Source organism: Lontra canadensis, unplaced genomic scaffold (genome assembly GCF_010015895.1).
Source record: "Lontra canadensis isolate GAN:19392208 unplaced genomic scaffold, GSC_riverotter_1.0 scaffold32, whole genome shotgun sequence".
Lineage (NCBI taxonomy): Eukaryota > Metazoa > Chordata > Mammalia > Carnivora > Mustelidae > Lontra > Lontra canadensis.
In genome coordinates this window covers 10,817,780-11,394,495 of record NW_022631026.1, presented here as the reverse complement: position 1 = coordinate 11,394,495, position 576,716 = coordinate 10,817,780, and the positions used below count along the sequence as shown (strand labels likewise).

The following is a 576,716-nucleotide window of genomic DNA, read 5'->3' as shown; positions in this document are numbered from 1 at the left end:
ATAATCAGGATGAAATTTCTTATTAGTAACTGATAATTTAGTAATAATTTATTTGAATGGCGCTTTTCAGTTTAACACGTGTCACCGTTTAAACTGTATCATCTGAGCCACACATCCATCTTGATATTACATGACTTATTTTCATTCCCATTTTGAAAGCAAAACCAAAGCTCAAAAAGATAAAGTGATGGGTCGAGATTTATGCATCTGGCAAGTGTTCAACTTCTAAAGCGATATGCCTTCCTCTACATCCCACCATCCATTTTGATGCCATGAAGGAAGACAGAATGATTCACATTAACAGCGGGTTAATTCAGATTTCAGGCGTTATACTAGGTGTTTGAGAACTGAGGCTACAAAGTCAAGTAAGAGCTCCCTCGAGGACTGCACATCCCTGAGAGACACTGATGGTGGAAAGCCCGGAACCGTGCCACGTGATGAGTGCCTACGGGAGTACTTGCCGGTGCTGCGTGCAGACAGGGTCCGGGATCTTCTCAAGGTAGGACCATGTCCTATTCCTCCTTTGATCTCCTTGGAGCCTTGGGCACATAGTGGGTACTCAGAAAACACGTGTTAGATGTAGAATGGCTGAATTGACATAAGGGAGAATAAGTTAGGTGACTCCTATATTCCAAGGTGGGTAAAAATTTTCTAGGACATTCTAGGTAGAGGAAGTGATGAGGTCCCTGTGCTTCTAGTGGTCCCTATTTTAGAGATATGTAAGATTTTATTTATTTATTTGACAGAGAGTGAGAGAGAGCATAAGCAGAGGGAACAGCGGGCAGAGGGAGAAGCAGGCTCCTCCAAGAGCAGGAAAGCCCAATGTGGGGCTCAATGCCAGGACACTGGGATCATGACCTGAGCTGAAGGCAGACACTTAAACAACTGAGTCACCCAGAAGCCCCTAGAGGTCCTCTGTTTATAGGGCAGTCACGTTGGTTAAAGAGATGTCTGTGTTTACAGAGATAATGGGAGATGATTTTATGTACATCATTCTGCCGTTAGCGGAGTCCAACACGTGATGTCTAGCCCCGTGCATTTCACCATGGAGGGTGTTGCTAAGTGGGGCAGTGGAGAGTCCACTTCCGTGAGAAAAGAAAAGGGAGAGAGAGAGAGAAAACACTGGAAGTTATTTTTTTCTCCCTTTTCCCCCCATTGCTTTAAAATTGCACTACCTTTCTGTTCATATTAAGTGCCGCTCTTGAGAGAACGATCCCTGTTTCCGAGTGATTCGTCGAGAACATTGAGTGCCAGACCAAAAGCTAATTAAGGCTTGTCACATACCATAATGGCACCTCAGTAATACACCAATTAACAGCTATTTTAATTACACCACTTACATGAAATTAATGAAGAGTCTAGCTTCATGAGAAATAAGAACCTGTACATTAGAGCAACACAGAACGTTCATCAAGTTTCTGATGAAACAGCCTCTGAGAAATCTGTTCCTCCCCACTGCCTAGTTAAAAAAAAAAATTCAGGGGGTGGGGGAATGGTGTTTTGTAAAATGAGCTGGCAACAAATGGAAAAAAAGTGCTCGTTCTTGCTGCTGTAAAAGCTGAGCACACAGGCTTTCACGTCTAAGAGACTGGGTTCAAATCCTACATCTGTCCTTTCTAACTGTGCTCTCAGTAAACTAGGAATAGGAGGCAGCTTCTCCAATCTGGCAAAGGACACCTACAAAACAGCTACAGCTCACATTATGCTTATTGGTGAAACACTGGATGCCTTACCCTCAAATCAGAAATAAGACCAGGATGTCCCCTCTCACCACTTCTATTCCACATCACACATTGTATAGCTGGTGTAATGAGGCAGGAAAAGAAAGAGGCATGCTCCTGGAAAGTAAGAAGCAAAACTGTATTTGCAGATGACATGATTACCTACATAGAAAAGCCAATGAAATACACACACACAAACACACACACAGCTACTAGGATTAGTGAGTGAGTTTTGCAAGGTTGCAAGATACAAGACCAATATACAAAAATCAATTACATTTCTATATACGTGGACATCTTTCTAGACTTTCTGGGTCAGTTTTCTCATCTGCAAAATAGCAACAAATTTATAAGCTTTATAGAATTGTTTTAATGGTTAAGAAAATGTAGGTTCCTAGGACAAGGTTGGAATAAATGTTGGTTTATTCTCATTTTTAAAGCATACCAGATAGAACCCTCAGTAGGCTTATCATGGTGTCTTGCCTTCCAGACAGGCATGAAAGAAAAAAATGATGCAAGAGGAGAAAGTCACTCTAGCCCGGAGTAACACCCAGGGGATCCTCTAGAGCTGGAAATCCTGCAGATGGAGCAATGTTTAAGAGAAATGCCAATCCTACAGCCCAAGCTACCGCAATCTGTTCCCTTTCCATCTGTACCCCTGCTCTGGACATACCCATTCCTGTTTCTTTATATGTATATGCCTGGACTTTTAAGACAAACTTCCAGTCTTCCTACTTTCGATTTTGTCCCTCTTAAGTTGGATCTATCCCAGGCAACCAGAGTGGTCTGTTTAGAATGTAAATCTAGTCACCTCCTGGTGCTTTTTAAATACTCTTGGGGTTCCCTACTGAACTCAGAGTTAAGACCAAGGTTCTTAGCCTGGCTTCTGCACACACACACACACACACACACACAGGGCACTTCTTGGACTGCACCACCTACACTTCTTCAAGACACCAAGTTTTCCAGCCTTCCTCAATTTGCTTCTCCTTCTTAAAATTCCTCCAACTTTTCTCTCCGCCCCTGTCAAGCCCACCCCAGGCTTTGCCCCACAATATTATATGCAACCTTCCAGCCCCCTGCAAGGTCATCTCTCTGAAGTCTCTCTCTCAACTGCTCTAGGCAGAATGGATTTCTACCTCTCCTTACATCCTTCTATCATGGCACTTATCACATTCTGTTGTAATCTCCTGTTTACCTGTCTTTGAGCTCTTTATGGACAGGGCTACACCCAATTTGTCTCCGTGTCCTCCTACCCAGCAAAGGGCTCTGTAAATGTTTGCTGAAGATATTTGGAAACCTCCTCTGTTTCCTGACATGTCCTTTTCGCTCCGCCCAGGCCTAACAAAATTCTACCTGCTCCTTTCTGCCATGATGGCTATCAATCAATCCTTCCATTTCATCTTATCTCTGAGATCTCTGGCCCAGCTGCGATCTAGCCCCTTTTAGGAGTCTTTCCTAGAGTTTGCTTTCCACTGGGTTCTTGGTGCCAATTTTGCCATCTTGATAGTCCAGGATGGTTTCCTGGTTTTAGTCTTTGATTTGCCTTCTTCTCCTAGCACTGTGGTTTTCAGCCTTTTCTGATAGGAAGGATCACCCAGGCACACAGATACCTGAACCCTTCCCTTGGAGATTCTAATTCCCCATGTCTGGGTTGGACCCAGGATTGGAGGCAAGTCCTGGGTGAGTCTTGTCAGGCTTGGGAAATGCTGCCACCTTTGGTCCAGGTAGGCACACGGGTCAGTCCTGAATGGTGGGGGGAGTTGTGCACACTCTCCTTCCCTTTCCTCCAAGACTTGTCCTTGCTGTGTTTCTCAAACCTCGAGGGACTCCGATTTCTCCATTTCTGAAATGAGCAGAGTTTCAGCACTCACAGTTTCGCTGTTCCTCTCTATCCCTAGGAGGGGAACTAACTCTGCTTTGGGAGATGAGGCTCAAAGGGTAACCCCTCCGTCCCAAATGCCACCTGGGATGTATGTAGCTGAGGGAAAAAACAAAACCAAAACAAACTAAAAAATAGAGACAGAGACAGAAATGGAAGAACTAGCCCTACTGCTTTCTAAAACATAATGCTCCAGGGTGAGGTACTAGCATCAATATGAACATATAAATCAAAGACACAGAAGAGTTGAGCCAAAACCAGCTCTGGAATACTTCAGAACTTACTGCCTGCTGCAGGGCCTCACAAAGGAGAAGGTCACCCAGTAGCTTACATGGGGACAGTGTGGAGCTGCTAAAAAACAAAAACCCCTCAGAACTCTAGATTCTCATTTCATCTCATCCTCCAAAGTCAACTTCAGGTGGGCTACAGAATTAAATATAAAAACACAAAACCATAAGAAATGTTGGACATATAAATAACTTTACATTATGAACAGGGATATCAACTAAACACAGTGGGAGAATCAAAAAAGTAAAATCTGCAGATTGGAATACATCAAACATGCATTCAGGATGACAAATACTGAAAAGCTAAAAAAAGGGAAAAAAGAGGAGAAGATCTGTAACCAGTGTAACAAAAGGTTAATATGTAATGTAAAAGGAGATTATACAAATATGTAAGAAGACCATCTTAAGACTTGTATTAAAAAAAAAAAAGGAAAAATGGACTTTACTAGACAGTGCACCCTAGGACAAACAATAGATGAAAAACAGGTTATAACATTCAGTCCCCTAAAAATCAAATTCTCCAGCAAAACTATGACATGATTTTCACCAAATTCGAAAAGATTTTTTTTTAAGTTTTATTTATTTATTTGACAGACAGAGATCACAAGTAGGCAGAGAGGCAGGCGGGTGTGTGGGGAGCAGGCTCCCTGCTCAGCAGGGAGCCCAATGCCAGGCTTGATCCCAGGACCCTGGGGTCATGACCTGAGCAGAAGATAGAGGCTTTAACCCACTGAGCCACCCAGGTGCCCCGAGATTTTTTCTCAAAGATTTTATTTTCACACAATCTCTATGCCCAACATGGGGTCAGACTTACAACCCTGAGCTCGAGAGTCACATGCTCCACCGATGGAGCCTGCCAGGTGCCCCCCAAAAAGATTTTAAAAGGTGATCGTAGTCATTACCAGCGAGGACGCATTAAGTTCTCATATACCGTGTGTTGGTGGAAATATAACTGAACAGAAAGCAATTTGGGAGTAAGTACTGAGATCCTGAAAAATAATTGCAAGAAAATGGGTTGAGACTGTCGGGAACATCTCTGGCTGGTGTGATTTGATTTGTCATATTCGTTTTTCCCTTTATTTTGCAAATTATCTATAAGTGTGTTAACTTCATCACTAGCAAAAAGTTTTGTTTGAAACCTTAGGGAAATATACAGCTTTTGACCCAATCATTTCACTTTAAGAAGTCTATCTGAAGGAAATAATAAGAAAACAATGTGATGAGGAGGAGGAGGAGGAGGGTAAACCCAGTGCTTCCAGCATTATGCTGTTTACAGCTACTGAAAGATGTCCCAAATCGGGTAAGGTAGGCTATATCCATCTAGTGGATATAGTATATATAATTAAAGTTTAATATATTTATTTATATATTTATATATTTAATATATTTAATATAAAATTAAATTACATATAGTATATGTAATTAAAATTATGTTTGGGAAGTGCTTCCAGTAACATGGGAACTTATACTTTTCCTTTTAGTTTGCGGGTAGAGAGAAGGGGATATAACAAAATAGCACACACTCAGTGGTTTAAGCAACGGAAGTTGATTGTGTCCCAGTTGTGGAGGCCAGGAGTCTGAGGTCGAGGTGTGGGCAGGTTTGGTTCCTCCTAAGGGCTCAGAGGGAGAATCTGGTCCAGGCCCTTCTCCCCAGCGCAGGGGGCTGCTGGCGATTCTTGGTTTGTTCATTGGTTTATAGGAGCGTTATTTGCAACCTCCACATGGCATTATCTCTTCGTGTGTATCTGTACTCCCAAATCTCTTTTTTTATAAGGACACCAGTCCTACTGGATTAGAGGCCCACCTGACTCCATGTGACCTCATCCCCACGAGACCATCTGCAAAGACCTTATTCCCAGAATAGGTTACGATCACAGGTACTGGGCGTTAGGACTTCAGCAACTTTTGTGTGTTGGGGGGTGGGAGGGAACACGGTTCAACCCATCACATACTGTGATGTGACAAATAAGAAGAAAATTAGGAGGTAAAATTATAGACGTAAGATCATAACCTTGTTTTAAGACTATGCATAAAAAATTACTGGAAGGCAATATGGCAAAATGTTAACAGAGGTCCTTCGGGGGAACAGAATTATGGATTATTTTCTTGCTTTTCTTCCCTTCTATGGTCCACATTTTCTATACTGAGACCCATTCATACTCCTCTTCCCAACACAAGCCTTGCCTGCCCTCCCACACGCAGAGGACCTGCTCCCCGGTGGCAAGCCCCAAGCGCGGCAGCCATATTGTCTCTCAGCTCCACATCCACTCCCAGGATCAGCTCCACGGTCCTGGGGATGGGACTCTGCGAACCACGTTTCTGTCTTACCCGCTGGCTCCTCAGAGGTCTCTGCTAACAGGGACACGTGGGGAGCCTAAGGGCTTAAGGGACTGGCTCTTCCTCCAGTGTCCTCCCCCCACCCCGTGCCCCTTCATGTGACCGTGGCCCTTCCTTCGGGTAGCACCAGCGGAATTCAGTATTCATTTTCTCACTCCTGCAGACCAGCCTTAATTTGCCCCCCACCCCCTGGACCCCAACACCAGCAGCAGAGCCCTTTCTTCAGAGAAGTCTGGCTCCCAGAACCCTGCCTCCAGCTCAGAGACACCCCCGCCCTTCACACACACACACACACACACACACACACACACACACACACCCCAGCCAAACAACGCTCCGCCTGCCCGGGGTTCGGCTCTGCAGGACCCTCTCCTGGACCCTCTCCTGGACTTCAGTGCGTTAGACATCCCGGACTCTCGGCTCCGTTCCCATAGCCCTAGGGGTGCTGGGCTGCCTCTTCCGTCACTACCTGTGATACCTCAGAGTTCTCTTTTCGTCCTCCCATCTCCTAGTTCACAGATTTATACCTAGTTAGTGATTCTTTTTACCTTCTCTGGATTCACAAATTGGTGCGGCTTCTGTCTCGTGAGTGGACCCTGCTTCCTGCAGCTTGTCTCAGCCCAACGACAAATGCGCCCCCCCCCTCCCCGGCAGTTAGGGATGTCCCAGCAGCTCAGACGACCCTCACCCTCAACTCCCATAGTTTCAGGAGCTAAACCTGATTGTCCTCTAAGTATTTAGAGAACTTCCTTGTTCCTTCTCCCTCTTCCTCCGTCTCTCCATCCCACCCTGTTTCCCCCCATATCTCCTTCTCTCCCTGTCTTCCCCCACCGCTCTATCCCTCTCTATCTTCCCCCATCCCTCCAACCTTCTCTCTCTCTCCCTCCTCACTCTCATTCATTCCTGTTCTACTCAGCCCATCAGAGAAAGGATGAAATACCTTTTACATGTTCCGGGACTTTCCTCTAACTTCACAAGTCAGGCTCCTGGAAACCGACTCTGAATCCACGATTAGCACACAGGAGACTCCCCGGGAGCAAGGGAAGCAGATCCGGGCAGAGGGGAGAAGTCAAGCAGACATGCCCTCACATCAGAGGCTCCGGCCTGCACTTGGGAAGCTGCTCCAGCCTGGGACAAGGGGCTGGACCCATCACTGGGTGAAGGCTGGGAAGAGGATGGGACCTTGCAGTCGCCAAGGCGGGGAGCTGTCAGCCTTCCACACCCCATGGAGCCGAGGGAGTATGGGGCCATCCCAGGACACGGTGCCCAAGTCAGGCCCTCAGCACATCATCCCAGTCACATTCCTGCATCCCCCACCCTCCCTCCCAGCTAGAAGTTTATGAGAGGCGAAATGGACTACCAAGGGGGACGTGGCTGTCAGCAAGTTGGTGGGAGGGTCTGGATGAATTCTTGGGCATCCTACGATACAGGTGAGAGTCCTGGGCTGAGGCCCAAAGAGCACAGGATGGGCGGGGGCAGGAGGTTGTGGCGTCGGCCAGCTTCACCCTGGCTGAGTGAAAGCAGCAGCTTCTTGGACAATCACGCGATAAACACAAGTCAGAGGGGACCTATCCCAGCCTGCCCCATGGCTCCTAGGGACCCCCACCAGGGAGGGAAGGGCTCTGGTCTGTGCAGACACGCACACCAAGGCGATGCCTGGGTAACTCTGAGGCCCACACTGCAACAGTTTTCTCATTATCAGGAATGAGGGGCGGCAGCAGGGGAGCCCCATTCCGCAGAGCAGATGGTCACGCTCTATCGCTCTGTGGCATGCACACAACCTGGAGTCACTACCCCAGATGTGCTCTGTGTATTACATCATTGAACCTTCCCGGCAATCCAGGGAGGGGAGCAGCATTGCTACCTGCCTTTTACAGAGGAGAAAAAGCGGGCTCACAGCAGTGCGGCCCTGCATGAAGACACGTGCTGGCTATTTTACAGGTATTTTTCCATAGATGTTACCATCCCCATTTTACAGAGGGGAAGACTGAGGCTCAGAAATAACGAGCAATGCCTGACGACGATTACAAATGAAGAGAGAGAGACAAAGACACAGGTAGCTTCACGTGAAATGCATTTTCGTACTGGGGGGCCTGACACTCCGCACATGCAGATAAAGGGGGCTGGACCGAGCGGGGTGAGTTCAGATAGCTGCGAGCAGTGCAGGGTGAGGGGCCAGAAAGCAGAGCAAGGAAGGCCTCCACCCTCCAGGGGAAGGCGTGAGTCCCCACAAGAGAGCTGGGGCTCGTCCTCCAGGGACGGAGCCCCTGAGAGGTGCTGGAGCAAGGGTACCTTCCTGAGCTGGGGAGGAGGGAGCGGCCGAAGCCTGGTGGGGCAGGGAGCGGACGGGCGGCAGCCTTCCCTCTGCACCCCCAGCCCTCGGCAGATCTGCACGTGACTCTGCCCGGGAAGACGGAGGCTGCTTCCTGCAGATTTAATTCAATGTCAGCTGCAAAGCTCTATTAACTAAATTGGCCATCAACCCGCGTGTCTGTTCCACATAATGGGGTTTTGTACAAAACGAGTTTTTCACTGCGTTAAAAAGTGTCATGTTTGAATCAAAACTTATTCCAACGTTCGGGCTGATGAAAGCCTCAAGTGAGAGTTGATCAATGGGTCCCGAGGTGTTTCCATGGAAACAGGAGGAGGGAAGCAGGTCTGATCTGAAGCCAAGCGCACCAAGGTGATGTTCTGGGTGCTCACTGGTGGGTCCTCAGTCTGCTCCAGCAAGGGACGGAGACCTGGAGCCTGCCCTGGTGTGGGTGGGCTGGGGTGGGGCGGGCGTCCGAGCTTCACCGCCTGTCGGGGAGCTGAGTCTCTAGGTCCGAGTTTAGCACACTTGCTGTGGCAACCTAACCTGTATTTAAGGATTTATTTTTGCATTTTTTCCTGGGCGTTCAATGCTTCAGCTCCGAGGCTCCCCCAGAGCAATGACTTGCTGTGCCCGGTCTTTCTGCCACAGCCCTGGCCAGCCCGGGCGTGCTGGAGGCCAGGAAGCCGGAGCGGGGGTCAGCCTTACAGCGGATGATCACGGCCCACCCCGGGGAGTCATTTCCCCTCTCCGGCCACCAGTTCCTTGTCTCTCAACTAATGACCAGGGCAGAGCTGCTGTTTCTGGGGCTGAGATCCGCATTCCAGGCCCTCCTTCCACTCTCAGGTGGGCAGACCCCTTAACCTCTCTGAAAGGCAGTTCCTCCACCCAGAAGGCTGTTCATGGTGTCTCAGGTCCCTCTTGGAAGATGTCGCAGGAGCAGACACCTGACCAGCTATGGGCCAGCCGCACAGACAGCTCGATGTCAGGGTGAGGGCCCGCTGGGCTGGCAAGGAGGACAGACCACACAGCCAGGTTTGTGTCTGGGCCTCGGGTCCCTGTTGCTCACGGGGTCCTCAGACTAACGTGACACGCTGACATAGGCCCAGGCTTCCAGGCAGGTTCTTCATGTCCCATCATCCTCACCACGGCCCTGACCATGGTTCTCAGATCACACTAGGGGCCGAGCCACTTTCCATGGTGCCACCGCTCGCTGGGACATGACATGCCGGACCACAACCTCCTGGCTCTCTCTCTCTCAACCCCTGTCCTCTTGGCTTGCCCCTTCTCCCCATGGCTGTCAGCCCAGCATCTGTCCCCCAGCCCCACGTGGGCCCAGGAACCCCGGAGACAGCCCTTCTGAGCTGGTCTGTGCAGGCTGCCGCAAGGCCTGGCTGCTGGCCACCCGGCCGCCCGATTTCCCCGCACTGCCATATGGTGTAGGGCTCTGTTTTGCTAGTGGACGGCGGGGCCAGTGAATGGCCCATTCTGAGCCAAGGACCAGGGCCTGGTTCAATTTAAACCTGCCTGTCCGGGACCTGCCTGGGGGAATAAAGACTGCTCTCTCTGAGAGACGCAGGCAGGAGACGGCCAGAGAGCCCGTAATCAGGTTTGCTGGGGCCAGCCCCAGCCTCCTCCCGGCACCGCGCCCCATTATCCCCAGACTCTTGAGGGGTCAGTGTGGTGACACGCCTGCCCTGTGGCTTCAGAAGGCTCTTCTTTCCCCCCTTAATTGAATCAGCCTTCAGCCTGGCATTCCCTGGGCCTGAAGTCATCTCCGTCGGGAGGGGAACACGGCATAAGGCACAAACGGCTAGAGGAGGAAGGATCCCAAGAAATCATGGCTAGCTCAGAGCCGCAGACACACGCGGGGTTACGGGGGTGAGCCCAGAGAGGGCCCGACCTCCAGACAAAGGTCATGGAGGGTGGGCCTCTGCAGAGCAGGGAGCAGAAGGCTCAGGACCCCAGGAAGGACTCACCCAGAAAAGGAATTCTTTTGCCCATTGCGCTTTCAATCTGAAGGTTGAAATGAGAATGAATCCTCCACCCCACAGCATCGCTGAGCCTCACGACACAGATGAGTCTTGAAACTAGTCTCCACATCTTGATGTTCTTGTAGGAGTAAAGGAGGGGGAGAGGGGTGCCCAGCCCGGGGGCAGCACAGCCCAGTTCCACAGATGTGGGAGCCCAGAGGGTCGCCTAGGAAGCCAAGCCTGATAAGATTCTATGTTGGTGGAATAGTCTGGGAACCCAAGGGACCCCTTTGTTATCAACACATATCCCCATATCCAGCCCCTGGCAACCGCTGCTCCGTTTTCTGTTCTCTAGTTTTACTTCTTCTAGAATGTCCTGTGTTCCATCGTGTGGGTCTACCACAGTTTTTATCTTCCTCCCAGCCGAAGTTCATGTAAGTTGCTTCTGGTATTTGGAGATTACAAACAAAGCCTCATATAAATATTCACATACTAGTTTTTATGGCAGTAGGAACAGTCAGGTTTTATGACAATAGGAAGAACTCTAGGTTCTTGGGTAAGAACCTAGGAGGGAAATTATCGGGTCATATGCTAAGCATATGTTTAACTTGCTAAGAAGCCGTCCTGCTGTTTTCAGAAAGTAGCTGTACCGTTTTGCATCCCCCCAGCAAAGCGTCAGGAGGGCTGGTCCATGCCCTTGCCAGCACTCTATGTTCTAGTAGGTATTTATATATTCATGGTAGATTATTTAATTTTGACTTGAAACTCCCATAGGATGGCCAGGTGTGATCTTCCCCTGCATTTCACAGAGGTGGGGGACAAGAGTTTCTGATCCAGCAGCCCGCAGGTGGCTCGGCACGGCCACACTGAGTGACTGTCAGAATCAAGACCCCAGTGGAGTTCTTCTGACTGGGACCAGGGCGGGGGGTAAGCATTCTCCCAGACCACGGCGAATCCCAGAGGGATAGAAGAGCGTGGAAGCGATCGGGAAAGCAAAGCCCTGTTCCTTTGGGGCTCCTCTCCCATACAAGGGAGAGCCAAACTCGAGCATGGGAAGACAGGATGGGGAAAACATGTCAGGCGGTGGGAAAAGCAGAAGCAACGGTGTGCAGGTGAGAAAAGACAAGCCATGCCCAGGGGTGAGCTTGCCCAGCAGGGCCCCGGGAGGACAGCAGGTGCGAGATCTCTGTGACCGTGACATAGGAGGCACCATGCTGTGGGCCCGGTGCCTGCACGTGGGGAGCCTTCCACGGTCAGTTACATGAAGGAATTCCTTCGTCCACTGGGCTGTTGTAACACAGCACCACAGACTGGGTAACTTCCAAACAACAGGAGTTTCCTTCTCACAGTTCTGGAATGTTCGAGTCTGGGATGAGGTGGACCAAGTTCTGGGTCGCAGACTTTTCCTTGGGGCCTCACAGGGTGGAAGGGGCTAGAGAGCTTTCTCAAGCCGTTTTCCTAAGGGCACTAGTCCCATCACCTTGGGAACTCAACATATGAACTTGGAGAGACACAAACCGTCAGACTACAGCCACAATAAACACCGCTCCCACAGTGAGGAGCAAATCCTTCCTCCCTAATCCATGTGTGTATACGTGCTTTTCAGGGATGCAGCCGTGGCCGTGATTCTAAACCTGGAAAAGCCAAGATTCTGGATATCTCTGTAGATGGACCTTGAGCCGGTCTCAGCAGCAGAGGCCACGGGGATTGGAGGAAGAGGCACCACCAGCCTGTCCCAGGCGGTGGTGATGACCGATGGGGACGAGGATCAAGCTGTCACACAGTGTTGCTCCGTGCTGGCATTCTTGGTGTCCGTTTGCTTTGAAGAGGGGTCTCTGTGTCACACAAGCGGCCGGTACCCCTCCGGTTCGGCCTCAGGTGGAGGTGGGCACTTCTTGGCCTTCAGAGTCCTCCAGAGCCCCCTAGCCCGTCTCTTCCCAGTTTTGTCCCCTTTCAGTCGATCACGTGGACATCACTCCAGCCACAGGGGACTGGGTCTGGCCCTCATCTCCCATCAGTCCTCCCCGCCCATCCTCACACGGGCACCCAAATCCCTTGCTGTCTCCAGAGCTGCCTGACGAAATCCACAGACCCTTCAAGACCCAGCTGAATCTCGCTTCTTCCACGAAGCCTCCCAGGTGTGTCCTGTCGGAGTTCATCTCCCGCCATCCGGGCTCCCACAAGGCTCTGAGCAGAAATCTGCCCTATGCCAGGCCTTTTGTTTTTTAACTGCAGTAAAATACACACTACATGCATGTTAGCATTTGAACCATTTTTAAGTGTAAGTTCAGTAACATGACATCAAGTACATTCACGATGTGTATGACCATCTCCGCTGTCTCCAGAAAATGTTCATCATTCCAAACTGAAACTCTAGCCATTTAACAACTCCCCCAATACCCACGACTCAGTCCCTACTTTCTGTCTGTCTGTCTCTGCCTATTCCAGGCACCGTGGATAAGTGGAATCATACAATATTTGTCCTTTTGGGTCTGGCTCATTTCCCTTAGCATAATGTTTTCAAGGTTCATCTGTGTTGTAGCATGTGTGAGAATTTCGTCTCTTTTGATGGCTGAGTAGTACTCATCGTACGCATATGCTGCATGTGGTTCACTCATTCATCTGTTGACGGACACGTGGGTCGTCTCCACTTGTGGCCATAGTCAATAATGCCACTGTGAATATCGGTGTGCAAGATCCGTTTGAGTCCTTTAGGGAATCGCCCTGGGTGGGAAGTTGCTGGATCCTATGGTGATTTTACGTTGACCTTTTCAAGGAACTCTGCCGAGCCTTTTCTGGCCATGTGCACAGTGACCCAGGAGTATGAGCATAGCAGAGCCCGTGCAAACCCTAAAGGGGTCTTCGGGGATCAGACAACCCCGGGTTCAAATCCCAGCTCTACTTCTCACTAGCTGAGCCTCTGTTTTCTTGTTTTTGAAGCAGATCATAATACTTACCTCCCAGGGTTGCTGTAAACCATGAGTGTATTAGTGAGCATCGCAGGTGTTCGGTAAATGCTTTGCCTGTCCTCCCCTCACCCACTTCTGCTTCCTCATCTGTAAAAACGTGTCCTATTTACTAAACGCCTGGTAAGCCCCAAATGCTCTCAGGACGACTGGGTGGAAATGTTCTGTGGCAACTTTCTTTAGAAGACATGCCCCCCCTTTTTAAAGAAGCCCATAATTCCTCCACATGCTTCCCCATCTGTTCCCCCAAATGTGATAATTAGGAAATGATGCTGTCACTCTCCAACGTGAGAAATCTGCCCCTCCCGTCCCATCTCTGAGCGACATGGCAGAAGGATGAGCAGAGAGATCTTAATGTTCACAGCCGGCCCCATTCCCAGTCCCCAGGATTGTGATGTGGTTCAAAAACCAGGTCATCCTCCCCTAGGAGGCAACCTGAAGTGTGGGGGGAGAAAAGGCTGGTCCCAGGAGATCTGAGTGCAAGGGCCTTCAAGACCACCTCGGGGGCCCTCATCCTTCTCTTATGAATCTTCCCCGTGTCTAGAGAGGGGAGCTGCTCCAGCCGTATTTAAGATTAGGGAATAAGGCCCAGGGAAGACAAGAGAGCTTCTGAATAGAGCAAGTTGGTAGGAGAATCAAGATACAATCCCCGATCTCCTTCCACCCTGCTGCTGACAATGTGGGCAGCACAGCCAGCAGCCCGTTCAAAAGGCTAAGAGGATTTGTCTAGTCTTCCCAGGAGAGTGAATGAATCTGGAACTTCAGGCTGTCCAGTAATATCCCTCAAAACTTTCACGCCAACCAGTCCTGTTTCCCCTTCCCCTCATGGAGTTTTGCATATTCTAGCGGCTAAGACTTGGAACATAGGGTCCCATGTCTTAGTTTGTGTTCCCTGTTCAAAGCAGAGCCTGAGAAAAGTATTCAAGTACAGTTTGCCCATTCAGGTAACGATCCTGGCAAGCTGGAGGAAGGAGGAGACAGGGTTAGAGGGAAAGTCAGAAAGAGTATGTTGTTGTTTTCACCATGGCAACTGGGGCCCAGTCTCACTGGGAACCCTCTGAATCATGACACAGAATTATTCCTCCAAAGGATGGAAGGCTGAGCCATGTCATCTTGTCTCCCGTTAATTAAGAATTATATTTGTTATCTATTCCTGAGTGACAGTTTTGCAGCCCAGAATTTACTGACCTAAGACAACATACATTTATTGTCTCACAGTTTCTCTGGGTGAGGAATCTGGGAGGGGCTCCAGAGCTGGAACCATCTCTCTCACATGGTTGTCATCAGGCTGTCTGCTAGAGCTGTGGACCCTGAAGGCTTGGCTGGGGACCCTGAAGGCTTGGCTGGGGCCCCTGAAGGCTTGGCTGGGGCTGAAGGGTCCACTTCCAAGATGGTAACCTCACCCCACTGTGGCCAAACGACCTCAGTTCCTTACCTCACGGGCCTCTCCATTGGGCTGCTCACAGCATGGCTTCATCCAGAGTGATCTGAGAGGGAGGAAGCGAGGATGAGCACCTACGATGGAGTCTGCAGTTTTATCATCTAATCTTGGAAGTGACCTACTGTTACTTTGATGGCTCACGTTTGGTCACATGATCCACTCTGGTACAACGTGGGGCACAACACAAGGAGGCGGAGGCCACTGGGAGCCATCTTAGAGGCTGCCCACCACAAGGGTTTCACTTTAAACTTTAGTCCCCTTCATACACACACACACACACACACACACACACACACACCCCTCTAGGCTGTACCTACCTCTGAGATGAACAAGCTCACAGTTCCAGAGCTAGGAAACATAGTGGGTGCTAGAACTAGGAAGCAGGCAGCAGGCACAGGAACTGTCCAGCAGCAGAATGGACAGTAGGTCAAGGGGAGGTGGCACAGGACACTAATAGCACCTATCTCTGTCCCATGCTGCAAAGTCTTCTCCTCCTGGCCTTCCCTCTGCCATTCTTCCCTGCTTCAATCACGTGCATCCTTGAAAGCCACCCTCTAGCCACACCCTCACCCTGAAATCCTCCTTGACCACCTGGCTCCCAATCCTTCCCATGGGCTTGCTTTGTGTTTGCACAAATGCTATCAGGAACAGCCAGGATGTTTGATCCCAAGGGGGCAGGAAGCATTCTTCACGGTGTTCGCTGTAGTCTGAAGGACTTAGAAAAGTCCTAAGGGAGGGCTGTCTACATGGGCTGTAGTGGCAAAAGGTATCATGAGTGCTTAGATCTGTGCCGTCTCTCTACTCTGTTCTTTCAGGGCATCGGCCCTGGCTTTAGCTGGTCCCCTTGTGCTCCAGAAATGTCAGCTGCACTTCCAGCCAACACATCCAGACACAACAATGCCCATAAATAGGAAAGAAGTGCGTATTCCTTGCGTCTCCTTTTAAGAGCAAGGACAACTTTCTTGGAAAACCCCAGTGGACTTCTCTTCACATCCAATTGAGAAGATCTTGGCCGCCTGCCAACCCCTAAAGCACTCTCTGGCAAGGAGGATAGGGCTGTCATGACCAGCCTACAGGGATCAGGGGTCACCCAAGACTAGAAGATAGGATCACCCTCCCTGAGTATGTGGCCATGGGGAGGGGTGGATGCTCCGAGACTTGGAACTAGGCAGAGTGGGGTTCAAACCCCTACTTCCCTACTTTGTCTAAGCCACAGTTTCCTCCTTTATGAGTTGAGTGAGACCCACTTTGCATGATTTAAGTTAGGCTGTAGCACCTCAACATTTCTCCAGTTAACTAGGCCGTGACTCACCATCCCCATTGCCACTAATTTGATCCAGCCCCCTTTCCCCTTCACACACACACACCCCAATCCTTTAGGATTTTTAACTAATATATATCTTATATGCAGAAGATGTAAAAATCTCAAACGCACTGCTTCATCAGTTTTTACATACGTATACCCCCATGTAACCACCACACAAATCAAGATTTAGAACATTTCCAGTACCCCCAGAATCCTCCTTCGTGCCCTTTCCCAGTTAATACCTCCTCAAGGTAACCTGTGTCTGACCCGTAGCATGATATGTTAGTTTTGCCTGGTTTTGAACTTCACAGAAATGGAACAAAACAGCATGTATTTTTTTGTGCCGGCTTCTTTGCTCAACATAATGTCTGGGAAATTAATCCATGTTGTTGCATGTTGATTTTTTTTTTCACTGTTACATAGTGTACCATTGTATGAATAGGCCACAATTTATTTACCCCATCCACTGTTGATAGAAATTTGAGTTGATTCCAGTTTTTACATTATAAATAATGCTGCTGTGAATAGTTTTGTCCAAGTCCTTCAGTGAAACAAGCACTTGTATTTATTGAATACACAGCCAGGAGAGGAATCGCTGATCACAGGGGAGGTGTGTATGTGTCGCTTTGGTAGTTACTATGACATGCTTTCCAAAGGAGATCGACTGATTTACACTCTTAGCGGAAACCCTGATCACTCTTTTTTGCAGTTGGAATGCCTTCTCAAAATTATCTGAGCACTACCTTCTTTCATGCCTGGGATGCTGGAGGTGGGCAGAGCCATCTGGACAGGGCCCTCGGGCTCATTTCTTCCCTTTGGAGTGCTTTCTGACTTTCTAGTCCTTCCTTTCCACCTACCGCACACATGGGGTTGACCAGATGCCTTGAAGAACTCTAGGCCTTGTACCCATGAGGATGTTTGGGGCTCCTATGGTTATTGTCAGTCCCGGAAGGGCAGCCTGGTGACCAGATCACTCTTGTTGCCAACACGGTATTTCTTTTTCTGCAATCGCCTAAGAATGGGCTGCCAACTTGGAGGTGACCTGCTGATTTCAGGTGACTCTGACTCACAATTGATACAGGGTGACTTCAGGGTTCTGGGAGATTTTTGCTGATCCTTGGGCTTGAACTTCACATATGGGCCCATGCACCATGTACTCTTGCCCACTCATATTCCCATCACAGTGCCTCCCTATCCAATCTACCCTATCCAAGAGAAGTATGGTGGGGGTGGGGGAGGGCAGCAGGCAAACTTTACCCCATGCAGCCCAACTGTTGGGACCCCAAGAAACAATCTACTCCCTCCACTGGCTCCACAAGCCATCCTCTGTGGATGGCTGTTCACCAAGTCATCTTCTATAGGTGGTTGCCCTTGTCTTCTCCTGGGGCTTTTCTGTGACCGTTGTTCCTCAAATCACTTGGGACCTTCCCATCAATGTCCTCTCTTGCCTCCAGTTAATGTGGGTGGGGATGTATTGCTCTCCCCAGGCAATCTTAAGCTGTGAAAGATGAGGACAGACATTTCTTGTGCGAAGCTCTTTTCTGTGCCCACAGGTCCTTTGCCTATCCATCCCACTGATAGCTGTGTGTGAAAGGCATGGTCAACATTGGAAGAGATTACATTCCAACAATGCAGTGATAATGGCCTACAGAGCTCAAGACGTGTCATTGTACATTTGTGTTACAAAATTTAGAACAGTAAATTTAACATGACCGGAAAATGAGTTATCAGTCACCACTTCCTGCATGAGACTTACATTGGTGATGATGGAACCAGCCTTCAATAAATGCTATCAGGGAACCACAGAGACAAGAATTTCTAGATTGTTTCCATACAAGCAGATTCTGAAGAGCCATGGCATTATGAGCACCGATAGCATTTCTTCTTCTTCTTCTTTTTTTTTTTTTTTTCTCGAAGTAGAAGATAGGAAACTAACCAGGGGCCAGCTATCTGACAGTAAAGACCCCAGTGAAATGATCCCTGGCTCTGAGCCGTCATACATGCTGCTTAGACACTGCTTAGGAATCTTCAGAGACACTGATTAGATAAAGAGCAAACATAGAAGAACCTTTTTTCTAGCATCATTCTGAATCTTCACCAAGAAACCACCAGACGGTGGATTCTCATTGCTGACACATGCTTTATTTGCAAATCTCCCTCTTCACTAAATTTAGCGATAACCCCCAAAGGAGTACCCAAGGTGCTCTTGCATTCTTGGCTTGTATGTGCAGAGCAGTAAAAACTTGGGTCCCAAACTTGGGCCCAACGTGCACATTCCCAGATGAGGCTGGATAAGATGATGCTCTTCTTGGTCCTGGTTCTTTACTATACAAAAATGTCCTTCTCAATGTCACTTAGTGTCCCTTTTTTTTTTTTTTCTGAATTTTTATGCTTTTCCTTGGTGATGTCCCTGTTTAAGATGGACCCCCCCAACCACAGTGCCGAAATGTCTTCGGGTTCCTGAGCCTGAGAAGGCTGTAATGTGCCTAACAGAGAAGACGCATGTTCAGGTGTGAGTTGCAGTGCCATTGTCTACGAGCTCAATGTTGACGAATCAACGATACATATTAAATAACTTATCCTTAAATAGAAATACGTAAGGTTATGTGTTGATCAGATCAGATCACAAATGTGACCAGAGGCTCTTGAGAACTATCCGTGTATTTCCCTGGGGAGTAATGGTCCAACATCCACTAATTTGGTGTTTGCATTCACATTGTAAAACATAATGACCAAGAGCATAAGAGCCAACTGTGCCTCACGTGGTCTCATGAATTTCAGAATTCACTAGTCGTGAGAATTGTTCGTGTAGACAGGACTTCTGTAAACACCATTTGTCCAGGTCCCCAGCCAGGGGCAGCCCCGTGCCTGCAGTGGGACTGCTTTCCAGCAGCAGTAACATGCTCTAAGGATGACAAGTTTTCAGCACTTTGAGCCATGCGAACTGCCCCCCCCCACCCCATTACCCAGCGGCCGGGGTGGAGGGAGGGACACGAGTGACTCCAATGGGCCCTCTATTAGTCTGCTCGGGCTGCCATGACAAAGTCCCACAGATGGTAGTTTAAACAGCAGAAATGGATTCCTCACAGTTCTAGAGGCTGGGAATTCAAGGCCAAGGTGTGGGCAGGGTTGGTTGCTCCTGAGGCCTCTCTCCTCGGCTTGCAGACTGTTGTCTTCCTGTTGTGTCCTCACGTGGACTTTTCTTTGCGAGCTCTGTCCCTGTTGTCCCTTCCTCTCTTTACAAGGACACCAGCCATAGTGGATCAGGACCCCACCCTTACTGCCTCACTGAACTGAAATCGACTCTTTAAAGTCCTGTCTCCAAATACAGACACGCAGCGAGGAGGGCTCCCACATGGGAATTTGGGGTGGAAGCAACTTGGGCCATACCAGGCCCCACGTGGATGAATTCACAGCCATCGTTTTCCAAAGGGCAAGCAGAGACAGAGGGAGTGATGCCAGGGAGCCAATGGGGAGGGGGGAGATGACCTGGGTCCCTCCCTCCACTGCTGCCTCCCTTTTGCAGTTTTCTCGAACCTGACAGCCTCCTGTGTTGGCAGAACAGCTGATGACGATTTGGGCTCAAAAGAGCTGGAGGTGAGTCTGTATGAACAAAGGCTTGAGGAAGTCCATGTGGACCTCAGTGGACTCATCTGGAAAGTGGATTTTCAACCACTGACCTGCCTCAACCTCATAAAGCTATTGTAGGAGCATCTAGAATCATGGACATGAGAGTGTTTTATCAACAGAAAAGTCCTAAAGAATGAGAAGAAAAAGGTGAATGCAGGTTGCAAATTTACCCACAAGGATCAGATTTACTCAGTCGAGAGCATACACACCCGTACCCTTGAGCATTGACTTTACGTATTTTGGGAGCCTCGCTCCCAGGGCTCCTCCACAGGAGGAGTGCACTGGGCAGGGGAAGGGATGGGACACAGTCTCAGTCCCCCGTGGCTACAAAATTAGCAGGGGAGCTGGATGGTCACAATTTTTTAAGTTAAAATTCCCAACCACAGAGCCTGACAAACGAACTTCTAGATTGTTGGAGAAAACAGACGTAGTATGCATTTGTCATTCAGACTCCGCCATGGGCCTCAAAGCAATTTATTGAATTTCCTTTAAAGGAAGCAATTTTTTTTTAAGGAAGTGATTTAAGTGAAAAAAGTTAAGCATTATGATTAGAGAGCATTGTCAAAAAAAAAAACCCAAAACAGGAATTTCAGTTTAAAAAAATAATGGAAGAAATATTTAATATAAAATCAATTTATCGCTCTATCTATAAAACAGTGAGGAGATGAGGAGAAGGTAAAACCGACATGGAATCTTTTAATAAATTTCATAAAAGTGCCAATTTGATGGATTTAAAGCACTTTATGGAATGTGGGGTGGGGGGACCAACAACACACGAATACCTAAGGAAACTCATGAAAACAGCTGATGCAGGAACCACATGGAGTCCCAGAGGAAAAATACATTCTCCATTTCTTGCTTCTCGAGGCCAGCCCTCGTCTGGGTGCTGGTTCTTTCCTGCTGCTCCTGTCCTGTGTTTGTCCCCAGCAGCCTATCCTAGGAGAAGTCAAACCCTCCATTAATAACCCACAATTGACCAATTAGGTTCAGCTGCAAAGCTGGAATTAGTTGAAATTTTAAATGTTCCAGTTCAGCTTAGGAAACAAATCAGACCAGAAAAGCCCCGTTTTACGTAATCAAGCAAATTTACCATCATTAGTGGCAATTAAGATAAAGTGTTAATGACTCTGTTTACCCTGGTGAAAACATGTGGGGTGCGTGCGTTGGAGGCCAGGAGAGCAGCCGAACCCAGGGCTGGGCATGGGGTGTGGAATCTGGGGGACCAGCAGAGGTTCTCTCCTCTCTCCTCATTGAACATCGGAAGATGATCTCCCTTAGGGAGCAGCACTGGACACGGAGAAACAAAGGCTCAAAGCCTGCTGGCCCCACAGGCCCTCTTCTGCCACATTTCCCACATCACCTCCCTGCCTCGTTGCCATCAAGAGTCACTATCAATGAAAGGGGTCGAGAAGTAGCAGGGAGAGGGGCTATTTAAGACAGCTTGCCTAGGTTTCAGCACATAGTTCATTAAACACGCGCGCTGCATCATTAACTCTGCCCTAACCACCGCAACTTTTTCTTCGCCCCATTTTACAGATGAGCACACTGAGGCTGAGGAACGTGAAGTCGTTTGCCCATGTGACTACTCTCAATCTCTGCTTGGGTCCATTTCACCCGGCGGCCTGAGAGGCTGTCTGGCTCTGCCGCTTGCCCCCGCTTACACCGACGCAACCAGCTTTATCCGAGACCTCTGGAGGAGGTCTGGGGTGGGGAGACGGGGATCAAAGAGGACTTTGGGCCTGACGGGGCCTGTCTGCCTCTCCTCAGGCTGCCTGCAGTTGTGGGACAACGGACGTGGCTTCCTCCTGTGGCTTCCAGGCTGGGAAAAAGGCAGGGTTGTGGCATTCCTGAGCTCAGGAATGGGAGGCAGCAGGGAGATAATTAAGGGGTAGGGAGCAGTGGGGAATTGAAACAATTACCCAGCTAATTGAGGCCCAGTGGCCCACTTTCCCTGAACATCTGGGAGCCAGGCTGAGAAGGCTGACAGCCCAAACCTTCAGGTAATGGCGGTGAAGCAGCCTCCCAAAGCGGGGGGCTCAGGGAACCTGAAATTCTTCCCACAGGCCGTGTCTCCAGCCTCGGCTTCTCTGAGGTGAAGAAGGCAGTTTGTGCGTGAGGTTGCTGCCTACGGGATTTACTGATGGGGAGACTGCTTGCTTCCTAGGACATGGCATGAGATCATTTCTAGTCACTGTGTCATGACCGCGGTGACCCCATTTTACACATGGAGAAACTGAGACCTACCCTGGGGGGGCCATTTGCTCCAAGTCACATCCCGGAACCTGAATTATCTTTCAACTTCGGGATCCATGATTTCTCTCCCTGTGCCTCCCAGCTCCTGCCCCCCCGCCCCCCAGCTTCTATCCCCCCGCCACTCCACTGCGTCCACCCCCGACCCCGAACATGAGTTTGGACACGCACATGTCTTCCATCCCCCCGTCCCTCCTCCAGCCCCCACCCTCAGAGACAAACCTATTTGCCATCCCTGGAATGAACGCTGAGGTCATCACTTCAGGAGCCAGAATTCTCCTCGCTGCGAAAGCCCAGCTTTTGTGTTTGTTGTGTACACAAGGGCAGCCTAAGTTAGCACATGTGTTCCAGAGCCTTCCACCCTTATCCCCTCTCCAGGGACCCACGGGGAATTCTGCTAAGATAATTATCTCCAACTGGGGTTTTGTTCAGTCCTCTGGTAAGACAAGCTCCCCGTTTAGAATAATAAGGCTGTGCTATTGAAGGCTAGCTGGGAAATATTTTTCAAACAAGCAATTCACGTATGTGTTTCACATATGCCGCTCATTAAGGTTTATAAGACCTTTTGGTCTTCACAATAAAGTGTGTTTTTTTAAAGGTTAAAGTCAGCACGCCCCGGTTACTACCAGCACCCTGCTTTCCTCTTCAGACGGGACAGGATCCTGGGAAGTGTTGAAAGGGAATCAAAGAAGCTGATGCCTCCCGAGCCAGTAGAGGGAGGAATGGTGACCCCTAGGATGCTCTGTCGCACCAGGAGCGGGACCTGGAGGGGAGCCCTCCTGCCCGACCACCGCATGTTTGCAGGGCTCTCTGAGTTAGAGAACAGGGATGCATCTTTATCTCAGGGACTCACGACCTGGCCACCCATTAGACTCCCCTTTAGATATGTTTAAGAAACACACCTGCTTGCGTCCCAGCCACCCAGATCCCGATAGAGTTGATAGGATGCAGGGGGGTCCCCTGCACAGAGTAGTTTTTAAGCTCCTTGGGTGGTTGTAATGAGCCAAGGTTGACACCATCCATCGACCCCTGGGTCCCTGAAGCTTCCCGCAGGTAGGTGGCCCAGGAATCATTCATTCTCCCCATTCTAGAAACAAGGAAAACGTGGCCCGCGGGCAGACCCAGCACACATGTAAGTGGCAGAGTTGGGACTTGAGCCTGGCTATCTCCCACCTTCCTCCAAGCCCTCCTTGCCGTCCATCCACGGGTCCCCAGGGCTTTGCACATGTTCTCATTCGATCCTAACCACTGCTGTTGGTATTAGGATAACCATTCAGCAGAGAAAGAAACTGAGGCTCAGAGAGCTTTGATTGCAAAAGTCCCGCAAGAGACAGATAGTGGGGGCCATGGGAGTTTGGTCATTAGGCTTCTACCTCTGGGCAGCTCGACCCCTCGTTCCTGGACTCTATGCAGCGGGAGGAAACGAGAGTCTGTTTATCGTTCACCTACTCTGGGTCAGACGCTTTGCTGGCTGTCTGACCTACCGTTTCCACATTTGATGAATAAGACGGGTGCTTCCCTCCCCCCTTTAAAAGGAGGGGGACCCGAGAGCTGGAGGCGTTTGGTGACTTGCTCCAGGTCCCAGAGCTGGCAAGTGTCAGGGTGAAACTCCGGGTCTGGGGCTTCTACCCCCCACGCTGCCTTCCTGCTCTTGTCCCCGCGGCAGGTGTGACCTGCCCAGACATACGGAAGAGTTTCGGGCAAATTTGAAAACAACAAAGATAATTAAAAAGGGGGGAAACAGTTTTATTGTGGCCTTGGCTGGATTTCATTGTTTTTGAAGTCATTGTTAATTTGGTGCCGGGGCATTTTAATCAATTAGGTCTAAGCTTGCTGTTTATGAATCCCCTAAGAGTGTGCATTTGCTTTTATTATTAATTAAGAACATCATTTTTTTAAAACATTCTTTGATCAAACCTTTTTTTTTTTTTTTTTTTTTCTTTTTTTTTTTTTTTCACGGGGGCCCGGGGGGGCACGTGGAAATAGAAGATGGTGACTTGGGGAGAGTCCAGAGCCAGGAACCGGGAAAGCTGGGTCTGATCCTAATGTAGCCCCTGACCTTCAACGCCATCCTGGACCAGTTACTTGGCTTCCCAGGAACCTCGGATCCTTCCCCAAATGTCAGATGATGATCCCGATCCCAGCTCCCTGTCAGAGATACGATGAAAATGAGCAAATCGAGATAAAACATTAAAAACTGGGAAGGATTATGCCAAGAGGAGCGTTTTTTGCTAAGGTGAGTATAGCCATTCAAATATAAAACCCATTTCCTAACAGTGGCTTTTAATATCCACATCATGATTCCCATTTGCAAAAAATGTCATCCACCCCAGTGGGGGGCCACACGCGTTTACTTGGTGTCCTCCGGGGTCCAGGGACCCACCATCTGTGGATGGTGGGATGAGTCATTCATTCATCCTTGCATGACAGGGAGCCCAGCCTAGCCCTGACTGAGCCAGGGAAGGGGTTGAGATGAAGACGCCCGCCATCCACACACTTGCACATGAAGCAGAGTAAGAAGAGGACACAGCAGAGGGAAGGAAGAATTTCCGTGGGAGCCCAGAGAAGTGGGAGTTGGAGGGGGGCCAGGTGAGTATGCATTCTGAGGGCTGTGGGGTTTGGGCCGGTCAAGTTCGTGCTCTCCTCCCGTGTGCCCTTGCTTTCAACCTTCATGTTCCACCCGGGTCCCCAATGGGCACGTGTCCTGAGAGCTCTAGGGAGGACCTTGGGCCATGGCGGCCGAGGAGAGGCCTCTGGTCTGCAGCAGGTGAACACAGAGGGGGCCTAATTTTTGCACATGGCACATAAAATCTAGGTTCACTAACTTTTTAGGGTTGGCGGGATTACAGTGACCACCTCCCATTTTCCAGATAGAAGACTAAGGCCCAGAGATGGAGCGTGCACGGCTCAAGGTCACACAGGAGGTTAATGGTGGAGCTAAGGCTCTTCTCTCCTCATCCAAGGACAGTCTCCAACCCCCATCTTAAAATAGGTCTTAGAATATGCCAAATGAGCTTAGGCAAACTCTCTTTTGGCCTCAGTCTTCTTAACCATAAAAAGAAAGTTTGCTGCTGACTTCTAATCAACCTTGCAGCTGTATTTTCTAGATCTCTACCAAAAATATAGACTGGCAGGCAGTCATTCAAGTTTCAGGGACTATAAGTCTGCTTTTCACTTAGAATAGAATGAATGTGTCAATGGATTTTACTCAAACACAGAGCAGTCGTCCATTACTATTATTAGTCCGTTTGGAGCCTTCAGTGGCCTGGCCCGGGGGATCCCTGGGTCTGTCTTAGACAGTGGGCACTGGGGGAGCTCGAAGCCTTCCACGTTCGCTCATTCATCGAGCCCACCAGCCATCACTCAAGCAGCAGACATCAGCAACAGGACCCTGTCTCGTCTGGTGCAAGCCGCTTTAAGAGACCCACAGAAATTCAGTCAAACAAACCACCAGTGGGCGGGCCACACCGAGAGCAGGGACCGTGTCATTCATTTCGTACCTTAAGTGCCGGCACGTCGCACATGCTTCGTAAATGGTTGTGAGTTGAAGGCACTGTCAGTTGGGGAGCTCCGTACCAGACTGAAGACGATGGGCAAGATCACCTAACCTCCCCGAGCCTCTCTTTCCTCACGTCTAAAATGAGAACACTAATAACAGGAATGTGCAGTGGTTCTTAGGAGGCTCCAACCAAAAACACTATGTGCAGAAAGACCTTGCGAGCGACAAAACCCCAAGGAAAACGTTAGCTCTGCTGCAGGCCTGCGGAGTGATAGAAGTCCACGGGGTTCCCGGGATCAGAGGGACACATTCGGCTGAGCACGATCTCGGGGGTGGGGGGGTGGAGAGGGGAGGTGGAAATGCCGGAAGAAATACAGTATTTAGAACCTAAAAGATAAGATATACTCTCGAATGAGCTCTGGCAGTTCATTTGTTTGTTTGCTTTTCACCTAGAAAAATAATAATAATAATAATAATAATGGCCAAGTGAAAGATCCTGTGACCTGAACAAGAATTTTAGTGAAAAAAGAGCTTTTCTTTTTGTGGCTTCGGTGTGGCCAAGCTGCGAAGAGGGACCTCACCTCTCTTGAGCCCTTGCGATGCACAGGCATGCTTGGTGCCTTATCCCATTCAATTAGGAATTTGAGGGAGATTCAAAACTGCCTTCCCCATAGTCATTTGAGTTCTGGAATCCAGGGATCTGGGAGGGCTCAGGTCAAAGGTTTTCCCATTATTAAAGTGTCCAGAATGACAGAAAGATCCAACGCCTGCCGCCTGACCTCCACCTCCACCTCTGTCCCTCCCCTCCCGCAGCCCCAGCCGCGGTCTTATTCAAATAAACAGTCCTGGGTCCCAAGCGGGGGTCCTTCGAAGCCAGAGCAGAAATCCTAATTGTGGTTAATGAGGCCCGGGGTTTGCTCTGACTGGGCTGTTTACTGAAGCAATTTCAGTTGGCTCCTTTTGCTCCTTCTGGGCAGAGACGGCAGCCACCGGCCAGCCTGTTCAGGATAAATGTCACCACGGGCAGCCGAGGGTCGGGGGCCTTGGACTAGCTCCCACCCCCTCCCGTGTCACCTCACTCTGTGAAAGGAGCCTCGGAATGAAGAGCAGGAAGGCGCAAACCTTGTCTCTGAGGTCTGGGAAGGCAACAGTTGGAGAAGGGACAGCACTCAGAAGGCGGGGGGCAGGGGTGCTCTGGGGGCCCGAGCCCGGCTTCCCTTGCTCAAAGGAAGGGCTGGTCCCAGAAGGCTTCTCACCCGGAGTCTGCAAGGCGGGGTATGGAGCCCTTTCTTGCAGCTGCATTGGTGAGGTGGCCACCCCAGGGAGCTGTCCCTCCCCTCAGCCACGTGCAGGGATGACAGGCACCTCACCGCACCCACTTCTGCAATCTCTGTGCAGGGGTGGGGGGGGGGGCGACTGCAAAAATCACAAGCTGGTGGCCAAATCACAAAGAAACATACATTCTAGGCGACGATCCGGTGGGCCGGGCGCCCTCTGAAATGGGAAGTGCCCCACACCGGGGGCTCCGCGCAGACCAGCACCCATGCTGCTTTGTCTTGGCTCCCACACCTCAGAGAGCAGCAGCAGGGGAAAGAGAAGGGAGCTAACATCTCCTGAACGTGTATAAGCACGTATTTTGAAAGATCAGTCCTTATTCCTAATGTGCAGAGAAGGAAACTGAGGCTTGGAGAGGCAGTGACTTACCCAAGGTCACACAGCGAGGGGACCAGAATATATTCTGGAATTCCTTATTCACCCACCAATTACTGCCTGAGCGCTCACTGTAAGCCAGGCATGGTTCTAGGTGCTGAGGCTCTATCTGGGAGTGATCAGGGACCTGGTTGCTCAGAGACAGGATTCCGGGCAGGGAGACAGCCCTCGAACACGTTGATCTATAATATAACATCACATCTGTAAGACTCAAAGCTGTTCTCTCTCTCCCACAATGCACAGCTCCCCTGCAAGCCCCGAGCATCTGGCCTTGGACGATTCCCCTGATCCCTTTTATTTCCAGGGGCCCGACATCCAGGCTTAATAACGTGCCGCCTATCCACACGCCCTCCATAAACCCTAAATGCTCCTTTGGGGTTTTGTGCCATCCCCACAAAGGCAGTCACGGCATCAAAGAAGAAGTCTGTTCTCTTGATGCCTGCACAGCAGCTGTCCTCAGCAGGCCTGGAATCCTCCCCAAAACAAGTCGGCCCCTGGGGTTCTCCCGTCCTTCCTGGACGTACCCTCTGAAGTTCCTAGCGAGGAAGTTCTGGTTCAGATAAAGGTTACCCAAATAGCTCCAGCCGCCTGAAATGTGGTGGGAGATTTACAGGAAGCAGGGAGGGGTGGCACTTCCAGGAGCCGTAAATCTCTCCTGCCCGAGGCTGGGGAAGAGAATGCACCGCCGGCACTAAATCAATTTCATTGGCGTGCTCCGGGGTTTCTGCACTTGGAGGCTGGGCCCGGGGTGGGAAGGAAATAGTTGTCAAACATCGGGACTGATGAGGACAGACGCCGGAATCAGAGGTTGTGATTTCCTGTGGACCAGAGAGTTGGCGTGGTCTTGGCCTTTCCTCGGGGGTCTCGTTCCCCCAGTGCCTCTGTCCCCGGGAGTAAGGAGCAAAAGCTCAGTGGCGTTGGGTGCCAGATGGCATCAGTCATCTCTGAGGTCTTGTGGGTCTTTTCACAAAGCCCCCTCCACCTGGGCTTCCTCCTCCCAGCCGCTTGCACGGCTGGTTGCTTTTCACCAGGCACGTCCTAGCTCAGACGGCCCTTTCCAGCGAGAGAAACCTTCTCTGGGCGTTCTACCCGAAGGAAGCGCCTAGATCTGACTATGGTCTCCGTATCTTTCTGGTCTAGTGCCTTCACACGCAATCCTATCTTACAGAATCTTGTGTATTTAACCACTGTTAACAGTCTGGTTACCCGCTCTGTGCCAACTCCGTGAAGATCGACATGTCTGCTACTGTATGCCTTGTCCCTAGCGTAGGACTTAGAATATACTAGGTGCTCAATAAAGACCCACTGAATGACAGAACTAACAGGTAGGTAAATTACCATCCACTCTCAGTTTCCTCTCACAACCAAAGTAGCAGAGCTGGTGGGGGCGGGGGGGATAAATGTATTTATCTCAAACAGGAGGAGTGTTGAAAGCATTCACGGTGCGCACTCGGCCCTGGCAAAGATGTTTCTGTGTGCATCCCATACAACAGAAAGACCGTCACAGAAGCAGTGAATTCTCTGTTACATCTGATCCCTGAGGCCGCGTTCTTAGGCAGGCACAGCTGGGACTGCTGAGCCCTGGCTCATTCCTCCTCCCTTGCGTCTTGCTCTTTCCTCCAGGGGCTTTTTCCAACTCCCAAGGCCAAGCTGAGCTGCAGTCCAGTTCTATCTCTTCTCCTGCTCTTCCGCTCTGACTCTGCCCCCTGCCGTGGTCTTCCTGCTTCCCAGCCCTCCCTGCTATAGACTGGCCACAGTCTTTGAACTTCTCGGCCTCTCTCTACGTGTAAGAGCACAACCCTCCCTGGAGGCAGGGATCCTGTGTCCATGTAGTCAAAGGTTTTGGAGGTCTTCTGGACCAAAACTGTCATTTGCCAGAGGGACACGATGAGCCTCAGAGGGGGACTGTTCCAAGGTCATCAGTCAGTCAGAGGCAGCCCTGGCCTAGGGCCGGGTGTCCTGACTCCCAGGTTAGGGTTCCTGTAGTGAGAAGGAGAGGAACCTGGCTGTCGGGAAGGGACCAAATGGGAGGAGGAACCCTCTCTCAGCTGTAGAGCCTCCCAGTCTTGTGGGTATGATGAGGGAAAGAGCACAGCATCGGGTTGGAACAGATCTCGTCTCCCCGCTGCCTGGTCTCGGACGTCGGCCCCCCAGGTTCCTGTGCAAAGCTTCCCGGAGATGAGCCTCTGGAGGGGAAAGAACAAGGGATGGGCCAGCACCTGCGCTCACTGTGTGCTCAGTCAGAGTTACGGCTCTCCTCTATTGCTTCCTTTTCCTCCCATTCAGTTTTTCGGTGCTTCTTCTCTCCCTCCCAAAGATCCTATCCGCCGTTCCACTTGCCCCCGGTTTCAACTTCCCACATCTCCACCTTGGTCCCTGCTTCAGGGGTGTGCCTCCCCTGCTATTGATCTGATTGAAAAAATTGTTTTAAGGCCCAATGACCTCTTCCAGAAAGCCTTCGAGGATTGCCAGTCCCTTTTTGGTGGGAAAAATGTCAAATAACAAGTTCAGCTTCTCTTCCTGGTTACAATTCTAAGTAGCCGGCATTTTTCAGTATCCATTCATTCCACTGACACACGTTATAGGAACGATCACCCACTGCAAGAATATGGAGTCAGACCAGACTTGGCTCCTTCTCGCCGAGAGCTCCTAGTCTAGCGAGAGAGACACAGGAGCAATGACATAACGGAGCGGGGTCGCTGCGTTAGTGCTGGCTACGGCAACAATAGCCCTCAAATGTCAGCTGCTCGCACAGTAGAAGTTTATTTCACACTCATGAAACGTCCAGTACACGCGCACTGGTTGGCAGGAAGTTGGGCGCGGGCACAGGACCTGCCAGGGAGTCGGGGAGCTCCCCCAGGAGAGGAGGGAATGAGCAGTTCAAGGGCAGACCAGCTGAGCCGGCTCGGGGGGTGGCGGAAAGCTAGAGTTCAGGCACTGAGTATGTGCTCAGGGTCGCCTATCCAGGCAGACCCTACGAGCGGCTTTCCTCAGAGTGGACACACACAATACTCAAAAAGGATGAGAAGGGACACCAGTTGGGAAAATCTCCGTTTGCCTTTCTTGCCCAACTCTTTGCAGTCTCTCTGAAGATGAAGTCACTTTTTGGAAAAACCACAGTGTCCACTTTCTGTCCCTGCAACAGGGTTAGATGGAATCCCAAAGGAGGCTGGGCTCAGCTCGGATCTGTAACATCCGCCTGGGCAGGTGAGGGGCAGGGGCGGGGGAGGGGCGGGAGAACTGGAAGGGCCAGAGAAGCACCTGCTGGCAGGTGCGGGAGCACGTGATTGGCAAGGCAAGGGCCACCCATCAAAGTCCACCGCTGTTCTGCAACATGGCGTTTGCCCGCCTCAGCTCTCTGGGCCAAACCCTTCACGATTCGGCTGTCTGGTCAGCCTGTCCCATGAGGGTGGCCTGGCCTGGGCCCGGATGATCTCACTAGGCAGACCAGGCGGGTGGGGAGCTCCGAGAGGAAGATTTCCCCAGAATCAAGTAAAACCCAGCTCCAGGACCTTCCATTCTCAGGCTCTCATTCCTCCTCTTAGACCCACGGATTGTCTTCGTCCCTCATCCTACCCTCCAGGAAACAAGGGGAGGAGGGGCCCGCCCATCTCACAGCAAATTCAAGGCAGGTCTGAGATTAAAAGCCAGATCTCAGATGCGGGCTCGGGCTCTTCCCACTTGGTTTTGTCAAATATGTTTACAGAAGAGAAAAACCAAAAGAGCTGTATTTCTTCCAACTTGGTTTCAAATCTCGAATCTCTCCGAGGTTTTCCTGGTGAGACAGAAGGCACGTGGGAGGCTGGAGGAGGGGCCCTGCTTCTCCAGGACCGGAGGTGTCAGGGAAATGTGACACGAGGAAATGCATTTGCACAGAATGAAAATGGGGGAAAGGGAGCAATTTTCAAACCTTCAAGCAATTAGGAAAAAAGGCATCTCAGGAAATAAAAAATGACCCTTTCAGGAATGTTCTTTCAGAGAGTGAATGAGAAGCCCACACATCTATTACATAAAGTAAATAGTCTGGTTACCTGATTTTCTGCATAACTGATGAGGGTATCAACATAAGCACGCTGGCATTCATTAACAGAGCTGGAAAACTAGTTTTAACACTGGCCACACACAAAAGAAGGAGGAGGAAGAGGAAGAGAGAAAGAGGAAGGAAGGAGGGAGGGAGGAAGGGAGGGAGGGAGGGAGGAAGGAAGGAAGGAAGGAAGGGAGGGAGGGAAAAGGAAGGAAGGAATGGAGGAAAGAAAGGAATAAAGGATGGAAGGAAAGAGGGAAGGGAATCCAGGAAAGAAACCCTCCCTGGAAGGAACTGACTTCAATGCACCACAGCTGGGTGTGCCCGGATCAGAGAGGCCTCACTCAGCAAACTGCTCCTCTCACCCGTCCTGCTTCGGTCTGCCCCTCTCCACCCGTAGGACACTCAAGAACCGCTCCTCCAGGCCCCCCTGCCTGGTCCCCTGCCCCTGGGGAGGGAGCAAGGAAAGGCCGAGGAGAGGATAGCCAGGCAGCTTGAATTCCACTCTGCCACTTCCTTGCCATGACCTTGGGCCTTAGTTTCCTCCTCTCCAAAATGGAGTCAAGTTCAATCACAGTCTCAGGAAGTCATCCCCACGGAGAGCTTAGCCACGGGCCAGGCGCGTGCTCAGTGCTCTATAGAAGCGGCCGCTCCCCAGTTTGTGCAGACACCTGCCGGCCCCCGAAGAAGCCCCCAGGCCCTGCAGGGACAGACAACGCCAAGACAGCATCGTGGGCTTCGTAGGATAAGCTGGCGGTAGAAGCAGAGATGCAGGGGAGAGGGGGAGCAATTCTCTCTGGGAGGGAGGGAGGCCGGGTGTGCCTCGCTGAGATGCTTCTGCTGGGGGGGGGGGGCACTCTGTAGGGTAAGTGTGCGGGAAGGGGAAGATACCCCAGGCGGAAGGAATGGCCTCACAGAGGCTCAGAGGGAGGGCGGAGGAGAGTGTGGGCAGCAGACTGCTGTGACCCTGGGAGGTGCACGGGAACAAAGGAGGGGCTAGACTCATCTCCTGAGCCAGGACAGACTGAGGCCCACCCTACGCTAGGATCCAAGAGTCACAGTCACCTGAGAAAGGCGACAAGGAGCCCTAGGGCCTCAGAGGTTCCATTGCCTTCTGCCAGAAGCTCGCCACGCACAGCCCCACCCTCCTCTGGGTCGGAAGGGTCAGCCTGCTTTGTAGCTGCCCAGAGAAAAGTTCCATTTGCCCAAACTGGAGGCCTGGCCTTGTGGCAAAGCAGACAGAATCCCCCTAACATCCAAGAACTTGGAACAGGGCCCAAGGAGAGCCCGAAGGAGCCAGTGCTTTTGAACACAAAGGGGGGAGCTAACGCCCAGAGAGGGAGGGACATGAATATGGCCCTGCGGGGAGTTGGCGGCTGACCCTGACCCAGGCCAGCTAGAAGCCAAGTCTCCAGATTCCCAAGCCAGCGCTCCGATGGTGGCGCAGTGCTGCCTCCCAGCCAGCACCACTGGGCCACACAGCTCCCTGCGGACGATGGGAAGGGCTCCCCCTGGCTTTGTGCAGGACACAGCCTATGCAGCCGAATGGGGCAGACCTTCTCCAGTGGGTGATTCTGATGTTGTGTGGACACAGAGCCTGATGTCATTAACCATGGACAGGAGCTAAGAGCTCATCTGGTCCAGGGTCAGGACCACGGCCTGTGCTCCACCCCCACCCTGCCCGTAGCCGACACCACTCATTCATCACCGTACACTGTCCAGCTATAGCTGAAGGAGGAAGAAGCCTCCCTGGTCTTCTCAACATAGGGCCTGGGACAGCCACTGCCAAGTGGTTCACTCAAAATGGGTTTGTTTATTCGGTGCCAGGCCCCGCTCCAGGTACCACTCGAGGCTGTGATGACCCAAATGCACACGATGCCATAAGGCAGGTCCGTGTCATGCATGAGGATGCTGAGTGGGCTGACCCTTCCTTGGAGACCCCGCGGCCAGCCGAGGCTGAGCCAGGCCCCTGCCCACACTCACAGCATCTCTCGCCTCCCCCTTTCACCTCTCGGTGCAGACCGAGAAGCCCCAGTGCAGTGGGTCTCCCTGCGTCTGCCCTCGGACTTGTTACTGTGGACGTACACTGTAAACTCAATCCTTTGAAATATCCTGCTTGCACTTGGCATTGGCTTCTGCAACTGTGCAGTTTCAGAACAATATGAAAATCAGCATTTCATCAAGATGTAAAGCTGGTTAAGTGAGATCTTGAAATCCCTAAAATTATTCTTCCCAGATCAAGCAGAACAAAGGATGCTTGCGTTTTAAGCATTCCTTTTGGAAAACTGAAATCTGTGTCCGTGAATTTCTAACAAATGAGCCCAAGTGGAGACAGTCAAGAGATCTTCCATCCTGGAGGGGTTTTTCCACTCTTCCTGGTGAACAGAGTCCTGTCGCGGTGGGGGGCTGTGGGGGGCAGTGAGCGCTGCCCAGCGAGGAAACTCGGGAGTGGGAACTCGGAGACCTGTGCCCTTGCTGTGTGTTTCTGGACACACCCCTGGCCCCGTGTGTGTCCGTGTTTCTCCATCAGTCCCATGAAGAATTGAAGTGGGTGTCTCTCGGTTCCCTCCCACCCATGGCTGTCTAAGAACGTGGCCTCTACCTCTGCATAAACTTGGACTTGTTTGATGGCTTGGGACCCTTCAGGAAATTCAGTCCCCTGTGCAACAGCAGGGATGATGTCTGTACCCAGGGGGTAACTGGGTGGTCAGCGAGTTCAGCGCAGACCACACCCACCCTGTCCCAGGCCTTCAGAGAGCTCCGTGCCAAGGGAGAGCTTGGAGACGGCCCCAGCCCCCTTCTCTGTGAGGTCCCTCCAGCTCTTGGAGGGAGGCACAACCAAACAACTGGCCACAGTGACAGCAGTGACAGTCAGCTCGGAAGAAGGATTCGGACAGAAGGAAAAAGGAAGATGATTCCTGGAACCTTGCAGGACCTAGAGACCATCACAGAAATTCAATGAAAAGGCACGCTAGCAACAAATTCTACCTGTCTGGAAGCCAGCGTGGGTTAGAGGAAAAGACACATGCTCTGTGACCTGTCAGGTCTCCTGCTTGCTCCCTGCACAAATGGAGATAACATTACCTACCACAGGATTGTTCCGAAGATTTAAATTAGGTAATATATATAAGGCTTACGATACGGTTGCTAGCACACAGTGAGCACCCCATAAATGTCTGCTCAATTAAAATGGAGGCTGGCACGGTGTTAACGGTGCTTTGGGGAAACGGTGGATTAAAGGAAATTCTTGTCATCCTCCACTCCTTTTCTTTTCTCCTTTTTTCTTATGTTAGCACCTGCAACCAAAGAAAAGATTGGGATTTGGGAGAATTGTCTATCTTCTCAGCAGGCTCTGTGTCTGCGCAACATCAGAATTACCCACTGGAGAAGGGCTGCCCTGTATGGTTGCACAGGCTGTGCCCAGCACAAATCCAGGGGGCACCCTTCCCATCATCCCCAGGGCACCGTCACCTGTGCCTTTGCAACCTCCTCGACTCTGTGTGTAGGACCCTGGGTGGGTAGTAAAGAAGGGAACTCTTCCCTGGGGTTTTCTTAGTCATTATTATTATTGACGTATAATCAATATACAGTGTTATATCAATTTAAGGTGTACAATACAGTGATTCAACTATTTTCCACATTATTCAGTGCTCCGCACAATAAATGAACCCTTAGTCCCCTTGATCTTTCTCACCTATCCCCCCCAACCCCCTCCCCTCTGGCAACCACCAGTTTGTTCTCTGTATTTAAGATTCTGGTTTTTTAGTCTCTTTTTCCTTTGTTTGTTTTGTTTCTTACGTTCCACATACGAGTGAGATCCTGTGGTGTCTGTCCTCCTCTGACTGACTTACTTCACTTAGCAAAATACCCTCTAGCTCCATCCATGTCATTTCAAATGGCAAGATTTCATTCTTTTCATGACTGAGTGTGTGTGTGTGTGTGTGTGTGTGTGTGTGTGTGTGTGTGTGTCACATCTTCTTTATCCATTGATCTATAGGTGAACATTTTTCAGGATTTTAAAAAAGATGCAAACAAAAATCAAAACAAACCAAAAACCCCATTCCTTCCTTTACGTCTTTGGCTCTTAGCAAACAGAGTAGGTCCATAATATCTGTGCATTCCCACTTTACTTATCAGATCAGGGGCCTTTGAGATGTCACTGGAGTCTTGCACATGCTTTCCAAGAAGCATTTCTTCCCTGCCCTCCTCTCCACCGCACTGGGTCCGCTGTGCCTCCCCTGCTCCCCACACCCCTAGTCTTGCTTCTCTAAAAGTGCCTTCCAAGCTGGCTTGCACAGTCCATCTCCCCGAGGGCAAGGGCCGTGCCCTGTTTCTTTCTCAATGCCCAGCTCCTCCAGCCTAGCCCCTGGCCAAGAAGAGTGGTCCATGAATGTTGAACTAAATTCAGCTGACTCGGGTAGATTCCATTCATTTAAAATGTGCACAGTGGCCTGTCAAGATAATAACGTGGGGTTAACTGTTCGGTGCCCACCGGGAGCCTCTGTGAGTGGTAAGAGCTTGGCAGGGTGGTCTCCCTTTCCCGGTCCTGAGGTGGGCAAGCATGAGTCTGAGACGGAAAGACATTCTCATGGAGTCCTTTGTCCTTGTTCTCTTCTGAATGGCCAGAGGCAGCCTTCTAGCACAAGGGTCTGAAACAGTAATTGGACCAGCCCCCGTCTCCATTGTCGAGGAGCCTCGTGCAAGGAAGCTATGTGAAGACTTCAAGACTGATGGAAGAGCCATGACAGAAGAAAGTGTCCAAAAAGGCCTCCTGGCTCGTCTTCCTCCTTCTTCTTTAGGATGATGACAGAGGGGACTGCCCTTCATCTTGGAAAGGGAGCAAGGCTGGCAGAAAAAGCCTCGGTTTTGGAATCAGAAAGATCTGAGTTCAAAATCTGGATCTGTCGGGCAGCTGGGTGTCTCAGTCAACTGAGGGGTCTGCCTCCGGCTCAGGTCATGATCCCAGGATCCTGGGATCAGACCTTAAGATGGCCTCCCTGCTCCGTGGGGAGCCTGCTTCTCCACCCTCTCCTCCTGGCTCTTGCTCTCTCGCCATCTCTGTTTCTCTCTCTCTCTCAAATAAATAAAATCTTTTTTAAAAAATTCAAAATCTGGATCTGTAACAAGTTATGTGACCTTGGGCAATTCTACTTACTCTCTCTGAACCTCAGTTTCTTTATCTTTAAAATAACAATAACAGGGGACCCCTGAGTGGCTCAGATGGTTAAGTATCTGCCTTCAGCTCAGGTCATGATCTCCAGGTTCTGGGATCAAGCCCCAGTTTGGAATCCCTCCTCAGCAGGGATCTGCTTCTCTCTCTCCCTCCGCCCTTCCCCATGGCTTGTACTCTCTCTCTCTCAAAAGAATAAATAAAATCCTTTAAAAATAAAATAAAACAACATAACATAACATAACATAACATAACATAACATAAGGATAACAGTACCCACCATAGCATTGTTGAGGATGAGAAAAAGAATGCAGGGGCCTGGTGCATGGGAGGTACTCAGCAAGTGGTCCCTTTGACTTTGTTGTCTTAAGGTGACTTCAGACAAGTTACATAATTCCAGTTGGAGGGTGCAACCTGCCTCTCGAGTGGATCTTAACCAAGTAAGCTGAGGACATCCGGACAGTCTGGGACTCTCCCTGGCTACATAGGACCTGAAAAGAGGTAAGTCAGGAGAAATCATTTCCCTGTAAAGTGCATCTGAACCCCTTCACCCACCCATCCCCAGGCCTGTCCTCTCTGAGGATACATGGGTCTCCTGGGAAGGGAGTGAGGACAGGGGGCAGGGCCATTGCCCCGTGAGATACCCAAGGAGGAGGTATGTTGGGACTTTGGCATCCCATTGCCGGATCCCCTCTGGTATTATTTACCCAGAATCTGGTACAGACCCTTAAAGCTCTTTATATGCTAATACTTCTCCAACTTTTTGGTAAGTAATTCTCAGATCAGTCCCATTGGCAGACATTCTTCCCCCACCCCCCGCCCCCGCTTTGCTCCTGCTCTGTGCCAGGTCTGAAGCAGGAGGACAGCCATGTGGGTCCTCCCCACTGGCACCAGGCAGCTCTCAGGACTCTGTCCGTACCCATTGTCCTCATTCATACCCTACCCCAAGGCATAGTCAAGCCAGGCTTCAGTGCAAAGCCATGTTCTTGTGTTGGACACCTGCAACCTGGCTTTCAAGTTCGAGAACTTCGTGGGCCGGGGAATGGGGTGATGCGCCCACAGTAACTGTAGACGGGCAAAGAAATGACTCCAAGCCAAGACCTTCACCCTGAACAGGCAGCCTCCGTCAGGGCGTCACGTGGAGCAAGGAAGCCGAGGGTCACCAGGCTGAAAACTTGGAAGGACCAAGGCGTGGAGCTGGATTTATACTGGCCGAGACAGGGAGACGCGCCGAAGCTAAGAGAACGGAAAGCTGGTTTCAGGAAGAGATTGCAATCCCTTTATTAAAAAAGGATTTTCAGAAGCTTTGCCCTGTGTTAAAAGGGCAGTCTTCCCTGGATATCCCCCTAGACCCTGAAGTTATGATTTCTGTTGCTTTTCAAATTATTGTGGATGTTGGATTATTGTTCATGGGATGAAACATGGGGCAGAGACCAGGCCTCATGGCCCCTTAGCTTTGGCGACCTTCTGCCTTAGGCTCGGAGTGTAATGAAACGCCTTCTCCCACTCCCACCTCGACCCCTGGGCCAACCACGAGCTTCTCAAGAGCCTGGTGAGTGTCTTGTTCTGTCCCTGAATCCCCACAAACTTTGGGGGCTCAGTATATGGCGTTCAAGGAGCCAGTGCTGAGGACAAAGGTGGAAGAGGGCTAAGGGCATGTCCTCGGCCCCTGCTCATTTTTCCTTCCCACCGCCTGGTAGGCCTCCAGAGGGCGAGCACATGCTGGAGACCTCGGTCTAAAAAAGGACTGGGAAGGACAGAGAGGAATGCCAGTGCCAACGCTCTTTCCAGGTCTGTTGGTAGAGTGGAGTTTGAGTTTGAGGGGAAACGGGCCCTCCAGGAAGTGAAACCACACGGGGCTCGGGGTTCAAAGACAAGAGGAAAAAATAGGACAATGGGCTGGAGGTGGAGAAGGAAGGTGAGAGTGGGGGGACAGGGTAGTCCACACCAGGATTGGGAAATGTGAGAGATGCAGGGAGGAGGCAAGGCAGGGCCCCTGGCAGTCGCAGTGACAGGGAAGGCTCAGCCGGGCTCATCCCTGACGTGAAGAGCTCTAGTTCGTTGAACAAATATACGAGAGCTTTCCAAAGAGGGCCGGTACTTCAGTCAATGTTTCCCCTCCAACTTCCTCTCTTTTTTTGACACAGCCCTGAGGATTTATCTCCGTCCGTGTACACAGCATTCCAAATGGATCTGCCTGATAAGTCCTAGTTGGGACAAGACCCTTCTCGCCAGGTGACTCCCTCCTCCTCTCCCGGTGTCCCCTCCCACTTCCCCTCCCTCTGGGTGAGAGACAGCCGGAGCCATGTTCTGAGGATGGCTGGAGGCCCACTTTCGTGAACAAAGCAGTGATTTCCTCCAGCACCACCATGGCCCACCCCCTCCCCAAGTCCTCAGGGAAGGGCAATTTGTGGAAACGGAGCTGCTGGGTAATAGATTTCTCTGTCAACATGATGAGTGAAAGAAAGAACGAGGTAATTACCAGTAATGCACTTCAATTATGGCTCTGCCTCCCATCCCCCAACCCCAGCTCCATGTCCCCATTTAATTTTCATTTAAAACAAAACAGTTGCCACAGACCCAAAGCTAAAAACAGAAATCCCTTTCAGCTCCTGGCAAATTAGCAGGAATGTCTTATTATGGAAGCCGTGGGCGACGAACTTCTTCTAGAGCAATACAGGAAGCGGGCCTCCCGGTCACCCGGCATCCCCTCCACTCTCCACGCCATTCTCCAATGCTCCAAGCAATTAACCTTGTCCCTCAGGACCTCAGATCGCCCTCCCCTCGCAGGCCCGGCTTAGCCTCTTTCAAAGTCCTTGCCTGAGGAATTCTGTCAAAAATCAGTAGCACCTTGAGGAGGCCCGAGGTCAGGGGACTTCCTTGCTACACAGGAAGGCATGTTCTATCAGAAAAGGGAAATGTTCTCAGTCCTTCAGATCTTGGGCGACTAAAAATAAACTAATAGGCCTTAAATTAACGTTTTCTTTTCTCCCCCCCGCCGCCCCCCACTCTCCACCAAGACTTTTCAGCTTGAAGGAAAAGCATTTATTATCTGAGAGTGACACACAGGAAATTAGACTTATAAATTGTGCTTAAAATGTTATAGTTTCCAACTTTCTTTAATGCTAATCTTAATGCTAATAGGTTGTGAGATACGTGTTTTGACTTGAGAGAATTTTTTTCTTTTCTAATTAATTCTCGGCTACACCACATGAAACATTTGTGTGGAGGGGTTCCAGGAGTTCGCACACTGTTGGAGAAAGGGCCTCTTGGCAGGGTTCAAATGGCCACTGTCCTCGAGGGGCTTCAGGAAAAATTCTTCTCAGTAGTGGGAGTTCAGTCCATCCATAGAGTCAAGGGCACTCGCGCACGAATGGCAAAACACAAAATGAAGTCTTGGTGTTGACATTCCATTACGACCTCAAGTTATCCACACAACGCTGGTCTACCCCATCCTCTCTCAGGTACTTTCTGAAAGCCCTTCTGCTTCCCGTGAGGAAGCTCACCCAGCGCCCCACAGTTTTCTTCACACCACGTCCCCACCTGGAACCCCACTCGATGCCTCCATTTCCATGTCGATTCTCACCCCTGTGGCTCTTGTTGAATTATTTTTGATATTTGTTCATATCTACTCTTCAGTACCATTGTTATGTGAGCAAGGCTCAGGCTACAGCTGGGAAACACCTTCCTCCAGGGCAGGGACTGACATCCCTGTGATCAGCAGCCCTCCAAGATGCCACGGTCACACAGTAGGCACAAAATCCATGCAGTGACTGCAGGGCACCAAGAATCCTGGGTGTCACTAAGTTGACATCGGTCATCCAAGACAGGAGGATGGTGTGAGATGAGAGAGGAGACTGTTTTCATGGCTTCCCAGATAAGCCATGACCTTCTAGAAGGTTTGGTTGGATGGGTTGAGAAACTTACTAAGCCTCCATTGGTTTGGATTTGATTTTGATTTGGGAAAAAACATTTTCACATTTTCTTTCCCTCAGGAATGAAAATAAAATACGTGAACTCTAAGAGTGGAAGGGATTAGCTCATTTTTCCCCAAACTACTTCCCCTTTCCCCCCAGACACAGTTATGCTACCTTTCCCAGACTCCCTTGCAACTATTCGTACTCACGTGACTGATACTGTCCAACAGAATGTGAGGAGTCATGTTACACATCCCCTCCAGTCCTGGCCCTCAGTGGGCTTTCCCTTTCCTCCTCTGCTGGGTGGATGTGGGGGATCCAGAGGAACACTCTAGACTCTAGAGGATGGTCGAGCCCCTACACGAGCGATCCTCAGCTGGGGACGATTTTGCCACCCAGGGGATACTGTCATAACCCTGAGTGTGGGTGCCCTGCTGGATCTACTGGATAGCAGCCAGGAACACTGCCAAGTGTCCTGCAAAGCACAGGACAGCCTCCTACAGCAAAGAACTCCGGGGCTCCACAGGGTCAGTAAGCCACAGTTAAGAAACCCGGCTCGACATGGAAAGAGCCTGGGTCTCGGAATCATCATGTGGATGGCTGCCAGCCTGCGCTGTCCTTGGATGCAAGCAAGACATGAACCTTTATCAGCTGAGTCACTGAGAATTGCTAGCAGTTTGTTAGGGGGTCAGCCCCCTCGGATGAACACCTTGCTCATGGACACTAGATACATACCTTGAGACAGGAGGCATACTTGTCCCTTCCAGGCAGCCCTCCACGCTCCCCCAAATCCGAACCAAAGAGCACTCCGCCATGCTTGCCAGCAAACCCAACGCCTTAGATATCTACTGCCAACCCCTGCTCTGAAGAGTCATTCGTGTCCACAGCGCCTCTGAAACTCGCTGTGAGCCCTTTAAAGCCAGGAACTGAATCTCAGTCAAACTAGGATGGATGCGGTCAGCTTTTCCAGGGAGCCTGCAGACAGCTGGGGATAGAGACTTTGATATGCTCTAGTCCTTCCCTCAAGGACAGTTTAGTCCAGCAGGAAAGGAGCTTAGAGACATGATGGAAGAAGGCTAGATGATGAATATTGTCCTGGACGTGTGTGTAAGGAAGAATGATTTTATAATCTGTCACATGACCTTATGGTTTCCTCCCATCAGGTCACACTCCCGGAAGCCAGGCCTCCTGGGCCACACCTGATGGGAGTGGTTGGTAAAGCTGAAGGGTAGCTAGATCCCACCCACACACTGGTCAAGGTCTTCAACAAGGCCCGTGACCCCTGTTCTTCTCCCCATCCCCTTAACCCCATGCTGGTCCATGCACCCTCTGCTCTGTGTACCCGGGTGACCGTGAGGGGGTCTCCTGCCTGCGGTCATGCCCTCAGTAAAGACCCGCATAAATGTGTCTGTTGCAGATAGCACCCATCGCTAGAGCAGAACTGTCACCAAGAGAGGCCTGCTTTTCTGGGTGCATCTTCCCATTGCCATGATCTGGTGGGAGCACAGGCTGTCAGGAGGCAAGCACCGAAATAGTGCAGGCTGCATGGGAAACCCAGGGTAGAAGCAGCTCCCCTGGCCCCGGGGGACAGAAACACTTTCCAAATAGAAAGGACCCTAGGTTAAGATTTTCAGGAGGAGTGGCATTGAGAGGGCTGGGGTTAGGAAGTGAGGAGAAACAGGAAGCTCCATGTTTGTGGGCCCAGAAGAGAGCTAGAACGTGCTATTTGGAGGAACAACGGGTTTGTTGGTACGCGGAGGTTGAGAGAAGAGTGGCAAAGGCTGGGGTTGGCGGGTGACCAAACCACACACAGACTCTCTGGGGGCATGGCAAACTCCAGACAACCTTCAGCAGGAGCAGTCACCGGACCTCTCGGGGCAAAGCTGGAGGTGAGAGATGACGGCCACCAAACCACTGTGCCGAGAGGGGGGTCCACAAAGAATACTGGTTCTAGGCCAGTTTCAGCCTCATCCTCCCAGCAGCTGCTAGAGAGACACTGCTAGAGACATCCTCCCAGCAGCTGCTCTGGACAATTACGAACGATCACCTTCTTTACAAAATTAAGTCCTCTTTATTTCTGTCCACGCTGATCCAGCCAACCTCCATCTCAGCCCCACAGGAAATCCAGCGGGGGGCTGAGCGAGGGATAAAGCAGTGAGGAGAGTGGGGGTCTGGAGTTCCAGGCCTGCCTCAGTCATCCCTGCCTTGGGAAAGGGGTGTGTGCCTCTGAAGGCCAGTCTTCTCTCTTGTAAATGAAAATCTACCACCTGCGCCCTGGGGCTGTTGGGAAGCTCAAGGGAGGTCACACGTGGAAGGCATTTGGAAATAGTAAAGGGCTAGATTTCATTTTACCCTAAAAATGTGTATTTCCCAGAATACTTGATGTTTTGTGGTCTGATGTGTCTACATTACCACATTCCTTCCCCACCCCCACCACCCCCCCGGGAAGGGTGGGGAAGAAAAGAATGGAGGTGAAAGATATCTTTCAATGCTCCTTTCAGGCCAGAGCACCCGTATCTGGCCCACCTCTCCTTTCTGGGCACCTGGCAGGACACCTGGGCTGGGAAGTGAGGCCATGAGACCAGTCTAGCCAACAAAATGGGGGCAGAATGGTGACAAGAGTCACTTCTGGGCTGTGGAACTTAACGGCCCCGTTGTGCTGGGATGACCTTGGATGTCACATGTAGAGATGGCAGCCTCGAGGAAAGGAGGGAGTTGGGCTTGCTGAGTCTTGAGAGCTCACATAATTTATCACCCAAACTAAGACACTTTTGAGAATGAAGGAGAGGGGCCCATGATCACTTAGGTGGGATCGCAGTTGTAAACCAACCTGGCCCCAGGCAATCCTTACATACGTGGTCCTCCTACTTGGGTTGGAGGATAGCAGGGAGTCCCCGCTCTCCCGCACCAGCGTTGGAGCTGACAATTTGCTCTGTACCATGCCATCGAATGTTCAAGGTTCATCTGTCGGTGGCAGTTAGTGAATACTTACCCTGATTAATAGAGTCACAACATCGGATTCCGTTTCCACAAACATCCGTGAGGCAGGCGTTATTCCCCCCAGGTGACACAAAACCAACAGGAGGAACTTGCCTGAGGAACTCGCTAAGATCACACAACTAGGCTGAAACTAGGTCGAAACTCAGTTTTAGGTGATTCCGAGGTTCACGATCTTTCTTCCACTTTGTGTTCTTGTCTGCCTCCGAGCAAAACTAGACTTCCCAGCACCAACAGACCGATGGAGGCCATGGTTTGAAAGTGACATGTCTTTGCCCCCCGCCCCCCATAGCCCCCAGAAACACAGATCCCTTGGCTTCTCCCTCCATCTGTAGGGCTCTGAAGGGAAGTTCCCATATTTCATTCAAAAAAAAAAAAAAAAAAAGATCAAACGCCCTCCACCGGTGACTTTAACTTATTTATGGGTTAGATTTTTTTCCCCCCTGGATCATTTCCTTTCATTCTTGCCAGAACTCCTTGCCTGCAATCCTCCCCAGTTATTAATAAAAGAAGGCAAACAGTAGCGAGGGCAGTGGAACGTTCTTGGCTCCTGCTGATGTGTTTAGTTTGTGTTGGAAGCAGATGTTTTCGCCCTGATCACAGACACTTGCCAGGCCTTTCACATCTGTCCTGTTTTCGGATGAGGACAAAAGAATTCAGAAGACCACGTCTATTTCCAACCCAAATAAAAGGGAATGAAGAATAAGGATTGCATCCCACATTGTGTATGACCCCCATGAGATTGTCCAGCTCTGTGCGGGATGCGAAGGACCCCAGGGTGAGCCGGCCAGCCACAGACGGTCACCCAACGCCCCTCCTACTGCATCCATTGACTGGCGTGGGGATGGTAGGTGACTGCCTGGGCCCAGGGTGTATTGCTCGCCTTTGACAGCAGGGGTAAAATATTTTCTGTCTTTTGCGCTTTTTTTTTTTTTTTTTTTTTTAAGTTCTGAATTAAAACAAAACTCAATGGAGAAGCCTGGTATGTATATTTAGGCCAAGTACACTCCACAGATCTTTTGCATGAGGCCTTCCGCCCCCAGAAGCCAGAAGGATTGTTGCCCATTGCCCTGTCCCCACCTCTGCTGTGCCAGTTAACGCGGGTGATTTTGCCCTGGGTGTCCGAGTGGACAGCTCTCTCCCCCAGCAGAACCAAGGTGAAGCGTTCTCTCCTGGTCACTGTCATTTACCCATTACGATCTTCCGTTCACTGGCCCTGAGCAGGAGGAAACCCTGGGACTGGGCCCAGCTGAGGCAAGAGGACCCAAGAGCCAGGCCGCCGAGGCTGACCCCAGGTTGCCTCGAGCTCCCAGAACAACACAGGAACGGGGAGCATCGAGGGCCGGGCGGCGTCCAATGAGGAGGCCCCTGTGGGGAGAACCCAGGCCCGGGGCAGGCGGGCAGGTGCAGGGACCCCCAGCATGGGTTCGGGTAGGAGAGGAAGGAAGACATTTGCCGAAAAGCCGCCAAGTGCTCGTTTCTAATGCCAGCTTTGTCGCCCACGGGCATCTTACCTGGTGTAAGTCCCCTATACTGGCCAAACCAGCGCTGCTTTGTCTGGAAAAGATGTTTTCAGGGGAGAGGTCTTCTGCTTTGTTGAGCTCCAAAGGGGGCTGTGGAATCAAGTGAGACAACAGAAAGGGAATGGCCGGGGCACAGGTGGGTTCGTTCAAGCTCTGAGGTAATCTTAGGATTATTTGCATGTTGCCAGGAAGTTTTGGGGAACCATTTGCATCCAGGGACGCACCTAGGCCTTGACCCCGTGTGCTCCTGCCCGAGTGCGTGGGCAAGATTGCGTGAGTGCACACGCGGGTTTTGTTCGGTTCTGGAGGGAGCCTGGACCAGCAAGGCATTGAGGCCTCCAATCTGCGTTCCTATGGCATCGGAGACTTGCCTCCGTGGAGGGGCGCAGGCCCAGGCAGCCTTCCCCTGGGTCTCGGCCAGCAGCAGCCCTGAAGGGTGAGGCTGCGTGCCCAGGGTTCCTCTCTAGGGCCGAGTCTGGCCCTTGGCCGCCTGCCCCCCACGAGCTGGCTCATTAGCATGTGGCCCCATGGGTCCCCATGATGGGGGCCACACAATGAGGCAGTTACGCCGGTGGGGCTGCCCTCCGGGTTCCGGCCCAAGGCCTGCTCCATCACGTGGGCTCCATTCATCCCAAAGGACCCCCAACCCCCCCTCTCCCCCCACCTCCGGAGCCCACCCTGGCTTGGGAAGGCTCAGAGCCCAATCCTCCCCTGGGGGCAGCTGAGGGGCTGTGCCATGCGTCATTGTCAAGCATTGCTCAGATTCTTGGGGGAGGAGGACAGAGATGCCGGGCGGGACTTCCTGGTGGGGCCAGCCAGAAGCGCACCACCAAAGGCATTGCTGCCACCCCTGCGGGTCGGCTCGCTTCCTGACCCTTTATTCTGCTCATACCACCCCAGGCTGGCCTGTCGCTCTGGGCAGATAAGGAGTCGCTTGGGGACAACCGTGCCGTTTTTGTCAGGTTCCGTTTTCTGCAGACACAGCTTGTCTGGCTGGCTGACAGATGGTGGGAGTCCCGGACTTGCCGGCGACTCACTATGTGACTCTGGCCGAATTGCTTTGTCTCCTGTGCCTCAGTTTCCCCTTTGTAACATGAGGATATTCATTTCTGCCCCTCGAGATTGTCGTGAGAAATTAAATCAGAGGAAGCCTGCCAAGTGTCACCACCCCAGTGCTGAGTCAATGCCAATAAGGTATTGGGGAATTGAAGGGAGGAGCAGCCGCCAGGCAAGGCATCTTCTCTCTCTGGCCGGCTGTCCACCTGGGAAGGGGGGTGACCGGCCGGCCCCGCACACCCAGTACCCAGTGCTGCGGATACGGCTGAAGGGATAAAGTCGGAAATGCTTCATGCCCCGGAACCCTACTTTGACTTTGTTATACACTCTGGGGTTACCGAGAAGTTGCTGAAATGATTTCAAAGCCCTTGGCAATCACTGCCCTTGGGTGGGTGTGGGGGTGTGAGGCTAGGGGTGTGTCTAATGCCAAGGGCTACACCAAACACACACGGCACACAGCTCTGGAGTTCTAAGGGTCCCATCCGGTGGGTCTTCCCCTCAAAGTGCAATTTCCCAGGTTCACTGAACCCACACAGACCCTTTCATGCATGTGTTTCTGATTCTGATTTCACGCGCTGACATCACTGAATCGGTATGCCTGGGGTTAGGCTCATGACCACCGAGCTGGGAGCGTAGGAATTTTGGTGCCAGAAAAATTGGATAATGTGGGACATTCTGACTTTGTTCTCCAATTTCCAAATCCTCCTGGGACACTTCTGAGCTTTTCAGAGGCTGTGGTCCCTGTCACTCATGTACAGGGAGAATCAGGCTGGGATCCCCGTCACCAGGCACCTGGGTCCTCACCGGCATTGCCTCCACATCCAGGAAGCAGCCAGGATTTCATGGCGGGGGTCTCAGTGTGCAAAGCCCTTCTGAGACCTCTGGGTGTTGTGCACACAATCTTCCTGCTGGTCCTGGGACCACCCTAAAGCCGGGAGGGTATTAGGGACATTAGGGGGGAAAAGGCCAGTTGGGAGTCCAAGCAACATGCATTTGAGAACCGGCTTTGCCCTTTTGGGGATTTTCATGGGGGCATGGGTTTCTTCTCTCTGTTAGAGCATCCCAGTTGGGAAACAGGCTACATGCATTTATCAATGGGTTTTTTAAAGTCTTTGTTTGCATAGTACTTAGCACAATGTCTTGAAGCCATAGCTGTGCTTGTGTTTGGGTTCGTCAGGTCAGTACGGAGCACGTGGGAACACGCGGGGAAGAACGAGCCACTTGTTGAGAGAGCCCCAGACCAGTAGAAGCAAGAGAGTGACGTGTGTTCACACCGCTAACCCTAAAACAAAACAAGACTGGAGCCGGAGCCAGGGGCTGAGAGAGGGCAGCCCTGGGTGCTGGGTGCTAGGTGCTCGGTGCTGGGTGCTGAGTGCTGAGTGGGAAGGAGACAGGTGGACTGTACCCATCAGAGAGAGGATTTCAGGGAAAAGGGGAATTCTAGGATGGAAGGGAATTTTCAGACAGCGGTAAAGGAAGGACAGCAGATGACTCAAAGCACATGTCCTTTGCGTCCACCTGCCCAGCTCACACTCCTCCTGGGTCCAGGGTGCCCCAGGTCACTCTCTCAGCCTCCAAGTCTTAGTCTGGGCAAAGCTCTTTCTGACTCCTGCCCTGAGCAGCCTCGGAAGCTCCAGCTTATCCCAGAAGCCCCTTTGCTGTAACACTCACGATCCTGCGATGTTTCATCTACTTTGTCTTCCGAGAGCAGAGCGTTCCTCATGCTGGATGCCAAGGACGACCAAGGGCAGCCCCTCAAAGCAGGGTAGGGCACCTCCCAGGTGGGCCGGGGGCTGAATGGCACAGACATGAGAGGGGGAGTCAGGCAGCTTAGTGATAGAGCCAGGCCTCGGGCAGTTGTATGAGGGAGCATTTGTATGAGTGTGTGTGTGTTTCATTCATAATGAGAGACAAGGATGGAAGGATTAGGGCCAGAACTCCAAGGGGGTCTTGGAGTTCAAACTTAGGAGGTTGGGCTTTTCCCCAGAAGCAACCAAATCAGCTCAGCTTTCTTACAAATACAGACTCACACGTCACCCTCTCTGCTCCCCAGCCAAGACCAGTGCCACCTGGCTCAGTAACCCGAGGATTTCCTCCAGCTCCTCCTCCTTCCCTCCCTCCCTTCTTTCCTGCTTTTCTTCCGCCCTTTCTCTAGCTCTCCTTTCCTTACTTCCACCAATATTTACAGAAGTTGCCAGGTCCAGACTATTAACTCTCAGATTAACCAGATAAAAGCCTTATCCTCAAAAAGGTCACAGTCTGATGGAGAAAACGCATCAACACAAGCAAATAAGACAGTGTGTTGCATTGTGTGATAGAAGTAGATTTGGTGGGAACATGGAGGACAGTGTATAACCTAAGCCACGTAGTAATCCGGAAGACTTCTTGGAGGAGGCCGCCTCTAAGCTGAGACGAGCGCAGCTGAGAGTTTTCAGCAGGGGGAGAGGAGAAGCTGGGAGAAGGTCTTCCAGGCAGGGCGAAAGGAGTGTGCGAAGGTGCAGGAGTGGGGAAGGCAGGGAGTCGGGGTGAGAATGGGAGGTAGAGCTGGGGTGCGGGAGAAGCATCTGACAAGACATGGGGGGCTCACGGGCCACAGCCTGAGGGGTCTTGTGCGCCAGCCGCGGGAGCTGCCGGGACTCAGGGCCACCTCGGCGCCTCAAGCAGAGGAGGGGATATGGTTTCTCCTTGACAGAAGCTCGGTCTGCCTGCCATGTTGCAATCGGGAGATCAATTCTCTGGACCACCCAAGGGTATGCGGACGGCGGCAGGCCCACGGGGGGCTGGCCTGCCGATGACAGGAGGATGGCAGTGGCCAAGTGAAACAAACCTAATGAAATGCACGGGCTGGAGGCAAGGCAGGGAGCAGGCAGAGCTCTGGCACACACTGGGGGGTGGGGGGTGCCAGAGCCCAGGATCAGCCCTGAGAGGAGGAGAAGACCACCACCAGGTGACCCACATCCTCCCTTCCACCGGACAGAAGCTGGCCAGACTCCCACGCCAGCCCGATGTTGGTCTTCCAGGGGTCAGAATGAACTGGGTTTTTTGTTTTGTTTTGTTTTTCTGGCAAGGCCACATGTCTGATCCTGGCCCATCTTTGGGGACCTGGTTATTAGATCATTTGTATCTATTTGGGACCTTGTGCCCTCACAGGCCGCATCCCTCAGGGGGCAGGATCACAGGCAGGTGGTGATTGCCCACCTATGTGTGCTGGGCTGCCTTTGGTCATGGGGGTCTCCGGTCCGGCATCTCCAGCCAGACCTAGCAATGAGGGCAGAGGGCTGCCCAGGGACCTTGGAGTTGGATAGTCAGGGAACTTCAGACGCCCTCTGGCACTCGTCCTCCACCTGGCTGGTGCAATCACGGAAGCCTTCCTTCGGGAGGTGCTGTTGAAGCCAGGACTGAGGAGTGTGAGAGGCTTCTCAGTCGGGAAGGAAGGAAGAACAATGGTGGGTTCGGGTAAAGGAAATTAGTTTCATCCCACAAAAGCAGAAAACAGGTTTGTTGCTTTCCCCACCTGTGAACATTTGCTGGGGGGATGGGAGAAAGCTAGGAGAAAAGAGGTCCTCCTCTCTCTTCTTAGGGAGTCACCATAGAATTTGAGGATCCAGGAGCTCAGAGGTGGAGAGACAGTGGTGGCTGGGGCAGTCAAGGAAGGCTTCCTGGCGGGGGGAAGGGGTTGGGAAAAGGAAGGCAGGCCTGCCCTGCATTGTGGAGCAGCAGGGAGCCCGCCCAAGGCTTCCAGGAACCGTGAGCCCCAGAAGGTGGCCTTGGTGGCCAGGCTGAGGGGCTGCGTGCACCCAGAGAGCCAAGGTCGGCCTCTCTCCATCCCTCACTGTGTATTTCCAGCTCTGTGGTTTCCTAATTTATTTGGCTTGAAATTTGTGTCAAACTCTTTTTTCCAGGTGTAATTGAAACCAACCCTCCAAATGCCTGTTCATTCCTGGGGGAAATTAAAGGTGATTTCAAGCAGGAAGATCACAGATTTCAGAAGAGGGTCCCGGGGGGGGCGGGGGGTTGCATTTGGGACTGGATGGTGGGGCTGCCGGAGCCCCGTTTGGGTAGATTAGCTGCAGCTGATTGCACTTTCCGGAGGGAGGGCCCCCCCAGGATGAAGTGGGGAGACCCCCATCCTCCTCCCCTCCTCCACACAGCAGAGGTGGGGAGATCTACAGCCCCAGCCCCTGCCACATGTGGCCCCTCATCTCAGAGGAAGCGCAACGGGACTGGGGGTGGTCAGGGAGTTAGAGAAAGCACCCCGCTCTGATGGGGCTCCCTGAAAGCCCTCCCTGGGAGCCTGTGTTGGGAACGCAGAGAAGGAATGGAAACCTCGCCCAGGAGCCATGGGGAGGATCCCATGAAGTGAGATGGCACCCGTGAGCCCCTGGGGGCCGAGTCATTGGGGAACCAACAGACACCGATTGAATCTAAGTTGGCATCCCCGCCCTTGAGGGAAATGGCTTCTGGTTGAAAATAGGGACTCAGCCGGGACACCCTTTTTCCTTAGAAAGTGAGGGCTGGCTCCACACGTGCCTCAGAAACCAAGCTATCTTTTCCTCCCTTTGTTGCCTGGGAAAAAAAAATACTTTAAAAGGCTACAAACTCGTCTGGGCACTGGGCCCCATGAGGACCACGTTCTGCGCGGCTGAGACTTTACTAAGGACCATGGTCATTCGGACGTGGTTACTGTTATTCCCATTCCACAGATGAGAAAACTAAGATTGAGAAAAGCTGTGTTATCTGTTCCAGGACACAGGGCCAAGGGGTGGCAGCGTCCAGCCTGGGCCCTTTCACACCCAGCGAGGAGCCCCTTCTTCCCGGCTGGCCTGGGGACGCAGGGACACGCACTCCTGACCCATGGATGTGGTCCCTATGTGTGTCCGCAGCACTGAGCGCAGCACCACATGCCGGGAGGCTCTGGATCAAACGCCCAACAACGGAGCTGCTTCCGCTCCCCGTCCAACCTCAGCCTGCCTCTCTGGCCTCAACCCTCCTGCCCCCAAGTCTCGGGCTTCTCTCCCGGTTGCCCACCCTCCTTACTTTCCCAGCAGATGGTCTTGGATGACATCTGTTTCCTACCCCCCATCCCCCAGCCTGGGACCCTCCTCCACAAGGACCACACAAAAGGCAGGGGTATCCCTCTCAGTCCCCCAACCCTCAGAACTGGGCGAGGTGTTGGTTTCCCGTATCTGAAGAGCCGTCTGTGTCTTTAAGGTGGAAGTCTGGAAACTTCAGGAAAGAAGACTTCAGCTTCTTTCAGCTCTTCAGCTTCAAAGGAAGCTTTTCAGGGGTCAGGGGGCTGGGACATGAAATTGGCTTCCTCAAGCGGAAGTGAGCTCCCTGCTGCTGGAGGTATGCAAGCAGAAATTGGGCGGTCCCTTGGCGAGAATATCACAAAGGGGATTTGGGATTCAGCTGGGAGTTTCCAGTGGCTACCTTCCCTCGCCCCTGCCACCCTCTGGAGGAAATTCTGTCCCAATGGGACAGCATGGAGGATTCTCTTGCTTGCTCCTGGCCTGAACCCACATGGGACGACGCTCAGGCCTTTCTCCATTTGCCACGGGTTATTTTGGTGGAAACTCGCACCAGGCTACTCTCTCTCCAAGACCCACAGTCTGCGCCCGGCCCAGCTACAGCCAGCCGGGGATGAACACTCAGCCTGCTAATCTCATCCAGCTGTCCCCCACCGGCTCCTCAATCCTCGTGCCTGTCCTCTACAGGGAAAGCTTCATCTGTTGAGCACATGAATATGAACTTGGACCGAAACTCTCCTAAAGCTTCCTGCTCTCCCCAAAGGCTGTGCATGCCCATGAGAGTGCCTCCAGCTTGGCGCCTGGACCTGAGTCCTAGCATCTCACCTCCGCATTTCCTCCCCACGTGACCTTTGCCAAGTCACTTAATCTCACTGAGCTCCCACTTCCTCATCAGCCCTGGGAAGGCTCCATGATCTCAGGTAGGACTGCTCAAGCTGTAGGTGCATCAGAATTTTCCAGGGAGTCCTGTTAAAACACTGATTCAGCAAGCCCGGGGTGGGGGGCCTGAGAGTGTGCATTTCTATCAAGCTCCCTGTGGTGCCCATGCTGGTGGCCAGAGGGTATCTGGGTTAAAGGCCAGGGGCATGGCCAAGGGCAGCACAGAGGTTGAGAGATGAGGTTCTAGTCCATGGCACCTACTTCTTGGCCATGTGACCTTGGAAAAACTCACTAAACTTACTATGCCTCAGTTTCCCCACTTGTGAAGTAGAGATAGTTTTATTAACTAACCCCATAAGGTTTTTGTCAAGATTAAGTTAATTAACACTGTCCCCCAGATAGTCCTGCTGCCTTCCCCTCCTTCTTCCCTCTTCCTATTTCTTTCTCCCAGCCCCAGACAACCCAGCACACTCCTGAAATATCTTCGCAGCCCAGACTGGAGTTCTGGAAGTACGGCCTCTGAGTTTATAGCCGAGCATGGGGCTTGAGCAGAGCCGGGCAGTGGAGGAGGCCCAGGAGAGGAGGTAGCAGGGCCCCGGGCTGTCATTCTTCCCTGGGAAGATGGCCTGGGTCGTCTGGACCTCCCATGGAACCAGAAGTCCCGCCGAAGATCTACTATGAGAGCAAGCCCACGGCTGTCGCTCTGGCTGGAGGGATCCTTGCTGGCTCTTTCCCTGCCACAAACCTAAGCTTCCAGCCTCCCTGGGGCCCTGGGGCTTCAGCACAGCCCCGGGCTGGGAGTGGGAGCAGAGCATGAAGTGTCAGAGATGTTGGCCTCAGGGATGGTCCTGCACCCTGTTGCACAGGCTGAGCGGCTGAGGACGGCATCTGGAACCCAAATCCAGAAGTCCTCACGCCTAAATCCAGCATTTCCCGCTCCTTCCCATAGACGCATGTACAGTGGGGGACACCGACTTCCTCTGCTCCAGTGGGGACCCTCAGTCAGCCACTGACTCCCCAGTGGCAGCTACCACCCTTCTCTGGTGCTTCTGACGATACTCAGGACAGAGTCAAGCCTCTGATCAGCCCTGGGCCACACAGCGTCAGAATCACAGGTTAGCTTGTGTCTGCACCACAGCATGACAGAGAACCAAGACAACGGACCACGTGTGTGTGCACACCCTCCCTGGAACATGTCTGTGCACAGTACAGGCACCCCGGGTAGAGAGGAAAATACGGTGGGCTCCTGACCTCACCTTATTCCCAACTGGTTAGTTATGGTGGAAACAGAAAGAGATCATTTGACCCCTCTAGGACAGGGGTGAGCAACCTTTCTCTATAAAGGAACAGGTAAAATATATTTCAACTTTGTGGGCCATAAGGTCCCTGAAGGACCTACTTAACCTCTGCCACTGTAGTGTGAAAACAGCCATAGATAATACAGGTAAAGAAGTGAGCATGGCTATGTACCAATAAAACTTTATTTACAAAACAGGCCGCGGGCCACATTTGGCCCTGGGGCAGTAGTTTGCGGCCCTCTGACCCAGGGCATGGGTTATAGAAGAAGTAATCTGGAGACACCAGGAAGGAGGGATTGGTTACCCCTTGGGGGGTGATGAGGTGCTGGACAGCCTTCCAGGAAGGAACGACGGGCTGTTCAATAGGCAGAAGCTAAGGAAAGAAGGAGGGAGGGGAAGGGATCCCAAGCCCGGGAAATAACCTGAGGAAAGGATGGTCAGCATGAAATCACAGGTGTGTTCAGAGCACATGGAACAATCTAGTTCATGTGGTGCCTTGGTGCTGCTCACCGGAAAGGAGAACTCTTGGGCCGGCAACTCCAGGGCCTCTGATTGGAAATACCTCGGGGGCCAGGAGAAGGAGTTTGCGGTTTACTCAACAGCAATGGGGAGCCACGGTGGGTGCGCAGGAAGTTGTCCGCGGAGAGGTGTTGACATGATTACGGCTCCGCCTTTGATCGGCTGAACACATCTGGCGACAGTGCCATCCAGCAGTCCCCTCTCCACAGGCAGCATGGCAGAGTGCCTTCCAGATTAGTGGAGCCATCATCGTCCCTCTCTGGGTCTCTGTCATCCAGATGTCCCCGACCGTGTGGCCCAGGTGGGAGGGTAGTGGAGGGAAGAGTCAGGCGTGCCTTGTGAGTGCTCCATGGGGACACAAATCCCTGTGACCCACACATCCTTGCACCCCTCCTGATGAGTCTTTTCTGTGTAGGGATGGATTGAGCACCTACTGTTTGCTCACGGAGCACCACAAGGAGAAAGCCTTACACCGGGCTCTTGACACCAACAGTCCCATCAGACAATATTGTTCTATGCATTTTTAGACAAGGATGCTGATAGAGGAAACATTCTGATTTAGTAGGTGCCTGCTGGGCTTAAGCTTCTCTGTCCTAGACACGGAGGTCTGGTGTTGTGGGACAAGGCCCTGTTTCTCCGACCTACATGTTTATCCTGGTTCCTCACTCACTCTTCGGGTAGGAGAAGAGGAGAAGACCTGAACTCTGGAGCTGAGCTCCCCCAACTGTAAACTGGGACTACTGGGCCCGCCTCACAGGATCTCCCCGAGAACCGGAGTATGGGTGCCGATGCCTGGCATGGCGCCTGGCATGTAGTGGGTGCTCGGTAAACGGACCCTGGAGAAAGAAATGCAGGGCGACCTCAGATCGCAGACTCCGCGGTAGCAACTATGCAAACTTCTCGCACTTCCTTCCCGGAAGCCTCTGCTCGGGGGGAGATCTTTGGCTGACCCCAGGACCAGGGCAGAAGGCCTCACTTCCATGTGGTTACAATTGGCCCTTTGAGGGGCCAACACCCGGGGGGGACGGAGCCGGCCTCCCCCCCACCTCCACATCAAGTGGTCCGATTAGAGCCAGCCACCGGAGGGAGGCATCCGGGGGCAGAGGCCGGGCAGTGATGGATAACCCCATCCAGGGACGCGCACACAGGGCTATTTTGGGGCCTCCTGCCTGGGAGGCGGCCTCCTCGGGGCATGGGGGCCGCTGACCCGGAAACAAATTAAAGGCACATCTGTTGGGAGGCCATTTCCAGCAGTGGCTCCAAGGAGCCGCCTGCATTCCGGGAACAAGGGAGCTGTGTGTTTGGTGAGCCAGGCGCGTACCGTCCATGCCGAGAAGCGGGGGCCGGAGCCTCTGGCCAGGAAGGAGCAGCCGTGGGGGATGTGAGGCCTGAACAGAAAGGAAGGGCCATTTCTGGGCCAAGTAAGTCTTGCTCCTCTAAAGAGGGAGTTGTTCCATTCTTGAGTGACTAAGGACACAAGATATCAGGATATGGGTGTTGAGGGTATCCTAATACTCCGACAAGTGCCACATCAGCACTTTCTGCTTGAAGGAGCCTGAGGAAGAGCTCTCTCCTTCAGCCCTCAACTGACCGTCAAAGCCCTTCTTAGGATCGTGTGTGGACCACCTTGGCTCAGGGCCAGGAATTCATTGCCCTCCAAACTGGGCTACAGAGCACCCCAAGATGCTTGCTTGTTAATAATAAGATAATATTTTTTCTCAGGGACCCCCATCCATGGCCTCAGCGTGCCTCTGAGGTATGTGCTTAGTAAGTGTTCTACAGATGAAGGGATGAAGGAGACTGGATAGATGAAGGATGGATGGATGGATGCATGGATGAAGAAGGTTATATAGAGAAAGGATGGGTAGAGGGATGGATGGATAATAGAGACCAGATTGAATGAACAGCCTGTGCTAGACACAAAGAATAAAAAAGAGACGATAAAAAGAGGCCTCAGGCACAGCCCATCGTTTCAAGACTCCGCATTCTGTCCACATGAAAAGAAATCTAACATGAGCTTCCCTATGCCAAATCATCCCGGTGCATTCTTTAAGGCTCCGTACAAACACTTGCTCTGCGGAAGCTTCCGTAACGGACCTGTTTCCTCCCTCTTCCTGGGGGAAACGAAATGACAGACGTAATCAGACAGAGAAGAGTTATAAGTTCTGGGACCTTGGGTCCAATCACTGCATTTGGGAGAAACAGGGCAGCCAGCTAGAATTTCTCCAAAAAGGAATTCAGGGGAAATGTTTTCCTGTTTTGTTGTCTGCCTGTGGAATTTGAAAACCTAGCGGAGTGTGAAGGTCTCCATTGACTATGTTCATCGATCCATTCATTGAACAAATACATTCTACAAGCACTCTGGGCCAGGCTTTGTGTGAGGAGCTGGGAAATCAGCATCAATCACCAGACTCCTGCCTTCAAGGACCCACAGTCCGCTGGTGGGGGCAAGGCCGTGTGATGGTGGCCACACTCCACACTGCCCCGAAAGCACGGTATTTGAATGCGAATCCTGGCTCTCCCGCCACCTAGCTGTGTGGTCTTCCACAACGGTACAGCCGGAAATGCAGAGATTTCCTGGGGCTGCCCATTCTTGAGCAGACTTGCGTGGCGCAGACTCAGGGACAACGACCTTACGACGGAGGTGGCATCTCAGACGGACCGCGCTGGCTCAGCGGTTCCTCTCACGTATGGGCACCATGTCAGGCCTGTGTGTACCTGCACTCATCATCCCCTAGGAGACAGGTGTGGTGCTACGCTCACGTCACACACAAAACAGACTCAGCAAGGCCACGTAACTTGCCCGAAGTCACACAGCAGGGCCGGGCTGCACGTCCAGGGAGTCCGGCTTTCGGCTTTGCCATGCTGCTGTGGGGGATCTGAAACAGGTCACTCCCCACTTCTGTGCTCGGCCCTGCTCTGTGGGGGACCAGGATAGTCGCTGCTTCCGGGGAGGACATCGTGAGTGAGCGCACGCGGTGAGCTCAGAACAGCAGCAGCTCGCTGGAAGGGCGGGGAGAGCCGCCGGTGGCTTTCGGCTGAGGCTCCGAAGCCCTCCTCTGAGCACGCTGCTCCTGTGGCCTCAGAGCGCTGTGGCCTCCCGCAGCGTCCCCTCCGAGGAGCCGGTTCTGTGCTTGGGGACTGATGAGCCTTCCACTTCGGTGGTAGTGGCCGGGGAGGGGGGCGGTGTCTGTGCGTTGAGGGCGGCATGTGGTTTGAGTTTGAAACTTTACTTCCTCGAAGTCTAATGAGCCTCTGAAAGTGATTAAGCAGAAGACAGAAAGGTTAAGCCAACGCCTTTTTATCGGAAGAAGTAATATCGAGGCTAATGTCCCCAAATCCGTTTCCCACAGCTCCTGCCATCTCTCCCAAGAAGGGGCTATTTCCTGGTGGGCTGGAAATTCCAGCCCAAGTCCCCACACATCCAGGCCAGATGAGGGGCCGGCTGACAGCCCCCGGACCACCACGTACAGCGGGCTCCTTCTTTTCCATTCTCAGGGAGCCGGGCTGGGAGCCGAGAGCCCTGGGTCAGGCACTGAACAGGCCCTTTCTCCCCACGCTGTCCTCAGGGACCAAGGCTCCCCCCTGCCCTTGGTCTGCCTCTTGGCTGGGGGGACACTTGTCCACACGGACTTCGGACTTCAACATTTATCCCTTAGAGGGGCCCCTCTCCCGCTTTTGATACAGAGATCCCCCATTCCTGGAATCCCAAAATGAAAGTTTCCTGGCACCAGGCAGGGATTGCTGAGGGAAGCTTCTGCTCAGACACCAGAAAGTGGGTTCCCACCCAGCCCAGACAGGAGCCCCAGGGTGGGCGGACGAGGCAGAGAGACGCCTCAGCTGCCCCCGGGGGTGTGACGGATGGGTGATTTGTCGATCACAGGGCAGCGGAACTGTCCCTGCAGGCAGGTGAACAGGACTCCATGCCTGGCGGGGACAGAAAGGGTCAGCCACCTCCACTTTTTCCCTGGACCCCGCCACTTCCCCAATCTGGGGGTGCTATTTGAAGTCTCCCTCCAAAATGCTTCCTTCTTCCGAAGCTTCTCTGTAACTCCACAGTCTCTGCTCCCCTTGGCCTATGTTCCCACGGTGGTGCCCTCAGCCCTTCGTGAATCTGTCTTCCCAGGAGGCTGAGAAAGCATTCCCCAAATTTCCTGAGGGGCAGGACTCCGAGAGCGCTCCTTTCTTCACTTGTTCTTCGAATCTTAGCGTCTTAGACCTGACTGGAGCCTTCCAGATCATAGAACTGGAAGTTTTCCTGCAGGTTTTCCTGCAGCTGAAGCTCAAAAGGAACTTATTGTCATGGACTCTAGCACCCAGGCAGCCCTCAGATGTCCCGGAACACAGCTGTCCCAAGTCCTTCATCAACTCACATGCGCCCAACGCCAGGCACGGGGACCTCACTACTCTTTAGAACAAACGTTCCCAGCTTTTAAGCTCAAATGTATTTCTGAACAGTGCATTGGGAATCTTGGGACAACGCCTGTCCATTTTGGGGTGGGAAATAGGATCACCATCATCTTCAGGGCAGAGGGCTTCTTTTTGAGCATGCAACACGGAGTTAGCCCTTGTGATTGTCTAGAGGTGGTGAGAGCTAGTCACGGATAACAAGTGAGGAAACTGGGGGTCTGGTCCCACCCCTTCCTTACTGGCCTGGTGCCTGTGACTTCATCTCCCCAGGCTTCAATCTGCTTATCTGAAAAAAATGAGGTTAATCTATGCCCATTTTATACGACTGTGGGGAAGAGCAAATCGACTCTGTAGTCCACTGTGAAAAGTCGGTGGCACTCTTTCAGTGCAAGGAATTATCACTAGTAAATAATGTGATGATTATCACTAGTTTGGGTGGTAATGAGAGTAATAATAATTCATCTGTAGAAACTTTCTAAAGCCTAGGAGTAACTTAGAGCACAAAGCCTAGGTAAACAAGCGTTCAGCCTGCTGTAGGGGGGTGGGGGGAGACGATAGCCTAGCCTTGGGGAGATTTTTCTGCCAAGCTGCCTTCCTCAAGGGATAAACCTCTCTTCCTTGCGGGAAGTGAGCTCCCCATCCACTGGTGGCATCCAAGCTGCCCTGATTAGCCTTGTGTCTCCGAAAACGTAGAGGGCATTCCTGTTTGGCTGGGTGGAGTAGCAACCAGGGATCTCTCAGAATACTTCCCCCAGAGGGTGACTCAGACCGTCAGCTCCTTGCTCCCGTTCCTACTCGCCACTCTCCCCACCCCAAGCAGACCTTAGCAGCAGTGGACGATCTGTCATAAGATCCATAAAATCCCATTCCTGGTCTCTGTGGGGTTCCCTGCCCCCACAGCTCAGCCCCGCTCTCCCGCAGGGTGTGAAGACAGGGGGTCCCGAGCTCTGCTTGCATTCCTCTGCTGAGCTTGAGAAAGCCGCCCCCTGCCCACCCCCCTCCAGCCAGCTGGAGCGTCGGGGTGGTCAGCACCCACCCCCCCACCCGACCAGGAGATGGGAAAGAGGACTGGGCGACCTCCCGCGGCCGTTATCTGCCCCCATCTGTAAACAGCGCCCGGCCCTCCCCGGGCTGCCTCTGCCTCACACTCGGGGTGACAGGGTGTTTGGACATTCGGAGACCCTCACCCAGCCGCCTTTGTTCTCCAGGCTTAATGAAGGGACTGCTAAAACCTCACTGGCCAGATAAGATGACAGGGCAGTCTTTTAGGGTTATGGATGGTACACAGAGGTGACAGGACGAATTCCTGTGGGCAGAGGGGTCCCAGGGCACTGCCTTTTGTCCAGAGGGGAGCCCATCTGAGCTGGTACGAGTTTGGTCCTCAGCCTCCAAACAAACACTATCAGAAAGCTCAGAGGGGGATCCAGGAGACAGGCACTTGAGGGGAGCAAAGAGCCTTGTGCCCCTGGGCAGAGCCCAACCACCCGGGAGCGGCTGTGGCCACCTCCGGTCCCCCTCCAGACTGGGTCCCCACCGACCCCTCCCTATTCCTGAGAAGAACCCCATTGCCTTCTGTGCTCGGGAGCTTGCAAAGCGTTCCTACTTATTTTTACTTGCTTGTCACAAATCCTTGGGAGTTAGGAGGTGCAGGAGGGCCTCTGGGTGACGATATCTGGTTTGAACTTGGGCTCCATCCCTCGCCTTCCCAAAGATGGAGAGTCTCACGTAGCTGTGGCGGCACCACCGTGAATTAGCATATTGGGAAATGCTTGTAAGCTGCTGCCTCCTTCGTGAGCTCTCATTTATCTCTCTGTGGGAGGGCCGCTCAGGAGGGACCGTGTGCCCTGCTGCCTCCAGCCCCAGCGAGTGCGCGGAGTATGAGACGGGCCATCTTGCATGTTTGTTAGTGGAACACACATTTGGGGGGGGGCGGACTCCGGGGCTCTTGGGCTCTGCCAGGGAGGTAAGGGGGAGCTGGTTTGGTGCCCACACATAGGTTCAAGGGTCTCTTGCTCTGGCTTTGAGGGGTCTGCCCCCCACACTCCCTGAGGGGCATCTCCGGCCTGTTCCCACTCAGCCACCAGGCGCTGGGCCCACCCTCGGCTTCCATGTGCCAGGCAGGCCAGGCCCCACAGGGTGGGTCCAAACTGGCACCAGCTCAAAACACAGCCTCCTCCCTGCCCCACCCCCAATACACTCACACACTCACACACACACACACACACACACACACGTTCCCAGAGGGCTCTGCTGCGGCTGGTCTAGAGAACAGGGACGGCTTCCTGGGACCCGCACAGTCCTGACACCACACAGGCATCTCCTCGCTTAGGTTTCCAGAGCAGCCTCGAAAGACCAAAGGGGAAGGAGGACCCATCACAACATCAGTGCTGGAGGTGATGGTCCACTTAGGGACAGATGGTACCATCTCTATTTTATTTTCTTCAACACTGAGTGATCTCTTTCTGGCACTTTCCATCTCGACAGAATCCTGTTCTCTTGCAGTAAAGTGAATGGACAGTCGGTCATTGCAAGGCAAACAATTGCATGTGGAAACTGCTTTCCCCCCCTTTTGAGACCCCTCGAATGGCCTGCCTTTGGGCCGTGGCCAGCACCGGGGCTGGAAAGCCCACCGAGGAGCTCAGCTGCCTTGCCGAACCCGCCCACCCCCGGGGGACCCAGGAGGGGCCGGTTGGGGGACCGTCAGCCTGGCCGCCCAGCCCTAGGCCCACGGGCGGAGGCCGACAAAGGCCTCTGGGGCAGAGTCTGCGGGTAGGGTCAGCCTGATGCATTATGTAACGAAATCGACTGTGACAGAGAACAATAAACACTGCGCCTGGCAGAGCGGCGCGCTTTCTGGCCACAGCCCCGTTGGCGGAGAAATGCCTCTTCACCCACTTTCTTCCTCCCACTGACGCAGCTGTGGGAGGTGACACTCCTACTCAGGGAAGGTCCCCTCCTGACCTCCATCCCCTTGGCTTTATTTAGGAAGAGCCTCTGCCTTGCTGTCCTTCGCTCCACACGGCCGCCCCAAATCCACAGGCACACTGAGACCACAGCCACCCTTTCTCCACCACCTTCAATGGCTCCATGTTGCCCCAGGATGAACACCGATGGTCTCGGTTGGGAACCCAAGGCTTGGCCCAGTTCCCGCGTCTCTTTCTTCCCCTCAGCAGCCAATGTGATGCCCACCCTCCCGGATTCTTCCTCCTCCACAGATCTAGCTCATCTTTCAAGTTTCCAACAAAAACTCCCCACGGTACTCACCCCCTCTGTACACTTATTTCTTCCTCCAAACCATATTCCTCACGCGTTCACTTTGTAGTTGGCTTTGATATGTTTGTCTTCCCATGTCATTGTTGGCGGCTTGAGCAAGAGGAGTGTGACTTATTTATCGTCGTGCACCCGTCCCTGCTCTGGGGGAGCTCAGATCAAGACGGGGGAGGGGTGGAGGGCAGACATTTAAACAGATGCACACAGCCAAGTTTTCAAGGTGCCGTGGCAGAAGAGCGAGCACGTAGTGTATTTGTTCAAACGTCAAGGTCCTGGTGGCTGTTGGGCAAAAGCGAGGAGGGGGAAAGTGTATGTAAGGGACCACAGTGGTTAGTTGAGTATCGCTGGGATATTCCTGGGGGAGAGGACCAGCTTTGTGGGCCATGCTCACGATCGGTCATTGTCCTGTAGGCGATGAGAGTCCTGAAAGACTTTTTTCATTATAAATTATAATAAACTACCTTCATATCAGTAAATACCACAAACCCTCACTTATTGGAGTTTAACTTTCCATTCATCTAAGAGAGCCAAAAGAGCACCAGTCGAAAGAATAATGAGCAACAAAGGAAAAAGAAAAACCTGGGGAACTCGGGGTATACTCTAACTGGCCACTTTGCTGACCAGAAGATGCACCCCCAGCAGATGTCAAGCCCTTGGCTCTAAAGGAAACAAGTCAACAGGACAAGGGGCAGGAGAGAGGAGAGACAGGGAGGTGACAGAGGGCAGAAGGTGGGGGAAGGGCTGGGTGAGATTGATCAATAACTTCAAACAAAAGGAAATCAAGTTGACAGACTGATAACAGGCAAGGTGTATTTCTTATCCTTTGCTTCATTCCAAAAGACACTTGTCAAGGTAGGGAGAAAAAAAAATTTAAAGAGCAGATGTTAAGAGAAAGAGTTAATGAAGTTGAGGTATCCCAACCTGGTATGAAATAGGTACGGCGATACCAGAGCTGTTGACAAACACGGGGGAAGCCGACACGTCACAGGTAACTCATTCTGCTTTCTGCCCGCCCAAACGCAAATATAGAGAAGAACGACTTAGGTGGGAGAATCAATGGTGAAGTCAGTTAAGCGTCTGACTCTTGGTTAAGGCTCAGGTCATGATCTCAAGGTCGTGGGATCGAGCCCCACGTCGGGCTCCACACTCAACGGCGAGTCTGCTTGAGGTTCTTTCTCCCTCTCCCTCTGCCCTCCCCTCACTCTCTCTATCTCTGTCTCTGTCTCTGTCTCTTTCTCTCTGAAATAAACAAATAGAATCATTAAAAGAGAGAGAGAGAGAGGATGAATCAATAGGTAGGAAGAAAACTGTATATTTCAGGTCACCTCCCAAATCACAGACTAGACCAATCTTTGGAAGATGTCTCCTTCTCCAACCAAAAGCCACCATCATTTGGTAACACACTGATTGACTTGCCAATTATTTCAAAAATGTCTAGCCATTCTGCCTGAAGGAAGATGCTATGTCCATGTCCCAAGTCTTCCGACCCATACACGCAAGTGCCTGGAATAGAGCCAGACAGATCGTGGACGACGGCAAGGATAGGCTGGTAATAAAACGTGGTACATACATACGATTGGATACTCTTCAGCCCTAAAAAGGACCGAAATTCTGACACAGACTAACATGGGTAAACTATGATTTATATATTGATAATCCCTATAAGAGTCAAAGTCATAGAGACAGAAAGTTAGCGTTGCTGTTACTGTGGACAGGGAATGGGGAGTAACATCCTGTTGCTGGGGAGGGAATTTCAGTCCAGGGCAATGAACTAGGTCTGCAGTGGATGAGGGTGACAGTCAGACAACCGTGCGAATGTTGTACTTCACGCCGCTACATTGTACGCTTAGAAATTGTTGAAATGGATGCACCTGGGTGGCTTAGTCTGTTGGGTGTCTGCCCTCGGCACAGATCGTGGTCCCAGAGTCCCAGGATCGAGTCCCACATCGGGCTCCACACTTGGCAGGAAGTCTGCTTCTTCCTCTGACCCTCCCCAATCTTGTGCTTTCTGTCTCTCAAGTAAATAAATAGAATCTTTTTTAAAAAGATGAAACGGTATGTTTTATGTTATATAAATTTTACCACGGGGGAAAGAGGTGCTGGGAGATCAACAGGGTTCAGTGAGAGGAGCCAGCAAACACACAGCTTTCTCCTACCGTTTGGCTCGCCCCAACCCAGTTTTCTGGGTTGACCAAAGAGTAACTGGGCTGTCCCCTTCCCTGCGCCGTTTACATGGGTCAGAAATTAAATAGCCGGCCAGCAGGTAGGGCGGTACCATGGGCTGACGGGAGCACCCGGGCCCCCCCAGTGTCCCAAGGGGGAGGGCAGGGTGCCTCGGGCCGGCCAAAAGAACCGGACAAATGACACGGTCTGCAATGTCAGCACATGCCCAGGGAGTGTGGACATGCTCCCCTCTGAAGCTGCACGGGGAAGCCGCCCCATCTCCTCAGCGAGACAGACCGTCGCGTGAGCCCGGGAGGGTCCCAGTTTCTAGCGTTCGTGCCAGGCTTTCACTTCCTCGGGGTGTGGACGGTGCACGTGGAAGGGACACGGTGCACGCGTAGAAACGCCCCCAGCTCCCACCACCCGTGTGTCGCTGCCTGAGCAGAACTGGCGACACGCTGACCTCCTTCTCTCCCCGCACAGTAGAGACTCACACCCTCATCGCCCGACGTTCTGTCATCCCCCTCATTTCTTGCTGGTAGCGCCGCCCATCCCCTTCCACCGCGTCTGCGGTCGGGCCCTGCCCCACCATGGCTTGTCTGGCGGGGACAATCACTCTGTGACCCAGAGTCCCGGAGCCTTCTTCATCCCTTCCCTCCTGGAACCCCCACAGCGGTCCCCGAGGTTGGCGGTGTGGGGTCATTTTTCCTTCGATGACTGAGGACCCTCAGGCTGGCGAGGACTTGCCCCGACACGCAGCACGAAGCAGTCAGGCCTTCTCTCCAGTCCTCCCCAGCACCCCTCCCAGGTTTGTATGCAGCTGCCTCAGTTTCCCCTCTGGGCCCTTGCTGGATTAGCCAGTCCATTCAGACTCGTAGGCCCGTGAGAGGCAGAGCACATCCCCTCAGCCCCCAAAGGCTTCCTTCAGAGAAGTGTCGTCCCCTTGGAAGCTCTCAGGCCTCCCGCCCCTGGGCTGCTTCTCTTCACATTGCCGATCTGTGCGCCCCTCCTCACAGTGCGCCCGAGGCCCTGGACTCGGCCGCCAGAGGAGGGCCACCGAAGCCAGCTTACGATCCCGTGTGACCAGCACTTGCCTGTGGAAGCCCACAGGAGCCGCGGGGGTGCTGGAGCCCAGCCAGCCTGGCTCTTAACCTCTCCCTTCGTGGGGGGATCCAAGGCCACCAGAGGGACGGGGTCTTCCTGGCCTGCAGTTAGAAGCCAGCCCTCACTCACTCCTGTCAGTGGCTCACCTGACTGGGACAAACAGGCCAGGGAGAGGTTGGGGGGAGAGGTCATGAGACAAAAATGCCTTCGCAGGGACTGGTAAGGGGAAGGGTGTGCAGTCCTGGCCCTGAGGACAGTCTGCTGGGCCAGTGGGAGATCCGGGTCCCAGCCCTGATGCCGTCACTGTTGTGCGAGGTGACTCAGAGACACCGCTGTACTTCGTGACCTTCAAGCTCTGGGCCATCCTGTCCCTCCTCCTGAAGAAAGTAAGGCACAGGGAGCTCTTCAGGGACAGAGGAAGTGCTCGCCACTCAGACCTGAAGGATGGCTGTCACATTCTCCGTCCAGCCCAGGTGTCCTTCCTCACCTGAACTGCCACCATTTGAGGTACAGAAAGGACCCGGAAGGAGCTGACTCGTCTGGGGTGACTAGACGGGCCCATCGTGAGCAGGGCCGCCACAGGATGTTCCTGAATGGGGAGGACATGCTGGGGGCTGTGGGAGCCCAGAGACTGGGCACCTAGCTCTGCCCCAGGCTTCAGTGGGGACTGTCAGGGCCCAAAGGTGGATGAGGGGGAACAGAAAGCATTTTGGGACAAGAACCAGGACCAAGGACCAGGCAGGATTTGTCCCTGTGAGGGAAGTTGGGGAAAGCTTCCAGTTCCTCCTCAGGAACGTTTCGCTCAGTTGGCCCTGGAGGAATCACATCCTCCCTAGCTCTACCCTGATTTCTCTCCTTTACCTCTGGAAGGGCAAAGGCCAGCGCAGTGGCCTGGGGTGCTCCAGAAGGAGTGGGGCTTGGCCTTCTCGGCATTTCTGCAAAGCAAAGATCTTGCTGCTCTGAGTGTTTAGCTCTGAGGCTGTGTCTTCCCTTGCAAGGTCAGGCGCCCAGAAGGGACATGAGGGTTACAGGCATGGATGCACCCAAGCACATCGAGAAAAACCACATTCAGAATCAAGTTTCCAAAGCCCGAGGGAAACTGGACCAGAGGAATCAGTGTGGAGATCTGAGAGAGGAAAATAGAAGGGCTCGGAAGTGAGCAGGAGGCAGGGCAGCCGGCGGGGACGTCCTCGAAGAAAACTCTGTAGTGGAACCCAACCACCCCCTTGGTGGCTCCCGCCAGAGGGCAGCTACGGCCAGCAAGGAGGGACCTCAGGCAGGGGCCAGGCTGAGAACAGAGAGGCCGGAGTGGGGCTGGCGCTGGGCAGAGGCACGTGCACCTTATTTCCACCCTCCTGGCTACAGTTGTCTTGTGTGCAAAGCAAGGGGCTGAATTCCATGGTCTCACAAGACTTTCCCAGTCCTGGTTTCCTCGGTTCTGTGATTGCAGAATTCTGAAAGGCCTGGAGTGGACAGCTCATCCGGTCCCTGAGTCCGGCCCCAGCTCACCGCTTCCTGCCTGTCTCACGTCACATGCGCCCTTTAAACCCCTGAACCTCAGTCTTCTGGGCTGTAAAATGGGATCGTCACAGTAGCCTCCCTAGCAGGAGTGGCGTGAGGATTCGGTGGGAAAGTGCTTTTCAAGGCCCGGCACAGTCACTACCTGACCCACAGGAGGGCCTGGAGAGAGGGGAGCTCCCTCTCTGTCCCGCTTCTCTGTTTCTCCTAGCTCAGTCATTCCCCAAGGAGGGCGAGCTCTTGTTAAGGGGGAATCGGGGGCAGGGGGCGGACGGGGGCGAGGCAACTCAACTTCCCCAAGTCCTCCAGCTGCCCTTGGAAACGTTGGCCCAATTGAGGAGACAAGACAGGCCTGGAGGGAAGGTGGTGGGAGGGCCTGGCTCCAGGCCGATGGGGACGGACAGGGAGGCGGCCGGTCACCTCGCAGTGAACGCTTTGCTGAGTCCCACAGCCACGGTTCCAGGCCGTGGGTGCTGTGCCCGCCACTGAGTCCCGACAGCGGCCAGCTGAATAAGATTCTGCGGTCCCCAGTAAACTCGCAGACCGCGAGTCTCAAGGAGTGACCTGAACCTTTCCTGCTGCCTGGGGCCCCTTGAATGCCAAAGAGCGAAATGGACAAGAGAGACCGTTTCCGGACAATATCCTATTAACACTCATTACCCATAAAACGGGTAGGTTTCAAATAGCCAGATAATTGAGGCCATTGGGTGGAAAGGGGCTGAAATTACCTGATTAATTGCCTCACTTCTGGGCCTCACGTGTTTAGACACGGCCTAGGAAAAGCTGTTGGCGCTTTGAAGTCTTGCTACACTTTCCCTGTCCCTCTGTTTCCAGTCTCGGCATCCCAGCCTTGCTTCCTGCTTTGTCCGTGAGCTTGCACACCTCATCAGTCAGCCCGGGGCAGACATAAACTTTTATTTTTCATTCTCATTTTAAAAAGCAACCCCATCTGGCCCTTTCCCGGCTTTTATCTACACCCGCGGACCACAGGTTCATTCACATATTTGTTCATTCAGGAAAAAATGGATTGAATGTCTCCTACCCGCCAAGTTCTGATCTAGGCTCCAGGGGCTACAGCAGCAAAAAATAAAGTTAAAAAAAGAAAGAAAGAAAGAGAGAGAGAGAGAGAGAAAACAAAAGCAAAACCAGAAATAGAATGGGGCCACCCAGTTCAAACCCAGGCTCATCTCCGGAGGGTGTGGGCAAGTGATTGAACCCCTTCCAGCCTCCGTTTTCTTCCTTGTAAAACCAGGGCGATGACAGTACCTGCCCCTGGGGGTTATTTAGAGAATAAAAGGGCACATTATCTAAAATTAAAAACAAAATGAAATTCCCTGCTCATATGGAGCTTACACTCTAGAGGAGAGAGGGGGACAAATAAACAGGCGTGCGTACGCTGTTCCAGATGGTGATAAAAGCTCTAGACCCAGAGGAAGGCAAGGTGAGAGGGGCGCTGTGTCACATCTGGCGGTCAGAGGAGGCCCGAGCTCAGGGGCGGCTGCAGCCTGCGTGGGCTCCCGAGGTGGGGGGTACGGGGGGTGGGAGGGGAGCATAGGTTAGAGCTACAAGTCCCACTCCCAGGGAACCCCTCAGTGTGGGGGAAATCAAGCACTGGTCACTCCAGAACAGGAACCACAGAGCTCTGAGTGGGGAGCACAGGAGGCGGGCACAGATGCAGCCAGGAGAGCAGGGAGGAAGTGCGGCCTGGTGGGCAGAGCCTGGACAGTGTCAGCCCCATGGGCTTTGCCCCTCCCAGGCCTTACCCTTCCCTAAACCCCCAAGAGCCAACCCTGAAATGTATCAGCTGTCAGGGTGTGTTTTCAATGAGAAAAGAATGGAGAGGCTTTTTTTTTTTTTTTTTAAAGCAAACCCCTAGAATAATAGCTGGTGTCTTAGATGATGCATCAGCATAACCCCAGGAGGCAGGCACAGTCCCCATCCTTGTTTTACAGAGAAGGAAACTGAGGCTGGGGCGTGTTCAGTCCCTTGCCCGCTCTCCTGGCAAGCCTGGGTTGGACCTTCCCGAGACCCCGCCGTGCTTTGGGGTGTCAGGCAGGGAATGTTTCTGTCACTCTCTCCACATGCTGGAGAAGCAGGCAGGACAGGGAGTGACCTCCCAGGGTACAGGTGGGGTAACAGAGGCAGAGCTGGGAGCGACTGGTGTACAACGTGGTAGTCTGTTTGGATGCGGACATTCTAACTGAGGCCTTCTGAGGCCCATTCCTGGTTTGCTGGTTCCATGCAGTAACCAGTAATGCCCATAAGGAAAAACAGACCTTCTCTCCCCAAAACCCAGGCCGGCCTCCTTCCAGGGGTCAAATTCCAGAAAAAGAGGTAGAAGGCTAGGGCTGCAGCTGAGGGAAGAGGCATCGCCAGGAAGGGACAAGGTGTCCCCTCCCCACCGTCCCCTTCCAAGACTGCCACTCCCCATGGCCAGGGGGCAAGGGGTCTGCTGCATGGGGGCAGACCGCTGAGGGAACTTGCCTGGACAGCTTTCCCCTCACCCCACCCACCCACGTCCCTGCTGCTCCTTTCCCAAGGGGGAAGAGAATTATTTGTTTTTCCTGTTGCCCTGATTTATGGGCCACTTTGTTCTTTATCTATTTGCACAAACTCAGTAAAGTGACCCTCTCCTTCCCAGAGGCCAGAGATTCTGTCAACACCTCGGGGTCACAGGTCAGTCGACCTGCCCAGGGTGCAAGGGGTTGCGGGAGGTCACCTGGGGATGGAGGGTAGATACCAATTTTGCTCAGCCGGAGCGGCTCCATGGTGGGGCTCCTGAGGGGGAGAGGGAGGAATAATCTCATACAGAGCTCCTATGATGCACCGGGTCCTGAGTCCTTCTGGATCCTTCTGGGTCCTTCTACCCATAGTCTTGACAGGCAGACGATCCGTGTCTCCATGTCACAGACATGGGAACCGAGGTCTGGAGATGCAGGGATGGGTCATCGAACATGACACCAAGCGGGACTCACATCAAGGTCTCCTGCCAGCCTCATCATCTTCCCATCACACATGTCCAGTGAGACACAAGGACCAGGGGGCTCCACTGACCGGGACAGATTTACGCCTCTTCTAGCTGGGGGCTCGGGTCAGAAAAGGCAGCCCAGCTCACCGTCTCCCTCCTCCTCTCTGTCAGGGACCCCAGTCCTGTCCTCCCCCAATGCCTCTCCGTGAGTCCCGGGACTTCTCCATTCCAGGGTCACTGCACTGTGTCCATGCAAACGCCAAAGGAGGACAAAGTTAAGCCACGCCATGGGCAGACTTCACCGCAGACATTTGCAGGCATGTCGGAAGCCCTGTCGAGCCTCCAGCCTCGAGCCCCAGTGAGGTTCCTAAAGGCTCAGTGAGGAGCCCCATCTGGAGGGCTCTGACAATGGCAGGTGCCCCCCCAGCCGTGCGACCTGTCAGAGTCTTCATCCTCCGCAGTGACGTCTGCGGTCAACAGCGTGGACCTCACAGGGATGCGGACACAGGTCCCAGGGAGCGACACACAGGAGTGCTCTGTGAACTGTGAGCGATTTCCTTCCCCTCCTTTCGCAGAAGCCGGGACAGAGGCTCAGAGAAAACATTGGAGCTTAGACAAGGCAGCCAAATGGACCCAAAGTGGTATTGCCAGAGATGTGGATTCACCAAACTGCCCCGAGACCACAGCTCTAACTCTCCCTCTGGAAACGTAGCACCAAATGGATTCACCAAACACTCTCAGGAAGTTTCAGGAATCTTCCAAAGACCTGCCAGAGCCAACCAAAGCTAACCTAACGTAATCCAGGCTCTTCCAACTCATCCCAAGTCAGCCTCTCGGAATTCTACGCAGGCCAGCCATCTGAACTCCTTGAAGCCTAGAATAACCAAAGAAACTCAGGGCAATAAACACAGTTCAGTTAAATTTGACCCATACCAGTCCAATATTTCCATCTCAACAAATTCCATCGGATCCCAGTTAGTACCCGAACAATCCAATCCGACATAACCCAACCCATCCATTCAGCTTATCTCAGAACAATCACCCTCGCCCGTCTAATTCCGTCTAATTCAAACTGATATGACAGCAAATGCTTCCCAGCCCCAAACAGTAGAGTCCAACCTATCATGAGCAAATGTCTCTACACATATCTTGAAGATAAAAACGCTTTTTATTTTATTTTATTTTTTTTTTAAGATTTTATTTATTTGTCAGAGAAGGAGAGAGAGCAAGCACAGGCAGACAGAATGGCAGGCAGAGGCAGAGGGAGAAGCAGGCAGGCTCCCTGACGAGCAAGGAGCCCGATGTGGGACTCGATCCCAGGACGCTGGGATCCTGACCTGAGCTGAAGGCAGCTGCTTAACCAACTGAGCCACCCAGGCGTCCCTAAAAACGCTTTTTAAAAAAAGATTTTATTTGAGAGAGAGAGAATAAACAGAGTGGGGGAGGGGCAGAGGGAGAGGAGAAGCAGACTCCCCGCTGAGCAGGGAGCCCAACATGGGGCTTGATCCCAGGACCCTGAGATCATGACCTGAGCCAACGGCAAACACTTAATCAGCTGAGCCACCCAGGTGCCCCTAAAAACAATTTTTAAAACACGAGAAATCAAATCTGAGGAAAATCACTTTGTGACGTTTCCAACCATTTAGGTTCCAATAATTCCTTCAAGGTAGGTCTTTTTTTGGTCTCTACAGCACGCTATTCTCATTCCAGCCTCTCCCCGAGAACCTCTCCTTCCTCCTACTCGTATCTACCCATCAGTGTCAATGCCTTGGACAACGCTTGCCTCTGACAAGGATGACTTCCCCAGAGATGGGAGCACGCGGTTTCTCTCTCCATTCTCTTCCCTCACGTTTCCTGAGACCCTTCCTGGCTGAGGTGAAAGCTTCGACTATGGTGTCCTTCACTGTTAGTGCGAATGGGGTCTTGCCTAGTCACACCGTCTGGAACCAAGGATCAGAGCCACAGTAAATTCCACATCCAATATTTGGCGATACATGTACTTCCAATGATCATTTCGACCCCACACATTTTTTTTGTTCTACCTGTTGTCTTTGTCTGGAGAACCTCACCGTTTCAAAGGATGAAGTTCACTTGGGCTGCTCTTTCCTCATTCTTGCTGGCTTCTGATTCATTCTTACTCCACAGCTACATTCAGTTCTAAAAACCTGTCACTCACAACCTTAATATCCTTGGATGGCTCCCCATTTCTCTTGACATAGACCAGACTCCTCAATAGGGCTTCTAAGGTTTTTCCAGACACGTCCTTTACTCCCCCCCATAACCATCAGCTTCCACTGTCCTCTCTTCCCTCCACCTTTCTTGGGCCTTTGTATTTACTGTCTCTGTTAAGGGACTGTCATCTCTACCCCTCTCCATCCAGTTAGTTTCTTCCCATTCTTCAGTTTTTAGCTTAAGAACCATTTATTTCAGGAGGACTAGACTGGTTTCCCTTGCAGTCCATCCCCGTATCATCCTACCTTTATCAACTGCGCTGCCGTTTCCCGGGTAATGACTCTCTTTCCCCACAGATATAAATTCTATGATGGGGGCGCCTGGGTGGCTCAGTGGGTTAAGCCTCTGCCTTCGGCTCAGGTCATGATCTCAGGGTCCTGGGATCGAGCCCCGCATTGGGCTCTCTGCTTGGCAGGGAGCCTGCTTCCCTCCCTCTCTCTGCCTGCCTCTCTGCCTACTTGTGATCTTTCCCTCTCTGTCAAATAAATAAAATCTTAAAAAAAATAATAAAATAAAAAAATAAAAAATAAATTCTATGATGGCAAGAACCATGTCAGACTTTTTCCTTGACATCTGTATTCATGATCCATATTGAATGAATGAATGATTGAGCTACTTTGCATGGCCTCTGACCTAATTATGAAGTCTCCAGGTCATTCATTCACTCATTATTTCTCTTAGTGTTTTAGCAAGAATTCCTCAAATACATTCCACACACCAGACTCTGCTCTGAGCTCCAAGGAGTTTTCCCTCCTCACCCGCGCTCAGGTCTACGTGCTTCCACGCAAGGATTTTCCAGTTTACCAACGCGCTTCACCATGTGGAAGGACTGACCTCGCCCCCGGCCCTGTGAAGACACAGAGGGGGAACACGGGGCTGAGCAGATCAGACGGGGTGTGTAGATAGGTGGGGGTCAGGGAAGGCTTCACAGAAAGAAAAACACTTGAAGGCCTCAGGGAATGAGGGGCATTTTGTTAGGCTGCTGAGGGAACGAGAACATTCTAGGCAAAGGGAGAGACTCCACGGCCCAAGGTCTGGGCCGCGACCCAGGAGGGCACTAAGAGAGGGCAGGATGCAGGAGAAACGGCAGCATGTGGTGAGGGACAGAGCTGAAATTCAAGCCCAGGTTTTCCCAAACCCAAAGAACGATCTCTTTTTCCCTCCACACCGATTTTCAGGGACGCTTTAAGAAACCCCATATCTGGGTCTGGGGAGAACTCTCACTTTACTGAGGTTACTTCTAAATAGGCCAAGTAAATATCTGAAGCAATTATTCAGGTAATTAATGTTAGAAACACTCCCACAAAGTTTTTTTCTTCTCCATTATTAGCATATTTGAGGTGTAAAGTGGTGGGTTTTTTACTTAAATTATCTGGTTAATTGTCTTACAGGTGTAGACACATTCTCAGAGGGAAAAGACTGCCAGAACCGTGGGCCCAGACCCCAGCCCCAGGCACCTTGGCACAGAGAGACCTTTGTGAGTAAACCACCTTGTAGAAATCACAGTTATTACTATTTGAGAACATGAGAAGCTGGAAAGTTGGCCTGTGCATGAGTGCAGAAAGTGTGCCCCTCCCTATGCCCCACCACCCCAAGACCAGGAACTGCCTGTATGGGCAGAGGCACTAATGAGCTCCCTTATTTCCAAACCATTATTTCAAAACTGACCTGGTAGGAAATTTGGCCCCTGGAAAGACCGCCAGGGGCTCTGAAATTAATACATTTAGAGAATGTTTAAACATCAGAGATGAAGAGCTCTTAAAATCATCTAAGCAAACCACAACCCCCCTCCTTTTATAGATGGGAACACCAAGGCCAGAGAAGGGCAGTCACTCGCCCTGGGTCACACCAGCTGGCCTGTCCCCACCCCATCGCTGTGTGCAGTCTGACTTTGTCCTCCAGTGGAGGAGAACCTGTCACTTTCCCCTCCTCTGTGCCCTCTCAGTGACTTGTCCCGGCCAGACGTGGGGACTGGGAGCATCCAGCAGGGGACAGACACATGGACTCTCATTCTACGTGGTTGGCCACACCTGTCCTCACTTTCCTTCCACTGTCTTCAAGAAACCAGGCATTTCACCTTCACGGAGGTTGGTGCTACTATCCCCATTTTACAGATAAGACAGACTGAGGTTCATGAAGTCAGGTGACCTTGAAAATCCCCCAGGGGTCGTAATAGATTTACAAGTCTGATGGATTTATAAGGCAGTGTTACTCGTTTTCCCAATGACACCCCACGCCCCCACCCCCCATATATCTGATGACCACAAGCTGGTGGGCGACACGACAAAATAAAGGAAAAGAGACTACGGGGCCAGGGATAAGGGCATGTGACTTTGGGAAAGCTCCTTCCTGTCTCTAGACCTCAGTCTTGCTATTGGAGGAGACATTTACAGCCTAATACAAACCACGGCATGAGAGAGAAAACACATGAGCCACTCCCAGGGGCCCTGTAGCAGCCCTCATGGAGGGAAAAGTGCCCTCCACGTCCCCTCCATTGGCTCCTTCCCTGGATCACTCCTGACATGGGTTTTCATTAGGGACCTATTATGTACCCTGTGCTCTGAAGCTTTCACACCTGCCAGCGCTATCATTCCTCACGTTGTTATTATCCCATTTGTGGGGAGAGAAAATTGAGGCTTAGCACAGTTAAGTGACTTGCCCAGGGCTGGGCACATAGGCTGCGGCAGATCTGGGACTGGTGTTTGGGTCACGTGACTCCAAATTCAGTGCTCTTCCCCCAGGACCGGGTGTTTCTCCTCGCTCCCAGCCTGAAGCTGCCGCAGGGGTTTCTTGATGCGCAGGCAGGTGCACGGACTAAGGTGAACTGCGCTGGGGGCCGTGGGAACAGACACACATTTGCCAGGATCCTTTTCCACCCCAAGGTCCAAGGTCGAGGGCCAGAACCTTCCCGCTGCCTTCAGGTGACCTCAGTAAACGAACCACGGGCCAGGCTACCAGTGAAGTCCAGCCAGGGTGTCCTGCCCTTTGCTGTTTGAACTTAGAGTCAACTGAGGCCCGAACATGCCAAAAATGCCACCAGCTGTGGCCTGGGAGAAATGCCCTCCATGTCCCCACGGAGATCGACCGACGCACCAGGAGCCCCTGGCTGCCCGCCCTGCTGAAAGAATGGGCATTCTGGAATTCCGCCGCCCGCGCATCGTGCTCCCACACTGTGCTCCCACACGGCCCTCCCGCGAGAAGCCCGGACAAGAGGCGGATTCACTCCGGGCACAATAGACACACAGAACGCTCAGCCGCCCCGCGTCTCCGATCTGATACTCGGTCCCTGCACCCCACCTCCCCAGACCAGATCAAGTGTCAAACAGGCCAGTCTGGTTCAGAGTCGAGCCCTGTTGCCTGCTGCTCCCTGGTCTCCACATACTGCAAAGAGGTTGGAGTTGGAATCCACATTCCAGGGTACGAGGCCAGCCAGCTTGCGTTCATGAGCTCTGTGACCTTGGGCACTTCCCCGGCCCTCCCCGGCCCTTACTGGGCCTCTGTTTCTCCCCCTGTAAGCTCTGTCCTGTAAGCGCTGTTGTGACGCTGGAGGGCCCATGGGGGACGATCTGGGTTTAGAGCTCAGGTGCTGAGCTTCTCCGTACAACACGCTTCTCCTTTGGAAGCCCCAGAGGTCAGGCCTTGCACACAGCATGTGCCCTGTAACCATGTTGAATGGATGTCTGTCATTCTCTTTGGCCCCCAGAATCAGAACCCCCACTCCATGTATTAGCCACACACCAGTGCTGATGGAAGGCAGAGAGCCCAGCCCCACAGCACGGTCTGAAAACGACCAGCCCCGACTGCCAGCTCAGAGCACGTGCTCCTGGCCTGGTCACGGCCAGCAGCAGCTGCCTAGATGGGACTCAGGGTCGGGGAGGCAGAAGCGGGGTCAGGTGGGCACAGGCGGCTGTGTCCGTGACCGTGACCAGGCTAGTCCCTAAGGCTGGGCCCATCCGCGAGGAGCAATAGTGCCTGGCACGTAGGCGGAGGCATCTGTGTCCCCGCGTTCGTTTCTGCCATTGGATCCCCACCCCAGACCTCGGTCTCCAGCCCTCCTAGACTCTCTGACCTTTTCAGGGAACTCCCTCTGTGCTCACATCGGCTGGGATGTTTGGGGGCTGGCACGTAAGAACCCTGACGGCTAACCATGCCACCTGTGTTCCAAGTTGTCGAAAGCCCTGGGTTCTGGTCTTGTCCTTGTCCTGACACTCTGTGTGACCTTGAGATTAGCGCTAACCTCAGAGCCTTTGCTGCCTTCTCAGTAAAATGCAAACTGCAACGCGACCCCATGGGAGGGCTCGAGAGAGTAAAGGAGGCCACGTACGGGACAGCTGGTGACCTGAACACGCCACAGGAAGAATTCTTCTCCCATGGGGAGGTTTTGAAGCATGGATTGGCGCCGTCCTCGTGAGCGGAAGCCAGCAGCTCTGCAAGCTCTAGAGGGTGCATCTCAGCGCAAGGTCCGGGCCTAATCCCCAGCGAAAGATGAGAACCACCGCGGACCGGAAATGACTTGCCCGAAGCCCGCATTTGCACCCAGGTACGGACCCGACCCCCAGTGCCTCCCCTTGCACCCGACCGAGCCGCCCTCTCTAGGAAACTCGACCTCTCTGTATTCTCCTCGCGGGCCAAGGGACTTCAGTGCGAGTTGTTTGCTAATTGTTTTTGTGATATTCCGGAAATATTACAACCTTGTTGCTTATCTTGCACAATTTCTTCCCTCCATACAAATGCCTATTCTAAGAGAAAAAAAAAAAAAACCACTTTAGTGGGGAAGAAACAATTACTGCCTGTAGATAATTAGGGGCTGTTCTGGTGCCGGCGCAGGGAACGCGCTGAGGAAGTTGACAAAGACGATTCCACGAACAAAGAAATGATTGGTCTCGCTTTCTCCTGAAGCACAAATAATTTGCAATTTTTTCCCCATCCTCACTAGAAAGTGAAATCAGCCAGCCTAGGTGACCTCAGGCCTTGGAAAAGTCTGAATCACAGGGCGGGGAAGAGCCCTTGGACACCCTCCAGCCGCACCCTCGCTGTGCAGGAGAGGAAACTGAGGCCCCCACAGGGTAAGGGTCTTGCCTGAAGCCCACACAGCCAGGCAGGGGCAAGGTCTCGAGAAGCCCACAGTCCTGGGCATCGCAACCCAAGGAAGGCTCCCCTGTGGCCAGCCCACCATCAGAACCCATTTAGCTGCAAATACAGTGGGCCACCATGTGCTCCCTGCCCTTATTCATGACATTCCTGCCGCCTAGAGTGGCCTAACCAACTCCTTGACAGTCCAAGTCAAATGTCACCTCCTCTGGGAAGCCCTCCCTCCCTGGCCAGTTAAAAAGAACTGTGTTTTCCTTCCTGAGCCCCCGTTCCACAGACCCTGTTCTCTCTCTAACTGTTCCAAACACATCACAATGAAGTATACATTTCTGGGTACTCCTCTTCCTCTCCTGATAGGATCTTCCTCTCCTATGAGTCGTTAGAAGGCAAGACCATGTCCCACTGTAGCCCTAGGACCTGACAGCATTCTTGGCAAAGAGTGGGCTCTTAGTATTTGTTTCATGAACAAACGAGACTGGTTTAGCAACTTTGCAGAGTCTCCTTTGATTTTAAAATCCGTGAGTCCAAATGAAGCTTTGGCATATCTACTGTCCCATTTCCCTGCTGTCTTAGGGACATGAGTGAACAGGGGATCGATTCCTTTGCACCTCTCTGGGTTAAAACAGCAGGTTGGTCTTTAATTCTATGCAGCCTTTAATTCTACACCAGGCTGGCCCTCCTTGGGTCATGAGTCTTCCGGAGATTTGTGGGCAAGTGAATTTCCCTACATCGAGTTATATTCCAAACACACTTGAAGAACGACCTCTATAAGGGAATCCCATCAGAATTCCTCCGAAAGGCAAATGTCTCAGTCTTCGCAAAGCACAATAGGGCACCTGGGTCCCGGACCCAAACTGGAAGTCCCTATACCCGACGTGCTCTCCTCTCCTTCCGGGGTAGGGGAGATGTTTTCTTGGAGGCAGCACGGGGAAGGGAGGGAGCCTCAGGACAGATCAGGTGGGACATGGCCCATGTGCACTAGCTTGGTGGTCTTGAGGGATCACCTGATCTCTCCGAGCTCCACCTTCCTCCTCTCTGAGATCCGTAACTTCCGGGAGAAGAAAATGAGATATTTCACGGAACGATAATGGCACGGACTAGCCCTCCATACACAGTAGCTCTGCAAACATTGTCAAACGATAAATCACACTGCAATCATAAGCTGTTCAAGTCAGGGGTCTGTATCCGTGGTCGTTTGGTGACAGCAGAGAAATAATATATAATAATAAAAGGGAGACCATCAATCCCAAAAAGATGAATGTGAGTCAGAGCATACTCTAAGAAGGGAGGGCTGGTGCTTTAAGAGTCAGACTTGAAAACTAAACTGTTAGTGAAATTGTTTTCTGAAACCTACAAACGAGCTGCTTCATCCTCATATCATAGGCGAGGCCATCAGCAGCGGGGTCTCCTCCCCCCTCTCCCCACCCCTGCAAGTCAGGCGGCAGCCACTTTAGGGTATAGACAGCGGGGGATACACTTTCTTCTTTTTTTAAATCATGGAAGTTGAATGATCGTATCCAGTCCTCTCAGACATTTTTACTGATTCTCCAAAATGAGAAACCAGGCAAATTCAAAGTGCGCATAGAATCAAATAAAAGCATCGCTCGGATTGAAATCTCTGCTGGAGGTCTTGGATTTGCGGGCCCTTGAATGTGGCCAGTGTCTTAGTCCGTTCCAACCACGGTAACAAAAATGCCACAGCCTGGGGAGCAGATCCGCCACCGAAATGGATTTCTTACAGTCCTGGGGGCTGGACGTGGGAGATCAGGGTGGCAGCATGGCTGGGTCCTGGTGAAGGTCTTTTCCAGGCGACAGACGGCCCACTTCTTGCTCCGTCGTCCCGTGAAGGAACAAGAACGCTCTCTGGGTCTTCCTCATGAGGGCACTAATCCCATTCCTGAGGGCTCCACCCTTGTGACCTAAGCACCTCCCAAAGGCCTCGCCACCTGATGCCATCACCCCGGGGGTTAGGGTCCGAATATATGAATGGGGGGGAGGTGCCTACAAATATTCAGACCGTGACAATCAGTGAAAAAAGAAATTTTATGTCATTTGCACTTTATTGTTCTTTACTACGTACTTTGTGTAAAACGTTAGGCTAACACCTGACACCATTCAAGTCCTCAGTAAACATTAAGCTGTTGTGTTATTAATGTTCACACTGAGTTTCAATGTGTGCCGCTGCTGAACTCATGCTAAAAAAGCAGAATGTCACTACGGATCGCAGATAAGCTCTTAAGAGCTGTGGGGCTCTCACTCACCTCGTGCCGGTCACAGGCATTCTCTTGCCTCATCCTTAAAATCACTGTTACACAGATGAGGAAACAAAGACCCAGCAGGACTCGGTGGCCTGCGCGAGGTGAAGCTCTTGGGCCGGGCATCTGATATTATAAGCCTTCACTGCCCGCCCCCCCACAAAGCACTGGTCCCCACATGGTCGTCAGACGGGAAACGTAGGGGTCAGGGACATTCAGTAACAGCCCCGCAGTCCCACACCTGGCAAGTGGTATGGTTGGGGTGAACGTGAGAACCAGAGGACACGTCAGGATTCCACTGTGCCCTCGTGTGTGAGTTGGCATGGGCTGCCATGACCATGTACCACAGAGCAAGCGGCTGAGGCAACAGAGCTTTCTTCTCTCACAGTTCTGGAAGAAGTCCAAAGTGAAGGCGTTGTCAGGGTTGGGTTTTTCTGAGGCCTCTCTCCTAAACCTGTCGACGGCCGCCTTCTCTCTCTAGCCTCACACGGCCTTTTCTTCGTGGACGCAGCCTTGCTATGTCCTCCTCTGTTATGAGGACTCCAGAGAACCTGGATTCGGGCCCCCATGCTCACAACCTAATTTTATTTATTTATTTATTTTTAGTTTATTTTTTAAAGATTTAATATATTTATTTGTCAGAGAAAGAGCAAGGGCACAGGCAGGAGGAGCGGCAGGCAGAGGGAGAAGAAGACTCCCCACTCGCTGAGCCGGGAGCCCGATGTGGGACTCGATCCCAGGACCCTGGGATCATGACCTGGGCAGAAGGCAGACACTTAATGGACTGAGCCACCCAGGCACCTCCTTCACTACCTAATCTTAACTTCGTCACCTCCGTAAGGACCTTAGCTCCAGATACAGTCACATTCTGAGATACTGGGGGTTAGGGCTTTAACAGAGCCCAGATTAAAGGGCACAGTTCAGCCCATAACATCCCTGACTTCACAATGAAGGTGACTGAGCCCAGAATCGAAGTCGAGTATGTACGTTGGGAACAGAATCCAGCCTTCTGGCGCATCCTTTGGGCTCTTTCCACCATGGGAAAACCACTGGGTTCTGTTCCCCGACATCGCCACGCACTCCTGGCTGACCTAGGAACCAGCCACATTCCTAGATGCTTTGCATGAATTCCCTCCCTAATCCTCAGAACACCAATCATCGTGCCGCTGCCTCTGTGAATAGCTTCAGAAAAGACTGTCCAAAAAGCACACATCTTGTTCTTCATGCAGAACCAAAGAAGGTTCTCACCTTAACGGGAATTCGGTCTTGGGTCATCAGAATAATGCAATTTTTCAATTCAGCAAATACTTATGAATTCTTCCTACATGCAGGAGCTGGTCTGGGGGCTGAGGGCATATCAGTGAAAAAAGCAGACCAAATTCTCACTCTGGGAGACAATTTCTGGAGAGAGACACCAAACACATAGCTCTCTTCTACAATAGGTGTTAAGAAGACAACACAGGGAGAGGTGATAGGGAATGATGGGCAGATGCCATTTTATATAAGGTGTTCAAAGAGACTTTTCAGATAAAAGATATGCTTGAGCCGAGACTGACATGAGAGATCAGGCCAGGCAAATATATGAGAAAAACTACATTTCAGGCACATGCTAAGGTCCTGAGGCAGGAACACATATGGAGTCTAAGGACAGCAGATGGGTAGGGTGGCTGGAAGGGTTATGACAATGAAAACAGGGCTATGACAATGAAAACTTTGCAGGCCATTATAAGCCCTCAGCTTACATTTTGAGGAGACAGAGAGGAGGAGAGTTTGAGTCAGAAAGTGACATGATCATCTGACTTACTCTGTTTGTATTTCTTTTATTAGTGGTGAGGTCGAGACTCTGTCCATAGGTTTAAAGCCATTAATATCCTCTTTTCTGTAAATAGTCCAAACACTGCCCATTTTCTTTAAGGCGAACGATAATCAAATTCACACAGCATCCAATTAACTATTTTAAAGTGAACAATTCCGTGGCATTTAGAACATTCACAACGTTGTACAACCACCACCTCTAGCTAGTTCCCAAATATTTTTGTGATCCTAAAATAAAAGCCCACACCCATTCAAAAGTTGTTCTCCATTCCCCCAGCCTTCCCCCACCCCATCCACCAGCCCCTGGCAGCCACGGATCTGCTTCTACGGACTCAAGTCTATTCTGGATAGCTCGTATCAGAGGACTCACACGATACACGACCATTTGCGTCTGGCTTCTCTCACGAAGCATGTCTTTGAGTTTCGTCCAAGCGGTAGGATGTGTCATTCCTTTTTAAGGCTGAAGGGTGTGTACCTACCCCATTTTGTTCATCTGGTCACCCACTGATCAATGTTCAGGTCATTTCCACGTTTAGGCTATCTTGAGTGCTGCTGCTATGAACATTCACGTCTGAGTGTTTGTCTAAGTGCCTAGTTCCCGTTCTTTAGGGCAGACACCAGCGAGCGACACCACCAGGTCATCCGGGGACTCCATGTTGAATTTCTGGAAGTACCAGCACGCTGTTTCCCACAGCCGCTGCTCCGTGTGTCCTCGTCACCAGCAGGCCACCAGGACTCTGGTTCCTCCAAATCCTCACTGACACTTGTTTTCACTTTAAAAAAGTGATTATAGCCATCCTCGTGGAACCTGGAAGGGCCTCTTGCTGGGGCTTGGGTTTTCATCTCCCTAATGATTAATGACACTGAGCATCTTTGCATGAGCTTTTTGGCCATTTGTACAAGAGGTTATGTTCTTGGTATCACACTGGCTATTGTGGGGCTAACAGACTGGGGAGGTATGAATAGGGCAGGGTCCGGGGGCACCTGCAGTCATCCAGGGGGACCTGATGAGGGCCCAGGCAGGGGGTAGCCCTGAAGGGGTGAGAAGGGGCCAGGTCGCACTTTCTAATTTGAAAGTGGAGCCAACAGGGTTGGGAATGAGGGCCTCACCTCACTGGGTTATCACCTTTTCCATCAGTTAGTGGCCGAAGACGCCCCAGTGCGGGGACCCCCTCCCCCACCCAGAGGGATTTCCCTCCTGCCCTCTTCTGCTGAAAATCACATATCGGGCAGAGGTAGGTGCTGAGAGTAAGGAGGAAATCTGAAAAAAGAAAAGATTCTAAACTCTCAGCAACAATGAGGCCCTACAAGTGGCTTTGGCAAGAAGCAAAAAGGAAGGGATGTCTCGGTGGCTTTCTGGGTTGGTTTTGTTTTGTTTTTTTTTTTCAAACTGTTGCGATGCCTGGATTATCTAGATGAATAATCGGTCCCTTGTCTTCAGCATTTGGCAGCAACCAAAACACTTTCACACTGATTATCTCAGCAGACTGGTTCTTTCTAGTTTACTGATGGGCAAACTGAGGCCCCAGGATTTGAGCCAGAATTGAAGTTCTTTCCCCAAAATCTTGGAGAAAGGCCTTCACAGAGAAAGTGCAACTCACATAGAACAAATATTCAACCACAGCGATTTTCCTGACTAGGGCACCCCTATCTCCTTATATAAATGATACTGTGACTTAACCACAAAAATGATGGCTACCATCTTGTGAGCTGCTTTCCTCTTGACTGTCTTCATGTCACCATTTCATTGGACTTTCCCAATAACATTACAAAATGTGTGTGATTAGCATTCCCATTTTGCAAGTAAGTCAGCAGAGCCCCCAGAAAGATGACTCAAGGTGCCAGGGCAGCATGGGAACAGGATTCAAGCCTGTTGAATGAATCAGGTGACTGAATCGAGGTCCCACAGTGGCCACTCCAGATCTTGGGATCTAGCCCAACCTCGATGGGGTCTTGTGCCTACCAGGTACCAACCCAATGATCTCAGCCAAGCCACTTATCTTCCTTGATGTTTGGTTTTCTCATCTACAAGGTGGGGATAAATATAACTTCCTTCCTGAGCTGTCATAGAAATTTAATAACTCAGCCAAGGACCTACTGTAGTACCTGGCAGAGAGTAAGCATTCAACAGCAGCTCTTAAGCTGAGTTGAATTAGCCCTTAGAGCTGGAACAGGGGAAGGCAAGGAATGTAGAGAAAGCATCAAGGCGTGCAGTGGGAGGGGGACAGGTCGAGGAGAGCTGTGTTACCCTGCCCTTCAGAGGAGGGGATGTCACCTTACATGGGCATCAAGTGCTTGAAGACCACCCATCATGCGCGCTTCTAGGTGAAGGGAGGCAGCTTGGAGCCTTCATGACTGCGGGTACCCGCGCCCCCCCAGCCTCTACCACTTCCTACCGGACCACACATCACTCTCCCAAACCCCTGCTCTAGCTCCTCCTGCCCATCAGACTACACCTGTCACCTTAGGGTGAGGGAAGGCACAGCCACCGTGTCCTCCTGCCCTTGAGGCTTTAAGGAACCCTCCACCACTGCCCAGGGATGAAGGATGACAAGCTGGCCACATGTGCAACCCGAGATATCTGTGTACCTCGGGCAGTTGGGGTGGCCTCTCAGTGCCTCATTTGCTACCTCTCTTCGGCTTAATTACCTCCTGCTCAGGACCTCTTTCCTTACACATAAAGTGGAGGAACCCAATAAACAAGTAGCACAAAGGAGGGAATATCAGCCTGACTTTGGGTCACGCTTACCACCACTAGGAAAACACCAGCTCATTGTACATTTCAGCGAACATGTGTTGAATAATGAATGAGTCACGGGAGCCTTGTTCAAAGAAGAGAGAACACCATAGCTGACTCAGGATAAAGGGGTAGGAGATGCTCAGGCAGAGGGGTCACCTTGTGCCAGGTGACCTAACAAATCAGCGGAAATGAGATCACGGGGGTCTGCTAGGGACGACCTTTGACATCCTGCGATCCCTGACTGCCAACCACAACCAAAAAATGTCGCAGCCCCATTGTAACCAGGCAGTTGTTGATAGCTGGTTGTTTTTGATCTTCCTTAGAACCCAGACAGGATTTGCAAGGGGCCGGGATCACCGTGCCAGTGCGTGCACCTGCCTCTGGCTTGGCGTGTGATTGTTTCTGCAGCGGTTGTCCAATGGCCGGGAAGTGCTTATTTCACACTTGGTTGGAAGGGACAAAAGAACTTAGGGGCCAAAACAGAAGTCGGATTGTTATATTGTTCTAAATAAGAATGTGTTGAGTGGTTGCCAAAGATTCAAAAAGGACGAGAATGGATGCAGTGTGTTTTGCTGCTGGAGAGCGCAAATATTATTTTTGGAAGGTGTCCTGTAGACACACCCTCCACCTCATGTCAAGAGATAAAATGTCTCCGTTAATGTGCTCTTGGCGTTGAGAGATGGAGGGATGGAAAGACCTTTAGGTCATGAGCGCCAACTCAGAGTGGTGGAGGCAGGGCTGGGAGCCGGGGGACCAAGGGCCGAGCCCTACCCACACCTCCCTCTCCCAGGCCACGTGACTCGGAGCACCGCACGTCCCCGCTTTCGCTGGCAGGTTCTCAGCACTAACCAACAAGGAGACCCCGGAAGTGTGCCCAGCATGGCCCCCATGGCAGCAACCTGGTCAGGCTGACCTCCCGGGGGACAGGGCCATGGGTCATGTGGACCTGAGCTGGGACAAAAGGATACACACCTCAACGAGAGGCAAGAAGCAGACGGTGACACCCTACAACAGTGAGGCACACAGTGTCCGAAACAGTCCTTTCCCTCTGCAGACCCAACTTCTGCAGCCGGCAGTCCCGCCAAGGACAGCCAGTGGGGTATCCTGGCTGAGGTCCTCGAAAGCACCGGGAGGCGATCAAGGTGGGGACTCTGAACTCAGCTTTTCCCAGCAGAAAACTGAGGCTCCAAGAAGCCACATCGACCCCACTCCTTGTCCAGGCGTCCTCTACCCCTGTCCTGCCTACCTCCTGGGGAGGCAAAGCCCACCTCCCAAAGCTCACCTTGTCTGAGCTTTGGGAGGTGGGCTTTGTCTGCTGCCTCGGTGGGGGCTTCAGGTGGTGCGGATGAAGAGGCCTGAGAGGCCCATCACTCAATGCTTACAGGCCTTGTTGGAGGGACCCGTCAACTCCAGCCCAGCTTAAAGATGTTGGGGCTCAGGGCACGGTCTCCCTTCTCCCTCCCAGCTATCAGGTGTGTATAGGGCTTGGGGGAAGGAGATAGAAAAGGGACCTTCACTATCCTAGAGCTTTTAAACCATGCTCAGCTCAGTCTTGGCCACAGACCCGGGGGGTGGGGGGATGGGGGAGGAGATGCTTTTGTCCCCATTTTACAGACAGAGAGACAGAGGTTTATAAAGAGGTGCGTTTTGCACTCACTCACCCCAAGTGCAAAGTGATGTTCATGTATCCAGTGTTGGAGACAGGAACATCAAAAACCAAACTGCGCCCATCCCATATTAATCCATTTTTTTTTTTAATGGACTTTAGTTTTCAGAGCAGAGACTGCACAGAAATTTCCCATTTACTCCCTGTCTCTGCACACGCTCCTGCTCCTTTCAGAAGCCCAGGAAAACCCTCCCTGCAGCCACTCCCTGTCCTCCGGCGAGGGAGGCAAGTCATCTGTTCCACCAAAGTCCTCCAGATTACTGACATTTTCCGTTCTAGGCGATTAGCTTTTATATTTTTAGCCTCTTGTATTGGTAGTACAAGGTGGTTTATAAGCGTTCTTCACTTCTTTAACGAAGGACAGGTAATGAGGGCCAGCTGGTTGGCTCAGTCAGTTAAGCGCCTGCCTTCGGCTCAGGTCATGATCCCGGGATCCCGGGATCGAGCCCTGCATTGGGCTCCCTGCTCAGTGGGGAGTCTGCTTCTCCCTCTGCCACTTCCCCTGCTCTCTCTCTAATAAATAAATAAAATCTTTTTTTTTATAAAGTACATGCAGCATTGGTGACTTTCAACAGACTTGGATACACTGATGTCCTCTGAAAACACCCGAGATAGCGGGACCAGCTACCCCTCACGGACCGGCCCCACAGCTCTTCCCAGGACTGACCTGGCCGCCCTCCCCAAACCCAGCCCCGGACCATGCCTTCTCAGCTCCTTCTCTTACTGTGTCCTCAGTGGCTTCGAAACCACTACTACTCACACTCACAAGAAATTACATTTCCCAGAAGAAACCAGACACTCAACCTGATTCGGTAATTTCCATTCCACACAGAATCCTCAGCCATCAAACCCTGACAGGCCGCCCGAGGCTGGCACTGATCTGCTACACGGAAGACCTCGGGTATTTTGCGAATGTTATTTTTGTTGTCACTATGGTGCATTTTCTGCTTGTTTCCAGGACGACGGTCTGCCCCACAGTGGAGAGGTCCCGCCACCTGACCATCGGATGAGCACAGGGCAGACTGCCGTTCGGGCTAGACTGAAATGTCCGACAACGAGCGTGTTGGGCTCGTCCTGGACACAAGAGGGAAGGGACCCTCAGCCTCGGAGCAGAGAGGCAGGGCTGGGTGCGACCCCAGGAAAGCCAACATAAACACAGAAATGCTTCAAGACAGATGCATTGAGGAGGAAACCAAGGATCAGGAACCCAAGAGAGACACCTGTAAGTTTCTGGAATTCTCTCTGCTGGGCTCTTTCTCATAGGAAGTATTCCTACCAGCCCCGCATGTTGCCGCAGAAATGCATGCCAAGCCATGGGAGCGCCCTGGGCAGGCTGATGGCAGGTGGATTGGCAATTTGGGGCCCCTTCAAACTGACAGTCTTTAAACATATGCCCAATATTTGGGGCACCCGGGAGGCTTAGTTGGTTAAACATCTGACTTCGGCTCAGGTCATGATCCCAGGGTCCTGGGACAGAGACCTGCGTGGGGCTCCCTGCTTGGAGAGTCTGCTTCTCCCTCTGCCCCTCTCCCTGCTCGTGTGCACTCTCTCTCTTTGTCTCAAATAAATAAATAAAATCTTTAAAGTAAATAAATAAGTACTCCAACATTTCCTTAAAGAGGAAGGAGCTGAGCGTCACATGCAGGGAGGGCAGGGACACCAGGCTAATGGCCACTTCTCAGGCTCTCCTCCATTGAGCCAAACAGCTCAGCTCTGGCCTTGACTGGCACGCACCATTCAGCAAAACCAAAGCCCTGCCATTCACAGAGCTATGCTCCTGATGTGGCAATTTGCCCAGCATCCCTCTTAGAGACCTCACCTCCCCACCTTCGTCCCAGCTGGCTTACCCCTTTATCCTGCCCCCCTCCGAAAGAAGTCCTGGTAAATCTCTCCATTTGATTCTACTTCCTGCATTTCTGAGCCCCGCGCCGGTAGATCGGCACCCCAAGCGGCTGTTCGACTGTCTCTCCCTCCATCCAGCTGCGGATGCAGCAGCCAAGTACAAAGACTGGTGATCTCTGTTCACCAAGTACAAAGACTGGTGATCACAGAGTTCTTTCTAGAACATATTTCCAAATGTTTGAAAGGAAAGAGCTCCCTAAAAGTTTTTAAATCCAATTTCCGGTTAAACAGCAGAAGGCACAGAATCTCCAAAAGGTCAAGAAACTGATCAAGGTCCCACCCAGGAAATAGCAAGCTGGGAGGTGAGCCCCGGCCTGCCTCTGTTGTAAGCCAACCGCTGTCCCACAGTGTCGCTGGCGTGGCTTCTGACATGGGGGGCATGGCAGAGCTGCTGGCGCATCAGCCTTCCCTGTGCCTAGTCATGCCTGGGGGAGTGAATGAGTCGGGAAGTGATGCAGGAAGGTTTAGGTCTCAAAAAAAAAAAAAAAAAAAAAAAAAAAAAAGTCTGGCTAAGAAAAGCAGGACGGGGACACCAGGGCATGGCTAGGGTGGCTGAAGGCCCCCGTTCGGAACCTATTCAATCCCTCCTCCCTCCAGTCCCGCCTAGACCTTCCTGGTTGTGGGGTCCCGCTGGGGTTTGTGGGCCTGTCCATGAGGCCCCAGCTCTGAGATACAGACAACAGGAGGCCGGAGACAGGCAGGGCCTAGACTCCTGTGCACACCCAAGAGGAAAAGCTGTAAAGAAGTGTATTTTCATTTAACACAGGAAAGAGTGTAATAAGCATTAGTCAGTGGAATGAGGAAGAAACAATGAGGGCCCCATCCTCAGAGTCAGGGGAGCAGGAGAACATAGTGGAAGGGGTACAGAAAGGAAGTTGAGTCAGAGAACATCCAAGGTCGTCTCCTATTCCGAGATTGCACAGCTCTTGGAGGAGGGGGCAGGTGGTGCTGGTACCTGAGCTTCCCTGGTTGCCATGGTGACTTGGCCCCGGGAAATCAGCTTTGCAGGGGGGCAGAAAACAACCTATTCCGAGAATCATTGTCCCAGAGCTAAACGGGGCTCCTTTCCACGCACGGTCTTACTGAGTTGGTACCATAACACTATGAGATGGGTGCTTTGGGCCCCTCTCTTCCCATGGAAAATGTGAGGTTAAAAGACTTTAAGAAGGCCGCCCTTATACCTGAAGCCAGCGGGGCTCAGAGTCGGGATTCGAACCCAGACAGCCCAAGTCTACGCTTGGTGCCTCACAATCAGGCTTGACCGCTGCATGGTGGCTCAGTGTCAGGCTCCATCTGTCCGAGAGCCCCGCTGGAAGTCATAACTTGGGGCATTGGAAACCGAGTCGTCCATGTTGACGACAGGACCTGATTAATCCTGGACTAATTTTAGATTTCCTCACAATCGCTCATCTGAATACAGAACAGCTCCTAAGGGTGATGTTGGCAAACGCTTTGTTTTTGTTTGATTCGACCAGAGAAAAGGACAGCAAAGGAGATGAGGTCATGGGTATATTACCACCCACTCGCCATTCTGCTCCTTTGAAGGGTTTCAGGAAACCCTGATAGGGAACAGCGCCAAGAGTCTCCATGAGTTTTTCCAGCTAGCGCTCAAGGGTTGAAGGAAAATCCAGCCAGCCGGCCTGGGCTCCCTGATGTCTCCAAAGAGTGCTGAGTCCAGCTGTGCTCTCCAGGCGCAGTGGCGGGCACGGTGCCAGGGTAGGCGAGGGAGAGCAGGCAGCGGTCCCTCTGGGACTGTCACAAACATGCCCGCGCACGCGTGCCGCCCACACCGTGCCTAACGCCCATTTCCCATTTTGTACATATTGCGATGGATGTGTGAAAATAATCGTGGCAAACGTGATCTCGAATGTTGAGATTTTATTATTATTATTTTTTTTTTTTTTTTAAGTAGGCTCCATATGTGAAACCCAACTCGGGGCTTGAACTCACAACCCTAGACTCAAGACCTGAGCTGAGATCAAGAGTCGGATACTGAACTGACTGAGCCACCCCCGTGCCCCTCGAATATTGAGACTTGAAAAGCAACGTCCAGGTCGGTTGTCTTTATGTAAATCATTGTGTCACCACAAAATAATAGTTGTGCTCGTTGCGTGTCCGCAGAGCAGACATACTACACATCTTCCGTCTGTTCTGAGATTTGACAGGCGGTTCGCGGAGGGTGGGGGGCTCCTCTGCTTCTGATTGACGAAAGCAAAGCCTTGCCGCACCGGCTGCCTCTGAATCCTCATAGGATTTGTGTTACCTTGAGTGGGGCCTCCCCTCCCCCAGCCTCACTTTCTTCATTGATTAAAAGGCTAGAAGTGCTGCCTGGGGGCCGTCAGGGTTGGGGAGGGAGCAAGGCGTGCGGATCTCCCGGCACAGGGAGTGCTCAGCCAAAGGCAGGGGAGATGTCTAAGGTCTCCAACCCTGCAAGTCCTTCTCTCCTCTAATTTCCAGGTGCTTTTTAAATGAGAAGTATTAAGAGCCGCACAAAGGAAATCACATTTAGATACTGAGCAAAGTGCCTTGTAGAAAAGAACAACCACAGAAGAAACCCGTGCCATCTCGGAAACTCCAGGACCTGGGGCCACCCGGTCTGAGGGACGCTTCAGAGACCCTGCACCAGACAGGAGCAGGAGGAGAGGGAGGAGGCAAGCTCACCCTGAAAACCCGCTCCCGCCTTAATCCACCACAGGAGCTCACGGCTATTACCCACCCTGTTTTCCAGTCGAGCAGGTGAGGTCGGAGGGACACGTGGGGGAGCTGTGCATCTGCCTGAGCTTGACCTTCCCCCCTCGGCCAGGCAGCCTTAGGAGTGGGGTTTAGATGAAAGAGATTTCAAGGGCTCCCTCCTTCCAGAATTTTCCACAGGCTTTGCTGGAGGTAGGGAGCGAGCTAGCTAGAACTGTGCTCTCCCCCCTGCCTGTGAGTAGTCTGGGCGAGTTCCCTTAGAGGTCTGAGGTCATCAGAACCAGTACAGTCTACAGAGACCATCAGATCCAGCCTTCTCATTTCTAGAGTTGGGGAAACTGAGACCCAGGGCGGGAGGCATCTGAGAAAGAACATTTGATCCCAAAACCAAAAAATCCAGAGTCCCGGTATTGCCCTGGGGCTGGAGAGCCCTCAGCCACCCAACAGAGGGGGTGAAGGAGGGAGGGGATGCCGCGAGAAGCTCCAAGACTCAGCATCCTTCCGGGGCTCACCCAACGCATGTGGGGGGATTCGGGAAGCTCCAGTGCCCTTCCTTCCGGCCTTGTTAGGCCAAGATCTTCCTTACCACCAGCGCCACCCCCCCAAAACCAGAAAGAGCCAACGCCACCTCTCAGCAGCACAGGTGCCCCGTCCTCATTCTTCCCGGGCCTTTGATTGATTAGAGGAAAGATAACATTCCAGGGGGCTGGTGTGGGGAGGCCCAGGAGGTCCAGATCAAGGCACCCAGCCCGCCCCCCACCCTCACCGGGTCAGGGGCTGTTCTCTCAGCTGTCTGTCCGTCATGGCTCCAGGCACTCCTGCCCCCATCCCCTGGAATGCTAGGAATCCCCTCCCAAACTCAAGGCTCCCCTCTCTCCAGAACCTCCCCCTCCCCCCCAGGCATCCATCAGCTCCGGCCTTTCAGGAATGCGCTCCGTCCTGGCACCACCAGGGCCAGGAGCCATCGGCTAATCCTAGGCACATTCATCACTGTGTGTGGCTCAGGGGGGACCCCGCAGCAGGCCGGACGAGGCTCCTGCCCTGACCTGCCCGTTTGGCCAGGACGAACGGGTGGATGGAAGGACAGCCACGGTCCGCGGGGGCGGGAAGGGGGCCGAGCAGGACACCAGACACAGAAGACCGAGCAAGAGAGCTGTTCTGGGCATCTTGGCAAAGCCTCTATATATCCAGAAATCCCGATGTTCAGGAAGCTCGGCTTGTTTGATGGGGAGGAGGGTGAGGAGGGCCGATGGCTTTTACTGTTGTTGGTGAATACAGTGGGGCAAGGGGACAGTTCCATGGCGACACAGAGAGCTCGCGTCAGAGAACGGCGAAGGCAGCGTTAGCTCCTGCCACCACCTCCCCGCAGCTGCCCACGGAAGGGGTCTGAGTCCCGGGTCCCGTCCTGCGAAGCCCTGCATTTCAGGGTTCCTGGCCTCCCATAGGCCTTGCCCCGTGCCTCCCGCCCTGCTCCACGGGGCAGACACTCGAGCTGTCAGTGCCCTCCTCCCTCCAGCTTCCCACAGCCCCTTGCCCCTTGCCTCTACACTCTTCCTAATGACCTGCCATTATCCTAGTAGCTGTGTGTCTTCTGGGCTGCACGAAAACCCTGTGATGAGAACAACACAAAATTTATGAACAACGTGACGGCCCCAAACCTGCCATTTTCTAGCCCTTGTGTGACCCTAGCTGTGTACTGAACCTAAGATTCTATTCCCTTTTTTTTTTTTGTAAAATAGGGGTAAGTAGGACTGAAGACCTGCTGCCAGCAGCAACATCCAAAACCTGTATCCCAATCATCCCATTCGGAAAGAAGCTGAGACGTCAGCAGAAACTACCGAGTGTTTGCTACTCCTAAACCCGGAGCCTGCGCAAGGGTTGTGTCCTCATCCAGGACCTGAGTACTGGAACGTCTCACGACTTTATGTCTCTGGACATCCTGAAGCTAGAGCCTAGAGAAACCTGCACTGTTCGGTCTTCACCCAGGACATCTTTGCTTTAATTAATAAATTTAACAAGCATCACTGAGTATCTCTATATGTTGGACATTGTGCTGGGGGTTTAGGACACAGCAACAAATCAGCTTCTTTTCTCAAGGAGACAGATTCGTGGACAGGCAGAGTGTGAACAGTGGAAAAATCTAGGAAGGGTGAGCAGTGTGCCCTGGATGGGGAAAGGCGTGCAACCAGGATGGATGCAGGAGGGAGGTATGCAAAGAGGGCATCCTGGAAGAAGGTCCGTCTAGAGGAACACTCTGGCACAAATAAGGGTTAGCCAGGCAAATGGGAGCCAATGAGAGGGAACACAGAGCCCCAGCAAACCCTCCACCACTCAAGACACATGGGGCAGAGCACTAAGCCCCATGACAAGCCTGCCCCCAATGGGCTGCATTTCCAGGGAGCCCTTCCAGCCCTCTAGCCTAAGGAAGCCCTGTGGCTGGGAGACAGCTCCCAATGCAAACCATCCAAACCCACAGAGTGCTCTCTCTGGGCTGGCCCAGCCTCCAGAGGAATGCAGGAAGGGTGGAGGGCACACAGCCTTCAGCTGGGGTAATTTTAGACACATTGTCATGCCTGCCTTGGGCCACCTCTCAGCCAGGTCCTGCCTGAGCTGGGAAGGGCTCCTGGTCTCGAGATCTTGAGAGGATGTGGGTTTTGGAAGGAGGCCAGGCCAGCAGGATGGGAGGCCAGGCCCAGTCAGGGCCCTTCCTCAGTGGGAGCCAGACGCGGGCAGGGGCTTTGCCCCCTAAGGCCCTGCTCTGTACAGACCCTGATGCATCCCTGGTCAGTGCCACGAATGCTGTGGCAGCCCCACTGACTGATAAGGTGCCCCTAAAAGGAAAACAAAGCAGATAAAAGGCCATTTGTTCTGTTGTGGAAGGATCCTGATGCTGAGAAATAGGGGGACAGGCAACAAAACGGGAGAGGCGGGCATGACTTGGAGCAAAGGCATGGCACCCAGAGCACCTGCTGGCTTCCAGGCTTTTCCAGGCACTGGTTGCATGAACTTGAACAAGTCAGCAACCCCTCTTTGCCTTAGTTCCTTCATCTATAACATGAGCTCAATAGAAGGTGGGGAATCTCTCCGCTAGGGTGTGAAAAAAATGAGTTCGTCCATGCAAAGGGATTATCAGAATGTCACAGGATCGAGTAAGTGCTCCATAAATGTTAGCCATGATCAATTTCTTATTAAAGAGTCGCATATATGAATCCAGATCCCCAGCTCTGGTCTCGGTTCTAATCCCTTCCTCTCTCCCGGCCTGCATTCCACTCTCCTCTAAAATGAAAGGTTTTGAATAAAATCAGAGCTTCTTCTCCAGGCACAGGGAGAGAAGGCACGCCCTTTAAGGTAGAAGGTGATTTCTCAGACTACACAGTTCTAGGCTGTTCAGTCGTCCTCTAGTGACTCTGATACGCCCCCTCAGGGCACAGGCACCTGCAAGGAGTCATTGCACGTGGACACAGAGAAAAGCAAAAATGCTGGGGAATCTCCCAATGGGTGGGAGCATTTGGAGAAAAGAAGATCAGACGGGCATTGTGGAAAACAGCATGGAGGTTCCTCAAAAATTTAAAAATAGAACCACATATGATCCAGCTATGTTACTGCAGTACCCACCCAGAGGAACCAAAACCATGATCTCAGTGAGGTGTCTGCCCTCCCGCACTCATTGCAGCATTATTCACTAAAGCCAAAACATGGAAATCAGCTCAGTGTCCATCAACAGATGCACGGATGAAGAAAACCGGTACGTGCGTGTGCGCAAATGACGGCATATTATTCGGTCATAAAAAGAAGGAAATCCTGCCATTGCCAAGGGCAGGGATGAACCCAGAGGTCATTAACTGAGATAAGCCAGACAGAGATAGACAAATACCGTATGGTATCCCTTAGATGTGGAATCTTTAAAAATTGAGCTGATTTCATAAAAACCGAGAGTAGAATGGTGGTTGCCAGGGGCTGGGGGGTAGAGGTGGGGGAATAAAGAGAAATTCGTCAAAGGCTCAAACTTGCAGTTACAAGAGTAAGTTATGAGGGTCTAGCAGAGAGTACAAGGACTAGAGTTGACAATGCAGTATCGTACACTTGGAATTTTTGATCTAACCATTCTCACCACACACAGAACAGAGCCAACTGTACAAGGTGATAGACATGCCATTATATTCTTTTTTTTTTTTTAAGATTTATTTATTTAAGAGAGAAAGAAGGGGGCAGGCAGAGGAGGAGTGAAAGAGAGTCTCATACAGATTCCACAATGAGCTCAGAGCCCAATGTAAGGCTCAATCCCAGGACCCTGAGATCATGACCTGAGCCAAAATCAAGAGTCAGATGCTTAACCAACAGAGCCAACCAGGTGCCCCATGTTAGTTATCTTGATAATGGCAATAATTTCTTGATATATACGTATGCATCACAGCATCAAGCTGTACACTTTAAATATACACAAATAGATTTGTCAACTATTCTTCAATAAAGCTGGAAAAAAAAAAATCCGTGTCCCTACCGTAGGAGGAAAAAAAAAGGGCAGGAGAGAAGAGACCTGAGTTCTAGAATGTTCTGTGACTATTTTGTAGAGTGGATCTAGACAAGTTCCTTTGCAAAGCTTCCGTGTTCTCATCCTTGAGTGGAGGGAGGAACACTACTCTCACAGCGAGATGATCATAGGAGAATGCACCCTGCAGAGCATTGCTCGAGACAGAGCTCCCCCTGGCTCCAGGCCTTTGTAGAGACCGGCTGTCCCTCCGTCTTTTTCATCTTTATGACCCTGAAACAGTCTTGCATTTCGCTCAGGTGTCCTCTCCCCTGGGGTTCCTCGCCTGACCCTTGACCCTTGCAGTGGAAAGTCCCCCTTGAAGGTGGGGACTCTTTTGTGAACACGTAGACTCTTCTTACATGTGTGAGGAACCCCCTTTCTGGACGCAGGCTCCTAACTTGTTCTTTTCAAACTCTGACTTACGGTTAGGCATTCAGAAAGGAAAAGGAGATGTTTCGTTACCAGGATATGGCTCTCCTGAGAGACACGTGCTCAGTCAATCAGCAGTAGGCACAAATACGGTTGAGATAAAGAGGCAAATGGGCTCCAGTTCTGAACAATGACGAGTACACAAAGTCTGCTCTGTCTCTCCCACTGAACAACTAAGAAACCTGGACAGAATGTACAAAAACATTACACTAGGAGACGCCAAAACTCCTCTCAGTAATAATAGATAGAACTAATAAACAGAAAATCGGCAAGAATGTTGAAAAACTGAACCAGACATCAGCTAGGTGGGTCTAAATGACATTTATAGAGCACTTCACCCAACAGCAGAATACACATTCCTTTCAAGTGTACGGGGGACGTCTACCAAGATATAATTTACCCTGGGTCATTAAACAAGAACCTTAACAAATTTAAGAGAACTAAAATTTTGCTGATATATTCTCTGATCATAATGAAACTAATTAGAAGTCAGTAACTGAAAGATAACTGGAAAATCTCTAAGTACTTGGAAATTGGACAGTATGTTCCAAATAATCTATGGTCAATGAGGAAGCGTCAAGGGAGATTAGAAAATCTTTTGGGGGCACATGGGTGGCTCAGTGGGTTAAAGCCTCTGCCTTCGGCTCAGGTCATGATCCCAGGGTCCTGGTATCAAGCCCCACATTGGGCTCTCTGCTCAGCGGGGAGCCTGCTTCCCCCTCTCTCTCTCTGCATACCTCTCTGCCTACTTGTGATCCCTGTTTGTCAAATAAATAAATAAAATCTTAAAAAAAAAAAGAGAAAATCTTTTGAACTGAACATAAAAGGCAACATGTCAAAATCTGTACTAAGCAGCTAAAGCAGTACTTACAGGAAAACTTGAAGCATTAAAATGTTTGCATGACAGAGAAAGAAAAATCTCAAGTCACAGATCTAAAATCCCACCTTAGGAAACAAGAAAAAGGAAGAGCAAAATAAGCCCAACACAAGCAGAAAAAGGAATATAATGAAGAATAAAAATCAATAGACCCAATGGAATTAAAACATAAAGTAATAAAACCTGTTAAAATAAGCTGGGTGTTGAAAAGATCAACAAAATTCATAAGCCTCTACAAAGACTGATAAAGCAAATGAAAGAGAAGGCACAAATTATCAAAATCGGGAATAAAAGAGGGGAAAGCACTGGGAGAGCACAGACATGTGAAAGATAATAAAAAGAGTACAAATAACTCTAGACACATAAATCTACCATTACCTGGGTGGCTCAGTCCATTAAGCACCTGCCTTCAGCTCAGGTTATGATCCCGGGGTCCTGGGATTGAGCCCCATATGGAGCTCCCTGCTCAGTGGGGAGTCTGCTTCTCCCTCTCTATTTGCCTCTCCCCAAGCTCATGCTGTCTCTCTCTGTCTCTGTCAAATAAATAAATAAAATCTTTTAAAAAATATAATCTGTCATGTTAACATTTGAATGAAGAAACACCCCATGATCATATCAACTGATGAAGAAAAAGGATTTGACAAAATTTAAGACCCATTCATTTAAAAACACCTAGCACACTAGAAATAGAAGGAAATTTCCTCAGTCTATAAAAGGACATCCACCAAAAGGTAAACGCTATTTGAATCCTAAAGGACAGGGACCACAGCAGGCTGGAGCTGTGGAAGACACCCAGGGGTGGCAGGACAAGCTGAGGATTTAAGGAAATTAAAACAGGTTGGAGAGCTCAGGAAACAGGAGACCCCATGATGTCAGCTGGAGAGAATGCCCACGGAAGACGTGCTCTGGCTGGGTCCCAGAGACCCTCAGAGAGGACACGCCTCCTAGAGCCAGGGGCTTCATGGGCACTGTGTCATCCAATCCTTGTGACCATCCAGAGAGGACGGTGTGACTAGGAGGAGTTGTGACCTCCAATCTACAGCCACGGAAGCTGTGGCTCAGCATGGTCATCTTGGACGCTCGCTAAAGTGCCCCCACTGATACACGGCAGAGCTGGGATTTCAGGTTGGGTCCGACCACTAAGGGCATGCTTATTTCCTCTACAAACTGGCTACCAGACAGGCTACATACAGAATCCTCCAGAGGCATTTTTAGAAATGTAAAGTCCAGAGTCTCATTCTAGACCTTCTAAAAGAGAGTCTCCAGAAATGGGATCTAGAAAGCTACAGTTTCTAAATCTCCAGGCGATTCTGAGGTGCCTGGCAGTTTTATAAAGACCCGTAGGAATCACTGTCCTTGGGGCCACTTCTCTCTTGGCCAATTCGTACCTATACCTCAGGATCAAAGCCCGGAACTGCTTTGTTGCTAGTCGTGGATTAAAGATCACACCAGCTTTGCCATGCAGGCCATCGTCTGGGGTTGGGAGAACACATCCAGCATTTATTAGCTATGCAAGCCATTTCATTCTCTAAGTCTTGGTTACTAGATCTGTAAAAAGGCAAAGTAGTATTACTCTTGTGTAGGCATAGGCATCAAATATGATATAGATGCAAAAATCCTTCACATCACACATTTTTCAAGTGGTCCACTGCACTGGCCTACAGAGATGATCAGGACATAGTTTCTGACTTCAGGCCCTTGGTGAGTGGACATTAGACCTCTGCAGAATGATCCAGAAACCCAGGCTCCTTCCATTCTAGAACTCACTTTCAGCTTAGGGAAGGAGCGTATAGGACTTCTGTTGCATTTGTTTGATTTTGTTGTGATGACCGGAACTGGCAGGATCACTGACATTCCTTTGGCTGGAAGTCTGTCCTGTGGCACTGGCTCACTGCAAGAGAGGCAGAGAAATGTCTGGTCGTGTGCGTAGAGAGAAGAGGGAGCCGTGGCCGCCAGGCCCTGGGAGACAGGATGAGACTCAGGAGAGATGCCATTCGGATACTCTCTGCATCACCCTTGCACACTCTTCAAATGTCCTGGAGCTCATTTATTTTGTTCTTAAGGGGATTGGTATCATGAAATCAAGCCCAGTGACATTGCAAAAAGAGGACCTGGTTTGCATTTTCCTACAGCAGGAAGAGGAAATACATTTCCCCCAGGCAAAAAAAAAGTTTTCTCTGATCAGCTGGGTGCTTCTCTGAGGGGAGATTTTCCCAGCACTCCAGGTCGTGTGGTTCCTGGGGGAGCCAAAGACATACCAGGGAAGTACCAGGAGCAGATGGCCCCCTGCATCCCCCGTCCTCTCCCATCCATTCCTTCCCTCCATCTTTACTGACATCTTTGTCCCAGATGGGTCCAAGAGAACCAAGTCTGAGAAGGGGCACTACGGATCCCCTGAGAGAGAGAGGAAATCTCTGCCCTCTGTCTCCTCCCTGGAAGGGCTACTGTTGTCATCTCTGATGGGACCCAAGGCAGCCACAGACAGGGAATATGGGATTGAGCTGAGCCAAGCAGGTCAACAAAGATAAGGCGGTTATGAGGCTGAACTTCTGAGGCCCTTGAATCTGAATTTGCTCCCCAGCTCTCTCACTTCCTAGCTGGAAATTGTGAACAATTAATTAAACTCTGTAAGTCTCAGTTTTTTAATCCACAAAATGGGTCTAATGTAAGGTTCAAATAAGAAGCTATGTGAAGGCACCAGGGCCTTTAGTACCATTCCTACTGTGGCCTTTCCCTTACAAACGCCGTGCTTGTTCCTGTGATCCTTTCTTCCTGTAGTCATTCCCTCACTCACTCCTTTCTCTGCAGACTCCTAAACACTGACCTTGGGCGAGGCCGTATGAGGAATGCGGGGGACTCCCTCCCAGCGTAACAGGAGAGCACACGCCTGAATCAATCATTACAACACGGAGCACTAAGTCTCGTACGGGGCAGGCGAGTAAGATCTCTGCCCAGGGAGGCAGAAGAAGAAGGTCTTGGTCATCTTTAAGCGTGACTAGCTCATCGGGTAGGCAAGTTGTGAGCAGGGCATTCCTGGGCAAAAGAAGATCAAGGGCAAACATACGGAAGCATTAAAATTGCATATGGCATTTTCGAGAAACAGGAAATGTCCCCTTGTGGTGGAGACTGAGGCAGGAGATGCGGTGTTCTGAGACTACAGGGGCCAGATTACCAGGGACCACGTGCTCCATGGTAAGGACTTAGAACCCAAACTGAAGACACGAGCACCACTAAACTGCATGAGGCAGGGATGTTTCAGTAAGTTCCTTCTGCAGCCAGAGTGGACACCAGTGCCTACAAGACAAGCCTGGAGACAAAGGACTCTTCAGGGGTCCGTCATTTCAAGGATGGCAGCTGGGGAATGCTGTGGCCCTGGGGATGAAGAGGCATTGAGGGGAACCATATTTCAAGCCAGAGCTATTTTGCCTTCAGCGGCCCCCAAAGTTTCAACATCACCTTCTCTGGGAAAATAACCAGCAACCATGGGATGCTACTCAGAGGTCATCCGCCACCTGATTCAGGTCCCATGATCTCCCTCGACTAAGGCCACTGGTGAACATGCACTTGGAATCCCACAATGCCATCTGAATTTCACACCTTACATGTGATTTCATGAATTTCATGAATTTCACACCTTACACTCCGTTTTCTCCAGGAAAATCATGAAGCAATACTTATAACCAAGACGTAAGATCTCAGACTACAAATCATCCTTGATCATGGGCATTGACCATTCCGTTTCTCCCACCAAGATGCCCCAGCGAGCAGAGGCGTGGATGTCAAACCCAACCCCCATCAACTCTCTGCTCTCACAAGCTCCAGGACCATAGATCCCCTGACTCTGATTTTTAAAAAGCGGGGATTATAGTATCTATTCCATGGTTCCATTTAGTCCCGCCTAGCCCATGGCCTGATGCGTAACAAATGTTCAGAAATGCTTGTAGCACTGTAACAATGGGCTCTCCTGGCCAGAAAGGGCTTTTCTCTATGTGACTTGACTGGGGACCATCAGAGGGCAAGTAAATTGCTCCTCAGGGAAGATGGACACATGCAAGCAACCAACTTCTTCTGTGTCCATGTGCAAGGAGCCCCATGGGTCAGAGGGCTCTTCCAAGCTGTGAGACTGAGGCTAAGGGACAAGCCCCATTGAGGGATTAGCCCTTTACAGGACAACACCTGCTAAAGGACAAGTCCCCTAAGGCACCAGACCCCGATAGAGCTGCCTCCTGCCCTCCTGGAGAAGTTTCGATCCCACACCCGCCTTCTGGGGAGCAATTTCCCTCCTCCTTCTGGGAAACGAAAAAGCAGCCAGATGCATGCTTTAAAAATAAACCCTGCAAGAGAGAGAAGACTATCATGTGTTTGCTCCCAAGCTGGTCTGAAATATTTGAAATGCGGAGAGACTCAAACTGTCAGGAATCAGCAGAGCTCTTAGGTTTGTTTCAACATTTGGGGTGAGAAACAAAGGGATCCGAATCTCCTCTCTAAAGCTTCCACACAGCATCTGGGATTGCCCTAACAATAGGCATGTTTCTCCATCAAAAGAGAAAGTCAGATCAGGCTCCGCAGACAGTAACAGCTTCACTGATTGGACACACCCGCGACCAGCCGACATCACACAGACAAGGCTGCTGGGCCGTTTAAACGGTTAAGAAGACAGAATCTGCCCTGTGGTCAAATGAAAAGAGATTTTTTAAAAACACATCTAACTTAGAGGTTTACATCAAACACTCCAGAGCCCAACGGCCCAAGTCTGAGGCCCTCGCCCCACCGCTTCCGTGTGACCTTGGGCGAGTGGCTTACCCTCACTAGACCTCTGCAGGCTTCGACAAAATTCATTGAGCAAATATTTGTAAAGCATACTGTCTGGTTTAGAGCAAGGGCTTGTAGGTGCTTGGGAAATAATAAGCAGCACTAAAATTAAAGGTGGATAACGGCCAGCCTTTTCGAGGTTTTGTCTTGCATTCACTGGGTCCTTTACATTTCCGTCTTAGCAGATCATGAGTATAGATTAACCCTGGGGATCGCTCAAGGTCCTGGTGAAGGCCTCCAGCCCCACCCCTGTGAAGGGAGTCTCTAGCTCAACCTTCACTCCTCAGGGGCCTTACTCCTCAACACACAGAGCAGGAGGAGGACTCCTCTTTTCCAATGGAGATTTGTCAAGTTCCTCACTGAGAGGTTCTGATCAAGCAGGCTTTACAATCGGACAAGCCCAGGAACCACTAACAGCACACGGAATTCCTTCCCAATTAGTAGGAGTAACAGGGGTTATCTGGCGGCTTTCTTTTCCTTCTCTCACCCAAGTGTCCAATGCCAAAACAGAAGGGAATTTCCTGCACAAAACCTCCCTTAGGAGAGGCAGGACAGTGGGTCCTGGGGAAATCAAGACAAGGAATTTCATTCCTCGGTCCTGGGAATTTCATCCTGCCCGGAGCTCCATTCAGATAAAACCTCCGACCGCCACAGCAGCGCCTGGCAGAGGCTTCACATCGTCCCAAATGGGTTAGGCAGGAAAGAATCGCCCAAAGATATTGACAAGCTCGGGTAAGAAGCTTTTCGAGTTTGGGGTTTTTTGTTGTTTTTGTTTTTGAGAGAGAGCGAGTGCAAGCTGGAGGGGAGGGGCAGAAGGGCAGGGAGACAGAGAATCCCACGCAGACTCCACGTTGAGGGCAGAGCCGGCTTCCGGGTTCCTTCTCAGGACCCTGAGATCACCACCGGCCCCAAATCCTAGAGTCAGAGCCTCAACCGACTGAGCCACCCAGGCACCCAGCTTTTTGGGTTTTAAATGTATTTTAAAGACCTTCTCAAAAGGAAGATGCACATCAGTGTCAGAGCTGGTTGGAAAAGATCGAGATCTTTGGGGGTTTTGGCAGAGGCCGGACTTCAGAGACGTAACTGGGCTGTTTGGAGACATGTGACCTAGCCACGCCCCTGTCTTTAGTGCCCTGACCAGGACAGTTTCCCGTCTGTAAAATGGAGACCGTGATAACGCCCATCTCACAACGACACGCGTATAGTGGCTGGAGAGGCTGGAAGATGAAAATCACATGGGGAATGAGGTCCCAGTCACACAGATGACACTCGGAACCAGGCCACGTGGACAAGCCGGCCACTCAAAGGGACAGACAGAGCCCGTGTCCCTCCTGCTCAGTCCCTGCAGCTGTGTCCCACACCTGCACCATGTGGGGGTGGTGACCTAGTCCCCGGGGACAGCTGAGCTGGGCTTCCTCTCCAGAAACCAGAAACACTGGGCAGCTGGCAGGTGTCCCAAGCCATGTGGGACCTGGCAGAGTGGTTCATTTATGCCAATTACATGGACACCCTGCCTCATGAGATTAAGGCTCATGTGTTGTTTTCTTTCTGCCCTTTTGGGAAAGCGGAGATGAACTCAATCCAGTCTCTTCATTCATTCATTCATTCATTCATTCATTCATTCCCCAACTGAGCACCTGATACATAAGGTACCCCGAGGGTATAAAGGAATAAATACCAGCCTGGCTCGGAATTCCAGAGGATCCCAGTCTAGTGGAAAGAGCCAAGCAGGAACACGTGACCCGGGATAGTCAAGTAAAAGTGGACGGGTTTGCAAAGGACCCTGGACACGGGGGCGAAGGGATGCGTTCAGGAAGAGGCACTAAACTGGGCTGACAGCACAGAAAAGTGGAGGCAAGAGGTTCCCAGCAGAGGAAGTAAGCTGATCAAACACAGGACAATGAGAGGTGATGTGTGGGGTGGGACTCAGGGAGGGTGGGGGGGGGGGTGGGGGGGGGTGGCCAGGGGTGACAGGAATTGGAATACAAAGCTCGAGAGCTGGAGGAAAGTGCTCCAAAGTTAGGGACCTGCCTGAGATCAAGGACCTGCTAAGCAGTGCTGCGTGGGGGGAGGAGGGAAGCCCCCCCACCAGCTCTACCACAGAAGGGTAAGCTTCCCACACTGGCTTCTGCAAATGGTGAAGCACTGGGCCGATTGTCATTTCCACAGGCAGCTCTCTCCACGTCCTCTGCCCCCACCTGCACCTGGTTGAGAGCCGCCCGGCCTCGCACTCGCCGGCTCTGCAACTCTGGGCTCCGGCCCAACGCCGCATGACCCTGGTCAAGTCACGTTCCTCTGTGACTGTGACGCCAAGTTTTCACATTGTGAAATAGAAACAGTAGCACACAATCCTGGGAAAGTCAAGTGCAAGAGTGAAGCACATTACGAGCCGTAGGGGGCCGTCGGGCTGTGAGGAGCTAGAGTAGAGGTCGTGGTTCTCTCTAACCCATGCTGCAGGGTCCAGCACCCCAGAAACGAGAGACAGCTCTGTCCTCAGGGGACACAGGCCGACCACCCAGGGACCACAGGGCTGCATGGTGTCCGGACAGAGGCTCCCCAGAGCCCGTCTCAGGCCGTGGGATACTACAGGAGGCCTGGAAAAGGAGGCACCTTACTAAGCTGGGATCCGAGCGCCCCCAGGAGTCAGGCCCTGAGGAACCGGGGCAGGGTGACCTTCCCAGCAGGTGGAAGAAGGCTGGTGACACAACCCAAGGAAAACCTGAAGGAAGCAGTCTGCAGGGGGAGAGTCCTTGGGATGTCAGTTTGCCAGGCTGGGGAGCTGGGGTTCCTGCCTCCTAGGAAGCAGGGGGTGCCTGACAAGTGACTCGTGCTTTTAGGGCACAAGTTCCCAGGGGGCAGCCGCGGGCCCCTTCAGCCCGCAGGTGCCCCCATGCTTGCTGCACGGTACTACCCTCCCAGGACACCTTCGAGGAGCACTGGGCTGGGACGTCCTTCTGGCCCGCACCTCTTCCTCCCAGGCACGGCCGAGGTGTTTGATAGACATTGACTGATGAAGAGTGCCGGGAAGGCTTGTGAGCAGTTCTGCCCTTGGGGCGGGGGGGATCACCCATGTGGACGTGAATCAACCAGGCTCAGCTCGGACCCCGAGCAACGTCCGCACAGGGCTTTCAACTCTGTGCACCTGTCTCATTGCACTCTGATTGCATTTCTTTCCTCTCCCCAGGCCCGCCCCTCTCCGAAGCGGCCCAGAGCCCGGATTCCTGTGGACCCACTGCCATCCCCACAGGCCAGCCCCTGACCCCTCGTCCCAGCTGTGGACCTGCTGCCAAACCACAGTCACCAGCACTAGTCACCAGCACTTGTCACCAGGCTGGCTGAGTGACCTGGCTCTGTTCCCAGCCGGCACAGCTGGGGAAGAATGAGTCAACAGGGTCCCATGTCCGCGACTTGGGGTGGAGCGTGGCCCAAGGGCCACAAGAAATAAATGACTTGAGGATGATCCCAGCAGGGAACTCTCTAAAACCTCCAAGTCTCAGGGAGGGGAAAATCTTGAAGGTCTTCTTGCTCGCACCCTCGTCAAGGGCTGCAGGAGCTCAGACCCTGGGGCCACACTGTATTGTACAACCTTGAACAAGTTAGCGACTCTCTGTGCCTTGATGTTCCCATCTAGAAAATGGGAGTAACCACAGTACTGACCTGAAAGCATTGTAGGGAGAATCAAATGAGTTCATTAATGTCCACATCAATAAAGTGGACATGGCACGTGGTAACACCTGGGGAATGTTAGCTGTTGTCACTGTCGCTAGTACTGAGAGCATTTCTGGCTCTACCAGAACAACCATCCATACACGAGGCTCTAAGGTGTCTGTCCCCGGGGCTTGCACAAAACACGAGTACTCTTTCCACCCCGGCAGATAAGAGAGATCTCTCTTCTAGCTATCTCTTCTCAACTCCAAGATGAAGCTCCTTGCTTCCTTCTAAAGATCTCCAAAGGCAATGTCTCCGTGTCTCTTTACTGCCCTGGTCTCTGTCTTGTCATGACTTATTCATTTGTCCACACTCCACTGAAAACAGGGTTCCAAGGATGTCACTGTAGTGTCAGCTGCAACTGTCATTGGCTCCCAGTTCATCCACTGATCACAGTCCCTCTGACCCAGCCCCGCGTCCCTTTCCTGTCCTCCAGGGGGTAGCACGGGAAGGACACCATCCTTCTGCAGACAGAGTCGGCAGGCCCCTTGTGGACCCAAGAGCCAAACGCTGAGCTCACCCAGGGTGAACGGAGCTATGAGGTCCAAGAACTGATCAGAAAGCTTCAGAGACCAGAGGCAGATTTGGAAGAACAGAGAGAAGACAAATAGAAGACCTGGGTCCTCCTCCCACTTTGACACTGATCCTGGAGTGTGATCTTGGGTAAGAGACACCCCTCTGAGCTTCCCCCCTTATCTGCTGGGCTTGATAGCTGAGGCTCTGTCTCCCACAGATGCTGTCACCCCTCAAATGACTGTTGCCCAGAGCCCTCCATGCATTCCGCTCACCCCAAGGGTTAGGACACACAAGGTCCCTCTCCCCATCACTGGGAGTGAGAGCACTGCGGAGCTGCATTAGAAACTGCCCCCAGGTGATTCTCTGATGCAGTCAAGGCTAAGAAGCACACATCTGACAAAGGAAGGACAATTCGGACTGCTTTACGCCTTCTCCGGCTGCTGCTTCACCTTCTGTGACATAAATCTTGTCTCTCCAGCTAGTCTGCAAGTCCCAGGAAGGAAGAAGCCAGGTTTTATGACTCTTTGTCCCTCAGTGCTCTAAACCCAGAGCTTGACATTTAGGAAGAGGTTGACAAATATTACTTCACCCTTAATTGATGGATACCATTCAGATTTTCTCATTCAACCCCACGTCTCTATAGCACTGAATAAAGTCTAAGAATTCAGTGACTTCTATTCCAAGAAGGGGAAGGAAGCTTTTCCCCTATTCAAGAGCCCATGGTTAGGACCATGATAGATCCAGGAGGTCTCACGAGTGGGACTAGATTCCCTCCTCCCAGCCCTGCCCAGAGGGAAGTTAACTTACCCAACCTACATGGCCATCCATCCATCTCTCACCCAGGCCCACGGTCAGCTCCCTAGACGGCTGCCAGGATGACTGTTAACGACAGACATTTGATTATTCCCCATGTGATTCTGCTCATGACGCCAACTACAGAAGCCTCATTCCCCTTTGGCTTGGTCTTTTTTTTGCTCTCTATTCAGACTGGCCAGGGAGCCCTTCCTCAGGGTGTGACCTCCTCCCAGGTGGAGGACCACGGCCAAGTCTCAAGGAGGAAGAACACCAGAGGGCAATGCACATCTTGGGATGGTACGGTCCTAAAACAATAGTGGGTATATTAATATTTTCAAAATATATGGCTTTTGGAAAAGGTCATGACAATACACCTTGTTTACGTAGGACGTCTCAAGTGTACAAACTAAATGTGAGCCTGTTGGTTTCCCGTGAACACATCAAGCTTGCCCCTACCTCAGGGCCTTTGCACTTGCTGCCCTCATCACCCAACATGCTTTCTCCTCCTACAGCCACATGGCTTATACCCTTATAACCTTTTAGGTTTCTATTCCAATATCACCTTAGTAGAGAGAGTTCCCATGTCCACACTACACAATAGCAGTCCTCTTCTGCTCTAAGATGGTCCCTAACTCTCTCATCCTGCCTTATTTTCCCCATCTGACATGCCATCAGTGTGTTTATTATTGATTTTCTCCTCTTTTTGTCCGTTTGTTAACTTCCAAGGCCCCCAATGCCAAGCATAGAGCTCAGCTAATCACAGGCACTTGACACAGAGCTAGCAGATAAGTTCCTTAGTAAGGAACTATTTGGGGAACTAAGACACTGGGCTAAGTCATTCCAGTGTTTAATCTCAAGTACTTCGATCTGCTCAGTGCTAGGCCCTTGCTCAATCACTCAGGCATTCTTTCCAGGAAATGTGAGCATTTCTCCTGTCTTCCTGACACTACAAGCATGAGGGGATTAAATAAAGTAAAATGTATAAGAAAGGCTTTGTACAAGTAAAGCAGGCTGATGTGAGAAATGGCGCTGTCACAATGATTAGATATTTTTAATACCTGACTCAGGGAGAACTGAGAATCCAGGCCAAGGACCCCCAGATTAGGAAGGCCCGGAGAGGGACACCGGCTCATCCAGAGCCACCGAGCTTGCCCTGGCAGCTCCTCCTTGATGCTCCGTAGAGGTTCCATTCTGTCACCGTTGGTAGGGGTCCCAGGCTGCTTGCGGGGTGCGTGACAGCACACCAGCATTGCCAGAAGTGTCCTCCTTTGAGGGAGTAGTTTCCGCCATGGGGAGCTGCGATCGCATCCAGCCAACCCCCCACAGACCCCCTCAGCCTGCAGGTCAGCACCCAGGAAAGCTCAGCATAGATCGCTCTCAAATCCCCGTTATTCCAAGAGGCAGACCACGCACCAGACAGAGCCTCATCCAGTTTCCACCTCTCATAAAGAATTACAAAAGGTCTGCTTCCACCCCGGGACCTTCCTCATAGCATCTGTCCCTGTCATGGAGGTGCTCACCTACCGCCCGGAAAATCCCAGCTCCTGGGTCAGCCTGGTGTTGATTTTCGCTTTGTCTTCCACCACCCCGTGCTTACACGTCCCGCAGCCACCTTGCTCCCGTTGGACCCTGGACGGGATGGAATCGTGCCCCCCCACCCCCAAAGTCCCACCTTTCCCAGAACCTCAGAACAGGACCTGACCTAGAAATAGGGTCGTTGTGGGGTATAATTAGTCACATGACCATGAGCTCAGACCGGAACAGGGCAGGCTCTAAATCCTCTATGACTCGCGTCCTTGTAGGAAGAGGCAAAGACAGGACACAGTTAGAGGGAAGAAAGCCAGGTGACAATGAAGGAAGGGATTGGAGCAAATGGTCTACGAGCCAAGGAATGACACCAACGGGAAACATGGCCTTCCTATGGGCTTCCCATACCTCACGCTGCCTGTGTCCCACCCCTCCTCTCTCACAGCTCCCTCCTGCGTCTTCCCAGATTCCCTCCTCCCTGCCATTGGGGCTGGACTCTGTCCCTCACGATTCATAGGCTGAAACCCTCACGTAGCTCAGCATGTGACCACATAGGGAGACAGGGGCTTTACAGAGGTGGCTAAGCTCATACGAGGCTGCTGGGGTGTGTCCTGATCCAGTCCTATACGTGTCCTGGTGAGAAAAGATGTGGACACAAATGCGTGTGGCCATGGCAAGAAGATGGCCATCCACAAGCGAAGGAGAGAGGCCTCGGCAGATGCCGACCTTGACCTCACCGACACCTTAACCTCAGAGTTCCATCCCCCAGAGCCGTGAGAAATACGTTTCTGTTTTAAACCACCCAACCTGCCGTATTTGTTAACAGCAGCCCCAGCCCGCTAATATATTTCCCGCCTTGGCCGTGCCCTCCCAGCCCCCCACCACCACGCTCTCAGCGCCACCAGCTCTGAGACCCACCGCTGTCCCCCCTGCCCCGTCACAGCCACCCCCGATTCCCGCGGCCCCAGAGCTCGAGGGCTTCCTAGGAGCCTGCGGACTTGGTTCAGAGCCAAGCAAGCAGCAGACCCTCTGGGTAGCCTTGAGAAATTCACTTCTCCCTCTCAGGGCCTCTTTCATCCTCCAAATTGAACAAAGCATATTCTGGTGAGGGTTACGGGTCATTCAGACCGGTCACCGGTTTGTTAAGAGGTGAGAGTCCTGGCGGAGAGTTACCTGGGAAGCCACAGGGGGACGAAAGCCAGGAATTTCCCAGTGCACTCGAACCGGTGAACAACACACAGAGATGTGAGTTTTGGACCAACAGATGTGCTAGTTCAAGAACTGGAACCGGAAACCAAGATTCGAAACATTCTGGACCACGTTCTAGGTTACTTCCTTTCAGATTCAGACGTCGTGAAATTCCCACTCTCTGGTGACCCTGGAGGGACATGTGAGATGCGATCTGTGGTGAGCCCCATCGTACCGCACAGAGAAAAGCAAACGGAATGGACACACACTGAGCTTCCTCCCAGGGCCAGAACAGTCACATAAGTCATCTCATTGGACTACAAACCGGGTAGAGCCAATATGGTGCCCATTTACACAGGAGAAAACAAAGCTGGATGTGACTCAGGGTCTTGCCTGAGGCCACATGATAGTATGATAGTCACCAGTACAGCCTGGATCAGAGCCCACGACAGTCCGGCTCACAATCCGTATTCTTCCTACAACATCGTGACGTCAGGCACCATGCTAGGCATGTCTGGTAATAAAAGCAGAAGTGCCCACCTGGGGGTGGGGGTAGGGGCCTGGCTTCCCCAGGGGACATTTGGCGATATCTGGAGACATCTCGTATTGTCACAATTTTTGTGTGGGGGGGAGGAGCAGGGAAGGCCATGAAGCAGGTGACAGCGCACAGGACCCCCCCAACCATAAGAAACGTCCATCGGTGCCAGGGTTTAGAAATTCTGTATTAAGGGGACACCTGGGTGGCTCAGTGGGTTAAGCCTCTGCCTTCAGCTCAGGTCATGATCTCAGGGTCCTGGGATAGAGCCCCACATCGGACCCTCTGCTCATCAGGGAGTCTGCTTTCCCACCCCACCCCCCGCCTGCCTCTCTGCCTACCTGTGATCTCTGTCTGTCAAATAAATAAATAAAATCTTTAAAAAAAAAAAAAGAAATTCTGTATTAAGGTGATGGCCATAATCACCTTACTGAAAAGCCGGCAGCTGAGTCAGGCCTAGAGAGAAGACACTGACATACACCATGCCACCGATTCCCACAGCAAACCGAGAAGGAATTTAGGATGATTTTCAGGTTGAGGAGACTTGAGTCTCAGTCACAGCACGTAAGCTGAGACAGAAAGACCAGGTTTCAAACCCAGCCTAGCTAAGGCTAAACCATCCTTCTTTATACACCGTGGTGCTTCTTCAAGGCAGAGAGGAACGAGGTGTTTCTCAGAGGGTCCCAGCTAGGGATAGTTCCCGGAAGACCGTGCTCTCAGGAGAAAACAGCTGAGCCCTGCGGTCAAGTAAGACAGGGGCTCTTTACAGAAGGTCTCCCTAATCCTAGGGGCTGTGAGAACCTTCTCCAGCTTTGTTGGACAACCAATCGTCCACACCGTCTTGTCCCCACTCTGCTTCCATAATGAATGAATGGTCTTTCCCTTGGCCTTGCACTTGACAAGGGACTTGGGATTTCTAAAAGCTGCGTGTGGCTCTGCACATAGCCTCAGGACTCCTTGAGATCATGAGTGATGCGAGACTGCCTACAATAAATGGATCTTTATTTGCACTGTGGAGCTTTGTTTCCTACAGGACACCAAGCGGGGTGGTATTCTGGAAGACGGTGCAGGGACAAAATCGTGGCATAAGTAAATCCCTCCCTCCTCTTTGAACCCGGGTTTGCCCATCTGCAACGTGAGACAAGGAGATGAAATGGTCTGTCGGGGTCTCCCCTTAGGGACATTTCCCGAGTCTATCATTCTGGAAGCTCCACAGGTTATCACTGCAAAGAAGGATCTGAGCCTGTGGCTTTGGGGAATTCTAAGTTTCTAGTTTCCAGTCCAAAAATAAACAGGTGTCCAAGTTCAAAGAGCCGTGCCTCCCCCGGGGAGAGCTCGAATGGCAGCAAGCAGCCTGTCCCAGGAGGGTCTCAAGGAGCCTAGTGTGAAGAAGCTGGAGCCACGTGAAATGATTCCCCTGAGTTTATACAACCTTGTCTGTGTGCGGGAACCGCTCCAGGCGCAGTGCGGCCAAGGCGTTAGCAAACCCAAAACATTTGGCCACTTCGCCAAACCCTCAGCGCCTTGTTCTCTACCTTTGCAGAGTGAAACAAGATCCGCCCCCCCCACCCCCGCTCTCCACTCCTTGGTCAGAGACTGTGGGTGAGCAATGCCGGGCATGACTCCCAGATTACCCCTGGTGTCTTGGCACAATTATTTAACAGCATCCCAACCCCCCCTCAAGAGTCCCAGATAAGCCAGATAGATTGCAAGATAAATTATGTGGTCACCCGATCCAGAAGGGGTTAGTGCTACCAAGCGTGGAATCCGGAAACCAAGGCCATCAGCTGCACAGCCCCGCCAGCCTTGTTTGGCAAACCCGATATGAAAGAGAGAGAGAGAGAGAGAAATCCGAAATCAACAAAGCAGTAAACGAGTATCTGCTCTGAAATGGACAGAACTGCCTCCAGTCTCCGCGGCACCGACTCCAAGGCCATGACCGACTTGCCTCATTTCTTCTATTACTCTCCCTTCCCTAACCTCGTGCAACCGTAGAGGGGTGGAAAGAGGTACCTTGATTCTATGTTAAAACAGAGAAGGAAACGGACGGGCGGTGAACACCTGGAGAGAAACCAGGACAACACTGGGTCCTGGAAACCAACAGATGTGCTTTAAGAAGTTATTTGAGATTCATTCCCTTCTGAACAGACTCCCGGCCTGCGATGCCGGGAAGATCCAGTAGCTGAAAGAAACCCATATTCAAGCTAGACATTTCACTAATGAACCCAAGCAAGCCAACCAGAGAGGGCTTCTCCCCCTGGGCTCAGCATTCTACAACGATTTAATGAGTGCTTGGACACGGAAGTGGGGGGTAGGCTGGTCTATGGGGGAAGCACCCTGAGGACAAAGGTAATCTTAAGTGACAGTTAAGTTAGGGTCGACAGGACGGATGACCTCCAGAGGCTGGGTGATGGACCCCCCTCCCCCCATAACAGAATTCAGGAAAGCAGCTACAAGTGTGAGATCTAGTTCCTCGTTCTAGCCTAAGGACTCCACGAGGAGCTATAGGGAGAAGACTGAGGGGCTCCGTCTGCGCAAGGACAATGTCAGTGAATAGGAAGGAGGCCGTCTGAGTAAGCTAAGACAAGTAAGTGTTGCGTTGAGAGAGATAGCATGCCTGGAAGAAGGGATGAGAGGGCCCCAGCCCACAGCAGCCTGGACTGTTCTGACCTGATAAGGGGACCCAAAGGTCAAGTGCCAAGCAGACCAAACATAATCCACCCCCCACCAGAGAAGGTAGGAACATGATCCCAACTACTGTGGGGAAGCAGGAAACCCAGGGGGCAGCGTGGATGAGGGATACAGGAGATGGTTTCGGCCCAGTGTGCCGGAGGATTTGAACAATCTGAACCATCCAGAGCTGGCACCGTCTACCTTGATAGATGGTGAGCTCCTTGTCACTGGAGGCATGCAAGCAAGCACAAGCAGGGGAACTACAAGCTGTTGGAAGCAGGAGGGTTCAAATGGTCCATGGGAAACGTCAGTTCATCTTCAGGGTCACGTCCCGCTTAGAGCCTGCCACACAGCAGGTACTCGAAAATATTTGCACCATCGATGCATGGATGAGCTAGCTAGCTACTCGGCCGGGGACCCCGGGCCTCCCAGGCCAGGACCACCATGATCAGACCAACAAGCCATCGCCACCTGAATCAGGGCGAATGGATTTTGTCTTCCCTCCTCCCCTCTTGGGGCTGCCATAAACATCGTATCAAAGGAGAATTTTATGTTGTGAAGATCACTTGAATAGAAGGCTTTGGCTCTGAAAGAAGAGGAGAAGCCACGGTCTAAGGCCAGCTTCATTTTTTATTCTCAGCCCCGGAGTGAAAGTCTCTTGGTGAGTCTCTTGCTCTCATCATAGCAATCCAGACAAGAAAAGGACCCCCAAAGAATTTGGCTCTGGCCTTTTCAAGGAAAAGACATGGAAGTCTTCAAAGAGAGATAAAGTAATTTGTATTTATATGAAGTCAGCAAATTCTCTTTTTTTCTCCCCAGTTCCCACAATTTAGACTGTTAAAAGAACCGTATTACAAAACAAACCACTCTAAATAAAGAGAGGAAATCAATCCCAGTTTAGACCTTGTTTAAAGAAATCATTTCAAATCCCACACAAGAAAAACATACACAGGGCCTGATAAATGCCCTGGAAGCCGACGGGACCGGGGAGGAGCGTGAGGCCGTCTGGGGCAGAAACGTAAACACACGCGTGCCGAGCGGAAAAGCGTGACCAGCTCCCGTGGCCTCGGGTGGCCACAGGATGGGCCTGGAGGGTGGGGTGCCCAGGGGCCACGAGGGGAGGCAAGCGTGCGGGGGTGGGCAGGAGAGCCCGGAGTCCTACACCCCACTCCCATCAACACGCCACCATCCCACCCCCACCCCCCGGGGAGACGGAGGCCAGGGGACCCCGCCTGGAGACCTCCAGGGAGCTTCAGCCGTCTCAGAAGAAAGACCAGACCCACTGGCCAGGGGCGGGGGAGCCCGGGCTGCAGCACGCTCACGAAGTCTCTGAGATCCCGGCTCTGCTCTGAGCTGCTATGAGATTCATTGTCCTTACCAGCCAGACACAGACAGGCGAGGACCCCAGGCCCAGGCCCGTGGCAGCAGGTGCATGGCAAGTGCTCAGCGAGGTTCTTCCCCATCTGGCTCCATCACTGAGCCCAACCCACGGCCCCACCACCACCAAAAGCCTCACAGCCCCCCAGCCCCATGGAACCTCCTGCATTCCCGAAGTGTTACAAGGCTTTGCTTTGGCATGGGCTCTTCTCTCTGCCCAGAAACCTCTCCCCTTCTTATCCTAACACAGTCCTAGCCAGCTAGCCCCTGTGCTCAGAGCCCGGTCTGAAGCCCCAGACTAGAAGGAGTTGTTCTCTGGCTTTTTATTCCCATCGCATGGCTTTGCACGCTGGGTTGATGAGAACCCCTTTCTTGATGGTCTCCCCTGCTAGGCCGTGAGTTACTTGAGGGCAGGGAGGAGGCTCTGCTCCTCCACGAATCTTCCAAGCTTATCAGGGAGACTGGTAGAGGGAGAGGTGGGGGGCCAGGAGCTAGGGAGGGCGTGCAGCCTAAAGGTCTGGTCCTGAGAGGCAAGACCAAGGAGGACATACGGAATGTGGGCTAAAAAGGAAGCAAAGGACCAGAAACCAGGAGCCCCGGAGGCATTCCTGGCCCAACCTCAGCATCCACTCGGACCCCTCTCTAAACCAAACATCCCACACCCGAGTCTTCAGTGCATACGGCCTCCTCCCCAAAGACACTTCCCCTCTCAGTACCTGTCCTCTGCCCCTTGAGAATTCCCTTTTCCTCCAAGGAACCTCCCCTGACCCTGGGTTGACTTCATCATCCTTGGCTTTGAGTTTCCTCCAGCATCTCTCCTCTCACGGCACCTCCACTGTAACCCCTTGCGTGGCCCTTTGCCACCCTGGCCACTGATCTCATCGAAGATTCCCAAGGACCTTCCACAGAGAGCTCTGGTGCCCAGGACTTTGGGTCAGGAAACAGGTTCTCCAGGCAAGGCAAGGCTGCTCCTCCCGCCGCACGGCCAGCAGGTGGGTCCTCAGGCAGATGGCCCTGAGCTCGCTTCCTTGGATCCCTGTTGTCTCGATGTTGTGATGTTGCTCCCAAACACGCCAAATTTAGCAGCGACCGTCCTGTGTTCCCTCTACCACAGGAATACAAGAGAGGGATCATCTGGAGCCCAGGATGGAACGTTCAGCCGGCAACAGAAGGTGTGAAGACACACAGTTAGATCCCTGTTAAAAAGTCCTGATAAATTTCTCTGCTTCAGAATCGATTGCTCCTGTTGATGCAAATGCCCTGTGTTACTAGAAGTTTTCATTTCTCTAGCTTGCAGCCAGGATGTGGGCAAACTGGGAGTGATGTGCTAGGAAGGAGGGTACCAAATGCCTGCACAGCGCAGGCTCCCTAATAGCTGTGGAAGGGATGAAAGGAATGAGAATGAGAATGAGGAGAAAAGAATGAGAATGATTATAGAAGCCTCTCAGGCCAAGTTAGAGACCCCCCCCTTCCTCGATCCCCACGATCCCCTCCTAATAGCGTCGGTCACTCCCGCACAGCTGTCCGTCCACCGGGCTGAGACCACCACAGGGACACGGTCAGCACCCGCCTGCCCCTGGCTCCCATCTGAACCCAGCATCAGACTCACGGTTGGGCCTCAGTCAGTCTTTGAATTAACAGCGTCAACAACTCCTAGATAGCGCCAGGGAGAAGGGAGAATGGCGGGCAGACCACCGCCCTCATGAGCCTCCATTTTCTTGCCTGCAGAGTGAGGTGTGAGTCTGGGAAAATCTGTTCTCGGTACCTCCATGGCAGCTCTTACATCATTGAACTGGTTCGTTTGTTTTTGTGCCTCTCCTGCGAGACTCTGAGCCCCTCAAGGTCAAGGACTGTAGAATTTTTGATCCTGTACTCCCAGCACCCAACACAGTACTGGCGTCTAAGAACGTTCTGCAAATTTCCATCTGACTGCAAATTCTTGAGGCCCAGGTTCCCAATTCCCATGTCCTTTAGGAATAAAGCACGTCCAGGCCAATTCTTATCCTATCCTGTGTCACATGGGTAGGAAGCTCTCCTCACTCAGCTGAAACTCTCTGTGGCAGCATCCGGGCCTGGCACTGTGGAGAGAGAGAGAGAGAGATGCAAACAACTTGATTCCTGCCCTTAGGGAGCTCCCAACCAGGCTGAGAGAGGGAGACGGTCACGGGATCCAGCACCCTGTGGTGGTGAGCACAGATCTGGAGTAAGGGGCTTCCTCTGGGCTACTGGCCTGTGGGATGATGATATGTTCCAAGAGAAAACAGTTTCGCCTTGGAAATTCCAGGAAAAATCAATCTGTGCTTGGAAAAAAAACCTCTCTGAGTTTAGCGGGTTATTGGGACTATGCCCTGGGAGGGCAGTGCCTTTACGAGCTAGAAGTTCCTACCTTCAGTCAGGGCAGGGCCTACACCCCTGGCTGGGGCTTGTCTCCTTCCTAAAAGGGCAGATTTCCCTTCCAGGCCCCGGGGGAAACCAGTAATGCAGCTGCGTGGGCTCCATCCATGGAGCGTAGTCTCCTGGTGAATTGTGGGACCACCTCCAACAGCCCCATGCCCAGAAAAAGCTCGGAGCCGAAGAGCTGCTCAGTTCCCAGGGTGGCTCATGGATCCAGGAAGAAACCAGTCCCAGGGATGTAGGTTCATTCTGGTTCCTCATTCCTGTGGATCGCATGTGGCCCAGAACCCAGCCCAAACCTTCTATGTCAGGTGGGGTCTTGCTGTGGGCCTCAGAGACTTCGTCTGGAGCTTCGTCTAATAGACAGGTGACTGGGGGGATGAACCCAGGGGGCAACACGGCTCAGGAAGCAGGAGCGAAGGCATGAAACAGCCTCCTGAGTAGGTCAGGGCTGTCTGCAGCCTTGCCCATGGGGACACCCGAGAGATCTGCAACTACTCCCATCTCTCCCCACCCCCCAAGGGGTCATTGAGACTCCAGGTCCTAGCCGACGACGGAGCCTAACTCACTGTTCCCTGCTGTGCCGGGGCAGGACAGGGAAAATCCGGCTCATCAGCTTCCCTAGTGGAAGGATGTTATCTGGGTTTGTCCTTCCACCAAGACCATACATTCAGGGTAAACTGATCCCCACGGGAAGCTGGGTTGTTACCATAAGGGGTGGTGGATCTGGGCAGCCAGGAGGACTGAATGGCCCTCAGACGCTGCGCTTCCAGGAATCCTGAGGGTCTCCTCCATTTGTGGCTGGTCCACAATAGGCCTTCAGGATTTTGCTGAATGAATCAACAAAGAAAGACAAAAATCTATGGAATGGAGGTAATAGTTTTTCTCTTTTTTTAGGTTATTGTGCGTGTAAGGGGTCATCTGGGAAAAGAATAGAGGAGAGCATCCAGCATAAGCACACACTCCCTAAAGGCTAGGAGTAAATATCCAGTTCAGCCCATCAACACACTACAGCGCCGGTGTGGCCTGTGCCCAGTGTAGACCGAGGTGCACAGAAAAGGGACTCAAACGGATGATGTCTGTTAAGTGGAAGTGGGGGAGAGTCAGATTTCATAGCTGTCCGTCTGGCAAGAGCAGACAGTCTGACAGCATCAAGGATTGCGGATACTGGAGAACCAGAGGACCTCGTCTCCACTACGGACAGTACGTGCGAACTTTGTTGGAGAACAATTTGATGATATCCAGTCATGGTGAAGATGGATATACTCTATGATCCAGAAGTCAGAGCTACATACATGTAAAGAAAAAGTTTCCGGATGGATTCCACAAGACATATATAAGATATTTGGAGGGGCGCCTGGGTGGCTCAATGGGTTAAGCCTCTGCCCTCGGCTCCGGTCATGATCTCAGGGTCCTGGGATCGAGCCCCGCATCGGGCTCTCTGCTCAGCAGGGAGCCTGCTTCCCCCTCTCTCTCTGCCTGCGTCTCTGCCTCCTTGTGATCTCCCTCTCTGTCAAATAAATAAATAAAATGTTTTTTTAAAAAAAGATATTTGGAGCCATTTGGTTTTGAGAGGAAAAATCAAGGGGATGAGTGAATATAGATAGACAAACTGTAAGCTAGTCGTGTTATAGAGTCCTACAGAATGAAGGAAGTTAAGCCTGCTTTTAAGCCTGAATGAGTCTCCCAATAATTTAGACCCATATCCTGCGAGGACATTTCCTAACAAGGCAATCCGTCCCAGATATGACATATATAGGTAGTTATTGCCTTGTTTCTTAGGAAAACTGTGGAATATGTCTCTCTTTCAAACTTTCCATATGTTCCAAAGAGATTGTGGCCCACTCCAATGAATTGGGAAGATTCTATTCTGTTGACAAGTTAGAGACCAAAACAATCCGTAAATATCAATTCTTACAATGGTAGGTAAGTCCTAAGCCAAGGACATGGGTTGGGCAGGCATGGTGAGAAGATTCCACGCACACCGGAAACCCCAACATGGATCTTGGGAGCCTGCCTCAGGATTCCCCAGACCTGCGTGTCCTAGCTGTCTCGTGGGGGGCAAGGGAGAAGGCGGGCATTTCAGGAACTTTCTGGTAACATCCTCATACCTTTCAACCTAAATCCTTCCTTCCTACCTAAATCCAGCCCATTCTCCAGAGCTCACCCTTAAATTCCATCAGCCTTTAGAGGCCGGCCACATACTTAAGTGACACATGATACACTCTCTAGGTGTCCTCAAATCCACCTTAGGTGGCTAGGACAGTGTGTGCATGAGATTCTGGGACAGCGGCCACACTCGGATAGAGACACGCTCAGGATGATTTCAGTACACGAACGTCATTCTGTAAGGTGCCTGTAGGTCTGGTTTGGGTCGGGACATTTGGCATGTGCAGCTAACACCATACACATGTATGAGAAATTCCCCTGGGTTCGATCAGGATTCTGATTCCAGAAGCGATGGAGGGGGCGTAACAGGGAGCTGAACTCTGACCAAATTCAAGGAGGTTGTCCCTCCCCCACCAAAACCTGTTATGCCCCTATATTCCCTCTTTGGAAGATGGCTCCACCTTCCGACAGGTTTTCCTAAACACCTCCTTTTCCATCAGGGGCTAAGGCCCCTGCCGTCCCTGAATTCTTCCCAGCTCACGTCCGTCCCCTCCCACGGCCGTGCGTCCCCTCGCACCCACACCACTGCACACCCTGTAATGAGCGCTCCACCTTATCCCTCTTTCTTCCTGCGGCCCCCTCTCTGCACTTCAAGGACCGCGATCCTTATCCACCAACACATCCCACAGGAGAAATTCCAAGCTCATAAGTATCCTCCATGATCCATCCCTGCCTCCATTCCAACATCAGCTTCCACCGTCTCCTTTCTCGCCACGTTCTGTATGGAAGTGCTGGGAATTTCTAGCATTCTCCACACTGTTCTATACCCCTGAGTTTCAGCGTATGTTGGTACCTCTGACTGGAAGACTTTTCCTCTCCTGTAGTCCTCCTGTTGTGCCTCAAGACAGCTCGAGACCGATTTGCCTGTGGTGCCTCCCTGCCTCCCACCTCTACGGAGCACAGCACCTGTCCTTCCTTGCCCGTGAGCCTCCCTCAGGGTCAATGCCACTGGGTGGTTCATCTGTCTGCCTCTCCCACTGGACCGCTTGTCGCTGCAGAGTTTGCTCAGCGTCTGTTTATGTCTCTAGCCCCACCCCCTATGACAGAGTTCAGGAAATGCTTTTAGACACATTTTCTAGAAATTTAAGAGGAAAATTTGATAGTCCTTGGCGACTCATTAATAATTTCTTCTGAATTCAGCAGGACTGGTCTTTCAGGAAGAAGAAAAAAAAGTCAGTTCAAACTCAAGAACCTAGAACAGAACACACAGGAGACCATGAATATGGGTCAAAGTAAATGGTTTAGAAGAGTCCAGGGAAAAGATCCTTACGAAGAATCCTTTAAGAATTGGATGACAGTATGTCAGCTTCTTTCCTAAAAAATAGACTCGTGTTCATATGTACAGCATTCAAAGGCTCATGGCTATTCTTAGAATCACGGGCCCCAGGTGCAAATGCCGGGCCCGGGGTCAGAGGCAGAGTCCAGATTCTCATGGAACAGTAGGTCCCCAGCTTCTGGGTTCCTAGGAGCCTGGGGTATAACTTCCCAGAGCACAAGCTCCGAGCTGGTGAGCATCAGATCCTCAAGAGCAGTGGTCCTGGAGCAGGATGGGAAGTCGCATTATTCTATCCCTCGGCTCTGGTCTGATCCTCTGTTCTGCTGACACTCCCATAGGAGCTATATAAAAAAATTCACATGGTTAGGGTTTTTTTCCCTGATTTTATTTGATCAGTTTCTAAGGTTTGTGAGAAGGAGGGAGGGTGAGAGGGAGAGAGAAAGAATGAGCAGGAGGAGGGACAGAGGGAGAGGGAGAAGCAGACTCTCTACTGAACGTGGAGCCCAGCGTGGGGCTCCATCCCAGGACCCTGAGGTCACAACCTGGACTGAAGTCAGATGCTTAAGTGAGTGAACTGCCCAGGTGCCTCTGATCAATTTGAAAGGCAAGCAGAACTGGATGCGGGTGGGTAGAGAATGAGGGAGATCTCCTCCTCACTCCCCACCTTGAACCTAACAGGAGAGGTAAGACACAGATATAAAATCACAATAAAGTGAGGAAGGAATTGTCAAGTTTTAAGAGAAAGGGCTAGCCGAGAGGAGCAGGGGTCTGGCCTGTCTTTTTGAGGGCATGCTGAATTTCTCAGTATAGAAAAGGAGGGAGGGAAAGAAGGAAGACAGGTCTCCATGCCACGAGGCCCAGGAGAGCAAACGCCACGGAATAGCAAATGTCAGGTGCACCAAAGCCCGGGATGCTAAGGACGCCGCGCCCTGCTGGTACCTGTGCTCCTCCTGGGGGACGGGAGGTTGCTGCCTCTGGAGAAGCCTGCTAAACTTCTGAATACACATCCCCTGCCCAGCCTCCCGGCTCCCAGCTCACTGGCATCCCTTTCTCCCCACTCGGAGCAGCTGGTACAATGAGAAGATAGCAGTGAGGACGAGGGTAGGGCATGTCAGTCACCCAAGGGCAGGGAGCAAGTCCTGGAGGAGCCCTTGGCCTTGGAATCAGTTCTCCGGGCTGCCTGGGGCCCTCCCACCATGGTCTCTACTCTTGGTGCACCCCCCACCAGCTCCCAGAGGGGCCGCAGTCCTACGCTCCTGCTGGGCTGTCCCCTCACGAAGATGGGATTAGTGGTGTGAGGCAAGGGGACATCCAAGGTCCCCACAATGCCGCTCAAGTCACCCACCCTCCAGGAATCAGTACACACCTGAGAGGCACATCTTATCAGTCATTCTCACTTTAGAGTGATGGAAGAGAGGGCCGTAGAGACAAGATTTTGAGGCATGGCCAAAAGTCTCTGAGTCCTGAATCTGCATTTACTAGCCACGAAGCCTCAGGAAAGTTACTTAGCACTGTAGGTTTTGGCAGAACCCAGACACCAACCTTTCTGAATCCTCTGTCCCTTACTGTCCAGGCCCTGGGGTTCTCTCTTCTCTTCTCGTGTCTGAGCCCCTTGCTCAGCACTGGGCCACCTCACCTTGCTCTCCAGAGCCTGTCCCCATGCCATGCTCTCTGCACCCTTCAAGGCCATGCCTTGGAGGGCAAGACAGAGATCTTGACCCCTAGTTGAGCTCCAGCATGCCCCCTGTGCACCCCCAGTTAACCTGAGGGGTACGTCCAGCTATCGGTCTCTTGGTCAACCGAGCTTTGGCACTGAGTGAGTCCCCTGGCCCTGTTCCCGGCTCTCTAAGGATTCCCTCCAGGGCTCTGGGGAGCTGCTCATCTAGAACTATTTATTCAGGCAACAAAATGATTGCCACCAAACTGTCAACCCCACCTTCTCGTACTTGCAGGCTGCACACCTCCAGTGCCTCGGGCTGTCCTCTCACGTCACAGATGAGTAAACCGAAGTCCAGAGAGTCACACAAGGAAACGGTGACCCAGCAAGGACCAGAAACCAGGTCTCCTGACTGCCGGTCCCGGCTGTGTCCCCTGAACCTCCCTGCCGTTTCCCTGGTCATTCCCACAGAAGCTCTCGAATTCACATGCTTGGCAAAGAAGGCTCCAGGCCTTCCCAGCTTCCCTCCCAGCGGTGTTCTGAGAATGTGCCGAGGCAGTGAGTGTGACAGCTCTTAGAAGAGCAAGAGGTGTTATAGAAACACGAGTCTCAACGACAGCCAAACCTCTGCGGGCACGTGGCTGCAGGTCACCTTCCTCTCTCTCTCTCTCTCAACTGCAGAGGAGCATAAAGCAGGGCCCTTCCAGAGAGAGGCTGCTAACACCTTGAACACGAGGAAATCCTTCCACCGCAGACCAGCTCCAAGCTGAAAACAGAGAATTGTTCGGAAGGGGCTCTCGTTTCCTCCTTCCTCCCCCCTCCCTCAGGCAAAGTATTCAACAGGCACTAATTTCACTTTATAAATGGAAACTGAATCACCGCATTCCAGGCTGGAAAATGATTGGAAATGAGACTCTGTCCGAGGTCAAGACCTAGCCACTTCCTCTCTGGACAGGAAGTGGACCCTCCAAATCGTCCTGCAGGGCCTCTCACTGATAAGAGGCTGACTTTGGCCCTGGACTGGGGGAGCTCTCTGCTGTTTGCAAATCACACTTTAAAGGAGAGAGAGAAAAAAGAAAAACCCGGATGTCCCTCTCTAAACAGGGATGTCAGCTCAGGAAGGAGGGATTGTGCAGCTGCATTTTTGCGGGGGGTTGTCGACAGCATACAAATTGTTTAAAATCTGTTGTAAACACAGGCATAGAGTTATGGTGAGTCAGGCAACAGTGCTGGGTCCTCTCTCGAGCGCTGCATCAGGCCTCCCAGAGCCACCAGGGCCCGGCTTACACAATTGGCTATTCCATATTTGAAGATACTGGGAAAATCGGGCCTCTGAAAGACATGACTCACCAGGCCCTGAGCAGCGATCAGCAGAGATGAAAGGGGTCCCACGCCTGTGGATGGACCTGGAGAGCAATGCAGGGAAGGGGGCTGGGAATTGGAGCTATGTTTGCTGGTCTTCACTAGTCTGGGAACGCTTAAGAACAAGGACTGGTCGTCTATGTCCCAGCTCCCAGCTCTGGGTGAGACACAGGGCCCGCATTAGCAAATGCTGTGAAGCAGACCAGGAAGGTAAAGAGCATCATGTGTTGGCTCCTTTGGTCTACAAAGAGGCCTAGGTTCAAATGCAGACTCTTTGTGTCTTGGGTGTGGGGTCTCAGATCAAGTCACTTAACCCCGAGGGATTGCCACTTCCATGCCTATACATCGGGCCTAATGCTGCTGTTGAGATGAAAGGTCATGTCTGGAAATGCAAATTCATTTTAGTTTGGAAAGCCTAATTTGTTTCTTCAAATAGCTGTTGAGTCATTCTCAAAGATCATCAGCCCCTGTCCTCGACAAGCCTAGATCTTAGTAAGAAGAGGCTGAGACAAATATGTTTGCTCGTTATGGCCACAGAGCACACACACCATAAAGCACTTGGGGACTACAGTAAAGAATGCATAAACAGGAAAACAATCACCAAAGGCAACCCCCATTAATGTGACAGCAGGTTTTCTCACTCATTTTTTTTATAAGTGATTATGCCATTCTGTACTGGTTTCTATTGCTGTGTAACAATTTCCCACAAACCCAGGGTCTCCGGGCAACACCATTTATCATCTGACAGTTCTGTGGGGTCTGAAGTCCCAGTGGGCTCAACCGGGTTCTCTGCCTAGAGTCCCTTAGGCCCAAGTCAAAGGGTCAGCCAGTCTTTTGTTTTTTTGGTTTTGTTTTTAAGATTTCATTTATTTATTTGACGCACAGACAGAGAGATCACAAGTAGGCAGAGCAGGAGGCAGAGAGAGAGGGGGAAGCAGGATCCCTGCCAAGCAGAGAGCCCGATGTGGGGTCCAATCCCACAACACTGAGATCATGACCTGAGCCGATGACCTGAGCCGAAGGCAGAGGCCCAACCCACTGAGCTACATGGCTGTCCCCAGTCTCCTGTTTGGGAGCTAGGATGACTGTCCTGAAGGCTCATTCAGCTGGTTTGGCTGACTTCAGTCTCTGGCAGTGGCAGGCCTGAGGTCCCTGTTTCCCTCTGGCTGCTAGCAAGGGACCTCTCCCAGCTTCTACAGAGGCTTCTCTCCAGGACTTGCCTGAAGTCTTCTCCATCTTCAAGCACAAGAGCATGTCAAATCCTTCCCATGCTTTCAGTCTCTGACTTCTCTTACTGCCAGCCAGAGAAAACTCTTGGTTTTCCAGGTGCATAGAATTACATCAGACCCACCTGAGTAATCTCCCTTTCACCATGGAACATAACATAATGCCTGCCATGAACAAAGGTCACTGAAGCCACCATACACTGTGTACTCAATTTGTGTCCCTTTCTCTCCCCTTACGCCAGAGTGACAATGAGAGTGAATCATCACACTGGCTACTTATGGCTGGAAGCTGTTTGGGCCATGCCCTGCCTGATTGACCAGTCATTAACTATTTTAAATATAGCCCAAGCTTTTGCCCCACTAATGACTGTCTTTTCACACATGAAATGATTACATAAAGTTCCATTGCATGGATGCAATATTATCTATTTAATAATTATGCTAACAAATAGCCACAGTGTAGGAAGTATTGATTGTCTCAGTAGGGATGGCAAGCCACTGACACTGGGGAATAACATGATCAGTTTTGTATTTATAAAGATTACTCGGTCAGAAGTGGGGATGGTCGACAGAAGGGAAACCAGCAGCATCAACAGAAACAACTTGGAGGGCCCTGCAGGTAATTCAGGTGGCAGAAGTGTGAGTCAACTCATGTCGTCACTAAGAGCTACAAGCTTTCAGAGACCCATTTATCCAGCAAACACTGAGCACCTATTGGGCACTCGTCATTATTCTGGGCCCCGAGAACACACAGTGGTAATGCACTCTCCTTGAGCAACTCACAGTGTAATAAGTAAGAGAAACCTGTGCATAGCCCAAAAGCCAAGTTCTAGGTCCTCTGATGGTCTTTGTACAAAATCCAGTGAGGGCACAAAAGAAGGGGTGGCCCATTCTTCCAGGGAGCAGAAAGAGGACAAAGGGGAGATGAGAAAAGGAAAGTCTTAAAAACAAAGGTGTTATGGGTTAAATTGCACCCCTCCCCAATCATATGTTGAAGTCCTAGCCCCCAATATCCCAGAATGGGGCCTTACTCAGAGAGTGGGTGTTTATAGAGGGAATCAAGTTAAAATGAGATCATTAAGGTGAGCTCTAAAGAGAGCAAGTCTGGACACAGACGCACGGGAAGAATGCCACGTGAACATGAAGACAAAGAATAGATGGTGCGCCAATGACTGTCAGCAAGCCAGCCAGGAGGGAGTGGGGCACAGATCCTTCCCTAATGCCTTCCGAGGGAGCATGCTAACACCTAGACCTCGGACTAGAAGCATCCAGAATTGTGGGCCAATAAATTTTTGTGGTTTACGCTATTCCTCTTGTGGAGCTAGATCATAGGGGCCCTGGAAATGAATATAGTCAGCAGACCCAGGGAAACCTATTTGAGGGCAACACCATGGCATAAACCAGCTGGAGAGCTTGGGGCACGAGGCATGAATGGGGAAGCAGAAACTGAGATGCAGAGGCAGGCCGGGGCTGGACGACCTGCGAAGGGCTGCACCTCCTGAATCAAGGACATGGGAGTCTGCGTCTGGAAGGTGCTGGAGGCACGTGGAAGAATTTCAGCTGGTAAATGCATAGGGCTTGGTCACCAGTGGTGTGTGAGATAGGTGGTGTTTTAGATGACGCCCAGCTTTCTGCAAACAGGTTTTTCTAAGTGTCTCTCATTTCTAAAGGAGGGAAACACAGCCCATCCGTCAAAAGGAGCTTGTTTCCCCAGTTGCCAGGAGCAGCAGCTCCTCTGGGTTACTGTGATAGCATCTACCATCCGATCTCAGGCTGCCTCCTCTGATAACCACCGCTGTCCCTGTCCAGAAAAGGGAAGCTAAGACTATCACTGTCATGTGCCCTCCACAACCCCACAGGAGAAAAAAAAAAAAAATCAGTGTTTCCATAATCACGACTGCCTTGGGAGCTGCCAGGAAATTCCAACAGGAAACTCCCATTTGGAAGTGTTTTGTTTTGATTAGGATGTGTTTATTCCCCTCCAAGGATGCGTTTTGGCGCTGGGGCTGAGCCTAGTGCTTGTGCCTAACACAGGCTCGAGAAGGGCATCAGCTGCTTCCAAAGGTGGACCAAGGGGCCAGAGGGCGGCAGGCTGCATTCAGGGAGCACCCCCAGGCTGGCGTCTGGAGAGGCATCCGCAGGGAACCAGGATAAGCCATTTCAAGAGGCACCAGATGCCTTTTACTTTGGCCTGGGACTCGTGGGGCCCAGATGAGCTCAGTTCCTGCACCACTGTTCTAATCACCCTTTGGCTTGGTATTTACTTTAAACAAAGCTCTAGGAGGAGGTGAATCCGCCTCAGCCTTTGTTTAGAAAGCTCCTGCTTGAGCTCTTCCCAAATCAACTCCACCTCAGCTTCTAGGCACCAGGAAGGCCGTGCCCATGGTCAGGACAGGATTTGAACCACAAGACCAAATTCCACAGTGTCATCACCCCCACCCCCAGCTGCCCTGATGAGGCCCACCAGGCCTCCACTCCTGCCCGCCATGCACTGCTCATCAGGGCCCCCCGGGTAAGGGTCCCAGAGCCTCAGGTCCAGGGATATCCTGCAGTTGCCCCAGCAGAGCCCCCCCATTCTGTCTGGGGCATTGGGGGCTGTTGGCCTTCTATGATGGCTGTGATCAGACTCCCAAGTCCTCTCCTTCCCTAGACATTTTCATTGGTGCTTCACAAGCAAGCCTCCCAGGCAAGAGTAGGGATCTAGGGCACAGCCTTTGGCTCCAAGGATGAAGAGCAGGGTTGGAAATTCCATTGCCCACTTCCTTCAGGCTCCCAAGGAGCCTCCCTGGTCCAATGTTGAGGGGATTCTAATCAGCTCTCCATAGCACAGCTGGGGTTGGGTATTGTGCATTCGAAAGGACCAAAGTCACAACCAGCATGCCCTTCCTTCTCAATATTCTAAGATTTTCAAATAGTCCATGAGGCCCAGGCTGCAAGGGACACGGTGGCTCCTGTCTTTGCCCCTCATCTGGGCTGGGATGCCACAGGAGCCAAAAGAGTGAAACTCCCCCTGAGTTTCTTCAATACTGTCACAGAGAAGGCTCAGAGATGAAATTCCAAAAGAGAAAAGTAAGTGACTCCTTACTTCTCCCGTGCTCCCGCCTCCCTCGCCCAGCTTCCTGCTTGCCCAGGCTGTTCTCAAACATGGGTTTTATTATGAGTCAGGTGAGATGAGGCCACTGAAGACATAGTTTGTTGCTCACACATCCTAAGAGGAGGGGGCCACCACACCACAGAGAACCACATGAGGAAGCACCAGGGTCACTCAGGAGGCAGATGGGGTGATATGAAAATGTGGGCCAAAGCTCTTATCATGGTTTTCATGGGAAGGAAGGGGAGAGGCAGGTTAATTGGCCTAGAATTGGCTAGGTTGGATCGTTTCGGCAAGCTCTGGGGTATGGGGGCTGGCCCTGGTTGTCTGGTATGTGGCCCTGGGGTATCTGAGAGGCTGATGAAGGAGCCATTGGGTGTCAGCTCTGGATTGGTGGGTTTACGCAGGACAGACACTCAGTGAGTCATTTACTGTCTCTAGGAATTAGCTGACCCTCAGAAGGGTGTCCTTCCAGGATTAGCCAAGCCCAGGCATCAGAGAATCAGAATAAAAAGACGTGCTTAATACGAGGGCTCACAGGACCGAGAGCAGCCTTGGTGGTGGATGCCAGCAATCTCCACGCAAAGGGTGTGGAGCATCTGACAGCAATCAAAGAGGTTTGTGTAGCCTCGGCCTCCTGGGAGTATCAGGGCAGTTCCGGTAGGTAGTTGGGGCAGAATTAATAATCTGCATTTATAGGTGATTAAAAACGTAGTGAATGATGTGACTTTCCCAGGGTCGTGCCCAGCAAGAGTAGATCCGGGCTTAATTGCAGGCACCCTTGGCAATGTTCACAGAGTCCTGTTTCAAGTACATCTCCCGGCCTTTCTGGGAGAAGAGGAATAACCAGGCAGTGGGGAGGCTGGACGGTGATCTTGTCCTTAAGACTGTCTTTGGAAGGGCAGAGAGAGAGATTGTCAGAAAACATCTGTTTTCCATTGGTTACACAGATAGCTACATCAATAGCCAAATAAGTATCTGTTTAATTGAATGAAGGTCATTAAAAGACAATGAACACTTGAGTGACTTCATCTGTCAACTGGATCCTCTCTCTTGTTTCCTGCCTTGTAGTTAATTCAACTTCTCATGCTTCGTGCCCCTCGATTCAGTTCAATTGGACACTTACTTAGGGCGGTTTATTCTGTGCCACGCTCTGTCCTAAGAGCTGGAGAAACAGAGAAAGTAAAACCCTACATCTGCCCTCAGGATACAGTGGTGTCAAGGGAGGGGTGACACCACGTTACAATAAGTCTGCAATAAATACCAGTGTAGGGGCGCCTGGGTGGCTCAGTTGGTTAAGCATCTGCCTTTGGCTCAGCTCATGATCCCAGGGTCCTGGGATCGAGTCCTGCATCTGGCTCCCTGCTCATCAGGGAGTCATCTGCTTCTCCCTTTCCCTCCGCCCCTGCCCCCTGCTTATGCTCGCTCTTTCTCTCTATCTCAAATAAATAAATAAAATCTTAAAAAAAAAACCATGAGTGTGGACTGGGTATAGTGAACACACAAAGAAGGAATAATAAACTCTTTGGGCAATAATATTCCTGCAGAAGGTGACATCCAATTTGACCTTTAGGGACTTACTTAAGTATTCATCATATAGATAAGAAAATATTCTCAATTCTGTCCATGGGAATAACATGTGCAAAGACCCAGAGTAAATGGAATATTTTTCAATGAATCATTTTTTATTGTTCTCAACTGCAAGCAAAAAATTCCATTAAAGGTGACTTAAACAAAACAAATATGTATGCAAAAATAAAACATTAAGCTAAATTTATGTCACATAATAAGTAATCCAGAGGGAGGGCAGTTCCAAGGTTGGTTAATTCAGCAGTTTAGTGGCATTACCACAGACCCAGATTCCTTCATCTCCTGCCATCCTCAATGATAGACTTTTATTCTCAGGCTTGTCCCCTCATGGTCACAATATGGCTGCAGTAGATCCAAACATCACAGCATCATATAACAACATCAAAACACCAGAAGGAAGCACATCCTTTTCTTGTGCTCCCTTTTTACAGTGTGCAAACCTTCTCTAGAAGGCCCCCAGCAGACTCCTCGTTGGCTAGAATTGCATTGTATAGCCATTCCATGATTTAAAAAAAAAATTATTGGTCCAAGAAATGGAATTAGCGCTGTTGGTTCTTAGACTACTCACACGTCTTTCCTAGGGGCTGTGGAAGGACCCTACTTCTCCGTATGTACATGGCCTCTAATACCTGAACAAATTGGTATTCTGTACAGGGGACACTGGTAGGCCATGGCTACTGCTGTAAGGCCTTACTTAGAAGAGAGGTCACCTGGGCTCTGGCTCTCATGGTGTGATGCTAAGCAATCATGTCCCCTTTCCGAGCAGTTTTCTCTGCCTAAAATAAGGACTCCAATATATGGCTGAAAGCTTTGCTTAAATGAGCCAAGAGGTATGGAAGCACAGAGAATACAGCCAAGGCCAAGTCCTAGCAGGAAACCCACCCAACAGTCTCTGGTTTGCCTTCAAGTGAGTGCTCTTCCATTGGCCCCACATGGTGGAAGGCACCCAGACCTTTGGCCTTTCTAGAGAACCGCGCTCCACTCGTGTCTGATTGCTACAGAGATGTCTAGTGCTCAACAAAGAGCCAAGTGCACCTCTAGATCTTCAATACCTCCCACAGTTAGGTTGGGAAATGTGAGTGGGTCCAGTGACCTGTGGCTTCACCTTAACAGCATTCTTCATAGCTCACCCTCAACAGCTCCCTGAGGGGCCCCAGGTCCAAAATGGCAGGGGGACAAGATGACCCACATCACTGTGTCATCTGACGCTTTGTCAGCTTATGAGCAGGGTCAAATTAGTTAACTGGTATGAAGAGCTCCATAAACTAGGAAGTGTTATATAAATGTGAGCAAATAGTAGAATTGAAGGTAATAACAGCGTTAGTTACAATCGTACCAGCAAAGGTGGTGGGGGGGCAGTAAGTCTACAGGCTGCAGTTAGAGGGGTGAGAGCAGCTGAGGTAGAGGTGGAGGGAGAACCACAGGTGTGACTGCATGGCAGTGGTCTTATGGTCATAGCAGCAATGGTGGTGAATATTTAGAAATAAGCTAAAATCTGTACAATAATGATAATAGGAAGAACGGTGAGAAAAGTGGTGGCAGTATAAAGGCTGCTTGCTTCCTGAGCAATGAGGGGAAAGCCAACATGACAATGCCTGGGTCCTGCCCAGAGCTGTCCCTGTTTCTCTCATCCTACGCTCTGGGCAATTATTTTAATCATGCACTGGTCTGGCCAGTCTGACCTTTGGAAACTCTGCCCCCTTTCAAAAGAAAATGCTTGATTTCATTCACAATAAAGAGACATCTATAGATCATCAATGCCTTAGTTCACTTGAGTCCCTGTAACAAAAGACCCCAGACTAGATGGCTTAGAAACATTAGAAATTAATTTCTCTTAGTTCTGGAGGCTGGAAATCCACAATCAGGGCACCAGCAAGGCTGGGTTCTGGCGAGAGCCCTCTTCTGGGATGCAGATGGCCAACCCCCTGTTGTGTGATGCTCAGATGGCAGGAGGAGGAAGGGAGCTGCCAGGGGACTCTTTTATAGGGGACCTAAATCCATTCGTGAGGGTGTTGACTTTACAAATAAAGCTATCAGTTATTTTACCACCAAAAATGAGTTTATTTGGGAATAACGGACAATTATAGTCCAGTATCTACAAACTCGAGCAAAACCATAGGCAAGCCAGGAGAACAAAAGAGAAGAGCGTGGTTTTTTCAGAGGAAAGGGGGTAGTTGGGAAGGCTGTTGTAAACAAAAAATTCATTGGAGTAAACTGGGACCTCAGAGTACACTGGCTTCTCATTGGCTGAGCTGTAACTGTCTCTCATTGGTTGGGCTGTTGCTGGGGGAGGAGGAAACCTCTCTTCTTCATCCTGCTAGGATGATAAAATAGTAGCTAAAGGGGTGTCAACTTGCGCAGTACGTCTCGTCCTGTTGGGTCTCCAACTGGCCACCAGTGGTAGGGCCCGTACCCCTTCTGGCTTTCTGACTCCTTTTTAAAAGGGTTTCCTTTTATTGATTTTTCAGAAGAGCTCCACCCTCATGACCTCCTTACCTCCCAAAGGCCCCACTTCTTAGTGTCGCCTTGTGGGGGTGGGATTTCAACATACGAATTTGGGGGCAAAGAGAGAGACACATTCCCTCCGTGGCAATCAGACTTCTCAGATGAAGTATATATTTCTAAGAGTTGAGTTCCAGCAGACTGTTTTATAGACATCCAATTAAATACTTATTAAATTTAGTTTGGCTGTTTGCTTTACATATTTTGGAACAAATAAATTTTTCAGGCCTCAAACATTTTTGTAGGTCCTTAGAAAGCTAATAGAACCTGGACCCTGCACTTAGAGAGGTTAATGGTCAAGCAACTCTGGCCCAGAGGGCTATTCAACAAGGAAAGAATGCATTATTTCCACGCACAGCCCACCTCACCCCTCGCCCCCAGGCCTTGAACTTGACTGGCTCTGAACTGAGGAGGGTCCCAGAAATAAGTGGCAACAAAGGAAAAAGCCAAATACGGGCCCCTTTCTCGAATAACAAAAGCCCAGGAAGCTCTCTCTCACACACACACACACCAGTGCGCCCCCACCCCCACACATGCTCCTCTAGGCCCAGAAGTTGGGAAACCAGGTCTGTCATCACCTGTAACCAGCATGCCAGGGCCTCCTGGGACAAGGGGGGATCAAGGCCCAGCCCTAATGACTCATGCGTGCCCAAGGACCCCACAGCCCTGTGGGCCTCAGTGTCTTTCCTAAGAAACAGCAACAGTAATTACTATTTTTAAGAGAAACAAAGGGAGAAAGACAAGTGGCAACAAGAGGTCTTGCTCTCTGGCCTGAGCAGATGTTTCCATCAACGCCCTTCTGCAGAAGGGGCCCCTAAGCCTGGGGGCCAGTTCCCAGATGGAGTCCTAAAAGTTTGGAGCTGCTTGGGAGTGGCCATCTGAAGGTGCTGGCGAATCCAGGTGAGGGTCTGGGCACCATGGTCAGCTGCCAGCCAGAAGCCTCCAGAAGGAACCTCACCAAGGTCTTGGTGAAGGAACCTCAGACTCCAGAGTCTTGTTAGACACTGGGAGATTTCCTACGCAAGAGGCAGCTCACAAGGAGGGCCAAAACTCATTGAAATGGTCAGCACAGCTGCTCATGTCTGGCCTGGAAAGAGTAAAAGTGAAAAATTTCCATGGCTCCTGTTTCCTACGAGGCAAAATACAAACCTCTACACATGGCACCCAGGGGTGTCTATGATTCGCTCCTTAGCCTTATAAAAATTTTTTAATTTTGACTTTTGTATAGGCCAGGGACTTCCTACTTAGTCTTCTGCCTTTTCTCCTACATCTCCACTACACTGAGCAATTTGTTCCCCCCAGGTCCAGTCTTATATCCAGACTTACCCATTCCTCAAGGTCACGTCCTCCTTGAAGCCAACTGTGATCTTCTTTTCTACTGGGCCTTCTGCTGGACCCCACTCAGCTCCTAAGGAGCTGAAAACTTAATGTGCACACAAAACATTCGGAGGGATGTTTCTAGCAGCCAAAAGTTTGGGTGATCATGATGTGTCAGTGCCCCACAGGCCGGAGGGAGGGAGGACAGATGCTGAAAATACGGGAGGCTATGCCTATTGGGTTGAGGGGGAGAGAACTTGCCCCAGATTTGCCACAACTTGGAAGCAACCAGATGTCATGCTGTTGCTGAATGGATACACAGGTGTGGCCCATCCAGGGGGATGGGGGATTACCTGCCTCAAACGAAAAGCTGCAAGACATGAAAGCCACAAAGAGGAAATGTAAATGCCTATCACTACATGACAGAAGCCAATCCATAAGGGCTGATTCTAACTCTAAGACATTCTGGAAAGAGCAAGATGATGGAGATGCGGAAAGATCCGCGGCTGTCCGGGCTTGATGGGGGAAGAGAGAGGGATGAACGAGCAGGTGGGACAGAGGGTTCTTGAGCCGTGGCCGTGCCGTTACATATTTGTCCAAACCCACGGGACGTGCCACACTGACAGGGAAGCCCAGTGTAAACTCTGGACTTCGCGGGGTAATGATGCATGAGCACAGGCTCATCACCTAGAACACAGGTGCTGCCCTGGTGGGGATCGGGTGGCGGGAGAGAGGCGCATGTGGGACAGGGGGTATGTGGGAAATCTCCATACCTACCTCTCAACTTCACCATGAACCTAAAAGTCCTCTTAAAAAAACTTGTCTGTAACAGAGGAGCAGGGCTCTTCTCCCCCCAGGAAGACCCACCCCCGGTCGGGGCTGCAGAATGGCTTTGCACCTGCCGGTAATGCTGACCGTGTGTATCACTCTGGGTGGATGGGCCAGCCACTTCATCACTTTGTGCTTAAGGAAATGCCTCCCAGCTCTGCACTTGCCTTTTTAAATTTCACAACTGCTAAATCCACTCCCAGCATTTTTTTTTTTTATATCGATCGAAAGCAGTGTGGGGATCAGCAGCAGAGACCTCCCCATGCAGCTGGCTGGTGAGTCCCCTGGGGCCAGGGGACCCATGGAAGCCCAAGGCAGCCTCTCCAGGGAAACCTGGTCCCTTAGTCGGATCAGCTGAGCTGGAGTTAGGGGAAAATTCTCGCCATGATTAAAGACGAGTCCTTTAGTAGTTGACAGGTTCTAGAGGACACTCCACTAGGGACCAGATCTGTGTGGGTTTAAATTCTAACTGTGCCGATTTACCCCTCTGGGCCCCAGGACCACATGCTGGCTTCTCCTCTGAGTTCCTGGGGGGTTGGGGGGAGGCTTTTTGCTCTATTTGGTTTTATTTACCCTGCTACCAAGCACAGCACCCAGTCCACAGTGGACCTGATGTGAAAGAGCGTGGAACAGGATGAGGGACGGGCAGGACATCAGTAACTCAGAAGGCCTGAATTAACTGAAAGGGGCGAAACACCCACCCAGGTGGGAGGCTCGCTGCCTAAGAAGAGCCCTGGGGTCCGACACTGGGGTCCAGCTCCATCTCTGCTGCCTGGGTGGCCATGGATGGGCCAATGCCATGGGGAGGCCCTCCGCTTGCTCACAGGCAGGGTGTAGAGATGAAATGAGATCCTGGGAGTAGAGGTCCTGGGATCTGTGAACTCTAGGTTCAGGGATACAGAAGTTTGGAGGACAGAAGGACCATCTGCTGAAATTAAGCTGCTTGGCTGCTCCTGGCCTCTGTAACGCAGGTGAAATGCAGACGAGCAGGTGGGTCCCATGTGCCTCCCATACGGAGGCTCCATTTTTCTATGACTTCATGGCCTTCATGAAGCTGAGTATGATAGCTTCCAGGCTCTTTGCCAAAGGGTCAATGTTGGGTTATATTGTCTAATTTTCACAGTAACCACCGCGCCCCCCCTCCCCACCCCACCGCCTGAGTCAGGACGAAGACCGCTCTTTTACGTATGAGGAAACTGACCGGCAGGAGCCAAGGGCGGAGCCAGCATTTGAAATCAGCCTTTCTGGCGGACCCCATCACTCTTGCTCTCTTTTCCTCATTTCCATCCCACACGGAAATCCACCTTCATGCACATAGACTAAGTGTCCGGGAACCACCAGCTCAGGGCACTCCCGGCCATTTGCATGAATGACTTTCCTGGGAAACGTCAGCCGTCCGACCCTCCTGGCGCTGCAGTGGCCAGGGGTCCGGGGCTGACGAGAAACCAGCCACATAGCTCAGAGAGAGCAATGCTGGTCCAGGCCTGGAGTGGCCTGAGCCGGAAGGCCAGCTTGTGGCTGTCATCTTCAGGGCCGGCCGTCCTACAAACCTTAGGGCTTCTTTTGGTAGAGTGAAAAAGGAGAAGACGATTGCAGGTCTGTACCCCCCTCGCCTAGACAAGGATCAATGCTGCTAAGGGCTCAGCTTTCCAACCTTGGCTCCACTGTGCCCCCCGCCACAACCCCATGTCTACCCCAGCCACTGCTTCGACCTAGAGACCAAGGCTCGCGCCAGCCTCCAGCCAGGACCCTCCTCCCTTTTACTCCCACTCAACAAAACTCACTGAGCTTTCTCTATTTGCAGTACTAAGGATCCAGAGATGACTCAGACATGGTTCCTCCCTCAAAGGAGGCTGACAAGGGCCGGTGGCAGTCTCATGAATGAAACGATCTGTCTGTCCAGCTTCTCTCCACACCCCTGCTGCCTTCTCGACATGAAGGTTACAGAGATTGTGCGAGGTGAGAAGAATGAAGGGAGAGGGAAACCAGCCTTAGGGCAGATTCTGGCAATTTGGAAAACTGAGGCAGGGAGAGACTTTGTACCCATCTGAGGTCACCCCTCCTGGAGGAAATGGAACACTTGGGACCAGAATGAGAAGGGTGAGGGCCCCCCGGGACATAGCTGCCATCTCCAGGAGACTACTTGGCAGGCCATCAGCTGGACCCCTCCAGGCCCCCACCCTTGAAGGCCACTGGAGCTGTCCCCCTCTAGACGGCATGCTCGCGTACAGTGGCATAAAAGTGAGGCTCCCAGATTCCAAGCATCAGCCGATGCTACTGTTCAGCAACCGTGTGGAAGCCAGACCATAAATAGTGCCCCCCTGAGACCCAGGGAGCAGGTTGGTGCCCTGGGCCCAGGCTCTAGAGGGCCCCCTAACTCACCCCCCACCAGGCATGGAATTGTCTGGAGCCAGGCAACATGCTCACTCTGGATCTATGCCCCAAACCTGCTTCATAGACTGTGCTCCAAGTACCAAGCCGCTGGAACGCCATGCTGTCCGCATAGCTCCGAGCCTGCTTCCAGAGCCCATTCTTCTAAGGGCTGACCTAGCCACTGGGGTGCTTGCTTCTAGTCCGAGGGTGTCTGGGGTCAGGGCGGTCAGGGTGGACATGGCTTGGATTTGGGAACTAGAATGTTCAATGAGCTCCCCTCCCACATGAGAAAGAGCCAGATTTGTGGAAAGAGAAGGGAGGCAGGCTGCAGGCCTGGAAATCTCAGTCCTCCTCTGACCTCAAGCTTATCCAACACAAGAGGAGAAATTATTTGCAGAGCTCTCCCAAACTGCCCTCCTCCCCACCCTCCTCCCCTCCCTTTAGGCAGGTGCTGAGCAGACAGCATTTGCTAAGCAACCAGGAGCTCCTGGGCTGTTTCTCTCAGGTCTCTTCAGTTGCCATGGAAGCTGTTCTAGAAAACCTCTCTTGCCAACAATCAAGGCTTTTTTGTCGGAGCCTGGTTCTGAGCCCCTTGCCTTTTAGTCAGAGGGTGATGGGGGCGGGAGAGGCAGACGCTCCCAGAAGCGTGGGCTAACCGCGCTCTTGCCAGACCCAGACTGTCCCCAGTCTCTACCTGGCGCCCTGTTTGTCCCTCCTCCCCGCCCCCCACCAAAGAGATCCTGTCTCTTAAACCTTCTGTCCTTCCTCCCTAGACTGTCTTCTTTGCCCTGGGCTTCCGGCCAGCCTGTCTGTCCCTGGGCACCATGGCTTTACCTTGAGGGCGTCAAATCCTTCACGTGACCAGGTGGGAAGATGAGGAAAGCCAGTGCTCAGGGTGAAGTACCTACAAACACCCATTTTGCTTCTGCTGAGATGAGCCATCTCTTAGCAGCAGCCCAGTGCACTACTGCGCTGAAGGGGCCTCTGTCTTCTCTGTGTTGCCAGTGGCCCACCCTGCCATCCGAGCTGCGCAAGGGGACAAGGCCCCAGCGTGGGGAAGAGTAAGAGGGAGAATGTTCGCTCTGCCCCTGGGGCTTTAGCCCACCCCGCCCCGTTAGGCAGCGCTCTCCTTCCTCAAGAAGAAAGTAAAACCTTGATGCAAAAGGGACCAGGACCATGAAAAATCGGCCTTGGAGGAGGAGAGAGAGCCTGAGGCACTGGAGCTTGCCCACCTGTGCCTTCTTCCAGGATGCGGGGGAGCCTGGAGCGCAGCAGAGACGGCAGGGTTCTCAAGTGTGCCTGCCCCAGGGGGAGGAGCCGCGCCGCAGACTTGCTGGGTGATCTTGACCAAGGGCTTCCGCGGCTCTGAGCCTGGGCTTGCTCATCTTCCAGATGGCATTGACAGTTTCTCCCTGGTATTGCTGTGAGCTCTCGAGATCTGTGCCGCCCAGAGGATGCCCTCCGTCAGTGCCGGTGTGCGCCCCTGCAGGAGCTCTGTGCCTCGGGGTGGCTGCAGCCGTGTGCGGTGCGAATCGCGTGGGGGCTGATGGCACGGAACGGCGCGGAGCTGTGATCGAGCCTGATGGCTTTATTTGACCGATCTGAGCGTGTGCTCCTCCGAGGGCAGGGAGCTCATCGGGCCTGTTCCCGGGTGGAATGAATGAATGTCCTTTCAGTGCCCAACAAAGCGACCCTCTCACTCTGGGTCCTTGAGCCCAGGTCCCCAAAGGCAAAGATTCTTATTGTAAAAGGGGAAATTTTTTTGCAAAGATGAGAAATAATCTGACATGCCCATTTCTGAATGCTGAATTGCTCAAGCAAAGAGAACACAAATGGGAAATAAGAAATAAAAGCCAAAAGAGACAAAGCCCGGTCATCTTGGGCCCCTTGAATATCAGTGTGTGCTGCTCCCTGCTGGCTCCCCAGGGATGGCTTCCAGCACGAGGACAGATGTCCCCTGCCCACTTGCAGCAGGAGCTCCATTCATGACACTGTTCCCTTCTTGCTTCATTGTGACTTTGGCCAAAAATACATGTTGAGGATCTGCCTTTCTTCTCAAAGGAAGAATCGGAATTGTCAGGTGAAAGAAGTAAAATGTGCTCATTTAAAAAAAAAAAAAAACCTCCAATAATTGCAAAGGGCTCAATTAAAGTAACAAAAAGGCGATTGCAATTGATTTCTAAAAAGTCTGAGTTTATTGTTATAATTTTGCTTTGAATTTGAGATTGAAAAGCTTCAAGAGGAAAAACTATAATGAATACAGCCTTTAGCGGATTCCTTCATTTTTAAAGAAACAACTCTGTCCTCTTTTCTCAGATCCTAAGAAACCCAGTTGAATATTTGAAAATGTATTTTTTATTAAAGACCCGGTTGCAGACTCTTGAGCATCTCTTAGATTTTCAAAGCTGGAAAAGCCTCAGAGTCCAAAACTCCAGCCAGTTCATTAGTGAGAAGAACAGTGGCTTTGGATTCAGAGGGGCCTGGGTTCAAATCCCAGCTTTACCATCGGCTGGGGTCAGCCTCAAGCAAGCCATGCACTGCTCCAAAGCTCTGTAAACACTTCTCTACAAAATGCTGATGATAATTTCTACTGTGCAGAGTTAGGACGAGGATTGCCCAGTACAACGTATGCATACCTTTAGAAGAGGGTCTGGATGTTTTTCTTGGGAAGAATCATGGCCAGATCATCGGTGACAAGAGACAGAGGAGTTCCCAACTTGCTCAGCAACTGGCTTTGGGGGAATGAGCAGGAAATGACGCTTATCCAAGCCAGGCTTTGTCCTCTCTCCAATCCACCAGGATTATGGGTGTTAATGCCCCACCCACCCTTGGCGGCCTTATACCTGCCTAAGCACATCAGTACACCCCACACCACACTCCTGCTTCCCCCAGAGGTTAGCCAGGTTCCAAGGCAGTCATGCAAGACCCTCACGGCTCCTCCACAGCCTGGGCCTGTTCCTGCATTCTCTCCCAACCTTGAAGCCAGCACCCCTACTCCCCACCATTGCAGGGACCTTGCGTTAGGACCCGGGCTGCCCTCGAGTTCAGCTTGGCCCACCTTTTTTCTCCCACTTGCTTCAGGGAGGACCCCTTGTCCTATCCCAGCCTCTTGGAGTAGAACCCTCACCCGACTGGGCCATTATGAATTTCTCTGGCAATTTGCTGCAGGGGAGGGAGGTACGACTGAAACACTTCCTTGTGGAGTCATCTACGTATTTACGGTAGGTGTCCTTGGTGGGTTTGGAGAATGATGGAGAGATTACGAGGAGGCTGGATACCCCCTTCATCCCTGCTGCCATTGTTGACCCATCTGCCCTGATCTTTAGAATCCTTATTCACAGCTGCCCTTCCAAATCGGCAGACGCATCCATGGTTCCTCCATCAAGAACTGTAGGAAAAAAGACAACTAATACTCACCACATCCTAAGGAAAGAACCTACTGGTGCTCTTCTGGACATTTCCATATTTGAGTATCTAAAGGCTTGTGCCTTGTGTCAGCCTAGCTGAACTGGAACTACATTTCCCAGAATTCCCTGCCATACACTCTTCAGATTCAGGGTCGTGTACAGGACATTTTGGGGAGATGTGGATGGTTGGGGTTACGCTCCGCAGGCAGTGGGGCCTGGGGCCAGACGCTGTTGTTGCCCCCACGCGTTGTCACTGATGGGTGCATTCACCCTGCTGGCCTGGGGTGGCAGCAGCCACAATAGCTCCTGCTGTAGCAGGGTCTCCAAATCCTGGCCAGGTGTATGCACAGCTGTGCAGTGAAGGAGACCAACTCACCCCCCCAGGCAGCCTGCATCACTGAGGACAGACCACTGAGGATCAGATGCAGACTCTGCTTTCCCTGCTGGTCCCAGTCTGACCTTGCTCTTTCTCTTACTTCATGCCCAGGCCTCCTAGTTCCTCTGGGTCAAGCCCATGGTCGTACACAGTCTTCCATGAACTGCTTGACCTGCTCCCACAGTTGCAGAACATCTAATTGCTACTTTTTAAAAATCCTTATTTTATATCACTTACTATGGTTCTGCTCTTTTAGGGAACTCCTAACGGATATAGTTGGTACAGTACAATGGTTAAGAGGGTGGTTTCTGGAACCATACATCCTGATTTCAAATCCTGATTGTGCCACGTCACCTGCTAGTTGTTGACCTTTGATCTTACCACAGTGTGCCTCAGTTTCTTCATCTGTAAAATGGCAGTGAGTTGTCTACCTCATAAGGTGGTTGTGAGATTTACATATTGATTATGTGTAAGCTACCTAGTATTTACCACCTCTTAGAACACTTATTCCCATCAGGCTGTCCTTAAAAACCCATGCTGAGGGCGCCTGGGTGGCTCAGTGGTTTAAGCCTCTGCCTTCGGCTCAGGTCATGATCTCAGGGTCCTGGGATCGAGTCCCGCATCGGGCTCTCTGCTCAGCAGGGAGCCTGTTTCCCTTCCTCTCTCTCTGCCTGCCTGTCTGCCTACTTGTGATCTCTGCCTGTCAAATAAATAAAGAAAATCTAAAAAAAAAAAAAAAAAACCACCCCATGCTGAGATAGGTATATTGTTGTAGTCATTGTTCAGGGAAGGGAAATGTGGCAAGGTTCAGTGATTTACCCAGGGTCACTTGGATAGGAAGTGACAGAACTGGGGTTTGATCCTGGGGCTGTTTGCTTCCATACTGCTCTAGGCAAGGGCAGGTACCCCCTTCCATCTCTTAACTCTAATCCTTATGGGAAGGTGTCTCTTTGGAAAGCTGCCAAGCCTCTTGTTCCATTAAGGACTCTTCATCACTTTCATCAAGAGTGGAAATATTCATCTACCCAGGCTTCTTTAAACAGACTCAAAGATCTTGAGGAAGAGATCATTTTCCCTTCAATCCTGAATCCTTTTCGGAACACAGCACAACTTCACTCGTGACTAATCTGGAATTTCAATTCATCTACATGCACTCGTTCAGCTCTGTTGTCTGTCCAATGTGGTACTAAATGCTATGGGAGAAATAAGCACAGGCGGTATAGTGGGAGCTGGGCTTGAACTTGGAAGGTAGACACGTGTCTACTTCCTCTGAAGTCAGGTCTCCATAGCAGAGTCAGATGGAGACCTACTTCTGTATAGTTATTACAGTGGATTTCTGGTGGCTCCAAAAAGACATGTGCACATCCTAATACACACACCCTGTGAATGCAACCTTATTTGGAAATAAGGTCTGTGCAGAGGTCATTAAATTAAGGATCTTGATATGAGGAAATCACCCTGGATTATTTGGGTGGACCCTAACTTTGGTGACAAATGTCCTTAAGAGACAGAAGGGGAAAAGACACAGTTGACACAGAAGCAAGAGGACAGAAGTCCCAAGAACATGAGGCAGGGATCAGAATTCAAAGAATGCCTGGAGCCACCAGAGGCTGGAGAAGAAAAGGGAAGATTCTTTCTTAGAGCCTTCCAGAAGCACAACCCTGCTGACACCTTGCTTCGGGCTGCTGGCGTCTAGAACTGCAGGAGAATACGTTTCTGCTGCTTGAAGTCACCAAATTTGTGGTAATGTTTTCCATCAGCCTTAGGAAACCAACACAATTATCTACTGCACTGTAACAAATTCCCACAAACTGAGCAGCTTAAAATGACACCCATTTATTATGTTGAGGTCTTGTAGATCAGAAGCCCAGACACAGCACAACTGGCTTGTCTTCTCGTCAGAAGACGAGGCCGAAATCAAGGTCTCCGCTGGCTGCCCTCTCAGCTGGAGTCCGGAGTCCTCTTTTCACCTGATTGTGGGCAGAATTCCGTTTCTTGTGGTTGTCGGACTGTGGTCCCCATTTCCTTGCTGGCTGTCAGCCAGGGCTTACTCTCAGCCCCAGGGGGCGACTCGTGGTCCCTGGGAGCCCTTCTTCATGTCAAATCCTTCTCTTGCTTCAAATCTCTGTCATGACCTGTCACTCACCTCTAGACCCAAGTATGATGGTCTCCCATGATTAGAAGAGCCCCACCTGGAATCATCATCCTTTCTTAAAGCTGACTGTGCCGTGTAACACACAACATATGCGCCATAACATAACGTAGTCCTACCAATTCCCATCCTCTTCGTAGTCCTGGGGATTATGCTGGGTGCCCTGGGGACAGGCATTCAGGGAGCTTGGAATTCTGCCTATCGAGATAGGTATCAAGATTAAATGTGATAATGGTTGTGAAATCGTCTTCTAAATAACGACACTGAACACACACAGAAGATTGGTACTGCTTAAAAATCCATACTTATTTTGAAGAAGAAAAAGAACATTGATAGGACATAGGCTTTGTTGTCTGGAAGAGACATGAGAGAACGGTTGGAAGGAAGGACTCGCTCAGCGTCCCAAAGAGACAACGGTGATGGACTAAAACGAGGACAAAAGTCAATGCCAGATATTGGTCTAAATGTATCAACTCATTCCTCCTGACAATCCTCATGAGGGGCTATTAGTATAAAATCCATTTTATAAGTGAAAAGAAAAATGAGTGCAAGGAGATTAAATAACTTGCCCAAAGCAACACACACACCTAATAAGCAGCAAAATCACGAGTTAGCCCCAGAGGATTTAGCTCCAAAGGGTGTGTGTGGTCTTGGCTGGTCCACTGCACCTGTCTCTGGCTGAGGGGGCCACCGAGGCATGGGTGGAGGAGGAAGTGTTGCATGAGGCATACCTGCTGGGCAGGCTGGGAACCGAGTGTTGGGGGCATTAAGAGGACAAGGGGGTAAATGAAAGTAGCAGGAAGTGGGGACCATTCCAGTTGAAGGGTTCAACCTCACATAGGCAGAAATGCCTACTGGGGAGATAATGCATATAATAATGCGGGTTTGAAGGAAAGCTGGTACAGCCTGTCTGGAATGAGGTTATTAACTACCGCTAGTCAGTTCTGTGGCCATATGTAGCCTCTGAAACCAATCCTGGGTTAAGTCAGCTTCATCTCTAGGGCACAAAAACATTCAGGCACCATGAACATAAAGTTTATGCTGGGATTTGGTATCACTATAGCTCCCTAGTGGCTTTAAACAACTATTGGAACCTCTGAGAATAGGAATGTTGTGGCACACTGCGTTTTCTAAAGACGGTCACAACAACACAGCCCACCCCCCCATGTTGTTCCTACAGTGTGACTCGGGGACCCAGTTCCTCCTCTCAAGTCCCACTCTCAGACTGCTTGACCCACAGGAGCTGGTAGCCTCCGATTGTCGTTCCTTGGGATGCTTGTTCTGGAAACCCAGCCACCATGCCGTGTGGAAGCCCATGTGCCCGCACAGAGGCCCAGGTAGAAAGTCAGCCACCATCGGCACCAGCTTGTGATCGAGCGCTCTTGGGGTGGAATTCCCAGACCAGTCAAATCACTCCTCTTGATGCCACGTGGTGCAGAGAGGACCTGTCTTTGCTGAGACCTGTCTAGAATACAGACCTGAGGGTACACTCAGTGATTCTTGGTGGTTTTAAGCCACAGACCCTCAGGGCAATTAGGCAGTGACAGATGACTAGAACAGATATTTGTACCTGGAAGTAGGATGTTACCATAATAAGATCATGAATTGTATGACCCTGGGTTTCAGACCAGGCAGCAAAATACAAGGCTAGAGGACCTCAAGGAGAACATTACTGAAAGATGAAAGGGCTTTAAGAAGCCTGTCAGCGAAGGTTGTGGGGAAAGTCATGAAAATGTTACGGGAATCCTGAAAGGACGCAGATCAGTGTTAGAGAATGTTAGAGAAGGTTTGGCAACGTTGCAGCCTGCAGCAACACGGAAAGTGGGAAGGCGCCTAATGACCTCAGTGGGCTAGCTAAGGTTGCCAGGCAGAACATTCAGAATGCCACCCGGCTTCCTCCCTCTAGTTATGATACAATGTGAGAGGAGAGGCACGAGTGGAAGGAGCCAGGGCTGGCTGGGTCCAAAAATCAAACCGTTTTTCGTTCTCAAGTCTTTCCAGAGGGCAAAGAATTCTCAGTTAAGAAAGGGGCTCAGGCCACGCATAAATCCAGGTGGGACTATCAGATCTTCGGCTAAGACCTCAGGAAGATGTCCAGCAGTGCCTCGTAGAAACTCTCAGACAGACAAAAGTCCTCTGAAGATTTCAAGGGTTTGCCCAAGTCACATCAGCTGTTCTAGCTGATACCACATGGCACAGAGAGGCCACATCCCCACTGAACCCTCCCAAATGATCAACTCGTGAGCACAGTTAATGACTGTGTTATTTTAAGCCACTGAGTTTTGAAATGGGCCATTATGCCTCAAGAGATGAACAGGACAGACACAAAGCCCTGGGCCCCCCTCTCTGCCCAGTTCCATTGCCACAGTGACCTCTGCCCTCACAGCAAGAGCTCAGAGAGTCCTGTCTTGGGCCCCTAAGAATCTGCTACGGACAAGCTCTGCTTAGATCTGGAAAACAGCAAAGTCTCCTCTCATTCTGTGGCTTTTCTGAAGCCAGCAGCCCGAACTTTTGCTAGAGAGACATGTGTATTGAGTAGGGTCACGATTGGCCTCCAGGGATCCAGCCTAAGGAAGTGTGTGGCAGGAGGGGCACAGAGGAAGCTGGGATGGGACCAAGGCAGGAAATGCCTTGACCTGAAGAGGCAGCTGGGTGTTCCCTCCTGGGATCTTCTTCCTCCTTTCCTCTTTCTTCCTTTGAGCAGATTCCAATGGGGCATCTGTGAATTATCTCTGGAGAAAATGCTTAGCATCCTCCTCCTTCCTGCTAGGCAAGGGAACAAGACTGCTCCTGGGAGAGGTGTGAGGAGTGGAGCTGTGGTAGCCTTTACCGTCTCCCCCAACCCCCAATCTGTGATTGAACAGCTACTGACGTGGGCCTCTGTCACGCTAGGGACAGGGATGCATATAAATCAGATGCATTCCCACCCTCGGGGAATCATCTGTCCAGTGGAGGAAGCCGGCAGGGACATGGACAACCACAGGAAGATCTTTGGGGTCTCCGTGAGTCACATATGGAGCCAGGAGAGGCCCAAGAAGAGGGTGAGGAGGGCCTGGACCCTGGAGATCGATATGTGGGCAGGGCCTTGAGAAGCCACTGTAGATGAACGGGGGTCGGTGGGGGGGGGGGGGTTGGGATCTCAGTGATGAACTCCTCCCTCCCCTATACTCTGAGCTGAGACCTTGGCCCTCAAGACTACTGCCAGTTCCCTGCAGGCTGTGTTTCTGGGCTTTTGTTGAAGCTGTTCCTTCCACCTGGAAAGCTTTTCCCCACCTTCCCCGATTCATTTGGTCCTTATCCTCTGACATAGGTACCATTCAGGTGAGGAGACCAAGGATCAAACTGTTTAAGGGATTTACCAATCGTCAACACTGAGAGATGCAGCATAGAAATAGAGCCGTAACCTAAATGGAGAACACAAAACCTTTTTAACACTTGCAGCCTCTGTTCTTTTGAAAATTATTAATATGAAAAGACGATGCAGCAAAAATAACAAAAATACGAAACCAACAAAAGGCTCCTCTCCCAGGTTCTCAGCAGACTTCAGCTCTGTCTATAATGTGCTACTTCTTTTGAAGACATGAAGCGAGCCTGCCACAGTATTGGGATTTGAGAGTCGGGTAATGAATAAATATTTGTTATTCTGTGTCCTTTTCGGTGTGTATAAATGCTTTCATTGTATTTTTTGATAAGACAATTTAATAAACCCTCAGGAGTCAGGCCTAATATATTTCATGTTCAGATGATTTAATTCAGAGATCATCGTACAGATAACAAAGGTGGTTTCTTTGTTCTGGGTACACTGACAAGTAATCTCAGGAAATCAGAATATAAACAATAATATCTACATGAGGTTTAGATATACCATTGCAATCTCTCTCTGTCCCATCCTACATTCGGTGTTATTTTTCACATTTTTGCCTCTGGTCCTGGTTCTCATGGAGACAACATTTTTCATAAATTCCATCACGATGTATATTCTACTATTTGCACAACATACCTCTGTCATTAATGTTTTTGGTCTGAAGACTGTGGTCTGAATAATCCTCATAATTATTTTTCTTAATAGCTACAGTGTACTATAACTTATTAAGAGCTTCTCCTATTATAGCTCCCTTCAATCATGTCCAGCTTTGGGCTCTTCTGGACCCACTTTCATAAATGTCTTTATGAATACAATTTTTTATTTATTTTGGAAACTGTATCTTTATATACCATATGAAGTGTATGCAATCACACTCTCCCCAGTTGATATTATAACAATTTATAGTGTGTACAAGTGTATGTTTTACCTCATTCTACCTTTATTGGATACTTGCATACATTTATTGCTGGCCTAGGGATTTCTTCTGTCTTTAGTAGACCTATCTGGACCTTTCATGTTTAGAAGATTTATGCTTCCAAAACACATTTCGGGAGATCAGGTACCCATAAGTGAGCAAAAGAATTTCATAATCTGTACACTAACGCTGAAAAAAAGAGTCCGTACTTTGCTATTTCTACCACCTTGGATTCTTTAAGACACCAAAACGAAATGTTATTACACCCCATCCTAGTATGATGGTGCAGTGTTCTTCTTGATCGTGGCAGAGTGGGAAACAGCAGGGAAAGCTAAATGTAGGGAACAAAGGTGAAGGTATATAGAGTTACGGGGAGGACAGCAAGCTGGGAGGGAGGAAGCCACTCAGATCTTCCCTATCACCACCACACGACGCCCCCTGGCAGGAGCATAATTTTACTTGGAGGAAATCCACAGTACCTTTGTTTTGTTCTTTAGGTAGACTGAAACCCAAGGAAGACTAAGAATGACCCCTCTGATAGGCAGAACATTATAAAACATGTCTTCCTGCTACTGGAAGGCGTTTAGGCCTATCTCACCCCCTTGAAATACCTATCCCAAAATTCTCAAACTCATTTTAAATAATTCAAACACTTGGAGGTATCAGACTACTAATGAACTGAGCGTTGGTTTGCAAAACATAAGAAGGAAAATTCTTACCTGCTCTAAATTTCTCTAATAGTCTCCCGCAGGGATAGGCTCTGGAATTCCTTGACTTCAGAGTTAGGCAAGGATCTTAGAACTCTGACCCAGCTTTCCAGCACAGGGATAATGGCAGTGATAATGGATGGGACATGGTCACAGTGGCCCTCAGGCTAGAATATGTCTGAGGGCTGAGGGCACTGAACTACGACTTTGGAGTCCAAGTTCAAGTTCACACTCAGGCTCCAGCTCATTGAGATTGGCGGTGAATGACCTCCCTGCGCTCGGCTATAGTTTCTCCATGCATAATATGTGGCCAGTAAATACTGCCCTGTCTTCTTCCCCACGCTACTGGGAGGCTCAAGGGGACACGGGTGGAATGTGTTTTAGCTACAAAGAAATGCATAGGTTAGGGAAGGTGATGGTGAAAACCAAAACACGAATGTCTTTAATCATGTAGAATGAAAATAATTAAAAGAGTAAAGTAGGATTTTTGACAAACCTTCCGCTGAAAAGAAATTTTAAGACAAAGGTCCTGAATGACATACCTCCCCAGCATGGTCCAGCCTGGTGGGTCAGTAGCTCTGAGGTCCTACGGTCAGCCCTGGGAGCTGCATGCAGGTTTCCAGCTGGGTTTGTGGTCAAGATTTTTCTTTACTGAAGAGTCCACTTTTAGGAAAGAATCAAACAAGTATTTTTATACTACTACCTCGGGAGAATGACAGATGCCTCTTTTTCTCCCTTTCTCCTCATCTTCCACCAACACAGCTGCTGAATTGTGGAGAAGGAGAAGTACACCATGGCCGGGAAAGTGGGAAGAAGATGGACAGAAATGATCCAAAGTTGAGCCAAGAACTCAGTCTGGTGGAAAACACAAGAAAATAAACTACTGCATGACTGTGTTATATTTGCTTTAGACCAGCAAGGAGTCCCAGGGAAACTGCAGATTCTTAATTGTATGGAGGTAGAATCGAGCATTATCAGAAAATAATTACCTCACTGAGACAAGGTAATACTTGACCCAATTTTGAACAATGAGGCAGCACATGCCAGTGACATAAGGGATAGCAGAAGCATTCCAGACAAGGTAAGCAGTGTGAGCAAAGGCCCGCAAGCCTAGACTGGTATGGAATATTTAGGTGAGAGCCCATGAAATATGTGTGATGTATGTGGGGATAAAGTTAAGAAGGGTTACACTTTGCTGCAGTAACAAACATCCCCAAATCTCAGTTGCTTATAAGGTCAAGGATTAGACAGACTACATGTCCATCATGGTCAGTGATGGCCCTCCAGGTCAACTTCCCTCCAGGACCTTGGCTGATAAAACAGTCACTGTCTAGGACTACTTGTCCAATAGAATAAGCATTAGCCACAAGAGGCTGTTTAAGTTTTCAATAGACACATGTGGCTAGTGGCTACCATATCAGGCAGCATAGATATTATAAAATATTTCCATCATTGCAGAAAGTTCTACTGCACGGCTTGGTCTCAGAACAGGTGTCTGCAAACTATGGCTGATTGGCCAAATCAAATCTTCTCTTGTTTCTATAAATAAAGTTTTATTGGCACCCAACCATGCTCATTCGTTTGTGTATTATCTATGATTGCTTTCACATGACCGTGGTAGAACTGAGAAGCTATGAGAGAGACCATGTAGCCCTCAAGATTGAACATGTTTGCAGACAACGTGTTGACACCTGCTTTAGACCAGTGCCCCAGTTGTCACGGTAAAGAGGGGGAAGGGACCAGCTGGTTAGCACTGTTCACAATGCATAACTAAAACTAGTTATTTGGCCCCAGCCAACCATATGGGAGTCAGGAAGTATAATATTTACCATTTTCCCAGGAAAAGAGGAGCCTGGAAACCCTGGGCATCCGGTGACAACCATAGGGTACATGGCTGGACAAAGCATAAAGTAGAACCTAGTCTACAGGACTCAGAGGATTGAATGTCACACTGAGTGGGTGAGGAATTATCAGAGATTTTCACTGAGAAAAGGGAGGGGTCCATGATGCATATCAGCACCAGAGGCTGCTGGGAAGTTGATCAGAGTGACCAATACTGGCGGAAAGGAAGCCGGGGAAGAAATGGGGGGAAGCACTCGAGAGAAGCATGACATGGCCCCAGCTCCAGAAGCTCCCCCAGACCTGTACTGTTATCAAGGAACCCACAGTTCTGCCCTCACCAGGTGGTAGCCCATTTCCAAGGCAGAGACTAACAATAGGCACTCATTCTCAAAGCGACAGAGCCATACAAAGAACCCTCCCAACAAACCCAGAAGGTGGAGACTATTGTATCTTTCCAAAAGAGGAAACTGAGGCCCAGTGGGATAACTAACCTGCCCCAGGAGGGGAGCCAGAATCCAAGCCCACACCTCTGGCTGCTCTGGGGTCCCGTGCTCAGACCAAGTCCACCTGCCACCAGCACGGCGCAGGGATCCCGGGTCTGGCCGTCCTTCAGGTCCTCTGCTCGGGCTCCACCGACGCGGTAGAAAACTACCCAAATTTATGGATTATGTGGACTGTTGCCTTTTACTCTCCAAAACACATTAAGTGATTTTGTCTGGAAATGTTTTACAAGCCCCAATTATGCCTCCTACATTCCCTCCCCAGTACAGCCCAGGTCCCCAGCCAGGGCCGTAAATGAGCCTTTTCTTCTTTCTAAAGCCTCTTAACTCTCTGCCCCCAGAGAGGGCTGGTTCTCCCCGAGTCTGGGAAAAGCAAAGCTCCCGTTCTGGCCCACGGGGAGATTTGAGACGGACCGTCATGTCTCAGCTCTGCTCTCCCTCTTTTCACGAGACTCTTTAATTAGGTTCAGAAACATGTTTATGATCCTGAGAACCAGCCCGTGTTATATTAGGCAAGTTCAAAGCTCCATTTCCCTCAGCAACTCTCAGAACATTTCAGTCAACTCAGAGGCCTGGCTCAGAGCCAGCTCGGAACCAAATCAGACTGTGGGCAAACAGCGCCTCCAGCACCCCTGCTCGGGGCTGCTCGGAGGGACAGGGGGCTTCTAGGTTTGGACAGAGCTGGGCTTTCACACCCGCCCCTCTCTGCCAGCTGAGTGACCTTGAGCGTGTTACTAACCCTCTCTGACTGGGGCATTCTAATTCCGGGACCCTGCACATCTGGAATTTGGAATGGGACTTACGGTGGCCATGAAGATCATGAACGCCAATAGACATAGAAGGTTGGCTGTCTTCCTTCTTCCTTGCTGGGCCTGTTCCTAACCCCTCTAGGGGCCTGAAGGGGCCACACTCTCAGGACAGGCAGGCCACCATCGTGCACGGGAGCCCGGACGCTGGTCCATTCCAGGAGATGCTCTCCCTTCCCTATGAGGACGTGGGCTTCTCATGGGGGCCTCTGCTCCGGGTGGCACGAAGACCTTCACAGTGCCAGGAAGCATGTCTCTGCGGCTAGAGGGTGACCCGCACAGGCCAAATGATACAGTCAGCGTAGAGCACTGCGCAGATTTCACGGACACGGGCCCATCTCATTCTCACACGACGGTCGCTTCTCAATATGGCTTTATCGAGCTAAGATCCACGTCCCGTACGATTCGCCCCCACCCCGCCGACAGCACACAATCCCGTGGGTTTAGGGGGTCACAGACTTGCGTGGCCAGCGCTGCAATCGCACATTGACTGTTTTCATCACCCTAAAAAGAAGCCATAGCCACTAGCACTCACTCCTCCTTTCCCCCCAGGACCCTCCCCTCCCAGCCTAGGCAACCCCTCATCTACTTTCTGTCTCTGTAGATTTGCCTATTCTGGACATTTCCTATATGGTTTTTCGTGTCTGGTTTCTTTTCCTTCACATAATGAGTTCAAAGTCCATCGACAGGGCAGCTCGTCCAGCTCTCTCCCTCCCCCCTTCTGCCCCCTGCTCCCCGGGTTCCCCTGCCTGGTCTGGGTGGGGCTGCAGCCTTGGTCCCCTCTTTGAGAAGGCTTCCCAAAGCCCCGGTGCCCCTCCCTCCGGAATGCTATGCAGGCCATCTGGGGGGGAACGGGTACACAGCCCCTCGGCCTAGTGCCTACTGCCCCAGGAAAGATATTGCTCAGTTCTTTCCACAATTTGAAAGGTTTTAAGACAAACTGGCCTGCTGTTGACAGCACTAATTCCTTTCTTCCTCTCCAATGCTCCTGTCTCTTCTCTCTCTTTTTTTTTTTTTTTCCCGAAAGGAATTTTTTTTTTTTTTTAATGTTGTGTGTATGGGTTCTTTCCCTGCCTCCAGCTGTCACTCTGGTATGGGGATTGATGGTAAGTAGCACTTACTGGCCCTTGCTGTATTCCGGTTGCTTTATACACAGCACGTCAGGTACTCTCCACGCCCAGGCATCATCATCCGCATTTCATAACCGAGGGCACCGAGACTCAGAGAGACCCTGGGATTTCTCAAGACCACCCCCGAAGATGGCAGAGTCAGGGCTGGACCCTTATCTATCAGGATTATTCTGCCTCCCGGGGGACCAAAGTCTGTGACCAGCTGGTGGCAGTTCTGACCATCTCTCCCGAAGTCTTAGATGCAACCAGACTCATGGCGGACTGCTGCAACCGTCTTTCCTGTGCACATCCGTGGTTGCTCAGAGAAGGTCCACTCCAAGTTCTTCCTGACCTCTGTAAGGAAGAGGCCACAGAAATGGCTTCGCTAGTTAGTAGAAATTCAGAAAAAAGTATTTAAAGATCTGTGTTCCCACCACTTTGTTACAACCACCAATGAAATAAAACATTGATATCCTCATTATTCATCTCTGTGCTCCTCTTCTGCTTCCAAAACCTTTGATGGAGGCGACTACCTACAGGAGCATTTCCTAGCTTTTCTTTCTGCTTTTTTCCAGGGAGCCACAAGGAGTCCGTCCACTGGGCTGTGGGCTGGCCCCAGGGTAGTTCTCAGCAACCCAGGAAGCCAACAGAGACAAAGAAAGTGGGATGAGGACAGAGGGGCTTCTCAAAACACACTGGCAGGTAAACTAGTCAAAGAACCAAGGGGGAACCTTGGGGAAAGAGGAGAGAGTAACTTGCTTGAGTGTCCATTGCTATGTAATAAATCACCTCAAAGCTCTGCGGCCACAGTCTTTAATTATCTGTCCCTGTTTCTAGGAGTTTGGATTTTAGAGCAGTCGGACTGGGGGGCCCCCTCATGAGGTCATGGTCAGATGTCAACTGACCTACGAGGGCCGCTTACACACATGCCTGGTGAGTCGGTCATAAGTCTCAGCCAGTCTTCGTGCCTGAGTGTCCTCATGGCATGGCATGGCCTTCCTCAAGTGAGTGATTCCAGAGACCAGGGCAGGACCTGCAATGCTTGCATGACCTCAGCTCGAAGGTCACTCACCATCACTTCCGCCATATCCTATTGGTCAGTAGGGGCCAGTCCTGAGTCAGTGTAAGAGGGGACTGACTGCACAGGGACGTGAATAGCAAGAAGCAAGGATCACTGGGGCCACCCTGAAGGCTAGCTACCACAACATGCACTTATTAGGCCTCTACTGTATGCTGTGAAAGATGACCACTGTGGGTAAAAATCTGTTATTGTTTTCTCTTTACTCCTTTAAAATCTGCATGCAGCACTGGCATTTTGCCCGTGCAGAATAATAACTCAATAAAAAAGTTGTATGAGTGACCAGTCCTTTCAGATTTTATAACCCATACCCTCCAGCTTCCAGTCCCCTCTGTTTGTAATCAGTGAGACAACTGAGAGGCCCAGAGCTGTTAGGCAACCTGCCCGAGGTCACACAGCCAGTAAAGGAATGAGCTGTGATTCAAGCCCAGGAATCTCTGACTTCCAAGCCAGCGTACTTGCTGCTCCACTGGTCCCTGTAACAGACACCCTCCGTCGGTAAGGAGGATGCTTCCAGCCTGCCACGCTGCGTGGACCTCAGACCTGGATCTCCGGCAGGAGAGAGCCTCTCAGGGGCTCCACTCCAGAGCTGAGGCCCCTGAGGGCTGAGGCTTGCCCCCAGGCAGTCAGGCCAAGCCAGCCTCGAGGAGACCAGGGAAGGCATTGAGTCATGTGTTTATACCGCTTCCAGTCCTACTATTTTCCTCTTCCTGTGTACAAGTCCCAGCAGACTGTTCAGACTCTCATCCCACAGGAACTTCCAGTTTCTGAGCCGGAGTCTCCAACCGAGCTAAAGAGGAAGGATGAGGACCTCAGGGGACTCAGGGAGCCGGAGCCCACGCTTTGGTGAAACCTTCCTTTCCAGTGGGGACTGGAAATCCCCATTTCCTACCTCGTCCCCGGCAAGCTCCTGGGCAGACCTTCCAGCGGCACCGGACTGGCCCCCAGCCCAGTCCGAGAGGCCCTTTCCTCACGGAGCAGCGGAGCGACACGCAGGCCGTGGTCAGACCAGCGGGGTCAAGTCTCGGCTCGGCCACTTGCCAGCTACAGTTTAGCTAAAGTCAACTCTCTGAGCCTCAGGTTGTTCTGTTTAAAGAGAGAGGGCTTCTCCTGTCTCCTGTGGTGCTGCCTGGGGAGGGGGCAGCATTTCTCTCTCGGAATCGTGGCCGCCCTCTGCCCTCTGGTGAAGCCCAAGATGGCGGAAAAGGGGACCGAGAAGCTCCTCAGTGAGGCCGATGGGTCAAAACTAAGCACAACTGGAGGAAACCCAGAGGCATGGCTGTGCACAGAAGACTCAAGGGCCAGATCTTGATGCCCAACAGAGCTTATGGGAGCTACAGGAGGACCAAGCACATGCCGCCCAAGGGCTTCCAGAAGTTCCTCATCCACAAGGTCCAGGACCGCAGATGGCCCTGGACAGAGATGGCTCCCGGTTCTCCTCTGAGAACCACAGGACCGTCATGGAACCAACAGCCCAGCCGGCCCTCAGAGTCTCCAGTCCTGATGCCAGGATGCCCAGCGAAGACAATGAGTAGACAGATGGCCTATGTGCACATCGTTTTTGTGTTAATAAAATCATAAAACTACAAAAAAAAAGGGGGGGGACCATTTAGGGGTAAAAGTACCGTGCCATGTGCAATGGTGACCTCCACACACGGGAAGGGGTCTGATACCTGAGCCCACCTCCTCCCTCGGGGAAGAACTGCTTAGGTGGGTTTAAAGACTAGAAGCCACGCGTGTTACGGGCCTGCTCATGGGAAGCTCACCTTGTCTTCCTGTACGGTCCTCCTTCCTCCTTCCACATCCACCTGCCCTTTTAACCGGGCATCGCTTCCAGTTTCTAGAATACCAGCCCGCCAGGCCCTGGAGCTTTTCTAAGATGGGGACACACTGTAAGTCAGTAACATAGGTACCCCCCACCACACACACACACACACACACACACACACACACACACACGTTGTGTCTCTTCCTGCATATGTGTTCACAGCCATTGACGCCTCAGTAGACTTTACAGATTTCAGAATTAGCGTTTGCCCAAGAGGTTTTGTGTCACTTGATTCTTCTCACGGGCTCAGGACATGAAAAGTTCATTGAGTGAACGAAGGAGCCGGCACAGACACCTTCAACGCTTCGAGAAGAGCATCAGGTGGGCCGGCCCAGGGCTAGCGGTGGGGAGCAGAGCAGAAGCTCGGGCCTGTTGGTGGTCTCCGGTGTTGATGGAGGAAAGTCAGCAGAGCCTCACCTCTGCCCTTCCTCTGCCCCCCTCCCCTCACCCTTACCTCCCCCTGTCTCCCCACACTACATCCCACGTGAGCCCCTAGCTATTTCCTGGGGAGCAGGGGGCCCAGATAGGTGGATCCCAAGAACAGCACAGCCGCCAGCCCTCTCTTCATCGCCCCAGGCTGGTCTGCCATCCCGCTACCCCGCCACCCTCGGAAGATGGTGACGGTTACGCTTATATTTTTAAATGACACCCCGGTCCCACACGCTCCTTCTAAACTGCCATCTTGACCAGGCGAAGAATTCTTTTCTTTTTTTCCCTAGAATGGAATTTGCAACGTGTTTTCTCAACCCACCCCCACCAGACTTGAGTGAAATGAACTCTGGGCATGCCTGCCTCTTCCAGCAAGCCTCGCCTGATCTAAGGACAGTCATTAACTTGTTATTCTAAGTAATCCTCTGCTGAAAGCTATGAGCTGCCTGTGGTGGACCAGAGCTGGGTTTTCGGGCACAAAAACGTGGGACTTGGCGGCTCCTGGGACAGACAGCTTCCCGGGAGGAGTGACGTAGCCCAGAAAGGCAGCCTCCCTCCCAGACAGGACAGAAATTGCCTTTGCCAGTCAAGACTGTTTCGGACTGGCCATATTACATATTTTTGTCCTCGCCTGGGGAATATTTCATCGGCCCCCGACTCACTAACATTTAGGTCACCGTCAACAACAGAGGCAGAATTCCCCATCTGTCACCTCAGATCAATTGATTACATACCCTGCCTGAAATCCTGAAAACTGGCCCAACACTGGGTTCTTCCTCACTTGACCATCTCCTGCCAGTTCCTTCTCTGATCATCCCTAATCCTATGAAGCTCCTCGAAGCCAGGAAACCTATGGGCACCCTGCTGTGCCCCGTGCCCACGTGTCCTTCCGAACTCACAGGAACCTTCCTGATAATGGATTCACTCTGACTTTCAGGACAATTCACATCTTCCAGGCTGACCGCAGTCTTCCCGATCACCTTCCTCCGTCCCACCCCCTAGCAGGCTGGAATTATGTGTTCCTGTCTGGTTTTCCCTGCCACACACCCCCGTCCCAGGAGCCTGCCTCCATCATCACTAGTCGCCTGGAGTCTGCACCTGATGGGTCTTGAACACATGTTTTGTTGAAAAACTGACTGAATACACATCTGCAGGAAGGGGGTGCTGGGACAGGATGCTGTAACCCACAAAAGTAAAAAGAGAATGTCATTCCAGGGTTCCAGACCTCTAGGAGCATAGGGGCTTGTAAACTCAGGAAAATTCAATAATTCATAGTCAAAAGTGATAAGAAAAAATACAAAGGGACACAGGGCAGGGCTCCAGTCCTGGGAGCTGACAATCTCGTTTCCAGAAAAGGACTTCCATATGCACATAAAGGATTTACATTTCACAAATCTGTGTGCTCCTGGCCAAGCGGGTGCCCAGATGCAAGGGAGGAGGACATCCCTGTGGGCTAGGTGGTCAGGGAAGTCTTCCTGGAGAAGGTGGGACTTGGCAGGATCTTGAAAAATGGGCAGGACTCAGAGATAAAGAGGCTTTCCAGGACAGGGAACAGAATCAGAGTGAGCACAGTAGAGGCACAGGAAAGTGAGTTCAGGAAATTGCCCCCCCCAAAAAAAAAAAAAAAATTCAACTTAGTAAACAGTTCTGTGAGCTGAGAAGCTATGGGGGGGTTTTGGATAATGTATGGTTTTTGTCATGGTGGTGATTTTCATTTCTAATGAGCTTAAGGCCTTGATCAAGGGCGGCTCTACCAAATTTTCTCCTGATTGGCCAATGGTGCACCCCTCAAACACAAGGGGTAGAGCAAACTTTCTCTTCATACTTTGGTTTTAATTTAATATATTTGCCTAATATTCTTCAGTACCTTTTGCTAAAGTTTAAGGCAGCATCGGGTTCGTGGAAAGACCCCAGGTCTGGCCCACTTGGGTCCAGCCTGAGTCCACTTTTCTCCAGTGAGGATGCCATGAGTTCACCACCATCCTTGCCCACAGTTACCCACTGCTGGTTTGGGTGGCAGGCACTATTCTAAACATTTTACAACAAGCCTGTACTATTTTATCATCCCCAATTCCCAGATAGAGAAAAGTGATGTATAGAGAAGAGATAACTTCCCCAGAGTGATCTGTAGCTAATAAGTGGCGGAGCTGGGATTTGAACCCACGTCGTTTGACTCCGTGGTCCTCCCGCTGAACCATTCCAAGCCTCAACTCCTCATCTATGAGATGAGCATAACAATCACTAAATGCTCAATGTCATTTTGACATGGCATAAAGCTGTGTCACTCCCCTAGTGCCCTTGAGATTGAAAACGAAAGTCCCTTTAATGTTTCCAGAAGCATCACCTTCTCCCACTCCTACAGTGATTCATATCCAGCCCAAGCACTAGCAGACTTTGCTCTTGTCTTTACCATTCTCTTCCCTAGCGTGTCTGAGAAGCTGTTCCGTACACTTACCAGTTCCCTGCTACCCACAAATTCTTCTCCTCTCCCACCCTCCGCTGTCCCAACAAGCAGCCTTTGATGGGCAAACACACAAGGAGCTGCTGCCTCGCAGAATTCCAGCCCAGACGCTCGGCGTGCCTGTTCTGATTTCCCCCTTTCAAACATCAGGAAAGTTTCTGGAGGAGACGGGCTGTTGCAGACTGGCGAGGGCTGGAACATGCTGGGGCTGTGCTACACAGAGGGACCAGGAGGTTCATACTGAGACCACCAAACCTCTCTCTTCTCACCCGTACCTGATAGCCCCCCTCTGAAATAATGATGGAGCAGAGGCCGGCAGGCATTTTGATCTTTTGCAAGCAAAGACCTGTTCCTTCCTCGTATGGAATTTGCTGTCTCCGATAACAATAAACACAAACATAGGTAGCATTTTTTCTGATGGCCTGCTACACACTGAGCACCGTTTGAGGTCGTTCACATCAACCTTTTAATTGAACGATTGCAATCTCTCCTATGGACTGAGAACTGTTCCAAGCTGCCCCACCCCACCCCCATTTCATATACGAGGAAACTGGCATCTCCCTTCCTTTAGTGACCCCATAAATAAACAGCACACGGTGCCTGGTGCAGGAAATGCTCTGTGTATTGGGGAAAATCATTCACCAAGACAAGCACGGATGTTAATGTCACGAGCACTGGGTGGTGGGACACATTATCACTAGCTCAAGCGTGAAACGCTCAGCCACCCCAGGCCAGAAAGTGTAAGCACGGGGATGAACGGATGGTTTTCCCATGCCTCCCTTGCCTGCTCCCAAGGGCTGAGCCTGCCCAGAGAGAGAGCTTGACCTCCTCCTCTGATCCCTGGGGAGAGGTCACCGCATGGCTACAATGCTCTGGGAAAACGGGCAGGTGGAGGTCAAGCCTGGAGGGTGTGGCTAATGGTGATGGAGCCCTTGCTGCAGGGTTGTGTGTGTGTGTGTGTGTGTGTGTGTGTGCGTGCGCGCGCGCACGCACACACACACGCGCTACTTACTTGGGCATCGCTGGGGCCTAGATGCATGCCTGGTACACAGCAGGCCCACAGTAAATACTTGAATGAGTGAGTGAAGGAAGGAACAAATGAACAGACTTGTGGACAAGCGATCAGTGAGCAGAGTTGGGATCTGAAGCCAGAGCTGAGGTTCCTGCAAGCAGCTCCCTCCCAGGGATACACAGATGCAGATGAGGCAGAGGCCTGAAGATCTGTCCCCGGCAAAGGAGATAGGAGGAGGCGTCAGCCTGCAGGCTGCCCACTGTGCTGTGACCAGAGCACTGGTGAGATCTCTGCTGACCCAGGTCCTGGCTCTGTGACCACCCTGGGTGGTCCTCTCGTTACCCATATGTAAAATGAAATTGTTAATGCCCACCTGCTCCCACGGAGAGAATCAGATGAGATAAGGCAGGCAACATTGCTTTATTAATCACAAAGGGAAATTAAATTTCAGTTGAACCAAGGCTCCCCGGCCCTCTCCCCCTCATCCACGCAGAATGCGCAGTGGGCACTGCCGGCTATCCCATCAGGAGTTCCGTTGACTGGCAGGGCTTTCACACTACACGTGTCTACGGGGGTCCATCATATAGACAGCAGAACCTATTAAACCCCCTGCACTCCCCCAAGGAATGGTTAGTGCACAGTCTGCACAACTGGACCCAGTAGCTCTAGATCAGGGCCTATTTTTGGTGGGACCATGAAGTCAGTACTATGATGGGGGAGACGATAAGAAAGTAGTTCCCTACCACTAGGAGCTCCGGGAGAGGAGGCAATCTTTCCAGAGAGCAGGGCTGCTGAAGTCCCGGACCTGGCAGGCTCCAGCAGGATTCTAGAATCTAGATGGGCTCCTCTGCTTTCTCCAGACCCAAGGCTATGCCTGTTTTTCTTCTCATCCAGTGATAGGTGAGTCCTTAGACCAGTTCCAGGGCGTGGCAGAGGGGGAAGAGAGTCTTCACCCCCACCCCCGGGGCTGCTGACTCCTGCTGGTCCCCACACCCTCCTCAGCACATGGCCTTGCGGTGTGGATGAGGGAGCTCAAAGTCAACTCATGAGGCCCTAAGAGCCTGAGGGCAGAGACCCACTCAAGGTCATGAGACCAGCAAAATGGAGCTCTGAGGCCCAAACTGTTTGTCATTATTCCTGGTCCCTTTCTTCCCACAGCCCCCCCCCCCCCCAGCATCTAGACAAGCTCTGCACTTGGCCGGAATGCCCAAGGAGGCAATTTCACCCACTGCCAAGACACCCAAATGTATCAAAAGTTCAAGATCCTTCTGCTGGCTGGGAATCTACAGGTGGGACCTGGGGAGAGGAACCTGGGGGGCATCTTGGGCCACACCACAGTTCCCCCGGGGCCTCCCACACTGAGGCTGAGCTTTCTGGGGATGGAGAGCTTGGCCCAGGGGCTACCTCACCTCACACCTTGGGGCCGCTGCTCAGGATCTTCCACACCTGTTGGGAAGCCCGCCGTTCTGATGGCATCAGCCTTCTTCCCAGACACCTCCTGCATGGCCTTCCAAAGCCCTTGAGGGAAGGAGCCCTTTCAGGGAGGGGAGGGCCCAGCCTCTGGGTGGCACCCTGCCGGTGGGGGGCTGGGGGGAGATACGGCGAGTCAGGTGCAAACCTCAGCGCGACCCTCGAGCGGCCTCACGCCCATGGCCCCAGGCGTGGTATCAAGGTTCCGCTCCCGGGGGCCCTTGGAGCGCTCGCAGGGGGCCGGGGTCCCAGCCCCTCATTAGGCAGAGGCCGCTCTCACGTAAGGCCTTTAATGTGGTGCGGTGGTATTTTTCAGGCTGCTTTTCAGAAAGAAAAAGTTAATAACGTGAAGGCTTTATTACCCCTCTCTTACCCCCTCTGAGACATGCCCTTTGGTAGTGGAACGCTGGGACCAGTTAGGGCCGCGGCCCGGGGAGCTCCTTCTCTCCGGGAAGGGCGGTAATTACGCGCACGGAGGGGCCGGGCGGTAGAGAGGCAGCGCGCCGGGCCTCCACCTCGGAGGCTGGGGGAGACTAGGTGTTGGCCGACGGGCCCCGCTCTGCAAAGCAGAAACATATGGGGAATCCATTACCTGCTCTACAAAGGCGGCGGCTCGCTAATAAACATATTTACTGGGTTAAATAAATACGCCGAGGGTTGTTAAAAGCCTGGCCTGTGACTTAAAGTCACCAACATTTTTCATTTGTCAGAAAGGGGCTTTTGGAAGCTTTCAGGCGGCCTGCCTTCCTGCCCGTGTTTATGCCTCCACGGTGCCCCCTCGGCTCCTCCTGACCACGGGGAAAGAAAGGGTCTTTGTCTAGCAGCGTGGAGACCCTACGGGTGGGCAGGCCGAGACACACAGGCTGTGTGAGCCGCCGGCCCCAGGCAAACGGATCCCTGCCCAGAGTGGGTTCGAGCCCTGGCCGAGAGGAAGGACCTCCGCACACAGGAACGTGTCCTCCTAGAAGGTTCCCTTCGGATTTAAAAACCAGCGTCCACCAGCAGGACGGTGGAGTGCTGTGGAGTACATTCACGGCTCCATCCTCCTTTTTTAATACCGTGGTAAAATGCACCTAACATAAAACCCACCATTATAACCCTCTTAAAGCGGCGCTTAGTACATTTCGCCATGCCCTGCACCCACCAGGACCCTCTACGTCCAGAATATTTTCATCACCCCAAAAGGAAACCGTGTACTCCTCCGTCCCTTCCCCCCTCCCCGCCAGCCCCCGGCAAGGGCTAATCTGCTTTCTGTCTCTAGAGATTCGGCTGTGCTGGCGCATCTCGTGTGGATGGAACCACACCGTCTGTGAACTTTGCGTCCCTCCCTCTTCACCCGGCATGTCCTCGCGGTCCATCCGTGTCACAGCGCGTGCTAGACACTCCATCTGGTTTCACGGCTGAAGATCGCGCCGCTCTCTGGACATGCGGCCTGGTGGTGAGTCACCCGTCGGTCTCAGGACATTTGCGTTGCTGCTACCTTTTGGCTACAGTATATGGGGCGGCCGTGACCTTGTGCAAGCTTTTGTCTGAATGCCTGTTTTCGATTCTTTGGGCACAGACCTAGGAGTACAATTGGTGAGTGGTAGGCCCAGGCACCTAGTTGCCACTGCCCCCCGCCAGAAGTACTCCATCACTAAAGGGACAACCCACGTAGTATAGACTGAGAAGCCGAGGGATTTATGGTCACACCGAATCTGTATGTCATGGTTTTAAACCCTGGCCCTTCAGACTGTGGACTAACTTACTCTTTCCAGCACCCCCAATGACTTGAGAATGTAGAGGGAATGGCATGAGGTCTGATGGCCCCAAGAAGATCTCAACACATTGTTAAATGACATTCTAACTAATGCCACGCAACTGGGGACCTGATGGCCTGGGCAACACCTGCCCGGCTTGGCAGGCCACAGATCCCATGGGAGAGGGGCACCAGAAGCGACCGCCAGGCTCCAGCCAGTCAGGGAGGAACAGGGCTTTTCCCATCGCACGCCCACCGACACCACGCTAACTAGCCAAAAGGGCTTATTTTCCTCCAAAAGGGAATGTTAGCCCATTAAAAGAGCACTTGTTCATTCCAGAAATGGGGTAGGTACCACACAGGTGCGTTCTTCGGTGTGAGCTGTTATATGCGTAGCACCTCACCTTTCGACCCTTTCCATGCTAAAGGAGTCTACGGTATCATGCCCATTTCTCCCCTGGCTGTGTTCTTTATTTTACTTTCTCATATAGAGTATTACTCACACCCTGAGTAATAATTTCTCTCAGCATATTTTATCCTAATCTTCGTTTTTTTCTTTAATCCTTTAGCTTCTTGTACATCAGCCACTTCCCACGCACACACGTGTGTGCACACACGCATGTGCAAACACATGCATATACACACATGCACACAGAGGCACACACAAGCACATGTATGCACGTACACATGCAGACACACATGCACGTGCACACACATATACACACATGCACACACCGACATAGACACACATACACACAGGCACATATATGCATGTACACACCCAGACACACGCGCACACACACACAGACACACACATAGACAGCTAGGCCTGCGCGCGCCTCTGGTGACCGTCCTTGACCTCTCCGACCACTCATCAGTCCCCACATACTGGCAGATATGACAGAAGCAAGAGGAGGAGCCTGGGTTTCAGTTTCATGAGTCTCAGGCTTGAAGCCCAACAGTGACACAAGCCACACGAGTGAGGTTAAGCAACACACATCACCGGTCTTTGCCTCCACTGTCTCACCTGGGGTGATGACGTAACTCGTGCAGGCTTGTTCGGCTAATTTCATTAAGTCACATTTCTAGAAGCCCAGCAGCTAGCACAGCGGTTGGTTTAGCCCATGTAGTCCGTATCCCATCTTCTCTCTTGAAAACAAAACAAAACAAAACAAAACCACATCCATTGAAATTATTCCATGAACTGTGGAACGTGTTACTCCGTGTGTATGTCGTCGAGATCCCAACCATTATTCAGATACTATAACTTCATTATAACTTAATCTTACTGTAGTCTAAATTATAGATAATCCGAATTTCAGGGGTTTGGGGAAAACTGAATAAGCTGAAGTTTCCACAAAATTCTGTCAGCTGCCAGGAAAGAAAACTTTCATCAACCCCAGGCCATTTAGACTGGACACAACTTTCCGGCTTAAATCCACACTATCCCACTCTTTTCGCCGTGAAACTAGTGAGTTTGCTGCCGCGGTCAACGCCTTCCTGTGGGAACAGAAAAAGGGCGAAAGCAGAGAAGGCGTTTGCGATAATGAGCAGAGGTTTGCCAGCAATCTGATGCTCGTCAGATTCCCCAAAGATGAGCGATGAGCAGCGAACCCCCTTCTTTCAAGTCCTGTTTATGGTTGGTTAAGTAAGCAATGGAGTCATCTGTCACCTCCGCTCTCCAGCCGGTGAGTGGAGAGAGCAACAAGCCAATCTGATGTGAAATGATTTGGACAGTAAGTAAATAAATCCCACCTTGATAAGCTGGCCTCTGTTGCAGCTCTCCCACGGGCCCGACACATTTCGATTAAGGACTGAGGAGGGCTTCCCAGGGGGAGGCCAGATCGTCCTTTTTCCGGGAGGTCCTTGCAAACAGAGCCTCGCCTTGTCCGTCGACAGTCATTTCAGGAAGAGGGGAAAGGGGGCAACCAGGCGACCATTGTAGGTCTTTTCCCCCAAGACGCCTTGGGGACACTGTCTGATTCCTATCAGAGGTGACTAACTCCCCTCTGGAGTATGGATTTACCCACATTTCCGCTCTCTAGACACATGGAGGATAGACAGATGGGTGGACAGGGGAGAGAGCCGCACGCTTGTTTTGCCTGGCCGTCTCCATAAACCCGGCTGCGCAAGGTATCTGCTGTCTGAGTGGCTCGTGGCCGGGGCAGAACATAGAAATGCAAAATCACTACTTTATTGGGTAAGGAGTGTCTCTCCCTGTTTGGGGACTCTCCTGTGCTCTTGGTGGAAACTTTTTCTTTCCCAATGAGAGGTGGAAATGTTTTATTTATGTGCAGCTTTTCCTAGGTTTGTACCTATTTCCTAATCACCAACCATTCAAAAACATTGCCCCAAACCAAGAAGCCATTTCCTTGAAAATGCCCCCAAACTCACAGCTTGCATTTTGTTCGTGTTTTTGAGCTGTTCCAAGCACTTTTCTGTATCTCAGGCTGAAAGATGTCCCCTGGCATGGGCGGTGCTGGCAACCACACAGAATTCACTAGACAGCCAGACTGCTCTTGCTTCCTAGCTCTCCACTGACCCGTCATGCTAAGTCCTGACTCTCTAGGCTTGCGTCCTAGCTCTCTACTTACCAATGATGGGATCGTGGGCAGGCCCTTTAAGTACTCTATGCCTCCTTTTCCTCCTGGTACAAGGGGTGGGTGGTATTAATATCTAATCCATGGGCTGGCCCAGAATTTTACAGGAATGGACTCATGTCAAACACTTAAACAGCAGCAAGGATTCACTGATGTTCTTGCAACTCACAGCAGATTTCCAAACAGATACAGCTCCATTTTTGGCAGGTTTCCCATTTGGCAGAAGAAGAGGCCAGCGATTCTCCAAGCCACGTCGTGAGGGGGACAGCCAAGCTCAGGCTAGAGCCCGAGATGTCCCCTCAAGGTTTTTTGCAGACATCGAATTCATGATCAGCCTCTACCGTTATTGCTCCATATTGAGTGAGCTAATTGTGGTCCAAGGTTATTTATTACTGAAAACTCCCAGAGCGTTGCAGGAAAATGAGAATTTCAGCCGTTGCTCAGGCCCAGAGCACGGGTGCGCAGTCACAGGCCTCGTCAACAAAGCTCTAGGTACCCCGGTGACGTCAAGCTCCCTTCTCTTCCTTTCCTGTTTGGATTTGGATGGAGTGGTGCTTTTTGCTTTCTTTCTCCTTCTTTTTCTTATTTTACTAAGAGGAAAGGCACTTTTCAGAAACATAAGGTTTGGTTTTTTAGATGTTAATTATAATACATTTTTATAGTGTTGAAAATGTAAGAAATCGATGAAAAGCAAAAGAAGAAAAAAAAAGTGGACTATCCAAAATGCTATAGCTCAGAAATCAGTGCTGTTCTGGTATATAACTTTGCAGTGTTTTCTCAGTGCATGGGATGAGCACATGTACATTTCTTTCTTTTACGTAATTTGGATCTCGGTGGTTGCGGTGCATGGGGTGGTTTATGGACGTATTGCCAGCATTTTGTTAGCTCACCTTTTAACTGCTTTGGAGTTAATTCTCCAAAATATAGATAAAACAGCAGAATGCGAGGGTGTAGAGCAAGGACAACTTGGGTTTGAGTCCCGGCTCAGACACCTGTTAGCTGTGTGACCTTCAACAAGTTACTTAGCTTGACTGTGTCTCATTTTCCTCCGTGTAAGACCAGAATAATAATACACAGCCCAGAGGATTGACATGCTTATGGAATGGAAAGAGCTAGTGTTAGAAGCAGCAGTGTCTTGAACTTGGAAGGCAATGCTTTTACTTTGTGAGTCTGGACTAGAGCTTTATCCCACGTAGGATTTCTGGTTGCAAACAGACATAAACCAGTACAAACCAAAATGTAGACTTTCAAGGCTGTTGACTGGGATATCTAGTCTTCCACGGGGCAGGCCATCTAGATGATGTCTACAAGCATCACTTGGGTGCCTACCTTGTACCAGACACAGTAACTACTTTAGGGCCCTCTCACACTCGTGTCCTTTGTCCTCATAAGTTCCTACAGAGCAGGTTTCAGGATCTTCTGTGTATTAGGTATCTGAGTCTCAGAGGGAGTAAGTGATTGTTCATGATCACAGCTAAGGAAGTCGTGGAATCAAGACTCAAACTCAAGGCTGACTTAGTGGCGTGTCTCCTTCGTGCCGGCCTGCATTCATCCATCCCGCATCGCATAGCGCTCGCTCTGGGCCAGGCCGGGGGTTCTTTGGTGAGCACGCCGACAGGATCCCTGCCAGCACGGAGCTTACAAGCTAAATGTCCAGTTACTGCACAACTAAAAATGACACGGCAGCAGTAATGTGAGCTCTGGAGGAGAGGTCTGTGGTGCTCTGAGAACCTGTCCTAGGGACGCCCGGGTGGCTCAGTCAGTTGAGCGTGTGCCTTTGGCTCAGGTCATGATCCCAGAGTCCTGGGATTGAGCCCCGAACCAGCTGTCTGCTCATCAGGGAGCTTGCTTCTCCCTCTCCCTCTGCCTGCCGCTCCCCCTGCTTATGCTCTCTCTGTCAAATAAATAAATATATATATATTTTTTAAAAGAACTATACTAGGGATTTGACCTTGACAGGGAGGTGATGGAAGATGCTCTTAAGGAAGTAATGCCTGAATGGAAATAGGATGTGAATGGAGTTGATGGCCAAGCCCTGGGGGGTGGAGAGGAGTGTTTCAGGAAGACGGAACTGCTATGTTTCTATGGGAGAAAGAAGCACAAGGTTGTGAGACCTTGCACCTGCCAAAGGATGTATCTGAAATGGGGAAAAGCAGGGAAGGGTGGAGAGGTGCATCTGAGAGAGGAAGGGGCAGGTCATATAAGGTTTTGAAGTTAACCCAGGAGCTTTGGCTTCTCCTAAGGTCAATGGAAGTCTTTTAAAGGTTTGCAAATAGGGAGATGACATGGTTAGATTTCACTTCAAAGATAACACTCTGGCTTCAGTGCGGAACATTAGAACTGGTTTACCAGTGGGGCCTATAGCAATAGCCCAGCATGGCAATGACCAAGGATCTGGAGAGACGTGACAGTCCCATGAGATGTTTGGGAGGTCAAACGTGCAGAGTCTGGTGATGGATTGGCTTTGGGAAGAAGAAGTGAGGGAGGGCTTGAGGATGATTCCGGGACTCCAGCTGGTTTAACTCACATGATGGTGGTGTCCTTCATTAACCAGGTGCACAGGAAGATTCCAATTTGAGAAGGGTTTTCAACAATTTGGGGTATGTTAAACTTGAGGTGTCTTTAAAATACCTCCTCAAAAGATATTGGACAGAAAGCAAAATATAGCGGTCTGGAGGCATGGGACGGAATCATGTAAGCAGACATCATCACCTATGGATAAAGAATAGGGGACACTTGTCATTACTTTGGCTGTCTGTCCCCCACCGAACCCCCTTCTTATGTTTGGAGAGTCCCTCATCTTATAAGGCAAAACCCACCTGCCCCTGTAGAAGCTGAGAAAACCAGCTTTGGGCTGACCTACAACCGCTTAGACCCAGGCACACATCTCCCAGGACCTCTGCGGTCCCACCAGCTCCTGATTCGACTTGGCTTTAAATCAGCTCCTCCTACCTTGCAAGAGCAAGTCTTTCTCCATTTATAGCGACTTAGACCAAGGTGCAAGGGTCAAAAGAGAGGTTGTATGTTGTTTGATAAGGAGAATGGGCTGGGAACAGGAGTCAGGAGGACCCCATCTGCCACGAGCTAGCCATGTGGCCTTGGATAAGTGCCTTCCATTCTTGCCTTGGCCAGCCCTACAGGGGCTGGGGACCTCAGGGCTCTCCAAGGCCCTTACCATCCCTCGTAGGCTCTGTGTGTGCTTGCCTTCAGCAGCCCAAGGACAACCAGCCAGAGCAATTACCTAGTTAATTCAGACAGAAGAATTATCTTACTGGGATGAGAAAGCAGATTTTATTTTCCTGGCCCTGAATAATCAAGATTGTTCATCCCCAAAGCTGTAAATATGCCACCCAAAATAGTAAAGAATGGAAAGAAAATGAGCTCATCAGCAGATTGGAAACAAAGTTCCCTTCTTCCTCATTAACAATAGATTTTTTTTTTAATCTACATTTTTCTTCGGTATGAACTTCTTCTCATTTTGCTTACCTAGGCTAATGTAATGAAACACGGCCGGGGGTAAGAGTTACTGATAATTGAGACAAAACAGAAGCACTTTGGGCCCTGAGTGGTTTTCCTGGAGAACAGTCCAGCGTGGTCCAATAGAACTTTCTGTGGTGCCAGGATTCTTCTCTTCTGTGCTGTAATTCAGTAGCTACTGGCAACATGGGGTTGGTTCAACCACGTGGTTGGTGGAAAGAAAATGGTTCAACATCAAGCACTTGAAATGTGGCCGGTGTAACTGAAGAACACGATTTTTAATTTTAATTAATACACATGTAAATTGAAATAGCCCCATGTGGCTCGTGGCTACGGTTCTGGTCAGGGCAGAAGATGTTTGCTGCCAAGTGGACCTTACCACGGACGTGTTTTCCGCCCCCACGCGAAGCTCTAGGCAAATCTGCATTTCCGGAAGCTAGTCATTTGGAGTCTGGGGACAGGGGATCAGGGGATGGGGACAGAATTCACTCTTTCCCGGTGCTGTGTGTGTGGGTTTATTAATTGTCTCCATGATTGCTTTTGTAAAAAGACTACCTCTCTGAACCCAGAATGAGGAGCTCTGAATTTGAGGCCGTTTATTAGGCTGAAATTTATGTGGTGTGAAATCTGTTAGATCATTTGCTCATCGGTAGGTTGTCTAGAAAAAAAGGCCCATCTACAAAGGCTTTTCACGGTGAGGGTCACCGGTGTAATCAGAAACATACCAAGCCTGGCCTCCAGCAAAAGATTGTGCGCTTTCAAGTAAATTTTGAGTTTGCCAAGTGGCCTTTTGAAGACCTTGCCATTGGTAACATTTCCTCTCTTATTAAAAAAAAAAAAAAAAAAAAGCAATTATTTTTCACTATTGTTCAACTTAACTGAAAGGTAGAGCCTCTGGTGGTTCAGGTTGGAAGATACAGAGCACACGGGACTTGCTGTGCCCACAGGAAGCCCTGGAAGCCAACAGGCAGATGCTGGGATCCAATAAGAAAGTCTGATTAAAATTCAGACAAATCACGCCATAGGACCGGCCAGCCAACGCCAGGGGTCAAAGACATGGCTGATACTCACTGCAGTTTATGAGAGCAAATAATTCATCTTGGGCTGGAGATGGGTTCATTCCTCCCACAGACACTGACCGTGGGCCCCGCCAGGCGCTGAGCAAGGCTCTGTGGGCAGAACCATGGGCCGGGGGCCTTACCCCCCCAGGGAGGAGGCCCGGCCTAAGCCAGGCAGCGTGCTGGCCCCTGTGAGCGTGTTTCCCAAACCCAATGGATCCTAAGAATTACCTGAGGTGCATTTTGAAACATGGATTTTCGGGCCCTTCTCTCAATATCCCGAGGCCATAAGTCAGAGGCAGGCCCTGAGATTACGTGTTTTCATACTGCACCCTTTGAAGGCTCTTATTAAAGACAATTTGAGAATGTTCTCGAAGTGAACGCATCCTCTCTCCGTCCGTACCTCTTCCTCATCACTTCCTTCAGCCCAGCGGGAACGGAGGGGCTGCCCCGGGCCTTGTCCCCTCTCCCTCGCCACATCGCTAAGTTCTGCTGAGTGTCCCTCCTTTGTCACCTCACGCTGGACTAGGGCAAGTCCTTTGCCTTCCTCAAGTCTTGATTCTTCCCTCTCTAAAGTCATTCTCCACAGAACTGTCCTCAGGAGCTCTTCAGAATACAAAGCTGAAGGGGTCTCTCTCTCGGTCATACTACCTCGTGGCTCCCACTGCCGGAGAACCGAGGGACCTGCAGCTCCCCGTGGCCCCCAGAGCCACCCAGCCTGCCCCCCTCGCCCCCTCTCCTCTGCATCCCACCTTTGAGGCATAGATGTTACTACTTCACCTCCAAGGCTCACCCCACACACACCACCTCCATGAAAACTTTCCAGATCCTGCCAGCTCTTGTCACGCATCTGCTCGCCCCGGCCAGGGCATGGACTGAGAGAAAGGGAAGTGGGACTGGAGACCGACAGAAGCAACGGTCCATGTGGCCAGAGCGTCGGGCACGTCAAGGTCACAGTGGGACGTGAGCGGGGACGTAAAGGCAGCATGAGTCAAGAAGGACATTAACACCAGGCGCCGAGGTTGGCTTTTATTCTGTAGGAATGGGGAAGGAGTCTGGGTAAGAGCTGCTTCACCTCAAGGAAGGGGCACAGGCAGCCCCAGCTGGGGAAGCAGGGGATGAGGGGGTTGTTATTTTTCCATTTGTTTTTTACTTTGTATTTTAGGAAATATCAAAAATGTTTCAAAAATAGGCAAAATAGAATAATGAAACCTCATAAGTATCTGGGGACTGATTGAATCTGGAACGTTCTATCCAATCAAGGGGGAACAAGGGGAGTTTCAAACTGACATATTTCAGTAATAACCACCAGTGCCCAGGCCCCCCCCACCTGCCCAACAGGTCCCGGCACTCCTGATTCACATCTTCTCTGGGCTTCCCCCTAATTTGGGAAATCACTGCCCAGAGAGAGAGAGAGGGGAGTAGCACCCCTCACACTAGCATGGGCTCACTGATTGCCTGGCACAGTGGACAGCACACTGTCCTTCTGTCTGATCACGCGAGGTGTGCAGTGCTAGAGAAGATGGGTGCTGGGCGTGCGCACGCGGTGGGCACCGAGGTGGGCTGGAACATGGCAGGTGCTGGAGGGAGGGGGCGGGCTGGGCACTCAGAGCCCCTGGTGCCTTACCACAAGCCTGGAGGCCTCAGGCAGACACGCAGGGCCCCCAGGGAAGAGTAACAGGCTCAGACTGTGTCTCAGGAAGAGCAGGGTGGCAGCATGGAGGCCCCAAGCCTGGAGCCTGGAGCCCAGTTAGGGAGCCTTTAGGACCATGTCCACGAGAAGGAGGTCACTGAAGGGAGCACTGTGACAGAGGACAGGCAAGGACGTATGTGCCAGAGGTAAGGCGAGGAACTCTGCAGGCCTTTCTCAGTGACCATGGCCACGGGGGCAGTCGGGGACAGTGCCGGCTCCCTCCCCAGAAACCCTCCGGACTCCAGCCCCCACCCCCTCGGACTCCATTAATGCTAACCACCTGGCACCTGCCACCGGGTGGCCTGACGCTGGCCAGGCCTCCCCGGGCACCTTTCATGTGACATTCCTCCCTCTTCGGCTTTCACAAGACGAAGGGTTACTGCCCGTGGCGCTGGGAGATGAGAAGCAGGCCCCAGGGGTGAAAGGGGGTCTGCCGGGACCCCCGGCGTCCCTGGGGCAGGGGCCGCTGCTCCAGAGCTGCCTGAGCTGGACCGGAGGTGTGAAGGCCACGGAACAGGTCCATCTGTGCAGTCACCTCCACGGGGGGGCCCAGGGAAGCCTGCGACTCCCGGCCGCCCCATCTTAGCCCCAGTGTATCACCAAACGGCCGGGGAAGGTCTCCTAACGACACCCGAGCTCTTCCGAGACACACAGTGGGTTGCCCGTCGTGGGGGGATGCAGCCGGGTTCCCTTGGAGGACACCCCGTGGCACGGCTCACGCCCAAGGGGCAGCAGGGAGGACGGGATGGTGGTGTTGGGTGTCTGTGGGAATTGTTGAGTCCGCCGGTCATTTGGAACTGGGTCTCTTTGAGGGCTGATTTACGGGAGCTCTGTCTGGAGGCTGGCCTGTTTGATCTCCAGCCTGAGGCCTGAGCGCATTGGTGCGGCCATCCGCGCCCCGACCCCAAGTGACTCCCGTTACCAGCCTGGGCCTACCTTGGCCTCTCAGGGCTAGACAAAGGAATGGGGCTGGGCTTACAGGCCTGGTGGGCTAGCAGCCAGGGCAGGGCTGGGAGGGGGAAGGATGTTCTTCAGGATTATTTCCAGGGACGCAGAGCAGGGTAGCTGAAGGGACAGGAGCTCCAAGACAGAGATACGAAAGTTCCAACCCCAGGCTCAGACTCACCAGGTGACACTTTGCGGACATTTCTCAGAACTTCCTTAAGCCTCCCATTCCTCATCTGTAAAGTGAAGGCACAGTATGGCCTCCTCTGAAGAAATCTGGGGTCAGTAAAAATAGATAATGAGCCTAGAGCCCCTGCTTTAGGGAAAGCACTCGATAAAACGTATCTGTCCTTGTTCTCATTGAATCGGGAAACTGGACCTGGGACAACAGCCCGATTTCTGATCGTGGGCCCCGAGTTCGAGTTTGCACTGGTTAAATGAAAGGGAGATTCATGAGCACCCCAGCAGCCCAAGCTGGGTCTGGAGAGCTGGCTTGTGATTCCACCTCTGCCTTGGTTCTACCCGGGGTGCCCCTGGGCCCTCTGAGCCTAGCCACGGGGCAGGCAGGGGCCCGGACTTAGATGACGCTTCGACTTCAGACTGACGGAAGGCCCACCTCGTCGGCAGCACTGGCCTTGCCCCATGAGAGTTCTCAACCGTCTCATGGCTTGCTTATCACCTAAGTAATGTGCAGGGCAGCTTGAAGAGGCCGGAGAGCTGGAAGAGATAGTCTTTCTTAAAAGGGAGGGGAAAAAAAAGGCTTACCAGCAGCGGCAAAGCCGGTGCTATGAAGCCACCGTCAGATCACAGCCACAGTACTCGGTGAGGGACACGTGGGGCACTTGCAGGCCACAGAGCGAAGAAGGCCCCCCAAGTGCCGGAGGAACTTGCCCCCCATCACTGCCATCTCCAGGGTAGGCACACCTGCACGGGTCCCAACACACAAGTGCACATGGGTCCTCAATACACAGTTCCTGTGGGGTCACAAGTAGCCCAGCTTTGTGTCAAGATCCAACTCCCTGCTGACCAGAGATGGTAAGACCAGACGATCCCCCCTGGCCCTTCCAGGTTGACTATCTCAGGTTCCTGTGCTCTCCCCTGTCACTAATGTCTCTATGTCCCCTCCATGTGGTAAGTCGTTAGAAGTGATAAAGGAAGAGAAAGGCCCAGCCCTGCCTTTGAGCCCTGGCGGGGTGCTGTGCCCAAAGATGGTGCTTGATGAGTGAAATGGGGCACAGGATAAATGTGGGACTGAGTTAGGAGAGACAGTGCTAACATGTGATAAGAGAGAGAGAGAGAGAGAATATTAGAGAACCCTATTCACATCCTGTAAAGCAACAAGATGGTATCATTGGGTGCTGGAGAACAGGAAGGAAAGAAGGAGGCTGGGGGCCCCCAGTGCCTCAGGCAGCCCTGGTCTCCCCTCTCCCTGCTGGGGGCTGCCAGAGACAGCCCTGCACCAAAGTTGGCCCACTGCTCAGTCAGTCAGCTGCTGCATGGAAAGATGAATCCAAGATTAAATGGGACCAAAGACTCCATGGTCAGAAACCGGGAGAAAGAACCATTGTCCTGTATAAGGTAAAAAGCAAAACACCTGGGGGGGCAAGGACAGACTCAAAGCTGTGGAACCCTGATATGCTGGGACCAGCAAGGTAATCTCTGCCCGGACCAGGACAAGCCACAGATTTGGGCCCAAGACGCAATTTGAAGAGGAAGGTCTACTGGCTGGGAGGGGTAGGGGGTGAGGTGGCAAGACAGCTGAGCTGCTCCGAAGACCTGACAGCTGCCAACATTTAAGGCCACCCTAGGCCACATGAACAGAGGTCTAATGTCCAGTTCCGAGGAGGTGAGGAGCCTGCTTCTTTCCACACCAGCCAGACCCTACTTGGAGCATTGTGTCAGTGCTGGGGTCCATCCCTTGTCATTTTAAAATTCAGAGCAAAGTGACCGGGACAAAGAGGACCTTGAAGTCATATTAAAGAGACACAATTGAACCGTGCTGGCTCTTTGGTCTGAAAAGCAGCAGCCCAGTGGGAGGTATTTCTGAAGGACCTCCAGGGGAAGAGAGTTATGTGGCTTGGGGGTGGAAGAGTGAAGAGCAATGGAGGGAATTATGGGAATCCGTATTTCAACACAGAGCTATAATTTGTCCAGCAGTAAACTCATGGCCTCGCACTAAGTGAGCTCCCCATCCCTGGGAGCATGCAACTGGGATGTGCAAATACCACAGGCATGGTTGGAGGGGTGAATCCCTGTGTCTTTCCCTGCATCTTTGAGGTAAGATTCTGTGGTTAAATACAAATTCTTCCCCAGGTTGCAATGCAAAATGTGCCCGTCCGGATGCAGAAACATCGGCTACTCCTCTCCTTTCCAACAATGTGGGCTGTACATGCTCATGAGGTCCAAGGCGCCAAGCCTCAGGTCCACAGCAGAGGTGATGTCACTGTGGAAACACGAACATTCCGGCCCACACCTTTCCAGGTCACGGAGCTGTCCCTACAACAGGAAGAAGCACTTCCTGGCTCTGGTCCCTCTCAGGGCTCCCCGGCCTGGTATCCTGTTTCTCGTCTGGCAGGGCATCCTGTGATGGTCACTGGGGCCGCTGGAGCCTCTCAGGGGTGCAGGCCTAGCAGAGCCCTCAGTGCCGACCAGAGACATCCCAGTGCTTGGAGCGGCTGGAGACTGGGCAGGAGCTGGCCCCCGAGGACAAGCTGGGGAGCGGCCGCCCCACGGCGCGAGGAAGTGCCGCCCCAGAGAAGACCCTTCTGCCTTCGTGGCACTGCCCTCGGTCTCCCTGAGCTAACTCTCTAGTAAAACCCCTTTCCCAGTGTGTTGGATGCTGCCCCTGAACACAGCCCGGCTCCCGCCATGTGCCAGGCCACGTGGCCAGCGGGAAGGTCACCACAGAGCAGGCGAGGACAGAGGTGGGCTCAGAAACTCAGAGGCCTGGGGGTCTGTCCCTGAGGAGGGCTTTGTGTGGAGGCAGCTCCACATCCAGTGCGGAAAGGGGTGTCTGTCCTCCAGGAGGAACAGACACGGGCCTGAGCACAGCCTCAAGGAGCCTGTCCACCTTGGAGCCCCTTCCTAAGGGAGGACTCAGAGGTCTCTCGGCTCCAAGTTTAGGGAATTTAGAGCCTGACTATATGGGGTGTGGCTTCACTGGCCACAGGTCATGAAGTGATCAGGATCATAAAAGAAAGTGGGGCAGACCATTCAAAGGACTGTGTCCACTGTGCCGATGGGGAAACTGAGGCACTGGTCAGGCTAGCTGCTTCTTCCTCTCAGTTCTAAGGCCCATCTCAGTAATGTCCCAGAGCAAAGCCACCAGGCTATAGGTCTCTGCGGTCTCAGCCATTCCCGTCCGGCCAGGACAAGCAGTCACCCTTCTGTGAGGTGCCATCCAGCTCCTGAGGGCAGCGGGGCTGTCCTCCCTGACTGCCCACCAGCGCTAGCGCCTGGGACTGGCCCCCAAGCTGGGGTGTGATTGCCTCTGGGTCCTGCATTTGCCACGTAGTGTTTTCAGGGTAGAAGGACGGCCTTCGCCTATTCCTAACCAACGTGCTAATCCCCCAAGAATCCGGTGTCCTGGCCAACCACCCCCTCCCTGAGGCTGACTCTGCGCCTCAGGTCCCGCGGGCGGCCACACTCGACCAAGGGCAGCCGGGCACTGCTTTCCTCAGCAGCAGCTGAGGGAGATGCCTCTTCACCTCAAAGGTCCAGGGACGCCTGGGTGGCTCAGTTGGTTAAGCAGCTTCCTTCGGCTCGGGTCATGATCCTGGCGTCCTGGGATCGAGTCCCACATCAGGCTCCTTGCTCTGCAGGGAGACTGCTTCTCCCTCTGCCTCTGCCTGCCATTCTGTCTGCCTGTGCTCGCTCTCTCTCCCTCTCTCTCTGACAAATAAATAAAATCTTTAAAAAAAAAAAAAAGGTCCAGATAGAGATGGACATGCCTGGATGGACATCTCCCCATCGTGTTGTGTGGAAGGAAAACGGACCAACAGCTATGGGTGCTTCAGGACACAAACCCCATTTCACCTTCTGATGTCTTCCCTGATTTCCAGGGCTCAAATCCCAACTTGCTACTCACCAGTCATGGACCGTGGATACGTTATCTAACCTCTGTGAACCTAATCATTTTCATCAGTGAATGTCCACACCCCCAGGGCCCATCCAGAGTAGGTTTGGGTCTATGTCACCCAGGCCCCAGGCTCCTCCTTCCAGCTCTAGCAACTTCTCTTGGGGGACCTTCTTCTTTCCTCATCCCATTCATTTACAGGGGGGCTCTGACCCCAATATGCCCAGATATTAAGAAAGGAAGAAAGGGAAGGTGGGAGGAAAGAAAAAAAGTGGAAAATGGAGAAAACTTACATATTCTAGCCTCCGTTGCAGAGGTATGGCCTCAGGTTCTGGCTGATGAGATGTAAACAGAAGTCGTCGGGTCAGACTTGGAGAAGACTCTTCAAAAGGATGACAGGCAGGGAGTTCCCTTTTGCCCCCCCCCCCCATTATTTTCCCCCTTCCTGCTGTTTTTAGTGCACATACGATGGCTGGAGCCCCAGCAGCAAGCTTAGACCATGAGGCATCTTTGAGGATGAAAGCTGTGAGCTCAGTATGGCAGAGCAGAAGGAAGCTGCGTCTCTTGAAGATAAAGGACCAACTACGTCAGCTTCAGACTGCCTGCCTCCAAAACAAACAGCGATGCCTCCTCTGTGGTTAAGCCACCATTGTGAGCATACTGCTGTATGTAAAGGAACCTAATCCGGATGTCTCACCGAATTTTTACATTAATATTCGTTGATCATAGGGATTTATTTTATTCTAGTTATAAAATAAAATTTTAAATCTATGTCCAGCATTCTGGATAGTGCGTGTGTGCCAAATATTCTGGTGGCAAAACAGTGAGAGACACGGACATGGAAGGAGGAGAGGGAGACATTCTACAATTCTATCACTTTTTCTAAAAGAGAAAAGAGGGGGGAGAGGGAGGGTATTATTTTACTGATTTTATGGTATGGAAATGAGAGGTTGTTAATTTTCAAGTTAGAATTAAGGCTTATATTTCCTTATGCTTAATTCTGGCCGCTTCCGCCCCATCAACAGCAGGTGGGAGGGCTCTAGGCGATCAGAGCAATTCCTCCACGTCTTCCTGCCACGGAGCCTGAGTGGATCAAAAGGCCAAGAGAATGAGGAGACTTTTCTCCTTGAGAATAGCTCCTCGGCCCCTTGAAATGAATGAGCAGCTTCTTTATCACACTATCCCTCCAGCTCACATTCCCCACGGTTGGTGAGGCAGAAAATTCACAAGAACAAAGCTCTGGCCCTAAAAAGATCTTCTTTTCAATTTAGGGTCAATTCCACATTTGGGGCTTCCAGGAGAGTCACCTTTAAATTAAGAAAAGAAAAAAAGGGGCTGTTGCACGTAAGCTGGGGAAATCACACACATCAATGTGCACAGCACCCGCCCTCCCGCCCCGCACCACACACACGCCCTTCATGGGAAACTCACAAATGGCGCTCCTCGAGCAGGCTTCCAGGAGGCAGGGGCGTGCCAGGAATCACGGGACCCGGGAGTCCCCAGGATGGATTCGTTGCCCTCCCCGCTACGAGTCCTTGGGCGACTTCTAGGGGACTCGTCTAGTACTTCTCGAAAATGGGCCAACTGCCTGCCTCCTGCCTTCATCATGTAGCAGTTCTCCAGCCAAGAAGATGTGCCATCAGTGAAGGCATCCCGCTTTGTCCCCTGCCCCCAGGACAGGTGGCCCTGTCACTCCAGCCTGAACATGTGGTAGCATTCTGCCATATAATCTATCTGGGATCACAGTCCCCCCCTCCGCCGTTCAGGACGTATCAACATGCACTTGGGTTAATTAAAGTCAACATTCTTTACATTTCACCCCTTGTAAAATGTCAGAAAGCTAGACTCCACGTGGAGGCTGGTCTGGCTCAGCAGGGGTACGACTGCTGAACCCTTGTTCCTAACCTATCAGCATGGGGCGGGATTCAGCTCCCGGTGCTGTGGGACCGGCTGCCCGCTCTGAGCCAGCCAGCCCTCAGCAGGGCTGGTAACCGGGGTGGAGAAGAGGGCGGCCAGGCAGCCAGTCCGCACCCAGGGGCCAGGTCAAGGTGATCGAGTTTCTCGCCCCAGTCAGAAACCCCATCACCCCTGGCTCCAGGGTCATACACTCAATCTTGGGGCTTGAGCTGTAACACGGTTCATTTCTGGGCCAAATCCCTGAAGCTGAGGGTTTATTTTTAAGGACAAGCAGTTTGCTGTTTTCAGCGTTTCTCATCAGAAATAGTGCAATTCAGCCCGATCTGCATGGGAAGCATAATTTATCATCTCACACAGATGGTTGACTAAGGGTGGGGAGGAGGTTTACTTTCCATTTTAGTTCAGCAAACATTTCCTGAGCCCCTGAGTGTGCCAGGCACAGGCCAAGGCAGTGGGTCTCATAGACCAGGCAAGCTCCTGATCCTTGAGACACAGTCTAGGTAAGAGGAAACAGTGTCACCCCCAACCCTGCCCGGTCCAACCCCAGCTTTGTCATCAGACAACCCTGGCTGGGAATCCTGGCTCTACCATTTATTATCGGGGTCACACTGGGAAATTACCTCACCTCTTTCTAACCAAGGTTGGTCAACTCTGTTGATCTTTTCAAAAACCAACTTTGGTTTTATTGATCTTTTGTTCTCTATTTCACTAATTTCATTTCTAATATTTATTATTTCCTTTCTTTTGCTTGCTTTGGGTTATTTTTCCCCCAGTGCCTTACAGTAGGTTAGGTTGATTTGAAACTCTCTTCCCTTTTAATATAGTCACTCACAGCTATAAATTTCCCTCCAAGCACTGCTTTACCTACATCCCCATAAGATTTCCTATGTTGTGTTTGTTTTCATTCATCTCAAAGTACTTTCCCTCTTCCCCTTTGATTTCTTCTTTGATTCATTGGTTGTTTAGTAGTGTGTTAATTTCCACATATTCATGAATTTCCCAAAGTTCTTTCTGTGACTGATTTCTAGTTGCATTCCAATGTGATTGAAGAACATATTTTATGTAATTTCAATCTTTTCAAATGTGCTTGAGGCTTGCTTTATGGCTTAGCATAGCATATGGTCTGTCTTGGAGTGTTCCCTGTGCACTTTAGAAGAATGTGTGTTTTGCTGTTGTTTGGTGGAACGTTCTGGAGATGTCTGTTAGGTCCAGTCAGCTTATAGTGTTGTTCAAGTCTTCTATTTCCTTATTCATGATTTGTCTAGTTGTTCCATCCATTGTTAAAAGTGGGGTATTGAAGGGCCCGAGCACTACTGTCAACTTGTTAGATCACGTCTTTGAAGGAATAATGATTCCTGCCTTGCAGAGCTGTAGAGACCAAGAATGCAAAGCATGGTGGCACAGCCTGCCACACAGTGGCTATCGCTGCTGCGTCGCAGAACTACTGGACAGAGTACAGCACGGTGGTACTGAGGATGTCCTCCAAAGGTGGTTCCAGGTTAAGCCAGGACAGCTTCAGCCCGAAAAACATAAGCTCTCTCAAAGAGAAAGATGAGGCTCACAGCCTGTCTCTTTCTGTGGCCTTCTAGTCAAGATATGCAGATCTCCTGTCCAAAACACAAAAACTGAGTAGCAAACAATCTTAACTTCCCAACCTTATATCGTTAGCTAATGTCTAAAATTCCTTCATAGAAGGTTCTTGTGATAATTCATCCATCCGTCCATCTATTGTTCCTTCTCAACACATGTTTGTGAACCTTGTCTGGGCCAGACTCTGCCCTGAGGACCGAGGATACTGAAACCAGACCTGCTGTAAAGGGCCTACCCCGCCTGGGGAAAGACACGGATATGTAAGCAGGTGAATAAAACGTAGGCATATAAATTGCTGTCATGAAGGAGCAAAAGGTTTGCAGGGCCCAGAAGAGGGAAGCGACCTGCCTGGTGTGGGAAAGAGAGGTCGGGATCAAGACAGCAAACAACAAACATTAACAAAACTGACCAGATCACCAGCGGCGGGAGTCCCATAACCCTCCCTACCCTGCCGGTCCTCTCAGGTAGGAGGGCCCCTGGGAGGAAAAGGAGGAAAACAAGAGGATGTTACACAAAGTGAGTCATCAACCTCAAATAACCAAGAACTGCAAAGGCAGAAAGTTCTTGACTTGGAAGTTTGCCAACATCAATGCTGCAAAAATAACCATGATGAATTTACATATTTCTGTGTGAGTATCGGTCCGCCATAACACTGAAATCTTAGCCATAGGAAATTGGAGCTTTTGGCCCCATATGTTCAAAATCATGCTCATATTTTGGTCAAGATTTTCTTGAAGAAGCTAAAAGCTCTACTTTCCTGTTGAGAGTGGTGCTGGTGTTCCATCCTGGCCTGGCGGGGACCACAGAGGAACAGTTCCTGCTCAGGGTTGAAAGGTAGGAGGTTTCGGGTCCCTGTCTGTTCGGGGTCTCAACCCCTACGGAAGAACTGCTGCCACCAGCTAAGTCGCTGGACACTTGTCATAGCCTAAAACTTAGCTAGTCACTAACACTTGTTGTATGCCCACTCGGTACACGGCAGGGAGAGGAGGAAGCCCAGACGCCCACCCCTCCCTGGAAGAACGGCCAAGCCACCTGAACACACTGGAGAAAAAGAGTCATAAGACAGTTTTTAAAAATTAAGAGCCACCTAAAGTGTAAGGACGACCCGAAGGCTTCCTAGGGGCAGAGCTTAGGATGGAAAGCCACAGGCGCCGGGCCTGAAAGACAGCTTAATGGACTTGGACTCACCTCTCTGGGCTTTGGGTTTCTTATCTGCACACAAAAAAAAATTTTAAAATTCAAAAAATTAAAAAGAACTTTGGCTCTTACATGAGGCTGAATATAAACTATCGGGCTCATGGCAGGCATTCAAAAACGTGGTGTTCTCTTGCCCCCACGAAGGAGGTAGAAGTGACTCAGCCCCGTAAGGATGGGTGGCATCCTGACAGGCAGGGGGGAGGTGGGAAGGTCTGCCCGCAGGGAACAGAAGCCCTGCAGTCCCAGCTGCGAGAACACAGGGGACGCAGGGGGTAAGTGCTTGCATGCAAACTTGGGCCGTGCCGCTCACTTCCCAGGGCATCCTAGGCAACCACTAAACACTGCGTGCCTTGGTGTTTTCATCTGTAAAATGGAAGAGCTAATAGAACCATTCTCCTGGGGTGGTTAGGAGAATTCTTCAACATGAGTAAACACGGAACAATAGCTAGCACATAGTGAAGAGTCCACCGATGTCAGCTATTTTTCTTACGTAAAGAGGGGGGTGAGGAGGCCCGATTCGGGAGGAATGGCAGATATGGGAGACGACAGGAGGAGGGCTGGTACCAAATTTTAGAGAACCCTCAGTGCCCAAGGTAGTCTGGACTTAATTAAAGCAATAATGGCCCATTGCAGGTTCCGGAATGGAGGCTGTCATGGATTCACTGCAAGCTGAAAAGGATAGACTCAAACGAGTTCCTGTCACAGCTTTACATGACACCAGAAAAGGCTGTTCTTGAAGAGTGACTCAAGTCTCCTCCCGCCTCTACCCCTCAAAGACGGCATTCTTTGTGGAAAAAAGCAGAAGACAAACGACAGATCATGTGTCTGCTCACTTTCCTGGCCTCTCATTTGCAACCCCAAGACATCACTTGGTCAGCAGGGAGACTGGCACTCGGGGTGTCCGATCATCATGCTGACTTCTCAAATTCAACAGCCATGAGCTACTTTCTGAAGTGACTAGGCTCATTGTTTGGGCTGCCTGTCTAAGCCCACACATCCTGCCCGCATCCCCACCCATCCCCACCCACGGGCAGGCTAAGTCAACTGGGATCATTCCGCAAATCTCCACCATGCTCTCAAAGGGCAATGCTGTAATTCCTGGGATCAGCGGGTAAGTGGCAGGAAGATGAGTGGGCGCTGACACGCTACCCCACCTCACTTCATTCAGATCTGGGCCTTTAGAGACAGGCAGAATCAAAGGAAGGGACTGAGGAAGTGCATTCTGCATTCTAGAGATGGTAATGAGAATGGCAATTAGCATTAATGCAATTTTGACGTGTGTGGAAGTTCTTTGTACAGAGAACTCCAAATGCTGGGTTGGAAAGAAAGTGGGTGCTGTGATCTTATAAGTGCTTTGTAACAGAAGAAACCACTGGAGCACAAACTGTGTGCAGCCAACTCCTGGGGAAAATCCTAATGCACATTTCTTGGCCTTCAGGATCCAGAAGAAAAGACCACAGACTCTGACAGATGTAATGGGAAATAATTCCTTTGAATCTATGACTTGCCTAGCAGAAGGGGGGAAAAAAAAAGGAAAGTCAGGTAATCCTTAACTGACCCCAAGTGGTAAAAATATACCAGCCCAAGTGTTTAGGGCTTTGTGGGTATTCACGGTGTGACATTAGCGCCACCTGGTGCACGTACCGGGGAAATGACAAACCATAGAACCACAGGAGTGAGCACAGATGGGTCCTGCTGCCTTCAATCATTTTGTAGAAAAGTATTACTTTGGTGCAGGGTGGTGAGCTGACAGTGGTAAAGTAAATAACAATTTATGGACAGAAGGATATGATGGAGTTTGTTACTACAACCAATAGAACTAACGTTTTAAGTGAACAGAATTTAATGCTATGAGTATAATCCAGCGTCTCCAAATTGCTAGCCTTCAAGTGCCAAACAATACCTCAAAGCTTCCAGCATGTATGACTACAGGTTAGCCAGTCCTGCCCCAAATATGTCCAAGAATTCTTGGGAGTGCCTGCTAAACCTGACTGCCACCAAGCCGGACTGTCATTTGGTTTAGACAACTGCTCAGGGGTTTTCTGGTCCCTCACCCTAACCCGGGCATTTAGGGGTCCTAACCAAATCCCACACCCTCCAACACCATTTCGTCAAAACACAGCGCCCTCCCTTTAATACCCAATTCATACTGACATACCTACTTGCTAACAAGACAGCAAATTTTTGAGGATTTCAAGGGGATCCCCATGTAGAAAAGGAAACCCCAAACTCATTATCAGACCCCATTGCTCCCACACTTAACTGACCCATTCCTCCCGGCAATCTCTCTCTGACTCCAACCTCCAACCAGGCAATTCCTATTCTGATCAGGATATCCCGTGCTGGACCCTCTTCCCGGAGACCCTGACACACCACAAAAAGCTGGGAAGCCCTCAACACCCAATCTATCGCCTGCAGAAAGACAACCTCTGGCTGCCTCTTCAGAGTCCTACTTTGGCGGTAGCCAGTATTTATGCTCTGATTGGGATTTAAGGAAACATACAGCTAACAGCCAACCAGAGCCTTTTCTGGTGAGCAGGGGAACAAGATTAGAGGTACAATAATGGGTTGAACCAATGATTTCAATAAGTCTATAAGGTAGCTCCGTTTTTAGCAAAAGCAAAGTGGCAATGCCAAAAACAGAAGGAAAAGATTAAAGCATCCTTAAAAGACTTGTCTGAATCGTCAAAATCACTATTTTGAAGGAAACATCTGGCTACAAAATTTATTTTTAAGATAATCTCAGTTTCTCAAAAATGATAGGACACCATTTTTATATATATTTTTTTCTCTACAATAACCTCCACCGCATAACACAATACGCAGGGTTCCAGCCTGAACCTAAACTCTATTTAATCTTACAACATGTTTCAGCTTGGGTGTATGCAGAGGGCACACCGATCTGCAAAGGAATCAAGAACTATCCAGAGTCAGGCTCCATTTAAAGCAGAGACTCTCGAGCCTCGAGCCTCGCAGCGGCTCACCATCACCTGGGGCAACAGGCCCCACTCCAGAACAATAAAATCGGAGTTTCTGGAGGTGAAGGGCAGATATTGGCATTGTCTTCCAGAACTCCCCAGGTGCTCCCACTGTGCAGCCAGGGCTGAGAACCACCAGCCTACAGAAAGAAACAAGGTATCATTTTTTGTATAAAGGCAGCCGACCAGCACTGAACCCCAGATGATTCTAGTACAGCAAGCCTCTCTCTCAGCTGTCCTTCTGAATTATCTCGCCTGGATCTTAGGGTAAAAGACTGTAGTGAGAATTACAGCTCTAAGAGCCATTTCTCTGGAACGGTGTTTCTTGATCTGTGGTTCAAGGTGCATCTGTGCCGCAATCTTCGGAGGAATGTGTTAAAATGCCGATTCCCAGGTCCCACCTGAAACCTAATGATCTGTGCATGTGATTAGCTAATGACAAGTCGGGGACTGTTGCCAGGGTCAGATCCAGGCCTGTCCGACTCCAGGTTCTTTCAAATTCCCCTCAAACTATTGACCAGTAAGAGTGGGATCTCTGTCAGGAAAACCAGAGCTTTAGATGACTTTAAATGAAAGGTAATTATTTAAAGCAATAGAATGGAAAACAACAGCAAAAATTCCCCTTCCACTCCTCCCTCCAAAGGAATCCTCTATCAATTACTTTAGAGGAGCCAAATAATATCCCTCCCTTTCCTTCCTGTTCCACCACATTCTTTCCCTTCTAACGAATATTCCTTTTCCCCCAAATAAGGTCACTTGGAAAAATCCCTGGTAGGTGTCAGCATCTATAGGAAAATAATAAAATGTCTACGTAAGTGAACCTACCCCAGATCACATTTTATATTTACCTACACAGTTCTCCTATCGTACCTATCTCATTCAGACTATAGTGATGTGCATAGTTCCCTCCTAAGTCCGAAGAATAAGGTAAAAAATGTTACCAAATGGTTCTACCCATTTAGAACTGACTGGAAACACTTTTTTTTTTTAAATCCAGGCTATTATCAGTCACCGCTACACACAATTCTACCTTGGAAAAAAAAGCAGTTTTGCACCTGATTTACAAGCTGGATCATTGTACAACAATGACGGTAGTGGTGAACGAGTGTGGTGAGAGGAAGGAGTCATGTGAAGAGAAGCCACATGTAAGATTTGGGTGACCTCTGCCCGCTGGCACCAACTCACACCCACACCAAGAACAAGTATGAAAACAAACTTCCAATGCAGTAAGTGCCATGTGTAAAATACACTGTGCAGAATATTCTTCCTGTCTTGTGAGTGTCCATGTCAACCAGTACAACCCTTGCAGGAAGTGATCTGGTAATGAACCTGAAAAATGTTCATAAGCATCACGCATTTTAATGCAAGAATCCAGTTTCTCGAATCCAGTAGCAAGCAATCCAAAAGAGATCAAACATGTTCACAGCAGTGAACAGTATAAATACTATAAAATATGGGACGAGCACCTCTTATGTGCTGGACTTCACTGAATGCTTAACACAACCCTTGAATGATGAGAATTACTTTCACCATTTCTATAAAGAGAGAAACTAAATCTCAGAGAGGCTAAGGAACCGGCCTCTGTCATCTGGCTCGTATGGGTTAGGGCCAGAATCACCCCCTCGGGTTCACACCCGCCTCAATCCCCTTGGGGCTCATGAGCAGTAAGAACGCAGCAGTCATGTAAATAACAGCACATTCCACAGATTACGGAGCCATAAAGTATTTATAAGGGAAATACTATGTCAAATGAAAATACAAAACTGTGTGTACAGTAGGACCTAAACAGTATACCAAAAATTTCACGCACAAAAAATGAACTAACATGTTAGTAATTTCCTGAGAGTGGGAACAGAAGTCAAAAGGATGGAGGGGTAGGCAGTGTTCAAACTAGAAATTTTCACTTCTGTTTATAATAGGAAAATATGTGCTAATGAGGTAAGCGAGGTTTTGGCAATTCTATAGCTAATGCCACTGGCTAGAGTCCTTGAGACTCAGTTCTCTTTAACACAATGGATCCATAAAGAGACCAGCTCACTTAAGTTTATTAATATTTGAAATTGAAAAACAAAAAAGCCCCAAACACAAAACCAGTCACTATGAAAGTATAACTCTACCATCAATCAAAGCCTGAAGCTAGCTTCGAAGAGAACAGAATGAAAGACTAGATAATGAGGAGGAATGTGGCAAGACTGTTAGGCCCCAGGCCGTGCAGGGTATGTTGAAGGTGGGGCAAGTCTTTGTACTTCTGGGTAGCGGGGAGACTGACAGAATTCCAGGCGCAAGGTATGTGAGTGTACTTACAAGCTCTTACACGGTAAAGGCTGAAGCTATGAGTCAGAAAGACGAACAGGTGATGGTTAGTATTTAGTATGTCCCGTGCTTTCGTGCACCCCTCGTGCTCTGTATTAGCTGGGGTAGAGGCTTAACCATACGGTGGCTCGGAGACAATAAAGTTACATGAACAGGTGGGCCAGCCAGAGAGGGTAGCACCTCCCCTACAAGGTCCTCCAGGTTCCTTGTCCCTCTGCCATTCCCAAAGTAGGACACTTTCCTAACGTGGACACAGGCTCACTACCACCACCTCCGAGGTGCAGCTTGAGCAAGGAAAGGGAAGGCAGAAGACGTGAAGTTGTCGCATCACTTCGACTCATACCCCACGGACTAGAACCTGGGGAAGGCAGTCCCTAGCTAGGCAATCCTACCGATGAAAACTCGGGAGGTTCTGTTTCTAAAAGGAAGAAGGGGGGCAAATAGAACCCTCAGGGCTCAGTGACCACTTCTTTAAGGAGACGTTCAACAGTTCTTTACATCCTGAGGCCTGAAGGAATGGGTATCTGGAGGCAGGGACTAAGAGTAAAGGGAAGGGTTACCGGTGATGTGAGTAGAAAGGGCCAGCCAAGTCTCCCGACAACCCCTCTGCTGGTCTGGGCACACAGTCTGCCCTCAGAAACTATTGTGCAGGTCACTGCAGTTGGACAGTAATTTGCATTAGAAGAGCCAAATACCCACTTCCAGTCTCCATGCCTCCCTGGTCTACCCATTCGGACCTGAGGATCATCTTCTAATGGGAGACAAGAGCAAAAGCTGAGACAGGGGAACCCAAGTTCCAGCTCCACTTCTCCAAACCAGGCCACGTGGGCATGCATTCCTCCAAACCGTGCTTCTGCCTCTATAAAATTCCTCCAAACCGTGCTTCTGCCTCCCCCAGCTCCAGTATTTAAATGGTCCAGATCTCATTCTTTTCCTTGCTGTTATATTGGTTAAAATTTTCCTTGCTGTTATATTGGTTAAAATAACCCCTTTCTAAAGCAGTGATTAATATGCGTGGACGCTGTGGAGCGCTGTCATCGCACAGTTCCAAGATCAGCTGGGGCGGTTCTAGGACATCTCCAAAGAACGTGGTCTAAATGTGAGAGGATGCTATTCTCATCATTTCGCACAAACTGCAACTCAAAATCTACGCAATGGTTCTCCCACTGTCTACCCTGAGTTTCACTCAAGATTTTGTTTAAAGAAAATATTTCTGTGCTAAAAGGTTTAGAAACCATCATACAAGAATTTATAATAGCCTGTGTTCTTAAAGAATCCTAGCACAGGAATAAGACTTTATTAACTAAGAGTCAAAAGGCACAAAGTAACAATTCAATTTTATCTCTTCTCTTTTCCTTTTGGTATTGTGGCAAAAGGGACTGAAGAAACATATTCCAAGGACTATGTTTAATTTTACAACATAGAGGAACAGGGTGCCTGGGTGGCTCAGTAGGTTAAAGGCTCTGCCTTCGGCTCAGGTCATGACCCTGGGGTCCTGGGATCGAGCCCCGCATCGGGCTCTCTGCTCAGCAGGGAGCCTGCTTCCCCACTCTCTGCCGACTTGTAATGTCTGTCGAATTAATAAATAAAATCTTTAAAAAATTAAAAAATTAAAAAAACATAGAGGAACAGTAAAGTAGTTTTATCTTTATAGCAACTATCCTCTGGAAAGAAAGGTTCTTAGAAATAAGACAAACCTTCCAAAACACATCCTTGCTGTAACCATCACACACTACTCCTCCTCAATCCTTAGACACGGAACCTTTCCTACCTCTCTAAAAGAAACTCCAGGCCCCCTAAAACTAACCAAGTGGTCCTCCTGCCTTAGGATCATCCAATTTTCTTTCCTGTCACGAGTCTCCTCCAGCTTCAGCGTACACCTAGGCAACTATAACCATCTCAAGAACATCTGCATTTGGGATCGCTTCCTATAATAAATTCTACCCAAGATAACCACTGGTGGTTCCACACACATCCTCTGCCAAACTCACAAACCCAGAACTTTACTTCGTCAACCCACAGTTTTCTTGAAAAAGAAAACCATCAAATGTAAGACACAAACCTTCATAAAAATATAGTCATCAAATTTATTATTCTCATTAGGTTGCCATTGTATGAAGAATTCCTAAGATTAACGTTTGTTGACATGCAAGAGTCAGCATTAACAGCTCCTGTTACTATAAATACTACCACTTGGAAGCAGGACAGCTGTTCTAGAGTTTGAAGACTACAGACTTCTGCTATTCCAACCTTATCCAGTGTCCGTTAAAATCAGAAGGTTCGGAACAGCTGGTTAGGAAGGTAGCCAAGATGCAGGAAAGACGTCTGAGCCTCCTTCTCAAGGGCAGCCAACTCCTGAACCGTAGGTGCCAAAATATCCACATGGCCTTTATAGCTTCCACCTGCATCACACACACAAATTATAAAGTAATGTAAATGACATGCTTGAAGTAACTTGTCAGCAATACTTTGACTCAATTACATCCGCTCATACATTGCTTCTAGCAGTAAAAATGTAGCACTGGGCAAGTCATCTCCACAAGTGAGTCCTAAAGACGTTAAATCCATAGAAATGAATGATCAGGCCTCACTAACAGTGTCCCAAGGCCCCTAGCGACCCCTCCCCCTCTCCTTTTTGTTGGTTTGGAAACCACTCGCTCAGTAGCCTGAATCTTAAAAAAAAATTTCAGAAATGAGCTAAGGGCATTCCAGGCAAAGGAAACAGTATGCTGGGTTACCACTTGAAATTAATCAAATGTTTTCAATTCTTTGTTCAAAATCGCCATTATACTTGTTTCCTAATAACTCTAAAAACGTTCAACTATTCTTTGTGACATTAATACCTCAAGAGAAACAGCTATGCTTCTGTCCTTCATTCACATACAAATCACACAACCCCAAAATGCTACAATACACATATGGATAAAGTGCTATGAGAATAATGAGGAAATGATTAATAAACTAAAAATAGACACTAACCATGATGAGATGAAATTACTTTCAGTACACACAGGCGCCCAAGGACACATTCACATTTAGAATAGAAAAGAAGTAATTCAAAACTCACCACCAGCAGCCCTTTTCTGACCGTAGGTGACTTTCCCGTCAAATTCATCCACTGGTACCTTTATATCTGGTTCAACCTGAGAAATGGTGCAATTCAGATGCTCTTCTATTTCAGACAGCAACTAAGATGGGAAAGGAAATATAAAAAGCATTTTCAAATAAAAATCTCATTTTGACAGAGTTGCACTTTAACGATGTCCAATAAAACTAGGAAGACTATAATAGTATAAATGGAAGTTAGATTTCTGAAGAGATAAAACTCACAAGTTACCACTTACAAACTATAACTAACATTATATTCAATTACTACTTTTCCTCACATCTAACAAATAAAGCTAAGGTATTACTTTTATAATTAATTGTGCTCTATTGTTGCCAATTTCAGTACATTTCTTAGGAGTCTTACCTGCATCTCATTGTACCATATAGTACAGCCACCGTCTTCCTTGAGTCTTGTGTTGTAACACCCTTTTCCACGGCTGCTACATACATGGTACCAAACCTACATGAAATATGGAAAAAGTATTAACATATATGGAGATTGCAACCTGCTAGATATTTTTATGCTCAATTAGTTTTTTAAATATTTTCTATCCCCAAGGACAAGAAAAACAGACTGCAGTATTGTATGTCATCCAATGACTTCCACCATTCAGGAGCTCATTAACTAGGTCTTCTAAAAGACTTCTTTTTGAGAATGATCCTGAAGTTTTCCTAAAATGCATGCCAATTACAGAAAGGAATTCTCAGATAAAAACAAGGATGAAAAAGTAAATACTGGAGAATACCCTATCAAAATTATATCAAAAAGTAAAGTCCAAATGCTTTCTATAATAAATACCAAAAAGCAAAATGAACAACTATTTTGGACAATGAGCTTATGCGAGTTTCTTATTCTTGCAACTGTTCGGTAAAGGTGCATCAAATTATACTGCAAAATCCTGAGTCACCACCCTCTACCACAAAAGTTCTCGGTGGCATGATGTCAGGGAGGGTTTAAATAGTTTTTGGTGAAATCAAGTACACTAAGGCTATTAGTGAAAATTATATTTTGCATTTTTCCTTTCTAAACTACATCCAACTGCTGGTCCATACAAGACTATAGAGAAAAAAGATGCCATTAAAACGTTCACTTCTATCCATATGCAACTGAATTCAATGTAAATGGAAAAACCAAACTGCTCTTACTTCCAACATCTAAAACGAAAACACAAACAGTGAATATAATACGGCACTGAAAAGATTACCTTTTCTTTCTCTGTTGCTACCAAGGAAATGGCCAGACCCATCCTGAAAAGTTTCAGAAGTCTTCATTAGACTTTATTCCTGAAGCATAAAAGCATTAAAAGAAAGAAAACTCGGCAGTACCTTTCAGCTCTTCCTACTCTGCCGATTCGATGTACGTAGTTTTGCTTTTCATCAGGCAAGGTGACATTTATAACTGCAAATGAAAGTAATTATTACCAATTGCCGTTAGTTTCTAAAATCTTCAACCATATTAGATGCTTGATGTTCTAAATATTTCAAAAACACTAGAGGGTTTACTTTGAATTCCATAAAATTTAAACTGCAGTTATAAAAACTTCCTTTTTACCATAAGGAACACCATGAATATCAATTCCTCTGGCGGCTACATCTGTGCAAATCAAGAATCTTACATCTCCTTTCTAAAGAGAACAGAGAGGGGAGAAAGGAATTTATTACGACATATGCTGAAAAATAAATACAAATTCTACCATTCCACTGAGACCACTAACTAAAGATTAGAGGTCCAGATACTCCTAATTCACTGGACCTTGTCTTAAATTTTTAAGTTATGATCTACTAAAACAAGACATTTAAGGTAAATAGATCAGTAATTGGATTCATTTTTATTTGCTTTTTTCTCACACCAAAGATAAACTGCTTATAATTTGGATTTATCTTTAGAAATCCTGACTGGTAATGCCAAAGAAAGTTTATAAAATTTAAAAAAAAAGGGGGGGGGAGAGAAAATAGGAAAAAAATGTTAAAATATAAACATTATCTTTACCTTGTATTAAAATAAATTCAGAATACCAGGCATTTCACCTTGAGGTTACACTTTTTGTGACAACAGACAAAATTCTAAGACAAGGGAACAGAGAGTGGGCCCCAGTGCTCTCATCAAGGAAATACAAATTAGCCTTTGGACGTCATTTGTGCTTCAAGGCACAGCAAAGTTAGAGACAAAGTGGGGAAGGAATGCTGACCTGGGGTCCAGCGTACGAGCCTGGGTAGAGAAGGGCAGACATACACACACTGAAATGCGACCACACAACATGCTCCCACAACCACTCTGCTCACGTGGAAGCATAATCCCAAATTCCTAAGCTCAGTACTTTCCAGCTTCTATTCACACAATGGGTCTGAGAGAAAATGCTATTTGTGCTCTGCACTGGGGTGAACACACGGTAAACAACGAGAATGCTGTGGGTGGAGGCTCCTGCCCTTGTGTTCGAGACGGCTCAAACCCTCCCCACCTCCACCGAGAGCTAACCCACCTGTCTGTGGGCTGCCAGCATGAAAGTGGGACAGTGCACCCCAAACAGTTACAAGTATTTTTAATCCCACAAAACCGTACTCTTGCTACCTCTCTTAAATTAATCTACAAATTAACTTTGCTATGGGTATTACTACGAACTGTTAAAAAAAAAAAAATAAGACTCACAGACATGGTTTAACTACCCCATGACACTTCTCTTAAAAATACCTACCTGAAAGAATTCAACTAAGACTTAAGTTGAAAATTCTTACCATAGCAGTGTTGCACGGAGAACATATAACTGACTGTTGCGTGCTAAAGATGACTAAGCCCTGTCATCAAGGATATATCAACAGACCAAAAATCTTTTGAAATTTCTAGAACAAGAATGGCTTTAATAATACTAACTGTAACTGGTTAAAACTGGCTACGATTCCCCCCCTTAACTATTAAGGAAATGCAGTCAACTAAATAGCAGTACCTTAAACCTTTCCAAATTTTGCTTCCTTTCATGAGGCTTTCTGTCCCCGTGAAGACAAACACATGAGAACTGATGTCCTTTTTTATCAGGTCCTGGTGAAAAGCACATTAAACAGTTAACCTTGGAAAACAATACGCCAAAGACTGTATGAAAAAACCAACAGCATTCCGACTACAATGGTGCCATATAATTCCACAGAACTCTACACCCCAATTTGCCACACACCACAGTTAACACAATTTCTGTCATAAGTGAAATGCCATTAAAATAAACTCCAGGAGCATTAAAATTGATTTACTTTGAAGGACATTTTTAAGTCACTCTTCCTGATGTATAGCAGACAGAACACTATACCAGATGTGTTACTAAAAGGAAAACCTATGTGTATACCAGGAACCTCTCTTATCCCATATAAAGAAAGCTAAGAACCAAAAAAGTAGACAAGAGAGATCAATCTTAGAAGAACCAAAATAGGCATGATGAACTTCAGGCCCTTACTAAAGGCCATGCCCATGAGCCTACCCTCCTCAGAATGTCCTAACAGCTTCATTATCTGGTACCCTGGCCAAAGCAGATTAGGAACAGCAAACTGGTAGGATGGAGAGGCATATACACTGGAAGCCAATTCTAAAAAAGAAACTCAAGTAGATACAGTAAGAAAATCCATCCAGTCCTGATCTGAGTAAGGGGAAACAGCCATCTAGAGCTCAAAAGAACCCATAGGCTCCAGCAGGAAGGCAGAGTAACAATTACACCTTACCGATATGGCTGTCCAGCAACAGTGTGAGTATTCCAGCTGCTCCACAACCCCGCCAAAAAGCGGCCTTGGACTTTTAATCTAGCCATTATAATGAGCGTACAGTGCTACTACGCTGTGATTTTGCATGTCCCTAATGACTGAGATGTTTAGCATCTCTTTATGTTGGTTTATATATTATAAGGAGCATAACACTAGAATAATCCTATACTCATTGTAGATTAAATATTTGATTACATAGTGACTTTATTTCTAGTTAATATTTTTGTCTTAAATTCTACTGCATCTCTTGTTAATATAGCTAGACCAACTTTCTTTTCACTAGTAGTTTAGATGATACATATATTTCTTCAGCCACTTTCGATCTCTCCATGTCCTCAGGTTTTAAGTATATCTCTTATAAATAGCACACAGCTAGATTTTACGCAGTCTAACCATCTACACTTTTTAACCGAGGACTTATATAGTGTTTACTTACTCAGATTTTTCCACCAGCCATCTTACTCTGTAATTTCTAACCATTCTGCTATTTCTTATTATTTTTCCTCTTGCTTTATAGCCTTTTTAAGATATTTTTTCTCCATTTATTGGCTTAGAAGATATACATTCTATTATTTAATGATTATACTTGAAATTTTAACATTAAAGTTAATCAATAACATTACCCTTCTTCCAAATGGCAGCAGGGCCTCAGAACACTGTAATGCACCTGTGTACCTACGTGGAAAGCCCTCACTGTCTGCCTGGGGCTTATCCTATGAAAAAGTACTAGATAAGCACAGATACTTACAATGCACCATTGCTACTTTAAATTCTGTGCATGCATTCGAGACTGTATCAACATGAGACTAATAATCTATTAAATGAGGAAATAAACACAATTTATTTCAAGTGAGGAAACATTACCTCCTCCTTGTTGCATAAAATATTGCTCCAAGTTATCACAGTCAATTTTGGTTCTACAGAAAATAATTGCTTGATCCATCTTGTGTTCCTTGATCGCCCGGACAGCATACTCCCCCTTCAGGATTTTAATAGCTTCAGACCACATCTCTTGAATACCATAACAACAACAAAAACAGAAAAAGAATTTCAATCTAAAATTGTTATAAACACACATAATTAGAGTCACTGACTTACTGCTTAACTCACCTACAATACTTTGCTTTAATAAAAAATAAGTGAGATTAAGATAGGATGAAATGGTGAGAATATCCATTTACTCATTTATTCCTATTTCTGTTAATGTGCATTTGTGCCACCTTATGGGCACCAAAACATCTATAATCATACCTCTTATGAGGGAAACAGACATATAACCACAAGCAAACAGAGCTTCGTACCTACAACAAAACTCTGTTCCTATCTCTCATAGACAACTAATCATATTCTGCCTTGCATTAACATCCCTAACTGCTCAATAAATGTTTACTCAATTATTTTAACCCCTTTTAAAAATAATCAATGTACTTCTTAAATTTAACACCAGAAAGTTCATACTTCTAAGGAATAAAAAAAACTGTGTCAAACTAAGTCATTTCTTAGCCATCACCCCCCATCTGTTTCAGTGGGAAGCTAATGCTACAGTTACCAACTATCTAATGGGAAATTTTAATTCTGTAACCCACCATATTTCTAAAGTCTCTCTAGTCATATCTAATTGTTATATAAACTAAGCAAAACATTTACAAGAAAAAATACATGAAGTAACAATTTTTACTTTATAAAATGTATTCTCAAACAGTAGAAGGATACATTATTTTGAATCATCAGTGTCTCTGCCCTTCTCCAACAAAAAGGCTATTTGAGCATGCACTTTATAAATTTGGAACTGCACATAAAACTGAATTCAAAGGGACTCTATTTAATCAAGATTTCAGAAAATTCACCTTTCAGATACTTGTCATAAACCTACCCATGAATCCAACCGTGAAGCAAATGCAGTCTCACCCTTCCCAATGAGCCATGTGAGACATCAGACATCAAACATGCAGCCTAATGGGTCTGAGATCTACTCTACGTTCGACAAGCACTATCCTTGCAAAAGAATGTACACTCATAGATCTTTAAAATATTATGAACCTGAAACAAACGGTCTCTGCTCTGCAAATAAATATCTTCACTGAATTAAATGTTCACCTTTTTAAAAACCAATAAATATTTAATGATCTAATGATATTCAGTTTAGGAGGATGAAAATGGCCTAGAGATGGATGGTGGCCATGGATGCAAAGTAGGAACTTTGTACATGTACTTCATGCCACTGAACTTGATCCACTTGAGAATGGTTAAAATGGGCAGTTTTGTGTTAGATATACTTTACCATTTACAAAAAGAATAGATAAACTATTTCAAGATAATTTCTGTATCTTTCACAAAGTTGTAAGCTAAAGACATTTTCCTTTGTTACTTAATTCCCTCAATGAAGAATCTATGTGACATTTCTCCTGGAATTCAGGACCAATATAAAATCTGTTGCCAGAGAATTTTGCTAATATCCTATGATAAAAAAGAATTCCAAAATCCAAAGTATGTGCGACCTAGCTGTCAGGAGACTAACATCTGAAATTCAGCGATTAATGCTGCTCTTAGCTGACTGGTATCAACATTTCCTTCATTTCCTTATTATTTTTGGTGCTTTTATCTTCAGATTTCCTGTTCTAATTTTATAGGTCACCTCAAATCCTTCATGAGAATAGATGGGGCATAAATTCAATTAAAACAAACCAATTCATTTTCAAAATCTTTCAAAACTATTCATTAATTCATTCACCCATTCATTCATTCACTCACTCACTCATTCAACTTACCTGGACTATTAGCACCAGGCCTTGTGTTATCTTTTGCATGTACATCATCAGTCTATTAAAAGAAAAGGTTAACAAAGGGTAGCAAGTGGCTAAGTAAGGATTCCAAATAGGTATCATTTTTTTAAAGGGAAAAATGTATCTAACTTTAGACTGCATTTCAGATGTACGTCTTTAGAGTATGTAGGCAAAAACATTCTTCAGATTTAGAAAACCCTTTATTAACTGTAAGTCTAAGACTAAGCAATTTTAAATGTAATAAAAATGCAAAGGTGGCTTTTAGATTATATACTTATAATATACAACACACCCTTATTTTATAAAGGTAAATCTAAGAACAGCGGAGGAAAAAAACACTAGGTAGACACATGAAATTTATTTTTAGGAAAATAAGGAACCTCAAGAAGACACTAAAATATTATTGAAAACAGCATCATTGTATCTGAAATTAGATCTAGGTATATATATTATCCTACTCATTTATCAAAATTACATCAAGGAAGATGATCATTAAAAGTAACTCTTATAGAGGGGGCACCTGGGTGGCTCAGCGCCTTCGGCTCAGGTCATGATCTCGGGGTCCTGGGATCAGGTCCCGCATCAGGCTCTCTGTTCAGCAGGGAGGCTGCTTTCCCCCTCTCTCTGCCTGCCTCTCTGCCTACCTGTGACCTCTCTCTCTCTGTCAAATAAATAAATAAAATCTTAAAAAAAAAAAAAAAAAGTAACTCTTACAGAGAAAAAAATAAAAGCCCATCACTTATTCTGTGCTCTCATGGCCTAACCTTTTGCGGTCACTGGGTGGACTTCTCTTTTCTCAGGTACAGTATCTGGCTATAAGTATCACTAAGAACCCAAGGTTAAGCTAGTTTATGTAAGTTTTATTCCCCACAAATGTTAACAGTGTAAAGTACTCACTCTAATGTGGTTTTTCCCAAGCCTTTCCCAGAGTCTGTCAGTTTTGGGATTCACCGGGACAACCACATGGTGTACAGTGTCCGGAACAGAGTCTTCTCCTTTTAAATCAACCCAGGTGGGAAAATGCATTATCTTCTCAGACAGCTTCTTCACATCAAAAGAATGCAAAGTAGCAGAGCAAACAATCACCTAAGAGGGAAAAAAAAGTTTAGATCAACTTTTATTTTACAGTAATAATTCTACCATATGAATACTAATGTGGGCCCCAAAGTATGTTAACCTGGAATCTACAGATGAGTTTAATACCGAACCCTGCAGCAGCAACTGGTGACAGAACTCTGGGCCGGTTAATCTCTCTGAACTACAATCCCCTCGCTCACAGTCCGTCCCCTGGCTCACAGTGAGTCCCCTCGCTGCTACAGAAATCATGCCATCGATTCCACGAGGTCCAACGAAGACTAAGATGAAGAGGTTACTGTTTGTTCCCTTCTCTCCCCCTTAAAGCCTCTTCTACCTCTCAAATTCTTCCTAGGAACTAAGGGTGAGAAAAATAAGAGTAATATTTTAAGAAATAATGACAACAGCTGTTTTCAACAGCTCACGATATTGCCCCCTCAAACAGGAAGCAGCCCTCACAGTCCAGAATATAAACTCTAAATGCTCTGTAGAAAAAAAACAACTAAGAATTTTTTACTTATCATCTTCTGTGGCACCTTATTTCCTCAAGTTCCCTTCTCCTTCATTTCTATGAGCAGCTTTCAAGACGTTTCTTTGTGTGTACTATTTACTCAGGTAATAAAGAAAATGTTTTATATAGCAGTTAATGTAATCAGAAGACACCAAAACAAAATGTAGAACAAAACAAAATAAGCATTAACATATAACAACTGTCCACATGTATTTTAAGATGCATCGGTCATTTCATACCTGAAGTCTTTTCCCATCAGAGGTAATTTGAGGAATCTGATTATGAATCCTATTTATAAAATCAGAGTAACCTTGGGAAAGAAGCCCATCCTGAATGAGAAGCAAAGAAAAGCATAAATTTTTTAATCAATACCTGAATCTTTCTTTTGTAAATCAAATGTAGAAAGATAATGGGAATGTATTCATAAGCATACATATCCCCATATTCTCAAAATGATTATTTCCCATCAGATTAAAACAAGTTATAAATTCAACTTTAATTCCATGTGACTAGAATATGAAAAAGCCGACCATAAACAATCCAAAAACTATACTCCAGTATTCTAGAATGAATACTAGAGATGACAGTTTCTACCACATATCCTTAAACATATGATTTTAATATGAAAAAATGAAGACAAAAATCCTCAGTACTAAAAAACTACCTCATACTGAAAATACTTTGGAAGTATGTCTCAAGAGGTTCCAAGAAGATGGAGAGGAGAAGGGAGTTGAGGGAAATTGGAGGGGGAGGTGAACCATGAGAGACCATGGACTCTGAAAAACAACCTGAGGGTTTTGAAGGGGCAGGGGTGGGAAGTTGGGGGAGGCTGGTGGTGGATATTATGGAGGGCACGTATGGAATGGAGCACTGCGTGTGGTGCATAAACAATGAATTCTGGTACACTGGAAAGAAATTGAAAAAATAAAAAATTTTAAAAAAAAAGAGCTTCCAAGACATTATTGTTCTTAGACTTCACATTGTGCAACTATGACATGAAAAAATAACTGTAATGTGTAAAATAATCTATGTAGCAACAAAGATAGCTATTTGGAGTAAAAAACAAATCTACATATCTAGTGATAAGAGTGGTTAAATAAACCATGAAATATCCATATAATAGACCACTAGACAGCCTTTAAAAACTATTCACAAATAAGGACATGAAATACTTAAGAGACTTTATTAAGAAAAAAAAAGTTTTCCTAGATTCACATAACTTGATTTACCATGTAAAATAGTATTTATATAAATACGAGGAGTGGATGAAAATATACCAAACTACTAGTAATGATTATTTCTAGGTATTGGAATCATGACTGAATAGTGTTTTTTTCCATCATTTTACGTATTTTTATCTCCCAAAACACAAGCAAAAATTTTTTTTTAAAGTACGACTATATTTCAACATACAGCTTCATCCAGGACCAGGAATCTAACTTGGGATAAGTTCAGCTTTCCAGTTGACACCAAATCATCTAGTCTTCCTGGAGTGCCAACGACTATATCTACCTGAAAAATATCAAAAGCACCTAATGAAAACCAAACCACTATTCTGATCACTGTAAAAACAGCAACAAACGGTTGTTTACTTACGGTGAAAACACTCACACTGAAGCAGCCATCATCAGCTCGAAATTCTCAGAACAAGAACTGCAGATAATGCCCTATTACCAAACCTGTATTTGGTTTGGAATTAATGTAAAGATTTTGGATAACTAATTTTGACATCCTTAACCATTACGTACAGTCTAATACATAAAATTTGTATTATGTGAGTGAATGAATTTATGGGAACTCTGAAATCCAACCAGGATTCAAATGCCAGCTCCACAACCCAGCTGTATAACCTCATCTCTTCTACTTCCAACTTTCTTTTTTTTTGAAATGGGCAACACCTTTGGCGATGCAAGATGGCTCTGACAACTGATACAACACCATGCTAATGTTTTAAAACTACTGTTATCATCTCATGACCACGAAAGGAAACACTACTACTATTATTATTCCTTTTTTTTTTTTTTTTTTTTAAGTAGGCTACATGCCCAGTGGGAAGCCCAAAACAGCCCCAGTGGGGCTTCAGCTCATGACCCCAAGTTCAACACCTGAGCTAAGATCAAGAATCGGATGCTTCACTGACTAAGCCATCCAGATGCCCTAAATATTCATATTTTCACATGAGGAAACTGAAGTTTAAAATACTGAAATCACAAGAACTTAAATGATACAGCTTATAAGTATCCAAACTGGAATTTCAAACTTGGTACAAATAAGAGAAAAGGTCTAACTCAAGAATAAGGTTTATTTTAGCTTTTTATTATAAAAATTCTCAAATATACTCAAAGGGAAGAGAATAATAAACCCCACACCAGTACAAACAATGAACAGTATTTTACATTCACACATGCATCTTTTAATCAAGTTCACAGTGATCAGGAATATGGGTTTTAAAGTAAGGGCTACCTAGGGGCTGTAAGATGTTGGGCAAGTGACTTAATATTTAGTATAAGTCCTCTTCCTAATCTATAAAAATGGGGAGAGTACCATTTCATTAATACTGATAACTATAAGAAAGCTCAGTTCAATGTAGAGAATATTGCCTCAAAATATGAAGATAAGGCCTGTTTAATGTATTAAGAACCAGCTATGTGCCAAGCACGGTGACAGGTCCTATACACAGCAATGAACAAAATATCCTTCTGATTCTTTACTCTTTACTAGAACATCTCCTTACAATAGGATTCCAATCCACATGTGAGTCTCCACTCTCTCAATTTCAGCAGCTAAAGTCAGCATGAAAACTCACTTTATGTGAAATATATACACTAGGTCTCTCCGGTTTAAAAAATGGTAAGCTGGAAAAACCTGTATAATGGCACCAATTACTCCTCTGGGCCTCAACTGCACATGTTGCTTAACTGTGCAACCTTTTAAAATTGTAAAAATTACACAGTTCTACTCTCTCACTCCAAAGCTGACTTTAGCCCAGGACAAGACACAACACAGGACCATGGCTAGCCAGAGGATGATGGGAGATCACAGGAGGAAAGATGGAAAGAGCGGAAAGAGAATGTATTAGATTTCCTAAGCAGAATGAACCTGAAGGTGTCAAGAAAGCCACAGAATAAAACTACCATTGGATTTAGCCAGTACCAAATTTTAGATATGAATGACAGAAGCATACAGAATTCCCTAAAATCTCCACAGCTGGAAAACAGGAGTTAAGAAACTTAATAACTTCTGAGGAAAATGGATTTGGGTTTGAGGAGCCAAGAATGGAAATGAACATTAAATCTCTTACAACCACTAAAAAATATAGCACAGCAAATAAGAACATATCAAAGCAATATTACTATCTTAAAATAGTATTAACAAGTACAGTAATAGGATTCCTTGCTTTTAATATGTCATACCAGGTCAATCTAAACCACACAGCATAAAATTTCATTTGATGGGGGCACCAAAGGAACTGAAAGAAGTGGACATAATTCCTCGCCATGACTCAGTATCAGGTGGGTTAGATTAAATAATAAAATATTTAGGGAAGGAAATGGAAGAGAAATTTGAAAGGGACAAGTTACTTCATACATATAAAATATTTTATGAAGTCCTATTTATATCTAGCTCCACAGGATTGATGAGCCCAGTTAAGAATATTACCTAATAATAAGGATCCCAGCCCTAGCTTTGTCTTCTGTAACTGCATGCCTGCGCACCCTTTGTAAGACTCCCCTGACCCATATCTGAACTCATCTCCCTCATCCTGAAGCCAGAGCTTATCACTTTTCATCCTTCCCTTGGGTCACTGCCAAAATGTCCACATTCTCTGCAATCCACTTGATTTCCATTTCTATTCTTAACTCCAGTTTCTTTATCTCCAAAAGAAAGGATTCTTTTTTTTTTTAAGATTTTATTTATTTATTTGACAGACAGAGATCACAAGTAGGCAGAGAGGCAGGCAGAGAGGGGGGGGGGAAGCAGGCTCCCTGCTGAGCAGAGATCCCGATGTGGGGCTTGATCCCAGGACCCTGAGATCATGACCTGAGCCGAAGGCAGAGGCTTAACCCACTGAGCCACCCAGGTGCCCCAAAAGAAAGGATTCTTAATTCATGAGAAAGCAAGAAGAAAATCCTGAAGTACTCAAAAGGTAAACCAAAAAAAAAAAAAAGGTATGCTGAATTTTGCATGAGGGGTTTGGAAGAAACTACCGTGCTGTATACTCTTGGGAAAAGAAAAGACATACTTGCAACATGTTTTTGAACGAATTTTGTTTTGATCTTGTTCTAATTTCAGACTCACTTGATTTTTCTTGAAACACAACAGAACTACAACTGCCAAAATGACAGCTCATAATGTAACCTCTTAAAAATTAAAAGTACAACTTACCCCATTATCCAAAACAGAGAGCTGATCCCGTGCCGCAACACCTCCAATTATCAGAAGCTCCCTGAAATAAATACCATAATGATAACATAGAAAACGATTCAAGCTGGCTGTATTGTTTGACTTGTATCCATTTCTTTTCAGTGGAAATTAAGGGTGAGTTAAGTAACTGAGAAAGAATATACAACCAGAGGCTGGAGAAGGGTGGAATTTAAGGACGTCAGTTGCAGCAGCCGCATAAATGCTAGAATAGGCCGTGCAGAGGAGCACGTGAACACTCGAGACCCAGAAGACACCAGTTCTCATTCATTTCCGTGTCCTCCTGTACTAGGCTAATTCCCAGGGCTCCAAAATCTGCTTCCAATCTACCTTCTTGAACATTTGTGGTTGCATGTGTATAAATTATATCTCTGAAATATATAAGTATCAATTGTTAAAAGTGGCCTCCAGATGGGATAACTAAAAACTGGGGAACTAGGTGAAATACTTATTTTTCACAGGATATTCTTTCACATTGTTTGAATTTTTCTCATTCCAAATAAATTTTTTTTTTAATGTTTAGGTTAAAAAAGATCACGTTATGCCAAGGCAATTCTATGTGGGGGAAAGAACAGCCTTTTCAACAAATGGTGCTGGGACAAACGGATATGCACATGCGAAAGAATGAGGTTAGACCTCTTCTTTATACTACACACAAAAATTAATTCAAAATAAATTACAGGTGCAATTACAAGACACGGAACTGTAAAACTCTAAGAAGAAAACATGGGGGTAAATTTTCATGACTCTGGGTTAGGCAAAGTCTCATCATATGGGACACCGAAAACAAAAGCAACAAATGAAAAAAATAAATCAGACCTCATCAATATTAAAAACCTTTATATTTCAAAGACACTATCAAGAGTGAAAATATCCACAAATCCTACATCTAATAAATAATATCATATGCATATCAGAATATATAAAGAACTCTGATAACTCAACAAAACAACAACCCAAATGAAAAATGGTCAAAAAATGTGGACATTACAAATGGCCAATATGCATAAGAAAAGATGTTCAACATCATTAGCTATTAGGGAAATGCAAATCAAAACCATAATAAGATACGATTTCATACTAATTAGGATAGCTACAATCAAATGAGAGATAAGTGTTGAGGATTTGGACAAACTGGAACCTTCACACATTACTAGTAGGAACATAATAATACCATGTTGTCACTTTAGAACACAGCTGGGTGGTTCCTGAAAACATTGAACATGAAGCTACTATATGATCCAGCAATTCCATTCCTAGGTATATATCCAGAAGAGATTAAATGATGTCCACACAAAAACTTGCACACTAACGTTCATAACACAGTGGCCAAAAAGTGGCAACAAGCCAAACGCCCTCAGTTAATACGCATAAGTAAAAACATGGTCCACGCATATAAATGGGATGCTTTTTGGCAATAAAAAAGAAATAAGCACTGATCCACACTGTGTCATGAACGAACCCTGACATCACGCTAAGTGCAAGTGGCCAGTCACAAAAGAACATGTATCACACAATCCCATTTATGTAAAATGTCCAAAACAGGCAAATCTACAGACAGAAAATCAATCAGTGGCTGCCTCGGTATGGTGAGGCCAAGAGGAAACCGAATGGCTGTTAACAGGTACAGTGCTTCCTTTGAGAGTGAGGAGAAAGTCTAAAAACGGTTTTGGTGACAGCTGTACAACTCTGTGAATATAACAGAAAAACTAAAAGCAACCAGAACACTTTAAAGAGTGGGTTGTAGGGTATGTGAATTAGATGCCACTAAAGCTATTCACGAAAAGATTGTCTCCTCCTTATAAAGCAAGCAAAATCACTTCCTGATATAGCCAGTAACTTCCGATCAGAAATATCTACCATGTATCTTCCTTTATTAATTTTATTCTTAATGACCACAGTCTTTTAAAAAATCCTAGAACACACTAAGAAAGTAGATGACCTTAACACTGAGTCTTGTAACACTACAACTACAAAAGTTGGCTTTATGGCTTCCTATCCTCATCTTCAACAATTTAGACAGAAGAAATACAAAACACAGAGTGCTTTCTCACCTATGAATGTCCATTACCTTGGCATATTGCCTAACCACGTACCATTCTAGAGCGGTTATATTTCCTAAATATGATAATATTAGATGCCAGATTATCTATATAGGAATCACCTGGAAGAGCTGCCATTCTTCCTAAAGAAAACAAAAAAAATTCTAATTCCTAACCCCTGGAAATTCTGATTCAAAATATCTAAGAGAAGAATAAATATCTAATATTAAATATTAGATATAGAATAAACAATATGTATCTTTAAATAAAGTCCCTAAGTTGTATCTTTAAATAAAGTCCCTAAGTTCCCAGCTTTGGAAACTATGATCCTTAAATCTATCATTTCTTCTGCTACAATACCAATACTCTTTTCCACTTTCCTTATCAGTCATATTTATCCCTATAAATTTAGCAGAAGATACACACATAGCCCAATCTATCCTTGTGTACAAAGCACTGTAGGCTTGAGGAATATAAAAGAACAGCCCTTGACTTAAGGACTACAAAGCTAAGTTGGGATGAGCAAAACTATGCATATTTAAAACAAAAACACTAACACGTGACAGTGTATAAGGATTAAGGTGAAGCACACAGAGTCAGTGGTATCCAAGGAGGGAGAAAGGATTGCGCTGGTGCAGCTAGGCTAGCCTCGCAGACTAGGACTTGAGCTGGGTTTTCAAGGAAGGCTCATTCATACAGAATACCAAAATAAGTAAAACATAATTTTACCTTTTTTTTTTTTTAATTTTAAATTTTACCTTTTTTTATTTGACAGAGAGAGAGAAATCACCTACGCAGAGAGGCAGGCAGAGAGGGGGAAGCAGGCTCCCCGCTGAGCAGAGAGCCTGATGCGGGACTCAATCCCAGGACCCTGAGATCATGACCGGAGCCGAAGGCAGAGGCTTAACCCACTGAGCCACCCAAGCACCCCTACAATTTTACCTTCTTAATAAATAGATTTTATTATTCATCTTCCCTTCCAGTCCCTGACAATAGGTATGTTAACCTTTACACATAATTACAGCACAAAAATCCATTCATGTTAGCATTTTACATTCTTTCAAAACACACTCTCTTATGAAGAATTCCAAGTCCCTGACATAAAGCAGGGTTGTTTTCCTACAGTGACTTTCCCTATCATATCTCCAAGGCATTTTACCCCATTTATTCCATTGTTTCTCTCCCTTTCACACAATCCCCACACTCCCACACTTAATCCTGTGAAAGCAGACTGTCTCACTGTTATGCCCCTGATCCAGAGCCTAAGACCCCACACATAGTAGGGTATTCAAATAATTCCCCAATGAGTGACATATGCATCAATCCTCAAAACAAAACTAAGAATTATTTCACCTAAAAAACTGTATCAAGTATAATTTATCCCTAAGTTTAACTTATAAGAAAGATCAGTATTAAAAAGATGGTCCTGGGGTGCCTGCGTGGCTCAGTCGGTTAGCATCTGCCCTCAGCTCATGTCATGATCCCAGGGTCCTGGGATCTAGTCCTGCATCTGGCTCCTTTGGCAGGCAGGGAGCCCGCTTCTCCTCCTGCCCGCCACTTGCTCTCTCTCTCTCTCGTGCTCTTTCTCTGACAGACAAATAAATAAAATATTTAAAAAAAAAATGCCAACAATTCCAAATTTCTGAAATCAGACAGCGGTGATGCTGGCACAACCTGACTGTGCCAAAAACCAATGAATTGTACATTTTAAAATGGTGGGTTTTATGGTGTGAGAATTATGTCTCAATAAAAAAGGTAATTAACAAAAATCAAGTAACAAATCAACTCACACAGTAGTTTATAAAGCATGGCCTTCCTCAAGACAAAAGGGACTGCTACTGAGCAAGGAGCTCCACAGATCACTTCACTTACGGTCTCCTTCCAGGGGTTCCGGGAGCCCTCCGACTAGGCAGTGACCAGGGAAAGCCCAAATGGAAAGTTCTCATTCCTATGAGACAGGCTAGACTCAGCTTCCCCAAACTGTTTACCAACATGTAGGAAACAGTGATATTTTCTATACAAATGAAGTGATGGATCTAACAGTGAATGAAATGTTCCCTTAACAAAATTAATTTCTGGGCATGGCATAGTCAGTTAAGCCTCCAACTCTTGGTTTTGGCTCAGGTCATGATCTCAGGGTCATGATCGAGCTCCGCTTGAGGCTCTGTGTTCAGGGAGGAGTCTGCTTAAGATTCTCTTTCCCCTCTCCCTCTGCCCCTCCGCACCCCCCACCCCTGCGTGCATGCATGTACTCTAAAATCTTTTAAAAAATACAAAATAATGGAGTGCCTGGGTGGCTCAGTGGGTTAAGCCTCTGCCTTCAGCCCAGGTCATTATCTCAGGGTCCTGGGATCGAGCCCCACATCTGGCTCTCTGCTCAGCAGGGAGCCTCCTTCCCCCACCGCCCTCTGTGTGCTGCTCTGCCTACTTGTGATCTCTGTCAAATAAATAAATAAAAATTTTTTAAAAATACAAAATAAAAAATTAAAATTACTGATATTGTTTTGCAAACCATGGCATTTCACGTAAGAGAAAAATCTCAATTTACTCATCTTTGAACAAACTTATCAAACAAGAGTTTTAGGGGTGCCTGGAAGGCGTCTGACTCAGCTAAGGTCATGATCTCAGGGTTGTGATGTCCAGCCTTCTATCAGGCCCTGGGCTGGGAATAGAGCCCGCTTCAAGAGTCTCTCTGCCTTCCGCCACCCCACCTCTCCCCAACACCGACCCCAACGCGGGAGCACGCAAGCTCGCTCTTTCTCTTTCAAAACAAAACAAAACAAAAATATATAAAAAAAAAGTTTTATATAAAAACTACTTGCTACTATATATCAAAGTTAAAGTTCCACACTCACACCTGTGCGTATGTGTGCATACTGAATTTCTACCTCATTTTTTTTCTTACTCTTCTTCCAAAACACCTCAAACCTAAAAACAACAAGGCATTTGAGCACAAAAGGAAGCTTTACCTTAATTTAGGATTATCAATGTACTTCTTAAACTGCTTGACGTTGTTCAAAGTTTGCTCAGCTAACTCTCGGGAGGGCTCGACGATGAGAGCTTTTGGAGCGTTGGGGAGAAACTTCGTTTGTGCCACCTGTGCATTACCTTAAGAAAATGAAAACGATGGGAACATGTTCAAATCACATCTCAATACCTTTACTCGTAAAGCATGAGCACAAATATTCCAGTATCAAAAATTCCAGTAACTGTCAAAAAACTACAGGACATGGTCATAAAACAAAATAAAGCTAAGATTCCTAAAATCAACTATAGCTTCTTTAAATTTACTTGCAGTGATTGCAACTGATCATATGTTTTGTGATAAAGTAAACAAGCTATGAAATGTTATTTACTTTAAGTAACTGAAATAGATTAGCCAACACAATGGTAAGAGTATGAGCTTTCAAGTCCAACTGCTTGGGTTTAAATTCAGTTCTACCACTTACTTGCTGTGTGACCTTGGGCAAGTTACGTCAAGTCCCTATTCCTCGAGGTCTTTGTCTGTAAAATGGGAAGAGTACTACCTTATAGGGTTGTGAAGATTAAATAATCTATGTAAAGAACTTAACACAGTGCCACAGCACTTAATAAGCACAATTTTATAAATACTAGATACCATCACCATGATCAGGCTCCCCAAAATGCCTAAACAAAACCAAATACTCAAGAGTTTATGAATCAGGTTTTGAAACTGAATTTTACTGACGTGTTAAGTAAAGATGTGTGACTAAACCAGCACAGGGAGCACGTGTAACTCACTCACTAGGAGAAGCCTCCTTACTGGAGTTTTTGCCAGTACCCCATTCTTGCAATTCTTACCCACTCAGAAGCAATACCTGTGTGCTGTGATTTGACAACACAACTATCCGGTGCCTTGGAAAGAGCAACAAAACCGTCTTTTGGTGGAAACTTAAATTCTTCTTCACCGAAGTTAAATTTTAGTTCAGCATTCTACCACGGAAGAAAGGGAGAAGATGAAAATTCTTAACCTAACAGCGAACTAACCAGTGCAAAATAAAGCAGATCAAAGTAGCTTATAATCATAGCAACATTTTTCTGATTACCTTCAAAACACAAGCAGGAAAGAGGGCTTGGTTCTTCATATGTGGTGGTATTTCAAAGGCCAGACCAAGGTCTTTTCCTAAAGAAAAAAGAGGGAGAGAAAGAGACTGAGGAAAACAAAATGATCAGAAAAGAGCATCCGTATGCTCACATCATCAAATCTCTCAACCCACCCACACTCGTGTGTTTCCGTCCTGCCCCCACGGCTAACCTGGGCTGCGTAATGGCAAACTCTTCACTTTTTACTTCACTCCGACAAGTGCCCCTTCTCCCACTCTACATTTGTCCCCTGATAATGGATCACTTCCATTAGGCACTTCGACGAGACAGCCCATGGCACACAACCACACTGTAACATTAAAACACAGACAACCTCCTTGAATCCACATCTTCCTCTATCTTCTATTTTTCTTCTCCCATGTGTAGTAAAACTCCCTGATTTCCACTGTCACTGTGTCATTTCATTTCATCCCATTCTCATCACTGAAGTGACTCCCAGTCACACTCCCCCAACTTACCCATCAAGCTCACCAAAACAGAGATCATGAGTGATATGCACTTGCCAAACCCAGTGCTTAATGTTCCTCTTTCTTTCTAGGCTACACCCATCGGAAGCACTGGATATAATCTGATTCTTCCCTCCTTCAAATACTTTCATCACGTGGGCTACAGGACTTCAATCTCTCGATGCTCCTCCTCCGTCACCTCTGCTAAGATTCTCCTCAATTTGCTGAGTTCTAACCAAAAGAATCCCCAGACTCGGATCCTTCCTACTCCTTATCTACTCTCATTCCCTAGGTAGGGAATCCAGCCTTCTAGCTTGAAGTATCATCTATAAGCCTTTGTCTCCCAAAGCTGTACCGCCAACCCTGATCTCCTGCCTTACACATCTGGCCACTTATACTTGACTTCACCACTTAGATGTGTAGTAAGTATCTCAAATTTAATATGCCCCAAATACAATCCCCAGCAACCCACTGGCCCCCTATCTACCGCTACCACACATGCCATTCTGTTTTTAACACAGAAGCCATGAAACAGTGAAAGTGAAGAGAGAGGATATCAATTCTCTCTCTACTCAAAACCCCAGTGGCTTCCAATCTCACTTAGAAAGTTTGTATCATGGCCTAAGAAGGCCCTGTATGGCCTGGCCTCACTACCTCAACTGACCTAACATTCCACCGCCCTGATCCATGCTCAGTGTGTTCCAGACCCACTGGCCTCCTCAATGTCACTCAGACACCTCAAGCACACTTTTATCTCAAGGCCTTTGCATTTACTGTTCCCTCCGCTTGAAATACTCTTTGAAGATTTTTGTACAGCCCACCACCAAACTCATTCAGATTGCTACTCAAATGGCACCTTATCAGAGAAGGCTTACTGACCACCCAGTACAAAGTAGCATACCCCTAGACTATTAGCACCCTCCATCCCCTTACCCTGATTACACTCCTTTCAATGTACTTTTTCCAACCTAACATATCCTGCATCTCTCTTTCCCCACCAGTAGGTAAGCCACAAGATGAAACAATGTTTGTCTACTCCATCCTCTGTTCTAGATAGAGCACCTCCTGGTGTGCCTGGCATTGAGTAAATGCTCAAAACATACTGGTTCAAAAGAAGGGCAGGGAGGGAGGGAGGACTGAAGAAGAGGGTAAGAGAATTATAAATCACAAATATTGGGTATCTTACCTTCCCTAACAAGACAACCCATTGAAAGCTTACCATTTTTGGAGAATTTGACATGCCCCTTATCTATATCGAGGTAACATCCAATGGTATCATGCATAGTGAATTCCTAGAAAAGCAGAAAGTGCAGTGCTATTAATAGAAAGAAAAATCGTAAATTAAAGCTAAAAGTTCAGGGGTGCCCGGGTGGCTCAGTGGGGTTAAAGCCTCTGCCTTCAGCTCAGGTCATGATCTCAGTCAGGATCCTGGGATTAAGCCCTGCACCGGGTTCTTTGCTCAGCAGGGAGCCTGCTCTCTCTGCCTGCCTCTCTGCCTACTTGTGATCTCTGTCTGTCAAATAAATAAATAAAATCTTAAAAAAAAAAAAAAAGCTGGAAGTTCAGTACAGCTGCATCAAAAGCAGTCAGTGCTTCAAAATAGTTCCTTGAAGCCCTAATGGAGGTGTTAAAAAGAGCCTATTGGGGAACCTGGCTGGCTCAGTTGGTGCAGCACATAACTCTTGATCTCTGGGTTCTGAGTTCAAGCCCCATGCTGGGAGCAGAGATTATTTAAAATAAAGTCTTTAAAAATGAAACAAATTGCTTATTATAGCATATCATATATCATAGCAGAGGCATCTTGATAGGCTTTTTAGAATCAACATGATATCCAGGCTTATCCTCCTTACTACAGATTAAGACTTGACAAAAAAACATTTAGATTCACCACAATTAAAAACAAGAAAAGAGAAGAACATATACATTCAAGTCAAAGTCAATATCAAAATAGGTGAAAATAGAGACAAAGTAATATACTTTGGAAAGATTAATAAATGGCGTAAGAAAAAAATATGCAGCTCATTTTAAACATTTCTTCACAGAAATCCAAATCTGAACTTTGTGTGGAAAATGTTCAGAAAATTCACCTGAATTTCACAGTCCCTTTTATACTCCTAGACACGTCACAGTGATCAAATAAGTACACAAGAAAAGTTACTAATGCTACGATTAGGTCGATAATACAACTCACCTCTCCGTAATTATCAAACTGTTTATTATGGGATTTCTTTCCTGTTCCACCAAAGCCAAATCCGAACTTGTCGGTACCTAGATTTTAAAATGTATTTTATTTATGTGGTTAAGAGTAAAGATAAAACTAAAAGCTCCGTACAAATCTAAAAATCTACAAAAACTCTATGCATCTATGCAGTTTTGTGTGGTACATATTGCTGCATACTAACTGTACTGTGACTTCCCTCATATTCTTAACCTTCTTCCTCCTGTTTTACACTGTAATAGTATATATTTTTTAGTACTTCAAATCTTTTTGGAACACAGTGAGGTATACATAGATTTATTATTTCCAAGTCTTGAAAATAGCAACTTGTGTAGTTAAGATTATTTTGCTCCCTACTATCATAAAATGTCAATAATCCACAAATATAAACCAGGAAATTCAGTTTATTTCAGAAACACTCACCTAGGTCTAAGGAAGCCTGCATGGAAGACCACCCGACTCTGCATAATCCTTGGTCATGACAGGACACTTCGTAGTAGTGCTTCCCTAGAAGGGCAAAAATACTGTGAGATTTATACACACCTATGAACCATTTACCATGAAGCCCCTTCCCCACGATTTGAATTACAATTTGTTATGTTCCAAATGAAGAACTATAGATCTTTTTGTAACATTAGAAATCTTTTCAGATCCTTGATTTAAAGCTACCTGAAGAAAGTTCATGTATTAATACATTACTTCACAAGTTGATACAAGTGCAAATGCTATTTAAATACCTTTCGTTAACCCCTTAGTCGCTCTGCATCCATGCCACTCCTTCACTTCTCTGCTCTGACAACAAAGACCATCGGACCCAATTGCTGGATTTGAGAAAAACACAAAAAACCATGTCAGCACAGAGTATATAAGTTAAGCATCCTGAAACGAGTATCATTCAGTCTCACCAATAAAATAATTGCTTCACTTGACTTGTTGCCATGTTCCAGACACTGAGACTTACTGATTCCTGAGTAAAAAGAGCTTCCCCAAAAGTATTTGCGCTTATTAACCTCTTGGAGGGCCTTGGCCATGTAGCAGACTAGTTCCTGTACTGTTATCTGTTAACTAGGACAAGATTTTAGGGCATCAAGTCTGGAAAGGAATCAACACAGAACCCAGTCTCACTCCCACTGACAGTGTAGCTGTATCACCAACACAAATGTGTCTAGACAACCATTCTCTAGAGTTTTAAAGGAACGGATCCTCAGATGGGACACAGCACTCACTCATCAATACCTGTGGCTTTGATTTTAGGCTTAAATTAGAGCTTCAGCGAATACTACACTAAAAGGAAAACAGGAAGTATCTCTGGCTTGTTTCCCAATCCACCAATCCAGATCCATTAAGAGAAAGCAGGACAAAGACAAATAAATAAAACTTGTTGTTATTTGCTAATATTAGGACACTAAAAATTATGTCCTATTTGGCACCTCGTGGTCAGTCACCACACTTATTAGAGCTTACTGACTCTAAAAGAAAGCACACGGCTTTTGTCTGTACTGGAAAGAAACTCTAACTTCTGTCCTGATTCAGGCTTATAACCCATATTCAGCACCTGAATGTAAAACAAACTTTCAAGAAAAGCATCTCATCACACATCACCAGAAATTAATTTATTCAAAGTATAAATCCTTATTCATATGGGTACTACATTCCATAACTGTGAACTTTTTAAAAAGTTCTCCAAGCAATGGCAAATCCTTAAAATTCTTATACTTAAAATTCTTATGCACGTATACAGATATACACCTGATATAAATTGAGGTCATATGGTGGACAGCAGCAATTTGCATGTTTTTGTCTGTTTTGGGCATGATTCCTCTTGCCCACTCTCTATTTCTTTGCATTCTGCTTTTCTGACTCACCAACACCTGGTGGAAATTTCTCCAAGTCAACACTGCAGTTCTGGCTCACTCTCTGTAGCGGCTACACAGTAGTCCTCAGATACAACCTCATCTGTGTCAACCAATCTTTTAGCAAGAACATTCATTCTGTTGTCAGTTTTTTACCATTACAAATAATGCTGCACCAAACAACTTGATATGTGTAGCCTTATATACTGGCACGCTTATTCCAATGGGCTAGACCATCCAGAAATAAATACGTATTTTTAATTTTAATTGGTAATGCCAAACTGCTTTCCAGAAAGGCAGTAATTTGTTAGGTTGGTTATCACTCTATTCAGTTCTTACCAACCAAATGGGTATAAAACGAAATCTCACTGAAACGTTAACTCCCATTTCCCTACTATCTATAAACATTATTTTTGGATGTTTATTGCCATTTGGATTTGCTCTTCGGCGAGCTGCCTATTTGTATCCTTTGCCCACTTTCATTATTGGTGATCTTCTTACCAAAATAAGTACCTTAATCTGCTACCTATGCAAGAACCCCTCACCAGTTCACAAGTATTCTTTATAGTTCATCAGCACTGCAAGTGTTCTCTCTGTATTTTTTTTTTTGTGAGCTATCTTTTCCACATATGTATTTTTTTTAACTGTGTACAAATAAACCTTATCTTTTACAATTTCCAAGTTTCCTCTTTGGATTAGGAAAATTCCCCCACCTCAAAATTATACATGTACTTTTCTATATTTAAATTATATACATATGGGCACCTGAGTGGCTCAGTCCGTTAAGTGTCTGCCTTTGGTTCAGGTCATGATCCCAGGCGCGGGGGATCCAGCCCCATGTGGGCTCCCTGCGAAGCAGGGAGTCTGTTTCTCCTTCTCCCTCATCCCTCTCCCTGCTGTGCTCTCTCACTCTTGCACTCTCTCTCTCAAATAAATAAAATCGTGTTAAAAATAAATAAATAATACATGTATGTATATTTAAATCCTAAGTACACACAGAATTTGTCTCCAATTACAAATTAATTTTACATTGCTCCAGACGGAGCATCAATTATGCCAGCATCCTTACTGAATCAATCATTCTTTTTCCCACTGAAATATTGCTTCCTGCATGTCAACTTATCACATATACTAGGACATATTTCCATTATATTCCAATGACTTATTTGACTATTCCTATGTCACTACTCAACTACTCAAATACAGCAACTATATTCTAGTATCTGGTAAATTAAATCTTCATTTAATACTATTTTTTATTTTCATTTTCACCATAAATCTTCATTTAATACTATTCTTTTTCATAATTTTCCTGGTATTCTCAGGTAATATTAAAAACAAATTTCTCGGGGCACCTGGGTGGCTCAGTGAGTTAAGCCTCTGCCTTCGGCTCAGGTCATGATCTCAGGGTTCTGGGATCAAGCCCCGCATCGGGCTCTCTGCTAGGCAGGAAGCCTGCTTCCTCCTCTCTCTCTCTCTGCCTGCCTCTCCTGCCTCTCTGCCTACTTGTGATCTCTGTCAAATAAATAAATAAAGTCTTAAAAAAAAATTTATAAAAAAAAAAAAATTTTCTTACAAATAAGCTGCTAAAATCTATCTACTTACCAAAAGCAGATCCTCTGTCATATGGGTTCATTTGCCATTTGTTGAGCACTAAAATTAAAATAAGTCACACACAATCATACGAAATTAAAAACACTCTCTAAAAAATAAAATATATTTTATGTGATACCGAAATTCAGATTTATACCTAGATTTAATATGATTTTACAAATTATTTGGAACATACAAGTAAACATTTTGCTCTTTTTAGTAAAGGCAAAATTGAAAGTGAAAGCCAATAATTATTGCCCTTGGGCTAAAGCCTTTTCTCCTCACTTGCTTCACAGCATTTGGTAGTAGATGGCACTGATCTCTGTCGTAACTGTGAAGGAACGGATAAAATGAAGCTTTGGTAACTAAATACGTTGAAATAAACGACCAAGTTGGGCCCCTGGGTGGCTCACTGGGTTAACCCTCTGCCTTCAGCTCAGGTCATGATCTCAGGGTCCTGGGATCGAGCTCCGCATCGGGCTCTCTGCCTGCCTCTCTGCCTACTTGTGATCTCTCTCTCTGTCAAATAAATTTTAAAAATCTTAAAAAAAAAATTTAAAAAAATAAATGACCAATGTATCAGGATCTAGTTAAGTATCACTGTGTCATTTTTAAAAGAAAAGCAAGTCCTTTACGTCAGTATCACATTCGAAAGTCACAATTTTTTTCCCTCCTCACTTGCATGGAACCAGCATTTTCCTTCTCTAAAACATCTTAATAGTCTATGCATAACCGAAGAATTGTATTAGCTAGAGAACTCTATATATACTCTATATATACTTCAGGCCTAACTTCCTGCCCAAGGCAGAAATCTTTTCTTGATTACTTGTGGCCCAACAATATCTACCATCTGCTTAAACACTCTGATGGGGAAATAACTTACTCTTGAGGTTCTCTCTCTCATTGCTCCTTCTAATTACTAGTAAGTTCTTAAACAGAAATCTTCATTAAATTATTTCTAATTAGTCCTGGTTCTTTCTGAAACAGTTATTTTCTCTCCAGATCCCTTCAATGATTTTACAATCATCTCCTCTCTTCTGTACTTGTTTCTCTATGTTTAGACCTCTACCGTCTTTACTCCTCACAGGCCATGATTTTTGAAACTACTACCTCCTCTGGAAGCATTCTCTTTTACCGCCACCTTTCCTAAATGAACTATCCATTAGCTCCTAACTATCCATTAGCTCACAATTTATTTATGAGTTTATTCTATGAACTATGCAACATTGTTACTTTCAAATTGCTGAGAAATGTTGATCTGGCAAGTTCATTCCACTTAAGCTTGCTATTTTGTCACAATTGAGTTCTGTACCATGAAACAAATGTGACTTAAAATACAGAACAAATTTTGTCAAAATATAACAAAATAGAACCATTTAATGAAAGCAACACAATTTACAGATGAGGAAACTGATGTAACATTATCCAGGGCATAGACGGGACTGGAAATCCTAGTAGAAGGATGGATCTCCAGGTAAACTGGACTAAACACAATGCACTTTCAAATTTACACTTTACATTTTAACTTCCTGGACTCCTTTCTTAAAGGAAAAACAATGCATGCCTCCTTCCCCTGTGGAAGAAATAGGTCCCACCATCATGGACTCTAATTCCACCAATTTTTTTTTAAATCCTCAATACTTATGTAAAATACTGTACCAATTTATCTTCAATATTAGACATAAAAGGCATTAAGAAAAACATTAAAATAACTAAATATAATTTCCAAAATGCCAGAGTTTTCTCAAAGAAAGCACTGTTAGTATTTTAGGAGAGACAATCTTTCACCATTTATGCTGTAAATGGCATTTAGCATCCCTGATTTCCAGGGCACCAAATGCCAACAGCCTTATCCCCAAACACTGACAATAAAAATGCACACTCTCACCTCCCATCTGTCAATCCCAGGAATGAGCATTACTATTTTTACATCGAAGGGAAATATTAATACACAAAACTTACCTGAAGCACCAGTTTTAATTGTTGTTTTTCCTTTTTTGCCTTCCTGTTGGTCTTTCAGAGTTTCATATACTATCTGGATAACTGGAATACTGAAAGCCTAGCAAAGAAACAATAGTTCTCTACATTAGTATTCAATATTAATGACAATTTAACAATCAATGTTACAAAAGTTACACATGCGCATTAAATAATTACATATTCCAGATTGCTACTCTAATTTCATTTGCCCAAGTCCAAAATACCAGCAAGATTAACAAAAGAGTTGATTAAGTGAAGGAAACAGGAGGCAGCTGACAACGTAAAACCATAAACAATGGGGACTTTCAGAACAAACCTAAAGAGGAAAAATACTGTCCGGTCTGACGAAGCCTGGTCCAGGCCAATAAGAGAGCCACCTCTATTTGCAGCCTCTTTATTACTAAAGCCATTGCATTAAAATTCAGAAATAAATACAAATACTAAAGATACTGCAACTCTTTATCCAAGATCAGTTTATATCTGTACTAGTCTTAAGCCTATACTCCTGCAGATCTTATTTCAGAATTAGCTGCCAACTAAAATATCATTCTCAGTGGCAAGCAATCAATTCCTCACATTTTGGAAATGGTTGTTTTATTAAGTACTCAAAGTAAAAACTACTGTTCAAACTCGCTTTAAAAATCAACTCTTACAAAGTAAGTCAACTTAAGTTCATTACTTACACCAGTTTTTCCACTTCCTGTTTCCGCAGCCTAAGTGGGAAAAAAATAATTGAGCTTACAAATTAGATTGTCAATTTAAAAAGTCAAATTAACATGACAGTATGGAGAAATCTTTAAGACTTGACCGGCTACTATAATTTTCACAGTGCCTCTAGATTCCTCAGGTTTCTTCAGTCAACTGTGACTACTGCCAATCTTGTCACTTCTCCCCCATCCCTCAACAATCTGCTCTCCTCTCTTCTTTCCCATTGCTACCATTCAAATCCAAGCCCTCATCATTCTAATCTAGATTATTACAAAAGTATCCCAGCAGAATCTAATCTCTAAGCTGTACTACAAACTGCTACCAAATCAGCCTTCATAAATACATAGTTCTAACGATGTAACAGCCCCACTTAAAAATTTCCAGTGACCCCGGATACCTGGGGAGCTCAGTTGGTTAAGCGGGCTAAGCATCGGATTCCTTGTTTTAGCTCGGATCATGATCCCAGGGTTGTGGGATGGAGCCCTGCATGGGAATCCAGTCTTGGTGGAGACTGCTTGAGATCCTCTCTCTCCCTCTCCCTCTGCTCCTCCCCCACCCACAGCTCATGCAGGCATTCTCCCTCTCTAGAATAATTTTTTTAAAAAATTTCCTATGATTCCCCCCTGCTAACAAATACCAATTCTTTAACGTGACACTTGAGAAAGAGTCCAAATAATCGGACCCACTACATACTTCCCATCTTATCTCAAGTTATACACGCCCCGCCCCCCCCACATTTTATGCTACATCTGATTGAATTACTCTGGGATCATATCCTGCATTCTCCTACTCACAGTTTTTACTGATATAGTCTCTACTTTCGGAGCATTTCTCTTTCATCTTTCCTTTGTCCAAAATATACCTCCCCCAAATAGAGCCACTTGTATGACAGACACTTCTCTGTGTACCTGTCTTAATATGCTACTGGATTTAAGCTTCTCAAGGGTACAGACTGCATCTTATTCATCTCTGTGTTCCCCACAACTTCTGCCTCATTACTCTGAATACTGTGTATGTATCCTCAATGTGAATAAAAGTAATTTGGTGAAAATACCATTTCTAAGCCTATGGAGCTCTTCAAGTGGGTCACAAACTGCCACAGAATTGTGTGTCCTCAGCTCCCAAATACCTCCCCAAAAGCAAACATACCATAAGTACATCACCGCCGCCAAGGATCAAGGGGATAGACTCAGCCTGGATATCAGTTGGGAGACTAAAAGAATATTTTGAAGAATTTTAGTTAGTAAAAAGAGAACCACCTATGCTAAATAAGTTATGTTAAATGATAAACTTAAAAGAGAATTTTATTTGGTAAACAGCACCAATCTCTTCCAGCTAAAAATATATCAAAGTTGAAAAAGGAAGCTTTCTATAATTTAGAGAATCTTAAAAACTGAATTTTAGTTACTCAACTAGATTCAAAAATATTTGGTAAGATCACTAACAACTGTTTAAATTACTGAACACTGTTGTCACAGGTACATTTAAGCTTTATGTACTTACAGCCAATCCATCTCTTCTACGGCTTGAGCAATCTCGGGCATAACACCCATCTCTGAAAATAAAAACGCACTTTAAAAAACTGAACATACTAAATGTAAATAATATTGCTTTTAAAATTACTGTCCAAAGAAAAGGGAAGAGGTTTTGGAGCGTAGCTGTTATTTAGTACCTCCAGAGTATGGCACCATTGAAAAGAGTACATAGTTAACAGAGAAAGACTTGCGTTCAAATACAAACTCTTCCTGGCAACATGACCTTGAGCAAGCTCTAGAGCTTACGAAGCTATAAACCTGTTTTCTTCTGACAAAATCACTAATGTGATCTAGGTTGTAGAGCCACAGGAAGATTGTGGATAGTGATATGTGATGCATCTGACACATAGTTGTCCCTCGATACACAGTAGCCACCTGTGAGTGTTTCCTTCCTGTGACTGGTGAAAAAGCTGGAGAGGTTTCTCAACCAACACTTTGGTTGTTTTATAGAAAGGTAACATGGAAGTCATGTGCCTTGACTATTCCAGGACCACCTGATTAGCCTCAGCGATCCGAGAAAAGTGAGCAGACAAGTGGAGAGAGGGGCCCAGCCTTACTGGCAACCATAATCTAACTCTGGCTAACTAAAAATGGAGGCGCCGGGGTGAAAACTCGGGTAACTGGAAATCACACCTGAAGAACTATGGTTCTTCACTGTTCAGGTATTTGAATAATTAATTCACTTTGAAGCCAGTCTTAAGATTGTTTCTGATTGTATTTTGTCCTTTCTCAAATAGTTACACATGAAGTAGGTGGACTGTGTAAACCTCTTTTCCAAATAAGTGATTTTTTAAGTCTGCATTTACAAAAATGAAACTTTTATTATCACAAAAATACACATTTCTATTAAAAAATGAACAACACTCAAACATTCCTAAGCCCCAGAGATAGCCAATTTGGAGATGTTTTATTTCTTGTAATGTGAAACGGCACAAATCTACACATTGAACATATGCACTGGAAAAACAGCTTTTTTGTTGCACATGAAAGGAATCATACTAGCAATTAACACAAGAGGTACAACACTAAAACTTCGGTACCTAGTCAACTCATTAATACAAATATTAACGATAGGGGAGAGTATGAAAATCTTTTTCAAAAAAGGCTTTCCTACCTCTAAATCTCCTCTGGGAAAATCCACAGATCAAAAAACTAATGAAGATCTGAAGCTGTATATCCAAGCAGGCCTTTCTAAGAATTGGTCCCATTAGATCCAGCTACAGCCTCACTCTAAAATCCACAGTGCCTGAAAAAAGGTAAGTGATGCTCTTAAAAAAGCTGCGGAGTCTACGGCAAGCCGAAGTCGCTCGTCAAACTGTTGGACGGCAAGCAGCAACCACAGACGCTTTCAGCAAATTCTAGATGCTCTGTTCCACTCTGGTCATGTTCTCTGCATGCCTGCTTTGGAACCATGTTTTCTCTAAACAGAACACTTTGGGGTGCCTGGGTGGCTCGTCAGTTAACCGTCTGCCTCTAGCTCAGGTCATGATCCCAGAGTCCTGGGATGGAGTCCTGCCTTGGGCTCCCTGCTCAAGAGGGGTCAGCTTACCCCCCTCCTTCTGCCTCCTGTTCATAATCTCTCTCTCAAATAAATAAGTAAATAAAATCTTTTTTAAAAAATAGAACACTTTACTATTTAAGGGAAAAACAGGAAAGCTCATGTTCTGTGATTCCATGTCTTGACTTCCTATCACAGACTCTTCCAGTCCTTTACCCTAATAGTGGATAGTGATATGTGATGCATCTGACATCCTGAAATCTGGGCATGCCTCCGGCAGAAGCAAACCTATAAAGTGACCATCTGGAACAGCTCTGCACACCGGGGCTCTAGAATCTTGTTTTCGGGGGAGCTGGGGAAAGAGAGCCAGGCCAGCACTCCAGGTGGGCGCCGCTTTGCCTCCTCTTCGAAGATCCCACACACACAAACCAGAAACCCTCCCTGGTGACTTAAAGGTGTGGAATTCCTCGTGTTTTTATAGGAGTGAAGGGAAGAAAGTACAGCGCCCTGCTCCATCTCAAGTCCCCCCAACAGGCTGAGGCCACGGGAAGATCACAGGCCCAAAGGGATACAGGCCTGTTGCACACACTCCGCGCCCTTCCTAGGCAGGACGCCCGGGGCAGCTCCGTAAAGCTGCGGATGTAAATAGGACGACGACGAAGAGGGAAAGATCACGACTCCGGGGTGAAAGAAACCACCTCGAATGACCGCTGGGCATCGAGCAGAGGGTCGCGGAGCCAACAAAGAACACGTGAACTTGCAAACCGTCCGCTGCGCCAGGGGCTGCGGGCGACCATGCTTCGGCCCGTCACGTTACCGCGGCCGGCTCGGCGTTTAACAAACAGACGCCTGGCGTGTGCCTGGGGCTCTCGGTCCCGCAGAGGCCTGGATCCACCCGGGCAGAGGCAGGGCGGCCCGGTCCGCGGCGCCTGCCCACGCGCGGCCGCCGGTCGGCCGGGCCGGGCCGAGCCGAGCCGAGCCGAGCCCGAGCACCGCTGCCACGTCAGACCGGCAGGAGGCCTGGCGCGGCGCCGCCACCCCGTTCCGCGGCCGCGGGTCCCCGGGCCTGCCGGCCGGCCGACAGCGCAGGACAAAGACGACGGGGAGCCGGGGGGCGCGCGGCCGGGACCCGCGGAAAGAGGCACTCGCCAACCCCGAGGCGCACCGGCCAGGCCTCCCCGAGGCCGCCGCGGGTCCCCCCCGCATTGCGGACACCGCTGCGGACAGCTCCCTCCCGGACCGCGCCGCACCTGTCCGCCCCCACGGCTCCCGGCCGGCTGCCCCCGGCGCCCGAGCGCGGATGGAGCCGCTCGCCCCAGCCCCTCCCCGCTCCCAGGACGCACCAGAAAAGGCCGCCATCTTCGCCGGGTCGCGCGCCGCTCCGCTCTCCCTCCCTCCCTCCCTCCGCACAGACACGCTTCGCAGTGGCAGCGCGCGCTTCCGGCTTGCGGTCTGCGGCTTTCCGAGTCCGGGCAGGACCCCAGTCCCGGGAGAACGGTTCCGGCCGAAGAAAAGGGCCGCCCGGGAGCGCGCCGCGCGTGGCCCGAGGGCAGCAAGACCTCTTCGCCTTCCACCGGGAGCCAGGACCGGTCGTCGTCATTAGCCGTGCTGATGGTTACCGTTTACTTAGAGCGTGCCATGGGTCATCAGGACCACTTTAACACACATGAGGAAACAGATGTTATATGATGAGGGGCACCCGGTGGCCCAGGGTGATCTGAGGGTAAAACAGGGCCCTCTCTGCGGCCCGCTTCGTCACCCCCAGCCTCTGATGATCAGCGGGGCTTTGTGGCGTGTGAAGGATGGAGGAGACGCACTGAGCTCATTGCCCAGAAAACCTACACCACGGAGTGCCTGTACCCAAGACATCCACTCGGTGCCTTTAATGGAAGGTCCCCAACCTCCCTGCCCCGGTGTTCCACGTGGTCCCGAGCGTTCCCAGGTTATCTGACCGCCCTGAGGCTTTGACTCCTTCCTCTTTGCAGGGAGAGAAGAATGAGTGAGGGTTTAATGCTCCCCACACCTCCCTCAGGTAGTGTTAGTGCTTTTAGAGGAGGACAGAAGAGTCAGGAAACTTAAGGAACTCGTCTGAGGCCACACACAGCCGCTCAAGGGCCCGTGGGATCTGAGCGCCCTTTGCTTCAGGGCAGGTGCCAGCTGTACCACCGTTAGGCTGCCCTGGGATGACACGGAGGAAAGTGAACCCCTCGGGCAAGATGCGCGGATGGAGTTAGAGGTGCTGCTGCAGGACCCCCGCTTCCTGAGCAACCTGTGTAACCTGCACAAGTCTGGGCTTCGGGGCACTCACCTGTAAAACAGCCAGGAATAGTAGCACCTGCCTTACAGGGTTGTTAGGAGGATTCCATAAAACAGGTAAAGCACAGCGCATGGTAAGGATTGGCAAGTATTAGTGTTACTGTTACATGTGCAGTGTTTGTTACATGTTACATGTTCAGGGTTTGCCTGAAGCTCCAAAAACCAAGGACAATACATTCGGCCCCAAGCTTCACACCTCCACGGGGCACCATTTACATTATATTCTATATCCGCACACGTTTTATACATAATTCTGCAAAAGATACCCCCGAGGGTTATGCAATGTAGCAATTCGGAATAGATGTCACATTCTAAAGACAGACAGGAGATCACCCATCACCCAGGACTTGCCTTTAGCCAATCCTTGCCTTAGCCAAGAAAGGATTGAAGGTATAAGAAAAAGAGATTTCTCTGAAGAGAGTTGCTGACATCCTATGGCATTTTTCCTCTCTCAAGACAGAAAGCGTTTTCCGGGGGACTACTCAGAATGTTTGATCTCTGGGCTTTGGGAAGCATTAGACGTGCTGTGAGTAGCTGTGGCAGGCTGAGACAAAGGGAAAGACAAGGTTGCTGACAGAGCAGGTCACATTACCGACACCTGTGGGCGAACCCGTGTGACCTTTCTCCCAAGGGCTCACTGGACCTGTGGGAACGGATTTGAAGTGGTCTTCAAAGGAAATGTGCTGCAGAGAGCTGCCTGGAGAAGCTAAGTGACACTGCAGGCAGGCTTCCAAAGAGCCCAGTTGAATTCATACCTTCTAAGCAGTGGAGAGATATCACCTACCTGCCTCCTGTGAGTTGTACCTGGAAGATACCAGCAAAAGAATCTCCAAGATAACCACAGAAAGCACACCCTTAGAGAATCAACCTTGCACATGACTGAACCAGAGAGGACCGGAATCAGATCACACGGCAGCAGACAGGTGAAGGTAGGTATCTCCCCCACCCCCACATGACTTTATCTCTCCCCAGACCCCAGAGAAAACAGTTAATGGGAGAGGGGAGAGCAGAGCCTGACCCCACACCCCACCCTACTGCCAACCCAGGGAGGGAGGAAGCTACAATTTTGGTTCAAGTTGTGAATTTTGATCGTGACACTAGACTCAATAATTTAATTACAGAAATGAGGCTGTCATTGGGATGGAAGAAAGCAGACAAGTTTTCATTATCCAGAAAGCTTCAGAACCAGAAAAGCTTCAGAAGATGCCAGAAGTTCTATCTAGGTCAGGAAAAGAAATAGCCCGCAGAGAGGGTTTGAAGGGAATGAATGATGTTTTCAGCTTATGCCCTATCAAGTTTAGCTCTAACATACTACTTTGATAAAAATCAGTGTGTGGGTGTGGGTGTGTGAGTGCGCGGATGTGTGTGTGGTAATACCCTAAATACTGTGCACTGGGATAAAATGTGATTGACTGCCCACTTTGGCAAGTAAGGACAAGGCCAAGCAAAGAAGTGGCAGGCAACTCCTTCGCTAAACCAAGAGGCAGAGGATGGGTGCCTTCAGACCAGTATGCTCCTGGTCTACTCTTCCCAGAACAAGCTGATAACATGGAAGCCTCCTATCAGGGAAAGTCCTAGAAGCCCAGAAATCCACCCACTCCCTAGATGGGTGGGTGGGACGACAACCACCACCAGGTGGCGCCAAACTGCAGCTAAGCCTGGTGAAGTTTGCACTGGTTTTAAAACTACCAGCTGGGGCATCTCCTGGACATTTATTTCTGGAACCTCACATAGAACCCCACATCTTATACACTTGGGTCTTTTGAACCTCACTAATCATGTTGTGGTGGAATTTTACTACATGATCCATGTACCCAGAAAGACTGTGCTGTATATATTCAAGTAAGCTGTGCTACAGTCCTTGCAGAACATATGGTTGATTTTGCAACTACTGAGACAGGCCTAGGAAACATGCCATTCAGACACCAGGACAGTGGTAAGAGAAGGAGTCTAATGAAGGACTCTGTAGACTGGCCACCCAAAAGTCACACACAGTTCCCTTCCCTCTTGCTGTTCTCTATTACACAGACTGGAGAAAAGAAAAAAAGAAAAGGAAAAGAAAAGAGAAAAAAACCCATCACTTTTGCAGACTCCCTTGTAGAGAGAGAGAGAGCCATGAGCCCTGGCTCTGCTTGGAGAAGTGTAAATGGAAGTTCCATATAGGGGCTCCTTAAAAGAGAAAGACCTAACTGGCATGGCTCTTCTTCCTTCTGGGACATGGACGTGGTGCCTGGAAAGGTAGCAATGCGTCTTGGAGATGAAAGCTTCATGCTGTGGCTGTTGAAACAAAATAGGAGGCGACTGGGTCCTTGATGACAATGACAATCCAAGTTGCCATCCCGCCTCTGGCTACCTCTGGACCTCTTGCAGTTTGAAAATTCCTTATGTATTTAAGCTACTGATAATTCTCTCCTGCTTGAAATCCAACCCATTGCTAATAGGTACAGAAAAGAAGAACGGAGATGCAAAATTCACCGGTATAGATTTAGTGTAATGTGTCATTCAGAAGACTTTTTCAAGGGGCACCTGGGTGGCTCAGTGGGTTAAAGCCTCTGCCTTCAGCTCAGGTCATGATCTCAGGGTCCTGGGATCGAGCCCAGCATCGGGCTCTCTGCTCAATGGAGAGCCTGCTTCCTCCTCTCTCTCTGTCTCTGCCTGCCTCTCTGCCTACCTGTGATCTCTGTCTGTCAAATAAATAAATAAAATCTTAAAAAAAAAAAGAAAGAAAACTTTTTCAAGTGATCTGGAATAGAACAATAAGCAACCAGTTGTGGCTCTAAGGCAGCATCAAAAACACTCCTTGAATACATGGTCATCTCCTCACAACCAAAAATAAGAATGAAATGTGTCCTATACAGTGGAGGAAGTGACCCTGAATCCAGCCCGGGAAATAGAAGTCCAGTCAGCTTCTTTACTTTGTCCTTTCGATTGACACCCAACCCCCTCCCCAGACCTCAATCTGGTTCCTGATAAAGATAAAGCAAACTGCCTAGTTCCTAAGGATCCAGCCCCCAAGAAGATGGAAGCAGTGGGGAGAAAAAGTCGTCTTAATGTAAAAGAAGTAGATCAGAAAATGTGATGTCTTCATGAAACCCAAGTCCTTCCCCTTATGATACAAACCTACCCATCATTCCAGCCATGAAACCATAAGCTTCTGCCTCAAATGCAGCCCTCCCATCCACAGGTTAGGAGAAGAGAGAGCTCTAGAGGACTTGGCTTTGGATCCTGAATCCTGCTTTCAGCATACCTGATGTGGTCAACCTTCCATTAGGAAACCCCCTTCCCTTTGATATAGTTCAGGGTTGGTAAGGCTCCTGAATCCGCCCTCCTTAGGATGGCACACACCAGAACCTCTGTGTCTAGTGCCTGCTTAGCGCCAGCTCATTACCTGGAGTCATTTCACCCTCCAGCTTATTAAATGCTGTAGGATTCCTTACCTACACCAGATTGCCTCCTGCTGCTATGTGTTTGCTTATGCTCTCTCCTCTCCCTAGCTAGCAAAACCTTTCTTTTTTAGTGTCGGTTACTTATTGCTGTGTAATATCCTCTCCAAAACGAATCCAGCAGCCAATGTCTTTGCTCATGATTCTGTGAGCTGCCTTCAGCTGGCCTCTGGTTGGGCTGGGCAGTCTGAGAAGACTTCGCTGCTATGTGGTACCACAGCGCCCCCATACATGGTTTCCTCTCTCCGGAGGCCAGCTAGGACCTTCTCACAGCAAAACTTGTCCTGGGAAGACAGACTTCCTACATGGTTGCTGGGTTCCGAGAGGATGTGTTCTAAGGATAGAAAGCAGACCATGCATATTTCTTAAATCAGCCTGGGAAGTAGTAACTGTCACTTTGGTCACATTCTGTTGATCAACACAAATCACACGGCCAGCCACGATTCCTAAATAGGGGAAATAGGCTCTGTCTTTTGAGGCGTGCTTGGTGAAGAGTTTACAGACATACAGAGGATAATCATGCCTGTCTTCAGGGCAAACTCCTGGTTGTTACTGAAATTCAGCTAAGCTAGTGCCCAGCGGCAAATCCTTTTTGATGCCAGTCTCCAGCTAGTTTCCCCTGATATTTATTTCTCTTTTTCCTTATATTTCTAACTCTTAGCTGTATGTATGGCTTCCCAGAATAAGGACTCCCCAGCCTCCCTGGGACCTAGGTATGGCCATATGCCTGTGTTCTGGTCAATGGCATATACACAAAAGGGAACTTAAGGGAGTGATACATTCTTCTTACTCTTCTTCCTTTCCGTTGGCCGGACTGTGGTTGTGATGTCCGGAGTTGGAGCAGCCATACTGACCTGAGAAGAGAGCCATATATTTAAGATGGCAGAACACAGAGTAGTAGCTCGAGTCCTTAATAAGGACTTAATAAGGTATCTCTTGCTACAAAACAAGGTGCCCCACAATATAGTGACTTAAAACAGTAACCATTTATTCTCACTCACAGTTTCTGTGGAACAGAAATTCAGGAGCCGCATGGCTGGGCACTTCCGCTGGGAGTCATATTGTCAGTCTGCTGGCGGGGATTGCAATCATCTGAGGCTAGGGAGAGAGGCTCAGTTTGTAAAGGTAGCTTTGCTCTCATGACTGTGTGGCCATTAACAGGAGGCTTCTGTTCTCCACATAGACCTCTTCCTTGGCTGCTTGCAATGTTCTTGTGGTATGGCTGCTGGTGTCCCCTGCCGAAACCCACTCCCTTACCACCAGAGCAAGTGGTCTTAGAGAACAAGGTAGGGTGAGGATATCTTTCACGCGCTAGCCACCAAAATCACACAGTGACTTCTGCAGTATCTTATTGGTCACAAAGGCGTAGTCACTGTGGAAACACAAAGAGGTGTGAGTGTCAGTAAATAAGGATCATTTGGGGGCAGCCATCTTAGAGGCTGGCCACCACAACCCCTTGCTTTCCTAACAGACCCCTGTTCTATTCAAGTAGCAGGTGGTAATCCCTCAAAATCAGGAAACAATATATTCATAAGGCATCGTCTGGGACAAATCGAGTTCCTTCTAGACCCAGGCACTGTTGTCATTAAATTTGTTGATGTTAGCTTATCCTGTTTTTCTCCGTTTGCCTGACTCAGAAAGTGGTTTGGAGAGAGGGAGGCTCACATTTAAACATCCTCTTTTTTTCCCTCTGAATTTCCTCCAGCTTCTAAGCTGAGCAACAATCATTGAATTTTATGCTTTTGTCAAAATAAGCTGTCAGAAACTGGTCCAGATCTATTAGAATGCAACATCATTCTCGCTGCCCCAGCATTCACCTTATGGTGCAGGGACCAGAGGGGGCCTGGCAAACACACATAAATCCAGAGATCTATAATTCTCTATCCCCTGAAGAAGTAGCCATAAAGTCCATCACTCCAGATATATGGGGAGAAGGAGACAAAGGACAACCCGGATGAGTTTCAGAGGGACTGTAAAACAGAAAAAGAGATCTCACTAACTGTGTCAGTCTCATTATAAGCAAGCCAGGCAGGGACATGATTTATGGTTGGGGGCTGACTGGCCGGCAGGCATGAATGCCACTCTCTCTCCCATGCCCGCCATCTTGAGCGCTCATCAGCCCCCGTAAGCGATGCTGATGGCTCTGGGGGAGATGGTGCCGCACTTGGGAGCCCGAGCAAGAGAACATGGCCTGGAGGTTATGGGTGTTTAAGAACAGACTGTGCACCAGAAAAATGCTCTGAATCCAGCTGCCCATGATCCGCCAGGACCCCTGAGTTCCATTACCCACAGAAGAGAGCCATTTTACATCTGTACACAGGCTTCAGGCTTGCTTTCTCAGCCTCCCTCCCAGTGTCCTTGCTTCCCTGCCCCTCCTCTTTGTTTATGAAACCGATCACAGGTTTTCTTATTAACAAGGTCTGTGGTTTTCATTTAAAGCTGGCTGAAACAAGACAACGTGCTTTATTTATTTATTTATTTATTTATTTATTTATTTTTAAAGACCAATAAGAAAGATGGCCGAGAAGTCTTCAAAATGCCTGGGGAAAATAATCACGAATACGGAAATTTATACTACCTGGTCATAGGTTCCTATGATATTGCTATAATAAGGCTGGGAATTCATGGAGGCTGCCTTAAGTAGAGCTCTGAATCATGTTGTTCCAGGTACTTCGGCTGCATAACAAATTACCCCAAAATGTGGTGGCATAAAATACCCATTTATTATGCTCATAGATTTTGTGGGTGAGAAACCTGTGAAGAGCACAGCAGGAATGACTTACCTCTGTTCCTCAATACCTATCACTTCAACTGAAAGACTTGAGGACTAGGCACTGGAATCACTTGAAGGTTCCTTCACTCACATGACATAATTGATGCTTTCGTGTCATTAACGCCCTGGCAGGGGCAGTTGGCCAGTTGTGGCCTCTCCATATGACTTGGACTCTCTCACAACATAATGGTTATATTCCAAAGGCAGCATCACAAGGACCAGGTCATCTTTAATGACCAAGCTTCTGAAGTCAAGTCGTATCCCCTCCTTCGTGTCTATGAATTGAGGTATTTACAAAGATTTGTTCAGGTTCAAGGAGATTCTAGATACTATCCCTTGAAATGTGAGTGGCAACACTTCATTACAAGAAAAGCATGTGGGGCAGAGTGTAAATTTGTGTGGCCACATATTAGAGTTCTCCAGAGAACAGAACCAACGGGATGTAGACATATAGATAGAGATAGAGATAGCTATATAGAGAGAGACTTAAGAAATGAGCTCATGCAATTACAGAAGCTGGTAAGTTCAAAATCTACAGGATGGGTTATCAGATGGAGAACCAGGAACGGCTGATAATGCAGTTCAGGTCTGAGGGCTGTCTGCTGGCAAAACCTCCTCTTCCTTGCCGGAGGTCAGCCTTATGTTCTATCAAGGCCTTCCACTGATTGAATGAGGCCCAAATTTACCCAGACAATTTGATGATAAAATTAAGCACCACGAATCCACTCCTTGTCAACTCAGCCCCCATAGGTATCTTCTTAAACTACATGTAATCTCCAAACAAAGACCATGACAAGGTTACACTCCCAGCTAATATGATACAACTATCCTGTGCACAACTGAAAACTCACTAACCCTTTCCCCAGATGAGGATGCAAGGTCCTTGCACTCTTTTTAGTATCTTGTAATTTGAATACCATGATGTTAAGTTAACAAAACTTAAATACTGGGACATAAAATAAATCCATCTTATGTTATAGGATGAAGGGATAATAGAGGGGAGGAAATAAAGATATTTGCTTAGAATGTATATAACACACACACATTCATCACAAAATGGGGAAGAAATTCTCATGACAATTGCAGTCACATTTCTAAAGTGGTCACATAGTCATAGCTGTTATTTACAACTCCCTTCTTCCCCTACCCACTCCACATTTCCCTGCCTGTACCTCATGCCATCACTGAGGCAATATCCTACTGGTTACATGGACAAGCCCTCTTCTCTGTGGGGGGGCTACACAAGGGCATTGGATAAAAGGAGACTGGAATTGTTGGAGGGCATTTTTGGAGATGAGCTCCTACACCTGAACATAACAAATATTTCTCCATTCTTCAGATGTCAAGTTCAAATACTCAAATGGATACAAATAAGGCCACAGCAGTTGGATCTGGACTAGATTAGGTAGACTGTGTCTGTCAGATGAAGAAGATTGGTTTAATCTGGGAATTCAGTGGTTCCCAACCCTCAGTGTGCATCAGAATTACCTGGACGGGTCACTAAAATGCAGACATGGGGCTCTCCTCCCCAGAGTTTCAGGTTCTGTGGTTCTGGGGTTAGTAGACCTCTCATTGGCATCTCTCACAAATTCCCAGGTACTGCTGCTGCTGCTGCTGCTGGTGGTGGTCGTGGTGGTGGTGGTCTGGGGACCACAGTTTAACAACCACTGTTTTGGGTGAAGCAGATTTAAAGCAATGAAGGCGGGGACATGATCAGATTTTCCTTTTCTATAACTCTTTCCCGTGGTCTTGTAAAGAATGTATTTGTAGATGCACAGGGGATCCCAGTAGCACACAAAAGAAGTAACCGAAACTTGAACCAGGACCATGAAAGAATGTCGGTCCAGAAGGGAGAGATAAGGGCAACATCTTTAAACTGGCAGCGCTGGATTTGCCTGGGGGCAGGGTGGCAGGGAGAGGAAGTGGGATACACGAGAGAGGAAGAAAGGGATTGGTACTACTCCCAAGTTTCTGGAGGGGATAACTGGGTGAATGGTGTTAGTATCAATTGAGAAAAAAGATTAAAGGTGGGGCAGCAGGTTGGCAAACAAGTCTATTTCTTTGGGATGCTGCCAGTTGCCTCCCTTTAGAGCCTTTCCACTGGATCTCTCTCTCTATCCAGTAGCATAGCCCAGGCTTCTTGGCAGCTCAGAAATCTAAGAGGGAGAAAACAGAAGCTACCAAGCCTTAAAGTCTAGGCTCGGATGTAAGAGCAGTCACATACAGACCCAATTCAGATTGAAGAGCAGGGGACATATACGCTTCATGCATTCATTCAGGGAACTATATCCCCCCCGCCCCACGGAAGGACTGGAAGACTTGTGGGCCTTTGGCCTAGACCTCTCCTATTTATATAGGCTCTGATGGAAAATGGGCAGAATTCCATACTTGTTTCTCTCCCTCCCCACCCCACCCCCCAATTTTTATTTGAAAAATCTTACGTAATAAATGCTAAGGTCAAAAGAATATGTACTATGCCCTCACTGCTTATTTAGAAGAAATTTTCCACCTGCACATTTATACTTAATCGATGAGGCCACTGATCTTTAAACCCAAGTAGATCAGAATTACTCCGGGGAGCTTTTTCAACTGCAGATTCCTCAGTCTCGCCGTGAGGAATTTTGATTGCTCCCATCCAAAGTGGAGTTCAGAAATGTGCATTTAAACACGTTTTGATGTATGCGGGCATCCATGGACCACATAGGTAGAGAGATGATTTTAGAATTGATTTCTTTATTCGAGTTTATCTACTTAGTCATGTCGAGTTTATGGCTTTATTCTTAGATGTCTATTTTATTTATTTTATTTCATTTCTTATTCTATTTTTTAAAAAATTTCTTTTCTCACTTCTTGAATTGTCAAAGATAGAACAAGCCAGACACTGGTTAAAGTGGTGAGGACAGGTTTTAGTCAGTAATACATTGTTGCATTAGGGAAGGAGGTCCAGAATGAACTAGGCTCAACTTTGATTTATACAGACTTGGCTGAACATTTTAAAAGGAAAATCAGAGACTAGGGAAGGGAACCAGTGGAAGGTTGAACAAAGTCAGGGAAGTGAAAAATTACAAAGGGTTGGTCCATGTAAATGCGTATTAGGCCACTTATATCACTTAGTTGGCTATCATGGAAGTTAGGATTCTGTCCTCACACAGACACTTCTGAGACAGAGGCCCTGTCCTTTTTGAGGATTACATTTCAAAAGGAAGCTTTCAGGTCCTTGAAAAAGACACTCCTGAGTTACAGTAGGTAATATATACGTCTCAAAGGGATAGAAGAAAGAATTCACAATTGTAAACGTTTTAGGGAATGTGAATGGGTGGTCAGGGACCTATGCCAGGTGTTGGCTAGAACAAACAGTGGTAGCTCTTTCTAACTGGCACTTTGGGGAAGAGGGGATGCTGGGACCATCGTGGGAGGTATCTTGAGCTGTTAGAAACTTTTATTAGTGTTTAAGCCTTTAAATGGTGGGGGGAGGGGTGGACAAAATCATTTGTGCTGAGAATCTACATGTTTTAATGTAGACTCAGAGGAGGCACCTGGTTGGCTCAGTCTGAAGAGAGTAAGACTCAGGAGAACATCCAGAGTTTGGTCAAGGAGAGAATTTTTGTCAGAACAATGCCTTACTCTAGGTCTTCCTACTTTAGTGAGGAAACCAAGACACAGATAGATTAATTAATTTGTGCAAACCAATAGTAGAACTAGTCAGTAACAGCTGTGATTCAAAAGGAAGTTTTTCAGAATCTAGAGTCTAGGCGCCACCTGTGTGGCTCAGTTTGTTAACCAACTGCCTTCGGCTCAGGTCATGATTCCAGAGTCCCAGGATCGAGTCCCACATCGGGCTCCCAGCTCCATGGGGAGTCTGCTTCTCCCTCTGACCTTCTCCCCTCTCATTCTCTCTCTCACTCTCTCTCTCTCTCAAATAAATAAATAAAATCTTAAAAAAAAAAAAAAGAATCTAGAGTCTATGCCAGAGGCAGAGAAGACATTGGAAGGTTGTACAAGTCAAGATTCCCCTGGGGTAGAAGAGATGCCATTCTACACATGTGTATTCACTGCAAAGCTATTGAGTTTTATCTCCTAGGTTCAATGTCAATTCCAGATCAATTCCTAGCATATCAGTATATTTGACTTTAACATACTGTGTTCTTCCTCAGTGACCTAACTTTGGTAAAGATTTGTGTCTCGCCTCAAATGCCTTTAATTTTTCTTTTGGTTAATCCCTTTAGGACTTAATTAGGTTGGGAAGCTTCTTTCAAAATCATTAATCTCATGTCTGTATCAGGGTATAACAACTTTAACTTAAAAACCTTTGAGAGTTTAACATGGAGTATACATTTTTATCGAAAGAGAAACCTAAAATGATAAGGACTTCACCAGGAAATGGTTCGCTGCCTGAGATTCCACTGAAGAGGTAACATTATTTAAATTGGAAGACATTTAATAATTCTACCTCAAATGGTTCTTAATCCTTGGTGTTTAATTTAGCTTTGGAGAGTGTGTGTGATCCTATGTAATAGCTTCTAAAAAGTTAGTGCTTTGCTCTACCAAACACATTACTAATCCCTAATCGGCTTCATTGAATCCTTGTTCTATTGGTTAATATTCCCAGTGTAGGTTTCCATTAGCAGTAACTCAAGGATAAACTGGACTTGACCATAATTTCAATACAACCGTAGAAAAAATACCCCTCAGACATGTGCTATCCAGAGAAATTTTCCTTGAGAAAATTACTATTTTATTGGAGAAAATAGATGACTTTTAAAAGTTGCAGTTTCTCCTTTAACCAGAAAAGGGTTAATCTACAACAGTGGGAACATAACCATGAATAATTCATGCAGTCAAGAAAAATGTATTCAGGGCCAACCTTCAAGCTGGGTTTGTGGAGATTAAAAAGCCATTGTTCCTGTCCACCAAAAAATTATGGTATTTTGGTTCTGTAGTTGCCATTTGAATTCTTGAATTATTGGTGTTTTTTGAGACCCCCTAGGTGTCTCCAGTCTGTGGACAGGAATGGTAGTCATCATCTTAACATGAAGCACTGTCATGTCACTGGTCTTGCTTCTAGCTGGTAACAAAGGCCCCCTCAGCCATTTTTAAACTCCCCTCCCAAATATTTCTGGGGAGCCCCAGAGGAGTCCTCTCCATGTTGGCAAACAACACCGTTTCTTTTGGATACTGACAGTTGCCTCCCTTTGGAGCCACTGTTGCGTTGCTGTCTGTGCTTTGTGCATCCCAGCTGCACGGCTGTTGGTGGCAAAGCTGGGGAGAATGCCTTCCCCCACCGTGTTTCCCTCTGCGAAGTTCAGGAGGTTCATTTCAGATAATTGGTCAGACAAGACATCCTGAGAGACTCACAAACACTGAGAGTGCTGGCTAGAATATAAAAGCAGAAACACAGCTTTAAAATAAGTGGGTGAGTTTGTGAGAAGGAAAAGAACCTCCGAGTCCTGACAACAGCCAGGAGAATTCCCAGAAGAAGTAGTGATGTCACCAGCAGCCTCAGGGATGAGTTTCGGCTTCAGGGCTGGTGATGGAGGTGTGGTGGGATGGAGAGGCTGGGTCAAGGCCTCAGACTTGGGATAGGAAGGGGAGTTGGAGCACCGATCAATCTACAAAAAATTAGAATGCATGATGAGTGACCCTATTAACATAAAGTCTCCTAAAACAGAGCCAGACAGCAAATAAACTTGTCTGCTCAGCCTGGAATCTGAGTGGCTACAAAACTCTCCTTTGAGAATTTGTGGCCACGGCCTGCCTGAATTTACAGAATTTGTAACATCGGAAATAATTTAGAGTCTTAATTTAAAGGGGATCCAAGACTCATGGGTGCCTTGCAAAAGTGAAGGCAAGTCTTCCCAGGGGAAGGCACCATCCAAACCAGGCCTCTAAACTCCCAGAATGGATTCCAACTCACAGTTATGAACACACGCACACACAGTGCACAAAGAAACAAGTCACCATGAGCAAGAGTCAGCAGAAAATTTAAGAAAGGCCCTTGAAGACTTTAGGTATTGGAAATATCAGGTAAAGAATACAAATTATATTTGATGTATTTCTAAAAGTAGGAATGGAAACATAAGAAGCAACACACTAACAAAATGACTAGCATACTTGATTTTTAAAAAAAAGGACTTCCAGAAGTAAAATATCTATAATAATTGATATTAAAAACCTGATGGGAAAATTACACATAGATTAGCCTGAAAAGTGAGCCGGAGGGAACTGGAAGAGAGAACTGAAGAACTTATCCTGAATGTAGAGCAGAAACACAAAGAAATTCAGGGTGTGGGAGGGAGGCTCTGGCTAAAGGGGCTATGACGTCCCTCTTGGCTCTAAGGACAATGGTGCACAGGCAACTTTTGAAGATGTAATGACTGACAATTTCCAGTAAGTGGTTCAAACAATTGAAAGGAGCAGGGAAGAAATCCCAAACTTCTGAAACCACTCTTAATAAACCAAGGTGAGACAGGCAGGGAGTATGCTGGATGTGCTTGCCGTATGTGAGGACACACACGTGTGTATGTGTGTGTGTGTGCTCCCATGTGTGTGTGAGTGATGTTAGCTCCATGATTATTGTACCACCTTACTCCAGTGGCAGGATTTTCTCTTTACATTGGTCTATATTTGCGCATTTATTCTTTCCCTGCCTCAAATTGATAGTTTAAAAATTTCCATTATTCCATTCCATCCTCTGGTTTGAAAGACGTATGTCTTCTTTCTTTCTTTTGAAGGAAATATATAATAGCAGTAGGTTTTCCTATTGAAATCTGGAGTTATTTAATATCAAATCCTGCTCCCAAATATATAATAGCAGTATGTTTTCTTATCAAAATCTGGCGTTATTTAGTATCAAATCCTGCTCCCAAAGGACTTTATCACACTAGTTATTGGACTCCCTTTCCCCATATCCCTCGTTCGCCCTATGTAAAGTGGCGGATTTAGCCGCTTCTCAATCTTTTATGGTAAGAGTGTTCATAGGTAGCACAGCTGAAAGGATTTTACACTGAACACTCGTGCACCCAGCCCTCAGATTCTATCGTTAGTATTTTCTACTCTTGTTTTATCACATCTTTCCATGTATTCATCCTCAATCCATCCATTAATTCATCTTATTTTTGATGCTTTCAAGTATATTACAGATCATCTACCTTTGTTTTTAAACCAAATGAAACAGAATGGCCAGTTACTTGTAAGTCAATACTGACTAATTTACCAAGGTAAATGAATTTATCTAAATTAAATACATTCACTTTTTCTTTCTTTCTTTTTTTTTTTTAACCAATTTATTTGCTTGCTCTCACACTTCCTGCCTGTGCTACATGTGGGTCTGGTAAGGCCTATTGCCCAGCTGGTTGTTCCATATGATTTGTGAGTGAGGAAACTGGGGGGGGGGGGAGTAATGGCCTATATGAATTGTGCAGCAAATTAGAGGAAAGGAGCTTTAAGTAAGGGGCTAGAGGTTTTTTCTTAGGTAATACCATGCATGAGCTTTATGATGTCTATTTGGCTGCCAAGAGATTTATAGAATTGACTGGGGTTCTCCAGGCTTTCTGGAGGAAATAGAATGTTGAAAGTTGCTCTGAATATTATTTTATCATTACGACTAACATTCTCTTCCTAAAGAGCTAGTTTACCATTCAATCAAGTACAAATGTATGACACTTGTAATAGGTAGCATTTAAATGCCCAAATTCAGGGCTCCTGGTGGCTCAGTTATTTAAGTGTCTGCCTTTGACTCAGGTCATGATCTCGGGAGTCCTGGAATGGAGTCCCTCTTGGGATTGGGCTCCCTGCTCCGTGGGAAATCTACCTCTTCCTCTGCCCTACCATCACCTCCCATGTGTGTGCACGCTTTCCTTCCCTTTCAAATAAATTAATAAAATCATTTTTAAAAATGTCCAAATTCAATTTTATTATGCAATTTCAAACTAAAAATGGAAGCAACTTCACATGATGCATTAATCTCTTTAAGTCTTCAATATGCAGAAGCATAATGGGTTAAATGCTGAATCATTAATGGCTTTTGGATTAATAGGCTTTTTAGCTGATACAAGCTAAAACACAGAGCTCCTACAAAATGAACCTATCAGTTAATGATGGCTCTACATGGAAGAATTAATAGGGAAAAAGCGATTCCTTTATATAAGGTAGTGTTAAGTAAATTTTGTTTGGTTCTAAGGTAGAAATGTCTATTTCTATTTCAGCAAAGTGAAGGAGAATTACATTTTAGTTCCTTTGAGGTGTAATGATATGATGTGAAGAATAGGAAGAAATGAAACATTTTTTTTATCTTTTTCCTTCCCCTCATCCAAGGCTTATAAAAACATCAAATCACTTCTCTTTAAAATGCCTATTTTGGAATTGTCTCAATTTTTATTTCAGTCTTATTTCTTTAAGCCTCTCACAGAGTTACTATTTGTGTTGGTAATGTGGAAAACAAATTTTTCTTTTGAGAAATAACTTATTCATGACTTAAATTATATTTTATTATTTTTTAAAAAGATTTTATTGATTTATTTGGCAGAGCGAGAGAGAGCAGGAGAGCACAAGCAAGTGGGGAGTGGCAGGCGGAGAGTGAGGGAGAAGCAGTTTCCAGATTCGGGCGGGGCTGAATCCCAAGACCCTTGGGATCTTGACCTGAGCTGAAGGCAGATGCTTAACCGATGTGCCCAGGCTTAAACTACCTTTAAACCAGGCCTGGACTCTCAGCTAAATTAAGAATTTGTTGGATGACCACGGTAATAAGTGGCAACCAAACTCTCATATATAATATCCTTAATATCTACCCCCCTCCACCCCCCCGACAGAACACGTTGACAATTCTCCCACTCCACGTGTTGGTACTTGTCATCCAGAACAGTTCATTTCCACTTTCAACCATCTAAGCGCTCCATCTGTCTTCTCAGTGACATGCTATGATGTGAAGAAAAGATCAGAGGATCAAGACTTGAGGAAATGTGTTTGAATTTTGGCTCTGTTGTGATCTGGCATTGCCCCAAGCTTCAGCCACAGTTACTATCAATGTATTGATGTAATAATACCATTTATGTTTTATTAATACTAATTCAAATGTGTCAGAAGCAACAATGCAGAGATCCATACCCTAAATAAGGATTCTAAATGAGGGAAATTTGCAAAGTCTGTTGTAGGAATGTTGACAGAGGAGTGGTTTGAATGCATTGACATTCAACTCAAATTAGCCTCAGGTGAACTCCTTGGGTCACGAAGGAAGGATGCAGATGTCACTTATCTCACACCTGTTAATACCAAATGAGGTCTTTATCTCTTCTCTGGTTTTTTGTTTGTTTGGTTTTGTTTTTGTTCTCATTGGCTTCATTCTCTTTCCCTGCAGAGAAGGTTCTGTACACGGTGAGTAAGAGGGCTGCTAAAACTCCCAATTTGTCTTTTTTAAACCCTGTGATCTGAAAAGGAACAATGATTTTCCTCCACTTCCACTGTAAAGTCAATCAGTCCAGGCCAGGGAAGAATTCTCTGCCCAGTGCTAGAGGTCAGGGGAATGGGGCTTTCTGAGTGGGGAGGTTTGGATCAAGGAGGCAGAGTTTGAAGGGAGAGCGAGGGAAACAGTTTCTCCGAAAACTAATGGCCTGGGCAGGCAAGGATGGTCGCTGTCACTCCGTCAGTCACCCTTAGAGAATCAGGAAGAGTCTTGCTGTATTTATGAAATACCCATGCCTTCTTCACAGTGTTGCCACTCTCTTGTTCTAGTTTAGTGTGCCCATCATATCAGCTTGCCCAAGGTAGTCCTGTTTCATGCCCGTTTTCCTAGGTGAATTATTAAAATCATTCCTTTTCATTCTCAAAGTGTCTCAGTTTGGACAGTTAATCATATAGTTACTGAAAATAAGATCCATTAGTGACTTGACTTGAGTCCCCACCCCCCATCTGTCTTAAATCATCCTGACCCTTAAACTCAGCTGAATTTTGATTTGAAATATATCTCTTCTCTGTAGATCTCCTCTGCGGAAGGTCTGATGCTGTAGATTTGGAGCTCTTCTCAGCACCTCTTTATTTTTCCCACCTTCTTCCCTTTTAGTGGGCACCTCACCTTCTTCTTTTTCCAAGAACTATTCCAGAGTTTAAGTAGTGGTGAAGAGGGCTTCCTAACCTGCTTATCCATCTGCTCAGAGCATGTCTGGGGGTAGAATTTTCCTTCCAGAAATTGCTCCAATTTAAATGTGCAGTCATGTGGTGTGGTTTCAGCCCATGCTTGCTGTTTCTTTAGACCAGGAGCTCCCATGGATCAGTCAGGCGTGGCCTTAGGTCTCCTGTTCTGCTGTATAGACTCTGGCAAGTGGGGCTGCGTGAGGACAGATAAAGCAATTTACAGTGTGATGATGCTAAAAGAAAACCATTTTCTTGGTGGTATGTTTGCACCTGTCCCCTTCACATACCAAGCTGTGTCAGCTTGGCCAATTACCTCCTGGCTGTTTGGGCGCTGATCCGCTGAAGGCGGTGCAGGGCACGGAGGAAGCAGAGAGCAATCTCAGTCTCTGGATGAGCCGGGGAGGAGAGGAGAGCCGAGGAGACTTGGTGTGCAGGACGGGGTGAAGGCAGGACCAAGGAGGACTTGCAGCTCCAGGGGCCACCCTCCCCGTGTATTTCCACTGAATGGCATTCCTGCCTCTTCATGCTCTACCGCATGCCACATCTGCGTGCAAATGTCTGGGGTCCGCGGTTGAGAATCTGATCAAAAAACACCACTGCTCTGAAGAGAAGTACTTTGGGGGAAACAAAGTTTGAAAAAGGTTCTGGGGGAAGTTTTTCATTTATTCAACCAATACATATATATCTTGTCCTGTGCTCTGTGCCAAATACTGGTGTATATTCTGGGGATATAGCAGCGAGGTATATGGCATTTGTGAGATAGAAGGAAAATACAGCTATGGGTCTTTTCCCCTGGTTCCTGGCACAGAGCTCCTAACATCCTTGTATTCCTTAAGGGATAATACTAGGTGTATCTCTTGTTCCAATATTTGTCTTTGACCACATGCCTGACCCAGGGCTTCTAAAACCTTTGTAAACTCCTAAGTGATAACAGCGCTAGGAGTGTCTTGTTTTAGCAAAGCGACTCTGAGTGGGCTTCTAGATGACTCTTTAATGGCAGCAGGTCACCAGACAGGCCAAGCCATGATTAGAAGCTTGGACTTTTCAGCCCCTTTCTCTGGAGGGAGGAGAGGAGTTGGAAATGGAATTAATCATTGGTCATGCTTAAGTGAGGAAGCCTGTATAAAATTTTCAACAGTCGGGGTGGGGGGAGGGGTTGGAGAGCTTCCCGGCTGGTGAATACAACCACACGAGGGGGGTGACACTCCCCAGCTGCGCAGGACCGTAAGTTCTTGCACTTGGAACCCTCCCAGACCTTGCCCTACGTACCTCTTCATCTGGCTGTTCATCTGTATCCTTTATCATATTCCTTAATAACCTGGTAAACCTGTGTTTTCCTGAGTTCTGTGAGCTACTCTAGCAAATTAATCGAACCCAAGAAGAGGGGTCTTTGGAATCTGACCTGTAGCTGGTAGTCAGAGGCACAGGTGATAAGGTGCTCCCGTGGCCCATGTTGTTAGCACGCACTGCTTACACAGAAGCACCTGGGCTTTCCACTGGCATCTGAAGTGTATGGGAGTGTGCATGTGTGTGGGGGCAGTGTTGTGAGACTGGGCCCGAACCTGTGGTATCTGATCCCATCTCTGGAAGAGAGTGTCGAACTCTTGGGACATTCTGCTGGTGTCTGAGAATTACTTGATGGTGTGGGGGAAAACCTCCACACATTTGGTAACCAGAACTGTCAGAAGTGTTTGGTGTATCACTGCATTTGTATATTTAGGGCAAATACCCAGTAGTGTGATTGCTGGGTCATAGTGTAGCTTTATTTTCAAGTTTTTGAGGAACCTCCATGCTGTTTTCCAGAGTGGCTGCACGAGCTTGCATTTGGAAGGGGCATGTACACCTGAATGTTTATAGCAGCAATGCCCACAATAGCCAAACCATGGAAAGAACCTAGATGTCCATCAACAGACAAATGGATAAAGAAGATGTGGTATGTATATGTGTGTGTGTGTGTGTGTGTATACACACACACACACACCACGGAATAATATGCAGCCATCAAAAACCCCTGAAATCTTGCCATTTACAAGGATGTGGATAGAACTAGAGGGTGATATGCTAAGCAAAATCAGTCAGAGAAAGACAATTATCATATGATCTCTCTGATATGAGGAATTTGAGAGGCAGAGCAGGGGGTTGTTGGGGAAGGGAGGGGAAAAAAATGAAACAAGATGGGACCGGGGAGGGAGACAAACCATAAGAGACTCTTAATCTCAAGAAAAAACTGAGGGTTGCTGGAGTGGACGAAGGTGGGAGGGATGGGGTGGCTGGGTGATGGACATTAGGGAGGGTATGGGCTATGATGAGTGCTGTGAATTGTGTAAGACTGATGCCCCGAAGCAAATAATACACTATATGTTAATAATAATAATAATAATAATAATAAACTGTTTTGTGTAGGTAGGAGGTTCATAGGAAAAAAACATGTAGTAGGGAAGAACTGGATTTTCCCTACACAGGGAAAAAGCTGTTTTTTTTTTTTTTTCCATTTTAGCAGTGGTATGTATATGGTAGTGCACTCTGTCCTGGTGGAGCCTACATTTTAGTGAATGGGGACAGACAATACAAAAATAGAATGAAACATACATTATATAGTGTTTTGGTGATAAATGTTATAGGAAAAAAAAAAACAGAAGGTAAGGGGGGATCTGGAGATCTGGAGTTCAGGGAAGGTGGTTACAAATTTAGAAATAAGCAGTCAGGGTAGGCTTCCAGAGAGAAGGTGACATTTGAACAAAAACTTGGAAATGAGAGAGAGAGACACACACACAAATACCTGGTAGAAAACCTTCCAAACAGAGGGAACAACCCTTGCAAAGTCCCTGAAGGGGAGTGTGTTTGCTGTGTTCCCAAACAGCAAGGTCAGTGTGGCTGAAGGTGGTGGGTCGAGCGGTGAGAAGCAGGAGTGAGGTGGGAGAGTAAGGGGAGTGGGCAGGTATAGGGCAGGCTTTGAGGTCATTTAACTTTGCAAGAAATGGGATCCCTAGGCTTCCCAGCTGAGGTTTTTAATTGCATTACTGCCAAATGCTTCTTAAGGGATATTATGCAATATAATTCCTGCAAGAAATCTTCAGTATTTGTGTTTCTTTTGAATGTGACACAGTGCTAATTTCTTGTACACTGTATATTCATTAGGGTTACACAGAGGCACTTGTTAAATGAATAAATGAACAAATGAACAAATGAGGCTGACAGTTTAGTTCCAAGTAGGTCCTCAATGTGTTATTTCAAGTTTATTGCTTCCATACCCTTTTCCCACTTGGGTTATATTCAGCTGCCTGCTCTTTCAACTATGCATTTTCTGCCTGTCTTTGTTCACCCAATTTCCCCTTACTTGAGATGCTCTCCAGAACCTTCTCAGCTTGATTCAAATACGACTTACAGACCAAAGACAAGCTCCACTCCTCCAGAAAGCTGGCCCAGACTCTGTGACCTTTGTTGCTTTTTCTGTGCTCGTATAGCATCGTTCCTCTGACACCTTTCATTGGCTTAATCTGTTGAGTTGCATCATTTTTGCTACTTATTTAAAAACCACTGTTAGCACTCTTTGTATTTGGCCACAGATAGGGAAATGAATGCTAGCATCTTAGATACTTGTACCATTTCTGTTTTGGAGAAGCTGTCTGGATAGGAGTGGTTCAGACATGTTCATCTCACGCAGATTGATAAACAAGGGGTGCCCCGGGACCCGGACCTAAGTCATATCCCTGACAAGCAATAGTCACTATTTCCTGCTCTTAAAAGGGTTAATCCAGTAGTTCCTTTCCACGCCCAGTTAACCACACCTCCTTCCCGTGAATCAAAAGCGACAGCGGCCTGGGAAGTTTGTCCCTTGCGAGATGCCGTAGTGCCCCCGCTTCGGTTGCTCGGCTCCCGGGCGAACATGGCGGCCTCCGAGACGGCGCCGGCAGTGAATCCAGCCGCTGCGGAGGGAGAGGAGGAGACGATTCTCTATGACTTGTTGGTCAACACCGAGTGGCCCTCGGAGACAGAAGTGCAGGTGAACCAGGCCCCTCCAGAGCTGCGGCCAGCCTGGCGCGGGCGCTGTCCGGGGAGAGCCACGTAGCAGAGCCACGTAGGGTAGTGGAGCCGGGTGGGAGGGGGAGCAGGGCTCCGCCGCTTGTGCTGTCGCCGTGGCAACGGCGCCGCGAGCTAACGGGGGTCTGGGTGCCCTAAAGCGGAAGGTACCCGAGAGCCCCCCTGGGCTTCCGAATTTGGTCGTCGGGGCAAAACCGCAGGCTCTGGGGCACGAACCTTCCCATTCGGGATCTCAGTTTCGCTTCTCCTCAGTTTGGAGGGGAGGCACAAGGTTGGACTCCAGGGTCCTCCTGTTGCCTGGATTCTCGGGGGTCCTTTCCGGGAGGCGGCGAGGCAAGAGCTGAGCGGGGCTGAGCTCTCTGCAGCGGGAGAACTTTCCATGACCCTACAGCCCACTCAGCATCTGGAGGGCCGCCGCGGAGTGCGGCATCAGACCTTTACCCCTCCTTGGTGCTGAATTGCACCCATTCCTGTGCATTTCAGTAAACAGGCCTTTAAAGTGCCAGTGTGTCCGTCCGTGTCTCAGATAATTTACGTGTGTGTCCGTCCACGTCCCAGATACTGTGTCGGGCGGTGGGCATGGAAAGGTGAATAACTTTTGTATTGACCTTGTGTTTTTGTTGCACAGAGAGGGGACTTCCAGCATAAGGTGACCAGTAGGAACCAGGAATGCACATTTATTCAACATATTTACTGAGCGCCTGTCATTGTTTTAGACTCCGAGGATGCAACAAGATTCAGAAGGACTTTTATTAAAGATCAAGGAGTCCTGACCTATGGACTCTTTATTACAACACTTTTCCTGTTTCTTTACTGGAGAAACTGCTCATTCTCCGATCTATAAAATTTGTAGTTTTTCTTTAACCTCTTTTCCATTGCAGTTCTCTGCTTGTCTTGAACAGTGTATTTTTTTTTTTTAGGCTGTACATACTGTTTTTCAAGTATTTACTTAGTTTCTGTTGGTCTTGAACAATGTGAATATTGTAGGGTATGTAGTTAGGATGTTGTATGTAGTATGTTGCTGCTGCTGTTGGTGGAAAAAGATTGCATACGCACTCCTTAGCACCCATTGGTTCTTTACTGGAATGTTGGAGAATGCTTCACATGATAAATCGATTAAAAAAAGCACAGCATCAACTTACATTGAAATGTCATAGCACTTTTTTTTTTTTGGTTTGGTTTTGTTCTGCTTCGATTGATTTCACCTATCCCTCTTCAAGCTCTTGGAGAACAGTTACATCTGTTTCATCTTTATAACCCTCCCCAGGACCAAACTGTGTATTACTGATCAGTGGATAATCAATTCATGTTAGTGGAGTGAAATATCTTTTCTGTGCTTTTCAGTTGTATCTGTCTGCACTTCCTGTATGTCCATGTTCCTCTCTTAACAGCACATGAGTACATTGTATTCATTATTTGTAGTGCCTGCTATTGTTTAGTTGTTTAGTCTATACTAAACAGCTCTTTAGGGAACTATTTAGTATACCACTTGTGTATCAGTGTGCATGTTGGTAGCATTTTCTCTGTGGATATACAACGAATACTCAAATTTGCCTGCAGGTACGAGTTTATTAATCCACATGAGCACTTCTCCTGCAAGCAAAGATACTTTAGGCCTCTCTAACCCACCCAACTAGACTGCTGAACTGACAACCAACATGGTCTTTGCCCTTGACGACTTCTATCTCTGGACTGGTGTTTTGATATTTGGTGTTTGAGTTTCCACCTTCAATCCTTGTCCTCCCCTCAAAATTTGTTGGGACAAATGCCTATAACTCTACCATGCTTACTTTTGCTGTCGCGGTTTTCAGTCCTGCTTTTACTTCTTTTGTTTCTAAATAGTGGTTTTTAAATATTGGTAACTTGTACCCTGCACTGAATATTAGCAAAGAAAACGTAACCTTACGTATTGTGTAAGTATTCCTAGAAAATTCTCAAATATAAATTCTTTTTTCCCATTGCAGTCTAGAGGCAACCGAAAACATGGTGCATCCTTTATCATCACAAAAGCGATTAGAGGTAAATACAGCTTATTTTTCTCTATATAATGATAGATAATTTTTTCATTTCATTTATAACTTTACTGTTTTTGAAACTTTAGGAAATTTATTTATTTATTTACTTTTAAAAAGATTTTTATTTATTTGTCAGAACACAAGCTGGGAGTAGCAGCAGGTAGAGGCAGAAGCAGGCTCCCCGCTGAGCAAGGAGCCTGATGCGGGACTATATCCCAGGACCTTGGGATCATGACCTCAGCCAAAGGCAAACACTTAACTGAGCCACACAGGTGTCCCAAAAACTTTAGGAATTTTAAAGCGTTCTTTTAGACTTATAACGCCAGATAAAAGTGAATAGCATACATGTTACCTGAGTTTAATTTTATTATACATATATATGTATATATTTTGACTATATGTGATATGTGGATGTATACGTGCATATATGTGTTTGTATACGCACATATTTTTAATCCAGCTTAGAGCTGAAGTATGGCTTAAGGTTAACTATTATGGATGTGTTCTAGAAGCACTGAAGAAAATCAAACCCAGTGTCTCAGAGTCTGGACACTGAAAGTGACAAGCTGTTTTAAGTGGTTTACATGATGTTCCAGCAACATCTGGTTAGAGTTACTCAGATTAAAATTTTGATTAACCAGAGCATTCGTGTAACTCCTGACAGACTTTGCATATGAGCTCAGGGTGTCTGAGAAAGACTTGAGCACTGGTTGCATTAAGTTGGTGCCAGGAGAACTTTATTTATATTTATTGATCTAATCCTTTATTAGATCAACAAGGTAGGTGCTATTAGGACTTCATGTTTTAAGATGAGGAAACTTGCCTAAGGTCACTCATTTGGAATTTGACTGCATTGTCTTTCTGGCTCCAAAGCTCATCCTTGTAATAACTGATGAATTTGAACTACTTACACAGAGCTGATTCAGTTTCAAAGGAGCTAAGTACTTGAAATTAACTCTAATTTTATCTTCTATTATAAGCACTAGCATATTCAGTTTTCATTGTGATGAATGTTTTAAAATTTTGGTAATTAAGGAAATGTACATAAGTAATAAAATTCATATAGAGAAATTCAGAGGCTATGGATAACCACAAATTCAGATAAATAATTTCTCATTTTGCCACCTGGAGGGAATCTCTTACCCTTCATTCTTTTTTTTATTGATCTACACCTACATATTCACATTCCCATATACATTTTAAATGAGATCATGTAAAACATTATTTGTCAATAGTGTAGTTAATCTTAAAAGCAAACTGTCCGTTATCAGCAAAATTCCTGTTTATTCAGGAATAACAGAATTACAATTCAGGACAAGCAAGTTATAGTAAAACTATAGCTCAGTCCAACAAACAGAGGAGAAGAACATTATTTTCTGGAAGAGGAGGAAGTTGGGAGGGGTTGTTTTGAATGAAGGTCGAATGGAAAAAAGCTTTCAGGGTGATGATGGTTTCTTATCCCCTGAGTTGCAGGGGGAGTCTGTTTCTTGCAGGCGGTGTGATAGTACATTGGTACAGGTACATCTCTTCCTTCTTGGGGGCCTGTAACTGATGATACTTTCCTCTTGATTCTCCTGTTGAGGCCTGACACTCCTTCCTATAATCGATGTTGAGAGGTCCTGCTCCCCCTTCTAGCCTCCTGACTCAAGTGAGATGTCCCCTTATTTTCAGTGTGTTAGAGATTTTGTTTCCCCTGGACTTCTGCATTTTAAGTGTTATTATTATTTTTTTAAATCTTTGCTGTAAAGTACAAAATAATATCTTAATTTGTATACAAATATTGGTTTTAAAGGGTGATTACTATGACTTCTACTCCTTGATTTTATTAAAGCCTCTTTGGTGACATTTAACATCTCAAACCACATTTCCCACATTTCCTTTTTGTACTGTTGGGAAATACTTGAAAGTTTCCAGTAACACATACTTGGGACTTAATATACAGAAATGTCTGATGTTATAAAAGTTACACTGTATATTAGATTATATTCCTTTATTTTAAGCATTTTGTTCTCCATATTTTGTAATGACTCACTCTGCAGTATATTTTAGACTTATCACTGAAGCTAATTTGAAAGCGATTCCTAGACAATAGCTGATTCATATTTGGTTTTGTTATTTTTATTACAGATCATTTATTATTTTTACGCCAATACATCTGGTACAGGTAAGTGTCTCTTCCGAATGTCAAATATAAATATTATCCTACTTATGACTTAAGTTTTCAGAATTGAAACTTCAGGTTGTGATCCAGATGCTGACATTCAGGTGAATGAAGTAGACCTTTTCAAATAGTTGATACACTGACAAGATATCTCAGTCGACTTCGGGTAATTTTTGTTCTTTAGTCATTAGTCAGAATATCTCTGGAGGACTTCTGGTTTCTCTGGTGAGTGTTGTCAGCCTTATCTTGAATGCCCACATGATAGGTCTGGAGCTTGGGGATCTTTTTATTTTATTTTATCTTATTTTATTTTATTATTTTTTTTTAAAAGATTTTATTTATTTATTTGACAGAGAAAGATCCCAAGTAGGCAGAGAGGCAGGCAGAGAGAGAGAGAGAGAAGCAGGCTCCCCGCTGAGCAAAGAGCCCGATGCTGGGCTCGATTCCAGGACCTTGAGATCATGACCTGAACCAAAGGCAGAGGCTTAACCCACTGAGCCACCCAGGTGCCCTATTGGGGATCTTTTTAAACACAAGTTTTTTCTTATTGTAATAACAGTTCTTGTGGTCAATATTCAGTCTCTGAGCATCAGGGAAGGTCCTTTGTGTTTCAGTTCTTGGATACTTTTTCATTCTTTTGAGTGTTAAGTCTTTTTAGGCATGGTGTGAGTGTTCAACCTTCAAAGGAAGAAAGAAATGATCGTTTTGACAAATGATATAGTTGTGCTTTTAGACAGGTGTATACGAATTGTTTCATAGATGTTTTTAACACAGATTGTTTAAGAATATCTAATCTTGGGGTGCCTGGGTGGCTCAGTGGGTTAAAGCCTCTGCCTTCAGCTCGGGTCATGATCCCAGAGTTCTGGGATCAAGCCCCACATCCGGCTCTCTGCTCAGCAGGGAGCCTGCTTCCTCCTCTCTCTCTACCTGCCTCTCTGCCTACTTGTGATCTCTGTCAAATAAATAAATAAAATCTTAAAAAATAAAGAATATCTAATCTTAAAAGCTTCAGAGATAATAAAGTTTTATAAAAGCAACCTTTGGCTCTTCTCTAGATTAGCTCTGATTTTTTTTTTTTCATCTGCTGTGTGTGTGTGTGTGTGTGTGTGTGTGTGTGTTTGTAAATTAAATTTCTTATTGAATTTTATCTTCTTTTGGAGGTGTGTGTCCAGTATGATCGGGTAAAGAGTTAAGAGGTGCTGGAGGGGCAGGGATGGGGAGGAATATTTGAGAGGTGGGCTGTTTTTCCTGAGCTCACTGGGTGGTCTCGCTTGCTAGTCCTGAACATCTTATAAGGGGAAGTATGGGCAGAAAATAATGTCCGTATACCCCAATGCACCATGAAGTGATTATTTAATCTTCTACATGATATGTGACTTTCACAAGTAACCTAAAGTTAACTGAGAAAAGTTCAGCTTTTGCTCTTGAGTTTATAGTAAAGAAACCTAAAGGTTTTGGGGGCAATATTTGCGAAAGGTGGTTTTTTCTTTTAAAGTTTTTTTTTTCTTTTAATTGTGAATTATTATAAACAGACTGAGAATTATAGATGCTATAAATCTAAACAAGTTTATTATAGTGTTATCTGCACGGGAATTAGGCAGTTGTTGCTGTTTTGTTCAGATAGCCTTTCCCTCTTTTTATGCAAACTGTTACAACTCTTTGCCCCCCTCCCCTACTTCCCCTCTAGAGGAAATTGTCATCCTCAAGCTGATGGTATCATTCACATGCATGTTTCATATCTTTGTTATAACAGTCCTGTAACTACCGTGGTATAAAATATTTTGTGTTTCAGACATGAATGTAAATATGCTGAAAGTCTATTACTGATACTTTTATCCTACTTTTTTGTTTTCTAATTGCCATAGTGTTTTTCCCTTTTTTTTTCCCACCAGCTTGTTTTCTTTATTCTTCTTTTCCATCTATTTTCTTGATTTCCTCCTGTGTTACTCTTGATTTGTTGTATCTGCCCATGCGTTGACGGTGAATCCTTTCCTCCTGTCTTTTGTGAGTGATGTTATTGTGAGCTTATGCTTGGCAATTCTCACACCCCTTGAGTGAGTTGAAATTGCGGTCTGATCTTGCAGGTAGTAAAGGCTGGGGTTTTTCTTTCTTATGGGGATTTCATTCCCATCCTCCCACAGATCAAATTCCAGACAGAGATGGTATTCTTGAATGACAATGACTGTCCCCCCCCATGTTGAAGTTTGTCTAGTTTTCTTTTCTCTGAGAGTGCAGTCCTGTCAAGGGGTCAAGGGTGGTGCTGGCCATGCCAGCAACTCCCTTCCAGCTCTTGTTCTTTCTAGGCCCCTGCAGCCCCTTTCCTGTCCCAGGTGTTGCTTTCTCTTTTGAGTTCTTGTACCTCTACCTAATTCTAACCTTAAGTTCCTCTTTCATTTCTAACACTTGAGGACTCCTTTTGTTCTTATGAGTTTAGCTGTATACTAGAATTTGCTAGAGGTGAGTCAGGATTTCTAGGTGTGTATAGCAGGAAGGGTTTCTTACAGGCTCACTCTGCTATGTTACTGGTATCTTCCATGTCTTTTTCTTAGAAAGGACATAAAATTTATGTATTTGAACATACTACCATGTTTTTCTGGAAAAAGATATGTATGTGGTCAACTTTTAGATAACTAACTTTTTTGCGTTTACCAATATTCAAATCTTCTAATGGAAAAAATCTTATCTTCCTATAGCTCTATATACTGTTTATAATATTTATTTATTTATATGTGTCTTTCATGATTAGATTTTAAGTTGGCTAATGTGTTGTTTCAGCCCTGTGCCTTTTTTGCTCCCTGATGGACTGGTTCGTTTGGTTAATAAACAGATAAACTGGCATTTGGTACTTGCAAGGTAAGGTGTTAAAAATTTGTGTTTCTCTACCGGGATTAGCACTTAAATTTCATTATGGATATTAATTTTGGGTTCTTTTAGCTTGCAGTCTTGATTTTATTTATTTTTTTATTGCATGTGAATTCACTTTGTCACATATGACTGGGTATCTTTTAAATGTATTAACTCAAGTATATTGGATCGTTTTTGTGTATGCTTTGGTATTTTTATACTACTTTAAGATCAAAAGTTGGGTAATGGAAGATGTGAAAGCATTTAAAAATGATTTTTAACTTCTTGAAGTTATTCTGTTTTTGTTGAAGACTGCTACAAATAATCATATAGAATTTTTTTTTTTCTCTTTCTCTCCCATGAAAGCAATGGAAAACTTTTGGCTGCCGTTCAGGATCAGTGTGTAGAGATCAGGTAATTGTTAATGTTATTCGTATTTAAAATGTCCCTTGAGAGAATTTTACTTGATTTATGGGAACTAAGAGTTTTGGAGGGGTGAATTTAAAGGGATTTTACCATTGGCGCACATAATTTTGTGAGGCCTCAAACATCACTTATGTCAATTACAGGGTAAGAGATACTTTGTTAGAATAGCAGAGTCTACTCCCAAATCAGTCTGCTGTTACCTGAGAAATGTTACTTTTTCAATAGACCAGGCATATCTTCAGAATTTAGAAGTCTTTCTTATTTGACTAGTTACTGCTAAGTCAGCTAAAGCAGATGATCAACAAGGTATTAAAGTAGGGACCACTTTGTTCTGTTGGCATAAAGCTAGGGATGGAATATGAGTCTGCAAAAGACAAAGACTATGTATTATTTGAGGCCAATGATAGTCTGTCATCGTGAGACATTCAATGGTTATTATATTCACATCTAGAAGGCTTCTCTAAGCTGGGCTTTCCATGTACTTTTTTTTTTTAATTTTATTTTTTAAATTTTGATTTATTTATTTCATTAGAGAGCAAGAGCAGGACGAGGGGGAGCGGAGAGGAGAGGGGAGGGAGAAGCCGGCTCCCCGCTGAGCAGGGGGCCTTAAGCAAGGCCGGATCCCAGGATCCTGAGATGGCAGCCTGAACTGAAGTCAGATGATCAACCGACTGAGCCACCCAGGCATCCCCCCATGTACTTTATTTTAAAGTCATATATCAGTTGTAAAAGAAATAGCAACAATAGCAACGAATTCAGGAAAACTGGTTAATGTTTTTTTTTTTGAAATTACAAATAGCACAGACTAAACATGTTGCATTTCTAAAATTAGAGGCTACTCCTTCAGGCAAAGTGTAACTCCTGGTATTTAAAAATAAACAATGAGAGGGGCGCCTGGGTGGCTCAGTGGATTAAGGCCTCTGCCTTTGGCTCAGGTCATGATCCCAGGACCCTGGGATCGAGCCCCGCATTGGGCTCTCTGCTCAGCAGGCTTAGCAGGGAGTCTGCTTCTCCCTCTCTCTCTGCCTGCCTTTCTGCCTGCTTGTGATCTCTATCAAATAAATAAATAAAAAATCTTAAAAAAACACCAAAAAACAAAAAACAATGAGACTAAAATTTCGGGATGTCTAGATACCAGTCCAGACTTTTTCCCAATATTTCATTATTCTTTTTTTGACAGACAGAGATCACAAGTAGGCAGAGCAGCAGGCAGAGAGAGAGGAAGGGAAGCAGGCTCCCCGCTGAGCAGAGAGCCCGATGCGGGGCTCGATCCCAGGACCCTGGGATCATGACCTGAGCCGAAGGCAGAGGCCTAACCCACTGAGCCACCCAGGCGCCCCTACTTCATTATTCTTGATTAAACATAGTATAATGAACACTCAGTTGTTACCACACTGGTTTTAGCTTTCTGTTTGTGTACTTTCTTTTTCCAGTTATTCAAACAGAACTGGACCCCTCCACTTGTGGGGGAGTAGACAGAGGTTTGCCCCCATTGGAGCATCAGCTTCAGATGTGGAGGCTTTGTTTCCTGATCCCTCGTACAATCATCAGGATGGAGATGATTGGCAATAATGACAGCCTTTCAAAACTACATTTCTTAATTTGGCATGGCTTTGATAGGCAAGTCCCTCTTTTTTTCCTATAGCATCAGTAAGCATCAAGTTGGCACAATTTTTGGACTTCCGTCTGTAGGATTGGGCGAGTACTTGCTATTGCGTTTGTTGCAGGAATGTGAAATCTATCTTTTTGAGAAATACGCTTATGGTGTGACTTTATATATAGCAGTTAATCCTCAAAATTTCCATCTTCCTCCCATGAAATGAGAACATCAGTGGAATGATCTTAGGTGTTAGGGTCAGAATGTGCATGTGGGGATGGGATTGGTAGGCCAGTGAAGAAGAGTTTTACCAAGGATTTATGGAACTTGTTAATACAATTTTTGATGAGATGAAAAAAAATTTGCTTTTATAAAAGGATTCGCCCCTGGATTGTTAGAGTGTAAAATATTTATAAAACTTGTAAACATATTCAAGTCTAGGAATTCACTCATGTATTTGAGACTAAGTGGTGAGGGGGGATTTCTAGGCAATGGAAGTATGCTCATCAGGATCTTATTCATCTGATGCATAATTTACAAAAGGTTTTGATAACATTAGTATATCTAAGGAGTCTTACATGGTGAGGCATGGATTCCATCAGGAAGCTTTTCAGGAACACACTCCCTATGGACCCATCCCTCCCCCTCACTGCTTAAGTACTAATCTGCTATGCTCCTGAAAGCAACACTCTTATACCTAATGGTAGGCTATTGCTAATGGTGTTGGGCACTCTTATAAGTGCGTTGCGTGTGCTAATTCATTTAATCTTTGCAGAAGCCCTGTGAGGTATGTATTGCTATTTTCCTCCATTTTAGAAATGAGGAAGCTGGCACAATATGGCTAAATTACTTGCTTGAGGATTTGAAATCTACCATTCTAGCTTCAGTGTTCCTGCTTTGAACCACTGATCTCTACTACCTTTTGATCATGTTGTTGAGCCGTATATGCGTGTATGCTTACATTCTGGTTTCCCCTGGTACAGTTAGGGCCTCTGCTTTGCGCAACTCCAGGGTTGTCATTTTTTTAAAATTCCACGTGAGTGGGATCTGGTGTTTCCAAGTCCAGTGACACTGTGTGTTCCTTGGAAGCAACCCCTGCCCTTTTCCCATTGCAGTGCTAGAGAGAGAGAGAGAAGGAGAGAGAGAGAGAGCGCGTGCGCATGTGTGCAAGAACATGCACGAGCAGGGAGCGGGGCAGAGAGAGAGGGAGAGAGAGAATTCCAGCAGACTCCCTGCTGAGCGTGGAGCCCAGTGCAAGGCTTGATCCCAGGACCCTGAGGTCATGACCCAAGCCCAAATCAAGAGTCAGATGCTTCATTGACAGCCAGCCAGGCACCCCTCCCAAGTAGCTTTTATCTCCTTGGATGTAATAGGCGCCTAGTTGATGTTTGGTGAGTAAGTAAGGTGTTTGTGAGTGGGATAGAAGAAGCAGATGCTGGGAGGACATTATAGGGTATAGTCCACTGACTTGCTCAGAGCTGGCAGACAGCTCCCCTCGCTGAATTTTGTGGGGTTACTACATTTTGTAGTAACCCGAAAGGAAGAGTGTTTGAGCAAAGATGCAGAATGGTTAGGAAAGAAAAAGTGCCGGGTAGATCCTCAAAGTAAAACCTTATGAACAATGGCTATGCCTGAGTTTAAGACCTTTGTTCTCACTATTGCATGTTTGTTTTTTGTGCTATGGTGAAGGCACAGAGAAGGTCAGATTGGCTCCAGTAGTGCTAGTCGGCACGTGGGATTCGGTCACTATTTGTTGATTGTATTCGAATATGAAGGAGCACTCTAATGTCTGAGGTCATTATTTCATAGTTGGAAGCAGTCATAAATAGGCAATGTTTTTTGAGGAGAAAAAAATGAAAAGCTGAAACACATATTAGTTTTAGTTGAGAGAGAGCCCTGCCTTTTGCAACACTGTACCAGGGCTGCTGTTCCCCGGCATGTTTGTAGTGAGTGGCCAATGACTCCCGTCATTTGCGCCAATATGGCACACCTAACCTGCTTGTGTGTGGGGCTCATGCGGATAAAAAGCTGACTTCTTGTGAATTGCTACTTTAATTTGTAATTTGGCAGTAATGACATATTATAAGTATAATATGTGTCTCCTTTTTTCCTAAAGAGTGAAGTAACAATTTCTTACGATTATGGGCTGCTACGAATACAGGAACTAATTAGGAGCCATCTCAGAACACAACAAAAAGCATTTAAATAAGGACTCAAAAAAAAAAAAGGGATCCTCCCCCAAATTTGCTTAAGTGGATATATTTGTGAAGTTTTGACAGAACTGAATTTGTCTCCCTCTTTCCATTTCCCCAGCAGAAGAGCAGCTATTATTTGTGATGATATTAAGGATGAAAGTAATAAACACTGACTTAGGTCTAGTTTGTGCTAATTTATACGTAACGTCTTTTTAAATCCTTCCTTAAGCTATGAAGTTGCTCTTTCCCAATCTATGTTATTGAGAGGAAATAAAACTCCTGTTGAATATTTTGTCCAGGTTACCGGATGAGCTGAAATCAGGTCAACCTTACTTCAAAGACCATGTTCGTTCGTTTTCTTTCTTTCTTTCTTTCTTTCTTTCTTTCTTTCTTTCTTTTTTTTTTAAAGATTTTATTTATTTATTTGACAGACAGTGAGAGAAGGAACACAAGCAGGGGGAGTGGGAGAAGGAGAAGCAGGCTTCCTGCCGAGCAGAGAGCCTAATGTGGGGCTCCATCCCTAGATCCCAAAACCCCAGGACCATGACCTGAGCCAAAGGCAGACACTCAACCAACTGAGCCACCAGGCACCCACAAAGCTCGTGTTCTTTCTGCTGTATTCTACTTGGAGGCTGAATAGTCAATTTCTTGAAGAAATTTATTACTGTATTTATAATTAGCTTTTGTCTGTCATATTTTAATAAATATTACTTTCTACAATTTGTTTTAAAACTGATGCTTATCATTTTACCAATATTAGAAAAGAGTTAAGTATTTAAGAAAGAAGAACTACAAATTACCTACAGGTCAACCCAAATGCTGTATGTTTTTTGCACCTTTTCTGTGTGTGTGTGATCTTCAGTCCAACGATACATTCTGTACATTCTATTTGATACTTATTTTCTTGATAACTTATGGGAAGATGTTATATTTTCAAATCATGTACAGTAATTGCATAATATTTCATTGAGAGCATTAGGAAAATCTAATCTTCTACTGGCTGTATTTTTCTCTTTCATAAATTAGGCTGCATGAATTTCCATGAGATTTGTGTGTATCTGTAATTATTTCCCAGGGATAACTTTATTAAAGCAGTTGAACTGCTAGATCAAATTACTGTGGGCGTTAAGATTTTTTGAGAATTGTTAATTATATTCTAGAAGGTTTACCAATTTTTATTTTTAAACATATAATACTTATATTACTTTGATAAATATTTCAAGATCACAGATTTTAAATGGGTCACAGGTAACAACTATGGTCACCAAACTATTTGATTATTAAAGCAAGACTTTTTTTCCCTAAGTGATTTAAACTTCATAATATGATACAGACCATGGTTCTTGACCAAGATCAGTCTGTGGAGCTTTAAAAAATATCAGGGTGCCTGGGTGGCTCAGTGGGTTAAAGCCTCTGCCTTCAGCTCAGGTCATGATGTCAGGGCCCTGGGATGGAGCCCCGCATTGTGCTCTCTGCTCAGCAGGGCGCCTGCTTCCTCCTCTCTCTCTGCCTGCCTCTCTGCTTACTTGTGATCTCTGTCTGTCACATAAATAAATTAAAAAAAAAATCTATAAATGGTGTTTTCTTAAAAAAAAAAAAAAGTTGCATTGGCCCCATCCCATAATTGTTGAATCAGAACCTTTGTGGAGGGGCCATGCATCTGTATTGTATTAAAAGACCATGCTTCATCTAACTTATCCTTATGTATATACTTATATACACTATATACCTATATAAACTATTCCAGGTGTAGCTCTGTTTCTGGTGAAATAAGTTTGGAAGAAAACGTTGTGACCAATGGAAGGGTCTTATTTGAGCACAAATCCATGTCTGAGAGAAGGACTGGTTTAGTGTTGGGCAGACAAGTTGTCTAACATTTTTGTGGGGTTTCCTCGTATGACAAAATAGTGTTGGGGTGAAACTGTTGGCTTAATTTTGTACATATTTTTCAGGTCTGCAAAAGATGATTTTACATCTATTATTGGGAAATGTCAAGGTAAGAGTTTCCAAAATATTGGGAAAAAAAGAAAATTTTAAATTTACAACAGTTAACAGTATTCCTTAAAAGGCAGAGTAGATATTAAATATTGATAAGGATTGTTGCCACTCTATTAAAATAATCTTAAAACTTCTTAACTGATTTCTCTTACTGCCTTAAATGTTTTGCTTTGTCCATTTTGGACATTTTAAAATTTGAAATTGAAACTGTTTTAAGATAAAAGTCTATGTCAGTTTTGGGATAAATTGTTTGTGTCTGTAGTTTTTGTTTGTTTGTTTGTTTTTCAATGTAATCTCTCCACCAAGTATGGGGCTTAAACTCCTGAGCCTGAGATGGAGTCATGTGCTCTACTGACTGTGCCAGCCAGGTGCCTCTAGGCTTTTATTTTGAATTCAATGCAAAAAAAAAAAAAATTATGTATAAATCAAGATTTGATTAGATACAGACCAGTAAAAAAAATCTGGGATTTGCTTTTTCTTCTGATGTATTCAGCACAAATTACTATCATTTATGTATCTGAACCATTTTGCAGGGTACTAGGGATATGACTGTGAGCAAAAAAGGCACGGTCCCCTACCTCTTGAGGTATAGAGACACTCAGAATATAATTACTAACTTTGATAAATCTGATGAAGGAAAAATAGAGAGCAGAGTGAGTGCTTAACCAGGGCTGTGAGATGAGATTGTTGAGAAAAAGTGACTTTGGAAAGCAACCTAAGGGTTGAGTAGAAGTTAGGAGAAGCCAGGGGCTTATTTCTGTCTGCAGGAGTAGGTATGAAAAGGCAGAAGGACTCTTTTTTTTTTTTTTTTAAAGAATTTATTTATTTGACAGTGAGAGAAGGAGAGAGAGCACAAGTGGGGGCAGCAGCAGAGGGAGAGGGGGAAGCTGAGCAGGGAACCTGATGCAGGACTCGATCCCAGGATCCTGAGATCATGACCTGAGCCGAAGGCAGAGGCTTAACCCACTGAGCCACCCAGGTGCCCCGGCAGAGGGAATCTTACGGGAAGAAAATAATTAGGAAGGTGCTGGTAGGTAAATGCAGCTATTCTCTGTGGTCTACTTAGGGATCTGCAGTTTCATCTGTCTGACCTTGGGTCAGTTTAAGTGTCCTAGTTGTAGGAATCCTAATGATGGTAATCGTGGTTGTTGTGATGATGACAAACATTTGGAGTGTCCTTACTGTGTGCCAGACGCTGCTTTATATGCATTTTGTCATTTAACTGGAAGAATGTAGTATGCGTATTTTATCTCCAAGGTAGCATAAGGGTAAGATGATAAATCCTTGACAGTGAAAGAGCAAGGAGAAGGAAGACATCGATAGTTCTGAAATCCACAAAATGATCGTAATACAGAGGATTTCCCCAACTTCTCTGTGGCAGTGGTGGTCTTAAGCTCCTTGTCAGATGTGCCATTAGTGAGTGTGGCTCAGGGCAAGTTTCCCTCTCATCTTTCTCATTTTTGTTCATCCACATGTGTTCAGAAAATTAAAGATCAGATGAGTGAAAGATGTTTTTGGTTTTCTTATGAGTGGTGATATTCAATTAGAATGTCAGAATTGCTGTACTTCTATAATTCCACATCTGCTATTTGATAAGATAGTAATAGTTCTTATGAAGTTGTCTGTATGCACAGTATGTATTGTAACTTAAAAACAAATATAAAACTGCCTATTTGTTTATATAAATTGCCCTCTTGTAATCTATTCCTTGGCTCTGTCCCCTGGATTGTCAGTGATACCATTGTCTGTACCAGGCCAGAAGTCAACACATTTTCTTATTCTTTTTCCTTCTCTTTTTTCTTTCTTTGACAAATATTAAGCTCCTGCCATGTGCCAGGCACTCCTAGGTGCTGTGTATAAAATGAGGAGTAAGCTACAGGCGACCTTGACTTAAGGGTTTGCAGTCTGTCAGGGAAGACAGAAATACTTCACTGCAGCTGTGCTGACACAGTGGGGAAGCATTGCCTTTGCGGAACTTCAAGCCCTGGGAACCTGTGAAGATGTCTCCGGCCTCTGCTTCCGCCATCACAGCCCTAGCTCAGGCTTTTAACATTTTTACAAAGTTTCCCCCCCCCGCAATAGTCTCCTGACCAGGTTTTCTTCTGTTTGCCTCTCACTGATCCACACTTCACACCGCTTGCCAAACTGATTGCTGTTAAATGGGAATTCTGCTCAGTTATCCTTCAGATCTGGCTTCCTGCTTTCTAGAAATGTGACCCTGGACAAGCTGCCTTACTCTCTGAGCCTCAGTTACCTGTCATGAATGGCACAATGTTACAGACTGACTTGTGGACAAAAATAACATAAGCTAATATAGGTAAAGCTCTTAGGATAATGTCTGACACATACTAAGTACGTAGGAGACTTTAAACTTCCTTTACTGCCGCCGCTACTAGTCCTGTTCTGCCTAAAATCTTCAGTTGTTTCCCACTGACTGTAGAATACTGCTCATTTTTTTCTGACCTTTCAGTCAGTCTGTCCCTTAAGATCCTCCGGCCGTACAGCCCGTGTTCTAGTACAAAGCAGCTCGTGCTTTCCCAGCCCCATCGTGCTTTTCATGCCTTGGTACAGATGGTTCCTTTTGCCTAGAAGCTCTGCTTTTCTATTTAATTAATGAGTCTTGCGTATTTTAGTTCAGGCATCCACTCTCCTGGGAAACCTTCCCTTCCTGCCCGCTTCCTCATCATTTGGACATCCTTCTTAATGTTTTCCTAGGGCTGGTTTGTGCATGCATCACCACACTCAAGCTAATCTTTTTTTCCCCTTAATTGTTGATTTGCTTGTCTGATTGCCCATTAGATTGAAAGTTCTCTGAAGGCAGGGCTCCCATCTTACTCAACCTTTTTTGTTCCTGATGCGCAGTGTGCTGTCTTACAGAGTAGTCCACCCAATTCCTGATGCTGTCAAGTGGGTAATGGCACTTGGGAACTATTACAATGATTTTTATGAGTTTATGTATCAACAAAGTATATTTGCCTACTCCTGTGAGTTAATTCTAGAAATTTATAACTATATATTTATAAAAATTTGTGTATATGTATATAAAATGGATAATTGTCATGATATTCAGGGTTTTTATTCCTTATGCACACAAACGTATATACATACCACAAAGAATAGAGAAGGGCTTCTGTTTGCTTAGTATTCTGTTGAGAATACTAGGAGAGCAGTGTTTGTGCAAGCGCTAGCATCTTCTGAATTTGCTTTCAGTTACCTCCTCACCAATGCTTATGAAAGTAGACCAGACCCAGTTTACATAATGTGTAAGGATCAAGAAGTTCCCAGAAGAATAATTTAGGAATAGGTATTTAATTACCTTTTTCCCAGTGCCATGCTTTTGTTGGGTGAGGGCTTGGGGAGCCTGTGGTGAGCTGTTGAGAAGCATGTTCAGAATGTTAGAGTAATTCAGACCTGCAGGGCCCTTTTAAGTTGTGACTTTAGACACTCACTCTTAGCCAGTGTGTAAACTGAGAGATCTGCAAGTTAACACGAAAATGGGAAGCTTAGCCCTCTGTATTTCACACAAATTATAATATATTTGTTAGAGGTTTTAGTGTGTACAGTTAATGTGGCAGCATGGATGGGATAATAATGCTTTGAGAACTAATGTTTTATTTTGTTGGCTTCCAAATGTGTGAATTTATGACCTTAATGCTGCATTAATGGCTTCTTTCCATTTCATATAATTTGAGGTAATGATCATTTGCTTATTATCTGACTCATCTTTATGGGAATAACTCTCATATGCCAAATGATATTTCCTATGTATGCTTGGAGAGAAGGAGCCAGATTGTTGCTAATGCATTTTTTGAAACTACAGATTGCAGAGTCTGCAAACCAAAACAGGAACTATTTAGTTCCACTTTGATATTTTTCCATTATTGCTTTATAAAATTAATGCCATTTGAGAATGTTTTAAATGGGGTTGCAACTTGTTTTGGCTCTGTTTGCCAGGCCATAAATATTAGCCTTCTCTTTCTGCCTTGAATAGGGACCTAAGTAATAGCATATGGGATTAGAAGTTAGATTTTTTTTTTTTTTTTAGAGCTGTACTGTGTTAAGAGATTTTTTCCATATTTCTGATTTTGAGATCCCATAAACCAGAACTTCCAGTGCTAAGGAGCAGCTTGCCTGTTTTAAGTATGCTGAGATCCCGTCAGCCCATTGGTGGCCCGGTGGGCCCCATCACAGCCCACGCTCAGATACTGTTTTGTATATTTTTGTATTTCTAAAATTGGCTTGATATTTTGTAGTTTCCATCATATTTTTGTTGAGATTCTCTGTATGTTCCTTATGTTTATGTTTTCCTTTGAATTCCCAAATACTTTAATAGCTGTTTTGAAGCCCTTGTCTGCTTATTCCTTAATTTGTATCATTTCTGGGTGTGTTTCTATTGGTTTAGTTTTCTCATGTTCGTGGATATTTTCCTGCCTCATATAGCTAACACTTTATTTTTAAATTTATTTTTAATTATATATTTTTAGTTGTGATCAGTTTATTATATTTTAAAAAATATTTATTTAAATTCAATTTAGTTAACATATACCATATTATTAGTTCCTGGGGTAGAATTTAATGATTCATCAGTTGCATATAACACCCAGTGCTTTTAACTTCTTTATTTTTTATTTAAAAAATTTTTTTTTAGGTAGGCTACATGCCTACCTACATACATACATACCTGGAAACCAACACGGGGCTCGAACTCATGACCCTGAGTTCAACATCTGAGCTGAGATCAAGGCTTAGATGCCTAACTGGCTGAGCCACCCAGGCACCCCTTATTTATTTATTTATTTATTTATTTTACCTTTTTATTTTTTTTTTTCCCTAACACTTTAAATTATATGTTCAACATTATGGAGCTGAATTACTAAGTTTTGTTATCTTCCCTAATAGAGTATTGAGTTTTGTTCTGGGATGTGGTTAATTTTTTTTTTTTTTTTTTTTGGTGGATCAGATTAATCTTTTAAGGCTTCTTTTTAAGTGTTAGTGGATATGGTTAATAGCTTTTACTTTGGGGTTAGATTAGTCCTCCTTTAAGGTGTGGTCTTTCTGGGATCTCTTATGAGAACTCTGAGTGTTCATTGACATCTCTCCACTCTAATGGGGTGGAATTCTAACATTTCCAAATCATCTCCAAGCTCAGGCAGTTGTTTTTCCCCAATAGTCTTCCTATTCTTGGCCCTGCAGAATGTGTGTGTGTGTGTGTGTGTGTGTGTGTGTGTGTGTGTGTGTGTGTGTCTGAAGACCTAGTGTTCATCTCTGCAGATTTTATAGCTCCTTCTCTGCCTCGCTCCCCTCTGGAATGCTGCCTTGTAGATTGTATTGAGTTTAGTAGCTCTAAACTCCATCCTTTATCTGCTGTGTTCACTGAGACTTGCACGTGCTGTTGGAGGTCCCTTTTCATGCACCATGGTCCAGAAGGTGCCTACTGGCTGAGAGTAGCTTCTCACAGTGATCACAGTCTTGCACTGCCTGTTGTATAACAAGAAAATAGTTATTCTGACCTGTTTTCTTTTATGGTGGAAGACCTAATCTGAAACTCCTTACCCTGCTGTTGTTTCTTTAAACGACAAAAGCAGTACATTTGTGTAACAAATTCAAACAATATAGAAGTTGAAAAAGTAAAAATAAAGTTTCTTTTCAATTTGAATTTTTCATAGGAACTTAATAACTTAATATAAAATTTTCTATACTTATACAAACCTATGTGTACGTGGATTGACCTTTTTCTTTAACAAAACAAGACCATCTCATACAGGTTGTTCTCCAGCTTGCTCTCCCTCCGACCGTACTGATGTCTTTCCCAGTCCGTACGTGCAGATGCATTTCAGTCTTTCAAATGTAGCCACGGGATTCCATTGTAAGACTGTGAACCACATGTTTTTTATTCCCTTCTTGATAGAAATTTAGGTTGTTTATAGTGGCTCTCTTCCCACTCTTTCTCTTACCCATCTTTGCCCCTGTCCTCCTCCCCCAACACTGGAAAAAACATCCTGTTTGTCTCCAGGTATAGTCTTCAAAATAGCTACTGCTGCAGTTCTTTCCAGAAAGTTCCACCTGTTTACACAGCTATGAAAAAGGTCATGATGGAAGCCATTTCTTTTCTCCACTGTCAGCACCATATGTTACCTATTTAAAAAATACTATGTTCGGGGCGCCTGGGTGGCTCAGTGGGTTAAAGCCTCTGCCTTCAGCTCAGGTCATGATCCCAGAGTCCTGGGATCGAGCCCCGCATCGGGCTCCCTGCTCGGCGGGGAGCCTGCTTCCCCCTCTCTCTCTGCCTGCCTTTCTGCCTACTTGTGATCTCTGTCTGTCAAATAAATAAACAAAATCTTTAAAAAAAAAAATACTATGTTCACAGGCAAAGGAAGAAAAAAAATCTCATTTTCAATTTGCATATTTTTAGTTATTAGGTAGAGTATATGTTAAGTGGCTATTTTTATGTGTTTTTTTTTTTGTGAATTTTTAGAACATATCCTTTTGCCTATATTCTTCTTGGATTACTTGACTTTTTCTTATTGGTGTGATAGTATGAATGTTAACTCTTTATCATCTGTGTTGCAAATATTTTCAGCCAATTGATTTTCTTTTAAATTTGTTATGGATTTTTTGTTTGTTTTTATAACTGTATTTGTCGCTTTTTTTTTTTCCGTATAATTTCAGGGTTTCTCTTTGTGGTTAGACCTTTCTTATTCCAGGATTGTAACCATTTTTCTCATGTCTTTACTGACACTTTTATTTCAAACATTCAAATATTTAGCCTCTCAGCACACTTTTATAGCTCTGCTCTTTGGCTCTTGCTCACCAGACCAGATTGTACACTCAGCCCTTTATTTTGCAAATGAGGGAGCTGCACCTCCATGATCTCCCCAGGGTCGCACCCCTTCATTTTGTGGCAGCGCTAAGAATGGGACCCAGTGTTCCTTGCTTCTTAATCTTTCTCTATTTCCCTTTCCAGTCTGGGTGGGTGAGCACCGGAGTAGAATGTTTTCCGTTAGCACTTGAGTGCCTGATACTACCACTAGAGTGCTGGGCACTGGGGATGCAGGTATGAACAGAATGGGCCCAGCACCTGGCATTTTGGAATTTATAGTTCAATGAATAGACGATAAAAAGTAGACACACACGCATGCGTAATTGGGCTAAGAGATGTGAAGGACGTCAACTCGTTGGATAGTGGAGAATAATGGGGACTTGAGGCTGCTTAGGCAGCATGGTCAGAGAATGCCTCCCGTGGAAGTGGTATGTATCACTGAGAGATTTGAGAAATTGAAAAAATCTTGAAAAAGTTGAGACCTGGGAGATGGAAAGGAGCCAGGAAAGGGCTCAAGGGAGAGGGGCTCCAGGCTAAGAAAACAGCACAGATAAAAGCACAAGGTGAGAAAGATCTTGGCAACTGGTGGGTTGAAGGGGCCACAGCTGGTGCAAGACGTGAGTGAGAAGAAGCAGTTTCACTGTGAACGTGGCAGGTGTCAGATGGCAGGCTCAGTTTGCCAATAGCCTTTCTGAATACTTTTCAGTTGACCCCATTGACACTGGCTTTCTACAAATCTAGACCATTCATTCCTCTCCAAAACCACACAGCTGGAAAAGTCCGGTGATAAAAACCACGTTTTTACATTGTTATGTGAAATCTTACTTTGTAATGAAAAAACCTGTCTTTTATCTGGGTCAAAACACATGCTGATATTTCTGGAGCTACTGGTTATAACTAGAAGTAATAGTAAAAAGAAATCCCTTTCAGATGAAACTTATTTTAGATAAAGTATGTGGTACATAAATCTGTTTATCCTATCAAAATGAGATAAGAGGAAAAAACCTGTTATCTCAGATAAAACAGTAATAATGGAAAAATGTTTCTGTGTTTCTTTAGCACATGAATATATTTCAGGGCATTAAATTATCTGGTGTTTGTGTAGCATCTATGGGCAGGCAGGTCTTGTTTTCCTGTATTGTTTATCATTTTGTGCCTTTGTTTACTTCCAAGCTTGATTTTTTTTTTGAAGCTTTATAAAGATGGAGAACTGATCTTTTCCCTCATTTTATTCCCATTAAAAACATTGTTTTTCTAGAATGTGTATAGTGTTTTGTTAGTCTTTAATATATCCACTAGACCTTACTGTGTCCAAGGGGCCCTCTTGGAATTTTTTTGGTATTTACTTGGATTTGGTATTCACTTGGATTTGGTATTTACTTGGATTTATTTGGTATAAAGAAACTCCTTGATGTCTGGCATACTTTCCTCCCATACAAAAACGGTTATTTTGTGTATTACAGATATAAGAGAGAAGTCTGAATTCTAAAGTACTTCTTCTAGGTGGGGAGAAGACCAGTTATGTAATTCATGTTTAATTGGTAGTCCCTGGGAGATGGTAACCTCTTACCATTACCTTGCCCTGTTAGCATAGATTTTCCTGAAAGCGTTAGTCTTCACTCATTAGTGAAATACTAATCGCTTTCCATTCCAGGTTCTAGCATGGCAATGTGGAATAGGACAGTGTCGGTGGATTTTATGGAGCTCAGAGGCTCGTGGGGAAAATAGTCCTGTAAACAACAGAATGTGGTGTGATAAAGAATTTTGTACAGCCTATTTGGGCACAGAGAGGAGAGCAGTCAGTTTCAAAGAGTGCCAAGGAAGGAGGAGGGAACCATTTGTTACCACAGGTGGTTGTAACAGAAGTGAACGCTTTGCAGAGTACTGAGGAAGAATATTCTAGGCAGAGGCAGCATGTGGGTGAAAGACAGACCCCAGTATGCATGGTTTGCTTATTTGCCAGGTGGCTGTGTTGTTGGTGGCTTATTAGCTGGATCTCAGGAACCTTCTGGGGCAGGCCTGAGGCTCAGTCCAAACTCGGACTGAGAGGCAACGTGTGTAGTGAGATGCTCACTGTTTGGGAAGGCGGAGCACGTGGGTTCTGGGCTTTCTTTGCTCTCGACTCTCAACTCTGGATGTTCCCTTGTCAGTCCCCTGATCATCTGTAATCCCTGCTGGTAAAGGGAGGGCACTGGTTCTACTGGTCTCCTCAGTTCTGGGATTCTAATGCGGGGACACTGAAGCGAGCAAGACCTCAATAACCTCTAAAAAATTTAACAGAGTTTAGAGTTTCACAGCACCCCCCCCTTTTTTTTCTTCTTTATTGCTGACAGCCTTTCTTTTCATTATTGTACTGAAAAATTCAGAGCAGAAAAATGGTGTTGGATTATTAAGGTTGATTATTAAAATATTAGACTTGTGGGACTGATTAGGGTTAGTACTTGATTCACCTAATCCACATGTTGATGTATGATATTTGTGTATATCTACATACTTCTCCAATGCTGTGTTTGTATAACCCTGCGTCATATGTCTTAGTTACCTATATTTGATGTATTTGAAAGATAACAGTTGAAATGCTCATTTTTTGCTGTTAGAGGAGCTGAGCTCATTTAATTGGAATTATTTTCTGCCCACACTCTATGCTCTTGATCTGTCTTAACTTTATAAGTATCTTGAGGTGTGCTCTTCCGAGCTTTTGCCAACTAGGGCCTGTCCAACATTCATTTGACCGCTGGTGTCAGTCATCTTTGCTTCTTAAGTAAGTGGGGCAGAGTTTGCTGTGGTTTACGTTTACCAGTCTTACTTGAACTGGCTTTCTGGAAAGAGTTCTTTTCTATTGAACTGAAACATTAGAAATCCTTTGGAAAGGATGTAACATAGTTGAATAGTTGGTTAACATCTACAGTTACTGCAGCTAAACTATCTGTATAACACATTGTTAAAAGTACTTCTTTCCTTTTCATTGTAGTTCCAAAAGACCCGAAACCCCAGTGGAGACGTGTGGCATGGAGTTATGATTGTACCCTGCTGGCCTATGCTGAAAGCACAGGAACAGTGAGGGTGTTTGATCTCACGGGAAGTGAACTCTTTGTTATTGCCCCGGTATGTGCATAACCTTAGACCGATTACATAAAAGACATTCAAAAAAATATATGAAAGTACTTGAGTGACCAAATGTGAGGAGAGGGGAAATTGACCTGTAAATCTGAATAAGTTGTGAACTTAAAATACTAAGAATCTAGTAGATATCTGTACGTGAAACATTTTTTTTCTCTGCATTTTGTAATACAGTAATCAGCGGTAATCCATCAGTATGGAAACATAGTGGTAAGTAAATACTAAACAGAGGTACAGAAAAATATTAGGAAGTTCCAGTGAGGGAAAGTAGTCAGTGAGCTGTCACAATAGGAAAAGCTTTCCGAGGAGTTAGGATCTGTTACCCTCAAGGGGATAGGAATTGAAAGGGAGAGTGGAGAAAAAAATTAATGATGGTAATAATTTATATTTGTATAATGTTTTATACTTTATTAATGAGTTATATATATATGTATATATGTATATATATTCTTAGTTCATATTCACAGCAACCCTTTGAATAGATTGGCCAGATATTATCCAGGTTTTACAGTTTAGAAAACTGAAATTGAGAGGCAGTTGAATGACTTTTCCCATGGCAATCCAGTTAGTAAGTGTTTCTTTCAGGAATCCATCGCTTTTTACTTTGTATCCTTCTTCCTTGAATGAACAAGGTACAGAGGCAGGTAGGACCACAGGGCTAGCTCTGGTTGCATCTTAGGATCAACTGGGAAGCTTTGTAAAGAAAAGAGAAGCAACACTTACTTGATTGTCTAGGCTCAATCCACGGAAATTCTCATTTAATTGATTAGAGTGGGCTCTGGGCATTAGTATTGTTTACAAATTTTTCAGCTGATTTTTAATGAGAAGCTAGGGATAAGAAATTGTGATATAGAGAATGATTTTTGTTCAGAAATAATGACTGGAAAAACTTGAGAAAATGTGTTAGGCTCATATTATGGAAGTCCAGGGGAACCAAACTAACAAGTTTGCATCACTGTTTTCTAGACTAGCGTTGTCTGATAGAAAAGTAATGTGAATAATATATATGATCACATTGTAATGTTAAATTTTCTAGAAGTTCCGTTAAGAGTTGAACAGGTGAATTTATTATATAATCCAGTATATCATAAATATTATTTCAATATGCAATGTAAAGATTATTAATGAGATATTCTAGTTTCTTTGATACCAAGTCTTTGAAATGTCCTGTTTCTTTTTATGGTTATAGTCTGTCTCAATTAGGACTAGTCCTATATCAAGTGTTCCATAGCTGCATGTGGCCATAGTATTTATTTTGTGGTTCTAGACAGTGAGGTCTAGGCATTTGGTGTGGTAAACCGTAGTATGTGTGCTTCCCAAGGTGCACATGCCTTCATGTGCTTAGCAATATAGCCTGATCCTTAGTTCATGGAAAAAGGTTGTCATTGAGTGAATGTTTTAAGTGTCTTTTCCTTTTAGTTACTGATGGGCAAATGGGAAGTAATTGATGCCTTTTTTAAAAAAAATAAGATTTATTTGACAGAGAGCATGTGGCTGTACCCTTCCCAGGGGAAGAGAGTGTGGGGAGGTGGGCAGAGGGAGAGAGAAACACAAGCAGATTCCATGCTGAGTGCAGAGCCCAACTTGGGGCCAGATCTCATGGCCCTGAGATGAGACCTGAGCTGAAACCAAGAGTCAAATGCTCAACCAACTGTGCCACCCAGGTGCCCCAAGGCTTTTTTTTTTTAAAGCATTGGTTACTGCTGGCAGTGAAAGTCAACATTTGGGAGCTTATATCTAAACTCAGTATATTAGAATTCTTTGAGGCTGGAGTGCCTGGGTGGCTCAGTGGGTTAAAGCCTCTGCCTTCGGCTCGGGTCATGATCCCAGGGTCCTGGGATCGAGCCCCACATCGGGCTCCCTGCTCAGCGGGGAGCCTGCTTTCCTCCTCTCTCTCTCTGCTTGCCTTTCTGCCTACTTGTGATCTCTGTCTGTCAAATAAATAAAATCTTAAAAAAAAAAAAAAAGAATTCTTTGAGGCTGAATGGTGGCATTACGTCTCGCCACCCCCGTGAGAAGCACAGTCTCAACAGACATTCTCGTATCTAGGCAAATCTGTCATCTAGAGGGTTGTGTGGCGATGGCCTTTGTCGGGAGGGCAGTTCTAAAGTTGGATGTCTGGTTCTAGACGCTCTGATTTGCATGATTCTTCAGTATACACAGCAGTTCTGGGACTGTCTCAATGTGTACCTGGCAAGGCCAGTGTCTGGGATTGTCTTCCAACTATGCATGTGTTAACTTCTATCTGGTATCTTTTTAGTAACTTAATTCACCCTCTTTTATAGGCATCAAGTTTACCAGGTGATCTGAGCTATGCTATTGCTGGGTTGATATTTTTAGAATATAAAGCCAGTGCACAGTGGTCTGCAGAACTCCTGGTCATCAATTACCGAGGAGAACTTAAAAGTTACCTTGTAAGGTAAAAATACATTTTATTTGGGAACTCCTATGTGAAATAATGTTTTTCTCTGGCTTAGTCAGATTTTGTTTTGTTCTTTCAGCATTTTAGTGTGGAAAAAAATTGCAAATATAACAGGAAGGTTGAAACCATTTTATAGCAAATGCTCCTATACCTTCACTTAAATTCCATAATTAGCATTTTACTATACTTGCTGTTCACATTTCTGCCCACCCCTCTGTCTAGCCATTAGTCAGTGTTATTTTTTAATGCATTTCAGAGTTAGTCCTTATATACTTAAGCATGCATGTCATTAATTAAAGTTTAAGGTTTATTTACAGTTTTCTCTTTTGAAATCAAATTTGCATACAGTGAAATGTACAAATCTTAAGTGTGCCAGCCAGTGAGTTATGGCAAATGCAAATACTGTGCAGTTCAAACCCTTATCAAGATACAGCACATTATCATCATGCTAGAAAGTTCTCTCATGCTCCAACCTAGTAAATCTATGTATACCTCCCCACCGCCCCTCCGCCCAGCCTAACCATCCTTGATGAGTTGTGCCCATTCTGGTAATTCACATAAATGGACTCATAGAATGTACTCTCCTGTCTGAGTCTTCCTTCACTTAGCATATTTTGAGATTTATTTGATTTGTTTGTATTTTTTCATGTATCAGTAGTTTATTCCATTTTATTGTAATATAATGTATTTCACTGTATGAATATTTCATGTGTCTTAGTTTGAGGTGTTACAACGAAGTACTGAAAACAGGGTCGCTTATCGACAACGGAAGTTTACTGCTGACACTTCCCGAGGGTGGAAGTCTGTGTTCTGGGTGCCAGCGTGGCTGGTTTCTGGTGAGAACCCTCTTTGGGTTCTTTGTGGACTGCTGACTTGTCTTTGTACCCTCACGTGGTAGAAAGAGACTAGCTAGCTCTCTGGCCCCCTTTCTGAGGGCAGTATTTCCTTTCGTGAGGCCTTCATCCTCATGACCTAATTACTTCCCAAAGACCCCATTTCCAAATACCATCACACTGGCATTAGGGTTTTAACATAGGAATTTTGTGGGGACACAGACCTGACAGTCCATAGTGGGATCACAAACATTCAGACCATAACATTGATGATTTGTTGAGTCGTTCTTCTGTTGATGGACTTGTGATTTCCGGTTTGGGGCCACTATGAATAAAGCTATTATGACGATGCTTTACAATTATTTATGGATATGTATTTTCATTTTTCTTGCGTCACTCTTTGAGTGGAACTGCTGAATCATAAGGTAGATACAGTTTATTTGTAAAAGAAACTTCCAGACCTTTTCCCAGAGTTTTTATATCATTCATATTCCCACTAATTACGTGTCAGAGTTGTTTTGTATTCTCAGCAGTGTTTGGTGGCGTCTTCTACATTACAGACACTGTCGTGGGTATTTTTTTGCCTCTCACGGTGGCTTACTGGTGTTTTTTCTTCTTAAATTTAGTGTTGGGACAAATCAGAGCTATCAAGAGAGTCACTGTTTCAGCTTCAGTGGTCATTATCCTCGTGGAATCAACACAGCTGTTTACCATCCTGGTCACAGGTGAGCAACCGTGTCTTCTCCTTGGCGGAGTGTGAGGTGGATGGAGACGTCTTGGCACAGTTTCAGAGAGAAGACGGTGTCCACTCTGCTTAGTTTGGCTTCGTTTGTTCCTCTAGTGCATAGTTATCTTAAGTATCTGTGATACGGTGGTAGCTGTCTTCTGAGCATTTCTGATCGTTGGGCTGACTGAGCTCTGAGCCACACAGGCACTGGGAGTATTCGCCGAGGATGTTTTTCTCTTCAGTTTCTTAATCTTATTTTTCTCATCTGGGAAATGAGTATGTACCTAACTTCTAGCGCTCTAGCGTGTTGAGAGAACTCACAAAAGGCTGCCTCTGAAATGCCCTTGCATAGGAGGGCTCCGTCCGCATGCCTCCCCTCTTCCCCTCCTCCCTTCCTCCTCTCCTTCTCTGCAGGTTAGGGCTGCTTCCCTCGTGGCACAGCTGATCCCTACACCTTGGCCCATACTTCATAGATGCCGCTTCTCTGCGTATCTGCCACCTGCATTGAGGGTTGGTTGAAAATTGGGCATCTTCTACTTCTGGTGATATCTCTCCTTTCATTTTGTTATTTTGAGGGTGAAATTTACATCTGTTTTATAAGTTATCAAGCTAACTTCTTGGTTCTCTAAATGGGGAGACTATCAAGTTGTAAATCAGACAAATGTAGCTTAAATTCTGAATTTTGAGACTTACTCTGTGTCTGTTTGTGAGTCCTTAAGCTCTCTGACCCTCTGTGTACTTGCATACCTTTTTCATCAAAAAGACTTAATTTTTGTGTTCTATTCAGTCATAGGTCTGTCCTTTTTATTCAGAATTTTATGATTATGAAATTTTTATATTGCAGAAGAACTGACACCCACCAGAGTCCTCTTCATGATCCTTCCCTACTAGGGATAACCACTGTCCTGAATTTTGTTTTTATCATTCTTTTTCTTTCTTTTTAGTTTTACCACTTACTCATATGTGGTTGTGCTGTTTGACTTTATATAAATAGAATCATACGGAAGACACACAAGTCTTGCTTTGAGGCTTGCTTTTTGATGTGTGTTTTTCTACTTCATTCAATTTTCACTGCCATTAGGATATTTCATTTTATGAATATGCTGCAGCATATTTATTCATTCTCCTGTGGATGAAAATTTGGTTTGTTTCCAGGTTTTTTTTTTTTTTTTTTGGTTATAAAAATAGTTCTGCGGCCAAAATGATTATGCATTCCTCTGACACGTGTGTAAGAGTTTCTGCAGGATATAGAAGCAGAAGTGGAATTGGTGAATTATTGAGTAAGTACAGCTTCAACTTTACGAGGTAATGCACATGTTTTTCAGAGTGGTTCCATCAGCCATGAAAGTTTCTGTGGTTTCTTATTAGTGCTCTTGGTATCAGACTTTCAAATATTTGCTGATCTGGTTAGATGTAAAAGAAGATCTCATTGTGGTTTTAATTTTCATTTCCCTGATTACTGATGAGGTTGGATAGCTTTTTATGTTATTGGCCATTCATGTTTTGTCATCTATGAAATGTGTTTTTTTTTTAAATATAATTTCTTAATTTTTACTGGGTATATGGTCTTGACATTCTTTATGTGATCTGGATGTTAATTCTGGATTTCGTGTGTATTATTTTCTTCCAACATGTGACTTTTTAAAAGATTCACCTTTTTTGAGTTAGATCTGACTTTAGTATCGGCTGTTAAATAATCTTAAAAACTGACCTTTTCACCTAATTTCTTTCCAAAGATAACTACTTTGAGCTACTTTGGCTGTTTTATTTGATACCGTCTGTTGTTTTGATACACAAAAATAAAATGTTTGTTGTTACTTCTTGATTTCTCTGTTTTACACATTACCTCTTAATGTCTCTTCATGGAAGACGTTCTGTTTTCTTACTCTGTCCTCACATACACAAACCTAGCCTTCTCTTGTTCTCCTGTTCAGTTGTGATTTTGTAGTGTAAATATTTTGGTCATGTAGATGCTCTTCACAGATGAGACAAGAACCTTCTGTAGTATTGCGTGATTGCCTTTTCATTCTTAGTCATTCATTCATTCATTCAATAAACATTTATTCATTTCCTGCTCTGTGCCACGTGCTGTTCCAGATGCTTGGTTGACGCGTTATGGAACTAAACTTCTAGAGGGGGTGACAGAAAACAAACACTGAACGTAGAGTATTTGAGAAACTGATAAGTGCTGTGGGGAAAAAATGAACAGAGGGTGGAAGACAGTGGCAGGGTGGTGAGTAGATTATGGGTTGTAATTTTTTTTTAAGATTTTATTTATCTATTTGACAGACAGAGATCACAAGTAGGCAGAGAGGCAGGCAGAGAGAGAGGGGGCAGCAGGCTCCCTGCTGAGCAGAGAGCCCAATGTGGGGCTCGATCCCAGGACCCCGGCATCATGACCTGAGCTGAAGGCAGAGGTTTTAACCCACTGAGCCACCCAGGCACCCTATGGGTTGTAATTTTTACTAGGGTAGACAGGTTACCCTCACTGGGAAAGTAACATCTGTGCAAAGGCTTGCAGGAGGTGAGGGTATTCATTACTTGGATATCTGGAAAAAGAGTGTTCTGTGCAGAAAGAATAGTGAAAACAAAATGAGTTAGGAGCATACCTGCCATTTTCTAGAAACCGCAAGGAGGCCATTTTGGCTGAAGCTGACTGAGTAGAGTGATATATAGATGGCACAGAGATACAACCAGGCTAAATCTTGGAGGGGCTTTGTTGGCTAGAGTAAGGCCTATCTGGTAACTTCTTGCCTGTATATATTCTTGTGGTTAAATTCCTTCTCTCTCTCCTTCCTCTCTCCCTCCCTCCCTCCCTTCCTTTCTTAGTTTGCAAAGTTTTTAAATATGCTTATTATAGATTTAAAGGTGAACTCACTCCCGTTAGTGTAGATCCTACACCATATATGTTAGATATTCTGTAAGTTTCGTCTTCTTGGAGTCTTTCTCAGGACTTTCTGACCTGCTGTGATGTGGGTTTGCCTCTGCCACATAGCTATTTCCTTAAGAACTCCTGTAAGAATTCACTTTACCATCCTGAGGATTGCTTTCATATTTTTTGTTGCATCACCTGTTTCCTAGGACCTGTGTTTCTTTGGTTTATTTTGCTGTTTTGGTGAACTTCTGTAATTCCCTGAGGAAGAGTACACGGGAAGTATATAGTTTTTGAGGCCTTGCCTGCCTGAAAATGGCATTTATTCTATCTTCATGCTTAAATGATAATTTAGCATGGATAGAATTGTAGGCTGGAAATAATTTTCCTTTTAGAATTTTGAGGATATTGCTCCATTGTCATCTGGCTTCTAGTGCTGCCCTTGAGAATCCTCATGCACATATTTTTCCCTCTATTTTTTTGTCCTCCTTTTTTCTGGAAACTCAGATTCTTTTTTATTTCCCCACAGTATTCTGAAACTTGGTCGTGTTATGTCTTGCAGTTGTTTATTTCCATACTGTTGGCCCTTCGGTTTGAATACTCACTTTTGGGAAAATTTACTGAATTATTTCTTTGATTGTTTCTTCCCCTCTGTTTTCTTTTTTCTCTCTGAAATTTCTATTCTCTAGATGTTAGTCTTATTGAACTTACCTTTATTCTTATTCTCTTTTTTCCCCCTTTATTTTTTTGAAAAAGAAAAGTAAAAGATTATTTTTATTCTTTCTATATAAATGTATATACTTAACGAAGAAAGTAGTTTGAAGCACTTTTGAGATCCATTATAAATATAATGAATCAGTGATATGTGAGATACACAATTTAGAAAGAAAAATCTATATTCTGGTTAATTTTTTTCTGATATATCCTTTTTTTTAAAAATTTTCTGTCGCTCTTTTTTTTTGAACTAGGCATTGTGATTTTTTTTTTTTAAAGATTTTATTCATTTGACAGAGAGAGAGATCATAAGTAGGCAGAGAAGCAGGTAGAGTGAGAGGGGGAAGCAGGTTCCCTGCTAAGCATAGAGTCCAATGCGGGGCTTGATCCCAGGACCCTGAAATCATGACCTGAGCTGAAGGCAAAGGCTTAACCCACTGAGCCACTCAGGCGCCCCACATTGTGTTTTTTTGTTTCAGTTTTTCTAGTTCTCATTTCTAGATGTTCTCTGTAGCTATTTTATGAATCTCTCTTAAGGGAAGAAAAGAATTGAAATGAGTATTCAGTGAGCTACTAGTTTTTTTTTTAAAGATTTAATTTATTTATTTGTCAGAGGGAGAGCACAAGCCAGGAGTGGCAGGCAGAGCAGGCAGAGGGAGAAGCAGGCTTCCTACTAAGCAAGGAGCCCAATGTGGGACTTGATCCCAGGACACTGGGATCATAACCTCAGCCGAAAGCAGCTACTTAACTGACTGAGCCACCCAGGCATCCCTGTTTTGAGGTACACAGTACGTACTCAGGATATGATAGTAGTGGATAAATGTAATATTATTAATTTTTTCCTTTTGATTTGTTTGCACTCCTGCCTTAAGGAGTCAGTTTGCTGTATCATCCTTAAGGAATTTGGAAATCGGGTTGCTTGGGTGGCTTAGTTGGTTAAGCATCTGCCTTTGGCTCAGGTCATGATCTCCAGGTCCTGGGGGCAAGTCCTGCATCGGGTTTCCTGCTCATCCAGAAGTCTACTTTCTCTCTCTCTCTCCTTCTGCCCCTCCCCACTGCTTATTGTCTCTCTCTCAAATAAATAAATAAAATCTTAAAAAAAAAAAAGGAAATCTGAAAATAAGTTGCAAGTCTAGTTAATTAAAAAATTTAAAAAATTGTTTATTTTATTTTGCATATTGTTTTCCAATCTGAAATAATAGACCTTTGTTTTATTTTATTTTGGATACAGTTGAGTGATCACATGCACAGTTAGAGGTCTTTACATTTCATAAAATTGAATCTAATTGTATTTGCTGCAAATTACTGCCATTTTCTTCAAACATTTCTTTTCGTTATAAAATAAACACGTTATAAGTATAAGAAAATTGTGTTGTTTTTATTTTGTTCTTTCAACTTCTTAAATGAAGTGTGGTCTCTTATGTTTGTTTTTATAGCTCAAATACCATATTTCCTGGCATAGATTCACATTAAGTCTTGAACTTAAATTTTGCTGTTAGAAAGGGGGTAGTGTGTGTTTTGCTTTCCCCTGCTCCGTTTTCTGGGGCGAATTTTGTCAAGCCCAGACGGTGCATGTATTGTTCCCATGACATTCCGCTTACTGCTTTGATTTGTGAGGTGGGCCTGTTTCTTTGCATCTTCTTTGATACCGTTTTTTTTTTTTTTTTTTAAGTTTTTTTTTTTTTTAATTTATTTGACAGACAGATCACAAGTAGGCAGAGAGGCAGGCAGAGAGAGACAGGAGGAGGAGGCAGGCTCCCTGCTGAGCAGAGAGCCTGATGCGGGACTATACCCCAGGACCCTGAGATCATGACCCCAGGACCCTGAGATCATGACCCGAGCCGAAGGCAGAGGCTTTAACCACTGAGCCACCCAGGGGCCCCTGATACTGTGTTTTATTATGTTCAAGCCAGGTTTTGCTCTTTGTTCTAATTTAAGGCCTTTTGTTTGTTTTATTCAACTTGATTTTGTTGTTTTAAAGCCTAGGTATGTATTAATACCTTTCTTGGTACATAGATACTTTAAAAAAATTTATATTTTACTTTACTTTCTTAGCACATATATACATTTATAAAAATTTAACCTATTGTCCATTAAAAAGTGCATTCTGTTAGAGGGATTGGAAGTCCTGACCTCAAGGCCTTATCTTTTCCCCCCACCCCAAGATTTTATTTATTTATTTTTGAGAGCAAGAGGGAGAGAGAGCATGAGCTGGGGAAGGGGCAGAGGGAGAGGCAGGCTCCCCGTTGAGCAGGGAGCCCGGGGTGGAGCTTGGTCCCAGGACCCTGGGCCCATGACCTGAGCTGAAGGCAGATGCTTAGCCCACTGAGCCACCCAGGAACCTCAAGGCCTTATATTCTTGAATGAGAAATAATACACACACACACATATGTGTAATATATATATTTCTAATGTCTGACATACATTTTCTCTAATAAAAGTTTATACAAATATATATGTGTGTTTATATTGTGTGTGTGTGTGTGTGTATTGGAATGCAGGCTAAAAATATGTAAGGGTCTTAAGAGGGTGCAGGTACGGTGATGGGGATCCAGAAGAAGGAGATCTTCCTTCCTTGAAAGATCAGAGAAGTATGGCAGGCCATTGCTTCAGACAATGGCTATAGTCTGGGCATGATGGCTATTCCAGGCGAGGTGACAGTGTGAACAGTGACAAGAGGAAGAGAGCTACGTGGGGAAATTGCAGGTGGTGTAGTTTGGCTGACGCTGTAGGGGGTGTGTGGCAGGGGAGGAGAGGTTGTGTTGGGAGGTGGGGTCTTGGAAACGCAAGTTGAGGTCAGATAATTGAGACCTTGAGTGGCAGTTTATTCTTTAGGAAACCTAGATTTTTGAGAAGAGAAAATAGGATTGTCTATACTAAGAGGAATATTGATTCATCTGGGAGAGACTAGAGGCTGGGTGACTCTTAGCTGATAACGGCAGGCCACAGCCAACGAGAGACTATTTGTTTTCTTATATAGATTTGCTCTTCTCAGTTTGTGTAACATTTTGGGCACGACTTAGGTATAGATCACACTTTATTTTTTTCTATTTTGATGAACTGAATCCTGTATCTCCAGTTAGAATGTCGAATATCTGAAGGCAGAGAATGTGTAATGTACATTTTTCTAGAAGCCCTTGCCTCTAGTATAAGATTCTCTTTTGCTGATTGATAACTCTCCCTTTGTGGGTTTCTTGGATAACTAATTTTAATTTCCTGAGTGGAAAAGAAAGATTAAGTTTCTTGATTTTTTTTCTTTTCCCTTTTTCTGATATTTTGTATTCTTATTCATTCCTCCCATTTCTTTCTTTTTTTTTAAAAGATGTTATTTGACAGAGAGAGAGAGAGAGAGCACGAGCATAAACGGGGAGCAGCAGACAGAGGGAGAAGGAGAAGCAGGCTCCCCGCAGAGCAGGGGGAGCCCGATATGGCACTCTGTCCCAGGACCCTGGGATCATGACCTGAGTTGAAGGCAGTCACTAAACCAACTGAGCCACCCAGGCGCCCTCATTCCTCGCATTTCTGTTTTATTTTTCTTGTCCCTTTTAAAAGAAGTCTGTTTTATATCTTAATCTTTCCCCGTTTTGTTTGTTTTGCCTAGTTTATTTCATATGGACTACTCCCCTGTCTTGATTTATTACAAAGGTCAATATTTGATTTCTTTTTTCCTGGCAGGATTTCAGGAGGGTAAGTGGGGCTCACTTGGCGCCATAGATTTGAAATTATCATTCACTAAATGCTTATTACATGATATCAATTTGTCACAAGTCGAATTCTCTTTCTTACTCTTAAAGCTTTCACTTTATGGCCCAGCAGCTATGTAAATTGTAGGTGTTTTTAATGGGGGGGGGTCTCTGTAAAATTTTGGAATTGTAACTATGTATCAAACTACAGAAAAAAAGGCCTGTTCTGGGTTCTGCAATCACATACACTTCTTGATAGTAGTCAACTGGGAGATGGATGACTGGATTAAGGTTTCAGAATGAAAATTGTTATAAAGCACGGGGTATGTGTAAATGCCCTGTTGTGCCTGACAAAAATATTGCTAGGTTGTTTGTTTTTTCCATTATGCAGTCTTTTTTAAATGAAAGAAGCTGAAATATTCATCACATTTTTATTTATTTTTGGTTACTCTAGTAATGTGAGTCCGTGATATATATCATCTACAAGGATCTTATAAATGTGAAACAAATCAGCCAGAGTGGGGTTGGAATAAATTGGTATTGTATAAACTCAAGGTTTTATGAAATTCATTGTTTTGCCTGATGCTGCAAGCACTGTTGAAGAAGAAAAATCGAGGTGGTAAATTGGGGAATAGGAAACAAAAATTAATCGAGCAGCTTCAGGTTAACTCTGTGGATTTGCTGATTTCGACCATTTCCTTCTTTACATGCCCTCACTGCCTGATGAATGTATTTTATTCCCCTCCCTCAGACTCTGTCCTCTGCCTGCTCCCCTTTGAGACTCACCCCAGAACCTCCCTGCTTTATCTTTTCTGTTCTTCGGATTCGCCGTTAATAGTGGTTTAGATTACACCTTGATTACAACTAAGGAATTTCTTGTCTCCTCGGTGTTCTTAGAGGGGACTGCAGTCAGCCTGTAGAACTGTGTGCTCAGTGGGGATTCCCACGTAGTGCCTCTCTCTGGCCGTCTACAGTTGATTTTGGGAGTCCTAGTCACAGAGAAGGGCACGCAGTGTGAGCTGAGTTCTAGTAGAAGACTTTATCTGTGTATTTTTAAATGACATTGCTTCCAACAGAATATAGCTTTTTTGTTTTTAATTTCATTGTGAATTTCTACAAGCAAAATGGGACATACTCTGGACACCTGGGTGGCTTAGTTGGTTAAGCCACTGCCTTCAGCTCAGGTCGTGATCCCAGAGTCCTGGGATCGATGAATGAATGAATGAATGAATAAATAAATAAATAAAATCTTAAAAAAAAAAGGTTGAACATACCCAATTTTAAATGTCCAGAAGTTCCTTGATAACTACACAAAGAGTGTTTGAAGGTAACTTCTTTTAGACACTAATTTACATCTCAGCAGTGACAAACAATAGAGAATATGCCTTCTTTCTCTGATCCCTTTGAGAAGAGACCCATGCCCAGAATCCTTGATGACTTTTTGGTACTGATCCTAAGTGTGTGAATCAGTGATTTGTTTCTGTAAGTGTTCATAATTGTGCAATTGAGCACTGCCTACTTTCTCTCATGCCCATGAGTTTTATGGAATGTAAACTCTCTATCAGTAAAACTGTAGTAAATAAGGAATGAATAAGAAAAAAAAAAAAACAACCCTACACAAGCATTCATTTGAACATTTTTGATGTTAAGAAAAATACTCAGCTTTATGTTAAGAAAGATACTCCTGCTGTCTGTGGGGAAGAGCCGTGACTAATAATGTGTGTCACAGTTGTACAAAGGGAGAATCCAAACATTTGGGTGGTGGCAAAATTTTTTTTTTCTCTCAGTCAGCTGTTTCAGGGCAAATACAGTTTATACAGAAAGAACTCGAGACAACATTTTTAGGGAATAATAAGCTATGGTTGCCTTAAACTAGGTTACAATCAGATTACGAAGGTCTCCGTTTGGAGAGTAGTTAGGAATCGATGCACCAGTTGGAGGCGCTGCTGATCTCAGGGAGGCTCAGGGTGGACTGGGACGTGGTCTCCAGAAGGCTCTTCATTTTCAGGGGAGCCTGAGGAATACCAGCAGGCACTGCAGCTTCACTGTTCATGGGCTATGCCTTATGTAGGTTGACTTGGTCATCTCCTGTGGGTTTCTGATTTCCCCTACACAAAATCGTAGCCATTTTAAATACACAAGCCCTTTATACTCATGGGGTAAAGGCAGCTGCCCAAATAAAACTGCTTGGTGGGAAATAAAAAACGTTTGTTGTGTGAATGAGCTCTCAAATGACAGGATGATAACTTCCACTGCAACAGAACGGAAGGAAAACAGTCTTGGAGATAGAAAGGGTGCTGAAGGGCCACAGTCTCTTCTTAATACATCACTTTCGTCTAGGAAGTTGTACATGGGTGCCTCAAATGTTTAAATTTGATCTTGTGAAGAGGGTAGTGTTGCGTGTTCCCTACCTTAAAGGTTTATCCAAGAGCTTAGCGTATTTTATTCTCCTACTATGAGGTAGAACTTCTGTTAAGATCTGTGAGATGCACGTGGAAGCCAGTCAGTGGATTTTCACAGCCATTACATTGCTGTAACATTGCCCATCTTTCTGGTTCCTAAGGTTGTACGTATTCTCTGAGAATCATGGCATTGCTAAGTGAAAAGATGTGCTCTATTGACAGCTGGAGGACCAGTTAAGGATAAATGGCGTTAAGATATTTTTCATAAACCGTAACTAGATAAGATTAATAATTTTATGAAGGATCACTTCTAGAAAAGGAAAGAGAGTCCTGTAGTTGTGATCATTGCCGATTATCTCCCACCGCAGTGAGAGAGTGCATTTGGCCTTTGATAATGTGGGTGCTATTGGCATTTGAGAGATGAATGTGTAGCTTTGTACCTGAGAAGTGTGAATGTCAGTAATTGAGTTGACCTTCTATTAAGGAGTTTTTCATTTTGCCTCTCAATTTCTCATTTCTCCAGCATGAGAAAATTCTCCTTTTTCTGAGTGCAGGTCAGTTTTTTGAGGAGAATTGAAGGCTGTAGTCTGTGGGGAGAGCTGCATGATCTCGTAGAGGTGAAAGCTCTTGGGTATGAATAAGGGACTTCTGAGCTTCACAGACTAAATTTTTTGGTTTTATAGGCGTTTCTTTTGGGGAGACGGGGAAGTGGGGAGTCTTGGCCGTAGCCCGTGATCTGTTTTCATCCAGAAGGTGTTAGAGAAAGGTAGTCATGTGTGACTCTGAAGTGTCCTTGGCCTTAGCAGCTTCTACCTGGCTGGCTTTTAAGTCGAAGATTTCATGTTTGAAGATTCTTTGATAGGAGGGGCTCATTCCCTTTATGTTACAGTTACATAGAAATAGGTCTTTGAAGACCTTTATAAATTTTTTACTCTGGTCAGCTGGTAAATCTATCATCTGGTTCCCGCTCCCGCTTGCCTCATATTTTTCTTTTGGAGTGTTTTGGTTATAGTTTAATTTGATATAACTTTATTTTTTCTTTTAACAAATTTTTATTATGGAAATGCTCAAGCATACACAGAAATTCAGTGACAGGTATAACGAATCTACCTATTACCCAGCGGATGTAGCTTTTTAGGCAAGATATTTTGTACCTTGTTTATACCCCCCATCTTCCAGTTATAAGGATTACTTTATAATTCCTCTGCAAAGCTTTATGAGAATGCAATTTTAGGAAGTAACTTGGGCCAGATTGAATTTTTTCTTCTACCTGGAGCGATGCTAGCTGTTGCTCATTCCCTTTGGGAGTAGAAAGCTGAAAGAAGACTCCTGAGTTATGTTTAGCTTATTTTATAGGAATGAGGGAGTGTCATTTAATTATGTTTTATGGACAAATAGAAAACTAAAACAATGTTTCTGACCTAATAGCATGTGTACTGGGTTAGGGGATAGGCGATCTGAATCCTGTTCTTGATTCTACTTATTAGCTGTGAAATTTCAAGATAAGTCATTCTTTCTGAACCAGGTGCTGGCATTGCGCTGGGCACAGACAGTACATGATTTTAGTAAGCTGCTCAAATACTTACGAGGTCTGGTGCAGACTACAGGCAGCATTTAACAGAGGAAGATTGTGGTAGAGGGTTTAGTAGAACGCATTCAAGACAGACCCATTGTCAGGGATACTTGGCAGGCCCCAGTACGGGTTCAAAGACCAAACTTCTTTTCCTGGGAGAAAAGTTTGAGAAAGAGTTTAGTAATTGAACTACTTATACTGGAGTAGAAGGGGAATTTGGTTTCAGACCCTGGATAGTTCTGGAATCAGGATCCAAGGTAGACATGGAGTGGACCAAATGGGCGGATGCTGAACGTACTGGGCCTTTGCAGCCGTGTTGCTTAAATCAGTCCTGGGGATTGGGAGGGAATGAAGTCTTCAGATGATCACTGGCATCAGCTGTGGGTTGAGGGAAGGACACAGGGTCAAAGACCTCTGGGAAATCTAAATTAACTTGTTAATTAGTATTTCTGTGGACATTCTGCTTACCGGGGTAGCAGTTCTCAACAAGGTCTGGACAACAGAATCACCTACTGGAAAACAAGTTTTAAATATGCATATACCGAGGCTGTGCTGTTAGAGGCTTGATCAGGTAAGGTATAGGATGGGCTGGTAGCATCTGTTTGTTATAGGGATTCTGACCCCCCACCACTTTTATTAAGACTTTGAAAAATTAAATAAAATGAATAAAACTCTTTTTCCTATCCTTGCTATTGAAGTTGCCCCAATGAAGGATAGGAATAAATTTCATTTGAGGTGTTACCGCCTTTCCATGGCTTATGGCTGCCTAGGATACTGGATCAAGAAGCGCTGTGAGCCCAGTTCTGTAGTTTACCGACTTCCGTTCTGGATTACTCTAGACCTATATAAATTCTTATATTTCTCAAAATACCCCCCCTTTTTTTCCTTAAGATTTTATTTATTTATTTGACAGAGAGGGACACAGTGAGAGAGGGACCACAAGCAGGGGGACTAGGAGAGGGAAAGCAGGCTTCCTGCTGAGCAGGGAGCCTGATGTGGGGCTCGATCCCAGGACGCTGAGATCATGACCTGAGCTGAAGGCAGACGCTAAACAACTGAGCCACCCAGGTGCCCTTGTAATAATTATTATTTAAATATTTGGTAAAATTCCTCTGGGAAGCCATCTGGTCCTGGACTCTTGTTTGTTGGAAGATTATTGGTTACTGCTTCAGTTTCTTTGCTCTTATGGGTCTGTTCAGGCTTTTTCTTTCTTCATCTTTCAATTTTGGCAGTTTATATGTTTCTACGGATGTATCCATTTCTTCAAGATTGTCTAATTTGTTGGCATATAATTGCTCATAATATTCTCTTATAATTGGCTGAAGAGTTGTATGGATGGAAGGCCTGAACCAGGTTGTTTGTTTTTTTCTTCAAATCTGTCTTACACGAAATTACAGTCTCGTTAACCTCTGGGACTATAAAGTACCTTCAGGGCAGGGACAATTTGGTTCCTTACACAGCATTTCTTATACTGTCAACACAGTCCCTTGCAAAATTTGGGTACTTTTTAGATGGACATGGGATTGACTTAACCTGAAGTTCTTAAGATTATAACTGAGACATTTTAGAGTCCTTTGCTGATCACCATATACTTAATGAATCTCAGTCTTCACAATTCAGTAAGACGGTATCCTAACTGCTCTTGTGTAGATGAAACTGAGCTCTGAGAAGTTGAGACTCTGTAAGATGATGCGACTGTTATGTGGTAAGACACTGTTATGTGTCTTCTGATAATCACGCTCTGTAGGCTTTTCTCTGTACCCGGGATTGGAAAACTGTGGCCTGTGGCCAAATCTGACCTGTTTCTGTGTAGTCTGGGAGCCAAAGCTGGATTTTAACATTTTTTTAAGTGTTTGGGGGGAAAAAAAAAAGAATATCTTATAGCCCATGAAAACTATATGAAATATAAATTTCAGTGTCCACAAATATAATTTTATTACAACTTGTCACACTTTAAAAATATATATATATATATATTATCTATGCTTTTTTGTACTAGGACAGAGTAGTTCTGAAAGAGACCATTATGGCCCACAGATCTTAAAATATGTGTTGTCTCTCTCTTTTTTTTTAAAGACTTTATTTATTTGACACAGAGAGTGAACGAACACAAGCACAGGGAGTGGGGCGAGTGACAGGGCAAGGGAGAAGCAGGCCTCTGCTGGGCAGGGAGCCTGATGTGAGGCTCGATCTCAAGACCCTGGGATCATGACCTGAGCTGAAGGCAGACGTTAGTTAACTGACTGAGCCACCCAGGCACCCCTATTCTCTGTTTTTTTTTTTTTTTTACAGAAAATGTTTGGTGATGTCTACTCTGTGCCAGCCAACCTTCTATCTGGGTATGGGTTCAATTCTGCTTAGAAGATGTAAAATAAGGAGTATTGAACTTCATATATAGATTTCCTTACACCCCCTGGTTCTAAATTCTAAATTGTATTTTAAGGAGTTTCTAACCAGCTACGACTCAGTTTTAAATACATTAAATGTATAATTATTAAATTGCTAGAAAAATGTGATGACTTTTATTACTAAACTAAGCACTCTTTTCCCATCCAAGAAAAATCCTCATTGTTTTGCCTTCAACAACTAACCATTCATGAAAATCAGTTTTCTGTGATCATTCCTAAGTTGGATAGACTGAATAGTGTCATGCTTCATAATTTGTTTTCTAGTGAACTGTGCCCTCCAGAGCTCACATTACAGATTCAAGCATGATGTAAAGCTGCGCTCTCATGTGGTCTCTGTACCGGCAGCATCAGAATCACTGGGAGACATTGTCAGACATGTGGACTCTTGGACTCCATCCTAGGCCTACCAAATGTAGACCTCTGGGGAAGTGGCCCAGCTTTCTGCTTTTACAAGCACTGTGGTTGATTCTGATGCATACGTGTGTCTGAGAACCACTGATGTAAGGAGTCACGATTTTGAATGTTTTTTTTCCTATAAGCCCTTTATCTAATAAATAGACACAAGCAGAATTCTAAATTTTGAAGTGGTAAGATTTTTGAAATAAAAAATGTGTAAGCTATACCAAAAATGAGTTAAAATGGGGAAACAGTTTCCATTATTCCAAGAGAGGACTAACTTCTAGCTGTGAAATAGTAGGTAACAATTTTTGAGCCCTTGCTTTGACAGGCACAGATCTGAAGCCCTTCTTAAGCTTGAGACCTGCAGTTTCTTCTTTCTTCCCCTTCTGTGGGTTGTATGCTGCAAGCCCAGTGGTCATTGGAGGAGCGGGTACAGGTGTCTCCTTGTGTTCCAGACTTCCATCTTTCCTTGGCTGTAAGAAGTTTTTTTTTGTTTTTTGTTTGTTTTTTTTTTTTGGCTTTAAGAAGTTTTGAGCCACTAGATGGCAGAGTCTTCCAACAGTTATTAGATGAAAGACCCTTCTTAATAAACCATCTGTGATCCTTCTTGGAAATAATTTGTAGTGTCTCCTTCAGCATTCCCAGTTCATCAGGATCATGTGCGGTGTGCTGCGGAGGGACACACATTCTATCCCTACCTCCCTTTCCTTGGACGGCCTTGACCACCCCATGTCACTGCCCGTTGTTCTGCGCCAGCCTCTGCCTTTACGCCCGCTCATTGAATTCACCCCTTCTGGTGTTTTCGGCTTCATCAGTCACAGTTTATTTTTGTTGTCTGATCCCTGTGTTCCTGCTCTGAGTTTTAGACTCTTAGCCTGTCAGAGCTGGAAGAGAGCTTCATCCATCATTTGGCTCAGCCCTTTCATTTCTCAGGTGGGAGAGCTGAAGCCTGGGGAGGTTAAGCCAAGGACAGGGACTGTGTCTTATTTATCTTTGTGCCCTGTAGTGCTTTGCACGTAGCGTGCAGATAGAGGTTTCTTGAGTGGAGCAATTGTGGTAAACGCTGTGGAGAATACAGATACAATCTCTGTGCCCAAGTGGCTCCAGGTTTACAAATGGAGGCATGACTTCAATGACTGTTCCAATATACAGGGAGAAAGTGCTAAGTGCCCAGGGAGGGAGCAAGACAGACTATTTTGTAATGTCAAGGACCCCTTGGAACTTTGTCTCCTGATCCTCCTGCTTCCTTTTATAGGCTAGAAGCGTGCACCGCGTTCATTTTTCTCCAATCACGCCATTTTACAAACTAGACTCTGTTCTTTGACATCGAGTTCCCTTGACTTAGGATGCTCTTTACCTGATCCCTTTATCTGTCTGGGAAATTGTTTGAAGAGTAAACTTTTTGCTGATGTCAAGCCTGTGAAGCCTTTTTTTGGCCTTTTCCTCCATGCAGCTTACTTATCTGTCCTTTGGACTGTCTTTATACCTAACTCCAAGGCCATTGACGGGGTCCTATGCAGTAGTGGCTTGTGTTGACTTGTCCTATCCCCTGGAGTGACTGTGCTCGTTTTCATTCCTGTGTGTCAATAGATCTCCAAGGCCATCCGAGGAACGGAAGGTAGGGAGGGACAGGAAGCCTCAAAGGCCATCCATGAAACGGAAGTTAGGGACAGGAAGCGCGCCCCTAAGCACCACACCGTGTTGATCCTGACGAACCGGGAAAGCTAAATGTGACACCACAAATTGAAGCCAAGAAGAATTATAAACGGTTTATTAAAAAGCTTCTTCAGTTGCTTAGCATAGTCCTCATTGCTTAGCACACAATTTGCATGTAGCAAATATTGGTGGGATGTAGGGTATGTATTTTTTTTTTTAATATTTTATTTATTTATTTGACAGATCACAAGCAGGCAGAGAAGCAGGCAGAGAGAGAGAGGGAAGCAGGCTCCCCGCCGAGCAGAGAGCCCGATGCGGGGCTTGATCCCAGGACCCCGGGATCATGACCTGAGCCAAAGGCAGAGGCTTAACCCACTGAACCACCCAGGCGCCCTAATGTCTTAAGATTACATTTGTTGCAGAGGTATTAGAATCTAAGACCCAAGATTTTCCTATTTTCCACAAAATTTTGAGGCCAAAGATTATTGGGCAAGTTAATCTCTCTCTTTCTCTCTCTGTCTGCCTCCTTCCTTCCCTCTTTTTTGATAAGAAATACAGTTTTAATTCATACACATCATGTGCTTTAGTCTAGAGAACTTAATTTGTACTCTGGAGAATCTCTTTTGGTTTATTGTTTTATTTTTATTTTTATTTTTAAGATTTTATGTATTTATTTGACAGAGATCACAAGTAGGCAGAGAGACAGGTAGAGAGAGAGGAGGAAGCAGGCCCCCTGCTGAGCAGAGAGCCCGATGCGGGGCTCGATCCCAGGACCCTGAGATCATGACCTGAGCCGAAGGCAGAGGCTCTAACCCACTGAGCCACCAGGCGTCCCAGTTCATGTTTTTATAGAAAAATTTTAAAACAGTTACTTCAAGATGTGATTCTTAAAGTAAGCACCTAAGAGCCCAGTATATTTATTTTGTATATTTAAGGAGGTAATGGTTACCACTGCATGTAAGTATTCTGGATGGAGGAAATTACTGCAACAGAACAACATTAATGTTAAAGCCTGGTGGTGGGTACTAAGGAGGGCATATATTGCATGGAGCACTGGGTGTGGTGCATAAACAATGAATCTTGGAAACTGAAAAAATAAAGTAAAAAAAAAAAGTTATTTTCTACACTATTGTCTGTTTGTGGACTTACTTTCTGTGAAAATCTAACAGTCCCTTCAGGAGTAAATCAAAGAATGCTTAAGTGGTAGCCATTAATGTATAAACAACCTCAAAATGTCACAAAGTAAATGATATGCTAATTTTATTTTCAGTATTTAGCTAGACTTGTGGTGTGGTGTTCTGTGTTAGAGCCAATTTACTGAATTTTCTCTCCTGGACTTCATTAACTGGAAAAATTTATGTACATAATTGGGGATACTCTATCTTGACATTCTCCTTTTTAGGCTAAAGAGAGAGAGTGATGTAATGAACACCTAAGTACCTACTGAGAATTAACAAATACTAAGATTTTCTTTTTTACTTAAGGTGTGTGGGTGTGTGTACATACAGATAAGTGAATAAAAGGCAATATAAACAAAACTTCCTACTTCCATTGCTTTGTCTCACTATCCCTTTCTAGAGGTCACTACTCATGATTTTGTTGTGTAGTCTATCTATCTATCCATCCATCCGTCTATCTTTCTACTGTAGTTACATTGCATGTTTCCCTGAACAACTTACTGAATTTATCCATCCCTTGTAAACATTTAAAATACTTCTAATTTTCCTTTATTATAAATAGTGCTGCATGAAATATTCTTTGACCAAGAGATAAATATACCCGTACAAGAAATTTCTCTAGCGTTTCCTAGGAAAAGTTTGTAGGATTGTTAGGTGTATGTGTTTGTTTGGTATTGTCATATCACTCACCAAAATGATTGCTCCAGTTTACAATTTCATCAGTACCTTATAAGAGATACTGTGTCCTTAAACATACTCTGTATTGTTTTACTGATTTTTTTTTTTTTTTGTAAACATAAACTATATGCCCAGCATGGGGCTCGAACTCACAACACCAAGATCAAGAGTCTCATGCTTTACCCACTGGGCCAGCCAGATGCCCCTAAATCCTAAATCTCTGCTGTTTTCATCCACATTATTGACTTGGATTTCACCTTTCATGACTTGCTTTATTCTTTGTCTGTTTTTCTTTTGGGCTGATTGTGGTATGTAAATTGCTTGCTAATACTATTACTCTTTTTTTTTTTTAAAAGATTTTATTTATTTATTTGACAGACAGAGATCACAAGTAGGCAGAGAGGCAGGCAGAGAGAGAGGGGGAAGCAGGCTCCCTGCTGAGTAGAGAGCCTGATGTGGGGCTCGATCCCAGGACCCTGGGATCATGACCCGAGCCGAAGGCAGAGGCTTTAACCCACTGAGCCACCCAGGCGCCCCTGCTAATACTATTACTCTTATGTACTTTCCTGGTGTGTGATTTATCTTTGTATGGATAGAAGTTTTAGATTTCAATATAGCGAATTTGGAAGGAGAATGTCTTAATGACACTAGGTAGGAAAGCATTTGCAGGCCAAGATGCACATAGCACAGGTCATAAAGGGAAAGATTATCGGTGTGGAATGGAGTGGGCTTTTCTTAGACCTGTACATGCCCTTGTGAATTTTAGACTTGTTTAGTTCTGTCACATCAGTTTCAGTTCCACGAAAGATTCTGTTGGGATTTTATTTGAAATTGCATTCAATTTATAGGTTAAGGAGCATTGACATCTTTAAGGTTTTGAGAGTTTGTCGAAGAGCATGGCATTTTTCTCTCTTTATTCATGGCTTTGTCTTTCACTAATACCTTGAAATTTTTTCCCCAATACTTTCCTTTACCAGATTATCAGTTTAACATTATCTAGTGCTGTCTTTATCAGTGAATCACCCTCTTCCCCCATTTCTCCCCATCCCTGTGGCCATAAGCTTTCCCCTTCTTCCTACCTCATCTTCTGGTACTTACTGCGGAAACCTAGCAAGCATTGGGAAAGGTGGGGGGAGTGGAATCCCGATAGCACCTCTCCCTGTGCTACTTAAGGAGAAAGTTGGAGTTTTAAATTCACTCAGGAACCGTTTGTTCTATGTGCTGTGCTGGGTCTGGGACTTCTCTCCCCTCTTTTTCATTGACTGTTTTCATTCAAATTACATCATTTTACCATCTAGTGAGGACAGTACATGACTAGTGCCATCGTTCTGCTTCTTTTTCCACTCACTCCTCCATTGGGCATTAATGGAGGAGAGGTTGTTTGGAAGCAGATACTGAATCTCTTTTGTTCTTGATGGAGATTGTCATGTAGCCAATTTGATGTGTGCATGGCTATGGTATTTATCAAAAATCAGAGAGAGGAAGTATCTTCTAGTGTTAAGACCAAGAGATAAAAAAGCGAAATTTTAGTTAGCTTTGTATCTCCTTCAGTAGTCAGACAACTTAGTTCTATACATATGTATATATGTATGAACATATAAATATATATGATAGTTGTTACATATCATATATATATTTTTTTTGGTTCTCAAATAATCCTTTATTGACGTATTTTCTTTTGTAGTTCTTAACTAGTGGGACATTCCACTGCTTCACTGTGGATGTCATCTGTGATGTCATGAAGTGGTCACTGTTGATGTTCTCTGTGATGTCACAAGGATGGTGACCGTTAACATTGCAGCCCACAGATTGGGCAGTTTCTAGAATCTCTCTAATGGTTCCAGAGAGTTCTCTGGCTAAGGAATGGTACTGCATCAGTTGGGCAGGGTTGACAGTCTCATCAAAATGACACTTCCATGGGGCACCTGGGTGGCTGAGTGGGTTAAAGCCTCTGCCTTTGGCTCAGGTCATGATCCCAGGGTCCTGGGATCGAGCCCTGCATCAGGCTCTCTGCTCAGCGGGGAGCCTGCTTCCCCCTCTCTCTCTCTGCCTGCCTCTCTGCCTACTTGTGATCTCTGTCAAATAAATAAATAAAATCTTAAAAAAAAAAAAGTGACATTCCACCCTGCTAATGTTTTCCTACTTCTTTCTCTTGGTAGTTCCTCAAGGGCTTCGATAATCAGGGCAGAGGCAGAAGGTACCGTTTGAGTCTGTTCTGAAAGGTCCGTTTCACTGTCCTCCTCAGGCCCCTCTAACCACCAGTTGCCTTGGCGGTGTCGTCACCAAACTTTTTTGGAGATAAACCCAGGGGGCCAATTTTGGGGACCAGGGCGTGGCACGGACTTTGCTACCGGGTGCACCTCAGGTCTATCTTTGATCTCACTGGGCTCAAACTCAGGTGGCATGGCGGAGGCTGCGTCCGGATTCTGGATGACTGGAGAGACTGCAGCTTTGCTTCTGCCAACGCAAAGGCCGAAAACCACGTCTCCTTTTTTAAATCTGAAAATTAGATAGGTCCCCTCCATGACACAGTAGTGCAGATTAAATAATGTCCAGTTCCTTGAGAAAAGAATTATACTGTTCATGTAAATATATACATTGTACATTGAGCCGAGGAAAGTTAGTTATCAGGATCTGCTTTATCCTGGCCTTTTGGGGATCTGTTGAATTCTCAAATGGTGTTTTTATTTTTATTATAATTATAGGTTACTAATTTTTAAAGATATGTTTTATGAATCACATATTTCCTGTTTGAAAACATTGAGATTAAATTCAGAAATGTAGATAGGGGCACCTGGGTGGCTCAGTGGGTTAAGCCTCTGCCTTCGGCTCAGGTCGTGATCTCAGGGTCCTGGGATCGAGCCCCGCATCGGGTTCTCTGCTCGGCAGTGAGCCTGCTTCCCCCTCTCTCTGCCTGCCTCTCTGTCTACTTGTGCTCTCTCTCTCTCTCTGTCAAATAAATAAATAAATAAAATCTTTAAAAAAAAAAAAAAAAAGAAATGTAGATATTCAAAATTACCTGTTGCGTTTTTATTTATTCAGAGGACTGTTTTTTTTGTGTGTGTGTGTGTGTGTGTGTGTGTGTGTTAACTAATCTCTATGCCCGGTGGCTTGAACTCATGACCCTGAAATCAAGAGTCCCATGTCTGCTCCACCAACTGAGCCCCATCCAAGTGTTTCCAGGGTTGTTGTTGTTGTTGTTGTTGTTGTATAAACAAATTGACTTAAAAAAATTTCTTTGTGGAATATTTGAAGTCTGTTCTTACAGACAATAGATATTGACTCCTTTGTGCCAGTCATTCAGTTTCAACAGTCATTTCGTGGCCAATTTTGTTTCACAGATACCTATGAGATAGAGAGCCACCCCCACCCACCTGTTCTGGATGACTTCTAAGTAAAGCCTTTTGATACGCCAACACTGAAGAGCTGTACAAAGTGTTGTTTTCTTTTACCTTCCAACTTCTATACAGAACCCGACGTTTTTTAAGGTTCGGTTTTACTGTGAGCATGGTCTAGAAAAAGGGAAAGGCTGACTTGTGTGATGGAGTGCATCCTCTTATAAAACGGGAACGTGGTGATAACAGTACTATGTGTGTTTTGCTTTAAAAGGAGCTTGATAATTGTTTTCTGTCATTTGGAACAGTTGTAGTTCATGCTGGGGGAGCATCAGATGCGCAAGACCAGTGAAACCTGTGTCCTGTCTCTTCCCTTACTGTATTGCCTCATTGTCATTGGGAACAAAAATAATTCACTGGTAACTGTAGTGCTTCCTTTACTAGATCAGAACTTTACTTCCTAACTTTTCTCTTTCTTAGATGGATGATTATGATATCTATAACATAGTTCCCTGCCAGATTTAGTGAACATGACTTTAAAAATCATGACTGTGTTTGGTGACTGGTTAAAAATACTGTGTTGCATTCTAAGAGAGTAGATCTTTTTTTTTTTTTTTAAGATTTTATTTATTTATTTATTTGACAGACAGAGATCACAAGCAGGCAGAGAGGCAGGCAGAGAGAGAAGGAGGACGCAGGCTCCCCACTGAGCAGAGAGCCCGATGCGGGGCTCGATCCCAGGACTCTGGGATCATGACCTGAGCCGAAGGCAGAGGCTTTAACCCACTGAGCCACCCTGGTGCCCCTAAGAGAGTAGATCTTAAAAGCATTCATCACAAGGAAATAAAAAATTTTTAAACTGTGTATGGGGTGGATATTAACTAGACTTATGGTGGGGATCATTTCACAATATATACAAATTTTGAATCATTGTGTCATACACCTGAACTAATATAATGTTATATATCATCTGCACCTCAGTAAAAAAAAAAAATGGGTTTTATTATTATTGTTTTATTATTATTAATCAGTTTGTGTAGTGTCACAGAGCCTTTGAACTTTTAGTATGTTAGACTGTTTGCCCTGTTGGTACCTCCTCTCTAACTGCTAAGGAAGTAGAACAAACAGTAAACAAATCATAATGTACATCTGAACTGTTAAATAGTCTTGTTTCAGTATAGTTAGACCGCAGAGTTGCTGTCATGCAGGGCACTCCCAGCTGCCTTCGCTAACACCTGTAACTGTATACAACCCACTGCTGTAACGAATAGATACATACCTGGGTGTGGTGACAGGTCTGTGTGTTCAAGTTCACTGGTGTCGATACAGGTTTTTTAGTGTTCAGTGTTCAGCCTTAAAACATTTTTACTCTTTGTAAAATTCCCATCTGGATTTCAGGTACTTGAATGCTTAAGCTTTCCTCTGTATAAGTGAAGGTGAAAATTCTAATTGAAAAACCATTTGCTTTTTTTTTCTTCTAAAATATTGAACTTCTATATATATAGTATATAATAATTTTAGTATATAGTACTTTTGCTTTAGTTTTCTTTGGGAAGGTGACTGCTTCCGCTGTCCTTGTTTTGATGTCCCCTTATTCAGACCACAATATATCAGTTCTTATTTTTCTGGTTTTTTTTTTTTTTTAGACTTTTGCTGGTTGGTGGATGCGAAACTGCTGAAGTGGGCATATCAAAAGCTTCTAGCTATGGCCTGTCTGCCTGGAGAGTTCTTTCGGGATCGCCTTATTATAAGCAGGTTACCAATGGTGGAGACAGGGTCACTGCAGTAAGTATCTGGCATTTCACTTTGTGACTAGGCCTCAGGCAGGAACAGGATGAAGTACTTTGTCTCAAGCGAGAAAAGTGACTTCATGTGAAATTTTAGTACTTCTTTCTAATGTCAGAGTTATCTAAAGTGTTTTTGGTTTCACTTGGTCTCATTTTTATTAACAGCATTGGAAGATATTAGAAAAAGAACCTAACAGGAATCCTGTTACTTGCATTTGCTTATTGAGACGTTAATGTTTATTCAGCATTTTTTATGGGCTGACAACTGTCTTGACTCCTGTGGTGTGTATTAGCTCCCTTAACTCTCATGACTTCTTGGGGTAGGTATTGTTACTAGCCTGTCTATTGATGAGGGAGGTAGAGTGTAGTTTAGTAACTTCCCTGGGTCACTGAGCTAGTAAGTCGCAGAGTCAGAGTACAAACTCTGGCACAAGTTCCCCTGTTCAAGTTCTTTACCGCCACGGCACACTTGCTGATACTTTGGTCTGCATTCACCTGGATGACACCCAGCCTTTCATCCCTTTGTTCTGTAGCAGAGCCCTCCTGTATGCTGTAATAGTCAGTACACGCTAGGTTCTGCTGTGATAATCAAACCATCCCATGAACAGATGAAAACTCTGGCATTTCTGTGGGTTACCCTATAACCATTCATTCCTTATTTGTGGCCAAGTCTGTTCTTGGTGCCATGACTCCCCTGGACAGTTTGTTCCAAGTGATGACTAGAGAATCCACGCAGGCTGACAAACTCTTGAGGTTCAAGTATTTCAGTTTATAGGAGGGGAAAGAGAGGGTTAAAAGGTGGAACTTTTCAAACTAGAACTAACATTACCTGTGCTCACAGTTCATGTGTTCTAACTATTTGCGTGGTCCTTTTTACCTTCAAGGGCCCTGGGAAGTAGTAGTTCTGTGTGTCCAGAAAGGCAAGATAAAATACTATTTCCCTATGCAAACTGCTGGAAGTCAAGCACTCAATCACGGTTAGGTATCCTGTGCTTAGCACATTGCCTTACATATAGTGGACACTCAGATACTTCTCAAATGAGGGAAGAAACCAAGAACTTAAGGAAAACACGACATAAGTGAATGTGTCATGTTGTTTTTTCCTGCAGTGAATATATTTGTTCTATTATTTTTGTTTAAAATGCACTGATTTTAGGGGTGCCTGGGTGGCTCAGTGGGTTAAAATGCACTGATTTTAAATTAATCCTCTAAAACCACAAATGGTTAAAAGTTTGGTATAAAAAAGGAAATAATGAAGAAGTACTTTTTTTTTTTTTTTAAGATTTTATTTATTTATTTGAGAGAGAGAGCATGAGAAGAGAGGGGTCAGCGGGAGAAGCAGACTCCCCGCCGAGCAGGGAGCCCGATGTGGGACTCAATCCTGGGACTCCAGGATCATGACCTGAGCCAAAGGCAGTCACTTAACCAACTGAGCCACCCAGGCGCCCCTGAAGAAGTACTTTTAAAAAGAAATCTTAAGCAATGACTGAAAGCTTCATTCATTTTTTTTTCTTTAGCTTTCGATATATTTTGAAGTACGTGATTGTGAATTTAACCCAACAAAGTAGGTTTTTTTTTTTTTAATTAGCTCACCACCGTACTGGTTTCTATACCACTAGATATTATAACAGTTTGTATTTCTGCATGAATTTATAATCGAGGACTGTGCTTTGTGCTTTTCCTTCCATGCTTTACCCCTCTATCCATTCTAGATCCTGCCTCTTCTCCTGCAGGGTGCAGGGAGGAGTCCGGATTGAGTGTTAGTAGCCACACTTCACAGAAAAGGAGCCTAAGACCCCAGAACTAAAAATAGGGGAACGCAGGTGGAACAGATCTTCTAGTCACTGTTGAGTACCTTTCCCCACTCCCCATATGAAATTATATACAGATCAGTGGCCCTGTCAGATTTATCTCTGATGATTATCCCATAATTCATAAAGAGGTAGGAGTTGTTTATACATATTAAATATACTATTTCGCTTTTGCAGGGTTAGTCCTGTTTCTCTCTCTGATTTAATCCATACCCAGCTTGTAGTTTTTTCTGTGATATCCACCAGGGCAGATCTTGGAGTTTGAAACTGTTTTGGCTCTTGAATCAAAGTGTGATGTCTGCAACTGATTTTTAAATGGTTTCGTCAAAAACGTAATTTTTAAGTTTTATTTAAGTAATCTCTACACCCAACACAGGGATCGAATGCATAACCCCAAAATGAAGAGTTGCACGCTCTGTGACTGAGCCAGCCAGGCGCCCCAGTCAGACCCATAATTTAAAAGATGTGTGTACACACACAGAGATAAAGCAAGTGTGGCAAAGCGTTCATAACTGGTGAGCCCAAGCAGAAGGCATACTGGTGTTTTGTTGTGCATTCACTTTAGCCTCGCCATAGCTATGAAATTTGTCAAAATTAAAGGTTGAGGGGAAAAAAAGAAAGAAAGAAATAGGTAAGTGTGGAGAATTCAAGGAGAGATGCAGTAGGCAAATGGTGAAAGTCCATTTCAGTACAGGATAACTGGGCACGTGTGTGACAGAATGACCTGGGAAAGGAGGAATCCCCGAGTATGGTTGCATACCGTGAAACCTTCCTTCACCTTGGCTTGATTCTCTTGTGCTTTCACTTTGCTCCTCACTGAAGTATTAGAATCTGCTTTGCTATGGTCCTTACCTCTCTAGCTGAAGCTCCGGGATTGCAGTCTCTTAGAAGAAAATTGCCTGTGCACTGACAGAATAAGTGGGGAAAAACATTAAATTGCAAACTGAATGCTCGGCTGTATGATTAATTTCTTCAAATGCCGCAAGTGTATTTTAATTACGTTAGTGGCTATTAAATGTGTCCTGCTGCTAAACTTACAGTCATTCTGCATAGCCTGCCCCTGCCTTGAAGTTAATTTGAATTACAGGATTAGTTCTTTTGTCCAGTGGCAGATACTGCCCTCATCAAACTCGTTTGTTTAAGGTTGCTATTGTGTTGGGTGGATATTGATGAAAAAATGCTGCTGACATATACATTCTAGTCTCTCACAAGGCTGCTAGGTTGTAAAAAGGGACTTTGCAAGATTCAATATGTGCACTGACTAAAGTTTCCAAATTAATGTGAGATAGTTTTATTTATTCATTTGTTCAACATTGAATCACTGCTCTGGTAATAGGAAGGTAGCATCCCTCAAGGGGTTTTACTGTACTGGAGGATATAGCCATATCCACAAATAGGGGCAGTACACTGTAATAGTTACATTCTCTACTTCAGTAACTGGGAGAGAAGAGAGAACCCAGACTTGGGAGTCAGAAGTCTGGGATTGGAATTCTAGTTCATCACTTACACTTGTGTAGTAAGGCTTTTGACACAAATAAGCTAATATATGTGAAGGCCCTTGGTAAGCCATAAAATGATCTAGTGTTCATTATTATCTGTATTTTTAAGACCAGAATTTTAGAAAATATATAAAAATGAACAAAACGAATTTTTATGTTATTGACATTGCTGCTTTTTGGGTGAAGGATGTTTTTGTGGAAAGAACACAGGCTTTTTAGGGGCGCCTGGGTGGCTCAGTGGGTTAGGCCGCTGCCTTCGGCTCAGGTCATGATCCCAGGGTCCTGGGATCGAGCCCCGCATCGGGCTCTCTGCACAGCGGGGAGCCTGCTTCCCTTCCTCTCTCTGCCTGCCTCTCTGCCTACTTGTGATCTCTGCCTGTCAAATAAATAAATAAAATCTTTAAAAAAAAAAAAAAGAACACAGGCTTTTTGGAATCCTGTTTCCCTGAGAAATCCCATTTCCCTCAGAAAATAGAAATAATCAGAGAAATATTTTCACAGGATCCCACCCCTTTCCTGCATCTCTGTCTGTACATGGTACCTTTTCTCTCATATTTACAGACAAACTGTCTTTATACCAACTAAGACCAACCCATCTGTTTGTCCTCCAGATCTCACACTATTGCTTATTGATATTTTTCCTGCATCATGAATTTTGCTGTCGATTAGATTTATCAGCACACACAACATGCTTTTATTTTTCTGTCATAAAAACTGTTTGTTTCATTTGGTTTTGGGGGATTTAGACCCCGCTAAATCCTGTTACCACCCCCATTTATTTCCCTTTCTTCAACATGTTCAAGAGCTGCCCGTATTTGTTTACACTTCCTCTTTCTTTTTTCTCTTTTTTTTTTTTTTAAGATTTTATTTATTTATTTGTCAGAGAGAGAGAGATCACAAGTAGGCCGAGAGGCAGGCAGAGGCAGAGGGAGAAGCAGGTTCCCTGCCGAGCAAGGAGCCCTGATGTGGGACTTGATCCCAGGATGCTGGGATCATGACCTGAGCCGAAGGCAGCCGCTTAACCAACTGAGCCACCCAGGTGTCCCTCTTTTTTCTCTTGAATTTGAATTCACTTATGTGGGCATTTACCTCCATCATTTCACAGAAACTATCCTGGTGATGTTATCAGTGCCCTCCAGTATTTTACGTTTATCAGTTTTATCGTCTTCCTTCTTTTGTCTCTCTCTCTCCCTCCTTCTCTCCCTCCTTCTTTCCCTTTCTCTCCCTCTCCTTCCCTCCCTCCTCTCCTTCCTTTTAAAAAAGATTTTTATTTATATATTTGAGAGAGAGCTAGAAAAAACATGACTTGGGGAGAGGGAGAAGCAAGACTCTCTGCTGAGCAGGGAGCCCAATGCGGGACTCCATCCCAGGACCCTGGGATCATGACCTGAGTCAAAGGCAGACGCTTAACCAACTGAGCCACCTAGACGCTCCTGTTGGTATTCTTTAATCCCTGCTAATTGCTTTTACAAAAATCAGTTTATTTTCCTTTTTCCCTTTCTGTTCTCTTCCTTTTTTAAATTGTGTTATTGCTACATTGACAAAACTTGTAATTTTTGCACATTAGTTTCTACCTTCATCCTCACCTTTCTTTAGTCTTCGATGTCCGTGTCTTTTTCAGAATGCCATTACTTCTTTTGTTGAAATGTTCCCAGTCATCTCTTGGTTGGATGAAACTATTTTCTAGTAGATGTGGTTTGGTTTGTTTTTTAAGATTTTATTTTTAAATAATCTCTACACCCAGCCTGGGGGTTCAACTCACTACCATGAGATCAGGAGCTGCATGCTTTACTGGCTGAGCCAGTCAGGTGCCTCTCTTTTAGTAGACGTTCTAAGAAGGTCTCATAGGTAAAGTGTTCCTTAAGTTCTTGGATGTTCAAAATTGTTTTCTAATAGCCTGAATATTTGAAGGAAAAAGAGTCTGGATATGAAAACTTTAGCTTACCATTTCTTTCACTGAACTTAAAAAATAGCCACTACTCTATTATTGCTTTACTTTTTCTGTGGAATTTGAAACTTCTCACTTACATTAAATTATTTTCCCTACAAAGGGAAACATAGAAATAACATACAAATGTTATTTGGCCATTTTGCTTAGATTGCCTTAAGGATTTTCGTTTTCTCTGTGTGAAATTTAATAGTTTTCCTGGGATATTTCTTGGAGTTGATTCTTTTGGAAGGGGGGCTGATTTTCTCAGGTACCCCTGCTGGCTCTTTCAATGTATAAATTCATATCTTTTTCTATGTCTGGTGAGCTTTCTTAGATGATAACTTTGATAATGTTTTTAGAGAGATGTTATATCCCTTGGCTACCTTCCCTTGTCTGTCCTTCCCTGGCCCTGCAGTATTTTTACAGTCTGCTTTTGCTCACCACCAGGCCTTGTGGTAGGTGTCAGGGGGACGTGGGAGTTGGCAGGACCAGTAGAGATGACATCTGGGACTTGGTGATTTTTGTTTTTCTACTTAAAATTGTTTTGAAGTTTGGGTTATCTTCAGTCTTCAAGTTAAGTTGAGGGCACTTTTTTTTTTTCCCCCATTTATTTGAGAAAGAGAGCACATGAGTAATTGGAGAGACAGAGATAGAGAGGGAGAAGCGGGCTCCCTGATTTGGGGCTTGATCCTAGGACCCTGGAATCACAACCTGAGCCGAAGGCAGATACCCAACTGACTGAGCCACCCAGGCGCCCCTGAAGCCATGGTTTTCTTGTAGATCAACAAGTCTTTCTTCTCCTCCCTCCCTTCCTTTGATCCATCAATCCATTCATCCATCCAAGTAATCTCTGCACCCAGCATGGGGCTTGAACTCATGACCCTGGGACCAAGAGTTGTACACTCTACTGATAGTCAGCCAGGCACTTCATATTTTCTCTTCTTACTCTTTTTTATTGGAGGAAATATTGGAAGATATGGAGCTAGGCCATCACTAATGGCTTTAGCTACTTCGAAGTTCTGGTAGGAAAAATTTTAACCTCAACAAAACGGTACTCTTTTTTTGCCCTTTTCTCTTAAGGGAAAATTCATGTAATATAAAATCAACCCTTAATCATCTTTAAAGGATACAATTCACTTGCATCGAGTATATTGACAGTGTTGTGCAACCACCACCAGGATCTAGTTCCAGGATATTTTCATCACCCCAAAAGGAAACCTTATACCTATTAAGGTATAAAATCCCTGTTGTTCCTCCCTCCAGCTCTTGGCAGGCAATAGTTTATTTCTGTGGATTTACCTGTTCTTTTTCTTATAAATGGAATCATGAAATATGTGACCTTTTGTACCTGGTTTCTTTCACTTAGCGTAATATTTTGGAGGTTCATCAAACTTGTAGCATGTATCAGTGCTTCATTTCCTTTTGATGACCGCACAGTATTCCATTGTGGGGATATACTACATTTTGTTCATTCCTTCTTTAATGGTCATTTGAGTTGTTTCCACTTAATAGTATTGCTGTGATAATTTGTTTGGTATAGTATTTTTGTTTAAATACCTGTTTGTCATTCTTTTGGGTATATACTTAGGATGAAATGACTGGGTCAAGTGGTAGTTTCATGTTTAGCTTTTTGAGAAACAATCAAACTTTTCCCCAGCAGCTGTATGTTTTATGTTCCCTCAGTAGTGTACTAAATTCTCTGCAGCTCTAACAAAACTTGTTGTTTTCCATTTCTTAAATTACTGCCTTCTCCCCCTCTTGCTTTTATAAATGTATCTCTTAAATCTAAAGATGAATAGTCTTGTGTTATATTATTTCTAATGCTGGTTTCTAAATGTTGATTTTGGGGGGGTATTTTTCAAGCATAGGATCAATTCCTTAATGAATGAAATTTCTACTAGAAATTTTGACTTTTCCATAATGATGATGGGATAAAAATGATAACCTCGGCAATCTCATTTGAGAAGAGCTTGAGTGGCTTCTAATTCACATAGATTGTAGTAGACTTGTTATGTGTGCGTTTAAAAAAAAACAAAACATTTGAGTATGGGTGTATGTCGACAGATTTACCATTTGGATTTCTTTTTTCCCAAATAAAAATAGAGTCTCACCAAGATCTTGGATACCTACTGGTGATTTTCTCAACTATTTCTTTTTTTACTTTTAGATTTTATTTATTTATTTGTTGGGGAGGGAGGGGCAGAGGGAGAGGGGGAAGCAGACTGCCCAGGATCCCAGGACCCTGGGATCATGACCTGAGCTGAAGGCAGAGGCTTAACCGACTGAGCCATCCAGGCTCCCCTATTTTCTCAACTATTTCTTAAAATACTAGGTTTGCTATAGTTTGCATTTCATGATAAAGGAATTTTTACAGTGAGAAAGCATTCCATTAATTCTTCTTTGTCTGATGTGCATTTATTTTGCAGGTACCAAAGACATTGGGATTATTAAGGATGTTAAGTGTCAAGTTTTATAGTCGCCCAGGACAAGAACAGGTAATTCATAAGCTTAACCTGTGCTTCTCAGATATTTTCACCCTGAGTACCTTTAAAGGACAATTGAATGAACCTTGAATATACTTCATCTTTTTTTTTTTTTTTTTTTTAGATTTTATTTATTTATTTGACAGAGAGAGATCACAGTAGGCAGAGAGGCAGGCAGAGAGAGGAGGAAGCAGGCTCCCCGCTGAGCAGGGAGCCCGATGTGGGGCTCGATCCCAGGACCCTGGGATCATGACCTGAGCCGAAGGCAGAGGCTTAACCCACTGAGCCACCCAGGCGCTCCGAATATACTTCATCTTGATGTGCTCTTAATTTGCACAGTATGTGGGCATATACATAAGTAAAAATTCATGGGACTGTTTGCTGAAATTTCTGGGTTTTACTATATATCATTAGCTCAATAAGGAAACTTAAAAAAAAAAAAAAAGAATGAACCTAGTCCTTTTAAATCTGGGTCTGTAAGCCAAGGAAATCTCCTGGGATCATCATATTATCTGAAGTTTTTTGTTTTACAATACTTGTGAATTCTATATCCTTGTCCACAACATATCCTTTTCAGTTTGTTTTGTTAATTAAAAAAAAAAAAATGAGATTATTGAAGCTCCTAGAAGAAACAAGCCCTGTAGATTCTGGGCTTCAGGTACCATTGTTACATTGTTTTTTCCTCAGTAAGAGATGCTGGCTCTGTGGGAAGGATGCTTGTCGGTTTCATCCTGATGTGAGTGGGACACTCGGGCGTGGCCCCCGTGGGAGACCACGCCCCCGTGGGAGACGGTTCTATTCGCTCTGCGTCTGGCTCTTGCAAGAGTCTTGGCCCGTACGGAGGCATCGGATCATTCTCTTCCTGTTTTGGGGAGAACCAGACAACCTCATTTTTCTGTCTCTTCAATTTTTTTTTACTACGGCAAAGTAAATCCTAAAAATACAGAAATCATAACTAGGATGAGCATTTTGTTGCTGGGTTTGCCTTTAATATATTTAAAATTTTGAGTTCGTTATCTCTCTGCTCTTGACTTCACCTAGATCCTATATTCTGGGTCGGTTTGGCGTGCTCTCTGTAGAAGCAGGCAGTACCACTGCTGTTTATGTCTGCAAAGTCACTTTCTCGTTGAATCCCGTATGTTTGTACCATTTTGCAGTTAGCATTCTCTTCTGTCAGTTCGTGGGGTTTGTTTTCATTTTGCAGATGAAGAAACATATGGGAGATCAAGTGACTTGGCCTCTACCTTGTATTTGGTTCTTTCTAATTTACTATGTTGCCTCTGTTGGTCTGTTACCAATTTAGTGCACAAGAGTGTTACTTTGCTTTTTCTCCCTGCATCGTTTCCCCGTTCTCCTTAATACTATTTAAATTACCATCTTTTTTTTTTTTTTCATATTTTTAATTTAACTTCTAGTTAGTTAACATACAGTGCAATGTTGGTTTCAGGAGTAGAATCTACTCCTAAGTTACTATCTTTAACAAAATTTAAGGGGCTCACTATGTTTTTGTTTTTGTTTTTTGTTTTTAATTTTATTTTGTTGACTATAATAAAACAATAACATGTCATTTCAGTGTTTATTCTTTTTTTAATCAATCAGCAAACACTTCCTTTGAGCCTGGGCACAATGTTAGAGCAGAGAATAAATAGGTGAATAAATGTCATTGTATTTCCTCAAGGAGTCCTCAGTGTAGTGGGGGAGAAGGTTAGAGAAGCGGTGAAATAGCACAATATTACATGTTTTCTGACCCCTTCTGTCACATCGTATGAAGTACCACTGAGGTGTGGAAGAGGGAGCCTTTCATTCTGGAGGGGATAGTTGATTTGGAAGTAAGAGTTCCTCATGCAGAGGGAGGAACTCTGGGCCTTTCCAGGCTGGCAGTATCATGTGGGAGGTTCTGGAAGGGTCAGAGAGCAGCGCTGGGACTCTGGTTGGCTGGGCTGTGGGACCCACAGACGCTCGCTGTTTGTATCTGGTGCTTATTTCACTTGGACCAGCGTAGCTGTAGTACGTTTAGAACAGGAATTATTTGGGAATTGCTACTCATGTGTCTCCTTTGTATTATACCCTGTGTAATTGTTAGATACTATGTTTATTAGTTGATTTGGGATATTAATAAGCAAATGTAACTGTTCAACCAGTATAGAAAGACATTTTAAAAAAAAAACAAAACCTTCTTACCACCTGGGAACTTAAGTTGTACGTTGCCTTGACCCTAATATTGGCATTTCTCTTGTGTGGAACGCGGCTCTTTGTCCTCAATCAGAGTACCCTCTGTGATTGAGCACAAAAGAGACGCAAACTACTCATTTCCTTATATTTTGATCTATCTTAATGGCACATTGTACCAGGATCCTTAAAAAGATGTTATGAAATTGGTATTCTTCAACCAATGCCTTCAGTAAATATCTGAATGTTACGTGCTACCTTATTTGTACCTGATGGTTCCTAGCCCGGAAATAATTATGGGAGATAGATTTTTTTTTTTTTTGGCGCTGTAATTGTAGAGCTGAAAGGCCTCATATGGCTTATCTAATAATTTCCCATTATTGTGAAAGCTTTCTAGCTTATATGTACTTTCACATGATCTCACAGGAAGCTTGCATTATTGGCATTATGATGTCTATTTTATTTTAATTCAAATATAGTTAACAGTGTTGTGTTATTTCAGGTGTGCAGTATAATGATTCAGCAATGTAATCCATTACTCTGTGCTCATCATCAGCGGACACTTTAATCCCCTTCACCTATCTCACACGTTTCCTGCCTCTCCACCTCCCCTCCGGCAGCCACCAGTTTTGCTCTGTATTTAAGAGTCTTTTTGTCTCTTTTTTCTTTGTTTTATTTTTTAAATCTCATAAAGTAAAATCATATAGTATTTTGCCTTTCTCTGACTTATTTCACTTAGCATTATATCCTCTAGATTCATCCATGTTGTTGCAAATGGCAAGATTTCATTCTTTTTGTGGCTGAGCAATATTCCAACATTTACAGTATACCGCATCTTCTTTATCCATTTGTGTATGGATGGACACTTGGGTTGAGTCCCTAGCTTGGCTGTTTTAAATAGTGCTGCAGTAGACATAGAGGTGCATCTATTTCTTTGAATTAGTGTTTTCGTTTTCTTTGGGTAAATACCCAATGGTGGAATTACTGGATCACCTGGTAATTCTATTTTTAATTTTTTTTTTTTTTTAATTTATTTGAGAGAGAGACAGTGAGAGAGAGCATGAGCGAGGAGAAAGTCAGAGGGAGAAGCAGACTCCCCATGGAGCTGGGAGCCCGATGTGGGACTCGATCCCGGGACTCCGGGATCATGACCTGAGCCGAAGGCAGTCGTCCAACCAACTGAGCCACCCAGGCGTCCCTATTTTTAATTTTTTGAGGAACTTCTATACTTGGGTTTATTTCTGGGCTCTGTATTCTCCTCCATTGATCTATGTGGTTGTGTGTGTGTGCGCGCGCGTGTGCGCATGTGTGTTGGTACCATACTGTTTTGATTCCTGTAGCTTTGTGTTATATCTTGAATTCTGGGATTGTGATACTTCCAGTTTTTTTTTTTTTTTTTTTTTCTTTTTCAGGTTACTTTAATTATTTGGGGTCTTTTGTGGTTCCATATAAATTTTAGGATTATTTGTTCTAGTTCTGTGAAAAATGCTGTTGGTTTTTTGATAGGGATTACATTAAATCTGTAGGTTGCTTTGGGTTGGGTAGTGTGGACATTTTAATAATATTGGTTCTCCCAACCCATGAACATGGGATATCTTTTCATCTGTTTGTGTCATTGTCTATTTTTTTCACCAGTGTTTTATAGTTTTCAGGGTACAGGTCTTTTACCTTTTTGGTTAAGTTTATTCCTAGGTGTTTTTTTGTTGTTGTTGTTTTGGTAAATTGTTTTCTTTTTCTTTTTTAAGATTTTATTTATTCATTTGAGAGAGAGAGCATAAGCAGGAGGAGAGGCAGAGGCAGAGGCAGAGGGGGAGGGAGAGGGAGAAGCAGACTCCCCACTGAGCTGGGAACCCAACATGGAGATTGATCCTAGGACCCTAGGATCATGACCTGAGCCCGAAGGCAGAAGCTTAACCATCTGAGCCACCCAGACGCCCCAGGATTGCTTTCTTAACTTCTCTTTCTGCTACTTCATTATTAGTGTATAGGAATGCAACAGATTTCTGTATATTTTATATCCTGTGACTTTACTGAATTCATTTATCAGTTCTGGTAGTTTTTGTGGAGTCTTTTGAATTTTCTATATATAATATCATGTCATGTACAAATAGTAAAAATTTTCCACTTCTTTCTTACCAATTTAGATGCCTTTTATTTCTTATCTGATTGCTGTGGCTAGGACTTCTGGTACTATGTTGAATATAAATGGTGAAGTGGACATCCTGGTCTTGTTCCTGGTCTTAGAGTAAAAGGCTTTCATCATTGGCTATGATGTTCATTGTGGGCTTTTTGTAGATGGCCTTCATATGTTTCCAAATAACCAGCTGCTGGTTGTCTGGCATATAATATTATCTTTCAAAGAATATACTAATAAAAGCTATATATGTTCTTCTATAAAGAATTTTGGCTTGGAAAATTTTTTTCCCAAGGACTTTCTCTATCCTACAGACTTTTGAAGTGTTTCCCCCGCCTCTGCTGCTCCCAGGTTTGTTAGCCATGCTTTTGAGAATAATTGATTGATTGATTTGGGGGGGGAGGTCAGACTTATAAACCATAGTGGGCAAGAATATCTCCGGGACTTCTTGAGGGCAGAGGTTTATGTTTTGCTGGTTGTTGGCTCCCCAGAGTGTAAAATGGTGCCTGACACGGGATATTGTATTACTGAGTTTATTCAATAAATAATTGTTGAATGTTGGAAAGGCAGGGCTTATGAATTCACCTTTAAGGCTCCATAGTAATTCATAACACTTTCAGTATATGCACTACAGTTCAGTACTTTAATTTTAATATAACTTGTATATTTGAAAGGTATAATGAAATAGCAAATCACTCATTTTTAATTGTTCTAAGTAGATGATATGCAGTGGAAGAAAGTTAGACAATTTAAACTTATCTCAGTATAAAGATCTGATATTTAACATTTAAAAGAATTATGGTTTTAGAAAGGACAGTTAAAAGTTTTATTGCAGTGTTGAAAACAGGCACAGTTGCACTCTAAATATTGCTGCCAGTAGTAGAAGGCTTTAATTACTGTTTTAATTAACAAAAGATCAAATGGACGTTTGAGCTAGTGGTTTAATAAATGAGAAATAGAGGTGGAAGTTAAAATCCTGTTCATATTATTAGTTTCAGTAGTATTAGTATCACATTACCACGCAAGAGAATCAATGAGGTAAGAAGAAAGTACCTTTTGAAAAGTTTTGAGAAGAGATTTGAGACAGGGAGGTAAATAGAATTGGTAATTAAAAGGGCTATAGATTAATTTCTGGTGGAAGAAGACCATCTACTGTGTAAATGGTCTTTGTCAACCAGCTTACTTTGTCCCATGTTGCCTACCCAAGCTGATAACAACTTACCAAGTAATTATTTAGTGAGACTGCCTTTCAGTGGCTACTCACAGAATAGAGTAGACTAAAGCAGGTAGTAAGTGATAGTCATCATTTTCTTTCTCATTTTATTTGCCTCACCTTTATTGAGGTATAATTGTAAGATATTTAAACTGTACAGCATGATGTTTTGGATTATGTGTACAATATGAATGGATTGTCCCCCGTTGAAGTCACACGTTCATTACCTCACATATTTACTTTTCTCTTCTGTGTGTAAGGATGTTTAAGTCCTACTCTCTCAGCAAGTTTCAGTTACAGAATGTGGTGTTATCAAGTGTAACCATCATGTTATACAGTAGATCTTCAGAACTTCTTCTTATAACTGAAGTTTCTACCCTTTTATCCAACTTCTCTATACTTCCTCCCTCCCACAGTCTTTGGTAGGCATCTAGTTTCCTACTCTCTGTTTCTAGGAGGTTTCTTTGTTTGTTTTTGTTTTTTCTTAAGGTTATACATAAGTGATGCCATGCAATATTTGTCTTTCTGTATTTGATGTATTTCACTGAGCACAATGCCCTCCACGTTCATCCATGTTGTCACAAATGACAGGATTTCCTTCTTTGTTTAAGGCCAAATGATACTCTGTGTGTGTGCGGTCCACATTCTCCCCAGCCTTTCTTTCTTTCCTTTTTTTTTTTTTTTTTTTTTGAGATTTTATTTATTCATTTATTTGTCAGTGAGAGGGAGAGTACTCACAAGCAGGCAGAGTGGCAGGCAGAGGCAATGAGAGAAGCAGGCTCCTCGCCGAGCAAGGAGCCTGATGTGGGACTCGATCTCAGGACCCTGGGATCATGACCTGAGCCGAAGGCAGTGGCTTAACCAACTGAGCCACCCAGGCGTCTCTCTCCCCAGCATTTCTTTTTGACGATAGCCATCCTAACATGTGTGAAGTGATATCTCATTGTGGTTTTGATTTGCCTTTCTCTGATGATTAGTTGAACACCTTTTCATGTACTTTTTGGCCACTTATGTGTCTTTTTTCGAAAAAATGTCTATTCAGATGTTTTCTTCCATTTTTAAATTAGGTTATTTGGGGTTTTTGCTAGAGTTGTTGGAGTCCCTTGTGTATTTTGGTTTGTAATATCAGATATTTGGTTTATAAATATTTTCTCCTATTTCCCAAGTTGTCATTTCATTTTATTAATGGTTTCCTTTGCTGTGTAGATGTTTTTAACTTGATGTAGTCCTGTTTTTTTATCTTTGGTTTTTTTGACCTTGCTCTTGGTGTCGAATCCAAAGAAATCATTGCTAAGACCAGTCAAGGAACTTATCCCCTGTTTTCTTATAGGAGTTTTAGGGTTTCAGGTCTTATGCTCAAGACTCATCCAGTTAGAGGAGATTTTACTATATGATGTACATTAGGGGTCCAGTGGCTATCCAGTTTTTCCAATACCATTTATTGAAAGAGTATCCTTTCCCCACTGTGTATTATATTGTTGGCTCCTTCGTTATAAATTAGTTGACTGTCTATGCATGGGCTTATTTCTGGGCTCTCTGTTCTGTTCCATTGATCTTTGTGCCTGTTTTTATGCCAATACGGTATTATTTTGATTAACATAGATTTGTAACAGTAGTTTGAAATCAGAAGGTGTGATGCCTACAGCTTTGTTCTTTTTTTTCTTTTTTTTAAGATTTTATTTATTTATTTGTCAAAGACAGAGAGCACAAGCAGGGGGAGAGGCAGGCAGAGGAGGGAAGCGAGCCTGATGCAGGATTCCATCCCAGGGATCAGGACCTGAGCCGAAGGTAGCTACTTAACCAACTGAGCCACCCTGGCATCCCAGCTTTTCTTCTTTCTCAAGATTGCTTTGGCTGCTTGGGGACTTAGGATCTTTTATGATACCACACAAATTTTAGGATTATTTTTTATGTTTCTGTGGAAAATGACATTTGAATTTTGGTAAGGATAGCGTTGAACCTATAGATCACTTGGGACACTATGGACATTTTAACAGTATTTTTTCAATCCATGAACATGGAATATCTTTCCATTTATTTGTGTTCAGTTTCTTTGATCGGTGTTTTATGGCTTTTCTTATACAGTGCTCGCACCTCCTTGGTATTTTATTCTTTTTGGTGCTAGTATAACTGGGATTGTTTTCTTAATTTCGCTTTCTAATAGTTCGCTGTTAGTGTATAGGAATGCAAGTGGTTTTTGTATGTTGATTTTTGTGTCCTGCAGCTTTACTGAATTTGTTTATTCTGACAGCTTTCTGGTGGAGTCTTTAGGGTTTTCTATATATAATACCATGTCATTTGTAAAGAGACAGTTTTACTTCTTCTTTTCCAGTTTGTGTGATTTTTATTTATTTTCTTGCCTAATTGCTCTGGTTAGGATTTCCAGCCCTATGTTGAATAAAACTAGCAAGAGTGGACTTTTTTTTTTTTAATAATTTCATTTTATTTTTTCAGTGTTCTAAGATTGATTGTTTATGCATCACACCGAGTGCTCCATGCAATATGTGCCTTCCCTAATACCCACCACCAGTCTCACCCATCCCTCCACCTCCCTCCCCTCTAAAACCTTCAGCTTGTTTCTCAGAGTCCATAGTCTCTCACCGTTCATCGCCCCCTTCGATTTCCCCCAATTCACTTTTCCTTTCCTTCTCCTAGTGTCCTCTGTGTTATTCCTTATTCTCCACAAGGAAGTGAAACCATATGATAATTGACTCTCTCTGCTTGACTTATTTCACTCAGCAAAATCTCTTCCAGTCCCATCCATGTTGATACAAAAGTTGGGTATTCATCCTTCTTGATGGCTGAGTAATATTCCATTGTATCTATGGACCACATCTTCTTTATCCATTCATCTGTTGAAGGGCATCTTGGCTCTTTCCACAGTTTGGCGATTGTGGCCATTGCTGCTGTGAACATTGGGGTACATATGGTCCTTCTTTTCACTATATCTGTATCTTTGTGGTAAATACCCAGTAGTGCAATTGCAGGGTCATAAGGTAGCTCTATTTTTAATTTTTTGAGGCATCTCTACACTGTTTTCCAAAGTGGCTGCACCAACTTGCATTCCCACCAACCTTGTAAGAGGGTTCAAGAAAGGAAACAATAAATGTTGGAGAGGATGTGGAGAAAGAGTGAGCTTTCTTGTCTTGTTCCTGCTCTCAGAGAAAAAGCTTTCTGCTTTTCACGGCCAAGTTACATATTCTTGACCAACATTCCAGCTGTTGTAATGATTAAAATAAACATGACATTCATATTTGAGGAATATAAAAAAATTCAGACACATTTTAAGTGAAGTGAAAATTACAGCTCAATTTTATTGCTTTTGGAGCTACCTAATTCAGATAGAGAAGATGAGACCAAGATTATTATTCACTTATGCTGAGAAATCTTAATATAATATGAGGAATTACGGTTTGAAGGTTGAAGGTTTATTTTTACTGTGATGTGCAGTTGATTGAAAAGCCATTTCCTCTTACTGCCAGAGCATACACTCTGAAATTCTCTCCCTGGCCTCCCAGAAGCCTGAGCATTCAGACTTCTCAATCTGCAGACTCTGTTCACAGAATTTAGCCCGGATTTTCTAACTGTGGCTTTGGATCTTGTGTAACAGTTACTGTCAGGATAATAAATTATTCCCCGAGCCAGAAATACTCTGTGCTATAGACACTCAGAAGTGTTTCTACAAATAAAAGAGGAGTTTTTATTTCACAAGGAAAACACTGTGTGTCTCAAGTAACATAGGTGACTTGTCTATTGCTGACTGACTGTAGTTCAGCTGCCACTGAGAACCGTCTCTTCTCGCTGTGCATGTGTATGAAACTTAGATGATTAGGGGCTTTAAAGAGGTGTGTGCTTACTGTATACACATCTCATGTCTGGGTTCTGCCTGAAAACACTTTAGGGGGACGCCTGGGTGGCTCAGGGGGTTAAGCTTCTGCCTTCAGCTCAGGTCATGATCTCAGGGTCCTGGGATCGAGTCCTCTCTGCTCAGCGGGGAGCCTGATTCCCCACTCCCCGTCTCTCTCTCTGCCTGCCTCTCTGCCTGCTTGTGATCTCTCTGTGTCAAATAAATAAATAAAATCTTTAAAAAGAAAAAAAAAATAAAACACTTTAGGGGAAAAAAATTCCCAAGATTATTGTAGTGATTTGAGAAGGATTCGTGAAACAAGTATGGAATGTTGATACTTTTTATAAGCTGGTTGTTGGGCCCATGGGTAATCATCATACCATAATTTCTACTTCTGTGTCTGTGTAAGTGCACATTTCTACAACAAAATGCTTAGAAAAAGCAACACTAAGTTTGCAGTGTGACTATCATAGTTTCAAATAAAACTAAGGGGATTTAAGAACTCACCGGGTTAAAAGCTAGTGGTAATATTTTAGTTAATATATTTACTACTTAATATCTAAGAAAGAAAAGAAGGAAGGAAGGGGGCGGGGGAGAATGAGTAAAGCAAAGGATAATTTGCAGCTTCATTCGGTGTTTTCTAGCTCACAATGCTGTTGTTAAATTCTTCACATTATTCACTATTTGTTGTTGTTGTTAAAGAGATTCATAAACTTCCTTTTTACTTTCAGAGCCCTTTTAGGGGAGTTGGTTAATGAAGCATTTATAACACCTGGGAGTGATCATACAGATCACTCATGACTGATTATGTAGGTGAGGAAAACAGTAAAGTGTACTTGACCATGACTTCTCCCGAGGAGCATGCCTGTGGCTCCTGGAAGGTCTACGGCCCAGGGGAGGGCAGTGATCATGGTGCAGTGGAAATGACTCTGGTTGGGATTGAAGATGCTTCCAGCTCAGGGTCTGCGGTCTATACTTGAATGATCTTCAGCAAGTCTTAACCCTTGAGGTCTTCAGTTTCTTTCTCTATAAACTCTCCATGACGGAGGGAGAGTTCTTCTAGCTAATGAGAATCAATGCTTGTGAGGCCCACCTCACACCAAATCTCGGGGCTCGTGGACCAGAGTTGTGAATGGAAGATGCCTGGCCCCTCACCTTCTGCTCCTGACCTCCGTTCCATCACGGAGGCGGGGATGGGGTCTGTTTAACATGGTGCTATTAGTGCTTATGCTTTTATTCCTTCTCTTTCTCAGGCTTTTGTATTTTAGTCTCTCTTCTATTTAATTCAGGCATTCTGGACTAGACGCGTTATACCCAGTTAAAGTGATCTTAGTCCTCAGTGAGGAGATTAGAGGATGCTAATCTTTTCATCTATCTACTCATCCCGCAGTTTCTCACTTTCTGAAGTCATTCTTTTGTTTTTGATGGCTAATATATCTTAGCCATTGTGGACCTGAGCACTTAAACTCTCGTGTCTGTAGAGACCAGGTGGATAATGTAGTGAATTGAGCCAGGCATACTTTCTCTTTTTTTTAGTATAGTCAACATTTAGTTTTTGCTTCTATAGCTGATACTTGGCCTTAATCTTGGGGCCATAACCAAGAACGGTGGGGGCTTTGGCCACCTAGAAAGCTTATGACCCTTTTAAGTGTACATATGCTATCCAGTCCCACCTGATTCATTGCCATTTGATGGTGGTGGGCCTTATGTTGCCAGATTTTCTAAATGTTAAGGACAAATAGGGTTGTACGCTGTTGTTTGGGTCTGTTTTATTATTTGTGGGTCAACTACCTTAACCCTGGTTTTTATAAATGCTTGAAGGGCACTAGATGTCCAGATAGTTTTCGAAACTTCTCATTCTGCCTAGGCAATAGGCAGGAGACCTTTCTGCTTCTGTGGTTTCTCTTGTGACTGAGCAACCTAGTATTCTGATTGGGAAAGGACTAGAGATTGTTGGGACACGAGTAGGACTGTGCACACCGAGGTTAGCCTTGTGAAATGTGTGTGCTACAAAGTTTTTCTTTTCTGAAGCAACAGTTACATTCCTCAGATTTACCAGGAAATCTGGAAAATAAACACTCTCAGTGTTCCTCAAATTCAGGAACGCATTTCCCCCCTTCTGTTCCCATCACCATTGGACCCGCTTTTCTGCCAATTCTCTCTTCCTCCTTTCCCTTTCCTTTTGTCCACACAGCATGAATTTGTGCCTCTCTGCGATAGAATATTCCAGACATTGTGTACATACAGAATCTTGTGAAAATGTGGACCCCCAATTCAGGAAACTCACAATCTGGCCAATATCAACCCATAAAAAGTTAATGAGAACTCATGGTAATTTATGTGTGATATAAGAGAGTATTTGTATAATGCGCACATATTTGGGCTTTCAGCTATATGTAAATTATAACATTGTAAAAGAGATTACAGAAAAACTCCTGAAGGAGTTTCTTTATGCTGGAGCACTTTATAGTGTTATGAAGTTGTTCGAACCCTTAATTATGAGAGATCATTTATGACATGGCACCCCCTGGAGAGTGTTAATAAATTCTGGAGGTTACTTCTGTTCAGCTACAAGTTCCTTGATCTGACATTAATGTCCTATAATTACTGTATAGGATGGGATCTTTAAGATGAGCCTTTCTCCAGATGGGACCCTCCTTGCTGCCATTCACTTCTCAGGGAAACTAAGCATCTGGGCCATCCCGTCTCTGAAGCAGCAAGGGGAATGGAATCAAAATGAGCAGGTATGTCTCCTGATTATTATTATTCTAAGAATGATTCTCACTGAAGGGTGAGTACTGACAGTGGTAATTTCATTTGGTTGACATTTTACTGTAGCACATAGCTATTATTTATTCTCATCATGCCAAAGCTTTAGTTATATAGAATATTACCAATATAGTAGGATAAATTAAGAATAGAGTAGCGGCTGTGCGTAAAGCACTGACTTTAATTTGTAGTGAAATACACTTTATAAATGGAGTCTAATCTGTCCACCAACCTCTCCTTTTTTTTTTCTTTCTCTCATTATAAAAATACAGAATGGAAATACTAATTTTTTAGCAAGAGTCAACTAATATGAAGGCTTCAGAGGGTCAGTATTCTAAAAGGGTTCCAATTCTTCCCACATGTTGCAATGCTCCTGTAACATTGGGCTTACGTAAGGCTTAAGGCTTGGCTCTTCACTCAAAAGGTAGATAGTGAAGACATAGTCTGTTAATTTTTTAGTGTCTTGAAATGACAGATTTTAAGAATGAACATGTTCAGTTATTTCACAACAGATTCAATATCTGTTATAATCTAAAATCCTGGTGGGCGACTAAGGACTGCCCATAAATGCTATGTGTTGTGTTAGAGTGAAGCTTTAAAGAAAAATCTTTCCCAGTTAAATGCAACTTATGTTCTAGATCTTTTACCCATCTGATGACTGTTTAGCATTTCAGCACTTAAGGGTTATACTTCCCCATACCCCTTTTCTGTAAGAATATCTTGTCACCAGCTTCGGTGGCTGTTTTCATGATTCCAGGATTGGAGCCTATGCCCCAAATGGTCTGAATGGATTGATGTCTTTTTTCAGAGTTCTTTTTAATGTCATTTCATCCGTTAAACTGAGCTATTAAAAGAATTTTCAAAGGCAAAGAGTGTTTTGTTATTCCCAGAATAGCAGAGGGAAAGAGAAACTTGTCTCTACATTTTCTTATACTTTTCATAGGCTTCTATTTGTTTTCACTCTTCTTCAGTTTTTTTGTTTTTATACACAAGTTTGGGGAGATTTTTTTCCCTCTAGTTCCCACTCACCTTGAATTTAATTTGGTCTCCACATGTCTACAGCACTCTCTCACTGGATCTAGATTTGTCCTAAACAGAAGAGGCGCCCCTCAGTCTTCAACCTCAGCAGCTCAATAAAAGGAACATTCTTTCTCTCTCCGCAGAATAAATAGCTAGCTTGATTTATATCTTCCTCCTAGAAGTAGAGTGGATCAACTCTAAAACCATTTGTGTAACAAATACAGATACATACACTGGATTATTGATCCAAAAAGTACCGTGTGTTTGTCATGGTTATTGATGTATGGTGACAAATTTGTCAATTGGGAATACCCTGTTCTATTATATGTGTGAAATTTTACATTTGGGCGATTTTTTTTTTAAACATTTACTAATTTTCTTGAATTATTTCATTCACTTAATAGAAATACTGGTGAAGTTCAAGGCACAATTAGTATTTCATTTTGTTAGTATTCCAGAATGACCTATGTGTATAGTGCAAAGTCTGTTTAGGCAAAATTCATTAGTATGCTCTTTCGTTTACTGAAATTCTGGATATCCTTCTTTACCTGAAAGGACAAAGTGTATTTATTATAGTCCTTATTGGCTTATATTCAAATTTTTAACTCGTTAGACATCATTTTGACATTAGTTGCCAATCAATATCAGTATAATTAATTATTCTTTAGTTCATTAATGTTATTCATTAGATTTTTATAATGATTCTATCAAAAGAGTTAAAAATTGTTTAAAAATCTTGAATAACTAAATGTAAATATCTAAGTAGTTTGGAAAATGCCACCAGAGAATGTGGCGAGAGGGGCACCTGGATGGCACAGTCAGTTAAGCTTCCAAGTCTTGATTTTGACTCAGGTCATGATCTCAGGGTCATGAGATCGAACCCCAAATCTGGCTCTGCCAGTGTGGAGTCTGCCTGTGACTCTTTCTCCCTCTCCCTCGGCTCCCCTCCCACCATGCTAAAATAAACAATTAAATGAGAGAGAGGAGTGCGAGAGTGAAAAAGAAAGAGAGGAAAGAAGGGAGAAAGAGGTTTATGGTGGGAAGAGATGAGTTTGTGCCAGAAGTTGATCTTCCGTGTCCCAGGGAGACTCTTTTGAATTTTGCCTTGAGAGGTTAGAAGGGCGATGTGTCAGGAATTGCTGTGGAGGGGTCTTTCTGTTGTCCTGCAGTGAGCTTCCATTTTGCCCCTTCTAGCTCTGGTTTAGCACCCCCAAACATTCTGCAGAGACCATCTCTTGATGCAACTTGGTTCTCAAGCTAGTTATATCTGTAATTACAACCTGACCAATGTTTAGGGTGATAGATCTGTCTTTTCAGATTGGGTTGCTATAAATTCCCTTGAATGCCTAAGAAAACTAGAGAGAAAAACAGGTTTAAGGGCTCACAAAACTGAAAACCAGGGACCTGGTTGCCATTACCATGGACATTTGCAGGTGGTAGATTCCTTTGCTGAGGGAACAGTGGCTTAGTGAGAATTCCTGAACCTAATCCTACCTTTACTGCTATTTCTACTGGGGCTAAGCACACGACCTCATTCCACATTTCATCCCATCCTGGGCTGGTGGCTGCCAACCCCTCTGTTTTCTTGCTGTAGCTCAGCACATGGAAAGACTGTCGCTGAATAGAGTAGATTTTATGCTCCAAGATCCCTGCTCATTTTAGTCTGAAAAGAAATTTTGTCCAAAATTGAAAACAGAGAAAAACTTAATTTCATCTAATCTTTTCTTTAAAATTCTAAGATTGTGGTCAAAATGCAGACTGATTTTTTACCTCTCGTCTCTTCTCATCTGGTCATTATGCTCCTTCACACTTGCTCCCTGAACTTTCCTCTCCCTGCTCCCTGCTTGTCCGATCCTTTCTACTATTCTTTCTGAACCTTTATTCCGTGATAAACTCCTATGAGGCTTCATCATTTTCACAGAAAGAACACTCTGGTTTCTTTTGATACACTCATTTCAGGCTTATGTTGCTCAATAAGATTGCAGTTTATATAGACAGTATTCTTACAGCTGTTGTAAAATTTGCTGTAATAATAACCACAATTATTATTTATTGAGCACTTATTTTGTCCCAGGGTTACTTAGCAAGTAAGCAGTAGAATTGAGATTTGGTTTCATCTCTCTCAACTCTGATGTACGTGCTCTTTCCATGACCCTGTGGGGAAGTAAATACATTTTTAAAAAGGTGGAAAAAAAACATTTATTAGGTTTTTTATTAGGCTTTATTTATTTGATCTTTAAAAGAATAGAGATAAATCATTTTTCTCAGTGAATGTAACACAGATTTCTTCAGTCTTCTCCGATGTGTTGAACTCTTGAGCCCTAGTTGGGGTGTACCACCGAGAGCTAGAGTAAATAATTGACATAGTTTCTTACTGGTAAACCCTTAAGTTCACAAGAGATATATACAGTACTTAGGATGTGCTGGGAGATTATGTGAGGGTGGTGACTCTTTGTTCTACTTTGCTTGAGTCTTTCAACTGTATCCTGGGAGTTCATCCCCATGGATTGGCTGTTTTGGATTTGGATATTGCTATATGAAGGGAGTCATTGAAATCTAGGGTACTATGGTAAGTGCTATAAAGCTTGTGTGTAGCAGTTCTGTAAAGAGCGAGCTCTTAACTATATTCATATTAATCATCATAAAATAATAGAGTTCAATTAGTTACTCCTTACCAAGTTTCAGAGTAGAAAATGCATTAAGTCCCAGTGCTTGCCCTTAAGGTGTTCACAGTCTTGCAAGGGAAATTATAAACAAATCAATAAAGGAATATGTTAATATTATGAAAAGATAAGCTCAGAGGAAGGACACGCTATCCAGTTGGTAGAGTCGGGGGTCGGGGGGAAGGACCTTTGTGAGTAAGTAGTGTTTGTATAGTAAGGCTTGGCTGTCCACCCTGAGCGACTGTCACCTATTTCAGTTGCTTCACTACAGTCCTAGTTAAGTGACAAGCGTTTTCGTATTTTAATGGATGGAACTGGTGCTAAAGGAAGTAAACTTGTATCACTGCACGTTAGAATCAAGATTCCGGTTGGACTGGGGTTCTCTGACCTCATAGGTTAAGACTTTCCTTCAGAAGATCTTCTGCAGCCCTTAAATGTTGAGAGGGGCCGACTTTCATCTGGGCCAGTTAGAACACTAGCGATGATATTAATGGAAAACAAGAGAGAGAGACCTTGCAGTTTACGTGAATGACACCACCGGACTTGAGGCGTTCATTTGTGCTGAGACCCCGGAAACGTGAAACTATAAATAAGTCATTTACCAAATATATTGGGGTCATTTTGTGTACTCATCACTGGCTGAGAAACTTCCAACAGTGCTTCTTTCTCAGTCCAGCAATAGTCAAGGGACCTTGGGTCAGCCAGGTAGGACAGGGCTCTGCCTCTCCGTGTGGCTTTTCTAGGAAATGAATAGCTGAGCCGATGAGTTTGATATCGATTACATGGTAATATAGAGTGTGTAGTCAGCTTATCATTTTGGCTAAAACATCGCCAGAGAAGAAACTAGAGTTATATTGCCTCTACAACCTTAGCCTCTTCTACCAAATTGTGAATGCAGCTCATCTGGGGCTGGCTTCGTGTCATTTGTCACTTTATTAGTTTTTCATAATATGCCTTGTATGATTGAGTATTTTCTTTTTAAAATCTAATGATTAAAGATAGTTGTGGAAGTGCCTATTCTGATTTACTTCTCTCCAGTTTTGAGTTGATTAAATACTTCAGCTTTCATTGTCAATATGAAAATCCATCTGGCTAGAAATCTGTGAGTATTAAGTTTTGTTCATGTCTGGAATATAGTAAAATTGCCAAAGTGATTTTCATTTCAAACATTTCCCATATGTTATGTTTATATATTTCCATCTCATTTTTGGCCTTAATTTTTATCTGAAGTTTTATTATTTTTCTATTTGTATTTCTTAGATGAAGTAGAACAGATAAGTTTCATTTCTCCTACAATTTTATTTGCTCTTTTTCACACTAGTTGGTATTGAGCAACTTTGTTAAATGGATCAATCAATGAAGAATAAGTGGGAAGATGACAGTTAATGTGATTAATCTTGATTTAAGCCACAGCTGTTTTCACAGCTTCATTCAACTGTGAGCTTCTGGAGGATAGACGCAGAATATACATTTCTTCCATGGGGTCTAACATAGAGCTTGGCATATTAAGTACTAATAAGTGTTTGTGGAATGAAAAAACCCACAAAAACATTTGACAGGTTGCTTTCATGCTCCTTGGAGGCAGGGCCTTCGTTATGTTTAGCTTCCAGCCATTAAAAAGAATCAGCAAATAAAATTCCTAAATCTGAAGAAAATTTTGCTGTAGCCATGAGAGCCTTCCTGTATACAATCTGTAAGTGTATTCTTAGGACATTCTCCTCTAGGCTGCTGCTGTACCGGAAGTGGGGGCACCTCGGGTGTTTTCAGACACGAGGTGCCACGTCCTACTAAGCAGAGTGACACGAAGGTTACTTCTCCACATATGTCAACATGGTCCCAGGGGTGAGTACCCCTGGCGTGCTTTCATGGAAGTCCTGGGTTCTTGGTGACTCTGCTTTCAAAGCACCAGCCTACAGAGTGTTTATCAGATGTCCTAAAGCACAGCCAGATCACGGGTCCCCTTACTGACAGAGTTTTTAGGGACAAAGGTTGCTAAGTCTGTGCAGTTTAAATAGTATGGGGGAAGCAGTGGGAACATCAGCTTTTTTGGGGGGTGGTGAGGTACCTCTTAATCCTCTTTACCTATTTTTGCCCATCTCCCCCCACTCCCACAGCTACCGATTTGGTCTCTGTATTTATGAGGCAGTTTATATTTTCTTCCTTTGTTTTGTGTTTTAGATCCCATATATATAAATAAAACCGTATAGTATTTGTCTTTCTTTGTCTGACTGACTCCACGTAGCATAATATCCTCAAGGTCCATGCATGCAGCCACACAAATGGCAACATCTCACTCTTTCGAATGGCTGAGTAATACTCCGTTGTATGTATATACCGCCTCTTTTTTAGCTCCTCTATCAATGGACACTGGGTGGCTTCCCTATCTTGGCTCTTATAAATATTGTTTCAGTGAACCTAAGGTTTATATATCCCTTCAAATTAGTATTTTTCTTTTTTTTCTTTGCTTTCTTAAATTTTCTTTCATTCAGGCTTTTATAGCCTGAAGCAGAGTGAAGTTTGGAATTTTGTTTGAGCTTCTTTCTTAAATATACTGTGCAGATAATTTCATCAGACTCACACATACTGTGAGGTTAAACATTTAGTTCACATATCTAGAGTGAATTCTAGGTGTACTGCAAAGGTGCTAGCGTGTAGATAGTTAGGTGTATATCCAGAAGAATTTAAAACAGGTGCTCAAACAAATACATTGACATACGTATTTAAGCAGCACTGTTCACAATAGCCACAAGTGGAAAAAACCCAAATGCCCATTAATGGAAGGCTGGAGAAATCAATTGTGGTTAACACCTATGACAGAATATTAATAGTACTCAGCCATAAAAATGAATGAAGTACTGACACATGTTATAATGTGGATGTACCTTGAGAATGTTACGCTACTTTAAGCCAGACACGAGAGGTTACATGGTCTATGAATTCATTTATATGAAACTTCCAGAACAGGTAAATCCATCGGAGGCAGAAAGCAGATTGGGAGCGGCTGAGGGGAGATGGAGTGGGAAATAACTGTCTGCTGGGTTCGTGGTGTTATTGTGGGTAGGTGGAAGTGCTTGGAAACTGAAAGGAAGTGACAGCATGGTGAATATACCAATAGCCAAACGCTCAACCGACAGAGCCACCCAGGCGCCTTCTGACCTACTTTCTTTTTCCTGAATAAATTTAGTCGTTTTTGTACTTTTTTGTACTTTTGTTCATGTTATGTTCTCTGACTGGAATGTCTTCCTCCACCCATGTTCCGTGTCCAGATTTTACCCCGTCTCAGAGCACCAAGTGTAGCGCTTTCTTTGTACCTCTTTAACCCCCTCCCTCTTTCTCAAGCCTCTATTCAAAATGGCCTCTTCGTCCTTTGATACCGTTGGTGCTTTTATCTGTACCTCTTTTTGGGTAGTTATCAAATTTGAACTTGGGTTGTAGTAAATTTTATCTGTTTCTTAGCTCTCTGCCTGCTTGAGTTGTGGGGCCTACGATATCTGGTTTCTTTTCCCTCTCTCGCAGTGTCAGGGCACCGTCTGCTTTGACTAAGGAGCAGAAGAAACCACACTTCTGGGAGGGTGTGGGAATACTAGTACTGCGTCAACTCAATTTCCTATACCGTAGGCATTCTAATTGGAGTGTAGGGATTTCAGAGATTGATCCATTCCCTAATTCAGCATTGAGCTATTCTGACAGGTGAGCACCACGAGGGGTCTGGGAATATGAGGACGACTGACAAAGCTGTGCGTGCAGAAGAACAAATCTCACCTTCTGGTTAGAAATTGAAAGCACGAGACACACCCATTATTGAAGCCATCTGCATGGAGCCATATTGGTTTCAGGGGGACCGAAAATGGCTGAAGTACACTATGAATGATCAAATAAGTTCAGTTGGTTATTTTCAGTAACATATACCTTCCGGTATTCTAAGTCTTGGAAAGCTAGTTATCTTTTTTGTGATAAAGTAAACCAGGACGATCTATTTCTTGGCTTTTATGGTAACTTTTTGGGTAAAGGTTAAATAATTATGTCTTCTGTTCTCGGGCTGCTCTGAGTGATTTATCATAGTGGAGATCAGGAAGTTCTCTTAGGCCATGGAAGGAAGTATTAATTTTCATACTCTAAAGGGTTAGCCACTGAGAAATTGTTAATAAGACATATATGCTTGCTCTGTTACATTAGATGAAAAAGCATATATTGATGAATTATAGCATTTTTTTTTTAGGCTTACAATTTTAGATGAATAGACAAATGATTTTTTGCTGGCCTTTTCCCATACTGTTAAAATTCTGAAAATGAAATAATGAATGAGCCATGAGGATGTCCGGCAGTGTCTTAGTCTCAATTGTTTTATGATATTTGAGATTCTAGAAGGTGGGCGCGATATTATGTTCCATGAAATTAGAATATGAATAGATCAGGTTTGAGGATTGCATGGCTATATTTTTTTACTTAGTAAATTTCTAGTCGTGGGAAGTCAGAACAGCAGGTAACGGGGGGTTGCAGAGTCCTGTCTCAGAGCTGGGGAGCCCGAGGCCTGGAGAGGTTGCTCAGCTTACAAGTTGTGGGAGTAGGACTCGCATCCAGGCCGACATTATTTACAACAGCAGAGTTGTTCTCCTCCCAAAATGTAAGTGTGTGTGTTTGTGTGTGTGTGTGTGTGTGTGTGAGAGAGAGAGAGAGAGAGAGAGAGATTGCAAACTGTTCATGTATCTTGCTCTCATTTGTATTAATTGCATACTTGCTATCTTCCTGTTCTTGTGCATGCTATTTTCTTTATTAAATTGAGTCACAGCAGTTGCATATGCTCATTTGAAGTGTAAGAACCAGATTATCGAGAGGAATAGATTTCAGCTAGGTATAATTAAGAGATCGAAGGAAAGCATTTCCGTATTTTGTTACTTCAGAAAATCCACAGTTCTCGCTATCTCTTGATTTTCTTACATTGTTGACTCAAGAAGTCTTATGCATATTTTTCATGTTTAGCCAGGTTATGATGACCTTAATCCTGATTGGAGACTCTCTGTTGAGAAGAGGAAAAAAATCAAAGGTGAGTTGTATGAAGTATGATAATTAAAACCTTAAGAGACTACAATTGTATAGTAAAAGTACTCTTTGGACGATATATGTAGGGGACAAAAAAAATCTTTTTACTCTCCAAGGTTCTCTGGCTGAGGCCCTGTAAAATTAGATTGACACAAGACAGGTTAACAGGAGAAAAACAAACAGATGTTTCTAGTGTGTACCTTGAGCTTACACGTGGGAATACCCAGAAATGAGTTAACTCCAAGGGTTCTTTGGAAATTGGTCTTATTTATAGAGAATCTTGGCAAAGGAACAATAAAATTATTAGGAGAAGTGACAAGATAAAGAACTTTGGGTTTCTCAAATTTCTTAAAATATTTATGTCACAATGGCATATTTCTGAGGTAGTGATCTGAGCTCCTTCCCAAGTTTAAGAGGAAATCAGCTTTGAAAACTGTTATATGTCTTTCTTAAATTTTTATTAAGAGTATAGTTCTCTCATATTGCTTGTCTGAAAAAGGATATATGAACATTTTCTAAAGCCTTTTTTAAGCCTTATGTATACTTTGTATCAACCTTATGATATGTGTACTTTGATATACCTTATGATACGTATACTTTGTACCAAACTTTCAGCTTACTCTGTTGAAAATGCTGATATTATCCCTACATTCTTCATTTTTTAAGTGGAAAGACCTAAGAACACTTACTCTTGCATCCTTAGAATTTTGGACTTTGGTAAATTGTTGGCACTTAGATCTTTATTAAATAAATTACCATTTTGTAAAAATTTGAGTGATGACTTAACAATTTATTTTTTCTTACTTAACATGTTTAGGGCCCAAATACAGTTTTTAAATTGATCTTTGGACTAAATGTGTTGTATTTAAGCCACGTGGACGGACGGACTTGTATCGATTTTTTTTTCCCTCCATTAGATAAAGAGTCCTTTTACCCGCTGATAGATGTAAATTGGTGGGCAGCCAATGCAGTGACTCTGGCTCGTTGCTCTGGTGCTTTGACTGTTTCATCAGTGAAAACTTTGAAGAATTTACTGGGAAAATCCTGTGAGTGGTTCGAGCCATCACCTCAAGTCACTGCTACCCATGATGGAGGATTTTTAAGTTTGGAGGTAATGCTTTCCCTTTTAGAGAAGCTGGTGTATTGGAAAATAAGCATGTACTTCACCAAAAATCTAAACACCTGATTTTAATGCAAATTTAATTTTTTTAGTGATGGCTGTCCATTTATCTTTATCGAAGTACGGCTAACCATTTGATTTTTAAATTTTAGCAATCCCATTATCTAATCTTGTCCTTAAAAACAAAAATCTGCGATTGGAATCAGAGATTGAGTGCAGTATAATAAAGATGTATTGTTTAATGGATTGAAAACCTTGCATTGTAGAAGACTGAAGAAAATGGAGTCATTTTGTTCTTTGTAAAGCATTTTTTCTTCACTGGCATGATAGTTTTTTTTCTTCTTTTTCCTTTTTCCTAGATTAGATATCTTAAAATGTAAAAGGTATTTCTATTTAAATATGGTCTTTAACAAACTCTTTCCATGAAGTTTGGGAACTTAAAAATTCTGGTTCTTTTTAGTCAAGAAAGCTTGTTTGTCTCATGTCAAAAGACTGGAAAATAGAGGCTATTAATTTAAAGATGTTTTGGTCATTAAAGATTCTTATTCTAAGCCTTTCAAGGTTAAGGACCTTTAATAGTTTTCACATCAGTGCAGATTCACAACTATTTTTTACCTCAAAGTTTGTTACTGAGTCTACAGATGTTATTTAAAGAGAACCATGGCTTAAAATTGAAGGCAGCTCTATTAAGTCAGGGAATGAAAGTTATCTTTAACAGTCAGGCTTTCAGACTCAGAAGTTTGTGAAGCTTTTAGACATTTTTTTTTTTTTTAAAAAGGGAAGAAGGGCAGGTGAGCCATTCTCAGTAAAGCAAATAAATACCTTCATGTTCATTTTCTAAATAGATGAAAAAATCCCGTTTCTCTATAGCAGGTACAAAAATATCAAAAGTGAAGGAATTAGCATTCTTTTTATTTTCTTAAAATAATTGCCAGATCTATATTTGGGAGATTATATTAATGAGCCATTATGAAAACAGGGTTTAGTTTTGGAGATTTGGAGCCAATAAGGCAATGGATATTTCTGGAACTGTTGATGGGTATACTGTTTGTTGTTGGGTTCCTCTGAAGTCTGTTCTTTGTCTTTACCATGTGGCTCATGGAACTGGAATAGAATTAAAAATATTTTTCTCATGGACTCTAGAGCTTGTCTTGAGTTTCTCACTACTGATTTTACATCTCCTTTTTCAATTTAGTGTGAGATTAAACTTGCCCCCAAACGATCTCGTTTGGAGACCAGGGCTGGAGATGAAGATGAAGGGGAAGAGGACTCTGATTCTGATCAGGAAGTTTCTGCCAAGGCTCGCTACTTTGGCTACATCAAACAGGGCCTGTATCTGGTGACCGAAATGGAGCGATTCGCACCTCCGCGGAAACGCCCGCGAACCATCACCAAAAACTACCGCCTCGTGAGTTTACGCTCCACGACCCCAGAGGAGCTCTATCAGAGAAAGGTGAGGGGACATGCTGTCACTATCAAAGTTCTCACAGGCCTCCAGATTTTATTTCAGTGAGAAAAACCTAATTGTTTTTCTTTTTTTCTTTTTTTGAGAGAAACCCAATTTTTTAAAACAGAAATTCCGAGAAGGATTGTCCTAACAGTGATGTGTTAGAAATACAGTAGGGTAGAGCTTTGAAAATAGTGCTGGCTTTTGTGCCTGAGGAATTGAAATGAAAACAGTGATTGAAGGATGAATCCACTTAGACTGTCCACTTGTGGCTTAGCCGGGTGTCTAACCCTAACCCTAACCCTAACCCTTACCCTTGATAAGTGCCACTGTCTGCTCCGACTGCAGATGGTGGGGGAAGAAACGCAGGCTTGCTCTCCAGTCAGGGGTTTGCTTGGGAAGCAGACTGAATCCACACTGAGCATTCCAGTTATCTCTGTCGTTGCTGCAGTGTCCTGGGTGGGCCCTGGGCTAGGAGTCAGGCTGTTGGCTGTCCTTTCCTGGTTCTGCCGTCGTTTTACTCTATACATGTGGGCACTTCAGCTGTCTCTCAGCTTTCTGTTGAGTGTGGAGAGAAATACATGCTCTGTCTGCCGCTCAGCAGGTTGGTGGGCTTTTGGTGCCCCCCCACCCCCGCCACCGTGCTCATGAGAATAGTTAGCAGTGGGTCACGTGCTGCAGAGGGGAGGGGATTATCCTTATCCGTGACCTCATCATGGCGACACTGTGGACCAGTCAGTAATGTAACCTTCCTGTTCCCATTTCCTTGTCCCAAGATTGAAAGTGAAGAGTACGAGGAAGCCTTGTGTCTGGCCCAGACCTATGGCCTGGATACGGATCTAGTCTATCAGAGGCAGTGGAGGAAGTCCGCGGTCAACATCGCTTCAATTCAGAATTACCTGGTATGTTTAAATATTTTGGTGACATGGTATAATTCAAATGTATGGCTTTTTTTGGGGGGGGGGTGCTAGGGCTTCATATTGGAGCATTTTATATTGCTGACATTTCTATAGCTGAAGCGTGTTTTATTCAGTGTGGAGAAGTTATCTTTTATCTCCTTGTATTGGCCTTGCAGCTGGACTTTGTGATGAAGATGGGGGAACAGATAGTCATTGATAAACGAGTTAACTGCCTGGTTTTACTGGTAGTTAAGTACCAGTTAACTACTTTGCCTAATCCTTTCTTTTCCTCTACCTCAGTTACCTTTCTTTGCCTGCATCATTCAGGGTCCCCTCAGGAGCCAGAAGCCACCTAGTAATTTGAACAGGGAAAGTTTTAATATGGAGCCTTATTTTCTAGTGAGATTTACTATAAAGGGGTAAAGAGAACCCTAGGGAGTACCTTCAGGCCAAAGGAGCATCCCTAGAGAGGAAGCAGACTTGGAGGGGAGGCCCGCTCCCTTGAGATGGGATTCAGACCTTACTGACCTTTGAAGGAATGGTTGGCTGCCCAATGGTTGGCATCTTTGGGATGCCTCGGGCCAGGGCTGGTTCTTGGTTGCCAAGGTTGGCAGGTAGGAAGAGGTGGGTTGGATGGGCAAGCTGGTGCCTGTAGCTAGGGTGCCCTGGTAAGCTGAGGCTGGGGGGTTGGAAAACCTCAGAGAAGGAACCATGGCCAGGACTGAAACAAACAAACAAAAAGCTTCTAGTTTGCAGATGGGCATCATCTAGGAGGACTCCCAACCCCCTGGGCATTGGAGATTCACTGAATCTGCCTGTGGGGTAACAGCTGAAATTCAGTTGGACGTTGTGTTCAGCGGGAATAAGGGCGGAAGCAGCCCCTTCCAGGGGTCCCCTACATGTACTGCTGGCTGCTGAGCCATAGGGACAAGTTTAGAACCTGAGCACATTAGGGCTAGAAACCAGAGCCTTTCCTCTGCAGTGGCCCTCCAGCACCCTCTCTTGATGAAGCTTGATGTTCTGTCAGTTGCAAAATGGAAATGCTGTCCATCCCATGACTGGCCGTGAGGAGAGCTCTTGAAGCTGAGAGGCATTAGATACTTGCCATATCAGGCTTGCCAAATTTGCTTTCTTTGTTTAAATCTTGCAGCTGGACTCTTCCTGCTGCCCGCTCCCTGAGTTAAATTTGTTACGTAGCCTGTGTATCGGAACCCTCGACACCTTTGTGAGGACACGGTTGGATTTATGGCATGTTTTAAAGAGGGCATGACTTCTCATGTGACGTTAAAAAAGGAAAATGCCTTTGCATTTAGGAAGATCTAAGAAAGGTTGGGGAAATTTCGTGATAATTTTAAAATTATACATAATTGTATATACATTTATGTATAAAATTGTACATAAAATTAATGTATGTGAGTAATTAAAAATAACAATGTGAGAAAGTTTTAAGAAGTTAATGCTTCAACCAAATCGGAAGTCAAACTGTTAATAAGTAAGACACTGGAGAAGAGAGAGCATGAGAAGTAATGAAATAAAGGAGGAAGTTCCTTGTATTTCCTTTAGGAGATCAGAACACCAAAGCTGTATTATCTTTCTTTTGTGACTCAGGACAGTGAGTTGTGAGTTTATATGTGCCTATTCAGGGCTTTTTCTGGAACACAGTAAAGGACAATATTGGTCCCTGAAGGAGCTGACAGGTGTTAAGAGAGACAAAGCAAGTACATTTTTTGGGGGGGAGAAATACCTAATTCAGCTACATAAGTAGGCAATTAAGAGTAAAAGTACTAGGCGAGAGAAGCGAAAGGAGCACAGGAGAAGCATAAATTGGCCTTCCCTTTTAGGGAGCCTGTAATCTTTCTGATAAGATTCATGTCTAAAATATAAATAACCATACAAGAAGATTCCAGATAAAGGCTGTGGGAACCCAGTGAAAGTAGCAATCATTTTAGACCCAGTGGTTCAGGAAGGCTGTAAAGTGAAGACACTTTGAGTAGATTTGAGAGACTTCAGAGCAGGCATCCTGGAATTAGAAGAGAGGAAGCTGTTCTTCATGGGACAAATGGTATGAACAAATTCAAAGGAAATGAGCATGACTTGTGACATCGACTGAATTTGTCATAATCTTCGTTTCATGTCTACATTAGTACCTGGCCCCCTTATGAGCTCTGTAAGTCAACCCATCTGCCGCATCAGATATTCAACAGCAGTGAACTTTGGGAAATATGATTAGAAGATACATTGACTTGGGTTCTGAAGGATGTGGAAGGCTTGTGATGACTTAGGCTTTTTATCCTTAGGGTAATGGGGAAGTGTTGTGGCTTTTTGACTCTGGAGGCACAGAAGTAGATGGTGTAGAAGATGAACTGGCATGGAGGGAGAGTGTTGGTGGGAAACCCTACTAAGGCAAAGATGTCATAGGTGTCATGTGGTGATGCCATGGACTGGTATGGAGGCCATAGACCTGGAGAAGGGAAAATGAGTTAAGAGGCATATGAGGAAAGAACTGATGGAATGGAATGTATAAAGGAATGCAGGGTAAGAGTCAAATCTTACTTAAAACTTATAACCACAATGACCCTTTCTTGGAAGAGGCTAGGTCAGGGATTTTGGATGGAGTCGGAGGAAGCAGTTGGGAGGGAGGAATGGGCCCTTGGTCTTTGCAAAGAATAGCACATCATGGCTTTTATGATGAAATTATCATCTACACTTTGTGTTACATCTCATGGTCAAGTAAATCTAGAACTTTGATGTGCTATGCCTCATTAGTTTTGTTTCAAAGTGCACATGATCATTACAATAGGCTATATCTTATATTGCTTTTCTGCTTGCTCTTCTACTCTATTAGATAGCCCGAATGCAAACTAATAAGCAGCTATAAAAATTTGGGTAGATCTTTTTTATGTTTCTGAAGGAGTCCTCAACTTTGTGTTTGAGTAGAAGAAAAAAAGAAAACTGTAGGAATCTCCTTGTCTATATCCCATTCTAGTCACCATTAGGGAATTAGCTTTTTTCTGTCAAGCTTCTCTAGCAGCTACCTGTGGCAAAGGGGTTGGGTAGCTCTACTTCCTTAGGTCTAGCTTTATGATTCTAGAAGGCAGTTGTCCTATGCTATCAGATGTCCTGAGTTCTTTAATGCCGCTGTCTTTTATTTGTATCCAGAGCAAAATAAAGAAACGATCCTGGGTTCTTCATGAGTGTTTGGAAAGAGTTCCTGAAAATGTGGATGCTGCAAAGGAGCTGCTTCAGTATGGACTGAAAGGCACAGACCTGGAGGCTCTGGTGGCTATAGGGAGAGGAGCCGAAAATGGCAGGTGGGTCATAGAAAGATCGGGATCCAAGAGTAAAGGTGACTTTGTGAAAATATTAAAGCCGAGACATGGCAGAGGGTAAACTTTTCTTTATTTAGGTTATCCTGTAATGAGACAGTTGCCTTCGATCAATGCTTCTCTTATCTGAGGTCACAGCTTTCTTTCCTTTGAGTTAAATGTGTGTATGTATGATAGCTTCATGCTAAGAAAAGAGCAGATTCTACAGACCTTTATCAGATGCTGGCAGTTTCTAGCTGTGGGCTAAAGGCACTTACCTGGGAGTGCTTCCCAGTCAGGAGCACCCCCTTTGGCAAGCGTGAGCTTCATTCATTTTGTTTGTCTTGGCTTCCTACCTCCTTTAGAGAATTCGAGTGATTAAATCAGGTGTCTTAGGAAAGCACTTTGTAAACTTGTAAGTACCACACAAATGTCTGTCGATAATAATAGTAAAGTTATTTGACAGGAGTCATTGCTCGTTAGACATTTGGAATTTTTTAAAGATCTAAGTGTGATGATATATTTAACAAGTAAGTACTGTAAATGAGACTGACATTCACTGTCCTTTTCAAACCTTGTTTTTTTGTACTTTAATTAATTAATTTTAAGTAATCTCCATGCATAGTGTAGGGCTTCAACTCATGACCCCAAGATCAAGAGTCCCATCTTCTATGGATCAAGCTAGCCAGGCACCTCATAAATTTATTTTACTTTTATTTATTTATTTATTCATTTATTTTATTTATTTTTAAGATTTGTATTTATTTGAGGGAGAGTGAGCATGCACAAGAGGGAGCAGGGGGAGGGGCGGAGGGAGAGAGAGAAGCAGACTCCCTGGTGAGCATGGAGCTGGGCTCGATCCCAGGACCCTGGGACCATGACCTGAGCTGAAGACAGACGTTTAACCCACTGAGCCACCCAGGAGCCCCTATTTATTTATCTTTTAAGTAAACCATTTTGAAACCTTAAATAGAAGTGATTCCAACTGTAAACTCTGGGCATCATTTTCTCAATGGGCTGTTTCACATTGGATAAGTATAAACCTCACATGTTTTCCTAAGTAGTTCTTATTGCCATGATTTTAAAATTTTTGTATGTGACAATTAGTGATGACTTTTTGCCCATCCTGTGGATATAATGAGTGAATCACTTTCCTTGCAAAACAAAAGCTTTCTTTCAAATAATTGGTTCTTTCTGTTTCTGTGGAGAGCAACTTAGTGATAAAATCAGCCCGAGTGGGGGAAAGCAGCTTTCACTAATAGCTTTGGGTTTGTTTTTTTTTCCTTCCAGATTTACATTGCCTGGTGAAGTAGACATTGACAACATCCCCTATGAGGAGCTGGCACCGCCCAGTGAAGAGCCTGCCAGGAATAAAAAGGAGAAAAAGATCAACAAGAGACAAGAACTACTTAAATTAGTGAACTTTGCAAAGTAAATGATTTATGACTGTTTGGTACTTTCTTTAAAATAACTGGTCACTCAAGTGTGCTCTTCATGAGGATTAATTGCTCTGAATTATTCCAGCAACGCAAACCAAATGCATTTAGTGTTATTTTACCCTCGTGCTTTTGTGTACTGTTCTGTCAGTTTGGGGCTCAGTGGAACATTGTTATTTTTATTCTGTTTTAACTCATAGAGAAGTGCACTTCCGTGTTAATGTAAGTGGCCTAACACAGCTATTCACAACAGGTTAACGCTGGAACAAAAGGAACTCTGCCGCTGTAGACGGAAATTACTAACCTACTTAGATCGGCTTGCAACCTATGAGGTAAGGAGTAGTTTTAATCAAACCAGTTAGGTTTATTTAGTCTATCATTATAAATGATATTGCTGCCCTAATATCTGACATTCTTGATCTTTTAAACTATGTATGTTTTGGGAAAAATTCATTTTGTGCAGAAGCAGTTTCTCTTATATAACTGCTTTGGTAAAAATTAAGAGACTGTGGAAGGCAGAAATCATGTTAGTCTAGGGAGCAGAAACACTTTAGCCATTTCAGTGTATCTGTGTTTTCTAGGGATGTGATGCTTTTTATTTACTTTGATTTTACATTTTGATTTTAAGGTTATGGCATATAGCTGTCTCCAGTACTGAATTTTGGTATACACTGGGTTTTAGTAATCCTAATATGAATATTTCTGACTCATTTTGTTTTAGTGATTTGCTAGTGCATTAAATTTAGTTGGTTGAACTTTGGTCCTAATTATGGTCAAAATGAGATACGTCAACTGTATTTTTTTGTTTGTTTTTATTTTTTATTTTTATTTATTTATTTAAATTTCCTTTCAGTGTTCCAGAATTCATTGCTTTTGCATCACACCCAGTGCTCCATGCAATACATGCCCTCCATAATACCCACCACCAGGCTCACCCAACGTTCCACGCATCTCCCCTCCAGAACCCCCAGTTAGTTCCTCAGAGTCCACAGTCTCTCATGGTTCATCTCCCCCTCCAATTTCCCCCAACTGTCTTCTCCTCTCCATCTCCCCATGTCCTCCGTGTTATTCCTTATGCTCCACAAATAAGCAAAACCATATGGTAATTGACTCTCTCTGCTTGACTTATTTCACTCAGCGTAATCTCCTCCAGTCCCATATATGTTGACCCAAAAGTTGGGTATTCATCCTTTCTGATGGAGGCATAATACTCCACAGTGTATATGGACCACATCTTTCTTATCCATTCATCTGTTGAAGGGCATCTTGGTTCTTTCCACAGTTTGGCGACCGTGGCCATTGCTGCTATGAACATTGGGGTACAGATGGACCTTCTTTTCACTACATTTGTATCTTTGGGGTAAATACCCAGTAGTGCAATTGCAGGGTCATAGGGAAGTTCTATTTTTAATCTCTTGAGGAATCTCCACACTGGTCTCCAAAGAGGCTGCACCAACTTGCATTCCTACCAACAGTGTAAGAGGGTTCCCCTTTCTCCACATCCCCTCCAACACATGTTGTTTATTGTCTTGTTGATTTTGGCCATTCTGATTGGTATAAGGTGGTATCTCAATGTGGTTTTGATTTGAATCTCTGTGATGCCTAGTGATGATGAACATTTTTTCATGGAGACACTTGAACTTTAAAAAAGGTTTACTTTATTTTTATTTCTTTAGGGACACAAACACTGTTTCCAACATTCAGATGTTGTTAAAGATATTCCAGCAAAAATACATAGTTTAGGCTGCTTTTTCACATGACCCTCACAGCTGACATTACCCAGAAATTGATATAAATTCCTAACTTTTAAAGTTTGACTTCACTTGCAGATTACTTCCTCCACCTGTGTTAGTCCTTTCTGTGGAAACAGCTCTCTCGGCTCTTGGTACTGGCACACAGCAGGTGCTCAGTAAATGTGACCTCTGATATTATGATGCTTGTCCCCAGAATAATGGAGATATTTAGTACTTCTAATGCCTATAGGCAAATCTAAAAGCATTTGATTTCCTATCTGCTAATAAAATAAGTGTTTTCAAACGAAATACCACTGATAAAAGAGGGCTGTTTATGGTTACTAGAAAACATGATAGTTATACAAATAAGTTGCAAAAAATTCCTAATACTTTTATCTATGGGTACAACTAGTTTGATTGTTGGATGGCCCTGTTATATTAAAGCCTATTATTTTACTGTATTGGAGTTTTATTTTGAGGTAATATATAAAAGCATGTTATGAGCTGCAGAAGGCAGTACAGATAGGGTTTATTATGTTGTCTTAGCTTCTGTTGTACTAAATTTTATTGATTTGAGATCTTGAAGAGTTCCACAAAATGTTCAGAGTTTGACTATCCAGTTAATTTTCTTTCATTGCCCTTTAGTTATCGAATTGCTGTTTCCCTATTTGACAGTTGGAAGTATGTTCACTAGTGCCTGGTTTAAAGTATTTGTTGAGCCCACTTTCTTGGAGAATTAGGCTGATTAGGCTTTCGAGAAGTAGGTGAAGTTGATGAATTTGGCTGTTAAAACTTAAAAATGAAGATGTTCAGACACGGTAGCTCACCAGCTAGATAGTAGTAGAGATAGGCATTGCATTTTAATCCTGAGGCAAGCTTATTTTATGAATCCTGTAATAAATTAGATAAAAGTGGATTCATTTCTATGTGACACAAGTGCCTGGTAGGTACCAGCCATCATGGCAGTGCTGGAGGTGGAGATAAGAACAAGGAAGTGTCCTGGAGTCCACATTATGTAGGCACTAAATGGTGACAATGATGTGTGTAGAACTGAGGAAAGAACGTGGTGGAGAAGGACATTCCGTTTTTCCTGGGGACGTCCTAGAAGACACTATATAGGAAGTGCCATCTCAACTAGTCCTTAAAAAAAAAAAAAAAAAAAAAAAAAACGGACAAATTTAGGGGACTGGGGAGTGCTCTAAGGCAGACATGGGAGCAGAAGCTCCAGAAAGGTGTAGCGGTTTTGTTTTGTCTTGGTGGCTGCTGTATCCCCAAGCTCAGACTGGTACCTGGCTTCTTGAGGAGCTCAGCAAATATTTGTTGAGGCAATTGATAGGTAAGAGACTACCTTAAATACCAGCACGTTTGTTGAGGACTTACTGTTTGTCCGCCACTGCGGCCACTGCGCTGGACACTGAATCCGGATTATTTCCCAGCAGTCTTTCAGGCAGGTAGTGTTTTCCTTCCAGTGTTATGGATATGAAAACTGAGGATTGGAGAAGGAAACTAATTTGCTTAAGGAGAAAGCAGGAACTCACAGCGAGGTCTCCTGGATTCATTAGCCTGTGCTGATAATCCTCCTGCGCTGTATGAAGTAAGGCGGGGGGGGGGGGGCCCCTGACAGAGGGAGCTGGGGGGGGGAGCTGGGCTGCCAGGGAGCGCAGCACAGATCGAAGGGAGAAGGGGGGTTAGAACAGTTTCTGGCCACATTTGAAAGGTCTCTCATGCCGTGTGTGGAGTGGACTTGAACTGCCGGAGGTGGAGTGAGTTTAGGGAAGAACAGGAAGTGGGTAAGGGGAGACAGCGATTGTAGGTGGCTCCTTCTGGAAGTTTTGTTTCAAGGTGCCAAGAAGATAATGTATGTGAAATTAAGAGGTTTTTTTTGATAGAAGGAAGAAGTATTGTTTGTATGCTAATGAGACGGAAGCAGCAGAGGGTGAGGAGGAATTTATCCAACAGGAGAAAGAGGCGATAAGCATGATTATAGAAATGGGATTTGGAGCATGAACAGGGTTTGGGGAGCAGATGGTTATAATTTTTCTGTTGTAGCTGAAGGAAGGAAATCCTGTTGGTAGAGATGCAGGTAGATGTGCAGTTTCAGTGGGTGGAAAACGAATATCCCATCTAACAGTGTCAGAGTGTATGAAGCAAGTTTTCATTTGAGAATGGAGACAGGGATAAGTGTTGGAGGTCTAGAAAGAATGAAAGAACTGTGGAAAAGTTTCTAACAGAATAGGGGAGAAAACTTGTTAGGGAAATGTAGTACCATTGAGGGACGGCAGATTTGAATTCAATTTATAAAATGTCCAACCTTCCTTAAAGTATACAGAAGAGTATAATGAACCCGGATGTACTCACTGCCCAGTTCAGCCATTTTGTGGATCTTGTATCTTTTACTCTCCACTCCTGCCTTTTCTTTCAGCTAGTTGTTACAAAGCAAATCCTAGACATCTTATCATTTCACTCATAAATACTTATGTGTCTGTAACTGGTAAAGAATTAAAAAATAACCCAATAACATTATTATTTCTAAGAAAATTAGTAGCAGTTCCCCAATATCACCTCCTATCCACTTCATGTTCAGATTTCCCTAGTCACCTCATAAATGGTTTTACAGTTGGTTCGTTTGCATCAGGATTCCAACCGTGCTGAGGTCTTGAAATGAGAATTGTCAGCTTGATTTTGTGGTATTTTTTCAGACTTGTACCTTGTAATCAGGGTTCTTAGTTGCCTTGGATTAAGGATGAGGTTTTGCCAGGTGAGTATGATGAAGGGAAAGAAGCAAGGGATTAAAGAAGTCTCCGAATGGTGGACCAGGGACTAAGCTGGTTGGAAGGGATAAGAGACTTGGAGGAGAGAGAGCAGGTGAAAAATGTAGGGTCAGTGGGCCGGATGTGTCAGTGACCTTGTGGAATTGCTGGAATGCCATGTGTTGGGTTGAGCTGGGGGGTGGAGGAAGGATCATTTGCTCAAGAAACCATTGTCGGACATGGAGATGTCCCAGAGACTTCCTTCAGGTGATGATAAAGATCTAGGGAGCTGGTTGGATGCGTAACCGGGATGGAACAAAGGGAACGGTTGTTGTGGATGGGGAGTCCGGGAACTGAGAACATTTTTGAAATGTTTTCTTTCTTGGTTTCCATGAATATGTGTTAAACAGCCCCCAGCGCCCCCACCCCCTCTTGCCCTTACTTCTCTGCTTCTCCAGCTCCTCCTTTATTTGCTTTGCTTTTCAGATGCCTATTCCTGACCTTCGATTGTCCTCCACCACATCACACCCCCCCCTTTTTTTTTTTTTTGGGTTGATCCTTTAAATGATGTTGCTCCTTAAGGCTGTTTTCATTCAACTTGATCTCCCTTGAAATCATACTCACTTGTGTGTTAGTAAGTGTGGCATGTATGTGACTCACCTCGCTCCAGAACTCTTGCTCTATCCACCTGCCTTCTGGGTGGCTCCTTCTAGATGTGCTAGAGTTCCAAGCCCAACATATTTGCAAGTGACCTTCTCAACGCCCACCCCCCCCTCCTCCGCACCTCCTCCTTGTCTCTCTCCTACCTCAGTAAATTAATTCAGTCAATAAGTAGTTATTGGTTACTTATTATATGAAAAGCAGACTGCTGGGGATCTGGGGTTCAGCATTAAGTATGACAGCATTAAGTATGTCATACATTGTGGTGGGCAGATCCTTACCTGCAGTTGCCATGGCCAACCTGTTTGTGTTTTGTCCCAGCTTTGGGGCACCCCCGGGAAGCCTTCCCCATCTTCCCAGGATGAGTTTTATAGTACTCTCCTGTGTGTTTCCCTTCGCCTGTTCCTGTGTCCCTTTTTGTTTCCACTAGATTTTAAGCAGTTTGGAAGGCAGGAAACGCGTCCTGCTCATGACATCACTGTTGCCTATCACAGTGCCCCTAGCGCATAGTAGACACTCAGTAAATATTTGTTGAAGGAATGAACGGTTCAGGCTGCGTTTTACATCGCTCACCAGCAGCTGTGAAGTTAACGCAGGTGTTCATGCTGCGCTGCCGTGTATCACGGTCGCTTACTTGTTTGCAGCAGGTGGTGGGTTTTGGTTGTCTTACTGTAATTAATTTTTTCTGCCCATTTCATTTACTTCTTAATTTTTTTTTAATTAACAGTATTTATAAATACAGCTATTTCCAAAATAAAGGCAAGAATGCAGATGTACTACTTCAGTTAACAGTTGATAGTTTAATTAATTCAAGGCTTATTTATTTAGGGAGGCAGAGTTGTAAAGGTTTTTAATATTTTCTTGTCACCCATATTTAAAAGCCTTTTCATTATTAAGTCTCTGTTTCCCCTCAGGAAATCCTAGGAGTGCCTCATGCATCTGAACAGAGATATGATGCTGAATTCTTTAAGAAGTTCAGAAATCAGAATATTGTTCTCTCAGCAAGAACTTATGCTCGGGTAATTTCTTTTTTGTAAATAAAATAATTATGGTTATTAACGCTTTCTAAATCTCTGAGCCGCACAGTTAATGTTATTGCATGCATTTACCATCATTTCATTTTTTTGTTTTAATATTAATGTAGAGAAGATGGAATTATATTTTAAAAAATGTTTATTCATTGTCCCTCTGCCCCTCCCCCTGTTCATGCTCTCTCTCTCTCTCTCTCTGGCAAATAAATAAATCTTTAAAAGAAAAAAAGGCAGGGGCACCTGGGTGGCTTAGTTGGTTAAGCTTCTGACTTTGGCTCAGGTCCTGATCTCAGGGTCCTGGGATCGAGCCCTGAGTCCTCGGAAGGTCTGTTTCTCCCTCTCTGTCTGCCACTTGCCTTGCTCATAGTCTTTCTCTCTCTCTCTCTCAAATAAATAAAAATTTAAAAAGTGTTTATTCATCATTCTGAATTTTAAAAGTAAGTGATTTTTATGACACTAGATTGAGAAATGTGATGCAGACTACAAAGAATTAGAAATATTTCAAAGTACTTAAATCAGAACTGCATAAAAAGTTACTTTTAGGTGTTTGAACGTTGTCCTACAAATTCATTCCTTTATTTCTAAGGCTTACAATGGAAACTTACCCCTTGCTGTTTGTACAGGAAAGTAACGTACAAGCCCTAGAAATTCTGTTCACTTATCATGGATCAGACCTGCTTCCTCATCGCCTTGCCATTCTCTCTAACTTCCCAGAGACCACTTCTCCACATGAATATTCTGTGTTGCTGCCTGAAGCTTGGTATGTGACTGGGTTTACTGAATTTTACCTTCTTTTTAAATCATAACAGTTTTTTGTTTCATGCTAAATAATTTGAATTAAACAAAATTAATTTTAAAGTAATCTCTTTAAACTTTTTTCTGATTATAAAATTATTTCTAACTTATTTTTAAATGATCTCAAAGCCAAAATGTGTCTAGCATAGGAGGATCACCTTAACTTAATGAACATGAACCTTACTTTTTATTTTTTTAATGAAGGCCTTCTGATTTTCCTGGTGTGTACTCCATATGTTTTTATGATTAAGAAAAGTTGTTTTTGTTTTTTGTGTTTCTTTTCTTTCTTTCTTTCTTCTTCTTCTTCTTCTTCTTCTTTTTTTTTTTTTTTTTTTGGTTAAGAACAGTTTTTAGGATAACTGTCTTTGAATTAGATCTTTTAGAAATGAAGTAGTTCTGAAAATATCAGGTGGTAGGTCCAGGGGACCCAGAAACATCTGAGTCTTCACTCTTAATAACTGTTTCCCCCTGTGAAATTGCAGTGGGAGAAAGACAAATGGGAAATCAAATTCCCTTTAATTATTAATTGGACTGATGCTCTTTATCTCAGTTCAGGGCTATTTGAGAATTGGGTCACGATGAGGGACATAGACTCTAAGTTCAGTGGTCCTCGTGGTATCACTCAGTAGTCTTGTGGAGGCCAGAATGTTTCTTCAGGAGAATGAAGAGAAGAGAATAAAATTGCCTCCATGCCTAGCTCAGAATGGGTAGGTAGCCTATTAGCTCCAGGCCTGAGGCCGAGAGGAGTGTGAAGGATACTCCGCTTGTCCGTTACTGCACTGAGGTCAAAGGCAAGACTATTCGCCGTGACCTTTTGCATCCAAAGAGTGAACTAGGTCAGTAAATGTGAGACTTCTACATCTACTAGTAAATGTGGCTCAGTCACTGATTTGCATGATTTATATCCTTTGGGGATTTTTTTGAGTTTGCTTATCTTTACCTTGAATCGCCAGTCCCTGTGCTCCTTGTTCGTGTTGCATATGTTGAGTAACGTGTGAATTGATCTATGAAGTCTGCCTGTGATCTTCAAATGCTCTAAGAGATTAAGACCATTCCAGTTGAAATCACTGTTACAAATTTTAGGTACTGGCAACTTAACTCTTTTAAGGGATGTTACTGGGATTTAGGGGATCATTCGGCTTCCTTCTTTCTCCCCAGTCACCCCCACCCACTATCCTATTTGTAGGCTTGGGTATCGATGGTGAAGATGAACATTTATAGAGTAATCAGTAGGCATTTCCTACATAGGTATATGTGGTTTCCACTTTTGGTATCATCCCTCTTATTACCGAGAACTGAGATTTGCAGAGGTTTAGTAGTATAACTTTGTATAAAGTACGGCTGAGGTTTGCAACTTACATTTGTTTGTAGTTGTAGATCAGGAAGCTCAAAAAATGAGTTCTAAATTCCTCATTTTGTACTATTCTTGGTACTAAAAAAAAAGTCTTTGTCATGATAAAAGTGAACAAAAAGAAGTTTAAGGTGCTTTTTTCATTTTCATATGATTTCTTTTATATCCTTATAGTGATATGTAAAATGTATTTTGTGAATGTATATTTATAGGTATTTTTGAATATAATTTTGTTGTTTTCTTGCTCTCTGCAAAATAGATCTAATCTGAATATAAATGACTTTTTTCCACTATAAATTGTTAGTATAGAGAAGGGCTTTCTCTTAAAAAAGACGGGGAGAGCTACTATCTTTTGAAGTTTTTTTTTTTAAAGGTAATCTGTCCTTAGATTTGAGTTCATTTGTGGTTATTGTCTCCTGATGACTGCCTAGATAAACTTATGATTTTCTGATATTTCACAATTGGTATACAAAATAGTTTTACAATGCCCAGTGCTGGGTTATCTCTGAATGCCCTATGCTTCCTTTACTGGGACTGCTGTAACCAACTTAAATTGTGACAAATACTTGAACTATACCATATTATAGCAGAGGGTAATAGAATATAAGGTTATTTAGAATCATCATGTTGGGATATGTTGCTTAGACAAATTTTGAAAAGACTGTTTTTTTAGGAGTCTTTATATTCATTTTAACGCATTAAGGAAATAAAGATTTTTGTTTCTCAAGAAAGTCTCATTGAGTGTAGTTTTGCTCTAATTAGAAAGAATGAGGAACAACAGTAGGTTATAACAGTAATGTCTGTCTCCTTGTGATTTTATGTGGCTGCAAAGCAAACCCGTGGTTACGTTTCAGGCGTAGCTTCTTCTGTGAGGTCTTCCATACACTTGTTCCTTTTCCTATATTTTCATCATTTTTTGTTCTTGTACTATAACCCTTTTATAGTGTGTTTTTAGTTATTTTTAGTTCAGCTTTTCTCTCTGTTTCTGTTTTTTTTTTTTTTAAGATTTTATTTATTTATTTGACAGAGAGATCACAAGTAGGCAGAGAGATAGGCAGAGAAAGAGAGAGAGGGAAGCAGGCCTTCCCCCTCCCGCCCCCCCGAGCAGAGAGCCTGACGTGGGACTCGATCCCAGGACCCTGAGACCATAACCCGAGCCGAAGGCAGCAGCTTAACCACTGAGCCACCCAGGCGCCCTTGTTTCCTTTTTTAATGAGCATCCAACCTTAACCCAAATCTAACTCTTTAAGGTGGAGACCGTCTCCTCCAAATTTTTGGATTCTCATGGCCTAGGGTGGTGCTTGTGTAGTTGAGTCTCTGAAAATGTTTGCTGGCTGGGTCAATTAGGGCTCTCTTGTGTCCATTTATAAGAGAGGTCAAAGGCTGTCCGGAAGAAAGGAAAACAGAATAGACTTCTTACCTCTAACAATGGAGGCGCCCTGGTTAGTGTCTCACTGAGGCTCCGATTGCCTTAATTCCTGAGTCCAGTGCTATTTTAGGGTTAAAGCCTGACTCTTGCCCAGCTTGAAGTTTCATTCTAATGGATGCGTGGATCAATAAGACCTATTTATAGAAATCATTTCCTTTTTGAGGAAATTTATTCTTCTTCAGATACTTGGTATTTATTTTCCAATCACTTTCAAGTCAGAGCAGCACAAAGTGTCTGTTCTGTTGGAACCGCAGTGCTCTCGTCCCCATCCACGGTGAGCTGGGCGCTCTTTGTGTGCCTGGCTCTGTGGGAGGGATTCTGAAGTGAGCAAAACATGCTTTCTCTTTAGCAGGAATTAATCAGGTGTGTTTGAGGCAGCAAGAGAATTTCCTGCATACAGCATCGTGCTTTCAAACTGAGAAGAAATAAGAATTGAAAAGACTCTAAATACATGCCTTTTCTGCCTTTTTTTTTTTTTTTAAAGCCTCTTCAGTTGCATAGTTTGAAAACTAGTTTCTCTTCCTCATTTAGTGCCTTCAAGGACGGTAGAACTTTCTGTACACATGCTCGATTTTCTCAGAGCGTACATACTGCGCAGCAGCTGCGCCCGTGTCATCCCGCTTTATCAGCCTGTCTGCCCCTCCACTTGTATTTTGCAAGAAATGACTTTTCAGTGATCTGTTAGATGGTTAGATGGTTTGAAACCAGGTACCACCTCGAAGTGTATGGCTCCCAGAGGCAGAGTGGCTGTGAACTCTGCACGGTCTTCAGCTTGCCCTTAGGATGGTACGTCCAGTCCCGCGTTTCCTCCCCTCCGCCCAGGACCATACCATGCCTGCTGCTACCCTGGCGCCTCGTGGCCACGGTGCCTCCTGCCTGGTGCGTCCTTCTCCTGTATCTTCAGGTGACCGGGCCTCTTCCTTCTTCTGCATCTCCTCTCACAGGTCAGTCTCCTTCTCTGACCACTCTCATTCCATAGCCTCGCTCCCTCCCCCTGCTTGCACCCTGAGCAGGTGTTTCTTCCCCGTACTCACACCTAACATGTCCTACGGTTGTTTGTCTTCTCTGCTCTGTCTCATCTCCCTTGGCCACCCTATTTATGATTTTACCCTCACTTTAAATCCTTCTTTCCTGCCTTGTTTTCTTCCTAGATTGTATCACCCCTACCTTAGTTTGAGTTCTATTTACTTATCTTGTTATCTACTTCCCACTTGTGTTTTCTTCCCTTCCTTAGCCCCTGCCGCATTTACAAGATCACCTGGCACGTTGTAGGGACTCAGTAACCACTTAAGTGAATAAATGAATGAATGAGTAGCAGATCCATAAGGAAAGGACCTTGTGTCTTGTTCACTATGTAGAGTGTACATGGGAGGGTAGGTAGGGTTTTGCATTTTAGAGTCCAAGCCACGTAATATCTTGAGAAGTAATAGTAAGTTACGTCAACAAAGTGGCCTTTTACTTGCCCCGTGTTGAGATTCTGTAGGCAGAACTTTCTCTCTGGCATTTACCCGAAGTTTGGTGAACCAGTTTTGTTTGAACCAAATTTGATGAGTGTGATTGCTGGGAAAATTCTGTGGCGTGTGTTAATTTTGTGTGTGATATTGTCACTCTTAAATTATCGTGTGTGTTTGACAATGATGAAATGTGAGCAAGTTTTTCTAAAACTTCAAAATTACATTTTCTATCATAGACGATACGTCTTTTATTAGCTATCTATCATTTGTTATTGGTATAAATGTGTATACTTCATATTCTAGTTGACTGTTTCAGTTGAAGTACAAAGGTGATATTTCTTACTATATTAGCTTCCACAATTTTTGCTCATAGGTTTTTATAAAAGGGATTTTTTTTTTTTAACTTTCGGGATTTTTGGTATTTATGGAATGTTTTAGAAAGATTATTTAATTTTTTTATTTTATGCCTCTTCCTATTGTAGAATCTTTCTAGAATGGTGGAAGTAACCTAGTTTAAAAAGTTGTATTTTGAATAGTTGGCTGTTGAAGTCGGATCAGAATAAGAGCTTTGATTCTAGAACCAAGGTGTCTAGTTTGTGTTTTTGGGATACCTTTTCTTAGATGCACCTCAGTCCTCTCACTTGTCAGATGGGCATGATTGTAACACCTACCTCTTCGCATTGTGAGAATGCCTAATGAGTCAGTGTGTATACAACACTGAGAACAGTGAGTGGCATCAAGTAAATGTTATGTAAGTCTTAGCAGTCGTCGTTAATGTAGAACCCTGTAGTTGAGCCTTGGCTTTCTCTACTTCCTATGCTTACTGTTTTAAAATTTCTTATTGGAATAATTTTATAACTGTAGAAAAGTGGAATGGAGAATACAGGGTGTTTCTAGATACCCTTCACTGGGCTTCCCCTTTCTTCCCATATAATCATAGCACATTTGTCAAAACTAAGACACTGTCACTGGAGTAGTCAGTTCTGCTATAACATGCTGTAGGCACTCCTAACGATTACTGGCTATGCAGAACCTTGCAGTGAAAACCATGGCACTGATGGGAAAATCGGGATTAATGGTCCAGCACTCAAAAGCTTTGTTCAGTGAAACAAAGTTAGGAACCTAAATGAAAGTCCTCACATATTTTTACATGTGTTACATGGGTAACAGACATCCAAATACTAAAATATGGCACTTACCTTAAAGCCCTTAGACGTTGTACGTGGAAATGGGTGTTGGAAGAGTTGCACTCGTGTGTTATTGGGGAATGGAGGAAAGGGGGGTGGTAAGAAATTCGGAGAAAAGTTGTGCCACCAGCTGTGGATGGGGGGGCTTCCTAACCCATTCTGGAAATTGGGCTTGCTGGTAGATGTTTGGGTGTCCCTGCACGTGTAACCTGACGTGGCTGGTTTTGTTTTTCTGTGTGCACAACATTTGTTATGGATGAAATTGGGTGTCAGCAAATGTGAAATTTGTGTCATGGTCAGATTGTTCCTTCGTATATATCATTTGAACAAATTTGCACCCTCAAAACAGTACAGTGGAACAGACTACACAATACTGTTAACTAAGTGACAGATTTATTTGGATATAATTAGTTTTTCTGCTAATACCCTTTTTCTGTTTCCCAATCCAGACTAGGATACCACATTGCATTTGGATTTCATTTATTTTTAATATGTGGAAATAAACTCTGCCGTACACATATGTCAGTCGGGAAATTCTTTGACACCTGTATTTGCTAGATAATGAAAATTGACACTCATATTTATATTCCTGGATTATTTCCACATCAGTAAGGAAAGATTGCATTATTTAGTATATTTGGGGATATTGCAATGTTTAAAATATTTTATAGTTGTAAGTGATAAAACTTGATTGATGGAAGTCAAATATCCAGGAGATATTTGCCCTTGTCCTAGACAAGCTGTTACGGTTGTAACTTGGCAGTTTGTTTGCTTGTAAATATCTGAGTTCAGTGAGATTATTTGGTGATTGAAAGTTTGAAAAACGTGCTATAACATGCAGATGGATTATACTTGTGTGAACCATAAAAGTGTGTTGCAGATGTTTGTTTCTTTTCTGAATTTGTGATTGCGAGAATTATTTGTTGACTTCTAATCATTCTCTGCCTTCAGCTCCACAGTAATTTATGTGACATCCCATTAAGGCTAAAAATCATAAGGGGTGGGTAAAAGACATTAAGTCATGCTGTTCAGATCATGGAGGATGTCAGCCTACATACTGGCCTATTTAGGAACTGCCCTTTCTCTAGAGCATAGATATAGAAAGCACTTTCTTTCACCTGTGTTCACTGAGAAAAACACTGCAAAACAGTACGATAAATTGTATGACTGGCAGAAGCATTTCTCCCCATGACTTGCAGACCCAGGTCCTCTCTTTGCGTCACGCATACTGTAACGCATGTTTGTCCCTGGCATTTTATTCCCTTGCTAACCCTGAATCATTCCAGCTTTTCCTAGGCCGTAATCCCTTTGTGGTGCTCTCTGCCCCACTTGATAATGCAGCAAGGTTTAAACTAACTGTGTTCTTTAGCAGTTTGATTCAGAATGAATATGTCTTTTGTGCATTTGTAGGTCCTATTTTTGGCTTTGCATTTTTTTTTGGCTCTGTTAAGTGTAGGGATGGTTAAGACCATGTGGTCATTATAAACTTTTTATGTTTTTAGAAAAAATTTTAATTGTAAAAAAATGCATAACATTAAATTTACCATTTTTAACCGTTTTTCAGCATACAGTTCAGTAGTAAATACATTGACCTTGTTCAGCCAATTTCCAGAACTCTTTATCTTGTGAAGCTGAAACTCTGTGCCCATTAACAACTCCCTATTCTCCACTCAACACAGCCCCTGACCAGCACCATTCTGCTTCAGGTCTGGATGAAGCCGTCTACTCTAGGGGCCTCCGAGAAGTGGAATCGTGCAGTGTTTGTCTTTTTGTGGCTCTCTTCTTTCTTTTTTTTTTTTTTTTTTAAAGATTTTATTTATTTATTTCACAGAGAGAGATCACAAGTAGGCAGAGAGGCAGGCAGAGAGAGAGATAGAGGAGGAAGCAGGCTCCCCGCTGAGCAGAGAGCCCGATGCGGGACTCGATCCCAGGATCCTGAGATCATGACCTGAGCCGAAGGCAGAGGCTTAACCCACTGAGCCACCCAGGTGCCCCGTGGCTCTCTTATTTCACTTAGCCTAATATCCTCAAGGTATAATACACTTTCAGTGAAATTAATATGATTAAATAAAATTTAGAGTGGCTTTTCATCTGTGGGTCATTTTTCTGTTGATGCTACAAAAGTACTTCCCAAATGAAGTAAAGGATGAAGATGAATTCTGGTTTGAGATGCAAGGTTACCATTATTGCCTAACTTCCTATGGAAAACCTTTTCTTCATCTCTTGGTCGTAAAGAGGGTGTACAAACTGAATGGAACTTCTGGTATCCCCTCTAACACTTTGTTTTCTAAATCTTGGGTTTAAGTAGCCAAATATAGAGACTTTTTCTATAATTACAACAACATAAAATTTATGTCCTAAAATAGCAAAGCATTAATATGTATTTTATTAAAATTCCCAGTAGGACGAATTTGATTTCAGTCAAATTGATTTTCTCTTATAACTTTATTTTATTTTATTTTTTTAAAAGATTTTATTTATTTATTTGACAGAGAGAGAGAGAGATCACTAGTAGGCAGATAGGCCAGCAGAGAGAGAAGGAGAAGCAGGCTCCCTGCTGAGCAGAGGCTGAGATCCCAGGACCCTGAGATCATGACCTGAGCTGAAGACAGAGGCTTAACCCACTGAGCCACCCAGGTGCCCCATCTCTTGTAACTTTATAGAATTTATTTATTTATTTATTTATTTATTTATTTAAATAGAATTTTTTTTTTTTTTAAGATTTTATTTATTTATTTGAAAGACAGAGATCACAAGTAGACAGAAAAGGCAGGCAGAGAGAGGAAGGGAAGCAGGTTCCCTGCTGAGCAGAGAGCCCGATGCGGGGCTCGATCCCAGGATCCTGGGATCATGACCTGAGCTGAAGGCAGAGGCTTTAACCCACTGAGCCACCCAGGCGCCCCCTCTTGTAACTTTAATCAGTAATAAATAATTTATCCTTTGATAATCAGATGAGACTGTTCCCATTCTTCATAATGGAAAGATTAGGTAGAGGTTTACTTTTTACTACACTGTAGTTTCAAATTGTTGATGCTTTGAAATTTTACATTAGTTAGTGATTTTTTTTTTTTTTAAAGAAATAATTTGAACTACGTTTTCATTGAAGTCAGAGTTGACCCTAGCGGCTTTTATTGTTATTTATTTATTTATTTATTTATTTAAAATTTTATTTATTTATTTGACAGGCAGAGATCACAAGTAGGGGGAGAGGCAGGCAGAGAGAGAGGGGGAAGCAGGCTCCCCCCCGAGCAGAGAGCCCGATGTGGGGCTCGATCCCAGGACCCTGGGATCACGACCCGAGCCGAAGGCAGAGGCTTCAACCCACTGAGCCACCCAGGCGCCCCCCCTAAGCGGCTTTTAAATCCAAGCTGTAAAGTCTTATTTTCCTTGAAGGGCAACAGAAGACCGTACCAGAATCAATTAATGGTGGCTAAGTTTTATAGTTTTAAAGATATTCTGGAAGTTTCTCCCCCATTAAAAACATATTAATGTTTCTTTGAAAGCAGATGCTGATTTTTGAATTTTAATCTTTTTTAAATGAAATTTATAACAAATCATGAGTACCTTTGGATTTAAAGATTAAAGCATTTCTATATTGCTTTATCTTATTTCGTTTTCACGGAAAGAACAGTTTGAAGAAGATGGAGGAGTCATTTGAGATTGTGTGATGTGAGTCAGATATGATCCCTGTCATCAGATAAGTGTAGGGAAGATATTAGGTTAGGTTAGATAAAACTATCTTTAAAATACATGTTATAGGACAAATACAGGTAGATTTGGAGATGGGAGAGGTTACTTTCTGTTACAAAGGAGATAAATCAGGAAAGCCTTCTTAGAAGAGGGAAGGTTTGCTTTAGATGTTGAAAGTTGAGTGTGATTTTTGATATTGGGAAGTTTGAGAAGGAAAGAGTCCTCTATTTACTTATTTATTTAGATTTTATTTATTTATTTATTTATTTATTTATTTAAAAGATTTTATTTATTTGATAGGCAGAGATCACAAGTAGGCAGAGAGGCAGGCAGAGAGAGAAAGGAGGAAGCAGGCTCCCTGCTGAGCAGAGAGATGGATGCTGGGCTCAATCCCAGGACCCTGGGATCCTGACCTGAGCTGAAGGCAGAGGCTTTAACCCACTGAGCCACCCAGGCGCCCCAAGATTTTATTTATTTTTTTTGATAGAGACACAGTGAGAGAGGGAACACAAGCAGGGGAAGTGGGAGAGGGAGAAGCAGGCTTCCCATTGAGCAGAGAGCCTGATGCGGGGCTTGATCCCAGGACTCTGGGATCATGACCTGGGCTGAAGGTAGATGCCTAACAACTGAGCCACCCAGGCACCCTCGTCTGAATATTTAACATGAAGTTGTTTTACCCACTCAGTCTTCACCTGGACAAAAGATGTTCTCAGTGAATTTGTTAGTGGAAATGAAGTGGATTAATGTACAGGATTCCCAGTAAACAATCAGGAATCTGCTTTTCCTTATGTTTTTACGTAGCCTACTCCTGTTCATAAAGATTTCTTTTTCTTCTCTGAAATTGTTAAAAAGCAGCCTCTGTTGGTCATTCTATTGGTCATTCCCATTGTAATTTTGTTGTTGTAATGGAAATATTGCCTAAACTGTAGCCTGGATGATGAAGTAATTATGGAAAAAATTGGGGCCTTGCATTCACTTGTTTGATTCTCAAGAGAAAAATAAAAGTGTTTCTTTTCCCTTTAAAATTGAAAAGTTGATTAGTTATCTAATCAAAATTCAATTCCCATATGTGCAGTTTATTTCTGAACTGCTGTGAACAAAGAGCAATAAATCGGTTTGTATTTTAGGCTTGGAATAAGTATTTGGCCTTCTGTGGGGAGAGGAGTATAGAGAGTACTTTCCAAAATGGGCTATGTTGGCGGTTTCCGAATCCAAGACTAACCTGGTGTTTGGTTCAGAAAGGAAAAGCTAATCGCCTCAACTGTCTGGGAACAGGGTCTGGAGCTGGCAGTGGGATAATTGGTTTGCTTGTCTCCTGGCATTATGGGCCTGTTAGATCTTGACTCAATTAGTTCTTGTCTTTCTATTTATATAAAGCAACAGAATGCATTTAGGGTAATTTCTTTGATTAAGAAGGTGGAAATGAATTTTATTTCGAGGATTTTTTATGGCTTTGGAAAGTATGATGATACTGATATGTATTGTTATGTATTTAGATCTGAGAAATACTAAAGAAATGAAGGTGTACTGATTTGTTCATTTCCTCTTTTGAGTATGGAACTTTTTTAAAAATATATGAACCAATTTTATGTTTCACATGTAATTCTCCCAGCATATTTAAGGGATAAATAGGAAAAGGATTGTTATCCTCCTTTCAGGGCAAAAATTTGAGAGGCATTAGTAGAAATAATATGTTGAAATAGGGAGTTATTTTAAAAAATAATTTTAATTGCACTGTCATTTTAGTGTATATGTAACACTGTCAAATGTTTTTAATATGGCTTAATGCGGTTCAAAGTTTCTGATTTTACTTGAAATTAAGATCTATTTGAGAGGGTACTTGTTTTTTAAACTAATGAACTCTCCAAAAAATCTGTTACTAGATTCAGCATTACCTCGTGGTACAAATGATACTCTTTTCATGGAGATGAGATTTTTCTTTCCTTATTCATTTTCCTCCAAACTTTAAGTACCCTGCGTAATAATTCTGAACATGTGATCCTTAAGTAGATTATAACATCTTCTGAATGGTTGAATTACCTTAGGGAAATAGTCCCTATAATTCTTCTTGATCACACAATGTCTTTTCTAGTCAAGATTTCATTAATATGTAAATACTTGTCTGTAACAGCAGTGAATCTCTTTATCACACTATATTTAATTAACATATAAATAACCCTGTGAGACACTTTCCCAATTTCTGATATAGACAAGCCTGTTTAAATATTGTATTTGTAATAAGAAAAATTCTATTAAGAATCAAATTCATATTTCATACACAAAATCCATGCATTATTTTAAGGAATGTTTTGACCTCTATATGTACCCAATTTTTAATCCCAGAAGTTTTGATACTATATGTAATAACTGTAGGAAAAAAACTCCATGACTTATGTAAACGTTGGGATCACGTGACATGGTATTGCCATCTATTTGACGCAGAGAAGTGGACAGTGGTACTCTAGGAAAGCAAAGGCTTTTCGTCAAAAACACGGGTGTGTGTCTTGGTCCTGATACTTTGCTAGCTAACTGATACTTTCCCAAATGTGTTACATTTGGGAAGTCATTTAGCTTCTCTAAACTTGAGTTTCTTCATGTGTGGGATGGGGACATTGCGGAGGTATCCTGACGCTCGAGTAACGTGAGCGACGTCCCCTGCCACTGTTGGGAGCATGGAGGTGGCATCCGGTGTCCGCCAGTGGTTAGAGTAGCTGAGAGTATGGCAGGGCGTGGCAGCTGCACCAGTGTCCATGGTGTCATGTCACAGATATCTTCTAGTTCAAGCACATGAAGGAGACTTATAAGAGACTGATGAAGGAACAAAATGTAAAATTAGAATAGGGTGTATCCGTCCCGACGACAGTGACGCGGTGATGCTCATCTGGGACAGCGCCCCTTTCCTGGGATCAGGTGCCTGTGGTTCCAGATGATCAGTCAGGGGGTTGCTTAGTGAACCTTATTTCGATGCAATTTTAAAGGTTTTATTTTCACTTTGTATTGAATTCTGTATACAAGAAAGTGAATAAACCGTGAATGTACAATTTGATGAATTTGTGAAGGAGTTGAAGAAGAATGACATTATCAGCGTCCCTTATACCCTCACCTGTTTACCCTCTCATGGTCCCCTCGTCCAAGAGGACCGCTACCCTGTCTTCTGACGCCACAGCTTAGTTTTGTCTGTGAAAGAATTGGAGAGGCCTGTGTGGGCTATTTTGCTTAAACTCTGGAAAAGCATAATTAACTATTCTTACCTCTCAGCAGAGCTCGGATTTATGTTGTCTTTCAAATTAAATACTTTTCTAATGCTGGATGTACATTGGCATTTTGTCTTTTTATATTTAAAGTGTGTTTCTTATAGAAAATATACAATAGGTCCTTGAACAACGTGGGTGTTTCGGGCACCGACCCCCAGTGCAGTCGAAAATCCATGTGTAACTTTTGATTCTCCAATAGCTTAACTACTAATAGCCTGCCATTGACCGGAACTTACCAATAACATAAACAATCAATTAACACATATGTTGTATGTATTATATACTGTATTCTTACAGTAAAGTAGGCTAGGGAAATAAAAATGTTATTAAAAGATCATAAGGAAGAGAAAACAATCGCAGTACTGAATTGTATTTATAGGAAAAAGAAATCTGTATATAAGTGGACCCACATAGTTCAACCCAAGTGTTGTTCAGGGGTTAACTGTAGTTGAATCTTGCTACTTAATCTGGTAATCTCTGCCTCTATGTTGTCATGCTTTGGCTATTTATATATGGTGCATAGTTTAGTATGGTTCCATTCAAAGATGACCATCTTGCTATTTGTTTATCATTTGTTCAATTTATTCATTGTTTGCCTTTTTCTCTTTTGCTGCCTTCTTTTGATTTGGTTATTCTTATAATTCTATTTAATCTCTTTTATTGGATTATTAGCTATCCCCCCCCCCTTTTTTTTCTTTTGGTGCTTACCCTAGTGTTTACAGCATGGGTCTTTAACTTATCATAGTCTACCTTCAAATAATGTAGTAGAACTTCATGTATAATGTAACAACCTTACCCCAGTGTTTTTCCATTTTTTCTCTCTGCTGGCTTTTGAATGATTTTTGGCCTCTACTTAACTTTTACGTATGTTACGAACTCCACCATACATTTTTATCATTTCTGCTTTAATCAGTAACTTTTTAAAAAATTAAAAACGTGCTTTGTACTTGCACATTTCTACTGCTGTTCATTGCCTTTTGTAGGTCCAGATTTGTATCTGGTATCAATTTTGTTCTGTCCGAAAGGCTTTCTTTGGCATCTCTTTTAGGACTAGTCTGCTGGCGATGTATTCTCTCCTTTTTATGCCTGAAGAAGTCTTTGCTTTGCCTTTGTTTTGGAAAATACTTTTGCTGAGTGCAGGATTCTAGGCTGTCATTTTTATCCGTTCAGTTCTTCAGAGGTGTCAGTCTGCTGCTGTGTTCCATTGTCCTCCATGAGGCTGGTTGTCATTCTTACCATTTCTGTTTACATCGTGTGTCTTATTTTCTTTGTTTTTAAGATTTTCTTTGTAACTAGTTTTGAGCTCTTGGATTGCGACGCACCTTGATGTGGTTTTCTTCGTGTTTATTCTCATTGCTGCTTATTGACTTCTTTGGATCTACACCTAATTTAGGAAATTCATGCCAATTATTTCTTCCAATATTTTTTATCTCCCCCTGTCTCCCTGCCTTAATACACACACTCTTTCCTGGACCATCACTTGTATGTGTGCTAGCCACTTGCTCTTGACTTACTACAATTCTTTTTTTTTTTTTTTTTCCGGTCATTTTCTGCTTTTCATTTTGGATAGTTTCTATTACTATGTCTTTTGTAAACTTGACTACTCTTTGCTTCTGCCTTTTCTGCCCTTAATGCCATCGGTGTGTTTTCATCTGAGTGGCTGAGTTTTCATTCCTAGGAGTGAGGTTTGGGCTTTTAAAATATTTTCTATTTCTATATCATGTTATTGGTGTTTCTTGGTCTGGTTTAAGAAATTGATAATTCTCCTGGTTATGGGCCATAATTTCCTGCTTTTTTGTATACCTGGTATTTTTTACTGGATGCCAGGGATGCAGGTTTGTTCATCTCACTAGCTGAGTTCCTATCACTGTTGTTATGGAACCTATTTTTTCCTTTCCCATAATGCATTGTTTATTTCATCACCCTGTGTGTGTGTGTGTGTGTGTGTGTGTGTGTGTGTCTCCTATAAGGTTGGCTTCTCTGTGAAGTTGATCTAAGTGAATTTCTTAATTTATAATGAGTAAAATTAATTTGTAATGGGTTTCCTTGATTTGAAAACTATAGCAAGTGATCTAGCAATGCAGTTATAGGGCTAATGATTTGATATTGTGTCTTGTTATAAACAATCTCGAGCCTGTTTTTTTATTTCAGGGTCAAATCCTTCTCCTCTTCCTGTGTCCTTCCTGCTCTTCTTGTTTCTGATTGTGTGAATGAGTGTTGGTTAGGTAGTAGGAATCTATACTTAAACATAATTAGACCCATTTCCTTCACATTCTCTAATGCTTTGCTTTCTTTCTCTTCCTGCCATCTCTAATTTAACTTTGAACTTCATCAGCAGTAGAGATGTGTTAGAATTCCTTGCACCACAGATACTTAAACCATTCATTGTCTTCCCAACCACAGCCTGTGGAATCGACACCAGAGACTCTCTGTCTTCATTTCTGGGATTTTCGTTTCTTTAGTTGCGATTGTCTATTGTCTGCAGTGTAATTTGGCCTAGATCCAAAGAACTCATGGTGGTAAAAAGATTTGTACCGCAGTGTCTTAGGGCAAACCACCTTTTGTGCTTCTTTGTTCATCTAAAGCTCCGGACCTTTCACATTTCTCTGCTTCTGTGTGTTCACACACGGGCACAGAGCCACTGCGGTATACGGCTTCTGCGGTGTTGCTGTTGGCATGGGTCTACGGTAGGAGATTGTACAGTCCATTTCAGAAATTTTAAATCAGAAAAATTTAAACAAGCCCTAAAGCACATTGTCTAAATCTTTAGCTACAGAAAAAGCGTATCGATCTTGAGCTGTACATACCCTGTGGTTTAGTGGTTGCTTTTGTTTACTAATTTGTTTTTACTTCTTCAGTCCTTCGGTTCGTCCGTCTGTCCATCCATCTGTCCGTCCAGTAAGTATTTAGCAGGGTTTAAATGAATGCCAGGTATTGCTCTAAGAATATAAAAATGACTCAGACTTTGAAGGAGCGTCTAGTTTAATAAAGGAGCAAGACAAATAAATAATTGCACATATCTTATGTGACTTTTGATGGGATTATATCTTGATAAATCCATCGTTGAAAATACTAAGTTGAAAGTTCATTTAATACACCTATCCTACTGAATATCATAGCTTAGCTTAGCCTACCTTAAACATGTTCATAATACTAACCTACGATTAGGCAAAATCATTTAGCCCAAAACCTATTTTATAATAAAGTGGTGAGGATCTTAGGTAATTTATTGAATACTGTACTGAAAGTAGAAAATAGAATGGTTGTATGATTACAGAAGGGTTGTAAGTAAATTGGGTGTTGTCCTTAGTGGTCGGTCACATGGCTGACTGGAAGCCGTGGCTCATTGCTGCTGTCCAGCATCGTGAGACCATATCATACCACGTAACACTAGTCCAGGCAAAGACCTGACTTCAAAATTGAAAGTACAGTTTCTACTGAATGCATATCCCTCTCATGCTGTTGTAGAGTAAAAAAAATTGTAAACTGAACCATTCTAAGTTAGGAACCATCCATAATTCTGTGCAGTGATAGCAGTAATGGGAGCACATACAAAGCTTAGTAATGTGGAAGAAAGTCAGGTAAGCTTTATCTGGGAATATGATAGAGGGTTTCAATTGTTTTTCCTCAAAGAATCACCACATTGATTGAATCAATTAAAGACAACATTGTAAATATGCCTGCCATGAATCAAACTTCTTTTCTATCCATTTGGATGAGATTAAATGCTGAATTTATAATTTTTAAAAATTCTTTTTAAATAATCTCAATCCACTTTTTTTTTCTTCCTATTGCCACTATACAACTTAGTTTCTGAAGTGTAAATTTTTCTTTTTGAAGAGTTTTTTTTTAAAGTTAGAGTCATACAAAGCTTCCTTTTTGAAAGGAGCGTGCTGAATTACTTGACTGAATCATTTTGCTGAGCCTCTTCTGTAAGTTAGCTCCTGAAGGTGTAAAGAGGCCCCGCTTGGAATGACTTGCGTGCAAATACCACAGCAGCAGTGAGGTAAATGCTGCGAGACTATCACAGCCTCAGCTCTGTAGTCTTAGTTGACTTTTATATTTCTCATTTATTGTTCAGATTACATTTTTTTCTTTTTTAAAGTTGAAATACAGTCAACACATGATGTTACATTTGCTTCAGATTGGTGTCAACATCAAATTGGTTTCACAGCATCGTGATTCGACAAGTCTATACCTTACGCCAAGTTCACCACAAGGGCAACTATCGTGTGTCATCTTCCAACCTTGTTCCACTGTTGACTGCATTCCTTACATGGTACTTTCTGTTCCTGGGACTTACTCATTCCATAACTAGAAGCTTGTATCTCCCACTACCCTTCACCCATTTTGCTCATCCCCCCACTCACCTGCCCTCTGGTCACCATCAATTCTCTGTGTTTATGTTTTTGTTTTTGCTTTTTTTTTTAAAATCTCAATTAGCTAACATTCAGTCCATCATTAGTTTCAGATGTAGAGTTCAATAATGTATCAGTTGCATATAACACAAAGAGCTGTGTTTCTGCTTTTTTGCTTGTTTAGTCATTTGTTTTTTTTTGATTCTACATGTAAGTGAAGTCCTGTGGTATTTGTCTTTCTCTGTCTGACTTATTTCACTTAGCATAATACCTTCTAGGTCCATCCATGTTTTCACAAAGGGCAACATCTCAACCTTTTTTATGGCCGAGTAATATTCCATCACATATATGTACGCCGTATCATCTTCATCCGTTCATCCATTGATGGACACTTGGGCTCCTTCCATATCTGGGTTGTTGTGAATAATGCTGCAGTAAACATAGTTTACATTTTCTTTGGGTAAATACCTGGTAGCAGAATTACTGGATTGTATGGTTTTGAGGAACCTCCATATTGTTTTCCACATTGACTGCCCCCATTTACATTCCCACCAACAGTACACGATGGCCCTTTTTTTCTCTACATTCTTGTTGATATTTGTTATTTCCTATCTTTTTGATTCCTAGCCATTCTGACAGGTGTCAGGTGATATCTCATTGTGGTTTTGATTTGCATTTCCTTGATGATTAGTGATGTTGAACACGTTTCTCCTGTGTTCACTAAGTTTTATATCTTGATTAAATCTTTACAGTTCTTAAAAGGATTTTTTTGTTGTTGTTATTCGTTTTTGAGAGCTCTGATATCAGGATGAAGAGAATATCAGGGGATATGTTTCTACTGATCATTTATTCATTCACTCAGTAAGTCATGTTCTGGAACCAGGCTGTCTGGGTTCAGATCCCAGCTGCAGCTTTTTAGTTGTGTGACTTTGCATTGTTAGTAAACATTCCTCTGCCACTGTCTTCTCTCCAGTAAAATGAGAAAGAGAATGTCTGTCTGTCAGGGTGCTGACTTTATATATGTATGTATATGTTGCTTAGAACTTTGTATTTGTGCTCAGACATAGGAAGTGCTATGTGTGAAATGCCTGTTCAGTGCAGGTCTAGAGGCGGGAATATACGGGATCTTGAAGGGTGGTGATGGGGAAGTCACACTTGCTGTGTCTTGAGATCTGCATGGGCATATTTTGTTGTTTCCTTTAGTTATATGAGTAAAAGGAAGATTGAAACATTCTTGTTTTCCTCCTAATCCTTTGGTTCAAACTCTCTTAGCATGATAACCTTATATAGGGTCAGGGTTTGTAAAGTACATTGATACAATTCATAAACAGTTTGGTACATTTCATTAGTTTTGTAGTTGATAAATTCAGATGTCATATACCTTTATCTTTGTCCTGGTAGGCTTCACTGGTTTAATTAATAGAGCAAAGATTTGTCAGGGTCTTGTTATCTTTAAGTAATATTAAATAAGAGTTTTGCTGCTATTCAGTCTAAGTACCAGAACGGGGGTTGAAATTGACTCGATTTCTCTACTTCCCTGATGGTGGTTGGCGCACTGTAGTTTTGAGCTCCCCCCCATGTGAAATAGTCCCCATCGATGCTTAGTTGACTCTTAGATCTCAAATCTTTCAGTATTGTCACATCAAATATGTGTTCGCCCTTCCTGAATGTAATACTAGCAAATCTGAAACTATAGTTGAGTTTATGGTATAAATGAAAATTATTATTCACCAGTTTTAATTCACCTCTATTTCCCATAGGTGCAGTATTATAAATATGAAAATCATGACAAAAACATTTAAAAAGAAACATTTATAAATATTTGTTGTGTGTAGCAACACATGCTGAATGTAAAAATTGCTTCATAAAAGTTTTGGGGATTAAAAAAAAATGTTGTCTATTTTAACTTATTAAAGTGTATGCCATGGAAGTTGGGTTTGAGGATGCCTTTTTTTCCCCTAGTAACCTTCCTTGTAGCAAACGTAAGTATTCCTCATTGTTCTGAGCACTTTGAATGCCTCGTCTTTAGAATTAGGGTCCTCTCTCCAAGGGATGGGTGAAGTGCTTATGGATCAGTCTTTCAATCACTGACCTCTCTAGTCATCTGTTGCCCTTTGTTCTGTTGACAACAAACACCTTGGTGAAGAGTAGCCTTTCTCACTTAGGTTTTCTGGAAGAATTTTCCTTTAGAGTTTGTGGCTGTCCCTTAAACTTAAATGATTTTGCTAACTTGTTCTCAGAAATAATCAGATCATCCTTTGCTTATGGTAACAAATTTATTTTCAGACTCTATTTTAAGCATTTGGGAGAGGGATGATGCCTTGTGGATATTGTTGCTTATTTCTACCTCATAAATCGGCTCATCACTTTCTCATTACTGCTTACCGTGTTGATCAGGATATACTCAGGCGGGTGTCAGCAGACTTTATTGTTTACTTTATTTGTAAACACAATCATTGGCATTATTTATACAGTGTTACTATTTATCATAAGGTAGATCTTGAAATGTCACCCAGTTTACATATATCTTGTGTTTTACTCCCCATGAAAACGGTCTTGCTGGTGTTAGGAATAATGATGCTTTTATGACGGTTGAACCCTTGCCGTGGATCAGTACTGCTCTAAAGTCTTTAGACTTGCTAACTTGATTCGCCACAAATCCAAATGAGATTAATACTGTTATTCTTTTTGTTTTACTGATGGGGAAACTGAGGCACAGGCCGACTGAGTAACTCCCATCAAGGTTACACAGCTGTGTAGGGTGGCTCCTGTCACAGAGGTTAGACTTCTAAGAGCATCCTCTTAATTGCAATGGGTTAGAACTCAAGAAGATATTTGTCTAGTCTTGTCTTCATTTGGGGCAGATAATATTACAGTATTTGCTAACTAGACGAAGCAGCAGGGTCCCGGGGGCCCGTGAAGTAGCTGGTGGAGGCGGGAGGAGAGTCCAGATCCCGGAGGTGGTATTTTTGCTCTGGTTTCTCATATACGTCACTAACGTCGAGGTTACAAATGAAGTTTCCAAATAACTCCTTAATCTCCTGTATTCTCTAAGTCCTATATTAGTGACAGTGAGTGCCGTCGGCCCAGAGAACTCTCTAGTGACGCCTTTACACAGCTTTTTTCCAGCCTGGCCTCCTGAATGACAACAGCGTTTTGACTGGACCCCACGGAGTTTCAGACCAGTGTGATCTGCTCAGTAGCCATCACCACAGTGTAGCTCTGCGTGGGCTCAACTTAGGATTCTTTCTTGTCCTTTATTTACCAGAACATTTTCTTCTATGCTAAATAATAGAAATAAATAGAACTCCACATCTTAATACCAACGCATAAAAGGTGGCAATTAGTAGTAACGCTCGGTCTGTTTTGCCTTTTGTTCCCATGGCATAGAACACGAACAAAAGAACTTTCTGTAAGTTTATTCTTGAAAAAATTTCTTTGAAATAAAACATTTAAATTTAGTGTGAGAAATAATTGGCGAGAGAATAGTTGAACATAATAGAACTTGTAATATTCTTTCCTTTCCTGCTGACAGATAAATGTTACCTTCAGATGAAACCAGCAAAGTTTATTGTTTGGAATAAAACAATGGACAGGGTTCTAATAGAAAGAATCTTAAAATTAAGCAGTCATTATTTTGTAAAGAGATCATTTAAGTTTACCCTGTACTTCCCTTTTTTAGTGGGGGTTGATGCACTTAAAATTAAGTTTTAAGTCTTCTCAAGCCAAGCAGAAACAGTAAAAGACAAAGATGAACTAAAGTGTATGTTAATGTTTTGTGTTTGTGGAACTTTAGATTCAGAGTGTAACTTCTGCAACTCCCCAGACTTCCTACAGTTCTTTAGCAGGAAGCAGTATGTTTTCGTCTAGCTTTTTTTTTTTTTTTTTTTTGGAATCACAGTTTCACCTTGCCCAGTGACTGATTTACATGACTAGGATGTTTATTGTGAACAGAATTAATGAAAAAGGTTTTCTCTGAATTTTATTGTATGTGCTGTCACTCTGCTTACCTTATGAGAGAATTCAGTAGCTACCATTTGGGTATTTTTAAAAGGGTAATGATAGAACCAGTTGGTTATTTTCAAGTGTAAAGAATGGTGGGATTTAGGGAAATACGCATTCTGAAATATTTTCTCTGCCTGAACTAGAACATGACCTGTCCTGCTGCCTGGGTGGACTGTGCACCACTGCTGGTGTGGTGTACTCTCTCAGCAGCGGCGTGGTCTGTATTAGAAAAGTGCTCTTGCTGTCAGATCTGCGGATTCCGTATAGATATATGTACTTCTTTGGCACATCTGTTTTTAGGAACAGATTATCCCCTTCCATTGCTTTATGCCAATTTTGAATTTCTGTGATACTCCTGAGAGCACTTTTTGAAAAAAAATTGAATATAGTTGACAGTATTCACTTAAAAAAAAAATCTTTGTGCTTTAATTTAGTAATTCAGGTAACACATTATTCTAGAGTCTGCTAAATGCCAGGCACTATTTTAGGTATTGAGGATATGGGCAATAGACAAAACAAAAGTTCTGCCCTCAAAGAATTTATATTCTGGGTAGGGAGGAGATCGTGTTTTTGAAATGCAGTTATTTGAAGCATGATAAAAATCTACAGTATTTTTATAGCAAGTATTTTAAACTCCTAAAATTTGTTTTAAAAGAGTGTGCTTTGCAGAAATATCCTGTAAGAAAAGAACACAAAGAAAGTTTTTGTTCCTTTGCTTTTATGTAAGTGTTGGTGATCAGACCTAAGGTCCCGCTGTATTTGGTAGAGGTTAGTTTCATCATATTAGTAAGCTATATAATATTGAGTTTGGTTTTTATATTGTACTTTAAATATGCATGTAAATGGTCTTTACTGGGTTGTCTGAGTTAAATTTCAGGAAGGCTCAAATGACCCTCTCCCAGCCACCTGCGCATCTTGCCTGGTGGCTCTTAGGTATGAAGCAAGGGATGGTAGAAATGAGAGTGGATGGATTTGCCGTTGGGGGCTAGATTGTAGCCCCAGTGCCTTTTCTAGAGGGGTGTACTAGTTAGAAGTCTAAATTGTGGATTCTAACTTGTGTTGAAATCCTGGCACTGTCATGTAATAGTTTTATGAGGATGGGCATAATCACTTGGGCGTCAGTTTTCCCATTATAACATGAGGAAGAACCTGTCACCAGCTACATTAGATTGGTAGGACTAAATGAGTTATTGTATGTTCAATGCGTTTCATCCTGTCTGGTCCATAGTAAGAGATCAATAAATGTTAAAGATAACTTTCACCGATCATCGCAGATACACTAATAGTAGTACAAGTAGTGTACTGTTATTACGTCAGTGGTGATCAGCACATTTAGAAACATTTAGTTATGCTTTGCCTTGAAAATGCAGCAGAAATACTTTATTAACTCGGGATTCTTCAGGCCTACCTTTTAGAGTGTACTTCTGAGCAGAACTTGTCATTACTGCATGTTTTGATAAAAATAGGTATGTTTTCTTACCCATTTCTGTTCAGTGGAGCTTAACAAAGTTTTATAGCTTTCTAGTCTTTAAATACCAAATGAATATTATTTTGCTGAGGGTCCCACGCCACTATTAATCATTTCAGTAATAACCCTTGTATCTAATATGTACTTTGTGTAGAAAGTACAAATCTCGACTTGTAATACATTTTTCTAAAATTCTTTTTGAAAGCATTTTGTGTAGCTATGGAACCGTGTCTGCTTTAATTAGAAAAGGCAGTAATCGTTTGTTCATTTTTTTTTTTTTTTGTTTTTGTTCCTTGTTCCTCAATTCACTGCTCTAATTTATTCTTCTGTTGGAAGAGCAAGCATTATCATCCTCATTGTGTCCCATGTTCTTCTTTACTTTCCATTTCGGTAGCCTGTGATAAAGTATTAGTTATTGACACAGAGGGAAATAAAATAGTTTTTTATTTGGTGACAACTGAAATAGTGTGATTTTGGCATCTCTGCTGAGTAATCCTCCATGTGACGCAGAAACTTAAAAATATGAACTCAGCTGCCTTCACAAATGTATCTCTGATACACAGTTTGCAAGGACATTATGTGCTAGCTGCCAAGTGGGTAAAACACTGGGTTTATAAAATAGGGTGTAATACATTTCTTCTTGTCTGTATCTAATGGGGAGCTTTGACTTTGGAGAATTTACACCAATAATAATCAATGGACAGGGATGCTGTTGACTGATGGACGGCATGGCCCGTTCTCAGACCTTTCAGCTTCCGTCTTCTCCCTGAAACCACCCAGGGCGCTCCTGTTACCTCCTACATGAGAACTAATTGCTTCATCGATATTATATTCAAAAGTTTACAAAGTGTTTCTTGGGCAAGGCATGTTGTGTTACCTTGGCAGAGAAAAAAATGCCAAATACAACTTATTATAAAAAAGTGCAATCCTTTCCCTGAGCTATGTTAAATTTTAGAAAATTGGAACTATTATTAATACTGAGAAACAGGAGGGAAAATGTTTCATTGAACTAGAAAGCTGGGCAATTGAAATTTGTTCTTAAAATTTTTGTCTTCTTAATTCAGAAGGTTTCAAATGTCATGGGCTTATAGAATATGATAGCTGAAAGGGGCCTTCAAGGTAATGTTTGAAGTGTTTCGCTCTAGAAAATCTTGTGCCAGAGAACACAGGGCTAGGTGTGAGGCTGCTGGGTTTCTGTGCTCCATGCCTCCCGATGCGTGTGGCGTGGTGCTCTGCTGTTATCACACTCCACTGTCCATATCTCACTGTTCATTCTGAATTTATTCTTAATTCCATTCTGCCAGGCCTTATTTTTTCTCCCTTTCTTAGTTTTCCTCTTCATTTTTTAGCAATGCGCTTTACAGTTTTACTGAGAAATAAATGACACACATCCCTGAGTAAGCTGAAGGCACACAGCGTGATGGTTTGATTTCCATACAGTGTGAAATGATTACCGCAATGTATGTTCAGCTAACATCTGTCATCTCCTATAGATAAAATATAAAGGGAAGAAAGAGAAAAAGAAAAAAAAGAAAGTCCTCTTTGTGATGAGGACTCTCAGGATTTGCTGACCTAATAGTTTTCCCTATATCGCGCAGCAGGGTCAGCTCTCGTCGTCATGTACATTACATTCCTTGTCCTGCTTCTAACTAGAAATCTGTACCTTTTGATCACTGAGTGTTATTTTCAACCTGCAAAATAATTTCTCCCCTCTTAATAATTACTTGACCTCAGGTCTATGCTGTCATATATGGTAGCCACTATTTAAATTTAAATTAAACTTTTATATGGCTACTTAAATTTTGATTAACACTAATTAAAATTAAATAAAGTTCTCTTAGCCATATTTCAAGTGCTTACTGCATGTGCACCTAGCCCCTGGTTACTATAGTGGATAGTGTAGTTATAGAACATTTCTACGATCCCAGGAAGTTAGACTATAAGATTTTCGAGGGCAAGGGGCCATATATGCTGATAATAAGAACATAAAACTTAGGCTCTTGATGTTTTAGAATGTGTGAATGAACGCACACCCATGCTGTCCTTTAGTTCCTTGCCAACTTTTTAGTTTTGAAATAATATCCTTTTCTTGGACCATTTTCTGATTGGAGAGAAGTCAACAATTTGGTATTTTCCATTTACATGGTGTCTATAGTATGTAGCATGGACCATTTAATATATCACAAGCAGGAGAGGAGATTTAAGGTTATAGAAATACTTGTTGCATCATGGTCCTTGTGCAGCCAATCATTGAGCTAATGTAGTATTTTAAATGCCGTTTCTTTGTTTTTTTTTTTTAAAGTTATAATGGTGACTCCTTGGTGCTCATTCCTTGGCATGAACACAAACACCGAGATAAAGACTGGTGCGAGGAGCTGGAGTGCAGGTAAGGATGAGCCTGTGCGAGGGACCCTCATTTCTCCAGGATGCATGGGTAGAAGGCCCTGTTGCGGTGGTGTGCGGTAGGTGACCATGCACTTGATAGTCCCTGATTTACAGAGTTTGAGTGGAGTTGTTTTAAATGCTTAATTGTTACATTACAGTTCTTTTTTTTTAATGACTTTTTTTTTTTAAGATTTTATTTATTGTTTATTTGAGAGGAATACAGACAGAGTGAGAGAGAGCGTGAGCAGGGAGGAGAGGGAGAAGCAGGCCCCCTGCTGAGCAGGGAACCAGATGTGAGGCTCGATCCCAGGACTCTGGGATCATGACCTGAGCCGAACGCAGAGGCTTAACTGACTGAGTCACCTAGGCGCCCACATTACAGTTTTTTTTTAATGGAAGAATACAAAGTATTCAAAAAAATGATCTGATATACCAACTCTTTTCTTTTTAAAGTATTCTCTTTTAGTCTTTGATACACAGAAATAAAATTTTCATGGTTATTATGGTATGCACACAATTTTGTTTCTGATTTAATTTTAATTTTTATTTTGGTAAGACTTAACCTTGGAAAGCCTCAGAACGTGGAGTCATCCACTACTGGCAAGGTGGTGGGAGATGAGGTGTGGGACTGAAAGCATGTGAATTCCCTTTTTCTCCCTCTTCAAAGTCAGATAAATGGTCCTTTGCCATCTCTCCTTCCATATTTCCTCTACATGGAATCAGAGGTTAATTTTTTGGATTCATGAACTGAGGCTAAGAACCTTCAGATTGATCCAGAAATCCTCCAGATTCCTGGCACCAGGCACAGCATAGGATGGGGTTGGAGTGCTAGAGTTGAACTTCAGAGCGCTTAGTGAGAATCTATGTTCTGAACATTGAAGCTTTGGTTCCCTGCCACCTCCTAGGTCCAGGAGTGTAGACATATTCCTCAAGCAGAAGTCTGGAGACTTCTTTTCTGGAGAGATGGAGTAGCCTCCGAGAAAAGGCCTCTAGATACTCACATATTGTCCCAAAAGCTTTGTGCATTACCTGGTTGAAGTGAAGTCAGCAAACGGACAAGTCCTGCCATAGCCCTGGAGCTTCCTAGATGTCTGAGGACGGGCGCCGGCAGGTAGCACACATAGAAAACGGGACTGAAAGTCAGAGACCACAGAAAAAGAAAACTTCAAAAATTAATACTGCCCAGGAGATAAGATAGTACAGTTGTGAAGTAAAAAAAGGATTTTATAAAATAGGAACAAAGAACTATGAGAACTTTAGGGAAGAAAAAATATGATAGTCAGTGTCTAAAAGCTAGAAGCATTGAAAAATAAAAGCAAAGTACTTCTCCAGAAAGTAGAATAAAAATATTATAGAGCTAGATAAGAAAGCAAAGATAAAGAACAAACCTAATATTCAAATTATAGGCATTCTAGAAAGAGATGACATAATAGAAGTGAAGAAATTTAAAAGAAACATTTCAAGCCTATTATTTAGAATCGAAGGCCAGGAGTTTTCAGATTGCGGTGTCCACTGCACTGAAGCGTACCATCACAACCTTCCAGAATATCCGGGCTGCAGTCTACCGGAGAGAAAAACACACTACATAAAAGGAAGTTTGAATTAGAATGACCTGAGATATCTCTAGAACAGCAATAGAAGCTAGAAGAAAAACTTCTGGTGGAAAATCTTTTTTTGATCAGTATTCTTAGATCTAGCTAAAATCATCAATCAAGTATGAGGTTAATCATGTAAGGTCTTGTAAAATTTACCACCCGTGTACATCTCATTTCAGGAAGCCATAGAAAACGTGTTTTATTAAAATGAAGGAGTCAATGGAAAAAAAGAAAGCCATTAGATTCAGAACTGGGCTCTAACATAGGCCGTGGCAACGGGAGGGCCCAGGATGACAGCTGCGTTCTTGTCGGGTGAGCGAGCAGCCGTCACAGACTGTGGAAGGGTGTGGATGGCTTCAAGAGCCAGCTCTCTTGGAAAAATTTTAAAAATGGAACAGGAATATTACCTGTTATGTTTGACTATTGGGAAAAATCTTGATATTCTTTTATATTTTGCTGTTAATACATCTTTTAGAGAATTTGGAAAACATAGCAATGAATGCACAGACGTCAGTGGGCAGCACAGGAGGACACTTGGCATTTATTAACTCCAGAAAATGAAAAGTTGTTCAAAAAAGAACAATAGTTGTGATCATGTACCACTTGGCTCAGGAGAAGATAATCATAATCACATAGTCATAATAATGCAAAGAATTAGTGGTTTAATCGAAATTGTGATGTTTCCATAGTGGAAGAAAAGAGTGTAGGGAAAGTGGATGGTTGTGGTTTAAGACAGCTGAATAGCACATAGGGTAGATAAATCAGAAATAGTCACAAGTACGTACCGTTTAGATGCATAGAGGAAAATCCAGGAAGAGGGCTGACAGACATGTACATGGTGTAGAGGGCGGCAAGGACGGTGGTAGTGTGGGCTGTGTATGGAACTGCTGGTTTTTCATTTGATAGGAGTCTTTTCGTGCTTTTTGGATTTTTGAAACTATGTATACTGTCTGATAAATGATAAAAGCCCTAAGCGGTAGTGTAATCATTTGGAAGCTCTCTTAATGTTACTGGTAACGTTGGCTGTTTCCTTTCATTTTATTGTGGTTTGGATACCTGAGATCATGGAGTAAGTAATTCTTAGTTACCTTTTTTACTCTAGTAAGTTTTAGTGTTGTGGCAATTGAGTGTCCTGCTGTGGTTTTGCTGTTTGCTTTTTAAAAGTTGTTTTTAGGGGTGCCCGGGAGACACAGTCATTTGGGAGTCTGGCTCTTGGTTTTGGCTCAGGTTTTGACCTTGGGGTCGGGAGATCGCAACCCCCTGTCGGGCTCTGTGCTGAGCAGGGGGTCTGCTGGAGAGTCCCCCTCTGCCTCTGCCTCTCCTGCTTGTGCGCGCTCTCTCTCTCCCAAATAAGTAAATCTTCAAAGTTTTTAATTTGATTTTCATTTTTTAATCAAAGTTGTATATATTTGCAAGTAGATTAAAGAGCTAAAATTTCTACAAAGCTTGTTGTTAAAAAAAAAAAAAAAAAAGCAAAGCCCAAACCTGAAGCAATTACTTTTAATTCTTTCAGGTGATAGTTTTGCTATTAACTCCGTATCTTGGAGTAAGAATTGTGTTGGTACTTGATTTCTTAGTCCTGGCCGTTAACTGTGGGCTTCCTAGAACGGAAGGTAATGGTGAGCACGTACCCTGCTCCTTCCGAGCGTGCGTGTGACATCCTTCATGCCGCTCCCTTTAACGATCTTGTGCTGTCATTTCAGCAACTGTAAGGAGAGGTTGAAGAGGTAGAGAAACTGATGATGGTGCGAGGTCAGGGCCAGTGGGCAGGGTGATAGGCAGAGGCAGGTGAATTCTCTCATTTCCAGATGGGCTTTTGAGAGAGTAGCGCCGGCAGAGCACCGACCCATCCATCCCGTGCTTCCCGGCCTTTGTGTTATTCTAAGTAGATGAAAGGCAAGAGGGCATTTCTTTTCTGACCAGCTGCAGCAGGCTGAAATGTAAGCAGGCTTGCTGTGCCAGAACCCCCAAAACAGAAAATGAAAAGTCAGGAGAAGTTTGACAGAGGAAAAGATGCTTTTGAAGATGGTACAGATTTTCAGGATTACAGGACGTATGGTGTTGCTCTTTCTCTTAATTGGTATCTGTCCTCTGCTAGATACAAGAATACCAAAGGAGGCAAAGCAGATGCAGGTCCTGTTCTCGTGAAGTTTATACTCTGGTGGGAAAAACGGTCCTGCTGTATATGGCCGACGTGATGGGTGCTCGGAAAGCCCAGGCCGGGGGGCATGGGGAGCGTGTCACAGGGAGACCGCCGCTTGGAGGCGGGCAAGGAAGGTCGTCCTGGCAAAAATCTTGTGAAATCTGAGATTTGAAGAATGAGCAGGATTTCATTTAGCCTTGTGGAGGACAAGTTTGGCAAAAAAGAGCAGGGTGTGTTCTAAGCAGAGAGGAGAGCATGTTGGAAGATACTCAAGGCGATGTCCCCTTCGAGGACTAAAAATAAAGATCTACCTTGTTGAAGGAGCCAGAACAGAAGTAAGATTGGCACCAAGATGAGGCTAGAATATTTTACAGCAGATTTACAGGGTATAAAAGTAGGCATGGGGATGATAAAATCAGGTTTCTGTTTTTATAAAGATAACTGTATTACCCAAGGAGATCCTGAATTTAGTTTTGATCTTGTTGCATTGGAAGTGCCCGTGAAACATGGACGAGCATAGGGAGATTTGGGGGCTTCTGAGTGGAGTGTGGCTTGGGGGTCAAATAGCGTCATTATTTTGTATGCAGTAGCTCATGTAGTCGTCAAAGGAGAGATCAAGGGCGAGATGAAGGGCGAGTCCGGCGTGAGCAGGGAGGAGAGAGCTGCACTGGGTGTGGCGAGGGGCCAGGATGCAGGAGTCGGTTGGAGGAGGCTAGTCCGATGGAGGCGACCCAGAAGGAGCTGTCAGTTAGATGAGAGAAGGCCGACAGCCCCACATACCAGAGTGAGGGAAGCCAGTTTCTGGCAGGAGAAAGCGAATTCTGTCCGTGGTGAGAGGGAAATATTAAGGACTGAAAAAAAACATCAAAGGACCTCAGAGTTGCTCATGGGTATTTTTTCCTCTGGTAAAATGGGCAGCTTTAAAGATTTCGGGGGAAATGTGACCTTTTTTTTTTTTTTTTTCTTCATGACAGTGATGGGGGAAAACCACCGGTCAGACTGTTAATGGAATTGTGACACTAACTGAGCGAAGGGGTACCAGTTACAAGCCCAGCGGGTTGTCTGAGGCCTGGGACTAAAATGCCCAAGTCTTTCCGGGCTTTGTCTGCTCGCATATCCCAGCTGCTGATAATTCCAGTAAAAATTCTACCTGTAAATGAAAAATGAAGCACGTATTCCAGGCCACACGAACTTCTCTGTGTCCTTAATTTATATTATTTTGAATACCCTGGCATTGTATCCTACCCATTTTATATGACTAAATGAGTCTGAGATTAGGCTTAGCTCAGTAATGCAGAGTTTCAGAGCTTTCAGCAGTGGAAGGTGCTTCGGTTCTGATTCCGGAGGCCGCTGCCTGGTAATGGTCACCGTGAGAGCACCTGTCCCTTACCACGGGCTGGCTCAGATGAATGGTGTCCCTAATGGCGCACAGCAGTGTTCCATAGGTCGCTTCGAACTATCTTGGTTCAAGTCCTGTTTTCAGTCCTTGATTATGGAGGGCAGTTGGCCAGGATCCTCCTCTTAACAACTCATAATTTGTGATCCCTGGGCTGTTGTCCTTGGGTCCATTCCTCTGGGGGTTCTTCTTTACCTACTGCAAGTGGCACAGAGTGGTCCCGTACTTCATAAATGTCAGCGAGGGGCCACATTGTGACACTGACTAATGGTATATTATAGGTGCAAATAAGGCGTATTCCCTCTGATTTTGATGAACATGGAAAACAAGGTTTCTGAATTTATATTTGAGTTAGACCTACCTGGAGGTGTTTTTCCCACATGAGGTCTGGCTGGCCATCGCAGGGGGCTTCATTTAGTGCGCCCGTGGCAGGCTCCCAGCCGTGTGCGTTTGGTAAAAGCCTCCCAGGGTGATTTTGATTTTGTTAATACTTAGTTGATTGATTTGTGGCATGGCTCTTTTGATGTATTGTCCATTCTGATTTTTTTAATTGGGAATTCTAATAGGAAAATAAATTAAGCATCCCCCAGATGTCCCATTTATCTTGTAAGTGTGCCCACAGATACGGGAAAACACATACAACCCCCCACCCCCCAACATACATACATGCATACTCCCTGCCTCTGTCACCACTCCCTCCCCATCTCTGTTCTGGCTCTCTCTCTCTCTCTTTCACAAAATTCTAATTTTTCCCCGCATTCCAGTCAGTTACTAATTGTTTCTTCTGTGGTTTCCAGAATGGTGGTTGAGCCGAGTCTCCAAGATGAAAGCGAATTCTTGTATGCCGCCCAGCCCGAGTTACTGAGGTACAGGACGCCGGAGCTTACAGTGGACAAGGTTATGGACTGGTATCAGACCAGAGCAGAGGAAATAGAGCATTATGCCCGACAGGTGAGGGGAGGATGACAGCGGATCCTCCGTACCGCACTGGGGCCTTAGGACTCTGTGTGGGTCCTGGCAGCCGGCCAGGGAGCCAGGGATTGTGGGTTTAGTTTGCAGAGATAAAGTGAATATGTCTTACTACTTTTGTTCTTTCATACTTTGCCTCACAAGCTTTTGTGGCTTTTCTGGGGATTCTTAAAAAGCAAATACATAGAAGAAAAATGGCTCAAAATCTTTCTCTAAAATGTAAGTTGCAAAATATGATACATCCTATCCGTGATTTTCCATTTATTTATTTTATTTTGTATTTATTATTATTTTTTATTTTCCATTTATTTTTAATAGGCTTAATACCATATTAGTGGAAATGACTGTATCAGCCCAGAAATACTTGACCAGCGCCCTGTCCTAGTGCAGTAATGCAGTTGGTTTTCATTTTGCTTTTTAGGAATCTTGTTTGAGGCTCTCTCTCTAATTAGTTTTCCTCAAGTCTAAGCCTAATTCCCCTCAGTTCCCCTGTGCCTTTATGGAGCTGCAGGGGAACCACATCGGACAATGGAAGAGAGGGATGAGGATGTACTGAACCTTAGGAGGTCTGAATGCTAATCTCAACTCTTCCACTAACGCACCTCGTGACTCTGGATCTGTTACTTACCTTTTTTGCACGTGGATTTTTTTCATGGGCTTGGTTCCTATACCAAGGGCAGTGAGAACAAAGAAAATACATAGGAGAGAATATTAAAAATTCTGCTAATTGAGTGCAATAGTTGTCTTCATCTTAGAGAACAGAAGTTGGCAGTTCAGAGGGAAGAATGGCAGAATGTACATTGAAATCTCATTCAGGGTCTGGTCATTGGATGCCTTTTTCTTTCTACTTGTAGTCTTGGCCTTGGACCACCTATCCTACCATCAGTTTTTCATTTGACAGGAAGGGTGATTTCTAAAAAGTCTGATGAGCAGCAGTACTGTGCTATGGAATTTGCACCTTTGTTTTACATTTCTACTTAGTGGTTGGTGCGGCCCTGTGTCTTTGATTTGATAGTCTCCTTGAATTTCTGCTTAATCTGACTCCTACTTTTACTGTTCATAGAGTTGAAGAGGAGTTATTTGTTGGAGCTGATGGTGATATTATAGATCAAACTTTTGGGGAGGGTGGGCCAAGAGTATTTTATTGACTTTCCAGGTCTTTGAAGATGGCTGAGGACCATAGTACATTTGAAAATGTTTAGAATCCTGATACTGGGATGAGAAAAGTCTCTGGAGGTGCTCTCCCTGTGTGCTTTGTACCTTGAGTAATAATGATGTGTTGGTGTAGGTTTATCGATTGTAACGAGCGATCCACTCCAGGGTGGGCTGTAGATAATGTGGGAGGTCGTGGGTAGGTGAGGGTAGAGGCTCTGGGGGAAGTGGCTGGACCTCTTCATTTTTGCTGTCAATGCTGCCCTAAAATGTGAAGTCTATAAAGAATAAATTGAAAGGAAACTATAGAGCTTTCTGAAATTTAAGTTTATTAACAGTCTAGTAATAATTCCTAGACATCTTGAATTCATTGTGTGGAATTAGGAGTAACTATAAAGAGAAGTGATTTGGGGATGCTTTGTTTAGCCTTCCTTTCTTTCTTTCATCTCTTCCCTTTATATAAAAACACTCCTAATAGAAGCATTATTCTCCAGCTTCATTTTATTTATTGATGCTTCATGTGGCTTATGCTACAAAGTGTTATCTAGCATAGTTTTTATCTTTTTCATTTTTAGAGACTTAATTGATGTGGGACTTCTTTTTCCTTGGTGCCTGCAAATGCCTTTTAGCAAAACCTGTTTGTTGGATTACGAAGTGTGTAGAGTAGTGAAATTTATCCAGTGAGGGCTCGGGGTACGTGGCATAATTCAAGTTGCATGAGAGCCTGCTTTCATTTAAGGTGTCAGTAATTTGGTTTGAAAACATTTTTACCTCTGTAAGTATCTAGCAAAGCAACAACTTCAGAGTTGATACGAGGAAAACAAATCTGGATCACAAAATTGGAGAGTGTTACAAATGGCGAATGTGCTGTATGTGTTAAACCATTATTAGCACAAAGTTATGTTTTATGCATCAGGCCTTCTTCATGCTTTCTGAAAATTCACCTGTGATAGTTTTTTTTTTTTTAATTGGTATACAGGTAGATGTGTTTTTTTCAGATGTGAACTGTATTTTTATTACTAGAAATTAGGTAAAAAATATTTACCTGTTGAAGTATTACCGGATCACTCCTATTTTGCCTCAAGCCTTTCCTACCTATAGTTTCCCCCGACCTTGTGTTTCCTGGCACTGTTCTTTCTAAGTGAAAATGCATTTCTTCTCTTTTTATTTCATCTGTACCGGCGGGCCCTGGGGCTTTGAAGGGCTTTAAGGGCTGTCCTTTAATATTGCTCCGTGTTCTTCCTAGCCCTGCATGTGCTGCACCCCCCTTCTCTGCTCCTCCCAGCCTACCACCTCCTCATTTGCAGATGTTTTTGCTTTGTGTTTTACTGGGGAACCTGAGAACTCTGTTCCCTTAGTCCTTACTCTTTCCAGCTTTTCCCAGAGGAAGAGATCTCCTCTCTTGCATCCAGGGTACTGCTTTCCTTAGGTGCTCTGGATTCCACATCCGGGCCTGCTCAGGGCTGTTCTGTGGCTCTTGGCTCTCTCCCCAGTGTCTTTAACCCCTCCTTCTCTACTTTGTTCCTATTTTTTTTTTTTTTTTTTGGTCATAAAGTTCAAACCACCTCTGTTTTATAAAGACAACAGCAAAAACTGAGAGTCCTAGTCTCCCTGGGTTTGGTTGCAGCTGTATTCCCTCTGTCACAGCTCAGCTCCGAAATAGTCCCCTGTGCTCTCGGTTGTCACTTTCTCAGTGATTCTTTCCTCCTCATTTGTCTGGAGTCTGGCCACCCCTGCCACACCAGAGAAACGGCTTCATGTCCGATTCCCTTCCTGTGTTACTTCACACATTGTCCTCGGAAACCACTGCTTCCTCTCCCGCAGTCTCCTCTGCGCGGCTTCTGAGGGGTCTTAGTGCTTTCCCCCTTGTCCTAGGCTCAGCTATCCGTTTTCGTCTCTGGGTGGCTCACATCTTTTGGCTGGTCCCTTGAATTTTGCTGTCCCCCAGGGGGCTACTCTTGTCACTAGTCCAGAGTCTTCTAATACTAGTCACTGTGGTTCTCCCCACTGGCCTGCTTGTTTTCTGGTCAGTTCCTTTCCAATTCGTCATTCAGTGAATACTTCTCAAGTGTGTAAACCGACTTATGACATGCCCCCGTGGGAAGTCTTTGGTAGTATTTGCATTTCAGGATAAATGGCAACTTCCTTAGCTCAGGGAACAGTGTTCTCCTTTCTGCGGCCCCTCCCTGCTGCCTTAGCCATGTTTCTGGTCGCTTCGCTTCAGACCATCTTCTCCGCCTTAGGGAACTAACCACACTCTCAACAGCACCTCCCGCGTCTCGGCCTTGCATGCCGTGCTCCTGCCTGCCTTCCTCTCCTTCCTTCTTGACCTGCCGATATCCATGGATTCGTGGAAGTGCATTTCAAGTCTTCCTCCCCGGGAAGGCTTGGTGACGGGTGGGCTGTGCGCCTTTCCTTGAGGTCCCGCTCGCCTCGCTGTGCTTCAGCCTTTGACGTGATAGGTCAGTTTTCCGACGAGGTGGGAGATCACTGCAGGAGGAGACCTCTTCTTCCTCAGTTTCATATTCCTAACCGTGAGAATGGTGCTCGGTTCAGAGGAGGCCCCCAGTACATAACGGGTCGTCTAGGAGTAAGGGAGTAAGTGAGGGGTGCGAGGTGCCGGGAGCGAAGGTCACGTTCATTGATTTTGCCATCAGAGGTGCGTCCTTTCATCAACCCAGTCAAGGGTTAGGGACTCAGATTGCTGTGTTCTGAGCATGTCTACGAAGACCAGTCCTCACTGTGGTCTAAATGAAACGTAAATATTTGCATTGAGACAGAGAAGGTGTCTCCCAGAGTTCACCATTCAGCGAATGTTTTCTGAATGCCTTTTCTCTGGGGGGGCACCGTGGGAGGATAGGTAGGTACTGAACGGGATGTAAAAGCAAAAATGTTTCCGGAGCCAAGTGATAGAGTGAAAGTAGGATTGATTTGGCATTACCACTAACTATCACCACCCCTTTTCGCTTGTTAATGTTGTGAGAATTAAATTGACAAATATATGTAAAACTGCTCTTAAACTGTCATGCTTTATGAATTTAAGATAGTTGTCTTTCTTTTATTATCTTTAGTATTTCTTGCTGATTGTTTTGAAACAGCTTGACGATATATTTGATGAAGAACTCTACTGTTTTTACACTAAGTAAATGTACGTTGCTGATAATATAATTTTATATAAGGTGATTAGCAGAATTAGATTCTGTGCTGGAGGCTTTTACTTGAGAAGATGTGGGAGACACAGAACACTGAGATTTACTGTCGCTTTTCTGTTGCAGGTCGACTGCGCGTTGTCACTCATTCGACTTGGAATGGAGCGGAACATTCCCGGTTTGCTGGCTCTGTGTGATAATTTGGTTACTCTGGAAGCTTTGGTTTACGAAGCCGGGTGTGATTTAACCCTGACCTTGAAAGAACTCCAGCAGATGAAAGACATTGAAAAACTAAGACTACTGATGAATAGTGTAGGTTTTATTTTAACTTTCTTCTTAAGCATTCCCTATGTACTTTGATTAATGTGGGTCTCAAAGCTGAAGATAAAATGTCCTCCAGACCCGAGCACTTAGTAAATAAAGGAAGGTTTCTTGTCTTAAAAAATAAATAAAAATAAAAAAGAAATTAAAAATTAAAAAGAAATTAAAAAGAAATTAAAAAAAAAATCTAATTTTTGAATAAATTACCGTAAGTATCCCCAAATTATTTTGGCTGTTTTTATACCTTGCTTGCCCTTTATTCATACTCCTCTGTATAAAACTTTTTTTTTTTTCCTTTTAGCTAGGCATATTTCTAAACTAGCTGGCTATTCTAATAATCATGTTTCTAGTCCTTCATTATGTTAAAATTCCCAATTACTTAAATATTTCACTTACACAGAAATACTGGCGTTTATAGGGCTAGGTGCTTGTGAGAAGAAAACATCATGGCTTAGGACTCATGATCTTAGGAGAATTTGCCCAGCACTTTTAGATTCTTCCTGGGTCACCCTGGGGTGAAAGTGCACTCCTGCACTTTAGGACCTGGTTCCTGCCGAGCCCACTGAATAGAGACACCCCTGAGACAATAATGGTGGCGCTGCCGGGCGCTATCTGTCAAGGGACACCTCGTGTAGTCTTTGCTCTTGGGCAGCCTGGTTCCAATGGGCCGGTTGAGGGGAGGAGCCACGGCTGCCTCATGGCTCTCTTCTCTCCCTGACTAACTAACTTACTTCCTCCCTCCCTTCTTTCTTTTCCTCTCTTCTCTTCTCATCTCTTCTCTCTTCTCTTTCTTCCTCCTGTACTTTCTTTTTCATCTTCCTTCCTTTTTCTTCCAGTCATCTTTCTCCCTCAGGCGCTCCCTTCCCTTTTGCTTAGTAACCCACCCAGTGAAAACTGATTTGTATTATAGGTAAGACTCCTTTTACAGGACTTAGGTGGATCTCCTGGAATAAATAAAAGAAGGAATTGTGTAATGTCAGGGAGAATGAGTAAAATCATGTTAAAATCATGTGTGTCATTTGGAGTTTTGTGAAGGTGGATGTAAAGGAGCGAAACAAAAGAGGAAAGGAAAAGGGAGAGATTCTGGGATTTTATACAGAAGACGGTCCTCAAGTGGTTCCCTTCTAGAGCTCTTCAGTGCTCCTGTCTCTGTCTCTCTGCTTTTTTCTGTTTCACTCTTCCTATCCATGATCACGCTCTCTCTCTGTGCGCATGCGCGTGCGTACACATGCACACACACACACTCACATTTTTGGGGTAGAATCTCTCTCTGCTCTGGGAGACCTCATGTTGGAGTTGTAGTAGTAGCGTGTTGGTCTTCCAGAGCGGGGCGTAGGCTGTGAGGGACCATGGTCATGCTGGGTCCCTCACAACTCACCTCTGAGGTGAGCTGGGGTATCTGTTATAGTAAGCGTTGGGCTTCTGTTGTTTCACATTAGTTTGATCATATGTGAGGTTTAGAACTTGTTGTCTGGAATAATCAGGTATTGAATGTGTTTGTTTGGTTAATTGTGTTTTCAGTGTTCTGAGGACAAATATGTGACAAGTGCATACCAGTGGATGGTTCCTTTTCTTCATCGTTGTGAGAAACAGTCTCCTGGTGTGGCTAACGAGCTATTAAAGGAATATTTAGTAACGTTAGCTAAAGGGGACTTAAAATTTCCCCTGAAGATATTTCAGCATTCCAAACCGGATGTAAGTAGAAACTAACTTTTTAAGAACCTCTGTGCTTCTTTCTCTGCAGAATTAGGTTTTATTTGCCAATTTGTTATAATAGGATTTATAAGTAATTTCCCTTTAAACAAAAGGAAACGGTTGTCATGTTATTCTTTTCTTTTTTATTATTATTTAAATTTTATTTAACATCAGTTAACATATAGTTTTTTTTTTTAATTTTTTAAAAGATTTTATTTATTTATTTGATAGAGAGAGAGAGAGATCACAAGCAGGCAGAGAGAGAGGAAGGGAGACAGGCTCTCTGCTGAGCAGAGAGCCCGATGCAGGGCTCAATCCTAGGACCCTGGGATCTTAACCTGAGCTGAAGGCAGAGGCTTTAACCCACGGAGCCACCCAGGCGCCCCAATTAACATATAGTCTTTTATTAGTTTCAGAGGTAGAGTTTAGTGATGCATCGTTTGCATGCAACACCCAATGCTCATTCCATTAAGTGCCCTCCTTAATGGCCTTTCCCCCAGTTAAGCTATACCCCCACCCACAACACCTCCAGCAACCCTCAGTTTGTCTCCTAGAGTTCAGTGTCCTTTTTTTAAAGTATCTTATTTATTTATTTGATAGAGAAAGCGTGCAGAGCATGAGTAGGCAGAGCAGCAGGCAGAGGGAGGGAGAAGCAGACTCCCCGCTGAGCAGAGAGCCTGTTGGCAGGGCTCTGTCCCAGGACCCTGGGAACGTGATGTGATAACCTGAGCTGAAGGCAGACGCCCAGCCATCTGAGCCACCCAGGTGCCCCTAGAGTTCATTGTCTTTTATGGTTTGCCTCCCTCTCAATTTGACATTTTTTCCCCTTCCCTTCCCCTATGTTCACCTGTTTTGTTTCTTAAATTCCACATATGAGTAACATCATAGGTTCTCATGTATTCTTTAAACATGTTTCAATTCAGGCCATTTTTTTTAGGAGTTCATGTTTCTTTATTCCAAAGTTTGTTGACTTTCTGTTTCTATCGATTATATGTATTGATATATATCAAGACGAGAAAAACTAATACTTGATAGATAATTGAATTCTTATTATAGACAGGCTCTGTACAAGTGTTAACTCATTTAATCCTTATAACAATCCTATGAGGTGGGTATTGTTATTAGTCATCGGAGGAGAGAAAAATTGTGATACAGAGCGGTCAGGCAGTTGCCCAGGGTCACACAGTAAGGAGTGGAGTCTGGATTCACACATGGGCTACTGCTTCTTTTTTTTTTTTTTTTTTTTTAACACATGGGTCTTCTAATTTCACAGCTGTGTTCTTCATCATTAAGCTTTACCCTAACACCAATAGAAGAGGAAAAGATTCTTGCCCCTTAGGACCTTCAAAATATTTATGAAAATCTTCATATTTATGAAAATATTTATGAAAATCTCATAAGGAAATCTATAATTATTCTTAATAATTTTTATATTTGCTTGAGAGTACTATATGGTTGACTCTCAAATAATGCAGTGTTTAGGGGCACTAGCCCCCCACCCCCTATGCAGGCGAAAATTTGTGTATAATTTTTGACTCCCCCCCCACACCCCAAACTTAACGGTCAGTAGCCTACTGTCGACCTTACCAATAACATAAACAGTTAATTAGTTTTAGAAAACAGTAAGCTAGAGAAAGGAAAGTGTTATTAAGTCATACAGAAGACAAAATGCATTTACAGTACTGGATTCTGTTTATGAGTAAGTGGACCCTCGCAGTGCTGGGGTCAGCTGTATTTATAGGTCTGTACTTCTGCGGGATTCAAATGGTTGTTCAGATTCAGTGGCCGTAAATCATTTCAAGTGCAGCATATTTTTGCGACGTAAATAACCTCTTAATTTAGCCATAAATCAAATGTGTTGTTTCAAGAGACAGTGGCTCCCTTTCTGTTGGAGGGGGCTCAAGCAGGAAGTGGGATAGCACCGTCACTGTAAGGCACTGACTTTGTAGTCCTCTTCAAAGCCTTGGATTGGGTTTCAAGCAGAAGCCATGTAAGGCCCCTTCCGATCCTAAATTCTAAGTGAGTGCACTTCCTTGAGCTAGCCTGTGCTGCAGTCTGAAGTCCTCTGAAGTACATGGCCACAGACCATATAACCAGGATAAAAAAAAGAAAGCATTGCTTAGTTAACCTTACACATTTTCTTCATTTCTGACAAAGGGTTGTTTGTCAAACATGTCTCTGTTCTTCGGCTGTTTAAAATTTTCCATCTTCTCATAGGCAGTTCCCACTTAGTATTCTGATTTTGAATTTGGGATGGTTTGCTGTGAGCCGAGGGTGTGTTGCTTCTGACAGCGGAGCACTGTTTGAGCAGCAGGATGGATTGAATATGAATGTTTTATGAGGAAGAAAGAAGAGACTTTAAATTCCTTCCAGTAATCTTGTTTGTGATTCTTCTTCCTTACAGAGCCTTGGAAATCCTTTGTGTGTCGTCAGCTTTTCGTTGTTTTTACTTGGCAATTTAGTATGTGCCTTTTGAATAAAACATGCAGCCATTTGCTTTTGTTGAAATATCTAAACATCAAAGCAGAAAACAATGGGGTTGCTGGGCTCCTCCTTTCCAATCTATCCTCTTTATCTCTATCAATATTATCTTTCCTCAACGGAAATTTGATCATGTCATGATCTGTGGGAAACCAGTGTCTACAAGGTAAATGTTGGGCTCTCTGGAGTGGCTTAGAAGGTTCTTTGTGGTCTGTTTCCAATCTGTCTCTTTAGCCTCATTTCCCTCTGAGAGTGACTGTGCTAGTCCACTCACACTGACCTTCTCAACCTGTCTTCATGCTGTCTGTCTGGCCTTTCATGCCTCTTTTTGCTTTTATAGACTATTTCCTTTGTTTGGGATGGTGAGCTTCCCTTTTCTTCCCTTTACAGACACCTGCCTGTCCTTCAGGATTCTCTCTGCTAGGAGACCTGTGACTTCTCTGTGTGATGACAGGTCTTGTCCTTGCCTCTGTAATAACCCACATCACACTGTGTCATAATTCATGTTTCACGTGTTTCTCTTTTCCTCCCTTTTTTTTCCTATGTGTGTTCTCTATGTCTCAGTCTTCTGTGTATTACCAGGAAGTCAGCGCTTTGCAGAGAGTAGGTGCTTAGTGCATTTAGTCAGGGCACATGATGGGTGAATGATTGAAACTGGGTTTCATTATGATGCTCTAAGACCACTTGCTAATGTTTGTTTGCTTTATTAGGATTGTGCTTAGAGCACTGTTTTTATTTTATTTTACTTGACTCTTCACGGAAAGAATGTACCTTGGATCTGCCATGAGTCAAGCACAGTGTTTATAGAACATAGCAGGAAACAGGAGCAATGATTTCTGTATCAGACAGCTCAGGCCAAGTTATGCTGCATTAACAAACCATCACCAAATCCGAGTAGTTTAGAATGGCAGACATTCGTTTCCTACAGGCACAGTATAGGCTATGGTTGGGCTTCTGCTTTGTTCCATGTCTTGTTATGACTTGGCTACAAGAGCAGGCCCCTTTCTAAGCTGTGGCCCAGGACTGAAAGAGCAAAGCAAAACCACGCAGTGGCTCTTAAAGCTTAGCTCCGAGTGCGAGTGCTGTCAAGTTACATCCTCTCACATTTCACAGGCCAGAGGAAGTCTGAGCCAAGCCTGTTGTTAAGGAGGGGGGAAGCATAATCCTGTCTTGGAAAGAAGGGAGTGAGCACTTGGGAACAATAATACAAACACATATTTATCCTTTTAACCGTAACACGTGCTTCACTCTTCCTCTCCTTTATAACATCATGATTTTAAGCACTCGTCTGGCTCACCTGTGATGTTAAGCTGTTGCTCTTTATTTGCGTGGCCCTTTGGAAAGTGGAATTTACAAAGGAACTTAAGTCTGGATGGAGGTGATTTGGGAATAAAATATTCTGCTTTCTCGTATTGTTCTCGCTCTTCTGTGCTAGCATTTCTTTTTTCTTCTTCTTCTTTTAATGCATTGTGTATGGGAACTATGGGCTTTAAAAAAAATAGAGTTTTCTAGGCCGAACCCAGACACAATGGATTAGACTTTGGGGGATATGGACCTGGGATATGCATTTGACAATTTATCCAGTGATTCTGATAGAAAGCCTCTTGATCTGTGTTACAGTTAGTTCCGACTGTTGGTTTGCAGCTCCTGCAGCTCTCACAGTGGCAAAGGCCACTTTCATCTGATCAGGAATGGAACTGTGTCAAGTTCCAAAAGGACACTCCTGCTCCCAGTTCTCCCATGTTCCTGCAGTGCAGTACTCCAGGGCCCTGAGTTTGGAAGCTTTGGGTGCGGACCTAGGCCTGTGTGCCAGCAGTGGTATAGATGGGAGAGTCTACTTAACACTTGAAACTCTTGCCTGCAATTTCCTGCTTGCCTGCTTTGGGCCCACACTCCTTAGGGAATGGAAAAGTGCCTCTAGAACTGTGCTATTCAGTATGATAGCCTCTAGCATGGGTGGCTATAAAAATTAAAATAATAAAATAAAAAAATTCATTTCTTCAGTCTCACTAGTTTTCTATTTCTAGTAGTTTGTAGTTACAAACAATGCTACAGTGAATAACCTTGTTCGTACGCATTTTTGTGTCTTTGGTATAGCTTCAAGGTGTATTCCTTGAAGAGGGCTCCTGAGCCTAAAGGCAGGGTCATGATGCCATTGCCAGATTTCTCTCCAGAGGGCTTTGTCCGCTTGACTTTCCCACCAGTCATGTAGGAGCATCCCTATTTCTCTACAGCACTGTGGACAGAGTATGTTGCTGTATTTTAAAATTTTTGCCAGTGTGGTAGGTGAAAAGTGATATTTCAGTGTTGTTTTAATTGGCGTTTTTTTAAATGATGAGTGAATTAGAACATTTCCTCATATATTTGAGGGAGCTGTTTCTTTTTTGGTGAATTGTCCATCGTGCCTTTCCCCCATTTTTCACTTGTACTTTTGTTCCTTTGTGATTTATGTTTGTAGAAATTGAGATTTATTGGTGTAATTAGCCCTTTTTTGTGGTATGTATTGTGTATATTTCTCCCAGTTGGTAGGGTGTCTTTGGGCTTTGTTTATGGTGATTCGTGTCAGGCCAGAATTTTTATCTTTTTATTTATGTGTAGTCAAATTGAACAATCTTTTATTGCTTCTGTATTTTGAGTCATGGTGAGAAAGCCTTTTCCTACTCCAGTTAAAGAAGAATTCACTCATTTTCATTCAGTACTTTTATGGTTTTATTTTTATAATAGATCAGTAATCTACTTGGAGTTCATTCTTTTGTATGGTGAGATGTGGATCTAATTTTTTTCCCCCAGATGTCTACCTAGTTGTCCCAGTACCATTCATTGAAAGTTTTGTCTTTTCTTGGGTGATTTAAGATGCCACCTTTGTCATATACCAAATTTCCCTTTGTTCATTCATCTCATTCTAGAGTTTTGTTTTTGTTTTTTTTTTTTTAAGATTTTATTTATTCATTTACAGACAGAGATCACAAGTAGGCAGAGAGGCAGGCAGAGAGAGAGAGAGAGAGAGAGAGAGAGAGAGGGAAGCAGGCTCTCTGCTGAGCAGAGAGCCTGACATGGGGCTCGATCCCAGGACCCTGAGATCATGACCCGAGCCACCCAGGTGCCCCTCATTCTAGAGTTTTTATATTGTTACTGGTTTGTCTGTATACTAGGCGCACACTGTTTTATTTTGTATTTTATCTTATTTATTTATTTATTTATTTATTTAAGAGAGAAAGAAAACAAGCAGGGCCAGACACAGAGGGGGAGGGAGAGGGACAAGCAGACTCTGTGCTGAGTTCAGAGCTCCATGTTGGGCTTGATCTCACAACCCTGAAATTATGACCTGAGCTGAAATCAAGATGCTTAATCAACGGAGCCATCCAGGTGCCCCTAGAGTGCACTGTTTTAATTATAGAGATTTTATAATGGGTTTTAAAAATCTGGTAAGGGTAGTATTCCTCTGTATTTTTTTCCCCTAGGTTTTTTGTTTTGTTTTGTTTTGCTTGTTTTTTGAACTTTCTAAAAAGATATTCTTACATGTTTGTTTCTCCATCTGAACTTTTGAACAACTTGGCTAATTCCATAAAATAGCTTGTTGGGGGGCGCCTGGGTGGCTCAGTGGGTTAAAACCTCTGCCTTCGGCTCAGGTCATGATCTCAGGGTCCTGGGATTGAGCCCCACATTGTGCTTTCTGCTCAGCGGGGAGCCTGCTTCCTCCTCTCTCTCTGCCTGCCTCTCTGCCTACTTGTGATCTGTCTGTCAAATAAATAAATAAAATCTTAAAAATAAATAAATAAATAAATAAATAAATAAAAATAAAATAGCTTGTTGGTATATTTACTGTGATTATATTAAAGTTATAAATTGGCGAGATCAATATCTTTATAATGTTAAGTCATCCTATTCAAGAAGAGGCGGTATCATTCTGTTTGTTCATGTCTTTTTTTTACTGTCTTTCAGGAGTGTTTGAAAATGTTCCTCATGTAGGTCATGCGCATTTCTTGCTAAATTTATTCCTAAGCATTTAATTTTCTGTTTTATTTTAAAGTGACTTTTCCCTACCTTCACTCCTCTGTTGTTTCTGTATATGAAAGCTGTTAATTTTGTATGCTAATTTTGCATTTTGCCACTTCACTTATTTTTTGTATTGCTTCGTTCTCTGGGGTTTTCCAGGTATCCTATTTTGTCATCTGTTCTTTATCTACTTATGTGTAGTGCGTAATTTTAAGACCATTTTTAAAAACCAAATTATAATTTTTAAAAATTTTACCTTGCTCTGCAGTATGGAAAATAATCTGCTGCCCATGGTGGGGAAGACTTACTGATTTCCTAGAAAGTTTTAGAAGCGCTCTCTTCTATCGGCTTGAGGTGGGGCAGATGATGGTTTAACAGTTACCACTGAGATATTAGGACAGGAGTGATGGAAATAAGAAGTGTGTCTTACACTTTATGAAGTTAGGCATCTTGTAGAGTTGAACAGAGTAAGAATAGTAGAAAGTGTCTCAAAACTTTGAGCATTACGATTCATGTGCATAATAGATTGTTTTAAGAAAGATATGCTAAATGGCCCAGGAAGAGAACAAAAAGAAGCCATAGGAATACAGAGAGGAGAAGGATCCATGTTTGAGAGTAGTATGAGGATGTGTTCATTAGACCAGCATTTATGGAGCTTATGGACAAGACTAGAAATCTGGGAAAGCCCGACTGAAGTCAGGGCAAATAGAGATAAAGTGGGATTCTCAGGGAGGCTTTAGATAGGGAAAAACTAAGTTTTTGAGAAGAAGTTCCATGCAGGAGTAGAATAAGACAAAGAGACAAAAGACTAATATCATGTTTACATAAGGCAAGTAATTTAATTTGCATGAACTAAAATTTGCCTAGCGGTTCATAGGACCAGAAGGGTGAGTTGGCACCAGGCCGTGAAGGAACTTGGATGGAAGGCTTATTCTTTACCTTTTAGGCCTACTAAGGGTTACCAACAAGGTGTTTTTTTTTTTTTTTAAAGATTTATTTATTTATTTGCCAGACAGAGATCACAAGTAGGCAGAGAGGCAGGCAGAGAGAGAGAGGGAAGCAGGCTCCCTGCTGAGCAGAGAGCCCGATGCGGGACTCGATCCCAGGACCCTGAGATCATGACCTGAGCTGAAGGCAGCGGCCCAACCCACTGAGCCACCAGGCACCCACCAACAAGGTTTTGAACAGACGTGATCAACTGTGGATTCTAGAACCTTTAACTTCCAAGTGAGACTTGAATGTTGCAGGGAGGGAAAGATAGGAAGCAAGGAAATCAAGGGAACCATCACAGAAACACAGAAACACAGGCTTCTGTTTCAGTTGGTTTTTCAGTGTATTCCTTTCACTGAAACTGCCTTCAGTTTTTTCCTTTTCCTGTATGAGTTGTTTATGACTGTAGTTTTCCTCCATCTCTCCCGTTCTTCCTGTATGTGAAGTTTTACTGCAGGAGCGTGAGAGACCACGTCGCTTCGTGTGGGCCCTGGGGCTGGCTGCCTGCATCAGGCTCCTGGCGTGACCACGACCAGCTTTACGCCTTGAGCAACTGACGTGTCCCGGCAGTGCCCCAGCCTCCCCTTAGGGAAATGGTGTGAAGAATTAGGAATGAATGCTTGGGAAGCACATAGAAGTAGCACTTGGGACACGATAAGAAATCGGGAAAAATTAGTGATTTTAATTAATTTTTAATAATTATTTTTACTGTGTTCTGGCTCTGTTTCACCAGTCTGTCACTTGGCAACCTTGGGTAACTCTGTCACATGTTGATGTCAAATTAACGCCATGTTTTTTTCTTAACCCCTTGAAGAAAGGTATAGAACTCCATTAACTCTGCTGCTTCGGGAAACTTCACTTCCCTGTTACTTGAATGTTTCTTGTTCACATCCACTGATACGATTTTTCTACTGAGAAGATGCCTTGTTTGGCAGCTTCTGTCTGTCACTTTCTTGAGTTTCTACTAAAATGTTGAAAACCACCAGATCTTTATTATGGAAATTGCTTTAAACTTATTTTGTCATTGAATAGGGCTCTGAGAGCATAGGTTCAGCTTTCCATTTTGGTCTCTTCGGTAATAATGGAAGCATTCTTCATGTATTAATTTCATCCTCACAACAATGATATTAGGAAGGTGTTAATATCCAGTGAGCTGAGAAGTAGAGATGAGAAAAACAAGGCACAAATACAGTATGTTTGTAGTCCAGAAAATAAGAAAGAAATTCTGGTTTGCACTGGGAAGTTTGTATCCTGTAGAGACAATGACCGTGGTAGCCGGCTTTCTGCATCAGAATATGTTCTGTGATTTGAATATTGCTGCACTGCAATGTGACTTCTTTCGAATAATGTCAGTGCTGTTTAGTTACATGACTAATATATAATGCATCCTGAAAAATAGTAGGTTCAAACATCTCTGAATATTAGTTAAGGAATTTTATATATTTTTGTAATTGAAACACATAAAATTTGGCTTTAGGGTTAGAAATGCTTTTAATGAATTGCCTTTTTAATTCACTATGTTTCTTCTATCTACTTTATCCTGAATGGGTCATAAATTGAAGAATCTGTTTTTAGCAGATGTGAAGCTTATGGGTACAAATGATCTTTTCTAGCTGATTCTGTAATTCAAATGTGATTTCATTTAGAATTATTAAAGACCCCAAAAGTCTGTAAGCTAAAGAAAAATCAAGATTTGTTTTTGCAGCTGATTAATTGCACTGTTTAATATTCTATTGACAGTTGCACTGGGCTATGGAAAAACTGACTGTAAATCTATTGACGTTTAGTACAGCATGCTTTCTTTTCTCTAGCTGCAGCAAAAAATTATTCCCGATCAGGACCAGCTGATGGCAGTAGCTCTGGAGTGCATCTACAACTGTGAACGAAATGACCAGCTGGCTCTTTGCTATGACATATTAGAATGTCTTCCACAAAGAGGATATGGGTAAGAACCTACAGCGTGCCAGGCTTATTGTCTTTTCATCCGACCAGCTAAAATGAAAATGTTGCTTCCCAGAGGGTTCATTAGACAGAATTTTGGGCATATAAAAAATATACAGAGAAGAAAATGGAATCATCTGCAAACCTGTTGCCTAGAGATAAACTTCTGTTTTTCCAGCGGTGTTTGAGCAATCAGTATAATTTTGCCAACCTTGATCAATTATCCGTCAAAGAACAAAAATATCACCACCACCACAACAAAAAGTACTTTGCATCTAGCACATAGACAGTGATGTCTCTGTTTTAAGTTGTTTCTAATTAAGCGTTTTTCATATTTATGAGCTCGTGGTATTCTGCGAATTATTTGTTCTTGGCCCTTGCCTATGATAATCGTGTTCAAGTAGTAATGTCTGAATATACATAATTTTATTTTACTTTGTTTTTCTTTGTTTTATTGAAATATAATTAACACACAGCACTGCATAAGTTTGAGGCGTTCATCGTAATGACTCGACGTACATCATGAAACAACCACAGTTTAGTTAACATCTGTCATCGCATGCAGATACAAAAAAAAAGAACAAAAAGTTTTTTACCTTGTGATGAGATCTTTTACTTTCATAACAACTTTCAAATATAACATATAACAATGTTTTTGTTGTTTTCAGTTGGTTTCCCAAATTGTTCCTTGAGTGGAACATGTACATTGTATGTCATTGTCCCCCGTACATACTTATCTTAGACCTGGAAGTTTATACCTTTTGACCTCCTTTACCCATTTCCCATGCCTCCCACTCCCACCTCTGGTAGCCACAAATCTGATCTTTTTCTGTGAGTTTGTTATTTTTGTTGTTTTGGGTTCTTCTTCTTCTTTTTTTTTTTTTTTTAAGATTTCACATATAAGTGAGATCATTATACAGTATTTGTCTTTCTTTATCTGACTTTTTTCACTTAGCTTAATGCCCTCAAAGTCCATCCATGTTGTCATAAAGGGCAGGATTTCCTTTTTTTTTTTTTATGACTTTCATATTCCATTGTGTATATGAAAATGGCACATTTTTGTGATTCATACATCTTTTGATGGACCCTTAGGTTGTTTCTTATCAATCTTGGCTACTGTGACTAATGCTGCTCCCTCTCTTTTCCTTCTAAGGAAATTTTAATTTTCTGTGAACTGAATGATAGAGATCACCAAGTTTGCACCCCATTGTGAGATAGTTTCATGCAGTCACCAACGGTACTGCAATCAGATGTGAGTTTGATGGGTAAAGGATATTTGCGTGGGACCGAAGTATCACCTCAGCAAGTTCATTTATTTTTTTTTTGTCATTTCAAAGGGGAAATTTAGCTTTCGAAAATAGAAGCCGACTGCCGTCACCTTTAATTAAGCTACCAGATGTGCTGTCACAAACAGCATGGTGTTACATGCCTCCTGTGAGGTACCAATCTGAAGTAAAGGTGTTCATTCTTACTCTAGTCAGTCCTCTGGGCCGAGCTTCAGGATTTCAAGCGGATGCAGAGAAGGGGGAACAAGTTAAATCACACCATGAAGGAAACGGTCAAGTAAATGCAAAGTGTGAGACACTCTCCAAGTCAGCTGGTCTTTCTACTTTGTGAAAAGTCTGTGTCATAGAGGTGCTGATCCAAGATCAAGGAGTCTGGAGGGTGCCTGGCTGGCTCAGTCAGGAGAGCATGTGACTCTTAATCTCAGGGTCATGAGTTTGAGCCCCACATTGGGTATAGAGATTACTTAAATAAACAAAAATTTAAAAAAAGTTGGAGTCCAAAGAGACATAATCCTCTCCTAATTTTTAACTATAAAGTAACATATGCACATAATGAAACTGAAGAAATTGAAAAACTTGTAATTGATCAACAGCTGTTTGCTGCCCTGCCTTCCCCGTGTCTCCTCACAGGAAACACCAGCTTAGAGAATGTGTTTCTTCTGGTCTTTGCCTGCCTCCTCTAAGACAGCTCATGTTGTGGCTGCATTTTTACGTGATTACGGACTTCCTTTTATGGAAGTCTACCCATCCCCCATACCTACTTCTACCGGTTTTTCAGTATAGTTAGGGTAGCATTTTCATCATTATATTATGTAAATATTGTTTCTGCAGATCTGGGTATGATTATATTTCCTTTGTATGCAACTTTTTGTTTTTCCTGGTTTTCTTTTTCCCCCTTCGTTTTTAGAAAATTCCTTTTCCTTTTTTGTTGTTTTGTTTCCATTTATCTCCTTCCCTCTTCTGATGGAAATAGAAAGCTCTTTTCTGTAGTCAGACATATCTTAGTTCCTTCCCTTTTTCCCATTTTCTCTCCCTCTGTACCTTTTGGAACCTTCTTGGATGTCTTTTCTCTTGCTTTGATGCGGGTTAATTGTTCCATATTCTGTACAGCTGCCATCCTGAGGCTTGGGTTTGCCTCTCTCTCGTGTTACATACTGCATTTCTGAGATTTCTTTTCTCCTTCCTTTACTTATTCTCTCGTTTTGATGGAACACAATCTTCACAGTTTCCTGTCAAAGATTACATGGACGCATTTTTATTTTAAGACAGTTCCATGTCAAAAAGTTACCAGAATTGCCCCCTGAACTTGGTAGAAACCTTGGCTATATACAGTTCTGGGTTTATAGTCTTTTCCTTGTGAGTTTTGAAGGCACCAGTCTTGTCCTCTCCTCCCAGGATTGTCAGTTAGACCCACACCATTGTATATCACTGCTTTATAGATGGCTTCTTCCTTTTTGGGTATTTCAGTGCCTTCTTTTCATCTCTGATGTTCTGAAATATCGTAAGGATGTGTTTTATTGTGACTCTGAATTTGTTATGTTGTTCATTTAGACAGCCTGTTCCAATCTGGAAAATCCTGCCCTTTAGAGCTTTGGGAAATTTTCTTACATTCTTTCCTTGATAAGTTTCCTTGGTAATTTTATTTGTACTCCCTTCCTTTTTCTTTCTCTATTTTTTAATACTTCTTTATCTACTGCCTTTTTTATTCTTTTTCCCACTTTTTGATCTTTTGTTAAATGATCTGGGAGTTTCTTCAGTTTTATCTTTTCATCCATCTTTCGAATTTTAAGATTTATTTTGACTTTCTTATTTAAATTCTAAGAACTTTTAAAATAAGATAGTGTCCTACTCTTGTTTCAAAGTAGGAAACTCTGTTCCTCTGCTCCCTGCACTACACGCTTTTTCACCACGGTCTCTCATTTTTCATATCCTGGTTGTTTGTGTATCTGCCTTTACTGTTGGGGACTGTCCTCCATGTTGATTGGTTCTTGATCATTAATTTATATCTAAGACACTAAGAAACTGATTGGAAGCCTTGTGACAAGATAAAGCCTTTTCATTGTAGGAGTGCTTGAGAAATCGCCTCGTATGCGAGCACCTAGCTTGTCCTCTTGTTTAAGCTTTGATTTTTTTTGTGTGTGTAGATTCATCTTAGATTCTAGTATGTTACAGAAACGTTGGGTAGTTTAGAGATCCTGATCATTCATCACCTCATCATGGGTCTCAGTACTGACCACCCAGAAGGAATCCCAGCAGTTAGGCTTGTCAGTGGTAGAGCTGAATGGAGATTGTGGTAGCGCTTAATATGTCTTTGCCTTCCTCCATCTAGGGTTAAGGAATCTTCATGTAGGGTGCCTCAGCACGTGTTTATTACCCAGACTTACAGAGATATGACCATAGGTTATCTCACATCCTTAGTAAAGACTGGCAGGAATAGCAGGTATGCCTCTGGGAACCGTAGGTCTCTCTCTGAGAGCTGTGGGCTGTCAGTAGGCAGCAAAAGGCTGGTAAAGGCATTGTATGGACAGATTTTGTAGCACAATGTCATTACCTATCATTTAGAAACCTCAACCCAGTGGCTATCAGGGTGTTAGTAGTAAAATTGTTCTCCGTAGAGGGTAACAAGAGATGCAGAGGCTTCTCTTAATGTCTGTGACAGAGGGCAGTAGTGGTGGGAAGTCTCTTCCTTAAATGGCCTTGCTGGGAAACTTGATAGTCTGTCTTTCAGCTTTGTGCCTCCTTTGTTGTCCTTGAATCAACTCATCTAACTCATTGACTCCCAAGTGACACGTATAATTTTTAGGAATAAGTGTATTAGACCTTGTTTTTCAGTAAGATCAAACTAGCATAAATATCAACTAGAGCTAATCTGTTAATTTTTAAACAGTAATTCGCCTACCATGAAGTATCAATGAATGATGATATTAAAAGAACATATTTTATGTAGACATTATAATTACAGAATTAGTGTGTTTTTGAAGAGTGTGTAGGCTAAGAAATGCCTCTTTTTCTTGGCTTCCGATTAATGGTTTCTTTTGATCTAACAGACTTTTTTGTAAATACAAAAATAGATTGATACTCTCTTGTTTTCCATGTATTTCTTAATGATTATGTTTCATATTTACAGTTTTCTAAGTAACATTTTTAAATTAGCCTACTATTAAAATATAGAGCTTCCAAATATTTTCTGTGATTCTCTTCATGCCAAGTTCATCAATTTTATTCTGCCTATGGTTCGTTGTTCATTTTTAGTAGTTAAGTGGTTATTTACCAAATGGTAAACTGTTATTTTTTTCTTTATCACTTAGGAAATGAACACTTATTTAACCTAATTAATTTTTGTGCGTCTTATGTAGGCAACATATTCCACTGGCTAAAAAAAAATTCTATAGTAATTATGTTTATGGATGTCAATTCACAAAGGAAAAACCCTGTATTCTTTTTTTTTTAAGATTTTATTTATTTACTAGAGACATAGAGCACAAGTAGGCAGAGCTGAAGATGTTCAGAAATAAGACCAACATTTTGCCTAGCAGTGTAATATTGTTGTATATTAACTATAAGGGAAACTATATCTTTTTTCACTTGAGTATTATATTCTATGTAAAAAACTACTACTAAAACTTAATTTTAATTTTTTTCTCTTAATCTTTCAGTCATAAAACAGAGGTAACAAATGCTCTTCACGACATGGCAGACCAACTGGAACAAATTCTCAGGTGAGAAAAATGTTAGTCTGTTGGCTCTGTGCTGAGGCAGGAGGTCTGCCCAAGAAACGTTAACTTTTCGTATGTCCAGTGGTCGTTTGCAGTTTGACGTCCTATTTGTTTGACTCTCTTGGGAGTGAATTTTCTTAATACAGATGTACCGCTAGCTGTGGCAGGGTAATTAAGAGCCTGGATTTTGAAGACTGATGGACCTGTGTTCAAATATGGGCCTGGTGACTCAGAAGCTGTGTGATCTTTGAACCCTGGGTTTTCCTATTTATAGTATCTAACCCATGAGCTAATGGGATTCATGTTAGAGTAACCATTTAAAGTGCTTCCTACCCATGAGGTACACAAGAAATGTTAGTTTCTGCAACAGTTATTATGTCTGTCAGCAAACAGTGTTTATTAGACTCCTTACTTCTGTTTTTTGGGCATATTACCTCTGATAGGATATCTGGATTAGATCAAACTGCACTAGAGCCTTCAAGTAACTCTACAGTAATATTCTTCACTGTCATAATGAAGCATTAAACTTTCTGAATTGGAGCCTGAAATTCCTAATTTGGCATTTAGGAAGTAAAATATATTTTACTAGCATTTATATGTGTATATGAAGATGCTTGAGTAATTTTAAATAACTGTATTAAAAATTTTAGGGCTAACAAAATTTTTTCCAACACATAATTATAGAATTATAAGGTAATACCATCACTTTATAGTGGTGATATGAATAGAAAAGTATTATAATTTGGAGTCTACTAATTAGAAGTTTTATTCATTGAATTTAAGGGACTTGAGCATAAAAATATTTCAAGTTGTATTTAAGGAAACAGTGTTTTTGTGCCATATGTGTATGGGAGTTGAATGAAGAATCATTCACTTTCCTCAGGACCTCTGTTTCTGTATTTATTACTACCTTGCTCCTTGTTACTTTGTGTCCTGAAAGTTATACAGTTTTTTTTTTTTCTTGAAAAATTCTTAATAAGTCAAGTTCTTTCTTTCTTTTCAACCTTAGCTTATTTTAGTTTGGCTGTGTTTCTCCTATCTCTGGTGTCCTTGAGAAGCTGAACATAGTTTGAGTAAAGTTTAGTGGATTAAGTCAATATAGATTCATTCCTTACAAATTCGCATGATTACCTTTTTTTCCGTAATGAAACTGAGAAGAGTGATCTCAAAAAGATATGGTGAAATAAAGAGGTATTTCACAGTATTTCACAGAATTTCATGGTATGTTCCTGGGTATAACCATGAGTGGTCTTGATATCACATTATGCTCTTACTACCTCAAGGAAACAGTTATATGTGGTCAGTTTCTGGATGATACCCATGTCTTTCCCTGTTTAGTTTAAGTTACTGACCTTTTAAAATAAGAATTTTTTTTCCTCTTCCACCTTATAGGTACTAATCACTGAAAAATGTTTTAGCATATGTGATGTCAGGTGACATGACCCATGAAACCTGTCTTTAAGATGAGCTACTGAATTCTAGCCAGTCACGCTCTATAAACCCAGTAGTAGTTAATTCAAAAATGTGAGATTTGGTGAGGTCAACCATCATATATGTATGATGCTGATGATTGATTGGGGAATGAGATATCTCAAGAAGGTTCATCTGGGACAAAATTTGTGACATATTTTTTTTATTTTTATAGAATAGATTCTGGAGGGAGATTGAGCCTTGTGATGTTTCTTTGGCTCCAACTCTAAATTGTTTATTTCTTTTCTAATGACCTTGCCTCTAACAAATTACTCACAGGATTGTTCAGAGTAAAAGCTGAGTATTGAAATGATAGATTTGCTTGCTTTACTGATTTGATGCTTTTAGAATAGAGGAAAATAATAAAAAAAAATTTAGATAAAGATATGTCATATTTTTAAAAAAATGGGTTACTAATTGCAAGTACATTGTAGTTAAAGTACAGGAAATAAGATTTGATATATGATTGTTAGCTTTTTTTTTTTTTTGAAAATTAATGCATTATGTGAAATTGGGTCATTCTATATGCTACTTTTTGTTTTTAGTACTAAACACCTACGTGCTGCTTGTATGTTTAAGACTCTCAGACTTTTTTTTTGTTTGGTAGCAAGACTAAAAAATTCCTCTCTCACTTTTAGTGTGTCGGAGCTCTTGGAGAAACATGGACTTGAGAGACCAGTTTCTTTTGTTAAGAACACTCAGTCTAGCTCAGAAGAGGCACGCAAGTTGATGGTTAGGCTGACCAGGCACACTGGTCGGAAGTAAGTAATGAACAAAATTAATTGACACTTGTATATGATTAAAAATAAGTACTGTTCTTCTTCTTCTTCTTTTTTTTTACTTACTTCATTGATTTATAATTGGCCAACACTAAATTCCATGTATTAAGTGTAGAATTTGATAAGTTTCGATATTTGTAGATACTTGTGAAACCATCTTGCAATTGAGGTAATAAGTATGTCACCCTTAGAAACAACTTCTTGCCCTTTTATATTCCCCTTCCTTTTGCTTCTCCTGATCACCTCCTTATCCCCTCTCTAGACTACTACTGATGTATAGTCTATTCCTATATATTACTTTGTATTTTCTGTAACTTTATGTAAATGGAATCTAGTATACACTTTCGTTTGGCTTCTCCCACTCAGTGTACTCATTTTGTCATTCATCCTTGTTGTATCATGGATCAATAATAATAATTCCATTTTATTTATTGATCCCATTACCCTGGGATCATGACCTGAGCTGAAGGCAGAGGCTTTAACCCACTGAGCCACCCAGGTGCCCCTGTTTATGGACTTCTTGGGTTGTTTTGAGTTTTGGTTTTTACAGCTTAAGCTATGGACATTTGTGTACTATAAAATATTTCTAATTTTTAAAATTATAAATAGAATTTTCTTAATATCATTTTTGGATTGTTCACTCCTGGTGTGTAGAAATGTTGACATATATTTTTTTGATTTTAATATATTAAGCTTGTGTCTTCCAACCTTTGGGGCATCTGTATTAGTTCCAGTAGGGTTTTTTGTTTTTGTTTTTGTTTTTTTTTTGGATATTCCATGGGATTTTCTGTATACAATATCATGTCCCATGCAAGTAGAGACTGCTCTACTTCTACCCAAGCCCTACGAGAGCTACACTTGCACCACCTAGATGGCTCCAGAAATCCCGAGCTCACCCAACAGTAGTAAACTGCTTACAGAATGCAGCCAGTAGTGGCTTGCTCAGGGAACTCTCCTTCCTAAGAAACCCCCTGGCATTTTATATCTGTCTCTCTCCCTATCTGTCTCTTTTAACAGGGAACTATAGTTATTGATGTATGTGCCTTATGTTCCTTTGGAGATGATAAGCTTCTCTAGGGCAAGTGTTATAGTTCCCGTACATCTAATATGGGACCATCTATATCAATGGCCCTTTCTCAAAAATTATTAAATGAACAATTTAAAAGGTTTTGGCAACTCAAGTCTTAAGATTTTTTTTTTTTTACAGCTAGAAACAAATGGTCAGTATTTCTGATCGTGCTAACTCTACTTTAGTACCCACTCTTCAAGAAAGCCTTGCTGTTATAGCTAGAACACTTCCTGTGTTTTCCTTGAGTTCCTCAAACACTTCTGAAACCTTTGAAGTTAATCTCTACTCATGTTGTTCTACTCTAATATGTAAGAGAATATGGCCTCTTTTTTCAAACTAGTTAATTTGTAGTAAATCTTAATTATTTCATATATGCCACCACGGCTTGGCCTTTAGCATCTATAGGAATATTCTTAGGCATATTCTAAACGGTAGCAGATTTCACTGAATCTGCGCAAATCAAGTTTTACCATCTTGAGTGCAACACTGTTTCTCCCTGGAAAATATCCCTCAGTTCCAAGGCTGTAACTAATACATCATATTTATACTTAGGGATCTCTCTGTTAATTTGCAACTCTCTGGTATAGTGCCTTCAGGTTCTACTCTTGGTTCCTATTTACTGAATATATTCTGAAAAGGCCATTGTAAATAATGTCTTATAATTTATTTTAATTAGAACCTGTACTTACGGCTAGCCATGTGTGAGAAAACATTAATACCATCTGTCCCAGTGTTGATGGCTTCCAGAAGAACAGCTGGGCTATGAGAATTTGAATTCAGCTAGACAATGCCTAGGTTCGATTTTATCCAGCTGGTGCAAGATGGACACTCTCTGCATCAAACGTTTTGCAACTTACTTACCTACAAGCCAGATCTGAAGGAGCCCTCCAGTTCTTTGAAGTTCCCTAAAGAGTTCATGTATTGAGGTCTAACTAATGGACACATTTCAGGGATTGTCGTGGAAGACATGAAAATATGTCAGTTTGTTTTTTCCATTTGTATGCTGAGATAAAAAAAAAGTATTCTCTTACGCTTTTTGCATAGGTAATTACTCATTTTGTGTAATAAATATAAAATACTATAAGCAAGTGAAGCATATGCTTACTAAAAATTTTGGTGAAAAATTTCATGAAGACCAGAAATTTCATAGGAATGATCTCAAATACATGCTTTTCCCATAGCAATACTATTATATGCATATAGTCTGTTTGCCCTGTTTTTAATGCATAAAAAAGGGGAAGAGACTTGGGAAAGAAACATCGAAATGGTATTTGACAAGCACAAAACAAAATAAAATCTGCCCTTTCGAACAGTGATATTCAGAATTATGTAGAGCAGCAAGGTTAGCAAGTAAATATAAATAATGATTCCAAATTCACATATATTCAACAAAGGTGAGCTTCTGGGGGAAGCAGAGAGAATTACAACATTTTCTCCCTCCTGCTAAACAATATTAGTAATCATGGATGTAACTATAGAAACCAAAGAAGTGTGTTTGTAACTTTCAGATTCATTCATTAACATTTATTGAATACTATTTTATACCAGAAAAAACGGGGGGAGTATCTTTTCATACATTCTAGTTTTAGTTAATCTTCACAATGTACAAAAAGGGAACCTAGCTCAGAGAAATTAAGAGACATATTCAGAACCATACAGGTAATGGAGCTTGTCTTTATACTTAGGAACATCTTGCTTCAATGCCTGTGCTCTATCAGAATCAATCTCCTCCATTTCTTATCACTCTCCAAGATGGGCTTTAAGTGAGGAACTGGAAGTCAGGAACCCTAAGTGTTCATGATCATGCAGCTACCACGTGTCTGTTCGTGAATTTGTTAATAGATGCTCTCCCTGCTGCAGGAGAACCTGAACCATGAATTCTCTAACTCTGTAAGCCTGGGTACCCACGTAAAATGCTATCTGATCAACAAGACCGTGTGTGCCTCATTGGTTGTATAAACCTGATCCTTGGTTGGTAAATTGCTTCTGACCTTGAGGAACTGGAAATGGACTGGAAAACCTGATAGGGGCTTTGTGCTTTGAGCTTTCCTAAGTGTGGTCACTGGCTTGTCCTTGAGGAGATTCTAAGAACTGTACCTGTGGAATTATTATAAAAGATAGGTTCTTGGGGGGCATGAAACTCCTTCCTGAGTTAGATGGGGCAGCTCTTGCCACTATAAGATTCTCTCCTGGCACCAGGGCTGTCCCCTGGGATGTGCATAAGCTTGGTCAGTCACTCTGTGGACCCTTGCAAGGGCTCCCACTGAGACAGCCACTAGGGCTGCACCGCCGATGAACTGGGGTCCCCAGCCTCTTGACTGATGCCAGGGGTGGCCTCTGGTGGCCTTCCAGGTCTGCACATATAGTTGAAGTTAAGGAGATCCCCCGTGGGGGTTGCAGTCTGATAGAGATGGAATTGAAACCAATTTTCCTGTGTCCCAGTGCTTTTTCTGCTAGATCTCAGCTGCCCTACCTTTCTGTGCTTTATTTTGTCTTGGAAACTCATAGCTTGTTTATCTTTGCTATTATCACTTAATGCCGTTCTAGTTCTGTGTCTAGGTAGCCAAAGACCAAGGTGGCTCGGGCAGCGTCTCTAGCATTGACACAGGGCTGTTCAACTTGTCCTTCTGATTGACGTTTTTCCCTGGAAATTCAAATGAGATTATTCCTGTTGGTCATTTGGGAGCTGTGTGGCATATAGAATGGTGATACCAAATTTTTTTTTAACCTTTGGCCAATTGAAGAGAAATTTCATGAAATCTTTTTTTTTCTCCCTCCGCCTCCCCCCGCCCCCAACCAGGCAGCCTCCTGTCAGTGAGTCTCATTGGAGAACGTTGCTGCAAGACATGTTAACTATGCAGCAGAATGTTTACACCTGCCTGGATTCTGATGCTTGCTATGAGGTAAGTTCCTTGTTTTTAGTTTGGGATGTTTGGCTGTTACAGTGTGTTTCCTGGACACAGAGGTGGTGACCATGACCCTCACTCTGAGTAATACCATTGAGTCATAGCCGTGAATCGAGCAGTGCTTTCTTGGTTGAGCACTCACGTATCTTACCTCCCGTCCCTCCATCTTCGATCACTGCAACAGCGGTTATCCAGCGAGTTAATCCTCAGCTAGGAAACGGACTCCTGGACTCCTCTCACTTCCGTGGTCTTGGTGGTCACTAATGCCTGTTTGATGTAGCTGGGAAAAGCCTTTCCAATCTGTCCTATCTCTGCTAACTTGCAGTTCCTCCTCCCTTGTCTCCCCGCTTCCACATTTCTAATCTACGCTGATTCAGGGCATTCTTCTAAAACACCTTTTCACGACACCCCCTTCTTAAAATTGGCTGCTTATTCCATGTCCACATCAGAGAGTAGCCGTACTTCCTAGCGTGGCATAGAAGGCCGTGGCAGACGAGCTTCTGTGCCCGCTCTCCTCCCGCGCCGCTCTCCCCGCGTGCCACTCTGCGCAGACAGGGGACGCCATGTTTCCCCCTGCTCCACTGCGCCCCCCAGACCTGCCCTGACTCTTCCAGCCACCTCGCAGCTTCACCTTCCGTGACTCCACCTGCCTTGTTCCCCGAGCCTGGATCTATTCCCCTTTCCTTTATCTGAAAATTGCTGGTAATTGTCAGGACTCACTTCACTAATTATGGCCTCCAGGATGCCTGCCTTTGTCCTTTCATGTAACTTGTCTCTATTATAGTCTTTCTTTCAAATGCAGTAACTGGTTTCCATGTGCGGTTTTCCCTGTGGTCAGGAGCCCCTAGGTAGGCATTATCATACTCCTGTTCAGCCTCCTGTCCCCCCAGGGTCTATTGTCCTGTCTGGAACACAAAGGCTACTTAAGAAATGGCTGCTAATTGACGCAGGACTGTAACCCAGGGGGCTTTAATTAATGTTTTTGGAGGGTATGTATCTTACCACCAAATTACTCCTAGTTCTTGTGGAAAATGTGGAAAAATGATCCAACTAACCCATTGAACAAGATATAATTTAAAAGCAGGTTTTTGAGTTTTTCCTCAATAAGCCAAATGTGAAATCATTTAGGATCTTTTCTAGTGTTGCTCTGCTCTGACATCATAAAGTGTGACCCCTTGATAAAATGAGTTATACAAATAGGTCCCTATTTTGTGAAATTGGTTGGTATTTTTATTCATGGTGATTTTAACAAAAGAGTGCTAATATAGACTGTTGAGAAATGGTTTTATATTGGAATGTCAGGTTTTTAAATTCTTGAAGGAGTGTGAAGTTTACATTGATGATTGTACTCTCAGACCATGTACATAAAATTGCCAGTAGCTTCCCCTTTTGTGTCTAAAGTGAAACTTGAATTCCAACTCCAGGAGAAAATCTGTATTCACATGGGCTCCAAAGCCTAACCATCATTTATACATCTGCAATAGTGTTTTAAGTTGGAACGGCATTGTTTTGTTATTTTCCTATTTCTGATTCTGATTGGAAATTGGCAATAAATATATTACACTTGAACCAGCTCATAACAACTTGACTTATTGTTTTTGTTATGTATTTTTTTAAGATTTTATTTATTTATTTGCGATAGAATGAGAGAGCACAAGCACCGAGAGCCCTAGGTAGAGGGAGAAGCAGACTCCCTGCTGAGCAGGGAGCCTGATATGGGGCTCCATCCCAGGACTTGGGGATCATGACCTGAGCCCAAGGCAGACACTCAGCTGACTGAGCCACTCAGGCGCCCCTGTTTTTGTTATATTTTGTTATATTTTAACACCTTTTTATTAGCTTTGATAATTTAATGATTTCTGGTGGTTAGCCTCTCTCTTTTGAGAAAGTGCATTATAACAGCTTGAAATGGTTATAGAGGAAGGTAATATGGACTTGGTAAATTACATTTTTTTTAACTTACATTTTAAATATTACATTTTAAATATTATTTTAGTAGCTTTTAAATTATGCTATGTTGTTTTACTGACTTTTGGCTATTATAGTAGAGGTTGCTTTCTTGGAAAATAATTTGAAAGCTCAATGGCACAATTTTGAGAAAGTTAAAGGTTCCATTACAGCATGTAGAGCAGAAATCTCTATTGTTCATTTTAGCAAAAACTTAAATTTTAGAGTGAGTGAATTGCATTTCTCAATCTTAGACATTAACTCTTTATGGCTTACTTGAATAAACCAAAGGAATAGAGAAATTGTCATATCTAAGTCATTTGGGTCACTTGGAGTAAGCCATTTTCACCTGTCAGATATAAATGATTAGGGTTGCTCATTAGTAATTTGCTTTCTGTCACAATAGGTATTTTGTAGCAGATCCCTTATAGATGTTAGTAATTTTATCCTTATCATAGTCATTTTAATAAAGCCCTGTCTAAAAATACTACCTTCCCTAGAAGCCTAGAAATAAGTGAAAATAAGGGGCTCCTATGAAAATTGGGTAGTCTTAATTGTAAGAAGATTCTTGATTCTCCATGAAATCTGCTTTTCATCTCTTGCTTCTATTTCTATGCTATCCTCATCCAGCAGATGATGGGGTGAACATTCTTGGAGAAATTCTTATACTAATTATATATTGACATTATTAGTGTAGATCTCTTTTTTTAAGACTTTTCTGGACTAAGTAATGAGTAAATATTCTCAGTTACACAATAAATTCTATGTTAATTGATGCTATTAGTTGCCTAGTAGAATACAATGATATTTGCACGAATACCTTCCATTAGTGGCTCTTGTTTTATTTAAATAGTTTTTAGTCTGCAGATTGGAAAAAAGTCAATGTTGTATTTATAGCATCACAGTTTAGTTTGTAAGACTAAATTCAGATGCTTTAAGCAGGTATAAATTATATGTGTCGTATTCAAAGATTTTCTTTAAAAAATTAAAATGTTATAGTTTAAGTGGAGTGGGCCCTATTGAATATGGGACCATATGTCTAAGGAATCCTGTTTTTATTTTTTATTAACATATAATGTATTATTAGCCCCAGGGGTACAGGTCTGTGAATCACCAGGTTTACACACTTCACAGCACTCACCATAGCACATACCTTCCCCAATGTCGGTAACCCAACCACTCTCTCCCTACCCCACTCCCCCCAGCAACCCTCAGTTTGTTTTGTGAGATTAAGAGTCTCTATGGTTTGTCTCCCTCCCAATCCCATCTTGTTTCATTTATTCCTTTCCTACCCCTCAAACCCCCCATGTTGCCTCTCAACTTCCCCATATCAGGGAGAACATACGATAATTGTTTTTCTCTGATTGACTTATTTCGCTCAGCATAATACCCTCTAGTTCCATCCATGTCATCGCAAATGGCAAGATTTCATTTCTTTTAATGACTGCATAGTAAGGAATCCTGTTTTTAATGAGTATGAATTCCAGATATTTTACTTAAACATTCCTTGTGATACATCAAGATACAATTGATCCTTGAACAACATGGGTGTGAAGCACAGGGGTCTACTTATATGTGGGTTTGTTTGTTTTTTTGATGAGTACAGTATTAAATGTATTTTCTCTTCTTTATGATTTTAATATTTTCTCTAGCTTACCTTATTGTAAGAATACAGCTATAGAATACAGCAGATACAAAATAATGTGTTAATTGTCTGTCCATATTATCAGTGAGGCTCCTGGTCAACAGTGGGCTATTAGTAGCTAAGTTTTGGGGGAGTCAAAAGTTATAGGGGGATTTCTGACTGCATGGGAGTTCAGCACCCTAATGCCCATGCTTTCAAGGATCGACTGTGTTAGGCTTCCAGTTGGTTTGTTCCATTAAGTTATTTCTTCTTCCTAAAAGACGATTTTGTTTTATTGAGGTGAAATTCACATAACATAAAATTAACCACTTAGCGCACGCTTCATTGTCATTTAGTGCATTCACAGTGTCGTGCTACTGCTGCTTTTAGGATGGTTGTATTTTTAATTGATTTCATCGGATGTCAGAGTCTTCATTTCGTTGAGAACTGAATCTGCCCTCTTTAACTAATTAAAGTTTCTTCTTTCCCCCAGATATTTACAGAAAGCCTTTTGTGTTCCAGTCGCCTTGAAAATATCCACTTAGCTGGGCAGATGATGCACTGCAGCGCCTGTTCCATAAATCCACCCGCTAGTGTAGCCCATAAAGGGAAAACCCAGTACAGGGTTGGTTATGAAAGGAGTATTGACTTGGTCTTGGCCGCCAGCAGAGAGTACTTTAATTCTTCTACCAGCCTCACGGATAGCTGCATGGATCTGGCCAGGTGGAGTAATTCTGTATTATTCCATGGGAGGGAGGGGACAAGTCAGAGTACACAAACTCCATTGTTGGTTTTTATTCTTTCCTTTACAAAACATATTGCCACAAGTACAGATTGACTATACTGTATGGGGTACAGTTATTCACTGCTTGCATACAGAAAGATAATTACCTTATGAATATTCATCAACTTTCTTGTGACTGTTTTTCTCCAGCATGCCTTCCCAGTCTTTCTTGCCGATTATCGGTGAGATTGTACATTGCTTCTGTTAGAAAGGATTCATGCGCTAGCCTGCAAATTCATGTTCTAGGAGTTTGTAGCACATCGAGGCAGTGGCTGTCTGCTTTACATGACTTGTGCTCTGTTTAGGGTTGAAGGACCTGATTGGATGATAAAGCTCTGAAGTCCCTTCCTGGTGGAAATTTCTGGACTGTGGATTCAGTTTCTCTCTTGGCCTGTTGTACTAGAAATTTAGTGTTGATATTTTTATTATTGATTCTTTTTTTTTTTTTTAAGATTTATTATTTGAGAGAGAGTATGTGAGCATGTGGGGGGGTGGGCAAAGGGAGAGAGAGAGAGAGAGAGAGAGAGAGAGAGTCCTCAGGCAGACTCCCTGCTGAGCACAGAGCCCGGTGTGGGGCTTGATCCGGTGACCCTGAGATTGTGACCTGAGCTGAAACTAAGAGTTGGACGTTCAACTGACTGAGTCACCCTGGCACCCCTTTCTACTGTTGATTCTTATGAGGACATTTGCCCTTTTCCTCTCTTATATGTTTTAACCATGTTGTCAAGTTTTTATATATATGATTTATTTTTCAAATTGCTATTGAAAATCTTTAAAGATTTTTATGTTTTCTTTTATAGTTTTTGTCTTGTGTATTATCCTTTGAGAGACCTTTAATTTCCAAGACCATTATAATAATTTTTCATTTTTTTTTTACTACTTTGATAGTTAGATTTTCACATTGAAATTTTAAGCCCATTTGGAATTTATTTTGATGTAGTGATTGTGTTAGCTACTTAGATTTATTTTTTTCCATCAAATGACTAGCAGCTAAAAGCTTAAAGGAAACTTTTTTCCCCAGTGATCTTAGCACCGAGAGAACCATGTTTTCTCAAACCATGTTATTGAACTTGACAGAGTTGTTAAAAATAGTAAATTTTTTTTCTTCTCTCCTAAGGGATTATATTTCTATTTCAGATGATGAAAATATCAAATAGAATAGCTTTTGAAACTGGGAGTTGTGTTTGACCTAAATCTTTTTGGCCGATGTTCTCACAGATCATTTTTAAATCTCTACTTCCAGTATTTCCCTTTTTCTCCCACAAGGACACGTCTTAATTTGGAAAACATGTTGTATGTGTATATAAGGTGACACCAGACTGATGATGATCTGTGAGCTAGATATATTTAAATGTTCACAGTTATATTTAATGCCAATACATTCTTACTAATTAAATTATTATGAACTAATTTTTCACTTGAGGAAATAATATATCCGTAGGATAAAAATATTCAGCCATACAAAAAAGGATATGTATTTACAATAATTCTTTTCATTCCTGTTCCCCTAACTTTACCCCTCAGTTATCTTTTCAAATCATTTTCCCATATATCCTTCCAAAATACTTTCTTCAATGTTACCTTCTTCTTTCTTAAATCACAAATGAGCGCTTATGACTTGTACGTACCTTTCTGGATCTCCTTATGTTCACTTACAATCTATACTGACGGTTTTTTTTCAAGAGGCCGTGTCAGCTTGATCTGTTCTTTTTGATGGTTGTAGAATATTCCGTTGTTTGACTTTTCTACAATTTATTTAATTCATGATAAAAATTCATCCTGTTTTATTGTAAAAACACTGGTAGTGAACATCCCTAATTATGTGTGGGCATGTGGGCGTGTGCAAGCCTATGTGCGATAGAAATTGCCGGAACTGGGAACTTGTGGGTTTGAAGGTAGCGCGGTAGTTTTTCCGTAGCTGCTGCACATAGGCTCGTCCCTTGTTGCATTTGAATCAGCAGCATGCTTTAGTGCTCATCTCAGCTCAGTTTTACGATTTTGCAAAGCGAGGGAAGCCTCCATCCACCGCTCGGTCCCGCAGTTGTATCCCGGGGCCCAGGGATCTTCATCAGACAATTCAAGACTTTAGCACCATTAGCCTTTCCTGGCCCGATCTCTGCCTCTTTCTAGTCCTGTGTCCCAGCGTTTGCCACAGGCACCTTTCAGAGAGTAAGTTTGTTAATGAAAAGATCTCTTAAGTGCACTTTGTCTGGATTTTTAAAAAAATACTTAAAATACTCGACAGGTGTTACAGATTCTCGGTTTCGCCAAGTCCCTTTTTCCTGTATTCATCTCAGCACTGCATTACAAACGGACTCTTCTTATGATCAGAAAAATGTCCTTTGTGCCGTGTCTCAGCTTATTCTTTTAACGGAGTTGAAGTTGTCACCAAACAAGATGTTTGTCTTTCGTAGAAGAATAACTGGAAATTATCTGAGTTCTGTCTCCCTTTTTAAACCTTTCCTGTATGATTATTACCTTCGGAGTCAGCAGTAAAAAGAGCGTTGAAGGCAGTTAATGTATTTTGCTTTGTAACGTGATACCGTTCCCTGCCCTCGGTACAGCCGTGTACAGATCACTTCGCCTCTCTGAGCTTTGATTTTGGCTTCCTTAGGAGGTGGGTGATGCTATTTGCCTATCACACAGGCTTGCTATGAGGATTAAGTAAGATAACAAGAAAGCGTCTAGCAGGATACCTGGAATGTAGGAGGTTTTTGATAAATATGTGTTGGATCTCATGTTGTTGAATATAGAAAGGCATCTTAGCCAAACATCTGTTACTTCTTTTTCCTTTTTTTAAAGCTGATCTTATTTCCTCTAGGTGCTGCTTACAGCTGATGACTGACAGGCCAGCTGCCATTCAGGAGGAGTTAGATCTTATCCAAGCCCTTGGGTGTCTCGAAGAGTTTGGGGTAAAGATCCTGCCTTTGCAAGGTGAGTTTTCTATTTAATGTTGCATTATTAACTTAGTATTAACTTACTTTGCGTTGACTCACTAGCATAGTTCCTTTGTAGTTGTTTGAATTAAGGAGTACTTTTGGTCATTTAATCCATTAGCAATAGATCTGACCCTCTGCCCCATTTTTCAAAGGAAACCTTAAGTGGAAACCCAAAGAAGAAATATATCCAACATTTTATCATAAATTTATTTTGTAAGTTCTCATTTATATCATTAAAAGAAATAATACCAGTCAATTTTATGGGATAAAACCAAATGGGTATTGTGGATTAGAGTTCCGGATCTCCCATCAATTTTGATGTACAGTTTATTTCTGTATTTTGTTTCAGTTGCATAGATTTGGAAGTAGCTATACATGATCATAGATGATTTTTTATGCTTACTACAGAATATTCTTTAATTGTGTTGTTACTGTTTTATTCAAAGGAATGACAGGAAGTTCTTGTTTAGAGTTTAATTACTAGCAATATCTTAATGTTGCTCAAATTCTTCTACCTGAGTGCACACGTCTGTGTAGTACCACCCAGACAAGCATGCTGATATGTAGTCGTGTGTCATTATCTCCTTTGTGCTGTGAGGACAGTGTGTGTCTCCCAGTGTCCTGAACCTTACCTGACAGGTGGGTGGTAGACTTCCTATTGCCTTGAACTCTGGACCTCAGTGCCCTAAGTGAAGCGGGTAGCGTGGTTATCAGCAGTATGCTTGGTGCCTTCCATGTAATCTCCTTTCTTCACTCTTAAGCCTGGAAATGTTTGGGCTTGGGAGTGGGGGAGGTGTAGCGAAGTTCTTTCTGTTTCTGGTTTTTGATAAATTTTCATGAGAATTGTCTCTCCTCTTCTTCCTCTTCCTCCTCCTCTGCCTCTACCTCCTCCTTCTTCTTCTCTTCTTCCTCTTCCTCTTCTTCTTCCTCTTCTTCTTTTTTTTTTTTTTTTAACTCCTGGTAACTTTGGACAATAGGGTCCTGTTACAGGTTCCTCGGTGTCTTTGTCATGTGTTTTGAGTCAGATGGATCTTAGGAGATATAAGTCATTAGACTCATTCTCACGTTTTCTTGTGGGTTTCCATTATAGTTTTACTAAAAATTAAAGCTCTGCTTGTCAGATAAATTTATAAGACTTGAACGAGGTAGTATTTCTGTTACCTTGAATAGCATTAGAAATAATTTCCACATGATTATACATATCCTGTAGCATCTTAAGTAAGTATGGAGATTGTTAAATTACTGGAAAATTCTATTTCATAGTATCATTCCTGTAACTTTTGAGCCCAAAGCTTTTAAAATTGTGGAAATAAATCAGAGTTACTAAAAACATTTTCATTTTGTTCTCGAATGTGTTACATCATGAACTGTCTCCCCTGAAACACATGTTCAATCAAGAATTCAGTGGTGGGGGAGTCCAGAACACTATGACGCTTGCCCTTCTTATATCTCTTCTAAGGCCAAGTCCTTATAGCTTTGACTCTGTGTATATGTGTATTTTTTTTTTTTGGTTTTTTTTTTTTTTTTTTGAAGATTTTTTTTTTTAATTTATTTATTTGAGAGAGAGAGAGTATGAGAGGGGAGGTCAGAGGGAGAAGCAGACTCCCCATGGAGCTGGGAGCCTGATATGGGACTCGATCCCAGGACTCCAGGATCATGACCTGAGCCAAAGGCAGTCGCTTAACCAACTGAGCCACCCAGGCGCCCCTATATGTGTGTATTTAGCTACTTATTTATTCCAGGTGGACTAATGTAATACAAAAAAACCTCTTCTTGCAGTCCCCCAAATGCTAAAGATTTAGTTCAATTGACTTGAAATAATAAATAAAACTTTAATTTTCTGTGGTGCCCAGTTAGCAGTATTTTTGCTGGCAGTATTCGTACATCATCTGATGGGTTTGAAAATCTGCAACCAACCTGCTACCGTGCGCTTACTTCTGAGAAATTTCCTGACTGAAGTGTGTGTTAAGAAAGACATTTGCTCTCATGTCTTGACAGCTTTCCAGCTTGATCTATTGATTTCCTATTTAAAATGAATGTCAGAAGACCTTCTAGATGGAAGATGGGATATTGCCTTTGTATCCTGTTTGTGTTTATGCCGCAGATACACTTTAGGTGTAAGCTGCTTTTGTACTTCCCGGGAATACTGGACAAAGTAACTTGATACTTGAACATTCACGGTCTGGGTATTTTTGTAGCACGTGTTGTTCATTTTGTCACTTTGCTTTGTTTTAAGGCCACCTTTGCTTACACTCCAGGAGTTGCTCCTAGTCACCAAGGGAGGGCTAGTGGTACTAGCTATATTATAATTAAGGAGTTAATAGAAAACAGGGACAGAAATATGTAAAAATGGGTCCTTACGTTTGAGTCTCCTACAAAGTGTTTGTGTGTGTGCGCATGTGTGTGTTTTCCCCCATAATTTGGATGTTTTGTGTAAATTATTTTTACTGTTCACACGAGCAGATTTGAGATGTTTCAGTTGTCCCTCATGCTCTTTCTGTAGTAGGGTAAATCGTTTTTTAGTCGCCAAGCATTATGGGTAAAGCCAGCCTGGAGCCACTTACTGCTGCGTAACTGGACAGGTATCTGACCTTGCTTTCTGTGTAAGTTTCCTCATTTACAAAATGGGGATACTAAGAAGCACCTTCTAGAATTGCTCAGAAGGGTTAAGGCCACGTGTGCACAGTGCCTGGGACTTGGTAAGAGCTCTAGTCATCAACTGTCATTTTTGTTACTTCTCATGGAGGTCCTCATTTCTAACTGGTGGTAGAATTACAGTCTCTTACCTGCTTTCTCATTCTTCCTCTGTTCTCCTCTTTCCACTTGCTTTCCTTCCATTCTGAGTTAGCTTCTTCCCCTATTCCAGAAATCGAAATGATGAAGGGAATAAGGTACATTCTTGACTTGGAAGGACTGACCCTGATGGCAAGACAGAGTCACACTGGTGTCATGTACGAGTTTGAATTCTGATTCAGCCACTTTGAGCTCTGTGACCTGTGGCCATTGTCATGTTTTTGAGCTTCACCTTCCTCAGATGGAGGTAATCATAAAAGATTCTGTAGCTGGACCTGAAAGTTGTATCTGAAGCACTGAGCATTTTTGCATGAGAGGGTTCCATACTTCATAAGCATTTCTGTGACTAGGTCAGTAGCAGTAGTAATAGCAATAACTAACATTGACTGAGTGATTTTTATGTTCTAAATATATTTATAGGTTTTTTTTTTTTTTAAGATTTTATTTATTTGTCAGAGAGCACAAGCAGGCAGAGTAGCAGGCAGAGGCAGAGAGAGAAGCAGGCTCCCTGCTGGACAAGGAGCCCAATGAGGGACCCTGGAATCATGACCTTAGCCGAAGGCAGTGGCTTAACCCACTGAGTCACCCAGGCGTCCCTATTTATAGGTTTTTATTAATTCTCAAAAATACCTTATGAAGTAGTGGCTATTATTGTTTTCAGCTTCCAGATGATGAAATCAAAGTTCAGGGGTTAAATAGCTTGCTTAGGGTCACACAGACGTGGAGCTAGAATTCAAACCTGTATTTGTAAATAGTAGACCATTTTCTACTGACGAAGTGGTTGTGAAACTAAGAGTCGAGAAGGAAACTCAGGTGTTCTCACTCATCAGCTAAGTGACTTCTGAGTAGTGTCACCTGCACCTGCACAGTTTAGATTTGTACTTCAGCAGTGGCACACAGAACTGCCTATGTTGCTATGTGCCTTTGATGCCATTCACGAGTGACCGAAGTTGGTATTTTGCGTCTGTGGTTTACTGGGCATGGTTCACTGTCTGTGTCTCGTAGAAGGTGTTGATGAGAGTGTTTGGCATGTGTGTAGCTCATCTTCAGATTCTCCTTTATGCATTTATGTGTGTGCATGTGTCTGTGTGCATTATAGTTTTTTTTTTAAACACTGAATATACACTTATGACATCCGCAGGAAATGAGAGAGCTTCAACTATTAAAAGATGCATACATGTTTATCCCTATTATTAATTCCATTTGAAAAGGAATGTTAGGTGTCGAAGAAGACTCCTTTCCTTCATAGAAATATAATAATATCTAAGGCTTGAATTTACCTGAGAAATTACATTTTGAAATATAATTTAGCATGTCTTATGATAAGCAGTAAGAGAGAATTGGTATAGAGATTGTCCAGAGGCTCAAAAAATAGTAAATAAATAAATAAAGTAAAATGACATTTGAAAATGAAAACTGCATTCTCTTAGAGTCCCACTCTCCAAATTTACTTGATTTATTTGAAATATTAGTAGTTATGCAAGAATCAGACCAAAAAAACCTTGGAACTTCAGAGAAAATGAGGATCCACTGCTATGTATGGCTTTAGCTTTCTACTTTGATTTTATGGAGCTAGAAAAAGAATGGTGACAGTAAGGAAATCCACTTACTAGATTTATTAAAACTACAGTTTCTCTAAGAGTACCAGCATTCATCAAATACAGCTCTAAAAGCATCTATGAAAACCTCAGGCTTTTTACATAATGTGGAGTGAGATCTGTTGGGTGTTGTTTTGAAATCAAATTAGAAACATGTAGAAAGTACCTTTCTCATAGTAATTGAATCTGGAATATTGAAGTAGTAATACACATTTCCTTAAAATACATATAAGGAGAAGACCCCAAACAGTAGCGGATGTTGAAGGAAAAGTAAAAACCCAATTTTTTGATTGAGAAAAGTTACGGAAAAGTTTGAAGTGTATGGTATCAGTTAATTTTTGCTAGACTGTGCTATCGTAGGGCTCTCAAAAGCCTCAATGACACATGAGAGCAAGTTGATTTCTTGCTTACAGGCATTTCTGCCCCATTTCGTGGGAGATGGCATTCTCACGGGAGGGGCGAAGGTCAGTAGTGGGGTCCCATGGTGAGTCTCATGAAACATTGGCTCAGAGGTGGCATATGTCACTTCCACTCACATTTCATTGCCCAAGAAATCACACAGCCAAGCGTAACATTAGTCAGGTGGGTATTTGGGGTACAAATAATTACAGTGGATACTGGGAGTAATAATACAATCTACCAAACTTAGAGACAGATATACACGTTGGCTGTGGTGATGGTGAGGTAAGTAATTGAAGTCTATATCTACTTTATGTTTTATGGTAAAGGTCACAAAGGATGACTGTACTAGTAGATCTATAAATAGCCATTGTAAAGGAACCTAGTACACACTGAAGAATTTAGGAGTTAAAGGATAGGATATATGCAACTTATTCTTGAATAGTTCAGAAAAAAACAGACTGTGTGTATGAGTGTGTGCATGTGTACATGTGTTTGTATATATATATGGTGGTACATGTGCATGTATACATGGAGCAAATTATTAACAGCTGATTATTCTTGACAAAGAGTTCTTTGTACCATCTGGCAACCGTTTTGTAAGTTTGAAATTAAATCATAATGAAAACTTAAAAGAGCCCATTCCAAAGAAAAACCGCCACCTCTTTCCTTTATCTCCCCAACACCTGGGCCCTCTACTGCCTCTAAGAAATTTTGGGGAGAACACAGAATGTATGGGAGCTAGCCCATTTGGGATTTGGGAATGGACAAAGGAATGAAGGCTTAAAAAACATATAAAGAGGTGGGTTGAATTCTGGTTCCATCATTTTGTTCAGTGACCTTTCCACGCTTTTTTTTTCTGAAGATGATAGCACCTGCCTTGTCAAGTTCTGTCTTGTAGGATTAATACATGTAAATTACCTACAACAGTGCCTGGGATGTAGGCCGTATTCGTGTAATGTCAGCCGCTATCCTTAGAGTTGCTACTGTTGTATTTCTGGGGGCCCAGCCTCCCAGGTAGTGCCAGCCTTCTTAAATGTTGACAACTCTCCATTACATAACCATTCCTTCCTCGCATATGTAGAATAATCTTTACTGAAGTTTCTCCCCCCTCCCTTTAAGTGTCCTTAATTACCTCATAGTGTGAACCGATATGATCGGACATATTTTATTTTCCTAATATCTGGCTTAAGCGAGGAGATTGAACCTGTTTGGGAAAGGGTAGTACATTGGAACAGTGAGCAGTTTGAAGATTCTTACCCTTTAAATGGGGGTGATGAAGTAGAGGTGGAAGATGCATATTTGGAACATGGAATGGCTTTTGGGGTGGGGGGGCAAAGTGAAGGAGGGCTCTGGTGTAATAAGAACAAGTATATGAAGTTTTCAGAGACAAACACTGAGTTCCTTATAATTTTCCCTAAGACCCTACATGGCACTTGAAAAGGTGACAGTTTTCTTAGCTTCCAGATACCGATGCCTTTGCTGTTTCAGAAGGTTGGTGACAAAAGAGCCTAGCCTAGCTGTGTATTATTTATTCAGAAGCAACAATAACTTTAATGTTTTAAAAATAATTGTATCTTTCTTAATTCTTTTTGATCTGGAGGCTAAGAGTTTACATCGTGTTTGCTTACCTAAACTGGGGCCGTCATGACATTCCTCGGCGATGTCCCTGGTTACAAGTATTTAGTCTTTCTCTTGCAGTGCGACTGTGCTCTGATCGGCTCAGCCTCATCAAGGAGTGTATCCACCAGTCCCCCACATGCTACAAACAGTCTGCCAAGCTTCTGGGCCTTGCCGAGTTGCTGAGGGTAGCAGGTAAGTTTTGAATGCTGAATTGCAGAGGAAGGTTTCCATGCCATCCTTGACATCATCCTGGGCAAAGGCCAGAATATGTGCTTGCCGGTGTCAGAATGCCACTCTTGACCAAGGATTTATCTTTTCTGCAAAGATCAGCGTGTTAGAGGAATGTGTCCCCATACCGAGCTGCTGGTCCCTCTGTCCTTTAAGCATTCAGGGTGCTAGGAGGTGGTTGTGAGGTCAGGAGTAGAAGTTGGGATTAATATTTGTAATCAGAAAGCTTAAATATAGGGGCGCCTGGGTGGCTCAGTGGTTTAAGGCCTCTGCCTTCAGCTCAGGTCATGATCCCAGGGTCCTGGGTTCGAGCCCCGTGTTGGGCTCTCTGCTCAGCAGGGAGCCTGCTTCCTCCTCTCTCTCTCTCTGCCTGCCTCTCTGCCTACTTGTGATCTCTGTATGTCAAATAAATAAATAAAATCTTAAAAAAAAAAAAGAAAGAAAGCTTAAATATAGACAAGTCAGCCCTACCACTCCTCTTCAGTGTCCAGATTTGGTGTGATATTTTTGACTTTGTGCAATTTCTTAGAAGAACTTGTGCATTTACTATTTGGTGGGGTTTGCACATAGGTGATCGTGCTTCATCATCTATTAAAAGGTAAGGATGATGGTAATTTTCTCATCTTACAAGGGGAATTGAGGATCAGAGAAGTCTTGCTCGGCAGGGTTAAATAGCAGAGCCCACTCCCAAAGAAAGTCGGACTCTGCCTTTCATGCTTCTGTAACCTCACTGTTCTGCCGAGCAGAGTCTCTTAGTCATTTTCTTTTGTATTTTTGACTTACAGTTACCTCTACGTGAACAGTTGCTAGCCAGGGGTGCCTGGGTGGCTCAGTTAATCATCTGCCTTCGGCTTAGGTCATGACCTCAGGGTCCTGGGATTGAACCCTGCATTGGGCTTCCTGCTCAATGGGGAGTCTGCTTCTCCCTCTGCCCACCCCGCTTGTGCTTCTCTCTCTCTCTGTCTCAAATAAATAAAACTTAAAAAAAAAAAAAAAAAGAGAGAAACAACGAACAGTTGTTGGGCAAATATTTTATAGGCTGTGGTTTGAAGTTGGGCTCATCCAAACCATATATTGTAGACTCAAAAGTAAACAGGATTTCTGTTTATATTCTGAACTTTAAAGAAACATATATTTATTAATTTTTAAAATCTTAATATGGAGGACTCATTCTGAAGGTCTGTAGTTGTAGTCGATTTTCCTGAGTCACTTGTCCGAAAGCAGAGAGAGCATCAGCACCTTTATTCGTGGGTCTGTTGGCAGATTTGGAAACTGTTACCCATCGTGAGGCATCTTGGATGGCAGAGGAGAGGTTGGATTTGGTCAGAAGGCTGCCTCAGTCCTGACTGCCCCATACACTTTCAAAGTGACTTTAGCTCCAGTTTCTGTCTCGGGAAAATAGGAATGATACTCCTGGCTTCACCCTCCATGTTTCCAAGGACCCCTGAATGAGTGAATGCTAGAAAAGCATCTTGTAAACTTTGAAGCAGTCTGATCATCACGGAAGACTTTCATAAGGAAATTTCTCAGAAACTAAGGAAGCAGCTCAGGGACGCTGTCAGCATTTTTTATGTGCCTACAAAGACCAATTTCCATTTTTATCCTCTGCCATGTTGACATGGAAACAGGATTATTTGTGATCTTGGTAAATTGTAGGAATTTTTAATGGGATTAACAACCTTTCAGTCCCCTTCTCTGCTCTTTTTACATATTGGCTCTTTCATGATGTACAGCGGCCTCTCGTTAGCTACATTTTACTGATGAAGAAATGGAAGCAGAGACAGGCGAGGTAGTATCACTGTGCTGAGTAGTTGGGATATAAGGGTCTGATACGCCCAGCTTCTGTCCTCTGGGAATTCAGAATCTTTGAGGGCTGAGAAAGCAGATAATTATGCTGCAGCACGGGATGGGGTCTGTGCTTGGCTTCTGCATACAGATTTCATAGAGCTTGGAAGAAAGGCAATGCTAGTATTTTGCCTAGCGAGGAGGGTAATTAAGAAGGGATCCCAATGCTCGTGACACTTATCTGAGGCTTGTAGGGCATTCTGATGATCTACTGCTGCTTTATAAACCACTCCCAAGATTTCGTGACTTGGAAACAAAATCATTTAATTTTTATCTCTCTCAGTTCTTAGGGTTGACTGGGCTCAGCCAGGCAATTCAGGATCTTTTATGAAATTGTACCCAGGTAGTGTCTAGGGACGGATCGGCTCATCTAAAAGTTGCTTTATCCATGACTGGCACCTGGTCTGGGAGCACTAAAATAGCTGGGGATACAATAGCCACGGCTGCATCTCTTCTTTGTATGGTTTCTCCTTGTGGTCTTTGCATACGGTGGCTGCAGAGTACCCTGATTCTTACGTGCTGACTGACGGCTCCCAGAGTCCGTGTTCTGAGAGAAACTGGCAAAAGCTTCTTGGGGTTTTCTGATCTAGCTTTGGAATTTGGGCAGTTTTATTGCCATCGTGTCTTATTCATGGGCCCTTTCAAGTTTAAGGGAAGTATGCATGGGCTCCGCCTGAAGACTTGACTGGGCCTGGGTAATCTGCTTCTGAGCTGGCTTACTCATTAGGTGGTTGGAGGAGGCTCGGTGTCTTTTCCTGGCTGGTGGGAAGAGGCATCAGTTCCTTGCCACGTGGACCTTTCCACAGGGTTTCTTAACTCTTCTGTCAACCTGACACCTGATTGCCCCTAAAGCAGTTGACCCATGAGAGAGCGAGGAGGCAGCTGTAATGTCCTGTATGATCTAGTCCTGGAAGTCACACATCATCATGTCCGCCTTATTCTCTTAGAAGTAAATCACTAATCAGTCCCCATCAAGGGGAGGGGCAGCGAGCTCCATCTTTAGAAAGGAGCGGCAGAGAATTTAGGGACGTAGTTTCAATTATATTTCATATATACTCAAAGCCTTGTTATGCCACCATTAATCTTCTGTTTTTCAGACTAAATATCTGAATCGTTTTCTTTAATAGATGTCTTGTCAGGCCGTACTCTTGACTGTTAAGAATTCATTTTGCTTTGTTTTGTTTGTAATATTTTTCTAGATCATTTTATAGACTATTTTTTGTTATGTTTTTCCCATTTACTCACCTGTTCAGTTTAGAACTTTCTAGAATTAAAAGCAGTTAAATATTTGAACTTTGGAGTTCAGGGTGACTAACCCATTTCCTATAAAAGCTTATATTAACAACAATAGTAATTCTCATTTTATGCTTTTATACTTACCCAAGTTTCATATAAGTTTATATTAACAACAATAATCTCGTTTTAAGCTTTTATACTTACCTGAGTTACTTCTTACTATGTCCCTTATAGCAGAGTTATGACACTTATTTAGAATGTGAGGAAATAGGAATAAATAAGTTAATTTATTGAAGATTTCATAGTTAAGAATTTTCTCACTTTGAATCTTTATTTATTTATTTAAAGATTTTATTTATTTGTTTGACAGAGAGAGATCACAAGTAGGCAGAGAGGCAGGCAGAGAGAGAGAGGGGCAAGCAAGCTCCCTGCTGAGCAGAGAGCCCGATGCGGGGCTTGATCCCAGGACCCTGGGATCATGACCCGAGCGGAAGGTAGAGGCTTAACCACTGAGCCACCCAGGCACCCCGAATCTTTTATTCTTTGTTTCCTCCTTTTTTTTTTTTTTTCTTTTTTTGGTTGTTGGATGGTGGTAATCAATGGACCTGTTACTCAGAGTTAGCTAATTAGGAGATTTAATTGTATTTGCAAAAATACCTTTAGAAACCTAGTCAAGTTGTCTCATGAAAAAAAAAAAGAATCGCCCCCGGCCCTTTTCATTTTTGATTTAGATATTCTGTAAATGAAAACATTTCAAGAGTATTATCTAGGAAATAGGTTTTATATTAAGTGTGATATGTGCATTTATTATTGAGAAACTTTTTACGTATTCCATTTCCAGTGTTACAGAACATGGGTTTGTTATTCTAATAATAGTATTATGAATCATAGTGTTTATTCATTTTTTTAAAAATCTTTTTCGATTAGTTGAGGCCAATATGTGGGTTTTATTTAAACCTATGCAGTACAGGTTGGAGATTAATGGTGACATATTTTTAAACTGATTTCAGACCTTTCTGTGATATATTTTTTTCTTCCAAACCACATTGTAGCCTAAAAATGCAGGGGCTGTTGGGTATTTTCTTTCTTTCTTTCTTTTTTTTGAAATATCGAAAATAATTTTAAGGTTTCTTTACCTCATTAAAATATAAAACATGTTTTACTTTTTTTTTTGTCTCAAGTATACACATTGTGTTTATGTTGTAACTTTGAATTATTTGTCTTATAGTTGAAAATCACATTCTGGATAGACTCTCTACTCGTTTCACTGAGGATGTATTTTTTTGAGCCCCAGTTATGTGTGTGACTTGATGCCAGCTACTGAGAGTTTAACAAGGATGGAATCCTTGTCTTCAGAGACCTTAAATTCTGATAGAAGATGTAGATTTTTAAAATGATAATCTCAATAAATTGGTATTCACAGAATGAAAAGTAAAGGAATATGTAAGAGGGACACCTAAACCACGTGTTTCTTGTGAAGAAATCTTACATAGAGAGGTCAGAGAAGGACATAACATCTAAGTTGACGCCCAAGAGTCTTGAGAAAATTAAGATACTAGTATTAACGTAAACTGAATTTTGCTATGTGTTCTTAGAGCCTAGATGCTTATGAGGATAAATAAAAGGTAGTACCATTAGAGAAACTATAAAATTCTCTCTAGTTTACTGTGTAAGTCTCCCCACCTTGTTATTGTCATTTATTAATTATAATTAGAAACAGAACATTCAAAGGGCATAAAATAAAAGAGGAAATAACAAAAACTTTCAAGTTCTTGTTGGGAGGAAAACTTTTCTCTACGCACTTAGGTTGGAATGGTTGGTCTGGGACTGATACTAGTCATTGATCTCTTAGGAGACTGAAAGCTAATTCCAGGATTAATAAATAGATTGGAAGGTGGAAGTTGCTGTGACATTTGTCCTATAATCTTTTAAAAAATCAGTCTAAGCTCTACCATTTATTTTTTAATTAATTAGAAACACAATGTTAATGAGCTCTTTTATCAATTGATGCTGCCACAATCTTTAAGTGATTTGCATGTGTTTACAGGTGAAGACCCGGAAGAAAGGCGTGGACAAGTTCTGATCCTTCTAGTAGAGCGAGCACTTTGTTTCCATGACTACAAAGCAGCCAGTGTGCATTGTCAGGAGCTGATGGCCACAGGTGAAATAGACAAATTACTTAACACTTGGCTCAGGTCCTTTTTACGTGGTGAATAATGGAAAAGGTCTCTTCTGAAATCAATTGGCCTGATTGGGAAGCCAGCTACATTTTCTTCAAAAGACATGAGAAACATTTTATGAGCCCTGATCAGTATGTATACCATGTGCTTATATATTAATATAAGTACTTTAATGGGCTTGGAGTTACATTTTAGCTGAGATTTTGGTTGCTTCCTGTTGCCTAATAAAAATATGCTCATAATTTTAAGAACGCTTTTATGTAAAATATTTTAATGCCTTTTCATGTATTTGTTATATAAAAGAAAATTTAAACATTTTGAAGTATCTATAATTCATGAGTAGTTAATATCTCTAGTCTTTGTTTTTAAAGGGATAGCATAGTGCTTTTCAAACTGATGTTGAGGAAATAGGAAGTAGTATGCGATCCTTAAATTTTCTATATGGAAATTCAGAGTCTGTTCTCTGGAAGATCAGTTTTTTTGTGTGACATAATCTCACTACGAAAAAAGGTATTCCCCAGTGGGGTTGGAAGTGATGTTGCCTTATCATAGACTCTCTACTAAATGATCTGCTTTCTCTGGCTGTGTCTGAGTATATGAAAGCCCAAGCAATCTTTTACCTACTGTCTGCGTGCTTTCATAGCGAGCGGTTAAAAATGTCGTGCTTCACCTCATGATAAGTCACGGAGCTGTGCATTTAGGAGCATTGCACTTTTTGTATATGTACTATTAAAGAAAAATTCTATTCTGACATTTCTTAAGAATGATAAGGAAGACTTTATTTAGGACTTTTGCAGTAGATGTTAAAAGTATTGCAGTAGGTGAGAGAGGTTGACTTAACTCCAAATACAGAAAAGACAGCTGGGGACTTAAAGCCAAGGAGCATAGGGAGGGTCAGTGGATGTAAAACTCCATGAGACATCAAGTTCAGTGAGATTCTTGCTGATCTGACTTAACAGGATTCTTGCTGAAGGCAGGCCTGGATGATCAAATTCAAGGATGAGAGAGGCGGAATTTGATGAGATATCAATAGTTATCAGTTATCAAGGGTGGGAGATTCTCTCTAAATGGGCTTTGTAGGATTATCGCCAGGGCTGGACTATGCAGGCTCAGTCAGCGTGGGCCAAGGGGTGGGCCTAGTTGTGAAGAGATTTCAAAGGAGCCTGACCAATGTTTGGTCAAGGAGAGAATCTTTGTGAATACATCTGTGAAAATGTTTAAAACTCTGGGGGAAAAACTCAATGCTTTATAACCTCAGCACTAGAAAATCAGTTTTATAAAAAAGCTATATTCTGTAATATTATGTTAATAGTAACTAATTAGTATTAATATTAGCTAATTGATATTAGCTAATTATAATTATTTATTAACTAATAAGCCAGTATTACTATTAACCAATATTGGGTTTGTAACATTAAGTTCAGAGTAATTATGGTGTTTTTGAGAAAATAGCTTATTGCTTTAAAATTATTTAGAGAGTTTTGTAAGAATTTTATTCCCATCAGTGTAATACCCGGATTTTTACTTTATGTATCTATAGAAATTATTCTGGACCAAGGCCTTTGAACTTAGAAAAAAACAAACCCTTTCAAACTAGAACTTGGTATTTAAAAAAAAACAAACAAAACTCTTTCAAACTAGAATTCCTTCAACTACAAATAAAAACATATTTTACGAATCTGGAGTATAAGTGTGTAGGACAAAGATCTCTGCTGGGAGCCAGGGCTGACTGTATGCTTTGCTCTGTCCTTGGATCTCTCTCTTCTGTAAAGTGAATGATTCTGTGTGGCTGCCTATAGTAATTTTTCTTTTCTCACACTTCATAGTTTACAGAGTGCTTTTAAATAGAAATGTTATTTAATCCTTCAACAACTCAAGGAGGAAAGCATTGTTATTGTCCCTTTGTAGTAGTAGAAGTGTGACACGTGGAACTCTCTCCAGCTCACACAAGTGCTTAGTAGCAGTGTTGGGCCATACGCTAGGGTCTTCCAAAGTCAGATATCCAGCTTTTTACTCAGCATCAAAGCTAAGTCAATAATTTATAGTCATTGCTAGGTATTCTAAAATGAAGCAGAGTTTATCAGAAAAACTTGTCTGGGATATTGCTGAACTTTCTGGATAACAGACAAGTCTAACATTTCTTTCCTATTTTAGTTCCTTATGTATTTCTGGTTATGAAAATGTTATGTATTACTAATGACCACAATTGTGCTCTGGTGACACAAGACCTGAGCAGAAAGCCGTTGGATTTCTCCTCTCAGCTTGGAGACTTTTCTTGTGGAAATCAGGTTTTTTTTTTGCTTGCCAATTTTGCAGGTTATTCTAAGAGTTGGGATGTTTGTAGCCAGTTAGGACAATCTGAAAGTTACCAGGACTTGGCCACTCGTCAGGAGCTCATGGCTTTTGCTTTGACACATTGCCCTCCTAGCAGCATTGAACCTCTTTTGGCAGCTAGCAGCTCTCTCCAGAGAGAGGTAAGCGTTCCCAATAAAGTAAATCTCGAACTGTATGAAATGTATTTTGTTGGATGTGTGGATCTGAGATTTGTGATCATTTTTTAAAATAATAGAATTTTAATTTATGGAAGAAAAGTAGCTTGTCACTTATGTGGAAAGGGATTTGAAGATATTAGGATATAAAATAGTGTTTTTGACAATAAAAAAAATAGTTTTTTTGGCTTATAGTAAGGAAGAAAGGGTCCAAGGCAAGTATGAGAAAAACAGGAAGTAATATTAAGAAGTAAATTATTGAATGTAAAGGGGGAAGTTAATGTTGAGAATAAAACATAAGAAATGGTCATAGGAGTTCATAGGAGGAAATCATAGGAGTTAAAACCAGTGGTGACAACATTCTTTAGAGGCCTTTTGGAAATGGCAGGGGAAAGAGTTTTGGTTGGGGAGATGCTGAATTTCCTAAAATTCACAGGATAGATCTGCCTGATGGTGAATTAATGCTCTTGTTGCAAAAATATAGGAAGAGATCAGTACAGGATATAAGACTATAGGAAGAGCTTCTGGAATTCTCATTTTCATGTCCTTGTCATTCTGTACGTTGTATACCAGCTTTTCCACCACTGGTTCCCAGTTCTGAAACTGGGCAGGTATTCAGAAAGTCCTGAAGTAATAAGCCTGTTCCCAAAAAACTGTTCAGTATGGAATAGCAGATTTTTTCTCAAAAGAGTCATTTTAAAATTTCCAGTCTACATTGATTGTGAAGTGCCGTGAATTTAAAAACACAATTCCTTCATAGTAGGTCATGTTCTCTTTCCAGATTCTTTGTCAAAAAGTGAATTTCCAGATCCATCCAGAAGGCGGGGAGAGTATCAGTGTCTCACCGTTAACTGGTAGAGTGCAACAGGAGGTGAGTTAGTGTGTGTGGGGGAGGAGATTGAAGCCGGGCCCGGAGTGGAGTGAGCTGGGCATCGCCTGGCCCTGCGGATGGGGTGGAGAGACCATTTTTCTTCCAAACTTTTTTTGTGTGTTTTGTCAAATGCAACATTCATACATTAAAAAAAAAAAGTACACGAAAGTGTTCAACTCAATAAATTAGCACAAAGACAGTATCCATGAAGCCACCAGAGAAACAGTGTATGAGCAGCCTTCCGCATGTCCCCACACACTGTCTCCCATTTTCATTTCTGGCCCTTCTTTCTCCTTCCAGAGATCAGGGCTGTCCTGACACCAGGTCTTTGTGGCCTTTGTTCTTGTTTTAAAGAATTTTAATGCCCCTTCACACCTCTCCCCATGTGGTGGTTTAAGTTCACCCGTTTCTGTACGGGACAGAAGTAGCCGCCCCCCATATCCTCCGGGAGACCCGTCCACACTCTTACACATTTATCCTTGCTGCGGTGGAAGATTGCCGTGTGCGCATCTCCCAGCACGTTCCGGTGAGGACTGGCGTCAGGGTCTGTTCAGTTTCGGCTAAAACTACAGCTGCGTCATCATGCGCTGCACCTTGCTGTTGCGCGGCTCATAACCGTGTCTCTGGCGTCTGCTTCCCCAGCCCTGGAGGTGGATGCTAGCACGTCCGTAGTTGCAGCCTCGCTCAGGAACCCCGGATGATTTTCCAGAGTGGTTTTACCCATTGCATTTTCAGTAACAGCACTGGGGATTGCCGTTTATTCCGAGTTAGCACTTCAACATTGTAAGTTTTTTTAAAAATTTTACCTGTTCTCCTAAGTATTTAGTGATACTTATTTATGATCTTGACTTGCATTTTTCCCATTGCTAACGAGATGGAATTAGCTCAGGAGAGATCCTCTTTTGTGAGGTACCTGTTCCATTCTCTTGCCAATTTTCTACAGGATTTTTCTCCTTTTCCCTCACCTCGTTGACATTCTCATGCATAATAGTCTGTCTGAACCACAGAAGTATGTACCTGCCTCAGGATGGTTCATCCTGGGAGACAAAGGAGGGTGTACACACCCCCTGACACCTTTTGGTCATGGTTGGCTCTGTGACATTTGCCTTTCTGTGACATTTGCCTTTGTAACAACATAAAATTAGCATTTTCTTTTTTAGGTTGAAAGTAGCCCACTTTTTGATATTCTATTAAGGTCAATTAATTAAGAGATGATAATCCTCTTTATAGATTGGTTTTCCACAGGCTTTTGATATATTTGGAGGAAGGAAGTTGGCCAATTTTACTACCTTTCAAGGTCCAATTGAAGACCCATTTTCAATGGCACCTTCTTTATCCCAAGTTTTGTGTCTTTGGAGCCTTTTATCCCACTCCACTGGTTCAGCCACATCTCTCATCCTTCTGTGTGTCTCTTTAGCGTCATCTTCTTTCATGCCTGGGTTCCAGTCCTACAAACATGCTCTGGGTTCCACTTCTACCGAACTCACCACCATTCTCTGGCTCCGTCACACCTTTGGTGTCATTTAATGCAAGTTTTCTTTCTCCCTCTGCTGCCCTTCTTGCCTTGTGCTCTGGTCATCCTTCTTACCCCCTGATCCTGTCTGAAGTATCATTTCCTTTGGAAAATTTTCCTTGACTCTAATTATTCATCCTTCTTTATCTCCCACATACTCTCACGTCATTGTGTCAGCTCTTGTGTGGTAACTGGAAGTGTGCTGTTTATGTCTGTACTCTCTGTAGAGTGGTTGTTACATAGTGAACACCTAGGAAATGTTTGTTAATGCTCACTTGGAAGCTTCACTGCATGCAGATTAGTCTGTGGTAAAAATTAATTAGAAAATAGATTTTAGCATAAAAATAAAAGGGATTTCCCAATTAATTCACATATATGTGCTGTGGTAGCTACTGAGATCCTATTATGTTTTGGCCCATGTGAGGGTTGTATCATTTCTCTCTTCAGCTTAGAATTGCGAAGTATTTCTGCTGAATTCAGCTCTGTAAGTTTATTCTGAATCCCCATCCTTCTTTATAAAATCCAGGAAAAGCCTTTGTGACTTTTGGGTTCCCTGTTTTCTCCTTCTACAATGAATTAGAAAGTGTCAACCTGGCCCTTTAATGGCTTCTTTGGAATGGGACATGCTGTGTCACTGCAAGTGGACGTGTATTTGTCCATTAGTCTCCTTAGTAAATGAAGGAGACCACCAGTCAGCTTTAACGCGTTCTACTTAGCAAGGAAAAAGAATTCTTCCAAAGTATGCTTTTTTTTTTTCCTTTTCCTTCTTCTTTTTTTTTTTTTTTGGTAGCTTCTTAAAAGCTTTTTTGTCTTTGTTTGACCTTTTTCAGCAAGTTGTAAGAAATCTAGATCTCCTGAAATGTAAATTCAAACCCTCAATGAACTTATTACAGCTTTGATTCTTAAAGCACATTTGGGAATATTATAGCTACTATTATTAGATGAAAATGCAGTGCTTAGCTGTAAGATGCTGCATGTTACACATTAACAGTAGATATAATAACCGCATTAAATTATAACTGTAAATGAGAGCTGACGATATGTGTAAACTGCTTAATGCTCAAGACTTTCATTACTCAGTTGTGAATATATTAATTTTTATCTATATATCCAGGTAAAGTAAAGGTGTAATTGCTCTACAGTAGCATTTGCATTAGTTCAAGTGGAGCCTACAAGTTTGAAGATATTGGCTATTGTCCGCGTGAACAAGATATTACTTTATAAATAGAACAGAATGCATATTTTGTGAATAACTACCAAAATTACAGTTTTCCAGTTTCTTATTAATGTTGGTTATTATGTTTTTTAGATGTAGCAATATTCCACCATTTAGAGCGTATTAACGTTTGTTTAGCTAGTATTTGTTATATCACTTAGCCAATGGTGTTTTCCCTCAGATAAATCTAATTAGATTTGGAAATGGATTATGTATAAGGTTCCCATTAAAAAATCATTTTCACTGTGGGAAAACTTGTTATGAACATTTTAAGTGTCTATGTAGATTTATACAACTGGACTAGTTAATGTTTAGAACTGGGGCATAGGCTAAGCATAGTGATTTTGGATTTATAAAAGGATTGTTTAGAAATATCTAGAAGTGAGCAAAATGGCAGTTGTCCTTCAGTATCAGAGACAACCCTTTCTTTCTCCATTCACCAGTTGATGGACATTTGGGTTGTTCCTACTTTTAGGCTATCGTGAATAATGTTGCTTTGAACATTGGTGCACACGTCTCTGTAGGGAAATGTGCTTTGATTTCTTGTGTACGTAGGTAGGCGTGGAACTGCTGATTGCATGTATATATGTGTTTAACACTTGAAGAAATGGCCAGATTGTTTCCCAAAGGGGCTGTACCATTTTCCTTTCCCACCAGGAGGAGTTAAGATTCCTGGGGCACCTGGGTGGCTCAGTGGGTTAAAGCCTCTGCCTTCAGCTCAGGTCATGACCCCAGGGACCTGGGATGGAGCCCCATGTCAGGCTCTCTGCTCGGCAGGGAACCTGCTTCCCTTCCTCTCTCTCTGCCTGCCCCTCTGCCTACTTGTGATCTCTGCTGTCAAGTGAATAAATAAAAAATCTTAAAAAAAAAAAAAAAAGAGATTCCTGTATCTCCACATTCTCATGAACACTTATTACCTGGCTTTTTCTCGAAAGCTATTCTCGGGGATGTATGTGATATCCCATTATCATTCTGGCATGCTTTTCCCAAATAACTAATGATAATGAACATCTTTTTATATGCTGCTGCTTATGGAGCTGTAAGAGTTTTGTTGTGGTGTTTTGTTTTTTAAATTCTGGGTATAAGTCCTTTCTCAAGTATATGATTTGAAAATATTTTTCTCTCCGTGTATGACTTGATTTTTTTTTAAATTTTCTTAATGGTAGCTTTAGAAGTGCAAAACCTTTTAATGTTGCTGAGGTCCAGCTTATCAATATTCTTTTATTGCTTCTGCTTTTGGTGTTGTAGCTAAGTAATTGGTGCCTAACTCGAGGTTACAGAAATTTATCCCTGTGCTTTTTTCTAAGAGTTTTATAGTTTTAGCTCTTACATTTATTGAAAAGTAAGTAAAAATAAACCACTTTTTGTGTGAAATAACCATAAGTTTGAGGAATATCTACATTTAAAAAGATGAATTTAGAATTTCTTACCATACATAAAAATTAGTTCAATGGGATGGTTTTTGTTTTGTTTTATGTTTTATGATAGTTTATTCCTTCTTGAAGGATTTTAAGTCTCATGTTTGGTATGCACAAAGACAAATTAATATTTTGAAGTTTTAAAGGAAACAGTTTCCTCTAGAATGGATTTTTGTTACAATTGTCACTTTACTGTCTCTTTTCCCTTGGCCTTTTGGAATTTTGGTTTTCAAGCTCATTGTGGAGACATCCTGTTCAGTTTACTTTGCTCCCTAGACCCTGTCTAAGGATTCTGTAGTTTTGTGGTTTTCCTTAATCTAAACCCTGGTGCTTCAGTCTAGAACCATGTCCTATAGTAGCTTTTGACATGGGACTCCCTCTTGTAATGTTGAGGATCTATGAGAAATAAAGGGTGGAGCCAGTGAAGGGTTTGGGCCCTGTCTTAGTTCTCTGTCTCTCTAGACTTACAGTTTTACATAAATACATAGTCCCAGGCAGTGAGTCTGAGCTTCTTACCGGGGATCCTTTCAATTCACAATTCTCTAGAAAGGAGCATCTGGCAACCACTGCCAGCTTTGGAATTCTGAGCCCCCAGATGTTGAATTCCATTGAACTTGAGTGATTTTCCACCCTTTTCATCAATTATCCTCAGTATTTTGGAGCAGAGTGAGCACACTGAAACATGAGTTCATTTCTCCATCTTAACTGGATTTCATGATTTTTTTTAAATTGCAGAAATTAATATAGGCTCTTATTTTAGGAATCCCTTTAAGAGGAGACATGGTTCAGATAATTGACATTATGTGGTGTATTTTATTCCTAAAAGTAAAAAAAAAAAAAAAAAAAAAAGAAATGTGAAACATCTGTGATAAAATATTAACATTTGTTAACTTTTGATAAGTACTGGAAATTTGTGGTAACTTTGGTTTTTCTACTTTTTAAAAAATGTGAAATAATTTAATCAAAAATAAATTAGTATGATAAATTCTTCCTTCGTTCTTTCTACCTATACCATGAATCTCACTGCTTAGAGGTAAAACATATTTAAGTTTATTTTAAAAAGTTCCACCAGACTTTTTTTTTGAGTATAAAGAGATGTGCAGCTATTGTCTGTCTCCTGAAGAATTATTATTTTATCTTATAAAATAAAATGGAATCATACTGCATATAATAACTTGAAGCTAATTTTTTTCATGTAATCTTATTTGTCATGGATATACGCTTTTCTCATTATATACAGACCATTTCTATAAGGGTGGGTTAGTGTTCATTTGATGCACAGACAATTATTTATTTACCTTTTACTTTGTTTTTGAACATTTAGATTGTGTTTGATTTTCCTCTATTTTAGACCGAGCTGCACTGAGCCTTTTATATACACATTTTGCATAGTTATACTAGCATTGCTCTGGAATAAAGTGGTAGAAATGGACTCCAGAGGTAGAGAATTTCCTGTTTTCTTGTGGCGTGCCCTCCGTAAGTTTGTGTAAGTGCTGATTCTGCTTTCTCCACTGTCGTGATGCCAGCACATCACTGGGAACAGACTAGGTCTTCATTAAATTTTTTTTTTTTTTTGGGAGGATAATGTTGCCCAAGGAATATTTTCTTTTCTTTTTTTTTTTTTTTTAAGATTTTATGTATTTATTTGACAGAGATCACAAGTAGGCAGAGAGGCAGGCAGAGAGAGAGGAGGAAGCAGGCTCCCTGCTGAGCAGAGAGCCCGATGTGGGGCTCGATTCCAGGACCCTGGCGTTACGACCTGAGCCAAAGGCAGAGGCTTAACCCACTGAACCACCCAGGCTCCCCCTGAGAAATGTTTTCTATGGGAAACTGAGTTTATGGTAATATGTGATGTCCGCATGCGGGGTGAGAACACGGCACCAGCACCATTCAGAACACTCGGGCATGTCAGTCAGTCAGTCAGTACTGGTCAAAGGTGACCAGAGGAGGACGTGCACTGCCCGTTGGTGTGCTCATGGCATTATGTGTTTGCTCGGTTGCCTGCTTGGTGGTCAGGAGTGTGCAGCCTGTCATTCTGATTGGCTCGGAGAATCTCTGTCACAGATTCCCACTCCTCACAAAGGCTTAGGGTAGCTGCCTCCTTTCACGCCTCCGTTGGTATTCCCGGCTTTCTTCTTTCATCTCGCCCTTTCCTCATAGGGCTCATGCGTTTCTAACATATTTGTTTTTGTTTTGTTTAAGTTTCTTTGACTCTTTTCATAACAAAGAAAATATGGTTTTTACTTTTTAATTAGTCTTGCCATTTAAATCCACTTGAAAAGATAGCTTTCTGTAAATAATATTTTTTATTTTCAGTGAATTCTGGGGGATTTGACAGTTTCCTTTCCTTTTTTTTTTTAAGATTTTATTTATTTATTTGACAGAGAGAGAGAGAACAGGCAAGGGGAGCAGCAGGCAGAGGGAGAAAGAGAAGCAGGCTCCCGGCTGAACAAGGAGCCCGATGTGGGACTTGATCCCAGGACTCTGGTATCATGACCTGAGCCGAAGGCAGCTGCCTAACCAACCGAGCCACCTGGGCATCCCCCTTTCCTTTTAAGAGGAGGCCTAGTGACAGGACCACTTGGCCCTGCAGGGGCTCATACGCACTCTTCTGGGGGACTTTTCCTTTGCTTTTGTTTTACACTAGCAGCGGCCTCATCTCCTTTTACTCCTGTTACCTTTTACCTACTCGCCACGAGTCTCTTTCCTCCTCCCTGTTTTATCACAACAGCTTGTGTTTGGATCACCAGTGACCTCTTGTCGCTAAATTCACGGGTCACATCTGCCTTTATCTTATTTGACCTTGGATACATACTTGTTTCAGGGATAACCTCTTTGTCTTCGTTATGCCTCCTTGTCTGCTTAGTCTCATCGTGTTTGCTGGTCCTTCCTCATTTCCCCAGCTTAAGTGGTAGATACCCGGGGTCTCAGTCTTTCTGTCTCTTCTCTGCTGTGCTCATTCCTGAATGATTGCACCCGTTATCATCACTTTAAATATCAACTTTGTGCAGATGAGTCCCTGCTTATAGCTCGAGCCCTGGTCTTCTGAGTTCCAGGCTTGTACGTGCGACCGCCAACCCAGCATCTGTACTTACCTTTTGTGCGGACTTCCATCTCAGTGTGTTCAACGTGAACCGCTGATTTTCACATCCCATGCGTCCCCCAGGCCAACATGGTGCTCCTTCTGTGCCGTGTCCTACGTCAGAACATGGCAGCTCCATCTTTCTAGTTGTTTAGGTCATAAATCTTGTTGTCACCCTCAGTCCTTCTCTGTCGTACATAACACATGCGGTCTGTCAAGAAATCCTGTCGTTTCCACTTTCCCAGTGGTCTTAGAATTGAGCCATATTTTACTCTTACCACGGCTAGCGCCCTGGTCTAAATTCTCCCGGTGTCTCACCTAGAGTTTGATGGTGGTGTTCTGTTTGCCTGCCTGCTCGAGTTCTTTTCCTTGCTACGGTCTGGACTCAACAAGGCAGCCTGAGTGATTCTTCAAAAATATATCAGATTGTGCCACATTCCTTAGAGTACAAATAAGTTTTTATGATTTCTGTCCTACGAGGACACCCACGATCTGTCTTCCCTACTAGCAGTTTGACTTGATCTCTTCTCTCCTGCCCTCTGCCCTTTTTCCCCCAAATTTGGCTTTGCTCAGCATACCCGGTCTTGACCTTCTTGCCATTCTTGAAACGTTCCCGTCAAGTTCTCCCTCCGGGTCCTTGTACTTGCTCTGTTTCCCCTGCCGTGTTCTTCTCCCGCATGTCCAGATGACTTGTCCTCGCTTCTTTCAGGTCTCTGCTCACATGTCTCTGGTCTCCTCAGTGAGAGCTTCTCTCGTTTCTGCACACACACTTCCACATACTGTGTTTTTCTTCCTAGCTCTTCCCCTATCATTGATCTGATAGACTTCTCTGGCGTGCTTTCTATTTATTTTTTGTTTATCTCTTCTTGGAATGTAAGGGGAGATCTTTGTGACAGGAGCAATGTTTTGTTCACTGCTATTTTCAGCATCTAGAACAGTGTCTGTTCTTATTATACTTAATGTCAAAAATATTTGTTGAATATGTGAATAAAATAAATGAAGAAGTTTAAGATGTAGATATGATGGGTTGGGGTAAATTCTGTTACTGTAAGGAGAGGAATATTTGAACGTGGTCCAATTTGATAAGTTCTCAGTTCATTGGTGAAATAAAGCAAATTTCCTATTTGCCTTTCTTCCCTAATGTAGTGTGAGTTCTTTGAGAGCAGGAACCATATCTTAATCATCATGGTAACTCTGTTGCCTAGCACTGGGTCTTAAACATAATAGGCATGCCAGAAGTATGTGTTCAGTAAATTTATTTTGTGGATGCATTTCGAACTGCAAATCATTTATCAAAAGTGATTTAAAAATTGGGTATGGTAAAATCATATGGCTCTATTTTTCCTAACTACATGCCTCTTAATCTTGGTCCAAGAATGTTAGGAGATTCAAGAAGGTTTGATTCTCAAAGCCTCTGACATCATGTGTCAAATTTGGTGTGTGTGCGTGTGTCTGCTTGTGACTTTGTTCATGTGTGTGTACACATGTGCGCATTTTTTCTGGAGAAGGGACTTATACAGCTTTCATCAGAATTGTATAGGGGATTCATGACTTGCAAAGGTGAAAACATCTAAATTGTAACCTGGCCTGTTAATTAGCAGATGAACTAAAGCAGAGTCAGACTTTATAGTGATTTATTTCGTGGGGATTTTTCTCCTGCTTCTTCTGACGGATCCTTCTAAAAGTAGCAGCACTAGTAATAAAGATTGCATTTTTAATATTTTGAGTTCAGGGTGAAATTTACTGTGTTAGGTACAGGGAAGAGCTTTGGATCATCTAACGATCTGTTGGAAGAGAGGAGATAGTGGATGAGTTCAGTTTGAGAGCTCTTTCTAATCTTTACCTAGCTTTATGTGTACATCAACTCAGTTTATGGTGGGCAAACAGATTTTTCTCGTTAAATTAACACATGTTACCAGACACCAGAGAAAGCAACTCCAGAATGGATTATTCATTACAGTAATGGTTCAGCAAGGATCGTTTCTGTAAGCCAAGCTTGACTTGGGGAGCTACTTTTGTTCTTATGAACCTGAGCAGTAGTGGGGTCTGTTGGAGAATCTGAAAGATACTATTAATGCTTAGTAAGTTAACCTTTGAGCTATGTAACACACTTGACATTAATGAGATTTCATGTTAAATTTTATGCTGGGAGTTGTTGATTTGGTTTGGGGGATTAATCTATTTCTGCTGTTACACATTCTAAATTAATTAGCAATGTGCAACTATGAATATAAAAGGTGCCAGTAGTAATCATTTGAGGAGTAAATTTTGCCTAACCTCTCTTTTCTTTCCCCATTACATGTAGTTGAAAGAAAACTATTTTCCTCATTAGTTATTCTAGATACAGTATAATCTTGGTAGACTCTCCTAAAGTTTGATGCTTCTTCTGTGGTCCAAATGAGCCTTTGATTTTACTTTATCTTTTATAATTCTCATTAGGGGACTTGCTTACAATCCTTTTATCTTACACATTTCTGAGCATGTGAATTTCATTTATCTTATGAAGCAAACTTTTAAGTTTTATATATCTGAAATTTCTTGTCTTGAGTTAGCCTATCCATATGAACTAGAAGTAAAGTTTAGGTTCATTTTATGAAATGGAATAATTGTTGTATAGTCTGTATTTTTTGATATTTTTCAACTGACTTGATTTTCCTCTGAGTGAAGTGGTATTGTGTTTAAGTGCCATATTTCTTACCTTGTTTGTATTTTTAGTTCTATACTTGATAAGTTGATGACATTCAAATCCTTCAGTATTCCCTCTTGATTAAGAAGATGAACAAGATTTGAAAATGTGGCATGAAATCTTATTTGAATAACATTTAGCTACTATAGATGAAATATATTAGGCTTTAGAAAATGTTGAGTGCTAGAGATCAGACCCAAAAGAGGACATAATTCCATTCATATAAAGTATAAAAATAGAACTAATTTATGCTGCCAGAAGTGCGAGTAGCATTTATCTCGGCCCTGGGAGTGGCTGAAAATGACACAGTAGCAGCTTCCGGGATGGATGCTGGGACACGGTGGTCTGTGACTAAGTGCTGATGTGTTATGGTTTATCAAACTGAACACATTTTTTAAATATATCTTATCCTTGAAAGGTCACTAAGCCTGGATTAAAGACAGGAAGGGAGAATGTTTACTGGCAGTATTGTCTTTGTATCATGGAACTGTGAATAAGTACTATCTTTTTTCTCCTAATCTTTGGAATTTTTCAGGCCATCTTTAATGAGATTTTAGTTTTATAAGACAGAAAAATAAATGACCTTAAATGTGTATGTGTGTGTGTGTGTGTGTGTGTGTGTGTGTATAATATGTCAGAACCCTATGAAGAACAAATGGACCACACATTTCGCTAGCCAGACCTGGTCAAGAAGAGACACCCCTAGGCCAATTGCCCGTGGGCAGAATATTCCACTTACTGGCTCTACAGTTTACTTTCCCATCATACGACGTCCTCTTACCCAGGCTGCAGTATTACTGTAAAACTGAGGAATGACCCTAGGAAGCCCCTTCCTGGTACCCGACGCACAGTATGCATTTAGTAAATGATAGCCATTATGTTTCTTAGATATTGTAACCGGGACTTCTGTTAGACAGAAGGAGAAAAGGTATCTAGATCTTTCTTAGTCCCCTCTGTGGACCTGGTCCTCTGTTCATTCTTCCTCAGTAACTTGTGTTGCTCCTTTTACCCCCACCACACCCCCGCATCTAACCTTGCTCAGCGGACCATGAACGTTTGCTTATGTTCCCGACTTCTCTTCTGTTCTTGTCTTCTTTCTCTCAGGTCTTCACTAAGACCCACCTGGTGACTGTGGACTTTATTTCTTAGAAAGTTGGATTTCTCTGCTTATCTGATTTACCTCAGGCCCTTTTCCCTTTGAGAAGGATTAGAAATAAAAACACTTACACTTAATGTATTCATTCAGGGAGGCAAATACCCCATGGTGACCTTACATGTTCGTGGCATTATGATCTTAATTCAGTCCCTGATGAGTTGAAACTTGGACTAACACACCAGCCTCCTAACTGGATTCTTGTGCCGGGCGTAATATTTTTAAAACACAAATCTGATTATGTGATTTCCTTTGTTGCGAGTCCTTCAGTGGCTTCCCACCTGTCAGGGCGACAGCGGAGGTGCTCTGGGCTGCTCAGAGGGGCTTTTGCTCCAGTCCCATGTCCTTCCTTCCATCCTGGTGTTCTGCCCCTTGCCCTTGTGTGCCAGCATCTGCACCTTCTCTGACTCACTCAGGATTCCTCCGGTTGGCTGTGTTGTTTCATTTCATGCTCTTGCGTTTGTGTAAGTCTGCCCGAAACGATCTCTGCCATTCCTCCTTTGGAGGCCCCGTCTTCTTTCCTGCTGGAATATTACCTTCTCGGTGCAGTCTTCTGCGATCGTGCCTCCAGGCAGGGGAGGAATGGCCTCTCTTTGTGTTCCCATAGTGCTTTGCGTGCACCTCGGCTGGAGCAGGCGATATTCCCCTGCAGTGACCGGTCTGCTTCTCTGCCTCCCTCCCTAGTTTCGGAGCAACTTGGGAGCACAGACTGTGTCTTACTTGTTTTTATCACCTCAGTGCCTGGTATCGTGCATGACACTGAATTAAGAGTCACTCAGCAAGTGCTGAGTAAGTGAATGAATCCTCATTTGTTTCTGGGTTTTTAAGTAATTCAAAAATATAGCCAATAAATTGAGATGCTTACTATATATTTTATATATATTCATATACATATATGTGTGTATATACACACACACACACACATACACAGACAAAGCTGTATCTACGTATCTATATCTGTATAAAAAGAGAGAATGTATACTTCAGATTCTTCTGAGCTTTATTTCTGGCCAAGAACTATTTTTGGCAGTATTATTCACAGAGGGACTCATGGAGCTGTTTCCACTCTGTGCACAGTGATTAGGGGGAGAACTCAGAAGCCGAGGGAAGCTGAGTATACATGATTTCCAGACCCTTCAGTAGCCCAGAGAGGAGACCTCAGGCCGGACGTGGTGGGTCACATGCACCAGTGAGCTGGTTGTCCGGCGGAAGCAGGCCCCCCTCCATAAATGCAGGATGGGAACTGGGATAACGTTGCTGCTGTGCCATCAGAAGCACGTTGGCTAGGGTTGTGGCCTTCTTAGAAAAAAAGGGGTCTCTGGAGTGCAGGAACTGGAATCAGTTTGTTTTTCTTCTGTTGACTTAAGTCCGACTTGATAAACCAACTGTCTGTGGTACCAGAGCGGAGAATAAATCAGCCTCCGCTGCTATCTCCTCACAAAGTGAAGAAATTAAGGAAAGAAAGGAACTGTAGTAACGCTACCATGATAACTTTTTGTGTTTTTTGGTGTTCCCTTCCAGTTTTGAGGCCCAGGACACAGGTGAAGCACTTTGTGCAGTCCTGGCCCGTGGTGGGCTGTTGTCATTATTACACATGGAGGGAGAATTCTGTATTTTCCTACATAGAACTTTCTACCCTGTCCTTTCAGAAGCATTGGATAATGAGCCAAACCCCAAACAGTTGTTTTTAGCATGGTTGCCCTTATCAATATACAAGCAACTTAACCTGGATTGTTTCCTTATTAACATCCATATTTTTAATGTTGTTTTCGTAATCAAATTATAATGATTGCATTGGGCGGGTAGTTTATACTTTTCCCAATGGCCAAAAAACCCATAGGAATCATGATTTTTTAAAACTTTTTTTTTCATTGAGCTATATTTGACATAAAATGTTGTGTTAGCTTAAGATATACAGCTTATCGAGTTGATACTTTTTTTTTTTTTTTTTTTAAAAAAAGGCTCCACATCACCTGGGGAGCCTTTGGAGCTTGAACTCATGACCTTGAGATCAAGAGTGGGACACTCAACTGCCTGAGCCACCCAGAGGCCCCTGATTTGATATATTTATATTGCAATATGGTTGCCATTATAGCTTAGCTAACACCATTACTATGTCACATAATTATCATTTCTTCTGTTGGGACACATTTTTTTTTTCATGTTAAAATCAGAGTTTAGAAAATCTTAGGAGAAACAGACTGGACAAATTAAAGCATTGGTTAGTATAGCTTAAATTCCTTTTCTTTTGCAAGTAAGAGTACTGTTCACAATAGTTTCCTACAAGTTAAGTATACTAACATGATGATATTTGTTTTCTATTGCTTCTGTAACATATCACTACAAATTTAGCCACTTAAACAGTCCAAATTGATTATCTTTTAATTAACCATGGGATAAAAATCTGGCAGCCTTAGGTAGGTAGGTCTCTCCTTAGTCACACCTGGACAAAATCATGGTGCCAACAGGGCTTTGCTCTTTTCGGGAGCCTCTAAAGGAGGATCGGTTTCCATGCTCATTCATGTTATTGACAGAGTTCAATTTCTTGTGGTTATAGGACTGAGGTCCCTGTTGCCCACCTGGCTGATGCCTGAGGGCTATTCTCAGCTTCTAGATGCCACTCACATCCCTTGGCTTGTGGCCCCTTCCTCCATCTTCAGAGCTGGCAACAATGGGTCGAGTCCTCTTGTGCCCCAGGTTTCTCTTGCCTCTGCCACATGGCATGTCCCAGATACCCTCTCTGTGACCCTAGCTGGGAAAGGTTCTCTGCTTAAAGTCTCGTGTGACTAGGTTAGTCCCACTCCAGTAATTTAGATAATCTCTTCACCTCAAGGTGTGTGTCATTAATCATATCTGCAAAGTCCCTTTGCCATGGAATGCAGTGTATTCCCAGCTTCCAGGAATTAGGACGTGGACATCTTTGGGGGCCCATAATTCTACTTACCATATAAGGCAGCTGTCAGTTGGGTCTACAACAGTGCATTTGTATCCTGAGTATTTGTGATATGTGATGTCCTGGCAATTACTGAGTGATTACATGGTTTACGTTTTTGAGTACTTTTATAATGCATGAATAAGTGATACGATGTGGACCTAACTAGCCAAACGAAGCCCTCCTGTCTTGAAATGGAGGGACTCGGCCTTAACTTTGCTTTCATTTAAACAGGAAAGTTAAGAAAAAATAAGTGGAAGTAGATAAACACTAAACCAAGAACTTTGTTTTTGTAGAACAAGTAGTGTTTTTCTTTGATCAAAAGCAGATGTGGTTGTTGTCATTTCTATTTAAAATAATGTTAATGTATTAGCATTTTTCTCCACATGGAATCTCTCAGATGAGTAAATGGAGAGTCAGAATTTTAGCTGATTGCTTCAAGATTGGCAGGAGGTTTCATGTTATAAACCTTTTAAACACTGTTAATCATCCACTTATTTAGATGAAAAACAAAACATTTCCTTTTTTTTTTTTTAAAGATTTTATTTATTTATTTGACAGAGAGAGATCACAAGTAGGCAGAGAGGCAGGCAGAGAGAGAGGGAAGCAGGCTGAGCAGAGAGCCGGATGCAGGGCTCGATCCCAGGACCCTGAGACCATGACCTGAGCTGAAGATAGAGGCTTAACCCTCTGAGCCACCCAGGTGCCCAAAAAACAAAACATTTCAACATTAGTAGGTGGGTCCTCCAAATCCTCTACCTTTGTAGAGGGGTCACTGTAGCACTGTTTGAATGAATAATTTATTTCATAATTAAATAATAAATATTTTCAAATGTCTAAGAAATTAACCTGAGTTTCTCATTGGTGGGAAATTAGATTGGTAAAAAAGAGCCTATTTGCTTCATAAATGTTTCTGAAGGGGATTATTGGACTAATACACAATGATGGTTTTTCCTTTCCCCAATTTCTTTTGTAAATGATCCAAGGAGGTACAATATGCCAGTAGTGCTTTGTTTCACGTTTTTTTGTTGCTGGCAAAGATGGATTTTTAAATTTCTCTTCACGTCTGAGAAGTGCAAGTAGTCTCATTATCACTCTCTGTTCTTCTGACAATGTGCATTTTTTGCTTTTGCCATTTTCCGTCTTAACCAGGGCGAAGCCGGTGTTCCTGGCAGCAACTCTGACCTCTTCCAGTGGAGCACAGCGGCCACCATGAAGGTCCTGTCCAGCACCACGACCACCACCAAGGCCGTGCTGCAGGCGGTCAGTGACCGGCAGTGGTGGAAGAAGTCCTTGACTTACCTTCGACCGCTTCATGTAAGCAAGGCCTCTGTCTTTTTAAAATCCATCCCGGGGCTTCTGTCAAAGCATTAGCACTGTTTCTCAGTTGTTTTCCTGTTGTAAACAGGTTTATCTTCTCTAGGTTATTAAATAATCTCTTAAAAAATCGAGGCCTCCCATCAGATAGGGGAAGAGTCATTTATTTTATATAATGGAACCTATTCACACAGGGTGCTTGCGAAAGACACTGATAGAGATTGAGGTGGGGTTGGGTTTGATGTCAGAATTAAAATTTAGTGGGATGAAAAAGAAAATGATTTCATTGGTCCTTACTTGATTTTGCTGTATTCCTATGGGCCAGTAGTGGAGGAAAAGCCCTGGAAGCGGACATGGGGGCTAAGGTTATTGGGGCTGCTGGAACGATTATAGTACTTACTGTGGGGCTTAAACAACAACCATTTCTTCCTCATGGTTCTAGAGGCCGGGAAGACCAAGATGAAAGCTCTGACAGATTTAGCGCCTGGTGGGGTCGACTTGCTGTGTTCTCACATGGTGGAGGGTTGAGGGAGCTCTCGGTAGTCTCTTATATAAGGGCACTAGTCCCATTCCTGAGGGCTCCAACCTCATGAGCCCATCACCTCCCAAAGGCCCCAACTCTTATTTTTTTTAAAAAGTATTTACTTTTAATTGAAATGTAGTCAACGCGGAATGTTGCATTAGTTTCAAGTGCACGATGTAGTGATTTGACAACTGTATCCATTATGTCGTACTCATTACAGTGTAAGTACCATCTGTCATGACATAACAATGTTACAGTACCCGTGACTGTGTTCCCCGTGACTTACTCATTCCCTAGCTGGAAGCCTGGACCTTCCAATCCCCTTCACTCATTTTACTCATCCCCAACCCCTTTCCCTCTGGTAGTCATCAGTTCTCTTGTTTATGCATCTGTTTATGCTTTTTCGTTTGTTGGCTCATTTGTTTTTTAGATTCTACGTGTAAGTGAAATTGTATGATATTTGCCTGTCTTTGACTTACTTCATTTAGTATAACACCCTGTAAATCCATCCATGTTGTCGCAGATGACAGGATCTCATTCTTTTTTATGGCAGAGTAATATTCCACTGTGTATATACACCCAAAGGCCCCACCCTTAATACCATCCTGTTTTGGGGGCTTAGAATGTCAACATGTGAATTTTAGGAGATGACGCAAATATTCAGATTTTAGTAGGTGCTTTGGGTTACGAGAACAGTGTAACCAGATTCTTTCACCCGTTCTGGAAGCAGAGGTCAGGACGAGCAGCAGAACGACTGAGTGTACTTTCTGTGACCAGTGAACCTCTTGCTCCCGGGCTGTCTTCCCTGTGCTGTCACGCGCAGTCCTTGGTCTTACCGGAAGGCTTAGAGGAAAAAGAAACATGCTTGTTTATAAACTCACCCCAGACACTCACTGGGTGCATTCACACTCCAAATATTCCTCAGGCGTTTTCTGCGTGCTAGTGATTGGGAGTAGAGTTGGAAAACCCTTCACGTGCGGAGCCTGTATTTCAGTGGGGGAGACGGAGAAGCCCACCGATAAAATATTTGTGTAATACTGTAACGGTCGGTGGTAGTGGGGGCTGTGAGGATAACTTCAGGTTAAGGGGAGTTGATTGGGCGAGTGACGGTCTGATTTAGATCGGAAGGTCGGTATCTCAGGAGTCACACTGAGAGGAAACCTGGCTAAGCCAAGCGGAACAAGTACAGAGCCCTTTTTGAAGGAAGGTGCTTGACCTCTTTGTGGAGCAGAAGGGAGGCTTGCGTAGTATGAACGGAGTTAACAGCAGGAGAATGACAGGAGATGAGATCGAGGAAGTGGTGGAGAGGCCAACATCCAAAGCCTTGTAGAGCAGTGAGGACCACAGATTTTGTTCGGAGTAGATGGGACGCTGCTGTAGGTGATGCGGTTGTGTGATCCAGCTTGACTTTCCCTAAGATCATCAGAGTGCTGTGGGTAGAGCTGGTGGTGTGAGTCAGAGCAGGGGCAAAGAGGTCCCTGGTCTAGTGTTTGGGGGGGCGGCGGTGGTGGTGGACCAGGGCAGCCGTGAAGGAAGTGGGAGATGTATCTTGCGGACCTGCGGATTGTCTGGATGTGGGAAACGCAGGGAAGAGGGAAAACAAGAGTGACATAGCCAAGATGTCGATCCCACAGACTGAGGTGGTGTACGCTTGACTTGGGGGCGGGGCCGCACGTCTCTTCTCATTGTGTGTATCACACTGGGTATGATGGTGGTTACTGTGGTTACTTTTAAATGACTCGCGTCTTGGACTTTTTGAGTGTATGTGCCTCAGATGAGTGCGTAATCCCATGCCTGATACCAGATAGTTTTTGTAAAGTGTCGGTTGTCGTTCTTGTCCTCATTTCCAGCAGTGCCTTCGTGGTTTCCCGAGGCTGTGGTTGGCATCCAGTGAGGACCCCTAACCCTAACCCCCATCCTCCCCCTCCCCCAACCCTATTCCCTAACCCTAACTCTAACTCGGAGGAATGGGTGACTGTGTTTGACTTGGTTCTTCCAGTGAGGAGCTTTATATCTGAGGAAGGTCAACCTGAAGACGGTTAACTACTAGGGATCCGAAAGCGCTTGCCAGCGAGGAGGCTGCTGACAGGTCTTGAAGGCAGATGTGGGGCGGCAGGGGATGAGGCAAGGGGCGCACTTCCATCTTGCCTCCAGCGGGTGGGGTTTCGGCGGGTGAGGTCCCAGCTGGGCCTGGAAGCAGGGTGGCCTCTGCCGAGGCAGTCAGCTTGGTTAGCCCCTTGGAGTGGACGAAGGGCTTAGAAACTGGTAGGACACGTGAAGTAGATCGTGGTTGAAGAATTGGCCCTTAATGTTGGTGGACGTTGAAGAACTTTAAATGTTCTTCTACATAGTTCGGACTTGCTACCGTGGCCTGCTAGTCTCATTGAGAGCTGCTAACGGCGTGCGGAGCGCCGAGCGATATGCGCGGAATGACGTTTTGGGCAGGTTACTCTGACTGTAGTTAGGGAACTTGGCGTGTGTTTAACGCTGATGGCTTCTTTGTTTTTGATGCATTGATGTCAGAGTGACCAGGGAAATCAGAAGGCACCGCAGGCAGAGGTTGAAGTGCTGCTTTTAGACAGTGGGTGCCCTTCTTACCGCTCCACGGGGCGGCCGTGTCACGCTGACACGCTCTCCGTGGATCCCACCGCGCACGTGGCTCCGTCTCTCCCCATCTGCCCCCAGCGCTCTTTCCTTTTATCCACTGTTCTTGTCTTTGTTCTGTTTAGGGGCAGGAATTCTGTGGTGCTTATCAGATGGGAACCATAGCCAATGAAGGTCTAGAAAAACAAGGCTGTCATCCTTTTTATGAATCTGTCCTCTCCGATCCCTTTGTCACAGAGGTAAGGACAGTGCGCCTAAGAACACAGAGCCAACTCTCATGCTGTTCTGGGCATTTTAGTATAAACAAAAATTAAAATGTTCCTGAGAATGTACTTCTTTAGCTTCATTCTTAACTCATGTTGTTCATTGGTTTTATGTGACTTTTTTGAAAAATGTGTATTTTTTAAAAGATTTATTTATTTATTTTAGAGAGAGGGAGCAAGTTGGGGGAGGGGGAGAGGGAGAAAGAATCTCAAGCAGACTCCCTGCTGTGTACAGAGCTGGATACTGGGCTTGATCTAATAACCTGGGGATCATACCAGAGCTGAAATCAGGAGTCGGATGCTCAACTGACTGAGCCATCTAGGTGACCTGGTTTTATGTGACTTGTGTATGTTACAAAATATTATGAGATGAAAATCTGTTTTGAGCTTTACATAAAATGATCTGTTTTAGTGAGAAGTTACCATTTGAATCATCAAAAGATATAAAATCCTATGACTCTTCTAAGAATATCTTCAAAAAAAAGCGTCACCTACTAAAAGGTATAACTGCTTCTGTCTAGTCTACAGTGACCTATGACCCCCACCGGCATGTTCCAGGGGAAAGCTTTGCAGAGGTATTACTAAGAACTGGAAAACTGGCTGAGGCTAAAACTGAAGGGGAAGAGGTATTTCCAACAACAGAAGGTATGGAAGAAGGTTCTAGTTCCCTGACAATGTGTAACTCCTATTAGGGAAACCATAAATGAAAAACGAGTGAATGGGAGTGGGGAAAAATAATAATAAATTTTTCTAATTCTGAATAGTTTAACTTGACACCAACATGCATTTATTTAAAACATTTATTTGAGAACCTTCTGTTTTCTGGATACTTACTAATATTGAGGAGTTAAAAGGATAAGTATGATATAATTGAAGTGATTCTTACAGGTATTTCTGATTTTGTGCGTTAATTAAGAACCCTTAAGTATTTGCTTCACAGAATGTAGGTGTATATTTCATCTTAAGAATTTTCCACGTGCCTGCATATCTTTCTGTGTAGAATATTTTGGAAAGAATTAAATGTATGTAAGTTCACCAAAGATAACCTTTCCATTTGTATCTTTATTTCTCTTTAGTCTCCCTCCTTCTTCTTAAGGTTCCAGGATAGTTTCCTTGACTTTTTTTTTCAGTTCCCACTCTCTCTGCTCTGCCCTCTCTAGTGAATACCTCATGATAAAAAGGCTGCTGGAGCTCCAGCTATCTCTCTATATCCCAGGCATCAATAAGGAGAAAAGAGAAGGAGGGCAAAGCAGTCTCCTTGATAGTCCTATCCACACCTTCCACTTAGGTATTTCTGGCTGTCTCTCGCTGCCAGTAAACTTGGGTGATGTGGTCTTAACTGAGCACATTGCTGCATGGAATAAAATGTGGGGAAAATGTGTATGGGAAATAGAACTGCCGTTTTCGCAGAAAACCTGTCACTCATTTTTGGATAATCCTTCTTTCAATCAGTATTTATATGTAATTGGGAAGAGGGGAAGCAAATACCATTGTTCTGTCCCCTATGGAGGCCTCTTGAATACTAGAGGTTTTTACTGAGTATACCATGTCCCTTCAATTCTGAGGTGCTTGCTTTTTACCTTTATTTCTGAATCAGGGTATCTCGCAGTTGATGAGGACATTTTGTTTTTCTTATCCAAAAAGCTATTATTACGTTCACGGTGCACCTTACAAATAATGCTGAATATATGTGAAGAGTAGAGTTGCACTGCTGTTTACCCTTTTAATCATTCTTTATTACTTCTTGCTTTTCTTTCTTTAATTATCTTTTAAGCATTTTTTCAATTCCATAGACATTTGTAGCCAACATTTACTTTGTCTACAGTAAGAGAAGCTCTATATCAAATGCTATTAGTACAGTATCTTACTTTGTAACAGACCACCAGATACTTACCATGAGTCCTATTTTAGAGATAAAGAACCATGTCTCAGAGACGTGAAACCATTGTGGTTTTTGCTGTTGCTGTTTGAGTTACAAAGCCAGTGGTTTGTCGAACATCCAGATTCAGCTTTGTCTGATCACTGCGGTGGGGAGTCCTGCCCACGTTTCAGCCGCCTCTGCAAGGCGCTGTGCTTTTTTGACTCCCTGAATCAAAAAAGGGAGTAACAGGGACAAACAAAAACAAGCCCGTGGTGTTACTTAGTTTGGTATAGTTCTATTGGTATATTCCATTCCAAACTTGCCAACCTGTTAACAATTAGCATTTTTGCAAAGTGGAGTTTGTGCTGAGAAGATAAAATTGTCCCAATGAGTAAAAATAACTCGCAGTGGAATTATGGTTTATTCCCCTTTCGGTGGACCACACGTGACTTTTCCATACAGCGAAGTTCTGCAGGTAGCAGAGAAATAGGAGGTGTCCTCTGTTTCACACATGTGTTCCTCAAATGTGCTTCTGGCTAAGTGATCTTTAATTATTTGCTTATGGGTCAAACTCAGATTCTTGAGAGGGTTTGCATGCATAGACGCTAAGACCTTAAGAAAATAGTGGGTTGGGTGTGGAAGTGTATGACCCACTGATTGGCATCATAATGACTGAAATCATAACCAGGAAGTTCGGAAATACTGATTCACACAGGTTTTTTTTTTTTTTTTTAAGATTTTATTTATTTATTTGACAGAGAGGGAGATCACAAGTAGGCAGAGAGGCAGGCAGAGGGAGAAGGAGAAGCAAGCTCCCTGTTGAGCAGAGAACCTGATGCCGGGCTTGATCCCAGGACCCTTAGATCATGACTGGAGCCGAAGGCAGAGGCTTAACCCACTGAGCCATCCAGGCACCCCAACACACGGTTTTTCTGTTAGTTAGCCTGCAGCGTACAGATGTGTGAGTGTGAGCACCTCTCACACAAAAGGCATGCTTTGGAAAAAGGCAAGATAAAGGCATCAGATTATAAAGGTCCAAGAGAAGGAAGCCTTCTCGGCGCAGACCCTCTCAAATTGCTTGTGAAGGCTTCTACTATTTTCCAGAGATGTTCGCCTAGAGAAAGTGAAAGGCCCTTGTGAGGCACAGATTTCTGGGTTGTTAGGCCTCCCCTTCTCACAGGGTCTTTAGGTACTTGGCCATCTCTCTACAGTTGGTAATTTGGTGATGAGGCATCCGAGTGATCATGAAACATGAAGCCAATAGGTGTTTTCCAGGAGCTCTTGCGGTAGGGGAAGCATACGTGATGAGGAACCAGGGCATCCCCGTCCCGTTCCTTTTTTCACCACGTGTTCATTATTCACGGAAGGAATGGTCCTTCAGTGTCCCTGTACTTGGAATGTGAAGTTAAGGAAGACATGGTCCTGTCTTGAAAGGGCTTACTTTTGAGGTGAGGAGACAGACTAATTTGTGTACGATAAGGGCTGTAACAGTCCCACAAGAAGCGCTGCGATTACAGACGTGTGACATCGGAGTGGAAAGTGGGTTTGAAGAGGCTTCCGGGAGCTGGTGATACTCGACCCGGGTGTTGAAGGATGAACAGGGCAATGCAGATCAAAAGAGCGGGGTGGCTGGGAATTGAGAGAGAGGTGGGTTGGGAGAGGGACAAGGGGCGTATTTTGGAAGAGGAAATAAAATTCACAGAAGCAAAGATGGCAAACATCACGGTTTTCCCAGGATTCAAAAGGAGAATATATGTGGGCAACCAGGGAGGAAACAAGGCAACACGAGGCTGGGAAGCAGGGTAAGGCCTCATGTGCTAAGTTGAACGTTTTAAATGAACCTTCCACGGAAAGCTGTAGGGGTTTCAAGCAGAAGAGTATTATTGAGTTTTTCTTTACCTCATTATCTGTAAAATGGGCACAGTAGCTTGTAGGTTCTGTCCCTGGACTGTTGCTTGCCAGTGGTGATGATGGGCCCTCGTGGGCACCGTTTCGTAGACGGGTCCCCAGACTGCGTTAACGTTCTCAGAGTCCTCGCTTGCAGTAGCTGATCCAATTGTCAGTTCCTCTGGTTTCCAAGGCCGGCGGCTATCATTCTCCATCCTTGTTTCACACTAGAACCCCTTAGGGAATTCTTAAGAAGTACTAAAGCCCGGGATCCAGTATAGACCCTGTATTTCAGAACCTCTGAAGTGCGGCCCATGTATGACATGAGTTTCAGAGTAGCAGTTTGGTTGTTAAGCTGTGGTTCAGACCCTTTGGAACTTTCACTTAACATTTCCAGCATCTCCCCACCTCCCGACCCCCTCATCATGTCTCTTCTTCAAACTGACACACTTGCTTTCTGAGCCTCTCCCCCGATCATCTGGAGAAAGCCACCCATACCTTTGATGTCTGGGTCTGGGCTCTTCCACCTGAGGGCAGACCCCAAGTGTTCTGTCTATTTCTAACACGTTTCTAGGGCTGCTCGGGTTTTCTGTGGGGGCGTGTGCAGTGTTCCTCCACGCTGACGGGGAGTGGGCACGGCGCACGCATCACAGTCACTGGGGCCCAAGTCCCTGGGAGGCTACGCGCCGGGTGAAGCTGAATTCGAGGCCCCGGGGCGTGTGTGCTCCTCTTAGTGTGTCTGTGAGATTTTCTGGGACTGCAGGTGTTTCCTTTCAGTCCTGGTGTTTCTTCACATTATCTTTTCTGACCCTCAGATTTTAATACTCCACCAAGGGAAAGAATCCAACTCGATTAAAGCATCAAAAATTTTTTTCCAGTTTTTTTGAATTGAGTGGGAAAAGCTTTCAGAACCCTTGTGTATATTAAAAATGGAATTTTTGTTTAAAATGTAGAAGTGATTTTAATAATTTTCCTTTAATTTACATTTGGGGTTAAAATTTATGATGCATGTTCGTAAATACTGTCATATTAGGTATCTCTTGATAACACTAATATATCTGAAATAGATATCTTTGGCTACTTTATAATATCAATATTTGTCAGGAACTCAGCAGAATTAAAGAGTGATACAGGTTAAATGACCCAAATTAAAAATTGTAAAAATATGACTTCTGACTTTGGTTCATAAGTAGGTCATGATACAAATTAAACTTTCAACATGATGTGACTTTTCAGAATTTTTTAATAAAGTTGATGAAAAGGTTCTTATGGAGACTGGCTGAAGAAAATTGATCATTGTTTATTTAGCTAAATGAATGATTTAATGGCTAATGATTTCCAAATCAATAATATGGGCAGCTTTCCTACGTGAATTTAGTTCTGGAAAAATTTACCATAGAGTGCTTTCCAGAGGCGGTGAGTTTGCACAGAATTAGTGCTTGGAGGCTTGGGCATAGATTTCATCTGATTTTGGCTGTATACCTTGTTTAGAAAATGCATTATATTCAAAATTTTAGAACTAGCTTTGCAAATTAAATTCATACACACTGATAAGTGAATGTAGGGTAGGCTTTTTTTTTTTTTCCCCCGTATACCTTAATGTTAATTTAAAATCACTGTGACTCCCATCTGTGGCAAGTGTGACATCTGGTGAATCCCAGTGGGACCCTGTGAGATCAGTCTACTTCACGTTCTCCCTGATAGTTTTGTCAGATGTTGCCTCAGTGGCTTGCAGATTCAAAGACTGAGAAACTTCCTATGTGTGGGGTTTGATTTCCACTTTGTAAGAATCCTTAAGTCTCTGTGCTGCCTAGAAGGTTTTGGTGCCCAGGACATGACCTCATGTAACTCTGATTACCTTCCAGAGGCCCCGTCTCCACATCCACCAATCTGGGAATCAGGGCTTCAACAAATAAATTTCGGGGGAGCACAGACATATAGTTCATAACACCATCTGGCCAGATGAATCACCTCTCTTGATTTTGGTGATTTGTGTTAGCCTTCTGAGCCTGTGTAAAAGCAATGAGGTAATACTACCTCCTTTGTGTTTTTTTTTTTTAATTTAATTTTTAATTTTTTAAATTTCTTTTCAGTGTACCAGAATTCATTGTTTATGCACCACACGCAGTGCTCCATGCAATACGTGTCCTCCATAATACCCACCACCAGGCTTACCCACCTTCCTACCCCCATGCCCCTTCAAAACCCTCAGATTGTTTTTCAGAGTCCATAGTCTCTCATGGTTCACCTCCCCTTCCAATTTCCCTCAACTCCCTTCTCCTCTCCATCTCCCCATGTCCTCCGTGTTATTTCTTATGCTCCACAAATAAGTGAAACCATATGATAATTGACTCTCTCTGCTTGACTTATTTCACTCAGCATAATCTCTTCCAGTCCCGTCCATGTTGCTACAAAAGTTGGGTATTCATCCTTTCTGACGGAGGCATAATACTCCATAGTGTATATGGACCACATCTTCCTTATCCATTCGTCCGTTGAAGGGCATCTTGGTTCTTTCCACAGTTTGGTGACTGTGGCCATTGCTGCTATAAACATTTGGGTACAGATGGCCCTTCTTTTCACTACATCTGTATCTTTGGGGTAAATACCCAGTAGTGCAATCGCAGGGTCATAGGTTTTTGAGACCCTTAGAGCTAATTCTTGCAAAACATTTTTCTCCTATCTGGCTTGTCAGAGCAGATATTTTAAAAATGATAGGTATTTTTGCTTTATAATAATTGTTGTTGTTGCCTAAAGCAATGGCAGGAGCCCAGTGCAGAGTTTCCACTTAAGTCATTTGCGTGTCAGACTAATTTGGCTGGTGTATAGAATATGGATAATATCAGTTAAAACCATAAATTAATGTTGGTTCATATTTATAATTTTAAATTACAATTTAATTTTTATTCTTTATGAAATGGGAAACCATTGAAGAGGGGAGTGTGTTTGTGTGTGTGTGTGTGTTTTAAGTTGTTGAGACATTACACTAGTGCTTGATTAAAATGAATAGAAAAGTAGTATGAAAGTGCTGTTTTAGAATGGATTGGGAGGAGGAAGACTGAAAGCATCAAGTAAGATAGGAAGGTTGTTAAAGAGTCCAGTTTTTAAACTAGAGTGTGTGGTTCTGAAAATATAAAGTGTGGGAAAGAGTTTTTTGGAAATGCATCAGCTTGCTTGGACGGCTGATGGTTGGGAGCAGAGAAGAGAGTAAAGTCCAAGATGATTCTAGGATTTTATGTTTTACTAGTGGGGAGAACAGTGCACCATTGTCAGAAATATGAATGGTACTGGGTAAAGAATTAGTAATGTGGGGGAATGTTTGAGTCCTAACAAGCACTTGGTGATGTAGGTCTTATGAAGTGGCCCGGGGGTCAGGACCCTGGAGATAAAGGTTGGGGAAATATATTGAGGTATTGGCTGAGTTCTGCTGGAAAGATCTTGTGAAGTAGGATTGGCAGAGAGTCGTGAAATAATCTGACTGAACTCCCACATTCAGCGATTGAGGAGGGGAGGGTCTGGTGACACACACACGGAAGAGGGTCATTTGAGGATTGCTGCTGGGGAACCCTGGGACCCTGAAGCCAAGGAAGGACCACGTGGCAGTGCCTCTCGTACTTTGGTGAGCCCTGAGTGAAAGTGGAAAGGAGAGAACTGTTGAGTTTGTTAGAATGGAGAGCTCTCGAGGGAACATTCCCCCCCCCCCCCCCGAGAATGGTGTGATTTACTTACATGTTGAAAGGACTTTCTCTCATTCTAAATCCCCTTTGTTGATTGAGGAAAACAGATACCTTCCTCCACAGAGAGGCTGTGAGGAATAACTAGTGGAAATAAGTTGAGTGCTCCGTGCAAAGAAGTTGAGTAAGGACAAGGGTGGTCCCAGAGGTGCGGCAGCTGATCGGGAGTGACTGTGAATCTGCTGGTGTCTTCCCAGTGCAATTAGTCTACACACCTAAATGCAGCAGCTAGTTCACTAATAGCTATGATTTATATAAAATGGAAGTAATCACCCCTGTTACCGCCATGGCAATTACAAATGGAAGAACTGATTATCTGTCATTTTGGGGGGAAATCAAAAAGTGTCCTAGATGAAGAAATGAGGAAAATTATTTGTTTCTGCAAATCTGTAGTTCATATGGGTGGGGGGAAGGAGCTTTCTAGGTGCTTTCTATATGCTAAAGAGATGAGCTGCACTTGCTTCATTTAATCCTAGTTTACATGTGAGGAAAATTAAGGCTCTGATCTAAAATCCAAAAGGCTTTGAAAACCAAAAGGACTTTTTGTAACTTGCTTGACATCAAAACCTGAACTAAGCTGACATGAGGTTATTTAAGTCTTTGCTTTATCTCGTTTAGTGTGAGCATTCGAATGTTTTACAGCAGAAATATTAATGTCTTTGATCATTGGGTGCTCCCAGACTGGCTGAAGGTATCATATAATATGTCGTATACTTAAGTATAACTTGCTGAAAGTCTTAAACATTCTGAATTTGGGGACACAAAATCATGCAGGAAATGGTGGGTCTCTGTTTTGATCCCAAAACTTTCTGAGGATGGTTTTCTTCTCACCATATCATTCTGGCTCATTAGTTTATAGATGTTGTTTTAGTTGTTCTAAAATGTACCTGAAATTTTGGGTTTATTTAGGTATGGCAAGACATCCAGAAGTGGAAATGTTTGTCATGAGGAAGAAGTTTATATTCACAGACCCTGGAAACAGGAGGCAGGGCAGGCCCCAGGGCCCAAGAGGGAAGCACTTGGGTCAGCCCAGAGTCATAGGCAGAGGGTTGAGGGGAAAGCAGGGGCAAAAACCTTTATTGTGTTTTCCATAGGTAAGCTTAAGAAAGCTTAAAATAGATGGTGTGAATAATTTCGTTAAGACTCCAGGCTAGAGAGCTGTCTCAATTTGTCCAGTACCTAGCCCTGGGCTGATGAGGGCAGAAGAGTGTGAAAGAATATAAAAGCCAGTGAGAAAAGGAGGTTCAGAGTATTGGTTCTGAATTGGTTGCTTTGCATATCAAAGGTGTGCTCGCAGGCAACTTGTTTGCAAAGGGCAGTCCTTGCAGGTTTATCAAGAACCCCCAAAATGTCAAAGCATTATAATAAATATATAAATAAGTAAACACACTTTAAGTATGAAATAAAATCTATGTGGATATTATTCATTCAGAGCAAACATTTGTTGCTTGGTAAAAGTAACAATGATGATTCTTTCGAATTCCATCTGAAGGTGATTTTTTTTTCTTTTTGAAGGTGATTTTTGTCATACTTTGAGATCATGAAAATTAGCTATTTTCTCTTTCCTGCTGCATTAAGCTTTGTATGCAATTATATATGTTCCAGAAATGCTAGAGATCATCTTGTCAGTTGTTTCTAAGAAATAATATAACTATTTAAAAAATAAACCTACTGAAACTTAGGTATTTCAGATGAAGATCCTCCCCTTGAAAGATATTTCCTGGGGACTATGCATTTATTTCAGTGATGTCATCACTGTTCTTTTTCCTTGTTTAGTTTGTTGTTGGGTTTTGTTTTGGAATTTCCTTCAGAGTCTGTAGCATATTCACTGGAATGGCTTCTGGAGTATTTTCATCTATTGAGGGTGTTTTGGTTTTCGGATACAGACAAATGCATGTTAAACGGAGTGAAAGATTAAGTCAATTACATGATTTAAAAAAAACTAGATCTGACTGGAAGAGAATCAGTAATGGGACTGATGTTCCCAGTGGGCCTCAGAATGGCCCCAAGCACAACTCTAAGAGGTGTGGACCTTCAGTAACTAGGGCAAAGCCACACACCTGAAATATAAGGCTTCCTCGGGGAGAAAGAGCTGATACTGATGAGTGGGTTCACATACACTTAATTGAAAATTGGCTTCCTTTGTTCTGTATCTGAAAACAAAATGGGGGTGGGAAAAAAAAAAACTAGGTGAGATTGCAGTTGTAGGTCACTTTGTAAGAAACTACATAAGAAAGGAAGTAAACAGAAAGAATTATTAGTATGTGATACTATTGGAATTTTTTCCTCCCCTCCAAAATATGGTTCCTGAAGGACTATGAGACAGGTATCAAATGGTAGATAGAAGTCAAGTGGCAGCCCTGGGATTGTGTGTGTGTGTGTGTAGTATGCAATTTCTTTTTTTTTTTTTTTTTAAGATTTTATTTATTTGAGAGAGAGACAGTGAGAGAGAAAGAGAGAGAGAGAGAAAGCATGCACAAGCAGGGGACTGAGGGAGAAGCAGACTCCCCGCTGAGCAGGGACCCCCCCCCCCCCCCCCCCGCCGATTCGGGGCTGGATCCCAGGACCCGGAGATCATGACCTGAGTAAGGCAGATGCTTAACCAACTGAACCACCCAGGCGCCCCCAGTATGCAGTTTCTGCACACTAAGTAAATCTTTCTCGTACCTTCCAGAGTGTTCTATAAATTAAACTTACAAGTTTCTTCTTGCTTTATCTTCAGGTGTCCAGAATATATAGCTAACCCCTTCATCCTTTAGTTTTGATAGTGTTCTAGAACACACTCGCTTCTTTGCTCTCATAACTATTGGTACAAAATTAGGTTTAGGCCCTTTGCATTGTAGTTTTTACTTATTTGGAGACTTTCTTTTGTTCCAGTGTGTTTATCCCAAATGGCGGAATCTGATTCTTACTAGTGAAATGTCTGGTTCCGAGAAGGTTCTCACTAGTATGGAATGAAGGAATGAATTTGCAGATGGGCCTTGAAACGAGTAGTTTTTGATTAGGAAACCTTCTGATATTGTATGATTCCTTGGAAGTCCTGAGGCTGACCGGTGGTCCAACTTGGTTCATAAGGTTGGAGAAATAAGAGGATATCAGTATTTAAAGAGGCAACATTCTCTCTGTAAGGCACAGGGGAGAAAGCTCAGTTTGTTCTCCCATGAGTCATCCACAGGAGATTTTGAGTTTTAAGTCAAATTTGGACACTTGCTGGTGGTTCCTTAGCCCACCACCATCTCATTGCCCAGACTACCAGCTAAGCCCAGATTATATAAATGACTTAAATTTAAGTTCAAGAAAGACACAATTAGGAAGGTAAATCTTCTGGAAAAAAAAATTATATGGTGTATTTCCAAAGTCGAATATCATTTACTTTGGATTATTCACATACTGTTCTCCTTCATTAGTGCAGATCATGAGAGTCTGTGTTCTTTAAAAATAAAGGATTTACATTGTGATTACATACGACTACCTAGTATTTGTCACTAACACTCTAAATGAGTGGAGTATTTCCTTATTAATGCAAACTGTATATAAACACAGATTTTGTTGGCAGTGTGCTCGCCTGAAGTAGAGTCATGACATTGATAGGTCATTGCTTATATAAAAAATGTAGGAAAGTTGTTACTAGTTGGGATCTATTTGAAGATATTATATAATCAAAGCTAGGGTTTTTTGTGGAGTGGGATGAAGAGGGATGTTCTTGGAAGGAACAAAACCATCTTCATTGTAGTAATCAAAAGTCTGATCCGAAATTTGCACTCACAGCTGTTTTGTTGCTTTGATCTTTTGTGCTCATATGCTTATTTTCCGTGATATACATAATTTTATAGCATGGCCTGGGTTTTTAAAACTGAAAGATTAGCTGTAAGAAACCATTGTCACTGATCTGTTTGCACTTAGACTTTGTACCTGCATTAACGGAATTTTCTCTTATTTAAAAACATAACAGATAGCGCAGTTTGAGTAAGGCAAGGTTACTATTTAATAACATAATTTCCTGTGATCTGTATTTGGGTAGTGTTAATAGACATTTATAAAAGGTCTTAAAGAATCCTCCGAAGTTAATTATCTGTTGAAATACAGGACTAAAAACATGGCACTTAGTACGTAACTATGAAGGTTATGTAGATCTTCAAGTAAAATGATGCTTTTTTTTCTTCCTGCCTTCAGTTCTCTTGCAGCTGGCAAGTGATGCTTTACCAAATGACATGACCTTGGGTCTTGCTTATCTCCTTGCCTTGCCACAGGTAAGTTTCCCCTTACCAAGAGAGGACTTCATGAGTAAACAAAAAACCGACACTGGAGATTTTTCCCAGTAAATTGGTCATTATAGGTTTCAGTTCCTTTTCATTGTTCTTATGTTCTGGAAGGACTATGGTATCGGTATTCTGAGAGCAAATGCTACCATTTCAGCTGAAGTCTTAATTTCAAATCTTCTTTTACCCTCATAGGACCTGCCTTTATAGTATCTTCTGCATTTGAACGTGATCCTCTTAAAGTTGAGCTTGAGATGATGCGGTGGAAACTTTGAGCTGAAATTCTCCAGTGATGACTATAAATGTAATAGTTTATGATGATTTCCTTAACTTCCTTTCAGCGGAGTTTGTTCTGTCATGTTCCTTTCTAGGTGTTAGATGCTAACAAGTGCTTTGAAAAGCAGGCCCACTCTGCTCTGTCTCTCCAGTTGGCGGCCTATTACTGTAGCCTCCAGATCTATGCCCGCCTGGCTCCGTGTTTCAAGGACAGGTGCCATCCTCTCTACAGGGTGAGTCCTTGTGGTTTCCACTCAATTAACAAGCAGAGTTAAAGCTTCTCTAAAATCGTTTAAACACGCATTTACCTCTTTGAAGGGACTGGTGTGCTTTGTATCCAGAACGTTCTCCCCGATGGGTTTGCCCTTGCCTTTGCTCTGTTGGACAGAGTTGTTTTTCCAGGCATCACGAAGAGGTAGTTTCCAGTGTGTACTGTGAATGCCGATTCTCCTTGCAGCTTTGCTGTCGTTTATGTTATTTTGCAAAGTGCTTGGGGCAGTTTAAAGTAGTAGGAGAGGAGAAATGGAGAATTGGCTTTTTAACCCACTCCCCGAAAGGAACATGGCTCCAGTTTAGGACAGTCGACACTGTAGTTCTTTGAGCAGCGCTGTACTTTGATTTATTTTAAAGCCAGAAATAGGGAAGTAGTAGCCAGACAGATGAAATCTTGAAACCTGTTATTCCTACTTGCTGCTAAGTTCCAGACAATTTTGTTATATCTTTATTGTTGATTTCTGAGCCAGAGAGTCTAAGCGTGGCCTTGGGTTACATGTGCCACCTTTTGTGGACATAGAGGTGTGACAGATGCCACGAGGTTTACCTGCACATACCAGTTTTAAATATGAGCCTTGGGAAATTGTCAGTTTTTTGTACTGGAGTATTTTAAGAGAATTGCCACCTTTAAGAGTAGATAAGCAAATAGATCAGACTTTCAGATCCAGTGTGTGTACCAATGAAAGGTTCCGAATGCACCGAGGCAGGATTCTTTCTCCCCTGACTTCATAGCACACTGTAAAGAAGGAATTTCACAATCCAAATGTGAATGAAAGTTCTAGCTGTCTCAGCCACCCAAAACATAGCTAAGCACATGAAAACATTCCATTTGTGGCAAAAATCTGTGGCTTTCCTTCATCACTTTCTCTTTAAAGAGAGTAAGGGCGGTGGGGAGGCTTGGGAGAACCATTTACGACACACAGGATAATCTCCCACAGGCTTAGACGTGGGAGACGTTATTAGACATGGACTGTCCTCTGGCATAGTTTGATCACGATGACATTTGGCCAAGAAAGGAATGTTTTCTTCTTTTTCCAGTTAATAAAAGATACTTGTTATTTTGGAGATTCTAGATTTATTTTGTTTTGTTTTTGATAGCTGCTGCCGCTTTGTACAGTTACTTTCTTCCATGCTCTAGTAATTTTCCTTTGTTCTGTTTTTATATCTCAGGTATGTTTTTATGTGAAATAAGAAATTGACCTACTGTGCTATAAATTGAGGGAAAGAAGTGATTACATAGGTGGAAATGTGGCAGGTTTCCTTCTGGAACAGGGTACTTAATGGCTTTCTTACATTCCATCAGATGGCTGACAAAGAATGTTCACGGCGTGTTTGCTGGAGTCTACTTCTAAGTACCCTATCTTTCATTAGTGCTGAGCATGGACCCAAGTAACCATTTTCTCTAAAGCTCCCAAGTGTGTTGAAACACAGTGAAGCTTTACTTTGACCAAAAGCATTGTGCCTTTTTATAAATACAAGTCAGTCACGTCTTCAGAATGTACTCGACTGAGATTTCCGGGTGGGTACCGTGGCAATGGGATCCACCTCTTTGGTTCCCGTGTATGTGGTCTGTGTTAACGATCACACTGTGTGCCCAGCACTGTGCTCCACTTTCCGTGAATACAGAGGATCGAAAGGCTAGTCAGCTGGGTACCTCGTGTGTGCCCTGGGCTCTGAGCGTTAACATGAAAAGACGGTTGTGGATTCCTAAGCCCAGCACTTACTGTAAGTGTGTAGAAGACAGTTGCGTACGTGGGGGTGGGAGGATCTCCCCGAAAGAGCACAGCAGACCCATGCGGCCCAGACCACGTGTCCATCCTCGAAGGGCCAAAGGACCTGCTGCAGAACCACATTGTGGCCCCACTTCAGTTTCTTGACAACCTAATTAAAGTAGTCCTCTTGAAGGAAAATTCGAGGACAGCATGTATTTTTCCTGTTTTCCCCTATAGTAAATTATTTCGTACCAAAAGTTAAAAGTCCCAAATCGTGTACTGTTTCTGAGAGAGGTAACTTAGGAGAAGACCATTAAATTCCACCCCAACTTTTATATCTGAAAATCCATTTCCTTCTTCAGATGCTGCAGTCGCTTCATAAGGAACCCCATTTAAAATGTCCACACCTGCAGCATGGGAAGAGACAAAGCAGAACATTGAAAGCTAAGGGCTTAGAAGCAAAGGCGCTTTCATCTTGGTGTCTTCTGTGTCCCAGCAGCTCTTTTCACTTAGTAGAAGTGGAAGCATTTTATTTCCAGGTCTTGTATTTTATATATCGAGTGCCTCATGTGAAGGACCTAGAGCTTGGCATCGTGGTAAGACTAGTAAGACTTGTTCCTGCCCCTTTTTACCCTTAACTCCGATTTCTGTTTCTTCCTTCCAGCTTGTGTCCCCCGCTACTGCCCTTCAACTCTTGGCCTTGTTCCTGTCACCATTTTCCTATCACATTATCTTTTCCTTAGAAGAGGTTCCTTGGAGCTCTCCTGTCTTGCCTCAGCGCTGGGCTTCTGATTCTTGGTTGTTAGACTGCTCATACCTCCCTTCCCCCACCCCGGCCCATGGCATGGTTCCTAACATCTGCTCCCCTTCTCCTTTTGGGCTCAATAGCAGAAGGCAGCTGCTGTTCGGGGTCATTGCTTCAGGAAGCAGCATTAGATCCTAGAACACAAGCCAGTAAAGTCCATGTGGCGCAGCAGTGATGCCTCCCAACATGATTTCTAACTTCTCGGCTGCTCCAGACAGAAACAGGTGTGCCCTTCAGTAGGGTTAAGGCAGCACCAGCTCAGGAACCAGCTCATTCTCCAGGGACTTCGCGGCAACTCTCTGGAAAGCATTGTGTTGGTTGGTAGTCTCAAAGGGGATCTGAAGAGTTAGAAAGTATCCATGATTTTTTTTTCAACATCAAGATACAAAGTCGTTCTGAAGTTCTTCAAGGTAGATGTGTTCATAGGGAGTTAATAGATGTGTGAACACCTCTCCAGTTGTTTTCTCCTCTCTACCCCATATCCTCAAGTTAATTCAGTCTCCATGTTTCCTTCACCCAAACCACTGTAACAGCCTGGTAAACCTCACCCTGTCTTCATTTTTGTTAGTTTGTATCTTTTCCCAAACATCTGTCAGAATGGCCTTTCTGAGGTGGAGACCTGGTCATCCTGCCTTCTGCCTCAAATCCCTCTGTGATTTCCTGTTGTCCTGGCAAGATCTGCATGTCCCCCACGGTCTGACCCCTCCTGTTTCTCCAACTTCATCTTCCTTTGTTCCTGCTACACCAGGTCACTTGAATCTCTTAGGTGTCCTGTGTATTCTCTTTCCTTGTCTTCAAACTCATACTCTTTGCCTGTAATATTCGCCTGCAACATTTCTTTGCTTAGCTCCTTGGTTCAGGTGTTACCTCACCGGGCAGGCTTCTCGCTGCCTGCCGCCATCCCGCCGTGCTCCCAGGCCCATCTGGTGCTCTTCCGTGGGCTTTGTCCTGCCCTATACTTACCTCAGTCATAGCTCTGAAACACTCTCTTGTTTGGAATTTAAGTACTTCTCATCTCCCTAGATAATGAGCTGTTTGAGGCCAGCGTCTGTGTTGTATTTGTTGGTTTTCCAATGCCTAGAGCAGGACCTGGATAATAAAAGGGAGTAAATAAGTATTCACTGGGTAGATTATTGAAAACTAACGAGCAAATCTGTAGCACATGTGAAATGATTGAATCGTGTGTGTGTGTGTATTTGTTCAAGTATTTATCAAGTGATTACTTTATGCCAGGCCATGTTCTAGATCCTGGGGAAACACGAGTGAACAAAGTACGTAAAAACCCTTGCCCTTCCTGGACTTACGTTCCATTGAGGAAAGGATGTCATAAGCAAAATAAGGAAATAAAATATATACTCTGTTAGATGGTGATAAGAGCTATGAAAACAAAAAGCAAAGAAGAATGAGAAGTATGTATGTGTAGAGTACAGTTTAAACAGATTCGGGGAAGATCTCAAATTGAGAAAGTGACTTTTGAGGAAAGACAGAGATGAGCGCAGCACCACCAAGACAGGAGGGGAAGAGCGTTCCACACAGAGAGAACAGCAGTAACAACAGTATCAAAGTGTCCCTGTGCCCATGTATGTACTGTGGGATTTTCTCACAACGTATTGGAGATGGTATTGAAATTTTAAATTTTAATTTTAATTTTAAATTTAAAAAAATTTGAAACTGAAAGCGTTGAAGAGTTGCTTAAGTCCAGATGAAAAGGACAGAAATGCCATCTATGAGCCGACTTCACTTTGACCAGTAAGGTTTCCTCTGTTTGGCTAAGAAGTATCGAAAAGAGTGTGTGCGTGTGTGTGTGTGTGTGTGTGTGTGTGTGTGTGTGGAGGGGTTGGATGAAGGGTGAACTTAGGGCCTTGCGTGTGGGAACTGTCCGTGGGCAGGAGGAAGATCAGACTAACCCCGAAAAGCCATTGTTTCTCTTACAATGGCCCTCGCATTTGTTCTGCCCCTTGACCCTTTGAGCATCCCCATTTGGCGGAAGGTAAGACTCCGAGAAATCCAGTGGCTCACCTCCGGTTGCTGTGGTAGGAAGGGAAGCCTGTCACTTCGTGCTTCTGCTCCCCAGCTCTGCCTGCTTTGACTTGGACCTGAGCGTCTCTGGCTTGGAGGCCCCATGAGTCATGTCCAGCCGGACGTTCCACTGCGGCTGCCAGTAAAGTCGCTCTCCCTCGCGTGCTAGGGGAACCCCTCGGTGATCGGGCTGGCTCTTCCTCACCCCAGCGGCCATGGGCCTGACACCAGCTTTTTCAAAGTTTATGTTTTAGCTCCTCAGAATTTCTCTCTGAAGTTAACATCCCTTCTCTCACCACTGTGCCTGCGCAGATGTAATTTCCCCACTTAAGTGCCTCTGTCTTCCCACTATCAGCATCTAAGTCCGAGGTCCAGAGAGCCTTCTGTGTGGAACCTTCTCTGCTCCTGAGCAGACCTGGGCCTCTCCCGTGTCTTACTGCTCTTGTGCAGACGCCCTGTGAGCGGTTCTTTGTGGTGTTGTCAGCGATGCACGGCTGTCCCCTCTCCATGTGGCGATCTTATTTGGGGGCAGGGACCCATCTCTGTCTCTGAATCCCCAGGACCTCACCCGCTGTGGTTCCTCAGTGGCTGCTGACTGGCATGTGTGTAGCTTCAGGAACCGTTAGCTGCCATGGGTCGGGGCAGCCTTCAGACTTGGGTTTTGGGAGCTCCGGCTTGCTTAGGTTGGCGGGAGTCAGACAGGCCACCAGAACTGGATGTCGTAAGTACACAGGAGGTGTCCATGGACCACCTAATGGCCCACGATTCCAGTCTTTTCAGCATCTTCTTTTGCATAAAACAGCACTGCTGAGTTTGGAATTAAATATAACAAACTCCCGATGAATCACCCTAGAAATGGAAATAAAAGTGGTTTCCATTTGTTGCCTACGCATAATAGCACTCAGCGGAGCTAGCTTTCACTCATTTGTCACTTTACCTTGTTTCTGTTTTCAGCCCTCCCATTCTCTCCTTCCACCTCCTGTAGTTCTGAGCTGTGGGAGGATAACTTAGGTAGATTTCTAGGTTTGAATGAAAGTACTGATAGAATCTGTGGGGTTATTTCTGACAAAGGACCTGTACATCCTGATGGGAAGCCCCACCTGGAGCCAGCCAGCCGGCCAGCCAGCACAGGCCCTGGAGCTCTCCTAGCTTATCTGTGGAGGAGACCATCTTGCCTCTACTTTTTTTAGTGACAGAGGACAATGATTGACAGATGGTCAGCTGGAAAGAGTCTTCTCTCCTCATATTTATCCTGATTGACTTGTTTTTATATTTAAGAAATAATACACACATGGCCATAAAACCCAAATGATGAGAATGGTAGACAGCAAAAAGTCAGTGTTTCCCTTTTGGTTCCTTCCAGAAATAGTTTATGAATATGCATATGTATGTCACAGTTTTATACGCAAATGTGAATAGGCACATTCTTACCCTGATTTTGTTTTCAATTATACCTTACCTTTATAATTATTGTAAATGCATCTCAAAGTGTGATCTTTTCTAGCATTCTTTTTAAAAAGTTTCAGAAGATAAAATCGGTTAAAAATGGAAACATGTCCTTTAGTTTTATATGCTAGAGAAGCAAACCCAGCAGGGGATGGAATTCAAAACTTTATGGTAGACTATTTCTAAAATGTGGTTTTTTTAAGCCACTAATTGAAAATACTAAGTAGAAAATTATCTCAAGCAAGTAACAGCCCTAGAGGGGAAACACACCACCTGTTTAAAACTTCCCAACCAATATTACCAAGAAATGGAGACTATTAAACCCGAATGGATTTATTACCTCTACTAGTAAGCAGTAGATTAAGTCATGGGGCATTCCGTAGTCATGAATATTTAGGCATGAATTTTTTTTTACAGGGACTTGACCATATACTTTGAAGAAATTATATTTTATTCACCCCCTGAAGAACTGCATTGCCAAATTTTGGGGGGGAAATTAGAATAATTTAATTCTCCACACTTTCTGTTCAAGTTTTTGATGCCTTTTTATGTTGTTAGTTTTTGCAGCCTGTGATGTTTTGTAATACCCCTTTGAATACTGAATAAGGCAGATTTTGAAGCTACCTATAAAGCCCTTCAAAAGCTTCCTAGAATCCAAAAGCTTTCATACCCTTGGATCATGGCATTGAGCTTCATTGGGAAAAGAGAGAGCTTCGACTATACCCTACACACACAAAAGCAGCGATTTCAGGTGTCAGTTTGGATGGAGAACACTGATGGAGACCTGTTGAGAGTATAGGGAAGAAGGGCCTGATGTTGTGGACAGGGCGGTAGGTGAGAGGCAAGAGGTTTGCCTCTGTTCTTCGCTAGCAGCCCGTAGCTGAGGCTGCGTGGAGGGCAGATTGGCGTCTCTGAATCGGGAACCATAGTCTCGAATGCACATCACTGGGTTGTACGAGGGTCAAATGACATTCACGTCAAAGTGCTTAGACACTTGAATGCCATACACTTGGGGCATGAGTGAATGAATGAAATGAAGCTTTGGGGTGAGTAGGGGGTTGCTTTGGAGTATTTTGAGAGAAAGTGTAAGCTCAGGGCAAGAACTGTTATTAAAACTTAAATATTGGAAGTAATCACAACCAGTATAGTTCCTTGAGGAAGAGCTGGAAGTAGTAATGATGATGGTAAGAGGATAGTTTGCGTAGAGGGCTAGAACTTACAACATGCTAGTCCATCTAGCCTCATTTAATCTTTATGAAGATTCTATAAAGAAAAAATGGTTTCAATTTGAATAATGGAAAACCCCGAGCTCAGGGAGAAGAGCCAGTAATCAGGGTATCTGATGCCCGTTCCTGCGGTTTTTACCCATAACTGATTTTCCTTTTTCTTAGGAGCCCTTGCGAGTTGTCCCTTCTCATTAGTATTGTGTTTTACACAATAAATTGAAGTTTCAAAAACCTTTCTGTACATTTAACAAGTATTCGATGATCCATAAATTTGAAGACACTTAGGAACCTATCATCAAAGGATTAATTACCTGCTCCTAGTCACCACCATTATTAGGACAGAATTTTAAAACCAGGCATGTTTATGTCATGGGGTTGAACAAAAAAGGGTATTCTAAACTCTCTCTGTTGTCATTAGAGAAGAAAAAATGAAAGACTTGCAGATACAGCTTGAATCAAATATTTAGTTGGGCACCTACTATTGTGTGTCCTCTAGGGTCGCTTGTGTTTACACTTGCATATATGTGTATAAAAGGGATGAGAGGGAGAATGCACATGTGTGTTTAAAAAAAAAAAAAGCCAATCTAGATGTAGTTAATGTACAATGACAACATTAAATCCATCAGTGAAAGCTGATCATTTGTAAAAGGACTCTGATACCAAGTCTTAATTACATTTGGTGGGAGCTCTGCGTATACTGGGCTTGCCAAGATCCTTGTAATTTCAGGGGGCGCCTGGGTGGCTCAGTTGCTCAAGTGTCCGCCTTTGGCTCAGGTCATGATCTCAGGGTCCTGGGATCAAGCCTTACATGGGCTCCCGAGTCGGCGGGGAGTCTGATTCTCCCTCTCCATCTGTCTCTCCCTCTGCTTGTACTCCCTCTCTCTCTCTCTCTCTCTCACACACACACACTCTTTCTTTCTCAAATAAAAAAAAAAAAATTTTTTTAAGGATATTTATAATCTCAAGAGCTACGCCTTCCTTGTTGACCAAGTAGAAAAGGGTGGTTTTGGGGAGAGGCATTGTGCTTGGGAGTCACAGGCCACCCTGCTACTTAACCCAGTGGCCTCGGTCAAGTGTCTCCTTTTGCGTCTCTAAAACGTATGATACTAGTAGAATCTGGTCCCACAGAACTGTTAGTATTAGATGAGATTCACTACACGTATGTTTGGTACTACACCTGTCTCTACACCGAAGACTAAAGTATTAGGTATTTGTTCTTAAATAGTTCTTAGTATAGTGAATGTGTTTGATGTATAAAGAACCTGAAATAAAAAAATACAGAGGGGCTGGGTAATTTTGACTTAGTAAAGGAAAAGACATTGACGTGTCGGAACATACTGGCTTTAATTCAGTAGTCTGTGGTTGTACTTGGAGTGAAGATCTGCTCTGAAGATTTAGTGGCGGATACATGAGAAAAATTCCACACCTGGAGAAATTTCCAAGGATTTATTTTATTTTCATGGTTGAATTCCTATACATTCATAGCATTTTAACCTTAGAAGGGGGATCGTCTGGTGATGTTCCTTTGTTTTACATCCGAAGAAACTGAGCCCCTGGCGAGCCATGAGAACGTATCCCTCTCTTGGCTCCCTCTGTGGAGTTCCCATCACTCTTGGTCTGAGACCCTGTAATGGTGCTTATAATCAGAAGCCTTCTGTGGGTTGCTTCTATGTATGTGTTTGTCTGTCACTGCTTTTTAATTCCTTGAGCGTAAGCTCTAGGTCCAATTTGCTTTCTTAGAATGAGGGAGACAAGAGTACTTTAAAATACTTTGTTTTACTTGTGCCCCATAACAAAGCATGAGGAGGCTGTGCTTATTGACTCCTATGGGTGAGGAAACAGATAGGAAATAATTGCCCTGAACTGTATCTCTACTGAGTGAGGGACCTGGAGTGTGCAGTACCACTGACCTGAAAGCCACTACTGCTGTCCCCGCGCTCCCCTCTTACCTCATACCTGATTTGTGCGAGAGAATCTGCTGTGCTCTGGCAGAGACAAGCTCATGAAGTATACATGGTCTCTGCCATAATTTAATAAGCTGGAATTTAATATTTCTGAGAAAAAGCAATGTAAAATAAATTGTGTAGTGGAGGTACAATTAAAGTGAGTGGCTTTGAGTAAATCCCACAGTCCCATTCATTTTCAGAATACCTGCTTCATGCCAGGCCTTGGTTTGTGTGTTTTATATATATTGTCTCTTGGGTTTCACACAACCATGCAGGCTGTGTTTTACTGCCATTTTGTAGATGACACAACTGAGTATGTAGTTGTTAAGTAAGTCAGCACAAGGTCATCCAGCTAGGACCTTCTGTGGGTCCATGCTGATTTCGCTAGGCCATGTCATTTTCTTCATTGGCAAAGACATGAAGACGAAGGTTGTATGTGGAGACTGGAAACTTTCTGTGGGATAAAGAAAAGCCCACACAAATGTTAGTAATTACACTCAGTATTGGTTTGTGCTACCATTTTGGAGCTCTGCCCTCTACTGGGTCTTGGGATTTTTCCATAAATTGTATCCGAATACAAAGAGAATAGAAATGAGAAGGCGTTACACAATCGAGGTCAAGTGAAGAGTGTGTAGGTCACTCTCCCCAAACAGATACCAAATCCTTGAGATGCCAGAAAACAAAAGGTAAAACCTGAATGTGAAGAAAACCTATGGGAAAGCCTCGAGACATGGAGGTGGTGAGCTTCATGAACAGGAGTGGAAAGCAACAGCCTGGCAGAGAGGGGCTCGGAGTCCCACCCAGAGATAGGCTGCATGGGTCTGGCCTCTCCTTCCCAGTGCTTGAGGCAACTGCCGACTGAGGGCTTTAGGGTCGGAGTGACTATGGGAGAAAGCTGTCCTTCTTGTGGTGAATGTGGGTTTGTAGCTGGAGTGCAGAACCGGGCCGCAGGGTGCTCTGTGAAAGGACGGCTGTAGAAGAGCTCTCCCACCAGCCTGAAGCCCTGCTCATTGCATATGTGCTCTCGCTCTCTCTACCTCTAGGCAGAATCATGCTAACCAGATGAGGTGTGAGGAAACAGGCAACAGTGGTACCGACCGGGGGGCAGAGCAGGTGTAGACGGGCTGGCCGGCCCTGGAGTGGAGGCCCTATACCACATCACTTCTGGCCTGGCTGAGCCCTTGGTGTGTGACTTCGGTGCTGTCCAAGGGTTCAGTCAGTAAGCAGAGAGGGGGTGGGGGTGAATGTCAGCTGTAGAGGTGGCCCTGGGAGCTGAGGCGTGGGATCCCCTTTGCCTGAAGCCATGGTGAGAAACACCATCTGTATGCGGCGGATTTCCACATCGGGTAGATTTGCTTCTTTCATGCCTTCTTTCTTTCAGGTCTTAGCTATGTAGGCCTTAGCACTTGTTGTACCCTTTACTGGAATTGGTCTCATTGGTTTTTGCTGGCGTTTTTAACTGCTGATAGCTGAGTAGTTAGTCTGGGCATTAACTCTTCCAAGAAGGTGCCCCGGAGACTTGGCCCACACCCAGCTTGTCTGTATTCCCACGGCACCTCCTGCTCATTTGTGTCACCCCATTTTACAACTGCTTGATTGTGTCTCCTGATAGACTGCATTCCTGGAGGAAAGGGTCACATCTTCTTAATGCATCACTTGGCACAAAATAGGTGCACAAGAAATATTGGAACAAATGAAAGATGGTCTTGTACCTTACTTTGGAGAGGTGGTTTTCAATCCCAAGTCTTTTGACTTGAGATACCCTTAATCTGTGGTTTTTGCAATAGAACTGAGTGTATGCATAGCAGTAGGGAAAAAGCATGGACTTTTTCCTCAACTCCACCTCCTGGAACCCAAGAAGATTTCTTTAATTGGTTTTTATCAGCACTCCCAGACTGTTCCCTAATAGGATCAAGAGGGAAATGTCAGGCTGGGTTTGGTAATATAGACTCGACGTTGAGAAATCTCCTTGTGTAGCTCAGAATAATGGCTTACACATTAGAAATGCTGACAGCTTACTATAATTAGATGTGTTTCTGAGAACCAATGGTAGATTCTGGAGTTTTTTCCTTATTTGCTTATATTAAAATATAAACCATGTCTTCCCAGGAGTTGGGAGTGATGGAGATACTGTTGTTCAAGTATCAGGCTTCCTGTTAAATATCCCCAAATTTTTCATGGTTGAGCTGCTGTTGCTTCGTTGACACCCAGACCAACTTTAACGTAAATAAATGTGGCCAATTGATCACTTATTTTTCTTTCCTGTCAACTGTTAGATTCTGGGTTTTGTTCTATTTGAATAATTTTATTGTTGTTAGGGAAGCTATTAAGAATTCTAGAACAATATCCCAGTGAGCCCCAAACTGAGCAGAGTAAAAATTGGTTGGGTGCTCCCTTATACAACTAGAAGTTTTTATGATTTCAGGAGCAGGGGTGGGTTTTTCTGTAACTTACCCCTGCAGGAAACACTCTTCTACTTAGTTCTCTAGGCATTTATAGTGGTGGTATTGGAACTGCTATTTTGTTATCGAGAATACTTAGATGGTCCGAAGAAACTTTATCCGGGGGCACTGATGACAAAAATTACTTCCAGGGTGAATTATAAATGACCAGTCTAGGTAGGATGATGGTAGTTGCAAAAAGCAAGTGGACATTATTTTTTAACAAGTTGGAGATTTTGAAGGAAGCATAGAGCAGGAGTCCAGAAACCTCCTTCCAGACTTGACTCTGTGGTCTGAAAGTGGACCACATCTGCCATTGATTGCTCAGGGTGGTTGTGAGCCGTGATGAAACAGCAACAGGGGACGAGCCGAGCACTGCCCAGTAGACATGGTCTCTTACTGTTACTTTGTTCTGTTTTTGTTGTCCCTCTTTTTGCTACAGGCTGATCCCAAAGAGCTAATCAAGATGGTCACCAGGCACGTGACTCGGTACGGACATGAAGCCTGGCCGGAGGACCTGGTCTCTCTGACCCGGCAGTTGCACTACTACAGCGAACGTCTCCTGGATTTCACTCAGGCCCAGGTCCTTCAGGGCCTTCGGAAGGGGGTGGATGTGCCGCGGTTTACTGCAGACGACCGGTACAAAAGGGAAACCATCCTTGGCTTAGCAGAGTAAGCAACACCTTTGTCTCACGAAGGGATGGATTTAAAATGTGGAAGAGGGGCTCCTGGGTGGCGTAGTCGCTTAAGCATCTGACTCGATCTCGGCTCAGGTCATGATCTCAGGGTCACGAGATCGAGCCCCACTTCAGGCTCCACCCTCAGCAGGGAGTCCGCTTGAGATTCTCTCCCCCTCCCTTTCCCCTTCCCCAACCTCCCTCTCTGTCTCTCATGTTTCTTTGTGGGTATGGAATGCCCCTTGGTTTTAATACTGGTCTCCATTTTTTAGTTTAGATCAAATGAGAATTACTTACCTGTCAGAAGGTAGAGAAAGCGGGGGGTGGGGGCGGGGGGCAGAAAACACAAATTAAAAAAAAAAAAAAAGTGGGAAAATGTGTTCGCCCACAATGGTTGTTATTAAGTAGAGTTGTTTTGTTTTTAATACCACAGTCTGTGGAGTGCTTACCATGTGCGAGGAGCTGACTTAGGTGCTCTGTAAACTATGTTGTAAGTGTTATTCAATCCTCAAGGTAACCCTATGACATAAAATGTCATCCCCATTTTATAGCTGAAGAACGTGAGGCTTCAGAGTGTTGAGTACTTGGCCCAAGTTTACATGGGTGGTAGGATCATCACTGGGACGTTGACCTTGACTTCTCACGTAACAAAGCCATCCCCATCTTTGTGGTGCCTCCTGGCCTCCCCATACTGCCTGATTGTGTTCCCAGGAAGGCATCTGCATGCGGTTCCGTCGAGCCTTCCAGTCTTTGAAACTAAGGTTAAATTGTGCCTGTATTTAATGGTTTTTCTTCTCTCTTGGTACAGTACTTTAAAATAACAAAGATGGCCCTGCTTAGGGAAGTGAAACTTGTTGTTTTTCATTATTATCATTTAAATCTTTAAGAAAGTGGCAAAGTAGACTTGGCACTCTGTAATGAGTTTGTATTAGCCCGAGCTTCTTTCCTACCAGAAGATACCCCAGATTCTCTTTAGAGTAGGCAGGGAATAGAGCGATCAAAGAAAAGCTATAACAGTCTGTCCCAGGATTTAGTTAATTAAGAGAAGTACGGAATCACTTTTTCTTTGCCCCTCTGTTCTCCTGGAGATTAATAATTTCATTAGAGCCTTTTAATGTCTAATTGGAAAGTGACCAAGGAGGTCATTTAATCCAACCTCCTCACTTTTGGAAGAGGAATCTGAGAATCAACTTTACAGAGTTTTTCAGGGTCACATGGCCAGGGTGGTGAGCCTCAGCTTCCCATTGCCAAGTCCAATGGGCTTTTCCTCTAGGCATTTGGGAGTCCTTGGTGCCATACTCTTGGTTTCTTAGAAGAGGATTATTACGTAGAATAAAGGTAACAAGGTAAGGCATGTCTTAACATCGTCTATTACAGTTTGCTAGGGTTATTGTCCTTGATTTTCTTTTTTAAATATCCAGCTAGTATATGCTATGAAGCATGTCCTAAAGGACAAAGACCTGCTTTTGACGAACATGTAATAGAATCTTCTACACAGTTTGTTCCTTAGAAAAATGCACAACAGCGTTTGAATGGTTTGTTTAAAATGTCTGAGCATCCATGGCATTTCCGAGCTAGCAATTCTGATTTAGAGATGGGAGTTTGGTGTCTCACATACAAGAACCTGTGAAGCACCTGCTTCCCCATGTTCTGCAGTTCTACCTTCTCTACCTTTAGTTGTATGCAAGGCGACCATTCTTCATTTTCTTACTAATTGTGATCCATTTCCATGGCATCACTATTCTGGAAGTGCAGTGTATATGTCCTTCATTGCCTGTGTCTCTTACATGATCGCTTGGCAGTGGTTAGTCAGGGTAACCTTGAAGAGGGCACAACATAGCTTGGTTGCTTTCCCCCTTATCAGGTGATAATACTGTGCATACCCGGTGAACACGTTCGTGTCATCAGGCAATGATTCGGACTCCCCTAACAGAAAGGATGAATGGCTAATGGTTGTTATCCTCAAGGATTTCTCATTCCATCATGGGGAGAGGTGTAGGTACTCAACAAATACTTTAAGAAATTTTTTAATTGACAATGTCCTGGTAATTCTTGCCATGACGGACTTATTCCATCCCTGGGCCTCCTTTTTATAGTCCATGAGCAAAGAATGGTTTTTGCATTTTTAAAGGTTTGTGGAAAAACAAGAATAAAAAAAATAATAAGAATTTGCTACAGAGACCGTATGTATGGCAGCGAAGCCTGAAAGATTTATTAACTTGCTGTTTACAGAAAATGTTTCCCGACTCCTGGCTAATCAAACATATAAGTAAATGTCCTGGTTTTCTTTGCTAGGGTATATGCAGTCTTAGCAGTATCATTTAAAAAGAACAGAGATTTCATTTCTCTGCCTGTGGTTTTGTCCACCAATCCTCCAACCAATAATTTGTCTGCTTGGAGATAGAGGGGGCCCCATAATAGTCTTTCCAGAATGCCTTTAATGTGGGCACCCTGGCTCAGAATTATTATTCTTTTTTTAAAAAAATATTTTATTTATTTATATGTGTTAGAGAGAGAGAGTAAGAGGGGAGAAGTCAGAGGGAGAAGCAGACTCCCTGCCAAGCAGGGAGCCTGATGTGGGATTCGATCCTGGGGCTCCAGGATCATGACCCGAGCCGACGGCATTCGCTTAACTAACCGAGCCACCCAGGCGCCCCAGAATTCCTGATACTCCTGGAGGGCCCCATCCCCTGGTTTAAACCTTCCATGGGCTCCCCACTGCTAGAGGATAGGCGCAGTCCCCTTGGCCGACCTCCCCTCTGCCTCCTCTCTGGAAACTGCCTCGCTGCTGTTTCGCTTGCGTGTCCTCCAGACTTGAGCTCGGGTTGGCAGTCACTGGCTCATCTCTGCTGTCTGGATTTGAAGTCCTCACTGGTGGCGTCCCCTCTGTTTTATTTAATTGTTGGTTTACCTCTCACATCGTCCGCTAGGGCTATGCTTTGAGTTCCTCAAGAAACACCTGGTTCGACTTTCTGTCCTAAGCAGCTATCCAGTGCCCGGCACTAGGAAACGTAAACGTTTGTGGAGTGTCCACCTCTGCTTTCTCAGAATGTAGCTGCAGTGGAGAGGTGTTTCCTTTGCACTGTTTTTTGACTACAGCCTTTGTTGTGTAGACCAGAAAATTTTCGCGCTTGGTACACTTTGGACTGGATAATGCCTTGGGGGAAAGCCGTCCTGGGCACTGCAGGAAGCTTGGCCATCGGCCGCGCCCCTGTCCCCCACCCACTAGAGGCTGGTAGCCCTCGCCGCCTCCGCTCCCGCTGTGATCATCAGAACCTGTCAGATGCCCCCGGGGGCGCAGAATCCTCGGCTGAGAACCACTGGTCTAGACTGTTCCTTTGTCAGTGGCAGTGCGCCACGGTGAAAACGGAGCATTAGAATTCCTTGGAAGTACTTTTCCTGAATTACTGTGAAACGTCTTCTTAAGGACTGTGCTGACTGTACCCCTCGCAGCTGGAGAGAGTCCTAATGAACGTTTTCTTGGCTGATTAAGGTAATGTGTTTCTCTTCTCTACCTTCCCCGTGGCTGATGGACATTCTCGAAGAACACTTGAGGAAAACGTCTATAGCATCGCTCTTTCTCTGGCACAGCGTTACAGTGTCTCCCGTTGGGAAGTTCTTATGACCCATTTGGAGTTCCTATTCACTGACAGCGGGTAAGCACACGATTCCTATGGGCGTTTTTTCCCGTTTTCTCAGATTCCATTTTAGAAGGATCTTGAAGTCGTAAAGTACAATGTCACGTTGCCTTTTGAGCTATAGTAGCCCAATATCTGGACATTCTGTCTTTATACGTTTCCTATGCACATTTCGGTATTCCAACAATAGTCTATCGCTTTTTGTCTTTCAGTAATAATAGTCCCAAGTTACATTAATATTCATGCATTTATGCAGAGGTAGGTTTTCTGTTTTGTTTTGTTTTGTTTTGTTTTGTTTTTTACTGAGAATCTGCTGCCTATGAGGAACAGTGTTAGACACTTGGGTTATAAGAGTGAGCAAAACAGGCATCCCAGCTGTCTTGGAAGCTGTAGTCTAGTGCGGGAGACAGACTGTCATTGAATAATGACAGACAAACGTGAAATTACAACTGTGACAAGTACTACAGAAGAGAGCCCAAACAGGGGATTTGGTGAAGTTAGGGAAGACTTTCCTGAGGAAATAATGCTGGAGCTGAGATCTAAATATTGCATCACAACTGTGTACACTACAATGAGAAGGAAACCATTTTCTAGGAAGACAAAAACGTGCTAAAGCCTTTTGACGGGAAGTAGCATGATGCGTGTGAGGGCCTGACAGGTGGACAGCATGGCTGAGGTCCAGAGAGTTGGGAGCATAGTGTGAGAGGGCCCTGTGGAGAAGCCCGGAAGCCAGGCCATGGGCAAGACGGCAGGCCTATCACTTCAGTCATAGGAAACTATTGAAGGATTTTGTAAAAGAGAGAGAGGTATTAGGATCAGGTCTACATTTTGATAAGATCACTTTGGCTCCCATGCTGAGAAAAAAATTTTAGGAAAACCAGTACAGGCATATAAAAACCAGTTAGGGAGTCATTGGAGTAATAGACTGTAACAGGTGACCATAACTTGGAGTAGGGTTTTGAAAGTCTAGAGGGAGAGATGATAATGGCTTTCAGAGATATCTAGAAGGTGAAATGGTTAGTACTAAATGCATTGATTGATGAGGACCAAGGAGGTACGAATTCAGTGAGAGGGGAAGGGTCAAGATCAGCTCTAGGATCTTACTGGGTCTGCCTGTTGGGCTGTGACATCTTTTGGTGAGCTAGGTAGCCATAGTTACCAACAAGATATTTTGAGGGGAGTGTAAAGAAAAGATAAGGAATTAGGGGAAGTTGCACACCTTGAAATGCCTAAGAGGAAAGATCATGCAGACAGTGGATCTTACTGCTCTGGAATTCAAAAGAGGAGAAGCCGGAAACACTAATTTGGGAGTTATGTGCACATAGATGATAAATGAGCTCTGTTGTCGGTGTGCTTTGGGAAAGAATATGAAATGGGAAAGGAGAGAGACGTGAGACACACCTTGAGGACCTTCCCCAATTAATGGCACATGAAGGGCTCCCAGCAAAAGGAACAGGAGAGCGCAGGCGAGAGATAGGATGAAAGATGGGGCCTCTTTGTGCTAGGGAAGCTGTGGGAAGAGAGAGTTTAAGGAAAGGGAGGGAATACTGAGTGGGGCCAAATCCTGCTGAACAGTCAAGAATTGCTTATAATTCAGCATTTTTATTTTTTATTCATTTATTTATTTATTTTTCATTTTTTTTTAATTTATCTGGTAGACAGAGATCATAAGTAGGCAGAGAGGCAGGCAGAGAGAAAGGGGAAAGCAGGCTCCCCACTGAGCAGAGAGTCCGATGCGGGGCTCGATCCCAGGACCCTGAGATCATGACCTGAGCCGAAGGCAGAGGCTTTAACCCACCGAGCCACCCAGGCGCCCCATAATTCAGCATTTTTAATTTTTATTAAATCTTTAAAATGTTAGCATCTACGCTCTAAGTATTTGTGAAATTGCTACACAGGTGATAGTGTTATCTATGAGAAATATTGCATGACTTCACCATTTTTGAACCGCAATAATATGTTCAAATAAATGTTTCTTTGGCATATTGGCATTTAAAAAACTACCTTGAGGGGCGCCTGGGTGGCTCAGTGGGTTAAAAAATACCTTGACATTTTATTAAATATTTTTTTCCTTTCATTGAATGTTACATAAAAGGCTGTTGTCTGTACAAGCAGGATGCTCCGTTGGTCTCTGAATATATTATGAATTATCAGGCAATCTGGGAACGTGCAGCACTGTTCACAGCATATCATTACAGCTGATCGCAGTGTGATTATGCTGGCACAGCGATTACAAAAGCAGGAAATCATTACCTCCTGGCGTCACTACTTGTGGGTGACAAAACACCTAATATTGATTCAGAAGTGGTGTTTAGTGCTCGCGTTTTCACTTAAAAGATGCGGTTTGCCTGACCATTTAATCAGAATCGGTAACATGGGGGTTTGAAACGAGCCTGGTTAATACAGTAGGAACGGCCCGGCGTGCACTCGTTGAGTCAGTGCCTGTGGGAAGGTAATGGATCAGAGTCAGAAGGAAGATGACGGTCTTTTCCTTAAGATTCTGTTTTCTGTCCCTTGTTTTCTTATCCCTTTAAAAAGCCGTTCTCCCTGCCAAGTGGATTTCCCTGTGTTTTCCGTGCTCTTTCCTGCTGCTTCAACTCGGGGGTGTTCCCGGCTCAGCTCGCGTCCGGGAGGTGCCCCGACAGGGCTGAGTGAGGCCCCCAATGCGACAGAGCATGACCCTCCGAATCAGGGTAGCCAGCTCAGAGCCCACCCCCTCGCTCTGGCTGGGTGTCCCTGTGCAAGATCATTCGATTCTCTGAAACTCATTTTCCTTAACTCTAAGGTGTCATAAAAATTAAACGACTTCACGGTAAAGTAGCAAACCTGCGTTCCTTTCACGGTGCTTCACGAGTGGTGGTTATTGCTGCGATTTTACTCCCTGATGAAGGAGATAATGGTTGTGAACACCCACGCTTGAAGTCTGGTCTCCTTCGCCCTCTTATTGTTCCTCTGGTTTTTTCCTTCTCGGGGGTGCTGACTGCCCGTGATGGCTTCGAGCGGACCCGTGTGCCTGGCGTCCTCTCCGGCTGGCCCTGTTGGCCCGCCCAGCCTCCTGTTCTCCGGGCCTCGTTCAGGGCTGCTGTGCCCCTCACCGCAGCTGGAGCCGCCAGCCTCCCTTCTGGGCTGTTTGGCACCTGCTGGTGGGTGTTACGTCGCTAACGTCCAGTGTATGGTGGCTTCTGGAGCCAGGCCACACTTTGGGGTCCAGGTCCGCTGCCAGTGATAGCGGCTGTGCAGCCGTGAGCAAGTCTCCTCGTCCTCTTGAGTCATTGTTTTCTCAGTTATCCGACCCTCATGCTTACCTTGTAAGGGTATAGAGGTGAGAGAAAGTCTGTGGCGGGTTTGCAGCCGGGCGGCTCTGTACTGCTGTGGCATTATTCCGGTACTGTTATCGTCCGTGCTGCTGACTCCGTGAGTGTCTTTCAGTTTTGGACACAAGATCATTTTTGGAATACCGGAGGCTGCTTCTGGGTGATCGAGTAGGACCACACTTGTTCATTCCTTAAATATTACTATTTTTATAGTGTCTTCCTAGTCTGAGTTTAGGTTTAAGTGCTGGGTAAGGCACATCATTACCCTCATAGAGCCTGTGTTCTAATAGGGGAGACTCCCCCAAACCCCAGCCCCCACCACCCCAACACATACACACACATGCACTTAAAAATAGCCCAAACATAAATTGCTAGTCATGGTAAGTACCAGAAAGGAAATGCACAAGGAGCAAATAGCAGTCTAGGCAGAGGGTTCTGGGGCCAGGAAGGCCTTGGTATTTTCAGTAGCTACGGAAGACCATTGAGGCTGGAGCATATGGTGCCTTTGAGCACAGGAGAAGTAGATGGGGCGAGAACTACCTCCTCTATCATCCTTGGTAACACCCTCCATTCCCCCCCCTTCTTTCTCTCTCTCTCTTTTTAAATATTTTATTTATTTGAGAGAGAGAGAGAGAGGGAGCATGAGAAGGGGGAGGGTCAGAGGGAGAAGCAGACTCCCTGCTGAGCAGGGACTGGATCCTGGGATTCCAGGACCATGACCTGAGCCGAAGGCAGTCGCTCAACCAACCGAGCCACCCAGGCACCCCCATTTCCCCCTTGTTAATTAAACGACAGACCTGAAGGCCATGCACCCTACACGTTCAGATCCTTCTGCTAGCAGCGACCTTCTAGTCACCCGGGTGATTACCCAAGGGATTTTGCTTGGGTGTTGGAGATCGTGATACCATCTTCTCTGTCCGTTGGTTTAGTACTGTCTCTTGAGGCCCATGGCTGGGGCCCCTGGTCACAGGGAATCTGTGCACTGCTGTTTTTCACAGTACCTTTTAGTCTCAGGTACAAGGATGAGCAAGGGCAAGTTACAGCTGTGGGAAGATGAATACATTGTAAGGTGTTTGCCTTTTTTATGAATTGAAACAGAAGATGCACAGGACCTGTGCCCCAGGGTTGCTGCTGCTGAGAGTGGGGTGTGTCCAGAGAGCCACATGGTAAAGGATGCTGAACTCTGGCCTGCGCTTCCCTTAAGCAAGCCTGGAGTAGTGTGAGAATATTTAGTCTGGATTGGGGATTTAAGGCAGCTCAGCTTGTTAAAACTAGGTCATAATGTTGAAAATTCAGACAAAATAAAAATTTAGGACCAGGAAAAGTCCATATTAGAGGAGGAGGGTTGAATATAGATATTCAGGTCCTGGGTTTTATACAGTTGTTCAATTTGGTTTTGATCTCTCTTTCGGCCTAAGGTGGGGAAGAGATCCTGACCAAGACTGTCACCAAGCTTTGCCTTGTGCATGAGAAGAAACCTACCATTCCTGAAAGTGGAAGAACTAATTACCGCTATTACCAAATTGGAAGCAAAGCCTTCCTTACATCTGTAACCCCTCTTCCAAGTTGTGATCGTTAAGGCCAGTTCTCCCCCACAGAGTCAAAAGCTCCTGATGCTGGCATAAAATGTAAGCAGAAAATGCATTCTGGCTTGTTTCCATCTTGTGGAAACAATCCTGCTAACATGTCGTCAGTAGGCATCCCTGTATGCAGGCCTAGGTTACCTCATCTTCAGAATGGGTGTTCTCATTCCATTTGGCAAGATGGTTGTGGGATTTAAAGAGATTTATACAAAATACTTGGCATGTAGTAGATGCTCAAAAAAAAAAATTAGCTACTATTGTCACTTCTGGAAGCAGATCATATGTGCTGAACCCATCCTGTGACCACTGTTAGCCTAACTTTGCACATCTGATTCTTGAACAGTTGTTTTTCAAGTCGACATTGACATTAATTATAAGGCAGCTGCTTTGTGAGACGTGAGATGATGTGATACTTAATGCCTAAGGGCTCCATACATGATACCTATGACTATTTCTGTGCCATGGTGTTTTTAAATATTTTTTGCTAGGTTATAATATGGGACTACATAAACTAGTCAGAACTGGAGGGGTTGGGATTGTCACTATAGCGGAGATGAAGGCTGTCCTCATGGCTTGCCCCACTGTACTCAGTTCATATAAAACATCCCACAAAGAGGGGTGCCTCCATCGGTTCAGTGTCTGACTCTTGTTGGCTTCAGCTCAGGTCATGCTCTTTGTGGTGAGATTGAGCCTCATGTCAGGCTCAGTGCTGGGCCTAGAGCCTGCTGAAGAGGCTCTCCCTCTCCCTCTGCCCCTCCTCTCTTTGTCTGTCTGTCTGTCTGTCTGTCTACCTCTCTGAAACAAAACAATACAAAACAAAACAAAACTTAAATAAAAAAAATATTCTGCAGAGGATGTCACCAAGTAATTGTCTGACAAGAAATAGACAGAGATACCATTGGTCATGCCATCAACTCTGTAGGTGAACTTGGAAAGTTAAATTCCATTTTTCAGTTTGCAAAGACACTTGGCCAAAATGGTGGCGAAGCTGAAAAATGCCATGATGATTTTGATCTCATCGTTCTTCCATTGCCATGTTCAGCTGTCAGGCAGCACAGCAGATCAGGTCAGCTACACTGAGTTCATTCTGAGGTGTTTGAGTGGTGAGTACCTTGGATGGTTTCCTTCAGGTTGGAGGGGGAAACTTAGAGGGTAGAATGGTCTCTTTCCACAGGCATCTCTGGGGAAACCTTGTTCACCAAGGATTGTAGTGATTAATTTGGACCCAAATGTCTTTAAACTTGTAGGATTAGTCTTTGACAGAAATGCCTGTTAGTTGCTACATATGGATTTGTGCAGCCCTATCCCCATCCCTTTCTCTCTGTCTTTCCCAATCCTTCCTTCTACCTCACTGTCTGTCCTTCCTCCTCTCCCTCTCCTCATTATTCCTCCTCCAGGTACTGGAACTGTTACCAATCACTCTCAGACTGAGTAAAGAAAAAGGTGTTTAAATAAATTTGTTTTCCCATACAAATATAAGTTCTTTCAATACATGCTGTGCTTGAATCACATTTTTGGGTGATTGACAACTTGAAGCTATTACAGAACACTAATCAAGGGATTAGTGCTCGTAATTTATTCCTTGTGCATTGGGTAAAACTAATGCTAGTTTCTTCCTGTAGTTAATCTCTGAAAGTTAAATATGCACTATATTATATAAGCTGCTTTATAGCTTAAACTTGGCTCCAGAAGAAGCGCTTACCCAGTTTTTAAGGGTAATCATTAATTTGATTAGTGAAAAGTCCATAGTGGTTTCATGTTATTTCTTCCTACTCTCCTGAATATGGGGTCTTTGGAATTGTTTTCGAAGCAGAGATGTCATTTCTTGTTCCAAAGGGAAGATAATGGCTTTTTTCAATGGAAACTATTACAATGGGTTATTGATTACTGGCATCTGTAAAAGATCTTAGCACATTGCAATTTGCTTTAGAGGGAGGTTTTGGTATTTATCATGTGTCAGTAAAGGTATTCGAGTGTCTGTCTTGACAAGATAATTAGGTAAAATTGTACATCGGGCAAACTGAATTTAGGCACAGAAGAATAAGTGGGTGGGCAAGAGGGGAGGTCATGCTGATTGAGAGACGCTATATTCCAAATGAAGCCAAACTCCGTGAACTCAAACTTGGGTGGTTCAGTCACTGTCCATATTGTAGATGAGACTGTCTTGAGTATTCTGTTTTATCGGGATGTTAGGAATGAAGTGTGACAGGAGAACTCTTTTAGAGTAATGCTGCTGGGAGAGAGAACTGCTGTCTGTGTTACAGAAGAAAGTCCTGTTTTTAGATGGTTGGTAAGGCAGGCTCTTGACCTTTGTCAGTCGATGGTCGCTTTGTGATAAGGTAAGCAGAACACGCACTGGGCCCAAAGAGACGTGGTCCCTTGGTCTTAGGCGAGCTGCTTCACCTCTCTGATGGCAGTTTCTCATCTGTAGATTGCTAATTACTTAGGTTTAGCTTGCCTTGCATAGTAATCAGCAGCATAAGGGCACGTGTGGTTCTCCCCCCTTCCATCAGGCCTGCCGTTCTGCCTGTAAATCTTTTGTCAGTACGAACCGTCTTAATGGGGTTACGTGGTTTCTTATTTACTTTTTCAGACTTCATTTTGCAAATGATGCAGAGACATAATACATTCTGTGGATCACGTTCACATACCACTGTGTGCGTAGTATCTTTCAGAGATGACAACGCATACTTTGAACAGCAATAGTGTCAACAATACGTTCCGACGAGCCATTCATTTATACTCTGTGTTTGTTGCACAGAACTCGCGCTTTCTTATCTCCATACCTCTATGGTACTATTTTCGCTTCATTCCTTTTTATAGTGACAAGCTCAGGTACTTCCTTCATTAAGCCTTTTGTTACCATTGACAGCTACCTCCTCTGAAGTTATAGTGTTAGTGATCCTCCTCTTAATGGGAATACCATTGTGTGTTCTCTGTCTACCCATAGCATAATTTTGCATTGTTGTTGAACTCTAAGTATTATAGCTCAACTAGACTTTTAGACCCCTGGATGAGAGCTCTGTGTTGTGAACCTTCATGCCTTCCCCAGGGCTGAGCGCAGTGCCTGGTCCATAGAGGACACTTAAGTTTTTGCTCATCCATCCATCTACTTGGCACTTATAAGACACATGTTGAATGTTTCCTTTTTACCCACATGAGTGCTCGGAACTGAGAAACTAAAGATAAGGAAGATATGCTGTCATCTTTGCCATAGTGATCTATAGTCTAGTAGGGGAGACATACAAGGAAATGAAAAGCTAAAGCATGTTATAAGTATCAGAGTAGAAGGATGCCTAGAGGAGGCAGCCATGGACATTTTTATAGAGCAGGGACATTTTTATAGATAGGGATATTTTTGTAGATGCTCAAATTGTGTCTTAGCAGAAGAACAGGATTTCTCTTGAAGTGACAGGTTAAAAGAGCATTTTTTGAAAAAAAAATGACTTGGTATTTTCACTTTGTGGATTGCTGCTGTTATCCCCAGTATTATCACACACTTATAAAAACCTAAAAATATAATTTGTGTTAACTTTATCTCCATAAACCAAAAACATGTCCTGGCATTTTCTGAAAATGGGAGTTCCAATAAATAGGGTGCCATATTCCAGAGGAGCTGCTTTTCAACTGTAAGTAATCTAACTTTGATACTGCCAGCAGTCTCGCTGGCTGCCCCCACATATCCTGTTCGCCAGAGCTCTGGAGACTGGGCATTTCTGGGAGTGCTGAGGGCTGCCTGAAGGACTCTGAAAATTAGAGCTTGAAACTTCTTCTGCATGGGCCATTGGGGTTACACGGGACTGGCGGCATTATGTTCTGTCCAGGGTGAAGCCAAGACTGAAATTAAGTCTCCCTCCCCCCCAAATAAAAACTGATGAACCAAACCAAACTCCTTAAAATTTTTTTTCAATAGTTTAAACTGAAGTGACCTTTTTATGTATGTATGTATGTATGTATGTATTTATTTAATTTTTTATTACAGCATAAAGACATTTAAGTCAGGATGAGAAGATCAAGATATGTGTTTTATTCAAACGGCATTCATTAATTCAAGTGAAAGCACACATATCTGTTCTTTCCTGTTTTAATTGTGTTTGAACACTGCCAAATTTGGGTCTCCACGGCTCTTGGAGGTAAAACTTCTATGCCTCAAAGTTGGAGCTGTTTCTTCCCTCACCATTTCCTAAATTCCTAAAATGATAAGGTTGTTTACGTTTCTGTAATGAAGCTCAGATTTTACATGGTTCTTGTGACATGCATAAACAGTGCATTGTGGAGGTGGACAAGTGTGGGTTCATGTCCTGGCTGGTGTGCACTGGGGACTCTCCCATCTGAAGGAATGTGGCGTCATGCCTCCTTCACAGGGTTGCCGTGACCCACATGAGATAACATGAAAATGGTATAATAATAGGCATCTAACAACATCCCTTTCTCTTTATGTAAACTGCCTGAATCCTGGTGTTTTACTGAATTTGATTCGCAGGAAGAAGGAACTTTGTAAGATGCAACCTTTCTCCTTTGGTATTTAAAAAAAAAAAAAAAAAGAGCACATCATTTAATAAGGGAACCAAATCTTAACATAATTTCTTCGTCCCTAATTTCAGCTTGTCCACAGTAGAAATTGAAAATCGAGCCCAAGCCCTTCATCTCTTTGAGACTTTGAAGACTGATCCAGAAGGCTTTCATAAGCACATGGTCAAGTATATTTACCCCACGATTGGTGGCTTTGATCACGAAAGGTTGCTGTATTATTTCTCTCTCCTGGAAAGCTGCCACTGTGCGGATTTTGGGAAATATACCATTAAGCCAGAAACCCACATTCGACTGCTGAAGAAATTTAAGGTAGTTGCTTCAGGTAAGACAATCATTTCCCTGCTTGAACTCATTCTTTAAATTAAATCTAGGGATTAATTTTTTTGTACACAGTCATGTTTGTGTGTTGTGGCTGACATAGTTCTAAAACCACAGGATTCAATGCTAATTAACTTTTGTTATTATCTTTCCAACTCCGTTACTCGCTGTTGCAGGAATTAAATAGCAACGAAACTGTAAGAAATCTATTGGAAGCAGCGCAGTAATTTAGAGGAGGCCTGGTACTAAAATCCAGAGTTTTTGACTAATCCTCCAGAGGGTTATTCCCTACTCCCCGGGGTTATATTTTACCTTATATGAAGGATAAGGCCGAGAAACTTTACAATTGGCAATTTGGCATAATTTCACTTCACTGGAGCCTCTCAGTTTAAAGTGTGTGTGGAACCCTTCAAATAAGTGCCTTTGACCCTCTGAGACGTTGTGGAAGTCTTTAGAATGCCATCTGTGTGTCCTTACGCTCATCACTAAGAATCTAAGCACATTAATCCGTCTCCCGTCTCTGTGCTGTAAAACTTACAGGACACTTTGAAATCTGTATCCTTTTGACACCTGTAGCAGTTGTGAGAATTTACTTCAGTTTATCAGTGTCTGGTCCAAATTACAAATTTGGACCAGACACAGAGGAAAAGGAGTAAGATCCAAACCCTGGCTTCGGGCCTTGGGCCCTCGGGCAGTGGATTGGGAGGCCAGATGAACAGCAGGTGACTAGAGGGGCGCCTGGGTGGCTCAGTGGGTTAAGCCTCTGCCTTTGGCTCAGGTCATGATCTCGGGGTCCTGGGATCAAGTTCCGCATCAGGCTTTCTGCTTGCTTGTGGTCTCTCTCTCTGTCAAATAAATAAATAAAATCTTAAAAAAAAAAAAAAAAAAAAAGAATGCAGTGCGGTGAGTGCCGAGTGCACTATTGGAAGAAAATGCGGGTGCCCTGCAAGTTGGCAGCCTGGGGGCCACAGTTGTCTCGCGTGCCCCCCTTGAGGCGGTTCGCAGAGGACTGCGTGGCTGATAACCCTGTGGGCCAGGACTGGAGCTCAGGTCTTGGGACCCGTGTAACAGACACACTGTCTGCTGTAAACCGGCCAGTGGACTTTTCCCGCCAGCCACACAGAGGGCTGCGGATGTGTGCGAAAGTTCTTGGAATGAACCTACTTTTTTTTTCTTTCCTTTCCATTAGGTCTTAATTACAAAAAGCTGACAGATGAAAACATGAATCCTCTAGAAGCTCTGGAGCCAGTTCTTTCAAGTCAAAATATCTTATCTATTTCCAAACTTGTTCCCAAAATCCCTGCCAAGGATGGACGGATGCTTTCCCCGAGCGCTCTGTACACCATCTGGTTACAGAAGTTATTCTGGACTGGAGACCCTCACCTCATTAAACAAGTCCCAGAGTCCTCCCCGGAGTGGCTCTGCGCCTATGATGTCTGCGTGAAGTACTTTGATCGCCTCCACCCGGGCGACCTCATCACTGTGGTGGACACAATCACGTTTTCTCCAAAAGCTGTGACCAAGGTAACTGAAAGGATAGCTCGCAGTGCATTGGCTGCTTTAGAAGGAATGGAAATTGCTCTTAGGTGCGGTAGATTGTTTTTATTTACTTTCTCCAGTTGGGGAATACTTCCGTGTTTGACATTTTAGTTTTTTTACTAAGCATGAGGTGTTCTAATTGGGAAATCATTTTCCTCTATCACAGATGTGCAGTTGTCTAAATTAGACTCCGACTGTTCTCATTTACATGTACATTTTATACATGTTACAGTTCTCCTGTGGCATTTGATAGTAAATATTCCGTCCTGTTCTTTCCAGTTCATAAGTGGAAAACACCTCCAGCGCCCGGCCCACGGTGCCCACATTCAGAGGCAGGCGGACAGCTTACCTGGGGTTAAATTGAGCACTTAAACAATTTTGCACGAATGCCATGTGATAGTTTATGGCTTGGTGATAGAATTATCCATGGAAGTCTATGTGGATGTTTTCTAATGTCTGCTCCATGCTTAGGTCTGAGCCCCTTTAGCTGGACTCCAGATCTTGCTCTGGATCCTTCCAACAATGTATAGTTTCACACAGAGTAGATAACATGGTTCCCTCTCCTCCCCTTCTTGCCCTCTGCTTGGCCACAGGACATCTCTGTCCAGGACAGTCTCCCACCTCTGCTCTCACCTGCTGGGCTTTCTTGCCTTTGGAACTTGCTCTTCATCTGCTGGTGCCCGTCTTTGCTGCTGCTCTCTCCTTCCCCAGGTTGACTGGCAAGTCCACCCAGTATCTTATCACAAGAATATTTACTGTGGCTAATATTATCTTGAAATTTTACCATAAAGGCTAAGAATTCAAGTCATTCGTTTAGAGATCGGCACAGGTAGAGGTTCAAACATCTGTGGGGATTCCTAGGTCTTTTTAAATTTTTTTTTTTAAGACTCTATTTGAGAAAGAGAGCACAAGCAGGGGGAGGAGGGAGAAGCAGACTCCCCACTGAGCTGGGAGCCAGATGCAGGACTTGATCCAGGACGCTGGGATCATGACCTGAGCCAAAGGCAGATGCTCAACCGACAGAGCCACCCAGGTGCCCTGGGATTTCTAGTTCTAACTAACTTGTTAGATCGACAGTTGTTGCTAACCAAGGATATCATTTCCTTATTATTAGAACTCAGGTACTTTAGTTAATAACTTGCTTTTAAATTTTATGAGGACTGCTATAAGAAGGAGATGATCATTTTTGTTGTTTTTAAGGAAGAAACTAAAGATTTTAAAGGAAGATAGCATTATACATTTGAAAAGAGTACAACTTTTGAGTCCTGTAAAACCTGGCTTGAACTTTGAACCTGCCACGAGTAGGTGTGTGGTTCGGACTGAGGAATCTGCTAGACCTGTGCCTCCTCTGGCCGAGTTATCTGTGGTACAGGTCATATTAATCCTCCCATTCTGACAGGTGAGGAAAGTGCGGTTCCACAAGGTTAGTTTGGTAATAGAGGAGCCATACCTTGACATCAGGAAGGCTTTTTCCTTTTGCTCTTAACCTCCCAACTATAGTGTGTCTAAGACGTTCCAGAACAAGCAGCTGGAGTCACGAGTCTGGAGCCATTCTAGGAGCTGCATGAGGACGGGGACCGCAGAGCCCCCAGGATGCTTGGTCCTAGTGGAGAGGCCCGTCATGGGATGTGTCCAGAGCAGGACTGAGTCTAAGTGAAGGAGGCCAGGCGGGAACCTGGCAAATGTGGGAAAAGACAAGCGTTCAGCAAACACGGGTTTTGAAATCTCCCACGAATGAGAGGAGGGTCACAGTTCTGATGGGGTATGTATTAGCAATGGTGGAAGAATGTTCCGAGGGAAGGAAATGAACCAACTGCGGGGTTGAAATCCAAGGAAAAGTCTCTGCGGGTGGGACCGTGAACCAGCAAACAGACGAGGTGGGAAGCCAGGAAGACAGAGGGGCCTTCGCTCCGAGGCCCTTTCCTTCCCCTTAAAGCTGAAGCAGTTTTTCAATAGTTTATGTGAGGGTAGCAACAAAGACCAGCTCCCTGGCAAGGCCATATGCTAATTGTGAGCCTGAATATGGAAATGGACAGATGGTTCTAGATTTTCCAGCAGCAGTTAGTGACTCATGATGCAACTGAAAAGTTGGCCTTAGAATCCGCTCAGGGTGTTCATTTTTATTGATGATGTTTTCAGTCTGATGGTGGCACTTACAGCACATTCTCCTCGCCTTAGTTTCTCACTTCTACCTCCAGCCAGCCCCCCACCCCCTGCGAACATGTGACACAGTTTGTGCGGATAGGTGCATTTTTCCCAAGGAAAAGATGCCTGGCTGGCCCAGTAAAGAGTGAGGTAATTACGGTGTTGCTTTCTCCTAGTTCAGGTGCTGTAATGCTTAGCAAGGGGCTCTTGTCTAGTAAACCGTCTCAAGATGTGGTCTGCGGCTGAGTCCCGTAAACTGCAGAAAAGGGAGGCAGAGGCATTTAAAGTTCATTTTATGTCTCCCCTCATTTTATTTATGCTTATGTTTTCCCTTATGTTATTAATTGGCCAGCTTTTAATTTTCCATGGAGAGAGGAAAAATAAAAAAGTTTAGATCCAAGGCTTGTTTGGAATCACACAATACTGGGCTAGAACGAGTGAGAGCGAGAGAAACTCAAACTGAAATACAACCTTTACATGGCGGAGGACACGGCTGGAAAAGGAAGTACCGCTGGGTTTGGCCAAATTTGCAAAACACCGGATGTTCCCACAGCTCATACGTGATGTTCAAAATGTAAAATAAGTATATACTACTCAGGTGTAGTGTGCAGTTTTCAAATGTATACCCACATTTATTCAAAACCTAACTTAACGGAAAGAGCCAGCAAGCTAATTCTAGAGTGCGCACCGAGAGCAGCACTTGTTCCAATGCTAGAATTCAGGCCGGAGTGTCTGCAAAGCCTGCACTTAGGACCCCTCCCTCGACAGAATAAAGCAGAGAAGGCCGTTTGCCTTTAGGATAATTGTCATTCAGTTGCCATTTGCATTAGCAGAATTTGTGGAGATTCTGAGGAAGATATTCACGCCGTGATGCGATGTTGTGTAGGCAGAGATGGAATTGGCGTGACACTTGCGGTGATGAATATGCAAATGTCTAAAGTTCAGAGCGTTTGGTCCAAATCTCAATTGTTTCGTTTTTGTGGAGGCAGGTAAGAGTTGCTTTTCTATTGCTTTTCCAGTTCAGGAAGTAGAAACAGATTTTAGAAGACTCAGAGAGCAAGCTAGGGGGGTTAGAAATCCAGGAAAATGGTCAAAGAAGCCAAAATTGAGGTCGAAACATGCTGTTCTTGGTTCAGATGTGATGGGATTCGATAAGTGGGGGCTTCTGGGCAATCCCAGCCTTTTTACGGTTCCCACACGCTTGGGATTGCTGGGAGAACTGCGTCCGTACACAGGGCCACGGGAAACACTCCTCTCACCTGTGAGATGCTCCCTGGGAGTTTGCTTAGGACCCTTCTTCAGAATCTCCAGAGAGTCCTAGAACTAGAAGAGGCCTTCTGGCCTCCTGCCTGGTGCTTCTCAACCTGGAACTGGATGGGTCCTCAGCCTGCCCTACAATGAGCCCTTTGTTCGAGCTCCCATCACATCCCACCAGGATATCAGATTGTTTCTGAGGGGAACACGCTGTCTCTGTTGGGTTACAGTGGGGAGACTATTTGGAACCTCTTATCTAGTCTGACCTCTGACCCTGAAGCATCGTATCTATTGATAATCCAGCTAGTCTGCGGCCATACCAGCTACTACCCCGTGTGTGTGTGTGTCTGTAAAGGATTTTTCTTTGGGCTTTTTATAGTTTCCACTTTTTGGTTCTGGTTTCTAGAGCTATGGAAACAACATAAGGGAATCTCTTTTTCATATTATGATTGTTCTTGAAATACGCTACTGTTTCTTCCTTATCCTATTATCCAGAATATTTGATATAAAAATCTGGAAGAGTAAATTTGTCTTAAAAAAAAAAAAAGACCTAAAAATCAAATGTATTTCCTAAGTTTGTCTCAATCAAAGGCTGCATGATAGCAGTAACTTCAGGGCCTTCATGGTGCTAATATTCTCTCTTAACGAAGGATGACAGCACATTTTTCACCATAATGAGCAATCAGTGTCTGAAAGCACTGTAAAAATGTTTAGATAATGCATATTACCTAATTGCATGGCATGATGTATGACTTTCTGAAGCATAGACCCAATGTACATTGTGTAGATTTAGCCCGAATCACTAAGGATTTAGGCATCAGCTACGTGCCATATACGATATTAGTTGCCACTGACAACATTCAGATGTAAAAGACATTCCTAAGAAAGTTAAAAAAAAAATCTTTTTTTTAAAGATTTTATTTTTAAGCTCTACACCCAACATGAGGCTTGGACTCACCACCCCAAGGTCAAGAATCCCATGCTCCACCACCTGAACCTACCAGACGCACAAAATGCTTTTTCTTCTTTACAGTAAAATTATTATAACTGAGGACTACAGTCTTCATGAAATTATAAATACCGTGAGGCAAGGGATGGTGCCTTTTATCTAATTCTCCATTTCCTAGCACGGCATGATGTAGGAACTCTTCAAGTGTTGTTTTAAACAATTATTACGAAAATTGGTGATTGTAAAACCTTTTGATCTCTGGGTGCCTTAACGTTCTTAAAAATTATTGAAGACCCAAAAGAACTTTTGTTTATTAAGGTTTTATCTATTGATATTTATCATATTAGAAATTAAAACCAAGATATTTTGGAAATATTTATTTAATTCACTTAAAACTTTAATGACAGACCTGTTACAGGCTGACATGAGTAGCCTATTTGAATGGAAAATAACTATTCCAAAGAAAAAAGATTAATGGAAGACTGACATTATTTTATATTGACATGTCTTGCTTAATAGAACACAGCTGGATTCTTGTGTTTGTTTCTGCATTTGATTTTTCTTGTTTGGGTTGAAGTCAATGAAGAAAATCCAGCCTTACTCCATTGTGAGGTCGGAAAAGGGAGAGGTGCTTTAATTGCCTATAACTTGGGGTGTTCCCATTGAAACTCACCAAGTGGTAGATTCTTAGAGGCCAGTTGCAACATGGAACCTAAAAGAACATCATTGAACCCTGGTCCTCCGTCCCATTGAAATCACTGACCCATATTGCACTTTGAATGGCTCTTTTACCCACGTGTGGTTTGTAATGTAACGCATTAGAGCTTTGGAAAATAGTGATCCACTGAGTTATGCAGATCATCCGAATGTTGGTAAATTGCATTCTACAATATCAGCAAAGTCACGTGCATTAAAATGAGCGCTCATCTCAGCAGATGAGTCTTTAAGTATTGGGAAGCTGTCAGTCTCACAGTGGTAGATACAAGTTTTCCAAAATTCTAATTTTTTGCTTGACAGCTCAAATTTTATCAGTGGCAGCAAGTACTATGAATTGTTTTCCTTGAAGTGACAGGCTCATTTTGTTCACTTTGGAGAAAATGTTTGCCGAGTATCCAAGTCTAAACAACCAGAGTTTCCTGTTAGTTGTTCTTTTAAGCAGAAATGGTGATGCATGCAAAAAGTAGCTACTGCAGCTCATAATTCGAGCCATCACACAGATGCTTTCTCCTTATTGCGCTTTGGTGTACGGTGAAGTGCTTTGTGTGTATATCACAGAAACTGGGAAAAAAAAAGTACACTCAGTGGTTGAGATTTAATAAAGTTAATCATTTTTACTCTTCCATGAGGAACATCCTTAAGTGAAAATTTGCCAGGGGAGAACACAGTGGCTCTTAGTCCAGTCTGGCGATCTGTGCGAAGTGCTCACGGTTTTATCCACCATTGCCTTTTTACCAACCTATAAATGTCAATATAATGAAAAAAGATAAACAATGTCTTAGTGTCCTCAAAATCATTTTGACTTAGCAGACTGCTTGAGTCTTGGACTCTTGTGGTTTGTGGCCCACACTCTGAGAACCACCTTTGATACCTATGTGAGAGATCATTTCAGTTCCCTAAATATTTATAGTATAAATAAGAATAATGAAGATATATAAGTGCATAAAGGATTGCCTTAAATTTTCAGTTCCTTAAAAAAGATTAATGTCTCTCTCTTTTTTTTTCATTAAAGTTGGGGAGAGGGACAGAGTGGGAGAGAATTTGCAGTAGGCTCTATGCTCAACGCAGGGTCTGACGCAGGGCTCATTCTCAACCCTGCGGTCATGACTTGAGCAGAAATCGCATTAGATGCTTAACCGACTGAGTTACCCAGGTGCCTCAAGGCAGATTAATTTCTCATCAACTTTCCAGATTTGGAAATATTATAAATAATTTGAAAATGCAAGATGGAATGTGTGCCTGGTAATGCCATTACACTACCCTTTGAACTTGTGAACTGTACGCTGTATTTTTTTTCCTTTCTTCAAATTTTAGTTTTTATAATTTTTTTAGCTAGCACATTTATATTGTTAATTATATTGTTAATCAAGCTTAGCAGGGAGTTCTCTGGGAGATGTCTGAGAGACGTATCAGAAAGGAGAAGGGACTTGGAGTAAGGGGGCATCTCCTAAGGGACCCTCAACTCTTTTTGTAGGCCAGGATATCAGATCAGAGAAAAGGTGATTTTTCTGGGGTCTCATAGTGTTTGAGGGTGATGCTTGGTCATCTTCCTCTCCTCTTTCACTAACACCCACTTTTACAATTCAGAAAGGTGAAAGCAAAAATATCAGTAAGCAAGCGTTAATAACTATTGTTGGAACAGCTGGCATTGGAGAGTGTGGCCTGGGTCTACAGGGCCAGTTTACATGGAACTTGACCCATTAGAGCTGCCCCGAGGTCATTCTATAAAGAGGTCAAGAATAAGCACCTACTGTGGACAGGCAGGCTGCAGACAGGAGCAGCCACATTGCCCATGGCTTCTTTAGCCATGGGGAGAGGGAGAGAGATGCCCCAGGTGTTCCTCCTGTAGTTTCCTGCCTGTTGTTTGGAGTGAACTTTTCTCCCTGTCATGGGAAGATGCAGAATGGGCAGTGGGCTTTTTGCTCAGCTGTTTTACAAAAATTGTTTTAAGAATTCTTTGTGTATTTTGTGTAACTTTGCAAAGCAGAAGTTTCCGATTTTAATTTAATCCATTTTCTCACAGATTTTTTTGCCTTTGGTGTTGTATCTAAAAACTCACAGCCATATCGAAGGTCATCTAGATTTTTTTCTTTTGTAATCTTTTAGGAGTTTTAGAGTTCTATGTTTTACATTTGGTTCTGTGGTCCATTTTGAGTTAATTTTTGCGTAGGGTCTAAGGTCTGGTACCAGATTCATTTCCTTGCATGTGGCCGTCCAGTTGTTCCAGCACCATTTGTCACAAAGACTATCATCACCGCATTGTTTTTCCTTTACTCCTTTGTCAAAGATCAGTTAACTGTATTTTTGTGGGTTTTATGCTATTTTTTAATCATACTAGCTTCAGCTATGAAAGTATTATAAAATGTTTCCTCAGTGTTTCCTCAGTGTTACAAGATAACTAAATGTTAACTTTCTTCTCCCCTCCTCCTCCTCCTCTTCCTTCTTCTTCTTCTTCTTCTTCTTTTTTTTTTTTTAATCTTATGAGTGTTTTTCCCATTGATATCTGGTTTTGGTTTAGTCATCATTTGACTTCTTTGATTCTGAGCCGAATGAGTTTTATTCCTGCCAGATACACTCAGGAAATATTGATGTGAGCACTTTCTCGTTGCCGTTGTTCTAGGTGCTGTAAACAAAAGACTGCCAAGTTTGCCTTTGAGAAGCTCATGGCTGATTGGCGCAAATGTGTGCATGTGTAACAGATGAATTATAAGTTAATATAAAAATTACTATTTACGGGTTTAGTAAATGCTATGTGTAGGAAGGAAGACACAACATTCACTGAAGACTTTCTGTTTTATATATTTGTTAATACTGGTACCCAACAACAATTACTTCAGGATTTTCAGATGTACAGTATATACTACTCTCATCTGACTTTCAGCTAGCCTGTGCGTATTATCATAGTCATAAACGTTATCCTTCCATTCCTGCTCTTGAATGCTTTTGCTTTTAAGGAGCTATTTTCTTTTGTTTCGCAGGGTGAAAGTTTAGTCCGATAAGCATATCCTATCTTGACAAAAATGCAAAAAAAAATAGGAGCTTAAGAGATAAGCGTAGAAGAGAAAAACCTAAAAAGGATTTTTTTTTCCATTTTCACTGTCAAAGGCACAGAATAAATGGGAACAGAGAATACTTAAGGTATAGAGAATACAGTTTTTGAAGCTTGATGTAATATAACATGATTTACTCATATATAAATAAAATATAGATAATCCTGAGAAAAATGACCTCCTATTATAAGATTCTAAAGAAAGGAAACATTTTCCTTTCCTTTTTTAAAATGTTTACATTTTACATGGTGTTTTTATTTCCAAAGTTGATTATTTGTCCTTCCTGTCCTTTTTCCATTTATTAAGAGTAAAAAAATCCGTAAGTTCCTAGAGAAGTCAATCTGATTTTCCCATTTGGCTTGGGATCTTCTTTTTTTCAAGTATACATCATTGGTTAATTTGTTCATTCATTGAACAAATATTTATTGAGTGCTGGGGAAGACAGCTTGTAAGATGTCCTTTAATCCCCTGTGTAATCCCCTCTCCTCGAGTGTGGGCTGGATTTATTGATTTTCCTCTAATGAACAGAATACAGCAAAAATGATGGGTTGCCACTTAGAAAATTAAGTTACAGAAGGATTGTGGCTTCCTTCTTAGGTACTCTTTCTCACTTTCTCTTGCGTGATTTACTCTTGAGAAGTGTTGCTGCCCTGTGGTAAAGAGCTCCGTATGGCAAGAGACCAAGGCTGCTGATAACCCTGTGAGTCAACATGGACGTTGATCTCCTCCTGCCACCCAACCAGGCCATCATGTGCACCCACAGTCCTGGCCAGTTGTTTGATTATAACCTCAGGAGAGACCTTGATCCAGAGCCACACCAGATTCATGATTTACAGAAACTGTGAGATTACACTTTTAAGCTTCTAAAATTGGGTCATTTGTTATACAATGATGGACAAATCTTTGTCAGTGCCTACTACGTATCAGGAATTGTTCTCAGTGCTGGCCATATAGCACTGAACAGAATAGACAAACACCTGTGACTGTAGGGAGCTTTGCATTAGGGATAGGTGGAAACTAGACAATAAGTAAGAATGAGGAAGTTCAGACATGTGATATGGCAATCAGTACAAGTGAAAAATAAACCTAGAAAAGGCTCAAGATGCAGGATGGCTACAATTTAGAATGTAAAATGGTCGAAGAAGACCTTACTGAGAAAGTAACATTCAAGCAGAGACCTTAAGGAAGTAAGGTGGCAATGGGCTCTTTGGTTGTTAAAGGTCACATGGATGGGGAAGTGAAAAGTCTTGACGGGGGGGCAGGCTGGAGCAGCAAGTTGTAGGTGGAATGGTAGAAAGAAAGGATATAGCTTAGAAGGCAGTTGTAGTTTCCAAATAAAAGATGAGAGTAGTTTGGATCCAGGTGGTAGCAGTAAAAACGGTGAGAAGTGGTCAAATTCTGGGTTGATTTGGAAGATAGGACCAAAGGAATTTTCTGATGTATTGAAGGTGAGATTTGAGAAAAAGTTAATCCAGGATGATATCAAGATTGTTGTGACCAACTGCGGAGATGGAGGTGCCATTTTCTAAGATTGGGAAGGAACAGCTTTTGGGAAGGGTAGTCAGGAGTTTGTTGTGATATTATAATTGATGTGATTTTTTAAGATGTCATCACCATTGGAAGAAGCTGGGTCATGGGTACTTGGGATCTCTCTGTACTATTTTGCACTATGTCTTGTGTGCCCATAATTATCTCAAAGTCAATAATTATTTTTGTTTCTTAAATATTTATATGACTTTTAAATATCCAAGTGGCTGTTTGACAGGCAGTTGTGTAGATGAATCTGGAGGTCAGCAGAGAAGTCTGGACTGCAGAAACACATTTCAGAATTGCCAGAGTATAGAGAGGAGTCAAAGCCAGGTAGCTGGATAATATTCCCAAGGGAGCAAGTAGGTGGAGAAGAAAAGCAGAGCATGAAGCTACAGGGCACTCTGTCCGACATTAAGACTTGAGGATAAGGAAGAGCCAACAAAGACTGACAGACTTCTAAGATTTTTTTTTAATATAATAGTACTTTCATTCATTAATGGAAAACGACCTAGTGATGACTGGAAAAAATGCTTTTGGAAGGAGACGGGAGAATTTCTGCTGTAACTGGTGAGAGTGTATGGGGCCTAGAGCCCAGAGGAGTGATTGACCTTGGACAAGATCCCTGTCAGCCTCCCACAATGACAGCAGAGGGGAGGCAGAGCTGAATGGGTGCAGATGTAGGATAGGAGATGGAGGCCATCGGCTTCTCCTGTTTCTGTTTTCTCAGTCAGCAAAGAGACAAAGAAATAAAGCTGAGTGTGAGGAAAAGATACAAAGCAGTAATCGTTTAAGAGAGGGAGGAAAATAGGGAAATGTAGTCACAATGCTGCTGACCTCCAGCATTTTGAGCACCTCTCCCAGTGTTTACTTATGAGCTCTCAAAATGCTAAGTCTCTCATCCCTAGAATCTGCATGTTTTGGACAAACCTACCTCCCCTCCAGTGCCTTGGCTTTCTCTATACTTGACCCTGCTGTTTGCCCTCTACTTGCCAGATGCCCATTTTTATCCTTAATAAGATTTTTTCAGTTCAGCCATTTCTGTATGATGAAGTACAAATATTAGGGTTTCTTACCTAATGACCCAGTACCAGTGTAGTGATTTGAACCATGCTTGAGCAGTAGTACATATTAAAATTGATGTTGGCTGTCATTGCTAATGATGTTGCCACTGCTGGTGCTGATCCCTATGCCGGTCCTGTGGAGGAAACCCAAAGGAACTGTGAGATTCGATCCCTGCCTTCACTGAGGTTACAGTCTAGGAACACAAGGCTAACATGCTTAAAAACAGAGCTAAAATTCAAGGTAGCATCAAAGTGATCACGGAGTTTGAGTACCATAATTTCCCCCAAATAGTTCAGGCATTATCCTCTCCAGCACAAAGGTTGGATTCCTGAAGGATAATTGTCCCAAGTTTTAATAAGGAACAAGTGTCCTATTTTCACACCCAGGTCTCCTGGTTTCAAATTTGACATTGATTGCATGACAGAGTTCTGCTCTCGGACATTGTAGCAGAAGTAAGTAAAGTCCAGGACATAATGAAGTATTTTTGTAGGTTCATGAGCCCATGAAAGGTCTGTCTTAACCTTTAGGAAGTTGGAGAGTTTGGTCCAAAGAAGAGTCTCCGAAAGGCACACAAATGTTTGTGAGTGTGATGCAGAGAAGAAGCAAGAAGCCCATGGACACTTGTGCACGGCTCACGGGCTGGAGAAGGACAATCTGGGGAGAGGAGAGAGAAGTAGCATTTGAGTGCCTGGGCTGTGCCGGGAGATGCTGCAAACAGTATCTCCCAAGCTCTCCATACCCGCCACGGGGGGTTGATGCCACCTCCCCCGTTCCATGGACCATCAGACAGGCTCAGGGGAGTCGGGGGCTTACCCGAGACTGCTTGCATTCAGGTGACAGAACCAGAATTTGAACCGAAGTCTGCTGTGTTCTGAATCCCTGTGCTAAACATGATGTTTATACACAAACTTTAGCTCTGTTTTACAAATTAATTTTACTTGTTAATATGCTTTCAGTAATCTGCCGTAAAACTGATAATGTTATGTCTGTGCAGGCTAGCGGGGCAGCTGGAGGACGGTCGTTAGAGGAACCCCGAGTGCCTCTCTGGGACAGCGACCTAGAAATGGCTCCGTGTGTAAAGCATTTGAAAACACAAATTGGCATGAGGGGATCAGCCTCAGCTTTCCCCAGGCTGTTCCATCTCACCTGTAAACCCACACGTGGCTCAGAAGGAAGCTGGGTGGCACCTGGGCTTGGGGTGGGTGCCGCCGGCTCAGACACTGCGGGGAGGACAGTCGTGTGGAAATTCCGTCCTCGGGCAAATGTGCGGTGTGCTCTGTGCTTTAGGATTCTGTGATCATTCGTTTCTTTCAGGCTGTAAGGAGCAACCCCCACTCCCCTCCCCCACGCCGGCACCCCGCTACCCGGTCCAGTTATTGCCGTTAGTGGGGCGTTACGGTAAGAATACTGTGCGCACAGAGAATTAAGTGAAGGGAAGCTGTCTCAGTCAACAACTCACAAGTCAGGGCCTGGAGGTGCGAACCTGCTCACTTGTACTTGCCGCCCTCCTCCCTGCACTCTCACACTCACTCACCCCCCACACAGACACACACGTGCGTATTACAGGTGCCCCACATGTGCACCCGAATGTTTAGAGCAGCAGTGTCCGCAGTAGCCAAACTATGGAAAGAACCTAGATGTCCATTAACAGGTGAGTCGATAAAGAAGATGTGGTCTATATATACAACGGAATACTATGCAGCCATCAAAAGTAATGAACTCTTGCCATTTGCAGTGATGTGGATGGGAATAGAGGGTATTATGCTGAGCGAAATAAGTCAACCAGAGAAAGACAGTTATCATATGATCTCTCTGATATGAGGAATTTGAGAGGCAGGGAGCGGGTCGTGGGGAGAGGGAGGGGAAAAAAATGAAACAAGATGGGATTGGGGGGGAGACAAACCATAAGACTCTTAATTTCATGAAAAAAACTGAGGGTTGCTGGGAGGTGGGGGAGGAAGGATGGGGTGGCTGGGTGATGGACATTGGAAGGGTATGTGCTATGGTGAGTGCTGTAAAATGTCTAAGCCTGTTGATTCATGGACCTGTACCCCTGGGGCAAATAATATATGTTAATTAAAAGAAAAGATTCTTAACCTAAAACAAATTTGCCCCAGACAGGATCTGATTGTGTCACTATCCAGTGTCGAGCAGCCTTGTGGGACAGAACTCTCAGACACTCAGCGGGTTATCGTCCATAACCATATGGCTCTGTGGCTGCCCTCGGTTGCAGGGCTGATCCGTGGTCCCACAGCTGAGGTCAGATTATGAAGAAGTTTGTTGCCAAGCAGATACCCTATGTTTGACAGACCCGTTTTGGCTGCTTCCTCGAAGGTTGTGGACATTCATTGTGAATATTGGGATATGCAGAAGTCTAAGAGTTGGCTCTTAACTGTCTGTCCGTGTCCCCCCATAAAGACAAGGGGAGCTAATCTCTCCTTCCAGGCTCTACCATTGACCTCCAGGCCATACCCGAGTACTAGTAGGGGTGAACCAGTTGCCTTCATGGACCTGTTCACATCCAGCCTTCCGAACAGAGGCCAAGAGAGAATGATGATGTGAAGCTGCACTGTTATTGGTCCCGGCAGCCCTGAGAAGTAAATACTTTATCACCATATTAACAGAAAAGAAAATTAAGGCTTCAGGAAATTGAAGAACAGCTTCAGTGTCTTGTGAGCTAAAGATAGCAGTCAGGATTTACATAGAGGCCTGCTCCCAAGATCTTGCTTTCTGTTAGCAACCTTGCCTGAAAAATTTGGCTGCATAAGCCCTTCTGGGGCGATCATGATTATTGGCCTGACAGCAAACTGAAAGCTCATTCTCTGTGGGTGCTCGGAAAATTATTTCAAATTGGCTAAAGTAATAATTAGTAACAGAGACTGAATACTGGCCGGTCTGATCCTAAAGAGGGATGCCCCTGCTCCCAAGGAGGGGTCTGGCGGGACACCCAGCCCACGTGTGCTTCTGCAGCCCTCGCAGGCCTTCTGCTTAATCAGTGCGAGAAGGAGTGCACACGCCTTCCCGTGAAGCTTGCAGGCTCCAAATCCACAGCGGGTGGAAATCGTGAGGAAGACAGAGGAATAAATAAACAATCTCAGAATAATGTGCAGTAAATACCAAAGCGTATTTTAACATGAAAAAAAGCAACGAGGGAGAGAAGTCTGAAAATAACTCCCTCCTGAGAAGATCTCCTCTGGCAGATTTCTCAGCTCTGAGCTTACTGTTCAGCTGTAGCTGTTCAGCGACGTGGGCTCCCTTTACTTCTCCATTCTTCGTTCATCCCGTCCCCTCCATGCTCTCATTTGAGGACCTTTTTAACTTCTGCCTCTGAATTGCTAGTCTATAAATACTTTCTCTAGCCTCTGCGGCAAAGGAACTTGGAAGAAAGAGGAGTGCCCTCTCCTCTTGGCTGGTGCTTCTGTTTTTGCGAGCATTGGTACCCACGGGAAGACCCCGGTCTAACTGCCCTCCCCCCCCGCCCCCCCCCCCCGCCCCGAATGCTGGTTGTGTTTGCCTACTTGCCAGCAGGGGGTTACTCTTCAGAGAGGAAGCTGGCCAACGGATAAATAAGTGAAGGATTCATAACTGATGATTTGATCCATGATTGGTGATGTGGAAAAAGTGAGGTAGACATGGTGAATAGTTGGGCCAGTGGAGCTTGGGTATAGCCAGGAAAGGCCCCGGAGTAGAAGAGATATTTGAGCTGAGTCCTCCAATTTGTCATGAGTAGCATGGAGAGAAAGCTTAGAAGGGGAGGAACACTTCAGATAGATTTAACAGTTTTAATAAAAGCATTTAAAAAAAGCCTAGTACCTTCAGTGAACTACAAGAAATATAGTATAATGAAAGCATGGGAAGGAGGCTCTGGAGATAAGGCAGGGCTGGGTAAGAAAACTGTCGTGTCCTAGCTGAAGACTCTAGACTTCATCCAGGGCATGGACCAGGCGTAAATTTTAATAATGTCAGGTACTGACATTGTCAGATTTTCACTTTCAAAAGATCACTTTGGTGATGACGGGAGAAGGAGCAGAAGGTACCAGCCTGGGGACAGGGAAACTCCAATGTGAAGACCATTGCAACATCTTTTATTTATTTATTTATTTATTTATTTATTTATTTATTTTTGAAATTGAAGTGTAATCAACATGCCATGTTTAGTTTCAGGTGGTAACATAATGGTTCAGCAGTTCTGTACGTTATGGGGTGCTCACTGCCCTAAGTGTAGTTATGACCTGTCACCGTACAGTTACTGCACTGTTACTGTACTTCCTGTGCTGCACTTTTCAACCCCGTGACTTGTTTATTTCATAGCTGGAAGTTTGTAGCTCTTGAACCCCTTCACCTGTTTTGCCCATCTCCCCTATCCTTCCCCCTCTGGCAACCACCAGTTCTCTCTGTATTCATGTGTCTGTTTGGTTGTTTTGTTTTTTAGATTCCATTTGGTATTTGTTTTTCTCTGATTTCTTTTCACTTAGCATAATACCCTCTAGGTGCATCCATGTTGTTGCTAATGGCAAGATCTTATTATTTTTTTTCTGGCAGAGTAATAGTCCATTGGGTGTCTCTACCACAATCTCTTTGTCCGTTCATCCATCAGTGGACCCTTGGGTTGCTTCCATATCTCGGCTATTGTGAATAATGCTGCCGCAAACATAGGAGTGCATATATCTTTCCAAAGTTTTTGTTTCTCTTGGGTAAATGGAATTGTGGGATCATATGGCATTTCTATTTTTAGATTTTTGGGCACCCTCCATGCTGTTTTCCAAAGTGGCTGTGCAACTTTACATTCCTACCAACTATGCAGGAGGGTTCCCTTTTCTGCACATTTTCTTTAACACTTGTTATTTCTTGTGTCATTGATACCAGCCATTCTGACAGGTATAAGGTGGTAGGAACTCACTATGGTTTTGATTTTCATTTTCCTGAGGATTAGTGATAAATGTCTTTTCCTGTGTCTGTTGGTCATCTATATATCTTCTTTGGAAAAATGTCTATTCAGCTACACTGCCTGTTTTTTAATTTCTTTTTTGGTGTTGGATTGTATTGAGTTGTTCATGTATTTTGGTTATGAACCCCTTATCAGATAATTCATATACCAATATCTTACCCCATTCAGCAGGTTGCCTTTTTGCTTTGTTGATAGTCATAGCAGTGTCTTCAGGGAGATGATAATGGACCAGGGTACGGCATCAACACCAAAGTCATTCAATTTGTGATAATTATTATAGTATAGGCATGTATACTGTATCTATTTTTTTAAAGATTTTATTTATTTATTTGACAGAGATCACAAGTAGGCAGAGAGGCAGGCAGAGAGAGGAAGGGAAGCAGGCTCCCTGCTGAGCAGAGAGCCCAATGTGGGGCTGGATCCCAGGACCCTGGGATCATGACCTGAGCTGAAGGCAGAGACCTTAACCCACTGAGCCACCCAGGGGCCCCTCTTTTTCTTTTTTTTAAAGATTTTATTTATTAGAGGGAGAGAGAGAGAGCATGAGCATGAATAGGGAGAGGGGCAGAGGTTGAGGGAGAGAGAGAATCTCAAGCAGACCCCCAGCTGAGCAGGGAGCCCGAGGCAGGACTCGATCCCAAGACTCTGGGTTTGTGACCTGAGCTGAGGTCAGACACTTAACTGACTGAGCCACCCAGGTGCTCTGTATGTGTATGTTTTTATAGTGCATCTTTATAAACCTCTTTTGAGGAAAATCCATATACTACTTAACGTTTTTTTTTTCCCCCCACTGAATCGCCTAGAAAAGTTCCTTAGAGTATAACCAGTTTTTGTCCAGTATACCTGGTCGAATGAGGGATTTTTAATGCTACCTGTATATGTAAAGACTATGAGACATTGATGCTAACGATGATCAGATGTTAAAAATTCTCATGAGGAGGGCGCTTGGGTGGCTCAGTTGGTTAAGCCTCTGCCTTCATCTCAGGTCATGGTCTCAGGGTCCTGGGATAGAGCCCTGAGTCAGGCTCTCTGCTCCACAGGGAGCCTGCTTCCTCCCGCAACCCTCTGCCTGCCTCTCTCTGTCAAATAAATAAATAAAAAATCTTAATAAAAAGTTCTCATGAGGAGAATAGAGAAAAACAATTTTTAATCACCGCTGACCCAGGGAAATATGAGAAGTTTTATACATTAATTTTGTAGCTTCTAAACATGTTGAATTGAAATAAATTGATGGATCTTAGACACAGCTTAAGTTCTTTTAACAGTGTCATGGTGATGGGGAAAGAGACAGGTTTATGTAGTCAGATCTTTTGAGTTCCCATCCAGCTGGATCTGGGGAACATTACTCTATCTTCTGAGTCTTCCTCACTGTATAATGGGGAACAATCATCACCACTATATAAATAGAGATTAATTTTAGAATGTTTTTAGACACAGATAAAAAATCCAATTAAATTGGCTTAATTGACCAGAAAATTTACTGGCTAATGAACTGAAAGGTCCAGAGGTGGGGCTGACTTCAGGGTTGGCTGACCCAGCAGCGTGTGGTCATCAAGGAGCCAATTTCTCTCCATTTCTGTTCATTGCTGTCTTACGGTGTTAACTTCATCATAGGGCTCTTTGCTTCAGTGTGATGGCTGGAAGTAATTGGGGCTTCCTAATTCACATCCAGCCAGAGAGAGTGAGAAAGCTTCCCCACAGGAACCAAACAGAAATTCCAAGTTTCCTGCTGATAAGATCACCCCCGAACCCACCCTTGGGGCTCTGGTATGCCAGGTGCTGAACGGCATTGATCGGGATTTGCCCAGATTAGTAATCACTGTGCGGAGAGGAGTGAGATCCACTGGGTCCCAGAGCAGCCCTGAGTGGGTCGTCTGTGGATACACGGCCAGCTCTTGGTCCACGTGGTACTGAGTGGCTATAGGGTGGATGCCCGTGATATCTGGAACCTGGACCCTGAGTAACTGTGGTGAGGATTAAATAAAGTAGCACATATAAAGATCTCGGGGCAAGTAGATGCACAAGGATTGTTCAGTTCCCCTTCTGCTTTGTGTTGCTCTTTCTATTTTATTCTTACTTACAAGGTACAAAAAAATGTTGGAAATTTTTTTAGTCCAACTTCAAAGCTCTAGCAGATGGTTTTGGTTTTGAATGACCTTCTGTAGTTTTCACTGTTGGGTTAGGATCTGGATTTTCAAATTCACCTTTGGCTTTGACATAAATTGAGTGGCTCTACTTAAAATGATCTTAAGTACAATTTGTATTGTGTAGCCCATGCATGCATAGGGTAGGAAAAGATTTTTAAATGGAAAATGTGAACGAGTGCTTTTAGATCTTGTTAAAACCTATATATGCACAACAGCAATGATGGTAGTATTCATTACCGATCACAGTAATATTTCATCTCTTTTCGAACATTCTTCATGCCTTTCTCTATTAAGATAAAGGTGACCTTCAAGCTATTGAAAAACTTAGCTGATGTCATTGCCAAAAGTGAATGGTAAAAAAGATGGGGCTATTCACACTTGATGAAAAATAATAATACTTCTGTGGTTATTCTATGAGGCAAAAGGCAGAGATAAAGTGGCCTCTGTCCTGTGGTATTCATTTTTATTATATAAGCAATTGATAGCGAAAGCAAAAAAGCAAAGTTATAACACTGATTTTCTGTTAAGTATATAACTGAAGGTGACAAAGCACGCATTCTTATTTTTGTGATTGAATATCTAAACTGTATTAAAGCAAAATTTCTAAGACTTCTCAATTTTCATTTTCTGTTGCATAATATTTAAGATACTGTTTGTAATATTTTATATTTGTAATTTAAAAACAGTGCTTAAAGTTGTGCCTGGGAGGTGCTGTTGGTTAAGCTCTGATTCTCGGTTTCAGCTCAGGTCGTGATATCAGGGCCATGAGATCAAGCCCCATGGGCTTCTACGCTTAGCAGGGAGTCTGCTTGAGATTCTCTCTCCCTTTCCCTCTCCCCCTCCCTCCACTCTCTCTCTCTCTCTCTAAGATAAATACATCTTAATAAAAAAAAAATAAAAACAGTACTTAAAAGTTATCGAAGTAGTGAGAATAAAAAATGAATGAATGACCTGGGTCCTGTTCTGAAGGATCCCATAATCTAGTAAGGAAAGCAGACATCGAAATAAAACATATATGCGGCAGTCAGTATCCGTATAGAAATTAATAGTGTGCTATTGGTAAAAAATTAAAACAAAATTTCTTCTTTAATGGAGTCACTTAAATCTAACTTGGGCAATTTGATACCCTGTTTGTGGCCTCGACGTTTGTTTGTGGCCTCGACGTTTGCTGGCCCCGCAAGTCATCCTGTTACTGTTGGAGCCGCTTTGCAGGCGTTTTCCAGACGGAGTCATACCCACTAGTGAGTCCTGTAGTTAAGTGTTGTGATCGGCTTTCAAAACAAACCAACCAGAAAGACTAGACTGTAGATTCACATCAGAAACTATCATTAGGCCTCTCACTGCTGTGGGGGTTGTATTGTTTCAGGAAACTTTTGTTTTTACTATATTCATCTATAGATACGGATACTGAGTTTTGCTACGCAGTGAGCTCCTTACTCTGGGTCTTGGACAAAAAGGTTTGGAAGCTGCTGGGCCCGCTGATGGGTACCTGGCTTCATATATTGGGCCGGCGGGGAGTGCATACCGGGGCAGCTAGCCCAGGACAGCATGTTGATGTCTTAGTTCTGTTACATGTATCATCTGAATTCAGCACTGCTGCCTTCTTTCATTACTCCCTTCCCCAACCCCAACCTCTCTGGGCTCTTGCAGTGACCTCCTTACTGCCCCTCAGTGGCCGTCCCGGGAGCCACTTGCAGCCGTAGCCCATGGTCACCGTCAGCCAGTTGATTGGGTCCTTCGGCAATGTCAAGTCCCCAGAACTTGCGGTCCCGGGTCACATGCTTCCATTGCCCTTAGAATTAACTACGAGAAGCTTTTGCAAAAGATAGGTTTCTTCCCACCAATGCCAGCGCCTTCCTTAACCCCACATGCAGAGTCTTAAGTCTAACAAGGGCTCCGGGATTTTCATTTTTGCAGTAGTGCTCAGTTATTGCGGTGCGGGTGGTCTGAAAATCACACTTCGGACAGCAGTGTTCAAGATAAAGGCACCGGCATAGCTGAGTTCTTGTGAGAGCCCTTTCCCTGGTCCATGGTTGGCACCTGCTCCCTGTGTCCTCAGAGTGAAGGGACAGGGAACTCTCTGGTGTCTCTCTTAGAAGGCACTAATCCTTTCACAAGGGCTCTGCCGTCATGACTGAACCACCTCCCAAAGGGCCTGCCTACTAATGCCATCACTTCCAAGGGGGTAGGATTTCAGCATATGAATTTTGAGGGGACACAAACATTCAGACTGTGGCCCTTGATATCTAAGATTTTTTTAAATCATAATTTCAAATGGGTACAAAGGATGATGTAATTCTCTGTCTTTTAAATATTGACATTAAAGCAGAACTGTTACATAGCTTTGTATCCGGGGTAATCCACAATAACAGTGATTTGTTAACAACCACCATTTAAAAAGTATAAGAACCTTTAAAAAGTATAAGAACAAGCACATCTTTAGCAGTTAGAAAAGTTGCATCTTTCCTTTCTCTCCAACGATTTGTATGTTTCCTCTTGTCAAAGAGAAACTAGCTGGGCACTAGTTAAAGGCAACAAAGACAGATTTTATTTAGTGATAACTTCTGCAGCAGGAAGGACAGGGCTCACTCCTGGAGTTCAGCTTCTCCAAACAAAAGGCAGGAGACTTTCAGTGCTGGGGTGTGCCAAAGGATGGGCCCAGCCTGGGTGGGGTGGGGTTGGTGCGTCCATGGACTGGGGCATCCATGTTTGATGATTGACACTGACCCGGAAGAGAAACCGGCTTCTGGGGTCTTTATGACAGGAGATAGTGGTGCGCGTTGGAGCTGGGTGCTCGACCCTCCCACAGGATCCGGAGCAAGGGCAGGTTCTCTGAATGTTTGCGTTTCAAAGAGATACTTCCAGGTGATAAGAATTTAAGAAAAAGAGTAAGAACTTATTCTGTATTGAGTTATTGTTTCAGTCATGCATTTGATCAGAACAACACAGATATGTTAACTTTTGATAAACAAGAATCCTAAAATTAAAATTGTGTTTAAAATATACCTCTTAATGAGATACATGGGGCTTTAAACGTTGCTTTTTAAATTAATTTTTGTGCCCTTCAATGAGTGTTACGTATTGCTAGATTGAAATTGCATTCTACGTCGGTTCTTTATATTTTTATGGGTATGAATATTTAAAAACCTTGTTCACAGTGGTTGGGGAAAGAGTTTGTCATAGGAGTGCCTCTCAGGTGTCTGCCCTCCGTTATCAGCCAAAAAGTCACATCATGATCTATGGTTAAAAATTATTTTTAATGATTTATCAACTGACAATTCTATTAGATCTTTCATAAATTTTATTGAAAGTACAAGAACTGGAAACCTTGTGACATGAAATAAGAAACTCATTATCTAGTTCTTGGAGTCCTGTCACACACCAGTATTTTCGGTTGTCCCTTGTTTTGTGCTCTGGAACTTTCTAGACTCCAGGACGATGTGGCAGTCAGATTCAGGAAGAGTGTGATGCACGTCTGTCTTATATAAGGGGAGCAAGGCCAATGTGAACGGCGAGCTGAGAAAGAGAATAGGTTTGACACCTTGACCTCCAGAATGTTCTCAAGATCAGTTTTAGGACAGAGGATTTGGGTAAGGTGAAGATTTAGAAATGGATTCCCTTAGAACCATCTACACTGCTCTACCCTTCAGAAAAGCTTTGTGTTGTGCTGCTGGCACACGTACCCCAGCTGAGAACCACTAGCCTAAAGGAGAAAGTGTAAGTTCCTCCCCGTGGCACCCCGGGGACCCCAGTCCCCGCCCGCTTTGCGTCTCTTCCCCCGAAGGACAGTCTTCTGCCCAACCACACACACAGTTTCCGTTCCGGCCGCCACAGGCTTTTCCTCGCTCCTAGAACAGTGACTGTCTGGGTCTGGCGTGGGAGTTAGACTGGAGAAGGAGGCGTCTAGCCTTTCGTGGCAAGTGGTTTGGGTGGGGGGCTAGCCACGGGGCATCAAACTCCTGGGATTGTTTGCTGTTTTTCCAAAAACGCTTCTTCCTTTTTCCCGCAAATACACCGTTAGCTGCTGCTGTGCACCCATCCCTCCGCTCCCCTTTCTTTGAGGCAGCAGCGAGCTGCTGGGTTTGGGGGAGGGGATTCTGAGGGTATTCTAGAGTCACAGGCACAGAACACTCTCTTTTATAAAAGCCTTTTTAAAGTTCTCGGGCTGCTGTCTCTGCCTGAAATCCACCCCACCCGCTTCGTCCACAGGAATTGTGCTCCGTTTTCAAGTCCTGGTTCAGCTTTTACCTCCCTTCTAAAGACTGCCTTGCCTTTCTAAGACAAACTTCTTTTTCTTGATGCACCCACGTCCTTCGTTTGTACTCGTTGCATTTTATAAGCGCTTATCTTTGGGTCTGGCTTTCCCAGGATGATGGATGTTCTTCCAGTGTACGTCCTGTGTACGTCCTGTGCCAAGGCCGGGGCTGACATATGGTAAGTGGGGGAGTGTCCGTGCTTGAAAAGGAGGAGGGAGAGATGGAAGATTCTCTGTCTTCCTCTCCCTCTGCCCCTCCCTCTACTTGCGAGTGTGTTCTCTCTCTCTCTCAAATAAGTAAAATCTTAAATTATCTGCTGAGCAAAATTGATCAGCTGAAGGAAGCTGCAGATGAGGAAAGCTGTCTTGGTGAATTTTGGGTCAAGCCGTCACCTGAAAATGATAGTACTGATCCTGTCAACTTCTGCTTGAGCTCCTTCCCCTGGCGCCTTCCCAGACATGGTGGTGAAGCCCTGTCCCATCAGCCTGACAGACAGACCCTCCGTGAGGTCACCGCTGCTGGGTTCCTCCCCATCCCCTGACAGCCCTTCGCACGCACACTCCGTTCCAGCCAAGCCAGCCGACTCCCAGCTTCCCCTCTTGCTCCTCCGACCTGCGGCTCTTGGAATGCTTCTCCAGTCCTCATGCCTCCTCACCGCTGAGCATTCTCCTCAGGAGGGGCCGCTGTTGGCAGGTGTCTCCCTGCCTCCCTGCCTCCCCGCCTCCCAGCCTCTCACTTCCAGGCAGGACCAGGCTCCCTTTCTGAGGCCTCTACCGTGCCTCCTCCTCATCCTATTGCTGTTCTGTAAGGATCACGCTGCTTTGTCATGTCTTCTCTCTCTCTTTCAGCCTAGCCTTTCCCTTTCCCGGGGGTGGGGACCTGGTCTAACTCTGTGTCGCCAGCCCCCTGCCCAAGGCGACTGTACAGCATGCGTTCACCAGGTGTGAATCAGAGCAGTACGCGCCAGTTCAATGTCCTTGTGTCTCTCCTGGGTGGCCGCGCTGTGCCGATGGCCTACTTCGGGTCCTGGTTTGTTCCTTCGTTTGTTTCAGGTCCTTTAAAATATCCTTTTGCAATTTTAGTCTCCAAAGGCCTTCTCACGGGAACAGGTCGTTGCCAGGTCCGTGGCAAACTGGAGTCTCTCGGCCCAGTCCGGACCACAGGTTTCTAGGGACGCCCAGAGAGCATGTCACTTCACTGTGCTTCTCAAGGTTCTCTTTCCCCTCCTCTGTTGATCAGAGTTGAGGGATTTAAGAGTCATTTTCTATTTGTCTGCCATTGCTGGACATTGTTTAGGTGCCAGAAATACAGAGATTTTAAAAACACAGTTTCTGGGATGCCTGGGTGGCTCAGTAGGTCTGCCATCTGCCTTTGGCTCAGGTCATGATCCCAGAGTCCTGGGATGGCGTCCCGCATCGGCCCCCTGCTCTGCGGGGAGCCTTCTTCTCCCTGTGCCTGCTGCTCCTCCTGCTTTATGCTCTGTCTGACAAATAAGTAAAATCTAAAAAAAAAAAAGAAAAAAAGCACACAGTTTCTAGCCTGGAGGACCTCCTTGTTTAGTCAGGGAGACGTACAAGTACCTGGATGATTTGAATGTGGTGTAATTCTTCTTTGATAGAGGTAGGCACAGAGCGCCTTAGGAACGCCTTGAGTGTTTATGACCTTGGGGAAGAGATCATGTCAGGGATGCGCCCAGACGTGTGAGCTCGGAACTGACTCTAAAGGCACAGATGAAGGGAGGCTTGAAAAAGAATGATACTTTTTACTCCGATACCTACAGGTTCATATTTTTCTTCAAAATAAGATTCTTCGACAGTGTGTTTTCAAACAGGAACTGAATAAGGCATTGCTATAGAATTGCAATCCTCAGTGTACGTGTTGCCTTCTGTGGCTTCTAATTCCTGTACCTCAGATTCCGTAACCAGCCTGGCACTCAAGGCCACTTACGGTTTATTCTCAATTCTCCTTTCCAACTAGAACTGTTTAATATTGTAGATCAGGGGGTCAACCAGCCTTGGCCCACGGGTCAGATTCAGCCCCCTGGCTGTTCTTGTTATAGCCCTTAGCTCTGATTTGTTTTTACATCTTTTTAAAGGATTGTACAACCAACCAACCAACCAACCAACCAAAGACTGTGTAACAGAGACCGTTTGTCCTGTCAAGCCAGCATATTTTCTACTCTTTCTAGCTGCAGTGCCCCCTAGTGGTTATACATGTATCGTATACCACGGGTTCCCTCCTCCCCCCAACTCTGCTTCTGCTCTTCTTCCTTTTAAAAATGGGGTCATTCATCCATTCATTCACTTCCGCATTCTACAGATTGGGCAGTTGTTATGAATGAGCCACCATTCTGAGTTTTGGGTTCTGGGATATAACAGTGAGAGACAGCGCATGGAGACATAACATGTCAGTTCTGAGGAAAAACTAACACAGGGCAAGGGGAGAGAGAGGGTTACTGGTTAAGGGTGCAGGGAGGGCTAGCTTTTCTAGAGTGGTCAGGGGAGGTCTCTCTGGTGGGGTGGCATTTGTGCTAAGTCCTGAGGAACAACCGTGAGGATACCTGGGGAACATCTTAAGCAGAGGGACCAATGTGTGGAAAAGCACAGAGGGACTGCACGGAAGTCTGTCTTTCTGGTGTGGAGCAAGAGTGTCAAAGAAAAGGGAGGAAGAAGGATTAGACAGGGAGGGTGGAGCGAAGAACAAATCCTAGCGGGCTTTATAGGGCTTTGAAGGCTGAGTTTTTACTCCTAGTGAATTGGGAAGCTGTTAAATAGATTTGAGCAGAGGAATAACACGGTCAGATGGATGTTTTGTAAAATATCACTTTGCTTCTGGGTAATGCTGGAGTACCCAGTTTGCCCGAGGATCACAGTGGCTTAACACAATGAAGGTTGATGTTCCTTCATGCTTCTGACCCAGTGAGAGACTGTAAAGGGCTCTGCCACAAAGCCGCTAGGCATCCAGGCTGATGGAAGCTCTTCCGTCTCGTGTTGGTGCCATCTGGGACCTGCACCGTGCGGACTGCCGTGGCTGGGAGAGAACGGAGGCTTGGTAATGATGCGTGGGAGTTCTATCTTGCCTTGGCTCAGAAAAGAAATGTGTCTCCTCTGCTCAGACTTCCTTGGCTGGAACATGGCTCATGGTAGCTGCAAGGGGATTGACAGCTGTGGTGGGGCCCGTGGGATGCATCTTTTGGGTGAGCACTGTGCTCTCTGCCCTGTCAGGAGACCAGTTAGAACCAGCGCAGTACAAGAGAGGCACTGTGGCTTAGCCCTGAGGGGTGGCCTTGGACGTGGGGGAAACTGGGTAGAGTCCGGATGTCCTTCCAAGGTGGACCTAGTAAGATTCGTGGCGATCAGGGATAACTCCTCAATTTCTTCCCTCCCCACCATCTTGTTTCTTACACTAAATTTGATTTTTTTGAGCCTGGCTCATGTTTTCTCTCATTTTTCTACGGGGCCTATAAAATAGGTGTTGAGTACATACTTACTGAGTACCAGAACAGTTTAGCCACTTAAGTTTATTTTACAAAATCTACATTTTTAAAAAAATAGTTACTAATTGCTGTCAGGGAATAGTTTTACAAAATCTTTGATTTCTTGTTATAGAAATATGTGTATGAATGATGTGTTAATGCCATGGGCTTCAAAATAGAAGGTTTAAAATAAGAGTACTTTGTGGCTGCTAGAGTCAGTGGAGAAACTGCAGTTTTTCACCCTGGTGGTACATTTTGTCAGTCTTTTTGTCTTTTACTATTTGTTTTCTCTATCATGGAAGAGTTTAAGGAAAATAAGTCTATTAGGTTTATTCTGTGAGAAACTTGTATTTTTTTTTTCTTTTTTTAAGTGGGCTCTGTGCCCAGCTGGAGGCCAGTACGGGGCTTGAACTCATGACCCTGAGATCAAGACCTGAACTGAGGTCAAGAGTTGGTTTCTTAACCAACTAAGCCACCCAGGTGCCCCAAAACTTATACTTCTTAGTCTCACCCTATAGTCTTTCAGTGACAAACCTGTGTTTATAAAGAGCAAAAAGCTTAAGTGTCCAATGAAGCAAAATGCCCAGTCCTTCTATCCTCTGTCATTAACATCACTCTGCCTCTTGTACGGGCCCAGCTCCCTCAGAAAAATTAATTTAGGGTTGCATTTGTTTACACTCTATATTCTTAGTAACTGTTGGGTTATTTAGTTACTTTGAAAGATTATTAAAAATAAGGGGTGAAAAGACTTTTCCGATAACATTGGTGATGAGGTCCAATTATTTAAACTCCCAGGAAATTCACTTGCCTCTAGTGGCCATTCTTTGGCCGTTCCATAGCAGGTTCCAGGAAAACACAGATGTCAGTGTGAGGCCTAGACTCAGTATTGCTGGGCAGCTGGAGGCTCCACGCGTAGAAGCAGGTGCTGATGCACTTGGCGGTTGGGGCAGATGGCCTGCTGGTGGACGAGCCCGTCTGAAGAAACAGATGAGTCCAGGATGACTTGGATGTGTCTCAGTGTTGAAACAGGAGTTGGAACGTGCCTTGCCAAGAAGAGAGGAGAGAGCATTTTGCTGAGAAAAGATACCTAGTGACACCAGGAAATGATGAAAAATTGGGGTATATGGAGCTTAGAGTGGGGCTATAATTATATCTGAGACTAGAGGAGTAGCTAGGAGCCAGCTCGTGGAAGTCCAGAAGTACCGTACCAAGGGATTTCCCAAGCTTATGAAAAGGTTTTTTTTCTAGAAGGGATTACATGGCAAATTGATTAGGAAGAGAAATAAGACTGCCTGGTAGAAGGTGGCCTGTGTACTCTATCAGTTGGTCACATTACAAGTCAGCTTTAATTTGTTGACGCTTATGGCGGGTAAGGCATTTGCTGATTATTCTACACATGATCTCATTTAAATTCTGGAAATGACGTTGTAGGGTAGACGACATTTTTCACATTTCTCACATGTGGTCAGGTTGTCTCGTCTCCCATCAGTGAACGTGAAGCAGGGCCGAGTGCTCTTCCTCCTCACCGGCGGCTCCGGGTGGCTCACAATGGCACATTAAACCTTCGACAGCCAAGATCGCATCTGGACCTGTCCCGGGACACAGAGACCACCCGTTTCTCCCAGGACGCTGCTCCCTGGACGTGTGAATTGCCCGCCCTATCCCTGCTTTCTTGCTGGTCCGGGGTAGAAAGTCTTCCACGCCCCTCGGTCAGCTAGGAGAGAAGACATTTGGGCAGCTGGTATAGCCAAATCGACCCCAAACCCGGATTTCTTGAGGATACAAATATGAGTGAATAGAAAGGAAGGGTTTGTTCCACCATATTCTTACTTGTCTTTGCTCCTGTAGAGCGTCCAGCCAGCGCACACCCAACATCTCTGTCAGAGCCTGTGAGGAGGGGGACACGGAGAAGTAGGAGATGTGTGATGTGCAGGGAGAGGGCAACCAAGGCACTGGGGCTGGCTTTTACTCTTGTCACTCACTCGAGGAACCCCACCGTATCCCAGAACCTCCCTGGGGCTCAGTCTTTCCATCCACATGATGGGCAAAGTCAGGAGGGCTATCCAACCATGAAAGTTCTATTATCTTCTGTTTCTCCACCACAGAAAAGAGTTCACAGTGTATGCGAGGGAAGAGAAAAATGTGAGGGATGCTTGCCTGTCAGTGGGGGCTTCTGATTTTGTCGTATGTCACGAGTGGTTGGAGGTAGCAATCGGGCTACAGAGTTTACTGGAAGCTGCATTTGCAGGGCACACACTTAGTTACAGTTCAGTGGAAATCATACTTTCCTAACGTCACTTTTTACCCATATGAATATGGGGTGAAGAAAATGTCAGTCATCTGCGTTATACAACATGGATTCTGCATAGAGTGACTTGGAGCTGCTGGGAAATGCGAGGTTGGGAGGGGCTGGCCTCCTGGCATGGTCACTGACGCCATGTTGTGATGCCCGTGGCACTTTTCAGAATAACCAGAGACACACAGTAACTGATTTTTAAGAAATAATAGTGAAGATTTTGTCCTGGGACTCTGTTTTTATTTTATTTATTTGAATTAACACAACATCCTTTGACTCCTGCATCCATACAAAATGACTGTCACATATCAGAATTCAATAAATACTTGGTAGGTAAAGAAATGAATATGACATTATTTTAGAAAATTTGGGAAGTTGAGAACAAAATTGCTAATAATCCCAACATGTTAACATTAAATCAGTAATGTGTGTGTGTGTGTGTGTGTATGTGTTCAACTGTACACACAGGTTAGCTTGGACTTTAAGCATGGCATACACCATTTTATGATATCTGATTCCTAAAATTTAACATTCTATGATAAGCACTTTCCAAATTGCTGTCCTGGTTGCATAATTCTGATTTTATTTTATATATTTTTTAAAGATTTTATTTATTTACTTGACAGAGAGATCACAAGTAGGCAGAGAGTCAGGCAAAGAGAAAGGGGGAAGCAGGCTCCCTGCTGAGCAGAGAGCCCGATGTGGGGCTCGATCCCAGGACCCTGAGATCATGACCTGAGCCGCAGGCAGCAGCTTAATCCACTGAGCCACCCAGGTGCCCATAATTCTAATGATGGCATTATGTTGTATGTAATTTATCATAAGTTAGTTACCATTTCTTTTATTATCAGACAATTAGATTGCTTTTGAGTTTTTATTTTATAGTCTTCTTCCAGTTAAAATCTTCATGCCTATACTATTTTCTTCTATTTAATTATTTCCTTATAATAAATGATCAGCACTGGTCATTGTGGTTGTAGAAATGACTGCTCCTTTTCTCACTGTAACCAGTACTCTGTTTGAACTCTGGTTTCCTCCTATCACCACCTACTTTTGCATATTAGCTTAGCATTAAAAAAAAATCTGTATTTTCTAATTTAATAGCTCCTCTGGTCCCTCATGTTGTTGTTCTCCTCAGTGAAGGAAAGCTAATATCACATAAGCCTGTTCGCCGGTTAAAGTCGTCTGCTAACCTTCCACTTTGGTTCTCTCTGCCTCTCTACTGTCTCACGAAATACGCCGTCTCTGATAGCATGGGGCTGGCTTGTCTCACTGGTCCATTCCCTTTTTGTGTTGCAGCTGTCTGTGGAAGCACGGAAGGCGATGACCGAGAAGGCTGTTCAGACAGTCAAACATTTTATTGAGAAGCCGCGGAAAAGAAATTCGGAAGACGACACGCAGGAAGCCAGTGACTCTAAACTGACCTATGCGGATGCCCTGAGTCATCTGGAGAAATCGCTCGCTCACCTGGAAACCCTCACCCACAGCTTCCTTGTTTCTCTGAAGACTAGTGAGCAGGTAATGAAGTGAAAACTTGGTCCCCGTGCTCACTCGCTCAGAGAACCTAAGCACACGCTTTCATTTCTCCTTTCAGGCCGTGTTAGTGCTTTTGCTAGGGTTTGCAGTCTTGCAGGTGTCTTTGAAGATGGTCCTCAACCCTTTGTCTTTTAGCTTCTTTGGTCTGTCTTGTTTTGTCTTGTTCTATCAGTTTTCAGTTCTTTTCTGTCTTGTTTTGTCTTGTTCTATCAGTTTTCAGTTCTTTGGAAAGGATTTGAGGCCACTTTATGGGGATTTAGTCTCTGGCAGGGAGGAGGTGGGAGTGGTGGTGGTGGGGGAGTCCCTGGAGTTGAACCCAGGGTGGGTGCCTGGGGGAGGGAGCAGTCACTGAAGCTGAGGAACCCTCAGGACGGCCGTTTGCAATCCCGACGAGCTGGTAGGCGTTTTGCTCTCTCAACTAAAAAATGATAGATTTTTTTTTTCTCCCTCATTTTCAGAAAAATTCAGAAAGAGCCATCCATGCCTGCTTCAACAGGTTTCTTGTAGTTCTATGCACTTGTCTTTTTTTTTTTTTTCTTAATTTCTTGTTTTCAATGTCATTTTATTATTGATAAGAAATTTTTTGGCTAGTAAAATTTTTCCTACTTGGTTTCCAGTTGCAATCCTCGTGGTGTCTCAGAAAATGCTCTCAGGAGAGTGGGGAGCCACTGCCCATGAGCGGACGGGAGGCCCAGTGTGTTAGAACAGCTCAGGGAAACCCTCTGTAGCTTTTGTAGCTTTTCCTCTGTACTGTCGCAGCCAAGAGAGTTTTAGCTCTTCTTTTCCATAACTGAGAAGTTGACAGATCCACCCGTAAGTGGTTTCATATAGGTGAAAACAATGTTTAGATGTCTAAGTAATTTTGCATTTGCCCCTTTAATGTGGATGGTAAATGAAACCGTAAGTGGCCACTAATCTCCCTTTTCTTTTTCTCAAACCATACATATTGATTGAATTGTATTCTTGGCTTGTAAAGAACTATTCCTGATAGAAAGATGGGTCAGTGGAGAGCAGTTCAGATAATGAACAAATAGAAGGCTTCAAAATTTGTATGAGACTCATAAATGCCAAGCCCTCATGGAAAAGATGATGGGAAGAATTCAAAAGTTTGATAGCAGTTTTATTTCATTTTGTGTTTTTCAGTGCTATCAGCCAGTCTAATGAATCACATTAAATGATGTACAAGCAGTAGAAAAGGCTTTGCAGGGAACATACTGGCTTTACCAACCCGGATTTTATCCTGCTGACATGTACGGTGCTAGAATCCGTAATTATGAGAACTATGGTAAAATTGGAATTCTTCAAGTAAACGTGATTATACTTATTAGTATAAAATATTAAATACTTATCTTATTTTTTAAATTAAATATACTGTGCTCAAATCTGGAGAATTGTCATTCCTCTCCTTGGAACAAGTATTGTCTTTGAGTGACTAGAATAATGGATATGAGGCCAAGGGAATCATTAATGGAAACAGCCGTTTGTTTCAACTAGGCTGTGATTTAAAGCTACCAGTGGCTGCTTGCAAATGACGTTCAGTCAGACCATGGATGGTCCAAGACAGCAGACTCCTGTGAACCTGTTGTACTTTTATTCGGGCGCTTTCGTAGCAAACACTGGAGATCACTTTCAGCCTCATACATTTGTCCCTTTTACAGTCAGACCTTAATTTTAACCTCTTTTGTTATACACCAGTGAAAGAAGATTCCCCTGGACCCTAGGTTTAGTGCAGTCTTAATTAGAGGCCTTTATCCAGTGTAGGCTCAGGTCCCTCCTGCTCAGGACGGACACAAACAGCTGCTCTGTTGCATGCACAGGCACCTTCTTCTGTTAGAAGTTTCACTGCAGAGAGAAGAGTAAAACGAAATGTCCTGTGCCCAACTCCCAGCCTCACCAGGGATCAGAATGTGACTTCTCTTCCTGCATATTTCCACCTACCCTCACCCCGCCCCCATGGATTATTTTAAAGAAAATCCCACTTATTGTTTTACTTTATCCATAAATACTTGCACATCTTTTTCTTGAGGATATGTGGAAACACACCACATAAAAAAAATTAAGGGCAATTCTTTTTTTTTTTTAAAGATTTTATTTATTTATATGACAGAGAGAGACACAGCAAGAGAGGGAACACAAGCAGGGGAAGTGGGAGAGGGGGAAGCAGGCTCCCCGCTAAGCAGAGAGCCCGATGCGGGGCTCGATCCCAGGACCCTGGGATCAGGACCTGAGCTGAGGGCAGACGCCTAACAACTGAGCCACCCAGGCGCCCCAACAGCAATTCTTTAATGCCATCAGCTATTCAGCTAAATGTTTGGATTTTACACGGTGGGTCTGAAAGACTAGAGAGCGTCTTCAGGATAACTTGAGAAACTACACACACCCTGGAAAGCATTTTTAACACTGAGTGACCGTCAGTGTTTGGTGTGATGAAAGCCAGTAGCTCGTGGCCTGTTTTCGCACATTATTTGTTGTCACATTTGTTCTTACAGACATTATCAGAGGAGCGAGCGGTGTGGCCCAGGGGCAGGGAGATGGAGTCTTTCGGATTCTGACCCCCATTCCCCGAATCACTGGCTGTGTGACTTTGGGCATGTTACCGTACATCTTTGGTTTCCAGTTTACTTTTCAGTAAAATGGAGCTAATTAAAACTCCTCGCAGGATTATTAGGAGTGTTCAACTAGGTGACACACGTGTACCACTTGGGTTTGCGCAGCAGGCTCTCGTGGGTCTGAGCTGTCATGTGGTTGTAGCCTGGTCACAAAGACAGAGAAACTAACACTTCATAAGCTTTACTTTGGACCTGACGTTGTGCTGGAGGCCTGACTTCTGTATTCTCTCATTTAATGTTCACGACACCTCTAGTCGCAAGAATCTCTGTCCTCACCCTCATTCTGCAGCCACGGAAGGCCCACAGACTACGGACTACACTACAGGCTGAAGCAAGGATCTGTCCTCAAGCCTGGTGTCCCTGGAGCCCAGGCTCTTACTAACCACTGCCTGTTCTTCAGTGTGGGTTGGAGAATCTTCTAAACGTGGCTTTTACTGCGTGATGTAGACCCACTGGGTTCCTGTTTGATTCTCAGGCATCGCATGCCTTGTCTTTGCAGGAAGTGCTGCGCAAGTATGGCGACCTCTATGACCTCTCCCGGTCAGAGAGAGAGAAAGTTCATGACCAAGCTGTGGCCATGTGTCTAGACGGCCTCCCTCTCGGAATGATTGAGCAGCTGCTGCAGGTGGCCGTGGGCCCTCTGGACATCTCACCCAAGGACGTGGTGCAGAGCGCAGTAGGGAAGATCGTGTCCACGTTGAGGTAAGCTACAGGGGTGATGGTTTGCCAGGAGTAGCGCTCATTTCACAGTAACGAAGAAGAAATTCCATGTGTGTAGAAGCATTTTATAAACAATGAAGTACTTTATAAAAGCGAGAGATGATCGTGAGATCTCTCAGACTCTTGGGTCTTAAGAGATCTTGAGAATGGAGAACCATGAAAATGCTTCACCACTGGCATTGCGTGTAATGTGTCCTAAAATGAACTCCTGTCTGGCCCCACTTCTCCTCCAGCCCCAGCTAATTCTTGAAATAGGGAAAGGCCAACATGGCCCGTGCAGGAGGTAGCAGAATGTCAGGCCATCTTGGGAACCCAGTTGGATGTTGGCCTCTTGCCTTTTCTACTTCCCCTGCTTTTGTAGAGGCTGCAAAATGGTTCCCAGAAGCTCCCCCTGAGGTAGACAAGGCAAGGCTCACCACAGACTGAAGGAGTTAGACATCTGCTAAGTGTCTCTGAGTTTTATTTACCTGCAGTTAATGGCATGAGACCAGCAGTTGCGAAGCTCTGGCTGTGTCAGTGTGCCCGTGACTTCCTGGGAACGCATCCGGGAGGGCTGGGGAAGAGGGGAAAGTTAAACTCCGAAGAGAATGAGGCATGAGGTGCTTTCTGTGAATAATGCAATTAGGCTGAAAGATTTGGTTGTGTTAATGTATTCTCCTTTTAAGCCTTCTTTGTAATTCTGCATTGCTCTTGAGGAACTTTTTGATTAAATGCATGTCAGTTTTCCACAGCCGAACTGAAATCAAATGAGCCTTTATCAGTTTAATTACCTCAGCCTCATACAGTTTTCACCTTAATGATCTGCGCTATCTGGTAATTTGAGAGAGAGAGAGAGAGAAAGAGACAGAGAAATAAAATATCATAACATTTTTGAAGAAATAAAAAGCGTCAAATTAATAAAGCTTTGTTCTATTATTAGCTTATTGTGTTTTGGTGGTGGCGGCGACTGGAGAGGCCCCTGCTTGCCTCCCTCGGGCGACGACAGACACTGGGTGGCCGTATTTTGCATCTTTTGATCCATAGCTATCTTCTGATTGTTTCTTAAATCAGGATTTAGATGAGCCTCCCAAAAACAAACATTTTGAAAACTTAGTGCTTTGACGAATTTAGCTTATTTCCTAAAAAATTACACATTGTTATGAATAATTAAAATATGATATGATATTTTTACAGTCATAAAATCCTGACATAAATTATACTTCTCTCTCTTTCCCTGCGCCCAGTTCCATCTGTAAAGACAGCTCTTCTCTTATAAATGTTGCGCTGAGCACACAGAAGACGTTCAATAAATGTGAATTAAATCTTTCTGCAGTGGGAGCCAAGGGAGCTTCAGGACTTCAGCCACCTCCTTTTCAAAGGAAAAGAAATTGCTATTGATGGCATCCATAACATTTACCTTCTAGAAAGTTAGTACAATTGAGTAGGCCTAGAACAACAAAGGCACGTAACGAACTGAATCCAGCAGTTGATTTCAATCCTATCACTTAAATTATTCACTAAAACTTATTTTCTCCTCTTGCTTTTTCAAAATTCAGTGGCATCCTAGACATACACATTTGTAAAATGGGCATGATAATAGTACCTCTCTCGTAGACTGCTGGGCACTAAATAGTAGAATGTATGGAAAGCACTTGTACCCGGTAAGTACCGCGTAAATACTAGGGTGTTTTTTTTTTTTTTTTAAGTCCATCTGGAGAATTTAGATGATGATATATTTAATGCTTCAAAATAGCTTTGACTGTCCATTGAGTGTTTTGTAAATGACAGGAGGCAAGTAGATTTTATTTTCTTGCTAGGAAAGGGAGCACGTATTAGACCAGGAGCTCCTCAAGGGCAGAACACATTTCATTTCTGTATCTTTAGCACTCGCAGACGCCATACACCCGGAGTGGCTAGGAGCCAGCCGCGTCCTCTGCCGGAACCCAGCTGGGAGCCTCTGGGTGTGAGCGCCACGCTGCTCCCCGAGGCCGAGCCCTCTTCTGAATCGGTTCTGTCTCTCTCCCTTCACAGTGGACACAGTGCTGACCTCGGTGGCTCGGGGGACCCCCTCCAGGTCCTGGAAGGCGTTGTGGCAGCCGTCCATGCCAGTGTGGACAAGGGGTAAGCCTAGCTCCGCGTGTGTATGTCACCCCATGGCACCCCTCAGAATCTCAGGACTGCTTTGAATACCACTGTTCATGACTCCGACAAGAACAAGCAACCTTTCTAGGCGGTTTTGAAGGAAGAGCTGAGGACTTTCTGCCTGAGTGCGTCTGGAGTCATTGTTTCTCCAGCTGTCCTCTTACCCCGTCAGCTCTAGCGGGACACTCCCAGGGCCTTGTTTGCTGGGGAGAGCATGGTCTCCGCCCACCTCCTTCCGCATGCAGTTGGGAGGGGGAACTGCTTTGAGCTGCCTGGGAGAGAAGGGATTCACATCTCTAGGAGGTTAGCGGGACTGATGAAGGAAACTTTCTGAAGTATATGTGTTATTATTATTTTTTGAAAGCTTTATATCTGTTAGGTCCGCCTTGCCCCAGGAATATGACTATACAGGCTTTATAAGTCTAGAAAGGTGTGTGTCTCTAATGCCATTTTAGAGACACACACTCTCTAAAGTGACAGAGAGATCACAAGTAGGCAGAGAGGCAGGCAGAGAGAGAGGGAGAAGCAGGCTCCCTGCCGAGCAGAGACCCTGATGCGGGGCTTGATCCCAGGACCCTGAGATCATGACCTGAGCCGAAGGCAGAGATGTAACCCTCTGAGCCACCCAGGCGTCCCTCTAATGCCATTTTTTAAAGCTTAAATTCAATTAACTAACATACAGTATATTATTTGTTTCAAGGGTGCAGGTCTGTGATTCATAAGTCTTACACAATACCCAGTACACAGCACAACACGTACCTTCCCAGTGCCCATCACCCAGCTGCCCCATATCCCCACCCCTCTCCTCTCCAGCAACCCTCAGTTTGTTTCCTAAGATTAAGAGTCTCTTATGGGTTGTCTCCCTCTGGTTTTGTCTTGTTTCATTTCTTCCTCTCTTCCCCTAAAATCCTCTGCCTTGTTTCTTAAATTCTGCATATCACTGAGATCATATGATAATTGTCTTTCTCTGATTGGCTCATTTCAGTTAGCATAATGCCCTCTAGTTCCATCCACTAGATCCAAAGATGTGGATCTTTGCAAATGGCAAGATTTCATTTTTGTTGGCTGCATAATATTCCATTGTATATATTCTACCACATCTTCTTTTCCATTCATCTGTTGATGGACATCTGGGTTCTTTCCATAGTTTGGCTGTTGTGGTCTAATGCCATTTTTAGAAAGAATTTTTCATTCAGGTGCAGTAATAGTGACAGGAAGAACAGCAACCACAAGTTGTGGTTACGTATTTGCCAAAGTTTATGACATCTTTCATGTGTCTGATATCCATGTTGTTCCTGTAAGGCCTCGCCCCAATTTTCTTATTATATTTTTTTCAAATAATCTCTACATCCAATGTAGGACTTGAACTCATGAGCCCAACTACCAACTGAGCCAGCCAGGCACCCCTGTTTTCTTTTTTTGATAGGAAATATGATACAATAATAATGAAGAAATATTTGCGGAAACACTTCATAGTTCATTCAGTAATGTACTTGTTTTCATTTGCATATTACCTTTCATTATGGTGCAGGTACACATGTTTTTATATAGCTTCAACCAAAATTCATATTCTTCTTTTATTTATTTGCTGCTGTAATTCTTCCCATTTGTTTTTATAGATTTCCTCGTGATTATTTCTTTTCTTTTCTTTTTTTTTTTAAAGATTTTATTTATTTATTTGACAGAGAGAGATCACAAGTAGGCAGAAAGGCAGGCAGAGAGAGAGAGGAGGAAGCAGGCTACCTGCTGAGCAGACAGCCCTATGCGGGGCTCGATCCCAGGACCCTGGGATCATGACCTGAGCCGAACGTAGAGGCTTTAACCCACTGAGCCACCCAGGCATCCCCCTTCGTGATTATATTTGATGGTTGCGTGTGTTGTTGCCATTTTCCAGGAGGCCTTGCCCCAGGTCATAGGCCGGGGGAATGGAACCAGGATCCTGGCCAGGCTCTGAGTCCTAATTTAGCCACTCAGATGCCTGTACAGGGCATTTCCATGTTTTGCTTCGTGCTTAAGTGGAGGAAAAGAGGATAAGCCATATAGGTGAATCTGGGAAAGCATTGCAGTCAGCCCTCTACGCACTCACCCTTCTCTGTTGTTCTAAAACCCTTGGCTTTGGGGTCTCAAAGTATAACGAAGCTGTTTTACACCTCTTATTTGAAAGTGGAATGAAATGATTTCTGTGTTCACTGTGTGTCATACCCCTGTGCTGCCTCATGAGGAGTTAGATATGGGGAGGAAATAGCGTCACCCCTGAGACGCTCAGAGGCTCACGTGGAGATGAGCCTTCCTGGAGCTCTAGTTGCCATAGGACCGGGGGCGAGTTCTGTACAGGGAGCAAGGTGGACGGGGCGGTTTATTCGGTCTGGGGATGGCAGGGCAGGATACCCAAGGGGTGACATTGGTCCTGGTCCATGAAATGGGAGTCAGTGAGGAGCAGGAGCTGGGGAATGGTACCCCAGGCGGAGGAGGCGGCCTGCACCCTATGCGTGCAGCAGGGAGGGAGCAGGTGGAGACGCTGTATGGGAAACCCTCAGCCCCGCTCCGGCGGTGCGTCCGGTGTCGCTGTTCTGGTCCAGCCTCTGCCTCGTCCGGTGACTGCTGTCCAGCCACGGGATGACACGATCTGAACTGGCAGTAAGCCCCCTCCAGTGGGGACATGGCTAAAAGATTAGAAGGCAGTATTCTTCTTAGTGAATTTCCAGCCAGAAAACATAGGGGAATCCAATTAGGATTTCTCACATACAGACTCCTTTTTTTTTTAAAGCTTTGATTTCCAAAAAGGAAGACATTGGGAAATGGAGAAACAGAGCAAGATCTTACTTTCTTTTTATTCCAGAGACACAGCATGACAAAGTCTTCTGAACAGGAAAACTTCAGTGAACATTTTTTTTTTTTTTTTTGCTTAAAAAAAAAAAAATGAAGGAAGAAAAGTGAAGTCATAACTTTCATTTCTGGCAACTGTATTTTGAATACACACAGTTAAGCCTAAATCCTTCGCTTTCGCTTTCTCTTCCCAAAACTCTGCCTGGCAGATCTCATAGGGGAGCCACTTTCCTTTCCGGGTAGCTCCCTCTCGGGGAGGGTTAGGGTTACCAAGGGTAACCCTCTCGGTCACTCATTACGTGGCCCATGTGGCCGCCTCACGCCCAGGAGGCCAGCCAGACCTGTGTGTCCCCTCGCCCTCAGGCCATACCCTGCCTCCCTCAGTCCTCGCCCTGAAACTTGACCGTGCACTGCCCTCTCTGGCATGTGTTTGCCGAGTGAACCCCCTCTCTTCATGCACGCTCTCCGCTCTCACGCAGTCACGTGCTCTGAGGCCAGGCCCACACCAACCCACAGCGCTCCTGGCAGGTAGACTGCACGGAAAAGTCAGAATTTGCATGTGTGTATTCATGGCTATCGCCAAGTGTTTGGTTTTGAGGCTAATTTTTAGACAATTTATATCATCATCAGCATGTCCTCCTTTAACCTTTTATATGGATACAAGTCTGATTCGCCTTTGAACTACAGCTTCCGCTTCATTCACAAAGCCCTGTGTCCCTCCTCTTCCGCCTGTGCTAAACGTTGACCTCATGCAACCACGGCACCCAGACAGGCCGCCAGGGCTGTGTCTGGACAGACAGACTTCCTTTCCAGCGGAACCAATTCTTGCCTCTGGACATCAGGGCTAAGTATTGTAAGGATTTGAAATAGTGTCAAAAAATCTTTTGTAGCATCTACAATTAAAGATGAGATTAAGGTAATTAATTATTGAGAGGCTCAGGCACATACATTGAATTTTATAGAAGTGTACTTTCACTCATGTTTTATGTATGTCTGTAATATATTTTAAGAATATAAATTTCCTAGTTGGATTAAGAATTAGTTGATTAGATTGCTTAAGAAAAATAGACTTATAAACATTAATAGCTAAAACAATTTTTCTAGAAATATATTTGTTAAACCTAGAGCTAAGAAAAGATCATCATGCATTTAAAAACAAAAAAGTAATGAAGAGTCGATGACTCAGTGCTGAGATCTTCAAAGTGGCTTTTCGGGTACCCACTTAATCCTCACAACAATCCCGTTATAGTGTTGTTATTGCCCCCATTTCAGATTAGGACATGATGCTCAGACAGGTTTGGTCGTGTGTCCGGGCTCACCCAGGTAAGGACATGCTCAGAAGTTCCTCTCACCTCTCATTGAAGAGCCTGCAACGGACAGGACTTCTCAGACGCCACTGTGTGCAGGGATTGCCTGGGGGTCTTCTGAAGACACAGATTTTACTCGAGTAGGTCTGGGTAGGGCCTGAAATTCTGCCTGTGTAACCAGCCCCCAAGTGCTGCTTCGTCCTCGGACCGAACTTGAAGGAGCAAGGTCTTGGCATCACTTCCCCCCCTTTCCCCCGCCTTTTGCATCTCCTTCCCTCTGCCAGGGCCTCTTCCTCTTCTACCCCTGCACCCCCTACTCCTCTACCTTTAGACAGCTTCTTAACCAGAATGAGCAACTCGTGTGAACCAGGACATTAGTGATTCTCAAAAGGATGTGCAGAAATAAATCCACTCAGAGAACAGACAACGCGGAATTCCTCTGTGCAACTCTTCAAAAAGGAAGAAAGATTTCCTTCAAAACTATTGAGTATTTTGGAAGTTGTTGTTTGTTTGTGTAAATTGCTACTTAATCACAGTCCGGCTTCAGCTGTCTGAGGGCTTCTTGGATATTGAACAGCGTCAGATCTTTCAGACTTCATTGAGCTCTTTGGTATTACCTGGGGATTTCACAGTATTTTTAGAGCTCAGAAAATAAAAGAAAAAAAAAAGAAGGAAAGAAAGCCCACCAAAGCAAATTGAATCTGATTTCTTCTTAGTCTTCATGCTCTGTGGGGCAAAATAAATCATCAGCTGTCGCCTAGGTACCCACAGTGCACGAGCATTGTGTGCTGTCGTCCTGAGCCCTGCTGATAGCCATGGTCACCAGTGAGGCTGGCGGGTCCATTATCCTGCGGTATTTCTCAGGGCCACCCCAGGCCATACTGAGGACTTCATAGCTGTCATTTTTGCCTCATTGTAGCAAGATGTGCCCAGGCTTTTACTGATAAACGAACCTCAGGAAGAGATTCTGGGTTAGCATACATTTGGGAACAGCCACGAATGGGTGGTTATTCGTGTCTGCCAAAAAGTTCAGACTTGAGTTTGGAGTTGTGTGTACATCAAAATTATTTACTTTATAGGAATTTTTCTTTTGATAGAATTTGATTATGTTAATTTTTTGTAGGAAGTCACACTTTTTCCACTACGGCAAGGCTATTAGCATGTTATGAGTTCATTTATTTTGTCTCATTTCTGGCCGAGCGCCAATAATAGAAGCTGTTACACTGGGGAGGGTCTCCTCCACGCAGCTCTGAATGCAGTGAGGCAAGTGTGCGAGGCATGTGGATCAGTGACCCGAGTTGTGGCGTCTACGTAGAACACGAATAGTGGGGTCCCTCACTGTTCACTCACTTAGGTTTACTTGTTTCCCCTCCTCACTCCCTTCTTCATCTCGCCTAGCCTTTTACACATCAGGGTTTGCACACGTATTTCCCGCGGAGGCCAGAGGCAGGTGACGGGAATGAGCGAGGTGGGTAGGGCTTACAGAGAAGGAGGAGGGGGTGGAGGGTGAGTGGAATGAGCGCTCACGTGGGCCTTGTCTATAGGAAATAGCGACCAGTGGCTAGTGTGTCCTTTTCATCCAGCTTTCCAGGGGGAACTGGTAGTTAAGGGAGTAGATGCAAAGAGATTTCATCACAAGGGAAAACATTTCTTTTTTAATCTAAATGAGCTGATGGATGTTAACTAAAGTTACTCTGGAGTCCTTTTACCGTACATGTAAGTCAAATCATGATGCTCTACCCCGTCAGTTTATACAGTGCCATATGTCCGTTCCATCTCAGTAAAACTGGGGGAGGAGATAGAGGAGCTGGAAAAATCTTGATTTCCTGTAAAAATTTTAAATTTTGAAACATTGGCATATACCATACAAACCAACACAAAACTTCGGCTGCCAGTTTGTAACTTCTATATAGAAGATATGACTAAGTGACCTTCTGTTCCCTTCAGGCATTCAAATTCTATGACATTTATGTTTATATGAAATCACAGTGGTCTGTGTTTTTTTGTTGGAATGCAATCTTTTCCTTCCCCCATTCCCAAATAAGAATAATAATTTTATTTGTGTAGTGTGTCATGATTATATAAAGTGCTTTTGTATTGACCATCTTTTTTAGTGAACCTTAACAATGTAAGTTCAAGGTTGAGTTATCTTTGTAGGAATATGCCACACAGAATCTGAAAATTCTTTTACCAAGGATTAGCTTATTAATATTCTCACAATCTGTCTTTTTACTTTGATTCAGTAAGTGCTTTTGTTTGGCTGACATTTCTCTTCTGTTCCTTTTGTGAATATCCTCTTGTTCTATAGAACACCACTTTTCTCATTCAATGAGCGTATTTTTTTTTGTTACTGCTGCCGCTGGTCTTCTCTGCTAGTAGAGCTATTTCAGAGGACTCCTTATCTTTTGGGCCAAAACCGATTGTGTGAATGTGTGTTTCCTTTAGTGGTTAATTTTTTAAAAACAGTGTAGTAAGTTACTCTGTGAAGTATAATAACCTCCTCCCCAGAAAAACCTCATTATAGAGAAAAAGGTGGAAAATGGCTATTTGCAGTGAAACTATGAATGATTTTTTTCTTTTATCTGTTCTATAACTTTATCTGTTTAAAAACATTTATATAACTTTTATAATAAAGTAATAATGTTCTCTTTTTATTCCTAAGCTCATTAACTCCTCTCCTTGCCTTCATAAAATACCATATAAATGGAATAATTTTCCTTCTTCCTGTTCTGTTTTTTTCACATTATGAAAGTCATAATTGGTTATCTCTCACCTATTTACTTCAAAAATTTCAAACCCACAGGAAAGTTGCAAGCATAAGAAAAAGAATACCTGTATACTCTTCCCCTTGATTTGTCAGTTTGTTGCCATTTTATCAAATTTCTGCTCTTTCTCTGTCTCCGTATATGTGTGCAGGTATATTTGATGAGTCACGAAAGTGACTATGGATTTTATTTATTTATTTATTTATTTATTAAAAAATATTTTATTTATTTATTTGACAGAGATCACAAGTAGGCAGAGAGGCAGGCAGAGAGAGAGAGGGGGAAGCAGGCTCCTCACTGAGCAGAGAGCCCGATGCGGGGCTCGATCCCAGGACCCTGGGATCACCACCTGAGCCAAAAGCAGAGGCTTTAACCCACTGAGCCACCCAGGCGCCCCATGACTATGGATTTTAAAAACTCAGACTGAAATGAAAATTTTAGCCATTTTGCAGTCAAAATCTTTAGGAGATGGTATCTAGGTAATGTCCTTGAGTGACTTTTCCCACAGACCAGCCTTTCACTTCTGTGTCATCTTACTGAACACCAGTATTCACGTGGCTATCAGCGAGGCTTGCCTAGAACACGGTGCTTCCAAAACACAACACTTCTGTTCTAGGAATGAGTTTTCCTAATTTTATTATCTGTTTAAAACAATCAACCCAAAGTTACAGCAGATTTCCCCAAAATGTCAATTATTACCAACCGCATAATAAATTCTAATGTAAATAAAATCTAACTCAATATAATGACTTGGAAAAATAATAATAATCTTTCTATATCTCATCAGTATATGAATAATTGTAATCTTCTGCCACCGTGTTCTGGAACGTGCTCCCGTTTGGTTTGGTAGCACTGCGTGATAATTGATGAGGCATTAAGATCGCCCACGTTCAAATACTGGCTCCACTCCTTATTTGGTGACCTTGGACATTAAACCTCTCTGTGGTTGTTTCCTCATCTGCAGATTGGAGATGATAACAGAATGCTTGAAAGAGAGTAATGATGAAGTGTAGAATTCATAGCTCCTTGTAACTCTATAAGTCACTTTTCATTCTTGTTCACCATAGTCAGGTCTTGGGTAATTGTCATACTTCCAGCTGCAATCTTCGTGACTCCAGCTTCTTCTTGTGGCTCATCCTACCTGCTCCGCATTAGGCACGAGGGTGGCAGGGTCAAAAAAATCAGCTTCATAATATGTAAAATTGCTTCGGACTCCAGGCCAAAAATGTGCTTTAAGCTCCTCTTCAATATACCTAATTGGACCCTTGCAGGCTTCAACCAAAAGGGCCTGAGCCTGCCCCAGCCTATACACTTCTCTGATCACTTAACATGATTATGACTTGTCAGTACTCAGAAATCCCCCATTGTTCTCATTCCATACAAAGTTAAGACTAAAGGTCCTCAATGATAACGGTTGCCCCTAATTGAAGCACTTAGTTATCTCTTGATGTATTATGTGCTTTAAATTGATCACTTAAGCCTCATGGGTAAGGGAGTGGTATCCGTCGCCAATTTACAAATGAGGGACTGGGGTTCAGAACCATGAAGTGGCTTCTTGGTCAGCGTCACGACGTCAGGGAGAGGTTAGTCTGGGAGCTGAGTCTGGGCCTGACAGCGGCCGAGCCTGAGCTTTCCAAGCGTGATGCTGCCTTCGCAGCCTTTGGCGCGTGCTCTGGGCCACCCACGCGAGGAGACCTCTCTTACCTACCTCAGCCTGTCCCTTGTTTACCACCTGGATGACTGTGCTCTAAGCACCCCCTGAACATACGCTGTCCTTTCGAGTCGTTGGGTTCTTTTCTTGCTCTCCTCTTTGTCTGGATGGTTTTTCCCCACATTTCCATGTACGTCCATGTCATTTTGTCCCTTATGGTCCTGTGCAAATGCCACAGCTTCTGTGAAGCCTTCCTTCCTTCTACTCACTGCTTCTCCAAAATGATCATTCATATTTACATAATTAGTAATTTGAATAATAGTCACTTTAAAAATCTTTCTGCACCGTTATCAGTTCCTCGAAGGCAGGAATGCTGTGATTTTCATCCCTGTATCAAGCACAAACTGGTGTTTGGGTAATACCAGTAATAACCATAATAATCACTGTGCGGACGATGGTGACTATTTATTAAGAACTTCCCCTGCGCTGCGTACTGTGGTGAAGTACTTCATGTACGTCATCTTTGTTTCACAGACTCCAAGAGACCCACTTACAGGACCTATGTCTACTTTACTATAAAATGGGGATGGTGACATCCATGATTTTTATACGGGGCCAGGGTTTACAGTTCCAGCCCATTCCCCCAAAACGCTTTTCCTCTGCCTGATACTGTCTTCCTACTTTCCACATAGATTTCCAGGAAATCCTGGTGGCGGTCTCTTTTTCTTGTACCCCAGGTTTGCCAATTTTGACCCATAGCAAGGACACTACGTAAAGCTAACAAATGACGTCGTAGATTGAGAAAATGCTTGAGCCAGTTAGCCATGGTGTTTAACTGTTTCTTTTATTCTGAAATACAAATAATAAATTATCTTTTTTTTTAAAGATTTTATTTATTTATTTGACAGAGATCACAAGTAGGCAGAGAGGCAGGCAGAGAGAGAGGAGGAAGAAGGCCTCCTGCTGAGCAGAGAGCCCGATGGGCTCGATCCCAGGACCCTGGGATCATGACCTGAGCCGAAGGCAGAGGCTTTAACCCACTGAGCCACCCAGGCGCCCCATGACTTATCTTTTTAATTGGAATTTCCATGAAGTTCTATTGACAAGTATATTATAGAATGCATACTGACAGGAACACTCAGTGGTAATTGTCGAATCTTTCAGCATTTCCTGTGGTCTTGTTAGGTCCTGGAATTTGGGACTTGGTGCAAGTGATTAATTGCCGGAAGCCTCGTAAGGATGTGGTTACAGCAAAACCTATGTGATTCAGGGCTTTATCGCTGCTCCCCAGGGCCTTGTGCAAGTGAGGTATCTGTATGAGACCTCTTCATAGTAATGAGTAGTAATTCATTGACATCATCATCAAACCAGTTGCTCTCCTGAGATGGCCCATTTGGGATTACAAGGGAAGAGATTCTAGAGCTGGATAGAAAGTTGCACAAATATTTCTTTCTCTGCAGCTTTTTAGACTTCACAGTACTTTTAATAACCATGCATTCATATTCTATCCTTAGGGTAGTATGAAGCCTGATGCTCTAACCCATATGGAAATTCTATCACAGAATATAGTGGTAGAAGGAACATGGGCTTGGAGCTTGTATTGCACTGTTATAGATATCTGTGGACATACCATATTCCTTCTTTGAAACCTGTTTCCTCATGTATAAAAAGAAATTTACATGTACAGCATAAGGGCTAACAATATTAATAATAATATCTATTTGAAGGTTACGAAGAGAGTAGATCTTAAAAATTCTAATCTCAAGGAAAAAAATGTAATGATGTCAGGCAATGGGTGTTAAGTAATCTTATTAGTAACCATTCCACAACATATACGTATATCGGATCATTAAGCTATGCATCTTAAACTTACACAATGTTATGTGTTAGTTATCTCTACGACTAGAAAAAAATTTTAAAATAAAATAGAATTTATAATATCTACTTTGCATAGTTACTGTCAGCTAGTAATAGTTTATATAAAACTCAGAATGATGCCTGGCTCTCTGTGTATCAGTAACAGAAATAAACCATACTTCTTATTACACTTTGTCTAAGACACAGAGTCGCTGAGAATATATTGATTATTTTCCATCTGCTTCATGCAACTCAGTGTGATACTGCTCAAAAATTACATTCATCTTACATAGTTTTAAAAATACCTCGTATGGTTGCCTTGTGCCATTTAAAACCTAAATTTATCAGGGTGCCTGGGTGGCTCAGTGGGTGAAGCCTCTTTCTTCGGCTCAGGTCATGATCTCAGGGTTCTGGGATCGAGCCCCGCATCAGGCTCTCTGCTCAGCGGGGAGCCTGCTTCCCCCTCTCTCTCTGCCTGCCTCTCTGCCTACTTGTGATCTCTGTCTGTCAAATAAATAAATAAAATCTTAAAAAAAAATAAAAAAATAAAAAATAAAACCTAAATTTATCTTAATAATAAAAAAAAAACAAAACGGTGTCACCCAACAAACAAGGCTTCGGGTCAGTCACTGCATTTGGTTACTTGGATTTTTTTTTTTTTTTTTAAGACTTAACGAGTTTCTATCTAACCCTTTTTGTGCCCTTCAGAGAAGACTTGGTTTCCTCCGAGGACCTGCTGGAGTGGCTGCGGCCCTTCTGTGCTGATGACGCCCGGCCTGTGAGACCTCGCATTCAGGTGCTGCAGATTCTGGGGCAGTCCTTTAACCTGACGGAGGAGGATGGCAAGCTCCTTGTGTTCTTTAGAACGGCAGCCATTCTCAAAGCCGCTTGGCCCCAGAGACAGGTAAGGGAGCATCCGACTGGTTATCAAATGTTCTCCCTGTTAAAAATCATCGGAGGTATTTCTTGATTACTTTGGACGATGCACCAGTGAATAATGAGCTCGGGATGCCACCCGTCCCCTGTGTTCTCAGTCCGGCTGTTTAGGAGTTAAATATGCGCAACAAAGCTGGTTTGGAGTTTTCCGTCGGTTTGAAGAGGCGTGCGCACCAGAGGTGGTGTCTCGTTCACCTCCCGCGTGTGGATCATTTTTCTCTTCGTAGGACGTAGTCCGGATTCTTCACAGTACGGGTTCATTACCGCAGCTCTCCCTGTCCCTGGAGAATCGCGGCTGGAAAGGGAAACGCAGTGTGCAGTTCCCCTCGTTCGTTTTTCTCATACTCTGCCCAGGCAGGCAGGTGCCCTCCTCTCTCTTCTGCACCTAGAGCGATAATGTAGCACACACAGGGCCTCAGTTTCTCCATCCCCTCCTTCAAGACGCTTCACTCAGTCCATCTTCTCTCTGGAACCTTCCCTGACCATTTCACACTTAACTTTGAATTCCACGCATTTGAGCTTTAATTATGTATTGTGTATTATTCTTGTTACTATCATTACCATTACTCTTAAAGTCTTGTCTCCTCACTACTGTGGAAACTCAGAAGCCCTGGAGGTTGTATTATTGTCTTTCGAATTCCCCTAAGTATGCTGTGCGCATACTCTGAGCTCAGATACTTGTTGATTGAGGAAATGGGAATGCTGATTCCTAAATCAAAGAAATAGGGTGGTCATTGATGTTTGCTTGACCTGTAAATGGGTGCATCCTAAAAGACATAGGATGTAAGAATCAGTCACCTCAGTTGAGTGCCTTAGCCTGAAGGGTAGACCATATACCAATACAATAAATCTTCCCATATAATCTACTCTGTGAGAGAATTTCCTGGAAGTCTGACTGCAACTCGATTTACCTTCTAATTTTAAAGCTTTGCTCTTTAATTAATATTTATGTCCTCATTACTGCATTGAAAGAACAATGAATTTTTTCTTTTAACAATGAATCAGATATTGAAAATATCTTGAGACTCATCTCAGAACATCTTCCTAATTATTATTCTTATATATTCTTATTTCCGTATGTGAGAGAAAGAGGTAAATACTATTCTCTGTCTTTAGAGTTAGAGAATTGGATATGTGGAAAAGATGGACTTATCAGAGGTTCTGTAATCTTGCCAAATTGCTGAAATGGATTGCAACCTACAGAAGTCACTGGTCTCTGAATAATACTCTTTCTGAAGCCCCATGACCTTACCAGCATATTTAATCTCAACATTGTGCCTTGAATTACATTAAGAGATCACTAACAGGGGCACCTGGGTGGCTCAGTAGGTTAAAGCCTCTGCTTTTGGCTCAGGTCATGATCTCAGGGTCCTGGGATGGAGCCCTGCATTGAGCTCTCTGCTCAGCGGGGAGCCTGCTTCCTCCTCTCTCTCTCTGCTTGCCTCTCCACCTACTTGTGATCTCTGCCTGTCAAGTAAATAAGTAAAATCTTAAAAAAAAAAAAAAAGATCACTAACAGTCTTCTTAAAGAGCAGTCTGTGGACACAAATGCAGTAGACGATGAACTATATAGTCCAGGTCTCTGGTGTGGTCGATGTTAGAGGTTACTGGTCTTAGCGACAGGAAGATTCACGTAGTATCTCCGAGGTAAGTAAGCTCAGAATTAGGTCATATTATTTTTGCCACAATGGGACCTTGGATTATAACTCCTTCTAAAACAAATGAACTCTCCTACTCTCAGGTGCTTTTCTTTTCTTTTAAGATTTTATTTATTTATTTGACAGAGATCACAAGTAGGCAAAGAAAGGAGGAAGCAGGCTCCCTGCTGAGCAGAGAGGCCGATGCGGGGCTCAATCCCAGGGACCTGGGATCATGACCTGAGCCAAAGGCAGAGGCTTTAACCCACTGAGCCACCCAGGGGCCCCTCAGGTGCTTTTCTGACAGAAACGCCAGTTTGCAAGTTCTCAACCATGCTCAGTTTCCTCTACCTTGAAGGCTGGAGCCGGTGTGGGACAATGAGGCCATTTTTTCTGGTTGGAGCCTTGCTGCATGTTATGACCAGTCTCTATTCTTGCAATATTACGAAACAATGTGGAAGCCAGGGAATGGGGAAAACATCTATCTTCTCTGTCATGTTGAAACAGTAGAGCAGACACTTTAAAATTGGGGCAAAATGCTTCAGAAATAGTATGAGCATAACCACTATTTCTTCTTTAAGCTTTCCTTCACTTTCCAGTTACCCAAAGAACAATTTTCAACGTTTGTAGGATTCCAGTGACTTCTGGGTATTTCTGAGATTTCAATTTCTTTATAGAGACACTTTTTCCAAAAACAGGATCTAAGAGAGCTTAGCTTTTGTTAGGATTCCTTTTCCGTATGTTTTTCCAAACTGACTAGACTGTTTGAGCACAGCCTGGCTTCTCTCCTTCTCTGTGTGTAGATCCTCGTGTTACTGCTTTTTTGGGCCCTTAGAAAACACCTCTCCCAACATCTCTGACTCAAGTAAAATTCACCTCATGCCCCCTTACTCTTCTTACATTCTCCCTCTTTTCCTTTGTCCTTGTAGAAGAGCAGTTTCTCTGTTCTCGGAAGCCAACGAGCTGAGTTTCTTCAGGTACATAGTAAAGGGAATTCAGAAACGACCCTCGTGGCTGAGTTATGCCGTTCATCTGTAGTCTTCCTCCCCAAATACGTTAAATCAGTGAGTGTCTCCTCCTCCTCCCGTAAAAATGAAGTATTCTGTGTCAGCCTGGCGTGGCCGATCTTAATCTTTTTTGGAAGGCACGTGAATTTGGTCAGGAAACTCTGCCTATAGCTGTAAATAACCATTTGCTACATGGAAAATGAATGCAGAAAACTTGCGGCTTCACAGTGGAAATAGCTTCTAGAATGTTACAGAACTGTGCCCAGAGTTTACGTGGGAGGTCATCTCCATTATTGTTTTTACCTTTCACTAGAGCAGTAGAAAGATCAGGGCCTGGTGGACAAATCCTTTGTAAGCATAGGTCTTGGCCATCCTCCCTCCTCTGTTGCCTTACTGCCTTAGAGAAGATTCCAAAACTGTGAGCCTTGTCTACTTGGTGTGCAAAGTGGAACCTTGGGCTGGAGGAGGAAGAGCACGGTTTGCTTGCTGTCATTGCGTCCACACACACACTAAACTCTACCTCGTCTCTCTATCCCAGGCACCTAGAAGACCCCGAAATGTTGACTGCATGGGCTCACATATTCTCTGTTCTCTATCCCTTTCTTCATTCTCAAAGGTAGTACTCAGGGTAGAGGCAGATTCTTACCGAGCAAAGATAAGAATAGATAATGACATTGCAATGTTCAATTACCAGAAAATGTGGGACTGCTACCTTTGCTGTGGCTGGTAATCCTCTTAGGCAGACTTTGCATACATCAAAGAGGGACTTAATATTTAATTATCCTCAAGGTGCCCAACGTTGTGGCCCCACAAATCAATGTGTTGCTGGGAAACCAGCCAGCTCCTGCGAAATTCCACACCGAGTCTGTGGAGCCTGCTCCCTCACTGGTTTGCAGAGAGACAGCAATTTCTAGTTTTCTCATGATTAGTTAACAGAATTAAAAATTCAGAGGCCCTCATTTTTCAACTGCTTGAGAGGCCTTCCTCCCCGTTCCGGAAAAGTGCCCTGGCGTGGAGGGCAGGGGCGAAGGGAGGGGGAGAATGTGTGGTCGGGAAGGGATGAATGTGTGCCGTTCATTCCCTTGGTACCATTGATCTGAGTTTTTCAGGTTTTGTAATTTTCTAGTTAACTGGTGCATGAAAAATATGGGCCAAAATACTGATGTTTCCTCAAAAAATTCCATACCCCTTTACCTTACTGTTTTTTCTGTTTTTGTATAAAATAGGACATGTGGCTTAGAGTTGCACCCTTTAAATTTCAATCCGTCCAGATTTGTAGTTACAAGTGATCACCAGAAAAAATTAGTTTAAGAATACTTACTGTCATTATTTTTAAGCATGGAAATAAGCATTGGGCATGGAGCCCAACGAGGAGGGCTTGAACTCACGGCCCTGAGATCAAGACCTGAGCTGAGATCAAGAGTCCGACTAGTAACCGACGGAGCCACAGGTGCCCTAGTTTAAGAAAACTTCTAATCTTATTACAGATTCCTGCATTTTGCGTACTTTGAAACATGCAAGGACATATTTAACTCTTCTGATTAGAGGCCAGTTTGGTTTCATTTGCCAAAACATTAACAAAATACACACTTCTTTATCAGAGCTCAGAAAATGAACTGTAGGACAGGTTCAATATGCAAAGCTAGACTTAGTTTCTTGCGAAGAATTTACTGTTACCTTAAATGTCTTCAAAGCTAAGACTCACTGCTATAAATGATCTGCTTAATCAAGCATAGGGTAGTAGTTGATGTTAAAAATATACATGCCTACACACATATATCCCACACGTAGAAATTATCCATACACATAATATATCTTTAATAACCGTTGAAACTGATTCCTGGAACCAGAGGAGGCTTTCAAAAGCCTGACAGTTCTATAGTCACATTTTCTAGAAGAGGACACGATGTCCAGAAAGAAGTTATTTCCTCTGATTTTAGCTTAAATGTCACCATTTCTAAAGTGGCTGTATCCTAAAGTAGGTCCTTAGTCACAATCTGTATCATAATGTCTTTAATTTTCTTATAACCATCACTGTCTGCTAAATTCTCCCTGCCTGTCCTTCTGTCCATTATATGATGTCTTTCTTCTTCCATTAGAATATAAATAACATGAGAACAGGGAGCATACAGATATTCTCAGTATATAGTTGTTGAATAAATGAATATTAAATTTTTTAAAAACTTATCTAAGGTCACCTTTCAATGGCAAGGCCAGGGACCCCTGAGTTTCAATTTGCTGTTCTTCCCACGGTGGGGAAGGATTAGACCATGCTGTTTCCTCCTTATATGCAAGCAAAAATGATTTGCTTGGAATAATGAAGAGCTTTCCTTGCAGAGTGGCCTGGTGCTTTTAGGTTGTTGTTGCTGTTTTGTACTAATTTGCTGTACTCTGCTGACAGTGATTTCTGACCAGCCAGTTGCTTCTCACATGGAAGCACATGAGTCACAAGCAAGCGTGTTTGTCCAGATATAAGCAAGAGGTCTGAAATGTTCTAATAGAGCTTGATGTGCTTTTCTCCTAAAATATATTAAAATTGAGAGAGCATCTGTGTTACTGGGTTCTGCAAATATTTGGAAACCTTGGAAGGCCCCTCTTTTAGGAATAAGGTTTTTTTCCCTTTAAAGATATTCGCTCTTGTCCTAGTTATCATGGGGGGAAGAGGGGACCATGGATTGGGTATGAAGTGCACATTTACCACATATAATCTTTAGAACAGCCTTGCTAAGTCATTACCATTCTCTGGTTGAGATGAGGTCACATAACCTCTTGAGGTTGCCCAGCTTGGGAGCGATAAAACTGGAGCTCAAATCCCGTCTGATCCCAAAGACTGTGTTCTTGGCCCTATACCGCAGTCCTTCCCACCTGCCAGGGAAAGATACTCAGCACTAACGTTTGGGTAGCCTTGAACTACATAGAGCGTGCTCTGCTCACCTTCTCTCTCTGATGTGCCGTTGCCTGGATCGACTATGACTGGGCATGAGGAATGAGGAGTTTGATTCAGAAAACAGAAAGCACTGCTTCATCTCTTAGCTTTTTACACTGTCTCCATATAGAGCACGGTGCGTGTTCACTGCTGCCCAGAACGTTCTGAAGAATGGCGTACCTAGTAAGAGCTGTAGCTGAACTGTTCGTGGAGGAGTCCCCAAGCACAGATTGTGCACCGTCACCGTGCTGTACTCTGGGGCTAGACAAACAGACCAGGCCATTAACAGTGAAGTGTTTGGGCTCGTCACACAGAACTGCATTCAGATCCCACTGTTACTTACCACTTGCTCGCTCCTTGACCTTGGAGACATCACTATGGGATAGTGCATGTAAATTTCCAGCTTCAGTCCAGGTAAATGGGCCCTGCGGGTGTGGGGACTCGGATCCAGTGGAGCACATAGATACAGAAGCAAAGAAGCAAATTCTCTGAAGACTGCAGATGCTATGGAGATGGCTACACAGTGCATAGGGTTCAAGGGAGGGCACGCAGCCATCTGTGTCCGGAGGCAGTGAGGAAAGCCTGCTCCCGGGAGGTGAGCCTTGAGTTGAAGGCAAGAGATGAGACTGGAAAGAAGCAGGCCAGACTACTTCCAGTGTCCTGCACGGGTTTCACCTTGACAGTGCTAAGCCCTCCCATGCCACCCCCAGGAGAGGGATGCCTGAGAAGCAATGTGATCAGATATGCTTTAGGAAAAGCTCTCTGACCTCTGCATGGACAGAGGGCAGGAGGGGTGCTGGTCAGTGGCAGTGGTCAAGTGGCCTGAATTTGGCCTTGAACTTGGTACCAGCTATGAAGATAGAGGAGGGTAGAGAAAGCTGAAGGGATTACTGCCAGGGGCCTGGGGGACTGCTTAGATGTGGCGGGGACAAGAAACACATTTGGGGTCCCTCTGATGTTTGCCTAAGTTGCTGAGGATGAAGTGGCACTAGGAAAAAGCAGAGAACAAACCCGTTCTTTTGAGGACACTAAGTTCAGGGCTGCATTTTACACCTAAACAACACTTCTGGGGCTCGGGGTCTTTGTGCTGAGATACGAGGCTCTGCTTATCCCCTTCACTGGGCAGACTTTCTTCATAGCCTTATAAACGTCGTAGGTCACAGTGACCCCTTCCTGGGACGCACACTTGGGTTTAGTATGTGTCACTGGGTGACTGCTCCATCCCAGGGCTCTCCTCCCAGGATCAGGTTAGCTCAGGACCCACTTGGGCTCTCTGTAGCAGGAGAATCACATCCAGGGCCTTGCGCCCAGAGGTGTGAGAACCTCAGCAGCCACACCAGTCGTGCTAACCTCTCCCTGAGCAGGGCTGTCTCTGCGTTCCTTTTAAGGAGTAGCGAGAAAAGTCGAAGGACGATAGGAGAAGAGGCAGGAAACATTTCAGCGTTTGGATGTTGGAGAGTGGTGAGGCTATGACACAGCTGGGGGTGCCTTCTCTGTTTTTTACTTTTGACTTTTTGTTTGGAAAGAATTTCAGGTTTACCCCCAAAATTGCATAAATCATAGAGGCAGTGTAACAGCTCATCAACTCCCGTGAAGGTAGGAATATGGTGATTAATATTACCACATCGAGAATGATCCTCTACCTGGTGGTAATTATTTTCCATTCATAAGTGTGTTGATGTGCATTAATATCTGTTTCATACTCACAAATATCTGAAGGAAAACAAGCCACGGTGTCCGTGCTCTGGGAAGATGCAGATTTCAGGATGAGGCCTCGGTTTAAGGAGGCCACATTCACGTTCAGTGGCCACAGAGACATTTCAGGGCGAAGCTGTTTTTGCCAGAGAATAGGTGACTCCGTCTACTTTCTCAAGGACAGTGACTCTCTGATAAGGAGGCTGCATCTACTTGACAAATGCGCTTACAGCAAGGGCTGAAGTCACCTAATTCCTGAGGACAGAAGCATCGCTTCCAGAGACAAAAGGGAAAGAGATATCTTCATGTTTGAGTCACACTTGAATTTTGCCCTTTAAAATCCTATGATGTTTAGTTAGAAGTGTCTGTGTGGGATCATCACTAACCGATCCCCTCCCACCACCGCCCGCACTGACTGGGAAGGAAACAGCGGCATAGATTACTTTCTCTTTCACAGGAGAAAAGGGTAGAATCACACAAAACTTGGAGATGAACTTGTGCGAAATGGCTGATTATTTTCACTCATCTCTAGCAGGCTACTGTGGAGCCATTCCAAATCCTGTCTTGTACAAATAAATGAGATTTTAACAAGAGATGCACATTAACCCATGATCCCATTATCCTAAAACAGCCACATTTCTTCGTATGCTTTTTCTGTCCTGTCTAATCTATAGACCCGATTCTTATTAGAACTCACAGCACACATCCAGCTCTCTGCTTTTTTATGTGTAGCTGTCACATAAAGAATCCCTGTCACTTACTACGTCCTCCCGTCTGCCAGTCACTAGACTAGCTCCCTTAGCCACATTCTCTTATTTAATAATCACAACTATCACATGATGTGTGTTATCTTCGTCTTACAGAAGAGGCAGTTAAGCCTCAGAAAGGTCCAGCAATGTCTCCATAGTATAATGTCTTTCCCTGTTACTCTGACTTTATCAGCACTGTTTTGAAAGCTGCGTATTTGATCAGAGTGCCCTTTATCATTATTTGACCGTCTCCTTGGGGAGGTATGTTGAAGCACTTGCTAGCCACCTGCCATTCAGTTATCCTCGAGGCTAAACTGTGTTCTGTGGTCACTTCCTCTTGTACCTGGTAAGGCACATAGTTCAGGTCTCTGTACGCCTCACACTTGCATTGGAGTGTCCTAGCAGTCTGTATTTTAATAAGAACTGTGATACTTTCTGGAAAAGAGAAAATCTGATTCTTTCCTCGGTCTGCATTTGCATTTAGCCTGCACCTTGTTTTCAGATGTTTTGGGGAATTTTAATTCCCATGGTATTAATATCATTCTGATGCTTCTGTACCTTCTGTAAGCCTTTGAGACCCATGGCTTTCACTTTTATTGACTCAAAATAATACTCCCCTCTTTAATTACTTTGCAGATAATTTTCCAGATTTATAACATCCTGATTTTCTTCAATTTAGAATTAATTTTTGTAGCAGTGAATGAGTAACGTTACTAGTTGTGATACGAAAATATATTGGGCCAAAACCCATGTCCTTTCTGTTTGAAGAAGTTTCTTTAGCCAGTCTTTAAGATGAAGGCTGTTCGTGACAGATTATCTTTTAGTTTTCTTTACCTGAGAATGCTTTCGTTACCCCTTTTTATCCTAAAGGTTAGTTTTACTGTATATAGAATTTATAGTTGACAGTTCTTTTAACACTTGAAAATTATTCTGCCACTTTTTTTCTGGCCTCTGTACTTTCAGATAAACAATAACCTGGTACAAAAATCCCTCTTCTCTCTATAGGGAATGTATTGTTTTCTTTCTGGCCTCTTTCAAGATTTTTTTTTCTTTGTCTTGAGTTTTCAGGTGTTTAATTATGATGTGTCTGGGTGTAGATTTCTTTGGGTTTATATTGTTTGGGGTTTTCCCAGGTTCTTGAATCTGTGTGTTACTATCATCCACCAATTTTGGGAAGCTTTAAAATGTTATTTCTTGAAATACTCTTTAAACTCTACCTTCTTTCTCTCTTCCTCTGGAACTCTGATGAGAAATGATCTTACCTGGACTATCTTATATTTTTTGGTGAGGAGTCAGAAAATACTGAGTCTAAGTGTCCTTCTTCTCTTGGATGAGGGGATATCAGACACTGTGCCTGTGTTGTGCCCCCAGTCCTGTGGTCCCAGGCTAGTTAGCTTTTAGGAGTTCTTTGGTTGTCTTTTTTGTTATTTCCAAAGTTTATAATTGTGCTTAGCAGGGAAAAATAGGGGAAAATAGGGCCAGAGACATTTTGTTTATCAGTTTATGTTTATCTTTTTTGTTTGTTTGTTTTAAAGAAATTGGACCAATTTATTTATTTATTTATTTATTTTTTAGTTTTATTTATTTGTCAGAGAGCACAAGCAGGCAGAGTGACAGGCAGAAGCAGAGGGAGAAGCAGCCTCCCCACTGAGCAAGGTGCCTGATGCAGGACTCAATCCCAGGACCCTGGGATCATGGCCTGAGCCACCGAGGCATCCCATGTTTGTCTTTCTTTATGCCGAAATTCACTTCGAGTTTTGGTTACCTGAAATTATTTTTAAAACCTTAGAGGACATGATGAACAGGACAAACTTATATTATCTTGGTGAATTTAGATAAATATAGGTATTTTAATATGTAGACACAAATTCTAGATTAGCACTTGTGTATCAAAGTATGTAATGATTATCCAGCAAAGCATATTCTTTCTCAGGCTTTAAAAAACACGTACTCAAGTCCGTTTTCAGGCGCATTTTCTTCTCTCACGGAGGGTGAGGCTTTTGCAGCTACAGTGGTAGAGAATTTAAAATCGCTTTCTTAAGAGCTGAACAGTGTAAACATTTGAAACCCTTTATGATGTGAGAGGGAGTGTACAAGTGTGCCTACCCAAAATGGGTAATTATGTAAACTGCTCTATTTTTCACATTTCTATTTTAAACATGAGGTCAATGCTCTGAAAAGTAAGTTACTAATAATTGAAACGGTTAATGAATTTTCAGAAGGAAATGTTTCGCGACAAAAACGCACTTTTCAAAAGTCTGTGTCCACATGAAGAAGGTGTTATACAAAGAAACTCCTAGCCAAACACATTTTAAAAATGGAAACTTATTGGCACACTGATATAAAAACAAACATATGAAGGTTTAATTGATAGTTTTTTTTTTAAGATTTTTATTTATTTATTTGACAGACAGAGATCACAAGTAGGCAGAGAGGCAGGCAGAGAGAGAGAGAAGGGGAAGCAGGCTCCCTGCTGAGCAGACAGCCCAATGCGGGGCTCGATCCCAGGACCCTGGGATCTTGACCTGAGCTGAAGGCAGAGGCTTTCACCCACTGAGCCACCCAGGCGCCCCCTAATTGATAGTTTTTTTTTAAAGATCTTTCTCTCCCTTAGGATACACTTCATGTCCTAAAAATTGACAAGCTGTTAGTTTTTGAAAAGAAAGAAACCCAAATGATACTGAAAACCAAGAATCACTTTTTTCTGATCTCTTCTGCTTCCTGGTAGGCATCGAGTAACCCGTGGTAGACTCCACGGTCCATGTAAAGGAGAAACCCTTTCATTCATTCTGCAGGAGTTAATTATAGCAAGTGGAGTATGGACTCTGCTTGCAACATTACAGACCTACCATTCAGTTGTTTTTAAATACTTTCAAAACACAAACCTTTTCTTCAAATAAACTGTAAAAACTTGGATTTTAACTCAGAAAAGAGGAGCCATTTACCAACCCCTTTTTCCCACTGCTGACTGTCAGGCACCTCCTCAGAAATCCTGAGACTTTGGGGGATTCTTGGAGTCTGTTTAGCAGATGAGGGAAAAGAGACTGAGAGCAGGACTGCACTGAAATCACGCAACTACCCGTAAAGCATTATCGGTCAAGACATAATGTCAATAAACGATGCCCCCTGCCGCCCCGCCCCGGGTCTCTTTTAATGATTTGCTTCTCAGTGGCATCATCTTTATAAGCCTCACGTCCATCTTCAGTAACACAAGAGCCAAGAATTTGGCTCAGAAATTCATGGAGTTATGGCCACTCCATGAATATTTAATATCGCCATTCTGGGCTAAGCAATTTTATAAATGATGGAATGTCTTCATTTATTCATTGGTTTATCCATCTGTTCAAACACTCCGTAAGTGCTGGGCATCTACGGTCCGTCAGGCGTTATGTTAAGGAGGAGGGGAAAAACCAGTGAACAAATGAAAATCTCTCTTTTCAAGGAGCGTCCACTGTGATGGAAGGAGAAAGGCAATAAGCAAAAAGATACGTAATATGTCACATGTCCCGTACTTGTACATGCTAAGAAGGGACATAAACCAAGGTGCGAGAGACTGACGGTGGAGGGGCATGCAGCCTGAGGTGGGCAGCCACACAGCGCCTTCTCCGATGAGGTGACGTTTGAGAGATTTGAAGGAAATAAGCAAACGAGCCCTACAGATGTCTGCGGAGAGAATGTGCCAGGCAGAGAAAACAGACCAGGGTTCCCGAGGTGGAAGTGTGCATGATGGCCATGGGCTCCAGAGCGTGGAGAGGAGTTGACAGTGGGAGGTTGGGTCCAAACAGGTAGACGTCTTGAGTTTGAGTTTTTTGTTTGTTTGTTTGTTTTAAACATTTCTTTATAAATAGGCAAGAATATATTGCTAAACTCCCAATTAGACCACCCATTTAAATACTTCAGAGCTCATCTGGCTTGTTGAGTCCTCTAGTTCCAGAACATCCTGATCTGATGATAATTACGTATCAGCTCTACTGCTTGCTGGCCATGTTACCGGGACAGAAAAGGCGGTTTCCTCATCTGTAAAGGGAGGTTAATAACACCCGTGCTGTTCTCCACCCAAAGCCATTTTAAGGGTGAATTCTTCCTGGATTCTGAAATTATTTCAAAAACTATAAAATGCTCTGGGGTTAGTCCGTGGAGAGTGATATGGGGCTTCAGGTAGGTTTTGAAGGATCTGTTGGGTTGCCGTGTGAGCTCCAGTTGCCATAGTAGTTATCAGCCATTTCATAGTATGTATCAACTCTTGTGGAAATGCAGAATTCATGCTATACCCTGTTCAGGTGGCTATTTTGGATTAGAGCCAAAATGACCACTAAATTAAATGCTTTGGAAACATGCATTTGTATAGACAAACTAACAAGTGTACAGGTAACCATCCGTTCTCGTTATCCTTTCAAGGTATCTATCATCATCTGAGTCTCAGGGACCCAAATGTAGAGAGTCTATGTTCAGAGAGGCTAGGGAACAGGAAAAGCAGCTGTTGGCTTACTTTTATAATTAAAACTGTTTTCTAACTTAGCATAGCAAAACCCGTCAGCCGCAGATGCTGGAGGTGCGATTGGTTTCAGGACTGCCTCGATGTGAAGGACGTATCATTCAGTTACGCAATGAGAGAACGAATTCGTGTTCTTGACTTGGTCAGAACTCCTTCTGCGTTAGAAATGGAGATGGGAATAAGAGGATATTTTGTTTGATTTTGATGTGTCACGAAAATCCTATGACGAATGCACTTTAGTCAAATCTTTAAATTTCAAATTAGAGAAATTGTCTAGACAACGTGAAAACTTAGCAATAATCATGCTAAAATGAGAAGTAGAAATGCATAATTTTATTTTAATTTAAATGATAATTTAAATGAAAAAAGTTGACTAATGTTAAGTATGGTGAACTATTATAATTTCATATACAATAATTCCGTATTTTAACATAACGCTTATTAAACGCTTACTAAACTCCGTATTTAACATAACGCTTATTAAACTCAATAAGCCAGTCCTCTGCTTGTTTGAATTTACTTTTGTAAAGAACGTTCAGAAACTTACTGTAATTTGTTCTAAACAATTATTTAATGTAAGGGTAAGGCTTAGAGCTTTTTAAAGATTTTGAGGGGTGGGGGGTGGTTAGGGTGGTGGGGTGAATCTCACTTCTCAACACATGGTAAAAATTTTCAAGAGTGCTTAATCAGAATCATCAAATGTGAATTCCTCTGTAAACTAGTGAAGTAGCCTCTGCCACCAAGGTCAAGTGTGTATTTCCACTTCCAGGTAGACATAGCTGACATTGAGAACGAAGAGAACCGCTGCGCCCTCTTCACGGAACTCCTGGAGTCCAGCCACCAGGAGGCGGAATTTCAGCACTTGGTTTTGCTCTTGCAAGCTTGGCCACCTATGAGCCAGGACTCCGTGTAAGTGGTAACATAAAGTTACATCTCTTTTGTCTGCTCTTTAGCTTTAAAAATTCAGTACCTTCAAAAGAAATACATAAAATCAGCCGTTAGCAGAAAGGAGAACTGTTTATTTGAAATATTGCACTTTCTTTCCATTTCTCCTTGCCCCTACATGCAAATATTTTACTCAAAAATACCAGACCGTGCTTAGTAATAACTTTTGACTTAGGGGCTCCTGGGTGCCTCAGTCAGTGAAGCGTCTTCCTTCGGCTTAGGTCATGATCCTCAGGGTCCTGGGACCAAGCCCTGCCTCCGGCTTCCTGCTCAGTGGGGAGTCTGCCTTTCTTTCTCTCTCTCTCTCTCTCTCCCTCTACCTTACCTCCCCCCCAACTTGTTCTCTCTCTTTCTCCTAAATAAAAATCTTTAAAAAAAAAAAAAATCTGATTTATATAGCGACAAAATCATTGTGTTCTAGTATTTTCACCAGGAAATGTTTCGAGTCGCTTTTAACACAGCTTGCAGTGCTAACTTGAGAATCCGTATGGAATAAATTGATAATTCGCATTTATTGAGGACACACAATGTTATGTGCAATTTACATATATTACCAGTTCACTGTGTAAGCCTCCCCAGAAGGCAGGAGGAGGAGGGAGTGGAGACGCAGAAGGTAAATGACTTCAGGCGTCCCACGGCTGGTAAGTGGAGGAGGCGGCGCTCTACCGGACGCCCGGCCCCCGATGCCCGGCCCCCTTCACGGCCCGTGCACCTCCGTGTCCTGCTGAGCTCACAGCTGCCGCTGGTGGCCGCGCTCAGCGGTCCTGCAGTCCCCGAGCTGCCGGCCGAGGCTTCCTTCGGAAGTGGTGCCCAGCTTTTCTCTGAGCACATATGCTTCTGTCATGAACTGCTGCTCCTTACTGGCCAGAAATAGAAGCCCCCGTGGCCCTGTTTCAGACGCCTGCTTGCCCCCCCGCCCGGTCTTTTCCTCCCGTGCTCAGCAAGCCCAGGCTGCCTGAGCCAGGGCACGGCTCCGGGCCTGGGAAGGAGATGTTCCTGGAGATAAATCCACCTGCGAGCAGTTTTTGAAAGACTCCTCAAGAACATCCAGCAAAGACTCTTTTCCTTCACCGTAGGATGAGACTGTTCTAGTATAGAGTGGCATCTTTGTTTTGGGTCCAGCCACGTGTCTGTAGAAAGGGGGAAGAACGTTTCTGAGATCTCTGTCATTTGTGGCGTGTGTGCCACCCAGATATGCAGCTTTCAACGTGACATTCTTACCTCCACTGCTGGAAACCCTACAGTACAGGCTGTCCCATCATAAAACCTTTGGTTTCCCATGGGGCGCTGCACTGAAGCAGCATTGCCGTTTGGTCCTGGCTGTCTTGGCAGAGCTGCCCTGGGACTCCCAGGGGCTTGTTAAAAGTGGTCTCCCAGCAACGCCTGGGTGGCTTGGTTGGTTAAGCAGCTGCTTTCAGCTAAGATCATGATCCCCGGGTCCTGGGATCGAGTCCCACATCAGGCTCCTTGCTCAGCGGGAAGCCTGCTTCTCCTTCTGCCTGTAGCTTTCCTTGCATGTGCACGCTCTCGCTCTCATTCTCTCTCTCTCTCTCCCCTCCAATCTCTCTCTGACAAGTAAATAAATAAAATCTTAAAAAAAAAAAAAAAAAAAGAGAGAGAGAGAGAGAGAGAGACAGTCACCCATGCTTGGCTTGCTGAGTCTAGCTCTCCCCTGAGAATCTTTTTCTAACCAGCTCCTCTGTGACGATCATGTGCGGTAGATATGGCCCACTAATTAGATTGTCAGTAATGCTTTGCTTTTTTAGCAGATGATTAGGGTTGCAGTGTAGGTTTCCTCATGCCCTCAAAATGGATCTCTTGGTCTAAAGAGAATTTCTCAGTATCAAAGTACACTGCCCCCAGTCTATTAGTTTACTGTGGTTTTACGGTTTCTTGTACTTTTAGAACAGTGACCATTTCAAATCACTCACTTACCCACAAGAAGTAAAGTCAGCTTCACTTAAGACATTTATTGCATTTTAAACATTTACTACATTTATAGATTTAAAAAAATCTTAGTTTTTAGAAGTACATTTTTTGAAAGCCAGTATAAAGTGAAATTTGTAAATTGCTAACCTGTGTTTTAAAAACCTCCTTTAAGGGATGCATGGGTGACTCAGTCATTTAAGTGTCTGCCTTCCGCTGAAGTCATGGTCCCAGGGTCCTGGGATCTAGTCCCACTTCAGGCTCCTTCCTCAACAGGGAGCCTGCTTCTCTCTCTCCCTGCCATTTCCCCTGCTTGTGCACTGTCTCTCTCCCTCTCTCTCTCTGACAAATAAATAAGATCTTTAAAAATAAATAAAGAAAAACCTCCTTTATTAACTCATTAGAATCAAACCATTTTCACCAGGAAATGTGAAAATTTTTTACCTCTTACCTCTCCTACCAGCCATACCTCTATCTAAGAGGGGACCAGGGTAGGTCAAATAACGTCTGTTTTGGCTTTTTTCCTGGGCCAAATTGGTGTTTTATCACAAGAGACTCTATGATGGGACACTTTCAAGATTGTGTTTTTTTTTTTTTTTAAAGATTGTATTTATTCATTTGACAGTGAGAGGAGAACAAACAGGGGGAGCCGTGGAGGGAGAGGGAGGTCAAGGTCCTTGATTTCAGGACTCTGGAATCACGACCCTAGTTGAAGGCAGATACCCAACCGACTGAGCTACCAGGCGCCCCCAAATCTGTTCTTAAGAGTACTTTTGAGTACCTTTTTTTGGTTGGTGGATAACCCAGTATATGATTTCATCACTTCGGAATAACACCCCCATAAAGGGAGGGAGGGGAGAAAGAGTGGGAAAGGCAGGAAGAAGGGAAGTAGAGTGTGACAACGATTGAATATTGCCAGTTAACACAGTAAACTTAAAAACTTAGAAATTTGCTTAATCCACATGACTGCTAATTTACTGAACCAACTTGGGTGTTTTCGTTTTTTGTGCTTTGTTTTGTAAAATATGGGTATTATAATAGTGTGAGTTATGTGACTGTCATACATGTTGTTGTTAATGAATTAATATTTAAAATTTTGTTTCAATTTTAGTTTTTTTTATTTAAATTCAATTAATTAACATATAGTGTATTATTAGTTGCAGAAGTAGAGCTCAGTGATTCATCAGTCTTGTATAACACCCAGTGCTCATTACATCACGTGCCCTCAATGTCCATCACTTGTTTACCCCATCCCCCCACCTTCTCCGTCCAGCAGCCCTCAGTTTGTTTCCTATGATTATCTCTTATGTTTTGTCTCACTGTCTGATTTCTTCGTGTTTTATTTTTTACTCTCTTCCCCCATGATCCTCTGTTTTGTTTCTTAAATTCCACATGAGTTGAGATCATTTGATAATTGTCTTTCTCTGAGTGACTTATTTCACTTCAAATTGCAAGTTTTTTTTTTTTTTTTTTTTGGCTGGCCGAGTATATTCCATTATATATATACACCACATCTCCTTTATCCATTCATCTCTCAATGGACATCTGGGCTCTTCCCATAGGTTGGCTATTGTGGACATTGCTGCTATAAATATTGGGGTACAAGTGCCCCTTTGGATCACTACATTTGTATCTTTAGGGTAAATATCCAGTAGTGCCATTGCTGGGTCGTAGGGTAGCTCTATTTTCAACTTTGAGACATCTCCATGCTGTTTTCCAGAGTGGCTACACCAGCTTGCATTCCTACCAGCAGTGTAGGAGGGTTCCCCTTTCTCCACATCCTTGCCAGTATCTGTCATTTCCTGACTTGTTAATTTTAGTCATTCTGACTGGTGTGAAGTGGTATCTCACTGGGGTTTTGATTTGTATTTCCCAGATGCCTCATGATGAGCATTTTTTCATGTGTGTGTTGGCCATTATTTATGTCTTCTTTGGAGAAATGTCTCCTCATATCTTCTCCCCATTTACTGATTGGATTATTTGTTTTTGGGTATTGAGTTTGGTGAGTTCTTTATAGATTTTGGATACTAACCATTTATCTGATAAGACATCTCAAATGTCTTCTCCCATTATGTCAGTTCTCTTTTGGTTTTGTCAACTGTTTCCTTTGCTGTGCCAAAGCTTTTGATCTTGATGAAGTCCCAATAGTTCATTTGTGTCTTGTTTCCCTTGCGTTTGGAGACATATCTAGCAACAGGTTGCTGCGGCTGAGGTCGAAGAGGTTGCTGCCTGTATTCTCCTCAAGGATCTGGATGGATTCCTGTCTCACATTTAGGTCTTCCCTCCACTTTGAGCCTATTTTTGTGTGTAGTGTAAGGAAGTGGTCCAGTTTCATTCTTCTGCACATGGCTGTCCAATTTTCCCAACACTGTTTGTTGAAGACACTGTCTTTTTCCATTGGGCATTCTTGTGTGCTTTGTTGAATATTACTGTAGAGTTGAGTGTCCATTTCTGGGTTCTGTGTTCTGTTCCATTGATCCGTGTGTCTGTTTTTGTGTCAGTGGGTTTTTGGTTGTATTCCCCTGGAGGACAATACGTGGAAAGCATAATAGATCCATCCTTGTGGGAGATTTATAATTCTCATCCAGTGTATCAAAACTAGCTGGTGAAAAATACATTTTGGTAATTCATGTCCACGCCGCATGGCCCATTGGGGCGCGCTGTTTCGCCAGCCACTGGTTCCGCTGCCTTGAGGCGGCCCATTAGAGAAAACCCAGGAGAGTGGAATTCAGCCTGTGCAAGAGAAAAACAGAGGGTGAGTGCTTGAGTGTAAGAAGACTCCCCAGTCCTCCAGACCCTCTCAGAGCTTTGTTCATCCCTTGAAATAAGCAGTATTCTTTGTCCTCACACAGTGTTCGTTTGAGCCGAGATACAAAGGCTTTGCCAAAGGTTAGTATTGTGAGTCCCTTTGTCATTGTTACACCTGACATTTTTCTTAGGGGACAAGGAATGAAGTCCTTTGAAGGTAAGAACCACCTTAGGTGTTCAGTGTCTAGAATCTAGAGCTGTGCTAAGACAACAGACTTACAAATAGTAAAATTGTTTTAAATAACACTATAAGCAAAATTGGTAACCCGTTCCTGGGGCCATGGAATGAATGTACCTTTAACGTGTTTCTGGAAATGTAAATTGTGAAGTTTGTATGAAACACGGGGTACTGACATCCAGAGAAGGGAAACAAAAAACAAACTTGTATGCTTTTATGTTTTAGAAATAAGGAAACTGGGGACTCCTGGGTGGCTCTGTCCATTAAGCAACTGCCTTCGGCTCAGGTCATGATCTCAGGGTCCTGGGATCAAGCCCCGCATCAGGCTCCTTGCTCAACGGGGAGCCTGCTTCCCCCTCTGCCCCCTCCCTGCTCATGCTCACTCTCTCTCTCTGACAAATAAATAAATAAAATCTTAAAAAGAAGGAAAGAGAAAGAAAGAAAGAAAGAAAGACAGACAGACTAACTGCATGAAGGACACAGTGTAATCTCTGTACCGCTTGCCTGTGCTCCCAGGCTGACCTCCTCTGTGCACTGCCCTCGCTGTCCCTCACTCCTGCCCTGGCCCTGAAGTCCTTATCCTAATCCTAGGCTGAGCAGAAGCCAGTATTTAGGTGGTAAAGACTCAGATGTGCCTGCTATTGAGAAGGCACAATTACAGACATCATTCACTGAATAAAGCGATTTTCTTAGGAAAATATTAAATCACCTGAGGCCCAGAGAGGCTGAGTGGCTTCCCCAGCACTGACCATCTGGGCTGAGAGCGTTGAAGTGACTCCCCTGAGACACCCAGGTGGGAAGCCAGGGAGCCGGCCCATGAGCCTGATGGGAGCTCCGGCCTCCAGGCCGCTGTGCTCTGAAGGTCTGCCCGCAGCCTCCACACTGCTGGGCACTTGGTAATGCCCCCTCGAGCTCTTTTCTCTCTGGGAGATGTTCTCTTTTCTGCAAGAGGGACTTGAAGGAACACATCCTCTAGATTGTGACTGCCATTTGCCAAAAAGCATTTTACTTCACGAGGTGGCAGTTCTTTTCTTTCTTAACATTTCGCGTCCCAGTTGTTACATTAACCATTCATTCCCATTGCCTCGCGTTTTTCTCCCTCAGAACCAGCATAACCAGCAATCCGTGGGTGAGGCTGATGACCGGGATGCTGACCAGATGCGCAGCGGAGAACAAGGACAGACTGGGGAATGAGATCTTGAAAATCTGCCGCTCTTTATACAACACCAAGCAGATGCTCCCTGCAGAGGTGAGTGGAGAATTCCAGTGGTTTTCCTGGGGGACAGCCCTTCCCTGAACCAAACTCTAGGAGAAGCAGTGTCAGCGACTGGGCTTGACGAACACTGAGCGTAAGTTATCAGGAGGCACAGGCCCATAATTTGGAAGAGATCAAACGAAGGACAGCCATGCCGAGAGGGTGCTTCGAGGAGGTTTTCTCTCTGTTGGAGGCTCTGAAGCCTATTCCCTTTACAAGCCCCAGAGTATAACTCAGCCTTTTGTTCCTGTTGGAGACCCTCTTATGTCGAACTCAAGCTCCCATGCCTGGGGTCTTGGGAGCCAGCCCGTGTGCTGTCTCTGCCCAAACTGGGCCAGCTGGTTACAGAGCGGTGAGCCCCAGTGCCCCTCTCGTTGTGAGATTACATGACCATAATATGTTTTCTCTGTTAACGTGGTCGAAACACAGCCACCTCCACTTTGACCATCATTCTCTTTGATCCCATAATTTGGCTGTCACTGAGGTGTTTGCCTAATATATATATAAATTTGTGTATTCTCAAATAAGCACATATTAATTACAGCTCCCTGCTGTGAGCCCGACCTCAGCAGTGTATTGTTTGAGCAATTTTTACATGTCTTAAATGTAAGCATTTGGATAATGGCACTAAATGGATTAATTGGTTTTCAAGTTTCTGCCACGCAGGGAGATAAAATAAAATTGTAAATATGATTCTCTGAATCCTCACTGTAATCTCTCAAGGAAAATATTCTCATCAGGAATGTACATTTAATGAATTGTTTTCCAAATGAGGATCTGAGTAAGTGTTTTCTGATTGAATTTTAAAAAATTTTATCCCTTGAAAGAAGTCTTCCAACGACCAGAATGACAAAATTCTTCTCTAAGGTATTGAACCCTTTATACCCCGCCATGTGGTTTGCTTGCATCAGCTCCTTCCTTACCTGTGATGTGTTGGGCTGTACTGTGAGCCCCCGAGGGTTGCAACCATGGCTGCGTCACCCCTCTCTCACCCGCGGCGGGATTCAGCATGCTGCGTGGAGCTGGGGACTCCATGCAGTTTATCGTCCCCCCAGGGTGAGTAGTATGTAAACAACGAGGGTTCATCTTGACCTTAACATCAGTTGAGATCAGGCTTTGTTAGATCAGGACCAAATACCAGAAGGGCCCCGCCAGTTCTGCTGAACCTTGGTGGGGGAAGCATGATTTAGGGTCGCAGGCTGGGTAACGGCCTCTGTAACGGCCTCTGGGTAACGGTAACTGCCCAGCACCCACTAGCACTCTCGGCCTCCCGCTCCCACCATCTGGTTTAACCTTCGCCACCACCGGAAGGAGGTTCCTTGACCTTCATTTTTCAGCAGATGTAACAGAGGCTCTGAGAGCAAAGGTCCTGTTTCAGGTCACTCAGGCAACGGATGGCGGACCTGGTCCCCAAACGGAGGCCCTGCTTGAACGCGGAGGAGAGAAATACTTCCACGGGAGCCGCTCTTAACACCCCTGGGGTGCTCGCGTATTGAATGTGTTATACGTAGTTCTTTTAAGTTTTACTGTCATTTTCCCCCTCTCCTAGGGTACTTCTTCAAGAACGGCCTGCAGTCTGTAAGGCCTGGATTATTGGCGTTTTAGGTGGAAGGGTGTTTGGATCTCCATCATTACCTGGAGGAGTTTGTTAGCTTACTTAAATGTCCTCCTCGGTTTGGTTTTGCTCCAGTTAGTGCTGAGGCAGGGAAAGGAAGTTAGCTGAGGACGTGGCCGCAGCATCTCTGACCTTGACCACGCACTGTTAGCTTCATAATCAAGGTTAGCAACAGTTACGTGTGTTAGCGTTCAGCCTCCTGGTGACGGATGACTAACACATCCGAATGTCCAAAGTAGTACTGAGTACTCTGAGCTTGTACTTGAAGTTCAGGGGGCGACCTTCTAGGACATGGAGGAAAAAGTCTGTTCTTTTTTTTTTTTTTTAATATTTTATTTATTTATTTGTTTGACAGAGATCACAAGTAGGCAGAGCAGTAGGCAGAGAGAGAGGAGGAAGCAGGTTCCCCACTGAGCAGAGAGCCCGATGCGGGGCTCGATCCCAGGACCCTGAGACCATGACCTGAGCCAAAGGCAGAGGCTTTAACCCACTGAGCCACCCAGGCGCCCATGTTGTTCTTTTTTATTGACTAATGAATCATAAGTGATGCTTTGTATTTCCTATTTTTAAAAAAGGAGTCCGTGATTAAATGAGAAACTAAATAGCGGTGAAGACTCAGCCTTCCCGGCACGCTCCTATGGCCAGCTTGAGGCACTTTGACAAATGGAGTAATATTTTGTTTGCCTTGGTCCTGCTTGATCTAAGAATCTCTGGACCAGTGATTGCTGAGTGTTTTAGGGGAATCAGAATGGATAGTGCGGTGCCGTAAGCCCGTGTCTGTTAGAGTCCTCCTCACACGTCACAGAGAGGGATCTCCTTGTCTCTCCTATTCACTGGGACTGGGAGCACCTGAAGGGCAGGGACAGGAAATGCACGACAGCAGCCAGAGGCCTGGCGAGGCATGAAATTGTGCTATTCCTCCTGTTCCACGTGGGGCCAGAGATGACCTGTGTTTGTGAGGAGAGCACCAGACGCTCCAGACCTACCTTTTCTGGCCTCTGAAACAAGGTTAGATTGTGTCATCTCCGAGGCTACTGTAGTTCTGAGTGTTCTTCAAGGTCTCCAGGCCTTCGAGGAGGACCTGAGGCAATCTGTTAGGACTCACGACTTTTCCGTGGGTCCGCAGTTTTCTTGGGGATGGCAGAAAGCTACCAGATTGAGCCCCATTTTGAAGTAGGTCCTTATCACTTGTCTGTTCCAGTTTGATGAGACAAGGGGTAATTATCATCAAATGAGTTGTGTTGCCACGGTTTCTTTTGTTTGTTTTTCCTTATGCAGCCTCAGTGCTATCTTTTAACTGGGTACATGTACAGATTTTTGTCTTAGGATGCCATGATTAAAGGAATCTTGCCAAGGTTAGGTACTATTTTTGTTGATTGTTAACTATGCTCAAATGTGAGTTAAAATTGTTACAAAGGAAGGAACACTGTAATTAAGGAATGGAAATGTCTTGTTAAGTTTATTTTACAGCATTTGGAAATTACACAGTCTAATATCAGGACTTCATAATGTTGAATATCACCGTGGTGGGAAAATTATCCATGACTCACTTTTTTGTAACCCAGTACCTTTGGTTGCCTTACTCTATGGTTTATAAAGTACATGTGCCTGTCTGGGACAGGGTACTTAAAAGGACTTAACCTTTTGCTTCATCCGCATTTCCCATCCCCCCACTAAGTTCCCATATTTAGAGATTTTTTCATTCCTCATGACTCTTGAGAATGTCTTTACGTGATCCCTGCTGTTGTCCCTGGTACCTGTTTACTTCCGGTCATGCTGGTTTTGCTGGTGGAAAATATTACCAGAGGATAAAATCAATGTTGCTCATGGGTCATGTGTCCTACAGTCTGGAAAGGTCTGTATTCTCCTTCTTAGCTTGTATCCATGGCAATATATGAAACATTCTCAGGAATGGGAGATACTCAGAATGAGAAATTGGCACAAAACAGATTTTCGGCATTTACAGATTTAAAATTCCAAGTTCCAGCTATTTGCGACCGACCCGGAAGGTCCCCGGTTTCATGGAGGTACAGCCAGAACCAGCAAGAGTCACAGGGGCATTGAGTCAGGTGGGTGGGAGTTAGACGCCAGCCGGTGAGTGAGCCTAGCTAATCTCCAGCAGCTAAGTCTCAACGTGATTGTTCCTTCTCGCAGTCGAGTTACTTATGATAATGTCTGGAGTTCGATTTTCAGGTCAGATGACACCCATCCCTGTACACCTTGCCCCACGCTCCTGCCACAGGCCCTGCCATGTCTTCAGGCGCAGGATACCCCAGGATGGGCAGGAGGACTAGTCCCTCTTCTCTGACACCCAGCAGCCACAGGAGCCGTGCCCGGGGGCCTCACCATAGATGACAGTCCCCTGGGTTCTGGCCTGGCCTTGGGCCCACACATACCTGTTCCTCTGCGTTTGAGGTCTCTTATTCTGTATCTTGATGGCTAGACAGGTTTGAGCTGGGAAGGTACCTGCGGGGTGCTTTTTGGTTCTCTTTGCTATTTTGACCTTTCCTAGAGCTCCCAAAATCCCTCTATAAAACTCCTGATACACTGTCTTCTTGCAACAGAGGGAAAACTACGCAGAGAACCTAGTAGAGTCGTTAAATAGGGAGTATTTAGCCAATCACTGTTAGCTAAGAGATTAAAAATACTCAGCAGTTCAAAAAGGACTTCTCCGTTCTTAGATGTCCTTGATTTTATCCTTCAGGTAATATTTTCCATCAGCAAAACTGTAAAGGCCATAATTCAGCAAGTACCATGAGCAACAGCAGGCATGACCTAAAGGCATTCAAAGAGTCATGAAGGAAAAAAAAAATCCTCTAAATATGGGAACTTAGGGGACAAGAAACAGGGATGAAGGAAAAGGTAAGTCCCTTTAAGCACCCTGTCCTAGACAGTTAGGCCAACACACTTCCTCACCATCTGTCCAGGTTGTCTGCTCCGAAGGGTATCCAGGTTATTTTAATAAAACTTGTCCTCAAAGCTGTTGTGCTATGCTTAATCTAAGTTATCATAAAGTGCTGAGAAATACCTCTTTACCTGGTACTGATAACTTAGTCAACGAGTAGATATGAGATGAGAAGGAATTATATACAAGTATTTTAAGGTATAGTATATACCAAGCAAGTCTGGAATACAGAGAAGGGAAAGTGAGGCAGATGAACAGATGAATAAATGTTTACGAAGTATGGTGGAACGGAGGAGTGCCGGGCCTGGGAGATCAGAGGTGTCTTTGTAAGACTTGGGGTTTTCCTATACCTTTTTTAGCTGAGACCCTGAGAACCAGTAGGGGTCTCGCAGGCAGAGAAGCAGCAGAGGTTAAAGCTTGTATACAGACCCTGAGGTATGCGGGAGCTCATTGTGTCTGCTTCACCTCCAGGACGGTAGCCACGGCCATGTGTGGTTACTGAAATTTAAGTGAAGGACAGTTGAATAAAAATTTAAAAACAGTGCCTCGATTACACTAGGCAGATCTCACTAGCCAACATGCGGCTCCTGGCTGCCGTGTGGGACAGCAGAGATCCAGAAAATTCCATGGTGGCCGGAAGGTCTCCTGGGCACCGAGGAACGTGCAGGTGGGGGAGCATTGCTGGGACATTCCAAGAGGAGGAGGGAGACCGAAGCAAGTTGGTGGGTGACAGCTATGTGAAATTGTCATGTATGGGAGTTTCTGTTTCATCCTCCCAAATATTCTCTGCAGGTTTTGGCATCTCAGGTTACAAATCTGCATTTCTCTTTGGCCCAGACACTCGGTGAGAACGTATGACTGTGTACTTTAGGGCTTACAGAGAACTTTTCTGACATAGGATCCATGACGATTGAAGTACACCCCTTACAAAGCTGTTACCCTGCCCGTGTTGATCAGTTTCACACAAGGTCATGTAGCAGGACCTTCCAATCTGAAACTGAAGGCCTTGCTGATCTCCAGTAGACACGCTAAGGGGAAAGGTGAAAACACTACAGTGAGTGGAATGCCAGAGAGGCCTTTATCCTGGGCTTTAAATAGGAGCTTCTTGTTTTATCTACACTTTATAATAATGCAAAGAAATTATGAAAATGTCATAAATTTGAGTTTTTCTTCTCTGATATGCCACTCTTGGAGGAGTGCAAGAGAAAGATCAGTCCCGTGGCATTGGTGGTGGGTAGTGATTTCTCAGTTCTTTCAAAAACAGCCCTTGCTTTGTATAATGAAGTTGCACTCATTGTCTGGTCCTTGGTCCAGATGTTTGCTCTTTCTGTTACAGCTAGTTAGGACACCGGGGAGCACACAGCTTGGTAGGGAGGAAGAGCTTGCAAATTTATTGTCTATTCTCTTACACTTTCTTTGTGAAGGATTATCATTTGTTATCTTATATAAAAGTCTGCTCTCTGATGACAGGTTCAGCTAGGATAATAAAACGCTGAGAATAAAATTCAAATGCCTATGTGGAGATCCAAATGCATTTTAATTTTTCTGGACCACAGATAGTTTTCATGAAACATTCAGTTCACCTTGACATTAGAATTATAAACAGGTTTTTAAATGTTTAAGTTGCTGGCTTTTCTTATCGCAGAAGACAACTAGATATTGTTGATAATAACAACCAGTAATAATTTTTATCATTTGTTAAGTGTCTAGAAGATTCCGAGCATTGTGTGTTATTATTCATTAACGCTTATTACACACACACAAAACTGCAAAGCAGATATAATTACCTCCATTTTGCTGGTGAGGAAACTAGAGCTCTGGAGAGATTAGAAGAACAGACCACAAGTCCTCTATCCATCCAGGGGGACCCTGGGCAGCCGTGAAATGCAGTGTCTGGTGAGTATCAGGTGAATATCCGAGAGCTCAGGAAGATATTTACGTCTGTTGTGAAATGAAGGAAGCAGGTACCAAATGCTAAATCAGCGTGGCCCTATCTGTGCCCCATATACGCACAGACACACAACACTCCTACGAAAAGGTGTGGAAAGAGACCCCAACCAGAGTCGTGCCTGGGATACGGAGTGCCTCCTGCCTCCTCGCTCACCTGATTGTACCTGCGGTTTCAGGGCGTGAAGGAGCTGTGCTCACTGCTGCTCAGCCAGTCCCTGCTGCTCCCAGCCCTGAAACTTCTCCTCGAGAGCCGGGATGAGCACCTTCACGCCGTGGCACTGGAGCACGTCACCGCCGTCGGCCAGGTATTCCAGGGGGACTGACTCTCGTGTGTGTTTCCGAGAAATGAATTTGCATTGTCATTCTCATAAATAATATCCATGATTCCTCTCAGACCATTTTCTCTGCAATGTCCTCTGACCACATTAACTCTGTTTTGTCTGAGGAGTAAATGTGTATTTTATAAACATGTACTGAACTCTTCCCATGAACCAGACTCCGTGTTTATGTGCTGAGAATACAAATCCTAAAAAGGAAGCAGTTTCTCTAGAGAAGCAGCCTATTAGTCCCTGTAGGGAAATGTCACAGCCGTCAAGGACCAGTGGACATGTCCTCGCCACTTGAAATCTGGATCAAGGGAATTTGTCGCGGTGGGCAGGCTTCTGTGCCTGGACGTAGGGGTTTGGTTACGTACTAATTAAAGGTGAGACGGTGGCTACAAGTTACGTTTACTGGAGCCATCTGAAGTCTCAAGCTCTTATTTCCTCTGGCAAACTAAAGTGCCATTGAAGCAGTGTCTTGGCTTGAGGAATGACGTACTAAAGTCAAAGCCTGAGACTTCTCCCTTAGGGCTGGTTGTCTTGTTACCGTGATTAAGGAAGAAACTTGTTCTTGCCTTTTAAAATTTTACACTTTGGGAATAGATAGCTCAGGGTTGTGTTTTAATGAATTTGTGTTGTATGAATGTGTTGTATGTATTACTGAAACCCTTCTGTAGGGAGACCATTCTTTCATTTGAAGTTTTGTGAGTGTGTACACACACCACACACACACAATTTTAGGTGTGTGGGTATACTCATGCATGTGAGTTTTTCACAAAATGTGAGGCGATGTTTTCCAGGGACCAGAGAGGGGAGAAGAATTCTAGAGCGGAAGATACAGACTTGCTAAACGAGACAGTGAAGAGATTTAATAACAACGGATACAGAAAGTTAGGTATATGGTTACAGAACACGGACCGTAATTGCATTTGGAAATGGTCATAATGAACAAAATGAGAAAAATCTAATTCGATTATTCATTGAGATGTATTTCAGAATTCTGTAAAGATTTTGGGACTAGCCTTCATTATCACTGAAGACTGGTCAGAGCAGGGCTTCTCTGGAGACTAGACAGAAATAGAACAGGGGACCTGTGTGTGTGCTGGGAGAGCGGGGGACCTGTGTGCTGGTAGCCCGCCCATCCATCCGTGCTAACATAAACATTGCATTATGTGGGGAATTTACAAGAAGCTAAGAATTACGGTGGATTCTTTTTTCCTTAGCCTGTTTTTTTTTTTAATTGTAAATCCAAGAAATCAGGAAGAAGGGAAAAACAGAGGAAGAGCAGACTGCATATTTTCAGTGCTTTTCCTCCTCATCACCACTGCACCCTGTGTTAGTGTCGCTGCTTAAGTATTCCCACTAAATTTGCCATGGGCGTCCTTGAGAGTAAAACAGTGATGTATCATACATTGCCTTTCCATATTCGTCGTGCACAGAGCTCGCAATGCAGTTCGAAATTGCATAGGCAAGTGTATCAGTTTTCATTTTACAGATTCTTCATCTCCAGTGCATCTCATAGAACTGCAGCTAGCGCTGGGACTCCCCAACGGCTGCCCACCACCCCTCCAGACACGCCCCCACCCCCTACACACACACACACACACACACACACACACACACACACACTTTCAGAATAAGAAACCAAATGGGAACCTTGCAGCACCCAAGTCATTTTGAAGTGGTGCTGATGTACCTCTGTACCACTTTGATCTGACGTGCAGCCTTGTGCTAAAACTCTGTGGTTTTGAAATAGGCCCGCGGCCTGAGGCTGGTTTGCCTGGGGTTGTGACGACAACAGCGACACCTCTGCGGCCTCTAGATACAAAGTTTCAAAGCAGAGGAGTCCGTTGCTGAGCTGAGTCGCTTACCTGCCCCCAGGACCCTCACCTGCGGGCACTGGGTCGTGAGACTGAACGGTAACCTCTCCAGCTGGGGCTGGGTGTTCCCGTCAGGTAACCCGTCTGTGACCCTGAAATGTGTTCATAAAAATGCCTAGTATCATCAGACCTGGCGCTAAAGTTTGGCAGAGTTTTCCAGTTCTTATGTATCTTTAACTTTATTTCGAGGTGATTTTAACTTTGTCTTCAAGTGTGGGAAACACTGCGGTGAGATCCGTTACACCCTTCGTCCCGTTGCCAACAGTGGTGACGTCTGGCGCAGCCGCGGTGTGGCGTCTAGCCAGGACGGGAGCAGACGGACTCAGATTCTAGTCGTTTGACACGGCCTCATTTGGGGGGTAGTCTGTGTGCGGTATCGTCACACGGAGGTTTGTGTCACCCCCACTCTGGTCAAGATACAGAACGGTTCCATCCCAGGGATCCCTCGTGCGACCCTTCAGAGCCACGGCCACCTTCTCCCCCCCCCCGACACCGCCCACCAGCAGCCTATGGCAGCTCCTCACCTGTTCTCCACCTCTGTCACTTTGTCACCTCGAGAATGCTAGCTGTCGTTCGTCACTCTCTCCCGGCACCATTCAAAGGTCATGTGACACTTCTCTAAGGGAAGAGTTGCAATGGGCATTTTTGCAGGAATCGTCACCCGCCATTTTAATTTTATTTTATTTCAGGTTTTTTTCTGACTAGCTGTTTTTAAATCCTATGTGGTATTGCAGTGGAAGGTATAATACATTTGCTTTCTTTTTCTTTTTTTTTTTTTTTTCTTTCTTCTTTTGTGTTTATTTTGCCATTCACTCCGTCCGTTAGGAGAGGGCCTGAGTTCACCGGTAACTTCAGTTTCCCCCTTAAGATTATGGACGCTAGTTCCTGTTGACATTAAAAGAAAAAGCGTCCAGTACAGGGACTCTGATAGGCAATTGCTCCTGCAAACTTGTGGGCCGAGGTGGAAAAGCGCCCCCCTTGCTCGCTGATCACATGTGTTATTCCACTGTAAGCTGCGAGATGCTGACAGCTTTGTGAGTATTTACAGCTGCACGGATGGCGCGTGAGTGCTGGTGCCCGAGATAGTACCCGCTTCACCCCCAACAGCAGTGCTTGCTTCCTTCTCAAAGCTCTTCTGAAATTTGCAGACCTCTAGTGTTGAGTGTGTAACCTCTTACAGCTCGCAGTCTCTTTCCTGAAGAAATAGAAAGTCTGTCTTAGAGATTATGTTGTTGATGAGTAATTAAAACCCTGGTGTGGTGGAGATCTTCTTCAGCTAACAATGGAGTTACGTCCCAATAAATCTGTCATAAGTTGAGAATATCATAAGTCAAAAATGCATTTAATTCACCTAGCCTACAGAACATCGGAGCTTAGCCTCACCTACCCCACGCTCCAAACGTTTCCGTTAACCTACGGCAAAATCAGCTAACACAAAAGCTTATCTTATAATAAAGTATCAAATGTCTCACATAGTTTGTTGACTACTGTGCTGAAGAACGGCCGTGTGGGCGCGGAAGAGGGTGGTCCGCGTATCAGATGTTCACCCTCGTGGTCGCGTGGCCGGTGGGCAGCTGTGGCTTTGCCCAGCCTCATAAGAGAGATCGCACTGCGTGTTGCTAGTCCAGGAAAAGAGCCAAAATCCAAACGCAGTGATGCCTACTGAATGTGTGTTGCTTGTGCTCCTTCGTAAAGTCAAAAAATCCTAAGTCGAAGTTAAGTCGGGCTGTCTGTCCATCAGCCCCGGTGAGATGCGAACTCGCCTCCAAAACCTTACTCTGTCCAAGAGGGAGATTCCTGCTGCCGTGTTCAGATCTCTTCTCTGGAGGATTTTCCGCAGGGCGAAACTCATCACTCATTTCATCCGAGGAAGCAGCTGTCGATCGTAACAGTTCTGTAGACTGAAGAACAGTTCAGATTTGTGCTGGCTTCTGCTCTTCAGGGCTTCCTTCTCCTTAGTACTGCTCAGTGCCTCGACCCGCACTCTCCCGCCCGGGATCGGTCCTGGACTACGCCGCCTAGTGAGAGCGTCATTCAGGGGTTTCAGAGGGAGGGTATACGGCCTAATCACACCTAATTAAGCATTTCTCTCTGAAGCTAATAACCACCATCTTTCTGGCACCAATTCTTTGCCAGGCATTGTAGTAGGCACAGCCTCACTTTCTCTTCTTAATAACCTTGTGAGAAGATTGCATTCTAGTTTCGCAGATGAAAACACAGAGACTCCGAGGTCACCTGGCCAGTAGGAGCCGGCGTTGAAATTGAAACGCTGGACCCAACATTCAGAGCCTGTCCTCAGCCATGCCGTGACGGGGCACACTGTCTTACGGTGGACGTGGGTTCTCTCTGCAGAGAAATGAAATTGCTGGAAGCATCTCGCATCATATTAGCTCTGAAAGAGATTCGGGCAGAGTTGGTCTAACAGCCTGGCCACCACGGGGCTTCCTTTTTCAAACCCGCTCAGACTCCGAGGTCAAGCGCTCTTGGGGGCCGGGAGCTCACCACGTCCCGGGGTGCCCCCACCAGTTTCTGATAACCCTCGTGGTACGAGAGCACCTGCAGATTGAAAGGAGCACCTTTGTCTTGATCGTCGCCCTGCCCGATGGAGCTGCTCAGAATAGTTGCTTCTGGGGACCGTCCTTCGTGTGTTTCAGTATTGGGGAGTCTTAGCCCCTTTCATCTTGCCCGGAAGGCATAGGAACCTACCGGCAATACTGACAGTGCACCCGTGTCTGGGTTGGAGGGAGAGCCTCCAAGATTCCCAGAAGCGCTTCTTTACATTAAAGATGTTATACAGAACCAAGAAGCCCTCCTTTCTTTGTCTCCTCTTTAACTCTATCCAGGTTTCCAACCACTTCCTCCTTAGTGAGAGTCTCTTCCACTCTGGAGGGCTTCCTCAAAACCGCTGTCTCACACAGTTCTTAGCTGGGTACCTCTGGGGACAGGCAGCTCACTCCCTGTAGGTCAATCTATTCGATTTCTAGGCCGCACGGATAGTGAACAGCCTGGTACTGGGTGTAGGGGTGAGGATTTTTGTGAAGATCAAGTAAAATAACATCTTCTGTTCAAAGGAATTACGGGGAGAGTCACATGTGAAGCAATTAATTGCACAGGAAATGAAAGTAGGAAGGAGGTAGGTACAGAGTGTGGAACCAGCCAAACTCGGGGCCTTCCATGCAGCATTTGCTGCGGTCATAGAGGTGAGCAAGCTTGGCACTTCAAGATTCTCTCCTGTTGCTAGAGCCTAAGTTAGGTGATTTGTCCTCATTTTGGTTTCAGAAGAGGCGTACTGTGAAATTCCATGCTGGGAGGGGGGCTAGTGCTTCTGCGGAAGTAGAGTCCAAATATCATTCAGACAAACAGAGAAACAGAAGAAACCCTGTGGGCACTTTTCTTACCCAAGTATACAGTTGTGCTGCCCTTTTATTTCTCTGCGTTTGTAGTTGGTATTTAATAACTTTTATTAGTAGCAGTATATGTAAACCTGAGATAAATATCCTGTCCTCAAGTAAACAGTGAAATAATATTAAATACTCTTCTTTAAAATAATTGGAATGAGGCCCTGCATACATTATGCTAGTGGAATTTCAGCTTACCTCATTATTATAATTACTCTGCGTTTGGTATAGATCCATAAAAATCAAAGATTTTAATTCAGAGAAGGTTCATTACCTGTTGTGGAAACCGGAATTAAGCAGATAACATTTTCATGACTTGGAAGACAGTAGCGCTTTGTGCTTTAATAGATTTCTTTCCCAAGATCTTCAAAGTTTCATTTATTCTCAAAAATTAATTACAGAAGAAATAATCAGTGATCGAGATGGCAGGCATTACCCATTTTATGATATGTGTACGCCTTCCCCTTCTAGAACACACTTCATGCCTTGTTTGCTTGACTGTAGTAACTTTGGCTCTCTGCTGAACTTGAACTCTGCATCAGGCATTGTGCTGGGCACTTAGAAGCGTAGGTTATCACAGCCCCCAGACACTGTCTGTTTTTCAGATGTGGAATCTGAGAGATTGTCCTTAACAAGGTCACACAGCTGTTCAGCAAAGAAACCAAGACTAGAAATTGGTCTCTAGCCCAAAGTCTGTCTACTCTTCCCAAGACCAGACTGCCTGTCACTCGAATTCAAAAGTTATTCGATCAGAGGAATTAGATCAACTAATCCTCCCGGACTTGTTTCATATTTATTTCCCGCATCCAACTGAGTCCAGAAATGACAGAACGTATTTTTTTCCTCAAGCTGGGAAAGCACCAGTCAAGCAAATGTCAGGGACGAGTGGTTTTCCACAGACTAGATACTGAAGTAAGTCTTGATCAATTCAAAATTTACATATTTTTAAAAATAAGAAAAAAATGTGTATATATATCAGATCCTTTGAGGAATTGTAACTTCTGAGCTTTAAAGCAATAGAAAAAAATCATAAAGGAACAGTTCTTTTCCTGACAATGTAAAAATGTAAAACTTCTATAAAACAACAAATAATCCAAACAGAATTACAAACAGTTTAGAATGTTCATTATAACTAAAATCAGGGTTAACATTATACAAAGAACCCTTCCATGTAGGAAAGAGTGATGTCACAACTCTAGTAAAGGAACGAAGGGTTTGATGCTTCCCACAATAAGAAACATGATAGGAAAGAGTGTGGGGGGAAACAGTCCTTGCAAATAAGCATTCAAATTAAAGCATCCTTGATGTATCATTATGCATCTCCCAAATTAGCAAAATAATTTTGTTTTCAAAATAATAACTGCCAAAGCTGAGACGTTTACAGTGAGACTGACACACTCCTCCTTGGATGCTCCCCGTGTAAACCGGACAGTTGGCTTAACTATGGCTGCACCCCCGTTCATGTCCCTGCCCAAAAGGTTTCAGGTCCTCTTTCCTGTGTGTTAGTGTGCGTGGGCTGCGGTCACAAAGCACCACAGACTGGGCAACTCAAGTCACAGAAGTTTATTGTCGCACAGTTCTGGAGGCCAGAGTCCAAGGTCAGGATGTCAGCAGGATTGAATTCTCCTGAAGCCTCTCTCCTTGGCTTGCAGATGGCCACCTTTGCCCTGAGTCCTCACAGGGGTGCCCCTCGGGGGTGTGTTTGTGTGTGTGTGTGTGTGTGTGTGTCCTCTCCTCTTGATGAGGACACCAGTCAGACTGGATTAGATCTGCCCATGTGACTCATTTAACCTAATTGCCTCTATAAAGGCTCTTTCTGCATGTGAAATTACGTTCTCAGGTCCTGGGGGTTAGGACCCAACATGGAGATGGGGGAGGGGCACAGTTTGTCCTGGAACACCCTGGTTATGCCTTTCTGGTAAGTTATCCTATGGGAGTGATTCCAAGAAAGCACATACAGAAAAAAATTCATTGATAGTACTTTAGTAATACCAAACATTTAAAAGCAGCTAAAATATTCCAAGCAGGAGAAGTTAAATAAATGTTATCTCTATCAGTAGACAATTTTGTAGCCATTACAATTTTTAATACTAAAAACTATGTAAAAGCAATAAAAAAATTTTTAACATTAATAAGCTAGACTACAAATATTGTATGATTGTGAAAACATCTCTGTGCATATGGAGAATTACTGGAGAAGAAAGGAGGAAAAAGTCATTTTCTGGTGGTCCACATATAGACAATTTGTTTCTTTAAACTATTTCTCCTTTTAAAGTTTTTTTTTAATTTATTTGACAGAGGCAGAGATCACAAGAAGGCAGAGAGGCAGGCAGAGAGAGAGGGGGAAGCAGGCTCCCTGCTGAGCAGAGAGCCTGATGCGGGGCTTGATCCCAGGACCCTGGGATCATGACCTGAGCTGAAGGCAGAGGCTTAACCCACTGAGCCACCCAGGTGCCCCCTAATACTACTTTTTTATTTTTAAATTCCAAAAAGGAAAACAAAGTAGGTTAGGGGTAATGGGTGGTAAGACAGCATCAGACTTTTAGGGCCTTAAGTTAGAATTTTGGTCAAAAACAAGAATGGGGAAAAGTTGAGGCCTAACCAATTACTGTGGCAACTCCGCAGTGGGACAGTCCTGCCCAGGAAGGCTTGGGGGGCTCCAGGCACTCTGCTCCGCTGACGACCCAGCTGGCCTTGGCTCCCCCGAGGCAGGAGGCCTGGCAAGTGGAGAGAAGCAGTTTTGGCTCTTGATGCCCTCAGGCCATTCTTCTCTTCTCTGACCCTCAGGCTCCTTTTCTTTAAGATGCAGTTGTTGGAAGGAGTCTTCACAAAAGCCATCTTTCTTTCTGTAGTCTCTCATTCCCTATTTTGTCCCAAATATGCACAGAATAAGTATTTTCCTTGTATGTGACAATTACAAAATATACTCTGGCCATCCTGTATCTTTTGCAAAGAGCTGGAAACCAAGTACAAGGTCAGAGAAAGGAAATAAGGTCAGCTACTTCCATTTTCTCAGCACCTGATGACAAGACACTAAGCCAGAATTTCTACCCCCCTCAACCTTGGCCTGGCCACTGCCCCAGCTCAGTGCAGGTCAGCAGTCTCAGACTCGACCTTTCTTGAGGTGACCTCTGGGTGGGCCAAAGGGGCAATTCTGTATTTGATTTCCATGACTTCTGCCTTAGGCTTCAGGGAGGACCTAGAGAACTTTTAGAGAGTGGACGCCCACCTGTCCCTGCCCGCCTGCCACGGACTCCCACCTGCCAGCACACGGCAGCTCTCTGGAAGGCCGGGGGCGCATCCAACCAGAAACCGATTTTAAGGAAGCCATTGCACTGGAGAAAAGCGGACAGAGACGGGAGTGAGAGGGCCCGTAGCAGCAGGCATTGACAGAACCCCTGTCTCCTCCTCAAGCTGGAAAAATCCATCACTCCCTTTCGAGGAGACTTTGAGGCCCCCAAAGGGAGGGATCGTGCGTAAACAGAATAATAAAGGTGTCCTAGCCCTGAAGACTTGTTCAGGGCAGCAAAGAAGGTACTGCCCTGCGGTGTGTGGATGCTGAGCCTTTTATCTGTACATTTTATCAAACATTTGCCAGGAGCATCCTGGCACACATTCTGTTCCCGCCTAGAGGGATAGGTGGAGGGATTCTTTCTTGTGAAGGGAGAACAAAACAATAACACGCCCAGTAACTCAGGCGCCCCACGTGTGCGTGTGTGTGTGTGTGTGTGTGTGTGTGCACGCACGTGCACATGCGGGCGAGTTGGCAGCAGCGAACAAAGAAAGGATGAGAGCGGTAGAATGACTCGTTCACTCATGGATTCATCCCACACGTCTTGCCGAGCCCCTAGCATGTGGCCAGCACTATTCTGGCCATCGGGGTTGCGGGGGTAAACAGAGAAAAGACTTTAGCTCTGAAGAGGCCGTATTCCGGAGGCGAGCAAACAGGCAAGTCCGGGGTGAGGGCTGCTCGTCCGGCTCACCAACTAGCAGCCCCGAGACGCTCGGCACATGACTTTGACCTCACCGGATGGGGTTTTTCATCCTTCAACTGCGGTCGTGTCTCAAGGGGATGCTTTAAGGTTGAGACCGAGTGCTCGCGGACACGTGGGCAGCCGTCCGTCAGTGTAGACACGGGGAAGGTGGGGGCAGCACCCACATGGGGTCAAGATTCTTGTCTGCTAGCTGTGAAGCAGGAGGAGGAGGGAAGCTGGAAGGCGAGAAGGGACACGGAACCCCTCAGCAGCCTCCGGTGGGGAGTGTTGAAAGCACCCGTGTCCCTTGCAGCGGAAAAGCTGGTCCTCACAGACGCGTGTGCTCCGGCTGACAGAGGGAGAGGCCCAGGCTTGGCCTTCCGGAATCCAGCTCGACGCGGATTCTCTGCAGGGGTCGTGTTCTTGTCCCGTTCTTGCGCGGTTTACAGAAACGTGACCGTGTTCACGAATGCAGGTCCGTTCGGCCGTGGAGCGCGTGTTGGTTAAACTGGATGCTGGGCCGGAAGGAGGATCGAACCTCCGTGCCCTCCAGAAGCCCCCGTCTGGCGAGGGAGACGGGTGTACGGATGACGACGGAGGGTACAAGAGCCACGGAGTGTGGAGGAAGGAGGAGTCAGAGGTTTGGGGAGAGCCTTAGGGAAAATGTCATCCCGAAGGGGTGGGGGCCTTGGGGCCGACGTTTCTGTTGGTTTTCAAGGATCACCAGGTTGCAGGAAAGATGGATGCTCTCTGACAGTGGGTCGTAATTCCTGTTCCCAGAGTGGCTTTTGTTTTCATTCTTGAAGCCGGTGGACACAGTTGACCTCCTCGTCATGGAACACGCGGGAAGACCACGCTGTGTTCAATTATATAACATAGCTGGTCTACGCGTTACGTAATCGGCTTTGAAATGCCACATTAGAGGTTCCTACAACCAAAACTACTAACAGCGCGCAGTGACATTAAGAAGAACCGTCATGAAGCTGGTTTGTGACACCCCGGTGTCAATGAGGGGCTCGGGGTTTTGGGTGTGACTAATGTTGACTTCATTTCTTACAACGAACATGGATAATAATATTAAATAGAAACACCGAGGCTACGTGTCACAGCCACGGGGAACCATACAGAGACCAAGCCGTAAAACGAGGGAGCAAACACAGGATAGCCAAGCTGAAAACAAGCCCCATGACATTGGTCTCCAAAGCGATATAAAAATGTCTTAAAGGGCTGCCTGGTGGCTCAGTCAGTTGAGCTTCCAACTCTTGATTTCAGCTCAGGCCATGATCTCGGGGTCATGAGATCGAGCCCTACACTGGGCTCCAGGCTCAGCGTGGAGTCTGCTTGCAGACTCTCCCTCTTCCCGCGCGTGGGCTTGCACACACGAGTGCTCTGTCTCTCTCCAAAATACATAAATCTTTTTTTTTAAAATCTTAAAAAGGTAAGTTAGGTACTAAGCTTTCTAGAGGCTTAAGCAAGAGTAGCCTACAGCCCTCCTGTCCGCTACCCTCTACATCAGCGGCCTTGACGGATGTATTTTCTCAGCAGAGTACCAGAAAGGTCTTCCTGTTCTGGAGGGAAGGTTTTTCACGTGGATCTATGGACAGGGGAGATTTGGGGTTCCAGGACCTGGACCGTGGTGAAGCTCTAGGGACACAGTCCATGCGCCGCAGGTAGCCCGGGCTCTGAAGTCGAGGCTGACCCACATGCAGCTCCTGTGCTGGCCTCCTGACGGCCACGATGTGACATGCAGTCCTCACCCCTCATGTCCCTCACCCGGGGCGGCTCAGGCCGAGTGGGGAGGAGTTGGGGGAGTGAGGCGGGTGCACTCTCGGCGGTTCCTGGCCGCAGGGGACGGCAGATGCTCTGCGGCCCGAGCGCCCGTAACCCGGGCCGAGGGGGTGAGGCTGGGGGGTGGACGGGCCGAGTGGAGCAGGGGGCGGAGGGGAGGGCCTGCGTGACGAGTCGGCTGGTGAGGACAAAGCGAGGTGTCGCTCATGTTGTGCCTGTCTCCTTTCCTAAAGGTGAATGATTCGAACTGTGACCCAGAGCTCCTGTCCCTGCTCCTGGACGCTGGGCTGCTGGCGAAGTGCGTCTCCACTGCCTTCTACCCGCACGTTGTCCGGCACCTCCTGGCCAGCCCGCGGCGAGGGCCCTGGGACGCGGAGGGGCTGGCCGGACACCTGCGGGACGCCGGCCACGTGGCCGAAGCGGGGTCGCTCCTTCTGGCCGTGAGGGGGACGCACCGGGCTCTGCGGACCTTCAGCGCGGCGCTGAGCGCGGGCCGGCACTGGGTGTGAGCCCGGCCCGGGCCCGCGTGGCCGCGGCTCCTCAGCCGCCCCGTGGGAGGGAGCCCCCAAGCCGACGGCCGTCCCACAGGCGTCGTGGGAACGTGTCAGCCGTCCTCAGCGCTTCCGACAAACCGCAAATAAAGCTGAACATAAGCGACGAGCGGCCTTCTCGCTTGTTCTTTCTCGTTGGCGACCGGTTAACCTGCTTTCTCGCTGACTCAGAGAGACCTGACCCTTCCTCCTTATTTTGAGCGGCCTTTTCTGGTAGAACCCAGGGAATCAGGGCATTGCGGATGTGGTGGTGGCGGGGGCTGCCTTTGAAGGGGAGAGTGTGTGTGGAGCGGGCAGTGGCCGGAGTGGGTGTCCTCGGACGGAGGAAGGCCGTGTCGGGTTAGGGACGCAGTTCGGCTCTGGGGACTCCGATGCTCTGAACCGTCGTCAGTCAGTGGAAAATGAGGGTTGTGCTGTTTGTGTCACCGTTGTTACGTGAGGTTGTGTGTGTGAGGCTCTGTGAGATGCGGCGTGCGGGCCCGAGAAGTGTTTCGTCCTCCCCGCTCACCAGGGTTGCAGTCCGTGAGTCGTGATTGTGAGGCCACAGCCAGATCCCTGGGAGCACCTGAGGCGCCTACTGAATTGGGGTCCCCGCACGTACCAACGCCACATACTAAGGTTGGCAAAGTTGCGCATCTGGAATCTGTATAATCGGGGCGGTGGGGGGGGGGCTAACAGCGCCACCGTGGCCTCTTACCCTATGGGGGGGGGTCACATGGAAGGAGTGTCCCCTGCGTGGGGGCAGAAGGACTGCGATGCGTGACTCACTGGCAGTTGCTCCCACGGCGGACGTGGGTGCCTGAAGGTGGAGGCTCAGAATGGAAGTTCTGGGCTTCGCTCTTGTGAGAGCCTCACCAGATTCAAGCCACAGCAGCGGTCTGGGCGGCAGCTGGCGGGCCCACCCTCTACGAATAACATTGCTTTACCTCACAGTCCATGCCATCGTCTTCATCACTGGCTTTGCCTCCTTTCTACTCCTTTGCGTGTAGCCACAGAGTGCTTGAACAAAAAGAAAAAAAAAAAAAGTTTTCATCATCTTTGGACAAGATTTAGCGGCTTCATTGCCCAGCATTTGCCTTCTGACCCGTTGTCTACCCCTTGACTGGGTTCCTTGTCCAAACCTTTGGTAGCACCTAGAATTTGAGAATAGCTTACGCAAGCCTCCGAAATGTTTTTAGAGGAAGGGGGTCAATATTTTTCTCCCCAGTCAGGTAACACCTGTGTGGAGAGAGACCCACAAGGCCAGAAAGGCCTTCCTGGGACCCTGCGGGCACCGGTTGTACCAGATGGCACTGATCGAGCCACTCCCAGGAAGCATGCCTACTGGTCACTTGGGTCTTCTCTAACCTTACAGCTCACTTCCATCATTTCAGGTGACCGAAAACATACACTGAGCGGTATTCTGAGATAACGTAGTCCATTTTAATGGGATCCATCCAGAAATGTTTTTCTTCAAACTGCAGAATTATAGGCACTAGACACCAGTATAACACCATGACTCTCTAGTTAAATAAACCGAAGGCCAGAGGGTCGAAGTGACTTGCTCAAGGCCAGCGGTGAGTTGTGGGTCTCCGCTGTGCAATGCTTCTATGGAAGAGTCCTTCATATGAACTACGTTGCTCTGATCGGACTCATGTCCTCACCAGAAATCAAATTTGCAAAGTTGGAGCAGTTTCTGTGGAGGAAAAAAGAAAATGAAGGAATACACTCCAGATTCGTACGAAATGCAAAAGTACTCAAGGAAATCATTTTGGTCTTTGTGTTGGTATTTAGAATGTTGACCGTAAATGTTAAAGAAATGAGATAATCTGATGCCTTTCTTACCAGAAAAAGCTCCTAACAATGATCTCAAACCTGTCTCTTTGAACACAAAGCAGAATATAGCATTGCTCTCCAACCGCATAGCTTGGCTTGCCTGGACAGCGGACGCAAGACTGGGCACGGTGGGCTTCTTACATCTGACGGCAGCTCACCTCATCTCTCTTGAGCCTTGTGTTCTTATGCACAGGGAGGACCAAGACCGCCTTCCAGATGTTTGCAATTCAGCCGGGTCACGCTGTGTCGTCGCTGCTGCCCAGCGTGGTCTGGGCCCTACTGGATCCCCCGTCCACCCTGGGACTCCTCTCCCTCCTTGGTGCTAGGCCCTGCATCAGCTGAGGGAATTCCCCACCCCAAACACAGACCCCACGCTTGGAATGCATTAACTCATGTCATCATTGGTAACCTTATAAGGAAACGAGGAGCAGAGAGACTGTAGTTTGTTGGACACAAAGCGGGAGGTAACGGAACCGCGAGGCAGGGGGAAGCGGTCCGACTCCGAACCTCGGCTGCACGCTGGGTGCATTTCCGTCCTTGTGGCACCTCCTGCCGGTGCCAAGGGACCCGGGTGAAGTCCCTGGCGGACATCTGAATAGCACTACGCTCTATTTTCCATCTTTCTTTTCCATTCATGAGCTGATAATATGGCAAAGGGGCTCTAAAATGTTCTTGGAGTCTTTCCCGCTGCCTGCTGGTGTCCCAGACTGTTCAAGAGCTCAGACACCGAAATGCCCAGACGCTCCTGATTCCCACACAAGACCTGGGAGCCTTCGTTCAAACCTTCCCCGGCATTCCACCTTTCCCAAAATGTGCACATGGCTTTGGCCCCCGTGAATGTTCTCTGTAGACAATTTCGGCATCTAGCTAGCATACCGAGCTTGCTGAAGGGAGGATGAGTCAAGGACCCGAAGTGCTAATATCCGTTTGGAAGGTCGTCAGGACCCGTGGTTAATGATCGTAGCTGCATATTAGAATCACCTGAAGAAAATTTAAAACCTACTGATGCTGAGCGCCCCCCACCCCTCAACCCCGACCAGTGAGAATTATTTAGGGGTGACGGCTGAAGTCATGGTAAACCACAGCCAGCCGGGGGACCGGACTGATGTCACTGGCTCCTTGTCTCTCAGTGGCCATGTCTGTGGCCACTTGCCTTTCACTCAGAAGCAGACGAGGAATGTGACAGGATCTAACCCGGGCCTGTCTGTCCGTCAGTCCCGCTCTGGAAGGGTCGACAGGGACTGGAGGGAGCTCTGTGCTCTCAGTGACGGGCAACAGTTGGGACGCCGTCTCTCTTCTTAGTAACTTTAAAGTAGTTTTCAACTGGAAATGGCTTAGAACATGAGAAAATAGGAAAAGAGACTCCTAGGTGTCAGGGGCTTGAAAAGAAGGAAAGGGAGCGTCTTGTATGAGCAGCCATGCTGTGGGCTCTCTCCCCACTGACCGTGGGACACAAGAAGCCAGGCTTGGTCCCGTGGTCCCGATGGTGCTGGAGCCTGTCACTGATGGTGCCAGTCCTGGAGCCGTGACGTGGGGAGCCCGCTCGGGCTGGGAGGCAGCAGGGAGCACAGCAGACTGGTGAGAGTACAACACAAACTCCGTTCCGATGGTGGTGGTGAGGGCCTGGAGTGTGAGTCTGTCCTCGCCGGGGGGGGCTCTGGAAGGGCGCCTCAGGCCACAAGGGGCTGACCTCAGAGACCAAGGCCTCCACAGCAGTCGGGCAGCAAGGGAAGCCACGGGGGGTGTGACAGAGATGGCCCTGGAAGGAAGGGTTCTAGCGGCAGGCCTCACCCGCCAACGGGAAGGGCCTGGACTGGCATTTCCACTGAGCCGGAGGCAGCTCCGTCACCTGATGCGGAGCCGGCATGGCTGAGGACGAAGCACTGGCTGAAGCTGCCTCTGGGTTGGAGGGCCCAGCCCGGCTGCTCTGTGACTCTGGGCAAGGTCACTTGGTGGCTCTCTCTGTGTCCTGATGACACCAACCCGCTGTGATAAGGCCCGGCTTCAGCAGAGGGAGGGCTCCCTGTGGGATGTCAGGACGTGGAGGGTATGTGGGAGGAAGCTGGGGGTCAGAGTGGACCACCTGCACGGGCGGGGGCAGGGAGGGGTCTCTGAGACCCCCGGGGCCCTCCCTAAGTTCCTGTGCTGCTCTTGGGCATCTCGAGGGTCACGCACCCCCGCTAGGCCTGAGCTGGGCTGAAGGCAGAGCTGTCAGGAGGCTCGCAATGCTGTCATTCTGGGAGGAGCGAGGCGGCCACTTTGTCTACAAAGCAGGACCCTCAACAGGGCGTCCCGGTGTCTGAGGCACAGGGCTGGGGCTGAGCCACACGGATCTGTCGCCCCTCAGGCTCCCGCAGCTGATGGTCCAGGCGCAGGGGTGAGGCCGCCCTGTCCCAGGGACAGAAGCGCAGCACAAATGGCTCCTTTCTCTCTGCCTCTTCCGGGCCGTGAAGGCCTCCAGTGCTGCGTCTTTGGCGCTGCCTGTGGCTCCCGGCGCTCACCCTCCGATGCCGCTTCCCCCGCCTCCCTTCTTCGGGTGAGCCGTGCTGTTCACGTCTTCTTCCCCGGAGCCGGACAAGGCCTCTCCCGTCCTTTGATGAACTCACCTGTAGCCCATTCTTTACGCCTCCTTTGTTTTCGCTACAGGAGCGTTGCTCTTTGCTACTACAAGCAATAAAATAACACAAGGAACAATGCAGCGAGCACCCGTGTGGGTGCGGGGTCTCTGCTATGCCTTAGCGCTCAGCCCCAACCTGTTCCGGCAGAGCAAGTAGGTGCTGATCCCCAGGGATGTTCGAGAAGCGCGGTGGGAGGGGTTAACGGCCTTGCCCGGGGTTGCCCTGTCAGGGAGGGTCAGGAGCAACACCCCCCCCACCCCGGGTCTGATTCCAAAGCCCAGCGCTGGCGTGAGTCCACACTGCTTGAGAATTCCAGCTTCCCGGGCCCTGCGGGTCGTATCAGCGGCCACGCGCTCTGATTCGGGGGGCGACCGCAGCCAGAGGGTCTCCTTGTGTGGAAGGGATGACCTGACCTGTTGGGCAGCCGGCAAGTTCTCTGAGCCCGCTCGTGTTCACTTCTTAGCAAAGTGGAAGCTTTTCTCCTTCTGCCCGAGAAAAGGATTTAGAGAAAAGGACTTGTTCTGGGGGACCCCACACAGTTGGTAGAAAAGACCTCAGAGTAGATGGGATACGACTGGTCTCTTTGTGGGGGAGGAGGAAATCAGCCTTGGGGAGGGGAGGGATCCCTGGGGGGAGGGTCCTCCAGTGCTGCCTCCCAGCCACCCCCCTGTCCAGACCCGTTGCTCAGGGCCCTTGACAGGTGGTTTGGGCTCCGCCAGGGGTGTCTCACACAGCGGCTTGTCCCCGGAGCCGCAGCAGCCATCTGCAAGTCCCACTGTTGGTCCCGGGCAGGGGTGCCTCCTGGGCCTGCCGCTGTGTTCCCCAGGGATGCTGGGCATCTCTGTGTCTGGGGCCCCTGGTGGTGAGGCTCGAGGGAGGGCTGCTGAGCCCTGCTGGCCTCCCACATCCTTTTCCACCCGTGGGGGGGTCAGGTGCCTGTGTGCTCCCTTGCGTGGCCCTTGGCTACAGCAGGTGCGGGGGCTCCACCCACCTGGGCCCCAGGCTAACCTACCCAGTGCCCTGCCCTGCCCTCCCCTCCCTCTACTCCAGGGCCCCCCCAACAACCACCAGAGCCCGCTTCTAAAAGCCGCAGGCTTCAGCCCCCAGTCCCCAGGCTCCGTAAGCCAAGTTCCTGAGCATGGTCATCAAAGCCTTTTACTCGGTGCCTGCATTGGTGACTGTTTTTTCTGTAACGTGCCTGCAAGTTATCCTCACAGCAAAGATGCTGGACATCATCATTCTGAAATGCATTTTAGAGAGTGTAGTGAGCCTCACACCCAAACAGTAGCCCCAAATCACAGAGCTGGGGGGATGGAACAGAGATGAACCTGGTGTTCTGTGAGGCGCAGACTCCTACTTAGCCCCATGTCCTGAGTAGCAGAAGCAGTGTGCGTGCCTAGATTTGGTAAAAAACAAAATAAAACACATACCCTAAAGTTTACCATCTTTTTAAAAAATTTTATTTAATTATTTGACAGAGGGAGAGAGAGATCACAAGTAGGCAGAGAGGCAGGCCGGGGGGGGTGCGGAGCAGGCTCCCTGCTGAGCAGAGAGCCCAATGTGGGGCTCGATCCCAGAACCCTGAGATCATGACCTAAGCTGAAGGCAGAGGCTTTAACCCACTGAGCCACCCAGGTGCCCTAAAGTTTACCGTCTTGACCATCTCCAAGTACAGTTCAGTAACGTCAAATATACTCACATTATTGTACAACCAATCTCCGGAATGTTCTTCTCTTGCAAAACTGACATTCCGTTTCCATTAGACAAGTCCCCTTTACCCGGTCCCCAGCCGACAGCCACCGATTCCCCTTTCTGTCTCGTAGATCGGATTATTCTAGGAACTCTGTGGGAGCAGCTTCTCTACATGGTAGCACATTTCAGAACGTCCCTCCTTGTTCCAGCCGAGCCCTCTCCCACTGCGTGTCGGTGCGGACGGTGAGCCCAGCGAGCCCGCCGGTGGGTCAGCGGGGAGGAAAGAGCCGTGAGTGGTCAGTGTCCGAACATCTTGTTCACAATCTTCTTCTATTCTAGACCATAAGGTTGGTCTATGGCCCCTGTCTGTAGCGGGGAACCATCCTGGGCTCTGGCTGGCATAAGCCCCAGGCGATCATGGATAAACCCCGGGAGAAGAGCTCACTGGCGCACGGGCAGAGCCTCAGCGGGGGAGTCCCTGCGGTGAATGGATCCCGGGAGCACAAGCCTACAGTTTGCAGACGTGGGTTAAAGCCTCCCTTGAAAAGGTGGCCTCTGACCTGCAGACCCATGCCCAGCGGCAGGGGCAGAGGAGGGAGAGAGGGGGCGGGGTGGGCTCCCAGGGAGGGCAGGAACCTAGACCCCAGGGTCTACCTCCATCACGGTAAGAAAGAACCACTCCTAGAAGAATCGTTTTAAAACATGAAAGGTGGTTTTGGTCTTGTTTTCAAATCAGAAATGGTATTACACTGGATTTATACAATATACAATTTCAACATGGAATGATCTTAATAATTTTCTTCTTTGATCCAAATTGAAGAGCTGAATTAATAATTCTCCTAATATTGAAGCTTCTTTTACTTGCCTCTTTTCAAATTCTTTGCCTTTTTCCCATGAGATCTAGGGGATGATTGTGAATCATTTGTTTGCTCTATGCCTGGATGCAACCACAGTATTTGAGGTGAAAATCTTTATTTTTCATAATGGATGAGACTGGCTTGTAATGTTTGTGCACGTATGTACCCTCTGTATTAAGGTCTGATTTAGCTAGATGAACTAAATCTAGCTTTTTAAACTGCGAAGTACTGGGACGCCTGGGTGGCTCAGTCGGTTAAGCGGCTGCCTTCGGCTCAGGTCATGATCCCCGTGTCCTGGGATCGAGTCCCACATAGGGCTCCCTGCACGTCAGGGAGGCTGCTTCTGCCTCTCTGCCTGCCTGTGTGCTCTCTCTCTGACAAATAAATAAAAAAAAAAATCTTAAAAAAAAATAAACCGAGAAGTACTTTTAATGCTTTAAAAATCACTGGCCTTGCACAATTATTAACCATATCTTGAAAGTTTGAAAGAACTAACTCGAAACCATTTAGACTTAGTATCTTTTACAGAGTTAATTCTGGCATTTTCCGGTTTGTCTTATGGTAATCTGTCTGGTCAGGCTGTCCGCTCCTTGACTCAGTTGGGGAGTAATTAGTATTTTTCTCAGAAGTCCTCCATTTCTTGAGATTAAAGATCAGAGCATAAAGTAATAAAATGAATTCCTCTTCATGTCTGTATTTTTTATGGCATACAATTGATCATTTCTAATTTTGTGTGTTAGGACTTCCTCCTTCTCTTCTTTGATTGGGCAAACTGAAGTGTGGCCGGGCGTTTTGGGCAGTTGAAAGGTCACGTCTTTCAGGTTTCGATTATCACATTCGCGTTCCTATTCATTTCCGACATCCCACGATTGCTGTTAAAGTTGTTTCGGTGTTGTGTCTGTGACCTCCATGGACATCTGTCCTTCCCTTCTAGTTTCTGGCATTTTCCCCACTGTCTGAGAGTGGCTCCCGACCTCTGTGAGCGGCTTCTTCACCTCCAGCGTTTGGTGCTTATCTCCCCTTTCAAGGGCCCAGCGAGGTTCTGCCAACGTCCGCCACCACCTCCTGGGAGACCACACTGATTTCCTGGAGGATGAGGGATGGAGAGTCAGTGTTTACTACATTCCCTCAATCCGGTCCTGTCTGCTCCATATCTAGCTGCTAATCCTCTACGTCTGGGACAGGTGGATGGCCTTGCCTGGGTTGAGTCCGGGGAGAGGATTCCCCCCGCTTGGTTATCCCTTATTGATTGTAGTAAGTGCGTACAGCCTGCCAGAGCTCCCCTTTGCTGGAACTTGACGCGTCATCTCCCGTTCCTACAGCTCTGGGAGGAACGGGTTGTTACAGGTGAGGGAACTGAGGCACGGGGAGGTTGAGTCACCCTGCTCTGAGTACACCTGCTACGCCTAACTCTAACTCCTCCTTCTCCAGAGGTCGTGATGTGGTGATGTCGCCGGTATTGTTTGTGGGATGTGGAAAGTCATCCTCCAGCCTGGTTTCCTCCTTCCTTGTGCCTGATGCCCCTTCTGAACCTCTTCTGGGGGCAGGGAAGGCCTTCGGGTCCCAAGAGCAGGAAATGAAGGATCTCCTGGCAGAAGGGTACAGTGACAGCCGCTGCTCCAAGTGGAGGTTGCCCCTGCTGTAGAGGGCATGGGGGGTGGGAGAAATGTGGATGCTCTTAACAGAGCACAACTCAGAGCAGTGGGGCCGGGGGAGCGATTCTTTACTCTCATAACCAACCGCAGAAGGGTCGGGAGGCGGCAGACCTCTGGGAACACTGGATCTAGGAGCTCAGACTCCGACAAGAGTCCCTCTTACTCTTTACCGACCAACGTGAGTTTCCCTGCCTGCTGAACTAACTGCTGCTTTTCCACACGGCAGGGCTCACTGGCCACCTGGAGCCCTGGGTGGGCTTTATCTTAATGGCTGGGCCACCCAGAGGAAGGGGAGACTTCCGTGCCCCCTTCCACCAGCAGGTAGATCCCGGGAACGGTCTCTGGTGGGGTCAGAGCAGCAGCGAGGCAGGAGAGGGGCTGGGGGCTGGAGCCTGGTGGTGGCCCTATTTGAAATCTCCTTTGGATGGCGACAGGGAATGGGCATCTGCGGGCCCAGAGAGGGAGGCAGGGAGGTCTGCATGGCAGAGATGCGATTTCCCCAAGCCCGGAGGTTTGCAGCCTGGCGGAGCGGGAAGAGAGGATTCGGGAAGCCGTCTTCCCTGTGCCATTTCCTAGCTGTGCGACCCCAGGCGAGGGCCTTTGTGTCTGCTGCGAGCACTAGGAGGCCCCTGTCACCCGGTGACCTTTCTTACTTTTAGACTTTCGGAAAGGGAGAGGAAAGCAACCCGAACACCTTGGCCTTGTCATTCCTTTCAGGAACACCTGCAGGAGTTGCCATGGCAACGGGATCCGCAGCCTCGCTCTTCTCTGCCCCCCTGGCTTCTTAGCTTCTGCTGTCTGTCAACTGTGGGGCTGCGATTGGCGGGGCCCGGAGAGCTGCCCGGGAGAGAGTAATTGCTGGGTAAGGTCAGCACTCTTGGTCCTGGAAGAAGCTTGGAGATGTTCTGTCTCCAGAGATCGGGGTCCTTGGAATCAACTTGCAGGATGACCTGGCAAAGGTGGGGAGCAGCAAGGTCCCCGGGGTCTCTTGGTCATTTGTGGGTGTGGGTCCGACCGCCTGGGGTACAGAGAGGTCAGAGCTCTGGACTCGGGCAGCATTACTCCCGCCCCTCCTGTCATCCTGTGCAGGTCTCAGGACCATTCCCAGCCTCAGACCAGCAAAACAGCAGGGCAAGGTAAATACTGTTATCCTCACTTCGCGATCAGAAAACGGAGGTGAGGACAGGGTCACCCTGTGCGTAAGCCCCAAGGGTGGGGAGGAAACTGCCGAGTTCTGTCCCGATCTCTGCTGTTTCCGATACAGTCCTCGGCCCCGCCCCTCCTGCCCTTCTCATGACTGGCGTGGCTTCTGCAAGTGGCACCTGCAGACCAGCTGTCATCTCTAGTGTCACAAAATGGGCTTGATGAACCTTTCTGGGGAATACTTAGATGTTTCGCTTCCGATGGAAAAAACACCTCCGTTTCATGGTCTGCTCAACTGGGTGCCTGGTCGGCATATTAAGACTATGACGAGGGGCACTCTGGGTGGTGACAAGATAGTTCGGCAAGCAGAGGTCCATGGGCGGGTGACACGCTGGGAAGATGCTTGGAGCCAGGGGGTGCGGCCCCTGGATCTGTGGGTGAGGCCTTGTCTGCTTCCCAGGGTCGAGAAAGAGGCTTCTGTTGAAGCCGCACAGTCGTTCGACCCTCTGCTCGGGGGCAGTGTCGTTCTCAGCGTTGGGTGAAGCAGGTCATCAGGTGCGGCCTCGTGTCCCTGCTGACCTGGATCTGGAACCCATCTCCCGTTATCACTCTGGTCTTGGGTTAATGATGGTAGGAGACATGGAGCTGAGCATTTCCCAGGTAGGGCACGATCAGAGCAAAGCTCTTAACCGGGAGATCCACTACCCCGTGGGTGGCATGGAGGGGCTTCCGGGGGGCTCCGGGAATCCCTGAAATTATGTGCATTGCACAGTGTGTGTGCACACTTGTGTGGGAGAGAGGAGGAAGGATGCCCATGGCTTTTTCTGGATTCTCAAAAAATCCAGAAAGGTGAAGAGACACTGAGTAAGAACTTTTCTGAGGGAGATACAAGGGGCCGACTGAAGACCTGGGAGCCCCAGGGATGCCCGGAGAGTTTGTGCTCAGCACGGAGCCCGTGTGGAGAAAGACGGCTGCAGTGGTCTGTGCACTTGAACTTCTGGGCCACCTAGCTTTGCCCGCAGACGCCCAGAGAAAAACAGAAACAAGCTTTGCAAAACCAACCCACACCCTGTGCCTGGGGACCTGCCACCTGCCTGGGGGAGAGGTCCCACCCCCCCCACCTCCTGGGGATGTCTGGGCCCTACTCAAACAGCGCCGTCTTTCCCGGCAGCCCTGCAACACCCTCCCCACCCCCATCAGCGTGGGGAGCAGCCTTCTCTCACCTAGGCTGTCTCTGTTCAAGGGAACAAAAAGAACTCAGAAGGCAACAATTTTTTAGGCAGGAAATGGTTGCTTTTTATGCTCGTCAAGCGTCTAGTGAAATTCAGAATAAAACCCACCACTGTGAAAGAGAATATGGGATAAAAGGAGCTTTTATTACCCTGGGTTCTGCCTCGTTCGAGATGCTTACCTTTCCATTGTGAAACATAAACCTTCTGTGTGTCTTGGCACCAAGACACACCCGGTGATGAGTTGTTGTTGCTTTCTTCTCATAGACCATCTGGGCAACCACGCCGGGATCTGGAGGAATGCTTGCGCGGTGGGAAGGGAGCAGAGAACGGCGCTAAAACTTTTCCAACCGTCGGTTTTATGCATGCACGGCAATTGCTTCTGCGGGAAGATGCAGGAAGAGTTACTGCGTCGGAGCTGCCGAGCCTTGTGAATGTCGCACCATAAAATGCCACGTCCGGAACACAGCCCGGCTTGGGAGTGGGTGGCTGGACTGTGAGGAGCCCGGTCAGGGCACCCCCTGCTCCCGGGGCTCAGAAGAGGGCCTTCTGGTTCCCCTCGAAGCCACTGGAAATGGCTCCCTGGGGACTCACATGGAGTATGGGGCAGGAGGGACCCTCCGAGGCAAGGGATGGTGGCCTTGGCATCTCCCCCACCAGACGGAGGCACCCGGAACCATGGTGTCTCCCACTCTGCCACCTTGTGTCCAGCTCCTCTCGTTCCTGTCACATCACCTGTCAGTCCTCCAGATAAAGGAGTCTTTACGTTCTTAAAAAAAAAAAAAGAGATGTTGTCCATCTCTTAGTAGAGATGTAGGGGGAAGGAGGTAACAAATGGCTATTGAGTCCTTACTAGGCGCAAGTCAGGCTTTTAAGGTCCTGACATACGTATTTTTCTCTAGAACTTAAATTCATTCTAGGAGGCGAAGATTTTCACCCTGTTTTCCAGTAGAAAATTGGGGGACCAAGTGCTTGCCCAAGGATATTCAGCGAGTTAAGGGACAGAACCCCAAATGGAGCTTCTTTGCCATATAGTATGATGATATTTTAGGAATTAATTCTTCAGCAACAAATCTGCAATATCTTGGAGCACTGGAAACGTCCTTAGGAGTCGCTCAATTGGGCTGTCCTTTTTTGGTGGGGGTCCCTAAGGCTTGAGGGAGCAGCAGACTGGGTTACTGGGGGAAAATTCACCTGTGTCCCCAGGCCTGATTCCCGCACGGTGTCCCCAGGTGAAGTGCTAGAACTGGAAGGAACGGACAGCAGTGATGGGCTGGTGGTGGCTTTTAGGGCTAGAGTGTGCTGTGTTGGGACGGGGCTGGGCTTAAGTCTTATTCCCAAGAGACCCTGATAGAGTAGTTGCTCAACAAATTCTCGCGGAATTGACTCACACCAGAAAGGAGAAATAACGAATTCACGCCCCCAGGTGCCAGAAACCGACTTTTCCAGCTGGTGCTCTCTACGGGAATGAGGCGGGTTGCCGAAAGGCGCAGCCGAGAAGAAGACCCTGGCCAGTTGTGCAGCCCCAGTGACGAAGAAAGAGGAAAGCTCGGCGTCCTTCTCCCCACCGAGATCCCAGGAACAGCGCGGCAACCTTGCTCCAAGCCCAGCACTGAGCTGGGGATCCAGTGTCATGAAACTCATTTCCATCTGTCAACGTCTTTAATTAGGTGGGGGGAATTGCAGGGACTGTGTCTGGACCTAGAGAGCACCCAATATATCATTTTTCAAACTTGGAATAGGTCAAAATAAAAATATGCCAACTTGCAAGCTGATCGCCCAGCCCAGCCCTGATGCTTTAAAATAACCATTACAACCGAACAAGGAATGTGAGGAACCATCGGTGCACGGCGTGCCGGGCTGGCGGGACATGCTTCACGGCGCTTTATTTCTAGCCGGGCTTGGGAGTGGCAGCATCAAATGCTACCATCTGTACGAAATGCTACTAGCCTCAAGAGTCCTTTATTTCCAAGCTCCTAAAATCTTAATGATAACACACATTAGTACAGCATTTTTTAGTTTATAAAATGCTTTTAGGCACATGATCTCGTTTAATCTATGACTCACGACCTCCTGCACCTCGCAACCTCTCTATAAAAAAAAAATTACCTTCATTTTACATAGAAGTTGGCCAAGAGTTAGACGAGTTCAGGTCAGTTTTCCAAGGTCACACAAGTGGTACTTGGCCGAGTAAATCCTTGAGTTTGGGTCTTGTCACTCTACACCCCAACACTATGCTCACGTCTCGAGCAATTCTAGCAGATGTTAACGTGTGAGTTGAATACTCCTTGTGACGGGGAGCTCACTCTCGAAGGATGTCAGTGTGCTGTTGAACAGCTCTGTTGGACTGTTGAGGCAAAAGCTGCTGCCATGTAAAACCCACTCGTGGCTCTCCCTGTGAGAGCGACTAGAGTGGGTTTGCTCTTCTACAAATTGGCTTCGAGAGGGACGGCTCCACGTGGCAAATGGCTACTGGCAAGCACACTGAGCAGCTCCTCCTTCCTCATCTTGCTTATCAAGTGTTTGGGTGAAACAAGCTTAACTCTGCCCACAGCACATTTCTGAGGTGGGATGGGCAACGGTGTCACGGACCAGACTCTTGCATCCGGCAGATCCCCGTTGACAGATTTCTGCCAAGAGTGGACATCGAGCTAACTGGGCTGAAACTTCCGAATTTCTGTCTGCCCTCGCTTTTGGAAATCATTCTCCATATTTTTTGCCCGAAGTGGCTCTGAAAACCCCAACAGGTTCCTCATGGTCTTGTCCATAACCTGTGTGTGTGCTAGAAATTCCCTTTAACTGCGTTTCACATTGTCTCTCCCCACCTGCTGTGGATCTCAACCCCACCTCCTGTTCTCTGGGCCTTTGTTGCCATAAAGACGGTTCAGGGGGAGAAGCTGGATGTGAAGGGAGGCGCTGGAGGGAGTCCCCTCGGTGGCCCACCTGCCCCAGCTCCAGAGGAAATGCTCTTCTTGCTATAGATTTTTGGAAGAAAGCTACAGGCCCAACGTGGAGTTGCTTGCTTCCAGGACAGCGAAGCAAGACTTCATTGCAGTGTCCTCCTCTCCAGGCCTGGAATTCCAAGCCAATCCATCTGGAATTTTCTGGTTGGCGCCAATGAGGTAATCTGTCACATGGACTCTCCTGGCCTCAAAGGAAGATCCCCAGTAAGATCCTCTTCCCTCCTCCTTAAGGGAAGGTGACTTGGCCTGGATCAGTCTTTCTTTTCTTTTTCTGATAACTTCTTGCCCTACCTTCCTTCGTATAAAAACCTTCGATTCGTACTTGCTAGAGGGAATTCCGTCTGCTTTGTGACTCACTTAATAAAGTCAATCAGATCATCGGAGTTACTTGGTTGAATTTTCTTTTTTAACAAAACATAATGACGAGGACCGTCGGTTAGAGGGCTGGTAAGGAGCAGCCACTCACTCCGGTCTGCTTGGGAAGAGGCCTGTCAAAACCTTCGGTCTGGCGGAGCCCCGGGAGAGCAGGCAGGCCTCACTCACACTCTTGCTGTGGTGTGTGACACACTCACTCGGGTGAGGGGGTTGTCTCCTCGTTCAGACTCTCCTAGAAAGACTCTGGTCAGCTGTGTCCTCTGCAGCCCGTGCTCTGCCTGGGTCCCCTGGAGCTTCTCTTAGCAGGGCCTCGGCCGATGTGGTGCTGACTCCTCTCTGGTGTGGGTCTTTGGTCAAAAGCGTCCCCTGGCCTATGAACACAGCTCACAGCCTTCCAGCCAACCCAGTGCCTTCATTCCATGAAGTTCTTCTGCACGAGCCCATCCTGCTCTAGAATCCTGGGAATGGTACAGATTTGGACACTCTCTTCTTGCTGTAATACAAAGCTTTTATTTTTATTATACTTAAAAAAAAATGTTTTAAGTAGGCTCCATGCCCAGCGGGGAGTGCATCACAGGGCTTGAACTCACGACCCTGAGATCAAGACCTGAGCTGAGATCAAGAGTCGGACACTGAACCGACTGAGCCACCCAGGGGCCTCATCAGAGTCCTGGTCTTCAGATGCTCAAAGCTAGTTCCTGAATGCACACGACCACGGGAGACAGTACTGACAACCTTGGTAGCCAGGACTAGAGGGACAGACAGGTCCTCTGGCTCAGAGGAACCGCACTGGCCGGACTGGACAGGCCGCTGGACTACAGTTCAGGAGGGGGCACTGAGCTGTGTCCCCTCCACAGCTGGCCCGCAGCCCTGGGTGCACAGCCCCTTGGTGACCCCGGGCACAGTGTTGCTGTGCCCCCCCATCCAGTGGGCTTCCAACACCACGGGGCTGCCTGCGGAGCCAGCCCCTCCCTGCAGGCCACAGGGTTCTGAGCTCTGTGCACGACTTCCCCTCTCCTCCTTGCCCTGGGTTCTCGCCGCACCCTGGGCTCTGGCTCATGGGATGGGTTTCTGGCGCCTTCTCCCAGCGACGCATTCCCACGGAGAGGGCAAGTCCTTGCTCCCCGTGAACTCTCATCCCCACCGCCGCTTCCCAGGCCCCGAGCGCTCGCTCCCACCAGTCCCCTTTGGACTGGAGATGGGGCGTTCGTACTTCCTTCTCTTACGTTACCTGGATCAGGAGCCAGACTTCTGCTGAATGTCATGACAAAGGTCTCCTGGATCCTTTTTTCTCCTGTTTCCCTGGTCTTAGAGGAGATGTGTGTCCCATCTTATTCTGCGATCTGATTTAACTCAGCTTGACCTCTTGATTCGCTGTGTTCTAGGCTGGGCTTTACACATATTTAATCCTCACCAAACCTCTGAAATGGGCACCGTTATCATGCCAAGTCCCTCGCTCGTTTCCACAGCTAGTGAGATGCAGACGGCGCAGTCTGGTTCCTGAGTTTGGCTCGTAACTGTTGCTTCCTCCCAATCCAAGATGGGTTAGTTTCTGTGTTTCATTCATTCCTGGTAGTAAAAACAGTATCTAGTTCATTATAGACGCTGGATAAAAATGTGCTGAGTGAGTGAATAGGTCATGATAAAGTGAATGAGACTTGGCGACTCTCAAAGGAAGGGGTCGCTTTGTGTAGAGATCAGCCGTCCTCAAACTGAAGGGTGCGTCAGAACCCCGTGGGGGCTGCTTCAAAGTCGGCGGGTCCTAGCCCCAGAATTGCCAATTTAGCAAGTCAACACTGGGAATTGCCATTTCTTTTCTTTCTTTCTTTTTTTTTTTTTAAGATTTTATTTATTTATTTGACAGAAGAGATTACAAGTAGGCAGAGAAGGCAGAGAGGAAGGGAAGCAGGCTCCTTGCTGAGCAGAGAGCCCGATGCGGGGCTCGATCCCAGGGCCCTGAGATCATGACCTGAGCCGAAGGCAGAGGCTTAACCCACTGAGCCATCCAGGCGCCCCGGAATTGCCATTTCTAAAAATTGCCGGGTGCCGCTGGTACTGCTGATCGGGGCCCCACTTTGAGGAGCATGGGCTTAGAGTATAGTCACCTGTCCTTTCTCAGCAGGGGCAGGGAGGGTGGCTGACAGGTGGCCGACAGTTGGTGCAGCTGCCGGGACTCAGACTCCAGCTGTGCCTCTCCCAACAGTGTGACCAGCGGCTCCAGCTGGCCTGGCCCCTTCCAGTATCCTGCCTCAACTGGAACGCCGCATGTGGTGCGGAGATTAATTGGTAACACAGCTGCCCCTTCTAGATCACCTCCTACACGCTAGGCACAGGCGCATACCCACGAACACCCACACTCACACTTATATTTTTGCTGAGACATTCTATGTGAAACTCTCAGAATTCTTGGGGTCTTCAAAGTTACATCATAAAAATCACAAGGCTTGTAGGTAAATAGGGACAGAGGCAGACTCAAAATCTGCACTGATCGGAGATCTGGCAAAACCATAGAATTAATGGCGAAAACACCAGCCGAGTACTTAGCTGGGACTTCCTGGGCTTGCCACCAGCCAGACACGCCGTTCATTCTTTGCCATAATGGTAAGATTGGGTTCCTGAGACCAATTTTTTAATCCAAGTTAAAAATCCGCTTGCGGTGTAGCCTTCTTCATTAGCCGCTGTTTTAGTACAGGGGATGGACTTCACTCACAGCTCTGTGGAAAGCGTAGTTGTTCTAGAAGCCTCTGAGCTACAATCTGCTGTAAAGAAAGGCACGTCCGCCCATCGTCAGCTATTACCAGGAGGCCTTTGTAAACTGGATTGCCTTCTATGAACACTCTTGCCCGCATCACTTCAAAAGTCTCATGCTAAGAACAAATCCCGCAAACCACTGTGACCCCCTGTGTCATAAAATGGGACTGGTTCTGAGTTGGCAAAATCTGGATTTGAACTCAGAGCCGGCTGACAGCAACATCCCCTACTTTCTCCTGTTCCACCTCCCTTATCAGACAATGAATAGGCAATGAGTGAAGCTGCAGCCGTGGGCCGGTATGGTGTGTTGTGCGCAAAGTAGCGGACAGCATGCCCTCCCGGTGATCCTCTGCGATGCTGGGGGCTCTCGAGGGCCAGGCTTGTGTCCTGGCCTCCTGTCTGCCTGCAGCACCTGTGTCATGGCCCACACAGAGCACTGCTCAATCCAGTATTTATGAATGGAATCCTGTTCAAGTCAGTAATAAACAAGTCAAAGGTAGAAGTCTTAGTAAATAAATCTTACATTTTCTTTAACGAGATTGGGAGAGTGCCTAGGGGTATTGGCGGTGACATTTTTGACACTTTGGCCTGTGATAGGCTGACTTTCCTGGAAGAAGTTCTGGAAACTTCCTTGGTGCAGGTGGCTCAGGGAGTTTTATCAGGGCCCCTGGGGCAGAGGGGCCCTCCTGGGACAAAGCTGTGCTGCCTGGATCGCAGAGTGCACGTGGGGACATTGCAGGTGTCCGTGTGCGGGAGAGTAACTGTGGGCACTGTGGGACCAGGCTGTGAAAGAGACAACAGCCTGACCGAGGGTGGCTGGAGGGGTAGATGCAGCCCTGGCCAACCTCTGAAAGGCCACAGAGGAGCAAAGGCCATCCTCGTGGCCCCCAGGGGCAGCGCGGGGCTAATGCCTCAGCTCCCAGCCTTACCCCCATTCTTCACGTGCTGGGGCTTCTCCCGACTTTCATCCTCCTCCCAAAGTTCAGGTGACTCGCCCACGATACGATGAGGGCCTCAGCATGAAAATGTCACCCCATTAATCAGCCTCGTGTGCTCCTTGCCCTGCGATCCAAACGCAGTGCACAGCCTGGGCACAGGTCCGGGCCGGGTCCCGAGCCACACAAACATTGGTCTGCATGACCACCGCTCCCCGAGCTCAGAGTTCCCATTTGTAAAATGACGCTCTTATGTAACTGACTTCACAGGGCTGCTGTCGCCTAAAATGAGGGATTCCAGAAGGCTGCTGAGCAGATGGCCAAGCCCTGTCGGCGGGGGCACCAAGGAGTAGACCACAGCGGGCTTCCAGAAGCTTCCAACCTATCTGGGGTGACGAGACACGCTCTGAAGGCAGAGAACCCTCAGGGGCACAACTCTGCATGCCGATGAAGCCGCGGAGAGAGACGCTATCCATCAGCTGGTTTCCTCCCCGGAACTCATGCCCCCAAATTACTTTTTTGAGGGAAGGCAGGATGAGTATCTGGGTATCCTTTTCTCGGCCTCTAGTCATCAAACTGATTGGAAAAAACAGAGAAATGATCTTTCTAAAGTTGCAACATTCTCGTTTTCCTCTGAGTGCCAGGGGTAGGCTCAAAAATGTTAAGCAAAGACGCTCTTGCTCTCGAGAGCTCTGGGGAATGGGGTTTTCTTCCTTCCACCCCAGGCCTGTTTCTCACGCCCCTCCTGCCCCATCCTCTGCAGACACAGAGGCACAGAGCTGGACAGCAGAGGGACAGAAAGCGTTCCCAGCCACCAGTCCTGGCACCAGCCCCCAGACAGTGGGGTCAGAGCCACAGGACTGAACCTGTGTTCAGAGCTCTCGACGGAGCACCGATGCCAGTCAGCAGACTGGGCAGATGTCTGTCTGACAGGCAGGTGGCTGGCAAAGCGTCCCTTCAATGTCTGCCTGTCAGCCTGGCCGTGTGAGCCTCTCCAGGTCTTCAGCCAATCGTCCCTCCGGGGCAGGGGCAGCTAAGTGCTGCTGATGTCGCCTGCAGGAGCCTCATGTGGGTGTAATGGGGATGATGTTCCCGGCCGAGAGGTGCACGTGCCCATCCCGGATGAAATGTTCCTGCTGCTGTGCTCGGCCCACACACCTGTGTCCCCACATGGCACTGGTCCTGGGCTCTCCTTCCTGCTGTGGCTATGTCCCTGGGTTCCCAGGTTTTTAGCACATTTGCAGTCGTCTAGAGGCAGGCAGCTGAGGGTGGATTTCTCCGGATCGCGTGCCTCGCCCCTTTCCTGAATCTTCTCCTTGCAGGGGCATCCGTGCCCCAGCACGTGGTTGGGGACAAATGGGTATCCCATACACGCACGTGATCGTGCGTGATTCTGGATTTATCCTCGGATGTGAGTGCAGCGATGGGAAATGTCACAGCCTCACGCTGCTTTTAAATATGCTCATGACTTCAGAGTCAATGGGAATTTGAATTTCAAGAGCTCGTTATTTCTCTTTCCAGGAAGATAAAAACAACAACAACAGCAACAACATACAGATGTAGTAACATCTGGTTTTCTGGGATGCCTGGCTCAGTCATGCAGGACACGAACGCTGCTGCTGTACCCACTGCCCCTTTCTTTTTGGGGGGAGAGTGTAATGTAGTAATGAAACACTGGTTTTGAATTTTTTTCCCCCCCCAGGGGTACAGGTCTGTGAATCTCCACGTTTACAAACTTCACAGCACTCACCATAGCACATACCCTACCCAATGTCCATAACCCCCCCCAACCCCCCTCTGCCCAGCAACCCTCAGTTTGTTTTGTGAGATTAAGAGTCACTTATGGTTTGTCTCCCTCCCAATCCCAACTTGTTTCATTTACTCTTCTCCTACCCCCATGTTGCATCTCCTCTCCCTCATATCAGGGAGATCATATGATATTGTCTTTCTCTGATTGACTTATTTCGCTAAGCATGATACCCTCTAGTTCCATCCACGTTGTCGCAAATGGCAAGATTTCATTTCTTTTGATGGCTGCATAGTATTCCATTGTATATATATACCACATCTTCTTTATCCATTCGTCTGTTGATGGACATCTAGGTTCTTTCCATAGTTTGGCTATTGTAGACATTGCTGCTATAAACATTCGGGTGCACGTGCCCCTTCGGATCACTACGTTTGTATCTTTAGGGTAAATACCCAGCAGTGCAATTGCTGGGTCATAGGGTAGTTCTATTTTCAACATTTTGAGGAACCTCCATGCTGTTTTCCAGAGTGGTTGCACCAGCTTGCATTCCCACCAACAGTGTAGGAGGGTTCCCTTTTCTCCGCATCCTCGCCAGCATCTGTCATTTCCGGACTTGTTAATTTTAGCCATTCTGACTGGTGTGAGGTGGTATCTCATTGTGGTTTTGATTTGTATTTCCCTGATGCCGAGTGATATGGAGCACTTTTTCATGTGTCTGTTGGCCATCTGGATGTCTTCTTTGCAGAAATGTCTGTTCATGTCTTCTGCCCATTTCTTGATTGGATTATTTGTTCTTTGGGTGTTGAGTTTGCTAAGTTCTTTATAGATTCCGGACACTAGCCCTTTATCTGATATGTCGTTTGCAAATATCTTCTCCCATTCTGTCAGTTGTCTTTTGGTTTTGTGAACTGTTTCCTTTGCTGTGCAAAAGCTTTTGATCTTGATAAAATCCCAATAGTTCATTTTTGCCCTTGCTTCCCTTGCCTTTGGCGATGTCCCTAGGAAGATGTTGCTGTGGCTGAGGTCAAAGAGGTTGCTGCCTGTGTTCTCCTCAAGGATGTTGATGGATTCCTTTCTCACATTGAGGTCCTTCATCCATTTTGAGTCTATTTTCG

At 44.9% G+C, this 576,716-nt stretch overlaps 2 protein-coding genes and 1 pseudogene across 2 annotated transcripts; 2 read left to right on the top strand and 1 right to left on the bottom strand.

The window, feature by feature from the left end:
• Nucleotides 1-7,468: 7,468 nt before the first annotated feature.
• Nucleotides 7,469-12,738, top strand: LOC116873270 (annotated as a pseudogene).
• A 172,860-nt stretch (nt 12,739-185,598) lies between these two features.
• Nucleotides 185,599-218,415, bottom strand: DDX1 (DEAD-box helicase 1). Its single transcript, XM_032866874.1, has 26 exons — nt 218,323-218,415; nt 215,450-215,501; nt 215,096-215,159; nt 213,922-213,951; nt 213,221-213,317; nt 211,271-211,318; nt 208,550-208,633; nt 208,236-208,319; nt 207,786-207,862; nt 206,814-206,886; nt 205,091-205,167; nt 204,863-204,977; nt 203,993-204,131; nt 198,946-199,006; nt 195,973-196,071; nt 194,799-194,888; nt 193,872-194,060; nt 192,960-193,011; nt 191,056-191,202; nt 189,393-189,484; nt 188,003-188,075; nt 187,777-187,849; nt 187,656-187,698; nt 186,815-186,910; nt 186,410-186,530; nt 185,599-185,744 (listed from the first exon to the last, which is right to left on the bottom strand). Exons 1-26 carry the CDS (start codon nt 218,336-218,338, stop codon nt 185,614-185,616), a joined length of 2,223 nt encoding a protein of 740 aa, XP_032722765.1. The 5' UTR covers nt 218,339-218,415; the 3' UTR covers nt 185,599-185,613.
• Nucleotides 218,416-239,467: 21,052 nt separating this feature from the next.
• On the top strand, nt 239,468-555,831 carry NBAS (NBAS subunit of NRZ tethering complex). The gene is made up of 52 exons (XM_032866873.1): nt 239,468-239,639; nt 241,642-241,696; nt 243,820-243,856; nt 246,629-246,706; nt 247,064-247,111; nt 252,868-252,911; nt 262,705-262,838; nt 265,139-265,272; nt 266,735-266,833; nt 289,380-289,518; nt 297,187-297,255; nt 309,222-309,350; nt 318,039-318,102; nt 319,016-319,209; nt 320,414-320,671; nt 321,442-321,567; nt 324,724-324,875; nt 326,160-326,300; nt 326,559-326,637; nt 332,363-332,467; nt 333,103-333,239; nt 357,773-357,856; nt 363,787-363,940; nt 368,386-368,571; nt 370,102-370,275; nt 379,554-379,687; nt 384,626-384,688; nt 386,794-386,916; nt 390,804-390,906; nt 394,974-395,203; nt 398,086-398,198; nt 404,695-404,808; nt 409,973-410,086; nt 412,422-412,579; nt 413,376-413,465; nt 428,618-428,782; nt 432,035-432,148; nt 432,694-432,817; nt 443,828-443,904; nt 444,285-444,422; nt 456,500-456,729; nt 460,280-460,390; nt 469,874-470,124; nt 471,310-471,644; nt 500,788-501,006; nt 504,133-504,335; nt 506,364-506,453; nt 517,589-517,784; nt 531,095-531,234; nt 537,293-537,431; nt 544,084-544,212; nt 555,501-555,831. Exons 1-52 carry the CDS (start codon nt 239,523-239,525, stop codon nt 555,774-555,776), a joined length of 7,116 nt encoding a protein of 2,371 aa, XP_032722764.1. The 5' UTR covers nt 239,468-239,522; the 3' UTR covers nt 555,777-555,831.
• The last annotated feature ends 20,885 nt before the right edge of the window (nt 555,832-576,716 follow it).

Coding starts and splice junctions, on each gene's coding strand:
- DDX1 (XM_032866874.1), bottom strand. Junction 191,203..192,959: donor GCCTGGTGCTAATAGTCCAG/GTAAGTTGAATG, acceptor ATGGTATTCAAG/AGATGTGGTCTGAAGCTATT. Junction 185,745..186,409: donor TCAGAAAAGGGCTGCTGGTG/GTGAGTTTTGAA, acceptor TGTGTGATGCAG/GTGGAAGCTATAAAGGCCAT.
- NBAS (XM_032866873.1), top strand. CDS start 239,523: ATGGCGGCCTCCGAGACGGCGCCGGCAGTGAATCCAGCCGCTGCGGAG. Junction 262,839..265,138: donor AACTCTTTGTTATTGCCCCG/GTATGTGCATAA, acceptor CCTCTTTTATAG/GCATCAAGTTTACCAGGTGA. Junction 531,235..537,292: donor CCTATGAGCCAGGACTCCGT/GTAAGTGGTAAC, acceptor CCTCAGAACCAG/CATAACCAGCAATCCGTGGG.